Below are 576,716 nucleotides of genomic sequence, written 5' to 3' on the forward strand. Positions count from 1 at the left end.
TACTGCCTTTGTACAGTAAGTTAAGTCTCCATGTCACTCTGCATGGCTTTACATAATTCTGTTTCCTTAGCTACATCACAATGGTGATTTCACTAAATACCCAATGTGTGGACATTAGAGCTGCTGTAATACTTTCATGATCATCATATCATAAGCTGTTTTAGACACAGGTAAATATGTGTGTGCCCATGAAGTGCTTGATCCTGTAAGTGGCAGGAATAAAAATGTCTACAACAGATCAAGATAAGTTGTGGCCTATGGCTTGCCAGGATTATAATTTATCCTATTTGTGTGTTAGCATTGGGATCAGAGATTATATTGGTGGGTTTCACAAAAATGCATTCAGTGAATAGACTCTGATATCAACTGTTGAGTACAAAGGCATCTGGTGAAAATCATTGTCAACATAATGGTGTAATGTCTTAAAGAGAAGACAAAAAGTAGCTATAATACTGAGACTTTTAGCTCAGGTGACATAAGCTCCATTCGGCAGAGACTTCCATTGTCCAAAAGAGATTCCCATGGAAGGGCAGGAAGCATTGGTGGATAGAGAAGGGAGTGTCCTTTGAGAGCTCTCCCATCTGGGGATTCTTTCCCTGTCATATTGTAAAACTGCACACTGAATCTTATTCCTTGCACTAGAATTCATTCTTTCACTCCATATTTTTGTTCAGTTTCCTTTCTGTACTTTTTCCCAAGAGAATGCACTAGAAAATATTGGAGAAAGAAGCTGAAACTGCAAGATACACGTGATGGGGAAAGTTAAGAGTAAACTCTATACCACATTGACTCGGGGTTCTGTTATATTTAAGGATCAATAAATTACAGTTTCTAGTGATATTAGTACCAATACTTAGCATCTCCTCAAAACATTCCTTTCTAGTGTGTATGGACCAGAGTTTCTGAGGATGGATTGTTCTGTTGCTTGTAAGCCTCTCCATACCTCTTTTCATATTCATATTATATTACTAAATTACGCAAGACTCTATTATATTATGATTATTATCTGTGCTCTATTACTAAATTGGCCAAAAATGCCTGAAACAAAGCATAAACTAATTTAAACCAAGAAAGTAACTTGGAAACCCAAGAGGTCAATACATAGATACAACTGAATTTACACCCTCCCCGCAATATGTTATCTACCTTGGCTACTCCCTCCAGTTCTCACCTCTGCCTCTTGCTACATTTTCTTCCTTCCCAATATATTCTTTTGAAAAAAGAATATTATTTTGAGAGGAGGATGATATGACCAGTGAGTAGCATCATATTTAAATTTTACAAGCATAACAAGTTGTGGAAATAACTTCCTTTTAAGTATGTCTAGAAATCATTAGTCATATCTCAGTCATTTAGTTTATTTGAGTTCTATACCCCCAATTTGAGGTGATCATAAAAGCTAAAAAGAAAAAGTTCTGGAAGTCAGGCCTGTGATATATATGTCTTCACTTGTGTGGACCTTAATCCAACATAAGAGTTGAAACTAGGCTGGACTAGTCCTCAGAAGGTAAGAAAAAAATGATATCCTCCCCCAAATGTCTTGAGATATTCCATAACGTCAGACTCATCAAAAGTGATGTCTATATCCACTATATATGTATATTTATATTTATTTACATTTCCTAAATAATTGTAGCTCATGGTTTGAGAGGTTTCTTCCATGACTGTTTCACCCTGTTGCTTTGGGCCTGTGGTAACAGAGTAGATTTTGGTGGAAGTAATGGAGATTTTACTCCATAATAGCCAAGAAGCAAAGAGATAAGCAGTAGCCAGGGTTGCAATATCTACTCTAGTGAGTTACTCCCATGATCTAACTTTCCCCACCTCTGCTCTACCACCTAAATTCCCCTCTATCCCAAATAGCACTAAGTGCAGGAGCCAACTTTTTAACACATAGTTCACTGTGTGAAATTTTATATCCTTTCTCAGATATTCCTGTACATTCTTCTATTCCTTTATTCCTGCTTAAGATGTATTTTTCAATAATGTAAAGGTTCTCTGATTTAAGTACTATTGAATTTATGAGTCTTGAAGACTAGAACAATATTTTTCAGACTTGATTTTCTTAGAGAAGTTTGAAACTCACAGTACAATTAGGAAGAAATTGCAGTCAGGAGCTGGTGGCACATGCCAATAAGCCTAGCTAACCTGGAAAAGGTTACCATGAGATTCTTTCTCCCATTAACCAGCAAAAAGTTGGGAAATAGAGGTATGGCTCAAATTGTACAGCCCCACCCTAAGCAAAGAAGCTAAGTAAGAACATGAGGACCTTAAAAATAGTGACCTTTGTCTCGATCAGTAGATGTGTTTCTCTTCTCTATTACCTAATTACTCAAACTCTGCTAACATACAATGAGTTAAAAGTCACATACAAGGGATAAGGGACAGTATCTTATGTATATTATTCATGATAATTATTCCAGCCAGTAGCTAAGTATTATCTATTTTAGAATAAGAAAATTGGTTCTGAAATGTTAAGGGACTTCCTGGAAATCTCAGTTAATCAATGAGGAAGTTTGAATTTTTAAATTTTGAATACAAAAGTCTTTTCATTAGACCAGAGGCGACCAGTAAGAAGACAAAGATGTGCTAACACAGGCACATGTGTTAAAATTCAAATGTTATTAGGAGGTACATATGCTCACCTTTGTCACACCTCTCTCATAACTGTGTGGTCTCCAGAAGCCTTTGAGTCAGCGCCCAGCACAAGAATGTGCACTTAGAGAAAGAAGTCACTCATACCCCATGCCCCATAGCATTATTCCCATGCCACAGGGCAACATTTACACACCCCAGAAAACTATATCTAAATCACACAGTGTTGGTTCTGTAAGAGACAATAACCAAACAGAACAATACCAGACACAACAGAGAAGAGAAAAACAGATGAAAGTGAAATTTGAATCAATAGGTAAAGATTGCATATTCAGTGAATGGGGTTATCACAGATGGCTGTGCCATTTCTGGAGGAAAAATAAATAAATTCTGCTTCACATGAGTGCCTAAAACTAAATTCAAAGACAAATTAAAAAGGAAGAGAAAATTTTAGCTGGATGTAGTGTCCATGTCTGTAATCCTAGCTACTCAAGAAGTGCAAAGCACGAGATTCCAGGATTGAGGCTATCCAAGGTAAAAAGTTAGAGACTCTCCTCCCCCAATCTCAACCAATTAAGCTGAACACAGTATGTTTACCTGTCATTCTAGCTACATAGGAAAAGTAAACATGAGGAAAACGGTCCAGGACAATCTCAGGCAAAGATAAGAAAAAATAACTAGATCAGAAAAATAGATCAGAAAAATAACTAGAACATATAGCTCGGTAGGAGTGGCTCAAGTGATAAAGAGCTTTCCCAGAAAATATAAGGCCCTGAGTTCAAATCCAAGCAATTCACTAAACCAACTCCCTGGAAAAAAAGATCTCACAATAAGTCTTTGAAGCCAACTTTTAAAGTTTTTGTAAGCAGGTCATGAAAAAATCAGAATGATTAAAAAATTAGAAGACGAATATTTGGCTAACTAAAATTAGGAACTTTTCTTTATTGGAAGAGATCACAAACCTTAGCACACAATGAATATGTGCAAACTGATGAAATCAGACTCTATTCAAAGTACTAGGGTCATTTTCCTGAGTGTTACAATACGCTATAATTTATGCATAGTGTTATTCACGACAGGAGCTAGATGAATGGGGCATAATAATTCCCTGTCTACTTTGTGAGGCACCTTCTTGTCCATCTATAATCACTTCAAAACCAAAAGTTAAACATAATGTTCTATATTGAACATGTATAACTATGGAAAATGGTAGAGATGTGGATATCATTAGAGGAAAAAGTACATTAAAAAGCCTAACACTTCCGTTGAACAACATCATCAAGCCTCTGAAGGCAGTAGACTTGGGCTGCATTAGACTCCCATACTGTACACACTCAACCTCTATTAACCACAGTTTTTCATCGGAAAAAGGAGCTCATTCATAATGGCTACCTGGGCTACTGTGAGAAATGAGCCAACTAATTCTTGTAAGAAAAACTCAACACATATAAGTGATACGTAAAATTATTTTCAAGCTTGAGCCTGGTTGTATACCCTTGTAAATTTTAGTGCTCAGGAAGTAGATAGGAAGATAGTAAGTTCAAGGCCAACCTGGGCTCCATTGTGTTATCTTCTCTCAAATAATGTGGAGGAAAATCTATATTCAGATATATTTAAATCTACTATGTCAAAGAAAAAAATGTTGGGTTTTTCCTAGTTTTACACTGGTACAGGTATTTTTTTTACTCATGGCAGCTATTTTCAACTTCAGTTTTATACTAGAAAATAATTTATTAAATCTTTCATAGGTAACCATCAGAGCTTTAATTTTCTTCACATACTAGATCTCAGCATGCTGGAAAGTATATTATGCTATAGCTATTTAGTCTTGGAATTTCATTCACACTGTTCTCAGGAAGTGTTGCCAAGGAAAAGAGATGAAAATCAGAATTGTAGATCTTTTTTATCTAGATCTCACTGTTAACTTCATCTCTGCTAGCTGATCATATTAAAGGCTACAGTAAGCCTTTATAATGTGACCTTTAATTTATACAATCTTTTTATTTAAAGAAAAAAAACATTATTTACTCAAATGGCAGCAGGAAAATCAGAGCCCATCACTTCTTATAGAATTTTCTAATGTAGGCAATTTTCTGTCTTGTTGAGAGTAGAAAGAAAATATAAATGAACTAGATATTAGAATGGACAATGAAATCACACCAGTGTATCTAAAACAGAAAACTAGATAAAGCATAAAATTGCAACTACTAAAGGTCATTGACCAATCTCATACTGATATAGAGTTTTCTAGAACACTGTTTTACAAAGCAAGTCCTGATCACTGTGACTAGATAAAAATTATCATCTATGCCTGAAAATAGACATAAAAATTGTCAGGGAGCTCTAATTCTTCAGGTCAGTTTAACAGTCCAAACTGTTTTACCACCATGTGAAAAGTCTGAAATAAGAATTTTCATTTAAAATTTCGGATGGGAGATGCAAAGACCCTACAGACAGAAGACATAAAACTCTGGAGCCATGAAACAGTGTACTTAATTGTGAAGCAAAATTTTGGAAGTTTCTTTCAAAGTCACTGGGTAAAGTCTAATTGAAATAACAACTTCCATGTTGACTCAAGGAGGACATTGGCCATTGAGCTGTGATTGGCAAGAAGAACAGAGGTAGAGAGAGAAGTTATTGTCCAATAAAGGAAGAAATTCCAATATTTGACCTCTTCTATACATTGTCCTAGCCTCTTGACATTTGAAATTTCCTATATCTGACTTATGGAAATGATTAACATTATAAAGGAAACACCATCAATTGCTGTCTGAACTGCCTAAATTTACCAGAATCTATCCCAATCTACCCTCAGCTTATTTTCACCCAGTTCTCATGATTAAGCTTCCCTGAAAGATGCTATCAATGCCCACAGAATAATATCTCTGGGCTTGGACAGTTAGTATTATGTTCTCATATTGCTCAGGAGCCTTCTGAATATCAGAGATCAAAAACCTCAGACTATTTTCAGGATTGAAATAAAAGGGCCCTATGGGATCATATACCCTACTTTCTTGATAAACTGATGTTCAGTTAGTACTAGACTTGCTTCCCTATTTTCATTAACTCATAAACTCATGAAACTCATCCACTTCATAAATTCAATGTAAAGTTTGGGGAGTGGGCTTCATTTTCTGATTGAATTACTTGCTAATATACCAGAGCTAAGAATATTTATGATTATAACCTTATGCACGGTGACATCAGTTTTAGCACTCAGATTCTGCATGGAAAATCAGCTCTTTTCTTCTTTTTATGTTATCTGAGCTCCCTAAATCCATGACCGCTGAAAATGGAGTCAGTATTTTGATAACAGCATGCATTCCGTGAATCAAAGAGAAAGACATCATAGCAAAACAAAGAAAGAACAAAACACAAGGGAAGATTCCTTGTTCTCAAACTTTGATGGCAACACTGATGAAATGGTGTCTAACATGATACATGGTTTATATTAAATTCTTTTCAAAAAAAATTCCATCAGTTTTTTCCACATTAACGGGGGATTGTGATTTGATATTCCAGAGATATTAGCATATTTTCTTTAAAAGCCCCCATGGATGCATAAATACTATCCAAGGTATATGCACGGTAAGGTGATAAATGACTACTCTAGAAGTGCATGCAAATTAAATTAACATTGAGAGTGAAGTTCTTCTTTGTCAAAAGAATCCCACACCATTTCTGGCTTTCCTCCTGCTGAGAGTGCTAATTTATTTTTTTTTCTTCACTAGAAAACCATGAGAAGATCTCGCCTAAGACTGGCTTTTCTGTTTATTAATTTTTTTATTGATTCTAAGGTACTTTTTAGCAACAACCGTACATTAATAGTTACAGTATTTTCAAGCTCCTTAATAAAATGTCAGACAATATGTTTCATGGTAGAAAGAGAATCTTTTTAGAGTGTTAGGCTGCTTGTCTCCTGGTATAAGGCATCAAAAGACAAACCATAGTGAGTATTTATCACCACCTCAGATGCATAGTTATTAGACAAAAAAATTTTAGTTGGTGAAAGAGATGGACAGAACAATAGTCATTTCCCAAACATTTTACCTAGAAAACAATTCAAGTAAAACAATATTGTCGGTAGTTGATTATGGCTCTTCTTCAGGCCCGGAAGCTCAAAAACTTAGGAAGAGAAGCAGCACTGCTCTGATTGCCAAGGGTAATTTTATTATAGTTAGGAGGTCTATAGAATTACCAAAAGAGATTGAAATTAAGAATGTATTTGGCATGGGGAAAGAGATTTAAAAAAGAATTAAGGTAGACTATGAATATGAATTGCTGATTTTCATCTAAAAGGAAGGTTTCAGCTTAAAGTTACCAAATTTAAAAATAAAAGATTTAGATAGTGACTGAAATTCTTATAACAAAGATTATTCAAACTATATAAAGAAAAGCATACTGGCATTTAGAAAGTTCTTACAACAATAGAAAGATTGCACAGAGCATTTTAACACCCATTTTAGAGGTTCTTATGTAACAAGCTATTTTATAACTTAGAGAAGAGTACATGAGTTCCAAAAGCAAAAAAGGAAGTTCATGCAAGTGCTTTGCTGGAAAATAATGTGTATGAAAAAAAATATGGCTATGGCTAGAAACTCCTACCTCTGGTAATGATAACTAGAGAACTTATCTCCACAGAAACCATCTGCTTTTATCACTCTCCTCTTTGTCTTTGCCAACATCACTTTTAGTTCAGAAAAGAAAAAAGCACCTGAAAACCTTGACACCCAACAGTCTTTCCCACTTGATTCTGAGACGAACAAGCAAGCATTGTTCAACAGTTCCATAATAAGGTTAAGGACCTTTAATAATAATGTCAGTGCAATGACAATCTTGTCAAAAGCTGTATTCTAACTCTGAACACGCACGCAGAATAAGCTGTGTAATTGGTGCTTTCAGATATCCTTTCAAAATCCTCTTTTTCAATAATCTGGTACCATGTGAAATCTTTAGCACTTAATGGAGAAGTTTGCATTCCCAAGCCACCTACTTACAGGAAATAATGTCCTTTGCTCACAAATTGAATGCTAACAGAATTTTTTTAATAAATTCACATTCCTGAGAAACAACATTTTATGTAATACATTCTTTTCAAGTGATCATTTACCTCTTTCACTACAAACAGTTGAAAACAACAATTCAGGAGATTGGATGTGAAGATGCTATCTGAAACACTACAAAAAACAAAAAACAGAAATACAAATACTTCAGTCCTTCAGTGTAATTTGCACACTATCCACAGAGCTCCTTGGAATACATTTTAAATATACATCTGAGCTGCTACTGGCTGGAATACTTTATCATTGTGCTTGCAGATAAAATAGTTACTGTTTATCATACTATATAATAAATTTTCTAGCATGAGCCAATACTGATAGATATCTTATGTACACTCTTAAATCTGTACATTTCCCAGGTGAGAAAATGAAATGGCTGGAAATTTAAGACATCAACCTAAGGTTTAAATGCCAGAAAATGACCACTCTGGCTTTTGAAGTTGGGTCTAATCACCTCAATAATCTCTTGTTCATGACTCTTGCATCATTCCGTGTGTAAGTTTAGGTTTCTCAGGGTTGAAAAGTCAGCCAAAAAATGTAAATTTTTTTAATAATTTAAAGAGGAAATGATGGCTTCATTTCACCAGTGATTTCTTTAATGTAGCCATTTTTTTAACAAACTAGCATTCTTTTTTTTTTTTTTTTTTTTTTTTGGCCAGTCCTGGGCCTTGGACTCAGGGCCTGAGCACTGTCCCTGGCTTCTTTTTGCTCAAGGCTAGCACTCTGCCACTTGAGCCACAGCGCCGCTTCTGACCGTTTTCTGTATATGTGGTGCTGGGAAATCGAACTTAGGGCCTCGTGTATCCAAGGCAGGCACTCTTGCCACTAGGCTATATCCACAGCCCCTAAACTAGCATTCTTGTTCCCAACTACCACAATTGCCAGCAGTCTAACATTTTTTTCTTATACATCATCTTTAACCCACTCTCCAAATCTTTATGACAAAGCTAAATTTATGAGTCATACTAAGGATAATCGAGACAGCAAGAAACTAATAAAGTTAACAATTTGCAATGAAAAATAACAAGAAATGTCTCAGAACAAAAGTATCTGTGATTGACCCTAGCTAGTTCTTTTTTTTTAATTTAATTTTCTTGTCAAAATGATGTATAGAGGGGTTACATACATATATAAAGTAGTGAGTACATTCCTTGTCATACTTGCTACCTCCTCCCTCATTTTTCTCCCACCTTTGCTCTCTCCCAATCCCCCCCCCCCGCCCTGCCCAAGTTGTACAGTTAATTTCCAACATTCTGTCTTGTGAATATCGCTGTTGGGTTGGCTCTCCCTTTATCCTTTGTCTCACCATTTTGATGTTCCCCTTCCCTTCCCTTCCCTAATTCAGATAAACATATATATAATATCCAGGGCGCCAAAATCAAATACAGTGACAACAAGAGCTAAATCACAGAAAAGAAAAGCAGAAGAAAAAAGGAATAATTTCACATAGTACATTAAAAACAACAACAAAGAAAAGCCTCTTGTTTCCATATCTTGGCGTTCATTTCACTTAGCATCATCTTATAGGATCATATGTACATAGCTTTTGAGCTATTGTGATTCTATGCTTCCATCAGAAAGAATGGCATTGCTCCATTTGTAAGGAAATGGAAAGACTTGGAAAAAATTATATTATGTGAAGTGAGCCAGTGTGACCTGAAAGTCAACTAGCTGGCCCCACCTGTTTCTCAGTCTTGGGGCCACGTGTGGCTAAGATGGCAGCGCCTAACAACAACTCGCAGCTGCTACAAGTGTCTTTGGTTATAACCCGGAGGTGGTTCTGTGGGCTGTGATGCCCCCAGCTCTTCCACCCTAGATGGACAGCTCATGACTCCCCTTCCTACCGATCTTAGACCTGATTGGCTCCTGTGCCTTATATTAGTGGCAAGTACTTCCCCAATAAACGATATCAGGCGCCCACAAGACTCCCAGGCCGTCTGATTGTCTTCCGGTGAGGGAGTGCTGGGTACTGGCGGCCTGCCGACCCTTTTCCTCTCTTGGCTCATCCAGTCGGGGCGTGCCTTCCCCGTCTCTCCTTGGGGGTGGGGGGGTCAGCTAAAGACCCCGACAAGCCAGACCGAAAGAAACATGTATTCCATGGTTTCCTTCATTGGTAATAATTAGTAAAGGTCTATGATGGTCCTAACAGAGGACCCTAGCAAGTTTATGGTTATGCTCAGGCAATGGCTCATGCCCAACACACTTTGGAACTTGGAGTTTCATACATGCTCCCTAGTGTTACACATTGAAAGCAGATTGAGAGAGTCTACAGTGATTACTTGCACAAACTTTGCTAGGGAGTGCCTTTAGGTAGAGTCAACACCAGTGGAAATAAAGGGGTAGAAGTAAGATCAGGCATCGGGCATGGAGAAGGGCTAAGTTGCAGTAGTACAGTCTCAATACCGTAATACAGTCTCAGTAGTACAGTCTAACCATACAGGAGTCTCTGGAGCTGAGGTGATCCAGTACTATTTGGGGGAAGCTGCTAGAGGTCTGGGCAGTATAGTACATGATTGCATGTTATGGATTGAAATATATCCACTCTCATAGTTTGTATGTTAAGGTTCTATGGTTAGTATCTCAGAATAGGATCTTAGTTAGAAATCAGATCATTAAAGATGTAATTAATATGCAGTCACCTTGCAGTATGGTATAACAGGAACCCTTATAAAAGGTAGAAACTTGAAGATGAGTACACATAGAGAACATCATGTGAAAATGAAGGCAGTGATTGGAGCAATGCTCTTATAAACCAAGGAACCTCAGGAATGGTCAGCATGTCACCAGAAGCAAAGAAAGTGGCCTAGGACGATCATCTCTGCAAACTTTATAGTCAAACAATCCTGCCAATATCTTCTTCTTCTTAGGTATCTAGAATTACAAGACAGCAATTATTATTTGCCTTGCAAGCCACTCTGCAGTACTGTTACAATACCTCTAACAAATTCATAGTTACTTGGATGGAGTTTTTACTCATCATTAGCAATGAAAGAGTCTTTCTTGGGCTTTGAAACCTACATGTAGTAAAGAGTGACATACCATGTTAATGGGAATTTTTTAAGGCATTATTGCATGAAAACTCTTGCCATCTTTAAATGGAATGCTGAAAGATAGCATATGGATTATGTGGCACCTCAACAACAAGAAATGAAATTTCACAAATAGAGCATAGACATAAACTGAAGGAGACCATAGTGGCACAGCCTGTGGCCTCCAGTATGGCATCTCCTGGCTTCTGTAGCTACTGAACACCTGAAATGTGGCTGGTCTCAATAAGTGTATAATACACACCAAATTCGGAAGCCTCAGTATAAAAACAACCACACAAAATATAATTTACAGTAAATTGAATGGTGAAATGATAACCTATTTGGTATTTGAGATGTATCAAATACATTATTAAAATTAATTTTATGTGTTTATATTCATTTATTTTTTTATCTTTCTACTGTGACTCACACTATTTCTGTAAGGTAGCACTCATGTAGAAGTTTTCTATAGATTCTAGGATGACAAAATCCATACTTTTGCAAGAATGTTTGATGTTCTATAAAGAAATCTATTGACTTCTCTTTGTTTGCAGTCAAAGTTGTCTGGCCCAAAGAGCTTGAATTTCATTCAACACTGGATTCTAAGTAATAGTTGATGACTGCATAATACTTCAGAGCAGTTTGATGGAAACAAGAATATACATTAGTAGATGCTGAAAAGTCCCAGAAAGGAAAAAAAACAACAACTATGAAGAGTAAAATCTCTGAAAAGAGGTCCTAAAGAAGTAGTGTGGAGATGTGCATGGTATCCCCAAATCTCAACAATACCCCCTGTCTCTGTCTCTGTAGGCATCTCATGCATGTGGCTGAGGGAGAAGGAAAGCTGGCTGTCAACATGGAACATGTTCCATAGATAGCTATTACGTAGGGATGATTTCTTTACAGACTTTGGAAGACAAATGTGAGAAGCAGAGCTCAAAGTTGTCAGGAAAATACCTGGTCACTTCAATCAACAATGGCAATACTTAAGGCATCCTGAAGTTCAGGATGATTTTAGAGGTGTCCCTGGGGGCGTTAGAGAGCTATAGGATCTAGGAGAATGAACAGAAAATAGATTGGGTCCCCTGTAGAGAACTAACAAAGAAGAAAAGTGTCTGGCTGCATCCTACCTGTTCGGTAGGTTGGGATTATCTATTACTCAACAGGCTGAAAGGGAGAGACTGTTCACTAGATTTCACCCAGGACCCACAAAAGCACACACACCTCGTTATTCATCACAGAGTCAGAGGGATACACAGATGTAGAGAAGAGGTGGAGTAGCCACCGTGGGGCTTTTCCAGACCCTTGCCAGGATTCATTTTAAGCTAGAATTCAAGAAAATTCTCTGTTCTTATATGTAGAGAAACTTTGGTCTTTCAAGCAACCAAATGGAAAAATGATTCTGATTTTTTTTTTAAAAAAGTCCTTAGGCCGGAACCAGTAGGCTTTGTTGTGTTGTTCGGTTTGCTTGCATAATATAAATTCAGGCGTGGATGTGAGATTGACAAGAATTTGTACTACCAATTGGCTTTGGGGGCTGATTATTTGTCCAAAACAGAATAAACAACAAGTTAAACCAAAATAATGGGATGTACCAACCAAAATTGAAATGCCATGGTCTTGTTTTAAAAGTAGTTTAGGTATCGATAAGAAATAATACATTGGCTTTTATTAACCACAAACTCACTTTGAATCCACTGTGTAAAGAGGCTGCCTAGGAACTGTGGAGATCAAGGCATCACTGTTGAAGTCCAAATTGAAAGAGATGATCTTATTGCTCTATTCCACTCTGGTCAAACCACACCTAATGTGCTTAAGTTCGAGTACCACATTCCAAGGACTCCTGCCAAACTAGAGTCTACTGAGAAGAAAATTACGAAGATGATGAAAATCTTACATTATTCATAGTGGGGGGAAAAATGAAGAAACTGGCAAGGATTCACCAGAAGAAACCCAACAGACAGGCTGGAAGCCTATGGTGTAGAAAACAGATTCAACTTATTTTGAATAAGCCTAAGTGCCAGAGCCAAAGACAACTAGTAAAGCTCTCAGACATAAAGAAATACATCCATTTTTAAAACACTGCTGAAGGAGATTTTCGTAACCATTGGAATCCAAATGACATGGAGCAGAGCAAGCTTCTTTTGAAGTTGGCAGTATCAGCTAGTTACTCTCTTAACCCCAGCTAAGAGCAGTAAGAAAATGCTTGTGTACAGGCCGGAACTATGCCTTCTGTGAACACAAACTGTGATTCACTCATTCCTCATAGGAATTTGCCTGACCCCTCCCATGTCACCAGCCCTGTTTCCTTTCTATTGACTCTCCATCATCGGGGAACATCATAGTTTCACAAAATCCTGGACTCAGACAGGAACTAGGCACGGGTGGGGGGGAGGTATCTGTGTAGTTTGTTTCCCAGATAAGAATCCTGTATATGTCAAGGTAGAGTATAGATAGATATGGTTTAGACAGAAGGATGTTACTCTTCTCTGGATTCCTCTCTAACCTATCTCCCATTGCCTCTCTCTTGGGCAAGCTCCACTGTCTTAGCCTTCTTGTCACATAAGTACCTTGCTACATCATAGCATGTAGTATGATGACTAAGAACTTGGACTGTGGAGCCAGATTTCCTGGCTCCTCATTCTGCCACTTACTAGTTATGTGACTACAGACATGTTTCCCTTCTCTGTACCTGTTTTGGCAAAATATAGATGCTTTTATTCCAATTGATTCTAACTCACCATGATTTGTTACTGTAACTTTTGAAGTACTAGAACTGGCCTTCCTGGTTACTTTAAAATGTTAAGTTTGTATAGAATTAAGAAAGAAAGAAGAAAAGAATCATTTGATAATGTCTGATTCCATGAAGCATAGATAAGTTCTTTTGTGAATCTGGTCTGATTTGAATGAAATCAAAAGCTGCTTTATTCTCAGACTTTGAAACAATTTAAACAAAGTTTCCAATCAAAGTCCAAAAATGTGATACCAAATTTTACTTGGCAGTTCTAGATATGAGAAGGGAAAAGTCTAAATGTGTAATAAAACCTTCATGTATTATAAGTATATAGTTTCTTTGAAACTGAAGGGGAGAAAATAAGAAATCAACATAATAGTTTAAAACACTACATGCTCTAAAAATGGATACTAAATCCTTTTTTAAAATTTCTTTATTGTCAAAGTGATGTACAGAGGGGTTACAATTTCACACATACAGCAGTGAGTACATTACTTATAGAACTTGTTACCTCCTTCCTCATTTTCTCCTATTTTCCCCCCTTTCCTGTTCCCTTACTCCCCCAGTTGTACAGTTGGTTTACCACATATAGTTTTGTAAATATTTCTGTTGCACTGGTTTGTCTTTTATCCTTTGTCTCTCCATTTTAGTGTTCCTCTTCCCTTCCCCTCCCTAGTTCCAATAAACATATATACAATACCCAGGGTATTGTATATATGTTACAGTATATATATTGTATATATGTTACATATCAGTTACAGTGACATCAGGGGTAAAGCCATGGGGAAGAAAGAAAAAGGCATAATTTTACATGGTATGTTCAAAATAACAACAACAATGATAAACCCTTTGTTTCTATGACTTGGAGTTCATTTTTCTTAGGATCAACTCATGCGTTCATATGTACATAGCTATTGAGCTATTGCAATGAACTGCAGAGCTTCTGCACAGCAAAGGACATAGCTTACAAGATGAACAGAAAGCCCACAGATAGGGAGAAAACCATCAATCGCCACACAACAGACAAAGGCCTCATATCTAAAATACACATAGAACTCAAAAAATTAAATTTCCTCAAAGAACCAACTGCCCCCTTAACAAATGGGCTAAAGACCTATAAAGAGACTTATCTGAAAAGGGAATGAGAATTGCCAAGAGACATATGAAGAAATGCTCAATATCACTGGCCATAAAAGAGATGCAAATCAAAACAACATTGTGATTCCACCTCACCCCAGTAAGAATGTCCATTACCAAGAAAACTAAAAACAACAGATGCTGGAGGGGATGTGGCCAAAAGTGAACCCTACTACACCATTGGTGGGAATGTAAACTTGTTCAGACACTAACTCCTTTTCAACTACCAAAGACAACTATCAGGACACCTTACTTGTAAGTTTCTATGACAACCTGAGGACAAATCATTGATTCAGCTATGTATTTCCTTGATGTATCTGTTTGATCAAATTAACAGTCTGGTTTGCTGCAAGACAGAGATACCTTAGGCTTTCTGAGTTTTTCCTTTTTTTAGCTGGAGCCACTTTTTAACACCTTTTGAATTGTTTTTATATTCTTTCTGGCATCTTGGTAAACAACACTGGCAGGCATGATGAACCTGACACTGCTCAGGTTCATAGCCACTATTTTTATACAGTGCAAAAACTGATATCTCACATGAGTACCTGCTCTCCTTAATATACCCATATCTCTACTGAATATAATGATAGCTCTATTTCTGCAGTCAATTAGGTAAGTCACAGTGCCTGGTACAGGTTCTCCTTCTGCTAGATCTAATTGGTAACAATTAAATTTCATCAGTAGCTGCATTTCATATTGTTTTTAACCATCCCAACATATCCACAGGTAATAGATGCTGTTCTGTGAAGGGCTCTTGGATGTAAGGCTATTTGCAATTATAGGACAGCATGAAACATCCATCTGTCTGCCCCTCTGTATTCCACAGCACAGTCCTTGGGTTTCAGCCAGCTAACAAAAGACAAGATATTGCCCTCCTTCTTATTAGATTAGGCTGTTGACAGTATGATAATCCATGTGTGTGGGCAAGGCTGAAAGGAAGGTGAGTGAACAGACTTCTTTGTCACTCAGCAAGCCTGTGAAGAATGTCACTAGGATTTTGGCAAAAGAGCCTGTCTTCAGAGCATCCCCGGTTGTGTTGCTGTCCTTACTGTTCAGGTGGCATTCTCAAAACATCTGCTTTCCTTGTTTGTGCTTCCCTCCCCAGATCCAGCCTATGTTGTCAGCTTCTTGGAGGCAGGGAATCCAATGTGTATTCCTCTGATCCCTGGGGGGCTGCAGATCTTCTCTGAGCAGTAGGTAATCAATAAGGACTAGTTAGGCTAATTTGTTTGCCTCTCCTGTTTGCCAACAATTCACAACTACTCCAAATTGCTTGATACAATACCCAGTGACTCCCTTATGAGCTCTATAACAGTGTCACCAACAGCAAGGACTGAGGATGACAATACCTGAATTGTGCTCCCAACTTGCCCCTTCTGTGGTAAGTGAGGTCAAGAAACTTAAGACTCCTTCATGTCAGAGAACCTTCATGGTTACCAGTCAATTAATATTAACTATACTTAAAATTTTAACCACAAGGAGCTCAAATGCATATCATGTTCCTCATCCTTGTTTCATTTTCTACACAGATTTGCTTATTGCCTCCTCTCACTGGAATTGAATCTCTATAAAAAACTGAGACTTTGGTCTCTTTCACCAAAAGTATCCCAACACTTAGGTGACTGAAGACTCAATGCATATTAGCTAACAAGTAAGTTAATGTTTTCTGGTAGTCATATAACAGTCATTTCATGCTTGAGAAGGAAGGAAATCGGTGTAATAGGTTGCACTGGGACTAAGACTGATTGTTCTAAGATATGTGATCTCATTTTCAAGAAGATAAATTACTGTTGCAATAAAAGAAGAAATCTTCTAACATTCTAACATAAAAATTCTTCTCTGTATAGAAAGTACACAAACCTAGTCTTTGGGTTTCTTTCTTTAAATATAATTCTTATACAAGTCAGGCAAAGAGTATATTTCTTTTTGTCACCCTTTCCTCACTTTTTCCCAGTTTTTCTCTTCCTTTTCCCATCCCTAAGTTGTATAATTCAATTTCAGTATATTATGCAGAGTGAGTACAATTGCTGCATTTGTTCATTCTATGTCCATTTCGGACATGTCCCTCCATTTCGGTACCTCTCCTTACACTCCCAAAGACTTATAAATGAACAAACAGAACAAAAAGAAAAACCCTCTTGTACTCATTTTCTAGGGTTCATTTTGATAAATATTATTTTGTATGATCAGATGTACATAGGCATTGTGCCTTTTTGTTCCTCTCCTAAGAGTGTCCTCCTTTGGTCTCGCAGTGTGTGAATGCCTAGAAACCTCTGTAATTTATTATATCCCGGTATTTTAGATCTAGCTTCCACACAAGAGAGAAAATATGAACCTTTTGTCTCTCTGAGATTGGCTTATCTCACTCAACATGATTTGTTCTAGGTCCATCCATTTCCATGAAAATTACATATACTGTTCTTTCCAATGGCTGTGTGAAATCCCATTGTGTATAAATACCACTTGGGCGGGGGACGGGGCGGCAGAGGTGTTTCTACTCATCTATTGTAGGGTATCTGGGATGTTTGCACTGCTTGACTATTGTGAATAGTGCAACAATGAACATAGATATGCAAGTGTCTTTATGGTCTCTTGATTCATGATGCCCAGGAGTGGCATGACTGGGTCATAAGAAGATCTCTGCTTAGTTTTTTGAGAATCCTCCAGACTACTGTTCAGAATGGTTGTACTAATTTACATTTCCACCAGTAGTGCAATAGGGTTCTTTCTCCTCTCAACTCTTTGGGTGTCTTATGGAGAATAGGGATAAGCTTTCCCTGTAGGATTGTGTTTAATAGGAATTAGGGCAACAAAATGAGTGATTACTACATTCCAAGTTACACAAAAGATTTGTTGGAGTTAGGCACCTCAAAAAAGTTTGAGGGCTGGGGATATAGCCTAGTGGCAAGAGTGCCTGCCTCGGATACACGAGGCCCTAGGTTCGATTCCCCAGCACCACATATGCAGAAAACGGCCAGAAGCGGCGCTGTGGCTCAAGTGGCAGAGTGCTAGCCTTGAGCGGGAAGAAGCCAGGGACAGTGCTCAGGCCCTGAGTCCAAGGCCCAGGACTGGCCAAAAAAAAAAAAGTTTGAGGTAGGGCTGGGGATATGGCCTAGTGGCAAGAGTGCCTGCCTCATATACATGAGGCCCTGGGTTCGATTCCCCAGCACCACATATACAGAAAATGGCCAGAAGTGGCGCTGTGGCTCAAGTGGCAGAGTGCTAGCCTTGAGCAAAAAGAAGCCAGGGACAGTGCTCAGGCCCTGAGTCCAAGCCCCAGGACCGGCCAAAAAAAAAAAAAAAATAGTTTGAGGTACCTTGCTCATCACCTTTGCAAGAAAAATTCTTTTAAGGGGCTGGGGATATAGCCTAGTGGCAAGAGTGCCTGCCTCGGATACACGAGGCCCTAGGTTCGATTCCCCAGCACCACATATACAGAAAACGGCCAGAAGCGGCGCTGTGGCTCAAGTGGCAGAGTGCTAGCCTTGAGCAGGAAGAAGCCAGGGACAGTGCTCAGGCCCTGAGTCCAAGGCCCAGGACTGGCCAAAAAAAAAAAAAAAAAAAAAAAAAATTTAAGTTACCAAAAAAGGATCATCAGTTTCCTCCTTTAGGAGGTACCATTTCAACAGCAGTGAGTGAACTGGGAGATTCAAGAACCTGGATGTGGTCTTTCCCAAATCTGAAAAGATAAATTACCTCATGGCCCAGAAATTTACTTCAGGTAAAAGTTGTACACAGTAATGAAACATCTCTCTGTTGCTACTGATTCTGTTTGACAAAAATAAATGGAGTGAAAACTCTCTAGTGCCTTCTGACTACGGTATCATACAATTTTTCATTTAAGTTTGAGTCAGAGAGTAAGTAAGCTGAAAAGAGTATTGTGAGAAAGAGACTTGCAAATTCTGACAAGTGTGCACAATTAAAAATAAAAACTCTCACAATCCTTTTCCAAGGGAAGGCATAGAGAATGTTTAATTTAAAAAATAACCCTGGGCTAGGGATATGGCCTAGTGGCAAGAGAGCTTGCCTCATATACATGAGGCCCTGGGTTCAATTCCCCAGCACCACATATACAGAAAACGGCCAGAAGTGGCGCTGTGGCTCAAGTGGCAGAGTGCTAGCCTTGAACAAAAGGAAGCCAGGGACAGTACTCAGGCCCTGAGTTCAAGACCCAGGACTGGCCAAAAAAATAAATAAATAATAACCAAAGTAAATTCAGTTATGGTGGCTCATGAGGCAGACGTAGGAGAATCATGGCTTGAGACCAGCCTGATGAATGTGAGACCCCATCTGGAAATCAAATCAGAGGCAAACAGTCAGAGAATCTGGCTAGAGCCTAACAAGGCCCTGAGTTCAATCTCTTGTAGATTAAAAAAAAAAAAAAAAGAAGGGAAAGATGGCGCCGAGACAATAGGGAGGCACCCCGACTCGCACCAACTGAATAGCGAGCTGGGAACTCCAACACCCAACACTCCACCAAGAACCCAGCAAAACCAGCATCCAGAAGCAGTGGAGAAACGCAGGAAAACAAAAAGGAGCAAAAAAGAAGAACCGAAAACCTACACGGAGCCGGAGATTAATCGGGGCACCCTCCCCCCACCAGCCGGCCCTGGCCCAAACAGGGTCAGGCTGGGAAAGGGAAACCCGGCGATCGGCAGACAGGTTGCCAGGAGCGCAGAATCCATATAGCGGGAGACCCCACGGACACAAAGCAGGGTGCGGACCAAGACACACCCAGCAGCGACGAGAAGTTCGGGTCCACACCGGATTCGGACAAGGGAACCCAGCGCGGCAGAAAGAGGGAACGGGGGAGCCACCACGACACTTCGCCAACCCCTGAAGGGCCAACGGCGGTGCGGGACACGCACACAAAGCAGCAAAAGTGAGTCCCCCATAATCCCTTCCCCCAACGGGAGACCCAAGCCCGACAAAGACGATATATCTCCCTCCCTCCCCCTCCCCACTCCCGTGGGAACAAAGATTCCCCAAATCAGGCGGGAAGCTCCCAGCAGGCACTGGGAAGCCAGTCTAGCAGGGGAAGGGCGGAACAGCCCCAAGCCCCCAAAGGTTCCTGAACTGGCAGAACCGGCCCCGTCCCCTTCCCAACAGGGGCCAGGGACGGCCGGCAGGGCAAGCCCCACCCGAGGCGCCTAGACCTTGCGGACTCTTACAACTAAAATCACAGGCGCTGGTGGGCAATACCAGCCCAGCAGGGTCACCTGAGCCTGATCTCGTTCCCCCTCCTCGCAGCGGAGGCGAGGTCTGAGGGTGCCAAGCCACACCCGGACAGTCGATCCCACTGGGCCCCACACATACTGCTTCCCCCCCCCAACGGACTCGCGGGAGGGCGCAAGCACAACCCAACAACCCAGGGCTCGCTCTGGGAGGCAGACCCCACTTAAGTGCCTGTTGTAGGGGACTCACAGTGCACAGGAGGGCGGGGCCCCGGCGAAAGCGCCCGCTCTGATAGGCGTGCCCTGCACTGGTGGGCGGGGCCACAGCGACAGCACCTGCTGACGCAGACACGCCTACACAGAAGGGAGGGAAGAACTACACAGACTTCCAGATGCGCAAATCACAAAGAAACATAACTCAGTTCATCAAAGGACAAGCCAACTCGCCAGCTCCAAAAAGCAGCACGACTGGAGAGGAGATGGAGAATAAAAAAGCAAATGAGGACATGTTAACAGGAATGATCGAAACCGTCAGAAATGAAATCAGAAAACAATTCCAGGAGTTTAGAGCGGAAATCTGGAAGGACACCCAGGAAGCCAAGAAAGAAATGGAAGCAAAACTGGATACAATGCAAGCCTCGTTTAAAGAAATGGAAGCAAAAATGGATACAATGCAAGCCGCCTTTAAAGAAAATCTCCACACCCTGAGAATTGAAATGCATGAAAAAATAGATTTAAAATACAACTCTTTAAAGGAAGAAATTTCCACGATCAGAGCTGATATGACAACCATGAATAGCTCTCTGACATCCATAAACTCCGCAATTGAAACCATAACACAAAGAGTGGACCATATGGAATCCAGAATCTCTCGCCTGGACGATGAAGCAGCTGACAACAACCAGAAAATGACCACACTCCAAGAAAAGGTGAAGCTTCAGGGAAGATTACTCCAGGAACTAATGGACAAAGACAAGAGATATAATCTGCGTATAATTGGAATAGAAGAAGGAGCCGAATATCAGAGCAGAGGGCTTAATCATGTTCTCAATAAAGTTATTGCAGAAAACTTCCCCAATCTCACAGGGGACCCCATCCAGGTAACCGAAGCCTATAGGACACCTGGCAGGCCAGACCCCAGGAAAACCACCCCAAGGCACATAATATTCAAGACTACAGACCTCAAGATTAAAGAGCAAATTCTGAATTCAGCCAAAGCGAAGAAGGAAACTTTTTTCAATGGGAAGAGGATTCGAATAACATCCGACTTATCCACACAAACTTACCAAGCTCGAAGTGAGTGGAAGAACACCATCCAAGTACTTCAGAATAACAATTTACAACCTCGGATCAAATATCCAGCGAAACTGGAGTTCACATTCGAAGGGAGAACCAGATCTTTCCACACCAAAGAGGAGCTAAAGGAGTATGTGAATAAAAAACCAGCCCTACAGCGAATATTAAGAGGGGAAGCCCACCCAACAGAGATCGTAAAAGACACACAGACAGATTCAGAAAGAAACTTCAATAGCCAAAGTCCAGCAGAAACACAAGCTCACTAAAGACAAGAAGAAAAAAAAAAAACAACAGGAAAAAACAGCCCAACAAGAAAATGGAAGGAGAAAAAACACCCTTATCCTTGATCTCTTTAAATATAAATGGCTTAAACTCCCCGATCAAGAGGAGCAGACTGGCAGAATGGATCCGCAAGCAAAAAGTTGACATCTGTTGTCTACAAGAGACCCACCTTACAGCAAGGGACAAAAACAGGCTTCGAATGAAAGGATGGAGCAAGATCTACCAAGCAAATGCACCCACCAAAACGGCAGGTGTAGCCATCCTGATCTCAGACAAGCTGGATTTCTCTTTAAAGTCCACTCAAAAAGACAAAGAAGGACACTACATATTGATACAAGGAAAAATCCAGAATCAAGACATCACGGTGATAAATGTATACTCACCGAACAAAAGAGGCCCGACATATGTCAAGCAAATTCTCACAGAATTACAGAGCAAGATAGATGCAAACACAATCATAGTGGGTGACTTTAATACTCCTCTCTCTCCAAGAGACAGATCCAACACCCAGAGGATTAGTAAGGGAGCTGAGGACCTAAATAACACCATTGCCCAAATGGATCTAACAGACCTATATAGAACCTTCCACCCTACAGAGACCCAATACACCTTCTTTTCAGCAGCCCATGGATCATATTCCAAAATAGACCACGTCATAGCCCACACAAAGAACCTCAGCAAATACAAAAGAATTGACATCATCCCATGTATTATATCTGATCACAGTGGATTAAAGGTAACCCTCAACAACAAAGGATACCACAGAGCCTATACACACTCTTGGAGGCTAAACCCCACGCTGCTATCCAACACTTGGGCCACAGATCAAATTAAAGATGAAATCAACGAATTCATAAGCCACAATGACAAAGAAAACACATCACAAAGAAACCTATGGGACACAGCTAAGGCAGTACTGAGGGGCAAGATCATTGCACTCAGTACCCACATTAAAAGAATGGAAGCAGAGCAGGTGAATACCCTCACGATGAAACTAAAACAACTGGAGAAACAAGAAATGACAGAATCTAAAACGACTAGGAGGGGAGAGATTACAAAGATTAAAGAAGAGATAAATCTGATTGAAAATAGAAAGACCATTCAACAAATAAATAAGACTAAAAGCTGGTTCTTTGAGAAAATAAACAAAATTGACAGACCCCTTGCAAGACTCACAAAAAAAAGAAGAGAAGAGACTCATATACGTAAAATCAGGGACTCCACAGGAAAAATTACAACAAATACACACGATATTCAAACAATCATAAGGAGCTATTTCCAAAACCTCTACTCAACAAAAAACAATAATTTTACAGAAATGGATCAATTCTTAGAGAAGTACAAACTGCCCAAACTGAACCAAGAAGAAATAAATCAACTAAATAAACCAATAACTTACGGTGAGATACAGGAGGTAATCAAGAACCTCCCTACTAAGAAAAGCCCAGGCCCAGATGGATTCACCAATGAATTCTACAAAACCTTTAGTGAGGAGCTAATTCCAATACTCCTCAAACTCTTCCGCGAAATAGAAACGGAGGGAAAAATCCCGAACTCATTCTACGAAGCTAATATCATACTCATCCCCAAACCAGGCAAAGATCCAACAAAAAAAGAGAACTACAGACCAATATCACTAATGAACACAGATGCAAAGCTCCTCAATAAAATATTAGCTAACAGGATCCAGAAAGTGATCAAGAATATCATACATCATGACCAAGTAGGCTTCATCCCTCAGTCACAAGGATGGTTCAACATCCGTAAATCAATCAATGTAATTCACCACATAAACAGAACTAAAATCAAGAATCACATTGTTATCTCAGTCGATGCCCAAAAAGCCTTTGACAAAATACAACATCCATACCTATTAAAAGCTTTGGAGAGAACAGGAATAGATGGAACATTCCTCAAAACAATAAAAGCCATATACAACAGACCAACTGCTAATATCATATTAAATGGAGAGAAACTTAAATCATTCCCCCTAAACACAGGAACAAGACAAGGATGCCCACTCTCCCCACTTCTGTTCAACATAGTACTGGAATCCCTAGCCATAGCAATAAGGCAAGAGGAGGACATCAAAGGGATCCACATCGGCAAGGAAGAAATCAAGTTATCCCTATTCGCAGACGACATGATCTTATATCTCAAGGACCCAAAAAACTCAGTACCCAAACTCCTACATCTAATAAACCAATTTGGCAAAGTAGCAGGATACAAAATCAATCCACAAAAGTCAGCAGCTTTTCTGTACACCAGCAATAGACAAACAGAAAAGGAAATTATGGAAACGATTCCATTTACAGTAGCCAAAAAAAGAATAAAGTACCTAGGGATCAACTTAACCAAGGACGTGACGGACCTATTCAATGAAAACTACAAAAATCTAATAAGGGAAATCAAAGAAGACACAAGGAGATGGAAAGACCTCCCATGCTCATGGGTAGGCAGAATCAATATAGTGAAAATGGCCATACTGCCCAAATTGTTATACAAATTCAATGCAATACCTATCAAAATCCCAGCCACATTCTTCACTGAAATAGAGAAACCAATCCATAAGTTCATATGGAACAGCAAAAAACCTAGAATAGCCAAAGCAATTCTAGGCAAAAAACATAGTGCAGGAGGTATCACCATACCAGACTTCAAGCTCTACTACAAGGCCATCATAACAAAAACAGCATGGTATTGGTATAAAAACAGATCGGAAGACCAGTGGATTAGAATTGAAGACCCAGAAATAAAACCGCACTCTTACAGCCAACTGATATTCGACAAAGGAGCTAAAGACATACAATGGAATAAACATAGCCTCTTCAACTACTGGTGCTGGGAGAACTGGGCAGCCATATGCAGAAAACTCAAAGTAGACCCAAGCCTATCACCATGCACCAAGATCAACTCAAAATGGATCAAGGACCTCAACATCAGACCTGAATCCTTGAAACTACTGAAGGACAGAGTAGGAAAGACACTAGAACTTATAGGCACAGGAAGGAACTTCCTGAATAGAGTCCCAGGCGCACAACAAATAGGGGAAAGACTCAACAAATGGGACTACTACAAATTAAAAAGTTTCTGCACAGCTAAGGTCATAGCCACCAAAATAGAAAGACAGCCAACGATATGGGAAAGGATATTTACCAGCACAGCAACAGACAAAGGCCTGATATCTGTCATCTACAGAGAACTCAAAAAACTAAGCCCCTCCAAGCCCAATAAACCTATTAGGAAATGGGCAAAAGAGCTAAAGAGAGACTTCACAAGAGAAGATATAAAAATGGCAAAGAAACACATGAGGAAATGCTCAACATCCCTGCTAGTAAAGGAAATGCAAATAAAAACAACCCTGAGATACCACCTCACCCCAGTTAGAATGGCCTATACTCTGAACTCAGGAAACAACAAATGCTGGAGGGGCTGTGGGGAAAGAGGAACCCTTCTCCATTGTTGGTGGGAGTGCAAATTAGTACAGCCACTTTGGAGAACAGTATGGAGGTTTCTCAAAAAGCTCAATATAGACCTACCCTATGACCCAGCCATACCACTCCTAGGCATCTATCCTAAACAGCAAAACCCAAGATATCAAAAGGACATTTGTACTTCCATGTTTATCGCAGCACAATTCACAATAGCCAAAATTTGGAAACAACCCAGATGCCCCTCCACAGATGAATGGATCCAAAAAATATGGTACTTATACACAATGGAATACTACATAGCGATTAGGAATGGTGAAATATTGTTATTTGCAGGGAAATGGTCAGAACTCGAACAAATAATGTTGAGTGAGACAAGCCTAGAACACAGAAAACAAAGGGGCATGATCTCCCTGATATATGACTGTTAACAAAGGGAGATGGAGAGACAGTAGAGACCAAGTCTGTGAACACTGTATATGTGCTTGATACATTGTATACTGCATATGGGTCTACCTGACCTAGACAAGGGATGGGAAAACAGGTTGTAAGATATCACAAGAAATGTACACAATGCCCTACTATGTAACTGCACCCTCTTTGCACAGCACCTTGTAAAAAAAAAAAAATTTATGTTCAATTGATAATAAAAAAAAAAAAAAAAAAAAAAAAAAAAAAAGTTAAGCTAGAATTTTAAAATCTAAAATATGGAAAAAGCTTTTGGAGATGAAGGGAGGAATACAAATTATTATTTGCGTTTACATTGTTAGTTTTTCTGAAAGTAGAAATTACTACCTTGAACTCAAGTACAGACCTGCTGATATTCCTTTTTTTTTTTTTTTTTTTTGCCAGTCCTGGGTTTGGACTCAGGGCCTGAGTACTGTCCCTGGCTTCTTCTTGCTCAAGGCTAGCACTCTGCCACTTGAGCCACAGCGCCACTTCTGGCCATTTCCTATATATGTGGTGCTGGGGAAATAATTTTTTTTTTTTTAAAGTCAGTATGACAGCTTTTTATTTAAATAAGGCAAATATTTGGACTATTAAAGATCAGAAAACTTTGTGATTTTTAAATCATTACTCAAATGAAAACCAAAACCATGACAATAATTTATGCTTATATGTTGCCCTAACTCACCTTACTCCATGTCACCTTCAAATTTAAGATCAATGTTGTTTTAATTCCCCTTTCAAACATTTTTATTGCACTTCTGTGCGATAATAACAGTGTATGGCTCTTTTGCCATCTCTATAAAGAATATCTTCTTTACATTTTGTGTGTTCTTTTATAATTTAAAAAAAGGACTACTGAGAGATTTTGCACAAAATGTAATCCCAATATGGATTGGCTCCTTATGTATTTTGCTATTTTGAAAATATTCTATCATCTCTCAGCAATCTGAACATTTCACATGAATCTGCATATTCCACCTGTACACATGACTAGGTTTCCTTATCTATTCCTCAATTTAATGAATATTTACTCCCTCTCGATTCTTGCAAAATATCCCCACTTTACTCAGTACCTCTCCTTCTCTTTTGTCAGCAGTTTCAAGGAACCCTGCAATCACTTGTCTAGTTTCAGGAATAACAGTGCTTGCTTCTTCTAGAAAATCAGAAAGGGAAATTCAAAATGCCTTTAATATAATACCATATTAAAATTCCCCCTGTGCCCACACATCAACCTTGTTCTGTGGCTCCTTTAAGCCCACCTGAGGCCTTACACCAGTTGAGCTGTTTGTAAAGATTCATTTGGTTGGGCATAAAGAAATCTCCTGTGGTATTGAAAACACATCCCTCAGAGAATAAAGGACCAAGCTGTTGGGCATAATGAAAAGCAAGTATTAAACCGAAGCCATGCAGGCACTTCACACACCTGGAACAACAGCCTGATGCTTTGGAGAGACAATAGTGGAAAATGAATCTCATGTGTATTCCAGATGGTTCTGAAGGATCACCGACAAAAAAAAAAAAAAAGAAAAAAAAAAACATTGGTTCCCACCCACCCCTTCTTCTTAAAGCAACTCTAACTAAAACCCCCTATGACTTTCAGCTAAATACTAAAAGTTAAGTGGCTAAATAAGTCACTGGGAGGTTTCAGGTCACCTTTATCCTCCCCAAATGCACAAAAATGTGAAGTCATCTTTCAGGAAGGAGTTGAAAACAATCAAAATATTAGGATCACACTCCATGGTACAGCTAATGACCAAAGGAGTAAACAGAGTTCCTTGGGAAAATAATTCAGATGGAAGTGTAAAACAAGTGGAGATCTACAATACTGGCAGAGATGGAATACACAGAAAGCTTCAGACATGAGGACCAGCAGCCATGGATAGGTGCATCCACATTTCTGCAGGAATAGAATGAAGGCAGGGCCACCATTCACAACAGCTTTTAAAAGAGCAAATATTTTCTATTCATTCTAAAGAAAATTATGTTTGTGAGCTGGGAAAATTGTGTGGATGCAAATTCTGCAACCCGGTAATTATCTCTGCTCCATTTCAATAAGCAAAGGTTTGGGGAATTATTCATGCATGAATCATTTTCACTGCTTTTTATTTGCAGAATAGATTGGAACTGTATGAATAAGAGACCTTCAACTGCTATTAACATTTTGCATGTAATAGAGGTGCTCCAGAAATTAAAAGACAAACATTGGTAAATCAATAAAAGAAAACATTATTTTTATTTCACCTTGGGCTCAGCCACCCACTGCCTCTCTTCTCTCCATCATTGGAAGGTTGGTTTTTTTTTTGTTTTGTTTTGCTTTTCTTTGTTTTGTGTTTTTGATATTTGTGAGCTGACCTACACAGAAAGAAGACAACTGGGAGGAAGTAAGGGAGGGTAGCGTGGTTGAAGGGAGATGTTGGAGCAAAGGTAAGATTTTCTTTTGAGAGGGAAAAGAGAAGTTATTTTGGGGGCTGGATTGGAGTATCTGTCTATATGGAGAAACAGTTGTAGAGAAGGAGGCAGTATGTGGAAGAATTTTAATGTCGGAAAAATTGGAAGTCAGCAGGTAAAGAATAGGTCTTGTCTAAGGTCTTAGGATAACTAAGGTTTGCCAGAAAGAGATAGTAAGTCATTGAAACACCATGCTCAAGACTAAAAGACCAAAGTCAGACAGACTGCAGCTCAGATAACGTGTCTCCATGGCTCACTGACTAGGTATCTGTGAGCAAGTTATTAGCCTTGTCCAAAGCAGTGGTTGTTTCTCGCTAAAATGTGGATGATATTAGCAATCCCATAACCATGCAGGGCTTTAAATGATTAAATAAAATTATCTATATAAAATGCCAGACCTAGTAAAAATAGTAGCTACTGTATTATTATCTTCAGTATTATAACTATTATTTCCTCAAAAGTAATACTCTAAATGAGGTTTACAGGAGCATTCACTGGACATGGATATGATATAAAGGACATAGGTATATGCTAGAGATGTGGCTTGGTTGTAGATTGTTTGTGTAGCATGGATGCACCAGGCCCTAGACTAAATCCTCAGCACTGCAGGAAAGTAATTTGTTTAAAAAAAAAAAAAAAAGATCAGCAATAATAGAAAGCAACTAGGGCACATGCTATTTTTATTTTAAGCAGCCTTTTGAGAAAAAAAATGTATCTTTCTTGGAATAAGCCTGAGCCATTGCAACAAATTCCTTACAGAAAATGTCCTAAAGGCAAAGCAAACTTTACCTTTTGAAATTGTCAAGAACAAACATAGGTGAATGTTGACTTAAATTGCTCTGTAAATTTTCTGTGGGGGGAAAAATTTTGGCCCAAGTCTAGAAAAACGGTTTAACTCACATGTGAAAGGCAAGTCAGCACAGAGAACATAGAGTAATGGCTGTATCAGTTGGGAATTGGCTCCCTGAGGGAGGAATAGAGCAGCTACAGATTGTAGCAGATGGGGATTAGGTTTTCTTTGTTTGGCTTTATGGGACTGAAGTGCAAGAACAGGATGGAGTTACTCAATTGCAGAATTAGGCAATTCCATACCCACCTTGTGCTGCCGTTTTCTTTCTATTGAAGGAATGAGGAAATTCAATGAAAATGCCATGCTCATTTTCTAAACAAGCTATTTAAAAGTCAGGCAAAACAGTTTCATATTACCTATTTTGGTGAGTGACTGCATGAGGCAAAGTAAAAACTCTGATGACACACCTAAGGTCAAATCGTTGCTTTTTATTAGTGAAAGAGTAGATAGGAGTAGACAGTATGAGAAAACGACGGTCTGAATTAGATAAGGCAAAATTTCTTTGAAAATCTCCAATTGTGATTGGACATTAGTCACATTTTCCCTGTATGCTTGCTAAATCCACCAAATCAGATATAATCCTCCTGTAGGATTTGCCAGTATAAGTATACCTGTTTTGTTATGACTTTGTAGCTAAATGTGTATCTAGCTTTTTATTTCCTTCTTATGAAATATAAGATCCTTTACAGTAGTTGATGGCTTTTATTTATAAGTCTGTAAGGAGGCATTATTATCTAACAATGTATAGAGCCAAGTGGGATTTATTGTAAGTATTTGAAATTGGTTCTATATTCAAAAATTAATTGATATAATGCACTGTATCCATAGGCTAGAAAAAAAAAATCATGTGAGCATGCCCTTTGATTCAGAAGGCATTTGACAACAGATAACATACATTGATAAAAAATAGAAACAGAACTTCTTTGAACTAATAAATATCATTTATTTTAAAAAGTATATCATCCAATACCAAACATAATGGTGAAACATTGAATGCTTTTTGCTTAAGTGCAGGACCAAGGCAAAGACTCAACATTCCTAGTAAAAATTGTACTAGCAGCATAGCTACTGCAATAAGACAAGAAAAAGAAATCAGAAGTTTAGGCTCGAAAAGTATAAATGAAGCTGGCTTTGTGATTTTGGTTTTTTTTTTTTTTTGAGTTTTCTCTGTTTAAAAAAAATTTATTTATCAAAGTGATGTACAGAGGGGTTACAGTTTCATACATAAGGCAGTGAGTACATTCCTTATCCAACTTGTTACATCCTCCCTCATCCTGCCCTTCCTGTCCACCCCATTTCCTCGCCCCATGAGTTGTACAGTTGGTTTATAGCATATAGTTTTGTAAGTATTGTTGTTGCATTGGTTTTTATTTTATCCTTTGTCTCTTGATTTTGATATTCCTCTTCCCTTCCCTATCTGAGAAACTTCTAAAATGTCTACTGGAACTAAAATTCTAAAATTCATAAGGTAGGTTAGAAGATACAGCATTTATATCCCAAAATGAAATTACTTTCTTAATATATCAATGTTGAAAAACTATAATCTAAATCTTATCTAGCATTTATAATATTATCAAAAAATTAAATATTTAACTATAAATATAACATATACAGAACCTGTACATATAACACTGTAAAACACTAATTTTTAAAACATAGGAAACCTAAATTTGTAGAGATAAAATTTGTGTACATTGATTGTAAACTGGTTCTTAGTTCTCCAGAATTCAAAGGTAAGGAAAGTTTACTTAGTGAGTGTTGTAATTTGAATATGAAATGTTCCCCACTGGCATGTGTTAAATGATGGGTTTCTAGCTGGGGGAATTATTTGGGGAGGTTCTAGAAATGTTTGGACATGGGCCCAGCTTCAGGATGCAGGCTACTTGTGGGAGGCAGGTTCTGAAGTTTGTAACTGGTTGTGAGTCCTCTCCATCCTGCTTCCTGACTGCTAAGAAGTAAATGGTGCTTTCCTTCCACTTCTATGGATTGACTGCTTTGAGCCCAATAACTCTTTCCTTCCTTGAGATGTTTATGTCAGTTATGGGACAAAAAAAAAATAACTACTGCAGTAAGGCATAGAAGATTTGTGGGTGACTAAATGATTTGGTGTAGTGCTATGACAGTGGATACATGATTACAGCATTTCTAGAATTCATAGAAGTATTCTATACAGAGAGTGAACTTGAATGTATACAAAATTTAAAAATCATTTAGGAGATCTTGGGATTCCAGCAAGGCAAACAGACTGAGACAAGAAAAACTAACTGTACTCCAAACACACAAAACCACATCACTGAATAGAATAGTGACACTGGAAATAAATGAACTCTGGAAAACAAAAGGCAAAAGCACTGTAGTATTTAAAGTATTTTGCTGCAGGTATACAGGTTATCCACTAAGAAATCACTACAAGTGAACAGATGGATACATCCAGGTTGATCATTATCCAATCAGGAGACTAGAATGGAAAGAAGGAAGTGCTGAGACAGCCCACTTGTTACTTGACTGAAGCTGGAGAAATCAGTATGATTCACATTTTGGATAACAGAAATGCATGTAGATAAAAAAGGAACTAATTACAATTAACTAGGCAGTTCCAGTTAAAATGTGCACAAGCAGTAGAAACCTTGCAGCAGAAAGCTAACCAGATACCCAAATCGACTTCTAATAACATTCTCTACTTTTAAAAAGAAATAAAATGGCTCCTTAAAATGAAAAAGAAAAAGAAATGAAATGAAAAAAAATCCAAGCAACTCAATCTAGAGAGAAAATAATGTGGTTCAGACTACCTATATATACTGAAGTACCCAGACACTGGTATGCATGCACCAAAAAAACACACAAGTATGAGCACATGTCAAAGTGACACAGGAAGCTAACATAAACAGCACCCTATGGCCAAATCCAGAATAATTTGACCAAATAAATAAAATAATACTAAATCATTACCCAAAGTATAATGTTTAAATGTATAAATGTTTAAGAAACCATATTGTTAAATATAAATGACTGAATCAATAAATGAAAGGGTTTGAGACCATCAGTAGTCATCATGAAAGCTAGTGAAAGATTAGAGTCCAAATTAATTCAATGTTAACTAAACAACCACCACCACCACCACCACCACCACAAAGAATAGAGAAATTTCAGATTATCGATCTCAACCACATTCACCCATTCAAAATATCCTTATCAGAGGAAGGAGTGTATGGTTGAAAGAGGGCCTTGTCATTGCAGGCAATTTGAAAATCTTCAAATGCATTTGTAGTTTCTGTCTCCTAGCCCACAGGAGACCATTTTAATTGAACTGATATTTATGGATATTCATTAAGTAGCAAGATTAATCCCAAACAAAATACTAGTCTTGACCACCCTTGTCTAATATTTTTGTTTTGTGATCTGCTCTCTTGTACAATTTGTGGTATATGAATGCCCCTGATGACAGAGTGCTATTTCTGCTCTGTGACTTGGAACAAATGTCATTGTCTAGGAAGGTTTGTGGTAGCAGACAACCAAAGAAAAGAGAGCTAGAAGTTTGGAGAACCCCAGATCTCATAAAACAACAGCTTAGTGAAGGAAGAGAGGCAGAAACTGGGCTATGTCAATAGAAATCAAGAGACGAGCCAACGCCCAAGTTATGCAAATATCCAGGAAGCAGGAAACTCACAGGAATTAAAATTTGCAGAGAATAAAGTAGAGACTGACAGATGGAGAGAGGCAGCTGCAAAAATCAAACAAATAATAACAACAAACAAATAACAACAAAAACCTTGACAGGAAGCACAAGCTGTTTATGATTGGACTCTTTGCTAACCCAGGACATTAGAACTACTACACAAGACATGTGACCATGACACATTCCAGATGGTGGGAGATGGAGGTTAAGAACAACAGTTCCACTCTCAGGCAAAATACTTCACTAGACCCTCAGGGAATAACGGCCAGAGGGTAGTAGTAGCATAAATGGACAGAAAATATCAAGAGACAATGCACTGGCTGCAACAATATGCAAATAACTAATGAACCTATAAATATTATTCAAACTCATTATCAAAGAAAAGTGAAGTCAAAATAACTTCTAATATAGCTCCAGTCTTTATGAAGATCATAGGACACAGGAAGATTTACCCAGAGAACACAAAGCTGAAAAGCAATAAACATGCATTTGTGTGTACATGCCATACAAAACACATTGACTCATCTCATAGGTTTTTATTACATTCCCAGTGCCAGCTATGAAAATAGACATCAGCTGGGTACTGGAAGCTTCATGTCTGTAATCGTAGCTACTCAGGAGGCTAAGATCTGAGGATCATGGTTCAAAGCCAGCCCGAGCAGGAAAATCCATGAGACTCTTGTCTCCAATTAACCCCCAGAAAACTGGAGGTGGTGCTGTGGCTCAAAGATGTAAAGGACTAACTTTGAACAAAAAAAGTTCAGGGACAGTGCCTAGGCCCTGAATTCAAGCTCCACCACTGACAAAAAAAATAAATAGGCATTATCTTAGTTAGCAGAAGCTTACAGTGGTATAGGATGGAGCAAGATCAATCAAAACTCAGGGAATGTCTATTTTATGGTAAGTGATCACTATGAAGGAAAACTATCAGAAGCTCAGAAACCATAAAAGAGGAGCTGGTGTGGTCTTAGTAATTCAAGAAAAGCTTCATTCCTCAAGGAATTGATATTTAATCTGAGATTCAAAAAGCAGAACATAAGGCGAAGACTGAAGGTCCTTGCCAGAAGGAGCAATCGTTCCCATTAGAACAAACAGAACAGCCAAAGCCCTGAGGAGAGAAAGGGCTTAGTGTGTATTGTATTTGTCTTCATGGTTTAGGAAGTAAAAATGCCAGAATGAGGGCTATGAAGGAAGGAGAAAGGCTGCAGTAATCAAGCCAGGCATGACTATTCCACCACTGAAAAGACAGAGTCAGGGAGACTTTCTTAAGAATGGGGCAAAATGTAGGAGGGACTTGACAATGCAGTAAGGGATGGGTACTGAAGCTGCTTTCCTCAGAGAAACAAAGCAGATGGGAAATCCAATAGGTAACATTTAAATAATATGAAAACAAAGTGTTAGGTTTTTAAAAGTAGGTAGCCGGTAAAGGAGAACGCCACGCGGTATTCAGGCAGGAAAGAAAGTTTATTACCGAACTGCTGGCCTGTGGCCAAGATGATCCATGGCGGGAGAGAAGGGAGAGGGAGAGAGGGAGGGAGAGAGAGAGAGAGAGAGAGAGAGGGAGGGAGGGAGGGAGGGAGAGAGAGAGAGAGAGAGAGAGAGAGAGAGAGAGAGAGAGAGAGAGAGAGAGACCCCCACCCAGCCCTGCCTTATGTCTAGGGCAGGGGCAAGGGGTGTGGCCAGGTGGATTAGCATGTGGCCTCAAGGAAAGGGGAGGTAACTGCCTCCAGGTCTGCAGGTTACCCAGGTAACTGGGTAGAGACTTAATGAGGTGGGGGCATCTGCATGGAGCCCTCAGGGAGAGGACCTAACATTGTATATGTAAAATTATGTGCATGCATACATGCATAATTATAACTTTAATTATTAAAATTTCTAGAAATTTTCCTTAAGAATGTGCAGAGGAACAATCATTCCCCCCCCAAAAAAAAAATCAACTGAAGTCTGTTCATACTGATGAGACCTGGGGACATTTGAATCATGGCTCAGTCCTAGTTATGGGAGTTCTAGCCAAGGTGTTCCACTCCACGCCAAGTGCAGCCAAGAACACAGAGGCTCCCTCTCCTCACAGTTCCTCGTCTAAGGCTCCAGTTTCTCCCAGAATGCACAAACTGCAATTCTCATCCTTTCCCCCACTTCATTCTATACAAACTCTACTCCTGGAGTTGGAACTGAGAAGATTCAGCCTCTTCCTCCTCCCATCCCCTTAACTCATAAGACTAAAGCTCTAAAGTGCTAAAGCAGCCGGGAGGGAGCTAAGGGAGAGGAGAGAAAGTGTGTGTGTGTGTGTGTGTGTGTGTGTTTAAGGATCATGGTTCAAAGCCAGCCCAGGCAGGAGACTCTATGAGAATTATCTCCAATTAACCATCAAAAAGCCACAAGTGGAGCTGTGGTTCAAGTGGTAGAGAGCTATCTTTTGAGCAAAAAATGCTCCGGAATAGTGCTTAGTTAGGCCCTGAGTTTAAAACCCAGGATGGCCCCAAAGCCAACCAACAAAACAAATGAACAAAACCCTCTTCGACTTTACAGATCTTTCCTTCATTTGTAAATGAATAGAAAGGCAACAGATTTAACACAAGCTACGTGGAGTCTCGAAGTCACCTATGTTCTAACTCCAGGATCAAAGCAGATGACATCAGACAAAAACTTGAAAAGTTGTGCTGTATAATATAAGAATATTTTTCCATTCTCTCATACTGTAATGATTTGTTACAGTAAGGTGATTAAGGAACAAACCTGCTTCAATAAGTAGTTGTCTGTAACAACTTTCATTACTGCCCCACTCAGATAAACATTTACAACTTAATTTTAGAAAGCTTACTACATGAATACGTCCTTTCTCATGAAATTGATCTATAAAGTCAATACAATCTCAGTCATAAACCTAGCAGGATTTTTAGTATTTGTTAACAAGCCTATTCTCAAATGATTATGGAAATCTGAGAGTACTAGATGTCCATTGAAATTTGTAAGAAAAAGAACAAATCAAGAGCCAAGTGAAGACTTGCTATGAAACTACTTGTAATCAAGGCAATAGCCTAACAGAATAAAAGTAGACAAACTGTCAACAGAACAGCACACAAAGCTCTGATATAGAGCCACAATTATAGGGTTATTTGATTCTTAACAAAAGCACCAAAACAATCCACTGGAAGGGAAGAGAATGGTTCTTCAACAGATGGTGCCAGAAAACTGGAAAGGCAGATGGGAGAGACATCAGCCTTGCCCTACGTCAGATCATACTTCCAAATTAATCCAGTGGATTATAGACCCAAGTGTAAAGTTAAAACATAATACATTCAAAGGAGAAAATCTCTGTGACTTAGAGGTAAGGATAAAAAGAAGAATAAAGACTGATAAACTTCAATAACATTAGTGTCTGTTTATCAAAAGTCATCTTTTAAAAAATAGACAAGCTACCAACTAGGAGGAAACATTAGGAAAATGTATTTCTGAAAATAGCCCAAATTCTATATCTATAATATAACTTTATTCATATAACTTTTTCGATTATATATACATAGGCAGTCCAATAAAAAAATAGGTTATAGCTGGGAGCTGGTGGTTCACACCTATAATGCTAGCGACTCAGGAGGCTGAGTTTGGAGGATCCACATTTGGAAGCCAGCCTCGGAAAAAAAGTCCCTGTGAGACTCTTATCTCCAATTAACCACTCAAAACTTGGAAGAAAAGCTGTGGCTTAAAGAGGTAGATTGCTAGTTTGAACACAAAGAGCTCAAGGATGACACCCAGGCCCTGATTCTAAGGCCCAAGATTGACGGGGTTGGGGGGGCGGAAGGGGGTGTGGAGTCATAATAGTTAAATGCTTCAGCTTTAAAAAAAAATTATGAGGGGCTGGAAATGTGGCTTAGTGGTAGAGTGCTTGCCTAACATGCACGAAGCTCTGGTTTCCATTCCTTAGCACCACATAAACAGAAAAAGCTGGAAGAGGCTCTGTGGCTCAAGAGGTAGAGTGATAGCCTTGAACAAAAAGAAGTCAGGGACGTTGCTCAAGCCCTGAGTCCAAGCCCCAGGAAATTTACACTGAAATTATACAGCACTATGTGCTAGTCAAAATGTCAAACTTATCCCATGCTGACCAAATGGAGTGTAATGGGGGATACATATTTGTAGAAATAGACAGACAGACAGATAGAGATTCATGGATAGAAAATCTACCACATACATAGTCCAATAGCAAGTTATAGGCATTATCAAAAGATTAATCCCATCTTTTTTGTTGACATGGGGTCTTTCCATAGAAGCCAGGCTAGCCTTGAACAGCTCAGTGCTAGAATTATAGGCATGCACCACTATATTCAGCTTTGGGACTCAGTTATATTTTTTGGTAGAGTATAACGGTTGCAATGATTCCATTAAGTACTTCCTTGTAAAACGTGTGTCATGACAATCTCAATTCTAGGTGATTACTGAATATACACAAACTGTGTTCAGAAGGAAAAAAAGAGGACCGTAAATGGTTGTAGGAGTTTTATTCAAACTAGCCACAAAGGAAAAACAAAATATCCCAGATGTTCGCCCCCCAGAAGTACACAAATACAAACTGCAAGAGATTCATAAAATATATTGTTACTGTGCAGTTAAGAAGTAACTACTGGACTGGGATGTAGCTCAGTGGCAAAGCACTTGCTTAGCAAGTGCAAACATCCTGGGTTCAATCCCCAGTACTAAAAAAATGACAAAAACAAAACAAGACAAAACATTTTTTTAAAAGTCCAAACAAGAGATAACTACTGACACATAAAACAACATTATTGAATCTCAAAAAGACTATTGCCCAATAAAAAGTGTCTTATACAATAGAGTGAATATTATATGATTTGATTTATATGACATTTCCTCAATAGGTAAAAATAAGCCTATCTTAGTAATCAAAACAAAAGAATGAGTGCTCCCTGGGTGAAAAGTGTAAGATTTATTTAGAAGGAGACATAAAAACTTTTCTCAGCAATGGGTATGCTCTGTTTGTTGTTTAGTTTTTTTGTGTGCGGTAGAAATGTGTATGCATTTGTCACTTAGGGTTTTTACTTTTCATTTACAAATTGTACTTCAAAAGAAAAGAGCATTAAACATGCAGCTGCCTCTAGTTAATATCATGCATGCTGAAGTAGCTAATAAGAATAATATTGGTATCTTCGACTTACTATGAAGTAAGACATACTGTTGGATTGCTAGATGGGTAGATGTGTGAGATTAGTAAGTATGGTAAAATAACAATAGTAGAATGTGCCTGATGAGTTCAGATGTGGTTACTGAAAAATGCTTACAAGTTTGCAAATTTCTGAAAAAGAAAACAGGAGGATTGGTTAATTCTCCTGAAGCTCTTTTTAGTAGTAATACAAACTTTGTCTGAAGAAATTGGTTTCTCCTTACAGAGATCCACACAGATATCCACCCTCACTGACCTACCAGATGTGACATACAAAAGCCAATTGCTATATTTCCAGGAAATCTGTGTTCCAGTTGGTATCAAACTGGTAGCTTGAAATGGCCACAGTGGAATTAAGTTGAGTTTTTTGTTGTTGTTGTTGTTGATTGCTTGATTGGTACTGCACTGCTCACACTTACTAAACTCCAGGAAAGAAAAATAAAACATGATAGCATGACTTGAGCAAGATATTTGTGAGTTACAAATGGGAAAGAACACCTCAGCTAAATTAGGTCTTCTCCAGTATGAAAAAAAAAGATAATGAATAATCTCTCTGTCCTATGTGATAAATTATTGGCATCAGTAAAAACATTTAGTGTTCATGAAAAAATTACCATGGCACATCTTTATGTCTACCCTGAGCTGTGCCAAAATTCATTTATTTAACCATTTTAATTTCTCATCAGCAATTTGTTTATATTTGTTCATATATGTTTCAAAATAACCATTATTTTTTCAGCAAGTTAATAATTGAGGTTTTTTTCCACATGTTTCTAAAGTTAAGTTGTAGCCAGGCACAGGTGGCTCATGCCTGTAATTCTAGCTACTAAGGAGGCTGAGATCTGGGGAATCACAGTTCAAAGCTAGCCTGGGCAGGAAAGAAAGCCCATGAGATGCTTATCTCCAATAAACCATTCAGAGAAAGCAGGAAGTGGTGCTGTGGCTCAAGGGGTAGAGTGCTAGCTTTGAGCCAAAGAAGCTCAAGGAAAGTGCCCAGGCCCAGAGTTCAAGCCCCAAGACTGGCATAAATAAATAAATCAACAAACAAGTAAATAAGGTCATAATATATTTTACCTACATACAGGTTGTGCTTTTGTTTTTAAACTAATTTTATTTTATTTTATTTTTATTTATTTTTTTGGCCAGTCCTGGGCCTTGGACTCAGGGCCTGAGCACTGTCCCTGGCTTCTTTTTGCTCAAGGCTAGCACTCTGCCACTTGAGCCACAGCACCACTTCTGGCCGTTTTCTGTATATGTGGTGCTGGGGAATTGAACCCAGGGCCTCATGTATACGAGGCAAGCACTCTTGCCACTAGGCCATATCCCCAGCCCACAGGTTGTGCTTTTAATAAACAACCAAGTCCTAGATTAAAGCAAAGGATAAAAGCAAAAGAAAAGAATCCCTTTTTTAAATATAATGAATGCAATTATTATCAGAACCTTCCCATTTTCTATGACTGATCCAAAGACTAAGAAGTGAAGAGCGGAAGTTCTTAGTTCTAACAATAGGTTAGAATCACCTGTGACACTTCATGTAAAAGAGGAAATAGTTTCGCTTCAAGCAATTATAGAAAGCCTGATACTGAAAAACCCCACTAATAAAATTAGAAATCTGAAGATATTTATGTTTAAAGATTGTTTGCATCAGAAAACTCATAGAGAAGAAAAGTTCAAAAGTTAAGCTTGAAATGAAGCTCTTGCATAGCAAAGCACCCTTCAAAGTTTGTCTTGGTCCTTATCTTCTTAGGAGCATACAGTTTCTATAGACAGTCAATGTTTTGCTCATGTAAATTGGAAAATACAAAAGTGATTTGGAATCCCAAACAATGAAATGTTAATTAGGGTTGGGAGCTTACTATAACCAAAATTCATTTCTACATGTAACTTTTCTACTCAGTTAAGTGATTTATATCTCTGTCCCACCAAGCCTTTCTCTCATTCTAATGATGCCACATCATTAAGTAACTAGCTTAGTCTGTTCTCTAGGTCTAAGTATCTCAAGGTTTACCTTCACTTTCCTAAATTCATCTTTCTTTTAATACTTTTTTCAAAGCATCAATAAAAGCCAATATATAAGACTACTCTGACTCTAAAGTGATTTGCCAGATACCTACTGAAGTGCTGTTTTACTGAATGTTTTATCCTCGCATAAGAAAATGTTTCCAAATGTGAAAAGCCTATGATGCCAGTTTTCTTAACATACTGTCTTTTTTTAAAAAAAATGATTTATTTATTGTCAAAGTGATGTACAGAGGGGTTAGTTTCATACATAAGGCAGTGAGTACATTGTGTATCAAATTTGTTACCGCCTTCTTCATTTTTCTCCCACCTTCCCCCCTAACAACTCCCCTCTGAGTGTACAGTTGGTTTACAACATCTTGTTTTGTAAGTATTGCTGTTGCATTGGTTCGCCTTTTATTCTTTGTCTCTCCATTTTGATGTTTCAATTCCCTTCCCTACTTCCAGTAAATGTATATACAACACCCAGGGTACCAAAATCAGTTACAGTGACATCAGGGGTAAAACCATGAGGAAGAAAGACAAAAGAAAATGGCATAATTTTACATGGTATGTTGAACATAACAACAACAATAATAAACCACTTATTTCCACAATTTGTATTTCATTTCACTTAGCATCATCTTATGTGTTCATATGCATATAGCTATTGATCTACTGTGATCTCATGCTAGGACTATCCTAGATGTGTACTAATTATTACCAATGAGGGAAACCATATAGTCTATGTTTCTTTGGGAATAACCTTAATCAAAGAAGTAAAAGACCTTTATGAGGAAAACTTTAAAAACCTGAAAAAGGAAATTAAAGCAGAACTAAGGAAATAGCAAAAAACCTCCCATGCTCCTGGACTGGGAGGATTAACATAGTGAAAATGGCAATACTGCCAAAGGCTATCTACAAATTCAATGCTATGCCCATCGACATCCCAACACCATTCTTTAATGAAATAGAGGAAGCAATCCAAAAATTCATATGGAACAATAAAGACCCCAAATAACAAAAATGATCCTAAGCAGGAAGAACAGTGCTGGAGGAATATCAATATGAAACTTCAAACTCTATTACAAAGCTCTAGTAATAAAAACTGCTTGGTATTGGCACAAGAACAGGCCTGAGGCCAATGGAATAGAACAGAAAACCCAGAAATGAACCTGCAGACCTATGGCTACTGAATCTTTGATAAAGGAGCTAAAAAAAAAATAGGATGGGAGGCTGGGGATATGACCTAGTGGCAAGAGCGCTTGCCTCCTATACGTGAGGCCCTGGTTCAATTCCCCAGCACCACATATACAGAAAACAGTCAGAAGTGGCGCTGTGGCTCAAGTGGCAGAGTGCTAGCCTTGAGCAAAAAGAAGCCAGGGACAGTGCTCAGGCCCTGAGTCCAAGGCCCAGGACTGGCAAAAAAAAAAATAGGATGGAAGAAAGACAGCCTCTTCAACAAATGGTGCCTCTTCAACAAATGGTGCTGGAAAGATTGATTAAACACCTGTAACAAACTAAAACTAGATCCTTACATATCACCCTGAACCAGAATCATTCCAAATGGATCAAAGACCTCAGATATCCTGAAAACATTGCAGGAAGGAATAGGAGAAACACTTGAGCTCCTTGGCACAGGAAGAAACTTTCTTAACACAGGCCCAGAAACACAAAAAGTCAAAGAAAGTTAGGACAAATGGGATTGCATCAAACTACAGAGCTTTTGCATGGCAAAGGTCATAAATTGCAAGATAAATAGAAAGCCCACAGATTGGAAGAAGATCTTCACCAGCCATACAACAGACAAGGAGGACTTCATATCTAAAATATACCTAGAACTCAAAAAAGATTAAATCCCCCAAAACAAATCCTCAAAGAACTAACTTCCCCCTTATAAATGGGTTAAAGACCTAAAAAGAGACTTCTCTAAAGAGGAAATGAGAGTGCCCAAGAGACACATGAAGAAGTGCTCCACATCACTGGCCATAAAAGAAATGCAAATCAAAACAACAGATATTCTCCCTCAGCCCAATAAGAATGACCATTACAACAGATGCTGGCAGGGATGTGGCCAAAAGGTAACTCTACTACATTGTTGGTGGGAGTGTAAACTTGTTCAACCACTCTGGAAAGCAATATGGAGATTCCTCAAAATGCTAAACATAGAACTCCCCTATGACCCTGCAGCTCCGCCTTTGGGCAGCTACATCCGGACACTCCCCTACCTCCAGCATCATCTGTCCCTCAAATTCAGTCACTTGATGAAACAATTCTTTAGAAAAATTGTAAGCCAGAACCTAAGAATTAGACTTGACTTGAAAGATTTTGTTCCTTATTTCTTGGTTTTACTGATAGTTGTACATATATATTTTCTTTATTAATGTCATTGTATAGTGTCATTTCTTCTATTTTTATTCAAATTACATTCTAGAGCTTTACCCATTTTTTGCATGTTCAATAATATATTTGTTTACACTGCTGAGCACTATTTCATTCTATTACTACAATGTCATTTATATTTTTCTAGTGTTCCTAGATTATTTTTATAATTGTAACTATGCTGTTATGAAGCCTTATACATATCTCTAGGAATTTGAATTCTTAAAGCTCTCTAAGGTGTGTAACTAAGAGAAAGATTTCTGGATGAGAGAAAAATTGTACAGCAAAAGACCTATGGGGCCTGCCAAAAAGTTCTTAAAGAAAAAAATTTTAATTAGGTTAGTTCCCCCTCCAGAGATTACAGCATTATTATCTACAGACTCACACTGCTGACACTGTACAAAGTGCAATTTTTCCAGTTGGTTAGGTATGAAAATGAATCCCACACTGTAATCATTTCCATATTAGTGATTTCTAAGATCAGGCATCTTTTCACATGTATATGATCATTTAAAAAATTCTCCTCTGTGTGATTTTTGTTTCAGATTTTACCCACGGAAAAGCACAATGGCAAATGCCTATAATTCTCGATACTTGGTTGGCTAAAGCAAGAGGATGGTAATATTGAAGCCAGACTATCTAACTTAGTAATACCCTGTCTAAATACCCTGTTTTTTTACTTTATTAAAGCAAAAAAAGGAGGGGGCCAGGGGCTAAAGGTGTGGTCAATGATAGAACAATTGCCTCACATGAGATCCTAGAGTCAGTGCTCAATACCAACAAGAGAAAAAAAATTTTTTTTACCCATTTCTCTGTAAGTATTGTTTTGTAATTTGTTTTGTATCTATTCTTTTTTTAATATGTTGGCCACTACTAGCCAGTTATACACTTGAAATATTATAGCTATTGCATGTATTTGCAATACTATATATTATTGCAATATATATATATACATAGATATGCTTAAAAAACAGAATAAATGTTCTATATTATCTTCAAAAGTTTTTAAACTAATTCCTTCACAAAGCTACTTGATTTCATCCCTGCCTATCAACAGCTGCTGTCAAGTTGAGCATCCAGTGAAGGCTGGACAATACAAAAAGACCTGTGGTAAATACTGTTTTGAATTTTGAGTAGCAGTAGTACAACATAGACAAGGTCAGAAGTGAAGCTCTACGTGTTCTGCACCTTGAGGCAGATACATTTTGTTCTTGGTGACTGTCTCATACCTTTTAGGAATCCTACCCAAACCCATGGTCTCCATTAGTAAATAGCAATGTCATCCCGCTCCCAGGTGTGACAACCAAAACGTCTTTACTCTTTCTTTGCCAAAGGTCCACACAGCTAGGGAAGGAGAATCACCTCCTAATTACAAATACTTTGCTAAATGAATAAAGAGAGAAGGAATGACTGGACTTCATCAAACCTGTTATATTCTCATTATATAATCATTTGCTGCTCTAATTCATACTTATAAATCTTTGTAATCTCTACTTTGTTTTCTCTTCTAGCAGGTAAGTTACAAGAAGAGTAAATGTAATGTGGATTTGGGGTTTTCAGCTGGGGGTAAATCACAGAGCTTTTTCCATGCCAGGCACTAACTCCATTCCTGAATGTTGCTCTTTATTGCGTATTGTAATAGATTGTAAATGGATTTGAATATCCCTTAAAGCCGTGTCTGAAAGGCCTGGTCCATGATGGCACTACTGAAAGGAGATGGAACCTTTAGGAAGTCAGTAGGTTTTGAGGGCATTCTACACAAGAGGATATTCTAGTCCTGATCTAGCTCTCTTTTTATCCTGTCCATCCCAAGGTGAGAAGCTTTGATCCAACAACTTCTCATTCTGATCTGCCTCACCACAACCCTACATTTGCTGGTTATTTTGGAGATAGAGGCTTTTTTTCTTTTTTCTTTATTTTTATTGTCCAAGTGATGTACAGAGGGTTTACAGTTACATATGTAAGGCAGTGAGTGCATTTCTTGTCATACTTGTTACCTCCTCCCTCATTTTTCTCCCATCTTCCCTCCTCCCCAAGTTGGTTCACAGCATATTATCTTGTAAATACGCTATTGCATTGGTTCACCTTTTATCCTTTGTCTCACCATTTTGATGGCCCCTTTCCCTACCCTAATTCAGACAAACATATATACAATAACCAGAGTACCAGAATCAAATACAGTGACAACAAGGGCTAAACCACAGGGAAGATAAACAGAAGAAAAAAATAAATAACTTTATATAATACATTAAAAATACTAATGTCAATGATAAACCACTTGTTTCCACATTTTGGAGACCATTTCACTTAGTGTCATCTTGTGTGATCATATGTATATTGCTATTGAGCTATTGTGATCTTAGACTTCTACTTGGGCTGGTTTAAATCATAATGCTCTGGATCTTAGCCGCCTGAATAACTTGAATTACAGGTGTGAGCCACCATTACCTAAGAGTTCTCTTTGTTTATATCATTATATGATATATAAATGTCAAAGCCCATCTCCTGTCCTTCCCACATACCCTACTTTACCATAGATAGATGGATAGATTGATTGACAGCTAGCTAGCTAGCTATAGATTGTGTGTGTCTGTTTGTGTGTGTGCGTGTATGTGTTGATATTTTGGCTTGTACTCAGTGCCTCATTGTCTCACTTAGTTTTTTCACTCAAGGGCTGGCACACCATTACTTAAGCCACACTTCCATTTCCAGCCTTTTACTGGTTAAATGGAGATAAGAGTCTCACGGAGTTTTTTGCCCAAGCTGGCTTCAAATTTCAATCCTCAGATCTCAGCTTTCTCGGTAGCTAGGATGTGAACTAACAGCACCTGGCTATTACCTTAGATATTAAAAAATAAAATCCAGCTGGCTGTGAACTTCTCTGATCTTCCCATCTCAGCTTCCCAAACGCTGAGATTACAGTTGTGTGCCAATGTGCCCGATTTTATTTGGCTTGTACTTATAACTTCTTTTCTTCTCTCACATTATTTTTAAGCACAACTCATACAATTTTCTTCTTGTTTTATCCGTAAGGAGCTGAATATATAGGTCTAAAGGATTTATTTTTTAATACAACCCTAATACTTTTTCATATATATAAGGCAAATATAATTTCTTGGTTTTATTAGACAGTTGGTCAGAATTCAAATCTCCAGTGATCTCAGATATCATAAATTACTTATTTGTATTCTTATTTTGATGGAATTAGAACACATTTAAATACGTTTTTTATTTCTTCTATTCTCTCTCTCTCTCTCTCACACACACACACACACACACACATATATATATATATACTTCCCTACCCCTCTCTTGTTTCTCTCCCTTCCTCTATGTCCTCCTCTTCTTTGTCCTTTTTCCTCTCTCCTTTCTCACTCCCTTCCTCTCTTTTCCTCTTGTCTGAATTACTTTTAAAATATTTTGTCCACTGCTATGAACTGAATGTTTATGACCCCTGAAATTTTTTTTGAAATCCTAACCTTTCATACTTTGAGATGGCACCTTTAGGGGGTAAGTTAGGCTAGATAAAGTAATGGGGAGGGAGCCCTACTGATGGGATTTGTGCCATTATGAAAAGAGAAATCACTGCTTAATTTCTGTAACTCTCTTCCTCACTCCTACCCCTGACAGGAACAAAGAAGACATTATTTAAGTACATAGCAAAAAGGTAGTCATCTGCAAATGAGGAAGAGAGCTCTCACTAGACTAATGGCAGGCTATCATGGCAATCAATGACTTCTAAGTTCTAGAATTATGAAAAAAATAAATTTCAACTCTCTAAGCCACCAGTTATGTTTTGTTATGGCAGCTACTGTTGAGTAAGACACACTCTCTAAATTTGGTTTATCTTTAATAGATAACTACATTCCTATTTGCATTACCAAAAGATACCACCTTTTTTATTACTGTAACTAGAGGACCATGCATTGGTCTGAACTCCCAGCTTTCTCTTCACAAAAAATCTAGATTGTCTCTAGCAAGGATTGAAGATTTACCATTCACTTTGTGATAGATGTCTAGGTCTGGGTAGGAAATGATATTTGGTGCACTATCTCTCCATTCCTATGACTTTGTACCCCAGAATAGCATTTGTTTGAATGACAGAAAAATATTAACCCTGGAGATTTGTATTGACAGAATTTTATTTCAGATTTACTTAGTAATATAATCTCTCTAAGACCAATATGATTTCATTTGACACCACTGTCACCTCAATCCTGAGCAGAAACTGTACATATATGATTATTTGTCATCATTTTTTCCTACTCTATTGCGTGATGAATTTTGATTTTTCCTCAAAGGTCATTATAGCTAACACATCACAATACATGCAGAAAAATATACCAACAGAGGTTCTTTTCCTATCAAGGTCATTTAGACACCAGACTTCCTCTTTCTTCTGCGTTGCCCAAAGTAGTACAATGTTGGCTGGCTCAAACTGGCTTTAATATCAGGCTTGAACATAGACCAGTTTGTTAATTTGAATAATGTTATTTTTACTTTTTTCCTTGATCCTGTGTGGACCCATTTATTTATTCTTACAAGCAATACAATTCATAGCAAGATGTTTTCTACTTATAAATACAGCTTACAAATAATCAAATGGGAATAGGTAACTTCATTTAAGACTAATCTGATTTCAATGAAACAGAGAAAAATTGGTACTTCATTGGATGCAAGAATTGCTTTGTCAGTCCACAGTCAACAACTTCATATTTTTACATACAAAGATTTAGATGGCTTTATTTTGTAGGTTCTTTAGACTTCATTCTGTTTGGTAACAGAGCAAATCATGATCCCTTAAAAAACAACAACTCATGAGCAACTAAATTTTTTCAATGTAAATGTTTAAACAGCGATAATACGACATTTTAATTTTTTTCTCAGGTTTTGGACTTGAGATCATTTATTCCTTTTTCATTTTCTGTTTTGAGTTTAAGTATTTTTACAAAGACAAAAATACCCATTTATAATCACATCCTAGTTAACTTTAAAAATTGGGACTAGTTCTAGTAAAACTATGATATCTGATATCAATAGTTCCCACTAATATAAGGGGAAATATAATAATATATTAATCTGGGAGTTATGACTGCACTGTAACTTATAGATTTTTTTCACATTTGCAAAAGAGCACAGTTCTGTGAGACACTCACAAATCTAATTTTAGTCCTATTTGTTGCTGTTGTTATTGTAGCTGTTGGTGATGGTGGTGGTGGTTGTTCTGGGGTTTGAACTCTGGGCCTGGCCCCTGTCCCTGAGCTCTTCAGCTCAAGGCTAGCAGTCTACCACTTGAGCCAGATTGCCACTTCCTAGTCCTGTTATTGATCAATAACTTATTCCTGAGCTAAAGTCTTAGAAGTCTGGCCAAATTATTACCTTTGAGAAGATATCTAGAAATAAGCATTGAGATTCTATGTCCCAAACAGACAAGATATAATTAGTTACATTTTCAGTTCTGTTTTATAATATTCTAGTGTCAAAAAACTGAACAAATACAAGGTTCTAGTGTGTTACTAAATTTCTGAAATTGACCTCCACAGCCCTATGAGTCATCTTGCTCTGTACCAAAACCAAATTCCTATGGAAGAAGATGAAAATCAACCAGTTCCTTCAGTATGTAATCCAGATACTGGTCTCTATCCTCAAAAAACATAGGAGAACTGGCTGGCTAATGTCTAATAAAAAATAACATAGTTAGCACATAGGCAAGTTACTGTTCATATTTTGGGGTATCTCTTTTCTGAATAAACATTAAAAATTATTCATACATACAAGAAGCATTAGATAGTCAGGGAAAAATTCACCTTTTAATATGTGCTGGAGCAGGTAGAATAGTGAAGGTCTTCCATTCTCTGTTAGTAAGTTTCCTACTTTATCAATATTTCCCCCTTCCTTATCAATATTTCCCCCATAAACTCATATTCAAGTTTAACCCCCAAACTCATCTTCACTTAAAGAGATACTCTTTGATATCTACCCAGCCATTACAGCTTTTTCATAAATCAGTGTTTTTCATAATTCACCTATTAAGAAGTAGTTCCCTTGAGGATTTTTGAACAATTTCCTTTTGGCCTCCTTGGCTTACTTACTGACACTCCAGGCTGCTCAGACCTGTGAGCAGACAAAAAAAAAAAAATCCCCTCTCTCTTACTCCCTCTCTCTTTTATTCCTCTATTGCCTCAAACGAATTCTTTCCTTCCATGAAAAAAGGCTTTATTCTATATATCAATGTACACTGGCATGCGTGAAGAGGTGCAAATGCTACATGCAGATCCTCCCTAACTGAAAGTACTTTATGGTTTACACACCCCCTTAACAATGCTCTTTTTGTTTTCCCCAGTGCAATTCTGTCACCTTGAATGTCTAGAGAAACAGAGAGTACGTGCAAATACTTATGGAGAGTAGGTTCAAGAAGCAAAGGCCATGTTCTATCCTTTACCTTCAATGTATATTTTTAGTTACAACGACTCCATCCTCATTCTGTATTCTCCAAGAAAGACAAACGTTTTCAAACCGCAACTAAGCTACTTTGAAAAGATAGGTTTTCCAGAACCATGGCTGCATTTCCCAAACCTCCCTGCTCAGGCAGAGCAGACAGCAGTGAGGGAATGTGGCCAGAGCCTGGGATGTGATAAACGACTCTGCTGCCACAATCAGAGAGCAAGGTGCTTGTGTGGGGAGCACAGGACTCCGAGTCTGTCCACCTGAGACATCAGCCACTCTTCGTTGCTTTTCGAAGTCAAATCTAACATAGTTTTGCTCTGAATAAAGAACAAATGTGGGGACGTGAAGGAGCTAGGAAAGAGAAACGTCTGGATTTTATCAAATGATTACTGGACTGGTTTGGTTGTCCACACTGGGAAACGAATAGGAACCACTGAACCCGAAGTCTAGCTGAGTGAGACTACTCCGACCAGACTGGCTCAGTCCACTCCAGGACTCTCACGCTCCCCAAACCTCTTTCCATCCCATCCCGGAGGGACCTCAGCAGATTCTCCGGGTCCCTGTGGGAGTTGCTCACCACTATGCCCAATTACTGTGCCTCCATCACCTTCCTGTCTCCCAGGCAACTCGTGGTTCCCAGAGCTGTGAACCCCGACCAACCTGGAGATGCCCCCCCACACCGCACCTTGCACCCCACCCCAACCCCCCCCAACCCCGCCAGTGTCCAGCTCCAGTTTCTGTCAGGCCTTTGGCCCCGTGGCATCACCTATCCTTATATGCTCTAGGACTCACAGAAATGATCAATGGGTAAATACTACTGCACACACACACACACACACCCTGCCTCCTTCCCACCCCTATAAAGGTCAAGAGGTCTGGGGCTGGCAAGGCCCACAGGCTGAGAAGAAAGCAATAGGTCCCTCTTGATGCTATGTCTGCAACAGTGCATTCTGGCTGCCCACAGTCAGGGCAGGAGCACAAGGGTCAGAGAGGGACTGAGACACTCTTAAGGAACTGGTAGCTTCGGTCCCTAGCCTGGAGGGGTGGCCCGGGTGACTGCAGTGTATCTAGGACCCCTGTGGACCATTTCCCCAGCCTCCCTCCCAAGATGTGGCCTCGCCCCAACAACTACAGAGCTGGGCTGTGAGTTTGTCTGGCAGCTTCTACTGAGCAGCTAATGGTATAACAACCCGGCTTTGATAAATCTGAACTAATTACCCCTCTTAATTAAAGTCTTTAGCAGTTGTTTCACTGTTTTGGCAAGAAAACAGGAGAGACTTGCCGTTAGAAAACACCAGAGCCTGAGCTCACAGCCGAGTTGCTGATTAACACTTGAAGTATTTCAAGGACCTGGCACCGCCACAGCTTGGTTTCCATCCATGTTTCCTCCTTGAATGGAAGTAGATTAATCTATAAACATACTTACACATACAAAAACATGGAGACTCTTCTTGCCAACTGTATGCAAGTCAGGGTGTGCTTTCCGAATGCAAATAATGGATATCTTTACTGTAAAGGCATTCTTGAAAATGTGGGTCACAGGCAGCCCTCTACCGTAAAATAGGCAGTTTCCACTTCACTTGTGCACTACAAATCTATGCTGCTGTTACAAACGTACAAGTCTTTTGTCTCTGAACTTTATCAAATTTTCTAATTTCTTGCTGAATATTTTTTTAAAAACATTAGGTATTGTCATTAACTCAAAATTGAACTGTTTTTTCAAAAAGGACACAGACAAGGAAGGTTAAAACCATGGTCTTTCACTTAAGTTTGATTAAATAAGCATGTTCCAATTATTTATTTCCAACAGTCAATGAATCAACTTCCACGTGCAAGAATCAAAATAATTCATTCATAATGAGCCACCCTTATCTATTGTATGTGTGTATATGCGTTCATGAATATGCAGTGTGCTTTTAGAGAAAAAAACACATCTATGGATGTGCTTGTGTGTGTGTGTGTATATATATATATATATACATAACATACACACAGTGTTTCATTACTTTGAGGAAGGAGGAAATGATACACAATCAGCAGGCAGCAGAATCGACACAGTGGAAATATATACAATAATAAAATTAAAATGGTGCAACATTCCCGGGAAAAAATACAAGTCAATAAATACAAGCAGAAATTTCTTTAAAAAATAAAACAAACACCATCTCTCCACCAGAGATGAAAAAGTCTTTCTAGTTTTGGGAGAAAAATAAAACATGGAACAAACCCCTCCAAATTTCTCATAATTGTTACTTAGTGCCTATGTAGAATATAATACACAAAACCATGTAGCAGGTTGCATGCAAGAGGTAAGTGAGCAGGGAACACAGAGGCTTCTGGTCGGCCCTCCAGTGCGGAGCTCAACTTGCCCTGGGATCTGCAGACCATCATGGACCAGAAAGTGCATCCCCAGTCTGCTGCTGCCTCCACGATGGAGCCTCCGGCTGGAGTCAGAGGGAACCTTGGCTTGGTTCATGATCACTGGTGGCCCTGGTGGAGCCCGGGTGGCAGAGGCCCGGGAGGAGGCTGCAGGGGTGGCAGAGTCGCAGTCGGAGGCTGTGGGAGGGAGGGTGTGGGGTCGCTGCCCGGCTCCCCCGTTGGCGGGCGGGCCAGCCCCAGGCTGCTGTCGTGCAGCTTTCTCACATGCTTCTTGAGGTCAAAGTTCCTGCAGAAGCCCTTACCGCACGTAGGGCAGGTGAAAGGCTTCTTGTCGTTGTGAGTATGCATGTGGAAGGTGAGGTTGTAAACCTGGTGGAAAGCCTTGTTGCAGATATTGCACTTGAACTGTTTCTCCCCGCTGTGGGTCAACTTGTGGTTTTTGTAATTCCCTGAAACAGACAAATGACTGAGATGAAAAGACCTTGAAAAGGAAGGACCCAAAGGCATAGAAAGTAGGAGACAAGCTGAAGAATTGGTCTGCTAAGACCAGAGGTGCAGAGCACTCGTTTCCTAGCATTTATTTTCAAACATCAACAGTGAGGCCATTCCTCTACTTTTTAATGCACCCTAATTAATCCAATTATGCAAAACAGGGGGCTGAGATTAGAGAGAAATATCCCTTTGGTATACAAACCAGGCCTTTCACTAACACTAATCAGACTTAGGTTAGAATGGCAGCCTGCGCCCCAGATAACTAGTTGCACTTTATAAGTAATTTTTTAACCTCCTGGAGGATTAAGAATAGCTTTCACTAAGAATACACTGGGAGGAAAAAGTTATCTCCTAGGTCCCATACCTTTTTGATGAAATCCTTTGCCACAGAATTCACACACAAATGGTTTGTAGCCTGCGTGTATTCGGGTATGTGTGTTTAAAGTGGAACTTCTATTAAATGCTTTACCACACTGGTTGCATTTGTGAGGTTTTTCCTAAGGAGGGAAGAAGACAAAAATTAAGGTGATTCGTTACTATTATGTGGGATTCTCCAAGCAAAACACAGTAATTAATTCTCTAAGACTTTTAAGCAGAACAAAGACACAACATATATCCACCACATCTTCCCCATCCAACTTTTGAACAAATCTTTTGCTAACGAGTAAAAGCTCTACAGACCATATTTTCTGTAAATAGTTTTGAAGTATACCAGGAGAAACTCCCACAGATGAACACACCTGCGTGTGGATGATCTTATGCCTGCACAGGGTGCTGGCTTGTCGAAAACCCTTTCCACACACTTTGCACACGAAGGGTCTGGCTCCTGTGTGCACCGGCATGTGACGGGTTAAGTTATAGTGCGCGTTAAAGACCTTAAAAAATTAAACACACATGTTACAGGTTAGTTAAAGGAGGAATGGGAAATCAAACCGGGCAGAGGGGGTAATTCATAAATGTCTACAAATAATGACCCCCCCCAACAAAAAATAACGAGAAAAGAAAGGAGAAAGGAAGGAGAGAAGAGAGAGAGAGAGAGAGAGAGAGAGAGAGAGAGAGAGAGAGAGAGAGAGAGAGATACCTCAATAGTACTTACTTTTCCACACACTTCGCAAGTAAAAACTTTGGGCTTGGCATTAGGAGAGCCTCGGCTAAAATCCGAGGTTTTGAACGCGATTTTTTCCGACAAAAGCTGGGCGCTCTCTTTCATGTACTGCTGGAGCTGAGCCTGTGAGAGGTCTTTAAAAGCTACCCCGGCGGGGTACTTCTCCACCGAGGGGACTACCAGTTTATTCCTTTCGGCTAAATACGTTTTTGGCTGTGGGTGCAAAGGGGAACTGAGAAAGTAGGAGGCCACCGGGTGGATGTTCACGCCGGCCGCCGGGTGGCAGGGGCCATCGCCTCGGTTCAGGTAGCACAGGGCTCCCATGGCGTGGAAAGAAGAGTGGTTGACCACACGCGGCCTTACCAGTTTGTACTGCTGCAGGGGCAGCGCGTCCCGGGCCAGGTCGCCTTTGAGGCTGAGCGCGCAGTTGAGCAAGTCGCTGCAGCTGAACGCGGGCGCCGAGGGCGCCACCGCCGGCGCGCCCGGGGCCTCCAGACTAGCTTTGCGCGACTCGGAGCCCGTCACTCCGGCCTTGGAGCAGGTGTCGTACGCCACCGGAACGAAGGGAATCATGCAAGGGATGGACGAGTTCAGATGCAGAGAGTGCTTGGGGTCCCCCTTGGGCACGGTTCCCTGCAGGAAGTGGGGGACCGGCAAGGCCCTGGGTTCGGGGGTGCGCGCCATGATTCGTTCGATGGAGAAAGCCAAGGGTTTGGATGTGCTCATCACGTTGCCCCGGGTTGGAGCAGTCGCTAGCATTTTGGTGGTCGCGTTGTGGCAGCTACTGTCCATGTCTGAGTCGCCAGCGTCCGTCCGCTGGGGTCGGGCTGCGCGGTCGCTGTCTGGTTCCCTGCTTGTCACAGACCTGCGGAGAGGAGGACGGGCACCACCATCACCACCAGCAGCCTCCTCCTCCTCTTCCCCAACATCACCAGCCGAACCTGCCTGCCCAGCCCAATGGACTCCTGCCAGCCCATCGCAGAGTTCTTGGCGCACCAATGACTCGGGGACAATCACTACTTATTTCTATCAATAGAAAGTGTTGTGTCAATAACGCAGCCAAGATCTCGCCAATCGTTAACTTCCAAGAGGAGAAGGTAAACTAGATAATTGCTCAATTCGCTTCCAACAGTCAACAGGAAAACTTTTTTTTTCTCTCTCTCTCTCGACAGTCAGGGACTACTTTTCATTGGTGAGTGAGGATCCCCCGCCCAGAAGAGGCGGGGGCGATCGCGGCAGCGCGCCGCGCCCCCTCTCTGGCGCACGCTCTCGCCCGCGCGCACTGCGCTACCCTCCAGCCACCCCCTCCCCACCCCACCCCACCCCCGTGCTTCCTCCGTCTTTTTAATTCTCAATCTGCTTAACCAGGCTTGAGAGGCCAAGCAAATCTGAGATCAATTTTCTCGTTTAGCTCTAAGTGACATCATCTAAAATCATTGTGCAAGGGCTAAATAAGGAAACAGAGTCTAATTCAGGGGCAAATGCCAGGCTATATTTATCAAACGCCAGACTCCAGAAAGCCTCCTCGGCCAGGAAGCCTCTGGAAGCAAAATCCGAGGTTTTCTCGCTGGGTTGGAATCCCGACCGTGCCACCTCTACCTGCAGCCCTCTTTCTTCTTCCAAGGCTGCACGTCTCCCAGCCTCCCAGTCTCCCACGGCCTGAATCAAGTCTGGACCATGTGGAAGACGCCAGCAGGTAACTGGCCTTCAAAAATGCCCCTGAGAATTAAAGGCCTTGGGAGGCTTGTTATGTGTTTGTGGTTTTGTAAAGGCGATGCCCCTGGCAATAGGCTTGGAGAAAGACTTCTCTCGCAATCACAAAGTTGAGCGTCACACCACATGTCACCTGGACTCAGATCGGACCCCACCCTGACACACACAAACACACGGGAGTGCGCCCTTCCCAGAGTTTCCGTTGGGGGTCAGGAATCAACTTTAGCTTCTTTCTTTTCTTTTCTTTTTTTAGAATCTGCGCTCAGTTACAGGTCGGAGCAGGACTCTAAGTACTCCATATCGATTGGAAACGAGAAATAAAACTTATTGTTTCTCACCCTGGCTGCCAAAGTCTGCATGCCTCCCGAGAAGCCGGGCAGGCGGTATGCGGGGCGTGCACAACAGTGCCGCCAACCTGGCAGACTGCACGGGAGGGGAGTCACCGCCACGCTCCAGTCTCCCAAAGAGCTCGTCCCACCTACGACCCCCCCATTGGACTCCCTCCGGGTTGGTGCCGGGAACCAAATTCCCGCGGCGCGGTGGAGCCCAGTGAGAGCCGGTATGGTTCCCGGAAGATGCCCGCGCCGGCAGAAGCCCAGACCCTGCGGACTCCCGCGGCTTCGACCAGCGCACGCGGGGCACAGCCGCGCGCAACTGCCTAAGCGCCGCTGGGTAGGAGCCTGCGCCGCGTACAGCTGAGCCCCGGGGCTACGCGCGCCAGAGCGCCGACAGGTATTTGGCAAATCCTGGTGCTAGGACCCAGAGCCCAGAGGTGGAGAGAGCACAGAGGGCCGCAATCCCCTGGCGGAACGACCGGGACACCGGGGTAAGCATCTTCCCGTACAGTCCAAGGTGTCATCTGCCTGGTGAGTTAACCCCCGAGCATGTGAGTGTGGGACGGTGCCAAGTGTCTCGCCAAGGGCGACGTGTTGTCCTTCTGGGAGAGAGCCCTGGATGGGGTCAACAGTGGGAGGTCGAATGAGGACTAGGAACTCTGGGATTGTTGAATCGCTGATCAATTTGACCCAAACACGCGAAGCTGGACCTCAAACGGAACGAATTGACCTCAAAGCAACACATCCTCCCATCCCCAGCACACACTAGGTCAAGGACCGAGGCCCTCAACCTCACCTTGCTCTGTGCTAGAGGAAGCCCAGCCAAGAAGGAAACCGAGACGGGTGGAAAACTAATGCAGTGCGGATGCCCAAAGGGGCGGCAGGGCAGCTGAGTGGGTGGTGGGGAAACTCGAAGAAATGGGAGGGGTGAGACCCATTTGAAGTTGGGTGGCGGCCCAGGAACCAGATGGAGAAAAGCTTGGGCTTGAGACCCACCTCAGCAGCTAGACCCGGGAGTGCCTCCTCACTCGTCTCCGGGTGGCTCCTGGAGCTGGGAAGAATCACAGGCAAAGAGCGCAGAATACACCAGGGAGTAAAACGGGGAAAAGCGCTACACAACCCGGAAAGTGCTTCGGAACCTCCATTGGCCGGTTCTCCGAATCTGGAATTTTTTCCCCCTTTTACTCTTGGGGTGGGCAAATCCTGACTTCTTTCCCCTGCTCAGACAAAGGGCGCAGGAAAATCTTTGCTGGAGGAAGGGGGTGGGGTCCGTGTCCTACGACAGATGGGTCGTGGTTAAGAATTTAATTGCTGCCTTTGGGGGCAGATCGGGTTCCCTTTCCTACCTGAAGCTTCCCACCAGCGGAAAAATCCCCCTCCTGCGCAATTCTTCACCCCAGGGCCAGGTTAAAAAAAAAAAAAGAAAAGAAAAGAAAGAAAGAAAGAAACCACAAAGAAACACCAAACAGCGAGGCTCAGGAAAGCTTGGAGCTCCCAGCCGACTTGGACAACTTACCGGCCTCCAGAGCGATACCTGCCTCCAGGACTGAATGCCTCCAGTTTGTTTTACGTTTGTCGCGTGTCCCTCCCTCTTCTGTCCTACCCCCTCCCCCTGCTTCTCTCCTTAATGGCGAATGAGCCTTCATTTGACCTCGAGAAATTTCTCTTTCAATGGGCATTAACTTAAAAATGAAAAGTACTGGCTAAGGGGTATACATGTTTTGTATAGTTAACATTTCAAGTTTGTTTTTCCCTGGTCTTTTTGGGGTTGCCTTTCCTGGCAAAGTGTTTGATGGTATCATTTCAGTCAGACAAACAGAGCTAAACATCCATTACTTCCTTCTTTTAAGATAGCCCTGAGTTCACCAGTCCTAAAGATGGGAAGGCTTTACAACCCCAGGCTAACATCTGCTAATATTTTCCATTTAAAATATAAAGAAAAAGTGTCATCTTTTGGCAAGGTATCATGAAGACTTTCTTTAAACACAAAAGGTATATAGGAAGGGTTTCTGCCTTTCCATCAAATGTAGTCATACTTTTTTATTTCTAGCAATATGGAAAATAACTGAAAAGTAATTGAATCAGAGCATATCCGGCAAACTTAGAAGCTGCTAAATGATTCCATATTTAAAATGTTTAACTGTCTAAGAAGAACATGAAAGAACCTGGCTTTCTTAATGACAAAACAGAAACTCTTATAGATTCTTTGGATTTTCTTAAAGAATCCTATAGTCCACCTTCCTCCCTTCCTTCCTTTCTCTTTCTTTCTTTCTTTCTTTCTTTCTTTCTTTCTTTCTTTCTTTCTTTCTTTCTTTCTTTCTTGGTTGTCATTGTTCAGAGGTAATAATTAAGTGTTCTTCCCTCTTTCCAACCATGAAAAGGCAGTATTTATTTGCCTTACCAATCACCTTAAATTGTAGTGGAAGTTGAATTTTAAGTGGTTTGTCCTGCTTGAAATATCCTAAGGTAGATAGAGCTTCTTTGATACAAAGAGACCAGATAACAAACTTGCATTATGATTGTTTTTAAAAATTTAAATGAAATACAAGTCCCACTCATCCAAAGTAATTAAGCTCTTTTTCCCCCCTAGAGAACATAACTTGATTTCAATACTTCCTAAACCCTGTTCTTGCTATTACTTAAGACCTTACCTAATTTCTCCAAACATTTTACTTAAGTCCCTGCCACAGGCAAATGTTGTTTCAGGCCAACTTGACTGCAGTGTGGAATAAATAAAATAATAGAGCCAAAATTAGCAAATAATCTATACTCCTTCTGTAATATGTTTTTCTTCGTAAGTCACCAACACTGTTAAATTAAAAAAAAAATGAACTGGAAAACACAGTAACATCCCCAGTCTTCTTTCAAGTACATTGACTTGTCCCATTTCATATCTTTAGGGTTTTCAGGCCTGACTTATATTTCTGACCTAGTTTTGCATCAAGAGCAGTTGACTTTCCATTTGTTTTTTATTAGTTGCACTGAGTCAATGAGGCGTTATTAATATTCTGACACGCACAGTGCTCAAGGGTGTCTATTCGTTTTCCTGTTTCATAAATTGCACCAAAGCAATATAGCTCAATTTTAGAAGCAGAAAATGATTCCTAAATTCCTTGGTAGTCCTTCGTGTTCAAATATCTGATTGGTCTTTTGTTACTTTTGGGGTGTGACAGGTCCTTGACAAAGTTGTAGGACACACATAAAAAAGAATCTGCCTGCTTCAAGGAAAAGAGGTTGTTTTGAGTACTTGGACTAGTGAATTCTCAGTGGGAACTAACTTTCCAGGCCATTAATAAACACCTGGGCAACAAGTTCACATTTAAGGCTACTACTGTGGTTTTCTTAGTTTGATAACAAATAAAGGATCCCAGGTAACACTATACAACTTTGGAAGACAGGATCACTCTTTAGGATCATGGGGATTTGTTGAGCCCTGCTTTCTTGGGTGGGGGGGGGGGGTGGTGAGAGGAGGTAGGAGACATCTGTTGTTTGCCGCCAGACCTTCCTTTGTTGTGACTATTTCTTTTATATTAAGATTTCGTTAAAACTCGGCAAAATTATTCCTTTCAAGATGGTATTTACATATTAAATTCATTGGTGAAAGAAAATAAAGTGCCCCAACCTGGGAGTCAAGGAGCAGGCTGAGTGGGTCGGTTGGTTTCTGTCCCTCCCTTACACTAACGCTAAGATTTCTCTCATCAGTTCCCACAGGGCTGGACTAGATGGAAAAAGAAGTTTATTACAAAGAAGGGACACAATTTGTCCGCCCTTTTCGTGGAGCTGCTTAAAAAGTCAAGCAACAGAACCTAGCCAAGTTTTGCTTGTAATTTGCAAGTTAGGAAGTGAATCATTCTGAAGACCCAGATGTGCTAACTGAAAAGATAGCCTGCCTACTGTCAGAGGAAGAAAAAAAAATCGGCTGATTAGCCTTCCCACCCTCCCTAGCAATCCCCAGATAATTTCAAAAAGTCATTTTATGGTTAACATTTAAAAAAAAAAAAAGAACCATATTCGGCACAGAGTGACTCTTTGCTTGATCCTGCCCGAGGAGTTTAAAGCAGTTTTCATGTAATTTTCAAAGTTATTTAAACTATTCCAAGACATTAGTCGATCACAGAAATGGAAATGTCCGGGCGCCAAGAAAGAACATAAAGAAACAAGCAATCGCAGTAAATTTTTAAAAGAAAAGAAAAGAAAAATCCCTGCGCCAGAAATCCGTTAAGAGCCAATTATGAATACAATTACCTCTCGAAATCTTCTGGACAGCCTTCCGGGCCTGGGAAGGCCAGGAGCTGAGCCACAGCTCCCGGCCGCCGCCGCCTCCATGGTCGCGTTGCCTGCACGCACCCCGGCCCGGGCTCTCCCGGGAACTGCGTGGCAGTGGTCCCCGGCCTGGGAGCAATACCCCCCCCCCCACCCCAGCCTCAGACTCGATTCGAAGATCCCAGCTGAGCCATTTAGTAGAAGACCGAAGTGAAACAGAAAAGCTGAAAACTCTTCTCCGATCGGAGGCGGCACCGCTGGATTTCGCGCTCCTCACGGTCCCCACTCGTTTCCAACCAAGCCGGCGAGGCTGCGGGAGACCGCTCCGTGGGGACTGCCGGTGGGGGTGGAGGCGGTGGCTCAAGGGACTTGGAAGGGATTGGGGCGAACTCCGGCCTCACGGTGCGCGCCCGATTTTGCTGGTCGACCTGGGCCTCCCGAGGGGTTCGGCCCCGGAGGTCGGACTGGGCGGCGACGCTGCGGAACTTAGTGGAGCCTCCGGACCGCCACCGCCAGGACAGCCCCGTCGCCCTCTTCCCGGGGCGAGATCGCGCCCCTCCCTTCCCGCTCGGTGTCCCCGCAGGTCCTGGAGCGGTCCCACCCCTCCCGGTTTAGAGAAGGTGAGGGAGGCTCCAAAGTTTCGGGAGGGGGCGCCCAGATGGGGCTTAAGAGAGCAAGTAACTGATGGGGGAGAGGGAGAGGGAGCTTCTGTTTGGGAGGGAAAAAAATGGGGGACAGAACATTCTCCAATAGCTTTGCTTTGGCGACTTAGGGACTAACTGCAGGATCATGGAATCTCCAGGTCAGGTGAAAGAAAACGGCCTGGCCGTGAAAGGATACAAGTTGCCCATCCCAGCCCTTTCCTGAGTGCGCTGTCTTGTGTATTTCTCACCTCCGCTCCAGGCAAATCTGTTCAAAGTAAGGGGTGGTGTGGGGGGAGCCCTGTGTTCTCTCAGGGTCTGGGGAAAGAGCGAGAATTTCCTAACTAGATTCCCCAGTCCCCAGAACTTCCTTTCTACTGTACCCTCAAGGCTTCGCCCTTCCATATGTCCTACAGATATCTGAGTTTTCCCGGGGAAGCCCTATTCGGATACCAGGGGGCGAGAAGCCCTCACCACCGGGCCACTCCTGGCCCGTCCGGCTCTCCTTTTCTGGGTGAAGGTGGGTACTTTTCTGGTATCTTTCTGGTATTCCCGCCTCCCCTTGCCCCCTTACACCTCTCCCAGATCACATCCTCTCCTCGAGTGTTGTGCTTCCCGAGTATAATGATAATTTGCATGTTGAGAAAAATCCCAAGAAGAAAGAGGCTAAGTAGGAGCTTAAGGAATTAATTTAACATATTGCTTCCTGCGTTTGAATTAATGTGGAAGTTAGTTTCCATGTTCTCTCTCCACGATCTCTCTTGAGTTCGGTAGTTTCTTTGAATTTCAGTAGCCCTGGGGCCGTGAGCTCCACGAGGCTCACCGAGGAAGAGGGTACTGGAGACACCCCGAAGTCTAAATAAAGGCCCCGCGTCGGTGTGTTGACGCAGGAAACGCGGGAGCAGCATTGCCCACGCCCAAGGTGACCTCGAGGGGTTGGCCGAGTGACGTCACGGATGCGGCGGGCGCTGACGCCCCCGGCCCGGGCAGCAGCATCTGGCCCCAGCAAGGCTGGCTGGGTCGAGGGTGGGAAGGGAAGTTGTGCCTAAATTAAAAAAAAAAAAAAAAAAAAAAAAAAGCTGGGAGAAACGCACAAGGCTGTGCATCATTCAGAGACAGAAAAAGGTCGGCTCCTTAGCTTGGAAAGGCAGTAAGGAGGGGGAAGCCTTCTCTACCTAACCCTGCGATTCACAGCTTCTCAGAAATTTACATAATACAAGGGCGTAGATGTAAACCTAAAGGACAAAAATAATAATTCAACAGCACATATTCCATTTTCGCACCACGAACCTGGATATGTTCCCGGTGTTGGCACATGAGCTGCTTTTTCAGAGTTGTTGTTGGTTTGTTGTTTTTTTTTTTTTAACTCAAGACGGAGAATATCTGAACTTTCACACCACTGTTGAAAGGAAAGGATCAGTGGAGAAAAGAGGGAGAGACAAAAATTGGCTTTAATGGCTCTGATTTAGATTTCTAAGTGACTGCAAGAGTGGTGTGTATGTTTTAAAATAGATTAAAAGCATATGCTGTCTACCAAACGTAGCAAGCATGGGTAGTAATTGGGTCTCCCACTTTTCGGAAGGCGTATCCTCCTTTCATTTATCTGACAAGGTTTTGTTTATTAAAAGTAGTTACCCTTCATTATTAATAAGAAATTCCAATTTACTATTTTCCTAAGTAAGTGAGGCTCTCAGTCTCCCAAAGGAGGGATTCCTCTGTCGACAGGGCTCCAAATTGCCAGTTCAAATACGGGAAAGAAAGTGGGACTAGAAGGTACAAAATGCACATGATTGCTTCCCGTGCTTTCTAAACAAGTGTTTTTGTTTTTTATTTTTCCTCCTGCCTTTGACACAAATACCATCAGCAATTTAAATCCCAGAGGTCTATTTGCATGCATCTCTATCCCGTCACAAGCTCAAAAACTTAAGAATATACCACTGAGGTCTCCCCTCTTTTTCTTTAAATGTCAGAGTCCTGGTCACTGGAAAATGGAAAACAAGAAAGGGTCTCCTCCCCTATTCTCTGCCTCCTGTGTTTTACTGCTATCTTTTCCCTGGAAAGTATATATGCAGAATTGGCAATATTCTCTACGGTCAATCGTATCTATCTGTAATACACAGCTATTATTTGACACTAGTTTTCAATTATCAACTGTGTAAGTGGGGAATATAAATTGAGAAGAATTTGGTTTTCTTTTTCCTCCAAATATACTCAATGGATTCTGCCCATAGCTTACTTCAGTTCCTGCCACTAAAAATTAAACACAAGATACATTGTCTTTTTCTCCTCCTGTTCCCTACTCCCTTTAATACTGTATTATTCAATGATGGGTTAAAATCAAGAATGACCTTTCTTTCTTTCAAAGAAAGTTCTTCCTAAGTTCTCATGTCTCCCTGGAGTGTTGGGCACTAGGGAAAAAAAAAAAAAAGATTCCAATTTTTGACCTTCTAGCACCCAGGCCACACAACTAGTTTGTTCATGAATGGATATTGGTGGTTTCCCCTTTGCTCTATTTTTCCCCCCTGTAAGATGGGACTTAGTCAAACCTCTCCTCATTCTTAGGAACCTTGAAAAAAGATTTTTATAAGCAAACTACATTTGCACATGAAAGCTATGAACTGGTTTAAAAAGTTAGCTATAAACATTTCCAAAAACTCCAGGCAAATGAATTTAAAAACAACCAACTCAATAAGAGGTTTTTAGGTCAAATATATGGAAGTGTTAAAAGACATGGCAAAATCGCATTTGCTAGATGATTTTTTTTTCTGCCACCTGAACTACTTAACTTGTCCTTAGAAGCCTGCAGTAGGTGGGAGGGGTGCTCAGCTTTAGTCCTGCCTTCTCCAGGAACACTTCTTCTGTAGATTCAGCAACTAACCTTCACAAATGCTTAGTTTGACTAAAAAATTATTTGATTAAAGCAGTTTTTATCTCTTATGAAGTAATTGTGCATTTTAAAAATTAGTCTTATAAAATAACACATCCTGTAATCACAAATGGACACACAGAAAAAAATCTGTAGCTTGAATAAATGACAATGAGTGAATTCCTTCAATACAATAACTCTCAACCAGGCTATCTAGATAGAAAGACCTAGCAGAAAAGCCTCATCCTTACCCCCTCACCGGCTAAACTTTCCTATTTTTTTTTTTTTTGAGCTCCAGTCATACTGTGTTCTGACCTTTTACTGTGTGACCTTTTTAAAGGAAATCTTTTCTACCTCTCTACCTAAGTTTATTCCAAAGCAAAATTAATATTGGTTAATGGCATGTTTAGGAAATGCCCTGAAGAATAAACTTTAATATCTGATTAAAGTTTTTTTTCCTTCAGTCACACTCAGGAGAGATAGTACATGTGGGTGAAGAGGAAAAAAGTACTTCCGAAAGGCAAATAAGACTTAATTTTCAGATACAAAGAAAACAACTTGATTTTCCACTTTCAGTTTTTACACCACGATGTACTGATGTTTATCTAAGCATAAAATCTCTGTAAGCAAACATAGGCATGAAGAATACCCACTGTATCCCATGGGCTTTGAAATCAGCTGCTCATTTAACTATCAGCTCTTCACTGCCTTTTGAAAGTGACCATCACTGATCTTGGGGCAACAATGTGGAGGGAGACCTGAGTCTAAGGTATTTATTTGTGAATTTTCTTTCCCGTCACTCACAAATAAGCACACAAATACCACAATCTGATTTAATAACAAGATACAGGGAGCTTGAAAACTTGGTAGTATTAAGCCCCTTCATCTAGAATTCAAAAGCTCTTGGTTGGCCACTTAAAAGGTAATGACGAAGGTGGAGACTAACATTCAGTGTAAAACAATAGTTCCAGTCTTGGCCAAATACTGAGCACTGTAGTTTCCTTTCCTACCCATGTTCAGTTTCTGCCTCTTCAAACCCATTTAGTGCGGTGCCCAGCAACAGCAGAGCTCCTAATTCCCAAGATGTTTAGAAGATCATACTGGGACTCACCCTTTGTACTGAACTGGGCCTCAGAGAGGTTTGAGTTTTTCTTGCACCCTAGAAGGACTTGTGTTCAGCAACCCCTCCCCCCAACTCCTTTCTGGCCAAATCTTTTTAATGCTTTCTTGTTGGGACCAACATTGGGTCCTGAGGCCGCTTTTTCTCCACTCTGGAGCCTCCCAGTTTCCAAGTACAGTACTTTCTCCTGTTTGGGGCTGTAGGATACCATTCCAGGCCCCCTTATACCTTGAAAAATGTTCATGAACATCGTATTCTTTCCATTCTCTTGAACTTCATGCATGGGCCACAGACTCATCTTATCTCACTTTCACTACCATCCCCAAGGGCGATGCATCCCTCTCCAGCTGCCTGCCTTCCCTGCTTCAGCAGATTCAGGGGCTGCTATGGCAAGGGCCTTCATTCAGAAGACCGGAGTCAGCTGGCCCATCCCCCTTTCCTCCTTACCGCCCACCCAGCTTCTAGATAGCCCAGGAACTGCCTGATTCTAGTCAGTTCACCGACATACTGGGGGTGGGGCTGGAGATTCTCGGTGCTATGAACCAAAAAGGATCCAGTGTCAACCCCAGAAAGACTGGCTGTGTGGCTAGTGGTTTAACACTATAAGAAAGACTTATTGACCATAACTCAATTCATGTATTTAATCATTACAGCGATTTTTCTAACTAAGTGTCCATTTTACAGACAGTTTAAGAGACCAGCACCAAGGTCATAGTGGTCAATTACATGGCTTAGGTGTGGCTGTTTCAGACACAGATTTTCAGACACAGATTTCTTTGACTCTGTGAACCCTTCGCCGTGGCCCAAGCTGATGTCAAGATGAGGCACCCATTTTGGGGGTGGTGCTTTAACTCTTTATTTTGGAACAGATCAAGTTTCCCTTTCCTCTCCTCCGGTCTTGATAGTAAGTGCTTACATTCCAGCCTCCACTTCTCCCTGAAAACCATCACCTACTTGGCATAGAGTCCCTGTGAGGCTGACTCTCGTGACTTTGGAATCTAGGCTCCGCTCGAGCCTAGATTTGCACCCAGCCTAGATGTGGCTTCCACTGCTTTAATCACCGCAATCAGTGTCTTAGTGGAAAGCATGTTAAGGGAGCTCCACACCCCGTATTAGGACAGTGGGGATGATCCAGGGAGAGCCGTGTTCAGAGCTGGGTACGAATTTCGTGGCTGCTTCTATTTCCAGACACACTGGACCACTCCGGCTTTGCTAGACGGGTGGACGCGACCCCACTTGCAGCCAATTTCCAAGGCCAACCAGACGAAGTTATTTCCCGAAGATTCCAGCGAGTAGCACTTGAAGGGAAATGAACTTCCAGTGGCTACCTCGTCTCCGTGCCGGCCTCCAAATTCTGCCCAGAGCCAGAGGTAGTGCGGCGGGCTCGGCGCCGCAGGCGCGGGCTTGGGAGTAGCTGCGGAGAGCGCGCGGCGGCCAGCCGGGGTGGGGGCGGTGCACCCGCGCACCGCCAGCCACGCATCCACCTCTCCCGAACATCCATCCGTAGCCTCCCTCTAGGGACCCAGAGCGGGAAATTTCCATTTTCGGTTTGGGGAATAATTAACGAAAGCGACCTAGCGCTGGAGCTCATCTCCCGCCATTGGGTCCTGCTACCAAATTCGGGACGGATCTGTCCCGAAAGGCCCGTGGGCTGCGCTCCTGGGCGCCAGGATCCTGGGAATTTAGGACGAGATTGCTACTCCGCTATCAGTTTCTCGCATCCCGATGTCCCGGCAGGGTTTCTCCTGGCGAATCTCTCTTGGGATGCAAACTTCAGTAGCAGGAAGGGTTTCAGGGCGCGGAGCAGCTAGGGCTGGGCTGGGTGACCTCGGTTCAGCTCAATCACGAAGGTGCGGCTGAACTTAGTACCCGCCCCCGAGGGTGAGAACTGGGGGTGGACTAGAGCCCCAAGACACTTTGCAGGGGCGTTTCTTACAAAAGTAGCAGAAAATCCCTTCCCCTGAGCAAAGCACAATGAGTAAAGACTAAAGGGAATTCAAGTGGAAAAACACATGAATGCAAGAACAACCCACTGAGCTCCGTGTGGTGCTTTTTCTTTCCGGTAAAAGGCATTACTGCTATTTTTCTTCAAGTCTTTGGAGAAACTTTCCTTGCAGATAGATTACTTAATAAACCTACTCTGGTTGGACTTTAGGTGCTTTTCGTTATCTTCCCCTGCAGTACCTCACATACCAAACTGTCCAAAGAATGTCATTCTTATCATTTCCCAAATGCATTTAGGAGAGTATACCGAATTGAATGATTAAAAAAATGATTTTGAAGTGGAGTTGTGCCTCAAGTGGCAGAGCACTAGCCCTGAACAACAACAACAAAAAAAAAAAAAAAAAAAAAAAAAAAGCTCAGAGACTGCATTCAGGGCCATGAGTTCAATCCCAGGATTGGCACACATGCACACACTAATAATCACACAAAGTAAAATATATCAATAAAAAATTAACTAGTTGGCCCAGCTTTAGTAGCCTGCAATCAGTCCTAGCTACTCGGGAGTCTTAGATCTGAAGATTTCAGTGGTTCAAAGCCAGCCAAGGAAGGGAAGTCCTTGAGACTGTTACCTTCAATAACCACTAAAACATCAGAAGTAGAGCTATGGCTTAAGTGATAGAGAGCTAAACTTGAGCACAAAAACTTAGGGACAGCACTCAGATTTTCAGTTCAAGCCCCAGGGTGGGATATATAGAAACAAATTTTTAAAAATCTTTAAAATTTGTAAGGTTCTTCCTTTGCTTCTTCAGTTTTTAAAGAATACTGCTATGAAAAAGTTGGCTTCCTTAAATAGACAGATGCTTGGAAGTTCATCCTAGTGGTTTCACATGCAAATTAACAATTATTAAGTTATTTCAAAGCAATTTGTAGTTAAAGAGCCCCAAGCTGTTTTTTTTTTTATAAAATTTTCCTCACATACCTTTTCACGACCCAATGGTTACTACAGGTAGTCATAAAAAACTGTGACTAGCTCCCTGGCCTGTGTTCTACTTCTCTTATCCTTGTTGAAGATGCCTGTGGTGGGAGGCAGGGAACGGGGCTGTGAATGTAAAAGTGTAGAAGGTGGGAGCTGAGAACATTAGAATCTGGGCTCCAAGAGGTAGATCAGCCTAGGGGGCCAGTGATAAGACAAACAGGAAGGACAGCCCAAATATTTTGGTTCTCCTGGCATCAAATCGTTTGCCTGCTTCTCTGAATTTCCTTTATTTCTCAACTGCACTGTTTCCTTGAGAAAATACTCCTCTGAAAAAAGAAAGAATTTTTGCCACACATTTGTAGTTCATCCCTATAACCCTAGCTATGCAGAAGGCTGACATCTGAAGACTGCAGTATGAAGCCAGCACTTGCGGAATAGTCTGTGAGACTCTTATTCCCACGTAACCAGAAACAAAGCCAGAAGCAGAGCAATGGCTCAAGTGATAGAGCATTAGCCTTTAGCAAAAAAAAAAAAAAAAAAAAAAAAAAGCTAAGGGACACTGTCCAGGTTCTGTGTTCAAGCCTGAGTTCTGTTCCACCACAAACAAACAAACAAAAAAGAATTCCAGCTGAGTAAATGGTGAGGGATGATCATCAGTTATGAACATTTAGAAGAACATGAATCAGTCACACTGATATAAATTATGTCATTCAAAGGAAAGGAAGGGGGGAGTAGTTCAGTGATAGATTATGTTCTTAGTATGTTTAATCCTCCATGAAAAAAAAAAAAAACAAAGTGCCTGCAGCCTACACAGCTGTAATACTAGCTACTCTGGAGACTGAGATCTGAGGATCATGGTTTGAAGCCAGCCTGAGCAGAAAAGTCCATGAGACTGGGGATGGTGGCATTATGGAGTTCAGGGTAGCATGACTGGAAGAAAAGGGTACTGGGTGTGAGGATGGATAATAAAGGAAGGGAAGATATTCATTGCTCCCAGAAATGTGGTAGAGTTTGTCTCTCCTACAGAGAAAGGGAGAACAAGTGAATGAACAAGTATATGAGTGCAGTAGCACAATATGACAGTATATTTTAGGAAGAAAATATAAACACTGATAGATTACAAAGAGTGAAGTTTACCTTTCAAAATGCTAACAAGAATACATTTGGGAGAGTCACCACTACTAGTCCCATTTAGCTATAAAACATTGCTAACATTATTAAAACTGTTAATATTACTTAACATTTATTATTAATATTTAATAATGAACACTTGTTGAGTATGGCATTAATACTTCCATTGAAATGGACATTTTCTATAGTAATTCTTTTAATGAAGCTGTGAGCATAGTAGGTATAAAATACAATGTTCATAACTTCTAAATGTTTAGTTGAAAACTCAATACCACAAAATAAAACAAACAAACAAAAACCACAGCCAGACAGTTGGTAAGTTTGAAATTACGCAAGTATCTTTTACTGCATTTAGTCTGTATAAGTCTACTACATACAGAAGTTGTTATGGCCAAATGGATTTTTATTGCCTGCAAGCTGTTACACTTCGAAGTACAACATGGCATATTGATGGAAGCACACCCTGGGATTTCTTACACTTGAAAGATGGTCAGAATAGAACAAGACACAAACAAACCCATTGGATAATCTAGTTTATATTTGGGGTTAGATGTCCTTTACACCCAGAATTATACCTGCAGTACAATCTGGGTTAATAAAACCCACGGTTAAATTTATTACACACATCACAACACTGGCAAATTAACTACGAAACAGATCTGGGGCATACATTATAACAGCAAGGTACACAGCATTTTAACATAGGTACAATAGAGTTGGTGCAGTGATGGGCAATTTACTGTTTTCTCACAATGTATTATCATGGAAAATACACAAAGGACAATCAGTTTGATATGGCTGAGGAAAAAAAAGATCAACTCTGCTAAAAAATAAATAAAAAGAAAGATCATAAGGGGAAGTTTGTCTTCTAATTATAAATGGAGCCAAAGTTCATTTTAGGCAAATTACACAAAAGAGGATGATCTTCCAGAAAAATATTTGGCATTTTGCCCTTTGACTATATCTTCAAGTTTACTTCCTAAAGAAATACAAGCATCTTGTTTTGTTTTTTTTGGCTATGGCAGTTACATATAATTACAATGACAAGGAACACAAAATGATGGTTTGAAAGTCCTCCTTCCTTTTCCAGAATTGTGTGTCATCAGCCTTCTTCTTCTTCATCACTGTCCTTCATAGTGATACCCTGAAGTCCTCCTCCTTCTGAGACAGAGGCCGTGGCCTCCTCCACAGTTAAACGTCTGTGCAGAGTATCGTATGTCTTACTGTTTAGTGTTCCTTCTAGCACACCCTGCAGTCGGAAATCTCTGTATGTTTTCTGGAAGAAGAAGAAAGAATTTCATAGGTAACTAGATTATGTGCATGAGGGCTGGGAATATGGCTTAGTGGCAAGAGTGCTTGCCTTGTATACATGAAGCTCTGGGTTCGATTCCTCAGCACCACATATATAGAAAAGGCCAGAAGTGGCACTGTGGCTCAAGTGGTAGAGTGCTAGCCTTGAGAATAAAGAAGCCAGGGACAGTGCTCAGGCCCTGAGTCCAAGCCCCAGAACTGGCAAAAAAAAAAAAAAAAAAGGGATTATGTGCATGAATATATGGCTGTGTGTCTATACATACAGGCATATGTATTCATTTGGCTTTTACCATTGATTTTCAATTATAAGTGTTATTGTTAGTATAAAAGTGATGTACAAAGGGGGTGCAGTTACATAAGTCAGGTAAAGCATACACTTTTATATTTGGACAATGTCACCCTTTCCCTTGCTCTCTCCCAGTTTTCCCCTCCTATCCTCACCCACAGTTGTATAGTTCATTTTCCACAGAGTGTCCAGTGAGTCCCATTACTGCATTTGTTCACCCTTTGCCCTTCCATTTCTGTGGGCTTTCTTTTTAAAGTTATACTAAGGACTGAACGCAGGGTCTCATGTCTGTTAGGCAAGTGCTCTACCACTTGTGGCACAACTCAGTTCCCACAGCTGGCATTTGGAAAGTCATCTTTGGGCATGCACTAATGGATTCAGACTGTGGCTGCTTATGTCAATCACCCTGCTGGTGTATTTCTGGAGAGAAAATTGAATAAGTGACATTGGACAGTCCTAGTCAAACTACAATCACCATGAAACTCAATGTGTTGTTACTTTTGGATAACAAATTAATTCCCTTCCATAAAACTTTACTAATTGCGCAAAATTTACTATCTGAATAAACTGTAGCAAAGATAACATTTTTTAAATACATTTTTAATGTGGCATTTTTAGTTTTTCACTAGAGAAGGCTTTAACACCGAAAAATATATTTCATTTCAAAAAATACATTAACTTTAAGCAGGTGTACTAAACAGCGGACTAATCCTATTTCTAGTACAAGAAATACTTTAAGCATTTTTGAATTATAAATGTATTTACTTGTACTATGGGATGAATTTCTATGAGAAATTTGTTCTCATTTGGAATTCCCTTCAAATGGAAAGTGTCAAGTTCTGGTGATAAGCTTCTATAGATAGGGTAATAAAACAAATATTTTCATTTTTGTAAAACCTTAAGTTATAATTTGTATGTTGGATACACACACACACACACACACACACACACACACACACTCACAAGGCTGAGATGTGAGGATTGTGATTCAAAGCCAGCCTGGGCAGGAGAGTCAGTCAGACACTTACCGCCAATTAATCACAGAAAAAAAGTGGAAGTGGAACTGTGGCTCAATGGTAGAGTGCTAGCCTGGAGCACAAAAGCTCAGGGACAGTCAGTGCCTAGGCCCTAATTTCAAATCCAAAACCACATTCTCACACATAAAAACAAAACAACAACTATGATAGTGTTGTTTCTTGGAGAGATTCTTTTTTAAATTTAATTTTATTGTCAAGGTGATGTACAGAGGGGTTACAATTACATATGTAAGGCAGTGAGTACATTTCTTGTCAAACTTGTTATTGTAATCTTATTCTTATAACTCAACAAAAACCTAGTGCACTTCATATGCATATTCTTCTACAGCTTTCTTTATGTTTACTTTTTAAATCTGCAACTGTCCTATGTTAGATTTAAATTACCAAATGGTTAGACACCAATAGATTGCACAATGTATCAGCAATGTCAGTATACCATTACTCTATGTGATGTCTGGTAGCTACAGTCTTGTTTGCACTTAACAGATGAAATAAGAAGCTAATATTATAAATCAAATAAGTAGCTAATGTCATAAGTCTAGTAGCTGGAAATTAACAGTAAGGATGCTTGACTTTATTGCAAACAGCAGGCAGGTTCAAAACACTTCTAGTATAACATTCACAAAACAATCAAGGCATTCGGACATTTGCACTAAAGGTAATCATCATGTGAATTAGGAAGTGCATCTTAATCCCTTCATTAAACATTTCCTTGTCTCTAGTAACTACCTATGGAGAAATTAGAACCATTCCGAGGTAGTGGAAACAGAGAATTTTACAATTATCTTTCTGTCTTTTCCCATCTGATTTATACCTATGACATCACTCCCACTCACAGAAGTCTTAGGAGAGTAGTAAGAGTAAAAGATGATATGTTTCTTCACTTGGGTAATAGTAATGTAAAGACAATTCATAGGAGAAAATTGTCTAAGTAAATTGAACTCTGAGAAGTACTTCACAGTATCAGGGGCCAATGTCTCCACAACAAGTTAGATTTACAAAGTACTTTTTTTTTTTCTTAAAGGACTAACTCCCTTTTCACTTAAAATTTAACAGTTTATTTTGAAGCATATGATCCCCATGACCCCCTTATTTCCTTTGAAAGATGAATACGAATTTTGTGATAAACTCATAGCTTATTCTGATTAATAACTTGCTTTGACTAGGGGAGTCATAGTTTGGTCATAACACGAAAATTCATAGTAATTCATGTTAAAACCAGGGAAGCAATCTAAAGGGTCCAGGTAACTTATATACATGTCATTGTTATCAAAAAGATGAGTGCTCAAGTCTGTTATTGCCTTATAATTAGATTTAAAATACACTGAGCACAAAAAATACTCACATCTGATATAACCCTAGTATTGTTCCACAGACAATCATATAATTGAGTTTCTGAGTTCACCATTTTTAGTAAATGGATTGACTTTCCTTATACTTAATTATCCATAAGTTTGCTATGACTCATTCGAATCATGGATTTGCAGTCCCAAATGTTTTCCAATTTGTATAGCAGACAGACTACTTTTGCAAGCAACAACTAGTTCAGTGAGGGACAAGGCAAATATATCCTTGTAATCTTTCTCCCTCTTTTGTATAATGTTATAGACACTTGCATATCCGCACTGGTTGGCTTTTAAGACCAACCACTTGGTCACTGGAATTACTTACTTGACTTAGCAAAAGAGTTGATTGATGTTAACTTTTTCAAATGTCTTATGATCCATGGGGAGAATATAAGTCTAATAGCCATTTTGATCATTCAGGGGAATTCTATTTTTCCTCATTTCAAATAAATTGTTTTCATGGTAAAATTTCTCACACTCAAGAAAACTATATAGACCTGAACTTTGTATACAACTCTTATTGGGACTGTCTTTTTAATTAAAAAAAAATCAGCAGTATGAATGATCCAGTGTGTGTGTGTGAGTGTGTGTGTGTGTGTGTGTGTGTGTGTGTGTATATCTTTGTAGGGTATAGTTGACTGTTATATGGATTTTGATGTTTGACCTCAATGGACAAAAGAAGAAGATTAATGCCTGTGAGTAGTAATAACTAAAACTGGAGTGGATTCAGTAGCTTAGATCGTGGATCTAAATGCAAATCTCTGCTATAAAAAGCAGGTAGAATCCAAGTGATCTGCATGGAAGGAAGGGCTACTTATGGGTTTTCACAATTCGAAACACGTGTTATTTAATAGCTTCTTAATAAATCACTGGGAAATGATCACTGCATAACCTATACTGTCTGGTTCTGAAGAACTGATAAATTTGTGTATGAAGTTCATAAATTCTGTTTATATTCAAAGTAGAAAAAAAACAATCAAAACATTAAGTGGCTAATTTTCCCTGATTTTCATCGTAAAAATAATCATTTTTAGATCATTAAGTAGAACCCTATGGTTTCAGTAAATGTATCAGTTCAAGAAAGCGATGGCTGAGTTTGGGGACTTTCTTTGGAACAGTAAATAACAAAAAGTCAAATTTAGTTATCACGGCTGGGGATATGGCCTAGTGGCAAGAGTGCTTGCCTCATATACATGAAGCCCTGGGTTCAATTCCCCAGCACCACATATATAGAAAACGGCCAGAAGGGGCGCTGTTGCTCAATGGCAGTGTGCTAGCCTTGAGCAAAAAGAAGCCAAGGACACAGTGCTCAGGCCCTGAGTACAAGGCCCAGGACTGGCAAAAAACAAAAAACCAAAAAAAAAAAAATAAAAAACATCCAAATTTAGTTATCAAATTTAATTTCATATTTATCTTGACTACTGATATTCATAGTGGATGCTATTTTAAGATAAACTGATTGGATTAGAATACAAAATTGTCAAGGCAAAATTAAAAAATATGAATTGTTTCTACTAAAATATTTACTGGTCAGAATACCTAAAATATATTCTCTTATCAAATTTTATTTACGTATATTATCATTCAGTATAGTCAGGCTGTATGCTTTCATCATTAGTGCTTGATCATTAACTATAAAGACATGTGACTATAAGAAATGAATAACTAACGAAATAAATGATGAGCAAGTTTAAGAATGGGAATTTTAATCTTAAAAGCCAAAAAAGAGCTTGATGTCTGTTAAGTAATATGTAACTTTTGATATCTAAAACAATGTAGACATCAGCTTGGAAAGATGGCTGATGGTAAAGGTGAGCAGCTAATTCGTGAATCAGAGTACAGATGCACACATATGAAAGGCCAACACAAAATCTTCTTCTCCCCTTATGAAAACTTTAACTTGGAAGTTATTAAAGTTACATTAATAATTTCTTTATAAAAATAAATAATACTTCATGAGAAACTGTTCTAGATCAGGAATATTTTGCTTATGATAGCTAAGTATCAAAATTCTGTGGAATAATTTTACTAACATTGATGACTGATCCAGATGACCATTATTGTGACTTATACGTCTGGTTGTATAAGGCAGAAGATTTGTTGATTTCTGACTTTGGAATAGAACATTCCTATTTGTGGTTTCTTTCTAACTTGTGCTAACCTAAGTGTCTAGCACAAAAGAATTAGTATTTAAATTAGACTTCACAAGAGTGTTGGAACTATTTAAATGAAGATAGAATGTCTTTTAAATGAGAATACAGTAGCTCTTTACAAACTTTAGTGTGTTTTAAAATCCTTTGGAGGACTCTTATTATACATATGGGGGGAGGGGATGTCGTTCTCAGTTCCTGATTCCTTAGGTATGGAGTGTTACCCAAGAACTTACAGCTCTTTTAATGGTGCTTGAAATACAGGTCAGGAATGGCACTTTGAGAACCCTGTATGTATGTATGTAGATATATGTGTATGTGTGTGTAGACACATGTATAAGATATGAGTATGCACTACACATATGTGCACATATATGTGCATCATTAATTAACTGCTAACATGGAAGTTAAGAGTTTCTGTTTAAAGGAACAATTGATTTTTAATAGCTTGCAGACAGCAGGTATCTCAGCTATAATCTAGAATTTCTGTTCATTATTTTTAAGAAAAGTTGAACTCTGGTACACTTTTGCTTCCACTAAAATTTGCAGTGTGAAAAATTATACTAACATAATCAATAATAGAAGCTACAGATACACATGGGACGTTGAAAGTAGTTACAACTGTGATATAACAATAGTTTCCTTAACATGGAGTTCATTTCACTTAGCATCATCTTATGTGTTCATAAGGGTATAGCTATTGGGCTCCTGTGATCCTCTGCTGTGACTTGCCTAAACCTGTACTAATTATTCCCAATAAGAGAGACCATAGAGTCCATGTTTCTTTGGGTTTGGCTCACTTCACTTAGTATAATTTTTTTTCCAAGTCCTTCCATTTCCTTACAAATGGGGCAAGGTCATACTTTCTGATAGAGGCATAAAATTCCATTGTGTATATGTTCTTGTATCACCTTCCTGTGGTTGGACCTACACTATCTCTGTAATCTTATCTGAGTATATTGGAAACCGTGTATACTGGTATTAGAACTATGAAATTGAAAGGGAATACCAAAATTGAGAGACACAGGGTAAAAAAAGACAAACACCTACAAAAGCAATACTTGCAAAACTGGTGTAAGTGAACTGAACAACTCATGGGGGGAAAGGGAAAGGGGGAGGAGGGAGGGGGGGAGGAGGGACGAGGTAACAAACAGTACAAGAAATGTACCCAATGCCTAATGTATGAAACTGTAGCCTCTCTGTACATCGGTTTGATAATAAAAATTTGAAAAAAAGAAAAATTATATTAAATATAACCTGTATATCTTAAATAATCAACTCATCAAATAGTAAATGCATATTGTAACTCTTCCTTTTGAAGAGCATTAATCAAAATGACGTATTGAACTTCTATGACTCCTGTGATAAATTTGGGAAAGCCTCTAATACTTAAACTGAACAGACTTTCAAAGGAATTTGGGCAGTAACACTGTATTACTTTTGTATAATAAAACAAACAGATACTCCTTATTCTACTGGCAAATAAAATTCAAAGGCACTTGAAGTGATTCATGATCCTAATAAACATGGGGTATACGAATAATGGGAAAATACTTTATTCTTGATCCAGTGCATTCAAGTAACTATGCTAGGGGATTTAATCATGTACAGTAGCTTAAAATGTGATTATCCAAAAACAAATATTTATTAGGACAAAAAAGATTTTTAAAAATCATGTTTATATTAATGTCTTAGTAAAAATGGAAACTAAGTTTTTAAGTCCCCATTTACTCAGTTAGGTCACCATGCTTTATATTTTATATGACAGTATCTCACTATTATTCATCATATCTTGATGGGTGATTCATATTAAAACACATTTTGTTTACCTTCACAATCTTGATGAGCGTCTTCAGTTGGTAAATATGAAGCTGGAGGTCTAGTCTATCAGCCAACCACACGCAAATGACTTTCATGGAATTGCTGTACCATTGCTGGAGAGCAGGATGGGGGTAGAGCATAGAACAAAAAGAAAGAAAGAAAACCATCTCTGTAGTATTCATTTAACAGATTCAGTAATGAGGGGGTAATGAAACACTCTGAAATGACCACAGATCAGCACTTGAAGTCAATAACGCTATAATTTCCTGTTAACAGAATTGTATGTTTTGCTAGAAAATCTGCTAAATTGACCTAGGCTGTTCTTAACAGGAATTAGCATTACAGTTTTTTTTTCAGCTGTAACATATTCATGAGAAACAGTGTTTTTGCACTCTGTAGCCTAGTGGCTTGTTTTGCAATTTATGAGTAACAATGGGTACTAAATACATATTATGGGAATGAGTGGATGGCCAAGCAGCAGGGGGAAAAGAAACAGGTAAATTATTTTCAAAGGAACATTTCTTATTAGCCCACATGTCAGGTTAAAAAAAAATCAAAAAGTAGGTGTGTTATAAGCTAAGCCATGTAGTCAATACGCAGAAATAACATTTTACAAGAACGGTAAACAATATTCACAGCTTACTAAACAGTAATCTTCAATCACACCTTCATCTACTTTCAGCTAAGAATTTGCCAAGATGTTTTAAAACCACCTCAACTAAGGTACCTTATGAGGATCACAAAATGAATGTTAGCTTGCCAGATTTTAAAAGAATCCCTTTCACTTTCTAGATGTTTATGAAGGGATCAGTTTTGTTTCTGCTCATCACAGGTTTGAAACTCTCAAGGGAATTTCCTGTTCCTATATAATTTGTATGAGAAAAAGAAAAAAAAGAGAACTTTCGTTGCTTATTTAAAAATAAAGGCAATTAGTGGTGATATTTGAAAGGGTTTGGTGATTGGGTTACAGAGCTAGGTTTTGGTAATATTGTGAGGATAATGTTACTCACTCAGAAAGAGTGAGCAACATTACCATCCATTCAGCACTTAGGATATGATGATTTTCTGAAAAAGAAGGGATTTTGTGCCTTGTTTCTCTATATATAGTGTCAGATCACGTGTGTGCCTGCATGTGCCTGGTTTAGTTATTCAAACACAGAAAAAATTCTGAAATATTTTTCTTCTGTATAATACAATAGTGACATTAACTCCTAAGAGAAGTTTTAAGTGATATAAATTAAAAATTCATCTGGAGATATATTTATTAACATTGTAATAAAGTTTCATATAATAGATGGTATTTTAGGTAGAAATTGAAAATGAATTAGCATCCTATTTCATCATTTACTTCTACTTTCCATTATACTGAACATATATAATCAGTGAGATAAGCACATTACAATGAGTAGATAAATAATATCAATAAGCGGTTTATTGACAATATCATGTTTTAAACCATGATTTAAAAAAATCTTATTTACATACCTAGTTTTGTCTTCCCTGGTGTATACTTTATTTTTAAAACAGTTCAAAATATCAAATAACATTTATAAAAAGAAGCACCTACACATCTCTTAAAAATAAACTGCTAGTAAATTCATTTCCTCAGTAGACATACTGAATCTCAAAATGTTTTATGGACACATATAATAGTTTCCAACATCAATGCCATGTTTATTTTTCAAAATTATGTATGGCCTGAGATTCTTGAATTCTGTTTTAACACAGGTAAACACTCAGGTGGAGGTTGGAAATACCAAGTGAATGTTAAGAAGTAAGACTTTCACATCCATACCACCTTCCAGATTATCTAAAAGCTAAAATGTCAAAAATGGATCCGTATCTTAAAAATTGTAGTTAATCTGTACGAGAGAGAAAATTTTCCTGTTTCATTGGAAAGAAAATATATGGTATATAAAGTATAGCAGAACATAACATTTAATCTGTTCAAATCTGTGGTGACTGTATTCATAAATTGCATAAATTTGAGCAAAATGAAAATAACTTCATAAAATTACTCCATCTTTACATCTTTATGTTCTTAAAATATCTTTATATAATTTAAAATTAATTTAGCTTCACTTTCCATTATGTATAAGTGGTACTTATGATTATATGATAATTGAAAGAACATCTAATATAACACAAAAATTATTAATCTAACTTCTTTCTCACTGTGCCCAAATTATAAATTAAAAGAAGAGGAATTTGGGAACAAAACAATCTTAACTACTAAAAAGAGAGGTGAAGAAAACTATGGTTGAGTGGAATGTTCCAGCTACTTTACTATCACCTTACTTTGAAAGCAAGCAAATTATTCAACATAGAAAGCTCTCAGAAAAATTGTCCCATCAGATGACAATATATAATAATAAGTCAAGGCACTATGAAGAAGAACTGCAGCTAAATTGAGCAAATGATTCAGGTAAAACAGTGGCATACTTGGAGCTCAGCCTATATAGTCACTAAGAAGAGGTTAGCAAGAAAACCCAGCCAAAGACTTCGCTGCTTCGTGTACAGGAAGAAACCACGGAGGCTCTTCATTCCTGACACACAAAGATAACAAACAGCAACCTTTATCACCTTCCTATTTCTCAAGTTGGAGTGAATATGTCCTTCTTTAGAGCACTGAAGATATAGTAGGTTCCATTTCTTTTTGCATTTTCAGAAAAGAGTCAAAATAAGGTTAGCTTCATTTCCTGCACCAAACCAAATCAAGCCCGTTACCCCTCCCCAATCAATCAATATCAATCAAACAAACAAAAAAGCTTGCGAAGGGTGAATGTGCAGTAAAGTCTGAGTGTTAGGAAATACATTTTCATTTTGGAGAAGTTAATTTGATGAAGTTAACCGTTCGCTTTTCCTTTCAGGAGATGACTGGGAAAGGTGCTGATCCTTGCATTGAAGCCCTAGCTATGATTTTGTTTTGGTCTACACCGGAATTAAGCAGTAACTGTATATTTTATGGCTTAAAAAAAATCAATCCATGACAACAACCTACTCTTGTAACAAAAAATGTTTTTTTAAAAAAATATTCTTTTTTGTGGTTCATTCAGCTCCTATAAGGGCATGCATTATTTCATTTTCTTGAGATTTCTCCTTTAAAGCAAAAATAAAAGAGAAGGAAAGGCTAGGGTTGACTCTGTGAGACCCTTGTATTTATTCACACTTATTGTGCATGACTGTAGACTGGTAAATCATATTAGCAGCCCGTCTCTCCATCAAGCTGCTACTTGCTTTCCAGCCCTGGGAAGGTTCAACAAATCAACAGGAGCACGGAAAACAGAACATCAGTCTAATCTAGTGTTTAAGGTGAAGTTTTCAAACCCAATCTAAGAAGATCTTTAGAGCAAGCAACAAGCTGAAGGGCTCAGAAGGTGGTATTGACAATGAAAGAGTGTTGAAATATTGAGAAGCGCAGCCCTTGTGCATTTTTAATAACAAGAGGGTCAACAAGGACACAGCTCCCTCAGTGCCAGTAGTTGCCACTGACTATGGAAATTGCCACACCAGGGCTATAAACGCTTGCAGTTCATCAGCTTTCTTAAACAGTTCATCAGCTTTCTTAAACACCCTGAACCCCCTCAGCGGACCTTTAGTCTTGAATTAACAAACCAAAGCAATGAAAGAGGGTGCAGCCTGAATGGCTGGCATTGATCCCCAACTGTGTCAGCACTGCTACAGGCCCTGAAAAACTCTCTCCATTGTCAATAGAAATTGACAAACCTCCTCTCCTAAATAGTGCAGCTGAGCCGGACGGGATCCACGCAGCTGTAAAGGGCTCTGCTCTTGGGGCCCAGGAGCACTAACAATAGAACAAGCATGAGCTCTTTGTCAGTCCCAGACTCGGCAATTTTCTAACAAGGATTAAAGTTGTTTCTCTGCAGAGCTGCTGAAAAGAGATTTAGCAACATACCGTGCTTTCTTCATGCAAGTTAAAGAGAAGTAGTTAAGGAATTTCATTATTCTAGGGACTAGCAGAGATACAAAACAAATATATTAAATATGCACAACTTCCTCTTTTGGTCTCATTTAGAACATTTTGAAGATGATTCTATTAAATATAACATTTACCACCTGGGAACAAGCACTTCACGTTTTATTTTGGAAGTTTCATTTTTTTTTTCCTTTAAAGTCCAGCTGCTTGCCACCTGGAATGAGGTCTCAATACATACTAATGCACAATGCCTTTAGACCCTCCACGGTTGATATTCCTAAATCTGAGTCACAAGACCCCATAGGGTTTATATATCACGGCTGCTTCAAGCAAATAATTTCTGTCAGAATATGGCTTCTGATGATGATGGCAGGGTAAAAATAGCTGCTGCTCTAGGCACAAATCTGTGGTGTATTTTCTGCTTAAGTGTTTAGCTTTTTATTGATTATGAATTGGCATAACTAGATGGCATATTTTCATTCTTCCTCAACTAGGTTGGTGGCAATAGATAAACAACAGAAAACATAAAGGAAAAAGAAAGGAAGAGAAAAGAGAAAGAAGAGCCAACATTTTTCTGTGCACGAAGTTGCAGAATGGCTAAATATCCACACCATAGATGTGTTTCTTCATTTCAAGTGGAGCTGTTTTATAAGAGCTGAGTTCCTGTGTTGAAATGGAATGATAGTTAAAATGAGTGATAGTTGCAGCTCAGGAAATATAGAACTTTTTAAATCTACAGTTGAACTGAGTAAAAGAATAAATAATATTTTCTTTCAAGTGCTAAGGGCTTTTTAATATGACTGAGAAATAAAAAACACCATTTAGGTCATTTGGTAGCTTTTGAGAACAAGAAAATTCAGAAACATTATTATCCCATAGTTTTACCCTATATTCTAAGGTCAGCAGACATTTAAAACATTCTGAATGAAAGTGTTCCTTTTGCCCACATTATGCCAATTTAAAATAACTAAACATATGGCTCTATTTCACTTCCAATTTAAACACTCAAATGCAAATTTTATATTGACAGAAACTTTGATACAACAGTGTCATCATTTTCACCTTTTATTTCAAGGCATCCAACTGAAGCTATCGTACTTAGCTTCACAGAACAGACTTCTACCACAAGCAGTGTTAAAGTTGTTACGTGTGAGTTTTTGTTGGCTTGGAATAAGATAAAGGCCTATATTTAAGAAAAATGGAAACCAAACTTTTTTAGCTAAAAATACAGGAAGTGTTCAACCCAACTGGCATTTCCCAACATTACCAGCTAGGCCCAGGGATATTCATATGGAGAGCTGGGAGCAGAGATTTGTTCCTGCACATGGCTGCCGAGGGCTGGTTGCCAACAGCTCAGAGCAGAACATGAATGGAGAGCCTGGGAGCAAAAGTCTCAGTAACCTCTCTTACATTCCTATTCGCTGGATTGAGCCTTTCTTGCCTCCGCTATACTTTAGTTTTCACACATGCAATATGGTGGACAGTTTATACGAACTACCTTTAACAGATTAAGGTAGAATATATGCCTACCAAGTATGAGGCTTGAGTTCTGTCCTCAGCACCAAAAATGAAACAAAAATCAAACAAGCCAGACAAAACAATCCCTGTGAGTACACATGACACAAGAAAGGGCATCATAAAATTGTCATTCCTGTAAAATGGACTGAAGGGAAAAGCAAACTGTCATTGTTTTGGTTTTTATATGCTGCTTGAATATAGTTGATATTTCCAGAAAGAGAAGCATGAAAATCTACAATTCCAGAGCTTTCTATTTTCTATTATTTTGTTTTGTACTTAATCTATTTTGGCCTCTTACTGCAGTACGATATAAAAAATAAAACAAGGATGTATAATTGGAATAAAACGTGGTGCCTTAGAGAAGTAAATTATTTTTATTACTATTATTTTATACCACTGTTATTATAGTTCAGATTTTAAAGGCATTTGGTATTTAATTTTTCATGAAAAAGAAAGAAAATCAGTTAAAATTTCATTTAATCCATTCAACAACCTTGATGAAGTAAGTAGATGCTATTATTCCCATTTTGCAAATTTGAAAACTAAGTTTGTATTGGTAGTAAATGGAGCTTAGATTATGCAATTTATTCAAGTTTATACCAATAAATACAGTGTCAGGGTTAAGATTTATATCTTTTATTTATACAGAGTCCATCTAACTACTTTTATTGTCTTTCCCTGTTGGAAACAATCTGGATTTCGATTCCATCAATAAAATATCTGATTCTTAAGAGTAGTTCAATACTTCTAGCAGAAAACTAAGCAAACAATCCCTACCACTCCTGGTGGTTACTGACAGGTATCATGACACAGGATTGTTATTTGTGTAACGCTATGCCTCTTATTTTTTTCAAAGATGCTCATCAACTTTTCTTGCAAGTAAAAGTAATCTACAATTCCAAACATCAAACTATCTACAAATTCAATAATGTAATATCTATGTAAACAAATACTTTGAAAAACCACACTTCATTAGGATAACAAATTAGGTAAGAGGACCTATTATGTTATGCACCTCTTTTATATGATCTTTAGGCTTGTTCCTATACCATATATCCTAATGAATTAAAAACATTATAGATATTTTTCACCAAAACAATGTGGAAAGTAATGGTGGACGAAAGATCTTTAGTTCATGAGTGGACAACTTGTATACCTGTGGCTTTCTTCATTTTTTAAAATTAACAAAACAGATTCATATTTGATTCATGTCTTTTTAATCTATGTTGACGAAAGTCATCTTAAGGCTGACTTTGATTTTTAACATTAACAGGAAGTTTCACCAATAGTGAGCATTATGACACCTATTAAGAGAATGTAAAAGGTGCACATGTAGGAGTTCTGGAATATAGTATATGCTCAATAAATGCTTGCTGAATGCTGAACAAACTTTCCTAGATTTATAAGGTTCTAGACTTGTTCTTTAAGGAATCTGTGAACAGAACAGCCAATGAATTAGACTCCCTTTAGTTATATAACAGAGTAACTTAAGGAACATTACCCCAAATTGGGGGGGGGTGTATCTGAGCTTTATTCAGTTCATTACTCCATTAATCAACAATCCCCTTCATTTCAAAATGTCCTGAAAGTCCATGCAAGTCTATATTTGTCTGCACTATATGCAGGCTATTAAAATCAATACTGTTCTATATTATTGGTTATCATCAAGTAGACAGGTGGCTTGGTAGATTTATTCTGTAGCTTTTCTCTTGGTGCTAAATTGCTAGTGATTAGGAAGTGAAAACTTCAGATAGTGAGTTTTTCCACCTGACCCAACTCTATAGCATGCTCATTAGTTTGGCTAATCTTTTGAGTAAAATAACTAATTAATGGTTTGGAAAAAAATCAGTGGCCAATGCAATTATAGTAGTGTTTGTATATACCAGTTAGGGGCACAGACATTTATCTAAAAGTAATTAATTCCTCTTATCTACTTAATAACTCAATTTGGGCACTATGTAAAGTTTGGCTCAGTAATGCAATGTAAATTGAAAAACATCAGATATAGACAAATATATGATCAATTCTTTGATTTGCTATTGAAGGACACATTTTGATTTTGAGATAAAATGGAGGCTCAAGAATTAGCTGTTAGGAGGTCTTTGTACTTCCGTTTTCCTATAGAGAGTGGGAAACATTGCAAATATTGCATTTTCAGAGTGTCATGGGGTCTAAACAGATGCCTTTTTCCCTCTGAGCCATGACACTTCTATAGAAACCATCTGCAACAATCCAAGTGACCTATAGCTTTGCCTGAGGGTGGACTCCTCTGTCCATTTGGCTTCTCTACCTGTTAGCTTCTCAGTCTGCACTTTTATTACCAACTCCATTCCCTTTGCCAGGTTCATACTAGCTTGTAGAATTCATGTAACCATTATGTCTGCTATAAAAACCAATACTGTTGTTTTTTTAACTAGGGAGAATTAGTTGCTTTTATTTTCTGACCTTAATAGTCTACCCAGGTGTCTATGAAAATTTTGCATAATGTGGTAAATGTCTGTTTAAATTTGGCATATCCAGAATATTGTTTGTATTGATATGTCCAGACCTTAGCAAGATGTCTGGCACATAGTATGTACTACATATTTGTTGAAGGGTTGATTTTTTAAAAAAATTATTTGAAATACGTAGATGCAAAACAGCTTTTCAATAGGAAAAGTAAAGATTTTGACCACAGCCAGATTCACTATTGGCTTGAATCACATGTTCATTAAACAACACACACACACCCACACCCACACCCACACACACACAATTTAGTAGATGGTCAAGCTGTAGAAATTATCTAAACAGAAGCAATTAGTGTCATTTTAGGTGGTGAGTTAAATAAACGAGACAGTAAATTAATAAATCTCTATGCACAGATGAATGTCCACATATGCACACTCACACACGAAGAATGGCGAGCAGAATAGCTCAGATGTTTTTGTGCTTGTATCTAGATTAGCCTCCAGAGACTGCCACCTGAACAGCAAGTTGCCTTTCCATACATGCTCAGATGTGCTGATACCCCTTCCAGAGGTTAGCTCAGGTTAGCTCAGGCTGGAGGGATCAGGGGGTGGGCTTATTTGGAAATAGGGCTGCTTTTGCTGCCTAGGTTTTTTTTTTTTTAATCACAGAGTAACATATTCTGAGACACCCTTATACTTGTTGTGAACTACTAAAAAGGTGTGTGTGTGTGTGTGTGTGTGTGTGTGTGTGTGTGTCTGAGAGAGTTTCAGAACTTTTGTGGCTTCTAAGACGGACAGAGAGGGAGTGAGTGGATGAATCTTGCATCCTGGCATTTGTTATTACAAGCACCACACTAAGCAAAACTGTGTTGGTACTAAATATTAGACAGATGTCCGAGTCCAACCATCAACTTGAAACAGAAAATAAATAAATAGATGAGACAAGTTTCAAAGAAAGGAAGGCAAAAGAGACAAAGAATTACATGGGTAATCAAAAGTGTATCGTATTTTAGTTTACTTTAGTGCCCTCATTTCAAAAAGAGATATCTACAAATATTTATTCAGTGAAACATTTTTTATTATCTTTAAGTGGTTATACAGAGAACATGCCATTCAATGAAGTAGTTTATGAATACAATGTCTTGATCAATGCCATTCATTTCAATATCCTCAGCCATCCTCCAAAACCACTTCTCTCATTTTTCTTAAATTTGTAGGGAATTCATTGAATTTTTTTTCTTTTTTTCCCAAAATTTTATTATCAAATGATGTACAGAGTGGTTACAGTTTCATACGTTAGGAATTTTTTTCTTTCTATTTCCTGGAGGTACATGGAATTCTTAACTGCATTATCTGCCCCCACCCCCTTCTTTCATCTCTTCATTCATTATGGAAATGACCTACTTTTCAAGATGACCTGTTTAGCCATCAGAATATAAGTTTCCATCAAGTAGAAATGTGGTCCATATTATTCAATATTGTGTTTCCTGATGCTAGCATAGTGTGTGATCTTCAGAAATGTTCAATGAACATAGGTTGGATAGGGAAAAGAGAGGGACTAGAACCTCTTGTTTTAATTTGAGTACAATAGAATCGTTGTGACATTCATCCCATTTTGTGGCAGTTAACAAATGCCTATTCATCCCCACACCCTCTTCCACAGTCAGAATATTCAGTGTTCCTATTGAAAAATCAAGTGGGAAATGTGCTAACTCTGAGGTGTGGTGAGGGAAGAGGCACAGAGGATGGGAGAGAACGATGGCAGAGGTGACTAATCATCATTCCTTTGACTCATAGATGGGTATGTCAAATTGTAACCTTCTTATACAATCACTTGGAGTTTTAAAAGCTAAATGATAAATGGCAAGAAAACAAACAAACAAAACACCAGTGAATAACATATGAATCCCAACTTTTACCACCATTCCCTACACCTAGGAATCAAATAGTGGTCCATGCATGTGTAACATCAGCTGAATAGATATTTTCTATCAGTAAATGGGTATAGACAGAAGCAATTAAGAGGACAGTGACAAAGGAAATACAAGAAGTAGCTTGAACAAAATTTATGGAAATCTGCAGAGGAAGGCTATGGGAAAGTTATGCATTAGGATACATAAATAGGCATCAAGCTTGAAGAATCCTGTTCAGCCACATTCAAATACTGCATACTGTCCCTCCCTGACTCTAAACCCCAAGCATGACAGAGAATACTTTGAGAAGTTTCAAAGGCCACCACAATGATGATTAAAGGGCTAGAAAAGGGGCCTATGAGGAGAAGCTAAACAAACAGGGATTATTTATCAGGGAGTAGACAAGTATGACAAGTGCCTTAATAACAGTCTTCATATATAGGAAGGATTATTCCCTTGAGGATGCTGGCTACCTGCTTTTTGTTCTCCAAAAATACAGGAGAGGAAAGGGGAAGCAGGTTTAAAATATAGCATGAAGAATTTAGGAGAGGTAGAGGCTAGAACTTTCTCTTTTTTACGAGGCAAAATATTTTCCCCATATTAATATAGCAAAATTTAGATTACATCTCTTCAGAGGCTAAACACAGGACATGTAGGGCTGGCTTTAGAGTTTACAAATTTAAAAAGATTTTTAAAAAATTGTTCTTTTATATACTTTTTTTTTGTCTGGGCACTCAATAAACACATGGAATGATGATTTTTGTGAAAATGGCTGCTTCCCTACATACATTTGTTTTTTAGGGAGGATAGTCAATAGAAGCAACCTGATTTCCACTGCTGTGCCCACCTGTGCATGGTGACAATCCTACAGAGAGGCTGTAGGGAGGATGTGTAAAGAGGGAGACTCACAGAGGGGTGAGTATTTAAAATCCACCATGAAAACTGGCATTAAAGCCAGAGGTGTTATTTGCTTATGAAGTTAAGAGTGAAGGAAAGAAGAGTTGTAGACATCAGTTCTATGAAAACACTGCACTAATCAACTGAGAGAGAAGTCGATCCCAGGGGAAGTGTGGGCATTTTCATTAGTGAGAAGTGGCCAGCTGAAGTGTAGGCATGCAAAGTCCTAGTGGCTTTACATAGAAGGGTCAAATTTCCAGATCACTGTAAGGTGAAAAAAGCAAGAAGTCAATACTAAGTGTCTTTGGAAACACTCAACATGTTGCTAATAATGCATTCAACACCCTTTTATAAAATCAACAAAATGACAATTACGATTTGGGTGGATGAATGTAAAGACCATTTCTGCAATTGCTGTTCAGAAAAAAAACAGACTTCTCAAATATGCAAGTTCTGTACCATACATTCATCAGACAATTTTACTATTCTTAGAGGAGCTTAGGTGATCAGCAATGATTTTCTTTCTTATTCCAGAAAAAAGTCTCCAATCAGTATGTATGGATTTTTTTTTTTTTTAATTCTGAGCACAATTAAAGGTGAGTTAAGGCTCTGGTGGAAATCTAAAGAGCATCGGCAAATCTGAGCACTGCTCAGCTTTTGAATTGCTTTTCTACTTCTCGGTTCTTTTAAATGGTTTTCTATGGCAGGAACATTTTTTCTTAATTAGTCACAGCTAATTAGTGTTCTGGCATAGACAAGTAATCAGAAATGTCAGAGCTGTGAGGCTACATCTCCCTAATCCTTTGATAATAATTTAGCCTCCTGGGAGGGCCCCAAGCTGCGGTAAGTAGTGACTGACAATAAGACAAAATGAGGTGGGCAGCAGACCATTAGGATAGAAAAATAAAAAGCACTACCAAATCCTGCTGAGCACCATCAGGCAACTAACTGCACTGCCAGATGAGGTGCCTGTTTAAGCCTGTGTTGTTAATTAGCTGATTCTACCAGACCTGCCACATATGTCCAGGTGCCTCAAATAAAGATGTGGATTTCTGGGAATGTGCCAAATGACAATTGTGTGCCACGATCACATTTCAAGAATCTAAGTTAAGAAGTCCACATGACTTTTTTTTTTCCCCTTGAAGATTCTTTTGAATTATCAAAGAAATAAGATCAACAAGCTACAATACATTTTTCTTGTTGAGTTTTCATTTTAGGCAATTAGGCACGCTTATCTCAAATTTCTCAGGTTATAATTCACCAACAGCTTAGATTTAAATGAGGGCCTTTGGCCTCTCTGAACGGTGTCTGGACTTGCCAGAGCTAATTTGGCATACACCGTACATCAAAAGTAGATCCTTCCTTCTATGAATTCTTACACTTACAAATAATAACTGAACATTGAGATGAGGATTATTAAGTCAAATGAACCAGACATCTGTAGTTTTGTAATGTGAGAGTGCCTTTAAAGAGACATAAACTTGGGGTGGAGGATTAAAAGGAAAATCTTAGATAAGCTTTGCACAGCATTGACAAATACAGATACAATGATATTGAGCAGATTTGATTATGAGGAATTTAAGAGTATCAAATAACTTCAGTGTGTTTCCAGATATTGTAAATGAAACAAGCAAGAATATATGTCATTTAAAACAGAACACAACATTTGGAAAGCAAAGTGTTAAAACATCTGACAAGTAAAGTGAGGTGTGGTTTGTGAGAAGAATCAGATGTTGTTCTTTAGGATACATGCAACAGAGTAGTCCAACTTAAAAACAACAACAAAAAAAACCTTCTAAGTCAGGTGCTGGTGACTCAGATCTATAATCCTAGATATTCAGGAGGCTGACATCTGAGGATTGGGGTTTGACGTTAGCCTGTAAGTCCATGAGACTCTTATTTCAAACCAACCACCAAAAAGCCAGAAGTGGAGCTATGCCTCAAGTGGTCAAGTAGTAGAACACTAGCCTTGACCACAGAACGCAGGGACAGTGCCCAGGTGCAGTTCAAGCTCCAGAACCAGTACAAATGAATATGTGAAAAAGGTAACAATGACCAATATAGATGTATATTGTATTTCTGTGTATGTATATGTATACATAGGTCACTGTCACCTTTTTCATCTTCCTCCCAATCTTTCTCAACTCTTTCCATCCCCTCAATTTTCCTAGTCTTATTTAAACATATATAAAGGGTACATTATGTCTGTATTTTCTCCCCATTCCTCTCTCCATTCATCTATTCTCTTCCTCTTGACCTCAACTACCACACGACACCCCAAGTTCCAGCTTCCTGGTATTCATTTTGTTAAACTGACAGTTGTTCAACAGAATTACACTGCTGGAATGCTCCCTTGCACATACCATACTAGTTCAATTTTTAATCTAGCTTTATTACAGAATGAGGTATCCTAGCTCACAACATAACACTATTTAGAAAATAATTATTTCACACAGACTCAAATAAATCATTCAATTTATACTATCCATCCCTTTTAGGGACTAGTATTAGTATTTGATTTTAAGTATTGACAGAAAATTCATGGCTGAGCTTAACTGAATAACAATTAATATTTTATTTTTGTCTGCTTTTTATATAGAAGCAAAGGAGAAAAGAAAATACTTTGTGATAGAAAATGATATTCATTTAGATAGTTTATAGTAACTGTCCAGAAATTTGAAAGATCTATGAAGAAAAGAAATTGCTAATTTTTTACATTGACAGACACAGAAGAAAAACAGAATTATAGGAATGCAAGTTAACTTGCCATGCAAATGGGTTTCAGTTTGTATCCTTTATAAAGTATATGCTTAGACGTTCAAAATCTCACCTAAAGAATATAATGGTACAATGCTAACCATAAACATATATGAGCAAACTTATTACATAAAGTTTTGTTGAGTAACCACTTTGTTGGTTTGAGACAAGGTCTTAGTTAGGATGGTCTTGAACTTGAAATCCTCCTGACTCAGCTTTCAGAGTGCTAGAATGACAGGTGTATGTTGTCATGCCTGGTTTACTAGCCAATCTAATATATGTTTTGTTGATTTAAACTGTTTTGGGAAAATAAATTTAGCCATAAACTGAATCCTTCAATAAGTTAAGAACAGAATGTTTCTGTTATCAAGGGCAAATAAACCCTTGCATCAAAAATTTTGGGGACTGATGTGAAGAACTAAATTAAAAAAAACTCAGCATTTCTCTCTTTCCTCACTTAGGATTCCAGAGACAAACAAGGGCTCTTTGGTGCAAAATTAGTTTTATTTTGAGAATCATATTCACTTATAATATTTTTATTTTTTTTCTTCTTATCATAGCATGAATAGGCTACTGATCCTATTTGCACAGTTTAGGTCAATTTTGCTCAAAATCTTTAATTTAGAGTTGCTTTATTAGGAAGACAGAATTCTTTTCATGAAAAGTCCTTACAAATTAATCCTTTATGAAACACTGTTTGGATGAATATAACTGATTAACTATCATTTAAATAATTACTTTTAATTTTATAAGACATTTTACAATATTTAAAAAAAAATCTCATGGAGATGAAACTCCTCGACAATTAAATATTTAATCAGTTTATAACACAAGAGAATGTTTAATCTGCATGATTTGCCAATTAGATGCTGCACCCTGGTGTGACTTCACCAACAGGAAAGCGAACGTGAGATAGTTTCAAAGGGACTCAAGATGGGCAATACCCAACTTGAGGCAGGGTGAGCGTGCAGGACGTTTGCCTTAGGAAGCCTCCTATTGACTTCACTTTGTAATATTTTGGACTTCAGAAAGGACCACAGAAGTGCTGCTATGGCTATTTTTATAAATATTAGTTTTAATTTCTGATACATTATACCACTTTCCAGCCCAGAGCATCAATATATCCTAGAAATGCCTCTAGCATCTTCCCCTTCCCACCCCCCCCCCCCCCCGCCAACACACACATAGGACACCTAAGACTTTGGTTCCATGTCCAGAAACCTGCAAGAGTTGAGCAACCACTTTCACTAGGAGAAAAAATATAAGTGACACTAAAAATTGGGTAAGAATTAGAAAACTGTTGTCCTTAGTTTTAAATTGTGGACAAACAAGCTGAAGATGGTTTTACAAATTTGATAGAAATTGTAAAGACCACTGACAACGATATTTTAAGTTAGTAAAAGGACATTAATGTAAGGAAGATTGCTCCCCCAAATAGAATTTCCTCCTATTTGTTTGTTCCTGGTATAAGAGTTTCAACATAGAGCCCTTGGTTTTCTGTGCTAGGCTAGTAATCTATAATTACAGCCATAATATAGCCCAAATTTTTGCTGGTTTTCTTGGAAACTGAATCTAGTTTAAAAAAAAAGCATTTATTTATTTATTTATTTATTTATTCATTCATTCATTCATTCATTCATTTTGGTCTAGGCTGCCCTAAAGCCTGGATCCTCTAGATCTCAGATTTCTGAGTGGCTACCATTACAGGTGTGAATCATGGGCACCTGGATTTTGTTGTTTTTCTTTTTTTTTCTTTTTTTCTTTTTTTTCCTACCATAAATCTGTAATATTTTTCTATTCAGGCAAAATTCATTTAGACTTCTCTTACCCAGATAGAACATTATTATTAAAGAAGTAAATGCAAGCTCTGAACTTAGCCTGTGTCTCCCTGTACTCTGTGACGGCAGAGTTACTATTGTCCAACATATCCTGGTGGCTTGGATAGAAAACTTGCCATGAATATAGAGACTTATTTGAGTTCCAAGCACTGTTCTCAGTTTGGATTTCAGAACTGTGATAGTAGATACCCAAATTTCATATGGCGCACAGCTATAATGCTGTGCAGACCTTAATTTTTCTGCTTAGCTGGGCATTTACAATGGCTTCCTATGTAAGGTACCTTGCTTTCATTTGGTTATCATGAAAGGATTAAGAATTGCTATCCTGAAAACACTATGTAAACATCCCAGTAATTTCTTTTTTTTTTTTTTTTTGCCAGTCCTGGGCCTTGGACTCAGGGCCTGAGCACTGTCCCTGGCTTCTTTTTGTTCAAGACTATCACTCTGCCACTAGGCCATGTATATGAGGCAAGCACTCTTGCCACTAGGCCATATTTCCAGCCCCCATCCCAGTAATTTCTATTATTATTGAGAAAGTTAAAACTAAAAGAATCATTAGTATAAAGTCTGGAAGGACTTCAAGACCTCCAGAGCTCTAGACCAGCAATTTCATTTTCTATATAGTAGCTAAACTGAATCCTAAAGAAATGATAGAACCTGCCAAAGACATTCAGAAAATTCATGGCAGAACTGTGGTTTCTCCACTCCCAGTCTACTGCTCTTTCCATAATATGATTTTACCATTTCACATTTTAAGAGTTAAGTTCTCATATTGCAATGACCCTTAGCCCTTTAGTTGTTTGAAAATCACTCCATGTTCACCCACTCTAATAGATGTGTGCATGTCTGTATTTTCTTTTACATTGGAACTTAGGAGGATCCATTTACTTACTTACATAGGAAGTACTCTAATTGGGATATCAAAAGTTTGTCATGTTGCCTGAGTACAATTGTTCTCCTCTATCTTTTTATCTCTAATAGGCTAAGGCTGCTAACAGTATATTTAAGATCATTATTTTCAACTGTTTCTTGACACCTAACAATATTATTTTAAGCTCCAGCTAAGGGGATTTTCAATAATTATATAATGTCTCTCAGTAATGATCTGTTGCTTAAGATACACATTCTACTTTACCTTTCAACACATACTTGATAACCTCTCATTTACTAACTGTAATTGAGACAAATTCAGTCTTGGCTAATTAGGGGCTCTCCGTCCCCCTTTATACATTTTACTCCTGATGACATAGCAACAGAATTAAGGACTATTTTTATTTTTAATTAAATAAAAATGTGCAACCTAAAAACATTAAAATGTTTAAGGACATTACAACAATTTTGCAAATAACAAGTCTAATGTTCTACTGGGGACATGAAAAATGATAGAACCTTCACACCCAAAACAGAGTGGTTGGGAATGAAACCCACAACCATATCTGAAGCTTGAGTATCAAAAGCATACAGAACTAAGACAATTAAGGTATGACACATTAATGGCTTCCCTGGGTCCACTTTAGTTAGGTCAGACTGCTACTGTTGCCCAATAGTCTTCTAAGAAAGTTCAGTGAAAGTTCAGCTATTCAAGTGGGTAATATTTTCAAGGTTGAAAAAAATATCTCATTATGAACTAACAGCAAGAATGGTTAAAGTTTGTAGTAAGTAAGTTATCAGCACAAAAATTTAAGTTAAGGGAACATTCTCCCAGCCCCTAAAAAAAATCTATCTAGAGTGGACAGAATGGTTCTACTTCATTTCTACCAAACAACATGTGCTTTAGCTTTCCTAGAAAGAAACATAACAGAAGCTGCATCCAACCCAACTCTCTTTTTCTGTTCAACAGTTTTGAAAATCACCAGCTAAGCAAAAAAGTAAAGGAGAACTCAGAAATGCAACATATGCTTGGAAATTGAACGCAAGAGCAAATGGAAGCAGAAGTTGCTAATATGGTTTCAGTATTTTGTAAAAGAGCCAGCTGGATGGATGATAATTTTTCTACCCCTGCAGGGCATCAAAGCTTTTAGGAAATCATTCTTTTCACACATATTAACACTTAGCTTATTAAAACAGATGATACTTTTATTGTGAAATGGCCTGGGTAGAGGTTGGAAACTTAAAGTCAGAAAAATAAGATTCATATTGACCGACCAATCTGACAGTGAATACTGACATGACAGACCGTGGCAAGAGATTATGATGACGTTCTGGGACCTTCTGTAACTGCCACAGCTGAAGTGTCACCAGGAAGCCCGTGAATTGCTGTTATGAAAACATTTGCAGTAACTTGCATAATTAAAATGAAACTGCCAGAAAAGCATTTCTAAAAATGCAGAGAAGATGTACATAAATAAATAAACTTGAAAACAAATACCACATTTCAGGATCAGCATTGTAGTGAGCTGTAATACAAGGTTACCTTGCAAGTACAGTACCATTTTCGTTGAAATGACTGTTGATAACAATAAATGAATGACAATAGTGTTATTTAAGTGGACTGCTCTCTTGATTACCTTTCTAGATGCTCAATAAACACAACTCCACAATCACTGCATCTAAAGCTAAAATGCCCCATGTCTATTTGTCATGACTAACCTTTGTACTGATAAGACTATCATACCTCTCAGCATGTTATTAGTATATGAAATCAAAATAAAAACGTTCAATAACAGTGCTATGGCAGATATACTGGCTTGGAAAAGGCAGCTCATGTCTTTAATACATTGGCTTTCAAAAATCTTTTATAGGAGGAACCAGATCCATTGCCCCACGAATTCTGCCCATAGAAGCAGAAAAGGAAATGCCACTGCATGCTCTAGGAGACTCTGCTTGTTAAAACAAACCTTAGCAGGGCTTTGAGACTAATTATGAGGGTGACCGTTTTCATATAGAAAAGAGAGGTAGCCAAAGCTTTCATCAACCATCAAGGAAAAATAAAAGTTATCGACTCTATTATCTGGATGGAGGAAACATGAACAAAAAGGAGAACTGGATTTGCAAACAGTCTATCGAAATACAATTTTCTTCTTTGCAGGGTACATTTTGTGCCATCATACCATGGCATGGTAGCTACTTACATCGAACAGCTTTTCTATGTACATTTCTTCATTGACCTTCTCCCGAAGAATATCCTGGTTTTGCCGAACGAACATGATATAGGTGTCAGCTAGGTCCATCCCTGGTTTCTGATGGGAGGATAAAGTACAGGGAAAAAGCATCATCAGATCTCTTGTATGAAATTAAGGTTTAACACAGCTGGGAAAATGTTTTTGAAGTTACCCTATTTATGTATGCTTGAAACCAAATAAACAATGAGCTCCTTAAATGAACTTCATAAATAAGGTAATTGAATAATAAAGTTTACTAGCAAACTTACTGTATTTTTGTTTTATTATGGAGTACTTGAGGTCATATTCATTATTATTTCAATGTTTACAAATGGTTAGATGTAAACCTGTAGACACTGTTGTTTTCTTGAAAGGCTATATTGAAATTTCAACATGCCAAGCAGAATAAATGAAATTTTCAAAATTTTCTCAATGTAATTATTAGTTCCTAATTGCAAGCACAATTTGCTTTTCATCATCTCTTACTCGTTTATCAAACTATTAAAATATTAGCTTTTATTATGCTGGGTCATTTAATTCTCATGGGTGTTTAAGGAATTACAAACTACATTTCTTATTAAGCTGAGTAAGATACTGCTAGAGGGAGACTGGGTTAAAATATTTTTACATAATGAAGTAAAAACTAAGTGTGAATTGGCCATTGCTTCTAGTCATTATTTATCAATATTATTTTAAGGATTTATCTTATTAGAAAAGCAAAGGAATATAAACAAATTAGGTTCCTATATAGAACTAGAGGGGCAAATCGATTTAACACTCTATTACTTGAGGCATACCTCCACTTCTGACTTTTTGCTGGTTAATTGTAAATAATACTCTCAAGGAGTTTCTTGCCTGAGCTGGCTTTTGAACTATGATCCTCAGATTTCAGCCTCCTGAGTAGTTAGGCTTACATGTCGGTGTCTTTAATGCAAGAGGAGAGAGAGTAGTTAACATTCTTTCTTGCCATAGACTAATCAGTACTAGGAAGGGACAAACAACTGAAAGTTAGTCTCTAGACTAGTTAATGAAAAACAAATATCATCTATACTTGGGGTTAATTCACAGTCTCTATTAGTTATTTGGCTAACAGTAAAACTAGTAAGAAGAAAATAGTGAAGTGGATGAGCAAATGAAGTAGTTAGGCTTATATCATGTTCACAGGATACATTTAAAATCTTTATCATGACCAAACTCATTTTTGACAGTAAATATTGCAAGAAGATTATAAGAACCAGTGAGAACAACTCAAGGTACACCTCTAATTGAGGCTAGCTAAGTGGTAGCATATACATGATCATAAGAATTGTCCATCTCTTGGTTAAATACATAGCACCTGCATGAAGCTATTTTATTCCATTTATGAACATTTATTTGAGTTTTTCTTACAGTTATATCTGTGCAATTTCCATGCAATAATCATACTACTCTTATATATACCTTAATAAATGCCACATCCATTCAAGAATTTTTACAATATAATCCTTCTATAACTAAGGTAAGTTGAAAATTTGAAATAACTGTATATATATGTATATGTATACATATATATATATATACATACATACAGCTAGGCAATATATTCCAAACTTAATAGAGGCTACTGAACAAATTAATTCCTTCACTATTTCTGTGTAATTTTTATAATCAGTATTTGAAAGAATAAATACCACAATGAATACAAGTTTGGATTTCAATGAATAAAAACAGATTGTTTGCTTTCTTTGTGAGGGGACATTATATATCAGATTTTTGAGTGAAGAGGCAGGTAATCTGTACAAAAGTATTACTATTTATTCTCAAGGGCAAACTAACTCATAAGATAAGTATTTCTCTCCATGCCCTTTCAAATTTTGTCAAAACACTGAAAATGAGAACATTCTGAAAGCTGAAAATGACATGAGGACAATTTTCTATACTTAATGGTGAGTTAGCTCAGCATTTGAGTTTGAGTTTCTGTCAGGTACCTGGAAACTAGAATCCCTGATACACATGATACAAAGGCACTGGGTTCAGGCAGCTAATCTGGGCGTTGAACAAACAAATGAGAGGGTTGCCTTCTCATATTGTTCTTTTTTTTAATTTCTACCTTTTAAAGCAAAACCATGCTTATAAATCTAATCCAGTCAATCACTTAACCCAACAAATCTGTGGGAGTTATGGCCAGGAGATAGGGGAATAATGACATTATAGACTTGCAAAGATACTAAGGTAATTTATTTTCTATTTCCTTGCTAACTCCAAGATGATGTCATGAAATTTTGTCCAGGAAGAGTTTACTTTTCACTATCTAAAATCAACAAACACTTGGACCTTTAAGCCTAAACATAAACAAAATGCTCTTCTCAATAGGTAGACTCAATAGACAGAGCATTGGAAGCTGTAAGTGGTAAAAGTTCTACCACTTTCTAATGAAACAAAACTCTGGTGGAGGATATGAGACAAAGCACATTTAAAAGTTTGTTTTAACAATTTATTTCTTTCCTTTTCCTTTTGAAATTGCATTTGCCTCCCATTTTAGCAAATTATGATCTACTGGCTTGGAAAACAAAACCTAGAATTCTTATCATACCTCATTAGCATTATATCTCCTTTTATCTTTGTGCTGTTTACCTATTCTTGAAACTGTGACATATGGGAATTTCACACCTAGTGAATATATTTTCATGTAGCTTGTGGCATGAGACTATAATCATTAAAAGAATATACACAAGTAAGAGTAACTGCAACAGCTGGTGACATTTACCAATTAGAGTTATAGTTCTTTAAAACACTTTATCCTTCATTTGGTGTATGAAGGGTAATTATCTCTGATAAATTGCTGAAAAAGATGTAATTTTCCTTTTAAACAGTTTTTACATACAGTACAAATGTGTTTGGATAGAAGACATTATCGCTGGTTCAGTGCTCCTTTGTGTTAACATGCTGTGTTCTGGAAGTAGAATTATACACTTAGAAAGTCATTGCATCTAATTCTACTATGAAATGATTTCTATAGGAAATGAAACATAGTTTTAAAATCCTCAAACTGCAGGGTGCTGGTGTCTCATGCATGTAACCCTAGCTTATTAGTTAGGGAGGTTGAGATCTGAGGATCATGGTTCAAAGCTAGCCTGGATAGATAAGTCCTTGAGATTATTCTCTACAATTGATCAGCAAAAGGTGGAGATGTGGTTCAAATGGTAGAGCACCAGCCTTGAGAAAAAAAACTCTACAGGACAGTGCCCAGGGCTCTGATTTCAAGCCCCAGTGTGTACATAAAGGGGAAAAAACCCCTCAAACAACAAACTAAACATACTGTTAATTTCTTGTGTGTAAATTTCTTGGTGTGTAAATGCATGCTCGTGATTGCATCTCAAGATGGAACATGAATATAAATTTTGGTACAAGTAGAAATCACCCAATTTCATCAAAGGAAAAGTAACGTGAAACTTCAACCATGGTTTATGGTGAGTTTTAAAATCAATAATATAGTATCCCAGAGAGCTGTATTTAGAAATCTTTTCTAAAATGATAATTAAGTTATAGCTTTGTAATGATTATGATAAAATAACAATTAAAAAAATCACATATCAAGTTCTCTTCTGTATTAAATACCATTTAGTAAGGGAAAATAAATTATTTCATTTTCATCTTCCCATTTAAATCTCGGAGACACTCAGTTCATTACTCACTGATGTCCTTATCTTGCTGGTTAAGGTAGTCATGTCCACATCAAAAGAGCTCCTAGAGTACTCTTAATCTGACTAGACAGGAACAGATTTGGTCTAATGTTATAGTAAAAGGACACGAAGATCTAACAAATCCCTCTATGAGCAGAAAGAAGTCAGTAGGGGAGGAAATGCCTTATTTTAAGGTAAGTGGATCATGCCTGTAACATCAGCTACAGAAGTGCTCAAATATATCACTGAGTGAATGAGTTGAAGTAAGGGTGCAAACTCCAGTACATTTTTTTTCATGTGTTAATTACTAGTTAACCTAGCAAGATGAACAGGCTGCTTAAAAAAGAGAGAGAAAAAAATTCCTGGTTAATTATATGCTGCAAGCGCTCTGACTTCCTGCTGCTATGTCTAATCCCACAGGTGCAAGCCTTCGCCTTCCCCATTCATGGGCAGGTGGGAGCCACACACTGCAGTCATTTTTCACAGCAACACAGTAAGATTCGCTTAACCTGCAACTGGAGGTTCACAACACACTACACAAACACTGTCAGGGTATCTGTTTTAACGAGGAGACAAATTTTTTAAATCAACAATTCCAGTCTCAAAGATTAGCTAGGAGCTATCGTGTAATTGCCTTCATTTGAAAGTGCTCTTCATATAACCTAGAAAAACTTGCTTTAAACAATCACATGCAAAACTGAGATGTCCTCATTTATGATGATCTGCATGCTTCACTAATGAAATACCTGCATCATTACCATTTAACAAGATGTAAGATGAGTGCCTTCTAAGTTTGAAATTGTAGCAGGGATGTCTTACAGCTCCAGCATGTGGGGCTCTGTAATCATTTATCACTGATCATTAGGGGGTTCAGGTCATAATTTTACAAACACATAATTTATCTCAGGGCTGGTTAAAAACACTACTTGTTTTCACTGTTTAATAAGTTCCTCATTACTGTGGTCCTTGTATGTTTATATATTTTGCAACCGAGTAAAGTGTAAAATTTTCAAAAGTACTTGGAGTAGTTTAAATAAGTTATATATTTGCAAAAGGCATAAAAGCACACATTTTATCTATACCCATGAACATCGTGTGTATGTGCGTGTGTATAAACTTTCTACCAATAGAATTGTTATTCTGTAATCATGTAGAATGCCAGAGGAAATACACAATAGTCAAATCCTTCAAACTATGTTGATAGCAATGTAAATATTATATAAGCCTGCTAGAACAAGAAATAGCTCATAAAAATGGGCACAGGAGAAAAAACATTAACAATGAATGTTTACAAAGATATGAAATTTTCAACATTCCTAATAGGTTTTGTATGTTTTTTTAAACAGTGAAAGAAAGACATTATCATTTAGAAAAATTCCAAACTATTGTTTTGAGCAGAAAGTGACTGTCATTCACTCTTTGCTCTGTAAAATTTAGCAGCATGTCAAATGCTGTTAAATTAACCTTATTATGTATTTTGCGAGCCCAATTTGAAGAGTGCAAAGTACTGAGTTAAAGAAGATGGAGCTTACCACCAGGAAATGGACACATTCAAGAGTTGGGATGGGGCCAAGGGGAGAGAAATAGAGGAATGAAGTGGGGGAGATGCAGTCAATAATTCACTGCATAAACCACTTAAAGATAATTTTAAAATATATAAAAAGTTAAACAAATAAAAAGAAGGAGGGAAAAAAAGAGTAGGGGAGTGATGGTTGAGAATGTTGAAACACTTGACACTGACCAAGATGTATTGTATTCTGGATTTTAAAAAATGGCAACTCCTTGGGACACCCACTTAAAGATAATACTACTAAAAAATGATGATGGAATGTACATCCTTTTGAAAATGGCTTTCAGACTTGGGGCATGAAATGTGAATTCTTGAAGCATGTACATTTCACTTAGTACTGCATGGCTAAGAGAGAAAATTCCAGTACTCCAGAGTTTGTGTTCTGGATGAGGCACTTTTAAAAATCTACAGTATGAGCAGTCTGTAGAGGCAGAACCCTCCTGTAATGCTATCAGAGCTTCAAATATATTGAATTATATGCTCTATTTATGCTCCTATAAGTGAGGTAGTCATATGACACTCATTCTTTATATTAAAATGAATAGATTATTTCCTCTAAGGAACAACATAATTTATATATTCACATGTCTAGACATAGCTGACACAAGCACTTGTATGTCAAAATATTTTTGTCATATCTCTGGGAGAAGTCTTTCCAGAGATAAAGTTACTTTATATGTTAGAAAGAATACTGAATTATACCTTAAGATGTTAGGCTGAAATATGCAAGGAAAGGAGGTTGGCTGCTTCTTTTCTCTCTAGTTGAGATTTATGGATTTGCTCAGCCTTCTCCATTTAAAACCATTTTTTCTGAAACCATTTTGAAACCATTCTGTTTTTGTTCTACAATGAGGATTGCTCATATCTCATTTAGAGTTGTTGATGCTGATACAGTATTGCACTTGGTAAGAAATGTGTTGATATGTGTATAGTATATAGGTTTCAAACTGTTATATCCCTAAGTAGTGATCATAATGAGTTTTTAAAATGTATTAAATTTCTCAGTTGACATTATTGTCCATTAACCTTCCCCTCACCTATGCATAGGTGCTTGGTATCAGATAGAAAAACTACATAAGGATTTGAAGACGTAAACTAAAAGTACTCTGATATTATTTCCCTTTTCATTTTTAAGGTGCACATGTACAGGGACTGATTTCCTTAGTCCCATTGGAACTTCCTACAAGGCCTGAGTGCATAGAATAGCAACGGTAAGAAGGAGGCCGTGGACTGACCTTACATAAGAGCTAGACAGAAAAAACAAGTGAGCGAAGATGCCAGAAGCACAGTACACAGGTCTCCTGCTCACTCATAGAGCAGTGAGACTCAGTCTGGTTGTGGTGTGCATATACGACTCTCTCCAGGTGAGTGTGTCCCAGTGGGCAGGAGCTCCATTTTCCAAGTCCTGCCTAGTTCTCATTCTGACGTAAAACACTGGGTAGTCAGGTGACCTTATGTAAGTAACAATGTTTGGGGGGAAAAAGTAAGAAAAGAAAGAAGGGAACAAAAAATAACAGTGTCACTCTTCCCCCCGGTACAAGTCACCGCTGATATACAAGGTGCTTAGTATTTTAAAATAGACGGAAAAGGGATGAAAAGACATCCCATATTTTTACTGAGTGAGTAAGGCACGTTGTTTTTCTTTTAGGGAGTGGTAATGAAATTGGTTGCTGGTGACTCATGCCTGTTATCCTAGATACTCAGGGAGGTTGAGATCTGAGGATCACAGTTCAAAGCCAGCCCAGGCAGCAAAATTCCTGCGACTCATATGTCAAATTAAGCACAAAATAATTGAAATGAAATACACAAACAACAATATACCAAACACAATAGAAGTGAAGCTGTGGTTCAAGACAAAGTTTTAACCTTGGGCAAAAATGCATAGAAACAGTGCCCAGGCCCTGAATTCAAACCACAGGACTGGCACAAGAAAATCATAGGTGTGAGCCACACCTGTTGTCAATGCCAACAGAACTCTACATGCCTTGGTTGCTTAAGCTAATGATCCTAAAGTTGCAGCTCATCACCTGATCAGAAAGCTAGCATGAAAGACTCCACCAGCTACTGTGTTAAGGAGTCTGAGACATTAGAATTTACTTTGTCCAGGAGTACATTAATATTTTTTCCTTCATATGTATAGCCTTTTCTTTTATAAAGAGAGGCATGAAATGTATTGGTTACACAAATAGATAAGACTGTATTTATGACATGATATATTAAAATGGCTTGATTTGAGTCATTTCTTCTTGTAGAACCTTAATGCTGCTAGAGTTATTTCAACTGAACAGATTTTTTGGAACATAAATTTCTCCTCCTATTTTTTTTTTTTTGCCAGTCCTGGGCCTTGGACTCAGGGCCTGAGCACTGTCCCTGGCTTCTTTTTGCTTAAGGCTAGCACTCTGCCACTTGAGCCACAGCACTACTTCTGGCCATTTTCTATATATGTGGTGCTGGGGAATAGAACTCAGGGCTTCATGTATATGACACAAGCACTCTGGCCACTAGTCTATTTTTTTAAACAATAATAAAGTATAGCACCTAATTTCATAGGTAATTTTTCTTTCATATAATTAATGCTTGTATATATTTGTTTTTAAACAATTTCCAACAAGAGATACTATTGCAAAAGGTATGCAAGAATGTACTGCCCTTTTCTCTACAGATTTTTTTTTTTTTCTATGTCTTCATCTTCTCATTATCTTCTTGGGAACATTTTTTTTTTTTTTTTTTTTTTTTTTTTTGCCAGTCCTGAGCCTTGGACTCAGGGCCTGAGCACTGTCCCTGGCTTCCTTTTGCTCAAGGATAGCACTCTGCCACTTGAGCCACAGCGCCACTTCTGGCCGTTTTCTGTATATGTGGTGCTGGGGAATTGAACCCAGGGCCTCATGTATATGAGGCAAGCTCTCTTGCCACTAGGCCATATCCCCAGCCCCTCTTGGGAACATTTTGAGCTCTACTCTTTCTTGGATAGATCTAGTTTGATATCAAGAACTCAGATGTTGGCACCACCACGCAGCTAGATCAGCGTCCCGGACGCACTCAAGATGGTGCAGGCTAAGAGCTGGACGCTGAAGAAGCACTTCCAAGGTCACCCTACAGATAGTAACTTTGAGCTGAAGACTACTGAGCTCCCACCCCTAAAAAATGGAGAGGTCCTGCTTGTTGTTCCTCTCCGTGGAGCCTTACATGAGAGTGGCGGCCAAAAGATTGAAGGAGGGTGACATGATGATGGGACAGCCGGTAGCCAGAGTTGTGGAAAGCAAAAACTCAGCCTTTCCAACAGGAACTATTGTCCTGACTTTCTCCGGCTGGACAACGCACTCCATTTCTGATGGGAAAAGGTTGCAAAAACTGCCTACAGAGTGGCCAGATACATTACCACTGGCTTTGGCTCTGGGCACAGTGGGCATGCCAGGTCTAACTGCCTACTTTGGCCTACTGGAAATCTGTGGTGCGAAGAGTGGAGAAACAGTGATGGTTAACGCGGCAGCAAGCGCAGTAGGCTCTGTTGTGGGGCAGATAGCCAAGCTCAAGGGGTGCAAAGTTGTCGGATCCGCAGGTTCTGATGGAAAAATTGCCTATATGAAAAAGCTTGGATTTGATGCTGCTTTTAACTACAAGACAGAAGAATCTTTGGAGCAAGCTTTGAAAAAAGCCTCTCCTGATGGGTACGATTGCTATTTTGATAATGTGGGTGGAGAGTTTTCAAACATTGTTATATCCCAGATGAAGACATTTGGAAGAATTGCAATCTGTGGAGCAATCTCTACATACAACAGCACTTGCGCACCCCCACCAGGCCCACCTCCAGAGAAGATCATCTACCAGCAGCTCCGCATGGAAGGGTTCATCTACAACCGCTGGCCTGAGGACATGGCCCAGAAAGCTCTGAAAGACTTGCTGAAATGGGTCTCAGAGGGTAAAATCCAGTATCATGAATACCTTATTGAAGGATTTGAAAACATGCCAGCAGCATTCATGGGAATGATGAAAGGAGAAAATTTGGGGAAGACAATAGTGAAACTATGAAGAAAAATCATGGAATCATCACTGGATGATTAGCTCTTTACTATTTGGTAAAAATGTGTACTGCCTAAATTATCTAAGAATCAGCAACTGTAATGAGGTTGATCTACCTAGAATATACTACATGATCCGTGATTAGTGATGGAGTGTGAAAATTTCATGAACAACAATCAGCCATCTCTCTACCTTCTATGGTTCCAGCTTTTGGTGGTAAAATAATAATAATAATAATAGCGGTTTTTTAAGTCCAAAAATCTGCCTGTGACTTTGGATTTCTGATTTCTCATCAGTAAAATGAGGGTGTTAGCTAACACCCTACAAAAGTGGGTGAAATTGAAGTCTGAAGATGGCCCCTAGTGCTTATGTTGACACCAGGCTGACGCCAGAGGTCTAAGGGCCCATACTGCTGTGCTGTAGTTGAGTCTAATAATGTAACAGACCAAGGACTGAATCTTTCATTGACAAACACTGCCAACAATTAAAAAACATAACACTGGGAATATATATGTATGTATTCATGATTTAAATCTTTCACTTACCAAGGAATATAAAAGGTGTAAACATATAGGAAGATATCTTGCCATGGTTTAGAAAGGAGGGGAAGAGAAGCAAGAAAGACTAATAAAGGGTGCATTTGATTAGAGTACCTTATATGCATATATGGAAATAACACAGTGAGACTACTGTATGACTAGTAAATTAAAAATTTAAAGGTGCCATGCTTTTTGGACAAGACGATTCAGTATCAGAAAGACGTCCATTTGGCTGATCAGTTCTGCCATCATAGACATTGAGAGGTTACATAAAATTGTAACACAAGGAACTAATGAGGGAAAAGGTGCATCTGTAAAAAACTCTGGAAAGTGACTATTACTGCCTTCAAAGAAAAATGGAGGGCTGGGGTGTGGGTCAAGTTTACTGGAGACTTCTGGAAGGACTGGGATTAGAGAAATCTTTATATTGTATAATCTTTTGCACTGTTTGAAATCTGAATCTTATGCACATACTCAAACACAATTAAAAAGTAAAAAAAAAAAAAAAGAACTCAGATGTTAGAATACCATAGTTAGAAGGACTGATGCATTTTACAGGTGACTAAATTGAGGTCACTTAATTGAAGTAATGCCCAATGCCCAAATCAATCCAATGACACAGGAGCACTTGAGGAATGCATCTTAGTAATATCCTGGCCATACATGTATGTATGTATGTATGTGTGTATGTATGTATGTTGATACATTAAGGCTTGACCTCAGGGTTAGGGTGCTCCCTCTTCCCTTTTTTGCTCAATGCTGACACTTCACCACTTGAGCCACACCTTTACTTCTCGCTTTGTGCTGATTAACTGGAGGTTAGAATCTGATGAGCCTTTCTACCCAAGCTGGCTTAGACCTGGGATCCTCACAACTCAGCTGACTGAGTAGCTAGGGTTGAAAGTGTGAGCTATTGGTACCTAGTTTAGTTTATTTCATTTTAGAGAGAGTCTCACTATGTAGCCCTGGCTGGCTTTGAACTTGTGATGGTTCTCTTATCTGGGCCTTCTAAATTGCCAGGAGAAGAGATGTGCACCAATGCACTAGGCAAATGCTTGTGTGTGTGTGTGTGTGTGTGTGTGTGTGTGTGTGTGTGTGCGCTCATGCACCACATGTGTGACCTGGACTCAGGACTTGGGCTCTGTCACTGTCCCTTAGCTTTTCTGCTCCAAGCTTGTGCTCTATCACTTGAGCTACAACTTCACTTCCAGCTCTGTGGTGATTAATGGCTATGCATTGTATGGACTTTTCTGCCTGAGTTGGCTCTGAAAAGCCAGGATCCTCAGATATCAGCTGAAATCCAAGACTTTCTAGTATTCAACCTGCTAATATCCACAATGGTGACTACACATGGGATGTTTCTGAGGTATGAATAGTTACTGTGTATTCCATCAAGTCTGAAATTTTAAATTGTTTCCATTGTGTTCTAATTCTTTGAAAATTGGCATATATGTCAAAACATGATGCTACACAGAGCATCATATCTTGATCATATGCAATGCCAAAATTAATTTGATACAATGATCAACTTAAATTGCTATACTAATCTCTCAGTTATATTTCCCAAAGCTAGCTAAGTAAGTTTCATGATTTTTGTGAATGACATCTTAATTTTTCAACAGAGTTATAGGTCATGTATTATTTCCCCAAAATTCTGAGAAAAACAAAATATTACATTAAAATATATGATAACAAAATATTAAATATGTGACAACTGATCTTTAAACTGCTCTATGTTTGGAAAACAAATTCTTACAGTTAACTCATTAACTTTTTTAAAAATGTAATTTAATTTTTTTGATGATTTTTGTTGTTGTTGTTGTTGTTTGACAGTCCTGGGGCTTGGACTCAGGGCCTGAGCACTGTTCCTGGCTTCTTTTTGCTCAAGCCTAGCACTCTACCTCTTGAGCCACAGCACCACTTCTTGCCATTTTCTGTATATGTGGTGCTGGGGAACTGAACCCAGGGCTTCATGTATACAAGGCAAGCACTCTTGCCACTGGGCCATATCCCCAGCCTGCTCATTCACCTTTATTGCTATTTTAATTCCTATAAGAAACATTTCACATAAAAGCAGAGAACAGTAAGTATTTTTTTCAGCATCTTTTTTTTTTCCATCCCAAAGTGCTATGACTTTCCTATGCAAGTCTGGTCTCATGTTTTCATGATGATCCAGCCTTGTAAGAGCTCATAAGTATGACAGACAAAATACACTGTAGTAACTTGCCAAACCTTGTTATGAGGGCTAGTGCTTGCTTGAGGAAAATAAACTATTCCCTAGGGGAATGGCAGTGGTATAAAGATTTGAAATAAACCTGTGGTGAACCATAATTATTAAAAGAGAGAAAGAGTAAGAGAGATGAGAGAGAATTGTATATTGTTTGAAAAGCAGAAAAAATACTTACAGGAACATCAACATACTTTGCAGCTGCCTTCACCTTAAATGGAAAGAGATAATTGTGAGAATTATGTTCTTAACTGCTATGTAAGTGCTAAGATAACAATGAAAAGACCACAGAAGAGAACTCATTACAATACTTACAGTGAATGACAGAATGGACGAGAAGAAAGTACCTTCATCATACCTTGACAACTTAGACAGCACCCCTTCCAACACTGAAATGAACTGCAATACAGTTTACAGTGAGTGCTTAGCAGGTTTCAGAGAAGAAAATCTAACAGCAGTATGAAAAATAAAAATTTCTGAACCAACTTTTCCCAAGACACAAAAATCCACAAAGAATACACTGACAGGTCAGGTAAGGTTAAGTCATAATGTTGGTTCGTTTCATTCCATGAATGAACATGAATTCCATGATCCTTTGCCATTTCTGCAACGGCAATATATTTCATATATAACATATGTGTTTTATATTTCATATATATAGGAAACATACAATATGACTCTAGTTAATGTACATGTTAGGTAGTTTAAACCATAAATGAATAATTTCATGAGTCAATTTCTTAAAATATTCTTCATCTTCAATACAGATGCTGGTAAACAAAGATGGTCAAGTTATTTTCTATTATGTATTACTTTACCCTCTCCTAACTTTGTCTATATTGATAAAAGAGGTTGAATAAAGGTGTGATAATTACAGGGAGTTGTAATATTCACTGTCCTTATCCCACTAATGAGCATTTATGACGCAGCTCTTCTTGTGATACTTAAAGATGATCGCTATTTCCAGAAGGTCACACAACAGACTGGGTGCTAAAACAAATACACACATGGTAGGGTACAGTTGCAGCCCATTGGACAGAGAATATACATCCTGATTCTGACCTGCATACATTTCAGTACTCAATTCTTCCATTTGTTAAATGTGTGTGTTGAGGGACAGAAGAAATGGGTGTTGAATTCAAATTATTCTCAAAAATATTTTGCATTTCTAACACAATGTTTTTCTATAAGATGGGATAGGTGTGCTGTAAAAGAAAAATGGGAGATTTTACTGTATTGAGTGCAAACATACTGACTAAACTCTGGCATGAAGATCAATGAATATGAAGAACCTAGTAAGGACTTACTCTCTCCATCTCTCCCCTTCAGATCTAAAATACTATGCACTTTTGACAAATTACACATTCCCAAGGGGAACGTACTAGCAAGGTTTTTTAAATATGAAAAGGGAAATGAACGAAGGCTGGTTTTTGTTCACATAGCAGCTTCTTCAGCGAAGTGCTAATAGTTCCAGGGACCCAGCTTATTGGTCTCCAGGGACACCAGAACATGCTGAGAGTGCGCAGGAGATCATCTTTTCTCTATGGCAGATCAATTACTGCAAAATAGTTTATGCAAAAGAAACAAAAACTTCCCTGTAGGTTTCTCTATCACATCATTTGTGATATGATGTAAGAACACAGAAAGAAAGTCAGGCAAACTGCTAACTAAAGTTATATTTTTAAAGAAGTAGAATTTATGCCCAGCTAAGGGTATATATATCCTGAGGGATACAAGCAGCACCCCCCCCCAAATTACAAATTGCTCATAACTGCAAGTCAATTTAGTCCTTTCTTCTTGCCCATTAGGTGTTCTTAGCCAGTACAACTGCCTAGCTCAACTTGATGTGGTTTGCAAGGACCCAGAAGACCAATACTCCAGGGCTGTATCAGACCAAGGGAAGGGAATTCCAGACTTAATGGCCCCCTGTGGAAAATGCTTCATCTCTTGTAACTCAAATCTTGAGAGCAAGTGTGTGCTGGGTGATCTCATTCGCCATAAGGAGCATGACAATTGCTATGGAAACCAGACAACCCAAAGCAGGGAAGAAGCCTTTTGCGAGGCACTTGGTTCTTGGTCCCTTCCCCTGGGTCTACGTGTCCATCAGTGGGTGAATGTTGCTGAGGCAGGAGCCTTCTGTGTATACACGTAAGGGGGGAGGTCAAGTTGTAGTTCTGTCACTGTCTAACTAGAAGATGACACAGGTCATTTTATTTCTCTTCATTCTACACATTAGTGAAATGGGAGACAGGAAGCCATCCTGCTGACATTACAAGGATGGTGTGAGATCTGATGAGGTGATATTAAGTCTCTCTCCATGATTCGTCTAACCATTTAAATATGTGCAGTATCTAGTGAACAATAAAGAACAATAATAAATTTGGTTCTTAATTAAATGAGTCTAATTCAATGAAATGTATAGAGGTTAGCTATGGAGGCAGAATGTGCTAAGGCTTTCAGACCACCACTGGAGTCTTGCCCATTTCAAGGTCATTTGGTGGATAGCAGGGAAGGAAGTCTTTGAACACAGGTGGTCTTGCATCAGAATCTACAGAATTGCAATGACAAAATTTGATGATGATCATGTACCTAGCATAGAAGTGCTCAATAGATGCCATTATTGTTATTAGCTAACACTTAAGACAGGAAATGCAAAAATACAAGACATTTCAACTTTTCTTCTCAGAAACATATGAACAACACGGAGAAAGGATAAACACTAATAGAATTGGCATAGACACAAAGTAGAGGTGTTATAGGCCAATATCGATGGGTATACAATGCCCTTAAACAGGAAGAAAAAAAGAATGACTTGGACTACAGTCCAAGGGGGCACAGAAACTGGGCTGGCTATATAATAGCAGGAGGAGGCAGAAGAAATGATACTTGGGACACCTACTGTGAGATGAATTTATACCACAGGTTTCTCCACTGAGCCATAGAGTATGCAGCATTATTGGGTTATATCCTAGTAAGACGCTACTGCAAGGTAATGTAGAGGCAAGAGCCAGGTAGAATACAAGATGGGGGGTGTGTTTTGTCAGAAAAAAAATTATATTAAGTGAAGTAAACCAAACCTAGAGAAACAAAGGTTGCATGGTTTCTGTCCTTGTGGTAGCTAGAATGTGCCAGTGCATCTGTAAGTAAACACACTGGGTGATATGCAAGCAGCTACAAATGAATTCACCGAAGTATAACAGACTCTATGGAGAGCTCAAATAGTGTAATTCTTTAGAAAGATAAAGCCAAAGCCCAACAAAATAACTACCAGGAAATGGGTGCCAGAGGAGAGGCTGAGGCCAAAGGAAGAGGGGCAGAGGAATGAAGGGGGGAGGAGCGAGAATGCAGTCAAGGATGTATTGTATATTCTGCAAAATTAAGAAATGTACTCACTGCCTTACACATGAAACTATAATTCCTCTTTACCTCACTTTGGCAATAAATAATATAGTTAAAATTCAAAAAAAAAGAAAAACAAGGGAATGATTAGGATGATGGGGGTGAAAATGTTAAAAGGGTGACACTCATCGAGATGCATTGCACATATAAACTGCCTTGTAAAATGGCAAAAATAACTCAATAAATATCCTACAAAATTAAGAAAAGGGAGGGAAAGGGTGGGCTGGGGGGGTGAGATTGTAGAAAGGGGTAACATTGATCAAGCTACATTGTAATCATAAATTGCTTTGTTGAGTGGCAAGTTCTTTGTACCATTGCTTAAAGACAATAAAAATACATATTTAAGGATACAGTGGTTGACTTCAAGCATGACATGTTCAGCAGGGAGCCTCTCTTTGGGTCCTTCCTTATCCCAAATGGTCCGGGGGGAGGAATGGTACAAGAGGGTCTCTAGGGGATTATCACAATTGCATCTCAGGGATCAACCAGACAAGCCACACAGTTCCTACAGGAAGGTTTGCTTTGTAGGATTCTAGTTTAGGCCCAGGAGTTAGAGGTGCTACCTTCAAAACCAAACTCTATTAACATCAAGCTTAATCAAGATATTTTCCATATGGCTTTTAATTGCACGAAGCAGCAAGATTCTAAAGGCATCCAGTGAGATGCTATTCTGTTGCTGCATTTTTAACTGCTACCAGTGAACTTTCAATGGAAAAGCCCAGGGAGTTACAGACATCCTTCTGAGTTTGTCTTGTACTACCTGTTCTCTTGAGGGTATTGGGATGGAATCAAACAGTGTAATCTCCTTGTTTCTCAATTAAAAAAAATATGCATGCCATGAACTAGGTTTCTTAAATAATATTTAACACCTAGAGTCGGTCTGTGTAATTACTGCCTTTTTCATGATACATATTTTCGAAGAAAATTAAAGAAGAAAGAAAGCATTCTGAAAGGACTGGTAGAGTAAAACATGAGTAGTGCCATAAGGCATATTAGTTTAAATTGTCTGTTTATTTTTATTAAGGATGTATGACAGATATGGAAGGTAGAACTATCAATTTTAAGCAGCGATGGGGAATGAGTCTAGCTATACACTGATGGCTGCAACCTACAGAATGATCATTTTCTACTAATTATGATAATCCATGAAGTAATTAAAGGATGTTTCCTTGTTTTCACTGCCATCATCCAGCTGTCCACACAGAAGACAGTTACTTATACAAAGGTTTACCATAAAATACTTAGTATTTTTGGGGTTAGTGGTTATGAGATTGGGGATATCTATTAGCAAGTGTTCTGTTTTGTTCATTAAGATCAGGATTAGATATTATTTTCTGATTTTAGCATGGACGCAGTGTAAACAAGTTCTTCTCTCTAAACCAGAATGCCAATGATATAATGCAATGGTCTTCTCCATGCTTTTCTCCCAACTGTGGATTACTGTTTTGAGGTTTTGTTTTGACTAATTCTTAAGGGGTATTTCCAGATTGTATGAATATATAAATAAAGGATGGATAGTGTTTGACAGCATGCATTTATTCATAACATAACTTGTTCTACAGTCTCTAAAGACAATTTCCAAAACAATCTACTTAGCCTCAATGTTAGTGAATTCTTCATACTGTATTTTCTCCATGTTCCTTTTCCATTCTGATCTCCCAATGGAGTGAACTTATTTTCTGTTTCCTCTGAGCTAAAGTTCATCATATGGCTTGTCATTCCTTTTAAGTACATGTTTGGGACTAAACAAGTACTTTATGAATATATGGCCTTGATCCAAATGATAAGTAGGTTTAATCAAATTAATTTCACCAAGCCGAGTTAGCAAGTTATTTTCATTTATATAATCAAGTTAGATTTATTCTCTGTCCATCTTATTTTTATGAGTAATTTAGGGGAAAGTATTCTAAGTTTGCAGAAAGAATATGTGTGTACTAGTGTATATAATCATGTATTTGCATCTATATACTCAATGGGAAAGTATTTATTCTGCTTTAACTCCCCTTTTACAATAAATAGGGATGTAAGAATTTGAGCAACACTATGATGACTTTGAATTCACATTCTGAAATGACAGTTACACACTGTAAATATTCTTAATTTTTAAATTTTTAGCTGAATTATTTGCCCTGACCAATTCTTATTCTCAACCTTCTAATTTTCTTTGGCATCCTCATCACGACACACAATAAATTCCATTCTTACCAACCTGGGTTAACATTGTCCCTGCTCCTGTAGTCTGCCCAAACTGGTGCCTAGTCACATAACATGTATAGTTATATATAGTAAATATAGTGTATATATATATATATAGCTATATATAATACATCTTGTATGTATATTATAGTGTAGTGTAGAATAAACACCAAAATACTTCCATATAGGCTGGTCAGTAAAACTCAGATGTAATGAGGAAAAGACTAAAGGATCAATGCTACCATTTATTCCCTCTCTGGTCTTCTTGAGTGCTAAGTGGTGGTGTGAATATAGTCTGAATACATTCTCTGAGAGTAAAAGCAACTGATGCAACATCATTTTCAAGAGTTGAAATCTGGTAATCATTAATTTTTGCAACCCATATCCCTGCTTCTTCTGAACTTCTGTACTTACATATCCAAATGTCTCCTTTGGCAACCCCTCTCTCCAAAGGTCTTAAGATAGCTCAGTCTCAGTGTGTCCAGTAATGGCACCATGGCCGTCTCCAAATCTCATATTACTAAATTGTGCCTATGTTGCCTTTGCCTGGTTTTCCAGAGACCAGGGTAACAACTTCCTGGCACTCCTTCTCCAATCTGTTTGCTATGAATGGCGAAAATCTTACTGCAAAGGTTACCATACTCTCCACTCCTCCAACCATTCTGTGTCATCCCATAGGTCTTGGGATAGACTTTAAGGTCCTTAGCACATCCTATAGCTGAAGTTTTATTTATTTATTTTTAGCCAGACCAGGGTGCCTTTTGGGTCCCCTATGGAATTACTACTCTTGAACCTCTTTTTCTTCTTCAACTTTTTTATCCTTTGGAATTCAGCTTAAGCTTTAGCTTGAGCAAACTTTTCCTATCTTCTAACTAAACTAGTCACTTTATCACAGGCATTTATGGTAACCTGACATGTTGGTCTGCATGTAATTGTATATTTGTTAGTGTGTTTCTCTCAAGGGTCAGGAAATTCCCCAAGGAAAGGGATCTTGTCTGTTTTGCTCAGTACTTTATGCTTGCCACACAGCTAGCTATCTCTTGAACCGCTGTGACTCCTCATGGCCATGAATTTCAATCCTTTTCTCTTTCTTTGCTTTTATTATCAACTTAATCACATAATATCATTAACACAGAATTTTTTATGAAAAGTGCTTTGTTCCCTGTTCCTTGTTATAAATAGAACAGAATCAGAATATTTGTGGCAAAGAATGTTTCTTCATCATTTTCCAGATATGCCTTTATCTTTTCTTACTGACAGCAGTCTCTTACTGCAAAGCAGTCACTATTTGTGACATGAGAAGCAGTGTACATAGCACCACAGGAGAAAGAGAATAACATTCCTGTTTTTACTCTCACGGGGAGATGTGTGTAACCACATCGTTAGAGCCACTGGAAGGCACTGGGTGAGGAACAAACTTTTCCCAGCAGGGTGAGATAGTTTCAGTAAAACAGAAGAGTCTTCTAGTCAAATAGTAAGAGGAAAAGAAGCTAGAGTTCCCCAGGCAGGGACAGCATTGTGCAAAGGCACTGAGTTCTGGATAACAGAAGGTGGGAGGCACAAAGGCTTAAGTTGTGGCTGAGAGAGAGTTTCAGGAAAATGAGCAATGAGACTGAAGGGCGTTGGAGATGATGCTAGAAGGTTTACTTGTGTGTTAGTCTCTTACAAACTGTATTTTAGTAAACTTTAATCTTCAATAAGATAGTATTAGACATTATTAGGCATGCGGTAGCAAGGAGTCCTGGAATATATGTGTAAGAATACTTCAGTCTTCTTCACTCATTATTATGGCCCTTAAAAATCCAGTGTATCTCAAATGCATTAACACCTCTTCTAATGAGATATTGATGGGACTCATAGACAAGTGCACTGTGGGTATTTAGAAAATGAAGGCACATATGTTAAGGAACATCTGAACTGTGCATGATGCTCTGGTAAGAACTGATCAAATTTACATTTGGAAAGGCACTCAGACTATGAGGTAAAGAGCTAACAGAGGGATGGAGGAACATGTTGACTATGAGGCAAGATCTTGCAGGAAGGTGGCATTGCTAGTAAAAATGGACTGGAATAGCAAGGGCCCATGTAGGCGAGTGACTCATTAGGCCACGTGGTCTTCTTGTATGACAAAGGATCCTAGGAAAAGATGTTTAACAGGGGGATGATTATTCATACCAGTGCAGACAGTAAATAGAGAACAGGAAACACTTGTGGTGGAGGCAGAGTGGGTGGAGATATATAGAAAGCTAGTGGAAATACGGGTTTACAAATAGCGAGAGTGTAGGGAAGAATAGATCTCCCTAGAAGAAGAGACAAGGAATGAGCACTAGGAAAGAATCAAACATAACTGAACACCTGCAGGTTATTCAAAATAATCAAATGAAAATAATAAATTGACAAGAATTATATATATATATATATGTATGGTAAGCATTTTTATTTCCTTAGACAATGAAAACATTTTATGATTAAAAAATTATTGAATACCTACAAGCACAACAATTGTGATCTGTCAAACTGCAGTTTACTATGCCTTACTCTCCAATCATTCTGAGTCAGAACATTTGGAACAAGAGAAGTAATATGTAAGTTTAAATAAGCATCATGGTAATTTGAATAAGGTGAATAAACAACATATTACCTTCGAAACTAGCATTGAAATGATTTCTTTAACTGTGTTGTCAATCAAGTCGTCTATTTTCGAATGGTACTGTTGCTAGACATTAAAAGATAAAGATGTATTAGCAGATATCGACTCAAATCTTTTGTCCTATGTCACAAATACTCCAAAGCTACTAGTTATGACATATCAGATTTACTTAAAATGATCATTTGGAACATGAAAAGAACAAAACCTTGAAAACGATCCACCCAATCAACACTTTGTACATTGTGGTTTGAAAATTTTCCCATGTGCACTGTTGCGTTAAGCAGCTAATGGGGTTATTATTTAGATGAATTGAGTTCCTAGTCTTATTCAGGCAGAGGAATGTGAAGGATACTTTTTGTCTTCTCCTCTGTAATTAAGGTGGCCCTGTATTTTTCTAAAGGGTTGGTTTAGCTGGAGAAGCAAAAAGACCAGAAAAAGATTTAATTAATACAGCATTTCATGTCTGACAACTCTCATTCATAAGTTATTTTAAAATGTGGCTCTAGAAATAAAATGAGCTCCCTATTGTTCTCCCTGAAAGGAACTTTCTGTCAGCACAGGGAACAGCAGCTTATACAATTCTGACAATATACTCAAGCAAGAGAAAAATTAAAATTTGTTCAACAAAGGTGAATAGATGGTAACAAATTAATAGTATAATGAAACAGCACTCACACGCCATAGTTTTAATACTGCTTCTGCAAGAGAAAGATGTCTTTAAATAAATGCAAAAATGATGTATTTAAAATAAACCAGAAAGACTCCCTCCACCTTTCTTTTGCTTTCTTTAGAACATATGAGAGAAGGGACCATTTTTAAACTGGCAGGATCCTGAGCTTGGGCCTTCGTGGCATATGGAAGCCTAGCCATTTAAATGGTCATTCTGCTGTAAAAGCATTTAGCTGCCAGCAGATTGTCCCCAATGGCCACTTCACAGAAAATGTGACTTGTAAAGACTAACTCCGTTCTGATGTTTCAAGCCTTCTTAGAACAGCGGACATAATGCATGGAGTAAAAAGTATTCAGGTCAGCATAAACATTAGGCCAACTTAACAGCTCCTGGCTGAATGGTTTCCTAAGATGTACGTTTTTGAAGGCTATTTTTTCTGCCTTCTGAAAACATGTCTCAAAGTTTCCCCACAGAACAAAACATCAAATTAGCCCTGCCTTGGAATATGGAGAATGATCCTTGCTCCTTCAAGGCCTCTGACAGTTATAAGTGGTTATCAACCACTTGAGTAAGTAACAAAAGAAGCACAATCTTGGAGCTTTTGGATTATTTTCTTTTTCACTGAATATGTGTGATGACAGTGGTCTAAAATTAACTCCAGTATATGACAGTGGATCTTCATAGGCACATATTAGACCCAGTGAAGCTTATCTGGCTCAATTAAAGCCCCACTGAGTTCTAAAGCTGTGATCCTTAGAAGACAAATGGATTAAAAACATAGAAGGTGGGTGGATTACTATTACAGTACACCTTTCAGAAGAGCTTGAAAAAAAAAAAAAGGAAACAAAAAACAAAACAACAACAAATATCCTTCCTCTCAAAAGCCTGAACAAACTAGCTGGTAGTTAAGGTTAACCAATCTAAATTATCAATAATCTTCTGAGCCAGGCAGGACATCACATGTACATGTCTGAAGCCAATTGAGCAATTCTCATGCCAAGGCTGGCTGTCAGGGTGAGGTCCCAACATACCTAGAATAAAGGGTCTCTACTACCTGCTGAAAGCTATGCAGCTGACTGTGTGGCTGAGGGGCTTATTCAAATGAACTCCACTAAATTCCTTTCAGATCCTCACGTTCCAAACCTGTGGCCAAGCAGAAGGAGGAAATAAAATATCCTGTCTCTGCTCCACTGTGTGGTGGAGGCAGAAAATATACAGGAGACAGTACTTCAAAGTGCAGAACGGGTATTTGAGATACCCAGATTTGCAAAAAGATTTTTGTGTTTTTTGTTTGGTTTTAGTCTTAATACTTAGATTTACTTCTCATCATTTTCAATGTTTTTTTTTTAACTCTAAGGGAATACAATGTCATCAGCAAGTTACTCAACAAAAAATTAAAGTTGTATATGGTGAACTTTTAGGGTTGGACTGATTCCATGATGAGTCACTAAAGTGATCATTTATATTCATTTTATTGAAAAACCAGCTAAATCTGGTAAAGGAAGCCAAGAAATTCTGCTGTAATGTATGTATCCTTACATTGTTAACTTTCTGTGATTCCTATTCTGGCCAAAAACAGGGGAGAAGAAATAGAACATGGGAGAGGAGGAGAAAAGAGGGTAAGACTGAGAATGTACAAACAAAGCTAAAGAGGAAGGAAGTATTCATCTTTACTCAGGAGGGAAGCCTAAATAACAGAGGTTAGTTAGTGTTCTATAATATGGGATTCAGATTTGTAAATTTATCTCATTGGATCTGACTTGTGTAACACTAAAACTATCAGGAACGTTTAGAATTTGCTCTGGCTGCACTCTTGGTGAAAGTGCTCTGGGAGCATGTCAGGATGTTGCCTGAAAATTCTTATTTCACACAGATATTCTGTAAAAGCAGTAGTTCATATATGTATATATACACACACATATATCTCAAAGACATGCACAGCCAGCCCCCAATAGTTAATTAATAACACCAGAATGTATTTGTGAAGTCATTACATTGCCTCCTAAGTTAAAATAAATATTTTAGTTTTTATTCAGATGGCATTATCAATAAAAATTTAAAATGTCTTTCTCCTAAGAAACCAACACCTATACAATTCTTATTAGAAGAATTTAAATTAGATCACCAGTCCCACATCTCATAGCTTTGGCTACTTTTTTTTTTTGTTGGTCATGGGCATGAGCTCTTTTTGCTCAAGGCTAGCATTCTACCACTTTCAGCCATGGCTCCACTTTTGGTTTTCTGGAGATAAGAGATCCACAGACTTTCCTGCCTGGGCTGGCTCTGAACTATGATCCTCAAATCTCTGCCTCCTGAGTAGCTTGAATTAATGGTGTAAACTACCAGTGCCTGTCTCCAGCCTCCTTCTTAAAGTAGGTCTGTCCACATCTATTCTCAAATACAAAATGCTTCTGTTTTGCATTTTTAGCAATTGATTCTGAACTGACACTAAATAACCACTGAGGAATTCTTACTTCACAGAGTCCATACACATCTAAATTTCTGGCTTCCCAATGATTAGGTGAATATAATCACTTCCCCTGATTGTTCTTACACAAACACATACAGAAAGAACAAAAAAAAAAAGGAAGACTAAGCAAATGCCAGGTTAATTTAGACTTCTTTAAGCATGATATGCTTTCACTTGGGATGAACTTAAGAGGTCTGAATTGTTAATTCTGGTAATGGAAACCTTGTACATTAATTGAGAACAAATGTACAGATGTAGTGCCTGTGCTCCCTTGAGTTGCTCTATTACTGTGTTCTCATCCAATGGAACAGTGAGATGAAGTGATTCTGGGGGCACTTGATGCCTTCAGCTCCTAGTCTGCTTTTCTGTACCAAGGGATAATAAGGATTCTAAACACTGGGGTGGTTTTGTGATCTCAACATCTGTCCCTGAGGAACTGGCCTGAGATTGCTGACTCATTACACACAGCTGTCACATGAACAGATCATTCACTCACTAATCACTCCATTAAACCCTATTCTGGGGCCTTGGAGAACATATTTGCATCATCATATGGCATGTAAAAAAACAGAATAGTAATTTCAGAGCACTGTAGAAGCTGCTGTGCTGTGGTTAGGCATAGGGAATGCTTTTATCTCAGCAATGACAATATAACAAAAACAAAAGTACTATAGATTTCAGAAAGGTGATTTCCTTACAGCTTAGAAATAATGTTTGCTAGGTTTACGTATGTATTAAATATTTTACTTGGTTCCAAATAGTCCAATAATCTAATTCAGTCAAGAATTCTGTTGTTTCTATAAAAAGGTGTCTACTTATTCACAGGTACATGTAATATATTTACTAATTCCCAACAATTGCAAAATAGAGGAAAGACTTGTAAAATGATGTAGTCCTATTTGCTGGAGAAAAGCAAAGCATATAATTCTCTCATTTTTTTGCACTTTTCAAGATTGTTAATGGGTTTTACACCTGCACATTTTGAACTATATGAATTGTGTGAAAGTTGTGGGGAACTAATTGTCTCTGGTGGGAAGGTACAGGTGCAGGCATAATGAACAGTAGCAGATTACTCCTTAGAAGCATTCACCTAGTAATGTAAAGAACCATTTGGCCATAGAGCACTGTCATATTTGTGTGCTGGCCTGTTTCTCTTTCTTTAAGGTACTAGAGAGAGTTGTTTTGATTGGAGCAGAATTTTGAAAGCACTGACAACATATCAGTCTGTCTATTCACTTAATAGATATTTAATAAGTGCCTGCTATGTGTTGAGTACTGTGTGGTATAATAAAATAAGAATAAATGGATAAAGCTTGTATTAGTGGAAAAAGGCATGATGATCCTACAATCTAGATGAGAACAGAATGGGGCTCATAAACAGATTTAACATTCTCAGGCAGACATTCTCAGGCTGACATCTGGGTATTGAAAAACAGGAAGAGGTGATTAGGAACCATTGGTGTGCAAGCCAGCTGCCTACTCATTCAGATAATTAGAGATAATATATCATGTCATAAGTGACCACAGAATGATAATTACTGAATGTTCGATAACACTTACATGTCAGTTACTTATGCATATATGCCTAAGACTGTATGCTCTGGTGCTAAAAGACATTTTCCTCTGAGTTGCTCAAAAAATGAAATGTGACTATGTATATATATATGTACATGTATATATGCACACACACACACACACATATATATATATACATAACTATATATTATGACCAGATAGTAAGTGTCCATATCTGGGCTCCATACATATACAATTCACAAAGACTAGGCCTTCTTATCTGTTTTGCAAATTAGCTAAATCCTTGTGTTTGAATTGTCAACCTGGGCATTGTGGCTCACTGACTTCCAGATGACAGCTGTAAGACTTGGAAGACTCACCCTGGTCATACAAGAAGAAAGAACCTTGAACAATAACAGCTACAATGACAGAGTGCAATCTAGCCAGTCTTATATGCATAAAGGTTTGTACTTCAGAAACCTCAATACCTCAGAGGTACTGTGTGGCACCTCAGGACACTCTTTCCTGGGCAAGAGTGAACACTTCATGACGCAGGCTGCTTCCTTCCTATCTCTGACAATGACAAGTCCCAGGCTACTGGTATGAAGGACTTTGTATGTGGCCTCCTAATAGCAAGTATTTTAGGGTTATCCTGATCTATGTTTTATGTCATCTAAAGAGCTCCACACTAAATTCTTCTGGTATATAAAGAAATATACACTTATGGCTATAAATGCTTGAAAATGTTAAAGTCACACTGCTGCTAAGTTATTTACTTGAAGGATGGTAACTTTACCTGGATTTAAATTACTTTATCTTTAAAAACCTAAGGTGAGGTTGTAAATTCTGCTGGCTAACAAGTAAAGGATTTTCTTTGACATTACTTGAGGTGTATTTACACACATTTTAATTTGTCGTTGAGTTATTTCTTTTTTGTTTTGAATCAGTCGTGGGCCATGAACACTGTCCCTAAGATTTCGTGCTCAAGGCTAGCACTCTACCACTTTGAGCCACAGCTCTGCTTCTGGTTTTGGGATGATTAATTGGAGATAAGAATCTCATGGGCTTTTGTGCCTGGGCTGGCTTCTATGATTCTCAAATCTCAGCCTGAGTAGCTAGGATTACAGGTATGAGTGATCAGTACCCAGAGTGGGTTATTGCTTTTACAAGCTCTAAGCCTTACACAGAAGCCAAACTTGCTGGAAATGAAATTATTGTATTTTAACTTGAAAAGGTGAAAATTAAGATACAGATTTCTAAAAATAGTAACTCAAATGACAATGTACTTCCTCTCCAAAAGAAAACAAAGAACAAAAGAAGACAGACTTACCCATTGACTACCAAACTGGATCATGCCATTGGGAGGGTGGGGGTAGCGGGATGACAATGGAAGACAACATGTGGAAAGAATAAAGAAATGATGGAAAAATAACTACAATGGAGAAAAGGCAACAGAAATCAACTGAAACAGATAACCTATGAAAAATAATTTTTACCCAATCACCACTCTCAACAAAAATAAATCATGGGTAACTGAAAATGCTAATTTTGAAATTAAAACCAAACCACACATACATGTCAGTCACATAATGGAATTTTATTGACCGGGAAGAGTGGTCATTTTTAAGTACATTTCTACTTGCTCTTTACCAAATGGAAACTTTTGTGTAAATAAAGTATTTCATGTGCTATTCTTTTGTTGGCTTGCTTTTACAGATGCAAACTCTGGATATTCAGAATTTGTATACACAAAGCAGGTAGCTTTTTAGCTTTCTCATTTGCTTGTACAAAGCAAGGTTTATGTAAATTCACAACACCTAGAAGGTATACCTGAAATTCAATGGCCACTTGTAAAAATGTTAGGCAGCATTCCTTTTGAAAAATCAAAAAGGAAAGGAAAAGCTGTCATGAGCCTCTAAGGAAGGCTCTAAGGGAACCTCTAAGCCAGGGCTCCCTGCCCTGGATCTGGGCAAGAGGTGCCCTTCCCAACTTACCTCCTGCCCTCCATCCAGTGCACAGAGCTTGTTGCTTTGCTTTTTGGCATCCACTAATACATTAAACATGGTACACACAGAAGCAGGAACACGCAAGTCAGTTGTTTTGTTTGCCTTTTGCAGCTTGAGTTCAAATGCAGTTCTTGTTCTAGTTATTGAAACATGAATTGAGAATAAAAAATTGTGACATACTTTTCTACTTGTTTGGTAAAAGTGAAATCAATACTACAGATGCTAATTTGAAACATGCAAATAAGGACTAAACAGTGAGGCAGAGCCGGGGTGAACTGGTTTCCTTTCAGGTTCCTTACATGAAAAGGTCAGAGTGTCATATTTTCTATAAGAGCAAACATTTTAGATGTTCTTTACCAAATGACACTAGGTTTACACAGTCTCTCAAGACAATATCAACCAAATGAAGCTTTTTGTTATATCTAAGTAGTATGTTTAATGAAAAATCATTAGCTTTACTCAACTGCTTGAATTCATTTCCAGGTAGAAAAATCTCATACGTCTCTACAGCACAAAAAAATCCTCTACGTGAGAACTTGCCAAATTAAAAAAAAATGCACAAGTTTGAATAAAAAATCTATAAATAGAAGAATGTACAATGAGAGCATATAATTTGTTTCTCACTTAAGTTAACATGAGAATACCTGAAGTTGTCAGTGTTTTTTTTTTTTTTTGAGAGATAGTGCCTCCTAAGTGATTTGAAATTGGCTTTGCTAAAGCACTCAAAAACTAAATATTCACAGATCTGAGATAATAGAATTAGTCTGTTTAAGTTAAACAAACTGATCTATAACCTTGCCATACAGGACCATTAAACATTTTTCTAAGGACACGTTTGATTTTGTGTGTGTATTTTTAAGAATTCAGAAACAGAGCTGGCTGCCAGTGGCTCACACCTGTAATCCTAGCTACTCTAGAGGCTGAGATCTGAGGACTTAGGTTCAGTGCCAGCCTGGCTGGAAAAGTCCATGAGACTTTTATCTCCAATTAATTACCAAAAAGATGGAAGGAGGCTCAAGTGGTAGACAGCTAGCCTTGGTCACACAAAAAAAAGCTCAGTAATAGTGCTTAACCTCTGGGTTCGAGCCCCAGGACCAACACCAAAATATCAACAACAAGAATTCAGAAACATTTAGTTACCCTACACACTGTTTGACTGTTATTCCAATGGACTACCCCACTTTCTTTTCAGCAATTATAAACACAGAAACTGGGAAAAATGATGTTGGATTAATATGATGTAAGGTCAATTTGTAAGAAATCTTACTAAAAGAAAGCTCATGGGGAAGATTCTGAACTCATATTTATTTCCTGTTAAGTTATAAAGAATACAAATAGACACATGAAATTCATAATGATAGATAAGAGAGTTCTAGAACAAGGTGAGTAATCACAGAACTGATCATCTCTTTATTTGCCGTGTCATTTCACAGCACACAGACACAGTAAGAATGAATATCAAATACAGCAGAACTTCTTAAGTCTCAGGAGAAAGTTCCTTGGGAATTTAAAGCACAATATTCAATGACTAAGTTAGTCATTATTTAGTCATGTTAGTCATTAGAGTATGGGTGCTACTAATTAAGAGAATGAATGAGAGAACCGAATAAAAAACTATCATCAGATCAATTCAATCAATTACTTGCATTTCCAGAATCCAGGTCTGTGAACCTAAGGCCTATTCCATTTTAAACTAGGAGTGCAAATGGAATCCTTTCTTGTGAAAATTATGTAACAGGTACTTGGTGATAGGTGGTATGCTGGCTGCTGGCATATTAAGTAGTAACTTAAAAATGCATTTCTACCTTTTGACACAGGCCTCTATCATATCACTGGCCATTAGTTTAAGTCTTTGCTCTAAGTGGTGGGCAAATTCTTGTTCTGGCCAGTGTAGATCAAAGACAAACATTTGCAGAGCGTCCAGTTTCCAAAACAGGTCTTCCGATGTTGTTGAGCCATTGCTAGAATAAAAGGGAAAACAGAATATTATGAACTTAACTACTGTTTAAGTCTTTGACTGAACACTTTGCTTTTTTTCCTTTCTGTTTCTATTGCCTTCAGTGAAAAACACCACATCAAATCTCTTAATGATCCAATATTTTCTTTATTCAGCCTTCTAATTCTTCCTTCCTACTTCTTAAAATGGCAAGGCAAGGAGACCAAAATAGAAATAAATGCAACACTAAGCATTCCTAAAAAGCAATAGGTGACAAGGGAAAAGGGTACTTTACTAAGGAAAAGAAATAAGGTTGTGCACATAATATTTTAAAATGTTCTTTAAATAATCTCCAAAATAAAGATGAGTACTTAAAATTTTAGATCAGAAAGTCTCGAAGCAAGTCTTTATTCAAGGAAATGGATATGACAGTGTGAGTAGCTTTGCTTTTCTATTTGCCTATATGCCCTTGATTTCACAATGGCTTTTATCTGCAGGTGTACAACATACAAGGCCCCCACATAGCTGAATTACAAGTGAACTGACACAAGGATTGGAAGTAATAGGCTAGGTGTGGAAGCAAAGAGTCACTTGTATTTTGAAATGCTTTGTGCCTTTTGTAGTTCATAATGAAAATCTAACTCAGCATAAGATGGACTGACAGAGAAATATTTAGGGTGCTCTGAAATTGGGGTAAAATCATGCATATCAAGTCTTTATGTTTAACTGTGCAGACAGGGCTTGCCATGGTGTGCATGAAGGTAATTTGTAAAAGAAGATAATGCTATTACTTTTCATTATCCAAGTATATGGATGAGTAGAATGACACATATTTAAATGCAAAATATTCCTACAAAAACATACTGAGACTCAACATACTGAGAACAAAGCAAAAGCAAAAAGCAAAAGAAAAAAAAGCTGCTGCCATTTGTTATTAGCTTTTTAACAATTGCTTCACATATACTAAACTAACATTTATAGTTCCTATTACAAAGAAAATGCAAGAAATTAAACACTCATTTATTATAAGGGCACAGTGGAAAAATTTTAAAGATAGTATTATTTTCAATAATTACACTGTTTAGCTAAATATATCCTTAATTAGCTAGTTTTAGAAAAATCATCCCTTGCTCTGACTAATTAAAAGCTTTGTTTCTTTTCTCCACCTTGAACTCTGTGTCTCGGTTCCATCATCCATCCAAGTAGCTTTCTCTCATTCTGCCAGTAACTCCTTGTGATCTCCTGGTCTGGCCATGGTGTTCTTGGAGATAAGTCCTTAACGGACCCATACAACTTAACTCAATGTTTCCTCCTCTAAATATGCACCAAATAGACAAGTCAATGAAAGTACCAGCAGATAGTATTGAGAAAAAAATGTTTGGAAAGAGCACTATCTTTATTTACCTTCTGCCAATCTATAACAAAAATAAAAGGATAAAACCCTTCCTGCATATCCATAGTGTAAAGGTTAGTAAATTACAAAACATATGTTCCAATTGGATGTAATGGGCAAAGAAGCAAATCTGTTTCATGTAATTTTTTCTACTTCAGATACATACCAGTTTGTAAATGTAGGCTTTCTTTAATAACAAACCAACATCGAAACAAAGTCCTAAATATAAAAGGCAAAATTCTACCAAAAATTGGCTTCTGCAAAATACGTGACAAATCTTTAGAGAAAATATGAGTATCTGTAATTTTTTTTCTGTTTGAAGCTATGCTAAGACTACACAACAAATGTGTTTAATTGGGAATGTAATTAAGATAACAAGTGTTTGTTATAATTAATAGATAGATAAAAAATATGTAAGTAGGTCTTCTCTGGAGTTGGTATACGTAACCTGCAATTTATTCAGAAGCCTTTCATTTAAAATTATTTCTAATCAGTGACCTATTCCTAAAGGTATTATTAACAGATTAAATAATTCAAATGTGAATAATGGACCCTGAGATCATTTTCTCAATATGCCAGGAGAAATTCTCATTATTGATATTCATATCTAGACAAACAATTTTATATTTAGGGAGAGAGAAGAAGAGGCATTACCTCTTGATTTTATCTAGGAACATGTCAATGTAAGTAAATAAAGATGATCATCACAGTATTTTTGTGATATTAGGGATTGAATTCATGGCCTTGCTCCCTACCACTGAGCTATAGCCTTGCTTGGTTATATATGTATATATGCATATGTGTGTATCTATATCTTAAGCAGTAGTTATATCTTAGATATTTTTAGGAGATGAAAATATTCGTTGTTATTTTATATTGATGACAAAATGGAATTGCAGTAACAACCTAACTTTGTGAGTGATTCAGAGCACTATGCAAATAACCTTACATTGTTAGCCTTAGAGGGAAAAATAATGTGGCAAATTTGTGAAAAAAAAATTATTTTCCTGAAATTCCAGTCAATATTTTGAAAGCCCCATTTGTCAGCATTCTTGATATAAAATTCACATATTTTTAAAAGAGGAGTCTTAAGAAAAATTGACTTTTAAGGAATAAAGCCCACAGTAATTTTACTGGCTAGAATCCAGGGTGGTAAATAGATGAAGAATAAACAAGAGTTATATTATACACAATAGAAAAAGTCAACAAAAATGAACTTATCTTATTATTCTTCCCTTCATAATTCCTGAGCACACACAGTTATCACTCTACATAGTCTAATGGCACAAAACTTTTGCCACTCTGAAACAATTCACATGTAACATAAAATCTTGCTCACTAGATCCAACCATGTTATTTGCCTTGGAGATATATTGCTAAACCTGCCCTACAAATTACTGTTTGTTTTCTTTTTCTGTCTTTGTCTTCTTGATGATATATGTGTTCTCCTGAATATGGCTTTGGTTGTTAGCAGGAAAGTGAGGTAGCTAGCTCACTTTTTTTTTTTTTTGGCCAGTCCTGGGCCTTGAACTCAGGGCCTGAGCACTGTCCCTGGCTTCCTTTTTGCTCAAGGCTAGCACTCTGCCACTTGAGTCACAGCACCACTTCTGGCCGTTTTCTGTATATGTGGTGCTGGGGAATTGAACCCAGGGCCTCATGTATACGAGGCAAGCTCTCTTGCCACTAGGCCATATCCCCAGCCCCGCTAGCTCACTTTTTAAGCAGCCTATTCTCTGAAAGAAGAATAAACTGAAGAGAACTGAGAGATTTGGAAAGGTCAAGCAAAGCTGGGTTCAAATTTTGTCTCACTGATCACTTGCTACAAGGTTTTAAACATGTTTTATTTTTTAACTCCTCTGTGAATGTGGTTTCCTTAACCATAAAATGCAGGCAATGACACTTAGCTTACAGAAGTGTGATAAGGATTAAATGAGATAAAGAACTTATCCCTAACTAGAGCACAGCACATTCGCAACAAATAAATACTTTTTCAATAGACGGTTTTCTAATATTTCTTTCTTTTTTTAGTACTGACACTGTGGCTTGAACTCAGGTTCTTGTGTTGTTGTTGAACTTTTCCACTCAAGGCTGGCACTATACCACTTGAGTAATATCTCCACTTCTGGCTTTTTGTTAGTTAACTGGAGATAAGAGTCTCTTGAAAGTGTCTTCCTGGGATGTCTTCAAACTGCGATCTTCACTTCTCAGCCTTGAGTAGCTGGGATTATGGGCATGAGCTACCTGTACCTGGTTTATTCATTATTTTTAACTGAATTCATGTGAAACCTTGGGGGAAAAAAAGGTTTTGCCAGAGTTTGTATATTTACAAACTAGATCTGTTACTTACTCATTTTATTGTTGGGAGGCTCATAATTTTAACATGGATGACTGTTGATAGTTATAGCAATAACAGTAATAATGTATAGTAGTAATTTCTGTTTATTGGGTGTGTAGGGAGTGTTAATAATAGCAATTATTTAAAATCTAGGATGTGCTAGGCATTTTTCTACATTTTTGTTTTACTATCTACAATAGTATCCTTAAGATGGGTGCCATAACCATTTTATAGTTAAGAAAAGTGAGGTTGAGAAAGATCTATGAATCAGAAGTGAAGATCCAAGTTCAGGCCTGATCAATTACAAAGCTCATAACTTTTCACAGTAATGACTCTTGTTACTGAACCTATACTAGTCATGCTCACTACAGTGTGGAGTTAATAAAGTTCTTAAAGGCATAATGATTATCTTAAAATAACAAGGTCTCCCAAGTGATACAGGAAGGAGCAAAAGAAGAATTTTCATGGTATCAGGAAATAAAGGACAATCCTTTCCCTGAAAGGTGCAGCACTGTTTCTTTAATGTTCAGACTAGAACAAAAATAGACAAAGATTATGCTCTTGAAATCCTCTCAATAATGTTTTGCTAACTGAAGCTAACACATGTGAGTGGTAAGAAATCTAAATCTAAATATCCATAAAATACACAGTATTTACCATACTGCTAATCTATGAAATGAAAATTCTGCTCTTATCACTCAGAGGAGATTCTGCAACCGGCGTCACACAATGAGCTCCAGGCCACAGTTTACAGATTACATATGACAACAAATCAGCGTCTTCTTTTTTTCCTCCCCTTTTCAATTTGTGTCATTTATCATTGAGATGCTAAGCTTAGTTTAATAGCTTAAAACACTCAAACAAATAAAAACCAAAAGCACAGTACTCCTCAACCAATGATGATAAATGCCATGCAATCTAAACACATCTGCACAGAACACAGCCCAGGCCATGCACTAGCTAACACACCACCAGGAAATAAGTGAGGGATACACACGTGGACTCATATAAAGAAGCCATCCACGAAGGAGTAGAAAAGCTAGGAATCTGTGGAAGATTAAGAGGCAGACTTGGAACTTTTGGAAGAGCTACATTGGGAAGACTGTTGGCGATATTCCTGTAAAGAAACAAACAACGTGGGAAGGGACCCCCATAAGCAATAACTACAGATGGCCATGTGTAAAGTCATAAGGTCAGGACTGAGAGACAGATGCTCTGTAGATTCTGGGTAAGATACCTACTTGACAGGCTGCCATGTCTCTTGCTCAAAACCTCTGTGAATTGACTGGGCGATGGAGGACTCCATGAGGTCGACGTAGCGGACCACCAAGGGCACAAAGATCTCTTGCAAGTGTTTGTGAAATTTCCCATTACACAAAAGCACTGAAACAGCCAAGCAGAAATAGTCTTTATCAGAGAGACGGTATCAACCTTGAGGGAAAATATATGGGTGAGAAACTTTTCTTGAAATAGCCTGATAGAAGAGAACAGATATAATATAGAAGATGATGATTTTGCTATCTTGAGCTTCGCATCATGGAAACTAACCAAAAACATTAGTCTTCTATATATGGCTATCAACACAAAACTGGTTGTCATACATAATGCTCCTGTTATATAATGTGTGTTTGTACTTTCTAAGAGGTTTAACACATAGGCACATGATGGCTTGCTGGAAATTCAGTGTAGTTACTGCCTCCCCAGAAGTCTTCACTCATGTAAATGTAGCAAGGAAGCGGAGTTAGAATCCTTGTTCTGGGCTGTGCATCATAGATGTGATAGATCTGTGCACTTACAGGAAGAAAGCCTGATTATTTCTAAAAGCTACACGTGCTCAGACGTTGACTAGGGCCTTTGGAAAGTCTATTCTGACTATATATTTTAGTTTATGCATCTTTTAGGTCTTAGTTTTATACATGTTCTTTTCTTCCCTCCTTCCCCTTTTCCTTCTTTTTTCCTTTCCAGTCTCCATCCCTCTTTCTTTTCCTTTCTCCCCTCTTCTGACCTTCCTTCCCCACTTCCTCCCGAAATTCATGGTAGTGTTAAGGATCAAACAGGCCTTTGACTGAGTGCTAGACCAGTGATCTATTACTGAGCTACCCCTTCAATTCAAGTACATTTGTTTTTAAGAACAAATCATCAGAATTCCTAAAATTTTTCTTTAGTGTTTAATGGATGATAGTTTAATGGATGTTATAATTTCCCACCAATGGAGTTGTAAAAGTCTATAATTTGTGCTGCTAGTAAAAGACAGTGGTCAAGAGAAGCCACCTCCTTTGAAAGATGGATGCTTTCCAAGCACAAAGTACAATTTCATTAACATATCAGTAGGCACCTATATGGCACAGAGAAAGGAACAGTGTTATCTCCAGGGATATGCAATATTCAACAAAGACTTTGTAATTTGTTGGTGGGTAGTGCTCAATTTAGTGGTTGAGCTTTCTCCAATGAACATATTCTAAACTCAGTAGTGACTTTCCAAGTGAAAACTCACTCCTTAGAACACCCCATTGTCAGGAAAGTTATATTGAGCCTGTGGGTCATATAATGCTTGTAACATCATTTGATATTTTAATGCTTCAGTATAGGCCTGTCTACATGAATGTGGCCCATATGATATTATAAATATCCAAATGGTTCTTGGCCAAAAAAAAAAAAAAACCTTTCCTCACTCCTAGACGCGATGGTATTTTAGTCAAATCTAAATAACAGGAGGTTAAGTATTGAAGTTTCTGCCATTTAACAAAGCAGTTTATATGTACAATGAATTTTGATCACCACTTCATCTTCACTCCCCCCACCCCCGACTTCAACCCACCCCTTCCTTATACATCTTAACCCTGTGTATATACAGTTATTCTTGCCAGCATTCTCTCCTTTTCCCCTTCATTCTTCTACCCCTCTGCCCTTGGCTTTACTTTCCTCTCTTGCAAGTGTCCATTTCCTGTTACTTATTTTGCTGGGCATTGACTTAGTCTTTTTATAAAAGAATTATCCTATTAGCTCTATCCAGAGTCTATTACACTTCAGTTAGTTCATTTGTAACCCTTTGCTTACCACCCGGAGTGTGTTTACTTGTAGATTTTAGGTACTTTCTACCTACCACAGATGAGGGAAACCAAGCAACCTATGTTTCTCTAGGTCTGGCTTACTTTAATATAATTTATGGATTAGGAGAATGAGTAAGAATGTTGAGAGAGGTGACACTGATCAAGATGCATTATATTGATAAACTGCTTTGGTGAATGGCTGCATGGTTGAACAACTACTTAAAGATAATAAAATATTCAAAATAAAGAGGAAGAGAAGAACTTGTGTGTTCTATATTGGTGGTCAGGATCATTGAATTAAAGATATGGTATGTTGAATGGGAGGTCAATACTAGAAGATAAACTTGGGGGAGAAAATGAGAGAGAGAGAAAGAGAGAGAGAGAAAAAGTACACATGCAGACTATGGAATGATATGAAGGCACATTCTAACCTACCTAATTCTGACCACTTGGATTATTTTTTATAAGAAAATTTCTTCCTGAAACATTTTTAAGTGCTATGGTATAAATAACTAACTAAATAAATAAATAAAGAACAGAAAAGTTTCCGTGGAAGACTTGCAGGGAAGACTGCCAGGGAGAGAGAACAGCTAGCATACACTTTTTATAAAAGAATAAGCTAGAATAAACTGGTGTCCTAGAAAGAGAAGGAATAGATTAGTGTGGGGAGGGGGAGGCACCAGTTCACAGCAGTGTGTAGATCTTAGGATATTGTGAAGAGCCTGGGTTTTACTGGAAGCAATAGATGTGTCTAGATCTTGCCATCTTGGCAGAGTGTATGCTTTACTAAATATGATGAGAAGATCTATCATCTTTATTGTGACATAGAGGAGTGGCATAGTGTGACCTTTCTGGCTGTTTTGTGGAAAGTAGAAGAGGCCAAGAGCAGAGCAGAGAATATGAAGGGCCTACTAGATACTCTAGGTGAAGGGCGACAGTGCTTTTGAATAGAATGGTAGATGTAAAAGATGGGAGAACGTCTCTTAATCACCTCATTCACTTTTATAGATTTTAATAATTACCAACTCCAGTAGTCCTGTCTTTCATAAAATACTCAAAGAACTATGCCAGTTTTCTACTTTATCCTCTTCTGTGCAAAAGCATACTTGGGGAAAGTATATGACATTTATCATCATGGCATATATATATGTATATGTATATATACATATGCTTAGATAATTCTAAATTCAGAAGGAACACTGATTTTTCTCTTTGATATGGTTAGTGCTTTTGTGTGTGTTTGGTAAAAATGTCTTTTCTTGTCTATATACATGCTAACATATTTCCTGTGAAAGTGGGGACAATAATATTTAATGGTAACTATCTTATTTAGGAAACTGTTGTCTTAATGATGTATTTCATTGGCACTCTGAAAGTTGCTTTGTTTATTTCTGGAGATTCAACAGTTGAGGTAGAATGGAGATCATGTTACTTTTACTAAATGCCACCTAAATATGGATGCTAAACTGTGAGAAATATTCTCTTTGAGAACATACAAAATATTGTGATAGACAAAAAAAATACTCTGAAGAAGTATTTATTGGATTGCTATTCTTTCCCCATCTCAGAATTTTTGGAATGTCAAGCACTGTGCTTAGTTTTATTGCATATTCTCTCATTTAGTCATCACAATTAAAAAGCATGTCAACAAGGAAGTAAGTCACTGAAGAATAAGGAAATTTGCATAAAGTCACAAGGAAATATGCATTGAGTCACTATGTAGTAGTACCAGCATTTGCTATTAACCTCTATGGGCTACAATGCCATCAGTCCTCCACTTTCATTATCCTAAACTACTACCTGTCCCTATGCCCATCCATCCATTCCTCTATCTGCCAAGCTAGAATCAGTACATTGATATCTTTCAAGATATTGATACAGAGTAACTTGATTTAGATTAAAAAGTCTTACAAATGACAAACATATTACCTTATACTTTCAATATATGAGATGTTCACAGAATTAAAATTCAGAGAAAAACTCAAATATAATATAAAAAAGTGAAATTGAACAAAAGTCTTTCATTTAATGAACATAAAAATGAATCAACATGGTGAAAATATTCAATGAGCTGATAATACAATCCTTATTGAAAGTTGCAAAGTTTTATGTTGCCAGACACCAATAATATACTCCCAAACTTTAATTTATATGTTGGATTATTTAAAAACAAAAACATAAAGCACTAGGGTCCACACCTTGATGGGTACTATAACTAGTTATTCTTTATATCTATTTTTAGACACAAACACTTTTATGTATCACATTATTATATGTATGAATGAACACTGTACTGCACTATTTAAAAACCCACTTCATTATATACTTTCAGCTTATGTGCAATGTTAGTGAAGTCATCTTAAAACAAAGATAAGAATAATTATATTCATTATTACTAAATGTTATAATGGTTTAAAGATTGTCAGTTGATTTAAACACGTTTGTTTAGCAAAAGTTTTCTTTCATATCTAATAAGCATTGGATCCACTGTTTTATCTTTGTCAGAATATTCGTTTTGACATAAAGCAGTGAATTTCCTTATTTCCCGTCCTCAGGGTAAATACTACAGCGTTCTTACTTGATCACTACACAAGCAACATAGGGATGAGTACCACGTCTTCCCTTCACGCCCACCATCCAACTAGTATTCAAATGTGTATTTTCTCATTCTGTAGACCTTTGTACAATCTTCCCCACCGCTATTGATGGACTAAGTCTAGTCTTCTGGTCTCATGCGATAATCTTCTAACTGACCTTCAGGCTCCTGATTCTCCCTCCAACAACCTATCTTCTCAAAATCTCAAACAAAGTGGTCTGCTGAAATGTAAAACTAATAATGAATGTCATCCCTTAAGATTATAATCTCATAGTAGATCACTCAAGACAAACTCCAAAAGCTATCGCATGGTAGGAAAGCCCTTCAAGATCTTCCTTAAAATGGCCTCTCCAGCGAATGTCTGTTCCCTACCATCCCTATTTCTTATGGTATGCTGATAATGATTTTTATGACTCAGTTCAAATTCTCTGGGCCCCTTTCCCAGTTACAGGTTTCCCTTGTTTGTACACTCCCCTGCACCCTTTCCTACTGGGGTCCTTTTTTATACAAATTGTCCCTGCATTGTTGACATCTTTCTCTCTTCCTATGGGGCTGCAGATCCTTGAGATACGGACTGTGTATGAATTCTCAAAATCACAGTAAGTTTCTTGCTCAAAGTGTCTGTTTACTACATAAAGGAAAACTACATTCAATAGTATGATTTCTATGCTATTACTCAGCAAGTGGCATTATGTATCAGCTATATAACCCCCAGATTGCATATCCTCTCCTTCATATTTACATACAATAAATATTCTAAACAATAATGTTATAAAAATTCTACTACTTTTCCAAATGCATGATCACATTGCTAAAAATTCTGTTGGATATCAAGATTAGTTATTTTGTGTCTTATTTTAATTGAATGTGAATTTTTCTTTAGTTAATCATCTCTTGTTATAATAATTATTTCTCACAGAATTTGGAGGAAATGGATACTAACTAAATGCTAGCCAAAATTTTGCTCTTGTTTCAGGCTAGAGTTACATTTATTTTATCAAATTTATTCGATTATTTTATTTTATTACATTATTTCACTTGGTTACAATTCATTACTTTATTATTTTAATATTATGATGCTAGAGATCAAACCCATATATATTAGACAGCCATGCTAACACTGAGTTATATCCCTAGCATACTTTTTTAAATTGTTTTGAGAAGCAAAGAGGAACCCACATTTGAAAATCTTGGGAAATGGACCATTTTATATGGTAACTAAGAGAAGAAAGAGGAGGGCAAGAGGGAGAAGGAGGGGAGAAAAAGGATGAGAAAAATATTGAAAAGAATGGGAGAGGTCAAAAGAGGAGAATGAAGGAAAATGTACAGGTAGGGGGAGAGAAAAGAATGAAAACCCAGGTCTTCAATGGGCAGGGCTGCATAAAGTGACACTGCAACTATACTTGTCTATGCAAATGTATGCTTTGTCTTGGTTGCCCATATGCCAGTTGCATCCTCCTCCTATCAGACACTGACAAAAGCTCCTCTTAACACATAGCCGGAGGCATTAGAGGGAGTGCTTCCACCTTCCCCATCTGCTTATGATTTGGGATTGTCACCTGTCTTTTAAATCAAGTCTTTGTGAAACACCCAGAGCAACAATCTTGAGAGATGTAAGCTCTCCATGTGAACTCATCCAAGAAAGGTTTCAGATGCTATTTGCAGTGAAAGTTAAAAAGAATTGCTGTGGCATCTCAAAAAGGAGTTGCAACAACCTGCATTGCTGATCAAAATAACCATCTTTTTCTCGGAAAGATTCCACATTTCCAAATATCACCTCGGTGAAAGATAATGAAAATCAATGATATGAAGCCTATGGCACAGTTACAAATGACAAAAAGAAAGCAAAAGGCTTAAATAAAAGCTAAACTTGGGACACAGATGGGTCCAATTATTTTGAACATCCCTAATAATTAATAAATTAGTGTTGATTATTTACATACTCCTAAGTGTTACATTTACAAAAGGACTCGTCCTAGGATTTTAATAGGAAGATTTCAAGAGAGAATTTAAATTGTGATCCAATTAATACTAATTATTGAGATAACAATCTGTGGGTAAAATGAATAAGCAAAAGAATTCAAATGTCATTGTTAGGATAAAAATATGCTGCTGAGTCTTAAACCCACAGAATCCAGTTTTATGTTGCTATTGCTTCTTCCAATTAGCCTGTGAAATTACAAGGAAACGTGATTTTTCCCTCCTAAAATTCTAATTAGGTATTTTTGAAGAAATCATGAGCAATGAAAGAAAACAACAGCAACTACAACAAAGTTAAGTCTTTGCTATGAAACAACAGTTAGAAATTTTGTCAGCTCTCAACAAGAAAAACAGGAAATTAAGATACAAAATTATAGGTCATTTTCATGCTGGTCAGTGCAAATAATGAAGACATAAATAAGAAGACACATGAATGTGGGCTTCAGAAGAGAAGGTTGAAACACTGTAGCCTAGAGCAGTATTATGTAAAAGGAAAATGTACAAAACCTCCTGAGACTGAGGAAGAGCAACAAGCCAAAAATCTGGCACATTAAGTAGTCACTCACTAAATGTCTGTTGATTACATAATTATCAATAAAAACCTGCCTTCTAGTGGAAATTCTAAGAATGTCTCACGAAGTTTAAGTAGAATAGAAAACACATGGATTTTTTTCACTTTTAGTTAAGAACAGTAAATAATTTTACATACCTTAGTAATATTTAATTTATACCTTAACTCCTGTAGCAAGTTCCTAAAACTATACCTAAGTTTATCTTTCTCCGGGGGTGCTTGTTTAAAAAATACATAGTTTAACACACATATCTGTATTCAATATGTATCTAGAGAGAGGTAGTAAAGAGAGTACATGGGTGTTTCTTATATTTTGCACAAGAATACAAATACAACAGATTCAAATTTTAAATTGTAATAAGAATTTCATAGGATAGTACTCACAACTGACCTGTACTTTAGTGATGCAGTTTATTGCAGTATATGTGTGTGTATACACATACACACATATAAGTATATAAACATATGTATATATAATATATACAATAATATATGTACATTATAATATATACAATACACATACATAATATATACATTATAATATACACAATATATACATACATAATATATGTACATTATAATATACACAATATATGTACATAGTATATGGGTGCAGAGGTGCATTATATATTATTTATATATATTCATTATGTATGTAGTCTATTGCAATATATGTATATATCACATGGGTGTATACTTGCATATATAATTTCCACACCTTCCACTAGAGCTGATATTTCTCAAAGGATGGAATTACTTCTTAGTAACTGACATAGCTACACAGTCATTGGAATTTATAAATTATAGGTATTCAGCACCTGTTTCCAGAGGAATTAAGTCAAGAAAAAGTCAATATCAACTTTAACCAAGGATCAAGACAATGATACATAAGATCTCATGCCATCTTTTTGAGAGCAAGTCATATTGAAACCAAAGGCAAAAGTCCTGTAATGTCACTCTACCTGCACAGAGCTTCCTATCTCAGGGCTTGCAGCCCACAGTATCCGCTCCCATTAAGGGCAGCGACTGACTAAAGCTGTAACCTGATCCACAGTTGTGAAGAGTGGAGCTCTGGATGCCCTGCTCTTCACAAGTTAAGAGATGTTTCTGAGAATCCTTTATGAAAGACACACAGGACATTTCTGAACCACTAAACTCTAAGAGAATACTAAAAGCAGATTTAAATTTTAGCTGTACTGTAGAATTCAATTGAAGGGGAAAAAAAGAGCTGGTGTCTGTTTTTGTTTTTGTTGTTTTAAGTTTCCCCTATTATTTTGATTGGTAAAACAAATTCTGACATACAATGTAAATTTCAATTGGCTCAGGGGATTAGAGTGAAATACACCCGTGGTCATGGCATCATGTGTAAAGCACCTGTGTATAAGAGCCATGGCGACACACACTCTTGGTGGAATCTCAAAGCTGCATGCTTTTTGCATTGTTCCTAGTCTGTGTGTATACAGATATATCTCTAAGCACCAATTCATGAATTTCAGAACCACAGTTTATTTAAGCACTGGAGGAGAATATCACACAGATGTCAGCCCTGTATATTTCAAAGCTTGCAGATTAACCTCATATATAATATGGTGACCTAACAATTCTTCATTTGAAAGAAATCTGAAAAATAATCTCTGATACAGCCTAAGTGTGAGCATAACCCAGCGGGATTTCCACCTCTTCATTTCTTAATGAGTTTTTTGATAATGAGAGGTGACTTTGCCAGTCACTCTGGGCTTTATTATGGCTAATTTGACTCCACTTCACTCTCCTTGTTAATTATTAACACTAGCCTTTTTATCCTCGTGAGACCACATTCCAATTTTTCCCCCTTTTTTTCTCCCCAGATTTTTATGAGCCCATCTTTATAAAGGTGAAAGTCTTGGAGAACAGGTTTTCACTTAGTGTGGAGCCAGATCATTTATTATTCGTTTAAGCAAAGGCTCGGATTCTAAGCAGTGTGCTCCATGATGGCTTTAATGTGCTAGCAATGTGAAAAGCCTGTTAATTAAAGCGGCAGCATCGTGGGATTTTTCACTGGGGAATTTGTTCCCCATAGAATGGTCATTTGCCACTTGCTAGCATATCCACAGACTAAAAGGTGACTGGCTCCGAGGGCTTGCCTTTCAGTCGTGCTGAAAGAAAACGATTTGTACCATTTGCAGAGGATGGCTTGCATTTGTCAGAATCAGTCACTTGCCATATCTATTCTCCACGGGACAATGGGACAACATAGCAAGCCAGGGCAGAATCTATTTGTAGTAGTTTTATAGTCACTTATGTATCGTTTCACTATCATGCTAATTACTTCATTATGAAAACATTTCATTTCCCCCTCAACTTTAATACATCTCTCTTTCAAAAGTGTTTCCTTAGATACCATTTAACGTGATTGCCCATCTAATTATCTCTCTAGTTGAGGGAGAGGGTGGATGGGTGGAGAGTCTGGGTAGAAGGTGAGGAAGTGTTGGGTATTTTTTTTCCTTTTAATTTTGGCTAGAATTGGAGGCTGGTTTGTTTTCATCAGCTGTATTGCCGTGGGAACCAGTGAGGTGTGAGAGGTTGGGGACAGTCACTAACAGCCTGGTGCAGCTGGTACTCTTCCCTGGAGGACACTCGCATTGCATCTCCAAGGGGTTTTAAAGCTACCACTTACCCTAATCATGGCTGACTCAAGTAAAGGGGCACACCTCAAATGTAACATGTTTGTCATTTCTTAAAATGGAAACCAAATCTGAGGATTTTGGTCGCTTTCCTCAGTAATTGTTCATTCCTTGGAAGTCTCAAGTGTACTATCACAGTTGTGACAAGATGTACATATGCAAAAACCAAACATACATGGTTGTTGTATTCTTAATCTTCTCTGCATTCTACATCTAACTCTAAGCCTTTGCTGTGTTTAAAAAAAAAAGTTGAGGCAATCTCCTTATCTTCCTTCAAGAACCTGCTTTGCTAATTTTGGTTAATTTCTGTGGGATGATAGTGATCAGATCCTGTCCATTTCAGTACCCCATTCCTCATGGACAAAGCCCCTACTGGTTCATTGCCTGTTAGAGGTAAGCCTTCCTCATTTGGAAAAGGGAAGAGACTGATTTAAGAAGTCTTCCACATACTCAGAGATAAACAGTCATTTCAATATATCATAGCATAAAGACTTTAATGAAAGAAAGACAGTAACTCACTCAAGGAAACATCTGAGTTATTAAATTAAAAAAAAACAAAAACAAAACCCTTCAGCCAGGTACCAGTGGCTCATGCCTGTAATTCTAGCTACTCAGGGAGCTGAGTTCTGATGAGTGTAGTTCGAAGCCAGCCCAGGCAGGAAAGTTTGTGAGAGTCTTACCTCCAATAAACAACTCAGAAAAAGCCAGAAGTGGTGCTGTGGCTCAAGTGGTAGAGCTCAAGCTTTAGGCCAAAGAATCTAAGGAACAGCATCCAGGCCCAACATTCAAGCCCCAGGACTGATCAAACAACAACAATAAGAAACTCCCAAACAAAAAACTTTCTTCTATAATGTTTTAGAGCTACCAACAAAGCACAAATTCTAACTAATATTACTATGTGTTTCAGGGGTCTTGTTAATTTGAAATTTGAGAAAACCAAACTTAAAATGTAAGACTATTTCTTGATATTCATGGCAATTAGCAATTTTGATAATGACTAAAATAATGAGTACGATTTGGTATTTATTCATAAGGTATCACAATCTTTTAAAGTCTCTAGTGGGGTGCTTTCTGTAACACACAGAGACACATACAGACATACACAGATAAACAGACATACAGACACAGATACACGCACAGAGACACACAGACAGACAGACAGACACACACACGTCCAGGAAAATGAGTCTTGAAATTCAACAAATGACCCCCCTTTTTAAGATGGAACTTTTAATCCATCTGTCTGTTTCTAGTACCTATAGCTAGTTTAAATTGTAATTAAGTGTGATTTCGATGTTGATGTCAATAAGGCAAAACCTGTAATACCATAGATGTCATGTAAAGATCTCTTCTTAAAGGGAACTAAAAGTATATACAGTGTTTTGCAATTGATTTTTGAGAAGATAATTTGTGGGCAGCTTACTCTGACATTAAACAATGAAATATACTAACTCTTCATCTGAGTATTTAAACTATATAATAAAACATATAATATTAACAATATACTTCATTATTGACAAGGATCATCATGATGACTAGAAAAATATGTTTCATCAACTTAATGGTGGTCTTAACTTAGGAAAAGACCTCATGAGTGTAGGTAGAGGTTATTGAACTTTATTTCAATTCCCCAGATCACTCCATACTCCCAGCCCTGGAAGGAAATTATGGCACTGGGGAACTTTTCTATTTATCTCACTACAAGAAGGAGCTGTTTTTCTCAGAAATAATTGATGTTTTCTAAAATCTGCTAATCACTGCAAAATCAAAGACAAGATCTATTTTTATTATCAAAACTGAGAGTGCTTTAAAGCGGTCAGAAATGCTTCGTCCTCATTAGTATTATACAATAATATTACACAATATTTTATTATTTAATAGTGGTCACTATTATATAAATAGCCCCAAATAGGAGAGGATGATTAGTGCTCTTCTCAGTAGCACATATATAAAACTGGAACAATACAGAGTAGATTAGCATGGCACCTGAGCAAGAATGCCATGCAAATTTGTGAAATGTTCCTAATTAAAAAAAATTGCAACCCTCAGTAGAAAAACTATAATTTCCTAACTTCTCATTTTGATATTCCCTAAATATTCACATGTAAAAATTCTTCAAAGTAAATATAAAATGAAGTTTATATGCTGGAATAGTAACAGTGGTTGCCAGGAAAATGTCTAAGACAATTACAGAATGTTTTGCTTTCCTCTATAAAATAAATTCTAACGGTCTAAATAAGATAAGTGGTTCATTATAATTACTAATTACTTGTTGTTGAGCAATGAATACCTACTTTTGAATAAACTCCAACATAAATAAACATGGTTGATTCTTAAGTTTTCAATCAAATTGAGAAAGCAGTATTAAAACAAAAATCTAACACTACCCTATTTAGAGATGTAATGCCTAATATATGTTTTAAATTTTGGTAGCAGGTCTATTTTTATGCATGTTTTGAAAACCGAACTTGTCATTCATAAGCAGAACATAAAGGTTGTGAGGAGACTGGGAAAGGTAGGGGGCCACTAGAAGTGTGTGAGCTGGCAGTTAGGTACCGAATTGGATCCTCAAAACTGGGAGAAGCTAATATTCAGAGTAAACAATTCATAGGGGATAATTAAATCTGAGTAACCACAACTTCTGAGAGCAGGTACTATGGTTGAATCTGAAGGAGGAACTATTGCTTTGTTCTTTAGCTTTACAGTGATAAGTGTCTTTTAGAAATAAAGCACAAGCAAAATTAAGAGCATCTATTCAATATGAATTATCATATCATTTTATTCATCCCTATCTCCAATGACTGTGAAAGTGCTATCATTCTCCTTTCATAACTGAGGAACCTAAAGCTAAGAGATAAAATTATTGTCAAAGGTTAAGTGACAGAGAGGTGTGAAGTTCTGGTGCCAAGGCCCACCCCATATCATGAGTTGCTACAACATGGTGCCTTTCTTACTAGAACAAAGATTCTTAACCAGCTTGATATCTAAGGTCTGGAACATTCTTGGAGACAGCAGTATCTCCTATAACTTCATATCTAAATAAAGTTCTCCCTCAATCATAGCTGAGACAGGGATGAACTAAGAAAAATAAGAAACAGTGGATGAGACTGAAAAAAGCAAATGTTGTAGTTAAGAGCAAAGAAGGATGAAAGCATGGATTTAGATTAAAAGCTGGAGGAGATAAAACAAGTAGTGCTGATCAAGCAAAACAAACCAAAATCAGAGGTTGGGAGGAGGCATTGTTCAAGTTGCTCTACAATGGGAAACATTTTTACTAAGAAGACAATTGGGGCCTGTGATCACCGCAAGTACTGCAATGGAGAATGCCAATGCCATCCAGACCTGAGTGCAGGAAACTAAAAGAAGTAACACAGGCTCATCCGTACAATCCTAGACAGTCAAGAGCCTGGGATCTGAGGTTCAAAGCCACCCTTAGCAATAAAAAACTTTGAGGCTCATATCTCTAGCCACTAAGAAGCCAGAAGTGAGGCATCACCCAAGTGGTAGAGATCCAGTCATGAGGGAATAAGCTGAGCGAGAGTGTGATGCCTTAAGTTCAAGCCCCAGTATCAGCATGTGGGCACGTGTGCAAGCATGCACACACACACACATCACAGGAAACCACACCATAACAGGAATCATACAGCATAGGAAATCATACCAGGAATTAGTATGGTAAAGTCTTCATACTAATTAGTTTTGTTTTTTGTTTGTCCCCCCCCCGCCCCTACTAACTAGTTTTACATACAACAGCTGCTCAATTCTCTAGTAGAACCACTCTAAAAGTTATTACTTATATTATCTTTAATATTTAAATACTGATAGAGCAATTCATACCAGGGAGCTGTATTTTCCTATTATGTGAGAAGATAAATCCACGCTCCTACTACAGTGTAACCACAGACCCTGTTAACAGGAGCTTAGAATCTTTTTTTTTTTTTAAGGATGAGGACAGAGTTCTAAGGTGTCTCTCAAAGATGAGAGCACTCTCAAGGACTTTGGAGACTTTTTGACTCAACTCAGAAGTGCAACGAGAAGGATGTCTATGCCATCAGTCCTCAACAAGGCTGGAGAGTAGGAATTGGATCACTTGTTTCTTTTAGACCTGAGCACCCACACATCCCGTCACCCCTCATCAACTCCTGTTGGGCAAGTGCTAGGGCTCTGAAGTATACATTTGCATGAACAACATGCCAACCCCTCCCCACCTCCTAAGCCAAAGAAAATGTAAGTGCTCACTGTCATTTCTGAGGAAATTATTAAGCAGCTGGAAAAGAGGAAAACTATCCCAGGAGTCTTGTGGTTGAGCCTCCAGCGCAGTATCCATATCTACTGTGAACAAAGCCCAGAACTTCTCTGCATGCTCAGCCAGTAAGTCAGGCCACCAAGCAAATGCCTGTAGAAAGATAAAGAAAGAAGATAAAGAAACACATAACTGGGGCTGGGAATATGGTTTAGTGGTAGAGTGCTTGCTTTGCAGGCATGAAGCCCTGGGTTTTATTCCTCTGCACCACATAAACAGAAAAGGCCAGAAGTGGTGCTGTGGCTCAAGTAGTAGAGTGCTAGTCTTGGGCAAGAGAGCTTGCCTCGTATACATGAAGCCCTGGGTTCGCTTCCCCAGAACCACATATACAGAAAACAGCCAGAAGTAGCACGGTGGCTCAAGTGGCAGAGTGCTAGCCTTGAGCAAAAAGAATCCAAGGACAGTGCTCAGGCTCCAAGTGCAAGCCCCAGGACTGGCAAGAAAAAAAAGAAAACCCAAAAACAAAACATAACAAAAAAACCACGCAAAAAAACCCACGTAACTAGTTGGGAACATACATAAGTGCTTTGCCACCTGAAAACAATGACTGTGTAATTTATCACAAATAATGGTAAACCACATGCATATTTTCCAATTAGGTTAGAAGTTTAAAACAAACACATTTGCATAAGTAACTTTGGCATTAATGGGTAAGATATATAAATCTACAATAGAAATTTGTTGTTTCACAGAAAAGATCCACTTGATTAATTTATAACATCTGGAAAACATAATACAATACAGAAAGAAAGAAAATTCCATATATTATTATTTAAGCATAACTATTTTGAATGCCTTGGTATATTTATTTCCAATATTTTTTATTTCTACAAACAAGAATGTTAGCACTGTTGGCATCAAAATCATTTGATTTTGTTTTTAAGGAACAGCTTAGTAGTCCTCTATGTACTCACAAATTGACATGTTGAATTAAAACTCCTTTGTACAACTACACAAATATAGTAAGAATAAAGAAAAAAGATTATATTATTTGTCTAAACATTCCTCTACTAAAATAGCTTTCACCGTTTTTTTTTGTTTTTTTGCAATTCCTATTTAACAGTGTAATACAGATTTTTTTCTTTAATTTTATTGTCAAAGTGATGTACAGAGGGGTTACAGTTACATATGTAAGGTAGTGAGTACATTTACTGTCAAACTTGTTATTTCCTTCATTTTTCTCCTACCTTCCCTCCTCCCCAATACCCTGCCCCAAGTTGTACAGCTAATTTCTAACATATTGTTTTGTAACTATCACTTTTATCTTTGTCTGACCATTTTGATGTTCCCCTTCCCTTCTCTAGATATGATAAAGATTTTTACATAAAATATTTTAATATAGTTCTTATTTCCTTAGGATGATCTTGTAAATATTATTGGATTAAAAGACTGGAGCCTTTACACATAAATTGTTCTCCAAGAAAAAAAAATTTGTTCCTTTTAATTCTCACTTTATGAATCTTTTAATAACATAAACACTATTTCCCAACTTAAACTCACTTTTCAGTTCTCCAATACACTTAGGGTAAAATACCAAAAAAAAACACAAAAACCACAAAAAACAAAAAACAACCCACAAACAAAACAAAACAAAACCTATAAACATTTTACAAAGCTTTGAGTGAAATCTCTGTTCCAGGTCAAAGAGGATTTCCTAATTTTCTAGTGTAAGTTAAGTCACTTGATACTTTCTATGATAACAATGTGTGTGTGTGTGTGTGTGTGTGTGTGTGTGTGTGTGTGTGTATGATTTCACAGGCTATAGTGCTGCTTATATGAAAATACTTTGCTGTCTGCAAACAGTACAAGGACAGTCTAGAAATGTCCTATTTATTACTTCTACTCCATTAAGCAGTTTATTTGACCTTTTGGGAAACAGAAACAATCACTAGGCTGTTTTGGTATTATTGCTTATTTGCTTGCCTTCCTGGTACCCTGTTTGAATTCAGGGTGCTGTGTTCGTTTAGCTTGCTTGCTTATGGTCAGTGTTCTACCACTTGAGCCATGTCTCCAGACAAGTTTTTTTGCTTGTTAATTTGAGGCGGAGTCCTTTGGCTTTTCTGACAAGATCAATTTTAACCCAAAGTCTCAGCTACCTGAGGAGTTCATATTTCAGGTGTGAGCCACAGGTATCCAGCTCTTAAACTGTTTTTTGTTTTTTTTTTCAGAATGCTTATTTACTGTCTCTATACTTTCTGTTTAACAGTACACCAATTATACCTCACATGGAGTTTTAAAAATGAATTTATTAAAGAATGTTTTCAGGAAGACCTACCACTTTTGATTTGCTATTAAAAAAAAGTCAAGTTTCTTCATGCTGTATAATAAAGGTAAGGTACGAGAATACAGAGCTATAAGCTCTGTTCTGCTGGTATTCTCCAATAGTATAGCACAGTGTAGTCATTTCTGCAATGCTAGAATAAATTAAAAAAGTCTCTTCTATGCTTCTCTTCAAAAAGCGGTAACAACAGGAGATGGCATAAAAAAGCCTTTTTCTTCCACTTATTCTGTAGTATTAGAACCAGTATTTTTACCATCACAGGCTACAATTTTCACTTTATCCACTTTAATAAGCTCTGTCACCTCTCTGAATTCAACATCATTCAATACGAAAGTCCACACGTTATCGTAGAATCTGTATGTAGAGAGCCCCTGAAATTGACTGTTCCTGACCCTCTGAGCCAATGCTGAATTTATAGCTTTATCAAACTGAAGTAGAACTTGAAGGGCAAGTTGGGGGGTGATCTGTTGAGACTGTATGAGCTCATCTAGGCTCTCTTGAAGACTGTTTCCCAGCGTGGTATTTCTGTATAACTGATATGCCATGGCTTAGGAGGAAAAAAAAACTTATTTTCTTCAGGCTTGCATTGATGTCTGCTCCCTGAGGGGAAAGGCGTTTCCCGTCGCTGACTGCTTAGGAATGGCGTCGCCAGGAGCCGGGCCGAGGCGCCCCCTGTGCCGACCCCGGGAGTCTCTGGCCGTCAGAAGCTGCAGAGCTTGACCGGTGACCCAGTCTTAAACTGTTTTGATAAGAAAAATAATGTAGTTCTTGATAGTTCTTAGATAGTTCTTGACAATAATAGGGACTTCTCTGTTTTCAGTTTTTATTTTGAATGTCTTTAATACATTTATAGATTATTTTTGTGTATGGTACTGGAGATTAAACTCAGGTGCTTTATCCTTTGAGCGCTGGCCCCACACCTCCAGTCCTTTTGCTTATAGTTTGTTTTTCAGATAGAGTCAGCCCCAGCCTATGATCCTTCTACCTCTGCTTCTCAAGTGTCTCCAAGTATAGACATAATGCCACAACTTTCGTCCCTTTAAGAGTCATTTTAGATAGCATTTTTGGTTTGCCCTACCTTTCCTCCATTTTTTCCTATTGAGATTTAGGTAGTGTAATAATATTTTTGCTAATTAGCCAGAAAAACACACCTGTGTGATGCATTTTCATTATTCTCCCAATTTAAAATTATTCATTAAAACAAATAATAAAACACTATAGCCAGAGAAGTCTATATTTACTACCAAACTTGAGTTCATTTATTTAACGATAAATTGGATTAAAAAAGAGGGAACAAAAAACAAACCTTAAGGTGTTATAAATGTTTGACATAGAATTTTCTTTAAACTCCTATAGTAAACAGCCTGTATATTACAACAATAATATGTTAATAAAAATTGTCACATAATTAGCTGGGCAGCAGTGGCTTTGGTCTGTAATCCTACTTAGGAGGCTAAGAGATGGAGGATCATGGTTCAAGGTCAGCCTAGACAGAAAACATTGCTAGACTCCATCTCCAAAATAGCAAGCAAAATGCAGAATGATTGGTTGTAGCCATTGAGTAATGTGTGAGCCTAGAATGCAAACTAAGAAAGCATGAGACTCTTGGAGTTCAAGCTCTGGTACTGCTGAAAGAAAGAAGGGAGGTAGGAAGGAAGGAAAGAAAAACAAAAAAATAGGCACATAACTAATTAGTAAATATTAAAGAGAATAGATGTTCACTTAAGAAAGAAAAACATAGTATCGATCATAGATTTAAAACTTAGAGACATTTTAATGTCTACCTGAATAATGTGATGAAATGAACATGAACACTTTCTGGAAATGGTATGTTCTATGTAAACTGAACATATTCTCACTTGCAAATATTGTTAGTACCTTAATAATTTTTGTTTAAATATGTTTTGTGATAGTATATGACTATGTATAAAGGGTAGTCTGGTATACATGATTTCATTACATATACCTTGTTTTTTTTTTCCTTTTGGAGTATTTATGGGGACCAGGATATGTGGGAACCTGAGATTCTTCACTGAGAAACTCAGAACAGTATAGAAATCTTAGTAAACAACAACAACAAAAACACCAAAACTAAACAAAAAACAAAACAGCACTGGAAAGAGAGACAGATTCATAGTCTCACATTAAGTTCCTAATCAATACTTTTGCAGAAGTTTAAAATTAAGACAAAGTTTTAAGTTTAAAATTAGTGCAAGGTCGGGATTATTTCAGGACAAAAGTTCTTAAAGCTCATTTTAAAGTGGACTTGAAGCACAGACCAGGGTGGGGAATCATATATAACAAAATATTCCAAGTTTTAAATTTTAGCTTTCTGATTTTACTGTCAGCTAGATACTTTCATTATACTTGCACGAGTATTTCTTTATGTTTCAAACTGTACTCCTGATAACTGGTAGTAAATGTGTGGCTAATGACACTGGAGAAAACATTATTCCACCACTGTCTGATCATCAAGGCCAGAGCTGCACACATTCTGAGAATCCAAGATGGTCTCTAGCGTCCATCCCTACTTCTCTTTAGCTATCCCACCTGGGGTTATTAGCAAGAAAAAAAGTTGTGTCATGTCTTACCTAGGCTACCTCTTTATTAAGTGAGAAGTTCAACAGCCTCAGGGGCTTTGCTAGAGAGAAGAAGAAATCCCTCTGAGAGGGATCTCTTTGTAGCCACCAACAGAAGGTCATGATTATCTGAGTTAAACCTATCGTTGGTGGCTGAGAATGTGGCTTAGTGGTTGAGTGCTAGCGTAACATGCATAAAGCCCTAGGTTTGATTCCTCAGTACCACATAAAGTGAAAAAGCTGTAAGCAGAGCTGTGGCTTAAGTGGTAGAGTGCTAGCCTTTAGCAAAAGACACCCAGGGTCAGCGTCCAGGCCCTGAATTCAAGCGTCAGTATTGGCAAAATATAAAAAATAAACGCTAGGCCACTGATGTAAATGAACTGGCAGATAACAGAAGATACAAATTTCCTTAAGAGGGAAATACAAGACAACTAAGTCTTATACAATGAAAAGGAAACAAATAGTAAACTGAAGGTACTTTGACAGGCTGGTCTGCTTAAGGAATGTAGCTGAAAAGAGTGGAGATAAGAATGAATCTACACTATCTTTGTAATCTTGTCTGAGTATATTGGAAACCGTGTTTACTGGCATTGGAAGTAGGAAATTCAAAGGGAATACCAAATTTGAGAGACACAGGGTAAAAAAAGAGAAACAACTGGGTTGGGGATATAGCCTAGTGGCAAGAGTGCCTGCCTCGGATACACGAGGCCCTAGATTTGATTCCCCAGCACCACATATACATAAAAACGGCCAGAAGCGGCGCTGTGGCTCAAGTGGCAGAGTGCTAGCCTTGAGCGGGAAGAAGCCAGGGACAGTGCTCAGGCCCTGAGTCCAAGGCCCAGGACTGGCCAAAAAAAAAAAAAAAAAAAAAAAAAAAAAAAGAGAAACAACTACAAAAACAATACTTGCAAAACTGTTTGGTGTAAGTGAACTGAACACCTCCGGGGGGGTGGGGGGGAAGGGAAAGGGGGGGAGGGAGGGGGGTATGAGAGACAAGGTAACAAACAGTACAAGAAATGTATCCAATGCTTAACGTATGAAACTGTAACCTCTCTGTACATCAGTTTGATAATAAAAATTTGAAAAAAAAAAAAGAATGAATCATGAGGCTAGAAGGAAAGAACTGAGACTATGAACATGATGGTTAAGATTTGAAAAGTTAGAGATCTGTCCCATTTAATTTTCCATTTCTGTGAATTGACTATCACCACACTTGCCTACCCTCCCCCATGGCTCCTGTGAAAACCAAATCAATAGGAAAAGTTCTTGCACAAATGTAAATGCAGATTGTTATCAGCAATCGCTAAAATGTGTTGAAATTCACACACAGATCTTCTAATGTGAGTGTCTGTGCTTTTAAAATAACAGCATGAATTTGTCTCTAGATGCCAAGAACTATTTGATAAGTTTTGTAAGTCTTATCTCAGATAATCCTTGAAACAAACCTTTCAACAAGGTAGAATAGTTACCTTTATTTTATATGTTAGCAAATACAGAGAAAACAATTTGTCTAGGATCACAGAGTTAATACATAAAAGAGCATTTGGTCTGAATCCAAATCAGGTAGAGTCTAGAGACCCAAGCTTTTTACAAACTTATCCAAATATAAACAATATAATATATATATATATAATTAAGTAGGATGTTAAAATTACTCTAACCTCTTCGTTAGTGGCAGGGAGTTAAAATGTCATTCACACTAATTCTCTGATTTCGAGGAATCTGTATATTTAAAACATGCATGGGAGGGGGGAGGAACGAGGACACAAATAAGCCAAAGTAAATGGGGAGGAAAAATCAAACAAAATGTTTGGAATCTACTGAGAACTTAAATTTGATTCCAATACTGATGTATATAGGAATGAGTATGCATGTCTAAATATGTGTCTTTGTAGAAATCCTTTCTGTTACCTGGATCTGTGACTGGAGCTAACTGGAACACAGCTGAAACTAAGATGAACCACCAGGTGCGCTAGCCTGAGCGCTGTCATCACTGCAGACTCCAATCACTGCCAAGTCCCCTTTCTTACTCAAGTGTTTCTGATGTGGTGGATACATTCTATTTAAATCATGTTAGGGACTTTCAGTCAAGATTTTGCTGTAATAATCAGCAACAAAGTAACAGCAGAGCCATGGTTCCTAGTGATTATGCTACCTCCCTATGTATGTCCAGTCTGAGTACTCTAAGAGTCCTGGGAGAAGCCAGGAACAAGGAAAGGGGGAGGACAGTTGTAGGCTTGCACTGCAATCCTGCCCCTCCCCACCAAGCCCACATTTACATCCCTACAGTGACGGTTTGGGCCAAGTCCATTAGCAGAATCACACAGGACCCAGTGACCCCTCTAGTCATTTTGCCTCAACAGGAAAATCACATGAAGTTTCTGTTTAGTCACTAAACAGAAATGCACATCTAACAAGTTGGTCAATCATTGTGGGTGGGTTTTTTTCTTATTAGAAAAGAATTTGTGCGCTTGTGTGCGTGCATACGTGTGTGTTATCCGATCGCTTTCTGTGTTAGAGTTACCTCTTCGAATAAAGCCAACTGTATTTTTTGTGGGTTTGAAAATAACATCTGCATCTTGATTGTGTTTAATACATTATGGTTTAACAAGCCACAGGACATTACAGTTTTGTCAAAGTCAGCAGTTTTAAGATGAACTCAGATCACTACCTGAAATTCTGGTCACTAAAATGTCCATGGTCACTAAAGTGTGAAGACAGCCTTAGAGATTTTTCTAGAAAAGAGCTTAATCCATTTCTAAGGAGAAAACACAGAAATTTTGAAGAAAAGCCTGAGAGGAGAGGTCAAAAGGCCTTCAGAGAGAAGGCAAAATTGCCTTATAAGCCAGTTACTGTCAAACATCTGAAGGACACAAACCTGCTTAACTGGGAAATTGTTGAAGGACAGAAACAACCTCTTAGCCCTGTGTAAAGCAAACGGCCACTGTGGAGGAAAGCAGAATGAGGAGAAAAGGAGCTGACACGCGAGCCACTTGAAGGTCTATCTGAGTCATACACATTAACCTCACCCAAGGGAGCAGGGCCAAGCACACTTTCATGGAGGGAAAAAAACTCTGGCTTGAACAGCCGGCAAAATAAATCTCAGTGTAGAGAGCCGGCCACCAATGCACTCTGGAAATGACTTTTGGAATTAGACCAATTCAGTCTCACCGTTGCTCAGGGAAAAAAGTTAGTTTTAGTTTAAAGAAAAAAAGAAAGAAAAGAAAATGACACAATAAATACATACCAAAATATTGACATCTCTTCAACTGTTGCATTTAGAGAGTTAGCAGTAATTATTCACAGCCATTATTAATAAGATATACCAAAGATTAGTCTGTTCGAAGAAAACAGTCTTTAATTCCAAGAAAATGACCAAGTTGGTCTTCCAATGACTATAATCAGGGTGAATTTCCCCCTTGAATCCACACGAAAGCGATATATTTTGCTAGAAATTCCTGAAACAATGTACTCACCTCTCTTCCCTGGGACATTCCAAGAATTGGGGAGCATAGTGGAACAGAAAAAGGCCACAGTGTTACACAATATTTTAACAAGAATTCATCCCCAGAAGTTTAGTTTGTTTCAGAATATACTTCTGTGTTAATACTACCTCTTTCAATAAAGCCTATTGTATTTTTTGTGAATTTAGAAGCAATAACATTTGCTTTTAACATGTGAATTTAAAAGCAAATACATTATCATTGTGGTTGATACATAATGGTTTCACATGATCACATGAAGTAAGTTACATGAAGTTTAGTTTTTAATTCCTACAAAATGTATGAAAATTAAAGATGTACCTATTTAGCTGAAATATATAGTGCATCTGGATATCTAGACTTTTTTCTGTACTTAGAAAAGCTTAATTCACTTATGGTAATGTCTTTTAGGAAGGGACAAAGACAAAAAGTATATTTTTAAAAAAAATCATGTAATCATAGGCATTGTAACATAGCAGTGGGTACTAGCCTAGAAAAGATTCTCCTGGGAATTCATTTCAAATTATTGAAGCAGCTGTTTCTTCAGTTTAAAATAAAATATCCATAACAAGTTCACACATGACAGATGTAAGCTAAAAACTGGATTCCACAGTGTGAGCTAAAAGCAGATGCTTTGAATGATCATCTTTATAACCAGATACAATAAATCATAGTCACCTATAGTACAGTTTCATAAATACTCTTTTTGAAGAATTTCTGAAAATAGAGATCCTATAGTTTCTTGTATTTTTCAGAACTAGGTGTCATTAAGTACAAATATTTTATAACTTCATTTGCATCTGTTTTTTTTCTTTTTACCTCTTGTACTTGCATATGCTTCTTTAAGAATAAATGCACGTCGGAGCACTGAGTTTACTACACTTACTTAATTCCACACATTTCCACTATCCAACTTAAATTCAAGCAATGTCTACTTTTAATTTTTTCTTTCACAAATAAGCTCATGATCGAACAAGTTGTTGGTGGCTCACACTTATAATCCTAGCAACTCAGGAGGCTGAGACCTGAGGATAACGGTACAAAGACAGCCTGGGTAGACAAACCTGAGAGACTCTTATCTCTAGTGAACCACTGGAGAGATGGTATGGCTCAAGTGGTAAAGCACAGCCTTCAGTGAAAAAGCTCCATAGTGGCAAAGAAAAAAAAGCTAATGCCCATTTTTTCAATAGAGGGAGAATTACACTGTTGGTCTTGAAATAAGTATTTGCCTGATGAAAAATGGTCCCAAGTCTATAATAAATGTTAATAGGTAACTATAACTTGAAAAATTGGCTTAGTACATCCTTGTGTATCATGCAGGGCTCTAAGTTTAGATGCTGTGTGTGTGTGTGTGTGTGTGTGTGTGTGTGTAATATAGGATTACTCACAGTTTTGTGGTGGTTAGAAGGCAAGTACAGAGTTTTCTACTATATAGCCACGAATGCTTTCCTTTTAATTTTATCTTAAAGGTGAACATAAACTTTCCATTTTCATGGTAATGGCATTTCCAGACTAAATCGATCATCACATAGGGATCAAAGCAAGCAGACTGGCATCCGAAGGTGGGTGTGTTCCAGGTGGTGTAACACTCGCTAGATTGTGGGAAGGTCCCTAGAAGCACTACTGAGGTCCACAAATCAAGATTGTTGTTGGATATATATATATATATATATATGCATGTATATATATATGAAATTACATACACATGTACAATTGCTTTACCACATTTACGAGTCACACTTCCAGGAAATACATACAGGCTCTCAGCTTTCCACAGATGAATGGCCAGATGTGTATCAAGACTCTGGTCAGGCTACTATTTCAGTTGCTCCCATTATAACAAAGCTTTAAGAGAGCTTTGCACTACAGTTAAAACAAGTCATCACCTCTGCATGATGCTCCTCATTCTGCTGTAAGACTTCAATGCAGAGCTCTGCTAGATGAAGAACCTCTTCCAGCTTCCTGGCAGGAGTAGCCTGGTTCATGGTCTCTGCATAGAACAAGAAAAGCAGAATGTTACCTTGAAAACACAAAGCCAGACATATCCTAAGATGTAACCAGGGTGTTGGAATAGTACGGGGAAAGCCTACTTTTGAGATATAAGGAATGCAAGAAACACAATTGAATACATTATTTCCTTTTTAAAGCCAGTTCACCGGATTGCAGAAAATGCTGCACCCACAAAGCAATCACAGGGATCTGCAAGTGCTTTGCCACTTAGTACATAAGAACTAACAGGTGCAACCGTACATTAGATGCTCAACTTCTGCAACAAACAAGTTATAATTCTTCTCAAGGTCAGGAACACAAAGAGAGCAGATACCACAGTCTTTTTCTCCTCTCTGTATTGTACTGTCAGTACAATACCTTTCTTACCAGATGAGTCATTCCTGGCATTAGCAAAACCTGAGCTTTGTTGTTGTTTTTGTTGCTATTTAAATTGTCAGCCTGAATGTCTATAGTTGATGTTGAACTTAAATTCAAGAAGTACAGAGTCACCTAAAACAACTGTGACAGCCCTGCAATTAGCTGATTCCCTTCTCTGCTTTCTTGCTACCAGCCCGTCCTATCTTTAAACTGTGGGAGTGGGGGCAAAAGCATTTTTTAAGCTGAAGTTTCATACAGTTTTGAGCCAAATTAGTGCCAAAAAGAACAGGCTGTAATAAGATGAAGAGCAGCTATCCCCAATCCAGCAAAAATAGAAAGGATGGAGTTGATTTCAAAGATTCAACAAGCAGGCAGACATGAGATGTTTTCTGTGAGATGAAAACTGTTTCACATTTGATATGAAAAATAAGAGTTTTCCATAGAAGCACTCAAGGTGAATCCCGTGTTTCTGTCCATTTTGTGTTGCTGTATCAGAATACCCAACACTGGGTAATTTGTAAAGAAAAGAGGTTTTAGCATCTGAACATCCATAAATCAGGCAGTCTCCCTCTGTTCAACTTCAGCATTCACTGGAACATGGTGAAGTAGAAAGGCTAATGGTGAGGTGAAAAAAGGACCAGATACCTAAGGTTGACTTGCTTTATGACCAACCATTCTCTAGCATGCTAACTCCAAGAACCAGTGTTGAGAGATGGGCATCAATCCCTTCTGAAGGTCATGGCCTCAAGATCCAACCACTTCCCACTATGCTTCTCTACCAAACCACTTTCTCCTAGGCTTTTCCACCGAACAGATCTATACAAGTACAGGAGAGGCCATGTTTCCTGCATGTGAACCTTCAGGGAACACACTCAGCCTGATCTAAACCAAACCACAGCCAAACCATCTTACATTCACAGTTGCTCGCTGTGCCCTATTCAATAGGTTGTAAGGGAGAGACATGAAATTCTCAGAAAAAAAGAGCTTTATTCCCCCTGTGGATCTCAGGAGCCAACACTGACCTGGCTCTAGCAAGGATGTACTAGGGAATAATGGGTAATCATAGCAGGCTTGAAGTACAACAAAGTGTAGACTGGATGACGATTGTGACAGCTTAGTGCAAATGTTTCTTAGCAGGGCCTCAGAATAACTTTAACTTTAGGAAAATGTAGTGGTAATTGGTGATTGGGTGTAACAATGACTGCCAAGGGTTTGTGATTTGGATCTTGCTAAATGCTTTCCAGCAGAACTGTGGATTATGGGAAAATGAAAAGAAGATGAGGATCAAAAAGAATTTCAAGGAAGGAACAAAGTCACCTATAGGCTATAGAAATGCATAGAGTTATTGAATCAGAAAAGCAATTCCTTGTAATTTAGAGAATCTTTGCTGCTTATGAATGGTTAGATTGTGACAGTTTCATATATTTATGTGTGTGTCTACAACATGGTTTTCCTAAGGGAAGAGAAAAGCAGAAACATATACAGAAATGCAATTGCAGATAAGAAACTTTTCCTACATGCTGGAGGATATTATTACAATGGCTTACAATCACACAACTAATTTGTAAGTTAGGATATAGCAAGTTCTAAGTCTCATTTCCATAATCTCAATGACGGTAAAGCTAGAGTTCAAGGTCTTGCAGCTACTGATTGAGATGAAGTAAACAAAATCTTGCCTCTCAAGGACTTCAGTTCTTAATTTTCCATTCTCTAATTAGGATACACACACACACACACACACACACACACACACACACACACACACATCCTTAACCAGAAGTATACAAAAATGGAGGAAAGTGAAAGAAATAATCTCATGTCTCTTTTTCTAAGTGTGTGTTAAAAACTAGCTGTTACTCCAATAAAAAGTTTTAGAGTACCTTGTTTTCAAGGTGAAATTTAAACTATAAAGTATTTTATTATTCCTAGACGAAGTTCAATGAGAGGATGGAAACTTTGTACTTGAACATAATGGCCACTCTTAATACTTTTTAAAATATGGCATTTTTATCAAGCACAATATGTATGCTGTTGTATGCTTTTACCCATTTGACTACAGCAAGAAGTTTAATGCACTCCTTATTCAGAATCCTACCATATAACAAGGTTATCAATAGCTGCACTAAAAAAAATAAGATCAGGGTGAATGTTTGAGAATTCTTTTTAAGATTTTTTTTCCCCACTCTTTTTGAAACATTTCCACAGCATTACAGATGGTCTCTACATTCTTCAGGCTTCACACCAAATTGCTAGTTGTTGTAGTACATTTCAAATAGTGATATTTAAAACAAATATGCCAGAAGCATCAAGGTTTCTTGATGAATTTCGAATGCTTTGCTGTTGGCTATGATCCTTTTTCATTCTGGAACATTTTTAGTTTTTTTTTTAATGATAAAACTCCTTGGCTCCCTAAAGTAATTCCTTTTCTACATTTAAGAAGTGCTTCCACTAGGGGAAATGGAGGAAGATAGGAAGCTGTAAGACAGATGGACAGTTTTGCCTTGGTAGGTTCTGCTTCTGTTTTGTGACTCCTAAGAGAGGGCCCACTCCCAAGATATACTCCCTGATTGCTTCCTTTGCTGTCATTTCCTGTCAAGGTCCCTAATGACAGATGATCAGTGATGTTCATGTTGAAGGTCTCAAGAGGACATGGGAAGATCAGTAAGAGCACTTCTATTTTTAATCATATAGTATACTTTTTGAAAATGCTTCTGAGTATATCTTTTTGTTTCAAAATGTTTAATTAATAAGTAAAACTAGCATATTCCAAATAAGCATTATGATTTTATATACATAATTATCACAGTCAATTGGTGTGTGTGTGTGTGTGTGTGTGTGTGTGTGTGTGTGCATTGCTGATGAAAGGATTTGAACTTATGGCTTCATGGCTGGCACTCTACCACTTGAGCCATGCTTCTACTTCCACCTTTTCACTAGTTAACTGGAGTTAAGAGTCTTGATGATTTGTCTGCCCAGATGGCTTCAAACCACTATTCTCATATCTCACTATTCTGAATCACTAGGATTATAGGCATGAGCCACCAAAGTCCAAAATTTAAGTGTCCTCAACACTTCAAAATACACACACACACACACACACACACACACACACACACACACACACAACTTTATTTTTTAAAAGACTGGTTGTATCCATATTTTCAGTTAAACAAGAAACAGCGTTCAAGATGCTGTTAAACTGAAGGATTATGACAACAACCTCATCCCAGTATTGCTTTGTCTTCCATTTCTTGCGTTTAGGCCATAATGACCTGCTAGGCAAGAAAAAGTACTTCTTTCAAATGCATACAGATTTCCTGTTTGATTTTTTTCAGCTCCCTTCATTTTTCAGTTTTGAATTGGATCAATTACATGGTACATACAATGTAGGGCCTTAGCAACTGAGAATGTACAACAATGAACAAGATGGTATTTCTGACTTCAAAGAATTTGTGTGAATCTGTCTCTCTCTAACCAGATAATAAAGTCACATATGGCAACATAGTATCAATTTTGGGTTACTATGAGGAAGTTCTGAAATAACTTCTGAATAGACTGATTAGAGAGATCAATTAGAGTCTACAATAGAGATCCTACCTTGCAAAAAATAAGATCATAGATGCATAAACAGCAAGGATTTATGTCATTCTTGAATGGCTTATGTAGTTCCACAGAAGAAATAGTTTTAGTAGGTATGTGTTTTGAGTATAAACAACTAGTAGCAGCCCAATACCAAGTGTTCCACCTTTTCCCTCATGCAATGCAAAGAAAAACTCATGCTTCTGTTGTCTCATCCTCCCAACAGAAATAAGATGAATGAGATAAAAACATCCTAGTAATGAAGAGATAAATGAATTAAAAAATGTAGAACAAGTATGGGGGACTCTAGAGATAACTCAGGAAAATGGGGGAAAGTGAGAGGAAGAGGAGGTTTATGTAGAGAACAGAGTTAAAGGTAGGATTATAGTACTATATACACCTCTCACACTCTCTTATGAGCCTATTCATAATTTGTTCTGGCTAGAAAGATCAGTAAAGATTGTGTTAGCATACTCCTCCAAGTAAAAAGCCATCTGCCCATTTATATACACCAAAACCCTTGATGCCACATTTGCTGACTCAGGAAACTTTTTCTGCCTCCACCCCAACCCCCACAAGCTGTCGTAATTTGAATCTTAACTCTACTTTCAAGTCACTTGTTCTCTCTATTTACATAGTCCAGATGGATGACCCAGTTAGAAAAATCTATATATTTTTTAAAAGTTGAAATATCCTGGTAGAAGAGAGGCTCCAGCTCCAGACAAAGCAACCTTGTAGAAAGGGACATGCTGCCAGAAGCCAGGGCAGCGAGGCTCCAGGGAGTTATAATCCTGGCCAGATCTTAATACTCTTGGGCTTTTTCAGCCCAAGTGGGAAGGAAGGTGAGAAATCAGATACTTTCTTCCCCATTAAACAAAACAGCCCCTCCCCCATCCACCTGCCACTTCTTTGGAGTAGTGACTGGGTTCCCATGATTATAGAGGAACAGTATATAGCATGCTAGGAAGGCTACTTCTATAGCCTGAGGGAGAGGTGCTTCCTAAAACTCAACCCGGATCTATTTATGATAATACCTGGTACTAATCGCTAAAGAAAGACTAAGAGGCCTCACGGATCTCTCTGAAAGCTCAATGATTTCATGAAAGCTAAACACTTCTTTCTATGGATGCTGATATACAGTGCTTTCCATAGCATGGGGAATATTCCTAGTGAAGATCTGTGATACTGAACTGTAGCACGCATGGGGCCACTTGGAGGGTTTGCTAAAAGACACATTCCTTGGGTGTGGTCTCCAGAGTTGTGATTCAGTCTGGGTAAGGCCAGAGAATTTGCATTTCTAGTAGTTGGTCAGGTGATTATGCAGGTTGAGTGAATGCATTTGGAAATGAGAGTGCTTATGAGCAACACAGTTAAAAACAAAGAAGACCCTAGGAAATTGGATTTCCTTCATTGCTCGAAATTAAGCTACATATTAAGCATGTTATGTGTTTATGTTATGTAGTTTAAGTCAAAGGTGACTTTGCAGATTCCAGGAAGAGTTTATGTTTTTGTAAGATGACTAGTAGATAGGATGTTGCTGGTATTTGAACAAGTCTTTGTATGAATGAAAACAGTTTTAAGGTGGCCTGGTCTCTCTACAGCTGTTTAGAATCCATGAAGGTTCTAATGCCACACATGTTTGGGAACAAAAGGTTTGTAGCTTTGTGCTTTCATGCCTCCCAATGGGCCAGGCTCATTTAATGACCTTGTCATTTAAAGTTAAGTTTCAGTTAATATCTCCTTGGAATTACCCATGTTAATGATATAGTGCTTTGGAATAATTGTTCTGTGGTCACAGTCATATTAAACACTTCACCTAGGTTATTTCACACATCAATAAGTACATGTTTATGTCAATGGCCAACTGCAAAACAAAGGAGAATTAGGCAGTGGCTTTTGGCAGCTGGGCAAGATCTAAATTGAGCAATCTCCATAAAACCACACTAAGATGTGACCATGAGTGGGAATATAAAATGTCAGAAATACATGTGGGGTTAAAGTTAGTGACTCTGGCCAGGCAGGGTTGTACACGCCTGTAATCCCAGCACTCAGAAAGCCAAGGCAGCAAGATCACAAGCTTAAAGTCAGCATGGGCTACAATGGCTTAATCCTTTCCAAGAAAATAAAGAAAGGAATGTCTCACTCGGAGACCTTCTTTGTGGGGAATTTGAAGGTATACGTTCCTCTTAAGACCTTAAGATACGTTTTGGGGTGGTGAGAAGATGCAGTGAAGGCCCATACACAGAAATTAACATTTCTTTTTATCATTTGTTGTAAGCTTTTATATAGCTATACAATTTATAACAAAAAAGACTTCCTGATTTGAGCTTTGTGAAGTTGAGCTAGTGAAGTCTTTTTGAAAATTGATCCCTCTCTGACTTTGGAAAGCAGGAAGCCTAGGTTCGTATAGGGAAAACACTTCTCCATGATGCTGTTAGCTACAAAGACTCTGAAAAAAACAACAACTTCCTATTCTGAAAACTTAATCTGCTCTGGTTAGCTCTGGATATAAAAATAAAAATTGCCACATTAATCTTACAGACTGTCATGTCAATATTCAAATAAAGCTCAGCACACCTTTGATGTAATGCTGCCTTTTTTTTTTTGTCTTCTAATTGTATTTATCAAAAACATCCAGTCAATGCCATTTGCTGTAGTCATACATGAAAGGGCCCCATAATCTCCCCAAATGCACATCTGTGTCTCGCTCCCTATAACTCACTTTTCTGTAATAGAGGGGAACTTCTGCCTGTGAGCAATGGGAATGGAATGTAAGCGAGGCAAGCTGGGTGAGACTGAGGGGTGAAGATATGGTGCCAGCTCAGAGGCCAGTTGGAAGAAACATTTTTGTAAAAAAAAGTTTACTGGAGAAAGCAACTAGAATGCAAAAGGTTATCACTGGACTATTTCAGCAGCCTTAGTCAATAAGGAGTTTCTAAAAGGATTTTTCTTTTCTTTTTACTAAAAGGCACTCAGGGCCTTATATTTTGTCCACTACGTGAGCCATATTCCTCTTATTTATCTGTGGTCACCTACTTTTGCCTGGGCTTGGGCTTGACCATGATCCTCTTATCTAAGCTTCCCAAGTACCTGGGATTACAAGTGTGAGCCACTGTCCCTGGCCTGCGTGAAACGATCTTGATGTCTGAATATATTTGTTTCCTTTGATACAGGATCAAGGTGTTTTTTTAAATGACCTTAATAATAATTATTTGCTTCTAGTCGGTATATGTAAAAACTAGATGTAGAGAGTAGAACTGGTTTCAGTATCACCTTGAATATTCCTACAGGTTCTTCTTCTTCTTCTTCTTTTTTTTTTTTTTGCCAGTCCTGGGCCTTGGACTCAGGGCCTGAGCACTGTCCCTGGCTTCTTTTTGCTCAAGGATAGCACTCTGCCACTTGAGCCACAGCGCCACTTCTGGCCATTTTCTATATGTATACAAGGCAAGTGTTCTTGCCACTAGGCCATATTCCCAGCCCCTCCTACAGTTTTAATATCCCGGATCTATCAACCAGTGTGTGTGTGTGTGTGTGTGTGTGTGTGTGTATGTGTGTGTGTGTGTGTGTGTGTGTGTGTGTGTGTGTGTGTATCTGCATGTTGGGTGCTTGCACTGAGGCTTTATGTATATTCTAGACATGTCCTCTTTGAAATAATATATGTATGTGGTCAAGTAACTATATACATACAAAGAATACATATTGCTTTAAGGTAACACCAATTAGGTGTTTTTAATTTAGCATTTGGGGCTGAATGTCCATGTACAAATGAATAACCACCCCTAATATCCAAAACTATGCTACTGATAGAGGCTTAAAGCACGTGCAAACTCTGTTGAGGGAGCAATAGAAACCTGTCACTTTGCATTACTCTGATTTTGTACAATTGGAAAAGACCTCTCAATACATCTAAACTGCTCAGATTAGCAAGGTGCTGCTGGAGCCACGCTGCTATATGTCACTTGGTTTACCTGTTGACACATGTTAGTAAATAAACAAGAGGTCACCAATCTGTTGTTTTCCTGTTCGGGCTCTGGAGAATGACAAATTTTACAAAATTGCTCATGAAAGTAAGAAAGCTTGTTACTTCAAATCTGCATTTATCTGTGAAGTGCAGTCCAGAGAAAAGCAAAATTACAAACAAAACAAAATAAAACAAGCCACCCAACAGTAACAAATCCATGACACACTGTCAAGTGAGCTGAGTGCAATGACATGCTTTTTGAGACCTTTTAGGTAGCAGGTGTTGGACACTTATAATGAGATTTCCATGCATCTTCAGAGGAGGAAGGAAAGGATTGTAGGAAGTGCCTCTGAGTGTCACAGACCACAGCTGAGGGGATAATTCCTGGTAAGGAGTACTATGAAGGGGATGCTACACAAAATGTTTTGTTTTCTCATGAAGCACTTATACAGAGTTTTTTGTTTTTTTTAACTGAGGACAAGTATTCACCAGAGGAAAATTTTCTGAAGAATATTATTTATTTCAGATATTGGGAGAATTGCAGTACACTGAATTAAATTCTGATGTACTAGTTAATTCTTTTATTTTATTTCTGTCATACTGGGGTTAGCTCTTCCTTGCTAAGAAGGTGCTCTACCACTTGAGTCATGTCTCCAGCTCTCATCCATTTCTATAGAGGAAATGAAGGTACTTAAGTAGAAGATGCAATATCCAAATAGAAAGTTATTTCACTCCAGATATAAGACAGAGCTGGAAAAGTAAGAAGTGAGGGGGTAAAAATAAAAATTGAGTATAACTAAAGGAAAATGTTGAATTTACAGATTTTATCAGAGTGGAGTCCACCTGATTTTTATCCATTTTTAACCTTCCATCATCATCTCTCAGCATCCCATCTTTGTTTCCACTGGACTCAGTGCCACCGTTATTCCAAATGAAACACACCAGAGTCCCATGTACACAGCTCTGACCGTACATTCCCATTCTATGTGATCATGGACATTGCTAATCATTGTGCAACTTATCATAGTATCTGGTAAGAAGGCCTTTATTGCGTGTTTTTAGATTGTTTTTCTTCCCTCCTTTCCTTCCTAGTTTTCAAGATTCAAGGTTATATGTCATTCAGGCTGGCCTTGAATCATGATCACCCTAATTCTGTCTCTCAAGTACAGGGATTACAAATATACACCAATAAATCCAGTTCTTAACTTTAAAAAGTTTAAGACAATTCTTTAAGAAGAATTTGAGAATTTTGGTTAAAAACCCAGTAGATTAATTTGGGGAATGTTTATATCTTACAGTATGAAGTTATCATCAAGGTCACGGACTATATGTTACATTACTTTCTGTGACCTTTTAGATTCAGTTTTCTCTTTATAGATGTCTGTGAAATTTTGTATGCTCTGGGCAGTTCATTTCTAAATACCCAACCCTGGTAGTAACTGTGTCAGGATTTATTTTCTACCTAATTGATGGATGAGGAACAACAGTGGTTCTCAGAGGGTAGTTGATGAACCTCAAGGGGTCTCTAAAACCATTTGGGGATATGGAGGATCAAAACTGTAATCAAAATAATAGTAGTGTTCTTTTCACTTTGAACGCGGTTGACATTTACATTGAGGTTGTAAAAGCAATGGTAGGAGAGACTATTGTTGTCTGACCATGAATCAAAACTGTGTTGCTCAATTATAACTGGCATAGAATTCTTTAAGGCAATGCATTGAAAAAAAAGAAAATGTTAACACTAAATTGTCATTGGAGTACAGTTATTAAATTTATGATATTCTTACCCCTCTAAGAACAAATTTTAAAGCAATGTATGTGACAAAGTCAGAATATTTGATGATATGCTCTTGCATACTAAAACACAGTAATTGTTTCAAGGAAACATAGCTGTGTCACAGAATTAAGGGGGGAGCTGACTGCTCTCTCTTCTGCAGAACAAGTTTATGTTGAAAATAATGAAAGACAAAGTATGGTTATTTAAACTTGGCTATTTATTTTCTTGTGCCAGTCCTGGGGCTTGAACACAGGATGTTATTCTCTTGCTTGGCATTTTTGTTCAGAGCTAGCACTTTACCACTCAGCTCCACTTCCAGCTTTCTGGAGATAAACTGGACATAAAAGTCTCCAGAACTTTCCTGCCTGGGATAGCTTTGATTTGAATTATGGACCTTTGATCTTAGCTTCCTGAGTAGCTAGGATTATAGGAGATAGCCACCAGCGGTGACTCAGATTTAGATATTTGGTTGATATTTTCTGATAAGTGAATGATATAAACACATCACTTTAAGGGAAACAACAGACAGTATAACTGCCAGTGATATTATACCGTCCAAGTAAAAGTAGAAAAAACTTGTATTGGTTACAAGTTTGAGAACCTCCCAATAGCTTAAGACTTTTCTGATGAGATAAGGTTGCTTTTAAAAAGCATTTCATCACCAGGTGCTGGTGGCTCATGTCTGTAATCCTAGCTGGGTGCCAGTAGTTCATGCCTGTAATCCTAGCTACTCAGGAGGCTGAGATTTGAGGATCAAGATTCAAAACCAGCCTGGGCAGGAAAAGTCCATAAGACTCTTAATCTCCAAATAATCCCCAGAAAACTAGAAATGATGCTGTGGCTCAAAGTGGTAGAGTGCTAGCCTTGAACAGAAAACCTCAGGGACAGTGCTCAGGCCCTGAGTTCACACCCCATGACCCACAAACAAAAACAAACAAACAAACAACAACAAAAAATGCTATACCTTCCAGGCCCCAGTGGTCCCAATAAATAATTCTCCCAGCTGGGAACTCAGATCATTGTAGATGCTAGTGAGACATTCTCTCACTGAACTCCATCCACAAGCTTTTTTCCAAAATTTCATTTTGAGATAAATCCCCCCCTCATATACAACAAATCTATTAGCATCTTTAGCATTGCCTCCAAAATACCTCAGAGACTAATTTAAGGAAGGAATTATTTATGTCAGCTCACATTTTCAAAAATTTCTATCCAATATGGTGGGAAGAGTATGGTGGAGTAGAGTAGTTCACCTCATGGAAGTCAGAAGGCAGAGAATGAAACACATAGTGGCCAAGGATAAGGATAAGAAATACACAAGGCTTTACCCAAAGTGAAGATATTTCTTCTAGCTACACTTTATCTCCTAAACTTCCCAGAGCCTCCCCAAATAATGCCATAGACTGGGAACCACACAGTTAATAAAAGAGCCTGCAAGGGAAGTTAATGTCATAACACCAATCAAATTAACACATTGCAATGGATGGCATGCAGAAGCACTAGGGGAATTCAGCTGTCTTCCATGAACACAGGCATTGCAGAGATAGCAAAGAGGTAAAATGATGTCATGCAATCTGTCACTAAATATTTATTTTGTAAAATGTTTTTCCGTAAAATGTTTTACTAGTGTTCACAGCTTTTATATACTGATGAGTAAATATTTTATAAAATGTCTGTTTTATTTTTATCATAGCAAATTTTGGTAGGTGTAATCCATATAGTCTAAAGCTCTTTCAGACCTGCATTAATTTTGTAGTTGTGAGACTTAACTGCTTGACAACTACTTATATAGTGAAAGACTACTGATTTTAGTCCGTTAACTCTATATCAATTGTTAAATTCTCCTATCAGTTCTACTAAGTCCTATCTTTTAGGTCTTGATAAATTTTCTGGGGAGATGACATTTCATTTGTGAACATATTATCTACTTTCTGGGGTTTTTCTTTTTTTTTTTTTTTGGTCAGTCTTGGGGATTGAACACTGGGCCTGGGCGCTGTCCCTGCGCTCTTCAGCTCAAGGCTAGCACTCTACCACTTGAGCTACACCACTTCTGATTTTCTGGTGGTTAATTGGAGATAAGAGTCTCACAGACTTTCCTGCTTGGGCTGGCTTTGAACCACGATCCTCAGATTTCAGCCTCCTGTGTAGCTAGGATTACAGGCATGAGCCACCAGAGCCCAGCTTCTTTTCAGTTTTTTTTTTAATTCACTTTATTTATTCCAAAAGTTTGTCCAAGATTCTGAGAATTAGGATAGTGCACATATTTGTTTTGAATCTAAGCGAAAAGCCTCTACACTTTCTCCCCTGAATAAAACATCCAGGGCTGTGCATGTAGCACAAAGCCCTGGGTTTGAGTCCCCAGAAAATTTTAAAGAATATTTTATTTTTAATATGTGGATTTTAGCATAATTTTAAGTGTATGTGAGTATTAACCTATTCCTCACGAATTTTCTTTGAGTTTGGTTAGTTTTCTTATGTTAAACCACTCTTTTCTATCTGGGACCAGATCCTTTGATTGTGGTATATTATTTTCTAAATGCATTATTGGTTATTGTAAACCAGTGTGATATCTAGGAAATTTTCATCTCTTTAATAAAATAGACCTATGATAATTCTCTTGTTCTATTATCTATTTATCAGGCTTGAGGATGAAGATGATATTCATCTTGAATGAAATGAAATGAATGAGACAGTTTTGAGTTCTTTCCCATTTTGTGCAATTATTTTGAATAGAAATTATGTATCTTAAAAGTTTAGTAGAACTCACCTCGCAAACTAATGCTTTGGAGAGAGCTGATTGATGAATATTTCAGTTTTTTAAAACTTACTGAGCCATTTGAATTTGTTTCTTGTGTTGGTTTTAACTCACATATAATGCTTTCACACATGTCAATTTCAACTAGAATTTAATTTTTATATTTGCTTACAACATCCCTCCATTATTTTCAATGTCCCTTGTGTCTGCAGTTACTTTCCTTTTTTATACACATTATTTTTAATCTCTTCAGTTACTGGAAATCTTAGCTATTCTTTTCTGCATAAATTTTGCTTTCTTTGTATGTTCTTCAAATTCTCATTGATTGCTACCTTCACTCTTATTTCCCATATCCTGAAAATTTTTCAGCTATATTCATCCTGTTCCTCATCTTTCTTACACAAATATTATTTCCATATCCAATTACTTCACCAGTTTTGCTCCTGTATCAAATTTCTAAAATCTTCCTTATTCCCTTGAGATACTGAGCTCAATTTGAATACTTGCTTCATCTATTCTACTGATACAGGGTACTTTACTTAATGTCTTTTAAAATATATTCTTCAGTAGTCTGGGTATTGTAGTATTTAAGAGCTCAAGTCGTTTAGAGTTGTTGAGAATGGGACCATGGGGTGGTCCCAGTCATGACCTTTGCTGGAGTCTACGGAGCAGAGAGCTTAAACATTAGGACAGTGTCAATGAATACAGAGCCATATACTGATTATTGCTATTGTGGCTATCAACCACTACACAACTGCTAAGGGCAGAGAATCACCTTTAATATGCTATATCCACAGCAGCAGTACCTGGACACAATCTCCTTGGGTTGAAATCCACTTAGCTTGGGGATTTGGATGGTAGAGAGGCGATTCCCTCAGCCCATTCTTATTTTCATCAACCTCTCACTGCAATAGGTGCATCTTAATATTATTTCCCGATACTGGAAATCTGGCCTAGTGCCACCAATTTTAATGGCATTAATCAATGCTATTAATTGTCTAAGCCAATGCAAGGGATAGAAAAGAACAGAATGTACCTGAGGATTTTTTTTCTGTTTTTTTTTTCTTCTCTCTCTCTCTCCCCACCCCCCACCCCTGCCCCTTAGTGCAGATTGAACTCAGGTCTTGTACATTCTAGGAAGGCTGCCACTGAGCTCCATGAGGAAAAAATTTTAAAGTTTCTCTCCCTCCCATTCCATCTTCTTCTATCTAGAGTAGTCTAACTCATAGACCAGGTAGATTGGCAAGATTACACATAAGAAATATGACATGGGAAATGAAGTTGAAGAAAATAAAGGGGAGGGTATATGCTCATTAGAGGGCAGCTAAAGGGAGATGCAAAACTCAAGATAAGCATGGTTTTAGGGTAATACCATGTTTACAGATGAAAGGGAAAGATCTAGAAAGAAGATTGAAGTATATGCACAGAGGAAGAGCTTCATAATGGAGTGAAATCCATCTAGAAAGAAATTGGGAGAACTGGGATCAACATTCAAGGAAAGTAAGTTGGTTTTGAAAACTAAACCTTCTCCTCCTTTGGTCTGGGCCACTGGAGAGAGGGGAAGGTAGCAAAAGAGCTAGAAAACTGAAGACTACCATAATCTAAGTTTGACAGGAGAAACTGTGCTCAAATATCCTAGCATATGTGTCGTTTCAATAAATGTAACACCAAGTTCCTAACTTAGAGAGGGACTATTGTTTGATATCCAACCCAGTTTTTGATTTTTTTTTATCAGAGATTAGCTATGACCAACATGGATGGAGACTGGCCTTATCTGTCACAATCCATACTGTACAATGAATAATTACAATTATGTTAGTAAAGAAAGGGCAGGATGGATGACTCATGAAGAGAGGTGGTAGAACAAGGACAAGTATTACTTGCTGAGGTCACAAAACACCTCCACAGAGGCATGACAGATGAGTCAGTGCCAGAGAGATTCATGCCATTATGAGGGGTGGAATGCCAAAAGCAGAGGCAGCATGAAGTGCTTTCAACAGTTGGAAGTGGAAAATCACACATCATTGCTTTCTTCAAGTAGGAAGGATGTGAAAGAAATGTTCATACAGAGGCAATTTTGGAGCAGAGAGATGCAAAGGTTCTCACGCACCTCCACAGTGTGTCTGGGGTTGACAGTGCCCTAATTCTTTCCCTCTGATCCCTACAGCTCTGGATAATTCATGGGACAGAACTCTTTGATGGGGCAGCAAGTGTTGTTATTGTGTTGTTTTGGGTATAGAAGGATGCTCCTCCTGTCCTCATCTGCCTTCTCAGATACTTGGCTAGTTATTCAAGAATGCAAGAGCAACTGGGCCACCTCACAGCTCAGAGAGTTCCCTGCAACAACAACAACAAAAAATGAAGGCACTGAGAATCTAAAGGCTCTGTGAGCAATGATGTCTTCATTTGCGATTTCTAGTTACTCATGTCTGCAGTCCTGGCTTATTGGGTCTCCGCAAGCATCTTCTGGTATGTAAGACTTAATCTGTGGTGAACACAAAGTAAACATTATAGTGTTATTTTCTCATAAGGTTAGGGAGTGGGTAGGAGAAAAGTTGAGGTGAAATAAACATAGCAGTCCTTATTCATTCCACATCAAATATGGTAGTGGCCAAAGTGAGTCAATATTATTTGTATAATACTGAAAATGAAATATATTCTTGATACTTTCTTGCATGTACACTGCATAAGAAAGGGCCAATCATGGGGCCAGGAAGTAGTATTAAATAAAGATGCTTAATCCGTTATATTGATAAATAATAGCTCATATGTAGAACTTCAATTGCACCTTATTAGATAATGGAATCAAAGTAATTTATGACTCTCATGTAAAAATTATCCTGTTAGGTAATTTCAATATTCCATCCACCACAAAATATCCAGCTTTTAAATATAATGTAAAAGTAAATTACAGTATTGTCCTTTATCTAGCTGATCATAAATAGTAAGTCATTGCAGCTCGTGCATAAAAATATGGCTTTAATGGACAAAAAGCTCTCAAAGACTTACATGATATTCTCAAAAGAGAGTAATTCTTCATATTTTAGAATCAGAAACTCACTTACTGACCTTTCCTCTAACCAGCAAACACACTAGAAATTGTCCAATGTCCCTCTGTCTCTGACACATCTTCCAGAAAGACAGATAGAAATTCTTTAATAACATATCGGTTTCTTTTGGGTGAAATTTAGTTTCCTGTAATATACAAATCATTTTTTTTGCAAAGTGCTGTCAAATGCTTAAGGGGTGCAGGATTAGGGACTTATTTACATTTTAGAACTCTTAGTTCGTGGTGACATCAAATACTCAAAAAATTTAAATCAAATTTGTAAGTGAACACATCAAACTTTGATGAGAGAAAACGGTTATGTTATCTGAGAAGCATTACTAAGAAGTCATTAACTGCAGAGGCAAGCCTTCATATTTATTTATTTTTATCATGATCACTTGACAATGTCATGCTAAATTAAAATGCCACCCAGATAGCACACACATCCTAATGACGTCAGGACTGCCACAGTGGAAGTTCTCAAAGAAAGTAAGCACCCCAGTCCCCAGGGAAAGCTTCTCCATCCTATTCAACCGATACTCTGAAAATGAGTGCACTGGGACTTGGTACTGGGAACCTGGCAACCAGACAGCTGAGAATGATCCTCAGTGCACGAAGACTCTCCTGCCCCAACCACACTACCCTTTGTTCAGTGCACCTCACATATTTAGAATCACAGGGAACCTGTGTACCAAGTCAAAGCCAGCCAGAAGGAGCCCTTTCTGCTTCTTGATGTGAATCATATTGACACACAGCTTCTAGGAGGTCCCACAGAACGTTGTTGAGAGTATTACTGCTGTTTTTGACTGTTAAGAAGTGCTTTGGACTAAATAACAAATTGAACTAAGCATGGTGGCTCACACCTGTAACTCAGAAGGGGGAGAAAGAAAGGCCAGCAGTTCCATCCGCCACAAAAAGGTAGCAAGACGGCATTTCAATTAAACAAACAAACAAATTGGGCATGGTGGGGTGCCTGTGATCTCAGCCACAAGGGAATCATAAGTAGGAAGATCATATCTGAAAAATCACCTAAAAGCAAAAAGGAAAGTTGTGGTTCAAGTGTAAAGCTGAGATAAAACCCAGTAATATTTCTATATACCTGTGTGTGTATTACCCTAGTAATGTCTATTTAGAGAGACATTATAGAGTATATCTCTCTCTATATACATATATGTGATATGATATGTATATGTGTGTATGTCTCTCTCTATTCTATATATCTATATATCTATATCTATATCTATATTTATATCTATATCTATCGGAGTGTCAGTGGCTCACACCTGTAATCCTTACTATTCAGGAGGCTGAGATTTGAGGACCATGGTTGAAGTAGTCCAGTCAGAAAGTCAGTGAGAGTGTTATCTCTAATTAACCACCAAAAACCCCAGAAATAGAGCTGTGGCTCAGATAACAAAGTGTGGGAGTTGAGCAAATGAAATCACAGCGACAGTATCCTGGTCCTGAGTTTAAGCCTTGGCACCAAAATAAAGCAAAAGAAACTCCAAAGAATGAGAAAAATAAAGTTTCAGTGTTATTTTGAACTTTAATGACATTTCTTACTTAGTTCTCAAAAAGCCAGTTCAATCAAATAATATTTTGTAACCCCCAAATTAAAGAAAACAATTGCTTTTCAGAAATTTCAAGTCCTAAAAATGAGCTAATAGCAAATAGTTACCAAGAAACAAAGAAAATATTTAAGAAAGGTGACTTGTTTCCTCCATTACTAATGTTTAAAATCCCTTGATTCTGCACATTTGTGCTGGTGATGAAGAATGGAAAGACCGGAAGATAAGAATTGAAGAGCACATGAGAACATGTGAGCACACACTGGATACTAAAACAACCACAAGAGGCTGGATAACTTAGTGCTTAATATAACTGTATCTGTATCTATATCTGTATCTCTGATTTCTCTGTACAGAATTAGTGTCTGTGCTTATCCTACCTGTAATTAGGGCCAGGAACTCTGGTTGATTTTTCCAATCTGGTGCTGTGTTTATGCCTATATTTTAATTATCCAGTGGTTGGTTTAAAAGTTGCTTACCAGTTTACAGATGGTCCTTTCCGTCATTTATGACCTCATAAATATGCCAGATACTCATTTGTTTATTTAATATATATTTACCTAGTACCAAATATGCACTTTTCTCAGCACTGTGGATGCAGCAATCATTAAAGTGCCAAATCTATATTTTCCTAATTGAGCTAGCATTCTAGGATGACAACAGAATGGAGGAACTATGCTGTTCATCTGGGTTAAGAGGGAAGTTGCAAATTTTAATCATTTTCAGCTCTTGACATTATGAGACCTACAATGAAAATGAAATGAGTTCAAGAGCTAATGAAATGAATTAAAATGAAATGACATCAAGGGCAAATTTTCAAGATAGTGAAAGACAGAGGCTGGAAGTAGATACACCAAAGGATAGTTGAGTTCTAATCTCCTACTTACTAGCTATGTGACTATATACAGGTTGTATACCCACTTGTATTTTTGTTTTAATGAATCATGGTAATAATAACTTAAAATGATACAACGAAAAATGAGCTGATTCATAAACTGCTTAGAATGGTTCTGGCCATAATATTTATTAATAGCTACCAATATTTTTGGAAACATCTGTATAAATATCAACCCTTGGCTTTGACTGACATTACAGTCTTGGAAGTACAACTACAGGGAGAGAATAGGGAGAACTCTGGCGTCTGAGAGCCACTGTGTGAATCTCAGGCCTGCTGAGTTTTCATGCACAACCATGTGCAAGTTCCCCCCCCCCCCCCCCCGAGGTCTTTCTTAGCTACACCTCTGTACAACATCTACTTAGTGAGGTTGCTTAAAGAACAAATAGAGTAAGGTCATCCGAAAACCTCTGTGATATACTGGTTGATAGAAGACAAAATCAAAATTAATTTGGGGCTGAATCTTGTTCTTTTAAAGGTAGGAAAATAGCTCAGAAGTCTATTGAAAAAACAATCATCAAACATTTGAGCTCTTAAACATATACTTGGATAGTCTCATTTTTACCCATGTTTAAAAGCAGCCCTTAACAAGGATAGTCACTTGGTAGTCCTGTTGAGTTAACCAACTACTGAATGCAACCGAAAGGATACATTTCTTTTTTTTTTTTTTTTTTTTTGGCCAGTCCTGGGCCTTGGACTCAGGGCCTGAGCACTGTCCCTGGCTTCTTCCCGCTCAAGGCTAGCACTCCGCCACTTGAGCCACAGCGCCGCTTCTGGCCGTTTTCTGTATATGTGGTGCTGGGGAATCGAACCTAGGGCCTCGTGTATCCGAGGCAGGCACTCTTGCCACTAGGCTATATCCCCAGCCCGATACATTTCTTAAAAACTTAAAAGGTTACTTTGGAGCATTCTTCCCCTGAGACAAGCATTTCCTTAATCTATTCCTCTATATGCACTTAATTTTAATACGAGTCTTTTCTTCCAGTTGCTAACTTGTGAGTGTTTAAGAGGGACGCTAAGTAGGAGTGTGAGGAAGACTTTTAGCCAGGGAGAGCAAAGTTAGTGGGGAGAGCTTTCCTCTTCTCGCCTCTCTTTGGCTGAATGGGGCAACTCTACAGGCGCCTCTGCCTAAACAAGGCTCATGGTGACCCATGCCTATATCACAGGGGAAGAGCAGAACTCCAAAGGCAGGGGACCAGGTGAGTTTATACTCCCAGATGGCTTGTTTATTTACTCTTTTAATAGCCCCCAAAGCTGCACAATTTCCTGGACTTCTTGTTTGTATACAAGGATAATAGAGGTGTATTTTCACAGCAGCAATATTTTGAGATATAAAATGCCCCAAACAGATGGTGAAAAAGTTTCACACGTATAAGATTGATCCTACTGCAATGGGATGTCTAAGATCAGATGAGTCTCTTTCTAGTTATTTTAAAGTGTAAGCAATCATTGTAAGATTATTTTCTTTCCCCTTTTCATGCTCTGAATATTTGGTCCTGAGTAGAAATGGTACTGTCTGCCAAACACAAAAACAACCCAAGCAATTTTGTCTCTAACACTGCATGCAAATAGGACTCAAATGAAGAAACTAGGACTAGGAAGGTTCATCACTTGTCTCCTGCTCTGTTGTTTTCAGAAGGCACTAACTAACCTCTGGCCTCCTTCCAAAGTTAGGAGCCCTGTCTATGTCAGCAGACCCAGTGCTGGCTGTGAGGACACAGCCATTAGGGACCATGACTACAAGGGGCTGAGGAGGTAGGCTGAGGAGGCACCAGAAAAAGAAAATAGCACACAGAATTACAGTAGCTACAGCTGTGATAAGAGAGAAGCAATGAAGACCTGTACAATTCCAGAGTTCCATCAAAAACTTATTTTCTGGCAATTTCCTGAAAGTAATTTCATATCCTCTACTTAGTCATATCATTAACAACCTTCACAGTTATGAACTGCCTATTTTTATTTGATAGCAAGTAGGCTTTTTTTTTTTTTTTACTCTCATGTTATTTTACAAGAGTGATAAAGGAATATGGTCTTGTCGTTATGAGAGCCCTTCACATATTGGCAAGCACTTCCAAATAAGATTAGTGCCCATACTTAAAACATAATGCACAACATTGATATAGCCTCCAGTTTCTTGCTTTTCAATTCATATAAAATATCGCTGAACTTTCAGAGATAAAAGGCTTGCATTTTCCCACAAAACATTAGTAACAGTTCTGAAAAAGTCTAAGCATTTCAGTATTCTAGTGGAAACCATCTAACAGGTATTCTGAATAGGAGAAGCTTTTTACTATTATCAAGATAGCATACAGAAAATACAAACAAATTCAACAAGAAAAGGCACTTTAGAGAATGGAAGAAGTTGTATGCGAACCATCCATCTCACAAAGGGTTAATAGCTGAACAATATAATGAACTCATACAATTCAATGGAAAAATAACTCCATGTAAACGGGTAAAGGAACTGAATTGGACATCTCTTAAACAAAGATATACAGATGGCTAAAAGTTTTCTAGCATATATAGAGCATGCTAGGCATCACTAATCTTCAAGGAAATGCAAATTAAAATAAAAATGAAGTATCACCTCACAATGGTTAGGATGCCTAGTCCTAAAAACAATTCTCTCAAAACATATCAAGTGTTCAGTAAAGAGGTGAAGAAAAGAGAACTTTTGTTACTTTTGGTAGGAATGTAAATTGGAAAGACATTGTGGAAAACAGTATGGGGATTCTTGAAAAAAAACCACCAACAACAGGATTTTTCAAGATCAATTCTGGCATATAACCAAAGGAAATCAGAATCTCTGAGAGATACATGCACTTCCATGTTCAAGGTAGCATTATTTACAATAACGAAAAAATAAAAACAACTTAAATGCCCACAGATGGACAAACAGATATGGAAACTGGCATATTCAAACAATGAAATATTATTTTGCTTTTGGAAAAGAAGAAAGTTCTGCTATTTGTGACATGAATGAACCCAGAAGACATTGTTTTATATAAAATAAATCAGACACAGTAGTTTAGATACCTCATGACACCATTCACATGAGCAATATAATACAGATAGACTAATTCAGATAAATAGACTAATTGCTAGGCTAAGGGGAAAACAGACAGATATTAATCATAGGTTACAGACCTTTAGGAGTCCTATAGACCTAAAATGTAGCAGTGCACCCACTGTATGCTTAAAACTTGCTAGAAAATATTTTATATTAAGTGTTTTATTTCAGCACATAATAAGAACTAATAACTATCATTATCAATAATGGAAAAAGGAAGCTTTGGAGCTGGTAGTCTTACTTCACAGATTCTAGTGATGATTTCATGGCTACTCATTTATTTCTCTATATGTAAAGTTATATATGGTAAGTCCATGCAGATTTTTTAATTTCGATTATATCTCAATAAAATAGCTTTTAAAAAGTCACAGCACCACATTAGAAATCATGGCATGTGCATGCAGACATGCTAATTACCTGTTTCCTTTTCTGCTGGGCCTAAAACATAAGAAAAGAGAGTTTAGGAGAAAAACAATGTCTACCATGTTGCTCATGCAACAGGCCAGGCAGGCAAAGAAAGTTAGGCCACTCTCCAATTTCTAGCTTGAATTTGACTGGATCTTGGTCTGATCCCGAATATAAAATATAAGCACTTTCAAAACTAAGAAGAAAGATAATATATAGTGACCATGCATAGAAGTGTTTCCTCAGCGATAAGCAATTATTTTGTAATTTTGAGTTGAGACTGCTGGAAAGTTCTTCCAGAGTCAATTGCTAGGATCCATTCTTGGGAATATTGGCACACTAGAGATAAAAGAGTGGATCCCCTAGTCACTCCCCATTTGGTTCTATGAGAGCAGGCTTAATTTTATATTTCCAAATAAAATAGATTTCCTTATTCATTTAAAAATGGACTCTGTATAAAATAAAGAGATACAGGTAAATCTACAGCCTACCTTCTCAGTATTCTTGTACATAAGAGCAAAAATAAAAATAGCTAAGCCAGTTAAGAATAAAAGGATCCTTGCTGTGTTTTTAACCGAGTATGTAACATCTGCACATTAAACTTTTTTCCTCTCTAAAAGGCTTCAACATGTCCGTTCTGTCCATCTGTGTCCAGAACTGTCAGTACTCCCAAAACATGAAACAGAATTTGAATGAGTATTCAAAAACTGAAAACCAAAGTGTTTATCTTCTACTTTCCTCAAATGATCTAATGTTCATTGCTTTTGCTTTAACACAACGTGATATCATAATTAATGATGTTAAACTGGTAACTAAGGAGGCTTCATGTTGTTACTCTCGTGATATAATATTGGTTGCTATAGTGATGAGATGGCTTTTTTGTTAATCACTCAGGAGGATGGTTATCACATGCTTGTTAAAGTGCTTGACCAGATCTGGTGAGGAAAAAAAAGGGAATGATAGCCCAACCAATTATAATCAGTGGTTTGCACTGGGTAAATTTTTATGAACACTACCCGAATATCAACTACTTCATAAATATATAATTCATTAAACACAGTTTTGCATTGGTTACTAACATGTTTCTTGAAGATGACTTGCTTCGTATTTTTAGATATAAGCACTGAACATTAATTGCAAACTCCCCCCGCCCCCTTCAGTAATGCGACTTGCATTATGTAAGCCAGTTTTGTGGTAATTTGAGTCAAGAATTTGAAGGCTTTTCTATTGCTTAAAAAAATTCAACCCAAAGACTGATGCATAAAAGCTGATTTTGCAGCTTTGCTTTAAATTCCAGTCTACTTATCTCAATGCATTTTAAATATCAGTATCCTTAATGAATAAAATGTGAAGAAAGGGAAAAAAGTGCACAGTCCTCTCAAGAGATCTAATCTTTCCAATGCATCAATATACTACAAGCAATTAAAAGCTGCAGGAAGTTCTGTGGGTTTGTGAGCCCTTACAATAATCAACAAGTTTCTTCCTTCTCTGAGTGGCAGTGCAGAGCAGAAAATAAAATTACAGAATGCTATCCTGATACTGATCAGGAAAGAGTTCATAGTCTATAGTTTAAATGTTAGAAATACTTACAGTAATGTCAAAAATACAACCCATGAAAACACCTTTTGGTTTCTTGAAAACTCAAAATAAGAACAAAGGACAACTTAAGCACGAATCCTGGGTCTTTCATTCAAGCAGAGTCCCAGGAGGCATATTAAAGCAATGAATAGGAAAAAGCTCTTCAGTTCACCAGCTGAGATTTTAATGAGACATTTCCCTTTGCCATGGCACAGGATTGTTCAGGAAAGGAGAGGCCTTCTCATAGAAAATTCAGTTAATAGGCATTGTTGGCGCTCACGGCCACTTCGGCAATTGCTCACTGCACTGACCTTCTATTTTGGCATATTCTGTGAGTCTAGTGTAATTGATCAAGGCAGCTTTCTCGAGACATTTTCTGACCACTTTTTTCACCTCTTCTGCTGGTATGGGAGTGGCAATATCTTTCATTAAAACCTACCGAGAGAGAGAAGGAGGAGAGGGGCGGGGAGAGACAGACACACAGAGAGAAGATAGATGTTGCATAAAATAAATACTAATAACAAATTATATGAATTGGCTTAGGCCAGATTAATACTAAGAATAGGGATGGGGGGGCGCAGTAACTCGCGGATGGGGGGGGTGAGTAATGGTGTTTTACAAGTGGGAACCTAATCCTGCTATCTTGGCTCCTCCTGTCTAAGCCTCATTTGTGCACATCAAACCCTCCTGTAGGCCAGGCTACTATTCAGTGTGACTGTCACTTTTTCTCCAGGGATTCAGGACACCATTAGAGCAGCTGTTTTAGATCTGGCTTACAATTTTTGGGGCAAGGAATAAAGTTTATCTTCTACAACCTCCATTTAAAAGCCCCAGTTATTTTGAGTAATATATTTGGATATTTTTTAATTTCATAATTTTTCAGCTTTCTAAAGAATCAAGAACATTAATCTCACTGTTTAAACTTCAATGATCATGATTTTCTGAAAAGAGGAGGAGAAAACTTCGTCTTAGAAAATGAACACCTATAGATTATCAGGTGTTAAAATACATGGTGACTTTCTGTGGGTTTGAAGAAAATAACAGAATATTCTTTGCACCTTTCCTAAAATCTGTTCTGAGATATTTATTTTTCCTTAACAAGTTTTCTTAATGGCAAGGGGCAAATAGAACGGTATCTGACAGCTAAGTTTTAATGTAATCCTTTATAATGACCATCAATAATTATCATCCAAACTTTCTTAGTGATAAAACTGCTCATGATACTATTAGTCAAACTCTATTCTAAATATTTAATGCCATTTTTCATGTATTGTTTACATTCAAAGGGTAAAACACATGGCAAAATGTTAATATGGGAAAGAGAATGCTCTTTGTTAAGAGCTGTAAGAATTCCACTTGTCTTTTATATTGAAAGAAGAATGGAAAGAATATGATCCATTTCAGTCCATTTTATCTTGAAGAATTTTACAACCTCTAGCTCTTTCAGTCATCCAGGGTCAGCGATCCTTGACAACCTTTGAAAATTTATTTAGGTAAGATTTTATTCTTGAGAACAGCAAAATTTTATCATTTAAAAACTGTCATCCTTAATAAATTCAAATTTTTTATATTATTCTCACATAAATTTGGTGCTTTAACTAGAACTTCATATGACACCCCCTCTTATAGTCAAGAAAATAATTTTGTGCATTAAATATGTACTAGTATATTAGATGTGATTTTTTCCCTAAACTTTAACATGAGAAATCATCTTGCTCCATGAATTACGAACTTGACAATGTGTCTTTCTGTGTGACAAACTTTAAGTAGAAGAAATAGCAACTGGAAGTTAGACTGCATGTGTCTACCTCACAGGTGAATCTGAGTTTTAAATCTGATCTTGTATTATCTCAGAGCCTGGAACCTTAATTTGGAATGAAGGAGACTGAAGCGTTTTTCCTGGCAAAGTGAAAATAAAAAGGCTGGCAGATACACAAACAGAGTCTCCTACTTCTGTGTTCTTCCAAGTATTAGAAGTATTAAAATTCATGTATAGATTTCATTTTATTTTTCTAAGTCATCATTAAGAAACATTTTTAAAAAAAGAAACGTTTCTCTTTCAATTCAGAAGGATATGTGATTAGTGGTTATAACTGGAATAGAGGTCACTGTCATCTTGCCACCTGTCACTGCAGGGCACTAGGGTTTCTCCACTGTCACTAATTCTTTCCTGCCGGGAGGAGGAGGAAGGCTCTACCATGGAAACCAGGATACAGTCAGGCTGCCCTCAGTACCCGTGAAAGTATGCAATTCTAAAAAGTAATGCCATCCTTAAGGATGTTGTTTTATTTGCTATGCCTTAAAGAATAAATGAAATGAATACTTTGAAAAGACAGGTAACATGTTCCTTTTAATAGTATAAACACTCTAATAAAACAAGGATGGATTTATCTATGGAATGATTGATTTTGAATTTTATCTATCTATCCTCTATCTATCTATGTATGTCTATCTATCTATCTATCTATCTATCTATCTATCTATCTATCTATCTATACCTACCTACCCACCTACTTACCTACCAGCCTATCTAGCTAATTTCCCAATCTGAAAATAATTGAAATGGAGCTGTAATATCAGCACATATTTCTTTTTTGCTTTTAATAGTGACTCTAGCAAACAATGTAAACTCAAAAGTTAATGGGGCAGAAAAATAGACAAAAATGCATCAGTAAATCAAGACCAGGTTAATAAAGTCATGAGCTACAATGTCTGGTAATTCTTCTTAATTCTGATATTGAAAGCAGCTGCAATCACATTGTTTTACTATTAGCATCTAACCTGCACATGAATAGATTAATAGAAGAAAAAGATACTGCCTTTCTGAATCTCAATGGCTTCAAAATCAGAAAGTAAACACTTGCATTTTGCAACAATTTGCATGGAATTAAAATTTTATCTGCCATCTATTTTTATGGGGAAAATGTATATCCACAATTCATTGTAGAACTCATTTAAAGTAACACACAAATTGGAGTAAGAAATTCTAAAATGAATTCTAAATTAAAAAACTATGTTTGTGCATATTAAATGATAAACTCCTTCAGGCATAAGGATTATGATAGGCAAGTGATACATACCATAAATACATAAATGAATGGATAAAGAGAAATGAAGTTGAGAGGATAATAGAAGACAATTGTGAAGTCTGAAAAGATGAGGCTATTAACTAAAAAACAAAAACATTATTTCATGAGAGAAGTAAAAAAGGATGGAAATATGGGTAGTTCACCAAAGATGTCATACTAGGAAGCTGGGAGCAGGGAAAAAAGCTAAGAGAAGCTACAAGAGGTAGAACATGAATGTAGCAGCAAGAGAAGATAAGAGGCTCATGATAGGTCATGGACTTAAAAAAAAATAGTACAGACTAGTGAGGAATGATTCTTTCTGCTTAGTTCCACAAGGAAAATACACAACTATTGGGAATGTAAATATTTGTAATGTTCAAACATACCCTTTCAAGTAAGGAAAGTGTAGCTTTTAGAGCACCTTCAGGTCTTCCGAAGGGAAAACAGTATCTTTGAAAACAAAACAAAGAACAAAAGCAACATTTAATACTCAAAGAGCTCAACAATTCCCCCACACTGTATTTGGCACTAGTAGAGAAACAAGAACAGAAATGTAAACAACATCAAATCATGCGTGATTGATTTCTACTGCCAATATTGCCCTAGCCCTTGATTGCAAAGCTTTAAAAGTATGGTACTATGATAAAAAGCAAAAACAAACAACTGGATCTTTAAAGTTTTAATGATGTTTGCACAAAAAATGTAATGAAAAAACTTCAGGCTCATATGAAAAGGGATAATTAATATAGTTAATGATATCTTATTTAAGGGTTAGTATTCCTCTTACACGCTTGTGTGGTTGGAGATGGAAGCACTGGCCACACCCACAACTGAACAACTAAGTTCCAGCTCTGCCTTTCACTGACACTTGCTTAGTTACCATGATGTTTAGGGTCTTCTGTCTCCCCACATGACACATGGGAACCCTGAAAATTGCTTCCATCAGCAAAGGCATTTATCCCAAGTATCCATAGGCCCATAGAGTCCCATTACATCACAAAAATTGCAGGGCACAAAGGGGGGATGCTCTGAAATGAGGGTCAGACAGGGTGTAAGTCTGCTGCTCTTAAAGATGGCTGCCACATAGTGATAACAGGTTATTGCTCTTGACAAGGGAGTCCTTATTCAGGTCAGTTTCCACTTCAAGAGCACTGAACATCAGAGCCCTTTCATTCTGCCGGAGACCCTTGCTTTGTTGAATCAGATTCAGCAAAACACACCTTCCAGTCCTGCAGCAATCTCCCCATGTCTATATATGGGCTGCTATGTAGGCTACCACATGTAAACTCATGACTGGAACACAAGTTTACTTATCTCTAAGTCCCTTTCAACTATGCGGGGGCTTGGTGGTCGTATTTCTCAGATACAATAAAGAAATTATTATTTTTCATACAATAATTTGAACATGTTTTCTATTCTAAGTTAAATTTGTTTCACAAAACCGTATTTTAAAGAATAGAAAAAAAATAAACTAGTCACAGAAAATGTTACAAATGAAGGCTATGCACATTTATTTACCTCCCCTCTTTTTTTTTTTTTCTTCAGAATACTGTATTTGCCATGTTATTTGCTATTAAAAATGTGCTTGCTGAATCTGGCCTGTCCATAGCCTATTCCCCCCAACCAATTTATTTTAATAGAGTTTTCTCTTTGCTTTTTAGGGCATTAGCAAATTAGCAAAGTAGCTTTAATCATTTTGTATACTATAAGGCTTAATCCACTTTTAAATAAAACACAAATTGGGTTCTTGTCAGTCCCTCCCCCTGCTTAATCTTTTCAGTGTATTTGCATAATCCATCCATTGTCTTTCCTATTGTTTATTTCCATGAACCTGTGGGTGACACATTTTCTGAATGGAATGTTACTGATCCCCAGATTACATTTAGCATTTCAGGGCTCAGAGGTCCCACTGGGTATATTCTGAATTAGCATTAGCTGCCCATGATGTGTAAATAATTCAGCACATTTACAGAGTACAAGTAATCCTGAATCAATAAAGTACAGAAAATAACTACACAGAAGCTTAATTAATCTTTACAAAACAAGTTTTCAAAGACAGAGATCATTTTGTTCCACCTTTCAGGATAAATATTTGGGGGTTTTAACCACTCTTATAGATCTTTACCCAGAAAAACAAATTGGAAAACATTTTCAATTATTAAATAAAATTTAACCATGTTTAATAGTTAAACTGAATAAAGTGAAGTCAACCTCATTCTCATTTTGGTAAATCTCATTTTGGTAAAGTAACTTTCTAGATTAAATAAACCAGTGTAACCCTGTCCTATGGCTAAGTACTTTCTTTTCCGTATCTCTTTTCAAATACAGTATTTATTTATTAAAATTATATATGCACATAGCCTAAAGAGGAATTTCTAATATGCTTTTTTAATGAAAAATTGTAAGTCCTTTATAATGCTTCACCCTAGCCCAAGTAAATACTACTCTTAAGATAAAAAAGTCAACTTTCAGCTGATTCTTTTGACATCTAAATCTCATATTCCTTAATTGCACACTAATGTTTTCACTTTTCCATTCTTCAGTTTTATCTTAACTTCCCACTATTAATGAGAAACCCTTAGTATTACTTTTTCTTTTCTTTAACAATTGTTTTTCTTTATTGTCAATGAGAAGTACAGAGGGGTTACAGTTTCATATGTAAGGCAGTGAGTACATTTCTTATTCAACTTGTTACCTCCTCCCTCATTTTCCCCCGTAGTATTACTTTTTCTTATACGTTTACTTTTCATATTACTTTTTAAAGTGCTGGAGGGAGAATAGAGGGCTTCCCACATGCTAATAAGCAAGTGCTCTACTGACCCTTAACATCTATTTTTAATGTTAGCTTTGTAGGGGTGATAGACAAGGAAGTGCAGATATTTAAATTATAAATTTTAGTGAAATTCTGATGTACACTTACCCTTGTAAAAACCATTATTACAAGTAGGCTAATTTTTAACCCCAAATAATTTCTTCTCAGTCCAGGTGACCAGTGATTGACTTTCTGTCATTTGAATGAGTCTGTAGTCTAGAATTTTCTCTATGAGGAAATATGTACCATGTACTTCTTTGACTCTGCTTTCTCTCACTTGGCATAATTACTTGGATAATTATCCATGCTGTTAGATGTTTCAATAGTTCATTCCTTTTATGTTCCTGAGTAGTATTTCACGCAATGAAATGGTTCATCCATTCTCTGTTGATAATTCTTTGACCTATTTCCACATCTTGTTTGTAATAAACAATGTTGGTATGATCATTCATATGAATGTCTTTGCATAGGTATAGGCTTTCATTTTTCCTGGTAAAATTCCTAGGTCCTATCTATCATGGATGTTTAAACTTTTGAAATTTTGCTAGACAAAGTTTACATTTCTATCATAATATGCCCTTGAAAGTTCTACTTTCTCCACATCCATTCCAACATTTGATGTGCTCAATTATTTTGTTGCTATTGTTTTGAATTTTTTAGTTATGTCAGTAGGTGTATGGTGTACCTACACAGGTTTTCTTGTGTTGATTTCTTTCTTTCTTGTTTGCTTGCTTGCTTTATCTTCAAAGCACAGTCTTTTTATGTAGCTCAAGCTGGCCTTGAACTTTGGGTCTTGCTGCCTCTTGGATTATAGGTATGTATGACCACTTCTGACTCTAATTGTAGTTTTAAGTTTCAGTTCCATATTGGGTAATGACATTTCATATTTTTTTCATCATACATCTTTGAGGAGATATCTGTTATAATTTTTAATTGGAGAAATTTATTTTATAACTAAATTTTAAGAGTTTCATGTTTTCTGAATAAAATTCTTGTGTGAGATATGTATTGTGTGAACATTTATTTAATTTGACTTTTTATTCCTTTAACAACAATGTCTTTGGGAAAAAAAAATCAAAGGGGCTGGGAATATGACTTAGCGGTACAGTGCTTGCCTTGTATGCATGAAGCCCTGGGTTCCATTCCTAAGCACCACATATAAAGAAAAAGACAGAAGTGGTGCTGTGGCAAGTGGTAGAGTGCTAGGTTGGAGCAAAAAGAAGCCAGAGACAGTGCTTAGACCCTGAGTCTTAGCCCCAGAACTGGCAAAAAATATATCAAAGGTTCTTTATTTTAATGAGGTTCAAATTAATAATTTCCTCAAACATAAAATCATAATTTTTGTGTTTCATTAAGCTATGTTTGCTTATAGCTGAAGGGCACAGAAGATTTCTAATCTCCCTCTTAGGTAGTCAGTACATAATTAGCTCATAATTTTAGCACCATTTGTTGTAAAATACAATTTGCAAGTTCCCATTGCAGAGTGATTGAAAATCAATAGGCTTTAAATGTGTGAGTTTACTTCCTGACTCTCACTGGAGGTCTATGAGTTACTCTTGCTTTATACATCTTAAAATTAGGCAATATCAGTATCAAATACAGATACATATACATTTAGCATCAGTTTAATGTCTACAAAGTTTTACTTGGATTTTGATTGCAATAACACTGGATCAGTACAGTCTGAGAAGAACTGAAAATAGTACTGAGTATTGCGAACTACAAATAGAATTCACTTCAGATACAAGTTTTGCATATGGTAAATCAGATTGATTGCTAGATATTCTATGTTTTTGTTGCTGTTACAAATAAGACTGTTTTAAAATTCTAATTTCTAGCATACAGAAATTAATTGGTACTTACACATTTATCCTACAACTTATTTGAGGAAAACTAGCTGACCATGTTACTTGAAATAAAAAGTTTTGCTTCTTCCTTTCCAGTATAAGTGCATTTATCTCATTTTTCCTGAATGAATGTGCTTGCTAAAATTACTATACCACTCATTACTACTATTTTGAACAGAAGTTGTGACAGTAGACATTCTCATCTTATTTTTTATTTTAGATAGAAAGCACTCATTTTTTTCACCATTAAGTATTACATTAACTGTTGGTTATTCATATGTGTCCCTAGCTGGTAGAACACATGACACAGTAATAATCATCTTTCTAATACTTTCTTCCTTTAAAAAAAAGTGTACACCATTTCCTCTTCAGTGGTTAAATTTTACTCTTCTCTATGCCAGAGTATTTTCATGCAATGCTAGAGATTCAATTCAATTTTGTTGATGCCTACACATTTTTATATTCCTTTAAATGTACCCGATTTCTATTCAAGCATACAGTAAATTACTAGGAAACAGTTTGATCTCTTTGAAAGACCAGAGTAATTTTTATCTTAGGTTTATTTTTCCCCCACTACTGGAATAAAGCCTTATGTACACACTATCATCTCACGTCAGTGAATTCTAGACCGTTTTCTACTATGGGTAACTGAAACTAGAACACCTGACTGTCAGTTTTAGGGCTTTCCCCTGCTAATTCTCAAAACAGACTCTGCATGGTTTTCCTGCTGTATTTAACATTTAGAAAGAGACTTGTGGGGGCCATTGTACTCTCTTGCCCTTTCTCCCTATCCTTTGCTCACCCCCTTTCTCTTCTTCAAAACACATGAGTTGAAAACTCTGCCTGCCTTGACCTCTTTGTAAACATAGCTCTGTCTATTCAAGTCAGCGTTTCGCGCCCAAGTTCCTTCTCCATGCACCTGAGGCCTATAAGCTCTCTGGCTGTAAGAAAGGCAACTTCATTTGTTTTCCATTTCTCAGGAACGACGATTAAGCACTGTTTTGAGCTTAATGTTTAGAAAATACTTGATACCTTTTTCTTTTCTTCTCTTTCTTTTTTCTGGTCCTGGCAAATGAACTCAGACTCCGGGAATTGTCCTTGAGCTTTTGTTCCTAAGACTAGCACTCTACCATTTAAGCCACAGTTCTGGCTTTTTTTTTTTTTTTTTTTTTTGTGATTAATTGAAGATAAGAGTCCCATGGACTTTCCTGCCTAGGCTGACTTCAAACCACTGTCCTCAGAGATCAAGGTCCTATGTAACTAAGATTATAGGTGTGAACCACCAGCAACCAGAGACATCTCTTTTAATCCTAATTTTGGCTTCATTTTAGACATCAGAAACTTTGTTTTTGTCATTAAATGATAGATTTCCCCAATCCCTATCTCTTTTATTTCATATTGTTTGCATCATTTGGGGCTATTAGAACAACATTAATATTTATTTTATATTGATTATATAAATGACCTGGGCAAATGAGATAACAATATTTGCTATGGGTACTTACTATGTTCCATTCAATACTTTGTTTGTAATACTGAATTTTTTTTAGAGTTTTTATGCACTTAACTGAATACACAGAAACAATTAATACTACTCCAAACTGTTTGAGTGTAATGATGTTGCTCTCCCATCTATCTGTCACTTTGGAGGGTGTGTCTAGTAATTCCTCTAGTAATTATTGCTATGTCTTCCTTTTCATTCTATGTCTTCATCAGAAATACTTCTCTGTCATTTTAGTTAGGTCCTGTCAAAATACTCAAGTAGAGAAGTGTTCAATGTATCTTATCTTGACAGATGGTTTTGACACTACTGAAGTTTGATCTAAGAGCCTTCTGCTTAGTAAGCAAAAGAATGTAAATGATGCACTTTTGGTTAGATATGGCAGATTGAAGAGAAATATAGAAAAAAAAAAGGGCTGATATTATGACTCTAGTTGAGAGTACCTTCTTTCTGAAAAGACCTAGACTCATATGAACAAGAATAGAGAGGAATAAATGCCAAGGAAAAAAAATTGCTAACTGTTGTGGCTCATGTCCTCATACAATGTCAATAAAAGGTAACTTGATAAAAATGCTTAGTGAAAAGTATGAACAAGAACTGCTAAAAAAAACAAAACCCTCCAGAATGTTTTTTTGGGGGGAATAATGGAGAAAGTCTCCACCAAAGAATGATGTGAGATGTGAGAGTCTCCTTGCTTGATGATAGAGAAAGGAAGGAATACACATTAGATCTGGAGGGGCAAAGCTATCCAAGGATTAAAAGGCAAAAGGCAAAGCAAGGAGTATAGTGCAATTCATATGGCAATGGAAATAGCTAATATAAAGAAGTAGTGGGAATTGAATGAGAGGCGGTAAAGCAGTCCACAGATGAAAGAATGTGGAGCATATAAAGCAGATGATGTGGGACTACTGCTAATTGTGTAGCAGGAGCAGGGAGATGTCATCAGCAGTTTCTAGGTGAATGGAGGATTGGGAAGGATAGGAAAAGACAAAGAGTGGTACTAATGAACAAAATATACACCTGAAGTGGCTTATCTGATTTTCTAGGAGGGAAGAAAGTCTCTCTTTTATCTCTTCAAATCTTTCTTTTTCTTCCATGGAAACAGTTCCGATTCCATCAGGCCTGAAAAATTGAAAAATAAAATTCAAATCAGCAGTATACATTAATGGAGTCCTTATATTGTTAGTTTTTCTATACATACATTGCTAAAAAGCCAAATAATCAAAGAAAAGCCCTATGAGCCCACAGTATTCAGATTGTGTTTATAGCGAAAATTTAGTAGAGGTATTTGCAGCCAGCCACTTGCTTCATGTTTTTACCTAGAATGAATGGAATAGAATTAATTCTCTTTTAGACAACCTTCAAGGTAAGGGATGACAATAAATATTTTCCAGACCCACAGAAAACAATGTCTAGTCCTTGAGAATGGCAGTGAAAAGTGTTTTACAGTGGTACCAAACATTTGACCAATTAAATGAATATTCCCTGAGTGGAGATATTATAAAATACACTGAATGAAATCTAAAGTATCTTAACTGCTTGTCTTCCAAATGAAAATCTAACATGATATTAGAAATTTAATTTTCATTGCTGTAAGAAAACATTGTGTATACATATAGAGGTTACTGCTCTGCTATTTAAATATGTGGGCCAATAAAGATTAAAATGAATTCACACAGAATAATATGACTAGTTATTCTTCTCTAAAAAATTTTTTTGTAACTAAATACCCTCTTGGAGCAATATTCTTTTTGATTAAGATTCTAACAAGTACATATGAAAAGTACTCTTTTACTATGATTAGAATATAAAATATAAATATGTATGATAGCAGTGACTTTGAATTTATTTTGTATCAATTTAATTATCAACTTAAATATTTAGTATATGGCTATCACAATTTTGAACACACAGATTCAGGCTTTTTGCCTTTATTAACGTACAAAAACCACATTCATTATATGCATTTTAAACACCATTTTATGTACTCCAACAACTAACGAAGCTTTTTGCACTTGATGACTGACAACAGGTTTTTTTCACCCTATTGGCTAATTTGCTTATAGATTATACTGTATATAGATTATACTGTAATTTCCAAAGATGTGTAGTTATCCCAAAGTATTAATTTTACACATAAAATAGAAAGAAAATCACTAAAAGTGAGCAAAAGATGCTTAAAATAACTTTGGGAAAAAGAATTTTATTTGCTACTTACTATACTGTTTGTGTATGTGAGAGAGAGAGAGAAAGAAAGAATGAAAAACATATGTACATGTGTTCGTGCAAATCTGTTTGAGGCTTATTAACTAGTTAATTAGGACAAAAGCAATTAATTTTAAAGCTTTACCTGAATCACATTGACATAATGACCTCTTATTTGTATCTAGCATCATTTATGTATGAGAATTTAACCAATATAGAATAAGAAACTTACTACTTCAGAAATTTACATGCTGTTAGAATTTATCCTTTGAAAGTATTTCTTACACTCATAATTCATTTCCTTTTTTTTTTGTGTTGTGGGGCTTGAACTCAGGACCTGGGAGCTGTCCCTGAGCTTCTCTGTGCTCAAGGTTAGTGCTCTATCACTTAAGCCACAGAGCCACTTCCAGTTTTTGAGTGGATAATTGGAAATAAAAGTCTCATGGGAACTTTTCTGCTCAGGCTGGCTTCGAACATCAAACTTTGGTCCTCAGATCTCAGCCTCTTGAGTAGCTAGGATTATAGGTATGAGTCACTGATGCCTGGTTCATAATTCATTTCTAAATGAAGAAGTACCACTTATTTAATTTCACACTCACAATAACATATGAATCTCATTTATCCTGTCAGAATGCACTCCACGTGTTTTAACTATGGGAAAAAAACTGCTGGCAAAATATTGGTCTTTTTTGAGTACTTGTAGAAAGGAAGAATAGGCCGATGTAGATATTATATATAGTAGTAAACTATGATCAAATCCCAATTCTGCATATTAATTTAGTAATGGATTTTTCATACACTGTTTTACAATCAATTTAATATTGATCAAATTATAACATAAGATCTAGGCGAACCTATAAATTAGTACTGACAATGATCACAAAGTTAATATGAAAACATTAATCTGGTAACTGACATAATTAGACAGAAACAATGCCAAATATTATTATTGTTATTTTATTATTATTCTGTAGTCATCAATAAAAGCTTACATCCTAAGTACAACAGGTTATTTCTATGCCTATACAATTTTGATTTTAAGACTAAAAAGAGTAAGGAATTTATCCTATTATTCTGACAGCTGATGCAATGCTTTGGCTTAGCTCTCTGGTATGTGCGCTCTGGTTAGATTTGAGTGACTTTTTCTGTTGAGATCATACTTCACGGTGGGGAGAGCAAGAAGGCCTGGTGTATTAAATCCTCGCTGGGGCATGCTGTCTGCCTCACCAGATGGAGCCAAGGATAGGAAAGGTAAGTCAGGGAGTAGTGTCTTGGTGTCAAGCTTCACTAAGATGAGAGCAACAGACATGGGAGTACCATCAGCTACTGGGTTTAGTAATACCCTTGCCACAAATATGACAGGCTAAATACAATATTTAACCATTTTTCTTGCCTTTATTAGTATACTGTTTGTAGCAAAGAGTATACTGAATGTTAGATATATAAGGTAGCTTTGTAATTTTAATTATTGACAATCACTGGTTACTTTGCTTCAATTAATTCTAAAAGCACCAGTTTCTTCTGTGCTAATTCTTGCCAGTAAGAGCAAATATTCACTATGCCAATAACATTTTTTTCTTGTCATAGATAACAAGAAAAACAGCAATGATCAGTTGCAGAATTATAAGGAAGCATGTATCACTGAGCTAGCAGAATAAGAGAGTATGCTCATAACAGTCCTGTCTCTAATATCCAAACAAGGAGGCTGCTGAGGATCAGAAAGGTCGGGTTATTTTTCCCAAGGTCACACAGCTCAGATGGGAAGTGCTGAAGACTGGATTTGGACTTGAACTTAGATCTTTGACATTCTGAGGTCAGTGCCCTTGGTGACCAAGTCTTAATCTATTTCTCTTATTTTCAACAAGAAATAATGAAACATAGCTGGGTGCTGGTGGCTTACTCCTGTAACCTTAGGTACTCAGGAGGCTGAGATTTGAGGATCATGATTGGAAGCCATTCTGGGCAAGAAAGTCTGTGAAACTCTTATGTCCAATGAACTACTCAGAAAAAGCTGGACATGGTGCTGTGACTCAAGTGGTAGACCACTAGCCTTGAACACAAAAAGGCCTAGAGATAGTGCCCAGGCCCTGAGTTCAAGCCCCAAGACCACCACCACCACCAATAAAAGGAACCCATAAGTTAAAATGTCCTATTAAGCCATGTAAGCTGTGTCTGGGAAGCAATAATGCGCTAAGGATTGTAAGCATTATTATTTATAGATACCAACTAAATTACTTAAAGTAGAAGCTCAAAAACAGTAAATTTAGGGCTGGAAATATGGGCTAGTGGTAGAGTGCTTGCCTTGCATACATGAAGCCCTGGGTTGGATTCCTTAGCACCACATATTTAGAAAAAGCGAGAAGTGATGCTGTGGCTCAAGTGGTAGAGTGTTAGCCTTGAGCAAAAAGAAGCCAGGGACACTGTCCCCTGTCATGCCCCGAGTCAAAGCCCCAGGACTGGAAATAAAAACAACCCAGTAAATTTAAAGTGTGCTGCCTCTCAAAGACTTAGTGATTCAGTTGAAGAAGAAGCTCTCTGTACAAGTCTCCATACATTACAGTTTTAGAAGCCTCAAAAGGATCCTAGGTGCAAGAGTGATTTTTCAGAAGACTCAGAGTAGCAAACACTGTAAAATTACATTTTACTTAAGCTTAGTTCAAATTGATTTCTATTGGCTCTGCCATGCTCTAAAACATATACAGAACCCAACCATCTTTCTTCCCACCCTTTTCACCATGACTCCACTGGAGCCAACCATTATCCACTTTGTCCTGGGTACCACTGCAGCTTTCTCCATCTTTCTTCTCCAGGCCTTTCTTTGTCAAAAACTGGGAGCATACTATTTAGGGCATCTTTTAGCATATGCCTCCTATCACAAAACTCCTTGACTCAAGGCCTTGTAATGGTGACACTATGTGAAAGCCAAAGCCTTTACATGATCTCTTCTTCCTCCCTCACCATCTGACTTCATCTACCCCTCATCCTCTCCAACCTCCGCCCCCCAGTACCCAGAAAGAATGTTCAGCCTCAGGACATTTCCTTTACACACACACACACACACACACACACACACACACTCCACTGGCATTGTTAAAAAGTGGTTATTTAGAGTCTAACACACACACACAAATAACTTCTGAGTTATATGTTAATTGGTGTTTAATAATTAAACATGAAGGTAGAACTAATGACCAAAAGGGATATCTTCATGGACCAAGATGTAGTATTTTTCACTTTGTCCTGAGGCCTGCAGCTATTGAAGTTGCAAGATTTTAAATAAAACAGGAGTCCTCTGTGAACGAAGTCTAGGATATGAACACATGATAAAATATGGTTAAAAGTGGATATACTTCTTTTAACTGCAGATAAAATCAGAACAGATATGACACAGAACTTCCTTCTGGAATGACCTAGTGCCAAATGCAACATTTCTATGCTTGTTACACTTCAAAGATTCTTTTTTTTTTTTTCCCCTGCTGTTTTATTATTCTAGTACTGAGGTGTGCTTTCCTGGCCAACCTTTTGTGATTTAATTCATTTATCTGAGAGGGTCTCATGGGATTTTTTGCATGAGGCCAACCAACCTCAGACTACAATCTTCTTCTGCCCCTATGTAACAGGAATTACAAGAATACACAACTTGAAAGTTTCTTCAAAATCAGAATCCTTAAAACAGAACCTACTTCTTCCACTACCAAATGACATAGCCTCATATTTTCCTATTGGTCCTGTTTAGTTTTAAGAGAAGCTATGAAGGGGTAGATTTATTCACAGAAACAACTCATGAAGTTCAATATACTAATTAAAAAAATCTCTCCTAAAAGATTTGTGCTATTCATCAATAGGAAAGATTAAGGCATTTTACAACCTCCCCCACAGATATCTTGTTTTATGCACCATTTTTTTTTTAGTTAGAACCTAAGATGTTTTTAATAAACATTCAACCCTATGATTTAAGGAAAGTCTAGGAGAAAAATGAGATTAAACTGGATCATTGGATGGACATTTGAACAAACGAGAACACGTTAATGAGGAGTCCACTTAAGTATTCAGATATAATCTCGAGTGGTCGATTTACTTCCTGTGTTTGAACCATTTCTAGTTCACACATTTTATGATTCCTTTCTACAGCATACCAAAAAGAAAAAAAAAAACCCAAACCCCTCAGAGGTCATGGAAGGAATAAAAAACAGGTTCAATAGTTCTAATAGCATTTATTTCGCATACATTTATATAAAGATTACTTACTGGCTATTAAATATTTTCCTAGAGACTGAGAAATGCTTTGGGAACACAGATTAAACCACGCAACATCTTTTGGATAATATATATTATAGGAGCCTCTCAGAGATTCATGTTCAAACTACTGAATGTTAAGAAATCTGAGATGCTCACTAATAATGAAATCCATTGAACTATGCTTAGACAGCCTTTCCTAAAATTAGTCACAAGACAGCCTCACAATTCCTATTTCAAAACTATGACTTGGTGCTGATGAACATTTGTTATATACTTACTGTAAACTGCAGTATCTTTTATGGTGATCTTTCCCACTCACTGTTAAATGGGCAGTTTCTAGAGACTTGGGAGATAAATGAGTCCTAAATCTGTAGGACATCCTGGGACTGAGTACTCAAGAAGTTTGTGGGGGCTGGGGATATGGCCTAGTGGCAAGAGTGCTTGCCTCATATACATGAGGCCCTGGGTTCAATTCCCCAGCAGCACATATACAGAAAATGGCCAGAAGTGGCGCTGTGGCTCAAGTGGCAGAGTGCTAGCCTTGGGCAAAAAGAAGCCAGGGACAGTATTCAGGCCCTGCGTCCAAGCCCCAGGACTGGCCAAAAAAAAAAAAAAAAAAAAAAAAGAAGTTTGTGGGTTAAATGAATACACCAGCAGTTATCATTATATAGAACAATCCAGTTACATTGATGAGATGGATTTCTTTCCAACTCTCCCTTTCTAATTAAGTTTGCCTCAGAAGTTTGGTAATTTGATGTAAAAGCTGTTTTGTAAGCAATGAGTGGGAAAATGCCAAAGTTCATGGGGCTTTTGAGTTTCTTATAGGCTTCTTTCACCTGCCTTCTCCTCTGAGGAATGCTCGACATCTTAGCTTCCTCTAGAGAGAGTGAGAAGGGAGAGACACCTAAAGGATGGTATTTCTGAATTGCCAATTCTGCCTGCAGCACAGCAGGTAAAAGTCACTTTGCACTTCGTGTATTTCCCACCAATATCCATTTGTGAAGAGAATGGAAAGGAGAGGAAGTCACAGCATGAGAATAAGAAATGACAGAACATGATGAGGGAGAAAACAATAATCCATTCTTTTTTTGTTGTTGTTTCCTAACCTCCAACACCTCCTATTGTTCGGTCAAAATGATCCTCCAGTTGTGTGGTCATGTATGACATAATCAGTGTCCACTTCCTCTGAAGTGGTAAATATGCAGAAGAAGAAATTAATTTTATTTGTATTTGTACACTGAGAGAGAAGGAAGGTTTTCTATGAATAATATTTGAGAAGATGCAGTTGGAAATCCTTCTCTTGTCTCTCTTCATATACATTTCTTCCTCATCATACTTTCCTTATTTGTATTTTGTAGCACATTCTATCTTGCTTACAGATTTTTTTTAAAAGCATATGCTTCTATGGAGGAAGAAAAATGACTGTGAAGAAACAAGATTATAGGATCCAGTTTTTGTGTTGAAGGCATAGATCTTACGATATTTTGTGGCATGGATGGATGGAAAGGAGTTTTGTAGGTAGATTCTCCTCATACCAATGAACAAATTTTCTTGGACTAATTCAGGGTAAGATGCACAACTCTAGAATAAAAGACTGTGAGGAACTCAAATTAGAATACTGGTATAGAGAGTTCCCTGATACAAATATTACTGAATTCATGCATCTAATATTATATTTAAAATAAGGCACATTATAAATAAAGGACTTCATACACAACTAAATTTGAGAGAAGGAATTCAGAAAAATAAAGACAAAAATAAAAGGGTACTTAAATATCCCAACTAGGCATAAATGGTAACACAATTTTAGCCTGCTTTCTCTGAATCTATAAATGTATTGTGTATCCTGTTTCATAAGTTGGTTCTTAAAGAACTGTGAACACTTTATTATGTCATTTAAATATTCCAAAGGAAAGAATATGCACATAGGTCATAACTTTTTTTTATAAATACAGCTTTAATAACTAAGCCTATATTCTCTTTATATGTTTTATTCATATCTGAACATATAGTAGGATGAAGTCCTGGAAGTATGATGCTAAATTAAATGCATAACATTTTCAAGTATTGAGATACAATGCAAACTTGTTTTAGAAAGTGTTTCACTTATACTCTGACTTGTAGTTCCTGAAATTGTTAATTTCCCTACATCATAGTCAACTGTGGTCCTGGTCATGGGGTGCATGCTTTTCTCATTACTCTTTCTCACTCTCTCTTCTTCCCTTGTTTCCTTTCCCCTTCCACTTCCCTAATAGTTCCTGACCCACTTTCATGACAGGGTTTGATTTTGGTTTTGTTTCCCCCAGTTTCCACAGATGAGAGGAATCATGTCTTTGTGGGGCTGCCTCATTTCACTTAACATGATGGTCTTCTGTCCCATCCACATAAATTACCATGACTGTACTGGAAAAAGACATAGTCAACCAGTAAAGTTTTTGCAAATACTACCAATAACACTACTAAAGCAACAACAACAACAACACACCACCTCTGAAATCTGAAACACTTTGAGTACCATTTGGGATAAGGAAAACTTAACCTTCACACTGTATTTAAACATCCTCACTTAATTTTTATGTAATACTTTATCATGAACAAAGAATTTAAAGAACTTTATTTGATCCATTGAAAACCACAGCATAGAAGGGAGCACTGGTGTTATTACAGTGAACAGATGGGAAACTGAGACACACACAAATGAGCACCAGGTCTTCAAAGTCAATGTGCTTATAAGTAGAAGAACCAGGACAAGAACACAGTTTGATTCTTAGCTCGATGTGATTTCCAACACATTCAGTCTATCTTCTACTTTCTCTTGGCTTTAATCTTTCTGTTGTTTTAAAGATATAACTGGGGCTGGGGATATAGCCTAGTGGCAAGAGTGCCTGCCTTGGATACACGAGGCCCTAGGTTCGATTCCCCAGCACCACATATACAGAAAACGGCCAGAAGCGGCGCTGTGGCTCAAGTGGCAGAGTGCTAGCCTTGAGCGGGAAGAAGCCAGGGACAGTGCTCAGGCCCTGAGTCCAAGGCCCAGGACTGGCCAAAAAAAAAAAAAAAAAAAAAAAGATATAACTAATTCACTTCACTATTGAACTCAAGGTTAAGTAGATATAAATGCTTAGAAAGTCTGATTAAAGCAAGTTCAGTATTGTTTTACAGTATCTTACACATATGTAAAAAGAATCCATGGTGCAGATTTCAATGGTACTCACTGATATTATACCCCTGGTTTGGGCTCTTAGCATATAAGACAAAATCTAACCGAATTTAATCAGTCAGATTACCCACAGTACTTGAATATCTTCTCAATAATAACATTTGATCCAGTTACCCATCTGCTCCATTTACAATTTGGGTGGTATTTATATTTAATTTCTAAATAATCTGAGACTAGAATAAAGGAATAGTAATAGAAATTTCTGATGATAGTATTTGATGCCATCCACATGATTTTATTCAGAATTAAGCATCATCACTACCTCTAAAATTAGAATCATTTATCTGAATTAGGGAGGGGAAGGGGAACATCAAAATGGTGAGACAAAGGATAATGGGTCAACCAATGCCAACAGCGATAATCACAAGACAATATATTGGAAATTCACTGTGCAACTCAGGGTGGGAGAGGATTGAGGGGAGGGAAGGTGAGAGAAAAATGAGAGAGGGGGTAACAAATATGATAAGAAACATACTCACCACCTTACCTATGTAACTGTAACCCCTCTGTACATAACTTTGAGAATACAATTAAATTAAAAAAAGACAGTTGAGGCATAGTTTCTGAAGGTATAGTCAAGAAAAATGTTATTATTGGCACAATTGGAAGTATAATAATATGATTGTGTGATGCTCAGGATGGTTTGCCCACAGAAGTATGCTGTACTCTCCATAGAACAAAAGGGATGATAGTGGGGCATGGTGGCTTATACTTATAGCCCAGCTACTCAGAAATCAGAGGTAGGAGGGTCACAGCCCCAAGAGAGCACCTGACAGAGTTAGTAAGACCTTATATGAAAATAATTTCTTAGAAGGAGGGGTGTAGGGAGTGTTGACAGAGGAGGTGAAACTGGTGAGAATAGTGTAAATTTATGAAGATGTAACAATGATATCTCTTCCCTGTATAACTAATGGAAGTCAATAAAATAATAAATAAAAGCAAAAGACTGGCGGGCTTGGTGCCAGTGGAGGAGCACTTGCCTAGAAAGCACAATGACATGAGTTCAATCCCCAGTACTGATGGGGAAAATAAAGAATGGGATTATTCTGTACTTATTATAAACATGTTGTACTCTTTTTACCTTACTCTTGAAAGCCAGCACATCTGAGCTAGCCTTTGTTTGGCATGTGCATGCCTAAGATAGTCCTATTAAGTGGTAGGAGAATTAATGAATATATTTTATGTCTTACATTGAGCCAGGACATAAAAGCCACTCTGTTGCTGCTTAAGATTCTCTACCCACAGCTTGACTTATAAACCCAAGTCTCATAAACACACATACCAACCTAGAACTTTGCCCTCTAAGGCATTGTTCCCAAAGCTTTTTCTCCATCCTGTCAGTCCTTAGTGGCACTCTATTCATGGGTGTGTTGTGGCTATCATCCTATAGGAGTGAGTCTGGTTTTGTCCTTGACTCACTTTTTCTTTCTTCCTTTCTTTTCCTCTCTTCCTCAGTCTTGGTACCAGCCAGGCCTTCTGTTTAACTCTATTCTTTTATTTCTGAAACACTCAGCTATTCAGAGAAGATGTATAGACAGCCCACACCTAGAGAGCTCAATGCTGCGTAATAGGAAAAATTCCACAGCCAGACAGTACTGCTGGCCTTCGCTTCAGCTGGTAACAAAAGGCAATCCTTTTTTTCAATGCTTGACAGAGGTGGTTTAGGGAACAAGCAAAATGACTCTCTGAATGTGTATCTTGACAGATGTGACAATGATTGTAAAAGACCATGGTACACTCTGAAGAAAAGTTGAACTTGACATTGAAGGTATTTTTAACGAAAGTCTGTATCAACATCATATACTGCTCTCATAAAGGGAAGGTTGCTAAGACCTGAATAGTCTATTAGCAAAAAAAAAAAATATTAGCAGTATACATGAAGACATTTCTACTTAGCATGGGGCAGAAGTGGCCCCACAATTTGTTTTGCACACTTTTCTTTTCATGATTTATAACTTTTTGGGCTATGAGTCCAAGGGGTAGCATATTACAGTAATAACAATAATCAGAACTGATACAATCCCTGTAATTCCCTAGCACTTTCATGTTAACATTTCCTTTCCTTTTTTTAGTGAACACTTTAAAAGTTCAGGTGGGTTAAGTGATTTGTTCAATGTGAGTTAGTCTGCAAATTTCAGAAGTAGGGTTCCACTAGCCATCTTTCTCTCTTTTTATTCTGTCACTGCAAGCCTGCCATTTCTGAATACTACTGGCCTCATCATAATGTTCAGCTTTTCTTAGATAATTTCTACCTTAAACAGGTTCAAATTTCTCTAAAACCTACACATCTTTTCTTTTTAAGTTGCAAGTCACCTAATACTAAGTCAGAGACTAACTCAATGTGTTTATTTTCACTTTAGACTTAGTGTGACTATTCCAGACAAAATAGGCATGAACACACAAATACACTTTAAATTACAAGTTATTATGAAGAAAACAATAATTTGGCAGAATAAAGGTAACTACAGCAACTTTTGGTTCAAATCAAGCCACCTTTCAAGCCAGGCCAGCAGCTCCTAGGTGTGTAACTAACTCTCCACGAAGATGTGTCTAAAGCCTCTCTCTGGATATCTACGAGTTGGGAGGAATTGCAATGGAGCCAGAAGACAAGAGGCAGCTTTAGCTGAACAACAACTTTTGCTATTGGCTACCAAAGATCAGAGAACATGACTGGCCCTCATTTCTGCATACACTGACAACACAGGTGTGTGTGTGTGTGTGTGTGTGTGTGTGTGTGTGTGTGTGTGTGTGTGTGTGTGTGTGTGTACTGGGATTTGAACTCTGGTCCTGGGTGTTGTTCCTAAACTTTTTCACTCAAGTTTGGTTTACTACCACTTAAACCACCCTTCCCATTCCAGCTTTTTTTTTTTTCCTGGTTAATTGAAGATAAAAGTTTCATTACCTTTCCTGTCTGGGCTGGCTTGGAACTGTGATCCTCAGATCTCAGCCTCTATAGAGTAGTTAGGATTACAGATTTGAGCACCCAGTACCCATTTAAATCCTATCATTTATTTTGCTTTATCAGTGAACATTTATTCTACATGGATGAGCTAGAATCATTACATATGCACAGAGCTATCAACAAATTCCCCTCAGGAACACATATGCATGACAATAGAACCATCAAACACTTAACTCTAAAGATCCCCATACCCGGTAGTGCGAAAGAACTAGACAATTTCTACTCTCATATAATTTTTTCCTCCTCTATCTCTCAAGTGTTTTTTTCCAGCAAAAAGAAATGTAAAGTGCAGCTCACCTAATTCAACAGCATATTGATGTACATTTTTCCTTCGTTGTTTTTTTTTCCTTATAAGAAGTATTTGCTATTTAAAACCCGTTACTAGGTGATAATGGCAAAGCATTATTTCTCTCTCTCTCTCTCTCTCTCTCTCTCTCTCTCTCTCTCTCTCTCTCTCTCTCTCTCTCTCTCAGTCAACCCTATACCTTTCACTGTGCATTTGCAAGTCAAAATACCTGTTGCCGTGCACATGAGAGGCACAGAATGCAAAGCTGTAATGGAGCAGGGTTGGGTCAATGACAGCACCGTTTTCTGAATGTTCCATCAGCTCAGTAAGGTAGCAGAGATGTCTGTGACAACCTCTCACACCATAGCGGGCACAATACTCGTCTAGGACAAAGACCTGGCCAGGGCTAAACCAACCCTACAAAAGAAAAACAATCTCATCAATAAATTCAGAGTTTATTTTCTATTGGCATTTTCAGTTATTATAAGAAGCAGCTGAATGTGAGAATACTTAGATATTTATTGGTAATATGTTTCCTGGAAATTTTCAACACATTCAATAGCCTCAATTTTGGAACAAATTTGGGACACTGGCAACTTAACATTCTCTCTTGATCCTTGGGACAATGAGTTGGGAAAAAGAGCGGGCAACTTGCTCTCCATTGACGTTCAAAGCTAGTCTAATTTAGTCAATGATTTTCATTTGTCAGTCACAAAGAAGGATATTCTAAGGATATTCTAAAAACTTCAATTGCTTTATAAATCAACTGTAAAGAGGAGAGCCAAACAAACACTATTTTAACCATTACATATTTTGCTGAAAGCATTAATAAAGGGTACTAACAGACATTTCAGTAATTATAGCAGTGAATGTACCTGTACTATTGGGTACCGAAATATCATTTAAGATATTTCCCTTACTCTGGTGTTTCTATGATGACTATAACAGAGATAAATATTCTCCAGTAGTAGTTTCTGGTCCTGAAATGAAAGTTTGGGCTGGGTGAGTGCTTTAGTTGCCAACTGAAGTAGCTGGCAGCCTGCTTGGTTTAGAGGGCAGAGTTAGGTATACCTTGTTTACAAAATGGTTTCATTGGTTTGATTAATTTGCACAGGTTAGTTAAAAATCATGAAGAGAAAGAAGTGACAGCTTTCAAATGAGTCAGGAAATCCATGAAAAAGAGAAGAGTCAGAAAAGAAGAATGAACAGAAGGCTTTAAAGAAATGGAAGAATGGGGAGGGGGAAAAAAGAGCAGCAGAACACTTCACTACTGTGGAGACAGTAAAGGCATTCACAATATTTAAATACTGATAATTTCATGCATGGTAGTTAGTATGGTTTGCATGTTATAGATAAAAGTAAAGGGATGTTAAGTGAATTGACTAAGATGATGATGCAAATTCGCTGGTGAGCCATGATTTACATGTAGTGTGAAACTCTCAGAACTCTCTGATCTGATGGCATCAGGCTCACTACCAGCTGGGTGGAGTAGAAGGCACCCTTCCCAATGCTCATCACTCTGTATTAAGCATGGGGTCATCAGCAAGATGGAAACCACTTTTGGTGATGGCATCACTAACAACAGCTAATCACTCTGAGTGGAACCCAAGTGGCACTTGTTTCTTATTTGGTGTTCTCTTCATGTGTATCTATCCAAGGAAAGATTTCATGGGACTCTGTGATCATGAATTTTATTTTCTGTGCAACTTTGGAATTTCAATTGGATCAGCTTGTTACTTATAGGATACTAACTAATAAATATTTCATAAATACATTATTGCAAGTTTAAGATGATCATATAATAAATCAATTTCCTCTCATCTACTCAAGTTATCTGTGATTTGGGAGTATATTCTGTCCAACCTCTTACTTTAAAGAGAATATAACTTACTGCATTTAGTTATTAATGTTCATTGTTTAAGAAACTCAAGTGGTGATACAAAGAGGCCCATTCTGGCAGGAAAAAAATTCCATAGAAATTTGTATTTTCAATGTTTAACATTTGGAAGGGCACCTAGGATTCTTAGAGTATAAAGTTTAAACCCTATGTTTATGGTGTCAAGCATTCTTCTAAATAGAAATGGTGAGTTTTATGTCCAACTTGATTACACTTTCAACCCAAGGCCAGGTTTCATGTTATCTACTAAATACCCCTTCATTTAGAGATGAGATGAAACTAAGCTTTCCTTTGTTTTGAATAAGTCCATCATGTTGTTCCTTCCACTGTGTGTGTGTGTGTGTGTGTGTGTGTGTGTGTGTGTGTGTGTGTGACTTAGGTTGCTGTTTTATTTTTTTTTCAAATTTTTATTATCAAACTGATGTACAGAGAGGTTACAGTTTCATACGTTAGGCATTGGATACATTTCTTGTACTGTTTGTTACCTTTAGGTTGCTGTTTTAAAACTCAAAGAGAAAAATGCAAGGTATCCACATCTGGGGAAGAGAATGTAAACTTTAAAATGTCTGGGAAGGTAGTAATAAATCCTATAACAGAAGTTTCTTTGTTTCTGTGGGTTTTTTTCCTAATCTTTATTTAAAGCCTTTTGTAATCACTCAACCTTCTGTGAAGAGTCAAGTAAAACACAGTTCAGTATCTATTTGAGTCTAATTCTGCTCTCCATTGAGTGGCACAGCAGTGGTCTTCAAGTATATATAGTTTCTAAATTGGGAAGCAATCAATTGGAATCCTTTATCACTTTCTCTAACTAGAGTTATTAAATGAGTGAGAATAAAATGTTAGTATATAACAAGTATTTCTTGCTTTCTTAAATCTTTTATTCTAATAGATAGGTGACCAGAGAGATTTGTACTCACCAAACAAGAGTAGGAATCATTCAGTCTGTGATCCAAAGTCTGTCTCTGGAGTATTCTAAAAAGGAAGGCATGGTCAAGCTTGCAAGGACTAGCAGAAATAAACTCATCCATGCCATGCTTCTGAAAACGGTCTGCATCTGTAAATGCACAAAAGCATTTATAGTACATTTATATATCTGGTTTAATGATAAATACAGTTCTTGAAGAGCATACAATTCATGCCACAAGGTAAAAAAAATCTGCTATCAAATAAAACATGATACAAAGAATTCAGCAGATTAATATAATTTGGAATTTCTTGAAATCCAAATAAAAGCATCAAGTAACTAAAATCCGCAAATCATTGAGAACGAAGAGACACTATTTTCCTTCAAATTATTTCTAATGTTTATCAGAGGGATGATCTTATTCTTCGGCTTGAAGCAAAGTTGATCTACTTAAAATATATTTACTGAAGGCAACGGCTGGAAAAAAACCTAGGTCTACTGATGAAAAGCAACAATCATGTCCGGAAGCCTGCTTTCCAAATGGCAAACTGGGGCAGAAATGAACACACAGCTTCAGCTGGATCACTTCCAGTCTTCCTTTTTTGTATGGAGCTCTTAATGGGCCCAACCTTAATGCAGACATGGCAATGAACTCTCTCAAGCTTCAAGTTTAAGAGACATAAAAAAGGGAGCATCATGTTTGTGCAAATATGCAGACAAAGCCAAACGTCCCAAATGGCACTTCAGTCAAAGGTCCATGTTTATTGTTCTTTACAGATTGCATCTTTCAATGCCTGTAGACCCTGCGGGTTTATCAAAAGGCAAGCTTTTATGATTGCTTTCATTAATGGTATGTTTTGTCAAAGTCTTCACTGTGATTTACTAAATATATAAAGAAAAAGACACACACTACCAAAAGGAATGCTGGGGTGTTACTACATTAGCTCTGCTAGAAACAGAGTGCATATTGGGCAAGCAATCAGTTATCAGGATAAAAGTGGACTCTTCTCACAATGGAAAAGCTGAAGTGCCATTGTTCCTTACAACTCATAGATAGATGTCTTTCCCATCATCACAAGAAAAGCAGTCCTAAATATCAGCTAAGTATAGCTTCTAAAATCTACGTGGCACAATCCTAAAACTGTAAAGGGAAAGAGACAAAAGTTTATTGATTAAACCCAATTATAGAGTCAGGCTCATAATAAAACTCAATATTGATCTGTGGACATGATGCTAACATAATCAGTCACATTTAGATATTTAGCCCAGATCCTATTGATCCATGTCAAGTTCAACTCTCAGCCATATCTGTGGATGGGAGAACTATATAATTCAAGCTGAAGGGTCTGCAGAAATCACATTTTCAAAAAAGATAAGAAACTAATGTATGTTCCACATCGATAATAGTTATCGAAAGGTCAACATGACAAGAAAGCAATGAATGGCAGTTTACTGAGGACATGAGAAATGATTCTATGATACATGGATGAAGAAGCAGATATTTCCCTTTAAATTTAATGATTACTTCCTGAACGATTATATACAGTACAATGGCGAAACCAGTATTTACTGTATGAATCCAAAATTAGACCCCTTTTCCTAAACCAGGAAATGGGAATTCAACTCCTCTTGTATTTTATTTTTCCCTGAGAAAGTATTTTAATATAAAGTTAAATGTATAAAAATCTGAAAAATAATAAGCCAGTCAGAGATAGAAAACTGGAATAGGCAAAGTACATTAAAAATTAGAAGCTCATTTTATTTTAAGATCATTTTATATTTTTATGTTATCTTACAGTTTTTATTTTTTAATCTTTAATTCTTTTAGTATCACTTTATGAAATAATTCTTAGTTACAGAAAACATCTGCTGCATTTTATTCATTAGTTCTTTCCCAAGAGAAGGTCAGAGCAAGCAGTTAAAAATAACACTCTTTAATAGCTTATCTGTTGAGAACAGAATATGTAACAAATTTCTGAGAAAAATTTCATACTTCTTTTACTATAAAGGTTTATAGGAGTAATTTTTCTTCTAAAAAATAGACAGTCATTAAATAAAAAATGAGTTTTTGGAAAAATGAGTCTAAAGTTCACTTCTATAATTAAATTAGCTTTTGAATTTAAAAAGTAATTTCTTCATGAAATACAACTTGAAACCATATTATTTACTAATATGACAAATGAACACATGAATGGAAAATTACTTTTACAACAATCAGATTAGTGATAAAAATTACATTCATTTTAAATCACTAGTATAGGCTCTAGTTTGACACTGAGAGAAACAAAACATTCTAAAATTTTCACTGGTAAAACAAAGGTTTAGTTGGTTCATGCCTATAATCCTAGCTACTCCTCTGAGGATTGTGGTTCAAAGTCAGCCTGGGAAGGAAGTCTTTGCAGATACTGAAAGGCCAGAAGTGAAGCTATGCCTCAAGGGGTAGTATTAGCCTTGAGCAAAGAAAAGCTAAGGATCAGGGACAGTGCCCAGGCCCTTGAATTCAAGACCCCAGTACTGGCAAGGATGCATGCACGCACACACGCACACCCGAACACACACACACACACACACACACACACACACACACACACACACAGAGCAATCTCTTTAAGACCATCATTTTCTGAAAGAGAAATGTGCTCTAAAGGATTATTTCATCTTCAAAATCCAGGCTGTAAAGCCTTAAATTTCTCTTCTTTCCTTGTCATACATTGCAATTCAAAACTTCTGATGAGAAGACATATTACCATGTTCTACCTGACTTCTGGTTTTCATGATTTTATGAAGTAAAAAAAATTACGAAGGCCACAGTTTTGACCTTCCAGTGACACAAATCTTTTTCTTTGTTTTCAGTATAACTTTATTTGTGACAAACAGTTGTTTTACATTATTGACCTTTCTGTTAAACAAAAATATTAGCAATGCATACCAATGTATAAATTGAATCAGAAAGTAAAGTGCATGACAACGTTAGCATTGAGACATAAGGAGAAAAGTTAATGTATAATATTGAGAGTTCTTTCATTTTATTTGTTTGGTGCTGGGCATAGAACTCAGCCTTATACTTGCTAGGCAAATGCTCTATCACTGAGTGATATTCTTAGTCCTTCTTTCTTAGCATTAGAATACACTTTGTTTTATATATTTGAGTTTAACAATATAATGTCATAGAATACACAAATGGTTACTAAAGTGGAACATATCAACATATACCTCAATTCATTATTGTTTTGTGATAATAGCAGCTAAAATCTACTTAATTAAGCCAAAGTAGTTAATGTAATGCATCTTTTTTCCCTTTTGCCATAATGCTAAGGCAAGTGCTATCATGCAGAGTTCCACCTCCAGCCCTGCTATTTCATTAACTCTAGTTTTATGCATTTCTCACATTGTACTCTATAATTGTTCATCCTATATATCAGCTAAGCTAGCTTGTATACTTTGACCAACATCATTAGATTTCTTCCCCTATACATCTTTGATTTTAAAATTCTCTCATGAACTAAAGTTAAGCTAAGCAGGAGGTAAATTACCATTATATATTGTCTAGTTTTTCTGTTGTTATAAAAGCACATTTTTGCATAGTTTTATGCTGCCATAACATGTTGATATTTTACTTTATCCCTCAACTCTCAGTATTAAGGTTTGAACTGAGAACCTCAAACTTGCTTGGCTATCACTCTACTTATTTTTCCCACTTTATATCTTGAGTCATACCTTGGGCCCACATTTTTAGTGGCTAATTGGAGATCAGTCCCTTGAACTTTTCTGCTCAGGCTGGCTTAACACCACAATTCTCAGATCCCTCTTAGTACCTAGGATTATAAGCCTGAGAGCCACCAGTGTCTGGCTTACATTTTATGGATACAGACACAGAAGGTCTGGAGTTGTAGCTCAAAAGGTAGAGCCCCTGCCTAAGAAGCATAAGGCCTTGAGTTCTCCACTACCAAAGCAAAACAACAAAAAAAGGCATCATCTGAAAAAATACCTACTTTCAATGAATTAGCATTACCAAATTTTTAAAATACAGAACTATTCATGGTACCGTGTCAATGTCTCCTTACAATGGCAAATTTCAGTTCAGTTTATCTTCTGAGACGATGTAAGAAAACAATGAAATCAAGCCCAGGAGAAATGAGCTTAAACAATGTGCCACAATACTACCACAAATTGTGATGATGAGTTTATGGACTAACTACAGATGTGGGACATGGCAACTGAGGATGCTGGTGGAGTTTCTATGGCAACAGCTGGATATATACTCTGGCATCTTTAGGTGGTTCTGTTACCAGGTGTGCTAACAGTGGACAGAATAAAGCTTAACTCGGGAAAGATTAATATTTGCTAAAGATTTATGAGGTGATAGAGGTTTTATTCAAGTGAAACCTGAACATATAAGTTTCTCATTAGAGTAATAGCTGTAGGGAGTCTAGGGAAAAGGATAGGGAGATTGAAGGCATCCATTTAAACTGGTAACATTGATTTGAAACTGGCTAGCCTAGAAAGCAATGGTGCAAGCACTTATCAGCAAGGGAATGGGATCCATCAACTGTGGGGAGGGAAGAAGTTTGGGAGATTCTGACAACCAGTCAGCACTGTGTGCTCCAGAGCTCAAAAATTCACAAGAGGGCATCTAAGAGTTCAGAATGTAAGATGGGATGAACCTAACTGCATTGCTTCCCCTGTTTTCAGCAATGTCTTATGTCGGTGCTTTTATTTGGTTTTTGTTTCTGCTCCCTAAATGTGCTGTGATTATAGGCACCCAGAAGGGAAAGGGCAGAAAGAGGGAAAGGGATACTCTGGAGTTTTTAATCACCACTGTTGGGATCTCTGAGAGGTGCTGAAGTAGGACCGAGGACCAAGAAGAAGAAACTACTAGACAGGAGCACATCTCTTCTGTAAAATTCTGGGCAGAACTAAAGTAGCAAATGAACTGTTTGAAATACAATGTGTCATTCTCTGTCTAGAAGTTTCCCTGTAGGTACACATACCACTATTCATTCCTGGTTGTATATTTCCTTACAAAAATCTCTCATAGAGCTTAAAAACTTACAAGAATTTAAAAGTGCCCCATCAGCCATGTAGCATTTAGTTGGAAGAGTTTTAGGTTTTAAAATTTTATGTAGATCTAGCTAGGTGCTGGTAGCTCACACCTGTATTCCAAGCTACTTAGAAAGCTGAGATCTGAGGGCTGCGGTTTAAAGCCAGCCTGGGGAAGAAAGTTGGTGAGACTGTTATCCCTACATAACCACCAGAAAACTAGAAGTGGCACTGTGGTTCAAAGTGGCTCAAGGTGGTAGAGCATTAGCCTTGAGCAAAGGAGCTCAGGGACAGCATCCAGCCCTTGAGTTCAACCCCCCTTTCCCTATGACATGTGGAGGTTGCATGTTAGATGCATCAGAAAAGTAAATTCATGAAGTTAAGTGGAAGTTTATACTCCTATTTAAAAATACAAAATATTTAGCCTAAAAATTCAAAAAGGAAGGCAGCTTTGGTGGTTTGCTTTAGACATTAATTTATTATTGAAAATTAGACATTGCATGATCCTGTATCATGTACATATGCATTGTATTATGTTCCCAAATCACTAAGAAAAAATGAAATTCAGGATATTTGGGGGCACAGAGTGAAAACAAAAGTAAGGTAAACATGCATGTCATCTGGTAAGGTAGTGTACCATGTTAGAAAATGGAAAAAGTAATAAGAAGTACATCAGTCTGCCCTTCAGCTTACTATACATCCTAAGAATTTATTCACCACTTGAGTCATGGGAAAAGGGGAGGAACATAAATTCCATTAGCATATACATTTATGAGTATGTATTTGTACTTGTAGCTTCAGAAGACAAGATTTTTACTTCATAAATTCGATTTTATAGATTTATGGCTATTGGGTTTTTTTTTTTTTACTATGCTTTAACATTCAGTGTGCTTCATTTTAAAACTTGTGTTTTTTAAAAAGAACTGTAAAGGAACATACTTCAAAAAGAACTGAGGAAATAAAAAAATAGCAATAAGGCTTTCCAATGAAACTCATCAATCATGAATATGTTAGATATAAATCTACCTATTTTTGTTTTATAAATAAGTTTGTTAACATAGTAAAAATAATACCATATATATAATGTAGTATTTTCTTCACTTAAAATATACTATATTTTGGCAGGTTATTAATTCTTTATAACCATTTTCTTTGTACCTGAATAAATGCTTTAGGAGAGGTTGTGTCTACTGTTCCAGTGTGGAAAATAGATATTCATGTTGTATAAATGGCAGAGCTTATTTAAATGTTCTGAATTTGACCACAGGATAGGAGGTTGACCCTATAAACTAGATCATGAAAATATTCAAGTATAGAATCAAGACAATCACTGTAACACATTTAAGCAAAAGAACAGAAATACTTACCTTTACCAGCTACGGGTCAGCAAAGAAAGGAGAGAGAACATTTAAATAAGTTAGGCATACACACATGCACACATATTATATGAGTAGCTGTTCTAATTTCATGCTAATTTTTAAATTTCTACTGCTGTGTCCAAAGGTTGTTCTGAGGGACAACCTGGAAAGGAGAAGAGGAAAGCAGATGAGAGGGGAAGGAAAGGTCTGAGCTAAAGCCAATCTAATTAGGGGCCATCCAGAGATAGCTCTCGTATGGGAGTCAGGTTAGCATTCTCCTGATCAGGAAGAAACAAATTTTGGTTGAGCCTTGTCTTAGTTTTATTTTCTTTTGGCAGTATTAGGTTTTAAATTCAGGGCCTCGTGCTTGTTCTACCCTCACATTCTATTTTTGCTTTACTTATTTATTTATTTTTTTTTCAGATAGGCTTCATTTATTGGTCTGAGGTCAGCCTTGGACCATGATCCTGCTACTTGTGCCTCCTGCAGAGCTTGGGTCAGCTCCTACATAAGTGAGAAGTATTAGAGAGTATTAGAGGGAAACAATCAATGTTCAGGAGTAATGAGAATGGTGTCGAAAACTCACACAGCCCGGAATCCTGCTTGTTTATGGCACTCACCATATAAAATCTCATCATTCATAGCTTATTATTTAGAATATTAAGAAGGTTTGTGGTCCAGAAGTGGAGAATGCTAATCTGAGATTAAAGACAACTTCTTCTACTCAAGAAAACATAGATGCAAAGCACAAAAGGATAGAGCTATTTATCTGTGTGTCAGAGCAAAGCTTCACAACCTTTTCAGAAAGCTACAGTAAGAAATTATAATATGATTTTTTCAGAAACTGTCATCAAAAAGAAAAATCTGTATAGCAACTAGAAAGAGAAAAATAAAAACATGTATAGAGGAACAAACCAAAATGACAACACTTCTCTTACAGGATAAATAAAATACAAGCTAGAAGAAAGGTGAGAAATTATCTTCAATGTACAAAAAGTATCTTCTAAAATGCAAGTAAACAGAGACATTACACATGTAAAGGAAGTTGAGAAAAATAATTACTAAAAGGACTGTAATATATGAAAAGTCACAAGGAATTGTTCACAAAGCAAATCTACACAGGATGGAAATACAAAGGCAGAATAGCTATGATATCAAAAAAGAATCAACTATAAGGGCTTACATGACCTGATTCCAAGATTTACAAAGATTCCAAGATTTACAGGATCATAGTAATATCAACAAACAACTTGATCAAAAGTAAACTCAATAAGGTAAACCTCAAGTGTAGAAAGGTTAACTCCAAACAGGTATACAATGTCAAAGTTAAAACAGAAACTTCTAGAAGACAATATAGGAGAAACTTTTTGTGATTCTATATTAAGCTTAAAGTAAATAGAAGCAAGATGTCCATCATCTTAACATTCAGAAGGATAAGGTAGGCGAATTGTGAGTTTGAGGCCATCCTGGCTCATAAGACATAAGCAAAAGCAACTAACAACCAATAAACAAACAGATGGGCCTCACCCAAATTAAGAATTTCTTCTTTTGAAAGATGATATTAAAAGATGTGAAAAGAAGCACAGATGAATTGAAAATATGTGCCAATTATATATCTGATAAATATTAAGAATCTTTAAGAAATTCTCAAAACTAGATTATAATTAGAAAAACATCATCATAGCCTAGGCATGCATGGTAGCACCCACCTATAATCCCAGGCACTTGGGAACTGAAAATAGGAAGATTAATAGTTTGATACAAGACTGGCTAAAGCAGGAGCTTTATCAAGAAGGGAGGGATCGAGGGAGGGAGGGAACAAGGGAGGGAGGGAACAAGGGAGGGAAGGAGGGAGGGAGGGAAGAAGGAGGGAGGAAACAAAAGAATCTAGTTATAAAATAGAAAAAAATAAAACATTTGAAGAGAACTAACAACGTAGATATATGATAATCAGATAACAAATAAGCACATGAGATGAGCATATAAGGATAGCCTTTTCCAGCTGGCTCACACCTCTAATCCTAGCTACTCTGAAGGCTGAGATCAGAGGATCATGATTCAAAGCCAGTCTTGTAGAAAATCCTGTAAAAATTATAACCAATTAACCACACAAAAGCAGAAGCTGTGGTTCAACTGGTAGAGTGCTAGCCTTGACCATCAAAACTCAGGGTTAGGGCCTAGGCTCCGAGTTCAAGCCCCAGACTGGCACAAACAAATGAAAATAGAGCTTTTCTCAGCTGGGTGTCAATGGCTCTCATCAGTAATCTTAGCTAATCAGAAAACTAAGATATAAGAATATGAATTCAGAGGGCTGGGAATATGGCCTAGTGGCAAGAGTGCTTGCCTTATATACATGAAGCCCTGGGTTCGACTCCTCAGTATCACATATATAGAAAACGGCTAGAAGGGGCACCTGTGGCTCAAGTGGTAGAGTGCTAGCCTTGAGCAAAAAGAAGCCAGGGACAGTGCTCAGGCCCTGAGTTCAAGGCCAAGGACTGGCAAAAGAAAAAAAAAAGAATATGAATTCAAAGCTAAGAAGAGCAGATGAATCCTTGAGACTTTTATCTTCAACTAACTATCAAAAAAGCTAGAAGCAGAGTAGTACAGCACCAACTGAGTTCAAGTGCCAGTACTGGCCAAAGAAGGAGGAAGAGGAGGAAGAGAAGAGCATTTTCCACATAGGCAGCCATTAGAACATATAGTAAGATTCAACAGAAGCACAAGTATGAAAAGTTATGAAATTTGCTTACCTTAGAGAAAATTATATTGCTTTGTGGAGAAAAGATTAATGTAAAAAGGTTTGGCAGATCTGAATAATTAAAGAGATATGTCATATCAGAACTTGGGACAACTATTACCGAGCTAAGCCTACCGAGTAGGAAAAAAATGTAGCAATCAGGAGAATGAGAGTTGCACACTAAAACAGAATCTTTATGTACAAAACTACTTTGTAACACAAAGAGCTTCACTACAGAATTATAGTTCCTGACCTAAGGAAGAGAGACTGACTTACTGAAACAGAAAAAAAAAAGTGAAGGTGTAAATATGCAGTTTTGCAAATGAATACAATCAGAAGAAAGAACAGCATAAATCATCTAGAGGGTGGAAAATAACATTGAGTAAGAGCTCTGACTATTTTTATGCTATGGTGGAGGTTGGAAATTAAAAAAAATGAGATGGAGAGACAAGCAGTTCTGGAGAATGCTGATGGAGTCCGGGACCTTGATGCCCCATTTACTCATGGCCAATGGATAGACAGCCAGTCAACACTTTCAGGAGCAGAGAAGCAATACATCAGGCTGGCTGGGACAGAGAGAATTAGGTGAGCCTCCGGTGCTCTCCTCATTGTGGGGTATTACTTGAGGACATGCCACATGTTATTCTGCACCCAGGTGCAAAAGTCTGCTAAACATGGTGTAAGGAAGCAAAGAGTTTAGACTTTAGAGAGAAAACACAGACTATATGGAGCTCATTACCAGATATCACAGCTGGTCCATGGTTATTAGCAATATGAACCATGTGCCCTGGGCCACTATGGGCTGATGGCAATCTAGATGTACATGCTACTTCCAATAACTTTATATATGCATTTTATATAATCTTATATATGATTTTCTCAGTTTACTCAGGATATAAGGAAAGGGGTGGAGTCTTGACTGAACTGACTTCTGAGAATGAGCTACTCCTGGATGAGTTCAATTTTTGGCAACATTATAAATGGATTGCAGAGAAATCAAGCTACTCTCCTGATCACCTTACTTTTTTTGTAATTTATTTATTAATTAAACAAAAATTTTTTGACAAGGTGTTGTGCAAAAAGGGTACAGTTACATAGTAGGGCAGTGTGTACATTTCTTGTGATATCTTTTTTTTTTTTTTTTTTTTTGGGCCAGTCGTGGGCCTTGGACTCAGGGCCTGAGCACTGTCCCTGGCTTCTTCCCGCTCAAGGCTAGCACTCTGCCACTTGAGCCACAGCACCGCTTCTGGCCGTTTTCTGTATATGTGGTGCTGGGGAATCGAACCTAGGGCCTTGTGTATCCGAGGCAGGCACTCTTGCCACTAGGCTATATCCCCAGCCCTCTTGTGATATCTTACACCCTGTTTTTCTTTCCCTTCCCTAGGTCAGGTAGACATACATACAATACACAATGTACCAAGAACATATACAGTAGCCACGTGGCCTATGCCCAAGAAAATTCGCCTAGGGCTTTAAATGTAATGTTGACATTAGACAATATGTCGACAGTAGTGTTATATGAACGTACATACATAGATTTTGAGCTATTGTATTCCACTGAGAGGTCAATTTTTGACCTTTATATGTTGAGTAGTTGATGGTTTTAGTTACATAATGTTGGGTCGCTGACCCAATCCTGTGGGAAATACCATTTGACAAGCAGTTTTTGGTTTCACAGACCTGGTCTCTACTGTCTCTCCGTCACCCCATCTTAACAGTCATATATCAGGGAGATCATGCCCCTTTGTTTTCTGTGTTCTAGGCTTGTCTCACTCAACATTATTTGTTGAAGTTCTGACCATTTCTCTGCGAATAACAATATTTCACCATTCCTAATCGCTATGTAGTATTCCATTGTGTATAGGTACCATATTTTTTGGATCCATTCATCATCTGGATCACCTTACTTTTGATGGGAATTCTTTTTTTTTTTTAATTTTTTTTTTTTTTTTTTTTTTTTTTTTTTTGCCAGTCCTGGGCCTTGGACTCAGGGCCTGAGCACTGTCCCTGGCTTCTTCCCGCTCAAGGCTAGCACTCTGCCACTTGAGCCACGGCGCCGCTTCTGGCCGTTTTCTATATATGTGGTGCTGGGGAATCGAACCTAGGGCCTCGTGTATCCGAGGCAGGCACTCTTGCCACTAGGCCATATCCCCAGCCCTTGATGGGAATTCTTATCTGTTGTTTTCTACTCTATTTGTAGGACCAGGCAGAAATGAAAATAGATACTATAATGAATTTCCTTTGTTTCCCTTTACAAGGTGACAATAGCACTAATTCAAACACAGGAAAAAGAACTTTTAATATCCAATTAAAATCAATTCATTATTCTCAAGTAGTCTTTGCTACAATTTAAAAATGTTCTCCAGATGAATTAAGATAATCTATGAAGATGGTTTTAGTTTTTGAGGGAAAATAACAAAAAAGAGCTCATATTCACCTTTGTTTATTTGGCCTAAAGAGCCTTTAAGATACTCAGCAATGATACTGAAGGGTGTGTCAATAAAAGAAGAGAGAGTGCTTATGAGAAGTAAAAGAAGAAAATAATGCATGTCAAGATGTTGCTATCCCAGAGAGGAATCTTGACAATTAAAAAAAAAACAAACCTTTGAGGCTAAAGATAAGACAAATTGATCTATTACAGGGAGAACCACAGAAGTTTTACAAAGGAGTAAAACAGAATGAGATATTTGATTATTAAAGCTACATTTGACATTGTGTCTTACACTAACTTGCAATTAATCAATAGGAAATTAAAATGAAAACACATAGGTCTTAATTTAGATTAGTATGCAGAAAAATGACATTTGGCATTTGGAAAAAGAAATTTGTCATTCATGATACTCTATCATTCTACAACAGAAAAAAAAGCTCTATTATCTGCAGGTACTGTGAAGAAATTTGTCATTCATGATACTCTATCATTCTACAACAGAAAAAAAAGCTCTATTATCTGCAGGTACTGTGAAGAACAAATGTATTCTGGAATCCTATCAATGGAAATCTGATTTTGTAATACCTGCCTCTTTTCTATAGGACATGTCAGCTGAAATGTCAACAAACTGAATAACACTTGAGAAGTCTTGCGTTATTTTCTTATGTGTTCTTGAGATTTCCAGAAACATACCTATTCTTGGCACATCAATGATCAATTATGTGTGTCATTTTCTCCAGAATGTAAAAAAATTAGATAACTGATTCTATGACAATGACTAGAAAGTGTTTTTAGTTAATTAGGAATTGGTTATTGATGTAAACTAGAATACTAAATAAATTTTTCTCAATTTCACATCTCATTAACATTATTAATGGATAATCCAATTATTTTTAGCACAACTTACAAAGCTGAGCATCTGCATGGAGAGTTCCTCCTTTAGGATTTAGCTTCTGGATTTGAACTGCAGGAACTGGTTTATAAGATTGTCCCGTGGCTCGATACATGGCTTGAACCCATAATATTCTGTCCTGTTCATCATCACTGGCAAATATTACAGTGTCTCCTTCTTTAACAGCATTAAAAAACATCTGACCTCCTTGAAGGCCTGGGGAAGAAAGACATTAAAATGCTCACAGCTGACAAGCTCTAGTCTCACTAACTGGCTCATGGATAAGAATGGGTTTGTAAATAGCTGCTTAGTTAATCTACAATTTATTATCAAATCCACCATCCAACACTTGAAGAGAAAGAGCAGCACAGATTCCGCTCTCTATAATTTGAAAGGGAAGAACAGTACGGATTAGGCTTCTATATCAACTTGGAAGGCATCATTGGCTCAAGGAAACAAAGTCTATTACACAGTGGTATTCCATTTACAGCCTCAGTGGAAGATGAAGTAAATGTACTTTACAGAAATGATAGTGTATTCTTACATGTCATGTCAAAGGAAGAATTCCTTGGTGTTGGTGTATTTACCATCAATACATAGGAGAAGAGCAGAAGTTATGCATGCATTGCTGATGTTCTCATACCATTTCTCCATTCCAGTCACTTTTACATATTTCATCTCTACACTAAAACATCAGAGAAGGTAAATCATGACTAAATATAACCTCAAAGGGACATCATTTGAAGGTTAGGGTTCTGCCCAGTCATCTGAGAGAAATCTGCACCTGCACTCATCAAGTGGAGTTTGAAAGCAAGCAGGCATATTTCCTGTGGCCTGTCTGCCTCATGCGTGCCACTGGAAGTGGCTCTGCTTCAACTTACCTGAGTGGGGATCTGTGTAGTCCACAGTATAGCCTTCAAGCTGCATTAATTCTTGCGGTTCAGACTTTTTTTCTCTATAGCTGCACATTGCAAAAGTGTACTGGCTAACCTGTTTGTGACAAAAAGGGAAAAAGTTGACAGGGTGCTCATGTCAAATTTACCAAATTTAACTTTAGCTTTGTCTTTGTCAAAAGATTCTTTAACACCAGTAGCTCAAGCCTGTAATACTAGCCACTCAGGAGGCTGAGGTCAAGAGGATGGTGGACTGAGGTCAACCCTAGCATACAGCATACATGTGAGACACTTCCTCAACCAAAAGCTGGACATGGTCACATTTATCTGTCATCCTAGCTACATGGGAACTGAGATCAGGAGGTTGACAGCTTCCGGCTAGACAAGGCAAAAATATATCCACGAGACTCCATTTCAATGGAAGAGGCTGGATGTGCTAGTGACTGCTTGTTATATCCTAGCTATGGCAGGAAACAACCAGGAAGATCATGGTCTGAGCATGAACCTGGATAGGAAGCAAGATGCCATCTCAAAAAATAGCCCGTGTATAAAAAAGCATGGCCCAGTGGTAGAGCTCCTGCCTAGCAAGCAGGAGGCCCTAAAGAGATTTTGTTTTTCTAAATAAAAAATACAATGCATAGCTTGCATATAAATGATTCTATTTCAGTATTTCTCAAACACATTTCAGAGATCAAAGCCCCTTTCATTTGCACCTTGCAGTTAGGTCTTCCATACGTCTAGCATTTCCCAACTCAATGACTCCTGTGAACCTTCTGTACTAATAGAAACACTATAAATAATTATTTTGGTTGAAAATAAGTTTGGAACCAGTAGGTTAAAGAAAAATTGACTGCCATTACTTGAGTGTTTCTTAGAACCTTTAGGATGATAACTCCATTTGTAAATTGAGTATAATAATAGTGTTCTCAAACTCACATAATCATGTAGTCACAATTAAAATCATGCTTATTGCAAGGTTTTAACTAGGGTTAAAAATAGACATGAATAAAAGCTGGTGTTATTGCCAATATAACCACATTTTCAGAAGTGGGAAGGCTGGGGAAAGTTTTGGATGGTAAAGGAAGGGTAGGGAATGGTAGTGGTAGCCCCAACAAGACCTATTCTACCTCTCAGTTCCTCTAAAGTTAGTTGGCCTTATTTCCATGTGGTAAAGTCTCATGTGGCTAGTACCCCAGCTGCCCACAGCTCTGTGGTCACCCCTCTGATAATCCTCCTTGGGCTTTCAAATATATTTGAACTAAATATCATGTCCAGGGAGAGAAAGTACCATCAGTTCTGTTTGAGTCAAGAGTTCACATAGGCAGCAAAGAAGGTTCAATGCTACGTTCAGCAAACCCTTGGAAGTTCACCCTAAACAGAAGAAAAGAGGTGCTATTTGCAGCAAAAGGAAGAGATGTTTGGTGGATTAATAAACATTTAAAAGCAAAATATCTGACAATATAAAATTTTGTAGAAATAGGTTAGTGTGAATTATTTCACCTTTCCACTTTAAAACATGAAGTAAAATTAAGGAAACAGAGGAATATCTTTCAAGAGACAATGATTAATTCAAGAAGACCCTGAAGGGAGGTCATCATGAAAAAAAATTAACATGAACTACACTTAATGAATAGAGGTCCTTAGGACCACACATTGAGATTTCCTGGAGAGGAAGAAATATTGCCTCTATATTGAACTCTTTGAAGAAATTAGATTTATCTAGTAGTAAATGCTGCACTGTTTCATATGCATTCCTTTAATCTAGAAAATATTCTCAAATCACAGGCCAATGAAACAACTGGAAAAGCGCTGAATGTTGTATTTGCAATGAGCTCACTACCATGTTGCATGGAAGAAGAAAACATGAAGACATACCTGGGTACTGGATTAAAATATATTATGGCATGCTTACAGAGTATAATACTCTGAGTCCTTAAAAGCAATATAACGGTATTTTTCCTTACGTGCAAACATATCATGATAGACTATACCATACAAAAATCATCTTAATAGGTTGAGGATTTAACTCAGAGGAAGAGCACTTGCCTGGCAAGTGCAAGGCCCTGAGTTTGGTCCTCAGCTCTGGAAAAAAAAATAAACTTGAAAAAAAAGTAAATGGTTTTTATTGGCAAACATTGTATATATTAAGGTATTTACAATGATGACTATTAGGTGGTAATATTATAACTTATTTACAATTATTTTTCATGGCTCTTTGCTTTTTTCTCAAAACAATAGCAGTGCATTTTAATAAAAAAGAATAAATCTATTTCCATTTCAAAAAAAGCAAGACTGATACCTCTTAATGCCCATTCTTGCTACACTTCTTTTTCTTGTCTTTCCTCATTTTACCAGTTAATGTTCAATGCATTTCTCTCTCATTAAAATGAAAGGCTGACAAATAAATGATACTGGATCCCATAACATTCCAGTTTCCTTCTGTCAAAATCTCTGGCTGGGAGGAGGTAACAAATTATACAAGAAATGTACCCACTGCCTTATGTATGAAACTATAACCCCTTGATACATCATGTTGACAATAAATAATTTTAAAAATCTCTGGCTGTGGGAGTTAGGAATAAGACTCACTGACAAGATGCTTGCCTAGCATGCACAAGGCCCTGGACTTGGTCCTTAGCTTTATAGGAAAAGAAACCCTCTTTGTACATGTGGGCTTTTTTATTGTTTGTTTGGGAGGGGAAGCTAATGGAGGTCCAATGGGACAAGATGAACAACAGCACATTATTCTAAACACGAGCTAATTTTCTGGGTTGGGGGCATAGCATAAATGGTAGAGCATTTGCTTAGCCAGTATAATCACCTTAGTTCAGTCTCCAGAACAATGTTCAATAATATATTAAAATGAATATCTGTACCATACAGTTTTGTGGGATATGAGAGCTTTTGGTGTCACCCATCTTTGTCAAGCATGTTTCTTTCAATCTTTATATAATTTTTGCCAATTTCAATATGTAAACAACAACATCTTACTGTTATTTAGGCTTATAATTTATATAATCAGTGTGACTGAGAATTTACCCTTATGTTGATTAGTCACGTGAGCTTTCCTTTTCTTCTTCTTTTTAAAAGAATTGTCACTTCGTTTTAATTTAATTTATTTATTTTTGCCAGTCCTGGGGCTTGAACTCAGGGCCTGAGCACTGTCCCTGGTTTCTTTTTGCTCAAGGATAGAACTCTACCACTTGAGCAATAGTGCCACTTTTGGCTTTTTCTACATATGTGGTGCTGAGGAATCAAACCCAAGGCTTCATATATATGAGGCAAGCACTCCACCACTAGGCCATCTTCCCCTTCCTTTTCTTCTTAATGGAGAGTCTCAATTAGTTTACATTTTACACCTCTGAGCCTGCAATGGGTGAGCAAGCCAATTCCTGAGATTCTTTCAAGGCAAATGTTCTATTGTCTTCGTGAAATGTATGTGACTTTTTCTTAAATAATTCATGTATATATATATATATGTATTATAAAGGAGTTACAGTTACATAAGTCAGGTAATGAGTACATTTGTTTTTGAACAGTGTCACCCCTTCGCTTTCTTCCTATTTTTTTCCTTCTGTCCCCACCAACAAGTTGTACAGTTCATTTTCAACATATTCTAGTGAGTACCACTGCTGCATTTGTTTACCATTTGTCCCACCCTTTCAGTGGCCCTCTCTTTGCCCTCTCTAAGACAGATAAACAAGACAAAAGGTAAGAAAACAAAAACTGCAACAAAGAAGGACATGATAAATTATACATGTCTGTAGACATTCACACGAAGCGAGACCAAAGGACATTCTTAGGAGAGAAACACAAAGGCTCAATAGCTATGATAAATAGTATTTATTAAAATGAACTCCAAGAAATGGAAACAGGAGTGGCTTTTCTCCCTCAGTGGTTTGCATTTAATGGCCCTAATCTCTTTAGCAACCACATTTTCTTGGCCTTCACTTTAAGGACCTCATTTTTCTGGACACGCTGCCATATTCAAGTCTTTCCACTCAGCTTTTATGCTCAGAATTCTCACAGTAAGCTTAGTCTAATGCATCCAGCAAAACTCATGTCACATTTGAATAATGGGCTGCCTAAATTTCCTCTACCAAATTTATTAGTTCATCATCTTCAACTTCATTTCTCCTTAAAGTTTCAGGGCGTGGACAAATTCTAGACAAATTATTTACCACACAATGTAACACAAAAAGCTTCTAGTCCAGTTCCTAAACAGAGCAGCTATTCCTATATGAAACTTTATAAGCACATTCTTTGCTGACCACATTACTATCAGCACCTTCATTTTCTGAGCTCCCTAATAATAAGTACTTAATAATCTCTGTGACAACATACTGGGACCTCTTTGGCCTATATCTTCACACTTTTCCAAATTCCTCTCACTGACACTTCTGAAGCCTTTGGAGCCACAAAATCAGTTTTAATTCACTGTGACTAAATATTTAAGGAAGAGAATTTAAGAGAGAAAAGATTTACTTTAGGTTACGGTTCTTTAAGTTTCAGTCCATCACCATGGGGAGAGCGAGGAAGAGTAGAATAGCTCACATTGTGTGTGAATGGAGAGAGAAACACACATGCATACAGAGGATGAAAGAGAGAGAGAGAGAGAGAGATAACACATACACTTACAGGCTCGTCTTCTTCCTTCTATTGCATTGAGCTGGTGTTTATGGGATGGTGTTGCCTACACCATTAAGGGTAAGTGGGTCTTCCCTCTTTTTAGTTGACCATCCCTGCAAATGTTCTCACAGACACACCTAGAAGTGTGTTTTGCCTTGGTACTTAAGTATCAAAATGCAATGACACTACCCATAAAAGAATTATTTAGAATATAAGTATTTTTGAGACTTGCTCTCTTGCCTAATAATTGGCTCTTTTAAAATTACTATTGCATATTTGCTTTAAAAGTTCTGGATAAAACTGGGCATAAGTGGCTCACATCCTAGGTACTCTTACCTAGTAATCCTAGTTACTCAGGAGAATGAGATAAGAATATCAAGGTTCAAAGCCAATCTGGGCATAAAATTCTACATGACTCTTGTTCCCAGTTAAACAGTAAAAAGCCAGGATGGAGGCATGGCCCACATAAAGAGTGCCAGCCACATATTAAAAAAGCTCAGCAAGAATTCAAGGCAGAATTCAAGCCCCAGACATAGAAAATAAGAAGGGAAATTTCTGGAATAAGACAAAGATTCCCATGTTCACCAGTTGTGTCCAGTATGGAATGAAAAGTCCTAGAAAGAGCAATTAGGAAAGAGAAAGAGAGATATAAGGAATCCTCCATGTGAAAAATGAAGAAGTTAAATTGTCAGTGTTTGTTGATGACGTAGTACATATAGAAAACCCTACAGACTCTGTTAGTACACTAGTAAAACCAATCAATCAATTCAACAAGCCATAGGATACAAAGATATTAGAAAATTAATATAATCTCTTTCTATACCAATCATGACTAAATTGCATAAAACATTTTTAAAATCTAATTTACAGTAACTATAGTAAAGATATAAACTACATTGGAATAAAATGTAATTTATTTCTGCAACAAAACCTATTCAACATTGACAAAAGAGATCAAGGGGACACAAAAGGGAACATATCACTTTTGTTTTAGAGAATTAGTAGTATTAAAATGTATACAGTAGTCAAAGAAAGTTTGTCTTGAATTTGTAGAGATTCAATTAAAAAACATAAAAATATCAATGTCATTCTTTATTATAGTGGGAACTATTTTTAATATCTTGTTTATGTTAACACCTCAGGGTTCATCCAACAGACCTAGTATCTAGAGTACAGATGGGAGAGTAACAAAACACCAACGATGAGAAACAGAGCTGTCACTGATGAACAGCTGTCACCTGACCCCTGAAACTTAAAAAAAAGTATAATTTGGCCCTTGTAATACATGGGTTCCAGAGGCAATTTTCTATAAATAAGATTGTTCCAACTCACTGTTTTTTATGCTGTTTCCTCAAAATGATGCTACATTTCATTCTTCTTTTGATTCCTCTAGCATCTCCCAAAGCACCTAATTTTACCTATTTCCTTTTCAAAGTCATGCTAACTCACATTCCCAAGACCGATTGCACAAATCATCCATAGTATAAAACCAAGTGAAATCTTGATCTAGGGGCACTGTACTCTGCTAGAACAGTCAGTGTCACTTGGCAGTAATAGTTAAAGCATACTGCTGAAAGATTAGCTATGGGAGCCAGGGGTTTACCCTGCACCCTGGGCTCCCAGTTAGGAGAAATCCTACAGCTTTCACTTGATCACCAACATCACTACGTGCCAGGGAATTACCCAAACAGGTGGCCTGGCCAGCTCTGATCCAGGATTAACTTTCACACACAGGCTTCCTTTTTGTATTACTGAACAAAGCTTATACACATTTCTAGAGAGACACTGAAAAATCTCTTTCATAGACAGTGCAGCAAAGTCATAAATATTGAATATCCTAAACCAGTCTACCATTGGTAGCTCCATAAAGAATAGATTTGCTGAGACTTGGGAAGTAAACACATACTTTTAAGTTAATAACATCATGAAATCTCTTTTCAGCATCACTCCTTCCAACAGGGCACCTTAGCTTCCATTGCTTTGGTCCTACAAGGTACCTGCATCTGGTTTAGAAAACCTCCCATTTTGTTCTCAATTGCCAACGTGTTTGACACCTGTCCATTTCCATGTATGCAAGTGCTAACTACAAGATCTTAGAGACCACAGCATTCAAATTTGTATGCCATATTAGGACTTCAAGGATCATGTTAACAGCTGGCAGCTTAGCAACTGCCAACATCTAATTTCAGTAAAGATTAAGGCTTTTAAAATCCTTAGCTGGAAATGTTCTTGGCAGAGGCCAAAGGTGCTGCTGGAGGTTTTGTTATTTTTTTAAAATCCAAGAGCTTAATTTAATCAAGAAAAATGAACATATCTTCAAGACGCTGAAAGACTTGAAGGGAATATATATTTATTATTAACTGTCTTGACCAAATGGCCTAAGAAAGATCCAGAAATCATTGCACAAATTAAAGAATGTAAAAGTGATGATTATAAAAAATGCTTAGAGCAAGTTGCACATATTTATTACTTAGCAAGTGTGTAGCTAGATCTTAACCTAAGTATGAGGTAGTGCTAAATAGACTAAAAGAATAACATCCTTATTTTAATGGGGCAGCATACAATCTAGGAAGAATAGGGATAAACATTAAAATGAATCAATGAAAACATAATTTCAATTGGCACTCTGGACATCTGAAACAAAATATGGCCAGGTGCTAATGGCTCATGCATGTAATCCTAGCTACTCATGAATGTGAGATGTGAGAACTGAGGTTCAAAGCCAACCAGGACAAAAAAGTCCTTTAAGACTCTTAACTTATTTCTATAAGGGGAGGCATAGAATTGGAGGGATAAAGGGTAAACAAATACACCAATGGTACTCACTGGACACTATGTTGAAAACGAACTATACAATTTGTGGGTGGGATGGGAAGGAAAAACTGGAGAGAGTATGGGAAGAGTGGGCATTATCCAAAAGGAAATGTATTCCTTGCATGACTTTTGTAACTATAACTATTTTGTCCTTAGCATTTTCAAATAAAAATATATTTAATTAAAGAAAAAGACTCATCTCCAATAAACTAGCAAAATCCTAAAAGGAGAGGGGTAGCCCCAGGAGTAATCAAAACCAAACCAAAGCACTTCACATAATTTGGATCAGAACTTTTGAGGTGAAGATGCTCCTTACTGTTGGGAAGGCTTGGGGCCAGAATATACAGGGTCTTCTCTAGGTCATGTCCATTGGCTATTCTAAGGGCACCAGGATGTTGCTGGAAGGATTGTTGTGCAAATTGTTACAATGTGAGTTGCGCTTCAAATATATTCTGGCAATGGGAAGAATAGGTGTCAGGAGACAGCTGGGTGAGTTAGGGGTGCAGTACACAGGTGTAATGCTACTGCAACATTCTTTGTAAAGTTGTGATCAGAAAAGATGAAAAAAAAAGTAAATATCCATAATGCACTATTGTGGCTATAAGATCAAAATATTTTCTGATGACATGGATGTAAGGTAAAGAGAGAGATCAGAAATGGCACACTTAGGTTTTGCTTTGTTAGAAAATAAGTATGTGCTCAGTATTAATTCTGTGGAGGGCACCTTATTTGTGTTGAGGATTGAATAAAGATTAATGTTATGAGTACATCCATGCACATGATATGTACACAGAGAATTTCTTCAAATGGTGTCTTGAAAAGCAATTCTCAAAACATGTTAGGCCTACAAAATTTTAATTCCAATTTTCTAACATAGGACAATTGTCATAGGACCTTTCCTTCTTTTCTGTACCTATAAGATGTATAAAAAACAGAAATCATTTATCCAGAAGCTAAATATAACAAGATTAAAAAAAAAAGACAACACAGGCTATTTACAAATGAGAGAGATTTTTGTATCAGGATCAGTAACTGGTCAGTATACCACTGTCCTTACTAAAAATCCACAATTATTCCTATTCCATACTCTTTTCTGTTATAATCTTAGTTTTGAGATATAGGTAAATGCTTGCTTAAAAGTATATCTTAGAGTATTTTTCAAGAGTAAGTTTTTTGTCATCACTGGCAAATAATACAAATTACTATTGCCATCACCATCATTTATTTTTCTATGAGAAACCCAATCATCTAGCTAGTAGGTACACACCTGTAATATCAGTACTAGAGGATGAAGGCAGAAGGCCATTCTGGGGTACAAAGAGAGACTTTGTCTCAAAAAAGATATTTAAAGAAAAGTAAAAAATATCAATTATTGCAAAGAAAAAGGCTATCTTAAAATTGAATCTAAAATAAAATTATATTTGTATATTATTTTGCTCCAAAGGAACTCCACAAGCAAAACAAAAATAAAATCATATTTCTTTTCCACTCAGGTAAAAAGAGATGTAATACAATGATTAGTTGAAAAATTACATGACAAGTGAAGAAAAGAATGCAAAGAATCCAAAGTTTTGGTGAATACCTAAATACTTATCAATCATCTAGAAATTCCTAATCCTATTACAGTTATGTACCCTTTGACCCAGTAATTTAATTTCTATACTAATACTTCCACAAATATACACAGATTATATACAAGGATTTATCATATATTAGTATTTAACAATATTCATATATATTGTTTGTTTGATAAATATGAATGTCTAAACCATGGTGATATACAAATGATGGTCTGTACTTTAAAACCCAACCATTCATTTAGGAGAATAAAATTTTTATATGTTGACATGGCAACTTACCTGTTTTTTAAAAGAAACAAAAATTGGCAGAGGTGTGGAATGGTTCCATTAGGAAGGATGTAAGTGTGTCTGTTCACACTCTCATAATGTCACAAGTTTAGCTCTTGGTGACTCAAATACTTTTGAAAGTGAGAAGGTAATACAGCCTAGTAGTGGGTAGGGATGTTGGGGGAAGGAGTTTCATTTTCTACCATAAAACTGTATTGCTTAATTATAGCCTATACTAGTATAACCAAATTAGATCCAAAGCCAATGTCATATGATTTACTCTTTAAAAAATAATTTTTTGTAAAGGTGATATAGAAAGGGGTTACAGTTACATTAGTGAGTATTTCTGTTGAGTTGGTTTGTCTTTTGTCCCATCATTTCTGTGATTTCCCTTTCTTCCCCCAATAAGGTAAACTTATACACAAGACAAAAGGTAGCAAAATCAGAAATAGCAACTACAGGGACTAAACCAGAGGAGAAAAAAATGCAGTACACACACACACACACACACACACACACACACACACACACACACACACACGCACGCACACACACACTAACAGCAACAAAAAAGTAACCCTCTTGTTTATACATCATGGAGACAATTTAGATGAGCATCATTTGGTCATATGTACATACCTATTGGGTGATTGTGAACCTCTGTTAGTACTATCTTAGGCATGTACTAATTATTACAAATGATGTAAACCATGGAGCCTATGTTTCTTCGGATGTGTCTTACTTCATTTAATATGATTTTTTTTTCCAAGTCTTTCCATTTCCTTATGAATGGAGCAATGCCATTCTTTCTGGAGGAAACACAGAATTCCATTGAGTCTATATATACCACATTTTCTTGATCCATTCATCTACTGAGGGGCATCTAGGTTGGTTCCATATGTGAGCTATGGTAAATAATGCTGCAATGGACATGGTTGTGCTGGAAGCTTTATTAAGACCTTGTTTGTGATCATTTGGGTAAATGCCCAGAGTGGGATGGCGGGATCATAGGGGAGTTCTATGTTTAATTTTTTGAGGAACCTCCATGCTGCCTTCCAGAGTAGTTGGATAAATTTACATTCCCATCAGCAATGTAGCAGTGTTCACTTTTGGTCATACCCCTGCCAGCATCTGTTGTTATTTGTTTTCTTGAAAATGGCCATTCTGGCTGGGGTGAGGTGGAATCTCAAAGCCATAGTTATAAAAACAGCTTGGTACTGGCATGTGAACAGGCCTGAGGACCAATGGAATAGAATTGAAGACTCAGAAATGATTCCACAGACCTATGTCCACCTAATCTTTGATAAGGGAGCCAGAAACATCATATGCTAAAAAGACAGCCTCTTCAACAAATGGTACTGGGACAACTAGCTATTCATGTGTAGAAAACTGAAGTTAGATCTGTATATATCATCCTGTACCAGAATCAATTCCAAAGGGATCAAAGACCTTGAGGTAAGAGCAGATACCCTGAAAATATTACAGGAAAGGATAGGGGATACACTAGGGCTCCTTGGCATGGGTCCAAACTTCCTAAATAACAATCCAAAAAAATCAAAGGCTGGATAAATGGGATTACATTAAACTGCAGAGCTTCTGCATGGCAAAGGAGATAGCTAGCAAGATAAATAGAAATCCCACAGATTGGGAGAAGTTCTTCACTAGCCATACAGCATACAAGGGCTTTATATCAAAACTACACTAAGAGCTCAAAAATAAATTAAACTCCCCCCAAACAAATAAATCATCAAAGAAACAACCACCCCTTAATAAGAGAGCTAAAGAATTAAAAAGAGACTTCTTTGGAGGGGAAATAAATATGGCCAATAGACACATGAAGAAATGCTCAACATCTTTCACCATAGAAGAAATGTAAATCGTATGATTTTCTAGATGTGAAAGAAGTGTGTTTATTTACTTCCTATTACCCTACTGCTCAAAACAAACATCAGCTGATGTCTCGAACTAACTTTGATCCCAATCACTAACTTCACATTCTGCATGCAGGAAATGGCATACTCAACACAGGAGTTTGCACTGCCTCACTGGGGCTGCACGTGTGCTGGAACTCTCAGAAACCAGCAAGGCAGAGGCAGCCATTTCTTTATGTTCAAAGCAAATTCTGATGGTATCTTACTAACAGTGTGCCGCCTATGTCTGCAGCATGCACAGATCACTCAGTGGCAGTGGCATGGCTGACTGTTTACATCCTGTGCCAACTCAGCTGATGTGTAATTAACATTTTGTCTTGAGAGCCTGCTGTTGTTTGCACCAACTTCAAGTCATGATTCTGACACACCGACAACAAGCAGGGAATGCTTGATACGGGGCCAAAACAACATAGATGTGTACTTCAGTTTCTAGTGATGTCATTGTAGGAAGTGGCCATCTTGAGCAGAGGGCTCTTTATGCCATCACTCCCTGGCTATTTCTCTAATGTAGTAACATTGCTTTGCATGTCATGATCTGAATGATCCACAGCCATTGTTCATCTGTGTGCTTTTCTTCAGATTCACTGTAGTGTGTGCATTAATGTAATCAAGCAGAGGAAATAAGAGCTTTGTCTCGATAGTCTGCAGTACTGGGTCTGCTTGACTCTAACCTGTGCTAAATGAATCTGGGGAAAATTATATAGTTCTTAGTTGTTCAAGGATGGTAACAATAACACTTAAACAGGTAACACTTAGTGTTAAATAAGTCATTGCTGTAAAAGTGCTTTGCACAAATGCGTGCCACAAAGTAATTGCTTAAAATATCAGGTTACAGATAGAAATGATTATGTTACAATGTAAGTGCTTCAGAATTTTTGCAGTCATAGTATTTAATTTTCCTATGAAACTAGGAAAACTGAAGGGGTGGGTTGGGGATGGGTTGAACTGGAAGGGATTTGGAAAACGATGAAAGAGGTGACATTGATCAAGCTGCATTGTACTCATCAACTGATTTGTTGAATGGCACAACTGCTTAAGATAATAAAATATAATAATAAAAAGATATTTTGATATATTACAGAATATACAATACTTCACACACATATAGTAATTTGAATAGGTGTTAAATGAACATAGAAGAAACAATTCCATTTGGTTGAACCTTAAATAAAATTTAAAGCTATCAAATGTTTTTATTATAAGACTAGTTTCATAAGTCTTTTGTACCAATGATACTAAATCCCAGTTATACAAACCTAATATAAAAAATGGATAAGTGTTATTTTGATAAGTCTTCCAGTATATTTTTTCAAAATCACTGTTCCAATTTGTCATAACTCCAAATTTATCTTCATACCAAAATTGAGAGACACAGGGTAAAAAAAGAAAAACAACTACAAAAGCAATACTTGCAAAACTGTTTGGTGTAAGTGAACTGAACACCTCATGGAGGGAAAGGGAAAGGGAGGGGGGTATGAGGGACGAGGTAACAAACAGTACAAGTAATGTATCCAATGCCTAATGTATGAAACTGTAACCTCTCTGTACATCAGTTTGATAATAAAAATTTGAAAAAAAATGGCAAAAAACTGTGGTTAGGTACCTAACATTAACAAATAATTTATGCTTTCCCATATTTTTGAGTATAATTCAAATAGACATCTTTGCCTCCAATTCCAATGTTGATATGAGTCTTGGGAAAGTCTTTTCACCTCAGAGGCTCCTCGAGTGTTCACTTCGAACAATGACTTTACAGCTGGCCAAACTGGACTCTCAGTCAATTTTTATGAGTACAAATTCCTGGCTGATGGCTGGGTCTCCAGCTATATCGCTCATATAATCCACACTCACAAGTGGTGATGAGATTCACATTATCACCAGAGCACCATTCTGCCGATGGCAGCAGCAGACACAGCAGGATATATTCTCCTCCCTAGGAATAACGACTCCTTCACCTTTCAATAATGCAGCCTGCAGGTATGGACCGACAAGCTGTGTGTGGATAGAACAAGAGCTGTCTTTAAAAATACTAATAAAAACTACCCGATTCCTCCCAATAGGTCATTCTCATCGAATCTCCATACATATCCATCTTTATTTTGAAGTAAAAGCATTCAATTTGTCTTTCCATTAAAGTTGGAATTGAAAAAGAAGATTCAATTGTGTTTGAAACTTCAACAAGTTGTCAGTGTTGGCATGTATATTTCCAAACCTTAGGGGCTTTGAATATGGGATTCTCTGTGTGACTAGGAGCCTACATATGTACCTTTATTTTGCATCATATATACTGATATGACTTTACATTTTAAGATGATATTATAAACAGAATAAATTCAAATTTGTTATATTCATGGTAGTATTTTTCCTCTAAATCTCAATTATGGAACATATGGGCTTACCACCTACTTCGATTTAAATTGGATTTTTCCTTTTAAAATGTCAAATACATATTTTAGTTATCTGCCGATCTTTCAGTTTCACAGTTAATCTTCCCTAAAGACAGATCAATTTGTGATCTCAACATACTCTAATTCTTTCTGTCATTTCTAAACTCTAGAGTGATAATCAAAGTATTACTGTTGGTGCTGTAACTTTTGATTATTAAGATCATGTGCTTGAAAGGAAGATAAGGAGCAAAGATGATCTTTAATCTTACCTAGTTAAGAGTACAAGTTTCCATATGACCTCTCAATACTGGCCTATGAAAGGCTGTCTTTCAGTTATCAGATTGTTATAAATACTGAAAACAATCCATATATTAGAAATTCTTTTAGCCCACAGTCATTTAGCAAACTCTGCAGACTAACTTAGGCCTCTATCCAGACATTAAAATATAATCATGAATTCAAATTATCTGTACTGGATTAATCTAACACACACACACACACACACACACATACACACACACACACTCACACAAACACCTCTGCTAATTAAACTCTGTTTACTACAAATTATCTAAGTTTTCTCCCAAGGTAGTTTTATCTAGTAACAACCTCTACTAAAGGTATGAAATTACTGAAAATTAAGTTTCTACTTCTAGTTAAAAAAATCAGTCAAATGCTTTAGAAGATCTGACAAAGACAAATCACTAGAACAAATTTGTCAAACCAAGCTAGGAATAAAATTAAAATACCCAGAAAAATTACAATCAAATTTCCCTCTGAATGCATTTAAATTCTTGTGCCAAATGATTGTTTTGTGGGTATAGGGTTAGGAAGATAGATCACTGAGAACTCTGAACAGGGTAACTTGACTTAATGTTTGAGCTTTATATCTAAAGGTGGTCTTTTGTGTGCAAGTGTGTACATATACTTTATTAGTGAAGACAAAAATGAGACTGTCTCTCTGCCATGCTGATAAAATTATTTTTGACTGAAATTTTACACTTTTCATGAAGATGCCATGTTATTACGAGACATCAATAAAGTAATTTTATTCAGCAATTGATGGATGGCTACATCTCTGGAAGATAGCAAATGTTAGCAACCCTATCCTGGCATTTCACCATGTCATTTCTGACTAGCCCAGTTAAGCTTGCTTAATGTGTAGTTGGAATCAATGAGATTTTACAGACTGTGTTGTATTAAGAATTCCAAGAGTGAGACTCTGTTCATATGTTTCCACTGAGAATGAAATTACTTGATCTTTATCTTGGCATACAATGACTAGTGTTTAGAGCATTATGCTTCAAACATGTATATTTAATGTAATGAGTATAATTTAGGAACAAAGGTTATCGACAATTTTAACAAGTTAGCTCAAACATATATTTCAATAAGCCTCTTAGGTGCAAAATTCAGTCCCTAACAAACAGCTCAGTGAAGTTAATTTAAAAGTGTATTTCTGTGAATAAGCAATATGGCATTTGTACAGAATGAGCAATTAAACAGATAATATCCAGCTATGGAATGTCAGGACACTGCTGCTGTGTGCATGGAATCTGCAGGTCCTTTCAGTGGGTCTTCGAGGTCAAAACTATTTTACCACAATACTCAGAAGGTTTTTTTTTTTGTTTTTTTTTTTTTGCCTTTTTCACACTTATTCGCTCATGAGTGTTGAGTGGAGCTTTCCAAAGACTATATTTCATCTGATTTTGCAAAAGAGTGAACAAAAAGCCTATAGGAGAACAAACACAGTTACATTCTATTGCACCATACAATGTAGAGAAAGATACAAAAGCAAAAACAATAATCATTTCATTAACTGGCTTACAATCATGAACAGGTATTTGAAGTAAAATGTTTGTGTTGACACACAAAGAATTTGTTGAGTTTTATTTTTTAAATAAAGTATGTAAGATTATTTCTAGTTTGCATTTTGAACAGGGGAGCTCTTGATCAATGTAACCCAGGCAAATAAATATTTGAGAATCACTGTATTAGAGTGAAGAAAAAGAAGAAACAGGAAAAAAAGAGAGATAGAAGTGACTGACCTGAACAAGAACAAAGTAACGTTTTTTCCATCTTTTCCAAACCTTCTGTCCAAGGGCATATAGATATCTGGTAAGAAAGACAAACAAGCAAAAATAACACGTTTACAAAACAAGTATTTTTGTGGTTCTGTGGAGTCACATTTCTCCCACAGGATTTATCTTTGAGGCCAGCCTGATAAAGGCATAGTTGAGTTTGTTTGGAATCTGAGGTAACCTGCAGGTTCTGTGTGACAAAGTGACGGAGTTGTTTCTGTTCTCGAAAAGGAATTGATCTATGTGGCTTATCCACGTGTCAGTCCACAAATTGAGCAAAGTAGGAGTCAGAAAAGATAATCAAAGAACCAGTTGGAATTTTATTCGTGTCCTCCCTTTTTAGGGGACACCGAAGCTCTGAGTGAAAGGCATGGTACTGAATACTTTAGTTCTTAGACAACAGAGTGGAGAGAGTCTCCTGAGGAGGAACTGGCTGCAGTCAGTCACAGAGTGACCAGCCAGGTGACCACAAGATATGCCTGCACCAATCCCAGCTCCCTTCCTGGCCCTGTCACCTGTTAGCACTGGATTCTGCTCATTCCCAAGGGCCCGGCGGAACCATCACCTTACAGTCTTCTCTGACTTAGGGAAGCTTCTCACTCCACAATTTTTAAACTATGAAATTCAGCTAACACTGAAGATGATACTATGCATTTTAATATCATTTCAGCCATTGCTTTGAATTTTCTTTTCTTTTGGCAGTGCTGGGATTTAAAGCTAAGGGCCACAATGCTTGCTACCCAGGTACCCTAACCACCTGAACCACAACCTCAGCCCTTTTTTGCTTTCATATAGTTTTTCAAATACTTCTTTTCCCCAGGATCAGTGGGAACCACGATCCTTTTATTTATGTTCTCTGCCTTGTTGGGATGACTGGCACACATTACCACATCTTGCCTTTTTATTAGGTGAGATTGAATCTTGGAAACTTCCTGTCCAAAATTATCTTGTTCACAGGCTTCCACATAGCTGGGATTATAGACCATGCCAGCTGTGGTTCTTAATTCCTCATCAACAACTGCCATTTGAATTGAAGGGCCTAATGTGGTCAATCACTTGAGAACAGAATGTCTGGTTTGGTGTTTTTTTCCCCTTTCTTTTCCATTTTCTTGGTTGTGTGGCTTGGAGGCATGGAGATGAGTCTCATGGGGACTTTTCTACCTGTGTTGGCTTCCAACTTCAATCCTTAGATCTCAGCCTTCTGAGTAGCTAGGATTACAGGCATGAGCCACCAGCACTTGGCTTACCTTTTCTGTTTTTAATCAATATAGAGAGGATACGCTGAATTATCCCGCCAGATAAAATGGAAAATTAATCAAGGTAAGCTAATTGAGGAAAGAGCTATTAAAATTACACCATGAAACCATATATATCTTCTACAAAAGTGGAAATTAGGTCAAATTTTAAAGTTAAATATTTTTCTGCCAGGTTCTTCTTGCTTGTAATCATAGCTATTCAGGAGGCTGAGATCTGAGGATCACAGTTGAAAGCTAGCCAGGGAAGGAAAGTCCATAACACTCTTATTTTCAATAAGCCAAAAAAAGCTGGAAGTAGAACTGTGGCTCAAGTAGTAGATCTAAGCAAGTAAATACAGCACTGAATTCAACCCCCAGTTCAGGCACAAGATAAAATAAAATAAGTCACACTGTGGCTCAAGTTGAAGGTTGCTGGCTCTGAGTAACATAGCCCAAGGGCCACAGTCAGGTCTTTTAAGTCCTGAGATGAGCTCACATACATATACAAGGAGGAAATATTTTTCAACGTTTTATAGTAATTTGAGGGGAAGCTTAAGTAGTGCAGTGATTATTCAAGCCAACTTCATTTACATGCAGTAAGTATTTTTAAAAATGTGGTTGACAAAATTTATTTAGGGACATAATGTCTCCAGAATTTCTCCCACAATTTTCAAAGCTGAAATTTTAGTTTCTGTCTCACTGAAATAATTATTTTGGGTAAATGAAACAAATGTACCCTCTGTTTCCTTTCAAAAAGAAAGAGTAATATGGGATGTTAGGTAGTGTTGGGATAACTGGACACTTATTCACTATCAATAGCAGAGCAATGTAAGACCATCTACCTGCAGGGTAGCCTGCCATACATAGACATAGTCCTATCTTTTCTTCCTGAAAGTACTGGTTAATCAGAGATGCCCATAAAAATCTATTATGCTACATGGGTACAGTATCGTTTATATTGCTAAAAAATTAGGTGCTACTTGAATGCTCAATAGCAAAGGAATTATTTTTCAAATGTTGACATATTTATAGAAATACTGTATTTCCACTGAACACATGCTTTAAATAAGATTCAGAAAACAGAGATTTTTTTTCATTATATAATGTTATTGAGGGGGAAAATATGTCAAAATTCAAGTTTGACAAGAAATGTACTTACTACCTTACGTATGTAACTGTAACCCCTCTGTATATCACCTTGACAATAAAATTAAATTAAAATAATTCAATACAATATTCATACTTAGTAATCTGGAATTGATAAAAGGGGTATTAAAAAAACTTCAACATATTTAGCAACAGTTTATTTGAGTTGTGGTAGATTTAAAACTTGCCTTACTTGTCCTTTTTAATTCCAAAATTCAGAATTAGGCTTAAAACGGACATTAGTCAGACCCAGAGAAACAAAAGTTGCATGGTTTCCCTCATTTGTCGAAGATAGAATGTACCTATAAACCTAGAAGTAATTACTGCTGGGATGGGCCATATGCAAGTGGTTACAAATGAATTAACTAAGTATAAGAGACTCTATGGAGAGCTGAAATAGTACAATCTTTTAGAAAGACTAGGTCCAAGTCCAATAAGGAAATGGGTACATCTGGGAGGGGGTGGTGGTGAGGCGAAGAGTAGAGGGATAGAAAAATGAATGGGAGTAGGGGAGAAGAATGGGATCAAGAATTCATTGTATAGACCACAAAATTAAGCAAGGGAAGGTGTGTGTCCAAGGGGGGGGGGGTGAGAATATTGAAGGAGGTGACACTGGTCAAGATTCATTTTATTCATAAACTGCTTGTATTATGGCATGTCCTTTGTACAATGACAAAGATAATTTTGAGAACAAGTGATAGAAAAGGTGGGTGGGGGAGAGTTGGGTGAAGATGTTGAAAAAAGGGGACACTGATACAAACACATTGTATTTATAAACTGCTTGTTGAATGGCAACTCCTTTGTACAACTACTTAAATATAATAATAACCCTGTGGAGCAGGTTATTAAAAGTCAAAACAGAAACAATCGAGCTCTTGCATTGAGAGCCTCTCCTAAATGGCCCAAGTCGATTCTGTATTTGCTTTCAGAGACACCAGCTAGCTAAGTATTTGTGAACTATCTGGCTCTCAGGATGTCTTTCCTACTGTCCTGTGTGCTTGTGGAAGCCATGTGACTTGCAGAGATGTCTACTGACTGCTCTTGCTCTCCCTGTTCACGGCTTCCTTTCAAGGTCTTCTTAAAACTCTGTATACACCTTTGCTCTAGCCTCTAATTTCTCATCTGTGCTTCTAGTGATAGGTGTCCAGCTGCTCTCTTTCTGTCTTTCCTATATAATTTCCCTCTCCTGAAATGCACACACTCAAGCTCCTTTTACAGGGTTAACAGCACTGACCTCAGGAGCTCGCTACTGTGGACATGACACATGCCCTCTATCAAAAGTGCACTAGCAAGATGTGCATCCAATAGCTGCCCAGGAGCCACAGAAGGCATTAGAAATCACCTCTGTCTGTGACCACAGCCTGCCTTTCAGAACATTCACAGTGTCTCCCTTTGCAGATTGCCAGGCAGCTGGGTCGTATGCAAGTGAAGGTGAAGAGTGATACCTAAAGCAGCAAGGCCACAAGCAAGTTTATGTGCATCTTGGTGACAGTAGGATTCATATATGAAGAGGAATAGACTGTAGCAACAGCATTCCCAAAGATAGCTTGCTTAGCAGAGACAGAATGAAAACGTATGGCTTTTCTGAAGACAGAAAGCAGAGGAGTGGGCACTGCACACATGCTGCATTTAGGAGTAGGTTGAAATGGTATAAGAAATACAATGAATGAGTATTGGGAACTGGAACCAAGGTTACTCTTTGAATGCTGGGCCTTGAAGCATTTGGGGCTGCTACATTTTAAGAAGTAATTCAATCAAACAATAATTCAAATACAGTAATGACAGTTGGGCCAAACATATCTAGAAACCAACTAGTCACAGGATTTTTTTTAACTGATTCTCTACTTAAGAAAAGAAGTCAGTCATTAAAAGATTATTTATAAAGAAATGTTATAAAAGCTATGCAGAACAATATAATATTCTGTCCTTGTAAATTTTTCCTATTTTCTAGATAAAATTCTGATGTAAATCATGGACATGAGTGGAAATACATCAGAATAGAGAACCATGCTGAATAAGAATAATACATTAAATTCCACTTCAACAATTTGGCTTTTTTTTCCCTACCATAACAAGAAGGTCTCTGAGTAGGTTGCAAATATTATTGTCTAGCTGCGTTTTCACTGGTATGAAAGCAGATTCTTGGAATAAGGGAAGTATTTTAAAATAAAAGATGAAGAAAAAAAGAGTTTTAACAAGAGCTGGTGAATGACTGCACCCCAGCTAACTGGGAGATGCAGGTAAGAGGCGGTGGTCCAAGGATAGAGCCTATAAATAAAAAGAGCATGACCCTAGCTGAAGACAAAATAAAGCATGAGGCCTGAATTGTGGCTCAGTGGAATGACATTTGTTTGTTTAGCATCTTTGAAGCCCTGAGTTCAAATCCTAGTACAGCCAAAAAAATGTTCTACAAGGCTTAAAACAAATATTCTTAAACAATTTACAACTTATATGATTAGGGAACCAAGGACTCTACCTCTAGGCCATATTCCCAGCCCAAAACTTATATAATTTGGTCATCATAAAAAGTTATGCTGAGAAATAATTATTAGCATAGAAAACTCTTAAAGAACACAATCACATGAATGCCTATTGCACACACAGAAAAATCTAGAAAATATTAAAATGTTAAACATGTAGTTAATATCTGAATGATGAGACTAAAGACACATTTCCTATCCTCCTTTATGCCTTTCTATATTGCACAGTTTCTATACTGATGATGATGTCTTTTTGCTTATTTTCAGTAAGGTTTTATTGGAATAGTTTAATTAGAATAAATCTCACCTGTTTTAGGTATACCTGTGTTAGGTGTACAATTTGGTGGCTTGAAATAACCAATGACCAACATCACAAACAATTTATGGAATGTTGCTAACTCTATAAAGTTCTCACATGTCTTTTGGGACTAATCCCTTCCCCCACCCCTTTAAAAATATCCTCAGCTCTGGCAACCACTAATTTGATGCCTAATCTCATGATTCTTCACATTCTGGAATATATGTAACTGGAATTCTTCTGTGTATGAATTCTTGCAGAAGTGGGGAACATCCAAGCCAGGGAAATCGTCTGGGACATGGCAGGAAAAATACATATACTTCTTCAAAGCTTCTCATTGGCTACCCACAATATCTGCCTGTATTGACAATCTTGTATGGCTTCCTAATGATGGGATAAATATCCAAATATCCCAGGTCAGAATAATGGTTCCCCAGCCCTGTATGATCTGAGATTCACCTTTGTTGGAGGTCTCTAGAGCCCATTCCTTTGTATTGTGAAACAGTATATCACACTGAACAAATTTATCTTTTCACCAGTTGATGACATTTGATTTCTTTCTCCATTTTTATCAAAAACAAAGCTGCTGCAATCACTTGTACATAAGTGTTTGTGTGTCACATGCTCACAGTGCAAGTTAACAGAAAGTAGGGTTACTGTGTTGTATTGAAAATAGATGTCTAAATGGATAAGAATCAACCAAATTATTTTCCAAAGTGGGTCTGGTACTTTGATTATAACTAACAATTGGTGAGAGTACATCTTGTTCTTGTAATTAGAAAAAAGCTTACAATTATTAAATAGTTAGGGGATGTTCTCATGCCTCTCTAAGTACTTCTGGCAAATGGAATACTCAGGGATCAAAGACAAAGACCTGGTCTTTAAACAGTAGGAAGAATTAAAAGGCTTAATGATATTTCCAATTTTCAAAGCTCATCTCAAATTTTAAAATTGGGCACAGACTAAATTCTTTGAGGACAGCTAGTCCTGTCATTTGGATGGTTTCAGTATAAGGTTGAGGTTGGGAAAAATGGAGCTCAATTATCTGAGCATTTGGTAATCACTAAATAATCCATTTACTAGAAAAATACTTTTCAGAAATCAAGATATATTCCCTCTTTACCAATCCATGCCTAGGTCTGTTACTGGGTCATCTTTCTGTTTACTTATTTATTTCTTAAAATATTTAATGCTAGGTAACAGATAACTTATTTTAAGGTTTTTAAAAGTCCCAATGATTTTTATTATAATTTCTAAGAAATATGCAACCATTGCATGCATTTTGATATTGTGTTTTATTGTTCCTGGTACTTAGATAACAAACAATTACTGATTATTCCTTAATTACTGAGAAATGAGTGACTGTACCTACATCAATACTGGTTTTTAGAGAATTTACACACAGTAAATTGACTTTCTATCATTGTTAAATGTAATTTGATCTTTCTCCAATGATTCAGAGAAGGCCTTACAGCATCTTGGGGTTATTATTAAAAAGCATCAATTATAAATGCATAATTCTGTAAAAAAAAAAGAAAGTTCAGCTAATAGGACTAAGTAGATAGTGGCAATAGCATTAATTAAACAATCCTTGACAGCTATTTATTTTGTCAGAAATCTGCTTCACAACAAATATCCCAGTATATTTTTAAGTTTAAGAATCATATTTTTGTCACTTTATGAAATGTAAGGATAGAATTCTGTCAAATAATGGCATGGAAGAATATCATTCAAGAAAAATGTCATCATGGAGTGACAGACCTTGACCACTGTACTATGCATTTGCTAGTGGTTCGAATCTATAGCTTTTCCATTCTAGAACGTTCTACAACATGTTGAGCAATTGTTAGCTTCCCCTATATTGAATGATCATGTCAAGAAAGTATTTTTTTTATAAGGATATGTTCATCAGACCTGCCAAATGCCTGTCAATCTGGAGACACACCATTATTATTTTGAAAGATAGTTTACATTGTGAAACGAAAGCAGGAGTGTGTGTGTGTGTGTGTGTGTGTGTGTGTGTGTGTGTACGTGTGTAGGGAGAGTATTACAGACAATACTATTCATTTTCATCAGCCTATAGAATTTGGTTTTACAGAAAAATTTTTTTTCTACTCTTCTTTCAGTTAAGTCAGAAAAACATGCAAAATGAAATATAAACAAAAGCAATTTTCATAATCATGTTCCCTTATTTGGTACTCTATTAGAATATACCTTAAGGCAAAAAGTTCCATAACTAAATTTAAACCAAAGCCAACATTTGTTGTAGTGGTTGTTTACAGTATTGAGAATTGAACCCAGAGTTTTGTACTTGCACAGCTAGCATTCTACTACTTGAGCCATACTCCTAAGTCCCAGGAATTAAAAGGGAAAAAGGAGATATTCTGTTGCACATCTTTCCCAAGCACTACTGCCAGTGTTAGTTTGCACTAAATATAACACTTTTCACATTGAAAAATTTCCAATACATCACAATACCCATGTAACTAGAGTATTTGGAACTCTTTAAAAGTAAGTAGTCAGCTGCTATTTGAAAGTGTTTGCTTTCATCCTTACATCCAACTTAAGTGTTAAGAAGTTACTCCCTTTGAATAAAAAAAAATTGCCCGCTTAACTTTAAAATCTTCTCTTATTACATAGGATTAGGCAACAAAGAAATTAGCAGCACAGACACAATGCTTGGATTAACACATAAGAGCAAAGCCTTGGAGCATTTGGTTTCATAACTCAGGATAAACACAGCAACAATCTAAAAGTATTACTGCCTTGGCTCGGTTTATTTCTAATGGAGACATTATTCATTTCAAAGAAATATAAGGATCATGATTATGAAACGAGGCACAAGAAAACAACCAGTGTATCAATGTTTCACTTATCTGTGACTTTTTTGATGATTCTAAACCATCCTAAGGTGATATTATATCCTTAAATAGCAGAGACACAGGAAATTGAACTTGAAGAATTTGATTATACATTGAAAATATGTTGTTATAGAACAGTCTAAATGAAGAGCATGTAAAAGAATTTGGATATTTACCCATTTGATTATTTTATTTTATGAAAATGGCTAATCATCAACTCAGAAAAGTACCAACAAGAGTATTTTGTTTGTAATTGTATGACTGTTTCTGTATGGCTTCTTACTTCTTAAGTATCATCTGCTAACCAAGCAACTGGAAAACACTCAATAGCTAATTCTCAAGGTTTTCATTTGTGGAAAAACTAGTTGCTATGAAATCCCTTAGAGTAGCCCATGAGAAAAGAAATTCAAACTTTTCTTTAGATGCATTCTAGTCATTAACAATATATATTCAAGTAATAAGATGGCTTTTGACAACAGATCTACTGAATAAAATGAAGTTTGCTAATAAACCTCAAGAAAGATTAAAGGAAAAAAAAAGAAAGATTAAAGGGAAAATATTCCATGATAATTGCTAGATAACTTTTTGGATTTTGAAGAAATAATTTATCTCTTTTATTTTTTATCAGAAGTAACTCTTTCATTCTTAGAAACTAGTTTAAATGCTTGATTTTGTAAGTACCCTTTGAAAATGCATTTTAAAAGCTAGATTAAAATGTAATAAATATTTTGTGATTTCTTCCTTTTTAGCCAAACCATCAGAAATGAGTTTTACTAATATATTATGGATTTTTATAAATGCAATATATTCTTTGCTGGTATACATATACTCATAAAATTAATGAAATTTGAGGAACTCATTTTCTGATTAGTTTTAAAACTTGAGAGATTCAACTCATCTTCCTCCCACAATGTTTAAACTATAATATGGATTGTTCTAGGAGAAGTAAGGATCTAGTTTACTCTGAATCTAACTATTCCACGATTCAAATAGTAAATGGTCATGTGAAATAATGAACTTATATAACCAAATACTTTAAAGGTGCTTTATAAGAACTTTTTCTAACTCAAACATTGTTCAAAAGGATACTTCAACACACAAAAATTCTCCAAATGTATTACCAAATATTGTAGTTTCATTTCAATTAGGGTGGTGGCATACAGTTCTAATAGAAAGGAGAATATGACAATTTATTTGTTCTGAATCCATGCTGTGAGAGTTCATGGTTTTACTTTATGATGAAAAATCATCACTAATGAATATTTGAAAAACATAATTGTATATAGAAGATGAGAATTATTCACTGCTTCGAGGAAAAAAGGACTATTTGGACAGATCACTTATGATTCTACCTTTTTATTCAAAGAAATGGAACAATCAATCTACATGTTGAATGATAAAGCCTTTTCTTTTACAAGGCTTCATTTTTCAAGGGAAAATACAGAAAGAAAGAAAAAAAAAATCAATATATAGAGTAGTTTAGTCCTGGAAAGGGCTTTCTTAAAGAGAAACCTCAGTCAAGGTTGAAAGAGCAATTAATGCAGGCTCAAAAAGCTGCTCCATTCTGATAGAGTTCGGTTAACATGTGGCAGAAGTAATCATCCACTTGTGAAAATGATTTTCGGTTCATTCTCAAACACCTTTCAGACACTCATGATCCCATTTAACTGACAACAATACAGGCTATCTGTGGGCACCATTGCATTTGATGTGAAAACCAATAGGGACCAAATGCCCTCAGGCACTTTCAGTCAATGCCTACACGTTTGTTTGATGCATAAAAGGAATCTTCCTTTCACCACATTCTTTCTTTTCTTTAACTCCACAAGATTAAGCCCCCCTTCCCCCTTTTCTGGTTTTGTTTTCAGCTAAAGACAGAAAAGAAACTGATTCAAGGCAACACTGTGACCTAGACATCATGAAATCTAGAAGTAAATACTTTCTCACTTGGTCCCTGTACTTGTTTGTGAACTCTAATAGGAAAGAGTACTTGGGGTTGCAAAGGAAAGGTTCTTCCACAAACCAAATTCCACGACAGGTGGAGTGAACAGAAAAATAACCCAAAACTCTGGTGGCTCAGCGAAAGGTTAAATTTCTGTGTTATATAAACAAGAGGTAGACAATAGCAAACTTAAATGAGTGTTTTTCATTTATCTTAGATATTATGTTTTGCAGAATCAGTAACACAAAAATTGCTCTCCTTTTTTGTGAATACTTTCCCCTAATAGTTAAATATCAGTTAAATCGCAGCAGAATTTAGCATCCTCAGATAGGTGTGACAGACATGTTAAAGTCCTGTGCCAGTGGCTCATACCTGTAATACTAGCTAGTCAGGAGGCTGAAATCTGAGATCACCATTCAAGGCCAGGCAGGGCAGGAAAGGTTGTGAGACTCTTATCTCCAATTAACCATCAGAAAACCGGAAGTGGCACTGTGGCTCAAGTCGTAGAGCACTAGCCTTGAGCCCCAGAAACGACCAAAAAAAATGAAAAATTGCCTTGCTGAGAAACCACTTAGGAAAAGAACAGAAGCAACTTGCCCACCCAGGAAGATCATAAATGTCCATTCCATTCTTTTAAAAAAAATTATTTCTTTATTGTCAAAGTGATGTACAGAGGGGTTACAATTTCATACTTAAAGCAAGTACATTTCTTATCTAACTTGTTACCTCCTCTCTCATTGTTCCCCTGCCATTTTCCTCCTCCCCCTTGGACTATCACCTGAAAACTGAACCAAACTGAGACAATGACATAAGCAGCTGATCTATAAAAAGTACATTTAAATAGTTAAATACAAGCCTAACAACTTAACCAACTAAAACTGTACAGAGAGAGTATCCATTAAAAAGACAAGTGTCCTAGTCAGACATACATATCCCTTTGTTATCCTAGCATTCAAGGCAGAAGCAGAAGGATCTGAGGTTCCAGGCCAGCCTGGGCGACACAGAAAACCTCTGCACCACAGAAAAATGAAAGGAAAAAGGAAAAACAATAGACAAAAATAAAAAAAGTCTTTTCCTAATCTTTATCTTTGGCCATTGGTCAATGTGGATGTTTTGGTCACTTGGTTAGGCAACACAAAAAATATCCTAATATATATTTTAATATTTTAATGGCTTACAATCTCTCCAGTGCTAGTATTTACAAAGTTATATAGATACTTTCATTTAGAAAATCAATTTTTACTTGACAAATCTGTATATATTTATGGCATATAACATGCTTCAAAATATGCACATCCTGAGGAATGGAGCTAACTGAGCACTATATTGCCTTATTATATTTTACCGCCAAATGGAGTATTTTACCAAAACATGGTTTCTCAAATTTAGGTGGTCTTAAATTCTTTTCACCTGCAGATGTTTCAATATTTTTCCCAAAGGCAAATAAAATGAGTGATTTCCATGCTGATGGTAAGCTGTATCCCAAGCAGAAGGCAGGGGCAATGTAAAGCAAACAGCAGCCTTCTCTGCTCTGACTGTGCAAATCTGCAGAGAACTAAGCCTGGGGTCCTGTCCTCAAGAAGGAAGAGGATGCAGTTTGTGAAAATCTCTCCATTCCCCTGGGGATCCAGCTTGATTCTGAAGGGAAGAATATTCTCTGCTTGGCCAAAAGGGTCCCAGGAGCCCGAGAACTGAAAGGAAATGATTTTCCCTCAAGCCCAAATATTTCTGTAGATGTTTTCCTCTCTCAGGAAATGTGAGTGGGGCATCATATTCTTGAAGTAAAGTGAAACAATCAACTATTGTTGAACACTGGATACAATATAGAAAATCCCAGACCTGCAAAACATAAACCTTCAGTTTCCTTCTCTGCAAATGGTGGCATCTGGTCAACCTTCCTAGGAGTGAGGATTCCAAGTGAAATGCTCATTTGAAGAACTATCTACATTCTTAGAAACAAAATCCTTGAGAAGACAGTTTGGGACCCTTAGAAACAAAATCCTTGAGAAGACAGTTTGGGACCCTTAGAAACAAAATCCTTGAGAAGACAGTTTGGGATTCAGTGTTTTCGACATTGTGTTTTGCAAAATCTAGATAGGAGGCATTACAGAAAAAAGAGGTGTGTATGGTGGGCCACTAAATGTGACTCCAAAATAGAAAAGCATCCTTTTGTGTGCGTGGAATAGCTTGTGGTAGTCATACTTTTTCATACACAGTTTCAGAATTAACTAGATTATATTACTGCTGAGACTTCATGCAATAAAAATCATAGGAGTTTTTAACATTCTATTTGAAATTAACTCATATATTAGTTAAAATTAAGCTATATTTTTCTTTACTTCTGCCAAACATTTTCTAAGAATCTATAAAGATTTGAACTTCCTGTTCTTTAAATACTTTTATTATCTTTAAGTTGTTGTACAAAGGAGTTGCCATTCAACAATGCAGTTTATGAATACAGTACCTCGTGATCAATGCCATCCCTTTCAACATTCTCATCTACCCCTTCTACCCCATCCTTCCCTCACTCTTCTTAATTTGAAGTTATGTATTAAGTTTTTGCCATTCAACAAAGCAACTGTGTGTTTATTGCAACATTATTTATCATAGCCAAGATGTGGAATCAACCCAGATGTCCCTCAAAGGGCTTTCTGTAAGTCTGTGTCTTAGCTTTGCTCTTGCTTTTTAAAAACCTTTCTCTAATTGTCCCTTTTTGCATTCTGGATGAGTCAGCTGGTTGTAGACATTCTGCCTAGTTCAAATCTACAAACATTGTAATGAGATCTTTGAATACTTTCTGGGTTCACTTTCACCTCAAATACAAATTCTCACTGGGTTCCCCCTACTCCTTGAATTGTTTGCAAGGCATCTGCTCTTCAACATCGACCTGGTACATCTTACAGTGTCACCCAGTTTTCAACACTAACTTCACGTTTATGGGGCTTTGGAGTGCCACATTCCCCATTCATCCCCCAAGATGGAGTGTCATTTTGCTAGAGTTGTTCTCCCTGACATGTCTAATGAGCTCATAGAACTTTACTGCGTGCGTTAGGGGACAAGAGGACATTGCTCCCACAGCCAGGTCTATTTCCAGCACAGACTGAAAACTCTGTGAGGAGAGGATCATGTGGGTGGCTGCTCATTCCACCCATATTGTCCATTTCCATGCCTTGCTTCTCATGGCAGATACTCCATAGCATTTGTGGAGTGACTAGTGCTAGTTTAGTCACGAAAAACAATTATAATAAAAATACAGTGAATAAAATGTTTGGCAAAAATGAAGATGACAAAATAAAGGCTAAATTTTGAATAGCCTTTGGATTTTCCATAAGATTGTTATGCGGGTACTTACTAGGAGCAAGCATATTCATGTAATTTTAGCCCCAGAATGTTATGCTAAGATTTAACTTAAGGCAGAAGATCAAAGCAGAAGGGAGGCACTGAGCAGCTGCTATGACAGCAGGCAGAGTTTGAGGTATCTGTGAACTTCCCATCCATGTGCCAACAAGGGATTTCTAGGGCTTCTAAGCCAGGGCTGAAAATGGCCCCAATCTCACAGCATCACAAGGCCTTTCTGCCAAAAAAAATGGAAGAGGGAATATTTTTACATCTAAACATCTCAACATGGTACTAAATTTCTAACCCCCACTAATGTGCTTTTGAAAAGAACTTTGACATATGCAGATTGTTGGACTGTATTTCTGCAAGTGTTGAAAAGCCCAAGGAATTCATCATTTCTTTGCTTGAGTTGGAAACAAATGAACTTCAGGTAAAAAAGCTGACAAATCGAAAGATAAGACAGCAACTCTAATATTGATACAAATATTAATTATTAGATCCGATCTCTATAGTCCTATCATGGACAGGACAGGCCATCCAAGACGTACCCCTGCCCATGGCAGATTGTCTGTCTGTCTGTCTGTCTATAGGAGGTAGAGGCCAAGAATAGGTAATACCCTCTTGGCAATGCCTCTTCAAGGCACAATTAACGTATCAGGCAAGTGGGTAAAACAAAAATAAATAAAAGTTAGGATGGAAGGAACAGAGGGCAAAAGGAGCATTTAAGTAATAGATTTTCCTTTTCATAGGAGCAAATAGAATGCACACATCTTTCTTCCAAAATAGAGATGAAAATCATCTGGAGAGAAGGCTATGATGGAGAAAGGAAGTCAAGTAGAGAAATACATATAGAAGAGATAACACATGAATGATTCTTTTAGGTCTAGTGTCCTTTGAAACTGCTGAGTTTTACTACTCTCATTTGTAAAACAGGGACAATAATATTTGCTCTGATTATGCAAGGAACATTAGAATAATTAGAATGATGCATATTAGAGGAGTGTAGAATGCAACATAAATCCAGCTACTATTGTTAGGAGTAACCATTAGTAGTAATGGAAGAACACACAGAAAAATATTTAACCTACTGTATTTGAAGGACTCAGCAAACTGGGACTGAGAATGGGTAATGACTTTCTCAACTTTGTCTTTCATTTAAGAGAAGACCTTTGGAACAGCAAGAGAAAACTTATGTACATCCTTCTCAAACACAAAGGATATCTATGTTACATAAATTACAACAAAACTGTGCTTTCTATTCATCAGACAAAAGCAAAGTTTCTATATAGGACCTATGTTTTCAAGCTACTGAATTAGCATTTTTTTTTTAATCCCTAGCACTCTACTATGTAAGCCACAGTTCCACTTCCATAGCCACGGGTAACTGGCTAGTTTTTTCTTTTTTTTAAGTATTGCTTTTGGAATGGTTTGTCCTTTTTTTTTTTTTAATAATGCCTTATTTATTGTCAAAGTGATGTACAGAGGGGATACAGTTTCATATGTAAGGCTGTGGGTACATTAGGTTCTTCTTTTTTTTTTTTTTAATTTCCTAGCCTCTGTCTTGAACTCAAGGACTGGAAACTGCCTCTGAGATTTTGGGCTGGGAATATGGCCTAGTGGCAAGAGTGCTTGCCTCATATACATGAAGCCCTGGGTTCGATTCCTCAATACAAAAGGGTCAGAAGTGGTGCTGTGGCTCAAGTGGCAGAGTGTTAGCCTTGAGAAAAAAAAAAAAAAAAAAAAGCCAGGGACAGTGCTCAGGCCCCTGAGTTGAAGCCCCAGGACTGGCAAAAAAAAAAAGTTTCCTGAGCTTTTGTGCTCAAAGGTAGTGCTTTACCACTTGAGCTACACTTCAACTTTTTTTATACTTAATTGGAGATAAGAAGCTCACAGATTTTCCTTCTCAGGCTGGCTCTGAACTGCATTCCTTAGATCTCAGCCTCCAGAGTAGCTAAGATTACAGACATGAGCCCAACCTTAGTTCTTATGAAACTGTATTAACCAATCATAAATTAGACTTCTTCAGAAAATTATACTTTTTTTTTTTTTTTTGCCAGCCCTGGGGCTTGAACTGGAGCCACAGCACCACTCTGGCCTTTTCTGTTTATGTGGTGCTGAGGAATCGAACCCAGGGCTTCTTGCATCCTAGGCAAGCACTCTACAGGTAAGCCACAACCTAGCCCAGACAATGATATGTTTGATATGTAGTTCCTCTCTTACATTCATTTAGAGATGTGTGATGAATGATAAAGCCAGTAGTAATAATATGGAACCCATGTTGAATAGGGTAAGAAATCACTCGACTAGATTTTTATGTTTAATTTTTTCTTTAACTGAATCTCAAAAACTTCATTTAAAAATTGTTTACTTTTAAATCTATATTCATAACAATTCTATCTCTGCATACAGAATAAACTGAAAAATACAAGTCAGAGTCATTAGAAGGAAAAAAATCTCGTACATTTACCCAATGTATTCAGAATTTCAGGTCCCAGATACTTTTTATTCAAACTGACCTTGTGATATCTGTGATTATCCATATGCTACCACACATTACAGTTTTTCTAGGTTAATTTGATATAGACATATTTGGTACATCCAAAATAAACTGCCACTTCACCTTCTTCCAATATTTTCTTTTTAACATTTTCTAAAAAAGAAAATGTCTTGAAGATTATTTTATTCTACTTAAATAGTGTCATTTCTTTTACCAAGTAGTCTACTTAAATCAATAGACAGTATTTTCTTTTTTAGGAGAATGTTGGCGCCACCTACTGGACATATTACAACTTTTGTCAAATGAACCACCGCTTCTAAAGTTGTTGCTCTAAAAATGTACCTTTGCAATAAAGTCTGCACTTTTTTTTTCATTTTAAGGCCTGTGGTAGAATAAGAACTGAATGATTAACTTATTCTAGAGGAATCCTATCACAATTAGTTCAAATACCTCTATGTTTTTATCTTAACAGAATCATTTCTTAACATTTATAGTCTGATATGGACATAATATGAAAACACATAGGAGGAGGGAATAGGCCTCAGTGGTATAGAATGTGCTTAGAATGTGAAAGAGCCTGGATTAAATGCTCAGCAACAAAACAAAAATAACAAGTGCAGTTGGAAGAAAAAAGTTGTGTAAAACACCTATTTTGATGTTGGTTAGAAAATATTTGAGGCCCTCATTTTAAAACAAGCACAAACAGAATTCCTGCTCCTCTTAGATATAAAGGTACAAATAAAGGCCATAACTGACACAAATTTGTAGAAGATCAAAAGTATTTTACTGAAAAGAATGAAAGACTCTGATAGCAAATCTAGATTTTTTTTTCTTGATAAGTAACAAGAAGAAAACAGCGTGAAAAACATCAGTCCTCAAGAGACAATGGTTTCCAATGTCTTTTTCCCCCCCTCTTTGTTTATGGAGTGCAACCTAAACACGAAGAACTTGAGATATGTTCAGTTTCCACTAAGCATGAATTTTAATTTTTCCTTAGGAAAAGAACATGGGAATCTTGTCTGAGATCCATGCCAAAAATTACATTTCTGAAAACAGAGTCAGATCCAGCTGTAGCTATATTTATATCTGCTTTTCAGTGACAATCATGAATTATAGTGGCAACAAAACTACAGTGCAAGTGTGATCTCCAGCTCACCTATGTTTTCTCTCTTTTATTCCCTTTGTTGGGCAAAGGAGGCCAGATACCATCAGATCTTTAATTCTTGTATGATAACTGCGTCAATTAATATTTACATTGCTCCTTTAGAACAGAAGATAAGCTCATCCTAACTCCAGCATAAAGTTGAAGATATTATGTAAAGATAAGTTAATACGGAATTTCCTATAAGGAGATTTTTGTTTTTCTCCCTACCCCAAATGGATGAATACAAGTGAGTACTTTATTCTTCTTTTTTAAAAAGTATTTTATTAACTGGGCATTTGTGATTCACACCTATAATTCAAGATACTAAGGTGCGTGGTTCCAACTCAGCCTGAGTAGAAAAGTCTGTTAGGCTCTCATCAATTAACCTTCAAGAAGCTAGAAGTGGAACTGTGGCTCAAGTGTTTGGGTGCTAGTCTTGAACAACAAAGCTAAGGGCAGTGCCCAGGCCCTCAGTTCAAGTTTCGATATCAGCTCCAAAATGAAAAAAAGTTTATTTTTGCAAGACTACCAATTACCAATGATCTACTGCCTCTGCTTCCTAAGTAGCTAGGATTATAGACATACTCCAATGTGCCTGGCAAAAAAAAAATTACTATTAACAGTCAAACAAAAATAAATTATCTATACAAATTCAACTTTTAAAAGCAAAGAAGAATTCTAGTAAATTTTAAGAAAAATTTCAGTAAGGATAGAAAATTTAAAAAATTTTCAATTATTATACTAAAGTGAATCTTCTTTCACTACCATTTAAAAAATGAATCATTAATCTACTTGAAAATAAAAACAATTTAAAAAGGTGTGCAAAATGATAGACTATGTTATATTATAACATATTGCCATGTTATGCATTCTATTTACATGTTAATAACTATTCCCTATGCATTTCACCATCATTATAAGTCATTCTTCCTTACAATAAGTTTTCTCAAATATATATTTCTAAATTCAAAGCACAGTGCTTTAATCCTTTCCATGTTTCAATTATCACCACAACCTTATAAGGTAGGCACGAAATGTTGCTGGACAAATAAATGGACACACTATAAGTAACTTTTAACTTTTGAGACCTTTTTTTTTTTTTTTCTCAGCCTGTCCTGGGGCTTGGACTTGAGCACTGTCCCTAGCTTCTTTTTGCTCAAGGCTAGCACTCTACCACTTGAGCCACAGGGCCACCTCTGGCCTTTTCTGATTATGTGGTGCTGAGGAATCGAACCCTGGGCTTCATGTATACGTGGCAACCACTCTTGCCACTAAGCCATATTCCCAGCCTGAGACTTTTAAAAATATAAAATCTCTGCTAAGGACTGACTTTGAGTCTTAACTTTAGCGTTACAATTAAATGTGAATGGACATTTCACTACTGTGGACACACTAACATTCGCCCTCACCTAAGCCTACACGTGGAAAAGACAGTTTTGATCTCACCACAGAATCAAGACCATCTCTCATAGGCCAGAAAACGTGTACCCTAAATGGACTGAATGGGAATAAAAAAGTACTTAAATATATAGGAGGTCATTCTCTATATGACTGCCTTATAATGAGGTGTTAAGGTAGGGAACTTCCACTTAGAGGAAGGGTCATGGTCAAGGAGTAGGGAAGCTTCATGAAGTATCTTCCAAGGCCAGATGCCTTGAGTAAATGTAGTGTTGGCTGACAGTGCTCACACAGAACCCCAAGAATAGTGACAAATTTAATCAGTGCTTGATTATCTTATTTGTGTTCATTTTCTCATGAAGCCACTTTATCTCAATGCAAAGACTTTCAGAAGTTCTAGACCACTGCTTTAATGCCCCAGACAGGAGCCAGAGTCCCCCATGGAAGAGAAATAAGATGGCGAGGAGTTTAGGCACATCTGAGCTCTGTTAGAAGGCCAGAGAGGCCTCGATAGAATTCCAGTGTATGGGAGTGGGAGCCCAGAATTCAAGTTGCAGCCCCACAGTTGACCCCTGGAAACTTCTGTGAGGGTCTCCTTCCTGACGAAAACCAGATGTTTGGGAGCCTAACAACAACAATGACATTCATTTTTATAGTCTTAATAAGCTCTCATGAGCTTAAATGGCTTAAATTCCTCCCATTCTATTATTAATGTTAACAGTAAGAAGTTTTTCTATGAAATAAAGTTTCACAATATTTCAAACACATTTTATAATTGCTAAGGTAGTAATTTCCAATGATTGGAAATGAACATATTTCAAAAAACTTCTCATCATAACTTGGTGGTCCTCCACAGTTAGGAAGTGACACAATCTTACATGAAGACCATGGGGAAATGCAGGCGACAGGCTCACTCCCAGAGCCTCGGGCGGGCCTGGCCAGAGACTTCATGCCTAGCAAATCTCCAGATGATGTGTGTCTGGTGATAACACTTTGGAAATCCCTGTTTTAATTTATATCTATTATGAAAGTTAAAAGCTCAGCTATCTTTATATAGAGAAAGTTTTTCTTGCTTTTTGTTGTTGTTTTTTTAAATACAAAAGTAAGGCGGGAGCCAGTGGCTGATCTCTGTAATCCTAGCTACTCAGGAGGCGGAGATCAGAAGACTGCAGTTCGAAGCCAGCCCAGGCAGGAAAGTCAGCGAGACTTATCTCTAGTAAAAGCCAAAAGTGGGGCTGTGGCTAAAGCGGTACTCTAGGCTAAAGCCTAGAGTAAAGAAGCTCAGTGACAGTGTCCAGGACCAAAGTTTAAGCCCTAGGATGAGCCAAACAAACAAAAACAATCCAGAGTATATAGCAAGTTATATTTCATGATAGTATAATGACTATTTTCTTCTTAAATTTGATCACAGTGCCCCCAAGTGGAGAAAAGCATTACTAACAAGAAAGAAAAGCAGTCTGGTAAGATGGGGTTACAGAAACATTTATGTTATGTTTTGAGGATGCTCAACCTAAAGCTCTGTCCAGAATATATTCAGTACTAATTAAATAAAATAACTCTCAATTATTAGTGAAAGGTTCACCACTCTTATCCTCATAATGCAATTTATAAAATAGAAACTCTGGGCTAAATAATTCCTAAATGCCCTTTTAGTCTTAAATTCTACACGGGGGCTAAACAATTCTAAATCCTGTTTATAATATAATGGAATATAAAAAGTAAAGTAAATGTAATAGAAAATAAATAGAATACATATGGAGCATAAAGAGAAAAATGCGAAGTAAACAACTGTGTGTCTACCTCTTCCTTTCTTCCTCCATCACACAAGTTATGTTATACTGTATTGTAATAACTCACTTAGGCTTCACTCCAGAAATGATTTAGATGTAAATAACTGTAAATCTGCCAGGGCTAAAAATATACCTGACATATATAAGATTCTAGTACTTGTTTGTATCAGACCCTACAGGAATTCTTTGGAAGCAAATACAATTTTATTTCCAGGAATAATCAATATTATGCTGACTGATATATAAAAAATAACATTTAATTTAAAACCCTTGAAAGGAGGGTCAGAGTTAGCTGGATGTGGTGGCATATGTCTTTAATCATAACTCCCATGAAGCTCAGAGGGGAGAATCTTGAGTTTGAGGCCAGTTCGGGCTACATACTGAAAACCTGTCCCCCATAACCAAAACCAACAATAATGAAAAAAGAGGCCTGGATTCCAAAGTATTGATTAAGCTTGTGTGTGTGTGTGTGTGTGCACGCGCGCGTGCGTGCGCACACACTGGTCAGTTCAAGGTCTTGAAGACAGAGCCTGAGTGCTTTCTATGAGCTTTTTGATCAAGGCTAGCTCTCTACTACTTGAGCCTAGCTTCCTTCCAGCTTTTGGGTAGTTAATTGGAGAGGAGTCTCATGAAATTTCCAGCCTGAGCTGGCTTCAAACCGCCATCCTCAGGTCTCGGCCTCTTGAGAAGCTAGCATTACAAGGCATGAGCCACTGAAACCCAGATGATTAACTTCTGTGTTTAACAATAATTTTCTTATGTGCATAAATCTATTGTTTTTCCATCCACTGGCATTCATATTTATGTGTCTTCATTTTTTTCATCTGTGTCAACTTCAGAAAAAAACACATTTATTTTAAATGCATAATCACGGTCTCAAACTTTTGCAGCCACTCAGATCAACCAACTCATTTTGTGTAATATAAGGACAGAACTTCAAAGGGTAATAATATCCACTTTGGTGCCATAAAGCTATGGCATTTGCTTATACTGGCAAGGCCTAATGAGGAGCTTACCAGTCTCTCTGAATTCCCCTTAGCTTGCTCATGCACATGGCTTTCTCATGTGAAACACTCAGAAAAGTCTCATGTTATTTTATGCCAATTAACAAATTGCTAACATGTCATGTTAATGAAAAAAAGCAATTGACCTAAGTAGAAGGGCTAATTAAATGAGGTAAGATAATTAAACGATTCTCAATATGTAATCAAAAATTATGGCTGGAAGTGTTTCACAATGTTGTCTTTTTGTTTTCAAGTATCTGCCTATCTGCAAAATTCTAATCAGTGTATCCATATGCATAAAAGACAGATCTAGTGCAGATGTTAATTTGTTGCATGATAGAAATCAGGTGTTCAATTACAAATAATGGGGTGTATGAGAGAACATCCAAGATTTCCATTTAGCAGAACACATGCCTCTCAGCTGACAAATGATGGCAAAGCATTAAGATTGGAATTAGCTCCTAACATGCACATCACATTCAACTGCTTTATTATCCTCATTATGTAATATTCACATCTCCAGCCCTGGGTGTTACCTAATTTGCCACTGATTTAGGAGTTTGAACATTTGCTGATCTAAATTCTATTTACTGTCTATGAATTCTTTCAAAAGGAGGATTCTGATTTTTTATCAAAACTAGAACACTTGAACAGGGGAAATTTTGTTTCCTAATCTTTACATTCAAACAATCAAAATCGTAGTAAGGCAAATTCCTTGAACTGGTTACAAGAAATTATCCTAAGGTTTTAATGCATCAAACCTAATTCCATGATACCTACAACCACAGCCAAGCAATATGAAGGCAATAAAGCTACACGGGATCAAGTATACTCATTTAACTAAATGATATGCAGATTTCCTTTTTTATATAATCCATACAAAGTCATAAGTATAAAAGATGAAGCGTCTATTGAGATATTCAACACTCTAATTAGAGGGTGAGACTAATGGCAAATTGTTCTGTCCTAAATCAGGATTCTAATATTTATAGAGTTGGCAAATCCATTATTCAATTAAGGGTCATGTATTGAAAACCTCAGTGTCAGATGGCCACAGAAGAGACAGCAGAAAGACATCTGATTAGATGGCAGGGTAGTAGCAGTGTATATCAATGAGAGGATTATTACTGTAACACCACTATGAAGCATTTTAAACGTGAGTAGTATGCTACTTTCTAACTCCTTCCATTCCCTTAATTCATAGCCATATACCATTATCTAAAGCTTCTCATTCACAAATAAATGAATGAATGAATGAATAATACTGTTTTCCAGTAGATAGAACCTGGTAGAGCATTAAAAAAAATAAAAGTAATGATGGGGAAGGATAATATCCGTAAAGCAAAAGATGCACAGTGGTGACCTTCTGAGAATTAGGCCACATGTGTGCTCTTTTGGTTTACACTTCGTTTGTTGTTTGTTTGTTTTTAGGTGGTATTGGGCTTGAATGCTGGACCTTGCTTTTGACAGAGTAGCTTCACTTGAGTTTTGCCCCTGCCCCACAGATGTGCTTCTTAAAGCAGAGAATTTAAAAATATATCATTTTAAATTATCTTTGCAAAACATTGTATTTTTCTTTTTTTTTTATTTTTTATTTTTATTTTTTGGCCAGTCCTGGGGCTTGGACTCAGGGCCTGAATACTGTCCCTGGCTTCTTTTTGCTCAAGGCTAGCACTCTGCCACTTGAGCCACAGCGCCACTTCTGGCCATTTTCTGTATATGCAGTGCTGGGGAATCGAACCCAGGGCCTCATGTATACGAGGCAGGCACTCTTGCCACTAGGCCATATCCCCAGCCCCTGTATTTTTCTTTTGATCCTCATAAAGCAAACGCTTCCAATTCCTATGCATTTCCTATCTAGTTACTTCACATGTGTGCTTGGCTTGCTGAGCCTTGTCAGAGCTTGAGTACCGTGAACTCCAGTGTGCCTGCTTGGGAACAAAAGTATTGTCATTTTCAGTGTTGCCAGAGGCTTAGAGAACAAACTCTAGAAGTAGACAAAGTTCAAAAGGTGCTCACTAGCTATATGACTCTGAAAAAATGTCCTTAGAATTCCCATTTGCAAATTAATGTACCAGTAGCCATCACATAGAGTTGTAGAGTACAAATAACAATAAAAATTTTGGGTACTTCAAGTATATTTCAAGTAATTATTCTGATTGTTTTTGTCGTACATGATATCAGTTTGATAATGTGGTATAGTAAATGAGTACTCTTAAAAGGCTAATTGCATACCAGCTAATGAAGGGAAGATCAATTATTGGTTCATTTTTTTTTTCCTTTTGCAGTTCTGGGGTTTGAATGCAGCATTTTACAACTTTAGCAATACATCTAGCTTGCAAATTTTTATTTAAAAAATGCTGGTTAAATGAGTTTTCTAGTATGTCCACTTAGTTTTCCAGAACAATTGTTCAAATTAACCTATTGATACCTACCAAACTTTGCTGTAAGTGAATCAAATATCACCATATTGCAGATGAAACAAATATGCCCTTGAAACTGCAAGAATTTCATGGTAAATTGAAGATTTTGTTTTCAAGGCTAATGGTAGAGTTTATATTTCTCATTTTTTTGCTTATATTTTTCTTCAAAAATATGTCCTTTCAGACTGATTCATTTCAACTCTACTAACTGAGAAACTGAAAGTAATTGGGAAGTTTAAAACTCCACATTTACAAGTACTGCCCATGGCAGGACTCGAACTTAAAACAAAAGACCACACTGTAACAGGGCCTTTATTGTTGATGTCATAATTTATCAGAAGAGTAGATCTTCTTACACTGTAATAAAAGCTGAAACAAAATACTTGAAATAAAAACTCAATGTCCTAGAAATCTGAAAGTAATTTAGAAATTTAATAGTGTGTGATATCAATTAAAAATACTGTTTAAAAATACCACAAACTCCATTCTTCAAAGTTCAGTAATCTAATAAAAATTTAAGTTTCACAAAATGAAAGCAACATGTAAAATTTTATGATGGTTAACTTTTCTAACCCACAAATCACGTTAGCCCAGTCTGTGGTGGGTATAACCCTGAATTTGGAACTAAATTTATATCTCAGTTCTTACAAATATTCAAACTAATTACTTTAGAATGACACTTTAATTAGTAATGTATCTTCTGGCAATTAAGATTCTCTTGCTTCTCTCAGCAATTAAAATGGCAAGGCACACTATTTAGGTTCCACATTCCTCATACCTCTTCCTGACAATTACCAAGAGAAACATTAAAGGCAAGATCATAGCTGAAATCCATCAGTAAATGTGCACTAGCTGAAGAAACACTTCCTCGTTGTTGTCTAATAATTTTCCATTTGACAAATATTACTTATCAATCATTAATGCAATTGGATCCCCGCATCAAAAAGTTCAATTTTTCAAATTATATGACTTGTTACATGCATCCAATTAATTTGTACAAATGCAAGGCATAGGGATAATTTTAATTGGGAAATAATTTTAACTCATTTATTCATGATTTTGATGAGCAAAAAACAACACATAAAGAGCACTTACTGTTGCCAGAAAATATCAGTGCTGGAAATATAATCTAAAATTATAATAAAGTAAATATATTAATGTTATAAAAATACATATAGAGAAACAAAGACACATGGACAGAGCTGCTAATCTTGTACATAAAGATGAAAGAAAATTATATATATATATACATGTGTATATACATATATTATTGAATATTTGCACTTTAGGAAAACTAATGGTCTTTCTCTTTCTGGTACAATACATTTTATACTCACTTATTTTTTGTACTCACCTATTTTTTTTTTGTACTCACCTATTTTTTGAGTCATTCAAGAATGGAGGAATATTGGGCTGGGGATATGGCCTAGTGGCAAGAGTGCCTGCCTCATATACATGAGGCCCTGGGTTCGATTCCCCAGCACCACATATACAGAAAATGGCCAGAAGTGGCGCTGTGGCTCAAGTGGCAGAGTGCTAGCCTTGAGCAAAAAGAAGCCAGGGACAGTGCTCAGGCCCTGAGTCCAAGGCCCAGGACTGGCCAAAAAAAAAAAAAAAAGAATGGAGGAATATTGTTTATAACTCTACCCATTTCCCACATAAAATGTCTAATGTTTCCCCATTGCTTATGGGATTTGATTCTAATGTTTTAGCCTGTCACTCAAATTCTTAAAAATCTCTTCCTCCCTACCATTTTAAACTTTCCTCCCTTTTGTAATGAACATAAACTCGAAACATCAGCCACACTGATCACTGTATATATTCTATAAATGCTTTTACTATCTCAGCATTCTTCTTCTATCCTTCCATTTAACCAAAATCTACCAATCTGACACCAAGTTGTATGCTTTCTCTCTTTAGCATGGACTCCACTAACTGCAAGCTCCTTGCCCTTAATGCCTTGGTTCCCAGGGAATTCCTGGGACAGCATGAGCCATCCATGCCCACCTCTGAACAGGTTTTGTAACAATCAACAGTAGATGGTTAGGGGCTGGGAATATGGCCTAGTGGAAAGAGTGCTTGCCTCGTATACATGAAGCCCTGGGTTCAATTCCCCAGCACCACATATATAGAAAATGGTCAGAAGTGGTGCTGTGGCTCAAGTGGCAGAGTGCTAGCCTTGAGCAAAAAGAAGCCAGGGACAGTGCTCAGGCCCTGAGTCCAAGGCCCAGGACTGGCAAAAAATAAATAAATAAAATAAAGAGTAGATGGTTAGTTTTTGTTGTATAACAACTTAGTGACGTAGTATTTCTTACAAGCTTGCAGTTAATTGCAGAGTTCTACCAACCTAAGCTGGATATGATGGACTTAAGCGTCTGTGGTTCTCAATGGCTGTAATCCACAAACAATGTCATGGAAATAGAAGCAAAAAGAGGAAGGGAAAAATAGACAAGTATGATGTGTGTACAAGCATCAATGAAGACACTTGGCTAAGTCTCACGGTGGAGAAGACAATACAGGTACAAGACAAGTGGTATTCATTAGAGAGTTCACATACTGCCAGCCGTTTGTGATTACCTACCATATATACATAGAAAGAACTTTCTAAAGTCATTCATATCCTTCAGTAGAACAAAATTAATTTAATCGAAGGTGTTAGACAAGGAAGACCCTAACAGCTGGGTAAGAAGCTGGGTAAAATTCACTTTCTTGGAGCCCGTCCCTGACAGACCAAAGGCAGAGAAGATACTGGCTGCTGGAGTAAAGTGCAGTGGCTAGGGTAGAAAGCAGCTGCCCACTTCACAATTCCAATTCTTCTTTTAGGCTGAAGGGTGGTCCCAAGGTGACCAGAGGAGGACCAAACCTTACAGAATTTCATTGTGTAAAATCAAACCCAGGAGTTCCTGGGAACCAAGGCATTAAGGACAAGGAGCATGCAGTTAGTGGATTCTGTGCACAAGGAAGGACTAGGCTATGTGTAAAGAAAGTATATGACCTTTATTACCTAAAGCATGCAACTTGGTGTCAGATTGGTAGATTTTGGCTAATTGAAAGAATGGAAAAAGCATGCTGAGTTAGTAAAAGCATTTATAGAATGTATAAAGTGATAACTATGGCTGATGTTTCTAGTTTATTTTAGTTACAAAGGAAGGAAAGTTAAGAATGGTAGAGAGGAAGAGATTTTTAAGAATTTGAGTGACAGGTTATTAGAATAAAAAATCCCAGAAGGGATGAGGAAGCATTAGACATTTTGTGTGGGAAACAGGTAGAGATATAAACAGTATTCCCCCATTCTTAAATGACTTGCAAAATAGATGAGTACATGAAAATTAGTACAAAATGTATTGCACCAGAAAGAGTAAAGGTGTAAATAGTCCATAATAAAATGTTCTCTAACTGATCTTTGGAGTATTGCTAGGTCCTTCTAATCTGTCAAGAGAAAAAAAACACTCAGAAGTGTTATATAACAAACAAATAAAGGCACAAAACACATTCATTTGTCTAAATGTAACCAACTTTTTCTTTTAATACCAGAAGAATAAAATATGCTATCCCCCTGGGTTAAAAATGTACTGATTAATTAATAATGTAATGATTGATTAATAATGTCATGTCCTTGAGGATATAAATGATCTCAGGATGGTATGTTGACATTTTAATATTTAAAATTTCTTTTCTCTTTCCTATTCATGTACTAAATACTAACATTAAGTAGTGCTAAAGCTATGATGATTTTTTTGTTATAATCAGAGCAAACATGTGGCCAGTTCACACACGTTCAGTTCCCTATCTTCCTTCCCCATTACTATTCACTCACAAGGTCTCAGTTGTTTCAGGTGCAGTCTACACTGGGAGTCATGGCCATGATGGTACATCCTATTACCAACTCCTCATAACTTCTACTTATGATCCTCTAGCGAGTAGGTCATATTCCTTATGACATGTACAACTATATGCTATTATTTATGGAGATAATGCCAGTAATAGATTCAGTTCAGATTACAAAAATGTATTGCATGGTTTTGCTCATATGCAGGCTCTAGATCTAAACAAATTAGTAACATGCCATGATTATTTTAAAGAAAAAAGGAGGGGGGAAATGGTAGCCAGGAACTGGTGGCTCATGCCTAGAATCCTACCTACTCAGGGGGCTGAGATCTCAGAAGGCAGGTCAAAGCCAGTCAGGGCAGAAAAGTCCATGAGACTCTTATTTCCAATTAAATGTCAGAAAATCAGAACTGGAGTTGTGGCTCAAAGTGGTAGAGAACTAGCTTTGAGCAAAACAAGTTGAGGGACAGTGCCCAAGCCCTGAGTTCAAGCCCTATTCCTGTCAAAAAAATGTGTGTGTGTGTGGGGGGGGGGGAATTACTTCAGGAAATGGACCAGTGGTAGGGAAGAGGGGGAAAGATTAGGAGGGGAAATTATAAATAGCATTATATATACATACCTATGTATATATTATAAATATATACAATCAAGAAGAGTGAGGGAAGGGATGAGTAGGGGAGGAGGAGCTAGAAGTTGAAAGGAGTAACTAATCAAGTTATACTGTCTTCATAAGCTGGTTTGTTTATATATATTTATACATAAGAAAATAAGTATATAAAGCAAAAGATTTTAAAGTAAAAGATGGGATCATATTCTAGCTTTAATTATCTGGCACAGGAGCCTTTAAGATGACCAGATATGATACCAAAAGATTCTGGGAAAAAAGTAGTTATTTGGGGCAGGAAAAGTGAGAGAAAATGATACATGTCAAGATTCCTCTCCCCTGGAAAAGAATCCTAATAGGACATTGAATGATAGAAGTTTGACTTTAAAGCTAAAGGCAAATATTTATTTCAAATAGAAACCAGAAGGATATAATAAGTTGAAGGATTCGGTTTAATGATTTAATAAGCAATATTTTACACTTCTGCTATTAATATATAATGCGCTATTAAGCTATAATAAATAAACCTGAAGTTGTTAACAATTTATTATGTAGGAAGTTCCATAAATACTAAGGTATAAAGAAAAAGAAAATGGCTTTTGACTTTTGTGTGTGTGTGTGCTAGTCCTGGGGCTTGAACTCATGGTCTGGGTAATGTCCCTGAGCATTTTTGCTCAAAGCTGGCACTCTACCACTTGAGCCATAGCTCCACTTCCAGTTTTTTTGTAGTTAATTGGAAATAAGACTCTCATGGGCTTTACTGCCAGAGATGGCTTTGAACTGCAATCCTGTGGTTACAGGTGTTAGCCCATAATTTAAATAAATATCATGATATGTTAATTATTTATAGAGACCACAGACAAACTTCTCTTCTGGAAGCTGTATTTGGAAAAAGTACCAGTCATTGCTTAAAGTCCTAGTGAACACCTGGAAGAAAGTTTTGACAAAGTTATAACGGTAGGTTTTCTGTGAAATCAGTATAAACTTATTTGGGCAAGCAAATAGATCTATAGGGAGGTGAACGTCCAATGCCTGAATATAGTTACTTTTATATCTGAACACGTAGGAAATTCATTCTAAAGGTGGTTTTCAAATGAGAAAGCATTTTTTTTCTGGAAAAGAACAGAGAACAGACTTGTCCTTTCAGTAAGTTCTAGACCCTCCAAGCTTCATTTGGACATAATTACAGTTTTCCTTCTTTTGATTATTAGTGTGTCCTCTAAGTTGTTGAAGATAGTAAATCTTAAATCAGAGTACAATAATATGCCAGCTATGGTCGTTCACTCCGGAAATCCTAGCTTGTAAAGTGGTAGAGATTTGTCAAAATAATCATCTACTTCATTAATTCCATTTAAGTTTTTCTTTCTCTTGATGGAGAAAATTACTTTTGAATTTGGGACGTAATTTCATTTAATAAAATTGGGTATTGTGTTTCTGAGTTTTAAGTTAATACTGCTGCTTAGCCACTAGGCTACACTAAAGTATAGTCTATTCAGGAACACACTTCCAGCTATGTCTGGAAGCAAGAAATAAATTCAAAAACAGATGTGAATCATTTAATCATTCAAAATCTAACTTCAATTCATTTAACATATTATCGTAGAATTAACTTCTAGAATTAGACTATATAAAATACTTGGAAAGAATAGATAGAGCCAGATTTGACTAAATAGAAGTCTTGTGGCAATGTCCAGTTTGGATTTTTAAAGGGAATGAATATTTGGCTCATTTCATCCAAATTATTATCTATTTTCATTTGTAGGTAGTTAATTCTTCTTTTATGACAAATTGTAGTGTACAGTCATGTACTAATTAGTTGTCAGCAAAATGAGCCTCTGATTAGATATGTTTTACCTTTGCCTTCAAAACTTAAAAAAAGGATTATTTTAAATTTCAACAGTTAAAAACAAACATTTAATTTATTTAAACTATTTTTTCACTAAAATAAAACTCAGTTTTGTGTAACCTGCAGTTAGAATCTTTTAAGTAAAGGCAGCTTATTTTCATGTTTATAACTTTTTCCTTAAAACTCTAAGAAGCATATCATTTTATCATCATTATTCCTGTGACTATTCATCCTGATTAGATATGGTGGGAGGTATTAAACATTCAACAACTCTAAGAAAATGGTGTTCTCAGGAACTCATACCAAAATATAGACAACATTGATTTAAAAGAAAACTTAATTAGAGGCAATTCAGGAGCAATTACATACAAGTGGTAAATAAGTCAGAGACTAATGCTAACAGGCCATGTTAGAAATGGTGTTGCCCATTATTCAAAAAGAAAGAGTAATACCCCAGAGGCTTACAAAAAATTAATATGCTTTGAAATAAAAATCCAAAACTGTTCAATTTATTGTTTAATCTGCTTAACTCAACTGGTAAGTAGATTGCCTGTTTTAAAGATGAATTAATCTGTCTTTTCAACTTGGCTTGTCTCTTTTTCAATTATTAATTATTTATCTGTTAATTATTCATTATAAGATAAATTATTGACAGGATAGATTCTATCCCCAAAGCAAAATGCTATGCATCTACCATACTGGATTCCTGTTAAGTTATTGCTTTCTTGTAGGGTAGAGCACTAGAAAGGAAAACCTAGTTGACTTTCTCAAATTATTTGCAGGAAAACCCCATGTATGAAGAATCTCTGAGCAAGACAAATATGTTGGGGGTGAAGGCAGGTATTCTGATATATAGCGACATACACAAGTTTATAGTCAAAGTATTTAAAATTTAGCATGCATGCCCTGAAGAACCAAAGCAGACATTCTGATGAAGCACTTCCAAACTGGCCTTGCCCGCAGCAACCACCACTATGCTGAAAACTTAGAATTCTCACAAATCATTATTTCCAACATTAATATTAAAATAGTTCTACCATTATTGAGAAATTATATCCTTAATTTATGTTGCCCTATACCACATTAACAAAGAAGAACAGCTTACAGAAGCTTTCTTTTCTAGAATTCTTTCACTTTTCATGCCATCAACTGCCTAGACATGGAAACATCTGGAGATGCCTGCTAGGATCTCTCAGGTCAGGAAGTAACAAGTGATGTGGCTTAGGATATAAAGCACTCTTGGTCCAAATCCTCTGAGCTCTAGAGCTGTACAGGTTCAACTGAGAAACTATAATATGTCATCTTTTGTCTCCTTTTACTTACATTCTTGGGCAGAAAATAATTACAGAGCCAATAATTATGAGTCAAAGAAGTCTCTTTTGGTGTAAAGGAGGCCACACCACCCTCTAGTCTTGCTCCCCAAAAATCAAGCCTTGGATGGAAGCTATATATCCCACATGTTTTGGATCATCCTAAACCCGAATCTATCAGATTAGAACAGGGATTTCTTCCCATAGAAGGCAAAGGCTTCAGAACTTTCCCTGTCCTACTTCATGCTCAGTCTTTGTTCTTGGGGCAATCTGGAGGCATATTCTCCCTTAGTCAAATGAGGAGCAACTTCATAGGGCATTATTATTTATGATAGGCTCTCATTCCTTACTCTGCCATTCATAAAAGGAAAAAGACTGTATAAAATTAATAAAGAAATAACTGGAGTTCCTGAAATAACTGTATTCTTTCATGTCTGACTTGAAACTCTACTCATCTCTACACACTTTAAACTACCAGTGATGTCTGTAGCCTCAAAGCACTTCATACCAACTGCACTGAACTTCCCATCATTAGCTTTTGCCCTCCCAGGACTTCTGCCTTTGTAAATTCTGGTCATGTGCCCCCTTCCTGTCCAACTGCTGAATTCAATCCGTCTAGTTCTATCTCAAAAGTCAGATGTCTTACAAGACTTCAATTGATTAGCCCCAGAGAAAATTATGCCTTATTTGGATCAGACTTCAATTCTATTTCACAGCATTTACAACACACAACATTAAGTTTTTATATTTATTTATTGTTATTATAAAATGATGTACAGAGGGATTATAACTATATGAGTCAGGTAATGAGTACATTTCCCTTCTTTTGCTCCCTCACACTCTCCCAATCTCCCCCTCCCATCTCCACCCATGAACTGTATAATTCACTTCTGTCCATGTCCAGTGAGTTCCACTGTTGCATTTTTCACCCTTTCCCCTTGAGTTCTGCACCTTCCCACCCCCAAGGCTATATACATTAATACACAATATATAAAGAAAAGAAAACAGAATCATCCAAAAATAAAAATTTAAAGTGAGGGAGACAGAGAGAGAGAGAGAGAGAGAGAGAGGAGAGAAAACTTGTTTCCATACCTTGGAGTTCATGTCAATTAGCATCATTTTATGTGGTCATATGTACATAACTATTGAGCTATTGTGATTTTCAGCTAGGACTATCCTAGACATGTACTGATTATTACAAATGAGGAAAACCACAGAGCCTATGTTTCTTTGGGTCTGGCTTACTTCACTTAATATGATTTTTTTCCTGGTCTTATATCTTTATGAATGGGGCAATGTCATTCTTTCTGATGGATGCATAGAATTCCATTGTTTATAAACACCTTATTTTCCTGATCCATTCACCTTCTGAGCAGCATCTGGGCTGGCTTCATATCTTAGCTATGGTAAATAATACATCAATGAACATAGTTGTGCTGGTAGCTTTAGTGTGGCTTTGCTTGTGATCAATTGGGTAAATGCTCAGAGATGGAACTGCTCTATGTTTAGCCTTTTGAGTAACCTCCATACTGCTTTCCAGAGTGGTTGAACAAGTTTACATTCCCACCAGCAGTGTAGTAGCATCCCCTTTTGGACATCAGCATCTGTTACTATTTTTTTCTTGATAACGGCCATTCTAACGGGGTGAGGTGAAATCTCAATGTTTTGATTTGCATTTCTTTTATGGCCAGAGATGGTAAACATTTCTTCATGTGTCACTTGGATATTCTTAGTTCCACTCCAGAGAAGTCTCTTTTTAATTCTTTAGCCCACTTAGTAGTGGGGTGGTTGTTTCTTTGAGGATATATTATTGAGGAGTTTAATTTTTTGAGATTTAAGTATTTTTGATAAGAGGCTCTTGTCTGTTGTATAGCTAGTGAAGATCTCCCAATCTGTGGGCTTTTTAGTTAACTTCCTAGCTATACAAGTGACATTTTTTATTCATTCTAATGGCTGGGTAAAATTCCATTGTGTAGAAGTAACATATTTTTTAAGATCCACTCAATATTATGGGGCATCTAGGCTATTTCCATATCTTGACTATTGTGAATAGTGTGACAATAAATGTAGATGTGTGTCTTCATCATATCCTGGCTCATGATGTTCAGGGTAGATACCCAGGAGTGGTATGACTGGGTCGTAAGGAAGGTCTATGTTTAGTTTTGTGAAGAACCTCCAGACTGCTATCTAGAGTGGTTGTTCTAGTTTGCATTCGCACTAACAGTGCAGTAGTGTTCCTTTTCCCCACATCCTCATCAACATTTGTTGTTCAAATTCACAACAATGGCTAACTGGGGTGAAATGGATCTCAGAGTTGTTTTGATTTGCATTTCTTTATGGCCAACAACAAATAGTCAAATAGCCAAAGCAATATCAGGCAAAAAAGAATAATAATGTGGATGGTATCACAATAATACAGAGTTATAATAACAAAAACAGCTTGGTACTGGCACAAAAATAGACCCAAAAAATATGGGACAGATTAGAAGACCCATAAATAAAACAATACACTTATACTTTTCTGGTATTTGATAAAAGAGTCAAAGAAATACAGTGGGGGGAAAAATAGCCTCTTCAACAGTTGGTATTGGGAAAATGGGGCATCTAAATGCAGAAAACTAAAAGTGGATACCTGCACTGATACCAATTTAAAGTGGATCAAAGACCTCAACATTAGACCTGAAACTATGAAATTACTGCAAGAGAGAGCATGAGAAACATTAGCACTTATAGGAAGACACTTCTTGAAAAGAGCCCTAGGGACACAACAGATAGAAGAGAGACTTGACAAGCAGGACTACATCAAAATAAAAAGTTTCTGTACAGCTAAGGACATAGTGACTAGAAAGACAGTCAACAGATCAGGAGAAGATCTTTACCAGCAAGACATCAGACAAAGATATATTCAATATATACCAGGAGCTCAAGAAATTAACTGCCTCTAAACCTAATAAACCCATCACTAAATTGGCAAGGGAGCTAAGGAGAGATTTCTTAGAAGAAGTAAGAATGGCAAAGAAACATGTAATGACAAAAAAGTGTGAACATATGACTAGCCAGCTCCTATAGCAGGCCTCTGATGATATCCCTTGCTTAAAATAGAGGTAGTGCTCATTACATATCTGCTATATCAATTAATGATGAATATAGTAGACAGATGAATGAAAGAACTCTAAATGTTGAACCTAGGATTTGCCTCTGCATTATGAGCTGGGTCTCAGAATTTAACTTGCAGTAACAGTGAACATAAAATAGTACAGGCTACCCAAATTATAGTCCATCCTCCTTCCCTCCCTCCTTCCCCCCCAACATATATATTTCCCTTGTGAGAGCTGTTGTGAAACTATACACACTGCTCCCCCAAAACAAGGAAATCATAGTGTCATAATGTTATCCCAGAGTGTTAACATTGCATCCTAGCAGCAAGACCATATTGGATTGCTCCACTTGCCTGATTACAACTCTCTTTCTTTGTTTTACTCTTTCTGTTTCTTTCCTTCTTTCGTGGCCTTGAGCTTTTGTGTTCAAAGTAGTGCTCTACTACTTGAGCCACAGTCACACTTCAGACATTTTGGTGGTTAACTGGAGGTTTCAGTCTCATGGACTTTTCTGCTCAGGCTGGATTTGAATTGTGATCCTCAAATCTCAGCCTGCTGAGTAGCTAGGACTACAGATCTGAGCCACTAAGGCTCTGTTTTTTTGTTTTTCTTAATGGCTATCCAACAAATCCGCCCTTACTTTTTAAACCAGCTCTGCCCTCAATTTAGTGCTAAAGCTAGCTGACCCTTCTGGTAGGAATGCACTTTCTCAGAATGCTGAACTTGAAGCTAAATTCAGATAAGTGGTTTCAGCAACTGCTTCTTTCTGAAATAAGAAAAATGGTCCCATTGTTTCCTAATAATTACATCCTTATGGTGGGATTCTTCCAGGAGTAAGACCTGAAGTGTTCATCTGATAAAGACTTGGATTTTTGAAAACTCATCTTACTTAAGATTTCAGACAGTTTTCCTCACCAGGTACAGACTTAAAAAAAAAAAGAAGAAAAGAAGGATGGCAGAGATGAAGGTTGTTTTGGACCATGGCAATCCCCAGGGAAGAGGTGCTGAACTTTTGCTTATCTATCAGCCACAGTCTCCTCAAGTATTGATTTGTTTTCACTCACAAGTTGGACAAATACTCACATTGTCAAAATTTATCCGATCTTCTAGATTCTGTTTGAACTTGCCTTTTAGAATCCTATGAAAAGCTAAACTATTTCTGGGGACCTGACTATCAGGCTTGTTTCAAATAAACATGCCATCATTGTAAAAATATTTCTCAAAAATTATCTACATACATCTTAATCAGTGTGGCTGATGTGTGAGACCAGCATAATCAAGTAGCAACATCATGTCTGCATGCAGACAAACAGTTATATTAAGTAAATATTCATGTATTTGGCTATAGAAGAGCTTGTGAATCTAAAATAATAATAAGTCAGCACACATATATCAGTTTAAAAAATTCCCTGTGATGGCTGACATACTATCTTCCTTTCTAAGCTGACAACAGTGATACATTACAATAGAACCCAATGATTCAAGGGCAAACATTTTCAAAAACACACTCACCCACTATGTTTCATATGTGGTGGTTTGTCCATTCGCACTGCCAGCTTGATTTTTAAGTCATTGTCTTGACTATTTTTGGGCACAATCATTTGGTGTAATTCAGCTGACTTGGAGCTATTAGAAGTTGGGTATAATATTACCTGTAAGGCACAAAAAGGAAACATTTGAGTGCATGATAGAGTATCTGTGAATTTGAAATGGGATTATTCCTACATGGTTTCCTATTTGAAAAGGAGGTGTCACAGCCCAAATGTGTCTAATAAACCACTGCCCTCCCTCCTACCATAGCAGATGGATTTTCAATACAGATTTATTTATTTTTGACAAGTGTGTGCTTTCATATTATCACATAATGAGTTTTCTTCCTGTGTCACTTCATAATAAATTAATAGCACAACCAGCAATAGTTGAACTGACAGTTGAAAAATACTTCATGAGTACCTATAATTTCAAGGCTATGCTAAACTCCTCAGGCTAAAGAATAAAGAAGTTCAGAAAGAAACACTATTTGAAATCACAGATAACATGCTTAAAAAGCAAAACCAATTATCAAAGCTCTAAAAATATCATATTTTAATCTTTTCATTGCAAAACAGTATTAAACGATATCAACTCAATTATAAATGGAAAAGAACGAATATAGCACATTTCCTGATCTAGATCAATACCAAGTAAAGACTGCATTTTTGACTAATATGTTTCCAGAACTATCAAAATGATGTTATAATGACCAAAACAAAGTAATTATTTTCCATAAAACTGCCAACATGTTAAGCGATCAATTCATAACACTTCATTTTACAAAGCCCACTGAGGAAAGAAAAAGGCTGTTCTTTAGATGTTAGATGCTGTGCAGGTAAAGTAAAACAATATATTATCCTTTTGTATTAGTCTTGACATCTTTTAAACATAGCCCTAGCCAAGCCTTGATGGGCATTAAAAATGAAGCACTATAAGCCTGGAAGTCAAAACAAAGGCATGGAGAACAGCACATTATAATTTATGCCATTCTTGTCTTATACTAGCAGGAAAAGTATGTCAACTTGAAGTAAAGATATGAATGAGAGAGTTATAAATGTGCTCAGGTATGCTGGAATTCATGAGGCAGCTGAATTTATTATGACCTTCACCTTCCAAAGATCTTTATTTCCCTATATTTAGAACAACAATATTCACAGGTCCTGTTTCTCTCTAGGAAAGGCAACCTAATTATAAGATCTTCTCAAACTATTCTCAGTGTGTGAGGTGATAAATATATCTATCATTTCAAGACTTGCTTCAGGATTCTTCTAAGAGCCATCACTCGGTTGAGTCCAGTGTATGTACATATCCAAGTATATAAAGGACATCCAAGAAGAGGCTCAATGGCATTTACAGTGATTTAAATATTATAGTCACATTCTAGAAATAATTCATTTTGACTATAGAATAATCAGTGGAATATTGAACAAATTCTTTCCTAAGGGACACTAAAAATAACAACAACAATAGCTTTGCCTTAAACCATTACAAAAAAAGAATGTCATCATCAACTTATAAGGAGACTCAATCAGTCTTCAAAGACTAACAGATATACACATTCTCTACAGCTGTAATACTCCTAGCAAGTGTAGAACACCTTTTCCTTTTCTCTATCCATCTTCTTCCAAAACCACTATTTGAGCACAAGCCACCTACAGACTATAATTACTTACAAATCTTTCTATGCTTCTATGAAATTGGTATTGTTCCAACTCTAAAGGTCATATAGGGGAAGAGCACATTAAAAAATTTGACAATTTCTTGTTCTCTGAGTGTTGACCATAAGTTATGCAATGGGGCTGCAAATAACTATTTACAGCTGCCATCCAAGTACAAGCTCATGCTACTACTGAGTGTTACCATTTCTTCCATGTTTCATTTCTCTGATGGGTAGTTTGGAATGAAGTCAGTGGAAGGGTTTATTGTTGTGTTCTATTCCACTACTAAAAAACATCTGAGTATTTCTTATGTGGTGGTACAGAATGAAAGCATATGAATGGCTGAGAGCCCCTCATAGCCTTTGATTATCCTAACTCTCCACTCTGGTAGTATCACTTCTTTCCACTGTCCTTCTATGCTTGAGATAGGAAGGCACTTCCCAATTTTGATAGTTTGGGCGTTCAATACCATTCTTCATTTGGCTTCTCTGTTCTGTCTATGTGTCTTTTTTGCTTGTGTTAAATTTACTCCATTTGGAAAGACTTCTGTTTTTATGGACAGACTGGATGGGAAACACATGTTGAACACAGTCTTAAATATGTCCTGTAAACTAATCTTGATATTCCTAAATTGCAAAGCAGAAAATGGGAACACATCTTTGTGTGATCTAGTCATGGATAATATAAGACAAGGAAGAGGTTCTCCATATGAAGAGCTTAAATATTTGACTGCATGTTTTCTATATGGTACCGTACAAGCGATGTATAATCTTCCCTTTTGATCCCATCCCAGCATAAACTTCTCATTTCCCTATCAAGCCACCACCTAGAGAGCTATGTCTTCATCCTTCTTGCCTTTGCCCTAGAGACTACAGGACAAGGTTGTTATTTTTCAGAAACACAATAGAGGTCTAATTGAAGGACCCTGAACATTTTCAAGGGGGAGATCTTTTCACCATGCCTGTGTGACAGGATTTCATGACTGTTATTGTTGAATTACCATGCAAGTTTCCCATTTTCCTGTTTTTCAAATGGGAAAGCTTTCTCTACTCCAATCAATGCTGTTTTCTGCTAGGGCTGGATAATGAGAGGAGGGCTGCAATAATACACAGGGAGTATAAACTTTAGTTCCTAGGCTTTTAGGCTGTGCAGAACCATAGCTAGGCCTAATGGAAATGTTGGACTGGATGTAAGGATGGAATAGGACTTGGGACTGCTTCCCTTGGGCAGAGATGAAAGTACTCCATCTACAGGTCAACTGCTATATAGTTAAATGCTATACAGGAAATACTGTTTTGGACTACTGAAATGTGGTCACTTGCTTTGTATAGCATTTAGTGGTTTCAACTAGAATATTAAGAGAGTATATTGCTCCATACGTCTTTAACTAGTAAATAAGGACCTGAAGAATTATTCCTCATTGTAAGAAATTCTACTTCACTAAGATTCATGATAAGAAGTTCTACTTAACTAACACTTAATTGACATACAATGAAGCTTTTGCCTGATGCTGATGATCCGAATAATCAAAATATTTAATAGGCAAATAATCGCAAAATCCCTTTCTACCCTAAGCTTATATCTAGACTAAATTGTAGCTTCATACAAAAAGTTAACTTCTTATATTATTTAGCATATGACTTGGTTCTTTGCTATTTATTCCTCTTAACCTTTCTTTATACATTTCTTCTTCTAGCTTATTTTTGTCACCAACACTTTAAATGTCTTGTCAGTATGACACAAAATTCTTAGCATTCCTTATTTTAAATATAACGTCAATGTATCTTTTTCACAATAAAATGGCAGCATTTAATGCAATCTTCAATGAGACATGATAAAACACAAAATCATCTTTAGATTGTGTTTAAAGAATTATAACTTAGAAGACTAAAAAGATATAATTAGTGTGTGTATATAAATATACATATATGTGTGTATGTGCACACACACAAACACATATATGCAGATGTGTTAAGGGTGGTATGGGGTTCAGAGAATCTTCCTCTTAATGTACTTTAATAAATTGGCACCTGTAAATTGCTTTACTTCTATTGAGATACCTTGATTAAAGCCAACCCAGGTATTTGTTTGTATACAATATGTAAACTTTTGACCAACATACTCATTATTGGAAGTTCCTCAACTCTTTTTCAATTAATGACTAAAAATCAAAAGCAAAACTGAAAAGTACAATGGGGAGAAAGTAAGAAAAACAGAGCATTTAGGTAAACAATTTACTGTTTCCCCCCACTATTTCTTCATAAAGAAATCTTCATTTAGAAATCTAAAGGAGTAAGCTGTACATGGCAGACACAAGAGGTCCGGAAAAAGACATGAGGACTGTTGGACGTGAACACCTTACAGTGGATCTAACACTGACAGTGTCACCACCCACCACCCCAGGTTCACAGGCCTTTACACAAGTTGGTTGTTCCAGTCTAGCTTGGTTGTTACCTGGACTACTTTCCATGGCTGGCCACTAAGAGAACTTCATTCAATATAAACAGTTATTACCTTACCTTTTGTTTTTGTTTTTGCTATGTAACTTCTCTTTTAGTCCTAAAAGCTAAGGTGACAATCCTCATGCCAACAATTTCCAATCCACAATTGGGATCAGAAGCCAAAGAGGTGAAAGAAAAACAGAAGAGTACAATGCACTATGTTCTAGGAGAAGAGACTTTCCAGGAATATGAAGTGGACCCCAGGACCAAATGCCCATCTAGAGAGCACACACTGTCAGAATAGAGAGGCTGCTGCTCGCTTAGTCCAGGAGCACTGCTGCCAGTCCTAGCATGACAAAGGGAGGTGAGGCTGGACACTAATGCTTCAAAGGACAGAGTCTTTTTGAGGAGGAAAGAATTGGCTTATGTGTTAAGTGAGCAAGCTCAGGCAAGTTGAGTGACATTCTTGCAGCCAGAAAATTCACAGTGGGCAAAGGCAGGGCAAAGGATGAGGACATAGCTAGCTAGGACCAGAAGGAAGACTAGAGATAGACTATCAATAAGTAGATAAAATAAAATTATAAAGAAAATAAAAGCATCTGCTAAGGAGCTTGTATACTCTTTTATAGGTAGGCAATTGATAGTTTTAAGGAGGGGAATGACATTATTAAATTTTCATACTTTTTTTCTAACTGTATATACACTAGAGAGGACTCATGTGATGTTTAGTCAAGTGTCTTCACATCCAATATGAGATGAGCTTGTCTTAAAAATGCATCTTTGAAGCACAGTGAGAACAGATGAACAGCGATTAGCTGAACTCATGTTTAGTTTTTTCATTAAACTTTTTTTTTTTTTTTGGCTGACAAGCATGTCCTTGAAGCAGAGTATTTTAAGCAACTGCCTGCGGGGATGTCTCTAGAGAACAGTGCCATCTCTGTGAGAGCCTGCCACCTATCTCGATGAGAAGCCTTGACTTTTGGATTTACTTAACACTCCTCTCTCTCTCTCTCTCTCTCTCTCACTCTCTCTTGCTCTCTCTCTCTCACTCTCTCTCGCTCTCTCTCGCTCTCTGATTCTTTAGCATGTACTCTTTACTTCATGTAAATTAGTTGCACACAGAGGATACTCGATGACATTTCCATATGTGCATATAATGTGTTTTGATCAATGCACTACTTCTATTACTCTTACACAACTGGCAGACTTCACAGTTTAGCAATTCATGAATGTTCTGTGAACCTTCTTGAGAAATTAGGACCCTGAGATACATTGTGAAAGGACTACCTAAATCCCATTCATTTAACCAACATTTTTACTTAGTAGATATTAATAACTAGTAAATATTCTCTCTAACCTCAGAGGCTCTGGAGTATGGAGAAGAGATGAATCGGATGATTTTTTTTTTTTTCTGAGAGAAATCAACATCTTTCCTTGGCAACATTTTCCAGTGTTTTAATACACTGGAGGTGGCTTGGTCTAAAATTATTTCTCCTTTGATTTAATATCATTGCTTCCTGTCCTACTTAGTTGAAACAAAGAACATCTGCTCACCATGGCTAACATAATGCTTTTTTTGTGTACTAAAAGATTAACATCCAGTCTTCTGTCAATCTCATTGTCTGTGTGCTAAATCCACTTCCCTATATTTTCCAGGCTGGAAAGAATCCTGGAATTTATAATACTGATTTGTTCAAACTCCTAACCCCTTACTAAATGTATACTTGGCCTAACAGGAAATACCATGTCTCCTTCCCTAGTTTTTGCATTAAAAAGGCTGTTTTCTTTGAGAAAAGTGAAAGAATAAAAAAGGAAAGTATTAATTACACACTTATTGCCACTAGTTTGTTAATCTAGAGAAATTAAGAACTTTGTGATTTGCACAAGAGAAGGTTAAGAATTTTTAAAAAGGTGTGTAAACAGATCCCTCCCCCCTTTTTTCTGACATCTCTAACTTGAACAAAGTATAAAAGGGTATTTTGTATGCATGATGTCTGTAGTTGATAGGGCAACTACTCTGTGACACAAAGGGTGAGTAAGCTAGCATCTTTAAGCCAATTAAAATATTTCTTTGAAACTGCTCAGTATAACGAAGTTATTAACATATCCATCTCTTCACATTCTCAATTTTTTTCCTTTAACAATTATATTAAGCCAGGTGCCTGTGGCCAATGCCTATAATCCTAGCTACTCAGGAGATCTGAGGATCATGGTTCAAAGCCAGCCCAGGAAGGAAAATCCATTATACTCTAATCTCCAATTAACCACCAGAAAACCAGAAGTAGCTCAAGTGGTAGAGCACTAGCCTTGAGCTGAAGAGCTCAAGGACAGCACTTAGGCTCAGAGTTCAAGTACCACACCACCACCAACAAAAACTACTTTAATTTATAAATAACTGTATATTTGTGGCACACCAAAGAAAATTCTACACAGCCTTAAAAAAAGAGGGACACTCTATCAATTGTAACAACACAGATGGAACTGGGGGGGGGGTGGATTATGCTGTGTGAAATAAAACTAGCCATATGATCCTCCTTATATGTGGACTCTAAAAATATTGATTTCAGGGAAATAGAAATAGAAAGGTGGTCATCAAAGGCTGGGAAAGAAGAAAGGCAGGCCAGATTAAAAAACGGAGATCCTGATCAAACATACAAAGTTGGAGTTGCACTGTTTAAAAAGAAATTATCTTGAAGCCACTCTCAGCCAGAGTTTCCTTCACATCCTATTGTAGACACTCACCAAGTGCTTTTTACTTGGATTCTTGACTAAATGGGTGGAAAGAGAGATGCTAAGAAAAATTACAAATGAAAATGCAAGCCTAAAGTGGAAACTTTATTGAAATGAAGAGTAAGAAGCTTCCCAAATGAAGTACTGCCAAAATTTGATATTAGAGCGTCATAGTGGTACATTTTAGAAATGTTGTCATTTACTTGCCAGTCTCTAAAAATCCAAGAAACTCTCATTCTTGTATTTCTGGAATTGTGGCAGGCACAATTTTAGGCTCCTTCAGGTGCCTACTTCCTAAGCCCCAGAGTCTCCATCATAGAGTTACATTAGCAGATGGAATTAAAGTTGCTGATCAGACATTTTCTTGTAATACCTAGTGGGTTCAATGTTCTCAAAATGTGTCTTAAATTTTTATGGAAGAAGAAGACAGAAAAACTAGTGTAAGCATGACGTAACATAAAAAAAAACAACAACACTTTGCTACAACAACAACAACAACAATGACAACAAAATACTTGACTACTCATTGCTGGCCACAGAAAAGGAAGGAGGCCATCAATCACATATAGGCAGAATCCAGAAGCTAGAGAAGAATATAATGGTTTTTGTAGGTTATCTAGAAAGGGCCACCCATCTGTGTGAATCCTGATTTTAATCCACAAAGGTGTATTTGGAATTCTGACCTTCAAAAACACAAAGTAATAATGTGTGCTGTTTCAAGCCACTAATTTTTTTTGTAATTTGTTACCGTAGCACTAAGAAACTAATATGTAGACAGGAGAAGCTATGATTTGATTTAAAAGGAAACTTAATTTTTGAAATGTTTTCTGCTAAGTGTGTGATTTAAAGTTGTCCTTCCATTTAAATGTCTATCATTAGCTTTTCCTGCTGTCTTGTGAGTTATGTGCTTACTTCTGTCACATTCTTAAAAGATTACGCGAAGAATCTTGTAAAAAATGTATAGTTTTTCTCTTACTTTAGTTTAATAAATTTAAACTTTGTTATTTCTTATACTATATAAAACCATTTAAAATAATTAAAAATAACTTCAACATCTTTTAAAGAGCTTAAAAGACTTAAGTATGCCAGTTGTTATATCTTTCACAGATCAATTATAGATATTGGCCTTTTTACATCTTTATATGTCATATCACTTTTATGGCTTGAAAGTATTGATTTCATACTTCTCCATGGGTGGAATGGTATAGTCTATCATAGCTAAATCTGTGTTTTGCAAGACTTATTAAGATAAGAAAGTATCATTATTATTCTTGATGTACTTCCATCGGCCATAAATTATGAATTGTAGTAACCTTTACATTTACTTTCTAATACAGTTTCTATTAGAGGACACTGCATGAGCCACTTCATTATGTTTCTTTGTACTACCCTGGATATAATAATGCCTGCCATTTATGAAGACCCTTTCAACTGAGTGTCTCAGAGTGCTTTGTGAAATTTAAATTAATTCCCACATCACCCTTAAAAAGGCTGGCATTATCTTGTTATGTAAATAAGTTGACACTGAAGTTAAGAAGCCCTAAGAAAAATTACTTCAAGATAACAATACACACTTTCAATTGCACATCTCCTCCCAATCTAACACATTACTCTCTTATTTATTATGCAAAAATTATATGAACAAATTTACCTTTGTTCCTCACATTTCATTCACTAGGTACTCTAAGAATCCTTACAGCCAAGTCAATTTCTGTTAATCTATAACATGATGATAAAGAGAAAGGAACAAAGATTGTCCAATCTTGGATATTTTCACCTGTATCTTTAAATAGAAGCATATGGAACAGGCAATTTGAGTAAAATATTTTGGGTTTGACTAGATAATTTACAAACTACAGATAACTGTTGGTATTTACATTAAAAAATCAGCTAGCACTCTGAAGAGTGTAGGAGAATTTTGATTCGTCGTTTGAGTGTGAAATCTACAGAGAAACTAAGAAATCATTGCATAAACAATATACGAAAGTGATAAGACTACTGAAAATCTTTTCAAGCGTAATCTGATATATATGCAAATGAATCAGTAGGTACTAAAACAATGGGGAAAAACAAGGAATAGCAGGTTCAGAATGTGGGTAATACAGTTTCATATCTTCAAAAAAGAAAAAAAAGGGGGGGGCTGGGAATATGGCCTAGTGGCAAGAGTGCTTGCCTCCTACACATGAAGCTCTCGGTTCGATTCCCCAGCACCACATATACAGAAAACGGCCAGAAGGGGCGCTGTGGCTCAGGTGGCAGAGTGCTAGCCTTGAGCAAAAAGAAGCCAGGGACAGTGCTCAGGCCCTGAGTCCAAGGCCCAGGACTGGTCAAAACAAACAAACAAACAAAAAAGAAAAAAAAAGGGAATTCAGACAGGTAGATGCTAAGAAAGGAAAGTGGAAGGAATACAGCTCTGGGGAGGAGAAGATTCCTGGGCAGAAGGAGATGAAGTTCCTTAGTTGTTCAAGGGCTCCTGACTACTATGGAAGAGTCACTACTAGAATCAAAGTCACAAGCAAACAGGTCTCAGAAATTTCAGCTCCTCATGTTCAACAACCAGCTAATTTGAATCATCTACCATTGATTTCAAAGCTTTATGTTTGACTCCTGTGACTTATGCAATACAAGCTAGCAAGGAATGAGTACCTAGCTTCCTAAACTATTGCTAAAGAAATTGAGATGGATATTCTTTTTAGGCCCTTGGCTTTACTGAGGTATAGCAAATAAAATTTGTACATTTATATTACACAAAGTGACTTATATTCACCCTACAGTCATTGCTCTAGGTATCTGTTGAGATAATTCAAGATCTGCTGCCTAAGACAAATTTCAAGTATATAGTATATTATTACTAAATATAATAATGGTGCACAATTGATCTCTAGAAATTACTTATCTTGCCTAATTAAAACTTTGTACCTTCTGACTAACAACTCCACATTCAATCCAAACCCAAGCTGATGGCAACAACCATTGTAGTCTCCGTTTCTGTGAGGTTGATACATTCTTTTAGACTTCATAGAAAGGACTTACGGAGGCTACAACTTCCTATTACAAATGACAGATGACAGAAACTGAAACTTCATTTTAGGCCCAAATTGTATATTATTTTACATTGGTACCAGTTTATTACTTGGTTAGGGGACCTCAGACACTTAACTTAAAGGGACTCATTCAAATTTCTACTACTCAATTGTCTAGGATAAATGAAGCAGAATTAGATGAAATGTGTCCATTTTTTCCCCATCCAGCCTTCCAACATGAACTGAGTGTGTACTGTGAGTCTGAAAATGCTAGGAAGACTGTGCCCCTAAGGTGGGTAGTACATACATCATAGGGTTTACTCTCACAGGGATGATGATACATTAGATTCCATTATGAATTAAGAATTTGTTTTGCCTCTCTGTACCACAATTTCTTTATCTTCAATATGAAGACATTGAAATAAATGAGCTACAGTATCATTTTGAACTTCGAATTTCACTAATAAAACAGAAAAAGACCAAGGCAAGAACTAGTTGGTCTTGTTTCTTAATTACAGATAATAGATCACCTCATTATAAATATTAAAAATTAAAATCAACAATGTAATGGATTAAAGAAAATCCAGCTGAGCATCCATCTTAAGTTTGACTAGCTTAGAAAGTACATTTTGCAGCTAACTCAGTAATATCAATATGCAAGAGAAACATCCTCATGCCACCTATTCTCCAACCCTTAGTTGTTTTGCTCTTAATTACCGACTAAACAAAAGGCGCTGACCAGTCTGGCTAGGTTACTTGTTTTTGTGGTTGGAAGGGTTACAAATGCATTAGCTTTGGTCTAGTGTACATATATAAGACTCTCCTACCTGCTTCTGCACTATCTCCTTTCTCTTTTCTAAAACAATTAGGATTTTTGTTCAAAACAACAATGAGGTTAAAAAAAAGATAAAATACCCTTAGATTTTCTTCCATCCAATTGATGTAAGATAGATATGAAATAATCAGTAATAAATCTGCTAAAAGATATGTGAGTCTTGTATTCTACAAAGGTTAAGTAACTGCCATTATTTTAGATAAAACCTAAACAAATGGAAGGATAAACTCTGTTCATGAGAATCAGAAAGCTCACTTTGTTAAAATGTCTATTCTTCCTGAATTGATCTACAGATTCAGTGCAATCCCAGTGAAAACCATCCTTCCTCCCTGTTTAACCTGAATTTACTATCCAGTTCTAAAATTCGTAAGGTAAGATGAAGTACCTACAGATAACAATTTTGAAAAGAAAGAAAGGAAGGGAAACAACTCCAGGTTGGAAGACTTGTCACTACCTGATTTTAACACTATTGAACTAATTTAATCATGGCAGAATAGTACTTGGCGACATGGCAATAAAACAGATCAATGAGACAGAATACACAGTGTAGAAACAGACCCAAAAGACATTTGATTTTTCAACAAAGGTGCTGAGTAAATTCAGTAGGAAAATCCTTTCCCACTAGCTGTGATAGAACAATTGGTTATTCATATACAAAAAGAACAACTTTAATCAATACATAACTGTAGGCAAAAACATTAATTACAAATGGGACCAAACCTTAAGTGTAAAGACCTAAACCAACAAAACTCTCAGAAGAAAACAAAGCATTCTGAGTTTTGCAATGATTTCTTAGATACAGCATCAAGAGTATGAGCCATGAGAGAAAAAGAAAATCTTAAGTTAGTCTTAATCAAAATTATAGATTTATCTTCTTTGCAATACTGTGTTAAGAGAATGAAAAGAAAGTCAAAACTGGGAGGAAAACATTTAGCCTATACAATAATACAAAGGAGTTATAAATTACATATTATGATCTTTCCAAACTCAAAAGTAAGAAAATAAGCTAATCAAAAATGGAGGGGTGGGGCTGGGAATGTGGCTTAGTGGTAGAGTGCTTGCCTAGCATGCATGAAGCCCTGGGTTTGATTCCTCAGTACCACATACATGAAAAAGGCCAGAAGTGGAGCTGTGGCTCAAGAGGTAGAGTACTAGCCTTGAACAAAAAGAAGCCAGGGACAGTGCCCAGGCCCTGAGTCCCAAGCCCCAGATGTGGCCTAACAAACAAACAAACAAAAAACAACTGAGGGCTGGGAATATGGCCTAGTGGCAAGAGTGCTTAAGCCCTGGGTTTGATTTCTCAGCACCACCTTCATAGAAAAGGCCAGAAGTGGCGCTGTGACTGAAGTGGCAGAGTGCTAGGCTCGAGCAAAAAGAAGCCAGGGACAGTGCTCAGGCCCTGAGTCCAAGCCCCAGGACTGGAAAACAAACAAACAAACAAACAAAAAACTGAGGGGCAGTGGTATCTGAACAGATTCTTTATAATAAAAAGGTAAATAGGCAGGCCAAAAGATGTGCTGTATTGTTCATAGAGGTTGTAAGGAGCATAGTTTAAAGCCACAATGAACTGTCAAGGCAGGTAGGAGGAAGGGACTAGTATGGCTTCTTTATGTAACTCTTGTCCTCCTTGGGACATAGGACAGCCTCCTTTACTTTGATGACACATTGAGATGTCAACTTTTTTTTTTTTTTTTTAACCATAGTCACCTACAGGGACCCCTATGTAGAATGCCTACTTAGGGCTTGGCTTGCTCAGCCTCTTCTCGAAGTGAGAAGTATGTCTGAAGCCTGTTTTTCCCTGCCTCCAGGAAAGCTGCTGGCCACCTAGTCCTCAGAGCTTGACCAGTGGAGTTTCCAGAGGAACAATAAACCCAGGTGTGTACTGTTCTTTAAAGTCAGAATGAGTCTTGTCACGCCTTAAAGCATGTATTTTTATAAGCCGAAGACAGCTGGTGTTAGAAAAACAGAACAAAACAAAACTGTTGAGAATTTGCACTAGAGATGGATTTTCTCTGGTTTTTTCAACTGTCCATATCCTGCTTTTTGCCATTAGTGTTGCAACTGACATTTAACTATTATTTTCTTCAGTAAGTAATTTACAGGTGAAAGGATTTAAGGGAGAAAGAGATCTTTTCTGTGATTTTCAGTTTCAGAAAAGCTGTACTTCCTCAGAACAACAAAAATAAGGGTCTCCTGTGTACAGTGAGTTGACTTAGACATACATGAAATAGAACAGAATTCCCATTCCATTTCATAGCAACTGTTGTGAATTTGCTAGCTCAACCAGCAATTGCCTAGTGGTATGTTAATAAAATTGGATATTAAATTTTGATTTCATCTGGGAGAAAATATTTGTGACTAAGAGTTCACTACCAGCTTCTCTAATGCTGGCAATTCTTTTGAAATACTCAAATATAAATTTCATCAGAGTTAATGCATGACCTAAAGTGATTTTCATCAATGTAGCTGAATCCTTATTTGTAAACATTACTCAATAAAAGTTTTAATCTTTATTCCCCATCCTATGTACTAGCTATTTAGTTAAACATGCTATCTTTGGCTTGAGGAATTAATGAAGTTCTTAAAAATATTAAAATAAGTGAGAAAGTTACAAAGAGACATAAAATTCTATGTAGTTCTATGTAAGTTCAGAATGTTACAAATAAAAATAATGTATCTTGGAAAAGAAGAGAAATAAAAAAAGTTAGACTGACTAGAGTTCCCGAGATGTGTTTTCCCGAGAAGTCAGATTGTTGGACAAATCATAACAAAGTTTGTCTCTTAGTAAGTTTCAGAAACAAAAACATGCACATTCTGATAACTCCTCAGAGAGGATTACTCTGGTGTGCAACAAAGCAAACTAAAAATAGGACTTGATTTTAAAAATGTAGATAAACATATATGCTAACATACTTGCCACAATAAGATGTAACAAATTTCCTGAAAGATAATACTTCTCTTTCAAAGGATAATCACTCCAGTTCGGCTAATTAATCCTAATACTTAAAATGTATTAGAAATGAACTACCTCCTGCTGTTTCCATATAGTATTTACTTTTATGAAAGAAACACAGTAACTCTCATTCAGACAAATTAGGTATGAGCAATTCCATTACACCGTAGGAACAGATTCTTAGGGAAAAAAAGTTTAGACAATCCATAAAGTGAAAAATCTTAATTTTAATAGTATTTAATAGTATTTTTTTTTGCAAAATGTGTATCCAAGGGATGAATAAACTTGAACCATTGGCTGTAGTCAATATTATTAAATCAAATTGAAAAAAAAGATATTCTGACTCTATTGAATTATATAGGAAAATAGCTTTTCTGATTTGTATGCTTCCCCGTGTTCAGTTTCCATTGGGGTGGAAGAACAACGTCTTCCTGTTTGTAGCATCTTCCTGATGTGACAACAAAGCTAGGTAGGAATAGACAATAAGTTATTTCTCCACCAGCTCTCAGAAAGGTCTTCAATGCTGAACATGGTGGTATACACCTATAATCCCAACATTTAAGACACTAAGGCAGAAAGATTCAAAGTTTGTAGCCATCTTTGGTTACAGAGAAAGTCTTTGTCCCAAATTAGGGGGGAAAAGTATATATAAAACACTTCTAGATAAATACTAGCTAGATAAATACTATGTTCAACCTCCCACAAATTTCTTTTGTATGCAGGAACACCATTCAGGGAGTTAAATAGTTGACCACACCAGGGTATTCGATAATTTATTCTGAAAGACAAAATGGAAACTACACTGCCAAGAAAAAGATGGGATTGTTATTTTGACTTTTAAATGGTTATGTGAGGCAAATCTTCTATTTCAGGACAATATTATGTTGTGATTTCGCTACGACATACTGGTAATTGTTTCCTTGGAAAAATCCCTGTTTTCCCTCCAGTGATTCCCTGATACCTGGTGGAAAGTTGGCCATCAATTCAGATAAAAATATCTCCATATGCCACCTTCATGTCCATAAATAGGTACTTGCATCTGCCATCTAGAGATGAAATCTGCTTGTCCACCATTTGCCAAAGAACATACCCTGTAACAGATCAGTGCCTCCTTAAGGCTGAAACATCATTTCAGCTCTCTGTTTGCCAAGGTCTATTTTTTGGGGGGTGGGGTTGCATTTCCTCCTAGTGTGTACATCTTAGTATTCATGATGGGATTTGTACCAACGGTTTTCAACCCAGTTTGAAGTTTATTATACCCTCCATAGAGCATAAAGTACTCCTTCTTGGATAGGCCCTAAACGAAAGGAAAGTTTGGGACCTTGAAGTCTGAAAATCCTCCAAGGAGTTCTTTTGCTATAAGAAAGAGTATTTTTATAGCAATATTTCCCATAGTAAAAAGAAATTATGGTAGCAAAACAGGAAATATATCAAAGAATAGCATTGAACAAATTAAATAATTATCTGGCACATACGTGAATCAGGAAATACGTGAAAAGGAAATTGGAAATTTGGGTGTGTAGTTTCTATGCCTATAGAATTGGAAACATTCCAAAAGTATAAAGGAAGTAGAGCAAATAACTGAAATGAGTAGAAATACTGATTTTGAGGATTTTTTTTTTTTTTACCCAATACAAAGTGCTTCTTAAGATCCTTCAACATCTGACATTGCAAAAGCTATTATCTATCACCAGAAAATTACAAGGAAGATTCTGAGAATTCACTCTCTGGAAAATAGATAAGAATGTAGTCTTCACATGTAGATAGACAGGTACATCACAGAAGACAGGCTTAGAGCCCACTCCTTAGGACAGGACTACTTCATACATAAGAGGGTCCATAAACTTCCCCCACAGAGTGGTACTGAAATTGTTAATCTATCTTCTTCCTTCTTTCTTCTTCCTTCCTCCTCTTCCTCCTCCTCATTTTCTTTTCTTTTTTTTTTTGGGGGGGGGGGTCAGTCCTGGGGACTCAGGGCCTGAGCACTATCCCTAGCTTCTTTTGCTCAAGGCACTCTACCACTTGAGCCACAGCACAAATTCTGGCTTTTTCTGTTTATGTGATCCTGAGGAATCAAATCCGGGACTTCATGCATTCAAGGTAAGCATTCTACCACTAAGCCACATTCCCAGTCCCTCTAATCTATCTAATGATGATGTTTTTACTGCCATAGTGGAGAACATTGGATCCTATAAATATATACTATATATGACGGGATGAGAGTAAGGGGCAAAAAATGAGTGTTTAAGAATGTGTGAGAGGGGCTGGGAATATGGCCTAGTGGCAAGAGTGTTTGCCTCCTACACATGAAGCTCTCGGTTCGATTCCCCAGCACCACATATATGGAAAACGGCCAGAAGGGGCGCTGTGGCTCAGGTGGCAGAGTGCTAGCCTTGAGCAGGAAGAAGCCAGGGATCGTGCTCAGGCCCTGAGTCCAAGGCCCAGGACTGGCAAAAAAAAAAAAAAAAGAATGTGTGAGAAAGATATTCCCATGAGAAACAAAGAAGAGGTGAGAGAGAGAGAAAGAGAGAGGGAGAGAGATGTTCTTTAGAGATACTCTGTAATTTGGCTAAACACAATGGACATAAAAAGAGGAGGAGAAAGTCGGTTGCTGGGGTAATCCTAGTTACTCAGGACACTGAGATATGAGGATTACAGATTGAAGTCAGCCTAGCATGAGAAGTCAGTCTAGGTCCATGAGATTCTTATCTCCAATAATCTGCCCAGAAAATGCTGGCAGTTGTTTTATGGATCAAGTGGTAGAGCTCTAGCCTTGAACAAAATGATGCTCAGGGACAGCACCAGGTCCTGAGTTCAAGCCCAGGACCAGCAAAAAAAAAAAAAAAAAAAAAAAAAAAAGAAAAGAGAACTTAGTCAACAATTCAATGTATATTCTACAAAATTAAGAAAAGTGAGGAAAAGGTTAAGTTGGGAGGTATGTGAGAATACTTAAAAGGGTAACATTGATCAAGATGCCTTATATTCATAAATAGTTTTGTTAAATGGCAACTCCATTGTACAATAACTTAAGGATGGAGGAGGAGGAGGAGGAGGAAGAAGAGGAAGGAGAATAGCTTTTCATCAGGAAGGATAAACTGGTTCATACCACACTCATTTTTTTTTAATTTTAAAATTATCTTTAAGTAGTTGTACAAGGGGTTTCAATTCATGTGTTAACTTATATCCATTCACATTCCTGGCCAGAGAAGCACATGTATAAGATGAATGATGGAGTTCACAGGTACTCCTAATTGCAAAGCCTACCATAACACTGTCTAATTTGTACACAATTATTATTAGCAATTTGGAGCCACAGGTGGATTTATGGGAAATTACAATGAACTGGTAATGTGTAATTCATATACACAGAAAGCTCAAATACTGCTTCCATGGCCACCTTACCCGTGTATCAAGTTAGCACTGTGCTACTGTGGGAACTCACCCTGCCCAGCTCTTTGTCCTCCAGGGCCAGCACTCCCGTGCTTTCTGTGAAGAGCTTCACTTTCACCACAGGCCGAGGGTGGGTGGTGGTGAAATCTCCTTGGGTTCCCCATCTGCAGTGAAGTAACAGAGAGCATTAATTTTCCCCCAGAATAGATGTGTCTCCACATAAGACACATTAAGCGATAGAGAGTCTTTTGTGGCTCCAATGAGATTTTCATCTTTGCTTTTGTTTCTGACAGATGGCACCATCAACAAGGATAATAACAATAAGCTTTACAGCTGTAACAGTCATTCAGCTGCTCAAAAACCTGGCAGGTTGGAGTCCAAAATGCACTATAAGAATTTAGGTTAAGGTAAAGCATAATGAATGCAGATAATTATCTTAATAGATAAAATGCAAATCCTAGCACCATTTTCTTATGTTTGGGAAAATGACTACTAAGGGAGTGTTTACATTAGAGATGCTACGCGTACATGCTGAGGGATTGATTTGTCTCCTTGGGGAAAGACTTTAATAAACAACATCATTAATTTTTAAAAAGTGGGAACAGCATAAGAGTGTGGCTCACACCTGTAATCCTAGCTGCTCAGGAAGCTGAGATCTGAGGATCACAGTTCAAAGCCAGCCCCAGCAGAAAAGTCTCTGCAAGATTTTTTTTTTCTCCAACTAACCACTCAAAAACTAGAACTGGAGCTGTGGCTCAAAGTGGCAAAGCACTAGCCTTGAGCAAAAGGGCACAGGGGCAGAGCCCAGGCCCTGAGTTCAAGCCCCAGAACCAACAACAATAAAAAAAAAAAAGGTGGGGGAATTTTCTCAGATGTATTGCTTTATGTAACTTGTTATAGCTCCTGTCAAAAGAGAAAAAAGTATGGTTCATAAAACTGTGAGGGAACTAAAGTTAATTCCAAATACATTCTCTTAAGAACAGAGTATGTCTTTCGACATCTGGCTTTTCAAATCACCAGAACAAAATAACATATTTTCTTGGCTTATCTTTTAATTAACAGCATCTTTGTCTTTACCACATACCAATTCATTCTAGCTTATTCGCAAATTTAACTGGCACACACTTGGTATTAAAAAAAACCTTATCAATATTTCTTATAACTGAGGGAACATAGCACAGCATGAAGAAAATGCCATTGAACAAAATATCATATGAGAAAAATAAAGGTTTAACAAAATAAAGATCATGTTGAAAATAAAACAAATGCCAGTTTTCTTCTGTTGTTGTGAAGAAAAAAATAGTTTTATTTAAAATTTTTTTTTACCATACTACCTTTATTTGATTTTGTATACCTTATTCAGAAAGTTTGGGAGCTCCATAAAAATAAAGACAATAAGTATATTAAAAATAATTGTTATTGTGTCTTTGTTCTCTATCAGGGCATTTAGAATACTATAATGCGTGTACGGTAAAGCAGAGACCATTTCAATGACTGGCAAAATTAGCATCTCTGTGGAGTCTGTCCTTTGAAAATAAAGTCATATGCCAGAGGGAGGAGAGATTCAATTAGGATGGAAACACAGCTGAATTTCTATTTTAGACTTTTAGAAAGAGGTTAGCAAATGATCTTTTTTTGTGATTTCATTGGATTAACATGGTCTAAGACAGTGCAGAGGCAAAACAGGAATAAAAACAAAGGGAGAGACAGAACCAAAATGGGAGAGGGGGCAGGATTCAACTTAGTGGCAGCCTGATTGGCAGCTGTAAGATAGTTCCATGTCACGATACCACTGGGGGCATTTTGCTATCACAGCAACCCCGCTTTCGGGCATTTACCCAAAGGATTATAAATAAGCAAGACCACACTAAAGCTACCAGCCACAACTATGTTCATTGTAGCGCAATTTACCATAGCTAAAATATGGAACCAACCCAGATGCCCCTCAGTAGATGAATGGATAAAAAAAATGTGGCAAATATGTGGAATAATATGCTTCCATCAGAAAGAATGACATTGCCCCATTTATAAGGAAATAGAAAGTCTTGGAAAAAATAGTATTTAGTGAGCCAGACTCAAAGAAACAGACTCTATGGTTTCCCTCATTAGTAATAATTAGTACATGTCTAGAATAGTCATAGCAGAAGATCACAATAGCTCAATAGCTAGTACATATGAACATATAAGATGATGCTAAGTGAAATGAACTCCAACTTGTTGAAATAAATGGTTTATCATTATTGTTGTTATTTTCAATGTACCATCTGGAATTATGCCTTTTTCTTTTGTCTTTCTTCCCCATGGTTTTACCCTGGATGTCACTGTAGCTCATTTTGGCACTCTGGCTATTGTATATATGTTTATCAGAACTAGGGAAGGGAAGGGGAACATCAAAATCGAGAGACAGAGTGTAAAAGGCAAACCAATGCAACAGCAATACTTATAAGACAAATGCTATATAAACCAACTGTACCCTGGGGGGGGGGTGTTGGGAAGGGGGAATATTGGAGAAAATGAAGGAGGAGGCAACAAGTTTGATAAGACATGTACTCACTGCCTTACATATGAAACTGTAACCCCTCTGTATATCACTTTGACAATAAATAAGTACATTTTAAAAAATAATTAAAATAAAAAATAAAATGCAAGGTTTCTAATAGTCTGGATAGACAGTAGACCTCAGAATTTGCTGATCTTTAAAACAAAATTCTCTTCATAAATTTCTTTTGCAAATGAAATTAATATTTTTACCTCTTCTAACTGGAAAATCCTTTGAAGAAATTTATACTGTTTTGTACGTTTGCTTGAAATTCCCAACCTACTCCTGTATCCTCTAGAGAGTAATTAGTGACTGATTCTATTAGTTATCAGTGAAGAACCTTCCTTGCTTACCCTTGGACCTAGCTCCTGCCATCATCCTGGAAGGGAAAATGTGGGTCATTAAATACAAGAAGACACACAATAGTGAACAGTTAAAAATCTCTCTTGCTTCTAAATTTTGTTTTTGGCTTTTTTCATTTAACCCTTCACAGATAAGTTTCTTCAAAAATGATGCTACAGTCTACCATGACAACACATCTTCTATTTACTCATTAAAGTACTTCTTTTGGCTATCATACACAGACATGTCATAAAGTCATATGCCATTTGCTGAGAGGAGTGCCAAAAAATTCCTACTCCTACTACATGGGAAGTAGAGATGAGTGCATCATAATTCCAGGTCAGCTCAGGCTAAAACGTTAGTGAGACTGTACTTTAAAAAAAAATAATAAAGGCTGGACGGGTGCCAGTGGCTCGTGCCTGTAGCTTCTTGAGAGGTTGAGCTTTGGAGGTTGAGAGTTTAAGGTCAGTCCAGACTGATACATGAATGCTCATTTCAACCAACAGCTGGGTACAGTTTTGTGTGCCTGTCATCTCAGCTATGTGGGAGACTGGGATCGGGACAATTGTGGCTCCAGGTCAGTAGGGTCATAAAGAAGAAAATTTTATGAGATTCCACTTCAACAGAAAGAAGCTGAGCATTGGTGGTACACACCTGACATCTCGGTTTTGATGGGAAGTGGAAAAATGGTACAGGAACTAAAGCATAAAGCAAGACTCCATCTCAAAATAAGCAGTGCAAAACAAGCTGAAAGTGTGGCTCAGGGGTGGAATGTCTGTTTAGCAATGATGAGGTCCTGAGTTTATATCTCAGTCAATAAAAGAGAATAAAGTAAGCTACAGTAACAGTCAACAAAACAGAATAAAATTAAGTACAGTTAAAAAATAATAAAGAGAATATCAGTGTTCACATAATTTGGGTTACAACAGAGAATGTACCAGAGCATCAGAAAGGTTTTCTCTGTGTGTTTTGCTTTAGTCACACCTTCATCCCCTGGCTAATAGAATTCTTGGAAGCTCTTAGAATCCTGAATCATTTATTCTCCTCCTCTCTTCTAAGTCTCCCTCCTGGGCTGGGGATATGGCCTAGTGGCAAAAGTGCTTGCCTTGTATACATGAGGCCCTGGGTTCAATTCCCCAGCACCACATATACAGAAAACGGCCAGAAGTGGCACTGTGGCTCAAGTGGCAGAGTGCTAGCCTTGAGCAAAAAGAAGCCAGGGACAGTGCTCAGGCCCTGAGTCCAAGCCACAGGACTGGCCAAAAAACCAAAACAAAACACACAAAAAAACTAAGTCACCCTCCTTCTCCTCCTCTTCCTCCTCCTGCATTCATGGTAGTACTAGAGATTGAACTCATAGCCTCAAGTTTGCTATGCAAGCACTGTACCACGTGGGCCATGCCAGAAGAGTCAGAAATAATGTGCTTTCGGGCAAAAAGAAACCAAGGCTCAAAGATTCCATCATATCTTGATTGTAACAGGTCACAGAACTAAGGCTGTCTTGAAAATCAGCAAAAATATGTGATTTTTAAAGGGATGCCTAAATATAAATGTGATGGCATTTAATACTCTTTACAATTTCAACATCCCAGGATACAGGCATTAAATGGCACAACTTCGATAATTTCACCTATGAAAAGTTAAAAACTATGTAGAGTTAAAAAATTCTTGAAAATTTTAGAATGAATGGGTTAAAATACAGAGAATACTAATCACTTTTTAAAAATAATCAGAGAAGCAAAAAAAAGGAAGATAATAGGCCTATCTTAATACTCACCAAGATATTTGCTTATTTCCTACTTAATTGGCATGTTTAAGAACTCATAGCAATTAATACCAGTTATTATCTTCCCACAAATGTGCTCAGTAATAAGTAATAAAAGAATATATTACCCTAGCTGTCAATTTGCTTGGCTCAAAATCCACTGCCTTTCTCTACATGTGTAAATATATTATTTATGAAGATACAGACTTCCAGTGTAAATCTTCAAATGAATAAAATATCTATAAAGCACCTAGACTTCTTGGGTATGAAAACTCATGGTAGTTCTTATACAACTGAAATAACTGACATTAATTATGTATTTCCTGTTAAATAAAATACACTGAAAAAGCATATTAAAAGCCCAAACCCATATTCCTGGTCTTTTTTTTTTAATCCAGTGAAGGTGTTTCTAGGAAATTTTCCTAAACAAAACCTCATAATATTATATATGAAAAAGAAAAATTGCTCCAGTGGAACATCTACTATTAAAAGAATGATTATTTAAATTATCAATATATGATGGTTATATTGGAGATGCAAAACCATACATCACGAATATACTAAAATTGAACTGTCATATGAAAGTTATTTTATTTAGTTTTGTGTTTGTCTCAATCTCATTCAGTTAATAAGTTCAATATATTCATACTATTATGTAAACCTGAGTTTGGTTTGGAATTTTATGTTGTACCAATCTATCTCTTGGGTTATGATATGGTAGTCCATTAGATCTAAATTTTTGTGTTAAATTAAAAAGGAAACAGGTATTTTCAGTCTATATTTATATTTAGACAAAAGGAAATGTCTACTTTTATGCTTAAAAACTTTTATATTCTGTGTAGGTTCCTTTTCCACATTCATTGTGAAATCACCTCACATTATTTTATATTTTGGGTCCAAAGGAGTCTGTGTCCTGTATATTATGACTATTATTGATATATAAGCAAGTTATAGCCAAACTTTCTACTTTTTTCTAATGACTTTTTTCCTTTTCTTTCCAACTTGGTTGGCAATTTATAAATTTATCTTTTTTTTCTTCTTTATTATCAAAGTGAAGTACAGAGAGATTACAGTTTCATATGTAAGGCAAGTACACTAATTAAAATTATCTTTTTGATGAGCAAGGGCCCATATGCCTGTAATCCCAACTACTCAGGACGTTGAGATCTGAGGATCACAGAAACTAACCCAGGCAGAAAAGTGCATCTGTGAGACTTTTATCCCCAATAAACCAAAAAGCTGGAAGTACCAGCACCCAGACCCAGAGTTCCAGCTCAGGACCAGCGAACACAGATAGATACGCAGACACAGACAGACAGACAGACAGACAGACAGACAGACACACACACACACACACACACACACACACAATCTTTTCTAACAAACTATCATTAATCTATTTGAAGGACTAAATTTATTATGATAACAATGACACATATTTCCAATGTATCACTTAGTTTTTTCCCATTTTTTATTAGCATCAATTAGGTGTACAAGAAGATTTCATTTTGACATATCCGTTCATACATACAATACATATTGACTGGTCTCATCTCTTCCTTCAAACATGACAGGAGAGAACAAAATCATGGGAAGACATCTCATATTTGAAGTCAGAAGAATACTAGGTTTGAGTCAGGGTTGCTAATGATAAATTTCAAAATAAGAGAAAAAAATTATCATGTGTCACTTTCATTCTCTCTCTAGTTGTCTCTCAGCTGTTTCCCTTTCCCTTCCCATTTTGGTGCTCTAAAGATTGCTAAAGCCACAAGAATAATAGGATCAAATTGTCGTTTAACATCTGTATTTCTTTTATGAAGTATTCATGTTATTAAACCTCCATATTCAGAGTAGAGAAATCATATTATACATGTATCATTTTCATCTGGGAAAGTCTAGTGAGCATGTTAGCATAAAGCCAGGTTTCAGAAAAAACAGAAGATACAATCTCTCACCAGCATTTTCCTTTCTCTGCTTTAGAGCAGAGTAGTTCAAATACATTAGCTTGAAGTATCTAATTTTAAAGAGAACAACTTGGTACATTTGGCATCACAATTTTACTTGGTCAAGACAGCATCAAAGTATGAATAAATTTCTATAAGATGAAAACAAAGATTTTTAAAAGAGCTTTGCATAGGATGACAAATTAAATAGCTGATAGATAAGATAAATTAATTTAACTCTAAAGTATAAGCATGGGATATACATAAATCTCCAGAATGAGATTTATATAATAAACTCCAATGAGTAGAACTGTATTGCATATGCAGGTAATTAACCATTTATAGAAATTTACAAATATATTATGCTTATCTGGTTCCTATATCTTCAACTTTAAAAAAGAGTGCACTGTTTTTTGTTTTGTTTTGTTTTGTTGTTAGTCTTGGGGCTTGAACTTTGAGCCTGCACACTGCCCCTGAGCTCTTCAGCTCAAGGCTAGCACTCTTCTACTTAAGCCACAGCCCTACTTCTGGTTTTCTGGCGGTTAACTGGAGATAAGAATCTCACAGACTTTCCTGCCCAGGCAGGCTCTGAACTGTGATCCTCAGATTTCAGCCTCCTGATTAGCTAGGATTATAGGTGTGAACCACCGATGCCTGGCCAAAAAAAAAATAAAAATGCACTTTTAAAGGTTATTTTTACCTGAACTATCTTTATTGACTTCAGCAAATTTTTAGAGCTTCATAAAGATTTTAGTGACAAAAGTAAATATCTACATATTAGATCTATCATTGCTGATGAACAGCCTACGCACATATTTTATATGTGCTAACATGAAATGGTTCATACTGACACAATTTGTCACAGTTAACTAGAAAAAAAGTAGATCGTGTGTGTGTGTGTGTGTGTGTGTGTGTGTGTGTGTGTGTGTGTGTGTGTGTGTGTTATGGGGCTTGAAGTCAGGGCCTCAGTGCTGTCCCTAAGGTTTTTTTTGCTCAAGACTAGTGCTCTACCACTTGGAGACACACTTTGGTTTTCTGGTGGTTAATTGGAGACGAGTCTCACAGACTTTTTGCCTCCTGAGTAGCTAGGATTATAAGCAAGAGCCGCCAACACCTGGAAGAAGTACAACTTTATTTAGAAAATTATTTGAAAACAAATATCTGTGGATAAGTGATCAATGAAGATTTTTATTGTTTTGAGGGCTTACATTTGAGACTTTTGGGGCTAAAAAAACTGGTTTTGATACATTTCTTTTTCTTGTTTGATACATTCATTTTTCTTGTTCTCATAGTTTCTTCTTCCTGCTTCAGTAGAGCTATTACAGAGTATATCACAAGAACTAAATGCTACATGTCTGCTTAAGGGGAAGCCATAATTTTCTCTATGAGATAAATTTCTGGCAGTATCTTGTTTTTAATACAATTGTGTGGGTATTATTAAGGTGATGTATGGCAACCTTTCTGGCAGTTTCTTTAAACTCATTAAACAATTTCTTCCCTGAAATAAATAATGGCATACGGAGGCTAAGTTCATTGGTGCATATTGTAAGACCAAATGTTATTTAAAGGCCACAAAACAGTTAACTCTGATTTGCAACTTAATATTTCACAATCATTAAGTTAATCAATCAAATATTATGTATGATATGCTTACAACTTTGGCTGAATCAGAAATTGTAATGTAGATTTGCATTCTAACTTAGCCAGATAAATTACATTTTCCATAGCTTATGGAACTGTGGCAAAGGCAAACTTGGCACCTTTTTATACATTGTTTGCAAAATGGAATAATATGTAGGTGAATCATTATCTAAGCTGAGTCCTTTGGTCTATAAGGAATGAAATGTAGAAACCTGGTTAGATACTAAACTGTTTTGGAACTAGAAAACATTTCCTTGTGTTATAGATATAAGTTTACTCTTGCTGCTTTGTTGATCAGTAATTATAGAAACAAAAATTAGAAGTAAGCAATGTGGGTGGAGAGATTTTAAGTGAGAACAAGCACATTTGTGCATGTGGTTAAATTTAAAACTACCTTTGCTATAAAGATTCCATATATATACATATACATACTTTTATATACATACATACATATATAATGCTATACATTTAAGGTTACAATATAATAGTGGATTTAGGAACATTAGAATCCAGCTTATATTTAATGAAAATTATGAGTATTTTTCCTAAGAATCTTCATGAGATTTATAGAACAGAATTTAATAATACGTACTGTTTTTCACTGCAGGAATGTACTGAATGGATAAGGAGAGATGCCAATGTCATATTATTTGTAATTTGTGAAGGAAATTTTGGGCCACAGAAAGTGATTTGTGTGGTGTTATTTAGCAGATTGCATTTAATTATGTAATGGATGGGAATCAGGATGATAGCTAGCTACTGTTAAATCCATTCAGACTTATGTTTAGCTTTCTCATGCATGAATAATAATAATTTCTAGTCAGTGAATACCTAGCTGTGTATGCCTTCTAATTTTTGTTAATTGGTATTTTCTCTTTCTGTGGATTACCCTCTCTTATACTTCTCTAATAGATTCAGGTAAGTAGGGGTCAAATGATTCATCAAATGGAGATCGCTCCCATTGACAGAGACACTGGGGACATAATGCTACCTTTGTCTTCAGGGATCTGAGAGATTTTTGAGGAGATGACTAGACAAAGATGATTAGAGTATAAACTGAGAATTCCAGAAACAAAATATGTACAAGGTGTCACAGAAACTAGGAGTGGGGAGGGGGCAGGGGCACAAAGAAAGCTTCAAAGGGAAGATCATCCTACACTAAGCCTTCAAAGAAACCTGAAAAGTAGATTGTTAGGTATGGAATGAAAGGAAAGCAGGTCATGCTTGATGGTTCTCCCCAGGGATGGCACCTATTTCTGATGAGGGTTTTTAAAAAATGTGGCTATGACAGAGAAGGGACTACATCAGTTTCCATATAGAGGTCAGTACTATGAATGAAACTATCACCATGAAAATGCAGCAACACCCTGCTTAGAAACACACAGGGTGAGAATCTAAGTTGAAAAGATGCAACAGGTGTGGAGGTAGGTGGAATTCAGGTCAGAGAGAGCCTCTCAGGCCAGAAAAGGGGAGGAAAGAGGAAGTCACATGCAAGAAAATGGCATTGTCAGGTCTGCATTTTAGACGTAAACTAAAGAAGAAAAGAAAAACTAGAGGGAATAGAGTACTACAAATAGGGCTCCTGAGTTAATCCTTGTAAGGTGGCAACAGGGTGCTCAAAATGACAATGATGTAGAGGAGACATATCTGGCATCATTAAGGAAGCAGAAGTAACAGGTTTTAGCTATGAGGATCAGAACGAGGAAGAAACTAGAAAATGCCCAAGTTTCTGGCTATAGTGCCAGCATAAGTAGAAATACCACATACTAAGCTGGTAAACAGAAAAGGGTATGTATTTAAAGGTTAAAAAATATGTTTCTACTTTGCACATGCTGAATTTAAACAGTGCATGAGTATGAGAGGAAGGATACTCAGACATAAGATAGGCTGTCTAAGTGAATGTGACTAACTAAAAAAGTAGTTTATGTTGATTGCAGAATTCCTTTTAGTAATGCTTTCTGGTCCTGAAAGCTATTTCTTTGTATTCTTTCATTGGCATTGGTTCTTGGTAAAAAATTTCTTTCACAATGGACATAACAATAAGAATTAGATATTAAAGTAACAGAATATTTTTTTCTGTGTCCTATCAAATAACAGAGAGTGATTCTACTTTGTTGTGAATTCTTGCTCATGTGTGCCATATGGATAAATATTCTGAAATAAAATTAATTATCCTTCTTGTAATATGTGTGAATTTACACAAGTGATGCTACAAAAGGGTGTGTTTTTTGGTCAGTTTATAAGAATATGATGTTTGACCCTCACATATTTAATTGGCTTTAAGGATTATTATAAAATGGATGGACATCAAGAAGCCATATGACGAGGGGAAAGAAAAAGCAAAACACATGCCATAGCTGAGTAAGAGAATTGCCCTCTTTGTGTGCAGAAAGAGCAGCCGCATGGAGTCAGAGCAACAGAGCCAAGCTCAGCTTGGTGTAAGCAAGCTTTCTCTTTAGAAAGATCCCACCAACTGAGAAAACAGCAAAGGCCATTGGCTAGGTTGGAGACCTCTGAAAAACTAAGCCATGAGACATTGGACATACATGCCCAAGAAGATATTAGTGATTAAATTTTAATATAATCTCCAGTCTGTTTGGTTAAAGGGGAAAAATGCATCTGTTAATAAGCATGATTCCCCAAATGACTATTCACACAAAGTCCACAGATTTCTTCCAGGCTTTCCAAAAATAGTTACTTCTATAGTTTTAATGAGTTTTCAGCAGCAGAAACCAAGACCCTTATTCTAACCCTGATTGTAAATTAGTCTTTGTCTTCTTATTAGTAGACTCTGTTTCAATGGAACCTTATGATACCATAAGTTTGTTCAAAATTGAACGTATAGTAACTTTTGTCTGCTGGTTCCTATTTATCAGAGTTTTCATCTCCTATAGACCCAGTGAGCCTCTGTTAGAAACTTATTCAGTGGTCTTCACTTCGAATCCAGTATTTGCAGAAGGAAAATGAGGTGATTTGAAACAATATCCATGTGTAAATCACTGGTTCTAATCATTTTGAGTTCTCACAGGGAACCTAAAGATAAATGGTTAAAGACTGAAATAAACCATGAGACATTGATCTTATTTTAACAAAAACATAGGATTGCTACTTTTTGGATGCATTTATAAATGTCGAAGACGATAGGTTATTACATCCTTAAAAGTATGTGCATAGTGAATAAATATTGCTTTCCTTTCTTTTCCTAGACATCTACCCTATTACAGCTTAAAGTGAAGTAGTATTAAAATAAGAAAAATGTAGCCTACAACTCTACCACTTTGGCAGAACTACATCAGATTTGTATTTTTTTCACATGCACATATTAAAAATTTTTGAAGATTCTTATGAGAATTTGCCAAATTCAATATGATCCAAGTGCTGCCATCTGCCAGCAATGCTATATTGTGGTAAAAAGAGGAAAATGAAACGTTTGAACACAGTAAGATTTTCACAGGCTTGCTCCAGGTAAAATTATGCTATTTCATATGCCAAAGGAGTTCAAATCTTTGCCAAACAGATCTATCCTGCATTTAATGTAATAAGGAAATCTGAGCCAGGAATGCAGAAGCGTTCCTTGTCAAATAATTGACTAACTCCGTTTTTACTTTTTCACCACACTTAACATCTCTGGTTTCTTTGGCAGCTGCTTGTCAATGAAATCTTTTCTGAGGAAAAAGTAAATGAGGATAGGCATATCTTCCCAAATCTTTAAATCATACCATGGCAGTATCTTTACAGCCATGTTTCCAGAGGATTCTGTCTTAATACAGAGGGTGTGTAAATACAAAAAAGAAAAAAAAAGAGGATAGGAGGGTAAAAGGAAAAATGCTAGATAACATAAACTTATTATTGTCTAAAGACAAGTCAAAACTTCAAGAAAAATGGTATTGTATTGTTCAGATAACAAAGGTCTTTATACTTCCATTTTTTTAAAAACATTCTACCACTTGAGCCAATCTGAGATGGCTGCCAATAGAAGGAATTTTGAGAGGAGGTAATAAGTTTGACAAGAAATGTACTCACTACCTTACATGTGTAACTGTAACCCCTCTGTATATCACCTTAGCAATAAATTAAAAAAAGTAAGAATTTTGATGTGATTCATGGGACCTTGGTTAATTTTCAAGAAGGAGTTGCTGTAGAAGAACAAGCCTGGTGCTGCCTTACTTAGTTCCTCTCCCTCTCAAGCTTCCTGCCTCACTGTGTAACCTTTCACAAAAGTTCTGCCACCCTCCACAACGTGATGCAGGAGGTGACATGGGGATCACCGAACAGGCAACATGCTGTTTTGCATATTCAACCTCCAAGACAGAGCTAATTAAATCTACCCCATCTCTCCCTCCCTCCTTCCCTCACTCCCTCCCTCCTCCTCTCTTTAAACCCAGACTCAGGAATTTTCCTATTACAATACAGAAAGGCCTAATATAGAACTCCAAGGTATTTTTGTATTTTTCCAAACTCAGATTTTCCTATATCTCAAAGAATCCCATTTGTATAAGGCTGCAAACAATTTGCAACCATTCTTTGTTCTGCTCATTTTCATGCTCCCCATGGGACCTCCAGCTGTATTTCAACTCCATCACTCCAGAACAGGTAAGAGGTGAGTGCCCTGAACATAATACATTAACACAGTCGCAACATGGAAGACACTGCTGCAAGGTTGGTGCCAGCAATTGCAATGTGCCCAGGTGCACAGTATTTGAGAACTTCTGACAGCTGTGTTTAACCAGAGCAGATATAAATATTCCGAGACATCCATGGAAGATGAAAACCATGCTTCTACTGAGTAGAAAGTGCGATCTCCCTCTGTAACCAACACTAGGGCATTATTCATATTAAAAATGAGCTTCTGTTGAGTGAAGCCAGCTCTCAAATCTTTAACAAATGCTCACCAAGCAAATGTGGTAGAACAATATAAATACTAAAGTCAAAAATTTCAGGCAGTACAAAAGCACTTTTTCATTTCATAAAATCCTGTTGCTTGGTGCTGTCAAGACCATGTAATCTTACATTAAGATGAGGACAGCTCCTAGAAAGTCCCCACAACTGAAAATAGAATGCTAAGAGGAAATATTTTGTTTTTAAGTAGAAAAGTGAACAGATAAATGGAGAAAAACATATGCAAGGGCATAAAGCAAAGACTAAAAAATATCTATAGCTAAGAGCTGGTAGCTCACACTTGTAATCTTAGCTACTCAGGAAGCTGAGATGAGAGGATCATGTTCCAGTGCAGGAAGGGAGAGTCTCTTGAGACTCTTATCTCCAATTAAACACCAAAATGCCAGAAGTGGAGCTATGGTTCAAGTGGCACAGTGTCAACCTTGAGCAAAAAAGATCAGGGACAGTACACAGGCCCCAGTGCCTACATGAAAAAGCAAATAAATAAAAAGAAGAGATAGGCCAAAGGGATATAGGTGAATATTCTTACATGTATTATCTCATTTAATTCATTGACCATTTCTAGAAATGGGAACCACTGTCTCCTTTTTACCAACCAGGAAATATAATAAAAGAGTATACGTTTCTTTCCCATGACAACACAAGAAGTTTTGCCATTGCTAGGATTTTATACTCTGGTATGTTTCTTATTTCCTTAAAATCCATATTATACTGGTAAATAGCCATCATAATTATTCAGACACTAATGTTTCCAAAGCATGGAATTTTGAATTCTTCAACAATTCTACTATAGCACGATTTCACTGACAGAAAGAAATAGAGTAGACAAAGGTTGTCAAAGACTGAGGGATGGGGGAAATGGCAGCATATTAATCAAGGGTACAAAACTTTCAAGTTTAAAATAAGTATGTTCAGGTAGGTGCCAGTGGCCCACTCCTGTAATCCTAACAACTCAGAAGGCTGTTTGAAGCCAGCTCAGGTAGAAAAGCCCATGAGACTCTTAGCTTCCATTAACCACCAACTGCCTCCCCTCTTCCCACTCTCCCTTCCCCTACAAAAGCTGAAAGTGAAGCTGAAGCTGTGACTCAAATGATAGAGCTCTAGCCTTGAGCAAGAAAAGCTCAAAGACAGAACTCAAGCCATGAGTTCAGGCTCAAGGACACACAAACACACTAAATAAGTTCTAGAACTTAAACATACAGCTTGGGTGAGTATGGATCTCATATGTGACTGTGATATTCACTATGTAATATAGAGGTACATGCACAGCAATGTAAAATCATGCTGTATACTGAGGTCTCAATAAACTAGATCGTGCTCTCTTTTTATTAGTTCATATATCCATAGTTGCTTAGTTCTTAACACTAGATTGAAAGAATTCAGTATAAATTTCACTATAGGTTTTCATTTTTCTGTTTTTTTTCTTCTACTGCAAACGTTTAAGAAAATAAGTAAATGGGAACATTCTGATAGGCCCATTTATTTGTTTACATTCCATCTAAATATTCCCAAACCAGAGTGATTCATAAATCAAAAAGCTAACTTTGCCTGGCTGGCCTCAAACTGATGATTCTCCTACCTTCACCTCAAGAATAGCTGGATTACAGGCCAGGCGTGTGACAACATATACAGCCTAATCAGAACATTTTAATACCTGTACATATTATTTAATATTTACAAGCAAGCAGAACTTTGATATTTGTTAAGATGTCCTCAAGGTGATGGAAGGGTAATTCTAAAGTTTTAGAGCATTGTACAAAAATAAAAAAATTAAATTAACTATGTGTGCACTGCCATATTCAACAATTAACTCAATAATTGGTTATATGTATCCAACAAAGCACTAATCACTCCAGTCACTCTAAAAAATCATAAAATCTGAAAAAGTTATTTACTAGCTGTAAACATACCACTGAAATGTGAGCAATTATAATGACACACATTTTCCCCCAAACTCCCTTAGATTACTAGAGATAGGGAATGCTCATTAGTTAGCACCTGGGATCTTAATTCATCATGTTTTCACTATTTACTCCAATTATGAGTATCCCTGAAAGAGCTTCCTTCAGTTGTGAGTTCTTAATAAATATAATTTCTGCATTTGGCCAGTGTTTGTCTCTTCATCTTGTTCTCTACTCCCAGTCTTAGAGAAATGTTACTTCTAGCAAAGTTAATAACAAGACACAATCTGTCATGATTTCAAAGATGGAAATGAGAAGACAGAAAACTTGTAAGCAGTTTGAGCACTTCCTCTCTAGTTTGTTTAAAAAAAAGGCACTTTTTTGATATGCAAAAATTTAGCATATTCTAGCTCCAGTCTATAAAGATAGCTGGCTAATGAATTACAATGCAAAAATAATCCTGACATTAATAAATTAAAATGAAAACAAATACGCTTAAAAAACCCTCCATGTAGTTTATTTGTCCCTAAATCTTGTCATTCTGATAAACTTTTCATTTATAGCTGCAATAAATTCTCCAGAGACTACTGACAGACTATTTGACAAATTGTTACAGTCTGGTAGATTATTACAATTCTGATTAAGAATTTAAAGTTTCCAGAAACAGGTACTGAGACTGTATTTCCCATCATTTTCATTAAGTAGGAGAATATTCTGTTTCAATGGCCATAAATATATATCTGTAATGATATATCTCATCAGTTTTTCCTGTTGCATCTTGCCTGTTTACTTTATTACTCTCAGGAGGGGTAGAGAAGCAGAGAAAGACCCATAACCTAATAAAACAGCACTAGGGACAAGGAAGACACAGACATATGCATAAGTATAGTATTGCTTAGCAGATGGTTTTATTTTTATTTTTTTGAGACTGAATCTTGCTATGTAGCCTGGACTGCCTGGAACTCTCTAGATAACCAAGGCTGGCCTTAAATTCACAATATCCCTGCCTCAGTCTCTTGGGACCTGAGAATTTAGAGATGCATGAACATACCTATTTTTTAAATGCAATCAATAATTCATATTTTCTGATCAACAGAATCATTGTTCCAAATAACAGTTCATTTTTTATTGTTGTGATACTACATTATTATTTTTTTACTTTGCTGCTAACAGACATTCAACTCAGGCTTCATGTATGTTGGGCAGTAATTCTAACACTTGTGCCATACTTCCAGCTCTTTTGGTTCTGAGTGTTTGTGAGATAGACTTTTCCTTTTGCTTGGGCTAGCCTCGTTTGGATCATGATCCACTTATGCTTACTGGAGTATCAGCACACAACACCACATCCAACTCTTTCTACTGTGAGGAAGTCCGGTAAATGTTTTGCTTGTCCTGGCTTGGCCTCACCTAGGAATGATTATTTTCCTAAACTCTATCTCCCAAGTGCCTAAGATCTCAGGTGTGAGCCAGAGGTTCCCAGATATAGTGGAAGTTTAAAACATTTGAAGAGGTCAAATCTGATTCTATATGTTCTTCCGATATGTATTTAACATTCAATTCCCTTGTCTTTATTTCCCTCAGATCAAGGTCTATCTAGAACCCTCATAGGGCATTACCAGCTCCTATGTATGTCAGGCACTCAAAGGATGCTTGCCTCGTGCAGGGAATAGAGTACACATTGGAGACTCTGTGACTATGCTATGGTCATACACCACCCCCTTTAGCCTGTCGTTCCATTTCCCACCGGGTGGTATCATGAAGGGTCTGGGCTAACACTAAAATAGGTGAAATGTCTATAAAGAGTAAAATGCTATACAATTCTAGCAAAATACTTCTATACCTCATTCACACAGACTAGTATTTTTGGCTCACTAATGTAATAATAATAAAATAACTCAAAATAACAGTCTATCTGGGCTCATGTCTGTATTCCTAGGTACTCAAGAGACTGAGATCTGATGATTGAAGTAATCCTGGGTAGAAATGTCTTTGAAATTCTTACCTCCAGTAAATAATCCCCCACCCCACCCCCAAAACTGGAAGTGGAGCTGTAGCACATTTGGTAGAGCACTAGCTTTGAACCAAAAAGCTCAGGGACAGCACCCAGGTGCTGAGTTCAAGCCCCAGGACTGACATTGAGAGAAAAAAAAGTTAATTGTATAACTGAAAACTATAGTTTATCTACATTCTCTTCTTTGTTAACAGCAATCAGTGGAAATTACCAAATTATAAATTGAGTTGTCTAACCATACGGGAGTCTATTGAACACTAGGTCCTATATTCTGAGATTTATAGCAACCTTACATGTGGTTTCTATTCAATTGCTGGCAGAAATTCTGAACGACCAGAATGAAGTAGGCAATGACAAGAAGCCTTGATTAAGTTTATTGGAAATATGGACTAAATAAGGCACATTAATTAGTATCAGACAGAAGGATGAATTGATCTCCAGCAAAGCACAAACTGTTGAAGCAATAAAAATTTAGAAAACGTGACTGAAGCATAATTCATGGTGATGATGGTGGAGATGAATCTCTTTCTGTTGTGCCAGATGAGTTAGGGATGACAATGACTATACTACTGAGAAACCGCAGTCAGTCAGCTTCTAGGAGATGCATAATAAAGATAATCTGCACCTGGGAAACAACTCTGAATTCAAAGCTTTTAATTCATTTGAAAAGTTAATTCAGTGTTCAGGGTAACACACAAAGTCCATTTTAGTCAAAGCTCCTTTTGGAAAGAGTATCAGAAAGAGCACTAGGGCTTACTGTAATATTTCTTCTCTCAGAGTCACAAATTTTAATTCTTTTAAATTGCTCACTTACATGTTTCTTCTATCAGAATGTCTTTATGAGTCTTTTATGAGTATTCTAGAGTTTTAATAAGCAACATTCTATTACAAACTGTTATTACTTGGAAAAAGTTTCTGTTAGGGTAATGCTTCAGACTAAGGTTAACTCATTTTCACTGAAGTCACTGTTTGAAATGATTCTATAGAAAGAAATGTGGCATTGAGACTCTTCGGGGAGTTGCACTTCCTCAACATCTCATAGACTATGTGGTCTCATCAATGAACCAATGTAAGTATCACAAAAGAGCTTCCCCAGGGCTGGGGATATGGCCTAGTGGCAAGAGTGCGGCCCTGGGTTCAATTCCCCAGCACCACATATACAGAAAACGACCAGAAGTGGCACTGTGGCTCAAGTGGCAGAGTGCTAGCCTTGAACAAAAAGAAGCCAGGGATAGTGCTCAGGCCCTGAGTTCAAGGCCCAGGACTGGCCAAAAAAAAAAAAAAAAAAAAAAAAAAAGAGCTTCCCCAAACTGAATGAATGGTGTACATTAGTGCCTCTAGTGCTTCCAGGTGGTGAACTCAACTCCTTCGGCCATTATAACGGCATGGTGGAAACTGAAGTTTCAATGTTCTGTGGTTAGGAAGTGTCTGCCACTAACTTCATTTACTACACAAATAATTCATCTGATAGATCAAAGGAATCTTTATGAATAAAAATGAAGGCAGACTATACAAATGCATGCAAGTGTTGCTAGCACTAAGCATAGAGGAAATCTACAGCTGTAAGTGAATTTATTAAGAAAAAGGAATGTAATTCAAAAATCATAGAAAACATGTCACTTGAAGATACTGCAAAATACACATATACATACATATACACATACATACAGGAAGTAAATAATGTAAGTGAAAATTAATAACAAAGAGAATAGGAAAACAAATGCCAATGGGACCAATATAAAAATTCAGTACACATGAATATATCTTTAGCTCAGCAAATAAATCCAAAAGAGAAAATATTGAAACTAGATTTAAGTGAGAAGATATTACTTCCAATTGTATAGAAATAAAAGCATTATAAGTACTATGAAAAACTGTGTGACAATAAATTAGAAAACCTAGATAAATTGATAAATTCCTGGAAAGATACAACATACTGAAATTGACTCAAAAAAGAAATCAAACAAATGATCTGAGCACAGCTCATAAAGAGAAACTCAGGTCCTGACAGATTTACTAGTAAAATTCTCCAAAACTTTAAAGAATAATTAGTATAGATTCTTCATATTCTTCCAAAAAATAAAAGAGGATGGAATATGCTCAAGCTCATTTTACACTATTATCCTAGTATTGAATATCAGACAAAGGCATTACAATAACATACTACAGAACAAAGTATCTTAAGAATATAGAAGTGAAATCCTTAAGAGTTTTAGAAAACAAAATTTAGTAAGGACTCAAAATAATTACACATTATGATGAAGTGGGAGTGGTTCATGGGATACAATTAGTTAATATGCAAAAATAATATAAATAGGATCTCATGTTGAAAGAATAAAACCCACAAATTATATAATCATCTCAGCAGGTTCAAGACAAGCATTTCACAAAATCCAACATATTTTCATGATTAAAGCATACAAATCTTGAATATAGAAGAATGTCCTCAAACATAGAGGCTTTTATGAAAAAAAAGAAACCAGCATCATACTTCAATTTTAAAGATGCTGTGCTTTTCCTTCATGGGACCAGCAACAGTACAGGATATTCTCTTTTCTCTTCTACTTCTAATTAACAATGTTCTGGAACATAGGTAGCTAAGAAAATGAAGTAACAATCAGCTTACATGTGAAGAAGTAAAACTATATAATCAGATGACATACTCTTGTAAATAGAAATGTCTGAGAAATCCACTAAAATTGTGAAGTAATAAAGAAGCTCAGCGAGGCTGCAGTACATGAGATCAATATACAAAATCAATTCAATTTCTACATATTTTCAGTGCACAATTAGATGTGATATTGAGAAACACTTCCATTTTCCATAGCACCAAAAGAACGAAATACTAGGATGAAATATTACTAACAATGGAAGTACAGAATTCATACTTTAAAAACTATGTGACACTGCTGAAAGCATTGATGATCAAAATACAGGGTTAGACACCAGGCTCATGGATTAAAATATTTAAGACTGCAGTTGTGATCAAACTAACCTGCAGATTCAGGGCTGTGTTCTCAGAATCTCAGCTGGGAAGCTTTACAGAATTTTTACTGGAATTAACAAACTGATCCTAAAAGTCACACAGAAATATAGAGTAGTAAAAAAAAAAATCTAGCAAAGAAACAAAATAAGAGGATTTGTAGTGATTTCAACACTTCCAATGAAGCCTCAGTAATCAAGAAGGTGGAGTATGAGCATGAGGATATACATACAAATCAAGAGAATAAAATTGAAAGTCCAGAAATAAATTCAATTGCTTTTCATAAAGAAACAGATGATTAGTGGGAAATGAAAATTTTGTTCAACAAATAGTCTTAGAGTAACTGGATATTCAAATGCAAAAGAAAGGCCTATACATCACAGCAAGTACAAATATCAAAATAGATGGATTAATTGCCTACATTTAACTGGTAACATTTTTAATGAGAAAACATGTGGATAAGCCTCTATGCTTTACATTTGCCTGGCGATTCTTTGTGGCAAAACAACAAAGAAAACTTAATTGGCCATCATCAAATTTAAGTAAGACACATTAAGGAAGTCAAGATTCCAGAGAATAGGAGAAAATATTTGTTATAAATATTGAGAAAGAAAAGCATGTGGGGTGTGTGTGTGTGTGTGTGTGTGTGTGTGTGTGTGTGTGTGTTATGCATGCATGCGTGGTAAATCCATATAATATATACAATAGAGTAGATATTTTTCAGTTATGAAAATAGCATCCCAAAAATCTGTTATAAGATGTGAACTTTGGAATTGAAATAAGCCACACACAGGAGTATATATTTTATAATTCTATTTATATGAAATATCCACAAAAAGAAAATCTACATAGCTGAAGAAAGTACATTATTATAGGCAGAAAGTAAATTGATGATTGCTTAGGACTGAGAGATAAGAGTAAACAGATATAGAGTATAGAGTTTCTCAAATTTGATGTTGGTGATGACTGCTCAGTTTGGTGAATACTCAGACATTACCCCCAAATGTTTAGGATGACTAAGCCACACGATGGTTTCAATAAACTAAATTAAGAAATTCTGATTGGGAGCCTAATAAAATAGATTAAATAGGATAATATTTCTGCTCTATTTTTCAGAGGGGAGACACGACCTAAAAGAAACAGATGGGAAATAGGTTTCAGTCCAAAAATTAAAAAGTGATGAGCCAGAAAACATCAAATTCCTACTGGTTTAGATCAAAGGAAGATTTATTTTTGGGAGATGATGTTTTAGTGGAGCTCCTCAATGCCAAGCATTCACTTATGAAGGAAAAGAAGGAAGACTACAGGCAGAGAGAAAAGCAAGTGCTGGGTTCGGAATGGGTTGACGCTTTTGAGGGGCTACCTGAAGAGAAGAGTAGAGGACAGTTGCAGACTTTAGAAAGAGAAGGAGGCAATGAGGTCCCAAAGGCACTGACAGACTGCTCAGGGCAGACCTGTATGGTTTTTCAAGGCCAGATAATTAAGTTATGATGTGTTTGTTCATAAGATCCTAACACTCTGGGCATCTCCCTCTTGTTAGACTGAACTCTGTATTCTTCTAGACTTCCTGCTCTAAAGAGATGTAGGTTTCCCGCTCATCTTAGATCTGATGCGTAGCCATTTCTACCCAGGTTCTTAACAGAGGTTTCTGGAATGAACAGACAACTTACTGGGAAGGCAAAATTATGTCTTAAAATGTAAGACCTTTTGAAAAAAGATTGAGTAGAAGAGAATAAAACTGTTCTCCAGAAGCAGTGCTCAAATGAAAGGCAAACAAGTTCCATCAGGTCTCTCAGATCTGACTGGCTTTCTTTAAAAAAAAATTATATTTAAGTAGTTGTATCAGGAGGTTGCCACTTAACAAAGCAGTTTATGAATATATCTTGATCACCTCTTTCAACATTCTTGCCCATCCCACACCTACCCATGCCTTCCTTCACTCTTTTTAATTTTGCAGGATATACATTGGATTCTGCATTTCTCCCTTCTTGTCTGCATTCGTCTACCCCTTTCCTTTTGACCCCACCCCACACCCCTTGCAAGTACCTGCTCTCTGGTGTTTTATTTTGTTGAACTTTGACTGGCATTCTAAGAAATGACACAATTTGAGATCTCCATTGAATCTATTATATTTCAGTTACATTTGCATGCACTTGCATATCACCCAACTATTTCACTAAGGTAAATCTAGCTTCTATATAAAAGGGAAAGCATGGATCCTTTGTCTCTCTGGGCCTGACTTCATTTAACAATTTTTTTTCCAAGTCTTTCGATTTCTTTACAAATGGTACAATAGCATTCTTTCTAATGGATAAGTAAATCTGCAGACTTAAAACCATTTAATATTCAATAATGGAGCCAAAAACATAGTCTGGAAGGAAAACAGCCTCTTCAACAAACAGTACAGGCCAAACAAGATATCCACATGCAGAAAACTGAAACTACAACCTTGTATATCATCTTGCACCAACTTCAATTTGAAATGGATTAAAGATCTGACTAGCTTTTCTATCAGACACTAGGATTTTTTCCCCAATTTGAAATCCACTAAATAGAACATACTCCAAATTCATCTACATGTAGTCCCAGAATAAGAACCATTGAACAGTCAGAACAAAGAACAGTTATATCATCTCTGACGAATTCACAGCAGTCACTAATTGGATCACATCAAGTTATTGAAATATTCCAAGGCAGAGTGAAGATGTATAGTATCTACTCTTACATCAGTGCAGAGCCATAACATGGAAATTGTAAGCTCTAGCTACAGTATAATATATAGGACTGATGCTCACTTTTCTTATAAGTGACCACAGACATTTTTCAGCTTAATGGTTGGCTTCACATCTGCAGTTTGTCCTAGACAGGGATGTTGCCAAGATCTAATTAGAACATTATTATCCAGAAAGGTGCACAGTTATTCCAACACAGTGGAGACAAAGCTAGACAAATAGTAGTTTCAGCATGCTATACCATACAATTGTGCACATAAATAAAGAAAACGCCCAAAATATCTTTTGGAACTAACTTACTGTGGCCTTGAGGCTTCAGCCTGGTCTGTCTGTAGCTTCTCTCCTCCTTCCACTTCCATTGTGCAATAAACAACGCGATTAGGAGCCACTGACCTCAAACCTTGCACTTCCATTATGACAATCTGAAGATAAAAGGAATTTTAATAAGTATGTCAAGTTGCAATGTGCAGAACTCACATCATCAAGGACATTAAGAAAGACTAACCAATACATTCATCTGGGAACATCGCTAATATTTTCTGCCTTTATTATGTGCCTCTATTACACAGGATAGTAAGCAACTACTTTGAACAAATCTGGTTACTGAAAAGATATCCCTTGATAGGTATCAAAGATACCTGTTGATAGCTATTAAAGTTAATTAAAGTTAAAAAGACAGGTCCCAATGAATTAAATAAAATTTAATTTCAGATCTTAACAAATTAAGGAAAGCCCACATGAATGAATAAAGCAGAATCAAAAATTCAGCACAATTATAAAATAGTATTTATTATTATAGACACTGTTACTGTTAGGTGAATTTGTTGACACCAATACCTGATACCACCGATTTTCTGTATTTGCTTATTTAAGATGATGATTGCTATTTATGAAATAATTTTCTGTATATCTGTAATAGTATTCTGTAAACACTGCATATTTTACTATCAAAATATAGTAGCATATATAATTTATTATTGAAAGGTTTTAATACTAACTTAATAAGGTAAAGATCAGTTACCCACCCATTAAATGTATGTACTAATTCAATGTATGACACTGGAAATGGCACTGCATTATGTATTTATACATTCGGAGGAAAGGGAATTATTTTTTCAAGTGTGCCTTTAGTGTCTATTTAAAACTCTATCGATAAAAAAATAGTGGAATTTAATATTTTCTTTGGCTGTACACATAAAATGTAAATATTATTTTCTCTAGCTTTGACCAAAAATTGTATTACTCACATTCTTAAATTCTCAAAATTTATTTTGTAAAATTACTTAAGAACATTTTTATATATGTGAAACAATTGCTTTATTAACCTCTTGTTTTATTTGAGCAGATAAGATTAGCAGTGTCTATGCCACTGTATCTATGTATCTATTTCATTTATTGATCATTTAATATTTTTTCAGAGTCATTATACTCTCCATAGAATTGTGAAATGAATCTTAACTATAAAAATCTCAAACAAACACAAGATCTTTATAAACAAATCATTGTTTAGCTTAGGTACAAGAATGGTTATATTTGTAAACAAAATAGTAATATTTTATTTTCATAAAATATGGAAATTGATCACTAAAAACTAGTAGATCAAACTCAGAACAGGGTACTTCTCAGAGTTTGTCATTTTGCCACAGTAAAATATATATCAGCATAGGAACAAGAACAAGGACTTCAATGCAAAAAGACTAAGTCAACTATTGGACAATTGATAACAGTTACTACCTCCCACAGGTTCTCTAATACTTTAGGATATTGGAGTGGATTATTAAATTTTGAGAAAAGAAAATAATCAAGCAAAGTCAGCCATTTTTTGTGACTCAAGTTTGTTGCTAGTAACATTTAAAATAGCACTTAAATTTTGTAACATTAAAAAAAATAATTTTAGTAAACAACAAAATTTACTTTTGGTAAAACTAACCAGAAACCACAAGAAATAAAAACATTTTCCATCAATATTTTTTATGACACAGCAAGTAAAGGCCAGATACATTTGGACAACACTAGTGACTTTGTTATTCAATGATACTTTAGCTTCCTGAGTAGCTACGATTACAGGCATGAACCACCAGTGTCCAGCTCAATGATAAAAAAATGTTAAAGGTCACTTAATATGTATAAAAGAGCAGAATCATATACCACAAGGTAAGACTAGAAATCTTAAGTCTTGATTCATATTTCAGATTGTTGTTACCACACTGTAATTCTTGTGCAGTATATTTAAAAGTCAGAGTGTAGGAGAGAAGAGAGGAATTGTAGGCTCAACATTACTTCTGTTGACTCCAGGCTCCTGCAAACTGATTCTACTATAGCATTTAACAACAGCACTCGGGTCCTAAAAACTGCAACTCTCATCTGTGCCAGAAGGTTTTAGCCTGTAGAATCATCCCTTTGAAAATATATGACTTCTGTGATGAATAAATATAACAATTCAACTCCACAGATATGCTTTCCAAGAGGAGAAAAATATAGCTAGTCCCAGTCATTGGTATAAAGACAGCCAAGAATTCCCCAGACCATCATCTAACATAATTTGAAGTTACTGTTTCAAGAAATTCCCAGCTAAATTTGATCATGGACTCAGGGAAAATAATAGTGATCTATGCTATACCCTCTCATTCCCTCTGTGGCTGATGCCCCAAGGAGAAATTAGAGAAAGTTGTCCTGAAAGCAAAATCAAGAGAGGCCCACTAGACAACATGATTTTGACTAATACAATGACCTGAGAGTTATGGGACTCTCAAATTTGCAGTGAGAAAAATAAAAGGAAGCAGTACAGTGAAACTGGGGATTATGTATCACCAGATAACAAAGAAGTCAATAAAAAGATTCAATGTGCAAACTATACTCAAGTCACAGACACCCATATACATAGCAAAACCAAGTCATAATTTTAGAAACAGTTCTATTTTCTGCCTTTATTGTAGATGTCATTATATGGCTTAGTGCTCTGTGGATTCCTTTATGTTTTGCTTTAGTATGCCGTTAAAATGCTTCATGAATGGAGAGACTTAAATATAATCCTATATGTTTAACTGTTGCTTTTGCTACCTTGAAGTCTTAATTCAGTGAATATTTACTAAGGTTATTGTGTCCCAGGGACTGGATAGATACTATCATACTTCAGTCAACAGAAAAGAAAAAGAGAAAATAATAAAAATTTACTTTGAGGGTGGGGGGATGCAGGTAAGAATTCATCATGTATATCACAGAATTGAGAAATACAAGGGAAGGGATGGGTCAAAGAGTGACGAAGCTGTTGAAGTGGTGACACAGATCAAGATGCATTGTATACATTGGCTGTTTTGTTAAATGGCAACGAAATTCAATACATAACCTGGAATTAAGATAAGTAAGGGAAGAGGTGGGCTGGAGTTGGGGGTGAGAATGCTGAAAGGCGAGATACTGATTAAGATCCATCAACTGCTTTAGTGAATGATAACTCCTTTGTACAACTACTGAAAAATTATAAAAAGATTCAGAAAATGTACTTTTCCTGCAGTTTATGTGGTAGTAGAGAAAATTCATTTGAAGATAGAAATAACACGACTAAAATATAGGTTTGGCAAAAAGCCCAAGAGCAAAAATTGTACTTGGTTCAGGAATAGACACAATGAGAAAAAGAAAGGGAGGATAAAACTTGGGCAAAGTTTTTCCAATCTGCAATTTATGTCTTAAACTCAGGATTCAGTACTTACAGACTCCTTTACTGGACCAGTTTTAAGTCTAAAGAACAAAGTGTGAAAGCTTCCAATTGGATTAACTGCTAGCTTTAAGTTTTCTTAGTTGAAATCAGGATTCTCAGGAATAAGTTTTTAGAAGGCTTAGCTGATGTCACAGGCGCTGTGACTCCTCTAGAAGAGTAGTATTCAATATTCTCAGGGCCCCATTAATCTACTCTGGATTGTCATCCTTCTAACATGATTTTACTTTATTGCTGGACACAAAACTCCTCCATAAAATCCTGTGAGCACTCAAGAACAGATTTGTATTACTATTGTGGCAAAATATCTGCCTTGGATAGAAATAGCCAAAGAGGCTGTTAAAGCAATTTCACAAACACACAAGCTTCTCAGACCACATAAAAAAAAGTTTGAGGTTGTACTCTCTTCCTAACACCATTACAACTGAACAGCTTGCTTTAGCATATTGGCAATAAAGCACAGAATAACAGTTCCCAGTTTCACTCCTCAGCTTAATTTTATTTTCATAAGAGAAAACAGAACTTCTAAGATGTTAATTATATATAATTGATGAAGACTTTAAACAATAACAGACAATAAGAAAATGTTCACAATTGGTTCTTCAGTTCTGAATGCTTAATTCTATAGTTAATGGTAGATTTATATTTAATAAAAATTATTTGTCATCTTAAGAACACTTGACATTTTCTTTGGCAAAATTTAAGTGGTAAACTCTTGGGAGAAAATGATACAATGTAATTAAATGAGGGCTTTCATTTGTGCAAAATTGCTTTTAAAAAATCACTGGTGTTTCTTATTTCAGTCAACAAGAGATTTATTTGAGGAAAAGAAAAAACTCCCCCCAAACCCCAAAACCCAAAAGCAAAGCCATTAGTGAAATCTTGAGTACAAAGAAAGCTACATATTTCTACTCTGACACTAAATTCAATCTATTGACCTAGAAAGAGATCATTAGCTTGGAGGTTAAAGGAGTGAGAAGTAGTTGTTTTACACACACGCTTAACCCAAAGAAAAAGTAGACTTTTCTGCAACCAAGTAAGCACATCTAACATCAGCAAGAAATAAAAATCTATCTTGTCTATGCTTTTGTTTTCCAATCAGGAAATGCAATACAGAGCCAGAGAAGAAGACACAGCAATACAAAGAAGAAGAAAAAATACTAAAAATCTCAATAAATGTTTTGAGAGAGCTAGAATTTAAGCTAATACTTCTCACATTTGCTTATAGAATGGAATTTATATGAAAAAAGTAAAGATTTATTCCAGCTTAAACGATGACTTGGCACTTCAATATTATAAATATAATATTTTATCTTGTTTTCTTTCACATGAATTTTCCTAGGGGTGCGTGCGTGTGTGTGTGTGTGTGTGTGTGTGTGTGTGTGTGTGTGTGGTGTGAATATTTGTGTATGTATGTGGTATATAAATCTATAGACATATTCCAAGGTTTGCATAGATTAGTACAAAGAAAATAATCATGAAAGACATTAGTAGACACTGTACTAACAGTATCAGTGTTACTGGTTGTTTGAGATGTATATAAAAGGAGGAAATGCTAGTGTTCTGGAGAGCACAGTTTTAAATGTCTGACATTTGTTCATGTTCTTTGTAATATTTACTGTATCTCTAATAAACATGGAAGTTATACAAAATAGTTCTCTCTCTCTCTCTCTCTCTCTCTCTCATCCCCTACATTTCTCAGTATGTCCACTGCAACTGGCTCACTTGGTTTTATCTTAGGAAAGTGATGATTCCTAGACTATATCTTAGAAAGGAAAAGCCAGGAAGGATTCCAAATGAGAGAGAATTCAACAACCATATGTTTGAGTCCTATTTTTACCCAGGTGTTTGTTCCTTACTTTACTAATGAATTTATACTAGTCTGTATGGCAAATTATGTGCTTCAAAAGTTTTACTATTTTATTATGTAATCCTAATGCCACAGTTAAGTTTCCCTTCATTTGTATATGTATTTATCCCCCAAATAAAGAGTCACTTAATATCTTCTAAACCAATAATACTGCTTTAGATTCTAAATGTGAGCCTAGAGGCCAGCAGAAAATCCTGGGGAGCCTCAGTTATACTGCACAGTTGTAAATGGAGCACAGGATAAAACCACTTACCTCTAAGGTGAATGATAAGACCACATCAGACTTTGACAACTGAATCTCATTTTCGTCTCCTAGGTCCAAAAAAGCAGAATTCTGTGAACGTTTTAATTTTTGTAACTTAAATTCTGGACCACCTTTTGAAACTGGAAGACTTTCTAAATTGGCCATTAGCAAATTCACAGACGATCGCAGCTCTTCTATGTACATATTCTCCATTTCTTTTGCTATAAATTTGGGGAATCTTCTTTCCTTAAAAACAAAATTTAAAATCATGTTATTTAAGTCAAATTTCAATTCCTACTGTCCTGGAAATTATGATACTCTCCATACAATTTTTAGTTTCTAGATTTTGAAATCTGATAATTTTGATTACTTTAAGGGTACCTTCTATATCTTATGGAGAATCACTGTGGTTTTAATTTATTTTTATATGATTTATATAAGAGAGAAAGAAACAAAAAAGATGTGTAAATGCTTTAGTATATGAAATGTTTTCTTTGAAATTCTTAAATAGTTTATAAGAAAATATTCAAGACCTACTGCTTTTCTAATTAGATAGTATTTTAATAATAGCTTCTTATACACAGATGTATTGGGATAGTATACTTTTCAAATATAAGAACACAAATTAAGGGCTGGGGCTATAGCCTAGTGGCAAGAGTGCCTGCCTCGGATACACGAGGCCCTAGGTTCGATTCCCCAGCACCACATATACAGAAAACGGCCAGAAGCGGCGCTGTGGCTCAAGTGGCGGAGTGCTAGCCTTGAGCGGGAAGAAGCCAGGGACAGTGCTCAGGCCCGGAGTCCAAGGCCCAGGACTGGCCAAAAAAAAAAAAAAAAAAAAAAAAGAACACAAATTAAAACTTTTCTTATCAATTATTAAGAAGGACACACTACCAGAATTAATTTTCATACCACACCAGTGTACCAATTTATTTTATAAAAATTAAATTTAAAGCAAAGGGTCAATTTATAAGAGCAAATAAAAGATTATTTTTTGGCTGGGTACATAAGCATGCATGAACACTGCCTGCTACTCTCTTAATCTCTGCAATGGGATTTCTGCGTCTTTCACTCAATTAAAAGGACATTACAAATATTGATGTTTAGATAGTATCAAATTGTCCTCAGAGAAGAAGGTAACGATTTATGTTTTCCTCCAAGCAGCAAATGACAGCATTATCACCCTCGTGTTCCTAGCTCTTTGTTTAATCTCTGCCAAAATGGCCTCACTGTTCTGTTAAAAACAGAGACAATATAGGTTTATAACATCAACCTCAGGGAAATAGGTCTACCACAGTATAAAACTTGCCTGAAGAATGGAGACTTAGAGCAGACATTCTTTAAACAATTACCCACTGCTCCAGAAAACAACTGCCTTCACTGCTGCTCCCTTGTTGTCATTCAAAACCTCACCTAAGAAATCAACATCTCCAGCAGAAGAGCACTGTGTTCAGACTGCTCTCAGCAACCTGCCCCTGCCACAGCCTGGCTTGCCCATTGAAGTCACTGGACAGGAAGGAGCATCTGGCTCCACTTCACAAATCAGTCCCAGAGTCTCAGGCCACCTGTTTTCTCGTGCCCTCAATATAGCCTTTGCATATTCCCTTCAAAATCATTTACATATGATCAATATTCAAGTTACATGTTTTTGTAGAAATTAAATATCTATACAAATCATTAGTTTCCCCAGGGAATATTCCCTAAATATGCTTTCAAGACACTTATACAGTTGGATGCCATACCTCAAAAGAACAAACTTGTATCCTCAGAAAAAACACACAACTACCCAGGTATATGATTCCTTGAGTCCTTTTAGGAAGACAAGGTAGGATTGGAATAGACTTTTAGTTATAAAATAGAGGGAAAAGTAAAACAAGCCATGAAAAAAAAAAAACATTTTCTATTTTTGGACTAACTTGAAAAGCTGACCACAACCAAAAAGGAAAGCAAAAACACAAACTGAAACTCAGAAGTAAGGCAGAAAGACAAGGGCTAAGGGCTAGTTTCCATGACATATGGAGCTAAGTCCAGTTAAGAATGGCCAAACACCTCCTTTCTCAAATGCCCTTTGGACTGTCTTTAACTTTTAACGGGTTTGTTTACTTAGGCACTGAACAGAATCTTCATTGTGTCTTCATTTTATATTTCTTTGAAATTCATAATTTTCCCTACTAAAATCTGTCATCAACAAATAAAAGTTAAATAGATGCATATTTGAAAGTTCAAATGTACCAGTTTTGCTTTCAAACTTCCAAGGTGTTATTTCTTGAAAAACTAGCATTTCTGTACATGAAAAACGTATTTATATTTAGCTTTAGTGCAAAACCCTTCATTCATTATCATCTATCAAAAAGGAAAACTGGCAGGCATCTCCAAAACTGACTTACCAGTATTTTCAAGCTATCCAGAAAATTAATTATACTACAATCTTTATTTTTCTCATTTTGAAAAGAAAAATCTCACAAATATTTCAAAGGTTCTTATTTGAAAATAAAATCAATGGTGCAATAACTGATGTCTCTGTTGTAGGATTATTGTTATTATTTTTAACTTTCTTACAATGAAAATTTATGTTAATAATAAAAAAATCAATTGTGCATTGTATCAGTATTAATTATTCATCTTAAATCTGATCTTTTAGGCTGGAACCAGAAAAAGTTGTTTGACCATTATTGGTCCCCCAAATTACTGCTTAAATGCTCTAATTTAGTCCTCTTTAGAGCAGGGTACACTAGTGGATTTAACACATAACACACATAAAAACTATAATATATGCTTCCCATCTTTTAAATTGAATCACTTCTAAAGTGTTCCTAACGTTCCTTTAGATGTTGTATGAGTTTGCACCATCTGAAATTATCTCCAAGATGATTTCTGCTTTGTTTTCAATTCCTATACAAGTTAGCAACCTTATTCCAAAAATGTGAAAGCTGAAACACTCCAAAATCCAAAGCCTTTTGAATGCCTATGGGATGTCCTGCTGGATATGTGATGAATAACACTGTATAAAACTACCTACAAGCTACATGAATTTCATGAAATCTACATGAACTTCATTTTTTCACTAGGGTTCAGTCCCCAATAACTCTCATTATGCACATGCAAATATTCCAAAGTCCGAAAGAACTCTTGTTCAAGCATCTTAGACAAGTGATACTTAACCTGTATTAATTTTAAAGTTCTAAACTCAAGATCTGGAAATCAGGCAAATGACTGGGAGTAGAGATGATTAGGATCATAATGAAAACACAACTGTTTACATTTTTTGGTTACAATTTACAGCAGATTCACAGTTATTCTTATCATTGTTGGAATCCACTTTCCTTTTCAATTTAAATAGGGTTTGAGGCCTAGTGTTAGCCATGAATTAGTTATTAGCTCCCAGTTTCAATAATTCAATGCCTCTATCCTCCTCCCCACTCAGAGACCCTTGGGACATGTTCCTTCCACATTACTCTGTGGATATAATCCTATCCTGATAATCATAAAATCCTGTATCTTCGTCTGTAGTGTGCCTCCATATTGCTTCTCACAACTCACTGTCACTACTATTAGCAAATTTCTCTCCACTTTTCCATCCCAATTTTTCAATCTTTTCTCCACTTTTAAATTTAGATGAACAATTTTAACAGTCCTAAAACGTATGAGTAAATACATTCACAGCTTAAGTACAACAACTTAATTGCTAAAGGCAGCATGTAATACAAAGTCCACTGTCTTGGTTTGGAACTCAATCCCATGAGATATGTATACATGCATTTATTGAGCTGTTAACTAAACATTTTACACTTTGGCCTGTATGTTTTATGAGGAGAGAAATGGTAGTAAGCTTTTGCTTAGCAGAAGAGAATGAGAGAATACCCATACTAATATAAATATAATTCTGCTAAGAACTAAAAAATTTGTGTCATTGAAGTAATTTATCTGTTCATTCACATCAAAGAATGGTTTGTATAGTTAAGGTCTAGACTCTATAAACACTTTACATATTAAAAAGAAACTGATCACTTTTTCTTGAAATCTATTTTCTTTTTCATTTTTGAAATCTATTTTCAAAAACACAATAATTATATAAATATAACTACTAGAATTGTACAGAGACACACTTTATATGTCAGACAGTATCTCAGATATTTCAAATTATAGTTTGATGAATTTAAATAATTCAATCAAACAGTAGCTGGCACAATTATTTGCCAAGCCTGGTCCTGAATATATTGGAAAATATTATATTATTTCATAAAAAAGATTTTTCTCCTTGATTATATTTTTCTTAATGTAACCTTGGAACTTTTCTTGTTCTAGCAGTTAGAGAACATCAGGGATTTCTTTTTGAAAAATGTATTAAAGCCACCATTTAAGTTAAATGGTTCACACTTTATGAATACATGTCCAAACTGGACAATATGTGTCACTTAGTTAATATGGGGCCAAATATTGGGATGAAGAAGTGAATGTAAACATGGTTTGATTATGTTGTTGTCAGTCCTGGTGTTTGTATAAGCTTTATTTTCGGCCCCTTTGTCTGCTCTTTAGGAAGGAGCAATGGGGGAGCAGAAAGAGAGGGAGGAAGGTGAACAAATGCAATCATGGTATTCAATATGCACTACATGGAAAATGAATCATGAAACATGTGGGCTGAGATGGGAGGAGGAAGCTGGGAGAAAGGGAAGGATGGAATGATGTTGTCCAAAAGAGAAATGTACGTATTACCTGAATTGTGAAATGCTAACGCCCTAGGTAACACCTTAATAATTTAAATAAAAAGTAAATTACTTTTCATTTATGTGTCTTTACCAGTATTAAATATGCTTTCAGATAACCAAAATCCAGCTAAGGGAAAACAATTTTGTATATTATTTACCTTTGCCATCTTCTCTGCCAATTGCAGCCGACCATCAAGTTCCCTTCTGATCTGGGCTGCTTGTTCATCTGCATTATCAAGCTTTAAAATAAAAGAAATAATATATGTGATTATTTAATATCTATTAATGATAGTGAAGTAAAAATTAAATAATTAAAAACTTTCAATAAAATCTTCCAGCAACCTGTTGAGAATATAGAAGGCTACTTAATTACATTGTAGTCCAGTTAAATTACTTTTTCATTGGGTTTTGTTCTCAAGAAAAGTTAATAAACCTCTGGGATTCAATAATTCAATTTATTAAGAAACATAATCCAATAATTCTTTGCATAATGTGTTCACAACTCTAATAAGAGATAACCTTATTTCCGCAGGACTGCATAGCATCATCATAAAGTTTCCTTAATCTAAACTTTTCTTAGTTTCTCTTGGTCTATTTTTCTTTTCACGAAGGTCAGTCCTTCCACAGAAAATTGATAAAAGATGAACTGCATGCAAATTTTAAATACCCATAAATTGTTATGAATTCCTTCCCAATTGTACCAAAGTCAGGATCTTAAAAAGTGACAGTTCCTCAAATTTCACCAAAACACTATTTAACACCTTTGAATATTTATATCTTCACGTTAACAGCCCCTAATTTTAAGAATTGTCTGAGTTATTTCTGTTTTGCAAGTGTTTCTCTTTAAGAGACAGTTTTTCACTATTTAAAAAAATCAATGCCTTAATTCCATTTGTCTGAAAAAAAATGTGGGCAAAGCAAAGTAAAGACTCACCATATAAAACCATTTTCCTTGTATAGAGAGACCAAGAAAGTATTAATTTAGAGACTATGGGCTTCATTTTATTTTTAAAAATTAAAAATCACACTCCCAAACTTATTTATATACTTGAAAAACAAAAAGAAAACTTTGTAATAAAGGTTACTAATTTCAGTTATTTACATTTTTTATACCATGCTAAAACAAAGTTGATGGGGGTAAATCATCTAACAATTTTTAATGTAAGAATCTTGGTTTGATGCAATGTGTTTTGTGTTTTGAGCATATATTATCTTTCTCCAAAACATAATTTATTTAATTAAAAGTCTATATAACTTACTTTTCATGAATAGTCATTCTATACCACCTGCCTTCCATAGCCTCCCTCCCTCATTCTCTCCTTCTCTTCTGTTGTGTCTAGCTCGGCACTTTCAGTTGATGACAAACGTTTTCCTTTTAGTCATCTTATTACAACTTCAAAATAAAACAAAATGGATCTTTACTATCACTTCCTAAATTGCGATATATGGCTTCTAAAACATCAAAACAAATAAGTAACAGTAAAAAGAAAACCTTTATCTTATCCTAAATGAGACAAACTCATCTTCAAAAGTAGGATTAGAATACGCATTCATTTTCTTTTTGTTGTTTGTTTATTTTGGTTTTTCAAAAGCCATATATTGCACTTTTAGGAAGTAGCCGCAAACACTCCATCTCAAAGATAAGACAATTAGGAATGATTTGTTATTGGATAGTTTATCTCTGTGGCTAAATAGTTGATTTACATATTTTACTAAGATAGCCCCTCAGTGGGTGAATGGATCAAGAAAATGTGAATTCTATGCTTCTATCAGAAAGAATGATATTGTACCATTTGTAAGGAAATGGAAAGACTTGGAAAACATACATATTAAGTGAACTGAGCCAGACCCAAAGAAAACAGGCTATGTCTGTTTCCTTCATTTGCCATAACTAGAACATGCCTATAAATCTACAAGTAAACACACTGAATGACAAAAAGACAAAAAAATTACACTGGGACATGATAAATGATACAGGTCTCTAGACATTCACACCATGAGACCAAAGGTAGATATTAGGAGAGGATCACAGGCTCAATAGCTATGTGCATATGATCCTATAAAATGATGTTTATTGAAATGAACTCCAAGAAATAGAAACAAGAGGGTTGTTTTTTCTTTGTTGATGTTTTTTTGTCTCATATGTAAAACTGTGTTGTGGGAAGGGTAAAGAGGGATGCAAGATTGACGGGACAAATGTGAACAAATGTAGCAGTGATACTAGACACTAGGTTGGAAATGAATGCTACAATTTGTTGGTGGGGATGGGAGGGGAAAATTGGGAGAGAGCAAGGATGGGGCGATACTGTTCAAAAAGAGATATACTCATTACCTGACTTATGTAACTGTAATTCCTCTATTCATCACCTTTTCAATAACAATATAAATATACATATATATTTATTTAAAAGAATAATTGTATCAGCATGTAGAAATTTCTTGGATCCTAACATACTTTTAGTACTGATTCATTTTCCATGAAACAATCCCCCTCAAGAAAAAAATATCCATTTCTCCCCTTTTCTTGATTATTGTGAATGAGAAGTTACAATGACAGAGTAACTAATATTGTTTTTACATCTTCATATAACATAAGGATCCTAAGGAAATGGAGTTGTTTCACACCATAGGAAGCAACACAATTCCTGTATGATTCGATGGATGAAAGAGTCAGGTAACATTCTATCTTCTAGATGCAAGTCTTTTAAAGAACTCCCTTATATCTCCCTTTTAAATTATGCATAAAAATCTGACTCAGAAATAGCAGTTCTGTCATGGATTCTTGTAGAACAGTTCTAAGAGTCTTAAAAATTCATTTCCCCAACCACATTTTCCTTTGAATACTTAAAACCAGGAAAAGATGAATGAGCTAATTAGATATAAAATTACCCTATGTGAACTGAACTAAACTATATTAAATAATGGATCAAAATGTTCAAAGGCAAGAACATACGAAAATTAACCCTCAAACATAAAACCTTAGGACTTCTATAGCCTAGAGATTCTATAGGTACATATGCATGCACATCTATGTAATACATCCCTAAAATGATAGATATAACTTGGCAAACATTTGTAGAACAAGAAATTTTCTCTGGTGCTTCAGTTGATTATGACACTTCATCTTTTGGACAAATGTAGCACACTATTTTTTGTTATTATATTTATTTATGTATCATGCATTTATTATATATTTATATTATTTATTTATTATTACTATAAAGAAGTTGTACAAAGCAGTTACAATTCTGTAAGGCAGGTTATGCGTGCACGTCTTTGGGACATTTTCACCCTTTCCTTGATTTTCTCCCTGCCTGCCCACAAGTTATATGGTTTATTTTTTGCATAAGATACACTGAATACATGTTTGTATTTGCTCACCCTTCTTCTTTCCACTCCTCCCCATCTTAGCTCCCTACCGAAAAAACCATGTTTCTATTTTCTGGGATTCATTTTGAGAAACAGTGCTTCACGTTCAGAGGAGTTACACCTTTGGATTCCTCTCCAAAGAATACCCGACTTTGGTCAGTTTGTTTGTGTGTAAACGCATTGAGCTCTGCATATGTTATCATGCCTAGCTGTATTTTAGAACTAGCTCCCACATATGAGAGAAAACGTGCTATTTAACTGCATTTACCTGAATCAATCAATTGCATCTGCATTCACATTAATAATGAACTAACACTGGAACTGATCACTTAGCACTAGAGAGGAGGATTGTGGTTCAAACAGAGCATGAGAAAGAAAATTCTGTGAGACTTTACCTTCAATTAATCAACAAAATGGGTGTCTGGAGGCATGGCTCAAAAGGTAGAATGCAAGCTAGGCAAGTACAAGGCTCTGAGTTCAAATGCTGGTACTGACAACCGACAAAAAAGAAAGGGACCCAAATAGGGACCCAAATGAATTTCACATCTGCTGAGAACTTAGTTAAGGAGTGTGAATTTTAGCATGTTGAGCAAAGGGAGCCTCTCCCCTTGAAGGAAAATATTTCAGGACCAGGGTGGTACCTTATTACTGTTAATCCAGCAGAAAATATTTACAGAATTGGAAGAAAGAAGTAGGAAATAAGATACTGCAATGCTCCATGTGAAAAACAAGTGAAGTCTTGGGCTATGTCAGTGGCTGTAGAAATGAGAAAAGAATAGTAGATACTTCTCATAAAAAAGGTGGCAACATTAGATAGTTGAATTAGGAAGGTCACCATACGGAGAAGGCTTTTGATTGTGAATCAAGCCTGAATATGGCATTAATAGAAGCATATTCATGTTTGTTTTAAAGTATATTTGAGTCTACTGTAATGGAAGAGTTTCATACTCATCTTCACCACATGCCTTAGGTGACAGGCAAGTATAGGGACAATGAGGCTCAAGAAAGTATAGTTTAAAAATATTATTATTAATATAAAATCAATGATGCTACCATTCATAACATTGATATTAATATTTAATAACATATTTAACTTTTTTTAAAATATTGAAGCATTTTTTCAGTGGTTCTTAGCTCTCTGTGTCTGCAGTGTCTGTATCCATTTGCATATTGCACCACTGAAAATACATGGGGAAAGATTGTGTGTATTGCCCCTGGACTGAGATTTGTTTTCTTATCGTTAAATAGTATGTGATAATAGCTGCTTATACAGCATTTACATTATATATACCATTATGTTATTGAGGAAGCTTGTAATCCATGAGAAGATAGATCTAAGTTTTATGCAAACCCCACACCATTTTCCACAGGGACTTTAGCACTCATAGATTTTCATACCAGAAGAGAATTCTGGATGCATTGCTCAAACCATACAGTGAGTTAACAAATCTTTGATGATGATTCACAGGCTGAGATATCACCTTGTGCACCTAAAGATCTCCATATCAGATGTTGGAAAACACTTTTCACAACCAAAAATGACATCATTCAAAGTGACTACCCATTGCATAAATAAGATTTCATATGACAAAGTTTCGTTTGCTTGGTTCTGATTAACATGATTAGGGCAAATGAAAGTAATTTTTTGTTGTCTAAGGCAAAAAAGGTTGGGTATAGCTTAAAATGTTAACATTATCTAATTGATTTTGTAAACTATATCCCCCAAACCTTACCTTCTGTTGAAAACACAACTTGTCTATTCAGTGATCACTTACTATCTCACAGATGTCTAATTTATTTCAGTGTGTACAAAACAAGACTCTTGATTTCCAGAATTCTATTAAAAAGTGTTGCTTCCTAAAGAGACCACCATAGATTGAGAGCCCAAAACTCTACCTCATCAGAGAGGCTACTGTGTTAAAAGAACAGCTGGAGATGTCCCCATCATACTGTAGTTAATATAAAAAGCTTGGTGAACAAACACTGAACATCCCCAAACTCTACAAATTCCTACACATTCATCTTATCCCTTTTCAGAAAAGCAGAAAATCTAGTATTTAAGAGAGGAATTGAACTCAGTATTACTAATCAGATCCCCAAATATATTTAATTTAAATCAAATCCATTCATATTATATTATGATACATTTATTTATAAAAGAAGTAAATATGTATATAAATACCATGGTCATTTCAATGATTAAGTTGAGACTTTTCAAAAATAAAAATTTATACAATTTATTTATTTTCAAGATCTTATGTTCCTCTCTAGCTGTATCCTGAAACAGAAAAACTGTCATTTCAGAATACTAACCTGAGCATTGAGATTCTCATATTACAAATGCATATAAAATATCACCCTGTCATTTTTCTACTTTGAAAGTCATTTTGAAAGTTATCAGGTGTAACTTTCCATATAACATGTTTTTATTATTGCTGAAAAAGTCAAATTACTTCATGAAAAACCAAACATATCATCAATTGTATGCTATGAGATGAAAAAGGACAAAGTGGTGGGTGGATTGGCAGATCCTGCTTTCTTTTGAAGATTCACAGCTCTCTCCTCTATTTTCATTTTATAGACCTTGAATGGCACAGAAACGTTAATAGCTCCTGGCTTCCTGGTGAGATGAACAAGAAACTGGGCAATTGCCTATTGATAGATTTCATTAAACCCCAGAGCCACAGCCCAAAGCAAGATCCCAAATTAATCTCTCAATGTTCTTCTTTAAAGCTAAAACTTCTGGAGAAATAGAATGACAGAAATAACACTACATTTCCTCTATCCCTTACCACTATACAAACAGTTCTGTGATAGTAATTACTGCTTCTTGAAGTCAGAATAGGAAAAACTTTGGATAAGGGATGGGAGCCAAACTTTGCTTTGACTTTGGTGTAGATCTAAGTGACTCATTTTATTCAGATAATGGAATGAGACCATAAAACATTGATGAAGTTTGCTTTTGCTAGGAAAAGATCGGGACCTAGATAGCTGTAAAAATTGAGTTACTTAATCCTCTTAAAATCTAAATACAGACATAAAGGAGAATTGCAAGAGTAGATATAGTGCCATGTAGTCCATTCTTCAGGTTCCACTTGTTAAGGAAGGTACATCTCTGGGGAGTTGGACTGCTAGCTGTATATGTCTCTGAATGACATCTCAAAACACAGCCCCTGCCCCCCACCATCTCCCTTCTATTTTAATAACACCAAAGTTTCCTCAATGCCACATGTGAACATGCTGGTTCTATTGCTTATCATAACAAACGAACAATTTCTTATCTTGGTATATTTCATCATGACACATTCAAAGATTAAATGATATTTATGTTTACGATAGAAACTATAGTTTTCATATGGCATATATTAGGGTAGAGTTAAAATTGTATACTTCCAAAATGAGCAAACAAAATGCAAATAACAAAAGGAATGTATTCTTAGACCCAATCATATTATCTGAAAAGAAAGCTTCCTTTAAGAAAAGTATTGATATTTAAATTACTGCCATGAGACTCAGAAGACTTAGCAACCTATGTTTACGAAAAATTATTTTGCACTGACTAGTACTTGCTTAGTGCAATTGCCAAGTTCTTCAGTTAATAGAAGATTCTTATTTTACTATTCAGAACACACCTCAAATATGCCCCAAAGAAACACTGCTTCCTGGCCCAAAGTAAGTCCATAGGAGAAATCATTTAGCAGATAGGGTTACTTTCTACTCCTGCTACCAAATACTTCTTCCAAAGCTTCTTTCAAATATCACCATTTGATTTATTATAATTCAATTTCACTAAATTTTTCAAGCAAAACAATTATAAGAAGGTAAACACATCTTCACAGGTCTGTAAACACTTGATTATTCTGTGAGTCAGATGGGGAATGGGAAATTTCACAAAAGTACTTACCTGACACGCATTGTAAAGAAGCTGATGTTCTAGCTTTTTAATACCCAGGATCTGCTGGAACATTTCATAGAGTTGTTCCTTGCTCAGAATCAGTTCAGACACGGCGCTCAGGGTCATTCTGTTTGGCTGTTTGCACAAGTCTTCCTCACCCCGGTAAATGGCATCATATTTGGCTATCCAGGAGCTCAACACTGTCTCTTTGCTCAGGCCATCTATTTCTGGCAAACTTCTCACTCGTTTTTCTATATTTTTCTTAAACACTTCTCTGAAGTCATTAGCAGAACACCCCCCACTCTGAACCATTCTTGCCACTCGGTCACTCTTCAGAAAAACCTGAAAGAAAACAAAAACAACCCTTAAAATTAGCCGTCATTATGGTGACCAATTGTCTTCAGAAATTCAGCCTTGTGACGGACAGCAAGTATGCTGCAAGGATTCAAAATGTTTTACATAGTGCATAGTTACTGCTTACAAAAAAGAAGCCCTAAATCTTTCTAAAATGGTGAAATATTGACAAGAAGAAATATGAAGTGCTGAGCAGTATGTAGGATGAGCCAAACTTGAACTTTATGTCCTGCACCTGAAGGTCAGGGGCAACTCTGCAACTGGACTCCTTAAAGTACTATCTGAATGCACAGGAGTAGTGTCCGTAAAGGATTCCCAGAGCACCCCTCATCACTTCACCATGTGAAGACACAGTGAAAAGGGAGCTCTGAATCTGGCCATCAGCATTTACCGAACACCAAATGTGCCTAGCCTTTGGTGGTGAAATGCCTTGATTCCCAGTCCATTGGTTCCCTTTAGATTCTTCCCCCAGAAGTCTTGCCTTGGCCAGATACTGCATTGTAAGGTATCACAGAGGCTTTTCTGTTCACTGAAATATTTTAATAAAGTAATTGATTTATATCTGTTTTAATCATCAGACAGTAAATTTCATGTAGTCAAAAACGGTTTCATTTACTATAACATCTGTAACATCTAAGAATCTGGGTAGGCACACATGAAAACATTCATGAAATAATCTGTTTGTCAGTGAATGAGCAGTTAGTGAGTAGTTTGGATGACTGAACCTATGATCTAATTTCTCTGTCTATCCTATTATATAATTTAAATGTTGACCAAGTAAGCCAAGTGTGCCAATTTGCTATTATATTTTTGTAGAAGAAAGGGTATAAGATATGGATGTTGTCTGTACAAGAACCGCGATGACTGATATTACAGAACAGAGTACCGAGTTTCATGAGGAGAAGTCAAGCAATAGCCCAGAGTGCAGGATTCATGGAAGGAAATGATGAGAAAAACCTGTAGAAGTAGAAATGAAAGATGAATATGGGTGTGCTGGCTGATGCCAGAGGTAATGGCAAGAAGGGAGAAAGTAGCATACTGAAAGAATATTCAAAACTAGAGCAGACTTTAAAACTGAGAACCCCATCTGTGCACTTGCATAATTTATATAATTAATGATTCAGCAAGGTTTACCAATAGTCTATAATATGTGTATAAGATACAAGTATCAGACATAGACCTTATCCTTATGAATGGGAGATGAAAAAAAAAATCCCACAGGTAAACAAGCCCCTTGACTGATGTCCCAAGGGGAAGAGATTGGTTGCTGTGATGAAAGTAAATGTGGAAACTGCTCCTAGAGCTGGCCTCAAGTCAGCCCACAACAGTTTTCTGCTCTGACCTCCAAGATCCTCCATGAAATTCTGTCTGGGGGACCTAGTGGGAGCCATGTTTGTTTAGATGCTGCCACAGGAAAAAATTAATATCCCTACCCCAAAAGTCACCAGTATGCAAATGTTCTTCCCCCTAGAACTTTCCAAACACAAAGAGCTCTCCTTTAACCCACTCAATTGCCCTGTGCTTTCTGGATTACTACTCTCTATCAAAAATGAGTCATTTAAACTGAGGAGATAAGTGACTGACATTAGACCACATAGTCTTTAGGAAAACTGAGAATGAATCTTGGCTTTTGGAATCAGATGCAACATTTCTTTACTTATTTCTCTTACTACCCCTGGTAGTCAGATTGTCAGGCAATCAATGTCCTGCTGGGTGCTAGCCAATACCTGTGCAGCTACCAGTGATCATGCAAAAAGTCTCTAAACACAGAACAAAAGTGTTTATATGAGGAACATAACAACAGAAAACTAACATATTATGCATATCATAGTTTTTGACATTTCAATGGGTGTTAACATGCACCTGGTCATCTCTGAGCACCCCCAACTGACTGGATCATTTATCTATTCAGGTTGTATACCAAAATAGAGCCTCAATGAATACCTTAACAGAGTTAAGGTAATAACAAAGTTAAATGTAACGATGAGAACAAGAAATTATATCTGCCGTGTAAGTCTACTCAGCTGTCCAAATAAGACTTCAAGTGCACTTTTACACAGAAAAACATATTGTTCACACACGGCTGTTGATCTGAAGCATGCATTGCTTCTTTGATTCAAAAGCATTTCATAATGTGGGGAAAAACATTATTTGCTTGCCAAGTCATTGTGGATATCTCTGAGATGGTTCCTGGAAACGCTGCCAGCAAATATTCAGGTAGGAAGATGGTGAGAAAGTAGAAGAGCCCCATGAACAATAGATACTTTGCTTTTTGCTCTTCAAAATGGTAAACTAGTCTATACTGTCCTTGGAGAAAGGACAATACAGTCCTTTGAAATTTTTCAACTCATAAAGCTTTGTAACAATGGTGAGCTTAATTTGATAAGAAATCAAACAATTTTGTTTTCCTGTAAACAAGCACTGTATTTGTCAGATCTCTTTGTATATCCAAAGACAACCAATGGATTCTCCTCTGGTATCATATCTTTTCTTTCTCTTCATCTATCCATGACTTCTCCAAATTGCCTTTTCAGCCTTCTCTTTCATTATTCCCAAGAATATACTTTGTGTTCTAATGGAAACATGTGTTTAGGGCTCAACACTTTCCATGTGCTGTAATCCCAGCTACTCAGGAGGCTGATATCTGACAATGGCCAGTTCAAAGCCAGCCCAGGCAGGAAAAGGGCATGAGACTCTTATCTCCAATTAACACCCCCAAACTGGAAGTGGATCTGTGGCTCAAAGGGGTAGAGTGTTAGCCTTGAGCTAGAGCTCAGGAACAGGGCCCAGGCCCTGAGTGCAAGCCCTATCACTGACCAAATAAAAAGAAGAGCAAAAAAGCTCAGCACCCACACCCTGAGTTAACCCCTCCCCCCAAAACAACAACAACAACAACAACAACCACAACCACAACAACAACCACAACCACCACAACAACAACAACAAAACTTACCAAGGCCAAGTATATGCTGAATTTATTCGGGAAAGACCAGTAAGCAAAATGGTGTATGTTTACTTTATTAGTAAAGCTTACTGATAGTGGGACAAGCAAACTAATACACCTGTACTTAGTAAGTACAACTGAGAATTTGAATTTCTGGTTCTGTGATAGTTTATAATGGATTTTCATTGTTGCTGGAGAGGTCAGAGAGGCTTCCCTGAAGAAAGAAGTAGAAATATAAAGACCAGAAGAAATTATATTGAAAATGAAGGGAAACCAAGGAACCACAGTGGAAGGAACATGGCTAGTCTAAATGTCCCTTAACTAAGCTCCTTGGGCTAGAGTGAAGACACTGAGGCCACAGTGCTATGAAGAGCCTAGTGGAAAAGAATGTACTTTCTAAGGCCTGGAAAAGCATATGGTCTTTATCTCACTAGCACAGAATGTCACCAAAACATTAGAGAGTCAAATTATACACCTTAAAAAAATACCTACAGTTTTCTTTGGTAATTTTGTGCCCATAAGCCTTGTAACCACAGAAAACATATGCTATCTATCATAAAGAAAACCAAAAGCATCAGGAAGATACATGGCTGGGAGCAAATAGCCAAGAGCATGGAGAAGTCAAGAGTTAAGTCCTAACATTTCCCTTATCGATCAGTTCTGTGGATTTATCTTTGTATTGCTTATTAAACTGAGCTGGGGAGGGCCAAGCATGGATGAGTTGGCAGGGATTCTGAGGGGGGACGTATTCTTGTCATTTTCCACCTGCTTTGTTATTTCCTCCTTCTGAGCTGTCATGGCTCTTCCAGTACTTCTGAAGATATTACATGGAGCTTCATGCTGTACAACATCTCTATATCCCTCTTCTGCTACAACTCTGAACTTCAGGAATGATAGACTTTGAAGCCTTTATAGTGTTAACTATCATTAGATGCTCTCATTTTAATGAAAATTGAGAAAGATACAGAAGCTCACTCTGGTGTTTGACCAGTGAGTAATGATTTTTTTTTTCATGTAGTGAAGGATATGTAAACCAAATAAAAAACAAAGGCAGAAAAAAAAAATCCAAGAACTACAAGGTCCATTTTAACAAAACTGAATTTATTTCATATTCCAACAGAAGAAACTACAGGCACAAGACATCTTTTATTATTTAAAGTTATTAATGATGTATGATGGATGTTTGTTGTAGTAGCTAATGATCTTTCTTGGCCAGAAAAAGAAGGAAAGAAAGAAAAAGATTGTATCAGTACGTTTACTGATCTATAAATACCAAAGATTTGGAAACCTCAGACTAAACCAATTTCATTCCTTATCAAATGTGTAGAAATCACTCTGAAAACTGACAACAAATAATCTTTTCTTTAAAAAAAAGTAAATTTAGATAACAGCTACACTTAAACCTTTATCTGTATCCCAGGAAATAACTTATAGATTCAAAAGACCCTTCCTTAGAACCAATCTAAATCCCTCTGTTGAATCTAAAGCCCTGATAGCAAATTTAAAGCCATATATAGCCAATCTTGTCAGTCTGAAGTAGGAAGTCCTTATCCCAAAGAACAAAATGTCTTATCTTTTCAAAAGATAGTATTTTCCCATTTGTTATTAATCTTTTAAAGCTGTTCGCAAGCTTTCTTTCATCTAATATCTGGTAAAAATAGATCCTTTTGTTTTTCCTTATGGTTTAACTCTGCTCACCCCAGCACTTAGACTCCCTTCTCCTCCCTGTATTATATGAGAAATAATTTAACAAAAGCTTGAGGGATACTAAAAGACCTTATCTTTCAAGGTTTGACATACAATAAAAGACTGAAACATTACGGGCTTCTTACCTCAATGATTAGAGTGATTTCAATTTTCTCAACACATATTAGATGAAATACATGTTCTTCCATATTCTTCCTGCTCTAATCCCTTCTACCCACTCTCTATTCTCTTTCCTTCCCTCCCTCTCTTCCTCTTTCCCTCCCTCCCTCCCCCTCCCCCTTCTCCTCTTCCCTCTTCCCTCTCTCCTCTTTTTCTCTCTCTCTCTCTTTTTAAGAGTTCAAATAACAGGGCTTTAACTTGGAGCTTCTCCCTTGCTCAGATGGCACTGTACGCCTTGCGTCACATTTCAAGCCTTAATTTTGGGCTGGTTATTTTGGAGCTTGAGTCTCACAGATACTTCTGCAGGCTCTGAAAATCCTATAGACATCAGCTTCGTGAGCATCTAGTTAAAACTAGTGTATCTAATACAATGTAAATGGAAGCAATTGTTTTACTATATATTAAAGTCTGTACATGTCAATAATATGTAAAATATGTAAATATTCAGAATTGACAGGTGTGTGTGTGTATGTGTGTGTGCATGTGTAGGTTGTCCTCTGGGTTTCATACATACTAGCTAGATTGGGCACATGTTGTACTTCTTGAGACACACTGTTAGCCAATCAATTCATGGTTGCTTGAATCCAACGATTCAGAATACAGAAATATGCAAAGTCAACTATGCATTAAAATGTTTCAAATCAGTATTACTCAAAGTGTGACTGATGGTCCAATACCAGTACTCTGTTCCCCAAACTTCAAAAAAAAAATCTAGTAAAGGTTTATGGGAACTTTCAAAGTGATATGATAGTGTCATGGTCTCCCAAACCAACATCTTATTTTGAACTATTCAAAAATACAGACAGAAAACAAGTTTAGTATAAGCCTATTTGTACCTATTATCCACATTCTACAACTGTCTATTTTTTTTTCATTTATATATCCATGTCTCTGTCAATTTAATTGTATATTTTTATGCTGGTCCCAGGGCTTGAACTCAGTGCTTAGGCGCTATCCTTGTGTTTCTTTTTCTCAAGGATAGCACTCTACCATTTGAGTCACATCTCCACTTTCAGCATGCTTTGTAGTTCAGTGGAGATAAAGAGTCTCCTAGATTTTCCTGTCCAGGCTGCTTCGAACCATGATCCTCACACCTCAGCCTCCTTAGTAGCTAGGATTACAAAGCGTGAGCCATCACTGCCCAGCATTAATTTTATTTTTGTTCTGTACTAAAGAGTAGGTCAAGTATATAATTTTGTGTTGCATAAAAGTATTTCTCAGTGGTTCTGGAAACAATAAGTAGGGATCCTTTGCTGCAGATTGAATGTCTCAAAAGAAGCTTTTCTTTGAGAAGACGGACAAAACATCAACACAAAGATGGAGAAAGAAGATATTTCTAAAAACAAATCTTTTCCACACTACCTCTAGGACACCATAGATAAGTTACTAGTGTCTCAAAGCCAAAGTTTACAAAATCTTGAGGATGGCAAGTTATTTATTTTTGGTAACACAAGGATCTGCATCTGAGAAAGGGAGTTCCAAAGTGAAAAACAAAAGAAAATTTCTGGAAATCAATCTTTAAAAGCAAACACTGCTTTAAGTCAAAGATAAATGAACTCAAAACGTGTTGACTAAATTTGCCTGGCATGCAGTGACTCTCAATCTATACTCATTAAACGGATTTTGTAGTTTATGACCTGTAGTTATTTATTTTTCCACCAGATGGCAACTATGCATGGAACAATGATGTTATTGTTTTGTGTTGTTTTTTTCCCCTTTATCTCTGAATCTGATTCTCAGGATGGTGAGGGAGCTCAAAGGTACACACTTAATCATGTTTCCAAAAGCCTGAATGCCCTCACAACTACCAGAAATGAAATATAATTACCAATCTCCTTTAAGGAAAATTGCTCTCAGAACAACCTCTCTGTGGCAGAACAAACTTCTGAGAAGCTGTTCCTAGTTGACAATACTTTTTTTTTTCTAGCTGTCATTCTCTCACCTCCTAGTATCCCTGATAATTACAAAGAAAACCTAAATTTGTCCCAAGGCCACTCTTCATGTTGTATGGCAGCTCACACTGTCCTCTGCCTTCCAGATGTAATGCGTCTCAGCTGTGCATCAGATGAAGTGTCTCCTCCCACGCCGGTTCTCCTTAGCACATACTCTGCTTCATCGAGAAATGATCGTTCCTTTCTTTGTGCACACTTCCTCTCTTAAAATCTGCAACTGTCTTCTCGCCTCATTTTTCCATGTTAGCAAGCAATAATAATTATCTAACCATGCATATGTACTGTATTTTCTTCTCAGTAGAAAGTAAATTCCCACATGGATAAACAATTCTGAATGATTCACACCTGGATTTAGGATGCAATCAGTATTTATTGAATGAATCAATGAGCCTACTATACAGGTAGAGTTTTGCAATCAGAGAAGAAAATACCAGTATTAATTTAGAGAAGAAATCCCATTATTAGTTCAGTGGAAGACACCAGGCCCCTTTGACTAGCCTACTTAGATGCACAATACCTTATCCCACACTTATTTTGGGCTACTTTTTTTTTATAGAACATAAACTGAGTTTCTCTCCAGTATTGCAATGCTTGTTTGATAGACCAGCTAAGAAATAACAAGTTTTCCTTCTAAATTTCATCTTTGGCCTTCTGATGTGCCGGTGTTTGTGTTAGTGATTCACTATGTCTTCTGCTGTAACAATGTGCCTGAGATAATTTATAATGATTGTAAGAGGTTTCAGTTCATTGTCACCAGGGTCCACAGGCTTAGACCTAGGGCAGGACATTGTGGTAGACTGAGGGTCTCAATGTTCCCTTCAAGGGAACACTTACCAGCAGTACTATTATAATAGGTGCCAAAGAGCTGCTTTTGCCAAAAAGCATTATCTATTTACTGGGTACCACAGATCAACTAGAAGCAGCAGAAATGCTTAGCATCCCTGTCTCCACTTAGTACCTGTCTTTGCTCTAAGTCACTTTGCAATACCTTGAAGTATGGAAAGGACATTTTTAGGACAAGGAACCATAAATGACTCTAAGGAACAAGAAAGCCTCCTTGGGAAAGACCACAGTGACTTGCAACACTGACTTGCCTGCTCCCCACAAACGTAAATGATAACTTCTCCAGAAACCCTCTGGAAATGACACCTAAAATACTAACCAAGCAAGCCTGGCGTTCACCAGGACTGTTCAATAATTATGTCTACCTTTCTCTCTTTGCCCCCAGTTCTTTGTCTGTAAAACCTGTAGCTCGTCTGTTTCCTGAAGATGTGCTGGTATTCTTCCTGGGACTCAAACATAACAAATCCCTTTCCAGCTTTACTTTTCTCTTTATTTGGCATATAGGGGAGAGTAGCCAGGACTGACATGTTGAATCTTAAAATCTGGGGGTCTGGGGTCTCTCTATTAGCTTGAGACTAGGCCTTCAGTACTTGAGCCATGGGAAAAATTTAAGATCTAAACCATAACATTATTTTCTCAGACATCCAGTGAATACATGGAATTAAATTATGCTCATCGTCCCTGGCCATTAAGGAAATGAAAATCAAAATAACCCTGAGTTTCTATCTCACATCAGTTAGAATGATCAATATAGTAAATTTGAAAAACAAATATAGTAAATTTGAAAAACAAATGTTGACAGAGATGTGTTTGTGTGTGTGTGTGTGGGGGGGAGAATCCTATTGTACTGTTGGTGGGAATGTAAGCTAGTACAACCTGGACAACAGTCTGGAAGTTCTTTAATAACCTAAACATAGATCTTCCCTATGACCTAGCCATACTATACCGGGGCACCTATCCAGAACACATCACAGCTTGTATACCATAAAGACACTTGCGCACCCATGTTCAGTGCTGTATTATACACAATAACCAAGTTATGGAAACAGCCCAGATGCCCTACAATAATAGATGAGTGGATCCAAAAATGTGGTACCCATACACAGTGGAATTTTACACAGCCATGAGAAAGAATATTATGTCAGTTTCAGGGAAATGGATGTAACTAGAACAAATCATGTTAAGTGAGGTAAGCCAAGCTCAGAGAGACAAATGACACATTTTTTTCTCATATACAAAGGCTAGATCTGAAATACATTGGGATATGATAAATTGTAAAGGATTCTAGACACTCACACACAGTGAGATCAAAAGAGAATATTTTTAGGGACAAACACAATGCCTATATGCCTCCTGATATTTATATAAATGCCTATGAGCCCTCTCTCTTTATATATTTTAAAATGTATATATACACATATATGTACAGATGCATATGCATATGCATACCCATACAAATATATCCATATATGTGTGTATATATATATGTATATATATATATAAGAACTCCAAGGTACATAAACAAGAGGTCTTTTTTGTTGTTGTTTGCTTGCTTTTTTCTTTATGGCTTATTCATGTGTCTATCTTTGGGAGTGAGGGGAAGCACAGAACTCAAGGGGAAAAGGGTGAAAATGATCAGAAGCGGAGCTCAGTGGACAACGTAATGAAAGTGAACTATACAACTCGTGGATAGAGATGGGGAGGAGGGACTGGTATGGTAGAGAGTGAGGGAAGACACTGTACAAAAAAAATGGTATTCATTACCTGACTCACATAGCTGTAATCCTTCTGTACATTATCCCCATAACAATAAAGTAATTTTTAAAAACTCTCCTCTCTCCTTATGTGCTGGCCAGTTGTATGTGGATTGCTTTGTTTCTGATTTTCAATTGGTTTGGAAGTTGTAGATTACCTAAAAAATCTATATTTTTTCACAACTCTCTTTGTAGTTGTGATAGCAAATGGCAGAAAGAGGAAACAAAACTGAGGAACATGCATTTATATGCATAAATCAGAAACAAATTACACACTTGAAATATAAAATGTATTTCATAATAATTTACTGTATGAATAGCAACTCTCGTTTCTAAAGTGCTTTATGATTCACAATTACTTTCACTTATATTTCTGCTTACAACTGTATGATGAATTCTAGCTAAAAAAAGAAAAGAATGAACTCTCTCTAATATAAATGAGATTCTTAAACTTGCTAGTGCATCAGAATTAGGGAAGACTCTTTGATGCTGATCACAAGGCCCCAAAGTTTCTGACTGCATACAGGTCTACGATGGGACCTAATGTCCCCAGTGATGCTGATGTTGCTGATCTCAGCACAGCCACTCTGAGAATTTGCTGTGGGGACAGGAAGTAAATGCAGGGGAGTCTGATGCAAAATGCACATGCTCTTTTTGAAAGGAAGCTGTGCTTTTTATATACCTAAACTTTGATAATAGACTAATGCCAGTTAGTAAGGGAATTACAAAGAAAATAACTTCCACCCTTTTCAGGTATGGAGAGAAAGTCTACATAAAAACTCCTCTGGGCAATAATTTTCACTCCAGTCAGTACTTCCTAAATAGAAGCATCCATTCTAACAGCTTGTTTTGTTGTGCACTCAATCAGATGCACTCTCTATCCATCTTCATCCTCACAAATGTACATGTCTTTGCCTTTGCTGCTCAGGCTGATATCCTATAAAATCTTATTTTTCCATTTCTGCACCTGAGCTTTTTGTTCCAAGGCCTTTAGTTATTCAAAAGTGGACATCCCAATGCTTCCTCCTTTGGTTAAGAAGCTAATATATTGTGCTAGTTATAGTTTAGCATAGCTCCACAGGTCACGCAAGAGGTTTTCTTATATTGTTAGCTGCTGAATTTAAGAAAGTTACTCAACCTCTCTCGGTCTTGATGTCCAAATGTATCCAATGCCTAACGTATGAAAATGTAACCTCTCTGTACATTATTTTGACAATAAATAAGAAAAAAAAGAGAATGGGGAAACCTATCTTCTCACAGCCATATTATTCTGATTGAGTTTCTATGTGTTAAGTACAAATTGAATTAAGAGTACCCAGGCATATTATTACTATTATTGCTACCACATTCACCATCCCATCATCTTCCTCACAGTTGCCAGGTTGCTTGAAAGACAAAAACTCATACAGCATTACAAATTGAGATACTAACAAGTGTAGATGGCCCCAAACAGCAATATAAAAATTTATATCACAATAAACACTAATATAGAATAAGGGCAGGGTAGTATTATGTTAGCAAATGATGGCACATGCCATGCATCAATTGTTTTGCTAATTATTATTTCATTTAATTACTATATGCATATATTTTCAGCTGTTTACTCATCACCTAAAAGTTGTATAATTTTTCTCAAATTTGGCATTCTAAAAATATAAATTCTTTTAAACTTGTTTTACTCGCTATTTTCTATCTTGCTGAATGATATCATTAGAACTTACTGGTGCAAATCAGGACTCTTCTGGCTTATATTTTGCCTATTTTTTATTTTTGTCAGTTGTGGGTCTTGAACTCAGGGCCTGGATGCTGTCCTTGAGCTTTTTTCCTCAAAGCTAGCACCCTACCACTTTGAGTCACAGCTCCAGTTCCAATTTGGAGATTGTTAAATGGAGGTAAGAGTTTCATGGATTTTCCTGCCTACATTTGGCTTGAAGATGTGAGTTTTATATCTCAGTCTCCTCAGTAGCTAGGATAAAAGGCTTCAGCCACCAGCATCTGGCTTATTTTAACTCTTTTATATTTATGGTGTGCTAGGGATAAATGGAAAGAAAAGTCAAGGGTAGAGAGAAATCTTGGGATCAATGTTTCTGTGGTCATCAATAATTGAAATAGAAAGCTCACACCTATAATCCTAGCTACTCAGGAGGCTGAGATCTGAAGATCACTGTTTTAAACCAGCAGAGGCAGAGGAGTGCCTGTAAGACTCTCTTCAATTAACCATTCAAACATCAGAAGTGACCCGATGTGACTCAAAGTGGTAGAGAGCTAACCTTGAGTCAAAGAGTTCATGGATAGCACCCAGGACCTGAGTTCATGCCCCACAACTGACAACAACAAAAATATTCAGAACAGCTAACGATCAAGGAATATATTTTGGAGATAATCTACTCTTTTCATCTACAGTATCTCTGTATTTCCTCATATTTTCACTTCATTGTTTATTCCAACAGTCTCTTGACTTTCATCTACTTTTTCAAGTTCCTTAATCAAATTGTTCAGGACATGCAAAGCTTCTTCAGCAGTGCTGTGCACATTGTTCCTTCCATGCGAATGATCTTCCCAACCTACAAGTAGCTCCATTTCCAATGTATTCTTTATTTTTTCAACTGAAATCCTTGTCTCTCCAGACTCACAGGACCTTTATCAGTTTCTCTCCATGAAATTCAACCCTTTCTACCTTGATATTTGATTTCCATATAACTAATTTCAGTAAAGTGCAATCATGCCAAAGGAAGCAGTGTAAAATAATCAGACATGATTACCATAAAGGTTTCCACCAGAGCCTTTTGCAGTCGTTTTTTCAAACTTTTGTGCACTCGAATTCTCTGGACAGCTCTATGGAGACTGAAGTATTGGGTGCAGCCCAGGCATTGAGCTTTTAAAATATTCTCCAGGTGATATTAATATGCAGCCAGGAAGTACTGCTATCTGGTGAATATGAATAGGAGCTTTAAAATATTAATACAGTATTTTCAAACAGAAAATATGGTTAAAGCCAGGTAATAATCAGATAATACAACTTAAGCAATACACGCTGCTTTGGAGCAGAAATGCAAAAATGACAGTAGGCATAACTTTAGAGCAGATAAATGATACTGAAGAAAAAGCTGGAAGGGAAAAATTAAATGTTGTTTTGTGGAATAAAGCAGAAATGACTTAAAACTGTTTCTACATTGAAGCTAGAAAAACAAGGATGGGTAAAAGATGGATTAGAGAAACTGCTTGGAGTAAGAGCTTAGAATGAGTCTGAAATACTGTGAAGAGACATCAACTAAACCCAGTGGAGAACTCTGACAAGGACACTCTAGGTTGGCCAGCTCCCAGAGCTGACAAAGCCTGATATGTAACCACAACAGCACGCTGTTGATTTGGACATAAAGGTTACAAGGGTGGCGTAATTTTTAAATCCGAATGCCCCTGGTCATTGACAATGATGTTCATGACAGCACCTAAAATTATCAAGACACACAGCATCATGGAGCTGCGCTGAAGACACCACCACAGTGAGGACGTCTATGAAAAAGGGCTAGGTGGTCAGATTGTGGCAAAACAATCTCAATTTGTGAGTTATTCTCTTTAAAGTTTAGTAAAATCCCACCTCAAACACATAATACAAAAGATCTTTCATTTTTTAGAGAGGTATAGTTTAAGGTATTTCTGTGCTGCTAAATGTCATAACCTATAGTCTTAATATTTTATTACTAAGAACTAAAGATGAAAAGAACTAAAGACTAAAGAACTAAATACAAAGCTGAAGAAGAAAAGGCATATCATATTATATATACACACATATATGTAGGTATGTATATATATATATATAAAACTTATTTATTTATAAGGTGCTTAGGGTAAACCATGGAATGGGAGGATGGAACTGTCACTAGAATGATGTCTTCATGGGCTGGGGATATGGCCTAGTGGCAAGAGTGCCTGCCTCATATACATGAGGCCCTGGGTTCGATTCCCCAGCACCACATATACAGAAAATGGCCAGAAGTGGCGCTGTGGCTCAAGTGGCAGAGTGCTAGCCTTGAGCAAAAAAGAAGCCAGGGACAGTGCTCAGGCCCTGAGTCCAAGCCCCAGGACTGGCCAAAAAAAAAACAAAAAAAAAAACAAGAATGATGTCTTCATAGGATTAGCATGTAAAGACTTCCCTTGGGCTTGATGCCACCTCAAATTCTGTTCTCCCCTTCAAGCTTTCTGCCACTGTTTCAAACCCACTATATCTGAAGAAGGAGACACAATTTAAAATAAAGACTAAGGTTGAATCCCATCATAAAAGTCAAATTCCTTGGCTCCATAAATACTTTAAAGGGATCACATTCATTAGGGACAACATTTCATTACAATGGTAATAATTTTATAGTAAGAGACAAGGACATTGTCATTGGCATAGCTTATAGGAGTATTGCACAGACAAAATAAATAATATCACCAAATAATAAGTAAAGTATGCTGGAATGTTTTTTTTAATTTCAGTGAACATTAAACTCAGTGTATCCCAGAAATGGTACTAAAAACTAGCTTAAACCTGGGAGCCAGTAGTTCATGCCTGTAATCTTAGCTACTCAGGAGGCTGAGATTTGAGGATCATGGTTCAAAGCCAGCCCAGGCAGTAAAGTCCATGAGACTCTTATCTCCAAATGACCACTAGAGAACCAGAAGTGGCACTGTGGTTCAAAGTGGTAGAGTGCTAGCCTTGAGCTGAAGAGCTCAGGGACAGTGCCCAAGCCCAGAGTTCAAGCTCCATAACCAACAAAACAAAACAAACAAAAAAGAAGCATCAAACCTAGACAGATGTTGGCAGCTCATTCTTGAAATTCTAGCTACAAAGTACTGTAATGCAAGACCAGTTCATGTTAAAAACTTATTGAGGCTCCTTCTCAAGCCATAGCGGTTCGCAGTGACACCTATCTGTCATTTCGAGCTATTTGGGTGGCAAAGGTTGGGAAAACTGTGGTTTCAGGACAGTCTAAGCAGAAAAGTCCATGAGATTCCATTTCCATGGAGGGAAGCTGGACACAGTTGTGTGCCTATGAATCTAAGCAATGACTGGAAGCCTAAAGTAGGCAGATATGGACAAAACCCTATCTCAAAAATAACCAGCAAAAACCAGCGCTTGGAACATGGTTGAAGTGCCAGAGTACTAGTCTAGCAAGCATGAGGCTCTCAATTCAAACCCCAGGAACGGATGGAATATCAAGTCCCTGCTGAGCTGAAGAAAGGGAATCAAGCTAATTATCAGAATGCAAACACATAAAAAGGAGAAGTACAAGGGGAAACCTATTTTGATGCTGGTTTCACACACACACACACACACACACACACACACACACGCATGCATGCCACATTGCAGTCTAATGTCATTGTGGCAGAATATATTTGCATGATTAAGTCTAACTCAAAGTGGGGTAACTCACAGATTTGGTAAAAATCAAGCACAATAAGTAATAACCTAACATCTGACATGGAAAATGCTATTTCTGGTTTCTGGTTTATTAAAGCCAGAGTAAACGTAGTTTATCGATCTGTTTACAACATTCCAAAGACAAGGCTTAGAACTGCAGTTTTGTTCTCACACAGACAAAACAGCTATGTTTGCAAGTGCACTTAGTCCCTCTCTCTGCCTGGCACATGTGAGATAATCACAAGTGACAACTCCTGAGTTCAGTAACTTCACCCTCCTTCCCAAGGGACATTCACAGAAAGTTCTCAAGACAAGACAAACACATTTTGAACAAGTGAACACCTGCAAATTTCTCACACATGGGGATAAGTTGAGCCTGAATTTGACAATGATGAACAAATGATAACAGTGATGGACCACAAAAGAAACAAAAAAGTGAAAGAAAAGAAAGAAGAAACCAACAAGTGTGCAGAGGAATGGTAAGACCATACAACAGCACTCTAAGATTGAAGAACATATTCAATTGCTAAGTGTCGCCAAGGAATAAGCATCCCACATGAACTTGCTATGAGCTAATGATACTAAACTCTAGGTTCAGGGACTGCCAACACTAGCCACCTCACTACTTAGACACATTCATTTCTAGATAGGGATGCTTTTAACCTTCAATGCTGGGACTGAAACCCAGGGCAATTTGCACATTGTAGGCACTACACTTAGCTCCATCTCCAGCCCAACACATTCAATTCCAGAGCTCTTGAGTCACCAGTGGACATCAGAGGACAGATTCTCATCAGTGGCTGATGTATTCACAGAATGTGTCCTAATGAATGAAACTTAATCCTGGCTGGAAGCTGATTCTACCAGAGGTGGATCTTTTATGACCCTCAGTGTGTCTCTCTTCAGCATGGCCTTTAGGAATGGCTTTATAGTCCAAGGTAAACTCCAAACAATACTCAAACTGCTAAAGATTCCAGTAGTTCTTTCTGTAGTTCTGTGTAGTTCTTTCAAAGAAAGAATGGCTTTTATAATCAGTACTCATTCCTATCTAGAGTTGTGTATAAGAAAGTCTGTATGCACCAAGCATGGCATTTTCCCATCAGTCATCTGCCCATGTTTTGCTATTTCCCATTTCCTCTTGTTTAGAGATGAGTGGCCTTTTTCTCTTTACATAGTTTTCTTTACATAGTTTTCCTGCAGTTGCAAGCAAGTACTAACTGTCCTGCCTATCTTCAAATTCCAATATTATTAGCCCATAAAACGGCTCTTTGCAAAGTCTCCTCTATGACCTCCCTGAAATTCCAACCCTAGTGTTGATTTGATGGAATTTCTCATAAAGACCCTGCATGGAATCCACCCTGAAGCCCCTCAGTGGACAAATGGATGGAGAAAATGTGGTATTTATACACAGTGGAATTCTACTCATTCATCAGAAATAATTATATTTTACCATTCATAAGTAAATGGAAAGACTTGGAAAAATTATATTAAGTGAAGTAAGCCAGACCCAAAACAAAGGTTGCATGGTTTCCCTCATTTGTTGCAGCTAGAATGCACCTTATGAATCTACAAGACACTGGATGGTAAACAAACAAAAACCCAACAACACTGGGACAGGGTAAACTATACAGATCTCTAGGCAGTCACACACAATGAGACCAAAGGAGGATATTCTTAGGAGAGGAACAGACAAGTGCAATACCTATGTGCACCTGATCATATCAAACAATAAAACAATATTTATCAAAATGAACTCCCAGAAATGGAACAAGAGGATTTTTTCCCTTTGTTGCTGTTTTTATTTTATTTTCCTTTTGTCTTGTTTGTTTAATTATCTGTCTTTAGGAGGGTAATGGGGAGCACAGATATGGTGGGAGAAAGGGTGAACAAATAGTGGTACTCACTAGACACTATGCTGAAAACGAACTATACAACTTGTGGAAGCGGGTGGGGGAGAAACTGGGAGAGAGGGAGGAAAGGGGTGACATTTTTCAAAAAGAAATGTACTCTTTATCTGACTTATGTAACTATAGCCACTTTTATATCACTTTTATAACAATAAAATGCATGAAAAAGAGAATAGAAGACTATGCATGTCTAACCTGCCATTTAATCTATGCTAAAGTATAATAATTTGAATAATTTCAATTCTGTATTCAAATTCTAATTTGATATTTTGTCACTGTGATTTAGGACAAAATTTCCACTATTTTGTAGAATTGGAAGAAACATGCCCATTTTATCAGACTGAATGAAAATAAATGTTTAAAAATATTTTTCCTTATTTATTCCAATATTCATGATTCAAAACACGAGTGCCAGGTTCTAGAGTAGACCTTGGGAATACAGTGGAGAAAATTAACATGATCCTAAGATGTCTTAATTTTCATTTCTATATATCGTGCTACTTACTTTCAAAATAATTTGGCCTATCTCAATGGCCTTTATTATGGGAAGAAAATTAATTGGAGTGGAAAATAAATACACCACTACATGTTTTGAATGCATATATTATGATCATGTAACAATTATCATAGGTAGTACTGAGTGCCAAAATGCTCGCCATTACGCAAGGAACACCGGTGTTTTATTTTTACCTTTGCTCTCAGTTAGGCAGATGAAGAACAAATAAAATCTATTAATTACTGGAATAGAATTACTAAACAGTAATAAAATTTTTTACAACAAAATTTTCATGCCAAGAAAAAACCTGCAACAAAATGACATAAAAATTAACATACTGAATAAAATTATACTTGTTCTATAATTATCAAAAATATTTACTCTTGTTAGCACATAAAAGATAATTTATGTCTTTCCAACTTAATTGATGGTTTGTGTATTAGGACACATAGGAATATATATTAACAATTTTCTAACCAAATTGAGTCCCAATATAATCACCAAAAATATTTAGGGCAAAGAACAAAGGGCTTTGCTTGGTTTTAACAGGAAAGGGACACAGAAATGAACATTGCACACACAATAGAATAGCATACTTGGACAATAAGTCAAAAAATAAAAATAAAAATATCCCAGTAGGCCTTTTTTGCTGTCTTTGAAGACTGATAAAGTAAAAAGTTATCAAAATAGAAAAGGACATGAAGAACACACTCAAACTACTTTTCTGTTTGGACCTGATTTGACAGACAGGTTTAATCCACTTTCTCCAAGGTCACTATGTCAAGGTGAGGGATGGACGGGTCCAACTATTGAGTCAGGCTGGCTGTCATTACTTGGAGATGTAGGGTGCTCATCTACTTGGGTCACTTTATCTGACCTTCTTGCAGGAGGAAGTTCATTATTGGCCTCCTCTTCCCGAGGTGTTGCTGCTTCCAGCAATTCACTTGCCATTAGAACTTGCAGAGATTCAGTTCCATTTTCAATATCCCCTGGAATCCCCAAAGCTTTCAGAATATCACATTTGCACATGGGGCATGTGCCGTGGGCTAGGATCCAGGGGTCAATACAATTCTTGTGGAAGAAATGGTTACAAGTCAGAATTCGAATCGTATCATTTGGCTTATAGGGTTCAAAGCACACTACACAGTTATCCCCATTAGGATTTAATTCTTCATCCCCTTCTTTTAATACTCGAAGTTGAAGCTGGCTGAAAGCTCTCTTGAGATTGGTGGTTAATCGTTGCCACCTCCTGTTCTGCATCCTTGCTACCCAAACTCTTCGAACATGGTAAGAGATGAAATATGTTAAAATAGCAGTCGTGGCGATCATAAAGGAGATAAAATAGTGATTCAACCAGATGATGTGTTTTCTCCCTACCTCCACTGTGACTGTCACCCGAACTCCCTCCTGAATTAAGTGCAAAATTTCCATGCCTTTTAAGCTACCAATCATAACCACCACAGTGTCTTCGAACGCCTTATGAAACATGGGGAAAATCTGATTGCCAGTTCCCGGAAAGTTATAGACAATCACTCCACTGGCTCCTTTCTCAGTTGCCACCTTAATTTTCTGTGTGAAGGTACAACTTCCCCGTTCAATAAGCGCAAGCCACATCTCTGCATTCGTGGATCTCCTGAAGCTGGTTCGAGGATTACATGCATTTTGAACTTTTCCCTCAGGTGGCAGTAGAACTCCTGTCACTCTCTTCAAAGAGGAGCTTTTCCCAAAGACTCCAGTCTCCCCCAACTCTGACAATATGCGGTTACCAACATGAAATGATAAGTTCATGTAAGCAGTCCATATTGCACTGGCTCTACAACAGTTTTGACTGAAAAGCCAAAGAACACTGAATTTCATAAGCCAGATAGTTGCAGTGTCATTGTTTTGCCAAGTGCCAATCTTAAGGAGATTCATCTCTCTGCCTAGTGACTCAAGAACCTGAAACTGATGCGGCTTCCACATCTGTTGACAATCAATTTAGAAGGAGGGGGAAAAAATCTTCTGGGCCAAAATAAGATCCACCATCTTCCAGCATGCTGTTGAAACAAATTCTTAAAGATGTCTTGAGTTTCAGATGTTTTTATTAGAGAGAAAGGAACAATTTTAGATTGAAAAAAAATTCCTAACCTCACTACTGTAACATTAGATTCTGCTTACTGTTACATGATGTGATTATGACCTAAAAGACCAACCAACCAATTAGGTCAGGGCTCAGAGCATGCTGCAAGTTTATTGGCTCCAATGTTTTCAGGGTTAGGAGTGGTTTCTATGTTAGGATGGATTCAATCACTGAGCTACCTACAACGACTACAGGTAGCATACTAAACCAAAACCTAAACACAACATATATTTAACATGCTCTTTGGAAACCAAGAAATATATAAGACATTTCTGTACAATTCTCATTCTTTTCCTCAGTGAAAAAATATTTTTGAACAAAATGAAAATTTCAAGAATCATGTAACATCTTTGCCTTTCACTCTTGGGTTAGGGGCTGATCGTCTTTTCCTATTTCAACTAGCTTTCTCCTTTGCTGCAAATTTGTTAACCTTTAAAATAAAAATGTAAATAGATAGTTACAGACTAGCACCATGAACAAATGAGAGGTAAAGCACAGTAACCTGGTTTTATATCCCAATATATCATTGTTGATTTTTATACACCATTGTATTGTACTTATTTAATTCAAACTTTCTCCCGTTGAGGGGATTTATCTTTTGGATTTTTAAAAATAAGTTATCCTGATACATCTACTTCTGTCTCACTTCCTTCTACTTACATTAATAGAATATACAGGTGACTGGAATGAAGACAAAAGGCCAAAAGGCTAATACTTAAGAGATGTTCATTTCTCTGAAGACCCTATCATCAGTTACCAACCTAACCACAGTCTGAAGGAAGAGGAGAGAAGGTAGATGGAGAAACAAAATAGATCAGTACTAGCTTAGCAAAAGTCCCTTTAATACTGCTGTTATTTTTAAAAACTGCAAGGTCAACAGTTAAAGTAAACCACTGACAGCAGCAATGGGAAAGGTCAGAAACAGACAAATTTAATTACTGGCAAGACACAGCAAACATCCCACATACACTGCCAGCTCTGTCTCTGTTCTTACTACCTTCAGGTTATAGGCACACAATGACTTAAAAACTAAGGGGTAACATGAAAACATGGGTAGCCACAGTTGCTGTCACACACTTTCTTGTGGCTTTTTCAGTAGCTGAGAAATTAAAGGCAAAGCTTTTGTCTTGAACACAAATGTCTCTGGCTTCTATATACAGGATGCTAACATTTTAGTTGGATCACACCAGGAGTAAGAGAGCCCATACTTCTTAGGATATGTGAATCCACAATTGGTTAAAAAAGGCAGAAAAGAGCAGTGTTCTACGGACCCAACAAAAAGCGGCATAAAGACAGAATGTTACCAGGTGTTGGTGGTTTATGTCTGTAATCTTAGCTATTCAGGAGTATGAGATATTCATGATTTGAGGCCAGGCCTACCATGAAAGTCTGTGATACTCTTATTTCCAATAATCCCCTGTGCCTCCCCCCCAAAAAAGTAGAAATGGAGGTGTAACTCAAGTGGTAGAGTACCAGTCATCAGCAAAAAGGGGCCGTGCTGATGGCAAACTTTGAGCTAACTATGGCTGATTTTCTCTAAGGCCATTATACTAGTTTTATTGCCACACAATTCCCCACCCCACCCCACCCCTAAAAGAAAGTATGCAGAGTGAAAGTGACTCTAAATAGTATCCTCAAAGAGATTTTCATCAAAACACTAAAACTCTAGACTTTTGGCCTCTGTGCTATGTAAGTGGTTTTTTTTTTTTTTTTTTAAAGAGGAAAAGAGGAAGAGGCAAAACGAAGCCAAAAGTAAGAGTATGAGTATGAGATGGCAGTGAAACATTTCAAACCCTAACCAGAGGCATTCACTATGGCTGACAGAAGAAAAAAAAAAGGACATCCACTAGGGACACTTCTAGAAAGGTTATCGGTTATCACAGCTGATTTATTATGCTAGTATTTAAACGGATCTGGCAAACAAAAATGACATTTTACAATGTTTTCCTAAACTAGTCCTATAAAAAAACTCTTACATAACCAAAAGAATTATCATCTAATTATTTGAAATGTATTACCCACCCAGTTAGTAGCTGTGGAAACCAGGTTATTAATAAAAATTAATTAACTATGGCAAATTAAAGGAGAATCTAATCCTATGATTAAATTAATTGAGTAAATATAAATGACTGGAAACCAAAAATTAAACAAAATATAAAAACAGAAGAATTAATTTTTAGGAAACTTAAAATTTAGTTAACTCCCCATTGTGTCAATGTCATAATCCAGGTAATCTGAAGATAAAAATTAGTAATGTTTTAGCTTATAATCATGTGCTTATCTGCATGGATAAAAATGTGTAACAACTAGAACCAATCTGAAAGACAACAGTTCAGAGAGTTTGGCACAATATGGAGTTTTATTTTTAACACATGGATCTCACCCTCTTTAATATTTGGGTAGAGAAGTTGAAGTGGAAATTTTCTTTAAGTTGCAACAAGAGAATTCATCTGATCTTACACCTTAGAAAGATCTGGTTACATCTTCCGAAGATTCTCCAATTTTCTTAAGATCTCAGAATGTCACACTTGCACATGGGACATGTCCTATGCGCCAAAAGCCAGGGATCAATGCATGCCTTGTGGAAAAAATGTTTGCAGGTTAAAATACGTACTACATCTTGGGGTTTGTATATGTCAAAACAGACAACACAATTGTCTTCATCTGGTTCCAGCTCCTTATCTCCTTCTTTGAGCACTCGAAGTTGAAGCTGACCAATAGCTCTCTTCACATCAGCCTTTATCTGTCTTCGCCTCCTGTTTGAAGTATTAGGAACTCTGGGTCTCCAGGCACAATACAAGAAAAGGTATGCCACTGTGGCTGCCAGGAAGGTAAACAGAGACATGATGTAGTGGCTCAGCCATGGCATGTGCATTCTTCCCACTTCAATGATGATGGTCACATAGACTCCTTTCTGGATCAAGTGCAAAAGTTCCATGCCTTTGAGGTTCCCTATCATTACTGCAACTATATTTTCTGTTCCCTGGTGAGACATAGGAAATACTTTGTTACCTGTACCTGGGTAATTATAGATGATCACCCCATTTGCTCCCTTCTCTGCAGCCACGTTGATTTTGTGAGTAAAAGTACAGCCTCCCCGTTCAATGAGGGCCAGCCACGAGTCCGCTTGTTCAGGCCTGCTGAAATTGGTCAGTGGATTACAAGCATTCTGATTCCATCCTTCAGGAAGCACCACCGCACCAGACACCCTTTCCAGAGGAGAATGGTTCCCGAACACTCCGCTCTCTCCTAGTTCCGATATAATCCTGTTTCCCACCTGAAATGTTATATTCAGGTGAGCTGTCCATATTGCTTTTCCTTTAGATTCAGGAAGGCTAAGCAGTAGAATGATGCTAAGCCTCAACAGTCGACATAGAGTAGACCTATGAGGTGACGGAGTACGTCCAAGTGGGCTCATTCCTCCATTTGTCTATTAACTATCCAACATGAAAAACAAAACATTAGTTGTCAAAGAAAGTAAAGATGCTCTCACTTCAATCGTTGGCAGTAAATTACTGAAGCACAAAAAGGGAAAAAGGTCTTCACGGATCAAAGATTTGTTGCTCCTTCCAACATTTTAATATTTGGTAGATTATTTTTCTTACAGTGAAACAAGGTAACAAGAGTTATTAATAGCACAATGTGATTTCAAGAAAACTATGACTTCCTAATGGGGAAATTGTGACATCAGAGGGAGTTGAGCCAATCCTAAAGGTGCTATTATTGCACTGCATACTGACATCTTATTGGTCAAAAGCTGCTAAGCAGTGAAGCTGTATACACACATAGGGATGTATGTATATCCTCAGAATTTATTTAAATTGATGTAGATATCAAAGTAAATAAACTCTCAAGCAAAAATTGAATGGACAAAATTTCATTCTGAAAAATCCTGGAATTTCTTCCTTAAGTATGGGTTGATTGAAACGGTATGTTCTGCTATTTGTCTTTGATTGAAAGGTATGCAAGTTGTTCTTCCTTTGTAGAAGGCAAAGACAGTAATAATTCATATTAGTGTATGTATCTGACCAAGCACCAGTTTTCATGTATGGCTCTTTGTCAGTAAATCTGTCATTCTGTGGGGAGTGGGAGAAAATCATTTCCACCCCCCTTCCAACATTAGATACAAATATTAGGACTAAGGAGTCCGCAGGAGGGAAGCTTAATAAAATCATACATGGTTAGCATGATGCAGGGGCATCAACTTTATCACTGAAGCAGATGCTAACAGTCAACCTAAATACTAATTACAGAGCATGTATTGGAAGAATAAAAAACATACAATCCTACTCCTATCATATTATCACCAAGCCTTTATCATTGCCAAATCATCCTTCAAGGATGATATCTCAGTGTATTATTTTCCCTAGCATAGAAATAGCAGAAATCAGCTGGGTGCTTGTGGCTCATGTCTATAATCCTGGCTACTCAGGAGGCTGAAAGCTAAGGATCATGGTTTGAAGCCAACCTGGGTAGGAAAGTCCATATGACTCTCATCTCTAATTAGCTACCTCAAAAAGCCAAAAGTGGAGCTCTGACTTGGGTGGTAGCACAATAGCCTTGAGCAGTGCCCAGGATCAGAGTTTAAGCCCTAGAACTCACAACAATTAAAGAAAGAAATAGTGGAAATCTGCTCAAGCAACCTTTTAGTCCATGAAGTATGATTATTAATTTTATCTATTTTATCATTAAGAGGTTTCTAGCCTCAAGCCAGAGTGTGATCATTATGATTGATTTGTTCCTAAATTCAAAGAGAAGTAGGAAACTTTCTCTGCCAGGGGCCATTTGGATATTTATAACATAATTCACAAACCATATAAAATTGTCAATACAAGCAAATGGCTTTAGGCAGTCCCCAAGAAGCCTCCAAGAAACATATTAACTCCATCACGTCATTTACCAAACAATTTTGTGGGCCTTATATAGCACATGAGCCAGACATTCCCTACCCATGCTATTAAGGATGTTCAACATGAAATACAGAAGCTGGCTCTAAAGGATCTCTTTGAGTGATTTCAATGGTCTGGCCTTTCACCCAGGGACAAATACTTTCCACTGCCTTATTACAGCCCTCACAATCATCCTCACAATTGAGAATGCTACAATAGCAACTTATCTAAACTTCCAAGCACAATTAAGTTCTACCAAAATTAAGTTCAATCTCTCACCAGAAAAAAATGTAACAAGAGTCACAATAGTAATTCTGTTTGTTTTACATCTCAGATGCCTCTTTCTACTTAAAGAATTATACCCAAACTTCCAGTGCAGGATCTAAGCATTCCAACCAGCCTCTTTTTTGACTAGCATCAGGCTTGAAATCGCTGTTTCTTCCATTCACATGGCCTAATGTTTCACTGGCTTCTATTACAATAACCAGAACATATGACCTTATTTAGAATTTGTCCCCTCCACAAATCTTAAGCTGTCTCTCCCTGTGTAACACATTGCAAAATGGCTTCACTTTCTTCCTTCTCTGAGCCCGATGCTCCCTCATAAGGTGGCTTGGAAGGTCCCTCCATTCAGGGATGGGATTTACTTTTATGTCCTGGACTCTGCAGTGAGCTGATGATTACAAGCTGGTCAGTGGGAGTAATGGTGTGCTAGCTTTAAACCTGTTTGCGGTGGCCTTGAACTCTTCCCTAACTCTTTCCAAACTCTGGTAGTCTGAATTGAACAAGGAAAGCCTAGCAAAAGATGAAAAACTACTTGGAGGAAAACTAGTTGTCCTAGATGATCCTACATCAGTTTGTAGACAGGTAAATATGTGAGAGAGCTCACATGGCCAGAGACATAAGAGTAGGTCTAGTCAAATCCTAATGACTCCTAATACATTACTAAGAGACTACTGAGAAATAATAGATGCTGACTCTTAAAAAGTCTCTAAATTCTGGGTGGTTGACTATACAGTGTAAGAATTAAGGTAGGTCCCTCTACAAATGTATTAATTTCATCAGCTTTGAGAGCTGAGATTAAATCTTCTTATCTTTAGTTAAAAATCAAGATCTAGTAGAGTATCTAGACCATATTATATTCCCAATGAGGGTTCAATTAAATCAATAATGCCATTATCGTCTATTTTCCCTCCTGCAATATTGCTTATGCAATAAATATGTCTACTTAGTTTTATCGGGCTGGGAATATGGCCTAGTGGTAGAGTGCTTGCATCATATACTTAGTTTTATCATCAAAAAGTGACCATGTTAGTAAGTAAAGAATAGATTATGAATAATGAGGTAAAACTTCAATTCTCCTACAGATTTTATACTCATAAAACTTGATCTATTATGAGCCATAACTGAATGAAAAGATAAATGAGTACTTGAAATCTGACCAAAATCTTTTATATTTTAAGGAACATAAATCAAAGCTACTCATTTAATTGAAGTCAAGATCTAAATAACATTAGACCTTTAATATTAAATTTTAACATTTACTAAAACATTAACATTAAACTGAAACATTTTTTTGTCTTATTCAACCCACCAAGTAGGAGACAGGATGGTAATAAACAGCGTAGAAATTCACTAGACCCTATAGAGGGGTTGGGAAGAAATGGACATTGTAATCTTTGCATTGAAGGAAAAGAAGGAACTGAATATCCATTCTAAATAAACACACAAGTCTAAGGAAAAAAATGATGGTACAATTATTTTTCTTTGGACTTAGAGTTTTAAAAATTTTAATTTTAACTATTTAAACTGGATTCCTGCTTGAAGGGTTGGAGAGGAAGCAACATATTAAAAAACAGAACAAACACTCCCAAGCAGAATCTTTTGATTTTAATACCAGAACGTACTTCATTTTTTTTCTTGGCAAGTTCCTCTGCTCCTCTTCATAATAAGATGGAAAGGTGAAGACAAAATGGGTATGCCAGGTGCTTTGTGGATGGCCATTTATAAGTTGTTGTAAAACCTAAAGTGGATTCCAGATCTTCCTAAGCCACTATCAATCATTTGTATAATCTTTGCCTTCCTTAGATAAGTCCCAGAAACAGAGAACTACAGTGAGTTCTTGGTAGTCAGAAACAGCAAAGCAGAGGTGATTAACGAGATTTACCCTCATTTAGATCCCTTCCATTTTTCCAGTTTGCAGATGACAAAACCCTTCCTCTCTTATTAGGGACTTTACTTGCTCTAGAGAAGCATCAGGGAAGAAAAAAAGTGTAGACTTGCACCATAGAAATGGTGTGCTGACTGATGATAATCCTTCACATGTTGGCCGGCTATGTGAACTGTCTATAAAGCAACATGAAACATTTGCCCTTATTTTGTCTATAACTGCAAACTGATGTTCTCAGAACTAGATTTTCTTTCTCTCAAAATTAGAACTTTTTGTTGTTTTGGATTTAATGAAGTATTGCTAGCTGAAGCCAGTTTGACATAGAAGCAATGTCAGACTGATAGAGGTATGCAGCCTGATTAAAACCAAACCGTAGGGGCTGGGGAGATAGCCTAGTGGCAAGAGTGCCTGCCTCGGATACACGAGGCCCTAGGTTCGATTCCCCAGCACCACATATACAGAAAAACGGCCAGAAGCGGCGCTGTGGCTCAAGTGGCGGAGTGCTAGCCTTGAGCGGGAAGAAGCCAGGGACAGTGCTCAGGCCCTAGAGTCCAAGGCCCAGGACTGGCCAAAAAAAAAAAACCAAACCGTGAACCCTTTTAAAGAACACTAAAACATATTTTACATGCTCAAAAAAAATGGTGTGCTGAAGCATGGGGCTGGCTAGGTGACAGGAAACCCAGGATCTTCTATTTGCTAGCTGAGAGGTGAGCCACATGGAGTCCTGGTTTCCTCCTGGGCAGGGTGGGGAACTCCTGCCTGCCTCTTGGAGAACTGGGGAGCATCAGATGGTGTGTTTCTCCCCCATTTGTAAATAAGGCCATTGCCTCACAATCAAGAACACTGCTCATGTGGTGGTCCTCAGTTAAATGGGCCTCTTCCTTATTTCAATGTCACAAAGTTTCTTTTTTGTTATTACTCACCTAACAAAATTCTTCTCATCCTTCAGGACCCATCTATCTCAATTGTCCTTAACAAAACAATCACTCCTATGACATATTAGATGCTTGTATTTCTGCCTATTCTTTCACTTAGTCTAGGAAATCTTGCATTATTGTCTTATTTTTTAAAATCCTGTTTCTTCTTCCTATCCGAATAGTAAAACCTGCTCAAGGTCCCTGAAAAAAAAAAGTTTGGCTTTTTAAGCACTTACACATGAAAGCATCAAGCTATATCAAGTGTTTTTAAAACCTTGTTTATTTACAACCACCAATTAAAAAAAATTGACAAGTCTTCCCTCAACTAAGAATCATACTGACAATGAATGTCCAGGAAAAGGCTTATTAAACTTCACAGGACCAGAGGCTATCTGCCTTACATTTTTCTCTCCCAAAGTCAAGAATAAATACCATCCCTATCTCTATTTTTGAAATATGTACTCAGCATACAATAATATGTAACCAAAAGTAACAAATTATTTCTGACTTATAAGCAAGCAGCCTTTACTAGGTTTAAAATCTTCTTTTAATTACATTTACCATATACCCATATGTTTACAAAATGTTTATCTACATATATGTGTGTATAAACACATATACACACATTTCTATATATATGTGGATAGAGTCATCTTTAAAGGTCATTATCTGTTTCTCAAGTCACAAGACAAAATTATCTGCAGCATATTTTAACAGATTGATTATACATATCTTGGTTTCTCAGAAAAAATACCTTTAACATTATAACAGTAGAATGCCTAAAGCAAAAATGTCTAACTGCAACAAATTCCATCTCAAGATAATTATCTTGGGGTGACTGCCTTTTCATCCCAAATGTAAAAAAATTTTTACAGTCCCCTCAAAGCTTCCTTGCTTAAGCCAGTCCCAAATGATCTCTCTCTACAGTGAACCATTCCAATATACTTTTGAACTTTGTAGTTAAATTAGAATATATAATAAATAATATATTATCTACATATAAATACATGATGAACAATATATTAAGATCTTAGTTATATAACACAGTACCTAAGATATCATATTATATATAATATACCTATATATAACATATAGATATATATTAACTATATGATATGTAAGATATGTAATAATATGTTTTCCATGTGTAGTATATTATTAGATGTTATATATTATACAATATAATATCTAAGATATGTATACATCTTTTAAATCAAGATAAAAGCTCATATATCTTAAGTTATCAAGGACTGGGGGTATGGTTCAAATACTAGAGCACTTACTTGCATAGCAAGAACAATGCTGTAAATTCAATCCTCACTACTGACAAAGAAAAAAAGAAAATCATAAATAAACATTACTTTCCTCATTTTGCTACATCCTTTTCAAATGAATTATTTCCTTATGATATTTTTCTGCAGGTATTAAAAATAATGTTTACTTTTCTCCTCTTATGAAAATTGTATTCATCTTTCAAATGGTAAGATTTTTGAAGGTAGGGTTTTGATAGATTTTTCTGTAGTCCTGTGGGGCCTTACAGTACACGGTATAAAATTATTTACTTATTTTATTTGATATGATAAAGGTAATTCCCTGGTATGATTAAGCACCTGCAATATCCTTTCCATGTTACAATCTATGAACTGTCTATCCAGTACCTACACCATTGATATTTTTTTTTCAAATTTTTATTATAAAACTGATGTACAGAGAGGTTACAGTTTCATACGTTAGGCATTGGATACATTTCTTGTACTGTTTGTTACCTTGTCCCTCATACCCCCCTCCCACTATTGATATTTTTCTCATGCATTCAAGATGTTTATTAAGAACCTAATATGTTCACAGTTCTAGGGCTAGGACTAAGCAATGACCAAAAAAGAACACTTCCCTGTGCTCATGAATCTTTCATTCCGTTTACTCAGGAACCACAGATGAGGTCAAGGTTCTATCTTTATTCAAGAGGCTGACACTCAGATGTGATAAATATGATAAATATGTTTTGAAGTAAGTACCAGAAAAACACTTACTAGAGTGGCTTGTAAATAACAGAAAATTACATAACAGTCTTTCAGACTGGGAACTCCAACACCAAGGCAGATTTAGTGTTTGTAGAGGGTCTGTGTTCTGGCAAATAGATAGTTCTTTCTTGTGATGTTCTCATGTGTTGGAAAGGATGAAGATGTCAGGAGGTCTTTTATAAGGGCTGTAATCCTACTCCTGTGGGCTTGGCCCCTTGACTCATTACCTCCCAAGTTTCTATCCTAATTCTATCACCTGGGAAGATAATAGAATTTCAACTTTAACACTACAGTGTTCACAATGATAAAAACCGTCCCCAAGTCAGACAGTTTAACACATAGATTGAATTCAAGGCCCCCACTTTCTTAGTATATTTTATGTGACTGAAATATAGTGCATCTATTCATTGCCAAAGCTCCTTGATTCAGATCTCATAAAACTTTCAAGTTTATATTGGAAGACAAATCTTTGTTTTATATATTTTTATGTTTTCTTTCCATGGTTTTCTGAGGGAAAGAGATGATTAAATTTCAGATTTAATTATTATTTTTCTTTCTTTTTTTTTTTTTTTGGCCAGTCCTGGGCCTTGGACTCAGGGCCTGAGCACTGTCCTTGGCTTCTTCCCGCTCAAGGCTAGCACTCTGCCACTTGAGCCACAGCGCCGCTTCTGGCCGTTTTCTGTATATGTGGTGCTGGGGAATCGAACCTAGGGCCTCGTGTATCCGAGGCAGGCACTCTTGCCACTAGGCTATATCCCCAGCCCATTATTTTTCTTTTTTGATGGAATCGCTTTATGTAACTTGGGCTGGCCTTGAACTCACAATCTTCCTTGAGATTACAGGAACAGGATAGTTTAATTAATTGTTAATCCATCCTGCATGGGTTTAATTATATGTTAATCACAGTCCTGAAAATGTAGGAATCCTGTGGGAGCATTCTAAATGAATCAATGCACAGTATTTAAAATTTGCAGAATGCTGGCTGTCTCACCCTCAGACTGACCTACGTTCACCACAGATACCATTAATCACTACCTGTAGAACATATATTATTCATTTTATTTTCCCAGAGAAGAATAGCACCAAAAATTCAAAAGAGAGGCTAAAATGTTAAAATCAGGAACTGAAAAAGTAGTTCATCGCAGCACAATTTGTCATCGCTAAAATATGAAACCAATCTAGATGCCTGTCAGTAGATGAGTGGTTCAAGAAAGTGTGGTACATATACACAATGGAATCCTATGCCTCTATCAGAAAGAATGACATCGCCCCATTCATAAGGAAATGGAAGGACTTGGAAAAAAGAAACATACTAAGCAAAGTGAGCCAGACCCAAAGAAATATAGACTCTATGGTTTTCCTCATTGGGAATAATTAGCACACATCTAGGATAGTCCAAGCAGATCACAATAGCTCAATCGCCATGTCCATATGAACATATAGGTTGATGCTAAGCAAAATGAACTTCAAGTTATGGAACAAGTGGTATATCATTGTTGTTGTTATTCTCAACATGCCATATGAAACTCTGCCCTTTTTCTTTTGCATTTCTTCCCTGTGGTTTTATCCCTGATATCACTGTAACTAATTTTAATATCCTGGATATTGTATATATGTGTATTGGAACTAGGGAAGGGAAAAGGAATACCAAAACTGAGAGACAAAGGATAAAAAGACAAACTAGTGCAACAGCAATAGTTACAAAACTATATGGTGTAAACAACTGTACAACTCATGGGGGGAGAGAAAAATGGGTGGCGAATGATGGAGGAGGTAACAAGTTGGTAAAATAAAAGTACTCATTGCCTTACGTATGAAACTGTAACCCCTCTTACATCACATTGACAATAAAGCAATGGAAAAAAATAATATTACAATAAAGAAATCACCATTTTAGCTCTCATTTCCTGCATGCAGAGCAGGAAATATTTCTCTCTCTCTTTCGCTAGTTCTCCCTGCTTTTACACTATGAAGAAACTAAATCCTTGCTAAAAATTTCAAAAAATACTAAGAATTCTACCAAGAAAGTCTTTAAGCAATCTTCCTAATCTTGCAATTGTAAAGAAGTCTTCATGTTCACATAAAGTAGTGTTATCCATTTTCAACATATAATATTCACTATTGAATATTAGTGATATTTAACATGTCTAAACTTCTCCAGCTAAAAAGCTAATATTTGCAGACCTAGGACACAATATTTCATGATTCATGAAGGATGCAGAAAAATAATTAGAGCTCATTTATTATGAAGGTATAAGCCAACTTCAAACAAAGAGTCTTTTTTAGTCTCTCCCCACCCACAGATTTTTCACTAAAAACAGACAAGTAAAATATAAAAGCAAAGTTTGACTAGCTTTTCTGGCATAATATTCTTCAAGATGTTGAAAAGAACCATGTTTCACCAACTGATTGCTATACTATGAATCCATATGAAATTGCAAGAATATTCAGGTCATCAATGACTCAAAATTTGAGATTTAGAAAAAAACAGTTTATTACCTCGTGAAAAAGCAAAAGTATGTAATACACATTTACAAAGCAAAAAGTAATTTTCGGCAAGACTGGAGATGAATTAATGCCGCTCTAGTTGGTTTCTACTTAACCAGGAGAGTATATTAATATAGAATATGAAGATGGGAAAACTCAATGACTGACAGGATATATAATAACCAAGAGAAACAGTGATATGGTTAAAAATGTTTCAGTCTCTCTTTCAATGTACATATTGGACATTGTTTCTATCTTATTGACACCTTCAAAATTGTTTGTAAGTTTTTAGCTTTTTTTTAACCTATGTTTCAGTTTAGATCTGTTTTAAGATCTTGGAAAATTTCTTTAATACTTACTTTCAGCAAAAAAAAATCAAACAAAAAATAGGTTTGTGGGTAAAAAGATTACAGGAAGAATTCATGGCAAAGCATAGAGACTGAGATGCTTATTGTTTTCTTTATCAGATTTATGTCTCAAAGACATGAATATGAAACAAATTACTAAGAGAAAGAAGTAGAGAGCAGACTAGAAGAAAATGCAGTGCCATCCATGGGAATATCTTTATTCTCTTAACATAGTCTTCTTACAAACAGCACTAGCTAACTGTTGAAGAATAGTTTTCATGTATTGGGCAAATAACGTTAAATGCTAATACCAACAATAATGATAACAATATAAGCTTCAATGTAAGTCTTTAATGAATATTTATTATGTCTCACTTATTCAAAATTCCTAATAATTAAGTGGCACAGATACTATAATAACTTTATTTAATACATGAAAAACCTGGAACAAAACAAGTACTATGTTAGACACCATCAATTAAAATGGATGAATTAGAATTTGACTCCAATATCTAGCTGAATGTCTCAGAACCCAATATTTTTCCTTTTATGGTGTGTATGTTCCTGTCTTGGGGCTTGAACTCAGGATATAGTCTCTGGCCCTAAGTTTGTTTGCTCAAGGCTAGCACTCCACCACTTGAGCCACAGCTCTGCTTCAGACTATGGTGGTTAACTGGTCTCAGACTTTCTTGCCTGAGCTGGCTTCAAACAAAATCCTCAAATCTCAGTCTCCAGAATAGCTGAGATTTCTGGTGTGAGCCACATGAACCCAGCTTTATTTTGTCTTGTATAACTAGTTCCAGATACATAATTATTTTACATATTGGATAGAGGCCAGCAACAATTTCAGTGCTGAATTAATAACCACTTAAAAAAATTTAACTCTTAGCCCACTACAGCCAATGTACTGTTGTGATATTCTAGCAAGTGCCAGCTGTGATTCCTGTAGTAAATTTTGTTGTACTGCTTATTTTGTCAATTATTCATACATCTATTTTGTTCATGCACTAATTAGAAAACATTCAATCAAATTACTGGGCATTTGCTTTTAAATATTTCTAAGACATAATACTTTACAAAGAAAAGTATAAATAATAAAGTAGTCAGGATTAAACTTAACATTAGGGAGTTGTAAACATGTTAGACATTTGCTGGGGGTAGGGAGAGATGCTTCTCTAATAAAGTATTATAGAATAAATGGCTTGATATGAGAATTTCCTAATTTCTCACAGTTCTGGAGGCTACAAGTTCAAAACGAAGGTTTTGGAATGATTGGTTTCAGCTGCAGTATCTGAATTCTATAGAATGTCTTCTTTACTTTTCTCCTGCTTCTGGAAGTAGCCTGGTGTTTGGTATTCCTTGATCTGCACATGCATCAGCACAGTTTCTGCCAGAAGGCAAGGAAACCAGAGAATATCAACAGCCACAAAAAACTGGATAAGAACAGGAAAACCTCTTAGAGCTTCTTGGGACTGTGAGACCCTCCTGACACCTTGCTTCCAGATTTCTCCTTCAGAACTCTAAGAGAACATTCTTCTACTGTTTTAAGCTACTAGTTGCTGGCAATTTGTTATAGCATCATCACGAAAGTTATACAGAGTACTGGCCATTAGACTTCTTTTTCTAATGGCTATTCAGCTCTTTATTCGTTTTCTGCACAGATCATTACCTGTCCATGGTACTGTGTAAGAATTCTGCACATACTTTAGAGTTCTGTGCCTTTGTTGATTATGAGCACTGTAATTGCTTTCTAATCTTTGGCAATCCCTGTCCCTAGTTGGGTTGCTCGGGCACCACAACCCTGTTTCCTTGATAAGTTTTTCCCTCCCCAGCGCAGCTGGTAAAGCTGTGATGAATCTACATTTGATCCTTCAATAACCTAAAAGGGATATCTATGCCTAGCAATTTAAAAGCAGTGAATATTGTTCTTCTTGTGCCTAAAAAACATGAAAAAAACTGTCATCCAGACAAAGGCCATACTAATGGCATATCCCATTGAATAAGGTCTGAAATGTATAATAATTATGCCTCAGAAATAGAATTGGACTGCTGTAGCTGAGTGATAAAACACTTGCCTAGCAAGTATGCAGCTCTGTATTAAGTCCCTAGCACTGCATCGGGAGAGAATGAGAGAAGGGGAATGGAGAAAAAGAAGGAGAGGAGGAAAGGGAGAAAGGTAGAGAAAGGAGACAAAGAGAAAAAGGGAGCGAAAGGAAGAAAGGGAGACAAGAAAGAAGGAAGGGTTTGCTCCTGAGAAAAAAGATAGCTACATTCATCTGTAGTCAAAATATTATTAGCAAAAGAATCAAAACCTCCTGCATAATCCACAGCCCCAAACTAACAAACAAAGACTACAACAAGAAACCTACAGATTCCACATTTACAAAAACCAACCACATACTTTGGGACAAAGCTCCAAAGTAAAAACTCTCAGGGTCTGCTTTTAGTAAGGCACAAGAGAATCTTGAGGTCATCCACACTGCTTCTGACAGAGACAGTAATGGCATGGTTTTCCTCCTTATGATTTTACTACTAAAAGCCACAATCTTTATCCACACTTCAATATGAAAACTTCTGAATCTTGTTTTTTTATTGCAATACTCTCATTAAGGCAAGGAATAAAACTTGGTATTTAGAAAGTACTGAAATAAAGTTCAAAATGTTACCACCATAAAAAGTGAAGGATATATAGATTGGTTTGATTTACTTATTCCACATTGAATACATACACCATAACATCAAACTGTGCATCATAAAAATGTCATATTTGACACCTAAGATGTAAGTTATAAAGAACAATCTGAAGTAATGCAGGTACTTACAACCTATCTACTCTGGTTATTTATATATACTGCTACTGAAGTGTTTGTTTTGTAGTCCCAGATCTCATTGGGATGTGACCTACAATACATATAATATGCTACCTTTCAGATATCTGCAACAACTTGGCTTTGGGGGAAGAGACTGTAAACCTGTAATCCTCTCCTTTAATGTTCTCCTCCTACAAAGTATAGTTGGTATATCAACCAAACAGCGATGGTCTACCCCCTTCAAAGTAGGCCAATAGCCTTCTGCCTCCATCACGCCCACTTCTACCTCTGCCAACTTCCAGGAAAAAAAAAAAAAGAAAAAAGAAAGGAAGGAAGGCCCCTGTTTAACAGTCTAGCAGAGCAGGGGACCAAAGTCTCCTGGGCTCCTGTTCAAGAGAAATGAAGGAATGTATGCCTGGTATCTCATCCTAACCATATTAACCAACTAAGTCACTAGAGAAGCATGTCAAAAGGTAAAGAGGCATCATGGGCATTCGTTATTTGAATACTGGGGTTGGAAGATTAGGGGACATAAGAGAAAGAGAAGGTGATTTAAATGAGAAAACAAGTTCCATAATTAATAACACAGGTTTTAATCTTGACTTGAGATGTGAACAGGTTTTGGATTCTTCTAGAACACACAATAGCATTTCCAGCATTTATGCGTTATATCTGATTTGTACTATACTCACAAAATTTCCACTTTAAAGGAACTTTATAACCTCGAAGTAAAATCAGATACCCTGAAAACACTACAAGAAGGAATAGGAGAAACACTTGGGCTCCTTGGCACAGGACGAAACTTTCTAAATAAAGGGCCAGAAATGCAACAAATCAAAAAAAGGTTGGACAAATGGGACTGCATCAAATTGCGGAGCTTCTGCAGGGCAAAGGGCATAGCTTGCAAGATAAACAGAAAGCACACAGATTGGGAGAAAATCTTTACTGGCCATACAATGGACAAAGGCCTCATATCTAAAATATATGGAGAAGTAAAAAAATTTAAATTCCTCCAAAACAAATCCTCAAAGAACCAACAACCCCCTCAACAAGTGGGCTAAAGACCTAAAAAGAGACTTCTCTGAAGAGGAAATGAGAACGGTCAAGACACATGAACAAGTGCTCTACATCACTGGCCATAAAAGAAATGCAAATCAAAATAATATTGACATTCCATCTCACCCCAGTAAAATGTCCATTATCAGGAAAACTAACAATAACAAATGCTGGAGGGGATGTGGCCAAAGGGAACCCTACTACATTGTTGGTGGGAATGTAAACTTGTTCAGTCACTCTGCAAAGTAGTATGGAGTTTCCTTAGAAAGTTAAACATAGAGTTCTCCTACGACCCAGCAGCCCTACTCTTAGGCATCTACCCAAAAGATTACAAACAAGAACACACTGAAGCCACCAGTACAACAATGTTCATTGCAGCACAATTTGTCATTGCTACAATATGTAACCAACCCAGATGCCCCTCAGTAGATGAGTGGTTAAGGAAAATGTGGTACATATACACAATGGAATTTTATGCCTCTATCAGAAAGAATGTCATTGCCCCATTCATAAGGAAATGGAAGGACTTGGAAAAAATTATACTAAGTTTAGTGATCCAGACCCAAAGAAACATGGACTCTATGGTTTCCCTCATAAGGAATAATTAGTACAGGTTTAGGCTAGTCATAGCAGAAGATCACAAGAGCCCAATAGCTATGCCCTTATGAACACATAAGATGATGCTAAGTGAAATGAACTCCATGTTATGGAAACGAGTGTTATATCTCTGTTGTATCATTTTCAACATGCCATGTGAAACCATATCTTTCTTTTGTTGTTGTTGTTCCTCTTGTATCCCCTTCCTGTGGTTGTGCCCGTACTATCACTGTATCTCATCTGAGTACTTTGGATACACTTGTATTAGGGCTAGCAAAGGGAAAAGGAATATCAAAATCGAAAGACAAAGGATAAAAAGACAAATGAGTCCAAAAGCAATACTTACAAAACCATTTGGTATAAACAACTCATGGGAGGGCAAGGGAAAGGGGGAGGGGGGAAATGAGGGAGGAGGTAACAAGTTATACAAGAAATGTACCCAATGCCTTATATATGAAACTGTAAACCCTCTGTATATCACTTTGACAAAACAACAACAACAACAACAACAACAACAACAACAAAGAGGCCAGAAGAGGTGTTGTGGCTCAGTGGTAGAGTGCTAACCTTGAGCAAAAAGAAGCCAGGGACAGTGCTCAGGACCTGAGTCCCAGCCCCAGAACTGGAGGGGGAAAAAACAAACAAACAAACAAAAATAACTAAGTGACAAAACAAACTCTTTTTTAATATGATTTGTACTTTTAAAATATCTATTTGGGGCACTCATATTTGGAATTCAGCATACCCTTGATCCAACCACTTATCAACATATCTGACAATATTTATCCCTTGCTTTTTATCATCTTGGGTTAATTTACCAAGTAGCTTTGTCAAAACCTAATTAAAAAGTTATCTCCTCTTATCAGCTTAGTTCCATCCAGTATGAACACATGACAGTTAGTAGCAATGCTTGAGTAGTCTGACAACTTCAAAAATGTGTAAATTGAGATTATGAACACATGCGCAGACTATAAATAATTTTTAATGTTTTAAAAATTTTTTTGAGTATAAAGGGATACTAATGGATAACATTATTTTAAAATTTTGCAAATATCCTATGCCACAATGGCACTCAAAAATGGCATTAGGAGGGGCTGGGGATATAGCCTAGTGGCAAGAGTGCCTGCCTCGGATACACGAGGCCCTAGGTTCGATTCCCCAGCACCACATATACAGAAAACGGCCAGAAGCGGCGCTGTGGCTCAAGTGGCAGAGTGCTAGCCTTGAGCGGGAAGAAGCCAGGGACAGTGCTCAGGCCCTGAGTCCAAGGCCCAGGACCGGCCCAAAGAAAAAAAAAAAATGGCATTAGGAAAATGTCAGGACCTTTTTCTCTAAGTGAAAACTGAAAATAAATCACTTCTATATAACAAGTCTTGGATTTTTTTTATCTGGAAGTTATCTTAGAACTGAGAAAGTATCAGCTAACTTTTATAACCAAAATAATAGCAAACATTTCTAGATTAGGGAGACCAGACAATACCCTAATGTAGAAAATATCCCTGTACAACATTTACCCACCATAATCGTTTCATCCATTCCAAATTTTACCTTGGAGAAAGCATAATTATTTGCCTCATGTAGAAAAGTTATGGGGCAGCAATACTGAAATACTATTTAGTTATGCTAAACACAAGAGTATATCTCCAAACACATATTTAGAGTTCACTGAAGCAAAAACTCTGTGCAAGTAGATTATGTAACTGACGTTACACAGGTCAACTAATACATCTTATCTGTTTAACAAACTTTCTTGTCAGAATTCTCTATTGTATTCCTACATTTCTGAAAGTTTTTGACATGGAAAAATCATGATGAGCATACCTGTTTCCCATCCCTCTACCTGTTTCTCTTCTACCTTCTGGCTTCTTTTCACTGGACTAACAGGACAGGCAACGTTCTCCAGTTAGAGAATGGTAGAAAAGCCTTCTAAATAGAGGACAGAATAATGAAAAGCTACCTGGAACGTCCAGGTAACCACGTGTACTTTTTTCCATTGCTAAACAGCCAAATGTGTATAGGGAATTTTAGTCGGGCTAATAGTTATTATTAAGAACTGCATGAATCATGGCTATGATAAGGTCTTTACAACCTAAGCATTACTACACAAGATTTAAAGACAAAACAAAACATTACAGAACAGAGAAAGCGAAGCCCTAACCATGCAGAACAGCTGTCTCCAAGAGGAAAACTGGCCCTGACTTCTGAACATCAGCTGGTCTGGGGAAAAAGTGAATAGAAATCTTAGAAGCAACCTGTTTTTCAGTCAGAGGGAATGTGTTCAAAATCATTGGACTCTATTCTGATCTCCCCTTCAGTTTGGCTGCTATGAGTTTGGATATGTGACATTGTTAGAAAGTGGTAGACTGCTAAGAGGTCAGGTGGGAAGATATTTGGGTCAAAGGGACATTTACCTTGGCAAGAGATTAAGGTCATTCTTTGGAAGCCCTGATATAGTTCTCAAGAGAGTCTTGTTTTTAGAAAAGCAAGGGTAGGTCTCTTGCCTTGCTCTGATTTGTTCTTTTATATGGTCTCCTCTAACCATGATGCCATCCACCACCAAAGTATCCCCATTAAAGTCAACAGAGGATTGAACACCTAGAACTGTGAGCAAAATAAATATCTTTTCTTTACAAATTACCTAGCCTTGGTTATTAAATTATGGTAATGAAAACAGGCAATTACCTTTATAGGACCTGCCACCTGCAAGGTAATCATGTTTTGTCACTTAACATTCCAATAATAAAATGTTCAAGAACCACTAAAGGAAAAGCCAAAGTATAAATCTCTCCACACTACTGTATACATACTTGGCTTTCTTTGAATATTTATTAATAGGCAAGGGCAAGACAGGAGTTTTCAAATATAGGAGAAGACAATTACAGTCATCAGTACTGGATATGACTGCTACAATTGCTCTGTAAATAGAAGCAAGAAAGTAGGGACTAAGGAAAAAAGAGGGGAAGAGGAAAAAGGAGGAAGAGAAGGGGTAGAAAAGAGATGGTCCAGCTGGCTTGATGCAGGGAGCTCTGCATGAGGAAAACAAGCTGGAAAGCCCCCACAGCCTTCCTCTACACTACAAGCAAGCTCAAATTATCCACTTCCTCCATCTACCCTTCTGTTAACAAAAATAGGGGGCCAAGTTCACACTAGGGCTACCACCTGTCAGTGCAGTAGAGCATGCAATGAAATCACTCTAAAGAACAGAGGCATACTGGGCATGGGAGAAGGGCCCCATGATGGACATAAAAATGAAAAAAGATTCAGTTCAACAGAAAACTACAGTAATTAAAGTAATGCCTCCTAAATATTAAGATTGAATTAAATATTTTTCTGGAGCAATAGACTATTCCAATTCTTCATTGAGTTGACTGAGTAGAATAAAGGTTATGATAATCATAGCAAAGGTATCCAACAAACATATGAATAAACTCTTAAATACACTAATGGAATACCACAGTTAAAACACAATGCCTTTAAATTAAATAACACTACTAGTTGTAATTTCTCAATGTGAACTGAGAGGAGAAATAAACTATTTGGGGACAAAAATTAAGAACACATAAATATATATTCTTTTTTTAAAATTTATTTTCAAATTTTTATTATCAAACTGATGTACAGAGAGGTTACAGTTTCATACGTTAGGCATTGGATACATTTCTTGTACTGTTTGTTACCTTGTCCCTCATACCCCCCTCCCTCCCCCCTTTCCCTCCCCCCCCAGGTGTTCAGTTCACTTACACCAAACAGTTTTGCAAGTATTGCTTTTGTAGTTGTTTCTCTTTTTTTACCCTGTGTCTCTCAAATTTGGTATTCCCTTTGAATTTCCTACTTCCACTACCAGTAAACACGGTTTCCAATATACTCAGATAAGATTACAGAGATAGTGTAGGTACAACCACAGGAAGGTGATACAAGAACATCATCAATAATAGAAACTACACATACACATAGGACGTTGAAAGTAGTTACAACTGTGATATAACAATTGTTTCCATAACATGGAGTTCATTTCACTTAGCATCATCTTATGTAAGAACACATAAATATATATTCTTAAATATACCTTGATATTAAAGTTTTGGACAGCGAAAATATAAAAGTTGTCTCTTCATTGATGTATATGCATGGGAAATTTCATGATCTTCTAAATCCTTAAACCCATGCGCTATTGGCTTAATTTTGTAATCCTAGCTACTCAGGAAGCTGAAAACTGAGAATGGCAGTTCAAAACCAGCCAACACAGGAAATTCCAAGACTCTTATCTAAATTAGCCACTAAAAAGACACTTAGAAATAGAGGGATGGCTCAAGTGGTACAGTGCCAGCCTTGAGTGAAAAATCAAAGGGACAGTGCCCTTGGCCTGAATTCAAGCCAGGGTGCTGGCACAAAACAAAAGAACAATATATCTCCTAAGACATTCAAGAGGGTGAATCAGCAAGATATTGACCAGTGTTTGTTGACTGGGTGTTTATAAGAGTTCTGTCACACATCAATCACATTATTGCTATTTCAAATACAATTAAGTTCATTGACATGAAGCTGATATATTAAAAAATGGAAAATATTAACACTTTTGTATGACTCAACTAAAAAGTAACCTGAAATATAATATATGTCATATGCTATCATGCTTAATCCTATTTATCATAGCTTCATGAGAATTTAGTACAGCCTCACTATATATAGTCTTTCACTTCCAAGTCTGTAGTAGTAAATGCAGTACCTAATTAAGTTTTCTCAACACAGAAAGGAAAAACAGCAGTTCAGTCATTGCCGTGCTCTAACGAGGAGAGTCACAACAATTTTAATGACTCATGTCTGCAAATCTGGGTGTCCCAGCAGACTGTAACCTTGCCTTATTCATCTTTATATTTAAATGATATGAAGTAGTACCTGACTAGCACTTAAATGAATGCTTGCTTAATTAAAGTCTTTATCACAAACAAATTTAAGAACCTAAGCTTAGTGTCTACTATTTGTGCAGAACTGGATAAACCATGATTGTATAAAAATTTCAGGCATTTAAATAGTTTGAGCTTAAAAAAAGTCACTGTCTTTATTCAAGACACCAAGTCTTACCTTACCAGCTCATCATTCTACCTAAATTGCCCATCACAAACCTACATTCCAATGCAAGAGAATGCTTGTGTCAGGTTACTATGGGAATCTTCAATAACATAAATGAGTATTTTATAGGACAATGTAAAGAGATAATATCATTAATAGGCTTTGCACTGCATCAGATTAAAACAGGCCATTTGATAAGTGTTTTGATGATAATCATTATAAGAGAAATTAAGAGCTGGGTGCTGGTTGTTCATGCCTGTAGTTCTAGCTACTTAGGAGGCTAAGATCTGAGGATCATGGTTCAAAGGTCATCAAGGCAAGAAAGCACATGAGACTCTTCTCTCCAATTAATCAACAAAAATCCAGAAATAGAGGTGCAACTCAAATTGGCAGAATGCAAGTCTTAAGCAAAAAAGCTCACAGTCAGCACTTATGCCCTGAGTTCAAGCCTTATGACTAACAGCAACAAAAAAAAGTGATTAAAATTTATATATTATGCCAATAATGTACTAAGAAACAGATGATCAATGAACACTTTGTTTACAATCTTGAATACTGTAGCTTTTTTGTTTTCCAAGAGTTTGTTCTCTCCCTGTTTTGTGACTAAACAAAAGTTATCAAAATTCTAAGATTAAACCAGTATCTATTGTGAAAAAGTACAAGTGATTTCTCTAATGATTTCACCCTAAAATCAAATCCTTAGAATCCTAAGGATAAAACAGATGATCTAGATGTAATAGAAGATGATCGAAATCTAGATGATCTAAATGTAATAGAAGATAAGCAAAGAAAATGCATTTAACTGTCTCAAGAGTGACAGCTGAGCAGGCAAAAAACTGTATAACACTTCTGGGACCACAGAATGAATCAAGAAGGGACTTCAGGAAATTGAGCAATGATTAGCACAAAAAAATGTAAGCCTAATATTGGAGTGGGCATTCTGATTCAAAACACTATACATATATGTTTGTTAAGGAAGTAACCAAATAAATTTCAAAGAAATGTGCTTTCTCATCAGAGATCTGCAGTAGAGGCACTGCTGGTGGTCATCAGGGCACCGTCGGGTGTTTTTCTATCATGGAATTGGACACAGTGGCTTAAGCCTATGGTTCTAGCTAATTAGGAAGTAGAAATCAAAGACTTAGGGTTCAAAACCAGCCCAGCTATGTAAGACTCCATCTTGACCAATGGCTGCGTGGGCTAGCACTTGGCTGTCATCCAACGTACATGGGAAGCAGTGAGGATTGCCATCCAGGCAGGCCCTCACATAAAACCAGACCTATTTTTTTTTTAATTAAATGCAAAAGTTGCTAGCAGAATGGCTCAAGAGATATTGTTCCTGCTTCACAAGAGCAAGGCCACAGGCTCATCTCTTTGTTGATGCTGAATTTAGTCAAGGAACCATGAGGACCTGGGTCCCTAATGGTTATAAACACCATGGTCAGGATATAAGAAAGAATTGGTGAGAACTGGGCCTGAATTGTTGTGCCAGGCCAAAGTACAAAATGACAAGAGAAAAAAACACAACAATGGACACCACATCTGTAAGCAATGTGCATGAACAAAATTCTCCAAAGTGTGCATCAGACAGTTTTTCTGAGTCCACAGAGCACACTGACAGGGCAGCATCAAACCTGATGCTCTAAAGAGAAACAGGAATCTCAGACATGAAGCAGTTTTCCAGGATCTTACAGAATACTTAATTTCAAATGCCTCCTTTAGGAGGTAACAAACAGTACAAGAAAGGTACCCAAGGCCTAATGTATGAAACTGTAACCTCTCTGTACATGACTTTCACAATAAATAAGAGAAAAAAAAAAAAAAAAGGAAACACACGGCTGGGAATATGGCCTAGTGGAAAGAGTGCTTGCCTCGTATACATAAAGCCCTGGGTTCAATTCATCAGCACCACATATATAGAAAACGGCCAGAAGTGGCGCTGTGGCTCAAGTGGTAGAGTGCTAGCGTTGAGCAAAAAAAGAAGCCATGGACAGTGCTCAGGTCCTAAGTTCAGGGCCCAGTACTGGCAAAAAGGAAAAAAAAAATATATGTGTGTGTGTGTGTGTGTGTGTGTGTGTGTGTGTGTGTGTGTGTGAAACACGATGTGAACTCAAATAGCTAAAAGCTAATATCAAAGATAATAAATAAGATGTGATATGAAGAGCTTGGTGCAAAACCTCACTTCCCATTACTGGTTACTAGATTTCATCTATGAATGTGTTGCCCTATTTTTTGTAATCCCTTCCTGCCACAGGCTGCAATCTTGGTTTACTTAGAGATGATCCATTCATAACCAAAAAAAAAAAAAAAGAAAGAAAGAAAGAAAAAGAAAAAAAAAGAAAGAAAGCAGGCCATTATTTCAAAGTTTAAAAAGAGATTTGTGACAGGTCAGTCTCTGGAACATGAAAAGTAAATGTGAAATGATAAGAAATTTTCATAAAAACATTTCAATGATGATTATCCCTGTTCCCTCCCTCTTTCTAACGTACATACCTAATACTAAGTAGTATGCTGTATAGATCAAGTCTAAAAAAAAGTAAGGTGATTATACAGATTAAAAAAAAGAAAATGGCTTATAAAGCTCAATTTTTACAAGCCAACTGCATTTGATTTTTAAATAAATACTGGATTAGGTGTAAGGTCAGGTAAAGAGAGCAAATCATAAAAAGGATCAATGCAAACCAATTGCTGTTAGAGGGAGAGTTGGAGCAGATCTTTCCAGTTTCCATCAACAGAAGCTGACTACTGAAGTCAACTTCCTTGGTCTTCTAGGTTAAGAAGAATGTGTATAAGGATTTAAATAGCATTGCCTGAGACCTGTTTTGAAGGTATGGTAACAAGCCAAGGTCCTTTTTGGTTGTTCTTCACATTCTGGAGATTCAAGAGCATTCGAGACAAAGAAAAGAAGTACACAGACAGAATTTTACAACACTTGTGCAAATAGGAGTTTTGAAATCACCTTCCTTGTGTATGGGTGGGGAAACTAATCCACAGAGTGGCATTTCTTTTCTGATAATACCAAATGTACAAGGAAAAGCAGCATTCTTCTATGTGGTTTTGACAGCAGAAATTGCCAATGCTTTTCTTGAGTCAATGGGTAATTTGCATTAGCAGCTTAAACAGTGCTCATCACCCAGTCATTCTAAATGTAGAGATTTATCAAAGACACATAACTTAGTGTGAGCTATATTTTAGCAAGTTCATATTCAAAAATGCACAAAACTTAAGTACTTATGATTAGGAAATTAAATAGCATTTAGACACAGACCCCTAATTGTCTGTTATACAGCTACTTAAAATTATACATGTGAAGAATACATTGAAACAATGTCTATGACAAATTATGGAAAAAAATTAAAGTCTATTTTATGAACATACAATAGAACCACTAAATTTTCAAAGTCATTTGTCTGTAGACATTGGAATTATCTTCCTTCTTTTCTTCTTTTTTAAAGTAAATTCTAGCCTATTCTAGTGCAGCCAGTTTAATACTATGAAAACTTTTTCCTCTTTTTAATGTTCCTTAGAGTCTCTTACAGAACATACGCTACTGCTATTGGACATTTATAATGTATTTTCCAAACAGAAAACAAGTTCCAAAATTTTACATAAATTTGCATAAAATATGCAGTAAAGAACCAAAATTCAAACTCTACTTTTTGAGATAAAAATAATTATTTATAAATTTACTATTAAAAGAAAAAAAAACACTGAAGACATATTTTCCAATTGGTTTGGAGAATTCTCTTTGTTGTATTGTAGGAGGAGAAAAAGGAGAACTCCAATTTTTTGCTGTCTTTGGATCTCAAACAATTTATTTAAAAAATTACAGAATAGGAATGTTTTATTTTAAAGTATTTCATTTTGAAATGTATATACAAATTTACATTACATAGTTAAAAATATTAGTGCTATGTAATATATGACCTTTGAAATGTGATTTATATCATTTGCATCAGGTTTTAATTAATGTCAAAGCTGAAATGGTTCCTTCCTTCCTTTTCTTCCTTTTTTCCTTTCTTTCTTCCTTCCTTTCTTTTTTCCTTTTTTTTTTTTTTTTGGTGTCAATCCTGGGGCTTGAACTCTGTACCTTGGTGCTGTCCCCAAACTTCTTTTGCTCAAGATTAATACTCTACCAGTTGAGCCACAGTTCCATTTCTGGTTTTGGGTTTTTTTGGTAGGTCATTCGAAAGAAGAGTCTCATGGACTTTCCTGCCTGGGCTGCCTTTAATCTGTAGTCCTCAGATCTCAGCCCCCTGAGCAGCCAGGGTTACAGTAGTGAGTGACCAGCATCTGGCCTTTTGTTTTTACAATGAATATTTTTATGCAATTAATTTCTAAGCCACATTTCTTTGGTCTTAGATAAAGATTTTGGCTTTTGCTTTCCATGTGGTGAAAATATAAATCTCGCATTTCTCTTCCTTCCTTCCTTTCTTTTTCTTTAAAGATTCACAGCCAGATTTTACCTTGGAAGAACAAGGTTTTCAATCTTACAAGACAAGATGTAAGGCAGTATGGTAGGACAGTTACACAACACATCTACCATTGCCAGTGAATTATCCAGTAAATTTTCATCATATATATATTTAGCAAACTGTACTTCTGTACATTCTTTTTAAGGTTTATTCTACTTTTTAATGTATATTTGTATTATCTTTAAGTAGTTGTACATAGGATTTGCCATTCAGCAAAAGCATTTATGAGCATAACTAATCTTGACCCATGTCACTCTTCTCAACATTCTCACCTGTCCCTTCCTACCCATTCCTCTCCTCCCCTCACTTTTCTTCATTTTATAAAATATACTTTGAATTTGGAATGCTTTTGCTCCCTCATTTCTTGTCTTCATTCATCTAATACAACAGGGCAGGAAGGGGTGTACGTATTAGAGAACTTCTGATGTATACATATCACCCCTAAATTACAAACCCCATCAAGTAGATACTTTGTTTAACTCTTTTTTTTTTTTTTTTTTGCCAGTCCTGGGCCTTGGACTCAGGGGCTGAGCGCTGTCCCTGGCTTCCTTTTTGCTCAAGGCTAGCACTCTGCCACTTGAGCCACAGCGCCACTTCTGGCCATTTTCTGTATATGTGGTGCTGGGGAATTGAACCCAGGGCTTCTTGTATACAAGGCGAGCACTCTTGCCACTAGGCCATATCCCCAGCCCCGATACTTTGTTTATACATAAAAATATCCCTGCCACAGGAAAGTTCCCATGGTAGTGTTTCTAATATCCCAATTTCTACTTATTTACCGTATGATTGCATATTAGACTTCTTCAGCTGAAAGGTTGAAAGCACATGGAAGGAACCTTTTCCCAATGTCTCTGAAATTCTTAGGAAGTAAAAGGGAGTTCTTCTAACTTAACACCTATTGTCAACTCACTGAAGTAGTTAATGACTGTGCATGAAAAGTGGTGCACATAGGAAATCCACAGAGAATTCCTGGTGAGTCACAAGCTAAACCAGAAGGAACAGCAAGACAGTGCTGGTGACCTCATTCCTTCCAGAAGAAAAGAAAATTCAATTTATCCTCTTGAAATTAGTTACTGGCCTTAATTATTCTAAAGCTTAGGCAACAAAACAGCATAAGATAGCCATTGACTATTTGAAATCCCGATTAAAAAGGATAATTTAGACATGTGGTCCTGAAGATAGCTACATTCAGCTGTATCAATGACTGCCAGAAGATTTTTCTAAATGGTTTACTTCTCTAAAGACGTGAATAATTTCCAGTTCTGTTTATCTCTAACAGCCAGGCTATGGAATTAAAGAATTTTCAAATTGCAAAATAAAACTAACAATGATTTAAGAAGGTGACAAATGCACAAATTTTATATTATGCCAGAGAGTTTCTTTTGTAATTTTTAAAAAATTATTTTATGTAGTTGTATAAAGGGGTTCAATTCAACACACCTGTTTATGAGTACAATGCATCTTGATCAGTGTCACTCCTCCCATCATTCTCCCACATCTCTTCCAAATCTACCCTTCCCTTCAAGTTATCTAGTCACATTGTCACATATGGAGAGTGCATATTATAGTCATAATGTATTTGCCACCTTTTCTCTCTCGATTTGTCTGTTCTCCCATCCCCTTCATTTCACCCCTTCCCAACGGCACATTCTTTAAGTTCCTGATACTCATTTTGTTAAACTATGAATTCGTTCTTCAAGGTTACACCATTGCAATCATCCTCTGCTAACGTCCTATTTTAGACAGTACGTTTATGCATGTATGTTTATAACCCTGTATATGTTTTCACATATATGTATGTATACGTATATGTATTTATATATTTATGATCTAGATCTAACCAGAGTTTCTCAAAATGGGAAAGTCATCAAAAAAAATCTTTCAAAAAGCACATCACAATGCCCTAAATTTCCTTAAGCTCACCTCATAGTAACTCCGAACAGCATTGCAGAATGCTTCATCAGCTATGATTTGGGTTTCCCCATTGAGGAAGGCCTGGAACCGTTCTTTCAACAACTGCAATTGTTGTTTGTTAAGCTGAAGAGAAAAAAAGAAAAAGAAATTGACAACTGAACTATTATGTAAAATAGGATGATTATTAAAAGTTACATTTGTATCCTTGGGTATATGGCCAAGAAAAATGAAAACTAAAATACTCTACTACTTATACTTATGGTTCAACATTTAAAATTTGTATTAGCATAAATTAATTGTACAAGATTTCACTGATATTTACAACTTTCATATAAGGTACTTTGATCGAATTCATACCATCTACTTTTGCTTCCTTTTTGTTTTTGTGTTTTATTTTAATGTCCAAAGAGAGCAGAAGGGAAACAAATGAGAAGTGATACCTCACTAAGCTGCCGATTGATAACCAAATTTCCTCACCTTGGGTCTAGCTCCCATGATTACTACAGTGGGTTGCCCTTGATCAACTATGAGCAAGATCAACTACTTAAATGTGTAATATTCAATACAAGTTGAAAGCAAAATCTTCTAACTAAAAATCTACCAAGAATTTCAAAAGAGCAGGGGTACAGCATTAAATCCGTGGTGGGGCCATTTGGAGCAGGTCTTTGTATACATGCCTGCCTGTGGCCATTATGCTCTTCATCACTGTGGGGACACACACTTCACTAGGGCATTAGGCCACACAGACACTTTGTGCTGATGCAGAACTAGCGCATGAACATCATTCTGATTGTTCTGGAAATAATACATGTTGAAATTGACAAGGAATAACAAAGGAGCAATGCTTCCTTCTCATCTTCCTTCTTGTTCTGGAATCTACAGAGAAATGGAAAGCATTTGGAAATATGCTACAGATGGAATGATTAGAGGATTACAAAAAGTAAACAAAACCAGTATTATTTAGCTTCAAAAGCAAGTTGATGAAAAATCAGTTTAAATCTCGCTTTTAAAAAATAGGTTGATGGAAAACGACTTTCACATTTTAGAGATCAGCTTTTTAGTCTGAGTCCAACAAAAAAAAATTATAAAGAAACTTACTGGTGGTAACAAGCAGAAAAAGAAGTAACCTATTATACTCAGGTGGTTAAGAAAAAAACACTGCACAACACACACACACACACATACATACACATACCCCTTTTTGCTCTGAAAAATGAAGAAGAGCATTCCCTTTCTTTTCTAAGGGCATGTACTTCATTTTAGGAAAACCAAACTGACATGCACCAACAGCATCATTATATTGCAATAGCAATTTCTATAATATGAAGAAAATGAAAGCAGGGACCTTTTGTCAGTGTGTGCTAGCAAGACAGGTCAAGTTCAACTTTGGCTCCCTTGGTGAAGTTCACACCAGGAAGCAGGTTGAACTGGGTCAATAATTGCTAGGAGAAAGGCAGCTGAGAGCACAGCAGGTCCCAAGTCCTGGGTATCTAGGCATGGCTTGACTCTGCAAACCAGGTGTCCCCAGAACATAAAGGAAAGAAGATGTATGTAAGACTGACATGAACTGCAGGGGACCATAATGATCATTATTCCCAAATCCCTCATTGAATGGATAAAAGATACATTGCTCAGAGCCTACCCATGCATTTTTTCATTCAATATTCTTCCTTCAAGTGCATTGTATTTACAATTTCCTTTAAAATATTATCTTTGCCAATTCCTAGCTCATCAGTACTTGAGTGGCTGTAGCAAAGTAGATGTGAGTAAATCATTTTCTCAGAAGCTCTAACTAAATAGCTCTAGCTCGCAAAACACCTATTTAGTTATTTATCAAATCTCAACTTTTATACATTTCAGGTACACTTTAGAAATAAAATAGTGTCAAATATTACAGTTATGTGCAGAGAATAAATAAATGGCTGCTTTATTAATATAGAGAAAAGATCTGTATTTTTTACATTAGTAAGGTAGAGAGAAAAGAATTATACCTAAACCAGAATTTGGAGTAAGTGTGAGAAAGCAGTTTCTTAAAACATTCTCAAAACAAACTATTATATATCAACAGATAAACCAAGAAATAAGGTCCAAGAAACTGACCCAAAGATGATCTGCAATGTAAATAATATTAGCATAACCTGATAGATCACTGGAAAAAATAAATTGCAGCATGATTCCTAACGTTATTTCAATATATAAAGTGGAAGCATAAAGGTTCTAGAAGAAAAGAGTAATTTCTTTAAACATTAGTATTAGAAAGACTTCTAAATATGACTAAAAGACCTACAAGTCCAGTGAAAGGAAGCAGGAAACTGATTTTTTTCTTATAAACACTGATATAATAGCCATTAACAAAAATTATAAAACTGTATCCTTCAATGTATAAAATGAATACACACCTCAACCACAACCACATAGGATTTGTCCTAGATAGACAAGGCTGGTTCAGCACTCAAAAATGAATTATTATAATCTATCATACCAACAAGCTAAAAAAAGAAAAATCAAGACTGTCCCTTAACACTGTAAACAGGAGGATCTCAAAGAAACTTGGAGAGAGTCAGGAAAGGATCACGCTATTGAAAATATTCTAACCATGGTGGTGTCACAAAATCTACTTTAAAGTGACCTCTCAGATTCCATCTGAGCCTAGTAAACATAAGTATATACACATCACTTATTTTAAACATAAAATATAGTATTACTTCAATAAGGCCTGTTTTAACCTTGCAGTTATAAAAAGTTAAAAATCCATTTTTCTTAGCTCTTCATAGTACTATCAAATTATTTCTACATAGCAATCCAAGTATGGGAACACAGGGTTGGTTTATTAAGGAGTCTTCTCATTTCCTGAGTAAATGTTGTTTCCTCCAATATATTCAGGTTATATACTTAGATTACCTATAAAACATGCATGGTATACAAAACTAATTACTTGAGCAGTTAAGCACTTTGAAAGCTGACAGATTGAGAAAACAAAACCCAATAGTGAGGTCCCTCTTAAATGTGCTGGCACAATTCTGATTCTCCTCAGACAGTGTGGCCAGTACGGAAAGAAGTGGGAGGAACATGTCCCACACGGTAAGGACTCCCTGTCTATTAATTCAAGCCTCGAAACCAATTATCTCATCTTGGCAGTCACATCAACTGACTCACATCATGCTTATAATCAACACAAACTTCTAAAACATTCTTACGTGTTCATTATTAATCCAGGTTTCATCTTGCTAACTTCTTTTGGTCTACTATTCCAGTTGATTTTTTAAAAAATTCAGACTCCTTCATCCATGTCTACATTGTTCTGTTAATTTGTTTTATCTATTAATGTAATAAAGTGCTGTCCCTGTGGACGTAATTATAAATCCAAGGTATTATGAAAAATATTTACCGGGCTGGGGATATAGCCTAGTGGCAAGAGTGCCTGCCTCGGATACACGAGGCCCTAGGTTCGATTCCCCAGCACCACATATACAGAAAACGGCCAGAAGCGGCGCTGTGGCTCAAGTGGCAGAGTGCTACCCTTGAGCGGGAAGAAGCCAGGGACAGTACTCAGGCCCTGAGTCCAAGGCCCATGACTGGCCAAAAAAAAAAAAAAAAAATATTTACCAGCACAGGACTAAGAATGTCTATCTTGGTACAAAGCACACTCCTATTTGACAGAAGTAATCAATTGATATTTTTAGGGTAGTAGATTTTATTATTTAGCCCACTTCAATTTCCCCCATATTTTATCTTCAGACTTGTCTATCAATGATAAGCTATTCTTTTCAAATATAAAAATTGACCAGCAGAAATCATCTAATGGAGTGTGTGTGTGTGTGTGTGTGTGTGTGTGTGTGTGTGTGTGTAAGAGGGGAGGAAGGAGTTGGGGGAGAAAGGGGGGGAGATATCATAAACTCAGGATCTGGATGCTAACTTGAATGTTTCTCTGTTGTTTGGAGATTTTTTTTTATTTTTATTTTTTTTGCTCAAGGCTAATGCTCTACCACTTGAACCACAGCTCCACTTCTGGCTTTTTGATGGTTAAGTGGAGGCAAAAGTCTCACAGACTTACCTATCTGGGATGACTTTGAACATATCTCAGCCTCCTGAGTAGTCCCTAATGTAAATTTTAGAAGAACATATATACAAGGCCAAACTAGATGAAGCCTATTTTGCACATGGATAAGTGTATCCAAGAGGCTAGACTTATAAAAAAATAGAATACTCCAAACTATAATAAGAAGCTAAATTTTACAGATAGTCTTGCTGTGAGATCTATAATGGCTACAATACGTCAAACAAGAGTCTACAGTGGAGAGATTTTTTTTATTTCTTTGATATTTTTTCCTTTCACATTCAAATTAGATTCTAGCCTTTTCCTTCCTAAATCATGGATCCACAAAAGACTAATGCCAGGATTTTGCTACATGGGAGGCTGGCAAATATGTTACACAGGAAGCCAGCAACCACTGTGGTGTGGAGCCGGCCCTGACGTGTCACCTCCTGGGGCTTTGCACTCACAGGAGAGGTTGTGAGACAACCTGGTGAGCAAAGATGGTCACTTATTCCACAACAGTGGAGTTAGGGGACACTGTATCTTCAAGATGAGAGGCTGGGTGTTCATTTTTCTTCTAAGCCTCAAAGGATTTTTCCAGGAGGTACAATGCCTTACTCTGGGCACATTTGTTTGTAAAATGGCACAAAAGTACAACTTGAAGTCCTCGTAATAGATTAAAAGTTATCACCAGGAAAAAGCTAAAGGATAGGTGCTATAATTTTTATCCCTCATCTGATCAACACTCTGTCCAAAAACATATGCATCAGATAACTGGAGACAATTAGCCACACCTTCCATATGTTTGAAACATCTGTATAAGAAAACAGAAGAGAACAGAATCTCCCCCAACATCTGCCATATGTCTGAAACAAGTGTATGAGAATGTACTAGGGTTTCCAACCCCCCGCGTCTTGTATAATAAACCCTGTGAATGGCATACCTAGCACTGGTGTCACATCCAAGTAACTATTCCAGCGCTCTTCCAAAACCATAAATACAGATTGGGCATTTAGGATTTCACATTTTCACATAAGGGATGCTCATCCTACAAAGTCTATGCCAATACTCTAAAATCCAACAAGAATAAAAAATCTGATATTTGAAATATCTCGACCCCCATGACTATTGATCATATCCCATTCAAGAAAAGGGATATGCAAGCTTTATTTGGGACAATAAAAAATCCCCACTTAAGGCTGCAAATATCAAATTCATCTGACCATATAATCAAGTGGCTCATTAAGACTAAAGAGATCTAAGCAAAGGAAAGAGTGATTTCTGGGAAACCAGACTTGCTGAAGGGGACGTTTTGCCTTTTGCTCTTTCCTCTTTTCCTGCTGGCTGGCATCTCCTGTGACAACCGAAACAACTGTCCTCACCCATGAAGATGGCTAGATATGAGCCCGAGACCACATACTATTGAACAGAACCAAAAACTCAGACCACCTACAACTGGCTTCATTCTGGTGGAAAAGTTAACTCCATAATCCACATCCTTTCTATCAGGCTCTATTGGTAATATGTAGTAAACTGTAATATGGTACTAAATTCTTACCAATAAAAAGCCCAAGAAGCCAGGTGCTGGTGGCTCATGCCTAGCTACTAAAGAGGCTGAGATCTGAGGATCTGAGGATCATAGTTTGAAGCCAGCCTAGGTAGGAAAGTCCATGAAACTTTTCTCCAATGAACCACAAAAAGCTGAAAGTGGAGTTTTAGCTCAAGTTTTAGATCAAGTCTAAGGGACAGAACCTATGCCCAGAGTTCAACCCCTAGGACACACACACACACACACACACACACACACACACACACGAAAGAAGCCAACCAGAGAGAAAACATCAGCATAGTACTGCCTCATAAAGATTATCATAACATACTCTAAATAAAATATTCTTTCCACATGATCTATCACATGAAAAACTCCCTATTCAATTAACCTGGCACACTGGGCAGTATCTGAGTCTAAGTATTTGAAGTAGACTGAAAATAACTTTATTTGAGCATATTGAAATCCACTAACACACAATATTGAGAAGATTGAAAAGCCTAAATGTGGCTGGAATCTGTGATCCAGCTATATTTAGGTGATAGAGATAAGGAGCCATCCAGAAAATAGATAGATAGATAATGTATAATGTATAGATAATATAGTATATGCATATATAATATATATTAGGCAAGAGCCATTTCATTCAATAAACTTTAAGTGGTGGCACATGTCTATGATCTCAGAAACACAAGAGGCAAAGGTGGAAGAATTGCTATCTGAGACTGGCCCTGGGGAAAAATAAAGACCCTAGCTGAAAAACAGCCAAGCAAAAAGGACTGGGGTGTGGCTGAAGTGCAGAGTACCTGCCTCACAAGCCCAAGGCTCATGCAACAGCACTTTAAAATACATTTCCTGAGAAGAAAACAGCAAAATCCTACTGTACGATAGACAAATGGGCCCCAGATGAGGTTCTCTCAGCTCCTAAGTGAATGAATTTTGCTCTCATTCTCATTGGTCTCTCAATGAAATTCAAATCTCAGAAAACAACATGCCATTATGGTTCCATATGAGTAGTGAACACCCAAAGGGGGAACTACTAAGGATAAATCCATGTGTCCCATAAGTTCACTTACAATGGTCTACCAAGGATGCATGGTTCGTGTTTCTTCCTTCTCCTATTGAACTATAATTGATGAAATTACATATACTCAAGAATCCTTTTTGTAGAGAAATATAAACTGTGAAATTATTACATAATTAAGCTAATGAACATATCATCCCATCACCTTAGTTTCGTGTGTGTGTGTGTTCATGCACGTGCATGAAAGTGTGAAAGGGTGAGAAAACTTAAGATGCATTCTTTTTTTTTAATTTAAAAAATTAGAATCTTTAATTTTTTTTCAAATTTTTATTATCAAACTGATGTACAGAGAGGTTACAGTTTCATACGTTAGGCATTGGATACATTTCTTGTACTGTTTGTTACCTTGTCCCTCATACCCCCCACCCTCCTCCCCCTTTCCCTTTCCCCCCATGAGGTGTTCAGTTCACTTACACCAAACAGTTTTGCAAGTATTGCTTTTGTAGTTGTTTCTCTTTTTTTACCCCGTGTCTCTCAATTTTGGTATTCCCTTTGAATTTCCTAGTTCTAATACCAGTATACACGGTTTCCAAAATACTCAGATAAGATTACAGAGATAGAGTATATACAATCACAGGAAGGTTAACAGATATAAAATACATTATACATTATTACTAATGGTTGCCAAGCAAAACATTAAATCGCCAATGTAATCCCAGTACAATCCACCTTCCATAAGTGTGGGTTCTACATGCATACTCAAATAATTATATGTAGAAAACAGAAAAACAGTACCTTTGTACTGATCATGGGCAGACTTTTCCCCTTGTCATTACTCTTTAATATACTATAACGACAATTTCCATAGCACATATAGTGTACTAAGCAGTGAAAGTCATTTACAGACATTTTTATGTAGGCAGGAAGATATATATACATGAATTTCATCTATATACTAAATCCTTTTCCTCTGTAGTATGTATAAAGGGAGGGAAATTCTAGAGCCCAATTCTCCATGGAGGTGAAGGTCAAATAATGCTAACCTAGAGCATTGTACTGTCAGAGTGATTGTTTTTACACATCTGCCCTCCCACAAACATTACAGCCTAGAGAGTTCAGAATGAGCCACTAAGCCATAAAACCAGTTAGATAATGGACCCTAACATAGGTCTCTGCCATCCAAGTCCATGGTTCTTATTATATTGCACTATTTTCCTCCAACTCCACTAATAGTTCTCATTTGGTTCTATGTCTATTTTCAGCTGTATCTTTAAAAAGAAAATCGAGTTAACCACTGAGGACTTACTCAATGGGGCTTTCTTATATCCCTAAACAGGATGGTAAGTAGATAAGAGAGAAAACTAGCCAGACTTGCTGGTCATTATCTTCCAAACATCTGCTGTAGGACCCTTTTGATCTTTGAGAGCATCCCTTTCCCTCAACACTCTGAGAATAAAAAGGACCCTGAAAAGAGCCTTTATTCAACCCACCAAGAACATGAGCTCATGAAGACCAAATTCAAACCAATTACCATCAGTAGTCATTTGAGCAATCTCTGCTGTAACTAGCCGTTCAAAGATGACGGTGGAGATGGAGTTAGGAAAGAAAGAGAAATCTCTTTAGACATTCTGAGCTCTGACTACAATGAAGTCATGTCCATTCTTACTCAGCCACCGCTTAAAAGGCTGACAAAGGTTGAGAGACTATAGAAACAAGCCCACTTGGGAATTTACCATGAAAAATGCAGGAAATGGAAAGAACACACTGTGCCACTTTACCATCCTGAAAAGTAGAAAGAGTCTGCTGGGAGCCATCAGACAAACTCTACTCAATGGTTTCCTGACTGTAGAATAGACTGCATCAAGGTAGACATGTGATAACTCGACTTAAAAACATTTATTGTAAAGGTGAGGTACAGAGGTACAGGTACATAAGTCAGGTAATGAGTACATTTCTTTTTGAACAGTGTCACAACCTCCTTCATTTTTCCCCAGATTTTCACTCCCTACCCCCTAAGTTGTATAGTTCATTTCCAACAGGGTCTAGTGAGTATCACTGTTGAATTAGTCTATCCTTTGTCCCACCATATTACTACTCTTTTAAAGCACTATGCCTCTTCCTTGACCAGCTTTACTTGTTTTGGTTTTTATTATGTGGTACTAAAGAATTGAACCCAGGGCCTCATGCGTGCTAGGCAAGCCTTCTGCCACTAAGCCACATTTCCAGCCTTGACCACTTTAATATAGATGTATACCAACTAGGAGTAGTAGTTTATCAACCATTCACTATGTATTGAACACATTTGTTAACCTCTTTAACATGGATAATTTTAGTACCAGTGCTCCTTTGTGAAATAGAGAGAGTCCCTGTTTTTCAAATGAGAAAGTTAAGGCCCAGAGAAGTTAAGAAAGAGGTCTAGCTTACAAAATTTAAGAGCCGAGCCAGTATCTGGTATGCTTTTACCTACTTGCTACCCTTGGTTTTTCTTTGGAACAGGTCAAGTCACATTTGTGACTAACTGGGATGAAAAGGTAAGTAAGTTTTTGCCTTTGCCTTCAAAACACTTCCCATTACACTGCTCCGTGCCATTGTACATTTGCACACACTCATTACTCTGCCTGGAATTTCATTTCACACTTTAGATCCAAACTCTGACTAAACATGTAAGAAATTTCCTTTGTGCCACTTCTGTGACTCATACAAATATTCATTATTTTTGCATGTGTGACTTTTTTGTGACTATATAGTACAGATTCTTTAATCATAGAAGCAATCATGTCTGTTTCCCACACTAAGTAGTATTTGCTATTGGATATTTCTTTTTATTAGAAAAAAAAATCAGCTCTTCACTATTACTTTCCTGGGCAGTATTTTGTCATAATGACTGAGCAAAGACTCTAGCAGTATGTAAATGAGTAGGGTGGAGGGAGGAGACAGTTGGCAAAAATCCCAAGATATCTTGTATGTTGTCCAAATACTACATTCGGTCAGACTCAGTGGGGCCTAAAGAAGAAGGGAAGGATTTCTCTGTTGAGCTGCAGCATGAGTAACTCTGTTTTGCAGATGATGTTGTTCTCAGGCAGGAAGAACTTTGTGCCTCAGTACCATCTGGTATTTCATGGCAAAGCTTCCCTATGCTGAAGCCGTATTTGCAAGAAACAGATATTGTATGTTCATTATTTAGATGGAAAGATTGAACAGCAGACAACTGAATGCCCATCTAGAAGCTTAACCATGCTACATGCTGACCAACTCCTTGCCAAACAACAGTCTTTTCCAGGTAATAAGGGGTATGATAAAACAGGACAGAATGAGACTTTCCTCAAAAATCTTACTCTTTCTTTATTCTTTCCTTCATTCTTTCTATTTCCTTCCTTCCTTCCTGCCTTCCTTCGTTTCTGTCTGTCTGTCTCTCTTTGTCTTTGTGTACTTGTCTCTCCCTCCTTCCTTCCTTGTTTCCTTCCTTCTGGTTACAGGTTATGGTTGGGGAATAATTATAAGGTAGGCAAAGACATACATCAACAATTATAAACAATCTAGCACCCAAAACTGTAATATAATAAGAAATTATGTGAGGTAGATAAGATTTCAAAACTTCAGCAAATTTTATACAATCCAGGCTTCCATTTGAGTCAACCAATCTCCCCAATCATTAGTCACATAACTCAACTGCCCATCTGTTATTGTTTGCTAATATAACCTGTTGGTTATGGTATTGAGGGCCCCCTTATTTGTAAAATAAGATCCTACAGCAGGTCAATATATAAACCTCATCGATCCTTAATCTTAGTTCACAAGCTAGCTAACTGTTCTTATGAGAATAGACCATAGCAAGCAGTCCCCCCGCCCCATTACTCAGGCATACGACAGAACAGATGAAAAGGAAGGAAGAAGGAAGAGAAAGAAGAGAAGGCAGCCAGATAGTCTGGAAAGGAAGAAAACTAGAATGGGGGAGACAATGAGAGAGTGTAATATGCTGATAATGGAAATTCCATTCTCTGAAGAGAAAGTGACCAAGATATGGCTTGGCACACAGTGTTTATTCAAAATGTCATAGGGTATAGTAAACTCAAAGTTAACTTCTCCAAGAAAAAGGTACATTTCATGTCATACACATATATACTCACATATTTAAACAGTCTAATATTGCTCACTGTTTAAACCTAAAATCTCCCGCATATTATGCCACACCATGGTTTTCTACACAAGGACAAACCAGGGCACCTTCCAACGGTAACTGCATCTACTTTTATTTTAAACAATGATTTTTCCAATTTAGTGTTTATTCCTGTATCAAATAATTACAGCAAACACTGGAAACCTAGCATACACTGACAAGGATGAGTTCAACCCAAAAGAAATACACCTAACATTCAATAACAGTTTAGTAATGCTTTCAGCAATATACTTCCCACTTTTTAACACACTATAAATTAAACTGTGATACTTTAAAAGGAGTGTTCAAATGTAGCTATGAGTGAAGAAAGCAGATTTTTCTCTTCCTACAGTCTTGGTTTGTAAAAGAGTAGACTTTCGCCAAGAGCCATGGCTGCCAGAAATTAGATGACTAATTTTGAGGCAGCTCCATTGTATATACATAAACACACAAATGCTTGCCTGCCCTTGTGGGGACATACACGGGTGCCCCCAGATCCCACTCGAGGGGCGGCATGCTTCCCGAACAGTGAGCTCAGGCAACCAAAAAGACATTAAAATAAAAACTATTTTAAAGCAATCACTCAAAAATGTAAAGCAGTTGGGTGATAATCGAACATTATCTAAATATCTTCCTTCATAAATATTCTTAATTTGGCAGTTATTTCAGCAGCAGAGTGCAACATAGAGACTACTCCCATCCAGTATTTGTAAAAGTGCCTGAGATACCTCATACAACACCATTTCTCTCCAGCCCCCAGGTACATCAGCCAATCCGTAGGATCTGCTTACTCATAATGTATTAACAAAAAGATCTAGCCCCGTGCCTGTGGCTCACACTTGTAATCCTACCTACTCAAGAGGATGAAATCTAAGGATGGAGAGTTCAAATCAGCCCAGGGCAGGAAAGTATCTGAGACTCATATCTCTGAATAACCATCAAAGAGCTGGCCGTGGAGATTTGGCTCAAGTGGTAGAGTACTAGCTTTGAGCAAAATAAATGCATGCATGCATACATATACATACATACGTACATACATACATATATACATACACACATACATACATACATACATATACACATAACATCTCAGACACAAAGCCAAGGTCCTGAGTTCAAGCTCCAGTACCAACATGACATTAAATAAATAAATAAATAAATAAATTTCTGTTTTGAATATAGATGTAATTCATTTCATTACAGCCAATTTGTTTTTGCTTTTCATTTTTCCTACTAATACAGAAGAGGAGAACTAGTTACTGATACTTTTTTCTTGTTACTACTACATTCTTAAATAAGTATTTCTAAATTGAATCAGTATTTATTTTATTGACTAGTATTTGTTTACAGGCTACTACTCTTAATAGCCAAGCTAAATCTGTGAGGAAAACTTGAAGAATATTTGCTTCTAAAACAAATAATCAGTGCATATTCTTTTTTTGGTCATACAAGGGTTTGAACTCAGAACTTTGTGTAAGTTAGGCAAGTACTACCAATTAAGCCATGTCTCCTTTTTGCTTTTTTTTAAAAAAAAATTTCAGGTAGGGTTTTTTGCTTTTTCATGGGTCAGTGTCTTGGACCATAATCCTCCTAAATCTATCTCCCAAATATCTAGGACTACAGTTGAATACCACCATGACTAGCTTGTTTTGGAGAGTTTCCCTAACTTTTTCTTGGGCTAAGCTTGAACCACAATCCTTCTATCTCTGCTTCCTTTGTAGCTAGGAATACAGGCATGTATCACTTAAACTGGTTTAACTGTTTTAACTCAATTGAGAGGATTTACTTAAAAAACCTTGAGAGTGGTATAGTCTGTGTGTGTGTGTTTATTTCAACTTTTAGCTTATTACATACATCATATTTCTATATATTATATGTATTTTTCAACTTCTACCTCATGAATGTAACAACAACATAATTCAATTTTATACATTTTAGTTATTGAATTGAAGAAAAACTCATTGCCCCCTAAGGTTTTTTTTAATAGGTAACCTTATTTTTTTAAACCAAAGTTCTGAATTCATAATAGCTCTCATGATCCTGTTTCCCTTAGAGCTGCATACCTAAGTGAATATATGTTTTACAGGTTTTATCCATTAAAACAGGCATCGTCTTTGGATTTATCTAGGTTGTCTTTGGATAATGTAGGAAAAAAAGAAAAAGTTCTGCTACTAATTAAGCATTCTAATGAAGATTACACCAAATCTAAATTTGTGTACTGTAACAATTCTTTTCTGTGGCCTAAATGACATATCTACTTGAAAACATTCTCAAGCAAATGTATCAAGTTAATAATGTCAATACCTTCCACTTGGAAAAAAATTATACTAAGTGAAGTGAGCCAGACCCAAAGAAACATGGACTCTATGGTTTCCCTCATAGGGAATAATTAGCACAGGTTTAGGCTAGTCACAGCAGAGGATCACAAGAGCCTAATAGCTATACCCTTATGAACACATAAGATGATGCTAAGTGAAATTAACTCCATGTTATGAAAACCAGTGTTATATCACTGCTGTAATTACTTTCAACATGCCAAGTGAAACCACAGCTTCTACTGTTCATGATCCTCTTGTATCCCCTTCCTGTGGTTGTCCCTGCGCTATCACTATCTCATCTGAGTACCTTGGATACTGTATATACTGGTATTAGAACTAGGGAAGGGAAAGAGAATATCAAAATCGAGAGATAAAGGATAAAGGAGACAAATGACTCCAAAAGCAATACTTACAAAACCATTTGGTATAAATCAACTAAACAACTCATGGGGGGAGAAGGAAGTGGGGAGAGGGAGGGGGAGAAATGAGGGAGGAGGTAACAAATTGTACAAGAAATGTACCCACTGCCTTACGTATGAAACTGTAACCCCTCTGTACATCACTTTGACAATAAATAAGTAATTATTTAAAAGCACCTTCCCATGTTAAACATTAAAAGCAATGAACTTTGGGGCTGGGGATATGGCCTAGTGGCAAGAGTGCCTGCCTCATATACATGAGGCCCTGGGTTCGATTCCCCAGCACCACATATACAGAAAACGGCCAGAAGTGGCGCTGTGGCTCAAGTGGCAGAGTGCTAGCCTTGAGCAAAAAGAAGCCAGGGACAGTGCTCAGGCCCTGAGTTCAAGGCCCAGGACTGGCCAAAAAAAAAGCTATGAACGTTAAGCCTTCAAACATTTTTATGAACTATATTCAAAACATTTAGTAAAGTAAAACTGCCAGATGATAGAGACTATATTACTTCAAAACATAAACTTCCCAGGGCATACTAATGAACCACCAAATGTTAAAGAAGACCAATCCATATTAAATTAAAATCCCTGGAGAGTAATGCTGTTTACTGTTTTAAAACACAGAAAGACCATTCAACAAATAAATAAGACTAAAAGCTGGTTCTTTGAGAAAATAAACAAAATTGACAGACCCCTTGCAAGACTCACAAAAAAAAAAGAGAAGAGACTCATATACGTAAAATCAGGGACTCCACTGGAAAAATTACAACAAGTACACACGATATTCAAACAATCATAAGGAGCTATTTCCAAAACCTCTACTCAGCATAAAACAATAATTTTACAGAAATGGATAAATTCTTACAGAAGTACAAACTGCCCAAACTGAACCAAGAAGAAATAAATCAACTAAATAAACCAATAACTTACGGTGAGATACAGGAAGTAATCAAGAACCTCCCTACTAAGTAAAGCCCAGGCGGGGCTGGGGATATAGCCTAGTGGCAAGAGTGCCTGCCTCGGATACACGAGGCCCTAGGTTCGATTCCCCAGCACCACATATACAGAAAATGTCCAGAAGCGGCGCTGTGGCTCAAGTGGCAGAGTGCTAGCCTTGAGCGGGAAGAAGCCAGGGACAGTGCTCAGGCCCGGAGTCCAAGGCCCAGGACTGGCCAAAAAAAAAAAAAAAAAACAAAAGAAAAGCCCAGGCCCAGATGGATTCACCAACGAATTCTACAAAACCTTTAGTGAGGAGCTAATACCAATACTCCTCAAACTCTTCCGCGAAATAGAAACAGAGGGAGAAATCCCAAACTCATTCTACGAAGCTAATATCATACTCATTCCCAAACCAGGCAAAGACTCAACAAAAAAAGAGAACTACAGACCAATATCACTAATGAACACAGACGCAAAGCTCCTCAATAAAATATTAGCTAACAGGATCCAGAAACTGATCAAGAAAATCATACATCATGACCAAGTAGGCTTCATCCCTCAGTCACAAGGATGGTTCAACATCCGTAAATCAATCAACGTAATTCACCACATAAACAGATCTAAAATTAAGAATTACATTGTTATCTCAGTCGATGCCCAAAAAGCCTTTGACAAAATACAACATCCATACCTATTAAAAGCTTTGGAGAGAACAGGAATAGATGGAACATTCCTCAAAACAATGAAAGCCATATACAACAGACCAACTGCTAATATCATATTAAATGGAGAAAAACTTAAATCATTCCACCTAAACTCAGGAACAAGACAAGGATGCCCACTTTCCCCACTTCTGTTCAACATAGTGCGGGAATCCCTAGCCATAGCAATAAGGCAAGAGGAGGACATCAAAGGGATTCACATCGGCAAGGAAGAAATCAAGTTATCCCTATTCGCAGACGACATGATCTTATATCTGAAGGACCCAAAAAACTCAGTACCTAAACTCCTACACCTAATAAACCAATTTGGCAAAGTAGCAGGATACAAAATCAATCCACAAAAGTCAGCAGCTTTTCTGTACACCAGCAATAGACAAACAGAAAAGGAAATTATGGAAACAATTCCATTTACAGTAGCCAAAAAAAGAATAAAGTACCTAGGGATCAACTTAACCAAGGACGTGACGGACCTATTCAATGAAAACTACAAAAATCTAATAAGGGAAATCAAAGAAGACACAAGGAGATGGAAAGACCTCCCATGCTCATGGGTAGGCAGAATCAATATAGTGAAAATTGCCATATTACCCAAATTGTTATACAAATTCAATGCAATACCTATCAAAATCCCAGCCACATTCTTCACTGAAAAAGAGAAACCAATCCATAAATTCATATGGAACAGCAAAAAACCTAGAATAGCCAAAGCAATTCTAGGCAAAAAAAATAGTGCAGGAGGTATCACAATACCAGACTTCAAGCTCTACTACAAGGCCATCATAACAAAAACAGCATGGTATTGGTATAAAAACAGATCGGAAGACCAGTGGATTAGAATTGAAGACCCATAAATAAAACCGCACTCTTACAGCCAACTGATATTCGACAAAGGAGCTAAAGACATACAATGGAATAAACATAGCCTCTTCAACTACTGGTGCTGGGAGAACTGGGCAGCCATATGCAGAAAACTCAAAGTAGACCCAAGCCTATCACCATGCACCAAGATCAACTCAAAATGGATCAAGGACCTCAATATCAGACCTGAATCCTTGAAACTACTGAAGGACAGGGTAGGAAAGACACTAGAACTTATAGGCACAGGAAGGAACTTCCTGAATAGAGTCCCAGGGGCACAACAAATAGGGGAAAGACTCAACAAATGGGACTACTACAAATTAAAAAGTTTCTGCACAGCTAAGGTCATAGCCACCAAAACAGAAAGACAGCCAACGATATGGGAAAGGATATTTACCAGCACAGCAACAGATAAAGGCCTGATATCTGTCATCTACAGAGAACTCAAAAAACTAAGCCCCTCCAAGCCCAATAAACCTATTAGGAAATGGACAAAAGAGCTAAAGAGAGACTTCACAAGAGAAGATATAAAAATGGCAAAGAAACACATGAGGAAATGCTCAACATCCCTGCTAGTAAAGGAAATGCAAATAAAAACAACCCTGAGATACCACCTCACCCCAGTTAGAATGGCCTATACTCTGAACTCAGGAAACAACAAATGCTGGAGGGGCTGTGGGGAAAGAGGAACCCTTCTCCATTGTTGGTGGGAGTGCAAATTAGTACAACCACTTTGGAGAACAGTATGGAGGTTTCTCAAAAAGCTCAATATAGACCTACCCTATGATCCAGCCATACCACTCCTAGGCATCTATCCTAAACAGCAAAACCCAAGATATCAAAAAGACATTTGTACTTCCATGTTTATCGCGGCACAATTCACAATAGCCAAAATATGGAAACAACCCAGATGCCCCTCCACAGACGAATGGATCCAAAAAATATGGTACTTATACACAATGGAATACTACATAGCGATTAGGAATGGTGAAATATTGTTATTCGCAGGGAAATGGTCAGAACTCGAACAAATAATGTTGAGTGAGACAAGCCTAGAACACAGAAAACAAAGGGGCATGATCTCCCTGATATATGACTGTTAACAAAGGGAGACGGAGAGACAGTAGAGACCAAGTCTGTGAACACTGTATATGTGCTTGATACATTGTATATTGCATATGGGTCTACCTGACCTAGACAAGGGATGGAAAAACAGGTTGTAAGATATCACAAGAAATGTACACACTGCCCTACTATGTAACTGCACCCTCTTTGCACAACACCTTGTAAAAAAATTTATGTTCAATTAATAATAAAAATATATATTAAAAAAAACAACACAGAGGGGCTGGGGATATGGCCTAGTGGCAAGAGTGCCTGCCTCGGATACACGAGGCCCTAGGTTCGATTCCCCAGCACCACATATACAGAAAACCGCCAGAAGCGGTGCTGTGGCTCAAGCGGCAGAGTGCTAGCCTTGAGCGGGAAGAAGCCAGGGACAGTGCTCAGGCCCTGAGTCCAAGGCCCAGGACTGGCAAAAAAAAAAAAAAAAAAAAAAAAAAAAAAAAAAAAAACACAGAAAGAAACTACCGGCTCCAAAATTCCGAGCTCTTAAAGAAATCTGGGAAGCATCAATAAGAATTACATAAAACAACAAATAGTACAAGAAATGTATCCAATGCCTAACGTATGAAACTGTAACCTCTCTGTACATCAGTTTGATAATAAAAATTTGAAAAAAAAAAAGAAATTACATAAAACAGTCACATGTAATAGCTTATGTCTGTAATGTACCTACACTGAAGGCTGAGTAAGGATAGTGGTTCAAAGCCAATCTAGGCTACATATTAGAAAAATCATCATCTCTATTCCAATAAAAATTGGAATTCAGCCGTATACACATGTAAGCCCAGTTATGCAGGAACTCTATGTAGGAGGACCATGGTCCAGGTTAGCCACAGAAAAAAAGCAAGACCTCATTTCAAAACAGCAAGAGAAGTCAGGTGTAGGTACCCGTGCCTGTAATCCCTGATACTTGAGAGACTGAGATCCGAGGAAGGCCGAGCAGCATAGGCAGGAAAAATCCATGATACTCTCCTCTCATATTAAGCACCAAAAAGGTCAAAAATGAAGTAGTGGCTCCACAAAAGCTCAGGGACAGCACGCAGGTTCTGAGTTCAAGCCCAAGAGCTAACACAAAATAAACAAACAAACAAAAAAACAGTGAGAGGAAACAGGCCAAAGAACTGATAGAGCACCTATACCTAGCCTTGAGTTCAAATCCCAATACTATGGAAAAACACAAAGAACTATATAAACTGGATCAGTATCCTATGCTCTTTCCTAATAAGAACAGAAAAAGCCTTAGCAATCAAGACTTTATGCAGAAAACACCACAATTTAAGTAACACATAGTTTTGTTCCAAAGAAGTCTTCCTATGTAGAAGTTTGCCTGGATTCCACATTAGATTATGTCTAACTAATGAATATCATAAAATCCCAGCTGCTACTGTCCCATATGTTTCCAGGTTTATGTGAAGAAATTGGATGAAAGTATCACTTCTTATTGCTTTTGACCCCAATACACTGATGACACACAAGAGAGCTCAAGTTTAATCTACATTTTACCCCCTAAAAGGTAATATGTTTTAGCATATTGCAAACACCTTATTTTCACCTATCAGATTCATTTAAATTATTGGCTTTAAAGGATGATGAACTTAAATGATATCGAGCGCCTGAATAAAGTAACTGAACAGAATAAAAACTGAATGAATGCATACTAACATGTGCAGATGGGGTTGAGAGTCAAAATATAGATTCCACATAGACAAAGAGAGGTTAAGACAAGTCACACCCTGCAGTTGTCATTTGTATCCTAAGATAATAGAAAAACAGCACGTTTGTTTAGTTTTGTTTTTGTATGGGAACACGCAGTTTAATTCAAAAGCACTTATATTACATAATGAAACATACACACTGCATTTGTTAGAAAAGAATGACGTTTTTAGATTTACAGAATTAAGGAGAGAGAAGGAGTGACTGATGAGATCACATCATAGGTGTATATAGTCTTGTCAAAATCAAACTTCTTGTACAACGACTTGGTGTTAATTTTCTAAAAAGAGGGAGTAGGGGAAAGGATAGAAAATTTGATTTAAAAAGAAAAAGAAAAGAGAAGAAGCAGATTGTGGTGGTATAATTCAGCACTCAGGAGGCAGCGGCAAGAGGATCAATTGTGATTTGGAGCCTAACCTGGGCTACACAGAGAGATCCTGACTTCATAAAAACCCCAAGAAACACACAGAAAATATGTCACATGGAAGAAATGCTTCTACCCTTGCTATGCAATTAGACTCCCAAATATTTTAGTATTGAACCATGTCACAATCAGTATTGTAAAGAAAATGGCATGAATTATATCCTCAAAGTTTGTACAAATCCTAGTACCCTCAATTGTATGCTTCCAGGTACAATGTACAGCCTGAAAAGTTTCCCTAAATATCTCTTAGGTTGAGTAACCACAATACTTCTTGGGAATCCCTTTGTGGGTTTTTCCAGGTGTCCCATATGGAAATAAATTGAGCACCCACCTGTGACAACAGAAGGATGGTATTTTCCCCTGCTGGAACTCACCAAACCTAAATTCAGGACTCCAAACACTGCTCTAGCATTTTTGGTCATTTTTATTATAATTGGAGGCAACCCTGATACTCATTAAAAAAAAAAAAAAAAAACCTGGCTGAAACTTGAAAACATATCGGATAGCCCTCTTGTTTTGGTCATTCAATCACTAGTTGAAATGTTCTTTTAAGTAACTTACTAGCAAGTATTGAACAGTTGTAGGTTAGGAGATAAACTACCATTTTATTAATTGAAGGGGAAAATATATTTACCCTCGGAACACTGACTGGGCATTATTTTACTTCAGAGTAAAAAGAAGGTTATGAAAAACTTATTTAAGGAAAGCCAGGGAGTCTGCATGTCTTCCTAAATATACTAACATAGTTCAGAAAGAATAATCTACAATTAACAGGGGCATAAGGCTACCATATAAATATAGCTATAATTTCCAAAATAATGTTAAAATTAACAAAATGACCCTCACAATCTAATATTTTTTTCTAGGAGAACATCAAACCCATTATTAGAAACAAATAGAACCGAGAAAAGCTGAGTTTGCTTTCTATTCTTCTGTCATAACTTCCTTGTAATATTTAGATACTATCTTGAATTAAAAGCTTGATCATTCATATATTCATATACAAGTATAACCAGCCTCTGCACATGAAATTACAAATGTCTTTTGTTGAAAATTGTCAAACCTTATTAATTTTCATAGTGCCTGCAGGTTCTCAAATAAATGAGTGGAACAAAGGAAGGGTTAGGATGAAATAAAGTGAACTTTGGGAGGCTGAAGTAAAGGTTAACAACCCCAATGAAATCATTCATTCAGGATTCTATTCACTGTGTTATGTACTGGAATGATTACCAAGGTAAAGTAAAATAAATGTGATATCATGTCTTACTTTCAAAATCTCTTCTGCTTGAGGTAAATCATCATGACTGTGTGAATGACAATATTTGTAGCTGTGTTCCAAATTCTGAAATTAAAAACATGATCTAGGTATAATTCACATAAAACTTTCTCACATATGCCTCTGAAAAAAATCAACTGCTAGCCAGGTAGCAGTGGCTCATTACTGTAACCCTTGCTATTCAGGACCTGGTAAGACCCAGAAGATGACAGTATGAAGCCAGCCCACACAGAAAAGTCTATGACCCTTTATCTTAAAAAAACAAACAAACAGCAAAAAGCTGCATTGGAGGTATGGCTGAAGTGACAGAGGACCAGTAATGAGAAAGAAAGCCAAGCATGTAGAAGGTCAGGGATTCAAAAATAATATAATATACTGCCAACACTTTTAAAATAGGCATACCATATTAAATTGTCCCTATGGCTCTTAAAAGAGCTAAGGAATCAGGCACAAAGGGACTCAATGCAAAAGCTCCTTAAACCTTAAGGAAGAATCCATTTGCATATGTTTACTGACCTTTCCCCAAGTAGTTTTTAAAAGCTGATGTCAAACAAATGGTTTATAGAACAAGAAACAACCAAGTTCACTCCAGGATGTTTTCTTCTAGGAAGAGAGCCTTTGAGATTAAAGAAACGAGGCACTTGCTGCAGGCACCAGTGTTTCTTAAATTTATCTTTATTAACACAAATTGGAAGCTAGGAGAGAGGGGCAGCCATCAGCAAGTAAATTAATAAGTAATAGCACTAAGGTTAGGACATTTTAAAAGTGTATTTTATTTTTTACAAAAGAGGGTTTTTTGCTTTGCAAAAATTGAAAAGTGTCTTAAGGTATTTTTTTTTTTCATTTCAAGGGAAGTAATGAGCCAAAGAATCTTTAGGTAGATTGAAAGCAAGGAACTACATTTCTATAAAGTGGCATAAGATAAAAACACTTTCATTAACTAATAATAACAATTGTTGGAGGGGATGTGGCCAAAAGGGAACCCTACTTCATTGTTGGTGGGAATGTAAACTGGTTCAGCCACTCTGGCAAGCAGTATGGAGATTCCTCAGAAGGCTAAATATAGAACTCCCCTATGACCAAGCAGCCCCACTTTTGGGTATCTATCCAAAAGACCACAAACAAAATCACAGTAATGCCACCAGCACAACAATGTTCATCGCAACACAATTTATCATAGCGAGAATCTGGAACCAACCCAGATGCCCCTCAGTAGATGAATGGATCAGGAAAATGTGGTACATATACACAATGGAATTTTATGCCTCTATCAGAAAGAATGACATTGTTCCATTTGTAAGGAAATGGAAGGACTTGGAAAAAGTTATACTAAGTGAAGTGAGCCAGACCCAAAGAAATATGGACTCTATGGTCTCCCTTATTGGGAATAATTAGTACAGGTTTAGGCAAGTCACAGCAGAGCATTACAAGGCCCAATAGCTATACCCTTATGAACACATAAGATGATGCTAAGTGAAATGAACTCCATGTTATGGAAACAATTGTTATATCACAGTTGTAACTACTTTCAACGGGTCTGTAGCTTCTATTATTGATGATGTTCTTGTATCACATTCCTGTGGTTGTACCTACACTATCTCTGTAATCTTATCTGAGTATATTGGAAACCGTGTTTACTGGTATTGGAAGTAGGAAATTCAAAGTGAATACCAAATTTGAGAGACACAGGGTAAAAAAGAGAAACAACTACAAAAGCAATACTTGCAAAACTGTTTGGTGTAAGTGAACTGAACACCTGGGGGGGGGGGGGAGGGAAAGGGGGGGGGAGGGAGGGGGGTATGAGGGACAAGGTAACAAACAGTACAAGAAATGTATCCAATGCCTAATGTATGAAACTGTAGCCTCTCTGTACATCAGTTTGATAATAAAAATTTGAAAAAAAAAAACAAAACACTTTCATTAATTTTTCTTCTAAATAAAGACTCACATTTGACAGTCTCAAAAGCCACTTTAAAAAAAAAACAAGATAGGGCTAGTCTTGTTTCTGTACCTGACTCATGCTTTAGGCACCTTGCTGAAAACCACAATTCAGAGATATAATGAAATCTTTGTATCCCTAAGCTCTCAATTTTGTTGGGAAAGCATAAACACTTCACATTACCAAAAGTGTTATCAGTGGCAAATGTTAGAATGAAGATACAGACAAAGGGTGGATTAAAATACACAGGCTAGAGAAGACAGTGAAAGACTACTTTAACAAAGTTACATTTTATTTCTAATTTTGGGGAAGTACAAGTGAAAGATTATCAGGTTGGTACATTTTTGTCAAGCAAATGGCCTTGTAAAGAAAGGAGAACACTTCTGAAATCCCAGAAATCACTTGTTTGTTTTTCAGAAAAAGAAAAAAAAACATTTTCAAAACTTCTGAAAAATATGTAGAGGAGTTTAATAACATTAGGCTACATTGTCCACACTGATTTATAAAGAACTTGTGCTTTTACTGGATTAACTGAGTAGCATACAGAAATGAAGTTGTGGGAACACAGAAGTCTTTCTTGCTCAGATGTCTATTAATTCCATTGTCACCACTTCTGAAGAAAGCCACTTATCAACATAATTTAATTTTAATATTACATTACCCAATTCTACTCAAATTATGTTGCAAAGGTTTAAGGTCCGTCAGCAAGAGAAGAATTAAAATCTTAGTAAGATTCTTTTTTTTTTTGTCCTTTTGACTCATTTTTTTTCAAATTTTTATTATCAAACTGATGTACAAAGAGGTTACAGTTTCATACGTTAGGCGTTGGATACATTTCTTGTACTGTTTGTTACCTTGTCCCTCGTACCCCCCTCCCTCCCCCCCTTTCCGTTCCTCCCCCCCCCCCCCCGAGGTGTTCAGTTCACTTACACCAAATTAGTAAGATTCTTTTAAGTGAGCATATAAAATAGAAGCCAACCATAAGTCTTGTGAGATTTTATTAGGTCAATCACAATTTTGTATCTATGTGGATTTATATATAGCCATAGAAATGCAAAGACATACATTTATATTCATATAAATATATGAATGTAGGTACAATGAACAATTTAATATGTAGCTACAATTATATATGTACACACATCATATACACAGGCATTATATACTGTATAATTACTCAAAAACTATAAACAACTACCTATAAACTGAAAATAACTATCAAGGGCCAGGCATGGTGGAACATACTTATAATTCCAGATATGTAGGAAGCAGAGGTAGGAGGGCTATTGTTCAGGGAAGCCCAGGGAAAATACAAGATACTATCTGAAAAATAAAGTAAAACCAGAGGATTAGGGCATGCCTCAAGTAATAAAGCACTAGACAAGCAAGCAGGAGGCCTCAAGTTCAATTATCACTAGAGAAACAGAACAGAACAAAACGAAAGAAAGAAAATAAATATTACTGTGTAGTTCACTAAACAAACAAGTAAATTTTTTCCAATTTTAGTAAAATCCAGAAAATAAAATCATATTGCACAACAAAGCTCAGTTGTAAATATTTACATATGCATCACATATATATTTATATATACACAGATATACAGAGTATATAATTATTCATATATATTCAACTAATGATGCATTTTAGCAGATACATATGATATTAAATTGTATTAGCTTTAGTCTATCTCTGTAAAAAGTAATCAAACAATTTTAAGACAAAATATAAGCATAGCAGAATCAACAGCAACAAATTTTTGGAAGTATAAAAGTCTGTGGCTAACATTGGCTGAACCATAAGAGCCATAACAACTTACCAGAAATCATATCCTAGTCAGAAAATGGGGAGAGTTAGGTACCGAAGTATCCTTGAGACCTCAGAAACTGTCAGTACCAAAAACCGCTAATACTAAGTGGAGCAGTGAGTGAATAAACCAGGAAATATTGCTGAAAATTATTTATCATGTGTCCTTATAATTCCTCCCAATACTATACCACTGGGTACCTGCTCTTTGTCACAGTGTTGACAAAAGATGGAAGATTTCTTTCCCAGGGTGGAGAAGGTCTTGCACATGAGTCCATGTTTCTTAGGGTCTGGCTCACTTCACTTAGTATAACTTTTTCCAAGTCCTTCCATTTCCTTACAAATGGGGCAGTGTCATTCTTTCTGACAGAGGCATAAAATTCCATTGTGTATATATACCACATTTTCCTGATCCATTCTTCTACTGAGGGGCATCTGGGTTGGTTCCAGATTCTAGCTATGACAAATTGTGCTGCAATGAACATTGTTGTGCTGGTGGCTTATGGTCTCCCTTTTAGGGAATAATTAGCACAGGTTTAGGCAAGTCACAGCAGAGGATCACAGGAGCCCAATAGCTATACCTTTACGAACACATAAGATAATGCTAAGTGAAATGAACTACATGTTATGGAAACGATTGTTATACCACAGTTGTAACTACTTTCAACGTGCCATATGTAACTGTAGCCTCTATTATTGATGATCTTCATGTATCACCTTCCTGTGGTTGTACCTACACTTCCTCTGTATCTTATCTGAGTATATTGGAAGCCGGGTATACTGGTATTAGAACTAGGAAATTGTAAGCAAATACCAAAATTGAGAGACACAGGGTAAAAAAAGACAAACAACTACAAAAGCAATACTTGCAAAACTGTTTGGGGTAAATGAACTGAACAACCCATGGAGTTGGGGGGAAGGGAAAGGGGGAGGGGGGAAGGGGGAATGAGGGACGAGATAACAAACAGTACAAGAAATTTATCCAATGCCTAATGTATGAAACTGTAACCTCTCTGTAATTCAGTTTGATTATATATATATATATATATATATATATATATATATATATATATATGTCTTGCACATGAGAATCTCAGGAAGAACTGAAAGTGGAATGCTATGCAGAAAGTGAAGTGAATATTTACATAATTAATAAGTATCAAGCTCCTCACTTCTAAAGCACTGGTAGCCAATCCTTTACACATCACTGAGGAATAAGGGCATGGCAAGCTTCAAAAATAATAAGCCAGGTGTCAATGGCTCCTACCCATAAGGAGGCTAAGATCTGATGATCGCCATTCCAAGCCAGTGAGGCAGGAAAGTCCATGAGACTCTGATCTCCAATTAACCACCAAAAATAAGGAAGCAGAGCTATGGTCAAATGGTAGAGCACTAGCCTTGAGCACAAAAGCTCACAGACAGTGCCCAGGTCCTGAGTTCAAGCTCCAGCACTGCACACTCACACACACACACACACACACACACGTTATATACCAAAGAATAAAACTAACTAAACCTGTGAAAGACCTCTATAATGAAAACTATTAAAAATTTAAAAAGAAAAATGGGAGAAGATGCTAGAAGATGGAAAGATCTTCCATGTTCATGGAGAGGTACAAATGGTATCGTCAAAAGGGCTGTAACTCCACAAGCAATCGACAGAATCAATGCAATTTCAGTAAGAATTGCAATATCATCCTTCAGAGACATAACTCAAACTAAAACTCATAGGGAGACACAGAAGACCTAAAATAGTCAAAAATCCTATACAAAACCACCAATGCTGAGGTATCACAATACTGGACTTCAAATTATACTACAGAGCCATAGTAACAAAAATAGAATGGTACTGACAGAAAAGGAGACATGTAAACCAATGGAATAAAATAGAAGACCCAGCTAGAGCCACTGATTTTTGATAAAGGCAACAAAAATATACATTGGAGGGAAAACAATCTCTTCAACAAATGATATTGGGAAAACTAATTGTCTACATGTAGAAGACTTTAACCAGATCTCTGCTTCTTACCCTACTCAAAAATTAATTTAAAATGGATTGAACCCTAATGTAAGACCTGAACCTTGTAAACTACTAAGGAAACAGAAAGATATGAGGTTAAGAGAGATCTATAAGCCACACATTATGAATATGAACCCAAATGGAACAAAACCAAGAATTGACAAGTAGTACTGCATCAAATTAAAGAGCTCCTGTGAAACAAAAGAAACAATTATTAGAATCAAGGGACCACCTTGAACTTCTCCTTGGGAGAAAATCTTTGTGAGTTGTTCATCAAACAAACAACTAATATCCAGAATATATAAAGAGGTCTGAAAATTAAATGCCAAGGAAGAAATAATCCAATTAACAAATGGACAAAAGAATTGAACAGACAGTTCTTAAAAGGTACAGATGGCCAAAAAATACAAAAAGACATGTTCAATATCTTTAGCCACAAATGAAAATCAAACCAAAATAACACTGAGCTTTCACCTCACCCCAGTCAGAATGGATATTATTAAGAAAATAAGCAATAACTGGTGAGGACACAGGGGAAAAAAACTTTATATACTGTTAGTAGAAATGTATATTAATGCAGCCACTAAGGAAATCAGTATAAAAATTCCTCAAAAACTAATATAGAATTACCATGAAATGCTACTAAACCATAACCATGCATATATTCAAAAGAATATAAATCGATGTACAATAAAAATACTTGCACACTTACACTTATTACAGCACTATTCATAAGTGCAAAACTATAGAATCAGCCTACTTGTTTAGCCACTGATGAATGGAGCATCATTTGGTCATAAAGATAAAATTATGTCCTTTGCATGAGAATTAATGGAACTAGAGATCACTAAGAAAGACAAATGTTGTATTTTCTCTTATATATGGACTCTGTGAATTGTTCATCAAACAAACAACTAATAGAGAAATAAATGATACAAGAAAATAATAATAAAAGAAGTTAATGATACAAGTATAAAATGGATTCTGATGAGGAATGGGAACAAGTAGGGATACGGTAAAAGTGGCTAAATATGACCAAAGTATAACAAACACACATATTAGAATAATAAAATCCTGATATGCTTTCTACTTTTTTGTCCTAGGCAACTCTCTTTGGAGGTCTCTCTGCCTAATAAGCCTGTCCTGTTGACTTTGTGGATCAAAGCTGCTTCGGTACAGATTCTTCTACCACACAGCTCAGATATATTCTCCAGAACACTTTTTCTGTTCTTTAAGGCTGAAGATCTTCCTGTGTGATTCTATATCATTCTGTTCTCTCATTTCAGAGAAGGTAATACACTAAATTCCCTGTCATACTAATCTCTCTTCAGTTTGAGAATCTAGATTAGACTATATCCTATTTATAATTGTATCCTTGGCAACCAGCAAAATAAGCAGTCATCATTGGCATGCATAAATGTTTCACTAATAAATGAATTTGTTCATTAATACAAATAACACTTGCTTAAAACTTGCAGTAGATCACACATATTTTCCTAGGTATTAAGAATATAACCATAAAGAGAATAGCCTTCCCTTGGAGAGCTTATATACTAGATGGTAAGACAAAAAGACAAACAAATCAATTTATAACAGAGCACAGACATTCTGAGTCTTGTAGAGCAACATAAATCAGGGTAAACACAGTGAAAAAGAAATCCCAATGCTCTTTTAGACAGGATGACAAAGGAGGGAAGAATTCTTTAAGCACATAAGACTTGAGATGTGACTGAGAGAATATGGCATGTCAACAATACTGGTGGGAAGAATAGTCTAGATAGAGAAGAATGGATTAGATGTATTCAAGGCAGGTGTGCCATTAGTTCGTTATGCAATTTCTACCAAATCATTTCACCTCTGTAAAGCTTTATTTCCCCCAAACTACAAAGACTATTAAAATAAAACCAACACTTGTGGCCTTCTTGCTTCTGTGATTCCTACCAACCCATCAGGTGCCATCACATTGATAAGCAAGTATGCAGGGGCTCCTCTGACAGCGCAGATGGTAACACTAGGCCTCTGCATACTCTGGCTTGGAACAGAGTTCAAGTCCTCCAAACAATGCCCTTTCCCAATCAGGCTTTAGAAGACTCAGAGTTGTATTTAACTTCAGCCTAAAGTCAGAGCTGAATTACAGTTGCACCAAGTACAGCCTCACTGTCTCAACTCAGGGATTTTCAAGTTGAAATCTGGAAGTATTATGTCATTCTGACTGGGAGTTCTGGTCTGCTCTTTGGTCAGTGCTCATTCTCTTCTGCTCCTGAGCCAAAGCTCTGATTAAAGCCTTGCCTGTGTCCCTGCACACATAGATATCATGGTATCCTTCCTACTATCTTCATGTTTACCTCAAGTAATATCTAGAATATGGCAAGAGTACTTGATGCCTGTGCAGATGAATAATTGGTCACTGGGGCATGGTAGAAATAGTCAGGAGCTCATAAATCACAGCAAGTGTCCACTTCTGAAGAGACATGGAAACAACTTTTCTGTACTTTATAGCCATTTGACTAACTGTATTAGAGTCTTCTAGAAGATCTCCTTAACTAAAGTGTGCCCAATTAGCAACACAATATGTGCATGAATAAACTGAATTGAATAACATTAAAGCATGCAGTAGTTGAAGTAGAAGATATCAATCACTAAGAGGTTCGTATGTTCACAGCTAGAGGATACAGACTACATAGCAAGTTTTTAATTGTTTGCACCATGGTAACCATTAGACACCTGTAAATCAGAAATATTTTAAACATCTTTGATCATTTTGCCAATATGCCAAAATGAAACAAATACTGCTTCTATCCAGTCACTGGACCATAGTATAAGGAAAGATGAACAAACTATTCTCTCCTCTCCTTTCCAATATATGGACCGGTTGAGCTCAGAAAGGCGTTATTTCACACCAAGACAATATTGAAAAGTCATCTTGCTAACACCTAAGAGAAGGTGTTAATAAGGGTGTATGGCAGTTCAAAAGACAATAGATCTCAAGAGAAATAGAGCTACTTCAGAGGCTTCTAACTGTGGAACACAGAACTGTGGGAGAATGTGCATCAGCATGATAGCCTATCATAGCTGTCAGAACATGGAGTGACAGGGAATAACTTAGGCCCTGTTGGCAGAATTGATCTGAAATCCCAGCTCTACCTTTGCTGGTTATCAAGAAATGCTTCCTATTTATGAAAGCTCCATTGCTTAGCTATAAAGTGGGGATTACCACAGCATCAATCCTATAAGAGCAACAAAAGAATCAACATATACACATAAAGAACAAAAGACACACCTAACAAATATCTAGCAATCATTTAATTTTTAAAAATATTATTCCAGAAAAGATTCGGATAGAAGGTATCTTACAAAGCAGGTTTCAGTGCAATCAAATGTAGTCTGCTTTGAAACATACACTTTTAAAAACTGTACTTTATGAGTATTTTAATATATATATTTAATGCTATTTCAATTGTTTCCACTAGATAGTGAAGAGATCTTCATTTATAGAATTTCCTAGGCTTTAGACACTAAACTGATAGACATTTTTCTGATCAAATTTCTGCAAATTCAGTTATCTTCATTTGATTAGTGAGAATGCGTGAGCTCACAAGGAGATTGCTCATGCACATAAATGACAGAGCTAGGGTTCAAAATCCAGATGTGTTTGATTCTGAAGTCTAGCTTTGAAATATTCTGCTACCTTAACCCCATATTTCCTTAGAGACCATAGCTATGCCAACCACAGGGCTTTTCAGGAAAGTTAAGCTTCCCAGTTGGAGAGGGATTACTGTACGATTATTTCTAAAAGGCAAAGTCAATAGTTGAGAACAGCATTGGAAAGCATGCAGTTAGACCAACAAAAGCTTTAATTCTGCACAGCTGGCACATGGATTGTGCCTTTCTTTTATTCCCTTGACCTATCACTGGATGGTATATAAATAATTTTAGAAACTCAAAATCAATCATTTATTGATATTACAACTAAACTTATACTTCAAGTGCCTTTGGTAAAAATGTGATAGTGGAAGTTACTCCTGATTTTAAGAGCTCCCAGATTTCCAGTCTGTTCATTAGGTTAGAATTATAAAGACTGAAGAAAAGAGAAACTTGAAAGCTTTGTAGAAATGCCATAGCTTTTCACTGGTCAGCCGTGATCTCTAAAATTGTATCCAGAAAAATAAATAAATAAATATAAACTACCTCATGTGTGTACAAAGTAGTGTTTTAATTTTGCAGAGAAAAACAGAATGCAATATAGTTATAAAATTTCTTCCTATTCAAGTAACTTGATGAGACTGAATGGGTAGGAGGAGGGAGAGGAGAGAGAAAGTGATGATGATCAAGAAGCATTGTCTACATCAGTGGAATTTTTAAAATGAAATGCCTTTGTACAACTACTTGATGTCAATAAAAATATGAACAAAATAAATTTCTTCTTATATCGGACAAAAATCACATCATAGATAATTATACCATAAGAGTTCCCCTGAAAGCTTAGATTGATATGCAAATATCATCCTTTCATATCTTGATTTTTGCACTGAAAAGACTCATGGGTAGAAAGTCACAGGTCTTACATGTATAAAGCCCCAGGCATGAAGAGAAGATACCAAATGTAGATAACCAGAAGGTAGCATGTGCCATTAAGTGCTAAGTGCCATTAACCAAAAAAGGTACAGCTGCCCAAAACTTGTTATTTCTAGAAGGCAACAAGACTGTCACTCAAACTGTAATGTCAAATATTGTTATAATAGAGAAAGGTTTGTTAATATATGAGGGACAAACACTGAAAAACTCAACCACCTTCCATCTTAGCCAGATATGCTCCTCACAGGGGAATGGCACAGGTCACTGTATCTCCAGGGCAAGTGGGCCACTGGACCATCTCCCTCAAACTCAGTCCTCAGTACAAGAATGTCCTTGTTTCATGTAATGTCTGTCTAATAGGGCATAAAACAGAGAGATGAGAAACACTCAACTCAGTACCAGATACAGCTTGTACAGAGCCAATGCAGGGATCAGTCATTGTAGAACTCTAAAGGGCATGGCAAAGCTTCTGCATAGCACAAATGAGCATGCTCACTGCATGGACAGTGACCCCACTGGGTAACTCCAGACAGTATCTGTGGGATTCCAGAAATTCTCTAGAAGTCCTAGAAGTTGTAACATGAACTGTCATTTAGCACCAAAAGAACAGTAAGCAAAAGTGGCAAGATAGGCAAGGGAAGAACTTCCATCTATTTAGCTATAGAACTGGCTCTGAGCTGATGCACTTGGCATCAGACAGATTTATAGACAACCTGGGGCTCTGAGGGGATGATCTCAGGGCAATGACACTGGTCTTAGCAGAAAGCCAGGAAAAGTTCTCAGCACTCCTTAAGCCTTTACTCAGAGACTACCAGATAAACTGACTGACTGGCAATTGTAATGCTAAGGACAGGGCAACTTGTCTCTTGCTGCACATTATATTTGAGGGTGTTTTTGAAAATACTCAAGCTGAGGTCCAAAGTCAGGAACTGATTTAATAAGTCTGCAATAGGACCTCATTATGCTGGATTTTTCAAAGCTCCCAGGGTATCTCAACTTGCTATCGGAGTTGAGAGTAGAGAGCCCAGGATGAGCAAAGTCTAGAGAAACACTGATCAAAGTGATTCCTCAAGTTGGAGTTGAAAGTCATGAAAGGTTTTACAATGCAATTGTAGAAGAATTAGATTTAGATGTTAGAGGAAAAAACACTTTGGTAGCAATGAGGAGAGAAAAGAGGAGACTCCATTGTTCTCTGCATCCATCCAAGCCCCAGGAATCATGGGTTTTTATTATTTGGAAGGGGCAGTGAACCGGATGAATAAGGAACTTTTGCTCCCAAATGTTCCTCCCTGAGAAAGAACAGTGATATAACAGTAAAACATTGTCTATTAAGTAGAATATACATGGAGTATAATGAGAACTGAGAAGAAAGACATGTAAGGTAAGTATGAACAGTTGAGACGTGAGAGTTCAAAAATCAAGTGGATTCTGAGCCAAAAAAAATCTACTGCAGATGCACTCAAAGCAGCAAGGCAGTGGATCACTCTATGTTGTAAGAAACTCATACCGCATTTCTAGAAAACCAAAAGATATTATAATTCTGGAATAATGACAGGTGTAGAGACCCAAGGCAGTTGAAGCCAGAAATGACAGCCAGAATGTCAGTTTCACAGTGGGAGCAATGAGACATTGCTGATTAACTTTAAAACACTGAACTGACAAGATCAGATTTGGGAATTAGGGAGGGAAAAACATCCTGACAGAAAAGGAAGGATGGAAGAGAAGCAGGTGAGGACACCTCCTAGGAAGTCATTCCAATAAACTGAGTAAACAACAGTAAGGAAGGAAGGTGGAGAAAAGTATTACCAGCACTGGGCATAAAAAGTTACAGTTAAAAGTGTAGCAAGGTAAAACAACAAAATATGAGTATAAAAGAGCTCAGGAAATTTCCAGTAAAGTGTCATGAAGCTAAATATATGAGAAGAAAAATAGTAAATCAATTTTAATGCTTCCTTAAAATTATTTTCCTTCAAGGCTAGGTTATATTTCTTCAAGAATGGCTTGCAATACAAATTTGATTAAGATGACACTTTGATAGGCCAACTTTTTAAAAAGTATAAAGTGATTTTAACGTGGTCAAATCCAATAACCATTCTAGATTTTTAAAATGAAATAAATACATCTTGGGAAAAGCATTCTAAGACAATTCCCCAAACAAAAACAAACACGAGTAAAAAATTAATGAGCCTTATTAAATCAAAACAAATTACAAATAGTTCATTTGTATACGCTATTTTCTAGCTAGAAGACCAGAATTAACTGAGTAGCTATTGATAAACACTGGGGCCTGACAAATTCAGTGAACAATTTGTTCTGCACTCACTCTGCCAAAGTAAAAAAGTAAGCATTTTCCTATATAGTGAAATTGTTTAATGTAATGGAAAAATCTATTGACAAAAGCTATCATGATTTTTTTAACTTGCCAAGAGTCTTTATTAAGAAAAAAATCTTTACATACAAGAAAACAGATGATAGGTCTTCCTAAATGGATATGCATATTGGTTGGAAATCCAGTGTCCACAATGGTTACTTTTCCATCTGGACAAGGCACATAAAACTTATGAAGCTATAAGGAATAAAATAAATCCTGGTGCCAGTGGCTCAGACCTGTAATCCTAGCTACTCAAGAGGCCAAGATCTGAGGATTGCGGTTCAAACCCAGCCCAGGAAGGGAAGTCCATGAGACTCTTATCTCCAATTAACTACCAGAAAACCAGAAGTGGTGCTGTGGCTCAAGTGGTAGAGCACTAGCCTTGAGCTGAAAAGCTCAGGGAAAGCACCCAAGGCCCAGAGTTCAAGCCCTAGGATCAACAACAAAATAAAACAAAACAAAACAAAAAGGAAAGAAAAAAAAAGAAAGAAAGTAAAAATTTGAGGGTCTTGACAGCAAAGGCATTTCTAGGCAAAGAAATAGATAATCAGTTATTTTAAATACACAAAACTTTTGCAGACCAAATAGATGGCAGGGAATTTTTTTTAAATATACTAGAAGGAAACAGCACCATGTGGAGTGGGAATAAGTCAATACTTTACTCGAATTAGATTTGATAAAGCAAAAAACAGAAGACAAGTACAATTCATATAGAGAGCGAAAAATCAGGCATGGTGAGTAATGCTTACCTAGAATCTCAGCTACTTGGGAAGTGGAGATAGGAGAAATTTAATTTTCGACCAACCCAGGAAAAAGTCAGTGAGACCTGATCTTCAAAAATAAGGCATTGTTATTTGACAATGAAGAAAAACAGTAAGGCAGGCATGCTGACAAATAAGAGAATCACAGTCCCAGGCTAGCTCATGGCAAAACTGGAAGGTATTATCTGAGAAATAAACCAAAGCCAAACAAGGGATTGGAGTATGTTCGCAAGGTAGAGAGCATGCCTAGAAAATACAAGACTCAAATTTCAAATTTCAGTATCACCAAAAATAAAAACCAAGAAAAATAAGATTGTGTGTGTTTGTGTGTGCCCACATGTGCACACGTGTGTGTGCTTCTTGGTTCTGAGGCTTGAATTCATCAAGTCTGGGATCTGTCCCTGAGCTCAATACTAGAGCTCTACCATTTGTGCCACAGCTCCACTTCCAGCTTTTTGGTAGTTATTTGGAGATAAGAGGCTCATGAACTTTCCTGCAAAGGCTGGCTTCAAATTGTGATCCTAAAATCTCAGCCTCTTAAATAAATGAGATTACAGGCATTGAGGTACCAGTGCCTAGCATAGAAAGATTATTTTTATCGCATAAAAGAAACAAGGACTTTAAAACTCCCCTACCAATATTGGAAACAATGCAATTGTATCAAGATCTTCATATACTGTAAACATAGAAATTGGAGGGACATTTCCCATAGGCTAGTTGGCCTAATGCCTAACATTATTCCACGATTTAAGCAAATAATTGCTCTTCTATAATAAATGTATCCTAATAAAAGATTCAAAGTAAAACCCTATGCTCATTTACTTAATGCTATTAATTACAGCACTAAATTGCCAATAACAAAAATGAAAATTTTCTTACCACATCCAGGCTAAAGGAAAGGAATACTCATCAGTTTAATACTAAGCAGGCAAACACTACAAAACAAGGAACAGCCTGGAGTATAGGAAAGAAAGAAACAGCATCTAGACCAGTAGTGTGGAAATACTTCCTGAAAGGCGTATAGATGCTAGTTCTATGCAGTGAGCAACTTTTAGTTTTGAGGACACTGTTGTAATTTCAAACAAGGATTGGCATACAGGTACTTTCATTTACTTTCTATTTGCAATAAATAAAAGTATTCTTCTACAACTGTGCTTCACATTCTCATTCCACATTCCTCTCAAAGCTTTCCCTAAGTCAGTGTTCACATTTGAAAGGCTAGACCTTGCTATAGCTTTGCGCTCATGTATTTGACATTCACATTTTCCTTCACTCTGTTTGCTTTGATGTTATCCAGATTATAAATTTATCTCTGCTTCTTCTTCTACCTTGTGCAAAGTTTGTATAGTATAGGTCAAAGTTTTTATTAATAGGCTTCAAAAAAATGAGAAATAGGCAGAAAAATCAATGTCATTCACAGGTACTGAATTAAGGTCATCTGAGCACTTTTGATTTTAAAAAGTAAAACAAAGAAAATGAGACTTCTATTTTCTTCTCAATTTTAGCTGCTATTAGTCTCCAAAAGTAGGTCTACATTATTGAAAATTGATTTTGAAATTCTAAAAAATTAATCTTCTTGAATCTATTCAAGTCTTTACCACAAAAACAAAAAGTATATATATATATAATTTTTTCTAGAAACATCTAGAATCTAGAGTTTGAGATCAGCTTGGCTTACACAGCAAATCCTTGAATGAATGAATGAATGAATGTTCCTACTTCTAGAAGTTTCATGTTTTAAGTTGCTATGTCCTTTAGCATAAAAAACTGTCTTGGGCCAATTTATTTTTCTTAAAGTGTAGAGTTGTTTTTTCTCTTTTTTAAAAATAGGATGCTGTGTTAAGATAGATTATATTTAGTAGTAAGTACCTGAACCATTCCAATAAAAAGTTAATCTTAGCTCTGAATTCTTTGTTCATCTGTTTTGAGATCATTTTAATAAATGTATGAAGTCACAAATTTTCACTACTACATTTGCTTCCCAAAATGTTGTTTCTAGACTATTTGAGAAGAATTTCTAATCAATATTTGATATCCCTGTTTGATTCCAAATTTATTTTTAAAGATGTTTAATTTCTGTTAGGTAAGCATTATTACTATTTCTAATTTCTAGGTAGAATACATTTAGGCAATCAAGTAAAGATGATCTCTTTTACTCTTTAAAAACTGTTATACTTTCCTTTCAAGTGTACAATATATATTCATATATCTATATATATGCTGTTTCATTGGTACTTAATTTATATTATCGTTTTTAAAAAGATGGTATTGTATCTACATATACACAAATATCCACAATTAATACTCATTGAAACTTTATGAATTGGTAGCCAATTATATCCTACTTATATCTGCCTCCTTGGTTGATTAAATTCTAAACTCTCTCAACTAGATTTTTCTTTTTTAAGTGCCAGTCCTGGGGCTTGAACTCAGAGCCTGGACACTATTCCTGAGCTTTTTTTGATCAAGGCTAGTGCTCTACCACTTGAGCCCACAGCTCCACTTCCATTTTCCTTGGTAGGTATTTGGCGATCAGAGGCTCATGGACTTTCTTGCCCAGGCTGGCTTTGAACCATGATCTTCAGATCTCATACTCTTAAATTAGCTAAGATTACTGGAATAAGCCACAAACACCCAGCTTCAATTATAATTTTAAAGCATACAAGTAACACAAAGTGTAGTGGCATGCACTTGTAATCTCAGCATTGGTAAGTTGAAGAAGGAAGAGTCTTGAGTTTGAAGTTAGCCTAGCCTACACTGCAAAACTTTGAATGAATGAATAAAGGAATGAATGGTCCTACTACTAGAAGTCTTATATATTAAGTTTCTATGTTCTTTTACATTATGAAAATGTTATGTTAATTATATTATTCTGCATATACTGAAACTTTTATCCAAAAGTGATATTGCAGGGTTTTTTCTTTCCTTTTTAATTTGGTTTATTCCCTTCTGTCACTGCTTTGTATTTCTGTACCCTTTGTCTTGTATATAATTTTATCTGATTTGGAGATGGGAAGGGGAAGCATACAAACAGTGGGACAAAGGATAAACCAATTCAACAGAGATACTCACTAGACACAATGTTGGAAATGAACTATAAACTTGGAAAGGGGAAGGGAGATAGGAGAAAAACTGGAAGAGAATGAGGGAGGGTGACACTGTTCAAAAGGAGATGTACTCATTACCTGACTTATGTAACTGTAATCTTTCTTTATTCATCTTTACAATAAAATTTTATAAATAAAAGTATTTAGCAAGCGCTACAATACAATGTCTGTGAAGAGACTGTGAGTTAACTGTATTCATCAGATTAACTTATCATGGCTTATTAGACAAAGACACAAGACTGGGGAGTTCTGGGTCCAAGAAAGAGGATGTTGTTATTCAGAAAATGAAGGCCTCCTTCGATTCCCACTCACATAGGATTTGTCTGCTCCCTGTCCCAAGGAGTGATTCGCGGTTGCCCAGGGTGTTACACACAGTGCATTTTTGTCACCACTGGTCAAACCTCAGAGTTCAGGAAATGCCAAGTTGTTGGTTTTTTTAAGCTACTACCAAATCTCCTCAAACTTTATTCCAGAAAAACACAATATTCTTAGTACCTCAGTTAGGAAGCAAATCTACTCTGTCCCAGAAATAGACACAATAACTTTTTTGTTGTCATAGGGTATTTCTCTTTTAGTAATGGTGACCTTTCATTTAGCAATGTTAATAACATCTTTTTTCTTGTCACCATCTAGAACTAATGCTAGATATGATCTAAATATGACCACATGAATAAAATATGACTATAGGCATGGCTTTAAACCCTTCTCTGTCAAATTCCTGAACTTTACTAGAATTAGGTTTCCATCTGGCAGTCTCATTTTATCTAATCTTTTGCAGTAGAGCTTTTGAATTTTGAACAAATCCTTTCCTAACAATAGTACCATGCTCCACAACTTTTCCATGAACATCATTTAATTTTAATCAGGAATATTACTTATTTCAGCATTTATTATACTTCCTTCCATTCCACTTCGTTCCTATTGTTTATAATTACATGCTTTTTTCATTTGCAACAATGTTTTTTTCTAAATCCAAAATTTGGATTCTGGTGAAGTTGAAGGCATATGTATTTTCTTGGGCCTATATCAACAACATGGGATTTCTCCCATTTGGTTCCTAGTACCTAACACAGAACTACAGGTCCTCCAATCCTACTCTTTGAGCCTTTGTTCCCACACACCAGTTGCCTGGAGCACAGCTCTGTTTCAGGTTGGGAAACCAACAGCTGGGGCCACCCAGGCATTGCCCTCACTCTGACTCAAGCACAGGAAATAAAAGCTACCAAGGCATGCTGGGAGAGCTAGCAGTTCTCTGGGGACTTTGTCCAACTCTACTTTCAAGCACTTTCCAAGCCTCTGCCACATCATGCATCTGAATACACAGCACTTGATAAAGCAAGTCAAAAGGCCAAGCTTAAAGCCAGACAATAGGAAAATCTGCCTGGAGTAGGCAAGAAGAATAGGTGGCAATCTTTTTTTTGTTTTTGTTGTTCCTTTAACTGCATCATTTTTATGGGTTTTTTAAAAAATCATTTTTTGGTTTGTTCTCTGAACTGACTATTAATTTCCTTACTCATGATCTTAAATTTTCTCATCTAGAGTTAGGAAGAGAGTCCTCCCCTCATCCCCAACAAGTCCTTGCTATAAAAAGGATGCAATCTGGTCCGCATTTCCAGGATAGATGATGTTATCTTGCCTACCTAGGTTACAGTGTGTTCTCTTATATCTTCATAGTTTTGGGCCCCTAATTTGAGGTTTTAGTTTTTGTTTTTCTTAAAAATATTTTTGTCTTAGCTCATTTGTACTTTATTTTATTCTACAATGTAAGAAAACTATGTCAACAACATTTTTTAAAAGTCTATTATACCCTACTACATTGATAGCAAGAATGTAAACTTGTTCAGCCACTCTGCAAAGTGGTATGGAGGTTCCTCAGAAGCTCCCTTATCACCCAGCAGCCCCACTTTTGCACATCTACCCAAAAGATTACTGGCAAGACCACACTAAAGCCACCAGCATAACTATGTTCATTGGTAGTACAATTTGTCATTGCTAAAATATGGACCCAACCCCATGCCCCTCGGTAGATGAGTGGATCAGGAAAATGTGGTACATATACACAATGGAATTCTATGCCTCTATCAGAATGAATGACATTGCCCCATTCATGAGGAAATGGAAGGACTTGGGAAAAAAACATACTAAGTGCAGACCCAAACCCAAAGAAACATGGCCTCTATGGTTTCCTTCATAGGGAATAATTAGTACATGTTCAGGTTAGTCATAGTGGAAGATCACGATAGTCCAACAGCTATGCCTGTATGAACATATAAGATGATGCTAAGTGAAATGAACTCCAAGTTATGGAGACAAGTGGTATATAATTGCTGTAATTGTTTTCAACATGCCATGTGAAATCGTACCCTTTTTTCCCCCTCTCATATTCCCTTCCTGTGGTTGTACCCCTGCTATCACTGTATCTGATCTTCGTATCCTGGATACTGTATATACATGTATTGGAACTAGGGAAGGGAAAGGGAATACCAAAATCGAGAGACAAAGGATAAAAAGACAAGCCATTCCAAAAGCAATACTTACAAAACCATTTGGTGTAAACCAACTGTACAACTCATGGTGGAGGGATGGGGGGAGGTGAGGGAAAATGAGGGAGGAGGTAACAAGTTAGGTAAGAAATAGACTCATTGCCTTACATATGAAACTGTAACCCCTATGTACTTCATTTTGACAATAAAGAAGAAGAAAAAACTAAAACTATGTGGTATAAACCAACTGTACAACTCATGGGGAGGAGGAAAATGGGGAGGCGGGAGGGGGAAAATGAGGGAGGAGGTAACAAGTTGGACAAGAAATGTACACACTGCCTTATGTGTGAAATTGTAACTCCTCTGTACATCACTTTGACAATAAAGAAATAAATTTTTAAAAAGAAAAAAAATTATCATTTTCAAACTAGGCATGGTGGTTCTAGCATCAGTAACTTCAGGGAATGTGGAAAATGTAAATCTGGAAGAATATTAGTTAGAGGCCAACTTTGACAAAAGAAAAAATAACTGTGAGAGCCTATCTCACTGAACAAGCTGGGCATTGTGGTTGACATCTATAATCACAGCTACACAGGAACATTGATCAGAGGATCTGGTCAATACTGGGAAAAATGCAAGACCCTATATGAAAAATAACTAAAGCAAAAACATCTGGTAGAGCTTAAGTGGAAGAGTGTTTGCCTAGTAAACATAGGGCCTTGAGTTCAAACATTATATTACTTTCAAAAAAATCCATGATTTTTCCCAATCAATTGTCAGCAGTTCTCTATACAAAAAGAGAAAACAAAAGCATGTATTTAGACTTTTAAAATTGTGTTTCACTGTTCTACTTTATTCTTTTGTTTTCTTTGTTTCAAATAAGATCTCACTATGTAGGCCCAGGCTGGCTGGAACTGACAGTTCCCTAGGCCTAGGTTTAGAGGTATACACAACTACCATGCCTGGCTTTTAACTTCTCTTAGTGGTATTACCAAGGTTTGAACTCATAGTCTCACACTTGATAGCTCCACTGGTACTCTCCCACTTGGGCTAGGCCTTCAGCCCCGGTTTTGACTGATTACTTTGGAGATGAAGTCTATCGAACTTTTCTGACTGAGGTGGCTACGAATGCATTCCTCTAGATCTCAGACTCCTGAGTAGTCAGAATTTCAGGCATGAATTATTGGTACCTAGAAGATATTATTAATATTACATTAGGCATAATTAATTCATAGTAGTTTATCTAGAAAATATTCCAACTTGAGTAGGTAATTTCTCACCCTTATTAAAATTTCCATTCTGAAGAATCTATTTTTCCATAAAAGCATCACAATTATTCCATCCAGTGTGAAAAACAACCCTGATAAAATCTAAGATGAAAGGCTTTAAATCTGTAAGTTTATTTTAAGTGACTTGATATTTACGTGCTACTGAATTTTCATCTAGGGACAAGAAATGTCAGTCTACTCACTCAGAGTTGGTTTTATGTCAAGAAAGTTTTGGTTTTCTTTATATAAGTCTTACACTTATCTCATTGAATTTACCACTAAGAACCTTATTGATAAAGTGAACCTTGTGTCAGTATTCCAAATTATTTTCACTCTTTTTCTTAGTAGATGCTCAATGTCCAGTTAAAGAAAATCCATGTTGTGTATCTACTTTCTATCTAGCAACCATATGAAGTTTGCATAATTCTACTTTTTGCACAAGTAGAATTCTTTGTGTTTTCTGGGAACAGAATGATAACTGTTAGTAAAAGAATAACCTCCTGCAGTGCCTTTCCTGTATAAATTATTTTATTTATAAAATATTCAAAGAAGTACTAAATAAGAGTACACTTGGGTGCCTTGGTTGGTTGTTACTGAAACAAGACTTGTGGCAAATGCTCTAAATACTAACAGTAGATTGGTAGAATTTAAGTATCCTGTTATAATTATTTACTTGGTTTTGGTTGAAAAATGACTGAAGTTGTAACATATCAATAGATGTCAAAAACGCATTTGGTCATTTATCCAAAGATATTATTGCAATGTATGTGTACATAGATTTTCTGTTCAAATTGCAATTAACTTGTAAAATTTTAGCTGATATGCTGTATGGTATATCTATATATATATCTCATCTTCAAATTAAATGTGAATTTGAATATCATTTTTACTCAGCATAATTATTTATCTCATTTCAGCTTAATCTTAATTAGTGTACTGACTTGCATATTTTGCATTTCTTTGTATATTTAACATTATTCCATATTTCAAACATTTTTAACTTTTAAAAGTACCTTTTTTCCCTTCTCTCCATTTTTTGTTAGCATGATTTATTTGTATGAAGGGGTTTCATTCAAACACACTAGCAACAAAGCAATAAAGAACACATGATTAGGTTTGCTTTTCTAACAGTCAGATAGCTGGCTATTAATTTCATTAGTCCATGTGTTCCTATTTAAAATTATGACTACTGTGTTGAATTTTTTTCAGTTTTTGTGTTTGTATTGTTTTTAATCCTTTTCCTTTGTTATTTCAGTTCCAGGGTTTGAACGCAGAGCCCAGGGTCACTTAGCTTTCTTGCTCAGCTCACTCTCTACCATTCACACTATGCCTCTGGCCCTGCTTTTCGCTGGTTATTTTTGAAGACACAGTCTCAAGACATTTTTTTTTCAAATTTTTATTATCAAACTGATGTACAGAGAGGTTACAGTTTCATACGTTAGGCATTGGATACATTTCTTGTACTGTTTGTTACCTTGTCCCTCATACCCCCCTCCCTCCTCCCCCTTTCCCTTTCCCCCCCTGAGGTGTTCAGTTCATTTTTCACCAAACAGTTTTGCAAGTATTGCTTTTGTAGTTGTTTGTCTTTTTTTTTTACCCTGTGTCTCTCAATTTTGGTATTCCCTTTCAATTTCCTACTTCTAATACCAGTATACACGGTTTCCAATATACTCAGATAAAATTACAGAGATAGTGTAGGTTCAACCACTGGAAGGTGATACAAGAACCTAATCAATAATAGAAGCTACAGATACAGATGGGACATTGAAAGTAGTTACAACTGTGATATAACAATCGTTTCCATAACATGGAGTTCATTTCATTTAGCATCATCTTATGTGTTCATAAAGGTATAGCTATTGGGCTCTTGTGATGCTCTGCTATGACTTGCCTAAACCTGTACTAATTATTCCCATTAAGGGAGACCATAGAGTCCATGTTTCTTTGGGTCTGGCTCACTTCACTTAATTTGTCATAGATAGAATCTGGAACCAACCCAGATGCCCCTCAGTAGACGAATGGATCAGGAAAATGTGGTACATATACACAATGGAATTTTATGCCTCTATCAGAAAGAATGACATTGCCCCATTTGTAAGGAAATGGAAGGACTTGGAAAATTATATTAAGTGCAGTGAGTCAGGACATTTTTGCCTCAGCTGGCTTTGAACTATCCTCTAGATCTCAGCTTTCTGAGCATGGCTAGAATTACATACATGAGCCACTGGCACAGAGCCCTTTTCTTTATTTTTGAGAGGCTGATCAGATTTTCTCTCATTAACTTGGAAATTTTCCTTTCCTGTTCTCTTCTGCTAGAGTCACCACCTTTTCCTGTTCTCATGATGTGACTATTCCTCGAAACCCAATTTCAATGCCCTGTTTGTCCCTTAATTCCTCTAGGGAGCTGAATATTTTATGCTATATTTCTATACTCATCATCCTCCCTAAAATCTTTCTAGAAATTTTCTTCTCTATTCACCCATCCCAAGCTTCCAGATTAAATGGCACAGCTTAAGAATTTGGGGGGTAAGTTTAACATGTTCTTATTTTAAACTTCAATTAAAAAATGCCTAGAAAGCAATCCCCATCCATTTAAATTTATTTTCTAAATATCTACATACCCATGTGTCAAGATTTACCATCTTGGTTAGGAATGTGGCTTAGTGGTAGAGTGCTTGCCTAGCATGCATGAAGCCCTGGGATCCATTCCTCATTACCACATACACAGAAAAAGCCAGAAGTGGCGCTGTGGCTCAAGTGGTAGAGTGCTAGCCTTGAGCAAAAGAAGCTCAGGGACAATGCTCAGGCCCTTAGACCAAGCCCCAGGACTGGCAAAAAAAAAAAAAAAAAAAAAAAAAAAAAGATTTAGTTTCTTTCTTCTTCATCTCTTTCCATCTGAAGTGTCTATTCCGGTCCACTTACCAGCTCGTTCACATGTACCCCTAGAAGGAATATTTAGGTGACACTTTGAGTTCAAATACCTTTTTTAACCTTTACAGATAAGTGATCTAAATTGGAAGTTTGGTTTTTCAGATTGTGTTTTCCATCTCTCTGCACTGTCTTCCTGCCCTATAAATAAGAAAATCAAAGCCAGGTTAGTGCTCACATCTCATTTTGTGAAAGTAACTTATTATTTCCCCTAGTATCATTGATGTCATTGCAGAACATGAATTGTATAAGAATTTATGTCTAGACTTGGTCTTTTCTCACTGAGTGATCCTAGACCTTGCTAAGTAGCTCCTGTTTGCAGGCCCAGACCTTTTAGTAACTCAGGTCAGGAACACTATCTGTTATATAATTATCACCTTTTTACTTAATCACATTGTCTTCATTTCAGCTCCTAAGATGTCATTGACAAAGTTCCATATTCCCCTCAAGACTTTTGGCTTTTAATCATTTCTTCCTATTTTCAGTCTGTTATTTATTGCCTTGCACTTGATCTTGCAGCACAGTAAATTGGTCAGCAGAAACCAGACCTCTTCCCTTCTATTCATGAACTACATTATGTAATCAGAAATTATGTCTGAGATTTTATGTGGACTACAATTGAATCTCCTCATGGTGATATTATTTTTTTTACTCAAATTTTTCCTCCCACATTGCTCCTCCACATTTATCCTGACTGTCCAGTTGTCCTTTCTTGACCTTCTATTCTTCTTGGCTAGACTGTCAGATTAGCCCAACTTTGATGTTGGTACTCAATTTAGCCACATATTATATTGCAATGGAGAGTTGATTTATACTTTGTTTCATTTTACTACTTATTTATTTATTTTTGTTGGTCATGGTTGAACTCAGGGCCTGGGCACTGTCCCTAAGCTTTTTTGCTCATGACTAGGGCTCTACCACTTAAAGCCACAGTGCCACTCCCAGTTTCCTGGTGTTTAATTGGAAATCAGAGTCTCACGGACTTTTCTGCCTAACTTTTCTGCTAGTTTAAAACTTTGGTCCTGAGATCTCAGCATCCAGAGTAACTAGATTTACTGTTTAAATAAATTATAATGTCCAGAACCAGTGTGCTGAGAATATCCCACAGATCTCCCCCTGCTAATACAGAAATTCTAATGACAGTATATTTCAAAGAAGTGAGATCAAGAACTCAAGACATAGGGAGATTTAAAAAAAAAAAACTAAACTGATCAGATAATGCCTGAAGTAAAATCAAAATGATTTAAAGATATAAAAAAATAGATAAGCATTATAATTGTGGATTAGCACGTATACACAACAAGGTTGTCCGATTGGAGGAGGAAAGTAGGGAATGGAGATCATGTTGTTCTAATCATTCTTTGCTAACCTTCAGAAAGTTTGCTTGTTAGAATATATCAAGAACGTTTATACTTATGCACTTAACAGTGAGTGTGTGGCACTCACTAGTGAGATAAATCCATGGCACAAATTGTGCTGTGTAATATTGCCTTCCAATTTCAAACTGCAAATGTTTTTACTCATGTTTGGAATTAGATGTTTAAGACATGATTGTAAGAACTACTTCTGAATTTTCCCTATTACATCAGAACTGAGTAAACACAATGAAATGCCCCCAGCTCCCTGTAGTGTTCATCTATCAGAGTGCTTTTTAAAATTTGTGCTCTCCCCTACTTGCCCAAGGAAAGCTGGACTAAAAAAAGCCTGTCCTGGAAAACACAAATGCAAACTGAGCCTGTTCACGACCCCATCCTACCACCTACGAGCATTCTCTCCACTGGAAACCACAGTCCATTTTAACAAGGTCTTTGTGTTTCTCACAGCTACATCCTTAGTGTGACAGAATGCCGGGCACATCACTCACCTTGCCAAATACTTACAAAATGAAGCCCCAAGTGTATTCACAACTGTTTGGAGACCACAATAAGACCCCCTTGCCTTGATATTCTCTAGGGAAGCCAACCCTGAGGGAATACAAACTTTAAACACTAGGAACAGCCGATGGCCTACCAGGTGAGTGATTTGAGACTGGATATATTAACCTCTTGTGTTTCCTGAAGGTATGACATAGTGCCTTGCTTCCTCACAAAAAATAAAAAGGAAATTTACTCACTTATAAATTCCATTGGAGAGTAGGAGTTATGAACTATCTCAAGGTTCTGCAGGAGGGGCCACAAACAACACTGGCCCACCAATCAGTTAACTGTTAACCATTACAAAGCTTTTACATGAGGGTCTTTCTGTGTCTACCTGTACATTTACAGCTTGACACTCATCTGTGAATTCAAACATGTTCCAAGGAAAGATTCAAATCCCAGAATACTACAGAGTCCCCGAGGTTCTAAAGGAAGTTAGGAATGGGTAGCTACTCATCTACTTGCTTCCCCAGCATAGATTATTTGCCTTAGCTCTCTACGCTTCCATCTTCCCAACAGACAATGGGCTCCTCACGAACCACATTCACACTTCAGTGACAAATCTGTGTGCATTGTGCATGTGAAACTCCCAAATTGGTCCTGGGAGCACAAAGAGTATATTCAAAAATAACGAACAACTCCATTCTGAGGTATTTGACATTAGCGGGTTGAATAGCATTCACAATATTGCTAGTGGTTCATAAACATCTACCTCTCCCAGGGAACAAAACACAGCAGTTCATCCTTCAGCCTCAGTAGATTACCCAGGCCCCAGCAACCAGCTTACAAGAAAGAAAGAAAGAAAAGAGAAGAGAAGAAAGGAAAAGAAGAGGAAAGAGAGAAAGGGAGAAAGAAAGAAAGGAAGGAAAGGAGGGAGGGAGGGAGGGAGGGAGGGAGGGAGGGAGGGAAGGGAGGGAGGGAGGGAGGGAGGGAGAAGGAAAGAAAGGAAAGAAGGAAAGAAGGAAAGAAGGAAGGAAGGAAGGAAGGAAGGAAGGAAGGAAGAAAGAAAGGAAGAAAGAAAGAAAGAAAGAAAGAAAGAAAGAAAGAAAGAAAGAAAGAAAGAAAGAAGAAAGAAAGAAAGAAAGAAAGAAAGACATTAAGTTATCCAGGAAATACCCACACAGTCTAAAACTAATGAGAAGGAAGTAAGTCCCCAACACATAATACTCAAAGACTAGATGTAATAAACAACATCCTGAGAGACTTGAGAACAGACTACAGGATACTGAGAAAAAGTAAAAATTAGCCCAGACAAAGAAAGTAAAATACTGCCTGGCCACTCATCTAGCTGGAATTACAGACAGGACAGCTCTAGCTTCCAAGTTAATAGGAAACAACGCTTGTCTCAAGGACATTTTGGTACTATAAAGTGCCACAGTAAACCCCATGTTTGGCCATTTGCTGTTCTCTTACTCACTGAGAAACTTTGTGCTTGAAAAATCATAAGACTATCAGAAACTTTGCCATTTAAAATGACAGTAGTAAGGATAAAGCATTCAACTGCTACCTGCAGGATTTTAAGTCACGATGACACAGAGAAGTCACCTCAATTTACAGCCCAGGTGTGGAGCTTCATGAAAAGGGTTCTTGGATATGACATTGCACGTTGTTCTGAACTTCGTAGTTTCCAAGGAAACGGGACCCTGGTCCACTCTGCAGTGTTGGGTATACATTTCTCTACCATCCTGCTTTGCTTTGAACCTATTAGCACATTGCTTCATTTGAATTTCACCTAACCTTTACCCTTCTGAAAAGAACTCTACAGTAGTAATTCTCTTTCTCTTTTTTTGGTGAGAAACCCCACAAGAGTTTCCTCAAGTTCATGGTTTCCCTCATTGTAATAAGTCAGAAAACTGTCTTTAGATGCTGACAGTCAGTCTTAGGCTGACCAAGCCATGGCAAAAGTCTTAAGTCTTTTGACAGTCTCCTGTCCATGCATACTGTAGATTCAAGCAATGCCTTATGAAAGAAGGCATAAACAGAGGTCACAGGAAGTCACTTTGTCCTCTGTGCTCATTGGGCTTAAGTAATTTCTCAGTACTCAGCCAGTCACTGGGACTGAAGAGAAATCTACCACAGCAATTATTTCTTTTCTTTACCAGCTCTTCAACGTTTAGAAACACCTTGGCTATGTTGCATATTGACTACAAAGGAGGACTAGCAGAACTTGCCTATTTGTATCCAACCCTTGGTCCCAGGGCTTAAGGTGCTTTAGGGTCCATATGGTTCCAGTGTTGGAAAGAGACCATGGTCACAATTCTTCTTGTCACTTTGCTGGGCTGCTCTCACCACTCATGGGAGGTAAGAGGGTAAACGGAAAACCAGGAGAGAAGTGGATTTTGGCTATTATGAAGGAATCCTTCAGACTAAAATGATGAAAGATGCCTAGCAGGTCAGCTTAGAGTCCTGTATTACAGGCAGAAGGCTTTTGTAGCCTCTTTTTGATCTGTCAAAAAGGCATATGGTTGTACCAACCTGTCTCCCAAATTCCAGGATATTTCAAAGAAGGGTTGGACTCTAATTGGCTCATTCTTCCAAAGGCACAGTAATTAGTAGTGAGAATTCCAGTTTAATTGCCTCTGCCACTGTATCTTGCTTTGAAAAGCACTCAAAAGGTCTTGCATAAGGACACCAGGTAGTGACTACAGTGAAGTTCAGCCAGTTACTCAACACATTACATTACAACCTATGTCAAGACATCTTTCATCGCTATACCTGAAGGACAGCAATACAAATCTATCCCCACCCAGAAGAAACTCAACAAAGTAATCAATAGTATACTTGGTGAGATTAACTTAAAGCTAAATATGGTTACATTTAAACATGTAATTATAGATGTACAATGGGAAACTGTACATTTGGCAAATACTTTCAAAGATTATTTGTAGATAAGGTAGAGAGGCTAAATAGAAAACATTGTTAATTTGACTATAAAAATACTTTGAGACTTTTTTAGGGAAAGCAAAATATAAAGCACTAACTAAAAATAAAAAATATTTAGTGAAGTTATCTGCCATGTAGAAAGAGCAAGAGCCAGATACATATGGAGCATCAAGAACATAAACAACCACAAATGTTGGCAGGGATAATGGAGAAAGAACTCTAATACACTGTTGGTGAGACTATAAACTAGTATAACCATTATGGAAATCGGTATGATGGCTCCCAAAGAAATTAAAATGAGAACCACCACATGATCTAGCAACACTACATTTACCTGAAGAAATGTTAAGTGAAGATCTAATAGAGGAATCTACACAACCCATTTTTGTTTTAGCACTATTCACAATAGCCAAGCTCTAGAAATACCAGATTCCCCACAATTCATGAATGGGTCAAGAAAATGTGGCACACATATGCAGTGGAATGTTCTTTCTTCATAAGAAGAGTGACACTGTCATCTGCAGGGAAATGGATGGATCTTGAAACCACCTTATTAAGTGAAGATGTCACTTCACTGAATGAAGATATTATCATATGGACCTGTTAGACCTAAAACATACATAAATATGTAAACACACATAGGTAACTACATGTACACACACATATGGAATAAATCTGACTACATTACGGTATATGCATTTGTGAAACAACATGATAAAACCTGTTTAAATTCCTTAAATTTAACATGAAAGCATATTAGAAAATTGAGATAGGTCTTGTGTGGAATGTAGGTATTACAGGGAGTGGGGACAGACAACTGGAGAGAATAAGGACAAAGAGGAAAAAAAGAAATCCTTTCTGTGTATGCATACAGAAAGTCATCTTGCTAAAACTGGTTTGGTTTGGGAAGGGGTAGGAAGGAAAGTAGTACAGGGGTCATTGTGATCAAGACACATTTACATATCAGTGGACCTGTTAAAAATCAAAGTCACCTATACAACTAAGAAGTACCTTTTTTTTTAAAAAAAAAAAGCTTTTCCTTTTTCTTTGAAAAACAACTATAAATGTACAGTACTGAAGTAAAAAAGTGGTTTAAAAAAGCAACATATTCACATTAAAAATAAGGAATAAATCACTGAGGAAGTTTTTGGGTGTTTCTTGTTTGCTGTTTTGTTTGTTTGTTAAGGTAGAAGCATGGCTCTGTGTGTAAATTTACAAAAGGAGGTTATCGTTTTAACATAGAAAGTAGAGGGGGAAAATTCTGAAAAGTTAAGTTTCTCCTCTGATGGCATTTTATTAGCATGTTCTTACAATATGAAAATATACTATTTACTACCCTCTTTCTTGCCAATTGTTGAAAACAAAAGTTCAACATAGTAATGAATGAAAAAGATAAGAGGTATAGGCCTTAAAAAAAGCAAGGCATATAAAGACTAAATTATCTTTTCTTATGAATAATACATCCAACTTAATCAGTCTTTTAGTTATGTGCCTAAACCTAGTGCTTATCTCTCAGTCATTTTTCTGATTACAGCTCATAAATCCTATTCAGGTCTGAAATATATTTCAAGATATCAACTTTAATATGTGATGCATCGCACGTCTTTATGATTTCCTTCTGTCCATCAGTTCTTCACAATAAAGAATTGGGAAATATTAATTATGAGTAGATACAATAATAAAGGCAGCCAAAGTAAGAAACAAAGGGAAAATTACAACTCAATTTAAACTCTGACTTCAGTATACAATTTTTGGAAAGGATGTGTATGAGTGTATCAGTTCTACTCAACAACTATCTGCATATCTAATTTTTTTTCAATATGCATGTGTTTTTCTTTTTCTTTGCTGGTACTGTGGTTTAAACTCAGAACTTCATGCTTACATGTTGGCTTGTTGGGCTGATACTCTACAATCTGAGCCATGATTCCAAATTGCTGGTTCATTGAAGATAGAGTCTCATAGGTTTTTCTTCCTAGACTTGCTTTGAACCTCAGTCCTCTAGGTCTCAGCCTTTTGAGTAGTTAGGATTACAAGTATGAGCCACAGGCACCTGGATTGAATTTCTATTTTCAAACATGATAGAACATATTGACCCAGAGAAAAATAAATTGTGTGATATTGTGCTAACTGAGAGGAGACAACAGATCAGTTTGTAACATTGTGAGGTTCAGATGCTGAAGTTCTTGTTTTGATATCACAGTCTTATACAAGAAATTATGCTTCCTTGTGGATATAAAAATTCTGTCTAAACTTTCACATTTCCTTCCAGAGAAGAAACACAGGGGAAGCACAGATGAGAAAGGATGGCTTTTCTCAGAGGTACACATACAAAAATTCTTGATTCTTGGTTCTCCTTGCACACATTCTAGTCTTTCATGGGTCATTTTTTTTGAGGCTCACTGTGAATAAGATTTTGAATTTTCCCCAAACTAAACAATAGATCAGGAATCCAGGTACATTGTAAGATATACTAGCATAGCAACACAGCGGCTGCCCAATTAACAGCAACTTTTCATAAATGATCAAGAACAAGTTTAAACAGGATGCCATTAACATGTATCCTGGGATAGAAAGATTGTCCCTGTATTTATTTAACTATTTAACAATATAAACAAAACAGGAAAGTCTTGCAATTTCAGAATAAATTTTCAAATTGAAATGAGGGAGAGAATGAGAACTTGGGCTGGAATTAATGGTACATATCTGTAAAATCCCAGCACTCAGGAGGCTGAGGGAGAAGGATCATAAGTTTGAGATGAGATGAGTCTGTGCTATGGAGTCCTGGTCATAAAAGACACACACACACACACACACACACACACACACACACACACACACACACACTCCAGGATGATGGATTGTACACATTCACTACATTTCTGTGTCTCTATGGGCCAGAAATAAAATCTCAGGTACATGGCTATAAAGAAAAGTAGGAAAGTCAGTAAGCCAGCAAGGGTTACTACTGAAAGTACAGGTGGCTAGTGGCTAGAAAATAAATTTTAAATGCTGAATTGTAGATCTACAAAAACAACAGAATTGTGCTCCAGCAAACAGGGGTAATTTGCTCCTCCCTTCGCCCACTGAAGCCAGTGTATTTGTGACAAGAGTCACCGTCCCCAGAAACCCTGCCATCAAAAGTCTACAGGGCAAAGTGAGAGAGCCAGCAAGCCTTACTCTAGCTGGATGAAAGTCAATTGGTGCCTCAATTGGTGCCTTTTTCCCATTAGGACAAATGGCAGTGTGTGTGTGTGCGGGGGGGGGGGGGGGGATTGGAATGAGCAAACACAGTGGAGTCTCCTCTAATAGACTACATCCCAGATCACCACACAAAGCCCCGTGCATACACATGTGATAAGAGTTATCCATGAGGAACTCTATAAAGTGGAGCTAAGCAAAAACCACATATCTTTGCTCCTGCTGAGCAGAAGCCAGCCAGCACCTGAGGCCCCACCAAGGACAAATAACAGGCATTGGGATGATAAGCCAGCCCAGCAGTGTCCCTCTAAACCTGTCTCTATCTCTAAATCTAATTCCTAGCCCACCGTGTGTGTGCATGTGTGTGTGTGTGTGCACGTGAGTGTGTACAAAAGATATTGTCCTACCGTTCTGCAAACTAAACATCAAGCCAGAGACCTAGGTGGGAACTTGCTATACTTACTAAGCTGAGCAAGGCGGAGTAGCCATTGGATCATGTTGGCCAAAGTGCAGTCCCTCCCTGTGTTCTCATATCCCTCAATAGCCCCTCCTCCCAGCTGCTACCTCCTATGCTTGGACTACCCTATCACCACTTTACTCTCCCAGTGGAACAGAGTCTTACCCCCAGATTCTCACTCCATGAAATTGTTGCTATTCCACAGAACCTTCCCTGCCTCTCCTCAGCTACTGCTTCTGGTCCAGACACCAGGGCTCAGCTAGCACTCTACCAGTGAGCCCTGTCTCCAGCCGGGATGATGTTGTGAAACGCTTTGTGTATTCGGTATTAATTGAGATATGAGAAACACAATCTGGGTTTCATGTTACAGTTTCAGTTTGGGAAATAAAATGGTATTTTTTTTCCAACAGGAATACATCATAGTCTAAACTATTTGTTCTGAACTAGAAGCTTAAGCATCTAAGTTTACCAAGCCAAAAGGTAAAATAAAAAAATAAATATGCTTTATTTCTATTACAAGTTACTTGCAACTAATCATTTGCAAAACATTTTGCATCTAAACATTTGCAAAAACATTATCAATTGTTAAAAAGTACAATTTATATTAACATCTGATTTTTAGGAGAACTAAAGTAAATGGCTAGTTCAGTCTGAAAACAACAGGCCAATCTCCATGTATCACTAGTGCTTCCTTTTGCTGAATACTCTAAAGAAAGAATCCTCAAAATACAAAAAACACCCTCAGTACCTGCCCATCAAACCATAACCTCATACCAAACAAAGAGCACTGTTAAGGAAGTACACCTTTGGTAAAAAGAGAAGAGCACCATTACTCTGGTAGCATATTGTCAGAGAATTTTTTTTAAATCACCATTTCAAATTACCTACTATTGTCTGAATGTTTGTGTTCCCTCAAAATTCACTTAGTGAAATCCTAATGCCCAGGGCAATATATTTGGATACTGGACCTTTGGAAGTAGGTTTCAAAGGTAATTAGGTGATAAGGATCTGTCCTCATAAATCTAAGTTATGCTTCTTTGTAAAGCACTCATTTAAAGATGCTGAATGACCTAAGACATGGACTTTAAAAAATAAATAAAATGAGAGAAGGACCATAGACTCCTAAAAGTGCTGAGAAGTGTAATATGGATTTCAAACATATTACATTTGATGGTCTGGCAAATAATCTCTTGCATTTGCAAAGCAGACATTGAGCCAATCACAAAATGTTCCCACTGAAACATGTATAGAGTGAACCGACAAAGGTAGATAAGCATAGAAACTTCATCTTAGACATGCTAACATTTCTAGGTTGTGATGTATCCACAGAAACAATGCTAAGCTCTATTAAAACTGAAACTGCAAGGCCCCTGAGGTAGCTCTGCACCTAGCAGTGTAAACAGATGCTCAGTGCAATCTCAAAACATTCAAAGCTAACCCAAGCTCAGTCTTCACAAAGTTGGCTTTTCCCTTACCCTTGCTGGTAATAAGCACTACATGGGACTCACTCTGACTATGACTTAATGAGGGTCTCTCACTGAAATCACCACTCTACTACTGCCTCCTTTATTAGATTCCACCACATCAGGACTCTATGACTTCCATGTTACTATAAGCTATACTTTATATGAAATACTTGTTTCAAGAAGAAAATATAAGCACTGCTCAAGAAGGAATGTTTCTTGGGAGTTTCCTGGATTCACAGAAGATACTTACATTAACCTGACTAGGAAATTGTTACCAAGTCCCTTACTGAAAAATTTTATGAAGCAGGTACACTGTACAGTGAGGTGGCCTACTGTGCAGCTAGCCTTGTTCCCATGGCTAGGACAACAAGAGAAGCCATCTGCTTCAGTAGCCTTGTGTTCAGAGTGTTGCGAGAAAGGGTGTCGCTATGAAAATACTGTCAGTCAGAGGATACATAAGTCAGAAGTTGCTCTATAAACAAAATCTTTTTTTATTATTATCTCTAAGTAGTTGTACAAGAGTTGCCATTCATCAAAACCGTTTATGTTTATAACCTTCCTACCTGTTAAGAATGCTACCACCACCTTTAAATACCAGCTCTGCCAATTTACTTGAATATATTTTCTAAATTTTTGGTAACAAAATAATGCAAGAAATAGCAAAACATAACCAACATTTTAGGATAATAGGTAAGTTTATTCCATTAAGTATAACTACAGAGAAAAGATGGGTAATATATAATCAATGTGAATCATTTAAAAGGAATCAAGTGAAGAGTATAATCTATGTGTCAAAATCAGTCTGAACAGATTAAAATGTTAACACTGTCACTCAAATTAGTCAATACATACTTAACAAAGTTTTAAAGTATTCACTAGTTGTCTCCTACAGATAATTTGTCCAATGCCTCATTATCACACTTCTTTCAACCACCACATTTACAAGTGTAAGAAAAGTCTCTAAATGTCAAATCCGGGGATGTGAATTTGCATCCTGGTTCTGCCAGTAAACAAGCTATACACCTTCATAAAGGTTGGCTCCCTCCCCTCCTCCTGCTCAACAAAACAATGTACATTCCCACCACTCAATTCTCCTGGGAAATAAACACTGTTATGTCAAATATAGTGCTCCACCAACAGCAGTTACATAAGGTTATTTCATTATCGATATGCTTAGAATACATTAAACTTCCAATATAACAAGTAGACAAGCACACCCAGAGTCACAATACTACTTACTTTATTCTTGCTATACATATATTGAATCACAATATCAATATAATTAAGAAGAAATATCTTTATGAATGTGCAGCCCTGGTGGGAAAAATGGAACATATCACTCCCAATTTTCAAAACAAATAGAAAATAAAGTACAACTTGACAAAGTCAGTTATTGGAGAGAATTTTTACCTTAAAAACATAACATGCTTTAAAGAACACATACAACCTTTATAAAAACTAATGAAATGCCAGAACAGGTATTTAAAATCTTTAAATTTATGTGGATTACCTCACCATGGCAGTCCTGTATACTCCTTAGACTCTGATACACTGGACAGAGCATGGGGCTTAGGAAACTATTTCTAGAAAGTTCCCACATGATGACAGCCACCTATCTGGGGACCATATTAGAATAGGAGCATTCTAGACTACAAAGAACCAAACATTCTAAGAAACTTCCCATACAAAATAAAACAGAAGGAAAAGAAGAACTAAGTGAACTTCCTACATTGGTAACCTGGGCTAAGGAGAAAATATAAATGGCAACATACAGACTTAAAGATGGTTAATAATAGCAAAGAGAGCTATGAGCCAATGATCCAGGCTGCAGGTTTCCAGAGAGGAGAGAAGAGATTAGCTATGAAAGCTGATTAGATATGAAAGGGTAAGAAGGTAGACACAGACATGCACATATATGCCCATATATGTGGGTCTATACCATGAAATACCTTAAACTAGAAACCCATCTTCTCTGTTATTCATGAAGCCTAGGGTTCGTTGCTCAATTTCATTTATAAAACAAAAAGGTAAAATATGGACAGTATTATTTTAAGGTTAACAACAATTCAAGAAGCTCCAGCTCTTCTCTTTCAAAGTCGAAGAACAAACTCTTCCTAAAAATTTGCCTTGGAGGGCCTATGAGAAATAGTAATAAAGAAAACATCCAGTTATTTTGCAATATCCATTTAGGGTCTCTGAAAATGTTCTATTGCTGCTACTGTAACACAGAGCATGTCATCCTTTTTGGTGTTTTTTTAGTCTCGCAATCACGCAAGAAAACTTGACACAAACCTTAAATCACGGGAACTTTTACCACCAGATGGTGAATTTCTGGCTTGGCAGCTCTTGCCTCTGGGGTCATTAGGTTTTCAAGAATCAAACCTACTCCATCCATCTTTAAAAGATTTAATGATTTAATTATTCACTAAGCATAAGACCAAACAGAGCTATCAGAACACTTTCAAAAGCCAAAGTCATATAATTCCTCTCTACTTTCGTTCCTTTCCCTTTCCTTATCTCATTCCCCACATAGATATAGATATATGTACATATGTGTAAATGTGAATACATGCATGTGCATATATGTGTATAAATGTGTGTATGCATGTATATGTATTAATATACATATATTCATATGTGTATATATGCATTATATACACATAATTCAACATAATTCTATATATATACATATATAACTCAAATTTACTGGAGTTCTGGTAAGCTACTCATAAAATGACAATTATGGAACTTAGGGTGTCTACTTCTGTCCTCCACACCTCCTGCCTATCTTTCTCAGTGATTCATAAGCAGGAAGAACCACTATATGGCTCACACTGAGATTTTTGCTCTAAATGACAGCTACATTTTGGTAAACTCATTGTGGTCCCTCATGCCCAGCTATTGTACTACTCTTTCTCCTTTAGTCTAGTCCCAAGCAAAGGATGAGCCAGGAGGTAAATCTTAATTGCACGGGCGGGGGGAGGGGGGAGGGCAAATCTGGAGGTGAAACTTTTTCACTCCCTACAGATCTCTTTCTCCACCTCAGGGCCAGGGCTTGGCATTTCTTCACAAGGACAAATGGTTAGTTTTGTTTCAAATTTTCTTCCCAATAAGGTAAAATAAGGTATATCTATAAACCAATCATTAAAATATTCACAGCTGTTGAAGACTATTACACTGCATTTTTACAACCATGGAGATTGGCTGCATTATGATTATATTTGTTTTCAGGAACATATTCTTAATACAATGAAAAGCACTCTTATAAACCAACCTTTGTTAGAGGAGTGCTTCTGAACATGGGGGTAAAACCCTTTTTATTTTAGTTTTTTAGATATTCCTACTGGGATAGAACCAGGACGTGATAAGACTTGCATTGGCAGAAGCTAAGTTCCTTGCAAAATTATAAACTAAAATTGCAAACATTAACTGTAGGTGTTTTCTTATTTCTAGGGATGAGGAAGATTAGTACTTTCTTTTTCAGTGAGTAAATCAGTTTTCTGGTTATCACACCTCTATGCTGAAATAAAAACAGAACTGGTAATAAAACATACTTTGTTATGTCATTTTGTCCCCTATCACTGCACCCACAGGATGAATAGGAAGCATGTCTAACAAATTGTTCTGATTGAGAAATGCAGAGCAGAACCTAGAATTTATTGCCCAATTAATTCCCTCTCTGGTAACTTCACTATACTAGCAAGGATTTAAAGATTTACAACAAGGATTTATGGATTTACAACACAAATGCCACATTAACAATGACTTAAATATCTTAAGGTGTCTAGATAAACGACCTATTTATTTATCAAGTCTTGTCTGCTGTTAGCATCAGTGCTAATGGTTTCACCTTTCTCTTGCAGCTTACTCTGAATACAATCTGGAAAATATCCATGCTCAAATTGTTGTGCATCTTCTGTCTCCTTTTGGACCCTTCCCAATATAATCTCTTATGTTCTACATTCATATTTTTATCACTTTAGAATTCTGTCAGTTTTGAATTTGATATAGAAGTAGTTGATTAAAATATGTTTTACAATATTAAAGCATAGCCCTACTGAATCCCCTAACCACCATGAGTTACTCTTAACCACCATGAACACTCCACAGATACAAGAAAAAAAATCTGCAGAGATACCATAAGTTTTTCTTTGAAGCATGTGAAAAGTTGAATCATTGAATTCTTAAATCGAAATCAAAGTTTTAATTGTAAATGCAATGCAAACAAAATTCAAATAGCTCTCAAGAGAGACATAGTATCTGTCTGACATTTTCTATAACCATAACATTTGCTACAATAATGTTCTCTCTCAAAAAAAAGATTGGATTAATTTTTGGAAAGTAGTAATTTTGCACCCCAATGTTGGTTCAGTAAGTTCATTATCACTACATTGGTATTTCCATGTTATTCAGTAGAAAAAGGAAAGATACTGAAAATACGTGCTTCTTTAATTATATAAGAAGTAACAGTGATACAGAATATATACACATATATGCACATGTACACTTGAATACTAATATTTGTGCATATATGTATATATTTACATGTGTTATATATACACATACCTTTATACACATGTGCTAGTGCAAAAGTCTACATCAAGAATCATGTGCTACCTTCTACTTGCAGATCCTCTGAGATCTTTTCTATGTCTTACAGAGGAGAAATCTAGTTAAAGTTTAGTCTAGCTTTTGCCCAAATATATTTGTACCAAGAATTCTTTTTTTAAGGAACTAGGGAAACTACACAAAATGCTGTATTGCTTTTAACTTTGTTTCAAGAAGTAATTCAGGAAGAAGCAAAATTATTTCTTCCTTTGTGCCTCAGAACTCTGTACTCCCTACTAAGCATGTCTTTCTTGTTGGTGGACATGGTCTACTCAGAAAACCTATTTGGATTTAGTGCATATAGAATACCCTGATCTCAGACCAGCAGAACTGGAAGCATGATGCAAGTCCTCTACATCATTTTTGTATGTCCCAGAACACTATTTGCCATTTCTCTAAGAAACATTTGATAAACTGTGAAGTAGATGAATCTCAAAGAGCACAGTGACCAGGGAACTCTAAACTGTAATATAAAGAGATTGGCTCCCTGAGTAGCTAGTATTAAAGGAATGAGCCATCAGTTCCTGGCTTTAATTACTCTCTTGTTGGATGATCCACACATCTCTAACTTAGCTATTGACATTGAGCTGTTAAAAAAAAAAAAGAAAGAAAAAGAAGAACAGGCTAGGCACTGGTAGCTCACAGCTGTAATCCTAACTACTCATGAGGATGAGATCTAAGGACTGTGGTTGGAAACCAGACCAGGCAGAAAGGTATTGAGACTTTTATCTCCAATTAACTATCTGAAAACCTGAAGTGAAGCTGTAGGTCTGAGAGATAGCACACTAGCTTTTGATCAAAAAAGCTAGAGAACAGCACCCAGGTCCTGAGTTCAAGTCCCATGACCAATCAAAGCAAAGAAAAGGAAAGGAGACATACATACATTTATAATGGTCTCTAAAAACATGCTTTCTATCAATTTTAAAGGGAAAGCTCTTTTGTTTGCACTATACAGAGGGAATTGTCATGGAGTTTTCCATCATTACAGTTGATCATATCAATATGCATCTTTGATACACTGGTCAAGTGAAATGATCAGTGTTTCCAAGGACATTTCCTTATATCACACTGTGCTAAGCAGGACTATTGTTCAGGCAGATAATTTGCTAAAGTGAGGAGGATTCGTCTTTCATTTAATTATCTACTCAATCACTTCATTTATGTACTGATTGTTCTTCCTTCTAACTGTAAAATTCTAGTATTCTCAGCTTAATTTATTTCTCCCTTCCTGCTCGTGCTCTTTCTTTTTATTTATTTGTTTGTTTGATGTAAGTATTGGGGTTTGAATTCAGAGTTTCATTCTTGCTAGGCCATCATTCTATTACCTGAGCCATACCCCTGCTGGTGCTGGTGCTTGAACTCTGGGCCTAGGTATTGTCCCTGAACTTTTGTGCTCAGGACTAGTCTCTACCACTTGAACCACACCTCCACCTCTGGCTTTTTGTGATTATCTAGAGATAAGAATCTTTGGGACTTTCCTGCCCCACTGGCTTCAAAGTATGACCCTTAGATCTCAGCCTCCTGAGTAGTTAGAATTATAAACATGAGCCACCAGTGCCTGTCCCTAGCCCTTTTATGATTTAGTTATTTTTCAGATAGGGTCTTGATTTGCCTGGGGCCTGCTTCTAACTCTGATTCTCCAATTGCAGCTTTTCATATAGCTGGACTAGAGACTGTGTTCTGAATGCTGATCATTTCTTGGACCCCACAAAGCCACAAAGCTAGGAATCATATTCTTCTATTATTATATTGGCTATGGAATAGGAAGAAAAACTATAGTGAGTAAATTTCCAGTCATGTGCCTGTATTTCATACCATAATCTAACCTATTTAGGAGACTGAGATTTGGAAGATCATAATTCCAGGTCAGTGCAGGCCAAAAAATGTCCATGAGATACCATCTCAATGAAAAAAGCTGGGTGTGGTAGCAGGTACTTGACAATCCAGCAACAAGTACAAGTGGAAAATAGAGGATTTCCCAGGAAACAAGACTCTACCTAAAAATAACCAGTGCCAAAAAAGGGCAGCCTGGCCCAGCAATAGTGACTGCCTAGTCAAGTACCTAGCCCTTAGTTTACCTGGGCCTTACACCTTAAGGTTTTTCTCTCTCTATTTAATCAAATTTCAGAGCCATATAAACATGAAAAAATTATTAAAATTCAACATTATTATCCTAGGGAAAATACAAGCTTATTATGTCATTATTAGTCCTAATTTTTTGACATTCCCTGTAACATATAAGCCAATAACTACATTTATGCAACCTTCTCTTCCCACTCCGAGTGAAGAACATTCTTAGAAGCAAAATTACAAAAAAGGAACAAACACTTTAATTTTCTACACAAGTTCAATTTCTAGGTTTAATTATATGAACAACCTATAGTAATTATATTGCTCAGTGGTGCTAATTTGTAATAATTACATTTAAGTCTCAGATGTTTTTGTGAAATCAGATAACTGATCACTTCAAACTGTTCATTGCCATAAATGGAGTGTATATTGTCCACTAGTCAAAAACCATTCATAACTACTGTCGCCTGTAAATTAACTTATTTATGCTAAGAGCGTCTCCAGTATAGAAATGTTCTTAAATCATGAAATTTATCATCAAGTTGGATTTAAGTAAATACATAGAAAGGTGTGAGAACTGCAAAGAAGTATTCAAACTCTCTTGTTGAAGTTTTTAAAGTGTGTAATTCTGAAGAATAGCTTCATTGTCCCAGTTGTTTTTTAAAGCGCTATTATGTAGTAGTATTTTTAGCATGGAATGAAAAAGACAGGAGATTCTAGAAAATATTCCTAAATGAATAGATGGGTGCTTCTTTAAAACTAGGTATACTAACAACATTTTTTAGAGATTCCTTCATATTAATGCTAAGATGATTACATCCCACAAAAAAAGAAAGGTGTGATTATGTTTCAAGGTTAATACTCTCCAGGCTGGTTGGAATTTATGTACTTATTTGTTTATTTATTTAATTACTTATTTTTTGTCTTGAATGTTGCTCCACCAATATGTAAAAGCTGGTCATATTAGACTTTTTTATATGGTTGCATGAACTAAGGCTGAGGAAAACTAATTTTTCCCAGACCACACAGCTTTTACAGCACTTTTAAAAATAACAAGGATCTCTCCTGAACTTTAAACAGTTTTTGGTGGGTTTCACTGCACTATTTTCAGACACATATTTAACAGGATTATATGATAATTCCATTTGCAGGTTCTTGAGGGACTTCCATGCTTATTTCCATAGCTGCTGTGCATTCCCACAAACAATATACAAGGTTTTCCTCTCCTTTCACATCCTGTCAGTATTTGTTGTTTTCTTTATGGTGGCCCTTGTAAAAGGGTGAAATGGAATCTGCATGTGTTTTGCTTTATGTGTAAGGATGTTGGCATTTTTTTTCTTATGTTTATTGGTCATTTTTAATTCTTCTGAGAACTGTCCAATTTATTTGCTCATTTATTAGTTGGATTATTTATTCTTTTGCCTTTTTTTTACCATCCAAACAAACACAAGTTAAATAACAAATAAGCAGATCTAAGTTGGTGAGCAAAGAAGAAGGAAATAAAATAAGACCAAAAATATTCCAATGGTAATAGCATGATTTGCAAAATCTCAGAGAAATAATTCAATAAGGAAACTTAGACCAAGCAGAATATATATGCAAATGTCCTTTTGACATCGTCCCTGAATTTTGTGAAGCCAAAACAAACATTGATTTTTGAAACCTGAACTGAATTTTCTGGAAGAAGTATCTGACCACACCACTAACAATTAACAGTACTATGAAAATAACAATTACAGATAATCCATAAAAGAAAATCATACACTCTATTAATACAGGGGTCAAAAACCTGGTGTGTGTCTGTGCATGCGTGTGTGCAAGTGTGTGTGTGTGTGTGTGTGTGTGTGTGTGTGTTGTGTGCGTGCGTGTCCTGCAAGGTAAGAATATCTTCATGTATTTAAATGTTTGAATTGGCTGACAGGACAAAATTATATGAAATTAAGCTTTGAGCCACCAAGTTTTATCAAGACACAGCTGCACTCATTCATTTATGCAACCTCGACCCTCCAACAACAGGCGAGCTGTTGAAAGTGAAACTGGTGTTTCACCAGCAAGGTTGACTGTTAAAATTGATAGCATTGTCCACAAACACTGCTGCCTGCTACAGACACATATTTGCCAGCCCACACTCTCACACATTATATCCAATTGAACTCACTATTGCTTTCATGATACGGTTTTGGTCATTGTTTATTATGATGAATCAAGCAACTATGGGGCCAACTATTGAATGCAGAGCCAAGTTATTTCATTTAACTTGTATCTCCTCTAGACACCAATCAGATTCAGTTTACTAATGCAAGCTTTGTGTGCTTATTCATAAGGTAGTCCCCAAGAGTGTACAAAATGTAGGAATGTTAGAATTAAAATTTTAAAAAGCATAAAATGAAGAGAAAAAGAAAAAGTAGTAAGTTGTACAGGCAAATGCCAAGAAGGAGTTAAGATGAAAGCAGACAAAAAGAAGAAAAACCTGTTCTGCATAGACTTAGCCACAGAGCTACCACAAAGCAGTTGGTTGTGTTGATCTTGAAAAAAAATTAAATCACCATTCTACCTATCATTTATTTGTTCTTTCTAGACAACATTGTTAATAGAGTCAACCTGCAAAACTCATCTACTTAAGATACACTTCTAAACTAACAAAAACGTGAGCTAGTTTGCTTCCAGCAAGAAATGTAAGTCCCAAATAATGCTCAAAAGCTACAAAATTATTCAAATGATTAAATTCTTACCTCACATCTGGAAAAATGATCACCAGCTAATTCCACAAAGCCCAAATCCAGAAAATTCCATATATAATTTTTAATACCACAACATGAACCTTCATTTGGAAATCACAAAAATAAATTCTAAAAGGTTTGATCTCACTCACTAGATGGGCTGAAGCAAGGAGAAACACAACAGAAAGAGACCAGAGAACCAACCAGAGCTAATTGCAAAAACATTCAAAAACAAACTGGGCACTAGTGGCTTGGGCCTGTCATCCCAGATAGTCATGAAGTTAAGATCTGAAGGTCATAGTTTGGACAAGAATGTCTCTGAGACTCTTACTGCCAATTAGCCACCACAAAATGGGAAGTAAAGGTGTTGCTCAAATGGTAGAGCACCCATCTTAAGTTAAAAGTCTAAGGGACAGTTTCCAGACTAAGTTCAAGCCCCAATACTGGCAGAAAGAAAAAAATTCACAGTACCTTCTAGAAAATCACTAGATATGACAAAGCTAATGCAGAATAATTTCATATGACTTTCCAGTTGATTATAAAAGTGCATTAATTATTACTACTAAATTATCAATATTTGACAAGTCATTTCTTTTCACTCTCACAAAGCAGCTCCAACTAAAACCTTTTATGCTAAAATATTAAACAACTGAGGACAGAAAAAGAATAAACCTTTTCTCAAAGGGTAAGTTTTATTTCAATTGTAAAGGAAGTATTTTATACCAAGGAGAATGCACTAAAAAAAAAAAATCTACGTTAACCATTGGAAAATCATCTGAAAACTATTTCTTAGTAATTTCTTAATTGTCTAATGCCATTCTACTTGGGGATATTAAAGGACTTCCTCTTGTACCTGTTTCATTCTCTGCAAATTGAGATTGTAAGAACTTATCTCTCAAATTTAAAATATCAGGGGCTGGAGATATGGCCTAGTGGCAAGAGTGCTTGCCTTGTATACATGAAGCCCTGGGTTCAATTCCCCAGCACCACATATACAGAGAAAGGCCAAAAGTGGCACTGTAGCTCAAGTGGCAGAGTGCTAGTCTTGAGCAAAAAGAAGCCAGGGACAGTGCTCAGGCCCTGAGTCCAAGGCCCAGGACTGGCAAAAAAAAAAAAAAAAATCAAGTGAAATGATGTCTACACAATACTTAATTCTTGCCCTCTTGTTTTCTGCTGCATCCCTTGTATCCCAGTCAATTTTATGATAAAAGTACTGATTATAAAGTACTTCTCATAGTTAAATGTGCATACAAATCTCCTGCAGATTTTGCTCATACATAAATTTTACTTTAGTAGGTTTGGGTTAGGACAGTCTTAGTTTCTAAGATGGTCAGGTGAAGCCATTTCTGCCTGTCCATAGACTCTGAGAAGCAGAGCTCTAACTATGGATAGAGATTGGCTATCACTAGACAGAATATTTTGGTTGCAGAGAACAGAAACTCCTGAGAGTTCACTTAGAACATTTAAGAAACTGTATGATTTATGGCAGACATGGCACTAAAGCTAGGCTGCTGAAAGTCTCTCCCTGATTTGTGCCTGCTGTTCTTCCCTTGTCTTTTATACAGGTTCCTTAACATCTACTCCAACAGGTAATAGACTAGACATTGATACTGGAACTTTCTACGTTTCTTAAAAGCTCTCTAGGGTTCTCTACCTAATATGATGTAAATGGTATGAAAGAGTTTGTTATAATTCATAACCTAGGAATAATGACTAAAATTTTGTATATATTCATTACACAAATGTTTTTCTTCTGTTTGGTTTGATGATTGGATGAATTATGAGGATATGGGACAGTGAATACAGTTTTACCTATAAAGAATATTATTAAATTTCTGAACTTTTGCCAACATTCAATATCACCATAGTTTTGATTAACAAGTGAGTACATTTTTGTAGGTATAAACGAGCCATTTGTACTTAGGATTCTTTGAATTATCTGTCTATATCTTGCCTTTATTCTACATTATTAATCTTTTTTATTTAAGTTTTCAATCTTTTCAAAGCACATCTATTAGTAATTTAGCTATAAAATGTCATACAAATGAATACAATATCTCTCAGTATTTAGATTTTATAATGTTTTGTCATATAAAATATTACTGTTTTACTTGATTGATTGCTTTCTAAACCATATAAAGGAAAAATTTTACAATTCCTAAGTGTATCACTTCATACTTTCATATTTAGAGCTTATTCTGAATTTGTAATTTGTTCTGGTTTATTATGTGAGAAACAAATCTAATTTTATCTTTTTCCATATGGATATCTGGTAATTTGAATGATATGCACTTAAAAAGTCCATTCCTCTCCCTGATTTGAAATGTTACGTTTTTCACATACTAAATTTTTGGTCAGCAAAACAAGAAATAAAACAACACAAACATACTCCAGAAGCAAAAAGCAGAAAATAACCCAGATGTCCTCCCATGTTTAATTTTAAAAGTTCAAGGTGGGGGTGGGGGATATGGCCTAGTGGCAAGAGAGCTTGCCTCGTATACATGAGGCCCCGGGTTCGATTCCCCAGCACCACATATACAGAAAACGGCCAGAAGTGGCGTTGTGGCTCAAGTGGCAGAGTGCTAGCCTTGAGCAAAAGGAAGCCAGGGACAGTGCTCAGGCCCTGAGTCCAAGGCCCAGGACTGGCCAAGAAAAAAAAAAAAAAGAAAGAAAATGTTAAAAAAAAGTTCAAGGGGAAAAAATAAACAGAAGAATAGAAAAAAAAAAGTACAGTAATTGAATGGGGGGGGAAGTTGACTTGTCCTAATAAATATTAAATGTTATAACTTCTCTACACTCTAAAATTGAGACAAAATCACAAGCATGTCTACTATAGATTTAGAAATCCCATTTCTACTATTAATGTATTCTAATAAAAATAGTTTAGAAAAAAGAAAAAAAAATTCCCATTGGTAGTGTTTTCTAAAATACAATGCAAAAATCATAAAATACCCAAAGAAATAACATGTATCACTAACTGTAAAAGCAAATAAACTAAGATTCATCCATTCAGGATACACATGTAAAATCAAAGATCTCTATGATGTGTTTGCAGAGAAATCTAAAAAAAAAAGCCACTGAAAGGATGAACATCGTTCAGAATACTTCAGTATAACATTATCTTCATGAGTAGAAGGAAGGGATTAAAAAGTAAATTAACAGAAAACACAACAGAAACAGAAGATACTTAGAAAACTATTAAGCATGCTGAAGCACAGACAGAATAAACAAGGTAGAGAGGGGCAAGGGATGAGTTTAAGGCAGGAAAAGGTTGTCTATAAATATGCCTTAGTACATACTTTGGACTTTGAAAATGAACTTTATCTTCAAGTTTTTTTTTTTTCAGGGGGAAACTGGAATGTTTAACTGGGGTGGACTGGGTCGTCGTCGTCTTTTTTTAAGATCTTGCTTTTTTGCCCAGAGTGGCCTGGAAAGTGATCCTCTCTTATAATTCCCATGTAAATAGGATGAGGGGAGCATACAACCACACCCAGATCTTTATTGGTTGACATGAATTCTTCTTAACTTTTCATCCAGGCTGTCCTGAAATCATGATCCTTCTAATTGCTGCCTACCAAGTAAGCGTGATGAAATATATGAGCCACCACATTCTGCTCTTTAAAATATTAAATTTATTTTTAATTGAGATTTTTCCTGCGATAACTGCCAAATCATATACAGATTTAAGGTACAATACAGAAACGTCCAATGGACTTTGGGAGAGTTTGTCCCAATGTGAATATTGTGTAAAATACTATTGTATAACACTTCAACCAGTATATGCAATCTATTTATCTTATTCAAATTAGTCTCCCTCCCTTACCTCACAGGCCAGGTCTATGACACTCAGTGACTGGTAATTATAGAGTCCTACCTCCTGTGTCAGCAGAGACCACAAAGAGAACTTAATCCCAGTCCCTATACACAATGAGGTGGTCCGCTTCCACTCACACTGCGATGACAGCAAAGGATGTCTAGTGGGCAGTGACAATTTTCACCATGACCCAATAGGGTCACTATGTTATTTGCAGCAAATGACAGGCAGAAATTCTACTACCAACCAGCCGTCACATAGAATGCCCATTCCCATGCCAACTGTCAGTGACTAAGCCACACCTGACTCATGCTCACCATTTGTTTGGTGAATGTTTCCATGATATGGTTTTGCATACCTTTTCCTTTGAACTCACCAATGTTATAAATTTTGAAATGAGTTTCTTATAAGCAGCCATTCATGTGTCTTTTTTTGTTTTTACCTACTCTGCAATTTCTGTAGTTAGTGTGGTAAATTTCTTGCTTCTGTTGTTAAGGTCATTATTGACACGATAGCACTTAAGGCTCCTACCATGCTATTATTTGTTATCTACTTGTTTCCACTAGCTCTTGTTCCTGGATTTCTCTTTTACTTCCTTCTTTCAGGTTATTCAAACACTTGTGCAACTCTTTTCTGGGTTTCTGCAGTGACAAAAGAATTTCTCTGTGTAGTTGTATGGTATTATAGTTTCTTTTTTTTTTTTTTGGTATTATAGTTTCTTTAAGTACTTTATACATCTATATGGCTTACAACATCCATTTGGTATTGACGTATCAGTGCAAGAAAGGAAACTTCACTTTCACTTACTTCCCTCTACATTCCTCACTTTGAAATATCATTGTCATATAGTATGGTGTTACGATTTTTATTTCAACCACCAACCATGATTTTAAAAGTTATGAGAAAGAGTTTAGTCTATTTTGATGTAGCATATTTCTTTGGGTTCCATGTTTCTTCTTCCTCCTGACTCTCCAGGATTTCTTTTTTCTGTTTGAAAAACGTCAGTCAGCCTTTGAGCAAAAGTTTATCACAAACAACTTGAGGCTGAGCACTTTGTTCTTTAAATAGGTGAAAATATTCTACACTGTGGACCAATAAATGGTAGATCTATGCTCAATTGTTGAGTAAGGGAAAACAAAATTGGCTGCCTCCGTGCTGACCCACATACCTGCCATGTTCTTATCACCATATGGCCTAATCCTTTGGTTATTTCCTATGCCATCATTCCTGGAACTACAGTGAATAAATTTTAAGTGATTTGAAAGCAACACTGCATTTTAAAATGTCTCTTAAATATCAAAAGCTGCAAATCATTCTGATCCCAAAAGGTCTTCAAAAAAACAAAATGATTCTGAATAATAATATGCATCAATTTTAAAATAAGCCAAGCAAATGCCACAATACACTAAAAGGAAATTTAATTATGTCCATTTACAGTGAGTTAGCAAAAAATAAAGAACAAAAACCCACAAGCATAATGAATATTATTCAATTTCAAGTCTTCAATTTTAATAACTGCAAGAAATTGACAGCTAGACATTGGGATACTTTCAATTTTCCATCTAGTAAGTTATTCAGAAAACAAACAAGAAAACAAAAATACTGAATGGAAATCAAACAACTTGCATACTGTAAAAATAAAAGGTTAAAGGTAGTCCCAAGTTCAACAGCTATTTTTCTAGCTTTAAAATAACCCAATTCTGTTGAATTCAAAAAGAAAAATCAATCAAAATTACAAAATGACATAATCATGAAATTCAAAAGAAGGTACTTTTAAAATATCCCCATTAAAAGATAGTAACCAGGACTTTACTTCACAGAACTTATGATAGAAACAACAAATAGAACCAGAGGATTGAAATGGAAATAGATGAAAAGTACATCAGAAGGACTTTCTAAATTGAGAAACTAAAGGTTAAAAGTCTTGCCAATAATATTATTCAGAAAGAGACACATATAAGATGTGTTCAGAGAAATAGTACATGTAGAACTCAATGACCTACTACAAAGCCAGCCTCCTGCTTTCCTTTCTTCCCCTTGGATATGATCAATCAGGGCTATTATGACTCAGCTCCCAAGGGGAAGCAAGTTCAATACCACACTATTAAGTAAGGGTTCAGATACTGAATACTATATTACACTGTAAGAGTCCTAATGCGTTTTCTTTACTGATATCATTTGAACTGCCTCTTCCTCCTTTAATAATGTGAAAGTATAACACTAAGTCATATGCACCAGGAAAAAAGAGAAATCTTCTAGTCTTCAAAACCATGCTATGTCTTCCAATTCCATTTTTTTAAGTCAGAACTCACAATCATATGTTTATTCAAATGAAAGAAACATAAACAAAACTGTCTTGAAGTAAAAAGACTTGCGATTTACTAAAATGACAAAATATCTCAACAATTCCTCTTTAGGCCATGTGTGGGTGGGGGTGGGGGTGCACTGAGTCCCAAGAATCGCTGAAATTTCAATTAAAGCAACCTCAGGTCTCACTTTCTATCTCAACAGAGGCCAAAGTCTAAGCTTGTATGATAAGTCATCTGTCTTACACTAAGGCAATTTATAGAAGAGTACAGATTCCTTTTATTTTGAGTAAAAAGTACTGAATGAAGAGCTTGGTGAGAGAGATGGTAGCATGTGGGAGAAAAACAAAACATTGTAGCTACTACTAGAGTTCCCACTTTTAAATATAAAAACCAGGGACTGACATATCTAATAAATTGTTTAATAAGTATGTTCTAAGCATTGTTAATATATACACATGAGAAAAATCAGTTGTCCTTAATGGACTTCTAGATCCCAAGGTGGAGAATGACATAAAAAGAAGCAAAACCTAGGGGATGGGAATGGGGCTTGGTGGTAGAGTGTTTCCTGAGTTTGATTCCTCAGCACCACATAAACAGAAAAGGCTGGAAGTAATGCTGTGGCTCAAGTGGTAGATTGCTGGCCTTGAACAAAAAGAGGCCAGGGACAGTGCGCAGGCCCTGAGTTCAAGCCCAGGACTGGCAAAGCAAAACAAAACCAAAAAACCATTTCCAATAAACATATTAGTACAGTATTTTCTCAAAAGTAACTTCATGGGCAAAGTCACATTTTTTAAAGATAAAAGTCCTCAATAAAATAAAAAAGTAAGTGAAGGTAGCCAAATATGTAAAGTGCCTTAAAAAATCACATCCGTGCATACATACATACTGGTGTCATCTAATACATGACACAGAAGCTGAACTATAGTGAAAAAAGGAGTCAGCCATGCATGGCCTGCGTGGGGAAGAGCATTTCTACCACAGTAAACAGCCTAAGCACTAAGAAGAGCATGCTATAATTCTAGCACCTACAAGTCTAGAAAAATGAGGCTTCCAAACAGCCAGCCATGGCAAAATGTTAGTAAGAGTCCCTCTCAACAGAAAAATCCAGGCACAAAAAGTGTCATTTCAGTTATAGTAAGAAGTATAAAGAAGACTGCAGTCCACACGTCCCTTCCCCCCACCCCCAAGAACAAACCTCAAAAACAATCAGAGCAAAAAGGACAGGAGATGTAGCTCAAGTAGTAGAGCATCTGCCTATACCAGCCTGAAGCCTTAAGTTCAAACCCCAATACTACCAGCAAAAGGAGGTAGAAGAGCATTATTATTATCATCATCATCATCATCATCATCTTGATTCCATGTAAAAAAGCGCAGAGATTGAGGTTAGTGATGATTAGAAAGAACAAGATAGTGATAGTATGACAGGAATTTGAAAGGCTGTCCGGACATATGGTGGAGTTCACTGCAAAGGATTCAGTAGCTTGTCTGCACAGTGCATAGAAAGCTACCTGAGAGTCTAAGTGCTTAAATTCCTTAGAAGATTATAACTTAATGTCTGAAGGTGGTCTTAGCATGCAACCAAGTTGATGAACTCGCAATGACTGTGTTAGGTCTTCTTTCTTCTTTAATAAAATATATTTTTACTTTCTTTAAGTAGTTTTACAATGGAGTTGTTATTCAACAGTGCAGTTTATGAAAACAGCGCCTCTTGATCAATGTCACCCCTGTTAACATTCTCACCCTGCCTGTTTTTCACTTTTCTTAATTTTTAGGTTATGTAATTGAATTGTTTGCTATGTGTCAAAGCAATTTATGTAAATAATGCATCTTGACCTGTGTCGTTCCTTCAACATCTTCATCCTCCCCTCTATCCACCTCTTCCCTTATTTTTCTCAGTTCTGTGGCATATACAATGCATTCCTGACTGCATTCCACTCCTTTCCCGTTTATTCATCTACCCCTCTCCTCTTGCCACCTCACTTGCAAGTACCCATTTCCTAGTACTTATTTTGTTGTGTTTTCTTTCTAAAGAACTGCACTATTTGCACTGTCCATGGAGTCTATTATACTTCAGTTCACTAATTTAAAACTACTTGGGTACTACTCAGTATGTTTACCTCTAGATTTATAGGCACATTTTTTAGCTCCCACAAGTGATGGAAACAATGCAACCTGTGCTACTTTGGGTCTGGCTTAATTCACTTAAAATGATTTTTTTTTCAAGTCTTTCCATTTGTTTTACAAGTGGTACAATGCCATTCGTTCTGATGGATGAGTAAAATTCCATTTTGTGTGTGTGTGTTTGTGTGTACCATATTTTCTTGATTCATTCATCCATTGAATTGAGGGGCATCTGGGCTGATTCCCTGTCTTGGCTATGGTAAACAGTGCTACAATAAATATGGTTGTGGTGGATGGGCCCCTAGCAAGTTTAAGAAAAAAAGAGAGGGCTGGGGATATGGCCTAGTGGCAAGAGTGCCTGCCTCGGATACACGAGGCCCTAGGTTCGATTCCCCAGCACCACATAAACAGAAAAACGGCCAGAAGAGGCGCTGTGGCTCAAGTGGCAGAGTGCTAGCCTTGAGCGGGAAGAAGCCAGGGACAGTGCTCAGGCCCTGAGTCCAAGGCCCAGGACTGGCCAAAAAAGAAAAAAAGAAAAAAAGAGAAACCACCCAAATAACTAAAACTAGAGATGAGAAAGGAAACATCACCAAGACTTGAGCAAAATTCAGACTATTATAAGCCTTGATGGCAACAAATATGAGGATATGGCAGAAATGCACATGTTTATTCCTAGACAAGCTAAACATACCTGAACTGAACTAGGAAGACCCATCCCAAGTAACGCGATTGAATTGGCAATAAAAGACCTCCTTTTCAGGGAAAGCCCAGGACCTGATGGTTTCAGAGCCAAATTCTATAAGACTTTAAAGGTCTTCTAGTAGAATGATCATTAATATTCCTCAAACTCTTCAATGATTTAGATTTTCATAAGCACATCAGCAGAGACATGAGCAGCCATATGAAGGAATCAATGTACACAATGAGCTCCAAATGAGAGCATGCCTCCCCACTTCGCTGAATGTGCTTACAATATCATTTCTCTAAGTCTACTAGAGAAAGACTAAGAAGTACATATACAGGTAGGAGGGCATAATTATTTATGTAAGCATTGTTGGTTGTGCTTTGATAGAAGAACTAAAATTATACATAATAGAACATCATTTTCATAAAGCTTAGATAATTACACAAAAACAAATCCCTTCAGCTTTGGAGTGGAAATTCCCTTTGTTTTATATCTTGAAATGTTTTCTTTTGGTTGGTCCTGGGGCTTAAACTCAGTGCCTGGGTGCTGTCTCTGAGCTCTTTTTCCTCAAGGCTACAGCACTCTATCACTTTGGGCCACAGTTCCACTTCCAGTTTTCCAGTGGTTAGTTGGAGATAATGGTCTCATGCACTTTCCTGCCACAGCTGGCTTCAAAACGCAGTCCTCAGATCTCAACCTTCTGAGTAGCCAGGATTACTGGCATCTATCTTGGAACTACTTTTTCTAAATATTTCTGACTCAGGGTCTTAGGTACAAGAGGCAAGCACTCTACCACTTCAACATTCCCCTTAGTTCTGTTTTATATTTGGGCAAATAAAATTAATTGTAATTGCAACACTAGGGAAACTGAGGCAGGAGACTGGAAAGTCCTGGGCCAGTCTGGTCTACAGGATGAGATTCTATCTCCTCAAAAGCCTAATCAAATATATCATACTAAACAAATAGTAAAAGCATGGTCAAGGGCTGGGAATATGGTCTAGTGGTAGATTGCTTGCCTTGTATACATGAAGTCCTGGGTTCTCTTCCTCAGCACCACATAAATAGAAAAAACCAGAAGTGGTGCTGTGGCTCAAGTGGTAGAGTGCTAGCCTTGATCAAAGAGAAGCCAGGGACAGTGCTCGGGCCCTGAGTTCAAGCCCCAGGACTAGAAGAAAGAAAGAAAGGAAGAAAGGAAGAAAGGAAGAAAGAAAGGAAGAAAGGAAGGAAGGAAGGAAGGAAGGAAAGAAGGAAGGAAGGAAGGAAGGAAGGAAGGAAGGAAGGAAGGAAGGAAGGAAAGAAAGAAGGAAGGAAGGAAGGAAGGAAGGAAAACATGGTTGATCAAGAAAATCTAGAGACCATCTCTTCAATATTTCTGCTCCAAAAAGATGTCTAACCGCCAAAATAAATATTCCAAACAGAATTCTTAGTGTTTTTTTCAAAACAGACATTACAGTAATAAGTGTTATAAATTTATATCCTAAATGTCAAATGAAGCCTGCAAAGGCAACAAAATTTATAAAATGCTAAAACAGTGAACATTTATGTAACTAATCCAAAGAGAATTAAGAAACAGTATTGTAATAACTCAATATGAAGCAAATTCTTTTTAGGGAGTGCAAGTTCCTTTATAAAACATTGCAAAAATATCAATTCTTTTGCAGCTAATTCTCACATTTTTCAGAATGAGTCAAACTACCAACAGAAATGCACTAAACAAATAACAACTTAATCTGAAAAAATTGTAGTCAGATAAAGCACGGAAGAGAGTATTTTAGCTTTCCTTGAGTCACATATTACAAAATAACAATCATTAAAACCCTATGTGTACTACCATAAAATTGAAAAAGTACATTGATATTAACAAATTAAAAGTCCTAGAAAAGATGTAATTACATGATATTTAATAAATTATAAATTAGATATCTACGTCAAAGGATGGGGAGGAATTACTGGTAAATAATCAAAAATGCATCCCCATAGAAAATGTTAGATTTCAATCTAGCATAAACTATGCTGCTGCTGCCATAAATAAATTTTAAAGCCAATTTCTCAAAGTAGTAGCAGAAATGAAAACTGACTCTTTATTGGGATTCTGGATGGATGTTAATTTCCCTCCAATTCTGCTTCAGGGGTAGGAGAAAACACAAAGCTAAAAAATTACTCAAAAACCAGATTATAAGGGAGAAAAAGTAAAATCTCTCTAGACACCAATCAATAGTCAAAGAAAAGGAAAAGCTGATTGCAATTCTCAACTGTTCCTTCCAAAAATACTCTACGTAAGAACTGTTGAAGGACTACTTCAGCCTGAGTCCAAACAATTCAAAGGTAATAGTCCATTTAAGAACTTTATTTCTGATGGAAGTAGTTTGTATAATACCTACTCTGATGCCAAGAAGAGAAAGAAGGAAGAAAGGAAGGAAGGGAGGGAAGGAGGGAGGGAGGGAGGGAGGGAGGGAGGGAGGGAGGGAAGAAAAAAATATTGCATGTCCAGTCAAGGGCCCAATAGAAAAGAGCTGAGACAGGGCCAATGCAATGGTTTATCCCTGTAATCTCAGCTACTTAGGAGGCTGAGATCAGGAAGATCATAGTTTAACACCAGCCCAAGCAGAAGTTAGCAGTATTTCAACAAATAAGACAGTCAGGGAGGTCACTTTGGGGATCCTAGCTATGCTACAAGATTCCTCACTGGATTTTAGAACAGGACCAAAACTAGCAAGAAGAAAGCCGCAAACAAAACCAAGCGCTGGTGGCTGACGCCTGGAATCCTAAGCATTTAGGAGGTTGAGATCTGAGGATTGCAGTTCAAAGCCTGCCCAGCAGTAACATCCATGAGACTCTTATCTCTAATAAACTACCTTAAAAAAGGCCAGAAATGGGGCTATGGTTCAAGTGGTAGAGCGCTAGCAAAGGGAAAGCTCAGGGACAGCACTCGGACACTGAGTTCAAGGCCCATGACTGACTAAACAAACTTGGAGGCGAAGACAAGTTATGAGCCACACTATAACTCCATCTTAAATCACCTCCATCCAGGAAGGATGGCTGAAAAACATGATATTCTGGGGGTGGAGTTGGGGTGGGAAAGGTGAATGCAAGTTGTTTTGGGTTTTGGTTTTCTTAAGAGAGAGACTGAGGGCATAGCTCAAGTGGTAGAGTCCAAATTCTAGTACTGCCCATAAATAGGATAGGAACGAGAAATGATGGGTCATTTCACATGGGAGACTGTGGAAAGTTTATTTATAAGAGGATGATTACAAGATGTGGGTATAATTGAACCACTAGGGGTGCAGTGGCCCGGGTTGTCTCTCGCTGAGCTGTTCGACTCTAGGCTGGAAAGGAACAGATAAGCAGTTACTGAAACCTTGAGAGACACTCGTGGTGTTGGTTGTCTCCTAAGAAGTACAAGCTTGGGCTCAGGAGCACTCCTCTCCCCACTTGTCCTTTGAAGAAAGGGTAGAGCCATAGGCAACAATAATTTGACTTCTCTTTATCTCTATAGTTTTTGCCAGGTACCTGATGGGCTAAAACCAACCAAGATAAAGAGAGGATAAATCCACAAAGGTCAGCCTCTGGGCCAGAGTGCAGACTGGAGGAAAATAGAGGTAGGCGTGGGGAAGGAAACATCACCATCTGTGTGTCCATCCTCATGACCACTCTTTTGCAACTACTGTTCACAGGTGTGTTCTTGTGAGTTCGGAGTCTTGCTGTAAAATCCAATGAAAGAGCTTGATAAACTGCAGCCTGTCTCTACTTGTTCTTTAACCACCATGAAGAATTTTATGTATAATAGCAAAAAGCAAAAAATTTCTGCTGGGCATTTGGGGCTCTGACCATTAAGACTAGCTAGACAGGAGACTAGAATCTGGAAGATTGTGATTCAAAGCCAGGCCGGGGGTAGGGGGGGGGTGTTGGGGGGAGAACAACAGGAGACTTTCCCACCAAAACTAACTAACAAAAGCTGGGCTGGAGGCATGGCTCAAGGGGCAGAGCAACAGCCATACATGAAAACTGAGTGAGAACAAGGCCCTGAATTCCAAATTGCTGCCAATAAATAAATAAACAGAAAAAATTTCAAAGCTAAATGACCAACAATATAACAAGAAAAAAAAGATCATTAATCTCATTGTGAAGTGTACTGTAGAAGTATTTGGAGTGTTATAAATGACAATGAACATCTTCTTTAATATCTTAAAGTTTTAAGTATGTGAACAATGTATGGATTAAAATAGACTATTAATATCTTATAATGGAGTGCTTCAATGTATTCTAGAAATTTAATAGTATTTATACCAGAAAATGTGACCAGGATATGTACGTGGAGAGGAAGAAAATGAGAAAGGAAATCAAACAGGCATTCAAATTATCCAATAAGAGATCTGGGAACAATTAGCCTGAGAACAATCATGATTTTACTCTAAAGACAATTAAAGGAAATAAGCCAGAGAGATAGCTAAGCCTTTAACCACAATTCTAGGGACATGTTTTTTAAATGGAACTATAATCAGGGGCAGAAATCAAACCACAAGTACCGTATTTGAATGGGAAGAAGACCCAAGGGGAAAGCATACTTTAATCTCATATGATTTAGGTACTTAAGAGATTGTGTTGGTTTTCAGAATTAGCTAAGGATATCTTAGTTAGAAAACAAAAGGCTCCGCTAAAGGAGCAATGCTTTCTGGGAATACTAAATAACTCATTTACCAATGAATGCTGCACAAAAACCTGCATTCATTTATTACATAGGATCTTCTTCTTTCCAATCCCATTCATAAAGAAGTTTCCCATCAACCATATGTAGAATGAAGTTTTTTTTTAATCTACAGGACTTAATTTCACATATATCTGCCCTGGTTTCAAAATGTTGAGTTTAGAATTTTGTAAGGACTATATGCTACAAAAAAAAAAGAAAACAAACAAAAAAAGCTAACAAGAAAGCTATAAGAATGAAGAACACTTGACACAATCTCTCAGATCACAACCTGAGATGCGACAGTATAGTAGCCCAAATGAGGCCTGCCAAGGACAGCTGGCTGCCTGCCAAGTTGATTCAAATCTAGTGAATGAACTAGACAGGATCAATATTCAAAAGGAATACGCAGATTCAAACACTGAATTCAAATTCCTAATAAAAATCTCTGCCTGTGATCTTATCAAACTTCTAGCATTTCTTAGGGTTCAGTCTCAAATAGAATCTTAAGATAACAGTTCTAGAAAGCTACCTGGGTAAGGTCATCTCAAATCCAACTGCTAATTGCAATACATTTCCAATTTGGGGAGCCTACCATCATCCACACAGTCAAGCAGGCCCAAAAGATGGGAGCCATCATTAATTACTATCTTTCTCTCAGGTACGTCCAATTCATGATCAAACCGCACTGATCATCCAACACAGTATGGCTTTATCTCTTACTCAGCAGACACCATACTTCAGGTTGTTCAGGTTTTATTTCGTTACTCTTCCCTTAAAGTCTTTTAATTCATCTTGCTTGTGCACGCTCAGAGTAACCTTCCAAAGACATTCATCTGACCTTGTTTTATTTTTCCCAACTTTATGTCCTACTCTAGGTCACACCATACAAAATAAGGTTCATCTACTTGGAAAACTACACATCGAGGTCCTACCTGGATGCCAAGATTCATTTTCTTCTTGTATGCAACTCCCCAAAGCCAAATCTGCGAGGTCCCAACCTGATAATTTCATACATTCATTCTGCTTTCCACCTGCCCTGTTGTTTATTCCCTTCTACTGGAGCATTATCATAGATTTGATTTTCAAGCTTTTGCTTCAGATTTATTTCCTTCAAGAGCCTGTTCTGATTGCACATATCCTGTGAAGAATGAACAGCTCCTTTCTTTATGTTTTGTATTGCTATGTACTAAAGTATTCACATTTGTAATCTCTTTATACCGATGTTTATATTCCTTCCTTAGCACTTAACTCCTTTACTATAAGTTGCTCTAGTAAAGAACTGGAATTATTAAGTCCTGGATACACAGTATCAGCTTAACAAATGGATAAGACCTTCTCTGTTGGGTATGTTGATCCATGCCTGTAATCACAGCCTTCAGATGGAGGCTGAAGCTGGAGGACTAAAAGTTAAAGGCCCAGCTTGAGCTACATAGTATGTTCAAACAAGCCTGAGCTACATGAAAAGAACTTGTCTCCAAAAAGAAAAATCTTGGGGGGCTGGGGATATGGCCTAGTGGCAAGAGTGCTTGCCTCGTATACATGAGGCCCTGGGTTCGATTCCCCAGCACCACATATACAGAAAACGGCCAGAAGTGGCGCTGTGGCTCAAGTGGCAGAGTGCTAGCCTTGAGCAAAAGGAAGCCAGGGACAGTGCTCAGGCCCTGAGTCCAAGGCCCAGGACTGGCCAAAAAAAAAAAAAAAATCTTACCCACAAAACCAGCACATTTGTAGATTAATTAGCTAAAAATGTATCTTAGCATGTAATCCCTATATTAGACAATGGGCCAGCATAGTAATTAAAACAAGAAAGATTAGAGGACTGATCCCAAACCATGATTACAAGTTAGAATCTTCTGAATAACTTTGAAAAGACCACAAATAACATTATGCAGCGACAAGTCGAGATCCAATGCCTTGGTTAGCAATGGAGCTTTTCTTGGCTACCTATGATTCTAATATACAACCAGGGTCCAGAAATCCATTCCTCCCCGTACATGCCTTACACAGAAAAAACCACCACCCACTTCCCACCTTGACTGCATCCTGACTGCTCTTGAATCACAACTGCTAACTTAAAAGAGTCACAAGCTGCTGAAAACAGAAGCTCCTTTCATGCCCCTTCTTGCTAGAATCACTCCAGACACTATTCTTCCCATTGCAGCTACCACCAGACTCATCTCCTTGCTATCCTGAGCTCCTCTGAACATAGGAGTCATAAGACAGTTCAAAGCAGGGTAGGTATTCAACCAAAAGTTCCACTGGTTACAGTCAGATGTAAACAAAGGCTGAGGAGAGATGCTGAGAGAGCAATCTCTCCTCACCCATCACCCATAAATGCCACAGATTCCTCTACCTTTGGCTTCATAAATTAAGACAAAGAGAAAGATATTTAAAAAAATAAATAAATACACATAAGGAATCTGCCCTACCTACAATGGCCCCATCTAAGGACTTAACTTCCCTGTTTCACCCAGAGGCAACCAGATCTCATATAGGACCCTACTCTAATCTCTTAGCACACTTGATCCAAGCTAGATCAATCCACTTCCTTTACTCACTGTTACTGGCTATAACATTCTAGGTAATATAGTGGTAGTTAAAGTGATACCATGCTAAGTCTAAAGCTATATATGAAGAAACTGAGTACACCAGACTTGAGGCCAACAAGGAGATAAGCAGAGAGAAGGGAGAGGCTGTGCAACCCACAGAGGAATTTTAAGTTGATCTGCCTTTGTTCCTATGTTTCCAGTTCCAGAGGCAAGCTCCTCCTGAGGACTGCCTGTTTACCCTGCCCTTGAGACACATTCCCTTATAATACATTCCTATTTGTTCTCTGGCTTCCTCAAGTAGGTTTGATTACTCAGAGCTTAAAGAATCGTGACTAGTCCAGGCTTGGTCTAGCTTTATCTGCTAGATGCAGTACTGGACACAATGAGGGAGAGATTGCCCATGGTCACAGGCAGGGTAAATCAGGAAGGATCCTAATCTAAAATATAATCCATGCTTATGCATTCCACATTGAAAACGTGAGGTAGAAGCAGAAAGTGCCTTGGTTTCTGTTTTTTTTAAGTGCAGTTGGCACTTTTTAAATGAAGAGAATAAAGCCAAAGATAGGAAAGAACAAATGAGCTCAAATGTGAGAGACCAGAAGACTTGAAGATTCTGATTTTGAAAGGGTTAAGGACATTTTCCTAAGGTCTCACAGCTAATAATTGTCTTAAACACAGTGTATGCTCCAGTATTCTCACTTCATATTTACTATTCATCCCACATGCTTTGTCTACATCATAGCAAACTCCACTCTGAAGTTACATGCATGGTTATAGTTCACAAGTCGGTTTTAACAGGGAGGCACTACAGGGCCGATGCCATTCTTTTCTCTTTAGGCCTAGAAATCAACATTCTCCATGCAATAAAATAACAATAACCTAGCTTACCTCAATTTTAAGTTTATATATTTAATATGAAAGATCAGCATCAAGTTTCTGTAATAGAACTCTACATTTGAGGGCAAAAGATGCATCATTTCAGTCACAGTGCTTATGTCATGTAAGTAGATGAGCCCAAGTATCAGACCCCCAGGGAGCCATCCAATTTCAGAGAGGCTCTCGAGGTGGAGATCACAAGGATTGGATCAACACCAAATAACCAAAACCTACCTGGTGAGGAAGGCACAGCTCCTCTCCCTTCTGGCCAGCTCATTCACAGGTGAGCACCACCAGCCAAATGTCTACTGGAAAGAGCCTCAAAGGATATACTCTACCTCCCTGCGAGGTATGTTAAAAACATTTATTAGTGCATTGACAACAATTGACCAAGTTGGTTCCACAAAAGTGTATTTTCTTGAATATTCTTCCCAGAATCAAAGAGTAGCTCCATGAATTCAAAGAACAGAAGGAGAGAAGACTTGTAGCCTTGGTTTCATCCTGGGATTCCAATGTGTCTTTGGATAAACCATCAAAAAATTATTCAGTTGTAGACCTGTTATACTGAACTCTTTGCACATGTTACGTCAGGATAATAAAAAGTGATACCCCATGGAGAGTGGAATGAATAGAAACAGAAAACTGCTACTTTAATACGTAGGATGATATTTTTAAATACATAGCAAACAATGCATGAAGGATGTCTCTGAACATCATTTCCGATCCTTGGGACATTATGATGCTATCATGACAGAGAAGCACAGGAAAGATTGTTTCATAATAAAACTGAGCAATCTGATATAACAGACCAGGGAAGACGACTCAAAATTCCACACTGATCAGAATACAAAAGGAAGACAAAGGGAGCATGAGTTAATGAAGCGGTAGTAGAGAGGGCCATGCATCCAACAGCAGGTCTGAAATGACAGGTGTGTCAGCACGATGAAAAGACAGGTGAGGGAGATCATCAGGAGGTAAAAAAATCAAAGTGAAAACAAGATCCAGATGAGGGCCAGCAAACTTGTAAAGCATTATGCGCAAAGAGACCTGACAAAAAGGCAAGCACAGAATTCAAGATTTAAGTGCACTGAATCTGAAAGGAAATAGAATGCCCAGTAGAGAGAAGTGTTCATAGGTGAGGAAGTCAGGAATCTAGTTTCCAGGCAACGAGGTGAATGCAGTATGGAACATAAGCCCAACCCAAAGCTGCCAACTCCTTGTACAATAGCACCATGAGAAACAAGACTAGCCCTGCCTGGAGAGTAGGGTATGTGTACAAGTTGGGGTTAAGTGTCACAAAAGCAAGATGAAGTGAAGTAGGAGAGCAAGAAAACAATCCAGATGTAACTAGGTTGGATTTCACATTTCCTTGAAAATTCATTTTATAGAATTAATGGTAATCATTTCCTTTCATAGCTCTAAGGATACAATAAAAAAATCACACACACTGAATTCCAAAAAGGCTCTTTAACAATGCACTAAAAGTCAGGATTCTTTGTAATTACCCAACTTATTGTTTACAATATACAAATCAATTAAAGGGCATAGATTGGCTGAGCACAGGTAGCTCCTGCCTATAAAACTTGCTACTCGGGAAGCTGAAATCTGAGGATCACTGTTCAAAGCCAGCTCAGGCATGAATGTCCATGAGATTCTTATCTCCAATTAAATACCCAAAAGCCAAAAGGAGAGTCATAACTCAAGTTGTTGAGCACTAGCCTAGAGCAAAAAAGTTCTGAGACAGTACCCAAGGACTGACTTCAAGTCCCAGGACAGGCCCACACACACACTAAAAAAAGATATATTCAATCACTTTGTCTCTAAGTTTTCTTCCAAAATGACATGTACAATTAATGCACCTAGAGTCAAAACCATGCTCAATATGGTAGAATTGAAGTAAAATATCCTCATTGACCCTGTGTTATCATATTAATCGATGAGAAACATTTTAGAAGACCGCCCCTCAAATATGAGCATTTGAAAACAATATTGATTAGCAAACTAAATAGAAAAATGTTTTCATATCTAGAGCAATATATCCTTAACTATATAAATTGAGGCCAAGAACTCAGGTATAATATATACAATCAAAAATTATCCAAAATCTCAGTAGATAAAGGATTAGATTTCCAGGAAGTCTGATGTGATTCAGGTCAGGCAGATACTTAAGTTTAAGGGCGAAATGAGAAGAGAGTAGTTATCTAAGGTTTAAGAGACTGAGAGCCAAGCTCACAAGTGAAGACAGACATGACACACAAAATAGGCTCTAATCATTTTCTTCTAAGACTACTTTGTTGGATGTTTTTCTATTTTGTTTCAAATCATTCCATAACCTACAGTAGGGACAAGATCAAGCAGCTTTTGAAAAATTTAAATCTTCAATTCCCGCTTCTCATATACTATTTCCAATGGATAAAACTAATCCAAATAAAGTCTTTATATTCTCCTTCACAAACTTCAAGAATGAGGAGAAAGAGGGGTTATCACCATTGGTTAGGAACAGGACAATGAGTACAAGAGACTTGAGAAGGCTACTACCTTTCTCAGCCTTTGAGCTGGTCGCTTCAAAACATCACCATGGATTCCATATCATCTTCAAAGACCATCATGCACTACCTCAGATCACTGATGAAGTTAGAAGTGTGCTGCATCAACCACTCAAGTATTGCCTACGTCAAGTCTCAACTTTTCTGCCACAGCACTCAGGGATGTCCACATTTGGATCTTTCCAACCTCTGTACTCCAGATCTTACCATGCTTTCCAACATCTTATTTACCTACCTAGTACTTTCCATACCTGTGTCTTGGCTTTGACTATTGTTTCTCTCACCCTCTTTGAGCTCATCTCTTTTTGTAAAAGAACTAATTTTTTATTATTATCTTTAACTAGTTGTACAAAATAAATTACCATTTAACAAAGTAGTTTATGAACACAATATATCTTGATCCATGTCATACCTTTCTTTAACATATTTTTTTTTTTACTCAAAGTCTAGTTCAAATGCCAACATCTTCTTGGTCATTTAGAATCACCCCAATAAGAACTACCATTTTGGGGGCTGGGGATATGGCCTAGTGGCAAGAGTGCTTGCCTCGTATACTTGAAGCCCTGGGTTCGATTCCCCAACACCACATATACAGAAAATGGCCAGAAGTGGCGCTGTGACTCAAGTGGCAGAGTGCTAGCCTTGAGCAAAAAGAAGCCAGGGACAGTGCTCAGGCCCTGAGTCCAAGGCCCAGGACTGGCAAAAAAAAAAAAAAAACTACCATTTTGTACATATGATATATGATTTCCTAGTTTTTAATTTTTGCATAATATGTATAGATCTTAATTTATAAACATACATCATCTCCATCATGCCAAGCCAAATCAAACAAAAAGTTAGCATGGTGTCCGTTATGTCATCACAGAACAGGAAATGTCAACTAAAGTTGTATTTTGCCAATTGCTGTCATGCAGTAGACACTCAGTTACTGTTGACTGCTTTCAATTTTTGTAGTTCTAGCCCAATGGAACAAAACAGGATATTGAAACAGACTTCTTTTAATATCAACTTTAGTCTTCAGAAGACTAAAAGGAAAAGAAGCTAAATCACCCAATAGTGTTGTAGAGGTTATATTTTGCACAAAGATCTTGAATGGAAATAGCAGGCACTGCTGAAAACTATCACAGGTTTCATTTCCCAAGAGCACGGTTTGGGTGGGACTCTGGCCCAAGGGAAAGAGGGCTAGCTCTCTCAAACCTTATATAGCAGCTGTTTGAGCTAGTGGGATGAAAAAAAAGATTAAAAACTATAGATACCAAGGATATAAAGGAAGTAACTACAGATAAGAGCAAGAGAAAAAGAGAAAGAATTAGTCAAATACCCAACTTGCTGGTAGAAAATGAAAATGGGTCAAGCTGAAGAGGTCATGATAGCTTCATTAGAGGAAGTTCTTGAGCTGCCTTTCCCCTTCTACTGCTACTCACCTCCTCCAGTTGAGTAAGAGAAAGTTTAAGAAGACTTTTTAGAATATCCTGACATGCATTTCTTGGACTTTGGTGCAGCTAGAGCTAAATCTGAAAGGCTATAAAGTGAAGAAGAGAGAAAGAAGCTGCCTATCTGGTGGAAGAGCACAGAGACGGACCATTGGGGATGCAGATCGCGTCCCCTCTGCCATGCTGGACCAAAATGTTGTGATAAAAACACTGACTGAGGCCCTGAAGAAGTGTTCTGATACTCAATGTGTCTTGTGAGAACTCACACACATACAGCAGCTTCCTGCCTATCACAGCATGAAGTCAGTGAAGGTATGACATCATGTCAACTAGCAGAGAGCACTACCAGGAACACAAAGCAGTCGTGGATTTGCTCGGGAGAGAAGATTAAAAAGCTACTAATTCTGCTGAAAGTCTCCCTTCATCCACAAGGGAGTTAACTTCAAATTCTTTTCAAGCCCAGAAGATGTCATTGTCACACAGCAGCACAGGCTTTCTTGACTGTTGCTGCCCTTTCTCCATCCTCTGCATACAACCCCACTGGGAGTCAGACATGGGTCCCAAAATGAGACTAAAAGCATTAGATTGTAAGCAAGTTCATTTGTAGAGGGGAGTATCTTCAACTATATATGCAGTCTTGGACTTTGACTATGATGTAGGACTGAACATTACTTGTCAAAATGAGATTTTGCAGAATTATATATGTAGTAAGAAAGAGAACTTGATATATTGTCCATATTGTTTTCCATGTAAAGTTATGGCACCTGCCTGAGATTCCATCCAAAGAGAATTCTGGGGGCAGGGGGGAATAGCATCACCAAGTATTTGCAGGGCTAGATAAGTCAAAGCTGTTTTATGGGTGCACAACAACAACATGTATTCCACATTCCTCCCTTCAATGCAATGGTTAAAATAATATCAGAGAATAAAGCTGGAGCCATTCTAAAAATTCAGGAGTAGGGAAATATAAAGAGTTCTGGCTGTTTATCTCTAGGGATTTCACAGTTACGTTTTTGAAGCATTTGTTGTCATGTAAGGCATTAAATGGAAAGCATTGCATCTTCCATATTCCATTTAGCCACATTAAAATTAAAGTGCTGAGGATGTTCAAATATTAAGTGATAAAGGTACTACCAAATCTAGTAAGCAAAGTTTATTCATCTACTCTAAGGAATAAAAAGATATAAAACTGATTTAAGAACTCAGAGCAAGAAAAAATTGTTTCATATGCAGGAAAGAATGTATACTGAATTGAAGCCCACAGCAAAAGGTATAAATCTCTGGAAAACTCAGAATATTGTTGTAAACAGTTTATACATGTGGAGAATCTTGACAGATGTGCTTTGCAAATCTCAAAAATAAATTTTAGGTGAAGTTTAATTAAATGCAAGAGTACTCAAGTACAAGAAATCTAAAAATCAAGAATGAGGCATTTAAATGCTACCTCAGAATAGATAAAGAGCCTGTACAAATTCAGAATGAGAACATGCAAATAAAGGAACTGTGATCTAAGCTATGAAACTAAAACTCTATAGGTACCTCTACAAATACAGGAATCGATTTTAAGAAAAAGGTAGACAAGAGTTATTGTATCTCCATAAGAACAAGCCAGAGAAAACAGGTTTGGGGATAGCCAAAAATGAGGTTCCAAGAGACAAAACACAAAAACACTAGCGGTGACTCAGAGGTGAGGACGTAAAAGCTGTCTTTGCCCCCTGAGATGGTGCTCACGGTGGTATCCAGTCCTTATAGCATGCTCTAAGTATAGTATGTCATGCTATGCAAGACCTTGCAGCAAAGCTCTACCAAAATGTCTTGGTGTGTCCACTAGTCAAAACTACAGTGTTAATTAAAATGTAGGTTCTTGTACCCCATATCACACCTGCTAACCCAGTAGTCAGGCAACAGGCCCAGAAATACATACTGTTAAGGGACTCTCCAGTGACTTTAGTGTCTACTAACGATCAAGACCAATGTTATAATAACATGAATTCTTGTCTCCATTATTTCTTTTAGTCAACACTTTCAATCTAGTTCAAAATGTACCTCCAACCTATCGGAAGCCTTCCATGAAAAAGTCCTTTCAACTCTGATGGGTCTTTTATTTTCTGAAATAGTTATCTGCACAGCTCTGTGCCTTTTTTTCTACCTTATTCGAATTATTGACTTTCTATTCCACTCATTTGTTGAATAAAAATGCCTAAAGCGCATCTGAAATATACTGAATTGAGCCAGGTACCAGTGGCTCATGCTATAATCCTAGCTGCTCAGGAGACTACTCTTTAATTCTGAATATTTTTCTTGCTCTTCAACTATTAACAGCAACCCAATAGAAAAGATAAGTTTCTTGTTCCCACTTAACATATGGGAACATTGAGATGTCAAAAGTTTACTTTAGCTCACACTGCTAGGAAATAATAAAGTTACAATGAAAACCCAGATAGGCTTGTCGGGTATTGTCTCTTTGATGGACATTTTTTTTCACAATACTGAGAGAAAGCAAGAAAAGGACAGGGGTAGTAGTAGATAGAGTGATGGAGTGGTAAATGGTAAAGGTTTTCAAGGTACTCACTAATACATGTGATTCAAAGTAATCTAGTAAAGCTAATTAATGAAAGCATCATGCTAGGTAAAAACTTCTGTACTAGGAAAGAAGAGAAGAAAAACATTGTTGTCACACACATAGTAACTGCTTGGTTTGCCAAGACTGAACCTTCTATGCTGATCTCAGTAGATTATATTACTTCCAGCAAAAGTCTTGTAGTTTTATAAGTGTTCCTAATAGAAGTAGTGCCCTCCTCCAAGCCCCCCGCCAAAAAAAAAATTTTGACTAAAAGAGAAATGCCTACTGAGGCAGTGTCCTGAAAAGAAAAAGATTTCTTTTGAGGTCATTTCCTGACCACACAGTCTCAAATGTCCATGTTGTTTTCCTCAATATACTTGGTTTCATTCTCTCATTGACAGGCCACTGAAAGCTACAATAAACATTTCCAAGTTGGCAGACTATATTAATATTTTGCATCTATGTGCAAAATGCAATATCCTCTCTGAGTTTTCAGACACTAAAGCAACCCAGCACCTTTAAGAATCTCCCAGGAGATAAGGATGATAGAAAAAGGAAACCTGAAAAACCTCACACAAAAGTTATCTTTCTGAATACTTCACAAAGGAAAATAATGCTTCTGAAATACTTTGCAAGAACGTTTCATGTTCTCCTGAGTTTTGATGCATGAACATGGAATCAGCTTTCCAAAGTTCCAGGCAGGCTGACGAATCACTGTTAAACCTTTCAACTTTCCGTACCTACAGCTTTCATCTCAGTGAGAGATTCAGGCTAAACCTGCATTGTTACGAAGCTATGTAGCGACAACCCAGACATTTGGACATCCAGTGATTAATAAACATGCTGCCACCCACTAGTTTGTCATAAGCACAAATCTAATTGATTCATTGTTTACTAAATTTATTAAATTTTTCCAGGCCTCTTAAAAAGTATTCATAGCACAGATAACTTCTGCATGCTTGCAACTGTTGTACTTGGGCCATCATAACTGCCATGGCTTTAGAGGTCCAAAGATGTTCCTCTACTGAAGTCACAAAGTCCCTGACCTCCAGAGACCCTCAATTGCTGACATTGTTCCCAGGGCTCAGCAGTGTCTTTGTCACCTATCCCTGCTTCCTAAGCAAAGTGAAAATAGAGTCCAGCACTTAAGGAATGTTAGTTTCACACATTTTTATTAAGCGCTTATGTGTGGACTACTTTAAACAGGCACTGTGACTGATGCTAGAAAGAATTAAAAAGCGGGAGTGTTTTGCCTTCAGGAAACATTCAATTCCAAAAGCTACTATCTCTCACTAGAAATCAAGCCAATGATGGCCAATGAGACATTCACAGACTTACCAGATGTTCTTCCTTCTCCTTGGCAACAGTCCTACCTTTCCCAGCACATGGCAACTAGTGAGCTCTTTCTGGCCAGACACTTTCATCCTCACTTGGAACAGTGAAGTCACATGCCTACAATGACATGACTGTCTTCTCAACTCATGTCAATGTGGCCTACTCTCATTTCAATATCATGTGCAACAGTTTGGGTCAACAGGCTGCAGACACAAAGACAAGATTAGAGAAGCTACAGACACTGTGGAGGAGGAAGCAGGAGAGGCAAGGAGCATCCACAAAAGCAGGTTCAGGCATGATGCACTGGGAGGCAAAAAGGGAAAGGAGGACTGAAGGTCAATACAGTCCCCAAAGAGCTTCACCCAGGCCAACAAGGATTCCTCAATCTAAAGTCACCCACAGAACATTCCAACAATTTACAGAAATGGGTCTGCTTTCTCATCTCTTCTATACCCAATCACCAGCTAGGATCCCACAGAAAGCAGGTGGACACAGATGGACCAAAGCTACATAATCTGCCATTGATGCTTCTCATGCCAGAAGACCAAAGGGCACCTTTTTCTGGTTGTCCCAGCGCATAAAACCAACACTACCACAAGTGGCTATGGCACAGTGAGTACTTTCTGTAAAGACTAAAGTGCTTTACACACATGAATTTAATATAATCCCATTGAAGTAGGTACAGTTATTATTTCTTTATTACAGGCTGGAGACTGAGGTGTCAGTCTCGGACCAAATTGCTACCAAGCAGCAGGTCTGAATTTAGAATCTAGACAACTTCACTACCTCACAAATTAGAATGGTAAATCGGTTACATGGGTTGTTTTTTTTCCTGCCAAAAAAATTAAACACTTTGGAAGGACTCATTAAAAGCAAGTTGACAAATTATTGTTATCACATTAAATATAATTAAGGCAAGAGAAAAGGATTAGGGAAGAGAAATATTAAATATCTGAAGAGTCATTCAGTGTCTCTTGAATTCAGGCACTCAGTGATAATGTGCCAGGTGTTACTCTGTGCACAACAATTCACCGTCCCAGCAGCAAATCCCAGCCTTCCTGCAATTCACATCACTCGGTGTATGTGCGTGTGCGTGCACATGCTCACGCATGTGTGTATGGAGCAGATAGTAAGTGTTACGTAGCATATTAGGAGGTGATGACAAAACAAAATAAAATCAAACAGGAAAGTAGCAAGTTTGTGGTTGGGTAGAAGTAGAAAGTGAGGAGAGCATCACTATGTCCATGGCTGAACAAAGAAAGGTGAAGGAGGAGAGAAAGGAGTCCTTGGGGATTAAAGCATTCAAAAAACAAAGAACAGTAAGTACAAAGTGAATATTTCACAAACTGCCTGGGAGGTAACTATAGCAGAAGTGCAGAGGGTAAACAAGAAATAGTTAGGAGATGAGGCTGCAGAGAAAGAGTAGGCAGGTCCTACAAGGACTGGTGAGCCACTGTAAACTTCTTTCACTGGGGTGCCATGGAATCCACCAGAAATGCTACCCATAGAAGCAATCTGACTTGTGTGTCCAAAGATCACTGTCATACAATGATACTGTTTAGAGACAGTTTAGTGAAGAGAAAGGATGGGGCATGATAGGACTTGAAGAAAGCAAGATGAAAAGTCTACTGCGTACTCCTGCCTGTGGACAGATGTGCAGTCTTCACACTTACGCTACCTTAATGCCAAGTCCCCTACCTGTGCATCACCATCAATGCTTGGGCTTCCCTAGCCCAATGCTCACCTTTGCAAATGACACGTCAGGCTTCCCTGACAGCTTTCTTCTGATTTGGATGGGATGACTACCAGGAGATTGGATAGATGAAGTGAGACAAAGTCAAGGAATTTCCACCTCTCCCTTTTTTGTGGCATTACCAGATTAGCCATATCTCAGACTCCATTGCTCTGCTGCCCTATGTGCTTTCCACTCCACAGATCCTATTACCATTGAATGGCTGTGAATCCTGGGCTCTGCTCACCCCTGGGGCCCTACTTCCTCCTTGGCTCCCTCGTCTCTTTTAGCTCATTAGGTAGAAAAGACTTCTTGCAGTTGGTAACCTATGCACCATATAGAAGAATCATATTGGCCCTTTAGGTTTTTACAGTATCTTACATCCTCTTTACACTCCTTACATCAAAAGAATGAATGTATGTCTACATAATTCTGTCAGATAAAGTCTTGGGTATCATTCTATATTATCTGCACCATTCAGAGCAAATTGTCCTCAAGGGAACTGGATGGGGACAGAGAGGATAGGAGAAGAAGAAAAAAGGGTGTGGAGAAAAGCAGGTAGAGTGAGCGTTGTAGGATCATGTATTGTGTTCCATGGTTTCAGTGTTCTGCTGCCACTTCTCTGGAGCCCATGAAAAAGTGCCAAAGCTCCCTGAGATGTCTGGATTGCTGGTAGAAAAGACTAGTTTTCCCTTCAAAGAGCCTATTTGGCAATTATTCACCACCAAATAGTCTTCAGGCTATACAAACTCATGGGACAATGTCCTAGAGAGTCAGGGGGTTGGTCCTAACTCTTACCAGTCTTCAACTCACAGCCTATCATAATGAAAAAAAAATCATAGCAGAGAAGATACATGAACAAACATGTAATCAAGAGAAACTTGAACCACTGAGATATCTGGATGAAAATGCTACCCATGCTTGCTAGAGAACATTTATACAAAGGACATTCCAGAATTGCACTATCTATCTATGCCAGAACAAAGTGTGTCACACACATGCAAGGACAAGAGAGACTTCAGTGAGCATTCTGGAAGCTATGCTTCTTATCATTGCAGATAAACAGTACGCGAAAACAACACTAGACAATTGAGCTTCCTGTAGGTGCAAAGGTTCTATAAAAAAACACTTAAGGTTATATTGTGTTGCATAAGCATTTGATATAAAGGAAATGTTAAAGTGACCCCAGGGGACAGGTACTCTTACTAACATGAAAACATTGCTTTAGCACTACAGCTGTTAGACACCACTTAGTTTAATTCAAAAAGGAATTGTGTCCTTGAAACTGAGAGTATAAAAGAACATCATTACATTTGTGTAAGACCCCAAAAGATCAGATTATGTTTACTGACTTGTTACATATGAAAATATAACCCATACAAATATAACCTATAAAAGGATTCAAATTACTTAAAAGCCTTTGTGCCTGGGGAGGAAGTAGTTTATGGCGGAGCCAGAAAGCTTTTTTCCTCTGTGACTTTGATCCTCATCTGGTCTAGGTGGGGCTGAAGAGAAACTCTGGTTAAGGGGAAAATGAAAAATAAAAAGCAAGACCCTAGAGAAAGAGGTTGCTAATTTCAGGGTGGGATCATTTCAGTATTAGTAATAGAGTTACCTATCAGAATTTGGCCTAGAATCCAGTTCTTCTTGTAACTATGGAGAGGAAGAGGGGAAGGGAGCAGCCATTGACAGTGAGAGGCATGGAGCCTAGTTCTGTTTCTCATTTCTATACTCACAAAATATGCATTAAAAGCCTGGAGATATATGAAATAAACACACAAAAGGCAGTAAAATGGGAAAAAGCAGAGAAGACATTTAGTTTGAGTTACTTGTTCAACGATGGTGACCTCTCTAAGTGGATTGATGCTACTTGGGGGAAGAGAGTGGGATCAACAAGGAGGAGACATTACAGTAGGTGTTTATTGAGATCAATAATCCCCTTGGCACTTAAACTATTACAGCTTAGGAGAACTTGCAATTCTAATTATGAGAATCTGACAGTTTAAGATTTCCTGTTAAACAGTTTCCCAAGTAATCCTAAGTAACTCTCTTCACAAAGCCACTGTTGAAGACCATTAAAATATTCTTTATTTTCTATTAGTCTGTGCGTATGTATGTGCATCTGTGTGTGTATGTATGTGTATCTTTGTGTATGTGTGTTCAAGTAGCGCTTGAACTCTGAACTCAGGGCCGAGGCACTGTCCATTCTCTTTTTCACTCAAGGCTAGCACTTTACCACTTGAGCCACAGTTCCACTTTCATCTTTTTGGTGGTTAATTAGAGATAAGAGTCTCATAGACTTCCCTATTCATGATGGCTCTGAATCACAATCCTCAGATCTCAGCTTCCTGAGTAGCTAGGACTACAGATCTGGTATATAACAGTCCTGAACTGTGTGCAATCTTGCTTCAGGGATACATGATTTGTCCTTAATATATTCTCAAATTCACTGTGATAGAATATGTCAATGTGAATAAGAGCTTTAGTATGAAAAACAATGCTATCTTAATTTTCAAGGAAAAAAAATCGTAGGAAATTCCTCAGGCCAAGATTCAAGGATTTGTAGACCCAGAAAGCTAAGTTGAAACTTTAACATTATCATCAGCTAACTGTATGATCTTGTTCAGACTGTCTATACTGTTTGAGCAAATGTAAAAAGAGAAATAAGATGAGCTCAAACTTCTAAGCCTTGAAAGTGTCAATCCTACTCATTTTTTAGAAGCCATATGTGCTTTATCACTTACATTTTAACCTTTATTCTCTAAATAACATTGGGGAAACTGATAAGCATTAATATTTCAGGCACATTCTGTATAGTTGACATTTTAAACTCTATATTTTCCTGACAATATAAGGACTGTGAGGTTTCAAGGCCTTGGAACAACAATATTGCATTTCTGAAATAAATGATGATATTGAGGGCTGTTGAGGTCCCTGATGAGGAAAAAAAAATGTGTATTATGTAAGCAAATGTGCAAAAGCAAGTTCACTTTAGGAAGACTAAAAGAAGCTGCTTCATAAAAAGTTAAAATGTTCTCACTGTCACACATTCAGCATTTGGGGGCGGACATAGATGCTGGTATCTACTGGAGCCATTACACTTGATAGGCCAAGAAGCAGGGTCCCAAAGCCATTCACATAAAAGGAAGAGCATGGCCTGGGAATACAGCCTAGTGGTAAAGTGCTCGTCTCGTATACATGAAGCCCTGGGTTCGATTCCTCAGCACCACATATATAGAAAAAGCCAGAAGTGGCACTGTGGCTCAAGTGGCAGAGTGCTAGCCTTGAGCAAAAAGAAGCCAGGGACAATACTCAGGCCCTGAGTTCAAGCCCCAGGACTGGCAGGAAAAAAAAAAAAGGAATTGAGCCACTTTAACGTCAATATTGCCCATGGATTTACATCGCTATATGACTTTAATATATACCTCACAAATTCTTTTTTATTTTGTTTTTCGTTGTTTTTTTTCAGAATATATTCCTGATTCCCCATACTATAGCTTTACTCCTAAAATTACTTAATATTTGACAAGGTTTGGGCTAGGCAAAAGTGTGTAATACTTTACATTAAGAAAAACTACCCTAAACTTTTTAAATGATTGATAGAACATAGTTTTCATATATTAAAAAGAACTGGATAATTAGCATGAATGAGAACCTTTTGGTTTTTACTCCAATCATGATGGGTGCAATGCCTGATTAATGCTCCTGAGCCAAAAAAAAAAAAAAAATCCGCTGAACAACAAGTTTCTTTTGAAACTCCTTTGGCCAGGCAGACTTTGTATTTCATGATACCAACGTTGTTTTAAATCTATCGGTCTTCTTCCTGTTAATAACTCCATTATTATGCACAAGAATCAAAGATAAAATGAAAATTAGAAACAGAAAATTAGAACATGAGGTAAATAGGTAAAACATAAAGTAAATTCACTATCATAATACTCTTTGATTCTCCAGATCAGACTATATCACTCTGTACACCAAAACTAAAGCAAGAGGTTGGTGGACACACTTGCTTGTTAATAACAATTTTAAGAGAATGACTAGCGAGCTGGCAATATGGCTAAGGCAGATAGCAAGGACAAAACCCTGAGTTTAAATCCGAATACAAAACATCAGGAGTAGGAGTAGAAAATTCATCCAAGTAAAACATCTAGAGATTACTAAGTGCGCCAGAAAAGACAGCAGAAGGACTTCAAAAACCCATCACACCCTTACCATGGCAAACATTTTTTACATTTCTGGCTTCCCTTCATCTTAATTTCCTTAAAAGTTAGAGACTGTGCCTTGCACAATTAAAAAAAAAAAAGTAAAAGGGGCTAGGCACCAGCATTTTCATGCCTACAATCCAAGCTACTAGGAAAACTGGGATCTGAAGGAATATGGTTTAAAGCCAGCCTGCACAGAAAAATCTGCATAGTGACTCAGTCTCCAAAATTACCAGCACAAACCTGGGCTGAAGGCATGGCTCAAGTGGTGGACAAATAACCAAGCTGAGTAAGCATGCGATCCAGAGCTTAAGCTCTAGTTTAGGCTAAAAGCTAAAAAGGAACGCCTTAAACATTTTAGACTATGCAAAGACATAGACAAAAACATTGAAAGTTTGTTTTTAAATGGAGGGGAGGGTCATTTAAAAATAGATTAAACCATACTCAAACTTTCTATTAGCAGTACTAGATAGTGGGAAGACAGTGTTCAAAACTGAGGCAGAATAAGTTCAACTCAGAAGTCTATTCTCACTTCAAAACCCCCACCCACCAACCTACATCAAATCAGAAAATGTATCACATCCTTCTTTTCACAAAGGTACATGTGAAAAGATTCTACAGAATGTCTGAAGCAGAAAACAGTGATTCCAATCCATACAAATTATAGAGAGAGAATGACAACTCTCAACATCTGTTCAGGCACTAGTTCAGATTAGAGCAAGGCAGAAGACAGCTACAGGAAGGACAGGGGTGGGGATTGAGAAGGGTGAGAACATTAGATAGATTAATGATAGTTTTTAGAACAGTGATTCTCCATCCCAATCACATACAGCATCCCTGTCATAAGTATCTGTGTGTGTCAGCTTCCTGAGTTTCTCTTTTAGTGAGGTGCTAGGATGGAATCAAAGGGAAGGATGAGGTATGTAAACCTTTGGCAGTGTCATACAGGGTCTGAGCTTGTGGCTTCTTCACTGGAGCCCCAACTTTATCACTAAACCTTTCTTCCATGGTGGCAGTTCCACCCATTCTGGCCACAGCTCCCTTCTTTTACCCACGTAGCCCTAAGAGCACACATGTTTTCTCTTCATAGTCAATCTGTGACTGTTTCACTCTCCCTGGATTCTCACAGTCTTGTCACACTCTACAATGCGTAAGCTGTCACTTGGAGTGTAACAACCATCTCCTGTTGAGTCCTAATTGACAAGCCCCTCCTTTACAAAAAATAAATAATAACCCTTTTTCCATACAGAAATAAAATTGGTAAGTATATTATCTGCCACAGACATGTTAAAAATGTAAATACATAATACAGGAATATAAACAAACTATAGAATAGCATGCATTTCAGTATAGACATGTTTACACGTAACTGATCAGAGAAGACAAAATAAACTAGATGTGGACACCAACTTATATAATTGGGTTCAGGGAAGTTAGGCAATATTTTACTGAATGTTGTCAGCACCATTCTTTATTTTTGACATTTTGAAATAAAGGCTAAATAGTTTTTGTATATACCCATAGAATCAAGAAGAATGTGACAACTGAAAATGAAGGCTGACACATGCATCCTGAATTGGGAAAACAAATATCTTAAGCATCATTGCTGTTGGTGACATTATTTTCCAAAATGGTGAGCAATTCTCTAGACAGTCCCCAACAAAATAAGGTTCACTTTTCTCTCAATTTATTTGGGAGTTCTTTGCATATCTAAACAAAATTCTGTATATGAAAGCACACTAAATACATTCTGAATTTTATAAACAATTATAATCTCGACTCAAATAATTACCTTTTTCCTTTAATATAAAGGATATTGCAATATTATAAGAGATGAGGTAAAAATCTTCATGATTGCTTTGCAAAACTTCTAGAATCATTGATCCTATCCACTAAATACCAGTAGCAACTTCTGACCACTGAGTAAACCAAAACTATTTCTACCACTTATTTTTTTCTTCTTAAAAATCAGCAAAGTAGAAATATCATCCCCAGTGGAAACCACAAACTTATACTTTGAAGTATTTAAGGAGACAATGAAAGGAGATAAATGTGGGTGAGGAAATAAAATGAAATGTAACCAAAACATATTATGTGGTTGTATAGCAGAGAGCAGGAAGTCTTTATAGTGTAAAATTCATTAAGTCACTTTCCATTCATAGAATCAAAAGCCTCACATGTAACTATTTTTTTTTGTCAGTTGTGGGGCTTGAACTCAGGGCCCAGGCACTATCCCCGAGCTCTTTTGTTCAAGAATAGCAGTTTACCACTTTGATCCATAGCTCCACTTCCAGTTTTTGAGTGGTTAATTGAGGTAAGAGTCTCAATAGGACTTTTATGCCCAGGTTGACTTTGAATGATGACCCTCAGATCTTAGCCTCCTGAGTAACTAGGATTACAGACATGAGCCACTGGCACCTGGCTACATGTAGATATCTTACTGTAACTATCAGTAAGATAATCAGGCAATAAATAATCAGGCTGTATTCTTTTCACAGGAAAAGGCCTCCATACATGTAGTATTGGCTGGTTTCAGACTTACGTGTCTCATCCTCAGAATTCCCCTTTGCATTCTCCTCAGGTCACAAAATGGTTGTTAAGGCTCCAGACACAACTGCCCTAAATGTGGAAGAGTTGAGAGAAGGTGCAATACTAACAATGTCTGTCTCCTGCTTCAGGTATCAAAACAGTAGTCATGTGCCCCCCATGTAGCTGCAAGAGAAGCTACAACAGAGAATATCGCACCTAGAACTGAAACACTGCAGCCAGAAAGTAGAAAAACTGATTCTCAAGCGGGCAATTATCACTGTCAGCAGGAAAAGTAGGGACATTTTGTCTATGGCTAAAAGAACAAGAAAATAAAAGAACACGTATACTACTTACATGACAGTCAATTCTAGTTAGAACATAGATATAACCAAGATCAACTGTAACAAGTACCTAAAATTAAGTAAATTCACATAAACTAACCCATTTATAAACTTGTATTTCTCGCAGAGGTTTGAGATTTATGGTATGGAGTCCTTTGCAGAGCTATCAGGATCCCAAACTCCTAACTTATTGCTCTGCTATCCTTAGCAAGTAGAAGAAGCCACGAACTCATTACATAGCTACTCTGTCTCCTGCTACTGATATTCTACTGAGACTCCTGCGACTGATATTCTAGCCAGGGAGAAAAAAAAAGGAGATCAGGGACAGTATGGCCCTTCCTTTTCTGAGATGGTCCCCTAGCTTTGTAGGCATCACTTCCTTTCAGACACCACTAGCCAGAGTTTAGCCTCTTGGCTCAGTCTACCTGCACGAAGAGCTGGGACAAGTGTGGGGTCCTGAGTGACCTCAAATCCCTTACTGACACATCTTTAGGACAATCACTGAAGCCATGCACTTGTTCCTAGTCTGGCAAGTCCCATTTTCCTCTCTTCCCGGACAAACCTCAGCAGTCTCAGGACTATCTTCCAAAGTCTATAACAAAATCACAGCACCTTCCATTTAAAAAAATTGTACTAAGTGAAGTGAGCCAGACCCAAAGAAACATGGACTCTATGGTCTCCCTTATTGGGAATAATTAGTACAGGTTTAGGCAAGTCATAGCAGAGCATCACAAGAGCCCAATAGATATACCCTTATGATCACATAAGATGATGCTAAGTGAAATGAACTCCATGTTATGGAAACTATTGTTATATCACAGTTGTAACTACTTTCAACTTCCCATGTGTATCTGTAGCTTCTATTATTGATGATGTTCTTGTATCACCTTCCTGTGGTTGTTACCTACACTATCTCTGTAATCTTATCTGAGTATATTGGAAACCGTGTATACTGGTATTAGAAGTAGGAAATTGAAAGGGAATACCAAAATTGAGAGACACAGGGTAAAAAAAGACAAACAACTACAAAAGCAATACTTGCAAAACTGTTTGGTGAAAAATCAACTGAACACCTCGGGGGGGGAAGGGAAAGGGGGAGGAGGGAGGGGGGTATGAGGGACAAGGTAACAAACAGTACAAGACATGTATCCAATGACTAACGTATGAAACTGTAACCTCTCTGTACATCAGTTTGATAATAAAAATTTGGAAAAAAAAAACAAAAACAAAAAAACAAAATCACAGCACCCCTGAAATTTTAAGAAGACTGATGCTTTCATGGGGGTCCCTGCCCTGTTCTCATGTGAGAGAAGTAACACAGCTGTGTTGTGTTTGCCAGGGTTGTGTTCATGAGTCACATCTCCTATAGACAAACAAGTTTACTTCCATTTCTAAGAAAAGGGGCAGAGGCGAGCAATGCCTGCAGTCAGACAGCCATAGGCCCAACTAAAAACTACTGCCTACTAGAAGGGGAGCTCATACTGTACATCCACTGGAAAGTCTGTAAGCAGTCATCAGTAGCCATAATGCAAGTGGAAAGGGAGTGGGCAGACGCTTGGGCAAATGCATGGACTCTCCCATCCTGCACCCTCTACAGGAAACAATGGCCCAAGTATGGCAAAAAATAATAAGAAGAAAAGTGGCATAGACCTTTTTCTTTTATTTATAAAACATTTTCTAGAAGAACTAAAAACTTTAATAATTAAGAATGAAAATGAGAAGAACAGTAGGACACTACTGCTTTCTGTTGTAAACTCTGCAAGTGTGTGACATTTAGCCACACCAGTGTATTTGTTATTTTAGTAAAGTAGCTTAAATATTGTAGTCACGTTAGTATCTCAAAATAGCCCAGCTATGCCCTATTGCTCCTTATAGATTTAGTAGTTTAGTTAAGTAACGTTGAGTAAACATTTCCTAAAGTCTATATCACCTCCTAGGCTATACTACCCTATCAAACTTGAACTAGGCCTTCCTGCTTCCACTCTTGCCCACTAGATGGTGTGACTACAATCCCATCCCTCTCATTTGTTTCCCTCCAGCACCAACCCCATTCCCCAAGTGTTGTGGGGTGTTGATTCTTAGATCAGACAAAAAGATCATTTTGCAATCTTAGTCAGATCATTCCTTGGATCGGTTTGAAATCTTCTAGTAGCTCACCATCACATTATGAGTCCGCATTTTACCACCCTAAAGAATTTACATATGCTAGCCATAGAAACTCCTGTATAGTCATCACAGATCTCTTTGCTATTCTTTATTAGAAATGCAATAGATATTCCACCTTTGGACATTTTGTACTTAGTGTGAATACTATCTTAGGTGTTCTTCCTCCCTTCTCCCATTTCCAAACGGTTTAATCTTTCACTTGATTCAAGTCTTGTTCAATAGCTACTTCTGTGATGCTTGCCCTAGACATCCTATTCCAAGTAGCTGTGATGCCAATGCCTCTCCACCACCACTACCCCTTAATAGAAATGTAGATTCTTGCCATGTATTTATTGATCATTCATCTCCTCCTATCAGCTTCAAAAGTGTGGTTTTGTCCAAAACAATAATATTGTCTCAAGATTTGTTGACTAAATTGAAATGTTTTATAGAGGGAAATGTTTTCCCCTGCATGTAAGTTATTAGGAAAATTTTAAAGAAAAGAAATACTTTGAAATCTACCCCCAGGCAAGCACTATCTACATGAAGTGCTTTTCAGAAATTACTTCACATAACCTTCAATGCATCTTGTTGAGCAACCTAGTCTCATTCCATTTTTTAAAGGTATATACTCCAGGACTTGCAGAAGCTCTTTAAGGTCGCTTCTTAATTTTACAATTGAAATGAAAGCAATTGAATTTCATAGGTACTCAATAAATGTCAAAGACCATACCCTTGGCAGCCTACTTGATGATCTTTCTCGCAATTATATCACACTTTGAAACCTATCTGTGATTAATTTTTAATTCATTCTATAAAACCAAAGTACAACAAATATGCATGTAGGTTCATACATTTATATTTATACAGTCTCTGTCCCCCTGAAAAAAATCTATACAAAGAGCAACACTGCCGAAGCCTGACTGTTGGAAGGCAAAGCCACCAAGTGAAAACTCAAGCTGTTCACCAGCTAAAGTAAGAAAGGCTGAATTCTGAATATAAAATCCAAAGCTTAAGAATGTCAATATGTAAAAAAGTAGATTGCGTGAATCTGAACTTAAAATGGGTTGCTATTTCCACCAACTGTTGTGGGTCATCTCCTTATCACTAAATCTGACTAACAGTTCAACTCTTGTCTTTCCTGACCTAGCAGGACCACTGGATACTGCTTTCTCCTCCATCTATTAAATTTTCCTTTCCTTAGTTTCTGTGACATAGACCATCCTTCTTTTCTTCCTGTATACCAAGCTGTTCATTTTCTACTTCCCCTGTCATCTTAGTCTTTTCTCCTGCCTTAAATCTTGAAGGTTTCTTTTTTTTAAAGGCTACTCATTAAAATCTTCTTGCTGTGGTCTCTTTGCTTAGGCTATCTCATCTAAGGTCATGGTTAATTATCACCCATAAGAAAACTCTCAAGTTCTACTCATGTGTCCAAATCTTTCCTCTGAGCATCAAGCAATCTACTTATTTGAATGACCAGGACTCAATATCAGAATTAACTTAGAAGAAAAAATCTGTTCAATTAAATTACATAACCTCGCCTCACCTATCTCTTCAATTGTTGAAAGAGATTAAAAAGTAGAGGATGAAATCAAGTTCAAAATCATGTTAAGTGAGGTAAGACAAGTTCAATGAGAAGAACAGTGCATGTTTTCTCTTATATGTGAGAGCTGGATCGAAAATACTACTGGATATGATAACTTGTACAGAGCTCTATGCATTTCTTCACAAACAAACTGACTAATGTAGAATATACTGAGGGGAGGAATCCAAAGGCCTACTTCCTCTGAACTCTAAAATACTATTCACCAAGACAAATTCCAGGAAATAGAAACATATTCATTTTTATTTTCTTATTATTTAAGGAGATAAGAGGGAAGCACAGGAATGAAGGGAGGAAGGGCAAGCAAATGTGGTCACTATACTCTATATATACTATGTGAAAAATGAATATGCAACTTATGGGTGGGGACGGGAGGGGTAAAATGGGGAAAGTGAAAGAAGGGGTGACATTAAGAGACAATGTACTCATTACCTGACTTGTGGAATCATAACCCCTTTAGAGAACTCCTTAATAGTAACAATTAAAAAAAATAGAAGCTAAGTGCCAGTGGCTAATGCCTGTACTCCTAGCTACGTACAAGGATAAGATCTGAGGACTGTGGTTCAAATCCAACCCAGGCAGGGACGTCGATGAGACACTGAGCTCCAAGTAAGCACCAAAAAGAAGCCAGAAGTGGAGCTGTGGCTCAAGTGCAGGGTGCTGGCCTTAAGCAAAAATGCTCAGGGACACTTCTGCCTGAGTTCAAGCCCAGGACACACACACACACACACACACACACACACACACACACTAGCTCAAAACCAAGGATTCTAGCTGGGCACAAATCCAAGAGATCTTATCTCAATTAAACAGAAAAAAAAGCCAGAAGTAGAGGTGTACAGAGAACCAGCCCTGAGTCCAAAAGCCAAGCAAGAGTAATGGGCCCTAGTTCAAGCCTTAGTTCTCATTCTCTCTCTCTCTCTCACTGTCTCTCTCTCTCTCTTTCTCTATCTCTTCCTCACATACACACATACACAAACACAAAAAATGAAGAAATAGGGCTGGGGATATAGCCTAGCGGCAAGAGTGCCTGCCTCGGATACACGAGGCCCTAGGTTCGATTCCCCAGCACCACATATACAGAAAACGGCCAGAAGCGGCGCTGTGGCTCAAGCGGCAGAGTGCTAGCCTTGAGCAGGAAGAAGTCAGGGACAGTGCTCAGGCCCTGAGTCCAAGGCCCAGGACTGGCAAAAAAAAAAAAAAAAAAAAAAAGAAGAAGAAGAAATAAAGCATAATTATTCTAAACCTTGAGCAAGTTTATGATATTATGATGATCAGTTATTATGGCATTATATACTTGAATCATCTACCTTATTTTTCACCATCATTTGGGCATTATAAACTTCCTCTCATTTTATAACATACTATTCCAAAATGATGACTTTCATTACAAATAAATAGAAGTTTTATGTCTTCAGAGGAATCTATAAATAGAAGCTCCTTATGTAAAACATGCAAAAGTAGATGTGACCTAGTTGAAGAAGGGATGAGAGAATAAAAATGGATTTTCTCACAATCCCCCTACTTACTACTGAGCAATCCTTCAGCTTAAGGAAACAAGAGATTTGCACATGTAGGCTACAGTTGTCTTGTTACATTTCAGGGTTGGTTTTATTTTTTTTTTCAGGAAATTCAGCATTTTTAAGCCTTTCTAACTAAAGCAGTATGCATTTTAGTTTTTTAGAACCAAACTAAGATTCATCTCTTTAAATAAAATTTGGAACACATTTCCCTAAATTTGAAGTAGTAAGAATGCATGCTTTGTGGGCTGGAATGTAGCTCAGTGGCAAAGCGCTTGCCTAGCAAGTGCAACGTCCTGGGTTCGATCCCCAGTACCAAAAAAGAAAAGACAAAAAAAAAGTGCATGTTTTGAGGTAGAATTTCTTTTCTCCATGTACATCCAGAAAACTTACATGCTGTATTTTTTAAAGGACAATACTATATACCAGAGATAAAACAATAGCCCAATTTCCAAAGGAAATGTCCACTTCCTTTGTAAGACATGAATGAAATCAGAGATGAAGCCTCCTAAAACACATGTGATCTGCCCCTGGAATCAAAAGAGTAAGCAGAACCATGAGTCAAGGAGACAGGTACTGTATGACTATATCTATCCTCAGCACCAGGAGCAGACAGCTGAAATGCCATGAAACACAGGTATCCCAATCTCCCCTGAGAATGTCATTAAAGAAGCACTTTTCAAAATGTCCCTGTACTTCCTTTCTATTCATAAGCAAATTACAGTTCTTAGAACAAAACACGTAACATAAAATCCAAGAGAAACAGAAAACTGTACACAAGTTGGAAAGCAATAAAATAAAAAAAAAATCAGGGCTGGAAATATGGCCTAGTGGCAAGAGTGCTTGCCTTGTGTACATGAAGCCCTGGGTTCAATTCCCCAGCACCACATATATAGAAAACGTCCAGAAGTGGCGCTGTGGCTCAAGTGGCAGAGTGATGGCCTTGAGCAATAAGAAGCGAGGGAAGTGCTCGGGCCCTGAGTCCAAGGCCCAGGACTGGGGAAAAAAAAAAAATAGTCAATGATGAGTAATAAAATATTTCAAACTTCCTTAGTAAAATGAAGATCAGGCAGAAATACTGGTATAATTTGCATGGGCCAGAAATGATGGTGAACACCTACCTCTAATCAAGAGGTAGAGGTAGGAAGATCATGATCTAAGGTCAGCCAGGAAAAGGAGATGCTATCAAAAAAAAAAAAAATTTAAAGCAAACTGGGCTGGAGGGCTGGCCCTGAGTTCAGACCCCAGTATGACGAATACCAGGCAAATAAAATAATTTGGCTCAATATAAAATAATCAACAAATTTGTTTATACACACAGGTACATACATAGGTGGATATGCTTATTATATTTCATATGGTATATAGGTGGCTAGGAGTGATATCATATCTAAAAAAGTAGCTTTTTTTTGGTAAATCCAAACCAAGTAGAGCCTTCAACTAATGTACATGTTAACTAGATAAAAGGGCGATACTTTTTACTGTTTATAAGTATAGATTTTATATATCTATAATGATTGAATCTACTACCAAATTTGAATTGAATATGGCTAGAAATATAAAATAATTCTATATGTAAGATAATTTAGTTAATGACAGATAAATATGACTAGAACAATAATACTATTTGTAGGCTATTTAACAAATTTTTAATCCTAAAGTTAAAATATACACTGATTTATGATGGACAATTTAAAGTTAACTATATACTACAATGCTAAGAAAGCTTCAGTAAACTTGCATCAACACGAGACCAGAAACCTAAGGAGAAAGTAACCCTTCAGCCACTGAAAGATTTAAACTACTCTTCTAATTCACTATCTGGTCAAGGAGGATAAAGAAGAATAAATGGATGAAATAACATAAAAGGCTTAAATAAAAATACATTTCATGAGCTGGGCAGTGGCGGCTCACGCCTGTAATCCTGGCTACTCCAGAGGCTGAGATTGGAGGATTACACTTTGAGGCCAGCCCAGGCAGGGAAGTCCATGAGACCCTTATCTACAATTAATCACCAGAAAACTAGAAGTGGTCCTGTGGCTCAAAGTGGTAGAACACTAGCCTTGAGCAAAAAGAACTCAAGCACAGCGCCCAGGCCCTGATTTCAAGCCCATAACCACCACCATCACCAAAACAATAACAATATTAATAATAACAATAAATTAATTTTACAATGCAGCACACAAATAAATGCTAAACTGAGAGGTAAATTCATAGCTTTATATATTTTCATTATCTCATCACACAGCACAAAATAAAGTAAGTACCTGAACCAAAGAGTTAGGAGAAAGAACTAGTCTCTTAGTCCCCACTGACCTTAAAAATTAAAAAAGACAAAGAAAGAAACAAAAGCATACACTAGTGATTGTTGTTCTATGAAACAAAATTTATAAAGTTAACAGGTAAATCTGTAAATTTTAATGAATATTTCTTAAAAGGGAGAATTATGATTTAAAAACATTTATAGACAACTTAAAAGGTAGCAAGAAAGTGAAAATGCATTCAATCCCCTATTATTATACTGAAAAATCTAGAAATATTCAACTCTGGCTACTTGGAAGGCAGAGACTGGGAGGATGTTCAAGGCATGTCTAGACAAAAAGTGTATAAGACTGCATCTCAACTAATAAAAAGCTGGGCCCCATAATAATGTCATCTGAGCTATTCGGAAAGCATAAATAAGAGCTTGAGGTCAAGGTTAGCTCAGACATAAATGTGAGACTAAATATGAAAAATGACTAAAGCATAAAAAGGCCAAAGGCATTGCTCAAGTGGTAGGACACCTACACTGCAAGTATAAAATCTTGAGTTGAAATCCCAGTAGCACCAAACCGAAAAAAAAAAAAGAAACAAACAAAAATCAAGGATTCTATGGGAGCTCACACTTTAATAAAAGAAACTTCAATAAATCTGACACATTAGTAAATTAATCATCTCTACTGATCAGAAAAAAAATTGTTAGCATTCAACAACAATTCCTATCTAATAAAAATAAGATGATAATTATTTAAACAAGAGAGAATATCGATCCTACAATCCATCCCAGTAACCACTGGTGAGAATCAATAACATTCTCCAGTATGTATAAGACCAAGACAAGCACTTTGGTAACTAGAACCAGAGCTATGCCTCGTAACACAGAAGAGGGATGACTCCTGGATAGGAGCAGAATCCATCTTCATCAGCACACAATTCAGCCATCAATGTAGAAAACCTAAAAGGATCAATATTAAGAAAATAGTATGTAGAATCAATATGTAGAATCAATATGACCCATTATAAAAAATTAAGGCTTGCTAATAGATCCATAGTTGGATAGATTATAGAAAAAGGCTGGATGCAAGGAGAACAATAAAATATGAAAGTTCAAAAATAAATACAAAATGCCTGCAAGATGAAAACTGTAAAAAAATTATCCAGTGAAGAGATATACTGTGCTTCTAAAGGATTGAATATAGTAAGTTAGAATTTAAAGTGGAGTATATGTGTGTATTAAGTAGTGCACTGTGAGGATCACATCATATGATTCAATCTAATCACAAAAATAATTGTACTAGAGCAACCACCCCACTTAACACATGAAGTGGCCAAGCTGAGCAAACCCGCTGTTCTAGACAAGGATCTTTAAAGAGAGAAAGGAAATGGAAGAACAATAATAGTAAGGAATGTTTGAAAAAGAAGAGGTAACTAACTCCATGAGAAATTATTATTATGAATTATTAACATATCATACAATTATGTATTACCACCAGTCAAAATTATATAGTACTGTTAATAGGGGAAAACACTAGATTCATGCTTTAAAATATATAACCCAGAAATGGATGTACAAGGAAAGATACATTCACACAAAGTACATATAAATTATTCTAGCATTACTTAAGGGGACTGTAAAGAAAGACTGTTTTCCTCAAATGGAATTAATAGTTTAGTCACAGTTTGCAACTGAGAGCTTCCTTCCTTAAAAAAAAAAATTATCAAGTCTCTACTTTGTGCCTAGAAAGCTTTTCACATAACTTTGTAAACTTGATGTTTTGAATATTTTTTATTTTATAACCCTCAGGTTGGCAATGAATTTCTATGGTGTAAATGTTACTGGGGCAAAGGGCCTAAATGATTTAAAGGCTATCTTTACCAATCTAATAGCTGAAATGACAGGTCCAAAGAACACTGGAAAATGGAACTCATATTGTAGGGACTCAGTAAATAGTTGAATTAATAGAAGACACAATAAATGTGACTAATCCAACCTTAAAGCTTAGTAATGCAAGTAAGACATAACAAAATAAATAGACTACAGCAATTCCTTAGCTACTGGTGAGGAAAAAAGATTCAGTTCCTCACATCAAGCTTTCATTCCAGATGGGAACTTGTTTGAGATCATAAGTGAGGGACAAGTTATTAAAATTTAAGTGAAATCATATCTAGAAACAAAGTGAAGGACAAACATTAAAAACAACCCCAGCAAAGGAACACTAATCTTAATATCTGGATTACCAATAGTAAGTAAAGCAATATCTCAGAAGAAAAATGAAAAAAGGACATTTTCACACACACACACACACACACACACACACACACACACGATCATCTAATCAGTTTTAAAAGCAAATTAAATATCATGTCAGCTATTAGAGAATAAAAACATCCTCCACAAAGGAACACTAACCTTAACATGGGGATTATTAATAGGCAGTAAAAGAAAAATCTCAGAAGGAAAATGAGAAAAGGATACTAGGAAAGACAGGTACACACACACACACACACACACACACACACACACACACACACACACACACACAGATCCTGACAATCACCTAGAAAATAACATTAAATATCATTTCCACTATTAGACTAACAATAATATCTTTTAAATCATTCAAGCCCTCTACCTCAGTGATCTTTTTTCTTTCTTTTTTATTTTTTTTTGGGGGGTGGGGGATCCGGTCAGCTCAAGGTTAGCGCTCTACCACTTGAGCCACAGCGCCCCTTCCAGTTTTCTGGTGGTTAACTGAAGATAAGTGTCTTGCTTACGTTTCTGCACGAGATGACTTCGAACAGCCATCATCAGATCTTAGCCTCCTGACTAGCTAGGATTCCAGCCCTGAGCCACCAGTACTCAGCCTGGTAATATTTTCATTGTGAAAACTCATCACCAACTTGAATGTTATAAAATGCCTAAATTCAAACCACCAAGTTTATAGCGTTGTGTTACTGCTTCTACAAGCAGAGAATCAGTGATCCTTTCCAAAGCAGTAAGCTCCCAAATGCAAGCCACTTAACCTGTTAATTCCATTTGTTAATTCAACTCGAGGAAAACAGGGTTTTCCTTACTGCCTACATAAGAAATATCAGATTCTTAGAATTGGTAGGAAATGTCAAAATGCTCTGGTCCTTCTCAATTTCTAGCAATTTTATTTAATAAGACAATTACTTGAAAATCCCTTAGAAAATTTTCCTTTTAAGGTGGTAGTAGATTTGAACTAAGTTCTCAGACTTGCTAGGTCAATGCATTACCACGTAAACCATACTGCCAGCCCAGCTTTATGCTGATTATTTTCTGGATAGACTCTCAACTTTTCTGATGAAACTGGCCTTGAATCAGGACCCTTTTGCTTTCAGCCTTTCTAGTAGCCAGGAATATAGGTATAAGTTACCAGGGTCCCACTTGAAGTTTATACTTTTTGACAAATGTACATACAACTTCATACAGGGAGGCAACATTCTGCCCACAAAACACCCATAAAGACTTCTTAAAGTGACTCTACAGGTAGGCATTACTTAGTGTTAGATACAACTTTGAGATTTCACAATATTTTTCTTCCCACAGTTGAGTTTTGAACAGAGAGCAACATTCATTCTTACACTTATTGCCCACTATTTATCTTCTGTTGTTGCTAGTTTAATAATCAACCTGTGCTTCTATTATGAATGAATTACAACTGCTAATGTAAGATAATAGCCTTCAAGATATCACATAATTAAGAACCTTTTAAAAGTCTAAATACTTATGCACCAGCATCAACAAGGTACTGCCTCCAGAAATTCTATTACTTTATTTAGATCTCCTTTATTGCTCAGAATATCATTTAGTTTTCTTACTATAGAACACCCCCTTAGTTATTTAATATCTCCCTTATACTTTGCAAATACTTTTCACCTTACCTAGGTGAAAATAAGCCATTTTTTCCCCTTAGCTTCTCTTTACAACAATAGATCTCAACCTTGACTGTACAATGAAGTCACCTAGGGAGCTTTAAGACTACACCCCAAGAGACAGATTTAATTAATCTGGAATACAACCTGGGTAATGGGATTTTTTTAAAGCTCTCTAGGTGATTGTAATGTGCAGCCAAAGCTAAGGATCATAGATTGTCCTTAAGGAAGGAAATCATGTAAAACTCTATAGGCAACCTAAATTCAGTCAACATCAAATAAAATGTTAAAATGTCTAAATGACATTTCCACAGTTTGATACTTGAAGACTCTTCAAATTCTAGGGAATGTCATTTATTCTATTGGCATGTCTACTATTTACAATCATAAGGTTTTCAATCACCCAAACACAGAAACAGCAAGTAGCATGTAATCTACATCTTACTTGCTAATCAAAACCAAGTGTCAATTAATTTGAAATGCATATAAAGCAGCACAACCATCCCAAAGTGGTCTGTCTCGCAGGAAATGATAACTAGTAAGATATTTTTTTTTTCCATTCAGAGTACCCATACTTTATAACCTGGCAGTCAGCATCAGCTTTTCTCAGTTTGGATTTTAAACTTTTTTTGTCAGTCACGTGACTTGAACTCTAGGCCTGGGCACTGTCCCTGAGTTCTTTTGCTTAAGAATAGTACTCTACCACTTGAAGACACAGTGCCACTTTCCCTAAAAAAAAAAATCTTTAATGGCCTTACAAACTGGGCTTCTGATTTTGTGAGAGTACAAATAAATGAAGCTCTTTCCATTAAAAAAAAAAGACACAAAAGAAGGGAAACCATGGCAATATGTTTTCCCACATTTCTAAGCAGTTATCACATATCAAAACAACAGCTGACTTCACTTTTGAAAGGAAGAAACCAAGAACTCACTTACTCTATTTGAGTTCTCTTTAGCACTACTCATTCCACCAAATTAAGTGCTGTGGTTTCAGAATACCCTGTGGAGGGTTAGATGAAGCAGCTGAAGCAACATGCATTTTTCTAGATACCATTCCAAGTCCTGACTAGGTTTTTTGTGTGGTTTCTTGGAAGGACAAGGTATTCCCTATCATTGAAAGCAAGGAACAAGGTAACCTGTACTGTGTTTGCACCTTACTGTACCAACCCCAAGGAACACAAAAGATAAATGATCCTGGTGCCCTAAGATCATGGTGTCTTAGACTATCACCAACTCTCTTACCAATCTATAGACAAAAATAGCAAGATACACCACGGAGCTTTCACAATGCTTATCTCTGGGATTTGGTAATGACATTGTGAAGTTTCTTTGAAGTCTCATATCAACTGGTAGTTTCACTTTTATGACTTCTCCACAAGGCTAGTATGAGCTCTGGAGGTATCACACACGTCAGAGAACACTAGTTTCCACAGAAGACTGGGTAGAAGGCCTTCTAACTTGGCCTTTATCTTTCTGTCATCCTATACCTAATAATTTGAGGTATAAGCTAAATCTGAGACTTCCTTGCATCCAATATACATGTACTAAGTTCTCATATACCATGCACGATGGTAAGAATATACAGTCCCAGGCCACAGCTGTATCTTAAGCCCCTAAATGTAGGGTATCATAGCCTTCAGGCATAGTGTAACCCTTATCATGAGAAAAGTGATTCACAACCTTTACAAATCTGTAACTCATTCTAATAAAAGTGACTCTTTTCCTGAACTTGGGGATCAGGGAGGAAGTCGCAAGAAGATTAAAAAGTATATAAATTTAAAAATAGGAAATACTGTCTTTCCAAAGGAAGATACAAGTGTCCACTTTAGTATATACCTGACTTTCCATCATCTTGAAATTCTTGGGACCAAGAGTTCCAGATTTCAGATTTCTTTTTTATTTTGGAATGTTCTATATATATGAGAGAGACTTTGGAATATGATCTAAATCTAAACATAAAAAAATCCACACAAGATGAATGGATCCAAAAAATGTGGTACCTGTACACAATAGAATTCTACACAGCGATTAGAAATGATAAAATAATGGCATTCGCAGGGAAATGGTCAGATCTTGAGCAAATAATGTTGAGCGAGACAAGCCTAGAACACAGAGAACAAAGGTCCATTGTCTCCCTGATATGTGGATGTTAGGGGGTGGGGAGAACAGTAGAGATCGTGTCTATAAAATAAACTTCTTTTCAAATGGTATTTCTAGGGGCTGGGGATATAGCCTAGTGGCAAGAGTGCCTGCCGCGGATACAGGAGGCCCTAGGTTCGATTCCCCAGCACCACATATACAGAAAACGGCCAGAAGCGGCGCTGTGGCTCAAGTGGCGGAGTGCTAGCCTTGAGCAGGAAGAAGCCAGGGACAGTGCTCAGGCCCTGGGTCCAAGGCCCAGGACTGGCCAAAAAAAAACAAACAAATGGTATTTCTACATGTTTTGGTCAGCGACTTTACATTATATCTCTAAAACCAAACAATTACTAAATAAACATAAAAAGGTCTAAGATAGATTTATCAGAGGATCACAATAGCTCAACAGCTATATACATATGATTATATAAGATGAGGCTAAGCAAAATAAACTCCAAGAAATGGAAACAGGAGAATTTTATTGTTGTCATTACGTTTAATATACTAGGTAAATTTCCTGTGGCGTACCCCCTATGGTCATTGTATATGATTTTGGTACACTGAATATTGTATATATGCTTATCTGAACTAGGGAAGGGAAAGAAAAATGAGGGCGGGCATAACAAATATGACAAGAAATATAATCACTACTTTATTATGTAATTATAACCCCTCTATACATCACATTATCAATAAAATTCAATTAAACACATACACACACACACACACACACACACACACACACACACACACACACACACACACACCATACAGCCTGAAGGTAATTTTACACAATATTTTTAGTGTTACTGTGGTTTGATTGTCCCAGGTCAGATGGGGTCAGTCACAGAATTTTCCACCTAAAAACATTCAAAACTCTTGAGATTTTGAAGTGTTTACCACTTGGAATTTTCAGGTTAAAATATGCTCTATCTCTAAACAAACATTCAAGTGAGACAATGGGAGGCAAAAACTCCACTTCTAATTATCTCACTTGATAGTATTTCCCTACAAGAATTCCTTCAGGTTAGTCTTACCTAAGAAATATATGCAGTATCACAGAATTATCTGTACATGTTTCTCAAAGTTTGAATTATCAAGGAAATTATAAAAAAAAGGTAGGATTACACAAAAATTGTTTATTTAGTAGACATAACAATGGCAATACACATAGGAATACAAAGAACATATGCGTGTATGAATCATAACTTGAGTTACTAGGTACAATTTTAATCACTACAATTCCCTCTTCATTACTTCTTGTTAAAAATAATAACACTTGGCTTTTGTCAGCATCTGAATTTTACTAATAAGAAAAGCAAAAAAAAAAAAAAACTACCAACCTACTTTCAGCACTTTAGGTCATATTCACCTTAAATATAAGTAGCTACTTGGATCCAGAGTCTGTAAACACACTCTGAGACTGCACATACTTAACGTTTCCCTGTTATACCTGTCATCGTCTTCATACCTTTCATCCACCCGGAGTCTATGAAAACTAATTACCTTTATTAAGCACTCCTGATTTACTCGCTATGTTAACTGTTTTCAACATTGATCCCATCCTTACCTGATTTTGTCTCCTCCAATAATATCACTGTTGTTAATGCTATGATAGTATAAAGGCACCCTAAATAAGTTAGCATGGGAAGGTATTAGGGGTCAGGGGAGAAGTACTACTTACTCCTGAAATCATTCTGTAAGGCTACCTTTTACTTTACATTCCTTTCATATGTGCAAATGAAGGTAATGTGACTGCCTGGTACAGAGCCCTGCCATGGTGGCTAGCCCCTATTGTCCCAGGATTTGCTGTCAATCATCAATAGTTAATCAGAGGGGCTGCCTAGCATATGACCACTCTTATTACTGTGAACTGAAATACTCCTACTCCAAAGCAAGAAAATGCCTGTGTTTAGTTATCTGAATAATTAATGCTGTTAAGCATTCTCACACAGTTCATGGACACATTCTTTTACTAGCTTTTGCTTATTTTAGCCAAGTGAAAAAAAAAAAAAAACAACAACAACAGTTCTGTGTCTCTGCTGTGATTCATAAAAATCAACCAACCCTAACGGTAAAAAGGTTTTGATGAGAAACCTGAGTCGCAGCCTCAAGGGTACAAGCTCTTTATCTCAGTGATTAATTTTCTTCATTTACAAAATAAGAAGCCTTTCAGATCTCTGAGTCTCAAAATTCTCCAAGTTCAGAGAAGAGAGTAAGCAGCATTTCAATGACAACAATTTAAGCCATTAAATCTTTCTACTAATGTGTCTGACTACATAAAGATAACGAATAAAAATATACACTGGATTAGTGATTTTGCAATTATCCTGTTACTTCTTTTATATAACCCAACTGTATAATTCAAGACTTAAAGTAAGTTTTTGGCATTAATTATTGGCTTGTGCATCAAATTCACATGAACATAGTTAAATTCCCATTTCATTTTGTCCTAGGAGGAAATCTGACTGCCAAGAATTTCTTCAGTTCCCTTTAGCAAGCAGCATGTTTTTAAAGAATTAAAAATGTAGAGGAGCCCTTCTGAATAAAGTAAATACTTCAGTTATTCAAGTGTTTCTCCTTTAAAAAGAACAAAAAATTACTTCACAAAAGTTCATTTGATTATACCTGACGCTCTCAACATTTATAGGACAAAAGTGGCAAAGCATTCCAGATAATTTTGCACAGAATACATAATGTTTTCCATCCTTCTTGAAGTTTGGAATTGTTCTAGAAAGGCCTGGGTGAGGTTTGTATCTGTAATTTCCTCAACCACGTTGTGAATGCACCTGTTTGCCAATTCAAATAACTTCTGGTGACACAAACATTCTGTTTAAACAAGAGAAGTCAGGGAGAGCTGCACTACTGTGCAACCAGAGAGAGTTTATATTGACACACAACCAGAACCATTTAGAGTATAAGTCATCGATGACTAAATGACTTGTTGCAAAAAGCATCTCCAAGGATAATATTCCATATAGAAATAGCCTCTTGAGTTTACCAAACATTATTTCTGCACTTAATGCACTGAAAATCAAGCTTAAAAGGGATAGGAAAGGTATAACTGGACACCAGATGATATTCTTACAGTATATATGGACTCTTGCCACAATACAAAGGTGAAAACTTACACTTAGTTTAAAAATGACTACTGGAGAGCTGTTCGAATTGGAGGTCAGAAGACGCAATGGGTGACTTCCTGGAAACAGACTCAACACAAACAACAGAGGAGGCATGAAGGCATATGGTTTTACTCAGACACCTTGAGGCATTCAACCCTGACCTGAGGAATGGTAGCTTCAATCATGCCAAGCAGTATGGTACAGGGATATGCAACTCTGACCGATTTGTGTCCTCCAATATGCTAAAGCTGGTTGGATCTCTTCTTATTCTAACATTCTGCTATGTGATCCACTCAGAGAGTTGATTTTTCTGCCAGATCTGTGTAATTAGCCTTCAGCTGTAGAGGAATACCCTGGCCCCCCACACACAAACCCCTCCTTGAAAGAATGAACGATTCCAAAATAGCTGCTCAGTGTGGTACTTGTTTTTTGTTTTTGTTTTTTTAAGTTGGGAGAACCCTTAACCTATAATCTACACTCTTGTAAGTATATAACATAATACTGTTAACTATAGGCAGTTTTAGAGGTGTGTACTGATTGCTATTTCAGAAAATGAGAAGAACTGGCCATGTAACTGTGTGATGCCTTGAACAAACTACAACCTCTGTGGCTCTCACTACACTCTAGGGGATGTCGTTAGAACCTTCCAGGTTCAGAGTTCTACTAAGAAGGCTTCCCAGGACAGTTTCCATTGTAAACATTTATCCAGCTAGGGCAATTTAAGGCAGTACTTTTCTCTGCTACAGAACATCAGACCCCAGGGTCTTTTTTTAAAGCTTGACACAAACTCCTTACCTCTTTGGGGGCAAAAAGAAAACAGCCGAATAAAAACCTTTGCACAAACCCTCATTTTTCATTACTCGTGGGCCTGTTCAAACCAGGAATCACTCACTCATCTCACTCAACTCATATCTTCTTCAGTGTTTTGATTCTATGTGCTAGCTGTATGGCAAGAGAGGAAACCTAACGTTTTAACTTGTTCCCCCCCCCACACACACACACACTCCCCTTTAAGCCACCCAGGGGATTTTCAAACCCTATGACCCTAGTGAAGATTTCTCCCAAGCAAGCAGAAGGAAGGAGCTTGGGCTACCAGCTCCCTTTGACCCCCCGCAGAGCCCAGTTCTAGCAATGATTGCCAGGCCAAGGGAGAGAAATGCACCGTTGCCTGTTAGATGTTAAAGTTGATGGGAGTTGCACTGGAATCCGGCACCAGCCCCGCCTGCCCTCGTGCAACTACTGCAGGGCCGCCGGCACTGTGTGTCTGTCGGTGGGGCTGGTCTCCGGTGAAGGTGGTCTCTGCCAAGGGAGGGAAAAAGACTGACTCGGGGTGGCCTCTCTCCAGGGCACAGCCTTGCCTTCAAAGACCTAACAAGGGGCCTTTTTGCTAATGGGACGGTGGGACAGGTGCGCCCCTCACCCCCACCGCCCCGAGAGCGCTCCGGCTGGAGAAAACCCCGAGGGGAAGTGGAGGCAGGAGGCGGCCGGTCCCCGCCACTCACCTTCTGCTGCCGGCGGGCCATGTCCGTGGGCTGCTTGGCGTTGAAGGGGTACGCGATGCACCTCACCACGAACACGTAAAGCTGCAGGCGGATCCTCCGCTCCTGTTCCTCGTCCAGCTGCCGCTCGGGCTCGTCTCTGCCCTCGCTGAGCACCGAGGGGCTGGGGCTCACGGGTCTGGCCGCTCCGCCACCGCCACCAACACCAACACCGCCGCCACCGCCACCGCCACCACCACCACCGGAGCGCCCCGGCGCGTCCCGCCGTCCTTCCCGAGCCGGAGCCGGCTGCGCTCGCTGGGCGCCGCCGGGCGCCACCAGCACATCGCGGCTCTCCTCTTCCAAGCCCTCGTCCGACTCTTCTTCGCTCGAAGAGGGGTCCAGCATGGTGTTCCGGGGTGGGGGGCCCCGCTGATCGGCCCGCGGCGCCTTGGCGTCTCACCCACCCCGAGGATTGCGGATCGGAGGGCGCTGCGGGGCTGGCAGCGGCGGAACGAAAGGGAAAGTGGCCCGGGCTCTCCGGACACGTCGAGTTGAGACGCTCGAGTGTTTTTCCTCCCACCGGGGCGGAGGGGGCGGGCGGGAGCCGGGAGGAGGGCGTGGAGCGGGGAGACGGGGCGCCGCCGGGATTGAATAGGCGGAGTTAGCGTGGGGGGTTGGGGGGTGATGAGCCTGAGCGCCTCGGGGGTAGCGGAGATGGGGGAGGCGTGGGGATGGCTCGCTCCGTACCCACCAGCTTCTCCTCCCCCCCAGCTCCCTCGATGCCCGCGGGCACAGCAGCCTGGAGCCCCGAGCGCCCCGGCGCAGGTGGGGAACCTGTGGCGCCTACAACAAGCAACACGTGGAATGGAATGTTGGGGAGCGGGCGCGGGGCCGCCCCGTGCGCATGCGCGCGCCGCCGCCGCCACCGCCGCCGCCGCCACTACCTTAGCCACTGCCACTGCCAGCCCCGGGGTGCCTGGATGGCCCCGGGGTACTGGGGGGGGGGGGCGCACACGCAGTTCACAAAAGCAGATAGACTGCTGCTGCACAGCGAGGCACCCACCCCACCAGAGACCACTGTGCCCGCACCCTCCCCATCCTCCCTCCCCTCCCACCCCCCAGCTTCCTAGTAAGGAAGCATCAGGCGGCGGGGAGCACAAGTTCACCGCACAGTCCCGCACCCCAACTAAATGCTCTAAGGCGGGGAGGGGGGCGGATCTGAAACACGGAAAAGTCAGAGTCTCCACTTGGAAGCCTCGCTGAGACGAGACGTTGGAAAAGTCCCTCCTCGCCTTTGGCGGCTGGTGGATGCTCGAATCATGGCATGTGCGTTAAAGGGCGGGGAGGGGTGGGGTGGGGGGGAAACACAACTTTTTTGTTGTCGTTAACTTTCTCTTTTCCCCTGCAGACTGCAATAGCTAGACGGCTTTTATAGCTGCGAAATGACACTCTGATTGGACTCAGAGCACACAGCCCGATGATTTCCTTTTTTTCCTGGATTGGGAGGTTGGGTGGACTCCTCCCTGGACTAGGATCTGAGCTCCGGCCCTGGGGCGCGCGGCCCGGTGAGCCTTGGGCGGAGCTGCAGTGCGGCTGGGAGCGTGGAGCGCCCCTGCCCTCGCGTCTGGCCACCAGGGCACGTCCCTGGCCCTCTTCATCCGCACAGGTTTCTCAGGGCCGCCACAACTCTCGAGCCGCTCCTGGTCCCCAGTCCCCACCGAGGGGGAGGTGCCTGGTCCCCAGTCCCCACCGAGGGGGAGGTGGGCAGCAGGACGGTGCGTTCCGCGCCAGGGCCAGGTAGACTGTGCCGCGATCCGGCTGGCTGGATGGGTGGCGAGGGTGCTCGGTGGAACTCGTTCAGCACCAATTAAACCGCCAGAGCGCTGAGCCAGACAGCAGTTTTTACTTTAGGAGTCAGACACACCAGAGGCTTTCCTTCTGCATTTCATGACATTCTCCCCAGATGGGCACAGACAAGTATTTACTCCTGGGGAGTCTTACTGATCCTATACTAATGAAAGGTCCTCACCAAGGGCTAGCTAGCTGCAATATGAGGGATGGCTAGCTGCAAAGAACCGGAAAGCTGCGGAAGCTCAAGGCTGTTTTATTTGGGGCCGGGTAAACAATAAATGGCAGTCTTTACTTGGGTCTGGTACTAATGCGTAGCTTCACCATAGCTTATGCTTCTGTAGCGCTTTGCCATGCGCAAAGTTCGATGAAAAACATGCATCGAATACGGGAATCTAAGTACCCTTCCAAGGCAGCTGGTGCTATTACTGTGGTTGCCATTGCATCAAGAATTACACTAAGCTCTTTACAGACATTAGCTCTTGGACCAGATAAGGAGCCAGAGGTTACAGAACTAGCACGATACATGCTACAGAAGAGCATAATGGAATAAAGACCCAACACAGGTCTTTAGTTCCAGTTACTGGCAATCCTCGATTGTCATACGGCTTGATAATAAGCCAGCTTACTAAATATAAGATGTTTACTAAACTACTGTAATAGCTAAAATATGAGTTTAATCCCCAAGAACATGAGAGCACACCTTGTATTTAGCCAAAGGTATATTTCTTTCAGTTTCTTTTATTTATTAGTTACCATTACATAGAGCAATAGCTTCTTGTTTTCTTCCTATTAAAAATGCATAGCAAATCGAAGATATCCCAGCTTCTGAGGAACCCCTAAGAAAACATCCAATATGTTTTTAACTAGCATGTAAAGTGTTTTCTCCATGTATATGAAAATAGTTTAATAGGCTCAACTTATATATACAAATATGACATTAATAAAAAGGATGCTTAAATATTTTATTAATTGAAGATGTATTGTTTAACAAATCTATGTTGAAGCCATCCTGATGTATCTGGAAGAACAAGATAATCATAGTTAAGGAGTTTACAAGCTAAAGAAGGACCAGCAGAAAAACCAATTTAAACAGAAAAAAGGTATTGAGGGCTCTCTCTGTGTGTATATATATATGTGTGTGTATATATGCATATATATACACATACTTACATATACATACACAGAGAGAGAGGGAAAGGAAGAATGAGACAAATCTTGAAGTTAAAATGGGACAGGAGAAGGAAAGCTTAATAGACTGACATTGACTACGACATATTGTACTCATAAATTGGCATGTTGAGTTGAAAAGAAATTATTGGCATATTAGTGTTAGTTGAAATTACAGATATGACTGATAAAGCCCCAAATTATGTGTTAAGATGCTAACTAAAGGTGGGTCTTCTTAAACCCTTCCTGCTAATTATAGTATGGTTTACAGAAAACCATCATTTAATGAAACAAAAACCTGTCCATTAATTGTATACCAACAATGGGAATTAAAATTTTCTTGCTCAAGGATGGCACTCTGCTGCTTTACTTGAGCCATGTCTCCAGCCTGAAAATTGAAACTTTCCATTTTGTGTCTACAGCAATGTTCTTACCAAATATCTACCTTACATATTAGCCTTCTAGGCTATTATAACTTTAGTTGATGTTTTGGAATATTATTAAAAACTGTTATTAGTTTGTATCCTTTCATAAATGTATGCAATATACTTGAACTTAATGATACACCTATACTTTTTATTTTATTTTATTTTATTTTGGCCAGTCCTGGGGCTTGGACTCAGGGCCTGAGCACTGTCCCTGGCTTCTTTTTGCTCAAGGCTAGCACTCTGCCACTTGAGCCACAGCGCCACTTTTGGCCGTTTTCTGTATATGTGGTGCTGGGGAATCGAACCCAGGGCCTCATGTATATGAGACAGGCACTCTTGCCACTAGGCCATATCCCCAGCCCAACACACCTATACTTTTTAAAGGTGACCATAAAAACAAATTGCATCTTATGTATGTAACTGTGACCTCTCTGTACATCACTTGGACAATAAAGTTCAATTCGAAAAACAAATCACAACTATACCGCTTTTTAATGAAACACTTCTAATGTTAAGGAAAAATGGATGTCCTTTGGCAATAATATGTAAGCAAACATATAGGTGCTTTGAATACTTACAGGTAGGCTGCTTTATACCTGAGAATCGATTTGTGCATTTGACTTGAAGCATTAATTCTTCGAAGTTCCAGATGAAGTCATTTTTTATTATATAAATATCCACCACTAGCTATGAACTATTTTGAAAATAAGAATGGCAAAGCCATTGAAAAGATGATATGAAGCACACACAACCACACAATAAACATTCATGGTAATATATGTTGTGATGTTTCAGAAAAAAAATTGAATATTCTTTAAGTTACTTGGGAGTGACTAATCTACTACATTTTGTAATATAGTTATAATAAAGTTATTTTACAACAGAGAGAGGAATCTATCATGTTGAAAGAATGAACTGTTTTGCAATATTTATATGAGAGAACTTTCAAGTATACATGTACAGAAGAAAAATACACTTTTTGAAACTAAGTTGGAAGTTTGAGTCCTAGGAAGCAATAACTAAAAGCTTCATTTGCTTCTTTTTATTTTATTCATTTCTTTCTCCATCCAGACAGAATCTGAATTCTAGCAGAAACAACATTTTATAGCTAATGGGTGCAAATACATGCAAGTGATAAGTACAAGTTGACTGGTAAATGAAAAGTGGACCATCATACATTCAAAATGCTATTGTGAAGATTAAGATAATACAATTAACTAACTGGGAGGTGAAGAATAGAGAATTATAGTTCAATGTCAGCCCAAGCATGAAAGTTCACAAGGATCTACCTCCATGAAGGGCTGGATACACCAGCACATGCCTGTCATCTAAATGATGAGGGAAAACACAAATACAAGGATGGCTTTCCAGGCCAGCCGGAACATAAAGCAAGATGCTACCTAAGAAATAGCGAATACTAAGATGAGCACTTATAATCCCTGCTACTCAGGAGGCTGAACTCTTTGAGTTACTGCTCCAAGTTAGCCAGGGCAGGAAAGTCCTTGAGACTCTTATCAATTAACCAGCAAAAAGCCGGAAGTGGAGCTGTGGATCAAGTGGTAGAGCACTAGCCTGTGTGAAAAAGCTAAGATATAGTACACAGGCCTTGAGTTCAAGCCTCGGTATCATATAAGCACTAAACACTGGAAATTTCATAACTATTTTAAGAAAATTTTGCTTCAAATAAGAAGCCACCAACTTCCTGCTCCTTGTAAACCTATAGGTATTCACAATTGATTATAGGGTTTTTTTGGCATTTAGTTTTCTGTGATAAGAAGATACTTGAAAGAGTAAACAAATGTGAGTTGGGTTATTAAATTCAGGAGGAGGAAAATGGTAGAAGCACACTGTGATCAATTATATCAAAGTGTTATAAGGAAAGTCTTGCCTGCATTCAAAATATGTATGTGTTTATGATTATTTTCCCGAGAGGCCTGTGTGAATTCTAAAGGTTTACAGAGCCACAAACCATGAGACATTTTTCTGGTGCAGGATAAAATTGAGATTTTTTTTTATTATAAATAGTTAAAACAGTAACTATTTTTCCCTGTAGTTTTTGTAGTTTTTCTATACTTCCATTGGTGTTGTGAAACACAGTTTCTGCCAGTCAATAACATGTTATCAAGTGCCATTTTATACTAAGCACTCTACTAGGATGCTGTAAGAAAAGAATTGCATGAATTGCATTGATTTGCTAGAATCTCAACTAATGTCTCTACAGAAGAAATGAGTGCTCTGAAGGCAATATTTCAACAAAACAAAACTCAAAAGAGAAACCTAGAGAATTTATTGGAGAGAAATCTCTACTAAAAATTACATCAAGTGGGAAAAATAAAGATGCTCCTTTATTAACTATAGACTAACTCTGTTGTATAATAGTTACTATCATTTTTTTCATAGAATCTACATTCATACATAAAGATATTAATGATCATGAAGATTTTTGCTTGTGTGGATTATAACCATCAATATTTTCCCTTTTGGAGTTTTGAGACAAAACTGGGAAGAAAAGTTCATGAGGCAGTACTGAAAAAAGAAAAGCTAAACAAAAATAAACAAAAAAACAGACATGGAGATAAGGTTCAGGTGGTGTCAGCTCTAACACACACACACACACACACACACACACACACACACACACACACACACACACAGAATCCATTATTGTATTTTGTACTCTGAAGGGATTTTTATCTATTCATAATGTAATGCCATTTATTGGTCATTTGGAAACCACTGGTTCACTGAATTATAGATCTTCCAAATGCCATTGTTACACTGTATCAAAAAATCATACTTATCAATAACCACCAACATCAAGAGAAATGTCTTTAATACTGATAACAATCAAGCTCACCATGGCATATGCAAATTTTACAAAACTATAATTTTCTCTTGAAAACTTGAATTTTACCACCGGCAACAGTACTGTCAATTGTTTTCATTAAGATGTCAGACTTGCTTTGTTCGCTTTTGAGAAAATGTCTCCTAACTATTCCCAGGCCTAGATAATTATAATTTTTCTGTCACTTCTCCCAAGTAAAAATGGGATTCCTTGAAGCTCCACCCAGTTCAGCTTGCTACTCAACAGTTGCTTCTTCCTGAGACAACGACCGTGCTTCACTATAAAAAAATTCCTAAATTTGCTCACAGTGTATTCCAAAGAGTACACCCAATGGGTGAGATTTAACAAAAGTAATCACTTCTGCTGCTTATCCACGATCATTCCTGAGACCAGCTGTTTATACTTTCTCTGTGGGTGTGAAGGGGTGAGGATCATAGGATTGCTTGTATACCCTGGTCCACCACTGTGATCCATGTGGAGGCCTCTGGCGGTTTTACTGCCATTGTTCTACAGCATCAATGCAAGGTCAACACCTGAGAAGAGCAACATTTTAGCATTCTCATGAAACTAGTTTAACAGTAACATTAATAGTTTAATATTATATACATTCATATTGTAGTGTAGTATTTATTATAGAATATATAAATATATAAATACTAATAGTTCAATATTGTAAACTACCATCAAAAAAAAATCTCTGTGACACCCCTCCCACCCCCAGGGATGGGATGTCTAGCAGTCTACAGGGTTCTGTCTTTAACTGTATTATTGAACAACAAACTCGTTGGTACCTTAAGTGTTATCTCTGTCTCTCCAATTTAAAGGCAAAGTGGAGTATTATACTACAGGCAATTCTATTATACTTAAAGATGTAGATAATATTTTGTTTTGTAGTTTAAGGGATCAGGTATCTGACCTTTTCTGAATTCTTAAGCAATCTGCCCTTCCAAATAATAACATACACTAACACGATTGTTGTATAATATTAATAAACAAAAATAAAACCTTTGAGTCAGTATTCTGCCCTGTAGCTCATACTTCCAACTCATATCCTTCTACCTTACTCGCCTGAGTCTTGAGATTTCACATGTGTCCTACCATGCACAACACAAAATTAATTGCTATAGAAAGACAATTTACATGTAAGCTTTTACCTGTAAGCTCCTATTTAACATCTAATGACTAATGAGTTGAACCTTAATTCAAAATTCATGCTATTATTGTAAATCTGAAATTGCCCTGAATTTCCTATTAAGCTAAAAACTGCTTATCCATTTCTGAGAAGTGAACATAAAAATATGTATAAGGTATGATTAGAATTTTCAACTTAACATTATTTTTCTATTAATGTGACTAATTAATAGAAATGACTTAGTTTTAATGAAGCAGTGACAAGTTTATATTTCAAAAACATTCTAAATTTTGAGCATATATTATGTGATCTCTGATAAAATATTACCAAATTTCTACTCTAAAGTAGAAGCTTGAGGATGAAGCCCAAATAATACATATATACATAATATTATAGTATATATGTATAGGTGTTTATGCCCACTATATATAGTATATATGATACATATGCTATGTAATATAATATATATAGTAGCCAACATTATATTTTTACATCTCATTCAAGTAATATAAAATTAAATCCATAAGCATTATTTAAATAAGTTAGTTGTCAAGGGAAATGACTCAAAACCAAATAGTTGTGTGTGTGTGTGTGTGTGTGTGTGACTTCTGAGAATGTATGTTTATGTATCTTTGTATGCGAGAGAGAGCCTGTGCATGTAAAAATTTGTCTTTCCATCACAAGGTGATTGTTTATCTATTTGTGCTTAGTTCCCTTTTCTCACTAATCAGAAGTATAAGAAGAAAGAAAGAAATACTATCATAAAGAGAATACTATTTAAAATTATACAGGAACCCCAGGGAGTACAAATATGTCTACCAAGTGAATGGCACTCATAATTTATTTTTCTAAGAAGATCCAAAATTTTTGCCAGGGACAGCAAGATACTAAAATGCTAGAAGCCACTGTGACTGTGTTTTGATTAGAGTTTTTGCATCCTGGAATGCTGTCATTCCATATATGATAACAAAGGAGAAGTCAAGATGAAAGGATATAAGCTATACATAAGGAATTGTTACACTTTAATGTCATTGAGGAGCTAGGTTCACCAATTTTCCTGTTACCTCCTTAAACTGATTATGTGCTCTATATTAAAATAATAGTGAGAATTATTAGGAAGTGTTTGTTTTGAAATAGCTCTCTAAAATAAATGTATAATAAAAATATAAGTGATAGTAGAGAGCATAAATCACTTACAAAAATGATTAAATGCTAGATATGCATAGAAGAGTTCATTACTATTACAGAGTTCCAAAAGAAAGTTAACTGGCTTATGAGTATAGGCCAGTTTCTCAACACATGGGAGTATGACTCAGGATAAGTAAAAGTATTCAACTTTTTTGTAGTTCTCTAGTTTTATACATATTCAGTGATATTCAGTGATACCTTAGTGTCCTATAATCTTCTAGAATTGATAGTATTCTAGGCCAAATGTTTGACAGTTTTAAGAATTTATATGTAATAACAGCTTCTTATATTCCTCAAGAGTAGAATTCTTAATTTTGAAAGGAATGAAGAAGGCTGACTAATCTCTGTGCCTTTGCTTATTACAGCACGATCACCACACACACCTTGGTGTGGAGTTACTCAGTACGGAATTTCCTCTCTTAGTAGCTTTTTATTTAATTGCTAAAGCATTTCCATTCCCAAACTCACAAGCATTTCTTTAACTCCAAAATTTACAAATATAGAAATATCCATGAGATGGTGCTGTATCTTTAATTTAATTTGGTCAGATTTTTGAATGCTAAAATACATCAACTATAATTGTAGTTAAAATACTGAGCTAGAGTTTCATCTTTAATAAGTTCCATGCTGTTCAGATGATAATGGACATATAATAAGACTTTAAAGTAATATCATGCAATTGTTAAAGAATCTTTGTACCAGAACTAGTTGCTGATTATAGATTTTTTTAATAATTGAATTCTCTTTCCAATCAATATTTCTGAAAAATTGTACATACAGATGACTTCATCATTTGTCTAACATAGTATTAATTTCTACCAACCTGGCTAGGAGTCTTTAAAAGTCTTTTGAAATATCATGATTGGGGATTAGAAATGACCGCAAGTGCGCATGTTTGTTTTCAAATGTAAAAGAACTGTGAAGGAAATGAATCTGAGATATTTACTCAGTGAATGAAAGATACTTTAAGTATACCACATGAATCACTTATATCTGATATAAGAGAAGGGCCATTTCATTTCTCACATAATAGTTAAAAATTAACAGATTTTGTAAGTACGATGTTTCAAGCAAGTTACACGGATCTTTATTTTTATCATAAATCATTTTATGTCAAAGGATAGAAAGTTGGGGTGTTTTGGGTTTTTTTTTTTTAATAGAGATAGTAAAGTAGCTGAGAAAGCATGTTCCCGTTTGATTGGAAGGCTAGGGAAATGAAATACTTGGACTCATGAAGGGAAAAGAACCTTTCGGAACCAAGTCCCCATCATGGAAATATACAGAAATCTCAAATGAGAAACTTACTGCTATGATTAGAGGAACATTTAAATTCCTCAATTTACTTTCAATTGGTCAGAATTTACACGTAGCTTTAAATGCCACCATCATTACATCTCTCAACCCAAAACATTAACACAATTTTGTACATTAATTTGAATAACCTTAGTAGCACTGTATTTAAAAGTAGCAAAAGTTAACAAATAGTCATTACTAAAAGGTTAAATACTTCAACTATCCTTTTTTGGGTCAGCAAGATATTCTAATCTTTTTTTTTTTTTAATGATAAAGTACTTCTAAGAAACACTCAATTCCATATTTGTAAAAGCATTTTTACCTTCTCAGAAATTCATCTAGAATGTATCATTCTTCTTTCTTTCTTATATTTTATCTTACATAATCTGCAGCAGAAAAGTTGAATAGTATTTGGGTTAATAAAAATACACTAACAGAAAAAGTTAGAGGCATTTGATTTCAAATTAAAAATTAAAATAAAATTGGACTCAAGGAGTAGTATGTATAATTCATATGTAGATCACTTTCCTAGCATATGTCAGGCCCTGGGCCCCACCCTTACCAGCACTGAAATACCAAAACAAAACCAGAAAAGAAAAATAATTTCTGTAACAATATTGTGCTTTTATTCAGTGGGGAGAAATAGTTTCATGATATATCAAAAGTATCTTATCAGCATCGACAAGACTAAGGTAAACATTACTTACCAGCTGTGTTTGTACTTCTGTTTTTAAAAAGTAGACTAACAGGATCTGTTGAAATAAATAATACCTAGTCAGGTGCTTCTAAGGGGATCAAAACGAAGATTAGAAAGGCACTAGAGAGACACTATAGGAAATCTGATATCAGTCAAGAGACCATGAAGAATGTCAAAAAACAGCTACAATTGGAGGTGAGGGAGGGGTTATTACAATTTAATGGAGCCAATGGATAGTTATTAAAAATTTTACTGTGAGCCAAGAATTATGGTAACTAACAAGAATGATATAATGGCCCAAATAGAAGTTTCCCTTCACAAAACAAAGTTTTGGGGCAAAAAATAGATATTACTACACAATATAATTTAATAAAGATATTCTGAAATGTTAAAAGTTAAGCTTTCTGGGTGCAGCAAGGTTGTGTAATACGATCTATTCTGGCAGCAAGATGAAGGAAGTAAAAGTGCCATGTTGAAACATCTTAAGGAGTAAGTTTCACAGTATATCTGGGATTTGCTAAAATAAAAAGATATGGAGGGTATAAAGGGTAATGATTTGGTTGAAATAAGATTCCATTTAAAAAAAAAAGACTATGGCTCATAATTTCAATGATAATAGAATAGATTTTAACACACACACACACACACACACACACACACACACCTTTAGGCAAAGATAAGTGGAAGCTGATTTGTTCTGTTACTGAAAAAGACCTAGAGTGGCTGGGGCACCAACAACTAAAGCGGGACATTGCAGGAACTTTAGGACCAGACAGGAGGTTTTGCTCTTTATCCTAGAGAAAATATTTGGTGCTAGGCAGCAGAGTTATCTTCATATTTTTAATAATAAAATCACTAAGGGTGTAACGTGGAGATTAGAAGACAAGAATAGATGAAGAGAGTTGGAAATGTGAAAAATGGAATTATTTAAAGTAAAGAATATATAAAAATGAAATATCTTGATAAAATTCATATTAGACAAAAATGAGAGGATAGTGTTAAGATTGTCTTTTATGTTGGTGCAATTTTGAGCTTAAGAAATGCTTTACATTAAAAAAATTGTTTACCAAAATAATACTTTAGTCATGGTGTCTTCTTTATATCACACAAATTTCATCTTTATTTTCTTTTAAAATATGTGCTTATCATGTTGCTAAACTCTTCCTATTTAATTTTGGTTTCCTTTGGACTCTGAGGACTATAAATCAGGTAAGATTTTGTGAGTAGGGAAAAACTAACTTTAATACACTGGATCTTGATAAGAAATCCAGGACATGAATTACATTTAATTCTGGCTGTTCAACCTGTGATTGTATAGATTTTCCAAGTCTACAATTATAAGCAAATGGCTGTGGTCTATGTGGTCTATGGATAACTACAACAGATATGTAGGAAGTAAAATACAGATGCCATTAGGACAAAAATCTACAGAAAAACTAATTGGAAAATTATATTTTCCTTCCTTTGTTTCAATACTATGGGTAATGTAAAATTCTTAGTTATGTGTCTAATGACATTGATAGAATAAATTACATTGTTAGCACATATTAACTGGAGGTTCAGGAATGGCTCAGGATTAGAAATAGCTAGTGAGAGATGTTAGCTGAAGCAAAAGGAATTTTCCTCAAAATCCTCAGAAGAATTTATATCACAATGTAAGACTTGATTAACCACAATGAAAGATAGCTTAGGAAAATTTGTCACTTCAGGTGGGCTTCATGTTAGTGATGCCATACAGTTCACATGCTCCAGTTTATCAAGGAAGTTAAGGATTGAAGCAACCCTTTAACCATATTACAAAAACCTTTCTCTGGAAATCATCAGAGAATTTTTTAAGACAAAAAATGGCACCCTAGGATATAATAGCAGATAGAACAAGTCAAGTAATGTCTCTACCTGAATTTTTCTGGGATTTGATGTGAGGAACAAGCTGTCAACCCAATCTGTTACCATAACCCTAGCCTGAACCCTAAAGGAATCCAATGTAAACATCTTAACAAAAAGTAAGACATTGTTAGACCATATCTTGCTTTATGGAAAAGGCAAAACAATAAATGAACCATTTCTTCCTTATATAGCAAATTAATTTTCAAATTCTGAAATTCATTGGCAGTTTTCTGAACTACCTGTATTTTATTTAAAAAAAAAAAAAACAACTCGGCTCTTTTAACTGTAGAGTAAGCATTAAATTCAAGCAGCTTCCCACATATAAAACACTCTGTAGACCATAAAGTATTCTAAGACAGCAGCAACACTCATTTAATCCTAAAATTTACAGCATGTTGGTTTGGGTATCTTTAGTTGTGGAGTAGGAAATGAGTGGATATCAAATGAGAGTGTACTGCTGTTAGAGAAAGTGATTTCCTTGATTTTTTCCCCATTATTGTCAAGAATAGAAATGATTATTTCCCTAATCATAACCATAATTGTTTCTGCAATTAAAGAGCTAAGCAAACTTTTAAAAATATCACTGTTTTAATGTGAAAATATTTACTGCACATTAGGCACTGTTCTGGGCACTAAGGCTATTGAGAAAAAAAATTTCTTTTCAAACTTGCTGTAAGCTTGGCACTAGTGGTTCATGTCTGTAATCCTAACTACTCAGGAGTGTGCCATCTGGAGTATTTACAGTTCAAAGACATCCTGGGAAGAAAAGTTAGCAAGGCACCATCTTGAATTAATCAGCAACAGGCCAGATAGGAGGCATATCTTAACTCATAGAGAGCCAATAAAGCAAGTAAGTAGAGCATGTATGATTTCCTGAACCCAAACCTGGATCAACAATAAACAAAACAAGGGAAACTTTTGCATTTTCTTAACAGTGTGAGCATTTTCCAAGAATTTTACTAGTTTTTACTTTCTTATGGTAGTCTTTTAAGGAAATCATAGAGTTTAAAATGATTTGTCATGGTTTAAGTCTCTTAAATTTCAGACTCAAACTTTCTTCAGACTTACAGTTCTTTACTTGGTCTGCAACTGGTTAACTTTCTCTGAATGTCTGAAAATAACTCAGTACTTCTTCTATGCATAGTTGTGTAGTATAGACTCTGTACCCATATTTTCATGGTTTAAATCTTATTTCTGCCACTTATGTGGAGAGATAACAGCCACCCCCATCTCAAACTGAGAGAAATAAGCACTGATTATTCATTATTCCCTCTTGCCTGTGGGTTACCTGAATGAGGTCAAGGTGTGCTTTTACAATACAGGATGGTTATGTACCTGCTGTACCTGTCTGCCATCTTCCTTGGAGCTATCCAGGACATTTTTTTCTTCTTGGAGTGATGGTAAAAGTATAAGAGAAGAATCCATTCCTGCACACATATTTTAAGCCTTTGTTTGTCTTTGTTGGCTAACATCCCATTGGGATTTGCTTCAAAAATCAATAGCAGTCTTCAAGAGTCCTTTGAAATTTCCAATTTGATGAAAATTAGAAATGACTTTGTATGCAAACATTTCCTTACAAATGTGGAAAAGTTTGTCAGAAGCAAAGAAATAATGAACTACTAGGGGCTATAAAGAATAACCTGAAAGGGGGCTGGGGATATAGCCTAGTGGCAAGAGTGCCTGCCTCGGATACACGAGGCCCTAGGTTCGATTCCCCAGCACCACATATACAGAAAACGGCCAGAAGCGGTGCTGTGGCTCAAGTGGCAGAGTGCTAGCCTTGAGCTGGAAGAAGCCAGGGACAGTGCTTAGGCCCTTAGTCCAAGGCCCAGGACTGGCCAAAAAAAAAAAAAAAAAAAGAATAACCTGAAAGTTTTGACACACCCTATATCTTCATTTTGTACCAGTTGTCTCATGCATGCATACATTTGTCAAAACTGAAAAAATTGCATAATCTAAATGGATGAAGCTGACCATTTGTAGGTTGTAACTTAAGCAACCCGCAAGGTCAAGTCCAAAATAATTATTCAAGAAAAGGTATAGAAGCCATGAACAAAAGAGCATCAATAGGCTAGAGAATGAAGGAGAACACTTTTGAAGAATTAAGTACCACTGAGTCCTTCATATTTCTGGCCTCACATTTGCTGTGTGTATAACCCTCTCAAGATTGCTTTGAGAATTACAAAAAGCACTTGAGTGTTGGTACAGGATGAGCTAGGTAAATAGTAGTCATTGCTATTTCTGCTGACTCTGTTCATCAAATGGATCCCATCTTCAAGGCTCAAATATTCACCCTGTGTCCTGTCATATCCTAGGAAGGATTATTATTTCCTATGAAGCATAGTTTTTGGTCCAAGAAAAATGTTTATGCTTAGATGAGGCCACTTCAAGTGGCCAAGGTATTAAAAAAGACTCTTCTATAGGAAGGACTATCAGGTGAATGATGCAAGTTTACCATTTTTATTAAACGTGTGCCTTTATTTCCACCTTCTGAGCCAGATAAATGGATATCTTTACATTATCTAGGTTCTTCATAACGCATGTGTTTCTTTTCTAATGGAAGTATATATTACACAGTGATAATCTAATTCTAGTGATACCGTCTCTGTGAGGTTGTCTATATGTTCTCTATGAAATTAACTTCTTTCTATTGTAATTGTCATTGGTGTAAGGTACTCTCCCTGAGGGCTACATGCAGATGCCCCCACCTCATTAAGTCTCCACCCAGTTACCTGGGTAACCAGCAGACCTGGAGGCAGTTACCTCTCCTTTCCCTGAGGTCACATCCTAATTCACCTGGCCACACCCCTTGCCCCTGCCCTAGATATAAGGCAGGGCTGGGTGGGGGTCTCTCTCTCTCTCTCTCCCTTCTCTCCGGCCATGGATCATCTTGGCCACAGGCCAGCAGTTCGGTAATAAACTTTCTCTCCTGCCTGAATACCGCGTGGCGTTCTCCTTTACCGGCTACCTACTTTAAAAACCTAGCATATATGGTGCTGTGACTCGGATGGGGCTTAAGAGTCAGGACAGGCGGAATTCCCATCTATTTTTCTTCTTTTTCTGGGAGTATCCCCAGTCCTGACGGCCCTTTTTCCGAGAACCGAACTGCTGCGAGTCGCCACGCGGCACTTTTCACTAATACCATTGCTGGCCTCCACACCCACCTCGGCCTCCACACCCACCTCCACCTCCACACCACTTGTCTACCCTGGTGAGTGAAACTGCTGCTGCTCGGGGTCTCTGCCGCTCTGTCCGCCGCTTCTGCCACTTCTGCCTGGTAAGCTCTCATCCACTCACCAGGCGCCTCTCTCCTGTGTTTTTTGGGTTTTGCATCACAGTCACACCCAAGCCGGGAAACTGCTAGCACGCCTCTTGACAGTGCAATGAGGCCTGCTCAAAATACTCGCTCAGATACAGTTTTTGCCACTGCAATGGTAAATGGTTAGAAGTCACTTATATTCAGGCTCTCTCTCTCTTTCTCTTTTCCTCTCTTTCTCTTCCTTTTTCTCCCTCTCTCTCTCATCTTCCTGCTTACTTGCTTACTTTATAAAATTCCCAAGTCATACCATCGTTGTGTGCCTTGCTCACAAAGCTGCCTCTTTTCATAGACCTCTGAAACTGAGGCTTGACCACCAATGTGCTTTGTCAGCAAAGATATCTAAAAGTTCTTTTCTCTAGCATTGACCACGTGGTGAATATTGGGTTTAACAGGCATCAGCTCAGGCGCCATTATGCCATGCCACGTGTTCTCTGTTAGTGTGTTTGTGTCCTCCTGCCACCCCCCTCAACATGGCATCCCACTGGAGTTTATCAAAATATGGTTTCTCCATTTGATAATCTGAAAATTGTTGTTTGCTAGCAAAATTGTTTTTCTAACCGACCACGTGGTTCTAAAATATTGGGCAAAAAAAGAGAAGTCATTTACTATTGGAATTCCAAAAGAGTCTACTGCTGAAATTCATTTTTGCATGCTGTAAAACCTATGTGCACAGTGTGTATGTCTGTGTAAATGTCATTTGTTAGTATGTCCATCTAGCTATATATCTGTGCTAAAACTCATCACATCTACTGAGTTTTGTCATTGCAGAATTCTGGCAAGTATTTGGTCAGTTCTTGACAAGGTACAGGTAAGCTCTAGTCCCCTTGGTCTCCTTGTTGTTTTAATTGGAAATAAAAAAGGGCTTTTGTGGCAAAGATGCCTTGGATTGCAGTTTGAAGCCAGCCCGGGCAGAAAATCTCTCTCAAACTCCATCTCCCAACTAACCAGCGAAGAGCCAGGCTGGAAGCATGGCTGAAGAGACTGATCTCTAACCAGCCAAATGCTGGAAGTGGAGCTGTGGCTCAAGTGGTAGAGTGCTAGCCTCGATCAGAAGTGCTCAGGGACAGTGCCCAGGCCCTGAGTTCAAACCCCGTGAATGCCAATGGGGGCAAGCCATCCCAGCAACAAGCACTTAGACCCCTGGGACTCAGCCAGTTCAGGGAACAAGGATCATGGAGAGGAGTAAGAGAATTATGTCACATCCTAAATGGAGTCAATTTGTCTCGCCCTTTCAAAATTAATCAGCCGGGGATCAAGAGATAGTAGCTTGTCCATCTAATGTCCATGCCTGAGTATAAGAACTGTCCAAGTCATCCAATTTTTAATTTTGTGCCCTAAGCCCTTCCTTTTGCCTTAATATTTTTTTGTCCAGCCCCTGCCTCATGAGACTTCTTCCAGGCTTCATTCAAGGACTGGCATCTACCACCAAGGGACCCTGCTGCTCGCCTTCTCCAGGAGGGGCCACATTTCTGCCTTTTACCCCTAATGCCGACGCCCCTTGCCAGCAGGAAGCAGCCAGAGAGAGTCTTCTTCCTTTTTCATAACTATTAAAAGGCTGGAATGTAAGGTCCTCTCCCTGAGGGCTACATGCAGATGCTCCCACCTCATTAAGACTCCACCCAGTTACCTGGGTACCCTGCAGACCTGGAGGCAGTTACCTCCCCTTTCCCTGAGGTCACATCCTAATCCACCTGGCCACACCCCTTGCCCCTGCCCTAGATATAAAGCAGGGCTGGGTGGGGGTCTCTCTCTTTTTCCCTTCTCTCCGGCCATGGATCATCTTGGCCACAGGCCAGCAGTTCGGTAATAAACTTTCTCTCCTGCCTGAATACCGCATGGCGTTCTCCTTTACCGGCTACCTACTTTAAAAAGCTAACAATTGGCTTTTCTAATCATTCATTATAGCCATGACTATATTATTACAGGTGACATGTTTTATGCCTGGATTCCCAAACTAGAACTTCTAAGAAATATTTTCTTATTTTTGTAATTTTCTCAATGTAGTACATGATGACTAAGTATGATTAATAGTTTTCATTGAATAGAATTGGGAATAGAATAGAAATAAATTAGCAAAACATTATGGGATCTCACTTCCCCCTCATTTTAAAAAGTGATATGTACCAAAAACACTGCCTGTGAGTTATACCTCAATACAATTTACTTTCAAGAAAAAGTCTCTGATCTTTACTCCAACTTCCACTGTACATGAGTCAGAAAAGCATTCTCTTTTTTCTATTCTTCACTAGTTAATCATGTTATACAATAATACATTCTTGCTAAAGGATTTCAACAGACACTTCTCAGCACAAGAAGTATATATGGCCAATAGATACATGAAGAAATGCTCGACCTCACTGACCATAAAGGAAATACAAATCAAAACATCACTGAGATCTCATCTCACTCCAGCCAGAATGGTCATCATCCTGAAGACAAATTAAAAAATGCATGTAAGGATGCAGGGAAGAAGGGGCCTTAGTATATTTTTAGTAGGATAGTAAACTATGGAAATCAGTATGGAGAATCTTTGAAACACTAAACATAGAGCTACTATATGATTGGTGATGCTAGCCCCTGAGCACTTATCTGAAAGTTGCATGATAGGATGCAACAAAAGTCTCTGTACACCTATTTTCATTGCAGCACAGTTCACAGTAGCCAACTTATGGAAACAGTACAGATGCCCTACAATGGACAAATGCACAAAAAAATGGAATGGAAAAAAATATGATAGAATTTTATGCAGCTGTAATGAAGAATGAATTTATGTGATTTACTTGGGAATGAATGGACTTGGAAAATGACATACTGACTGAAGTAAGTCATGCTCACAAACACAAAAGGCACATGTTTTCTCTTGCACATTTTTTTGTTCCAAACTAGAACCTCCTATGTAAACACACAGGGACATATATATAAGTTCAAAGATTATATGCAAAAATAAAACTCTGGAGTAAATTTTTTAAACAATTAACAAAACATATATGAGAAAGCAGATACAAGTTTGAGTGGTAAGGATACTGCGGCGTGGTGAATGAGTGAAAAGGACGAGAAAGGAAGACAAATAAAAGAATATCCAATGGCAGATGTGATAAAGAAACTGGGAAATGTGAAATAAGTCTGAAGGGACAGGCAGATGAGATGGGGAGAATGATAAAGTGGGTATCAGGACACCCTTGTACAACAATTGATGTTTAGAAAATTAATTAATTCACTTGCTAAATCTTTAAAAAGAAAGAGTTTTCTAAAGGCAAAGAATAAATACCCTATCAGGTAGTCCCTTTTTATTTCAAAGATAGGAATGTTTATTGAAAAACTGGATAAGGAAGCAATATTGCCAAAGCATCTAAAAGAAAAATTTTGGTTATTACTACAAAATGATCACTGAACAGAATGATCTTTTCAACAAATGCTGCTAGCACAACTGTATACCTACATAAAAATGAACAGTCATTAATCTTGTGTCACAGTTAAAACTAAACATAAAATGGATGACAGAATTAAGACACAAGATAAATCTGTGAAATATCCAGAAAAATATGAGATAATGTCTTGATTTTTATTTTAGATTATGTTAAGATTTCTTAGAACTGTTAATAAAAGTATGAAACATAAAAAATGAACACATTGGGCATTATCAAACGAAATGTTTTTTTCTCTTTAAAAGATGCCATTAGGGGGCTGGGAATATGGCCTAGTGGCAAGAGTGCTTGCCTCATATACATGAAGCCCTAGGTTCGATTCCCCAGCACCACATATATAGAAAATGGCCAGAAGTGGTGCTGTGGCTCAAGTGGCAGAGTGCTAGCCTTGAGCAAAAAAAGAAGCCAGGGACAGTGCTCAGGCCCTGAGTTCAAGGCCCAGGACTGGCAAAAAAAAAAAAAAAAAAAAAAAAGATGCCATTAAAAATAAAAATTCTTCTGGTCTAGTCGGTTTGGGGTTCTAAATGCTTCTTGTATCTGTATAGGCCTTTCCTTCTGGATATTTGGGAAGTTCTCAGCTAATATTCTGTTAAATAGGTTGCCTATTCCATTAACTTCCTTCTCCAGGTTTTCCTCAATATCTATTATCCTTAAATTGGGCTTTCTGATTGTTTCTTGAATCTCCTGGAGCAATCTGTTTTGTCGATTGGATTGGTTTTGTATTAATTTTTGATCTTTCTCCATAGACGCTAGGGAATCTTCAGCTCCTGAGATTCGATCCTCTGCTTCAGTTAGTCAGGACTGTAGGCTAGCTACTTGATTTTGAATCTCTTTTCCTTCTGACTGGTCTTTCCTGATGATTTCCATGCCATCTCTTAGGTCCTGGACTTCTTTACTTCATTAACTTCATTAATTTGGTTCTGAGTGTTGTCTCTCAAATCTTTTAGCTGGGTAGCTATCATTTGACTCTTGAAGTTCATTTATCTTTCTATTTGTGGATGCCATGAAATTCTCCATTAATTTTTGCTTTGCCTCCTCACGCTCTAGAATAATGGACTGAAGAGCTTCAAACTTTTCATTTATCATGTTTATTAGTAGACTTTGTAGAGCATTTTGGGGGTTCTCTTCTATGTCTTTGATTGACTGCTCTGCTTCCTGCTTGTTTTGAGTGGGAGATAAGGCTTCATTGTTTGCCATCTTTCTTGTGTTTCTTCAGCCCATTTGGATTGGGAATGCCAATCTACAAACACCTGTGAGCACCATATAAGACCCAAAGCAGACCTTACCAAGCACTGTTGTGTAAATCTTACAAGTTCACAATTATATACAGATACCTTTTATACCTGTGTATAAAATTAGATTTGGTGTAACTAAAGAATACAATTTCAATATAACAACCAATCCTGAGCCTTGTATTCAGTAGTTACTTATTTACTGTTACAACCCTATGAGCAATTCTTGTTCTTATATTAAGTTTCCTTTGGACTGGCTTTCTCTATGAACTCCTTTGTTTCACTCAAATTAAGCAGGGATACCCTCTATCCAATAACCAGGAGTCAATGGGATCTGGAGGACCTAGAAGTAAGTCAGGAGGGTAAGTTAGAGGTAGTAAAGAAACTAGAGTAAAATGTTTGGGGGGGGGGTGATGATTTTGGTTTAGTTTCAGTGACGTGGAAATGTGAGAAGAGTAGAATAAGTAGAAACAACAAGGTTAAAATTTAGACAGTGGAGAGTTACCAGTAAAGAGTGGAGGTGTTATTCATAGAAAAGTAATTTTTAAAGAAAGAGAATACAAAGAGAGAAATAAAGAAAGAATACTGGAAGACAGATGCACATAACAGAGAAAAATTATTTAAAAAAAATAAAAAGGAAAAAAATACTAGAAAAAGAAAAAAGAAAAAAAGAAGAAGAAGAAGAACAACAACAACAAAAAAAAACTTGATAGAACCAACAGGTGAAAATGGAAAACAAAAACAAACCAATGATGTTTCAGAAATGAAAATAGAAGAAAAAAAATAAAAATGAAAGCTTAAAAAACTTTTGAGACAAAACAAAACAAAAAAAGTCTTCCTTGTTTGGGTGGGCTTTCTACAGTCTCTGGTTTCCTTGCGATGGGCTGCAGTCTATTCTGCCACTTGGCTGGTTTGACTTACTTTCAGTTTGCAGGGGGTAGATCTGCTCTGACCCACTTCCCCTGTTAGTGAAATCCTGGGCTCTGTGGTTCCCACAGCTTGCAGGTAAGACTTGGGTGTCCTCTGTAGGTGGCGGATGTGAATAGTCTCGGAACCGTGGCTCTTCCCGTCTGCTGTAGGGCCACTGCCTTTAATGCCTGGCTCTGAATAGGCTGTGGACTCAGCGGGGCGGGGCACCTCTGGCCTGGTTTACTTGGCTCAGGGTTGCTTGCCTGGGGAAGGTTCCCCCCTCCTGGGCTGGGCGGTCTTCTGGGCAGAGCTGGGTATGGAATTCAGCTCCGTTTCGGCTGGGAATTGGGCTTCTAAATGTGACTGTTTGTCTTGGGAAGTTTGTTCTCCTGTGTAGCTGTTCCTTGCTGCCGATAGCTGCTCGCCACTTTCACTTTTAGGAATTCCGGCGGGCAGGGTGGGCACCTTGAGCCCAGCCGAGGCCCAGGACAAGCCCCCGCCTGGGCAAGGGTCATTCTCCTGGGCAGAACTGGCTCACACTGGTTGGTCCCTCTTGCCCTTCTCAAAGATGGCTGCTTTGTCCTCGCTTTCCCCAGGTGGGCTTTAGCTCCAGTCTGGTCTGACCCTTTGCCAGTGTCAAAGATGGCGCTTTGCTCTGGTGGTTGGGGAAGGAGCTGCTCTGTGGGCATGAGTGAGACTGTCTTTCGTGGGAGTATTCACGCTGTCTCTGTGATTTCAGCCCGTCCGTGCTCAGCCTGAGATCTGTCTGTACGCTGCCATCTGGAGGATTTCGCCCTGGTCTCTGTTGAGCTGCGTGGGGTGCGCAGCGTGGTGCCGGCGACAGCACTGGCGGGGTGGCGAGACGCCGCCCAGAGCTCAAATCTGTGTTTTCAGACCAGCAAAGTCGATTTTTCCTTCCTGGCTGGAATCCCTGTCCTGTTATAACTTATTTAGGCAGTCTATCTAGGGTTTCTCTGGGGTGGGAAAACTGCGATGTTGGGGGGAGCTCAGCTAGGGCTTGGCTGCTCCTCTGCCATCTTCCCAGAACAGCTCCTGGATTGGGAGGATTAATATAATCAAAATGGCAATATTGCCAAAGGCGATCTACAAATTCAATGCAATACACATTAATATCCCAACACCATTTTTTAATGAAATAGAGGAAACAATCCTGAAATTAATATGGAATAAAAGACCTAGAATAGCAAAAACAATCCTAAGCAGAAAGAACAGTGCTGGAGGAATTACAATACCCAACTTCAAGCTGTATTATAAAGCTATAGTAATAAAAAACACCTTAGTATTGGCACCGGAACAGACCTGAAGACCAGTGGAACAGAATTGAAGACCCAGAAATGAACCCACAGAATTATGCCTACTTAATCTTTGATAAAGGAGCTAAAACAATAGTTTGGAAGAAATATAGCCTCTTTAACAAATGGTGCTGGCAAAACTGGTTCAACACATGCAACAAACTAAAACTAGATCCTTATATATCACCCTGCACCAAAATCAATTCCAAATGGATCAAAGATCTTGAAATCAAAACAGACACCCTGAAAACACTAAAGGAAGGAGCAGGAGAAACACTTGGGCTCCTTGGCACAGGATGGAACTTCCTCAACAAAGACCCAGAAAGGTTACAAATCAAAGAAAGGTTGGACAAATGGGACTGCATCAAACTGCAGAGCTTCTGCAGGGCAAAGGACAAGATAAACAGAAAGCCCACAGATTGGTAGAAGATCTTTACTGGCCATTCAACAGACAAAGGCCTCATATCTAAAATATATGCAGAACTAAAAAGATTACCTTCATCCAAAACAAAACCGTAAAGAACCAATATCCCCCTCATCAAGTGGGCTAGAGGCTTACAAAGAGACTTCTCTGATGAGGAAATGAGAATGGCCAAGAGACATATGAAAAAGTGCTCTACATCACTGGCCATAAAAGAAATGCAAATCAAAACAACATTGAGATTCCATCTCACCCCAGTAAGAATGTCATATATCAAGAAAACTAGCAATAACAATTGTTGGAGGGGATGTGGCCAAAAGGGAACCCTACTTCATTGTTGGTGGGAATGTAAACTGGTTCAGCCACTCTGGCAAGCAGTACGGAGATTCCTCAGAAGGCTAAATATAGAACTCCCCTATGACCCAGCAGCCCCACTTTTGGGTATCTATCCAAAAGACCACAAACATAATCACACTAAAGCCACCAGCACAACTATGTTCATCACAGCACAATTTGTCATAGCTAGAATCTGGAACCAACCCAGATGCCCCTCAGTAGATGAGTGGATCGGGAAAATGTGGTACATACACACAATGGAATTTTATGCCTCTATCAGAAAGAATGACATTGCCCCATTTGTAAGGAAATGGAAGGACTTGGAAAAAGTTATACTAAGTGAAGTGAGCCAGACCCAAAGAAACATGGACTCTATGGTCTCCCTTATAGGGAATAATTAGCACAGGTTTAGGCAAGTCACAGCAGAGAATCACAGGAGCCCAATAGCTATACTCTTATGAACACATAAGATGATGCTAAGTGATATGAACTCCATGTTATGGAAACGATTGTTATATCACAGTTGTAACTACTTTCAACGTGCCATATGTAACTGTAGCCTCTATTATTGATGATCTTCTTGTATCACCTTCCTGTGGTTGTACCTACACTATCTCTGTATCTTATCTGAGTATATTGGAGACCGGATATATTGGTATTAGAACCAGGAAATTGGAAGGGAATACCAAAATGGAGAGACACAGGGTAAAAGTAAAAGACAAACAACCACAAAAGCAATACTTACAAACTGGTGAAAATGAACTGAACAACTGAACAACTCATGGAGGGGAGGGGAAGGGGAAGGGGAAGGGGGAGGGAGGAGGGGGGAGGGGGGAATGAGGGACAAGGTAACAAACAGTTCAAGAAATGTATCCAGGGTTGCCTCATATACATGAGGCCCTGGGTACAATTCCCCAGCACCACATATACAGAAAATGGCCAGAAGTGGCGCTGTGGCTCAGGTGGCAGAGTTGCTAGCCTTGAGCAAAAAGAAGCCAGGGACAGTGCTCAGGCCCTGAGTCCAAGCCCCAGGACTGGCCAAAAAAAAGAAAAAAAAAAGAAAAAAGAAATGCATCCAATGCCTAATGTATGAAACTGTAACCTCTCTGTAATTCAGTTTGATAATAAAAAATATATATATAAAATAAAATAAAAATTCTTGACTAAGGTAGTGGTTCAGTGTTAAAAGTATATGTATGATATATGTGAGGCCCTGCACTCTAACCCAAATAAAATAAATCAATAGTCTTCACAATGGAAGAAAGTTGCACACATAGAATTCATGAAATTAATAAAATTATATATGTATATATTTGTTGAAGACTTCTTCCAGATTATTCAATGAACAATTAAAATGTATTAATTAAAATCAAGCAATTTGATTTATTTAAGGCAATACTTAACAAAAGAAGATATATAAATAAAAAATGTCAGCATGAAAATATGTTAAACATTATGGAAAAATCATTATTTCCATATATACAAATTTTTAGAGAAATATTTATATATATTATATTATTATTGTATAAAATTATCAGAGAAAGATGCAATGTAAGACCACAATGCAACTGAATACCTAATCGAATTAACACTTTGAACAGATCAACCACACCAAGTGTTGTTGAGATGGTGGAACAACTAGAACTCCCTCTTTAATAGAATGAAAATGGTGTAGCCAATTTGCAAAACTGTTGGACAGTTTCTTTGTAACTAGGAAAATAACACAGAAACTCTACTCTAAATATTTATTTATCTAACAGGAAAGAATTCCTATATCTGTAATAGGGAGGTCAGATTTGGCCAGTGCCATCATTAACTGTGGATCAGATTAGAGCAGAAGCCAACTCCATCTTCACTAAGATCTCCCCCACCCTATCCAGGGAAGCTCCCCTTTATTATGATAAGTTATGTAAATTGACCAGCTGAGGCCTGGGAGGTTCAAGGGAACCTGTGCCCTCCCATGGAAAGGCGTACCACCTGACATCAAATCCATGTGCCCTCCAGAGTGGGCGTACCCACCTGATGTCAAATCTATGTGCCAATTCTAAGTAGAATGATAGGTTGGTCCAAACAGATACTATGAGACAGACTATAACTCTATTGGCCACCTGCATGCGGCCCAGCATGCTCTATAAGTGCTGTATCCTCATTGGCCACTTGCGTGTGGCAAGTTTGACTGTGATGTTTGCCTTATAACCAGGCTGGAAGGCCACACTTGCATGCTGTTCCAGCTCCGAGTCTGGGCTGCACATGTGCAGGCGGCTCCAGCTCCCCAGTCTGAGCCGCGACCCTGCACACATGGGTAGGCAGTTTCGGCTCCTGAGTCTGGGCTGTGACCAAGGCCGGTCAGTTCACTTTTTATTCACTTTTTACTTCCCCAATAAATTCATCTTTTTTTTTTTTTTATCATCTGGTAGTTGGAGACTGTGTGGTGGACTCTTGGGGGAACCAGAAATCCCCTCCCTTGGGGGGGACCCATTTCATTGTAGCAAACCCCCACTTTACTTCATATCCAATACTGACTTGGATGGATACTTACATTAGAATTATTCACATTGACTGGAAAGTAACAATTATCAAAGTGTTTATTAACAATGATTGGGTAAAATTGTGGCAATCACTTTGCTAGTGAGAAAGAACATCTGCTGGTATGTGCACCAAGGTTGAACTACAAACATATCATGGTGAGTAAAGGAAGCTAACCAAAAGAGTGGATATACCTAATTGTATCTATAGAGAATGGTAAAAGTTGTGAACTAAATTACCATGCAGAAGAAAGGTCAGTATTTGTGGGGGCTAAGAGCAGAAGAAAATATGAACTGCAAGGGACCAAATGTAATATTCTAGGGTTTTGAAAACATTTTATATCTTCCTTTGTAGCAGTAGTTTCAAAGATTCAATATGTCTGCCAAAATATAACCAATCATATATTTTATATAAATTCAATGTACTCTATAAATAAACCCTCAATAAAGTATATTTACAAAATAAGGTTTCCAAATGACATGGAATGAATGAAACTACCTGTAGAAATGAAGAATTTATAAATAACATTTTCATAAATACAAAATGTATGAAGAACAAATGTATCAAACAAATATATTTTTGTGCTAAAAATCAGCATTGTACAGATATGAAAGGCATAAAAATGGTCTTTTTTGCTAATCTTTACTGCCTATAAAATCTTTACATCTGCCTACCCCTACTCCCTTCATTCCCTAGGTGAAGAGACATTGTTTTCTTGCTCCTTTCCCTTCTCTCCTTATTTCCCTCCCCCCACATTATTTTGAAAACGAAAATCTATTCTTTTTGAAACTGTTGTTTATATAAATAAAAGTGCAATCAATGTGCAATTGGAAGTATTCACAGAAAATGAATTACACATTTCCTATACCATCGTCAGAAGTTAGAAAAAGTACTCCCAAGGTCATTATAATGTATTAATACTCACAAAAACTCTTGAAGTGCTGACTTAATTTTGTGCATCCCCTAAGGAAAACCTTTCTATTTGTTTTCCCTTACAACTGGCCAGTTTGAATCTGTTCATTGATTGCATGCTTGTTTTTCTCTCTTTTCTACTTAAGGTGTTTACACAGAGCAGAACAGGGATTAAGGGTCCATTTACAAAATAAACACATTTTTTTCATATAGTTCAGTTAGAAGTAAGCTTTAAAAAGAGCAGTCTATTAGTCTTAGCTAATTTAACTTTTCAACCTTAATATATCTAAGGATGAATATTGAAGAAGGACCATAAACACAATCAGCATGAGAGTTTTTGGCATTGTAATAGTATCTGCATATTTGGAGGATTTAGAAACATTCATATATATATATGTATTTTTATGGTTTGATTTCATAACATGGTATTTTCATGGCTTGCACTGCTTTTCCTGAGGAAACACTACATTTGAATTGCTATTTATTTTCACAAGAAATAGTGATGTAGATGAAGCTGCAATCTAATCAGAAAGAGATCCCATAGTTTCCTATGTCCACCCTTTCATGTGCATCTAAAATCAAGGCCCAGTCTATTGTAGCTTGAGTGGAGTGGTTTAGTTCACATCACAGGAGAACTTCCTTTCCCTCCAGATCCGTAGATTTACCTGACAACAATGGTAGTACATGCACAGGTAAACCCTGAGGATAATCACCTATACACCCTGGCTTTGTGAAGCCCATCCATACTTCACTGTATCCCAGTGAACTTTTTCTGACTTTACTCAGCTGATACAGAAACAAAGTAAGCAGACATGAGTATTTGACTTTTTTTTGTAACTGAGCCTCAGACATACTAAGATAAAATAGCAATTTGATTTTGCAGTTTTTGTAGCACCTCCGTTATTACAGAATGCCATTATCTTAGTATTTATCAGAATTTAAATTAGCCCTAATTTTCCCCTCTCAGCTTCATGACTGAATGCAATGTCATTACACTCTCTAGAAGAATATGAGCTGAAATGACATGTTAACTGCTAAATAGAATTTAATCATTCAAATCACAAAATTTTGTATACTCCTTTTGGAGAAATTGCATTTTCTGATGATGTAATTTTTTTGATCACATTATAACAGCAACATTCTCATTCTCCATGTATAATTTGCTTGATTGTGACTGAAAATAGTAAGACAAAGAAGATGATTAAACCAAATATTAAAAGTTATTGCAATTAATTGGTAACAAAATTAGCTGTGTTTATATGGAAGCAGAGATAGAGGGATACATTTCTTTTTTCATCTTTTTTCATGTGACATATGAGTGGAGACATGATAAACAGATGATAGAGAGAGATAGATAGACTATGAAGTTTAGAAATAATGTTTAAAAATACAGGTTGATATTTTGACATTCCTAATTGTCCTTTCATTTTTCCCCTTCATATTAGTTAGCTTTAGCAGTTGATTTGATCAAATAGCTAACAGAAATAAGTGAAGAGAGAAAAGATTTATTGGCTCATGGTTTTACAAGTTCTAGTCCATGTTTGCTTGGATTTATACACTTGGGCGGAACTCATAGAGGAAGGAATGTGTAGTCCAGGCTTTTCTTCTGGAAGCAAACTAGGAAGCAAAGGAAGAGAAAAGGCACCAAGGAAAAGATACTCTGAAGGATTCATCCCCAGTGACTTCCTCCAGAGGGGTTTAAATCACCTTAAGTTTCTAAAAGCTTCCAAAATAGCGTTACCTGTTGAGTATCAAGCTCCAACACAGTCATCGTTGTTTCTTTCTTTCTTTCTTTCTTTTTTTTGTTGTTGTTTTGCCAGTTATGGTGCTTGAACTGAGGGCCTGAACACTGTTCCCTGAGCTGTTTTTGCTCATGGCTAGTGTTCTACTACTTGAGCCACAGCATGACATCTGGCCTTTTCTGTTTATGTGGTACTGAGGACTTGAACCCAGGGCTTCATGCATGCTAGGCAAGCACTCTACCACTAAGCCACATTCCTAGCCACTTTCATCTTTTTAGAGGGCACTTTGCATGTAAACCATACCACCCCTCTACCTGCCTAATCTTAAGAGTCTGCAATCCATTTTAAACCACATGAAGCCTTTGGAAAGACTGTGGACGGACTACTTATTTTTTCTGTTGCCAAATGCTCATTTTTCTCCTACTTTTTTTAACTTTATTAAGTAAATTGGGCAATGACTACATATAGTACACATTTAGGGGCTGAAGTTTGGTTAAGCTTTTAAGATTACTAGATTACTCACCTATTATCCCTTTTTTTTTCTATAAGAAATAGAAACTAGGAGTGAGACTAAAGTGAAACTAGCAATATATTCATAAATGTTTTCTGTTTCTAATTTAAATTGAAATCAGCAATAAATCTGAAAAATAAGATTGAGTCCAAGATGTATCACCAAAATATTTCATAATTAGAATTTGACCTAATCTCAATGTCAAGACTCCATAAGCAAAAAGATTTCATAGTAAACAAATAATAATTGAAAAGCAGGAAAGAAAGATTCCCCGAATCTTAAAAACATGTACTCAAAACTGTTACAACAGCATAGAACCTGCTTTTGCTAAAAAGTGTTGATTGCTCACTTGGGCCCATAGGCAAGATGAAAATAGGGCAGCTCTGTTTTCACTTTGTATCAATCTTTTAGTTTGGGCAAGACTCCTGTTTAACTCTACACTAGGCATGGAAATCATTCAAGGAGGTGTGTTTGTAAAAACTAGTGACACTGAACCTATGTTCTACCCTTTCAAGGCGAAAGGCACAAAGAGTAACAAATCATTTTACTCTTGGTACAATAAAGTTTGAACACAATATCTGAATAGACATGTATCAGTTCTTTATGGGGATACATTTGTTTTTTCCAGTCTAATTTCTTCTTGTTTGTGAAGACTTCCTGTATGTAACTGTGCCTATCTATAGAAATTCACTAGCAAAGGGTTGTTAGCAATTTATGTGGAATGCATGAGTAATCACAACTACTTTAGAGGCAAAGGCAGGAAGGAGAGGCAGGAAGATCAAGCTTTGAAGCAAGTAAAGCAAAATTAGAGACTCTAACAACTCCAAAACAAAATAGAAAAAAAAAAAAAGGCTGGTGGGTGTGGTTCAAGTGGGAGAGCAGCAAGTGCTTGAGGCCCTGGGTTCAATTCCCACTAAGAGGGCTCCTTGAAGAAAAGAGCTAATCATGACAATTCACTAGAACCTAAGTTAGTTCTCAGAGTAGACATTTAGGATGAGCTCGTTTTTGGAAATGCTCGAAGGATAACCAACCTTAGAGAATGAAATGTGTAAACCAACATTTACTATTTTACTATGAGAGTAATCATGCAAACCAAGCTGTTTGCATGTATACAGTGCATTGGACACATTTTGGGAAAAATCATTGATAATCAAGTTTGCAATCAGCAGGGAGTCAGAATAAAAGCAATAGTGTATAGCAAATATTAAAAACAAAACCTTCTTCCCATACCAAATTACTCAATGTTAAGATACAAGAGAAAGCAAACAATTACTGGAAAAAGTATTAAACAATGAAATACACATGAAATGTAAACTCACTAAAATAACTGCAAAGACAATCAGATCTCACTTTTTTAATGTAGCCACATAGATAAAATACATTTGATCTGATGAATAATACTAGTTTTCAAGTGTAGAAACTTAACACCATTTATTACACCTTGGTCATTCTTATCTCACTTGCTAATTGGGGTGGCTGTCTGTATTAGCTAATTAGCCTCATCCAAAAGAAAATAAACTCTCACAGTTTTATAACAGGAGGTAGCTTGGAATGAAACTCAGAAACTAGGAGGTAAGAGAGAGAGTGCCTAGAGTGTGAGAAAGTCATTCCTGGACCATTAAATCAGCAAGAGGATTATTTAACTCTTAAAAGGATTAGGATTTACATACATTTAAGAAAGATTAAGAATCTGCAAGCTTCTAAACAGAGCATACCAAGAAAAGGGAAATATGGAGGCCTCTTCTATTTTCAACTGGGAGAATAAATGCCTCTTATTTTTAAATTTCATTTAATTATTGCAATAAAATACATTATTAAATAGATGCTTTTTTACATTTTTGTATGGAGAAAGTTTTACTTTTAATTTTTTTAAATTTTCTTGAATTTTTACTTCATTTTTTTCTTGAACTTCATAAGTTTGTACAGAGGGTTATTTTTTGTGTGTCCAGTACTTCTTGAGCAGATCACCCCTTCCATTCATCTCCTGCATCCCTTCTGGTACTTGCTTATATTTTTAATTTGTAATTGCCCTTAGAGTTGAAATATTGCCATGCTTAATTTGCATCAGACTTGCCTTGGCTGAATTCCCCTCTTGAAGCTTGTATTTCCACTTTCTACTTTGCTTCCAGCTCCTCCAGGAAACAATCTCATTTCTCCATTAACAGGTTCTTCTTTAAATACATTGTTATTTCATTGAATCAGGTTGCAATTAGTCAGGGGACCCATTCAATCTCATTAAGGCAAATTTGTCTGTTGCTTCTTTGGGCAGTTGATTTCAAAGTTTTATTTTCTTAAGGAAAACAAATGAATTTCCCCCATTTTTAAAACTGCTGAGAGGAGATTGAAGAAATGAAGGATAGGAAGGTGGAAAAGGAGGGATGAGGGAATGGGAGAAGGAGAAGAGAATGAGGGGGGGAGGGAGGAAAAGGAGAGACAGAGGAAGACAAGGAAGGAAGGAACAAAAAAGGAAGGAAGGAAGGAAGGAACAAAAAAGGAAGGAAGGAAGGAAGGAAGGAAGGAAGGAAGGAAGGAAGGAAGGAAGGAAGGAATTGGAAATCTAACAATAGAGTTTGCCAGGAGTAAAGCAACCTTTGAGCAGGCACTCCCCAACTACTGCCAATTGATTGAGAAACCTCATTAACTGAGAGCCAAGCACAGCAGCTTTCATTCCAGCTCAACTCATTTCTGTGTAAAGCTGCATTTTGGCAATTACAGAAATGGTTTCCATTTCCATTTGTTTTTAAAGAAAGTAGCAGAATTAAGCAATCAATGACATTACCAAGGCAATGACTACACCGAAAATGGGAACTTACCAACGGGTGAGTGAATCTTTATTTAACCTCTTGAGATTTACCAGAGCCTATGTAACCACCTTGCTGTGAAAATTTAGAAGAGAATGAAATCTGTGGCTGAACTAGGGATAGTGACCTATTCAGCTTCACTTTCCCCAAACGTCTGAACACTTCATTAACATGCTCATAGCTGTGAGTTCTGTAAATGCCTTTGGCACTGAGAGACAAGCTGAAATTAACATGCACTTAGGAAACCTTTACTCCATTCCTGAAGGGCTTGATTTGTCAAAAATTGCCTTTGGATGCAGCTCTGCCCAACCTATGTCCACTAATTTAAATAAGAAAAGATCAGCAATCTCCAGTTCTCAGAGTAAAAAACAACAACAAACAACGTTCTCAGCTGGTGTTTGTACATAACTCCAAATAAGATCTTTCTTGAAAACAACGTGAAAAACAAAGGTAAATTAATACTACTTTTGTAAATCATCCTAAATTTGTAAGGAGATAGATAAAATGTTTCTATAAGACATGCTAGTAGCATCATTTCTGCAACACCTCTAACAACTGTGTTTATGGACTTAATCAGAAATGAAAGCCAACTCCATTATATATCAAGATTTTGTACCCCATACCAAACAAAATCAGACAAAGGGTAAAAGGTAAACCAGTGCAAAAGCAATACTTATAAGACAATACGTTGTAAACTAACTGTACAACTACTGCGGGAGGGGGAACTGAGGAGGAGGGAAGGTGGGAGAAAAATGAGGGAGAAGGTAACAAGTTTGACAAGAAATGCACTCACTACCTTACGTATGTAACTGTAACCCCTCTGTATATCACCTTAACAATAAAAAATTTAAAACTCACAATTCCTCCATGTTATTCCTGTGTAACTATTGGCTTTCCTTTATTTGGCATAAATTTCCCTGTGATTCAAATATGGCAGGCAACCATTTTCCAGACACAGGCACAAAGGATGAGTTCATCATTCTTTAGTGATTACAGTAAAACAGGGTCTTATAACTGGGAAAGCAATACGCTCATAAATATAAAAATATTTGCAAACAAATATTCTGTCAGTAACCAAATTTTTGAGCTTGCTTAAATTATTAATCTCCTTGAGCCCTACTGTCCACATCATTCTCTCCTACAGGTGTTTTACTATATAGTCTATGCAATACAGTCATATGAGTTATAATAGAGTGTATAGCAAACACAAGAAACAGCTAACACATAACAAATGTTCAATAAAGGGAAGCTGTTATCATTTTCTTATCAAAGATTCTGTAGCATCCGATTTTAGTGAACATTGAAAAATGACAATCATAATACGTTTGGCACTATTTTCCTGGACGCTGATGGTAAATGTTTTGTACCTGATATTATTAGTACAACATGTTTTCATAATGAGTTGTAATCTTATTCTTTCCCACAAAAACATCCCAATCATGTGTTAGTCAGATCTAAAAAATAATCCCATCAAAATGTGTATCTATAATTCTATTTAAAGTCTTTCTTACATATTTCCCTTCAGTAGCATGGCTTTCTTTTTACTCAATACTGGACAAAAAGATTTTGTTCATGTCATGTATTTTGATAATAGCCATTAAATCATGATATATTAAATAGATTCTTAAAGGGTAAAAGCAAAATGATGTTTTGTTTAATCAAGAATCTTGAAAAGAAGTCCTGTGCCAATGGCTCATGCCTAGAATCCTCACTATGCAGTAAGCTAAGACTGCTGGATGATCCCACGTCAAAGCCAGCCCAAGCAAAAAAATCTTAGAGTATCTATTTCCAATTAAGCAGCAAAATGTTGGTGGAAGCATGGTTTAAATCGTAGAGTGACCCATGAGCAAGCAAGTATGCCTGGCAAGAAGCCCTGAGTTCAAACCCTGGTACCAATACACACACACACACACACACACACACACACACACACACACAGATCTGAAAAAGCACAAATTTTAGTACTGGTAGTGCTCATTTTTAGTGCTTATCTTCCCCAATATTATATTCCCTTCTTCACTCCTACATGCTTTTTTTTTTTTTTTTTGGCCAGTCCTGGGCCTTGGACTCAGGGCCTGAGCACTGTCCCTGGCTTCTTCCCGCTCAAGGCTAGCACTCTGCCACTTGAGCCACAGCGCCGCTTCTGGCCGTTTTCTGTATATGTGGTGCTGGGGAATCGAACCTAGGACCTCGTGTATCCGAGGCAGGCACTCTTGCCACTAGGCTATATCCCCAGCCCCTCACTCCTACATTCTTAACACAATTAAATTAATGATCAGAGATACTAAGTTCCCAATATTACACTGTATCATGGTAGTTGTTTTATTCTCATTATCTGGTTGTACATAAAGCTTCAAGGAGAAAAGACAAAAACTGACAAATCCTCAAAACACTGATCTCATTCCCATCTCTCTGTGGCTCTGTAGATTTTGAAAAGAATGATTGAAAAGAATGATCTTCTAGTATTATCTGATTCAAATGAAGCTTCCTATTTCTACTATCTGTGGGAATGTTCTCCTTCCACAGGGTGTGATGAACTGATTCCCCTTCTGGCCCAAGGATGGGTGTCTTTGTACTGGCCAATCAGAATAACCTGATCAACAGTAATTGGTTCACAGGTGGGAATGTTACCGTTGTCCCAGAAATCCACAATGTCAGGACTTGAAGTTGTTGTAAACAAAAGTACCTTTGTGTGTTTTTCTTTATCAGAGTTGATTTAGATTTGGAGTTTCTTGTGGCAGGACACATATGAAGTAAGCAGAGAAAAGAGAGCTAATAAAGGGAGATGGGTCCTGAGCACATTATTTGAATGAAGTTACCTCTGTTTTAGGAAGTTTCCATCACTGATCAGTTCTCCATCCTCTTTTTATTTATTTATTTTTGACTTGAGGAGATTTGGAGGTAGATTTATAATGAGCTATAAGTGAAAGGGCCCATTGACATCAAAGGGGAAAGGCGTGAAGAAACAGAGCAAGTCATCAATAAGAGACAAATAAAAGACAAAAAAATGACAAAAAAACTCAAATTTAGAATAGAAATCCTAAGAAGTTCATGAGAGGAAATTGGTATAAAATATGTTGCTATTAGGTTTAGGCTGTAAAAACTTGCATGCTAAACCTGATATAATTAGAAAAAAAATTTGTATTCACATTTTCCCAATGCTCTAGATAATATTTGCTCTTTTGGTCAATAGTTTGTAACTTTATTTGGGGGCCTGTATTCAGGGGTAGCAAAATGAATACCATTTATAAATAACATAAAATCAGTAATATAATATTATCACCCCTACAAAGGGATATCAGGGGGACTGAGTGCAGAAACACAAAGATTTGTATTGTTTCAATACAATAAACTTTAAAGAGCCATTGCTTTGTGAATAATTAAGCATTGCTTTCACCTAATATTAGGAAAGATGATGTTTGACTGATTTAACAATAAACTGTGGGGGGGGGGAGGGTGGGAAAGGCTTGTTCAGAAAGGGTTGGAACAGAAAAAGATATCTGGAAATTACTGACTGAATAAAAAAAGTAAGTACCTCTTCTTTGCTATGTCACTATAACTTACATGAACCTTAGAGTTTAATAATGTATTTTAAGTCAACTTGTTCATGTACAAAGAGGTTTGAGAAAGAAGAAAAGTATTTTGCTTCCAGGTTTTCAGATAATCTAGAGGTCAGAGTATCAAGTATGTCAGAGGTTCCTATTCTGAACTGTGTGTTATTTGCTCCTCCCCACTATTCACCAGTGCATGCAGACATGTGACTGGCCCCAGGCAATCACAAAGGCTCCAGGAAAGCCCTTAAAGGCAGATTAATACCTAGTGTGTCCACTCTTCAAATGTGTAAAATGTTTTACACATGCAAGGAAAGACAAGCCCAAGATTAGCAGATTTGGCTAAAATAGTAATAACAACCCTTTTGTAGATTCCAATGGATGATTACTTACATAGAAAACAGAAGTTCAGCCAAGGGAACCAGCCATGACACGCAAGATGGCTAAAATCTGAGGTGCGGGACACTCTATTCCCGAAGACCCCATTCAATGCAACTAAGAGGTTTTATGACCATTATTTCAAGTTTCCAGTAGAAACTTCTATTGTGTTTGATTTGAATTAAACTTACAAAATAAATATCTTCACTTTTTCATTTTTAGAATGCTCCCTGGATTATACCTTCATTTGAAATCTTCCAGCAGCTTAATGATGGCATGTATTTTAGCCTATAAGACTGCTGAGAAAGCAGGCATTCTTAATTTTTCAGAGAGAAATATATTTTTCCATACCCACTTTTACATTACCCATTATAATTTGTTCATAGCAATTCAATTATGATGTTTCCTGGCCATAAGGGGTTTTTATGCAATATTCTGCATAGATTTTTGCAAAGTATTTTAAGTCTGTAGGCTCATATTCATCAGATATGTAAAATTCTCTGTCCAGTGTGTTGTTACATATATCCAGTGGTTTCCTAAACACTGATATTAGACTTCATTGCCTTAAAATTCTCTTTTAATTCTTTTTATAGATATTAATTCTTCTTTGAAAAGTTTCTACAGTTTTACCCATGTTAATGAAGGTTGTCTTTAAAATTTAAGCATTATTTATTAAGTTCAATATCTATACATCAGCTCCTTCCCCCCTTGCCCCCCCCCCCCACAGTCTAGGAGCACTGTCCTGGCTTCTTTTTGCTCAAGGCTAGCACTCTATCTCTTGAGCCACTGTGCCACTTCTAGCTGTTTCTATCAATGTGGTGCTGAGGAATCAAATGCAGGGCTTCATGCATGCATGGCAAGCACTCTATGGCTATGCCACATTCCCAGCCCAGCCTCTATTGTTTGATGTATCCTCTATGCAATTGTCATGGTGTTCTGAAATCTGCAAGTTTCATTCTTCTTTTTGTTGCTCATTATCTTTAGGATAATATTAAGGCTGCACTTGATATAGTTGGTATTATTTTTCCCCCAGATAACAGCTCCTCCTCCTCTTCCTTTCTTCTCTTTGTAGTGCTGGTACTGGGATTTGAACTCAAGTCTTTCACTTGCTAGAGCATGTGTGTATTCAACTATTTGAGCTTCCCCACACCCCTTTTTGCTTTAAGGATCTATTTTAGATAAGATCACACTTTCAGCTCTGGCTGCCCTGGGACAGCAATCTATACCTCCGTTGTAGTTGAATGGAACTGGAACAAATCATATTAAGTGAGGTAAGCCAAGCTCAGAGAGACAAAGGGTGCATGTTCTCTCCGATATGTAAGAATTATATCTAAAGGACACTTGAGCATTATAAATTACACAGGATTCTAGATAGTCACACACAGTGAGAGCAAAAGAGGGTACTCAGGAGAGAAACAAAATGGTACAATGTCTAGGTCTCTTCACATTTATATAAAATTATTCACATACATATCAGAACAAACTGCAAGATATGGAAACAAGAGAACTTCTTAAAATGTTTAATTTTTGATGATTCTTTCTTCTTTTCTTTATGAATGATATATTCAAGTGTATATCTTCAGGAGGGTGAGGGAAAGGGAACAGAACTCAAGGGAAAAGGGGTGAAAATTGCAGCAAGGGAGTTCACTGGACATTGATGACACCATCCGTGCAGACAATAAATGGCTCATACTCAGAATTAGCAAGACTTTTCAGAGTATAATATGCCTCGAGAATGTCAGTTTACTGAAGAAGGGAACTTATTTCTCTCATATTACAACTCAACCATGTTTCATTGATTACACAGTATTCCTAAAAGGAGGTTTGTAAAACTACTTTTTTTGGTAAAGCATTTGCATTTTCTTTTAGAATCTTTAGTGGCTTTTTGGCCTACTACTCTATCATAGCAAGAACTGCTTGCAGAACTGCAAATATGCAATACTATTTAAATGTTATTGTACATTTGGTTTCTCAAATTTAATAAAAGAAATAAAACACTTTAATTGATATAAATCCCAGTGGGCAGATGTTAGCATGCAAACACTGTCAAAATTCAATGTGTTAGAATAAAAAATACGGTAACAATTTTTTCATTGTTGTTCAACTAAGGGACAAAATTGTTTCTAAATTCACAAACTTAATTATATTTAGGACTAAACAAAACTAATTAAGAGACTTTTTTAACACAGCACAACCAGACAAAATAGCAAATCCCCACTGAGTTTGTTGAGCAGTCTATTGAGTGGTTCCCTATGGTTTTTCTGCAGTGCTATTCATTTCCTTTACTCTGTTGGCCATAAAGCATGGAATTGTGGTATAAAATAAAACTTAACTTGAATCATATTTGCTGGTTATTAAGTCATTTTCTTGTGGTTTCCAAATTATATTTTGGTTTCAGCTCTGCTTGTGTTTCTTGCAGATCGAATTTCTCTTTTTGCCAGCTGTCTCTCTGTTACACTTCCACAACAGAGCATTCTAAAGTAAGCCTGGGGGAAAGGGAATACCAAAATGGAGAGGCAAAGGATAAAAAGACAAACCAATGCAACAGCAATGTTTACAAAATGATAGGCCATAAACCAACTGTACAACTCATGTTGGGGGAGGGAAGGAAATGGATGTGAAGGAGTTGGGGGAAAATGAGGGAGGAGCTAACAAGTTGGAAAGGAAATGTACTCACTGCCTTATGTATGAAACTGTAACCCCTCTATACATCACTTTAACAATAAAGAAATGAAAAAAAAAGAAATAAAAAGAAAGTAAGCCTGCCAGTTAGGAAGGAGTTCAAGGACACACCCTTTCCTGTTTTTCTTCCTGTGATTGTCAATATCATTTGAGGAATTGGTGTTATCCTGGAGGTGACAGTGGGTAAACAATGGAAATTGGTTCCAGCTTCCCCCAAACTGCTACAACCAGCCTCCTTTGACCTCGTCTGGGAGACCTGCACAGTTCCCTGAGAACCTGTCTTCAGATAACTAAGCCCAGCTTGCTGGGACCTTTCCTCTCAGATAGTGAATTACAAATGCCAGCCAGGCAGTACTTCCTCCAAGTACCAGTTTCTGGATTTCACATACCCTCCCCATTTTTTGCCCCAGTCCTAGCTGAAGCCTTTATGCTTCAGGGTTCTTTTTGTGTCTTTTTGATCTTCTAGTACCTGGGAAACAAATTCTTCTAAATTCTTCTAATTCTCTTGTTAAAAACAGCTGATGTAATGTGTGCTGGTCTAATACAGTATTTCTTAATGTGTGTGTGTGTGTGTGTGTGTGTGTGTGTGTGTGTGTGGTTTTTCTTTATAAATATATAACAAAAACTTAAGCTAGGTTAGTAAAAAATAGATTTTATCATAAGGATATTGTCTTAGCCTGTTTTGTGCTGCTTTAACAGATTAGTTAAGATAAGATAATTTATAATGAACAGAAAAATTGTTTTGCTCCTAATTCTAGAGGATGAGAAGTCCAAATGGGATCATGATATCCAGTGGGGGCCTTCATGTACCATCACAGTTCAACAGAGGCAGCATGTAGAAGAGGAAGGAAGAGAGGAAGTGTAGCTTCTTTGGGTAATAAGCATACTCCTGTGATAATTACATTGAGTCATTTATTTATGTGGTCAGAGTCCTCCTAACCCCATTGCCTCTTTAAATCTTGACACTGTTGTATTGGGGATTAAGTTCCCAATACATGAACTTGGGACACATTCAAGCCATAGCATATGGGTTTCTCCTGGAATCATGAGAAAAGAAATGCATGTTGGTTTTATTCACTTTGAAAAACAGCTTGTAGTAAGGTTACTCTTTTTTATCTCTCTGGGATCACAAAGTTTCTTATAGTTCCTAGCCTTTCCCCACCTTGCATCTATTTCTCTCCCAGTAGACCACTTTTCTCTGCCTTTCTGTCATAACAACCTATACCTCTGAGTTTGGTTTTAGTTCAAATGATGTCTACTTGTCCACCAGAATTCTAGCTCCAGATAGGAGGAAAAAGCCCTGAGTGGTCTGCTTCATACAAATATCTGGACTTGGCCCTAGTTGTTTTTGCTATTAGGAACACATCTGTGGGTCTTTACCGCAGAGGTGAACAAGGATGGCGCTCAGAGGAATTGGCAGTCAGTGTATGGTTCAGAGTAACTTCTAGATTTGCCAGTCTTCTTTGAACAAGATCAAAGCTTAAGGAGATTCATTTAGAGGCTTCACTTTAGGCATACTCCATTTGTAAAAACGGGTACTAATTATTAGATTACTTTCAAATGTTTTACTGAATACATGTTCCCTGAGGAAAACTAAATACAGATGAGCCATTTTTTTTTAAAAAGATAAGTATCACACAAGATTCCATGATACAGCCATATATCCTCAGACTGCATCATCATTTTTATGGTGAATTTATTCATAAAGCTGGATTTCCCCCCCTTAGTGATAATGCTAAATTAAATTAACATGCCAGAAATATTTCAAGAACATCATTTTAGCCATTCATGGTGGCACACATGTATAATGTCCGCGCTTAGGAAGCTGAAAGTATCATGAGAGTGAAGTCAACTTAGGCTACATAAAAAATTTCAGGCTAAGCTAGGCAACATTACAAGTTGCTATGTCAAAACAGAAGCAACAAAAATGTTGTAAAGGATACTAATTGCACCAATCCTGCACTATTAACCAAGTTTAGTTTTATTATTGGAGCTAATTTTTTGCACATGTTTACTTTCTTAGAGAAAAATATTAGAATGTTAAAGTCAATAAATGTATATTTCTTTTTTATTTTTATTAATTAAATTTTGTTGACAAGGTGTTGTGCAAAAGGGTTACAGTTACATAATAGGGCAGTGAGTACATTTCTTGTGATATCTTACACCGTCATTTTTCTTTCCCTTCTCTAGATCAGGTAGGCATATACAATACCCAGTGTGCCAAAATCATATGCAGTAGCCATGTGGCGTACACCAAAGGAAATTCACCTAGAACTTTAAATATAATGTCAACAATAGAGTTTGCTTATCCTTGTCTTATATGATCATACATACATAGCTGTTGAGCTATTGTGATCCACTGAGAGGTCTATTTTAGACCTTTTTATGTTTAGTAGTTGTTTGGTTTTAGATACATAATGTAAGGTCGCTGACCCAAACATGTGGAAATACCATTTGACAAGAAGATTTTGTTTTGCAGACCTGGTCTCTACTGTCCCCCCCATCCCAATAAATGTATATTTCATGATATTTGATATATATTGCTAGAATATTTGTGTGCATATTTCACTTGCCAGAGTTTATCAATTAATATTTTATGCATCAACGTAAAGGATTACCTAGTTTTGCTTTTTAAAAATTTTGACACAATAGATGTTATCAAATTTTAATGTATGATGATTTGAGAAGAACCCTGGTATCATGTATGCTTAAATATTTACTCAAGGATTTAAATGGCTGGTTGACCAGTATTTTTTTCTTTTCGGAATAGCTCCTTTTCTCTAGAGCTCTTTTTAAGCAAAGAGTAATTTGTAACAGTGGGAGAAAAGATAATCAATTTCCATTTTCAGTTGTACTGTTTGATCCTTGAACCCATCAATCTGGAAATTAATAGTATGCTTACTTTGCAAGTACCACCAGGGTTTAAGCTAATTGCCATGTCATTTCAGTATCCAATTTTATTAAAACTTTTGTTATCACTGACATTAAGTGTTAATGAACTCTGGTCAAAAGGTAAAATACCATTCACTTAATAAATCACACTCCAAAATAATAGATCCATAAACAGTGAAAGTGAATTAGTTATAAAGATTATGTACTTAAAGATCAATGAAGTGTTCATATTAACTCATTTGGTTACAAATGTGCTAGTAAGTGATAATGGCTTAAAATATTATTTATTCCAACTATCATATATTAATTCCAGCAGCAAATTTCTATAGACTAATTTTGTTTTCTTTTGTCCTGCTATGAGGACTTGAACTCAGAGTCTAATTCTCTTTGAAAGTTAATAGCTGGTAGGTCTCCTACTTGAGTAATATCCCACTTCTGGATTTTTGCTGGTTAATTATAGGTAAGAGTCTCTTGACCCCTGAGTAACTAGAACTACAAGTGTAAGTCACAGAGAGACTAAATATTTAGAGTAGAAGCTTGTGAACATAAGAAATACTTTCAGCACTTTTATTTTCAGCATGATTTAAGTGTCATCAGTAGTATTGACTGGAGTTAAGAATTCAGAAAAGAAGTATACCTGAGTAAATTCCTATAGAATACAAACTATAACAATAATCTGATCTTTAAAAGAACCTAAAATCCAAGACAAATATTCCAAACCATGCAATTACTGGAAAATTACTGAAAACATTTAATTCCAGTATTTTAGTTATTGGATAATAATTTTCAGCTTCATTTTACAAGATGTTGAGTAATTTAAAACTGCCTGTTTCCAAGGGCAGTTGTTGGGGATATTCATGTGGATAAAAAGAAATAATGAAAGAAAATACAAAAGAAAATGAAAAATAGAATATTTGGGGGAAAGTATGGAAAAACATAAGTGCATCTCTTTTGTTTCGTATGGCCTAATTCCATCTTGTGGGAAATGACAAAGTAAGCCCATGGGTTGGTATTTAGATGTAAAGCATATTCTGCTACTGCTTGAAAGGATTCTGGGTTTGTGTTTTCAAAGACTCACTTTTTTTTTTCAGGGATTGGAATAGTGTAACAAACCAACTGAAGAGTTTAATGCAGTTAAGGAGAGGTCTGGGAAGTCCTGTGGGCTGCATAGGTTCAGTGGGGACAAGTGGTCACAAAACATAGGGAAGAAAGCCCTTTTTATGTTACTGTGACCAAATACTGGACAGAATCATTTTAAAAGAAGAGGGATTTATGGTTTTCAGGGCTTGGTCCATGGTTGGCTGAATCTCTTGCTTGGGGCATGAGAGGAGGCAGAATATTCCACTAGTGAGTTCACGGTAGAAGAAGGAAACTGCTCACATCATAGAATTGGGAGGAACCTGGGACCAGACATAGCTTTCAAGATCATGCCTCCAGTGATCTGCTTCCTCCAACCTGGCCCCACCTCCTGCCATCTTCCCAAGGTGAATCCTCCCAAATTATGGATCTATCAACAGACTAATTTGTTGATTAGGCTGGAGCCCATGTGATCCAATCACCTTTCAATGACTGGATCTGCCAACTGGGGACCAGGCCTTCCACACATGAGCCTTTCTGGAGACATTTCATGAACAAACTTTAGTAATTACTTAGCATTCCATCAAGAACCAAGCAACTTCCTGCCTTCTTTTTTCCTCATGCCACAAATCACCACTGCAGTTGAACATAATGCATGGGAAAGGAAGGCCAGGGAGGGGAGGACACCACCAGCTGTGACTATTTGTCACTCTTTTCTCAAGAAAATGTGAACTGTCCTAGACCACTCCTCTACCTCTACTGGGCAGAGTTCTGTTTTCATATGATTAGTTAGCAATGAGTCACATAAACCCAACTGGATGCAGTGAGTATGGAAGGTGAGTTTTCATCAGAGTACAGCTACTGGTTGAGAAGGGAATCTCATTTTTATGTCTGGGATAACTTTGAGCCACAAAACTCCCATGTTTTGCCTCCCAAGTAGCTGAATTCGAGAAGTGACCTACTGGCATCAGACTTGGTGGAAACAAATGGAACACTTGGAAACTAACCTAGCAAGATTTAACCTACTTCAGGATTTCTCATTAATTTAACAAATGATCACCCAAATCTGAGAGCTCTCTATAACTTTATATTTTATACCTTTTCCTGTTTTAAAAAATGTTCATGCCAGGTGCTAGTGGCTCATACCTGTAATCTAACCACTCAAGATGGAGATCTGAAAATGGCAGTTTCTATCCCATTAGAGCAGACAATCCTCAAGAATGTTACCTCCATTAACCAGCAGACAGTTGGAACTGCCAGTGTGATTCAAGTGGTAGAGTGCCAGCCATAACTTAAAAAGCCAAGTGAGGAGAACTCCCCTATGACCCAGCAGCCCCACTTTTGGGTATCTATCCAAAAGACCACAAACAAAATCACAGTAAAGCCACCAGCACAACAATGTTCATTGCAGCACAATTTGTCATAGCTAGAATCTGGAACCAACCCAGATGCCCCTCAGTAGACGAATGGATCAGGAAAATGTGGTACATATACACAATGGAATTTTATGCCTCTATCAGAAAGAATGACATTGCCCCATTTGTAAGGAAATGGAAGGACTTGGAAAAAATTATACTAAGTGAAGTGAGCCAGACCCAAAGAACCATGGACTCTATGGTCTCCCTTATTGGGAATAATTAGTACAGGTTTAGGCAAGTCATAGCAGAGCATCACAAGAGCCCAATAGATATACCCTTATGAACACATAAGATGATGCTAAGTGAAATGAACTCCATGTTTTGGAAACGATTGTTATATCACAGTTGTAACTACTTTCAACATCCCATGTGTATCTGTAGCTTCTATTATTGATGATGTTCTTGTATCACCTTCCAGTGGTTGTACCTACACTATCTCTGTAATCTTATCTGAGTATATTGGAAACCATGTATACTGGTATTAGAACTAGGAAATTGAAAGAGAATACCAAAATTTGAGAGACACAGGGTAAAAAAAGACAAACAAGTACAAAAGCAATACTTGCAAAACTGTTTGGTGTATGTGAACTGAACATCTCATGGGGGGAAATAGAGAGGGGGAGGAGGGAGGAGGGTATGAGGGACAAGGTAACAAACAGTACAAGAAATGTATCCAGTGCCTAACATATGAAACTTTAACCTCTCTGTAAATCAGTTTGATAATAAAAATTTGAAAAAAAAAAGAAATAGAACACATACAAATTTAGAATTTTTAGGGTACAGCAGTTAAGCTCTTAAAATGCTTATACAAGTTTATACAGTCAATAAATGCTCCATTTGATTTTCTAGGTTTTCAACTGTGTGTGGATTACGTAAATTATTACAGAGATAATTTGTGGTGACTTATTTCTCATTATAAATTAGTCATTCCTTTGGAAAAAAAAAGCCAAGTGAGGGCACAAAGTCTTTCTTAATTTATTGTTACAAGAAAAATGACCGTTTTTTACTACGGCCTATATTTTAGGTGTCTTGATAGCAATATTAAATACCTTCCTTCTTTTAATATTTTAAAATTTCTTAAGTATTATTATCCTCATTCATAGATGATGGGACTAAAAAGCAGAGAAATTAAGTAAATAACTATGTTAGTGTGAGTCCCCAGAGAGTGAATAATACACAAAAAGTATTTATCTGTGGAGATTCTTATAAGAACAAAGAGAAAAGAGAGAGGCCCAAAGCAGGGAGAGCTGTGGGCACTTGTGAGTGAAGAGAGGTGTCAATTGACATTGTGCCCATGAAACTTATTCAGGATTATGTTAACTTATTTGCTATGTTTTATGAGAGTCCTCATAGTGTGCCTTCCTTTCAAGTTGTTATTAAAATTTAAGCTTAGGTTTAAGATAAACTAAATGTAGTATTAAAAATTGTGATTCAAAATAAATGCTCTTATATCCTAATGTACACATAGGTACTGAATTATTCAGACTTAATGGATTAGACCTTTCCCTAGCCTTTGAATTTAGCCTCAAACAATAGTAAGGAGTATAGATATAAAACATTCAGTAATTCCCTTTTCCTGCTCACCTAAGGATGGATTAAAACACTTCCTCTGAAGTGCTTTGATTTGGAGTTAACTTTGGAGTAACATCGATTGTCTCCTTGCTGACATTGCCTTGTGAAATTAGGCTGGGACATGCTCTTCCCTCAAGAGCCCTACACTCACAAATGTTTCCAATTACATGAAATCATTCAGAGTGCGAAGGGTCATCATGTAGACAGGAATGTCCAACTATTCCTTGCTGCCATGAATAATAGAATAACAACATATGAGTATAAATGGAAGGAGAAGGGATTCAGCTTACCTGTGAAGAAGGTTTTATTGTTTAAACCCATCTGTCATTGAGTAACATGGATGGTCTGTAGTTACTGGATGTTATTGTCAGGTACTGTCTTAACCACTATTACCTTTAAGAACTTAGCATTTTCAGTAGATCTGTAAAGCAGATATTGTTATCTTTACTTTCAGATAGGGAGACTGAGGCTGTGAGGATTTTTCTGAAACATCATACTGTATGATACATTAGTTGACTGAATGAACTTAATTTCTCATTGGCTAGAGATTCTGCTGTACTCTCTCCCAGTAAGCATCCTTGTTTCCTATCACTCAGTAACATTTTTTTTTAATTTTCTGGTTACCATCTGCTAATGGGCTGTGATCTCATCTAGCTTCCAAGCTCAGCTGGGTCTTGTCTTTCAATGGCTTCCATCCTAATCACGTCTTGCAATGTAGAGGTGAACGCGGTGGTGAATGACAGCTGCTTTGTGCAGTGTCATCTCTCATAGCAGTTTTTCATACTTTGATGTGAACTATAACATCTGAAACTATCTTTTCTGTCTTATTGTCCTCTTCTTATTCTTTAACTGTCATAGTCCTGTCCTAAAACAGACTTTGAGAAACTTTAATGTAGGGCCATATGGCTAAATAAAGCGCCACACAACTTCAAGTGACTAGACAAGAAAGAGTACAATAAAAGAAAACCATCAACCCTCTAATTTTCTTTAAGGATGATCTCCATGAAAACAGAATATTTTTTAGATGGAGTTACTGGTTTCTCTTGATTTTATTAAATAAAAATATTGAGGCACTGTAGGTTGAAACTTGCATTTTCAATGAACATTAAGGCTAATCATACATACTCATATCTGAGAACTGATGTTTTGGTACTTAAGACAATTCCTACTTCCAGAAGCAGTATTAACTGGAGAGGGATGGGGACAAGCACATCCCTCAGGGCCTCTCTAAGGCAATGAACCTATGTTTTAAATGAAGATAGTGTATTCCAGGTGCAGATAATTAAACTAATATGGATATCTATGGATCCAGCTGCAGACAGGTGCCCTGTATAAAGTGCACTTTGCAAAATTCAGCCCAACTGGAGCAGATTTTATGATGATCTCATCAGTTTGAGACTACTCCAATAAAAGATGGACTCCTGCATTTTCATTTGAAATATCCTGGCTGAAAACTGTTGTTTTCATTCTTCATGGAGCTTAATGTCTTCTCAGCCCTGGAAGTGATGGGCCTCTCTGAACAGGAACTATGCTAAAATGGATCCCTGTACCTTTTATTTCTACTTCCCAAGGCATTATTAAAATAATCCAATGCTGTCTTATTTAGTTTGTATCTTCCTAGCAGTCTCTGAGAGTTTGGCATAACATTACTATAAAATCTCTGTTAAGAGGCGCTATTCAGTACCAACAAACAACAAGAAACAGTTTCACTGCAAAGAAATCCAAGACTCTAGTGACCAGGTATAGTCATGTATGTTCTCTTTTAAAAAGGAAAGAAAAACTGAAAATAAGCAAAATTTAATTTTATAATTGCCTTGAAAATAGATATTTAGATGCTTTATACAGAACAAATCTATGAAATGTTCCTTTTAAATTTTAATGTTTTTTTCTGGAGGTACACAGAGATATAGGAATTCTGGAGATGCATAGATGACCGCAGTTCAATGAATTTAGTATTAGGATGGAAGTTTGGAGAGAATGTCTCTCTTCCTACTGTCTCCTACAATTCTTAAATGAGGTAAGTAGAATAAATAAACAAATTCAAAGTTATGTTAAGTTTATATTGAGTATTTAGACTGCAAAAATGAGTGACAAGTAAAAAGAAAATGTTCAAGAAACATCTGTTTCACTTCAATTGGAATTGTCTAAAATTGTATTCAATCTTATCATCCTCAACAGGGAAAAGAAAATAGCACTTCTTAAATCTTTCTATATTTTCCAAGCATCAGATTGACTTTCCTATTTAAAGTTGTCTTTTGTATGCATAGGCTTCTTAATGGGCATGTACCTTGCTAGTGAAACAGAATCTGGAAAATTATGTTTCATAATTGGGGTTGCTAAGTGCATAGAATAGTTTAGCACCAAAGTCATGATGAAATTTATAGTTGATCTTCACAAATTCAAAATGCATGGCTGTAATCAAGTAAAACACTTGGAATACAATTAAAATGAATGCCTTAAAGTACATAAGGCAAATCAGGGTGAAACATTCCATACTTTCTCATGATATTTAGCTTTCTTTTTTTATTCCTCTTCTTTATCATTGAACACACATTTGAAAATCTACGAGCCCTATCAATCATTTTCTAGTAGGCCCTCTGTGTTAGCCTCATGTAGAAATATTTGTGATTAATTGTAACATTAAATCTTTTTCTTATTGTCCCTCTCTCTCATTGTGTAACCACCTTCTTTACCCATGCACCTGCTTTTAGTCTTGTCCCCCTGCCTGTATTTCTTGCTTTCTCTGTCACTGATTTCTCTTTCTCTTGTTATTTCCAGCTTTATATTCATCACAAAAATGTATAATCTCCTGGGCTAGTGAACACATACTGTTTATGTCTTCATTTACTCTGTTTCATCTCTACCAAATAGCACATGTATCTATCTGCTGTCTCTCCCTGCTTTCTTCACACATTGTGATTCTCTACTGTGGTTTCCATTTTACTGAAATCACTGAGATGAAAAAGTGAGCAGAGTGCTGACAGTGGTGGTGTGCAGCGATAATCCCAGCTACTGAGACAAAGAAGGAAGATCACTGTCCGATACCAGCCGGGAGAAAAGTGCAAGCAAATGAATAGCAAACTAAATATAAAAGGGCCAGGAGGGTGTCTCAAGATGTAGAGAAATTGTTCTACAGACAGAGGCCCTAAGTTCAATCCCTAGTACTGCCTGAAAGAAAGAGAAGAAGCATTAGGAAGAATCTAAATGAAGGTGACTTTCCTTTATAGCTCATGTTTTCTGTGACAGAGCAGTAGATCTGCCCACCTTGGCACAAATGACTCTTGGTTCCAAGTATCACTTTGTTTTCTTTCAAAGTTTCTTCTTTTTCTTCTTTGGTATCCCCTTCTCCATTGAACCCTTTTCAAGTGACTAGGATTATTTCTGCTTTCAGAAGAGATATTTATTTGGCAAACGTAGGAATCTTGCAGTTCACTACATCACCCTGACCTCTAAAATTTCCTTCTCTAAAATTTCCATTTATATCCTCAAAAAATTATTTTTTCCATCTGGGCACCAGCGGCCCATGAATATAAATAATACTAGCTACTCAGGAGCCTGAGATCTGAAGATCATGGTTTGAAGCCAGACCAGGCAGAAAAGTCTGTGAGACTCTTATCTCCAATTAAGCACCAAACAACAACAACAAACAAACATCCATAACTGGAGTTGTAGCTTGTGGTAGAATATTAGCCTTGAACAAAAAGCTCAGGGACAGTGCCTAAGCCTTGAGTTCAAATTCTGGATACATACACAAAACCTTAGTTTTCCACCCTAAATACAATTGAAAAGTAGAATACTCATTCGTATTGTTCCTTCTTTCATGTTGCTTACTTTTTTGTCAAGTCTATAACCTTACCATAGACCAGCTACAACTCTTTATTATTTCCCTCCACAATTCTTTACTGGTAATTTAATTTTATCTATCAGTTCCTTTGGGCCTGCTTTCCATATTCATATTCTGGAGATCGTAATTCTATCATAACTTGCTTCAGTCAATAAAAAATTGTTTATACTTGTTTAGAATTATTCTGAGCAAGATAGGCACAGGTATAATGATATAGTCTGTGCTATTAAGGAATTAGCTAAATAGTAGGAAGTCTGTATAGCTTTAAACGTCTTGAGTGGGAGAAAAAAAGCAATTCTGTTTTCGTTTTAGGAAACATCTCCTTCCCACAATTTTACATACTATCAAATGTCTATATGTATTCTGAAGTAGATTGATTTGAATAGTAATGATCATTGGCTTATTGAATATGGTGAATGTATACCAGACTATTACAGAGGCCTTACTCCTGTGTGCTTCTCAAAGCCTTTACAACGGAAGGGGTTGATAAACTTTTCATGGAGACATAATCAGATGATAGATGAGGAAGTCAGGCTGCAGTATTCCACTTACCCTAAATATTTGATAGCTTTCTCTTTGGAAATCCAAGATCATTCTGATATTCCAATTTCCATTGGCTTGATTTTCTTTGGTTCCAAATTTCAATCCAGTAATCAAACTCATAAAACCACTCCAAACTACTTCAGCTAACATGTTGAAAGAATTTTCGACTATTTCCAATGAACCAATAATTTAATCTCTGTATTATATTTCCTTTAACTGACTTAAGGTTCTTAGAATCTATTGTAATAAATATTCTTAGGTTTTAGTTAATGCGTATTGGCCATGTGGTACTATTAGTATGCACGCTACTTATTCTCAGATCATATTTTGTAACTAGTGCCTAGATCTTATTATAGTAATAGGTCAGGCATAATGAGAAGAGGAAGGTTAGAGAAGAAGTAAAAAAAATCCTTCAAGGCAAGTTGTTTGGAAAGGACATTGCAATTCCTCTAGGCTTGAAGAGTCTGATTCCCTTAGTGAGAATGAATGACCTTTGCAGAGGAGAAGGCACAGTGGAATTTGGAGTATGTAGGTCCCTAATTTCTCTTGACCATATTCAGATGTTCTCAATAACTATGGCCTACTTTCAGTGGTGTCATTTAACATAAAAGAGTTGGTGAATGTGGATTATATTCAGAGACCTGAAGAATTTGATATGTTTTTGTTGTTTTGTTTTGTTGTTTTGTTGTTATGTTTTAATATGTTTGGTTTTGCTGCAGGACATGAGAATTTTCTCAGAAGACACACAGAAGTCTTTTGATTCACTTTTTAGACTTGCGTGTGTGTGCATGTGCACATGTGGACACACATACATGCATGTGCATGTGAGCTGGTTTTGGGGTTTGAACTCAGGGCCAGGATGCTGTTCCTGAGCTTCTTTTGCTCAAAGCTATTACTCTACCACTTGAGCCACAGCTCCACTTCTAGCTTTTTGGTAGTTTGTTGGCAATAAAGAGTCTCACCCACTTTCTTTCCTGGGCTGACTTCAAACTACAATCCTCCTTTCTCAGCCTCCTGAGTAGCCAGAATTATGTGTGAGCTATTGGTGCCCAGCATTGAATTGAAATTTTAATGTTCTATGCTCATATATTAATTTCTGTGTTGCTATTTTTCACTGTGTAAATGATTCCCAATTTAAGATAATATGAGTTATGATTTTCAACTTTATGGTGGGAAAGCATACAAGTATTCCATTTTGACTTGCACGGCAGTAATAAATACACCTAAAATATTCAACATGCCATAATAAAATAGATTTTGTGTTAGATGATTTTATCTTCCTGTGAGCTAATATAAATTTTCTGAGGATATTTAAAGATGACTAGAATAAACACAATGAATCTTAGGTTTAGGTGTGTTAATTTCATTTTTGAATCAGTGATAGTGTCCAATCTGAACAAGCTTCTCAGGGTGCAACCCATTGTAAGGCTACAAGCAGATGTACTTGAAACAAGCAACCAACCTCATTGTGTTTTTGTTTTGGATTTGGGTTGGAAACCTGGTCATTGTAGAAGGCTTAACAGCACTTGATTCCTGATGGTAAAAGCACTCTACTGCTCATTCCAATCAAAATTATGTAACCAAGAGTAAGTGTGAGGTAAGTTACGTCATCAAAAACCAGAGCTGCTGTTGATAGAAGAGGATGGGAGTGAAAGCACAAATATTCATCTCCTTTGTCCACAAGTCAGTTTTGTCATTCAAAAGGTGACTATAAAATGATCTATGGCCATCATTTATAAAATCTTTCCTTGAGAATTAAAACAAGAATGGAGTAGGTTACAGCTTGAGACAAAGAGTCAAAAGTTTAGAGTAGAAGAGAATATAAGGAGATGAGGGACTGGAATGATTGGGAAGCAAGATCAATCAGAAAACAAACTTGCCTCACAATTAGACAACAAGTGAAGCAGAGGCTCTGCCAGAGACACTTGTATTGGAAGGTATACCTAGCAACAATTAAGCTCATTTCCTCATGTCCAGCCTTTTTTAAGGATAGATAGAAATAGTTTTTCACATTTAAGAAATATTCTAAGACCTGAAAGAGAATTAGTGTTAGGCCTTGCATGTCTGAATAACAACTTGTGTCCTGCAATTCAAATTTAATTTTTACATTCAGGTGTCAGTGGAGTAATCATAATAAGTAATCATATTAAAAGAATTATTTTCATTCTAGTTTCCTTTTTATAATGAATAGAATCTATGCTTTTTTTGAGGTAAGTTTAGTGAGGACTAAACCTTCTACTTATCACACCTTGCAATCATTTTCAGGACATTGAAATTCATGAAGTTATTTTCCAACTGACAGTATCCTGATGGATATCTAGACTTATATCTCAGACAGATTTCAGGGACTTCTTCTAAGTCAAGGACTCAAGTTATATGACTTTGAGGGGCTCCTACAAAATATCCTGGCCTTGGCAAGAGCTAATCAAGCTTCTTGCCACTCCCAAATCTGGAGCAGTTACAATAACATCTCTGAATAGAGCCTTCTCAATTATTTGGTACACTTGGATTGGATGAGCTGGGTTACAGAAGCATCTGGCTTTAACTTCTGTTTTTCTGAAGTTTTTACCAAAGGGATTTTTATAATGACTCTGTTTAACCTCATTTTCATTTGTCAGTGTCAGCCTCTTCTGTGGGAGTCTCAAGTTTACCTTCTGTGACCTGCTGCTTGTTAAGCAGAGCTAAAAATATATGGAATACCTTTCTAGGTTTTAGTGTCAGTTAAGATCATCAAGAAAGAAACCCTAAGCACATGCTTTTAATTACTCAAATTCCCATCTGCTTAACTATCAGCTTCATCCCAAACAGTTCAGTATCATTGTACATTTTTAAAAAGTAAGTATCTCTGAAGTACTGCCGTTTCAAATTGTGTTTGGAGCACAGTGCCATATTATAGATTCTGTGAAGGGTCTTGAACGTTACAAACCCTGTAAGTTTATATTTAATTTGGTATGTGATAGAACAGTAAAATGATATACTGCAATGATAAATTTATACTAAATGTATTTTATGGTAGATCTATGGACTAATAAATTCCTTGAAGATTTAAAAAGATGCAATTTGGCTGGGATTGGCAGCTTGTACCTAACTTAAGAGGCTGAGATCTGATGATTGAAGTTCGAAGCCAGCTGGGACAGAAAATCCTTAAGATTCTTATCTCCAATGAACAAGCAAAAAGTAGGAAGTCAACATGGGACTCAAGTGGAAGAGAACTACTTTTGAGTAAAAAATCTGAGGGAGGGACAGCATCCTGATCTAGAGTTCAAGCCCAGTAGTGCCACACACAGACACCATACACACAAAAACACATACATAAGCACACTGAGTTGCTTGAGTTTGTCTGTTTGGGCTGGCTTCATAGGAACATTCTAAAGTCTCATCTTCCTGAGTAGCTAGAATTATAATTGTGAGCCATTCGTGACTGGTTTAAAAAATGGAAATTTTGAACCACTTGCCAAGGTCATTATTACAAGAGAAGAAAATGCTTCTTTCATAATTTTACAGTTTGGATCTGATGCTCACTGGCTAATTAAGCTCTTGCTTAATCCCAAGCTTGGTTCTTGTGGGAGGTGAGAGGTGGGAGGAAACTGATACATTAGGAGGTGGGACCCAGTGGGTCATCTTCTAGTCATTAGGGGCATTCCTTTGAGGGGAGAGTGGTACCATAGCCTCTTCTCTGTGTCTGTTTTTTTTTAAAATTATTATTATTGGCTTCCTGGCTATGAGGTGGCAGTTTGGTTTAATTACACACTCTCTACTGTGATGTGCTACATCACCACAGGCCCAAGGGCAATGAGACCATGGGTTCAGACCACGGGTTGAAACTTCCAAAACTATGAGTTACAAGAAACTTTTTCTCCTGCTAAATAGATCTATCAAAAGTATTTCTTCATCATCATCATTATTATCAATAATTTTTTATTTGCTCTTATTCTCTATTTCATGCTTTTGTTACCACAATGGGAAGATAACTCACATAGCTGGACGAGTTTTTAATTTGTTCTCAAGTAATGCAGTAGAACTGAGATTGTCTCTAACTAAGTCTAGCTTTACATATATAAGAAACTTGTCTTTAATCCTTAGAAAAGGACAGTATAAAATATAAATATACTGATTTTAGTACAAAGAAAATGATTTTTGATAGTACTGTTTCCTCCCTGTGTTATTTATGGCAAGAACAACTACATAAATGATGAGAGTCAATAGTATATAACTTCCTCACATAGTACTTCCAATGTCTTTTAGTCTTGTTCTACTTAGATGACACTTGTGGTCTATTTACAGCATATAGATGACACTTGTGGTCTATCTATAACATACTAGTAAGAACTTGAGGCTTTCTTTTTTTTTTTTTTTTGCCAGTCTTGGGCCTTGGACTCAGGGCCTGAGCACTGTCCCTGACTTCTTCCCGCTCAAGGCTAGCACTCTGCCACTTGAGCCACAGCACCGCTTCTGGCCATTTTCTGTATATGTGGTGCTGGGGAATCGAACCTAGGGCCTCGTGTATCCGAGGCAGGCACTCTTGCCACTAGGCCATATCCCCAGCCCTGAGGCTTTCTTTTTGATGCAATTAACTGAAAGGTTAGTAGGACCTTTATCCATACATGTAATTAAATTCCATATAAGGCTACATAAAACCTAAAATCATTTCGGAATCCCATCGTGCAATTTAGAACATGACTTTTTTCCTTATAAATAAGAGATAATAATGACAAAGTGGGGTAGATGCCAGTGGTATTCCAGCAATAATAATTTCCTCCTGTTTCTATGTAATCCATCACTCTGAATGTAGATAGGAAGATGATTGACTCCTTCAATGTGAGCATGTATTGCTATTTGTTATATTTTCTCAAAATTTTGCTTTTGAACTAGATACTAAATTATTTAAAAAAGTAACTTCACCTAACTAGTTTGTGATCCTAAAAGTAAAGTTACATTATTGTGGTGTAAGACTGGAAATGCATGTCAGGAACAAACTGGGTAAGCTTGAATGGACATTTAACCTTGGACCTTAAAATAAAAAGCATCATTAAGGAACTAGATGAAACGAGAGTGGGTCATTTTATAAATAAATACCAGTTGGTTTAATTTGAATGGTCTCTGATTGCAGAGCACTTACCAAACCTTTGAGTAATTCCCATTTGGAAGCTAGGAGAACACAATGACGTGCTTGGCAGAAATGGTGTGTAAGTGTGCTGCCCACGAAAGTGGAGGCATGAGAACGGCTTGTAAAAAAAGAACACATGTGGGTAGATGTGATAACAGGTTCCCAACAGAGCTTTCCGTACACACTGGGTCATCAAGCAAAAATTCGGAATTCTATTGGTGCAGAGTTATCATTAGCAGGGATTTTAGTATGCTCTGAATGTCTTAACATCAGCAGTACATCTTATGAATGTTTCTACTTAGAACTGAAAGTTCTGTATTCACACACAAAAAGGTCTTTTGTGATACCCAAATAAATGGGAGTTTCATTAGTTCAGGTTTCCCATTTCATAAAATTTAAAATAGTTTCTCCCATTTTCATTCTAAAATTTATTTGGTGGGAAAGAATGATGGAAAGGATGAAACTGATCAAGATGCATTGTACTAGTGAGCCAGACCCAAAGAAACATGGACTCTATGGTCTCACTTATTGGGAATAATTAGTACAGGTTTAGGCAAGTCATAGCAGAGCATCACAAGGGCCTAATAGCTATACCCCTATGATCACATAAGATGATGCTAAGTGAAATGAACTCCATGTTATGGAAACGATTGTTATATCACAGTTGTAACTACTTTCAACGTCCCATGTGTATCTGTAGCTTCTATTATTGATGATGTTCTTGTATCACCTTCCTGTGGTTGTACCTACACTACCGCTGTAATCTTATCTGAGTATATTGGAAACAGTGTATACTGGTATTAGAAGTAGGAAATTGAAAGGGAATACCAAAATTGAGAGACACAGGGTAAAAAAAAGACAAACAAGTACAAAAGTAATACTTGCAAAACTGTTTGGTGTAAGTGAACTGAACACCTGGGGGGGGGGAAGGGAAAGTGGGAGGAGGGAGGGGGGGAAGGGACAAGATAACAAACAGTGCAAGAAATGTATCCAATGCCTAACGTATGAAACTATAACCTCTCTGTACATCAGTTTGATAATAAAAATTTGAAAAAAAAAGATGCATTGTGCTTATAATCTGATAAACTGAAATGAAACCCCCTGTACACATAAAGAAAAGAAAATTTTATAAAAACTTCAAAATATTTGGATTTTCAAAACGTAATGATAGTTCTCCACTTTAAAGATGGATTAGATTTCGTGACAGACAGCTTGACTACTTATCATAATGGATTTCCTTTTGCTCTTGGCTCACAGGTAGGCCTCATCATCCATCCACTTTTGAGGGTTGCTATGCAACTGAACAGTTGCCAGTGAGTTATATCTTTTGTCCTACACCAACTGAGTGACGTTGCTTGCTTTCTTTTTTCTTCATTGGTCACATGGATTTGAAGAAGTCAACTGAAAACTATGAGCTCCTAGGAAATGGTGAGATCACAAAATGTGATCGCTTGCTGAATGACTTTCTTTTTTTTTTTTTTTTTTTGGCCAGTCCTGGGCCTTGGACTCAGGGCCTGAGCACTGTCCCTGGCTTCTTTCCGCTCAAGGCTAGCACTCTGCCACTTGAGCCACAGCGCCGCTTCTGGCCGTTTTCTGTATATGTGGTGCTGGGGAATCGAACCTAGGGCCTCGTGTATCCGAGGCAGGCACTCTTGCCACTAGGCTATATCCCCAGCCCCCTGAATGACTTTCTTTTAACAATGAAACTTTGTAAGGAAGTAACTAATACCAGTAAATAATATTGTTAGGAAGTAATTAGTATTGTGTCAATTCATTGATGTTTGTAGTTGTTCCTAAATCAATGCAGCTTGATAATAATGAAAAGTATCAAATGACGGGTTACCACCTGTCATCATTAGAAACTGAAATAGAACAGAGGATGATATAATTCAGGCACCTGGTTAAGAGTTCTCCATGTAGCCCATGAAATACACAATCGCCTTCCTGCTACATACACAGCAAACAGATAGGAGAGTAGAACCTCTTTCATGGTCTGCTTCAGGATTATGGAAACAATATCTTCACTCCAGTCTAAGATCTAAGACCATTCCACTAGCTCACTTTCCTGTGGAGTAACCAAAAAACTGTCTTGGGAGTGCCATTTAAGTGGGATACACAAGGATAATTTGTTTTTCTAAGTTTGTAATGTGCCCATTTTGACACACACACACACACACACACACACACACACACTTAGACCATTTCAGAGAAAGTATTCTTCAGTCATCAAATTATACTAAAGTTATGTTTACCATTGCTTGCTGAATAATTTATACTTTAGCTAACTCCTACTAATTTTCTCCTTCTGCTTTTGTGGCATTAGCTCAAGTTTTTCCTCTATGCATTAATAGGTTTTTAGTCACTTATGTTCTTTACTGATTCTAAGATATTTGATTAATTCTAGAATAATAGTACATTGTTTTCCAATTTGTTTCTTTACCCATTTATCTAGCTGCTTTTTCATCTACTCATTGGGTTCATATTTTACTGATACTGGTCTTATGATTATTTATTGATATTCATATTCTGTTCCTCAATGTCTCAATGTGCTTCCAGGGACTTTATCTCACATATTTCTTCTATAGTGCATTTCTCATACCTTCTCATGTTTTATTTTCACCCTTCCTTTCTACCTTTTTATCTTTTTTTTAACCCATTCTTATATCAGCTTGCTTACATTTGCTGTGAGCAGTTTTATGGGAGTCTAAAAATGTATACTTAATTAGTTTTTGAGAAAGTTCTGACTATGTAGCTTAGACTGGCTTCAAATCCACGACCCTTTGGCTTCTGCCTCTGTTGGTGATATATGTGTATCACCATGACCAGCTCAAAGTCTTTGTGTGAGTGAGTTCTTTTGGGCAGCTTGAACTTTTAACCTAAGAGTGGTTTAGCTTTGAAGATGTGAGACTATGTGTGTCCTCTTTTCTTTGGGTTATGAATGTTTGAGAACTGGAGCTTCAAGTTCTTGTTAATATTTTGGTAATGCCCACTCTGATATGCATCGAGTCTATATCATGTTGCTCAAGATATTTAAGAGATAATGATTTCAGACTTTAGATTCTTCTCTTGATTTGTAATTAAACTATGAACAATAATTATTTGTTTTTGGCACAGAGGCTTAAACTCAGGGCCTGGTCATTGTTCCTTAGCTTTTTTGATGCTGTACTACTAGAGACACAGTTCCACTTCTGGTTTTTTGGTGGTTAATTGGAGAAAGGAGTCTCACAACTTTCCCATCTGGGATACCTTGGAATCTTGATCCTCAGATATCATCTTTCTGAGTAGATATGATTGAAGGTGTGAGTCACCATGCCCAGGGACAATGTTTGTCTTTACAACACTTTCTTCCACAGAATCTGAGGAACTTAAAAAAATTCAGTTGGCTTCCTCATTTCCTTCACTTCCTACTTACCTTATAATTCATTTCTCGGTACCTTGACAGTATCAGCATTCTTAGATTTTTTTCAATCTATCTTCTCCTTCAGCAACACTTCTTGGGAGTACAAAGTCATACATATAAGCCCTAGGATCTTCCATTTCCTTTTAAGTTGCAACAGATATACCACTTCTAAATGTTCACTTATTTACATTTGCATTTGGGAACAAAAGACTCTATAGTTCCATTTCTTTTGCCATCTTTAGAAAGCCTTTTACTCCTCATCCCTCCCTTCAAATTACACAATCAATCAGCAACTGATTTAGAAGAAAACAATTGAGATAATAAAGCGATTGGATTTTTTTGACAGTTCACAAACACTTCAAGTTGTAATTGAAGAAGGAACAGAGGATGTGTACTTAAAGAAGCCGCTGAGACCCAATCAGCAATTATAAGAGGCTTCCTTTGTAAAGCAGTGAAGAGTTCTGTATCAGCTGACCCAGGAGAGGGGAGAAATAGCAGTGGTTTGCAATCACAGGGGAAGAAACTTCCTACTCATTAACATTTAAGACTGCATTAAAATTTCCTTGTGGTTTAGGGTTGGTTAGTCCAGTTTAAATTAGTAAGCTACTACTTGTCTTCCTAACCTCTTGCCCCCCACTTCCTATTTCTCTTCTTTTCCTTTCCTTTCCTGTCTTTTGGATGACTTTTTCTTGACACAGTAGAGACCTTTCAAATAGCTCAGCACAAAGGAACTAGAAGTTATTTCCTAGGGGAGAGACTGTATTACTTTAGTGTTTACACATCTGACCTTATACTATATATTAATATGAGCTATGCTCCCTGTAAATTCAAGGACTTCCTCATACTCTTACAATTGTTTAACTGAACAATCGATTGAACTATAATTATCAGGTAGGAAGAAATAGTTTATTCATGTAACTGAGCTTAGTATACAATCATTTTCTCCCACCTACACCTGTCTTTTCCCCGTGGAGATGAGAGTGGGGTGGGGAGAATCTGTAAAGATGCAAGTATAGAAAATATTTTGTAGGGGCTGGGAACGTGGCCTAGTGGTAGAGTGCTTGCCTAGCATGCATGAAGCCCTGGGTTCGATTCTTCAGCACCACATAAACAGAAAATGCTGGAAGAAAATAATTTGTAAAGCCCATGTGTGACTGAAACAGTATTTAAAGAGGGCAACTATGACAACTGAGTGAGGCATCATAGTAAGATGCAAAGAAGTACATGTTTTAGCTAGAAAATAGATCCAAGTAGTAGAGCAGAAGCTGGTCTCAGTTTTCATATTTAAAAGACTTGGGTTTTAGTGAAAGGCTCATCTTTTTATGCCTTTTCCTCCTTCCCGTTCCTGTGAGGTTTTGTTTGTAACACTAGCCTTTCTTCAATGAATGAAAAAACTAACACTCTGCAAAAACCTTTCATTTTTTAACTGATTTGACTCCTTACATGAATGGTTGTGCAGAACCTTAGGATTCTGGAGATTATATATCTCATGCCGATCAACTTGTAACCTGGGCAACAGTGTGCAGAGCCTGGGCTCCGTAGTTAAAAAATGAGCAATGGTATTCAGTGTCACACTTCCCTTCAAATGAGGAGACAATGAGACTTTTCTTTCTCCTCTGGTCATGTCCATTAGTGGAGGCTGTAAAACTGCATGGGAAAGGTTGGGGAAGTGGATTTTTAGTAAGTATTTTTAATGCGTTTGTGAGTCTTTGCTTTTCAAATCATGAATATTGAGAATCTGGGGTTTATCTCTTAGTTGATAAGGAATGCCATAGAGCAGAAAGGAAGAACCAGGTAGCCTTGGGAATCAGGACAATGAAGGAGCAAAATGTATGGGAAAACATAATGTATTTCTTTGAAATCAAAGAAAACTGACATATATAGACCAGCTTGGTTTTCAAGGGAAGCTTTGTGTTTAAGAGGAAGTAAGAATCTAGAATGAGTTGAACTTTTGTAGAGTAGCTAGATGTATGGCCTCATTTATCCATCCCAGTGGAAGAGAGATGAAAATATTCAGAGAACTGAAGATACATGGGAAGGATGGGAGGGATAGAAGAGTCTAGGAATTAAACATGGCCAGGAGAACTATCTTTCTTCTATTTTCTTCTCTGGCTTTCAAAACTCTCTTTCTTCCACTTCTGATTATATAAGTAATAATTATTCATTGTCAAACATTTGAAAAATAAGAAAATGTGTAACATGAGAAATAAATTTACTTATAACATGCCAGCCAGACAACAATAATATTATGGACATTTTGGTTTATTTCATTTTTAATCTTCTTTCCTTTGGTTTTTATATTGTAGAATATAGTTTTAGTTTTTATCCAAATTATACAAACACAAAACCTCTAAGAAAGAAGGAATAATTGTCCTTTGACCTTTAGTTTTAATTTCTATGAATTTATCACTACAACAAAAAAATGAGCACAAAAATTTATATTAAAAGTCTTTAATTTTAACATTAATAATAAAAAAATTAAAAGTAACCATATAGACTCAATTGAGTACATGCTATTTATATGTTATAAATAATTATGCGTTATAAATAATAAGTAAGATTGATGAAAATAACATTGAACAGTAACTCTGGGTTGCTTTGCTAACTAACTTGATCGTATCTGGCATTCCCATTTTCCAGAGGGAGGAGTTCCAACTAACCTCATATCCTTCATGGTGGCCTTCATGGTGGCTCCTATGACTGACAGTCAGAACTACAAGTTTTCAATAATCTTCTGGTCAGTATTACTACTATTACCACTACTACTACTATTACTACTACTACTGATCGATTGTGGGGCTTGAATTCTGGGCACTATCTCTGAGCTCTTCAACTCAAAGCTAGTGCTCTACCATTTGAGCCCCAGCGACACTTAGAGTTTTCTGGTGGTTAATTGGAGGTAAGAGTCTCATGGACTTTTCTGCCCAGGCTGGCTTTGAACCACAATCATCAGATCTCAGCCACTTGAGTAGCTAGGATTATAGGCATGAGCCACTGGAGCCCAGCTAATTATTCTTATCCAAAGCCTGGATGGCAGGCAAGCACATCTTCTAGTTCATACAAACAAAGCCTGCTTTCTCCTGCCTGTTTTATGAAAGAACTTTATGAAAAGGTACACTCCACTGTTATTACCCCAGATGCTGGCCTCAGCAGAAGGCTCTGAGAACTCACGCAAGTTTTCCCTTTTTCGGATAAAACCTGCTTCTAACCCATGCATTTTGATTTTGTGGAATTTGTCCTGAAAACCTAGTTAGAATAAGTGTAGAAGGACCCACTTCTTACAAGTGTTGCCATCAGTGTCATGTTTTTAAATTATTCAGTGGCATCAGAAAAATGTGTACAATATTATGAAAAATAAAAAAGAAATGCAATGCCAGGTGCTAGTATCTCATGCCTGTAATCCTAGGTACTCAGAAGGCTGAGGCCCAGAAATGTGAAATGTGAAACCAGGCTGGGCAGAAAAGTCTGTGAGACTCTGTTTCCAGAATAACTAACAAAATGCCAGGAAGGGCTGGCTCAAATGGTAGAGTACCAGCTGAAGAAAGTGCAAGGCCCCAAGTTCAAATGCTAGTACTAGCAAAATAACTAGTTGAATTAATTTAAAAAAGTGAAAAACCTACACAACTCTAAACCTTTGTTTGGTATGAAATAAAAACTTTTACATATAAAAATACATTAATACATTAATAATATTCCCCTTAATAATTTTAAGAGCATAAGGTGAAACATCAGGACCAAAGGGTAGTGGTGGATTTGTAATAGGGAATATTATAATTTGTTAGCAGAGTACTAAAAGTCATAGCCATTTTTGAAATAAACAAAAAAGAAAATAAGCACTTAATTATAACTAGTGTTTCTAAGTGAATTTTCTTATTAAAATATAATTAGAGCAATTAAAGTTGTTTTTAAAAGTATGCAACAGAAAAATTATTCTGGACCAAAGTATAATTTTGTTTATCCCTCTAGCTAAACTAGCTAAAAGCATTCTAAAAGTACATTTCTCTCACATGCTCTCTCTTTCTGTCTCTCTGTGTAAAAACCAACAGAAAAGAAAATGTTCCTACAAGTTTCTCATTAATTCTCTCTAATACTTTCAGAGTGTCCACAGATAACAAGAGACAATGAAGGATCTGGCACCTAGCATGTAAGAATCACAGAGCAATTGAATGGCAAGTTGAGATTGGGTGAAGCAGTAGGTCTGTACCTGTCATAAGGAAAGGGAGAAGGTAAAGGAGAAGCAAGTGCAGAGAGAAATCCTTCACATTCCTGAGCCTCATTTGTCCCTCAACTCCTATTTCCATTCTCAAGAATATGACCAATTGTCCAATCTGGTCCAGGGTTTTGCTTTGTTGGTTGGGAGAGGGAGAAATACATATGTACGTACATATGTACGTATACACACACACACACACCACACACACACACACAGAAAGAGAGAGAGAGAGAGAAAGAGAGAGAGAGAGAGAGAGAGAGAGAGAGAGAGAGAGAGAGAAATGTTGGTCCTGGGACCTGGGCACTGTCCAGGAGATAAGAGTCTCATAGACTTTTCTGCTTGTACTGGCTTCAAACAGCTATCCTCATCCTCATGTCTCATTCTCCTGAGTAGCAAGAATCATAGGCATGAACCCATGGTGCTTGGGAAGTGAAGAATATTTTTGATGGTACATTATTAGAACATCATGAATATTGACCTAAGGGCTGGTTCAGGCTTTTCAGAAAGGATATGGTGGTCAATATAGATCCAAGTAGGCTGTATTTCCTTATAGTCTTAGAAAATAAAGTTTTAACTTGGGAAAAGTAAAAGGACTCAGGATATAAACACATGTTCTACAAGTGCACTACCACAGTGCTATATTCCTAGTCCTATTAAGAAATAGGTTTTCTATCTTGTCTTATTACTACTCCTGCTCTCCTCAGAACTTTTGAAACTCTATTTTTACTTATTAGTCATATAATTTTTGAAGATACTTATTTAAAACATATTGGGAGCATTTTCAAGGAAAAATCATGACATTTATTGATTCAAAGAGAATTGAATTACATGAGTCATTTTGTGTGTGACTGAAAAATACTTTATCTTCATTAAGATATTCTTTTGTGACCTTCTGTAGTGTCTTAATGATTACTCTTAACTCATGCTCACTGCACATTCCCTGTCAAAGTTATTCCTAGACTTGTCAGATTTTATTGATGATGTTATATTTGGGTTACTTAATTCCTGAATTTGTAAACTGTTAACTATTTGTATAAAGGCTATTTATCTGTGTATTTATTACCCAGTAACTATATTTTATTGTTTTGCCATATCATAGTTTTTAGTTGGCATCTAGATTTATAACAACATCAACTACAAATATTACTATTTCTTACTTAATTCAAGTTTTTTTTTTTTGCCAGTCCTAGGGCTTGAACTCAGGGCCTGAGCACTGTCCCTGGCTTCTTTTTGCTCAAGGCTAGCACTCTGCCACTTGAGCCACAGCGCCACTTCTGGCCGTTTTCTGCATATGTGGTGCTGGGGAATTGAACCCAGGGTTTCGCCACTAGGCCATATCCCCAGCCCCTAATTCAAGTTTTTGTACCTCCTGTTTAGGTATTTAAAATGTTGACAGAATGTACTATATCAACTTATTTTTGATTGCAGGGTTAACAAAGTCAGCGGATATTTTATTTCTTCTGTGAAGATTGAATTGTATAAGAAAGGTTTTCTATGCTGTCTTGCATTAGCTATACATTATATTTACACACATATAAAATATTATATTATATATAAATATTATATTATATACATGTAAAATTTATATATATTTTTTCTTTTTTTTGCCAGTCCTGAGGCTTGGGATTCAGGGCCTGAGCACTATCCTTGGCTTCTTTTTGCTCAAGGCTAGCACTCTACTTCTTGAGTAACAGTGCCACTTCCTGCTTTTTCTGTTCTGTGGTGCTGAATAATTGAACCTAGTGCTTCATGAATGCTAGGCAAGCACTCTACCACTAAGCCACATTCCCAGACCAGCAATATAAATTTTTACAGGCAGTCATGAACACTTTTAGCTTAGGTTTCAAATACATTTGTAAAGAATAATGGCATGGTTATATTTTAAATGTCTCAAAATCTGTGACAATTCTCATTTTTATTTAAAAATTGTGTATGTTTCTGTTTTGATTTGGTGACCTCATGATATTTGTGTTTTATTTAATATTTTTAAAGTTAAAAAAACCCAACCCTATTTTCATTAACTAAAAAAATTGTTAGGCTTCCAGCTCATGATTTTTGCTTTTATTTTTACTCATCTCTCCATTATATTTTTCTTCAAGACTTGGTTCTGTTTTTAACTTGATGAGTATGATGCTTCATTTGCATATTGTATTATTTCTTTCTTATTAATGTAAGTATATCTTGTTAATTTTATCCACTTCACCCATATCTTTGGCTTCTGTAGTTAGCATATTATTATTATTATTATCATTGCTGTGGAATATTATGTTTACTTTTCTTTTATCACATAACTGTCTGACATCTGGCTCTCACTTACCCCAGACTATCTCTATAAAACTCAATGAACTGTAGTGCCTCTTTAACTATATACTTAGGAGTTTATCTCTATTCTAATTTTATCAAATAATATGGAGAGGTTCAGTTAAGTGTGCCAATTTTTCCCTGTGATTTTGCACTACTTTACTCAAGAGAAGTAATATTTTTACTCTGTCTTTTATGAAATAGTTATTTGGAATTGCTTTCTATTATCCCCTGAGTAAACAAAAGACAAGCTTTAATTATATATTCTTTGTGTCCCTGTTTGCAGTTGTAGACTTTTGGGAGGAGGAGTTTTCATTTAGTCCCCATGTCTTTGTTCTTTGCTGCTTGTGAAAACAGGGAATACCTTTTGTGACTGTTGTAGATGAGAAAGGACATTCAGTCATTGCTGGGTGTATCCATGAAGAATGGACCTCTGGCACAGCAAAGCTAATATCAGAGTTAGAGTTCCCATTCTGTGAGTTGTTGCTTCATTCTGATAACATCTGCTTTATCTGTGCAGAAGCCTTTAATTTTGATACAATCACATTTTTCAATTCTTGCTCTTACTTGTTGTGCAGTTAGAATCCTATACCTAAGGCAATTATCTTTACTTGTATTTTCTGGAGTTTTCCCTATCAAAATGTCAAGACTTTGGGTAGCACATTAGGATCTTGGATCTATGTGGAGTTGGTTTTTGCACTGGGAGGGAGACAAGAATCTAGTTTCAGTCTTCTACTTTTAAATAACCAATTTTCCTAGTGCCATTTATGGAAGGCATTGTCTCTTTTCTAGTTGCTGTCACAGATCAAATATTTTTATGGCATAAACATGCCGTAGAATATTACTTAGAAATAAAGAATGAAATATTCAGACATATGGATGCAAATTATCACATGCCAAGCTCAAAAAGCCAAAGATGACATGATCTCATTTATTTGTAGAACCTCAATCTACCATGATGATAATAATGATGATGGTTATGATGAAGGGACATAAATGTAAAATTAACGAAAGTCGGGACATGGAAAGTGGACATGGAAAGGAAAAGATACTGAGGGGACAAATTACAATTGTGTGTGTGTGGGTCTATCATAATAAAATCTAGCAAACATGGTTGGAGAAGTGGGGATGAGGAAAGGAAGAAGAATGGAGCAGAAATACAAAATGTTTAAAGTACACTGTGCATGTTTCTATGATCACAATGAATCCTCCCTTTATATATGCTGATGTATACTAATATGCTAATTTAGAATAAAAATCAGAAGCGAATAAATATTTTATAGTTCTATTTTTCCTAAGTGTTTATCAACACTAACCTATCTTCCTTTGATTTTTTTAATGAAAACTTGGTATGAGAAAGTAAAGACTTTTATCCTGTTGGGAAGAATTTGGCAGATTATGGCCAGTAGGCTGGACCTGGCTTGATTTTTGCTGTTTATGTGTTGGGATGGCTCGTGACTGAGTCTCTATGATAGAGAAAGGCTAAAATAATTCATATTTTTGCCTTTTCCAGAAAACATGTGTTGACGCCTCAACATGTTGAAAATTTTATAGCTTCCTGGTTTCTACACTTGAGATATTAAATTCTGGAATGCCACAAGAGATTAAGAATGATAATTTTAAATACTTGAAGCAACTCTGACTCAATCTTGATAAACATAGAAAAACCTTACTCAAGGCCATCTATCAAACCTCAAGTGGTAGGTTGTAAGAAAATTTAAAGAACTCTGCCATATTTTCATTCCTTTCTCCCAAAGTAAAACCAAATCTCAGTGCTTTCTGTTTTCCCTATAAAATACAAGTTCTCCTCATTAAAAAAACCTTTTCATCTAAAATAAGTAAATTTCCACTGATGCAAATTTCACAAAGGGACTCTCAAACGGAACGCAGTTTGAGATGTTTCTCAAGAGATTTGGAGCAATGATTCCACTATCTGTCATTCATGTGCTTATGAATAAATTTTTATTTGCTCCCACTTGTGTAATTTTACATATATTAGAATAATTGTTTTTTAAAAGATATCTCTTATCCTTGGATAATTCTCTAAAGGAAATTATTTTGTACTAATAAACTACTTGCTTAGTTTTCTAGGAAATGAATTCAGTGTTGAGTTTTTCTGGCTAATACTTCCTGAAAGTAGATGAATTTTTCAGAACCATGTAGACAGATATCAGTGTTTAATATTTTAGTGTTAAGTATCAGGATTGTCATGTCTTGTTCATCGTCAATGATTAGCTACTAATATGAAAATGTTGTTTAGGACAAGAAATTATGAAGAGAAACTTATAAGACATGTTACCAAACAATTCTGATCAATGGAATTCCATAGAACTTGCTTTAAGTTGTACATTATGTACTGGAGTTGTGATTGTGTTGTTTGCCTAGAAAGCACAAGGTCTTGAGCTAGATCCACTGTGCTGCAAAACAAAAAAATTAAAAAGAAAGAAAACAAATTGCATATTCTAAGAAAAATTTCCTACATATACCAACTTGTTCATGTGAAATAGATTTTAGAAGTCTTTATTATTATTTATTTTACTTAATCAACTTATTTGTATTTTTTGTTGCTTAAACTCAGGTCCTGGGCTTTGTCCTTGAACTTTCTTTTCTTTCTTGTAAGGCTAGTGCTCTACCACTTGAAACACAGCTCCCCTTCTAGCATTTTGGGGGTTAGTTGGAGATAAGAGTCACATGGACTTTCATTCTCTGACTGGCTTTGAACCAGGATTCTCAGATCTCAGCCTCCTGAGTAGGTAGGATTATGGCTCTGGCCCAGAAGTCTGTATTTTTAATAAAAAGTCAGGTGATTCTTGTAATATGGAACATTTAGATTTTGCTAGTCAGTTATGACCGCTAATATTTGACAATGAAGAATTGTAGGAAAGTAAGTTGGAGTGTCTTCTTTAGGAAGTTGTAGATGTGCCTTATTTCTTCTTCCTAAAAAAATAGAGTTGGGTAACAAAACAAGATTTGCTTGATTTGGAGCTGTTTTATCACCTCTGTTCTTTAACCAGTGTTTGCCGTGTTTGGCTTAGATGCCTTGAGTTCTATGGGGCCAATCCTCTTTTAACTTTCTTGTCTCACAGAAAGGTTAGGCTGAACCGTTCAGAACCTATCCATTTAAAAAATCCCATGCAACTACTCTCTTGCTATTCAGTGTCTGCAACAATTGGTAAATTCTGTAAAGAAATTGATATATAATAGATTAGCCTCTATATGCAAATATACAGACATCTATATCTCTTTCATGGATACCTGGAGTAGATGGAACATCACCAAACTGAAGTGGGAGAGGATTCTGTATAGTATCTTTCTTCAGAATCAGGGAAGGATGTATGGAATTATGAATATTATGGTATACTTTTTACTTGCTTGATAAAATATTTTAATTATTTCATTAAAAGAAACCCTAAAATGTAAAATTGCAAAATAATTTCTTGGTTAGGGGGATGGATATACAGAAGCCATGCCAATTCATAATTAGAAGTGGTCTCTCCCTGGTGGGAGTATAAAGAATGAATTTAATTTTAATGCAAGAAGGAAGGTTTGAAGTTCTTAACACTAAGAAAGATATCTTCTAATATTCTCTCCAACATTAAGATCTGTAAGTTTTAAAACACCCAGAAATTTTTATATTAAAATATGTCATTCTAATCAGTTTTCTCTATTTTCCTTTCCCTTATAAGTTTGATGGTACCAAAGCTATCAGCATATTTGCTTAATGAGGGAAATTTATTGTATATTAAATTCTTTACAGAATTCATAAATTCTTATAGATACTGCATATCAATATACTAGTCACAGATTATAGGATTAAGAAGAAAAAGGAAACAAAATCATCCATTGAATTTGTGCTTTCTACACACTAGGAAAGTAGGGAAGCAAAAGAATGTGCTTCATGTCTCACCAGGAAAGAGCTAATAAATAAATAACAAAAATTATAAGTTGAGGGAAAAGCTGTGATTTTAACTCAGGACCTCATATATAGGAAGATCCTCTTCCCCTTGAACTACAATCCCAACCCTTTTATTTCAGTCATTTTTGAGATATGGTCTTGATTTTTGCCTGGACTGGCATATTTATGGTTTCTACCATAGGCAGACATATTTTTGTCCCAGAACTAGTACCAGGGCTTGAACTCGAGATCACATGCTGTGGTTTAGTATGGTGACTACAACTGTTCTGTCACTTGATCCATGCCTCTAATCTGGCTTATTGCTGGATAATTGTAAATGTATTATTCCAGATTTTTCTATTGATGCTGTCTTCAAACCTTATTCCCCCAGCTTTTAGCTCCTGAGTAGGTAGAATTACTGATATGAGCCAACAATGCCTGGTGTTATTATTTTTTATTTGCTTCCTACTATAATAATATTGAAATTAGCTAATCTCCGACTTCATCTTCTCTTGAAACAATCTGAAGAGTCCCCTCGGGCAGATTCCTGATGGGGCAGGGGATGTTTAAGTATGGGAGATAATATCTTAGGAGAACAGTGTCAGATACTAGCCAGGACAAAGGGAAAGAAGCTAGAAAATGGTGTGTTTTCAGTTGGAGAATAGTTCCAGTCTGAGTGCCCAGAGCATGGACGACACCATAGAGATTATTCCCAGCCCATAGTGCTACAGTGTACAGCAAATGACTAGAGGATATGTGGCAGAACGTCTCATGTAACTTCTGGTCCAGACTGGCTACCCTGTAGCTTCTCTTCTTATTGGCAGTTGTTTCAAGCAAACATCAATGGTGAGTCATTAGCAGTCAATACCAAAAACAACTGGGAAATGAATGCACTGGCCTGGCAAAGTAGGAGGGAAATGAAGTCCATCTAGGACAATTAACAATGTCTTCTTTCTTACCATTAAATATTTCCCCACTGAATAGAAGGCAAGTAATGTGTGGGGGTCCTGAACCATCAGGCTTACCACTGTCTCATAGCTGCTTTGCATAATTGTACTACAAGTGCTGATATTAGTAGAGTTCAGCACCCTTGATTTCGACAAATGCTAAGGTAGCTTTATTTAATTACTCTTGTTTCTGTTAGATTTACAAGGTAGGGGTTACTTGAGAACTTTCATGATTTATTTTCAGAATGAGATCATTAATGTAATACTTTTTATTACTGAAGCATGGTGAAAGATGTATGAGGTGAATTGAAGTGTATAACTTATGGATGGTAGGTACTTGTTTGAGAAATGCAAAGTGAAGTGCTGGGCCTGGAGGCTGTACCTGTAACCACATCTAAACTGGAGGCAGAGATTGGGAGGATTACAGCTCAAGGTCAGCCTAGGTGAATGATGAGTAACATTCCATCTTAACAAATTAGCAGATGTGATGCTTTTATGTCTGTAATTTCAGCTACTTGGGAGGCTTAAGTAGAGGGGTCTTAGTCAAGGCCCTAGAGAAACATTAAGAACCTATTTGAAAAAGAACGAAAGCAGAAAAGTCTGGAGACTTGGTTCAAGTGGTAAAGTACCTACCTACCTAAAGTTGTGAGGCCTTGTTTTCATCCCCCAATGCAGAGGGGTAGGGGAAGGAAGGGCAGAGTATGAGAGGGAGAGAACGGAATGGATGAGAAAAATGAAGAGGACAGTAGAAGAGAGGAGGGGAGGAGAGAAGCAGGGAGGAAAGGGGAAATGAGAAGGGAAGAAGAAGAGAGAAAAAGAAAGGTGTGGTGAGAGTTTCTGTTATCTTACTCAGGGGCTCCTTTTGCTCCATTTCTGTGAGCCTTCAGTGGAGACTGGGACATCATGACATCACCCAGATATGTAGAGCCTCTAATGATCTCTGTGTGATCAGGTTCAGCCAGACAGAAGCACTCACCACATGATAAAAAGAAGAGATAATTGATGTTGGATGGTGGCTGGGACGTGGATATTTTCTTGAGTCAGAATTGCTTCTGGGGTGGCTGGGAGGCAAATTCTGTTCCATTGCCTGCTCCCTATGGTCATGGAGTTAGGCAACATGGGGTGTGGCTGAGCAATCCCCTGTGACTCGCCATGCCTTCTGATCGCATTGCTTTTGTCTGTTTTCTGTGTACTCCTTGGAAGTTTACATGCTGCCTACAGTCCTGTAGGAGATCCCCTCCACCCAGGGAGTCTATCGCCTCCAACTCAGAATAGCAACATTAGTAATCCTCAATGCTAGTAGGATTATTTTCTAAATAACTCAGTAAGATTTCTTTGTCTCTTTCTCTCCCTGTTGGTAGTGGTGTTTGAATTCAAGGCCTTCTACTTCTTAGGCAAGACCTCTACCAATTAATCCATAGTCACAGCCTTTGTTTTTTTCAGTTTTCTATATAAGTCATGTTGAGAACCACATTCATACTGAAACTGAAGCTGGAAGAAATATGCTTAGGTGTGGATTTATTGTAGAAGAAGTCAGAGAAGTTTCTGCTTTTCATGGTCTTAAGCATGGGCCAATGAAACAGAATGAGTATGGCACACAGGACACTCTGACACCAGTATATATCAATGTGTATCAAACATTAAATGTGATAATAGCTGGACATGGTAGTATATCCTGTAATAGGAAGCTGAGGTAGGAGGATTGTGTGTTTGCAGCTAGCCTGGGCTACAAAGAAAGAATCAGTCTCTAAAAGCTAATGATACAAACCCATGATAACAATAGTGGCATGGGGTGAGTGGAGCTCTGTGTGTAACTTTTCTGTTTCCTGTAGAATACTCAGGGTGGCTGAAAAGGTGACAGAGCAGTCTGTGTGGCCTACTAGCATCAGTCCCAATATCCTGGCCCTGGCCCCTCAAGGCTTGGTGTGGCTTCCTCTCTGTGGACCGTGTTGTGCCTGTTCCCCGGTTGCAGGACATAGGTAATTCTATTCCTGGTCTCTTAGGGGTGAGGTTTAAGCCATCACAACATGAGAGCCAAGTCTTTATTATTATTAATTGTTCTTATTATTTTACTTTATAGTTATTACACAGGTGAAGTACAAAAGGATTACCATTAAGTGAGTCAGGTAATGAGTACATTTCCTTTTCTACAGTGTCTCTTCTGTTCCCTTGCTGTCTCACAGTCCCTTCCTCCCATCTCCACTCATGAGTTGTATAGTTCACTTTCTTCTGTGTCTGCTGAGCTCCACTGCCGCACTTTCCTACCCTTTCTCCCTTGAGCTCTGTACCCTCTCCCAAACCTTCTGAAGATGTACACTTGAATACACCTTATATAATGTAAAGAAGGCAGAATCATCAAAAATTAAAACCTACAAACAAAGAACCCCCACAAAACAACAACAACAAAAAGAAAGGTCCCTTGTTTCCACATCTTGGAGTTTGTTTTAGTATGTATATTATTTTATATAAATGTGAAAGGCACTTAGGAAATATACCCTTGTGTTTCTTGCCTAAGAGTATCCTCTTTTGGTCTCACTGTGTGTCAATATCTAGAATCCTGTAGAGTTTATTATATCCCAGCGTATTTTGTTATAATTTCTGCGTATCAGAGAAAACATGCACCATGAAGTGCCAAATCTTAATCAGATGAGTGGATGAAATCATAGGTCAAACACCAGAGGAATTGATATGACCTGGTAACAAATACTTCAGGTAACAGCTTAGAGGATTTGCCACAGGACTAGAAGGATTCAGAGTTAACAAAACGTCCCCTACCCAGAGCCCAAGTGTAACTAGACGAATATAATGAAAACCAAGTTTGTACCTTTTGATTATGTAAGTTGTGCTTTAAAAAAATCTATTTTACCTCTCTTTCTGTATGACACCGTTACAGTGTGGACTCAATCCTGGATTTCTACTGGAGACATTTTAAACCACTTGTTTCCTGGTCAGTTCTTCAATTGTTTAATTTAGAGCAGAAAGGAGCAGGAAAGTTGATTTCTCTACCTCCACTTCAGAAGACAGTCTTCTTTCTAGGTTCTTGGAGTGAACATCATTCAAATCTGACAATACTGATCTCTGAACGTTCTCGAGAAATAGCTACCTACACAGTCTATCTTTAGACTTTAAGAATAAAAACTTGTGAAATTTATCTTTCCTCTAATTTGGAAGCTTACATTTGAAGAGTCACTTCCCCCTGCAAATGCAAGTGATTATTTTCAGTAAGTTTGACTGTACTTTGGCTATGTTTCAGTTACATTGAGCAGAGTTTTAAAATAGAAAATTAATTACTTTTTAATAAATCCAACATTTGGATTAAAAGTTTAAAAAAACTTAATTCATGATAAGGAATTTATCTTATCTAACTCAATGTAGTCTGTCACTTTTTTGTAAATATTATTTTGTTAAATAATTTCAAAATTTTTGGCATTGAAACTAAGTTTATCCAATTGTACATGTCATTGCTACTAGAACTAGTAAAAAGTCAATTTACTCTTAAGGTTAATTTTGTAAGATTTCTTTTATTTATTTATTTTTGCCAGTAATGGGGCTTGAACTCAGGGCCTGAGCACTGTCCCTGGCCTCTTTTTGCTCAAGGCTAGAACTCTGCCACTGGAGCCACAGCGCCACCTCTGGCTTTTTCTATATATGTGATACTGAGGAATTGAACCCAGGGCTTCATGTATACGAGACAAGCACTTTTACCACTAGGCCATATTCCCAGCCCTGTAAGATTTCTTAAGATACAAGAAGTTGTTGGAGAAACTGCCTCAAAGTAACTTTGCTTTGGGAGTCTGAGACTTGGAGCATTGATAGGCAATGAGTCCCAAGGAATCCATTAAAAACTCTGTGCAGAAAAGCCAAACAAGATTTCCCATAGCTACAAGTGTATGGATTTATATCTATAAATGCATTCTCAGTCTAGGGGGAGAAAGAAAGAAAGTGATGGTGAATGAGCACACTGTTTCTGTGTATAGAGATGGCATAAGTAATCCATGGAGGTGGTTGAACAATAGGGGAAAGCAGAGATGGGAGAGAGAGCAATAGAGGGGATTGTTTTGATTAAAGTATAATATATGCTTTGCAAAATATCATGGTGAAAACATTTGGTGTAATTAATATATGCAAAAGGAAAAAAAAGAATAACAGAAAAGTAAAGCCAACTTTGTTGGAGGTAGTTGTCAAAGGGAGAGAAGTGGGTGAGAAAGGTGAAATGGTGGAACTAATTTATATGAATGTATGCCCATAAAACAATGACACCTGTGGAAATAGTTTCAGAGTGGGCAGAGGGATGAGGGAGAGTAGTGGAAAGGGACATTACATGGCTTCATGGAAATGTTACAATGAGATAAAAATGAATGCTTGGTAATTAAAACTCATAACAAAAGTGTGCAAGAATACCTTATCGCTCTTCCCCACCATGGAAAGCATTTTGGATTTTATATATAGATATAAGAATATCTTCTGTCATACTTCTGTACGTGTTCCTCTAGGTGTTATAAAAATAATTAACAAAGAATTGACAAATTTCTCTTCTTAGTATGCATTTGTGGCACCAAATAAATTTGGATACATTTAAAAATTTGACTTACAGTTCAAGTTTAATTATTGTTTTTTCAGTTGTGAGGCTTGAACTCAGGGCCTAGGTGCTATCCCAGAGCTTTTTTGTTTTGTTTTGTTTTTTGGCTTAAGACTAGGCCTCTAGCACTTTGAACAACATATCCACTTCCAGTTTTCTGGTGGTTAATTGGAGATAAATGTCTCCAGAACTTTTTTACCTGGCTTCAAGCCATGTTCTCAGCTGTTCCTGAATAGTGAGGGTTACAGGCATGAGCCAATGGCACCTGGTAATATTTTTACTGCAAAAAAGCTACCAGTTATACTAAAGGCAGAGGTAAAAGGAGGAGAAATCTGATACTGGGGCAAAATTTGCATCGTGTGTCAGGTAAGCAGCAGATATCATAGAAAGGGGGAACCTGGAGTGGCAGAAGTCAGTGTTTGGTATTTGGATATGTGGTGGAGTGTGTGCTAGATCATAAGGGGAGGACAGATTTTCAACAATAGCCTTAAAGAGATAGAAAGGTAATTGACCTCAGCAAATGTGAGGAATATTCATTCTATGCATGGGTATAGTGTATGGAAATGGAAATATCCTGTGAGGATTCAGGAAATAGTCAGGAGGTATAACTAGTGCAAACATTTAGGCTTATGTTAGAGATTACTGGGGGCTAAAGTGGTTCATAGGCAGGTCCTGGAAATCATGAATACCAGTCTGAGAACAAGGCAAAAAAGGTGCAAATAAAGTTTTTGAGCCCATGTATCCTACATAGCAACAGTGCTCATGAGGAAAAGAGAGCATCCAGTGGACAAAATCTGTTGAGTATCTAATTATTAGGAACACACTCCTTGCCAAGTGCCATCAGGTACTCACTGTTATTGTCAGGCTCATCAGAGCCACATGCAATCAGGGTTGTATGGAACATTGTGTGAAGGGCAGAAGTCCTTCTCTCTAGTCACTAATGATGGTTGAGTATGGGATATGTGTTTGCAGGTACCTGGCTGCCCCTCTTAAATTCACTGCTGCCACCATGGGCTTTTAAACATGCATTCAGCTTAAAACTCAGAATTATAACCTTCTTAGCCTTCTGCTCCCTGTTAGTTGTAAAGTCATAAGACAACACTAATCATGTTGTAGGCAACCAGCATTGTAGGGTGTGGCATTCATAATTTGGACAACAGCAAATAGACTAGCCAAGTAGTGCCTTAATTTTATATTCAATTAAAGCTCTAAAGACTTTCATTGTTCTTGGCACAATCTGTCTATGATTGTTTCAGAAGTATTTCTCCGTGCCCACCCCTCCCCCTGCTTTTTTTTAAGTTCTATCTTTTTCAGATTAGAACTCTTTGCTCTCTTAAAAATTTCCCATTGGTCTTCTTTTTTTCCTACTGGATTCCAGCTTCATATTAATTGACAGTGTAAATTTAGATAAATTGTTGTGCCTTCTTAGATGTTTCCTATCTAGGTTGAGTCATACAAGATTTACTATCCTCTCAGGTCAAAATGAGATCCTATGTATAAAATTTTGTGAACTAGTAGGTGCCACACAAATACAGGGTAGTTACTATTCAGTTCTATTTTATTTTGCTTTCTGATTTCTAGATTCCCAGAACTCTTTCTAACACTCTCACCTCAGAAATATTAGGGATAAGTTTTCCATTGCATTTTATTCAACAGAAGACAATGGAGACACTAAAAAACAAATAGCCAATGGCTCCTGGAACGGTACCACTGTGTGAGCTAGTGGGGAGTCAAGGTTCCTTTTCCCCTCTGTTTGATATTTATACACAGATGAGAATAGTTTCAATTTCTTCCAGATCTCTGAGGTTTTAGAACATGCAAGGACCCTTCTAGTCATGTATACAATTGATCATTTAATGGCACACATCCAACCTATTCAAGGAAAATTCCAAACTCTAGCAACCCATCTCCTCAGTAGCCTCCAGAGCCTTCTGGGGAGTCCATGAGTAGATGATACATTGCTGACATTTACATTTTATTGGCTCAGACCCTCTTTTGGTGGTTAGGGCTCAGCTCTCCAGACATTACTGCACCAATCACTTTCTGTTCCACCTTTAGGTGAAGTGGAACCACTGTTGCTCAGGAGAAGCCCAGGCTGTGTGCAGAGCTGGCCCAGGTAGGGTAGTATGTGGCATTCCTTTCTGTGCAGTGTGGAGTTTTGCCAAATGGCAGCTTTCATGAAAGCACTCCTTCAGTTTTTAATTTATATTCACACCTTCAGTTTCTTTTTTTTTTTTTTTTGGATTTCCTTTTTTCCTTTCATCTTCAAATTTTTTTCTCAAATTTTTATTATCAAACTGACGTACAGAGAGGTTACAGTATCATACGTTGGGCATTGGATACAGTTCTTGTACTGTTTGTTGCCTTGTCCTTCATGCCCCCCTCCCTTCCCCCCTTTCCCTCCCCCCCCCCCAGGTGTTCAGTTCACTTACACCAAACAGTTTTGCAAGTATTGCTTTTGTAGTTATTTCTCTTTTTTTACCCTGTGTCTCTCGAATTTGGTATTCCCTTTGAATTTCCTACTTCCAATACCAGTAAACACGGTTTCCAATATACTCAGATAAGATTACAGAGATAGTGTAGGTACAAACATAGGAAGGTGATACAAAACATTATCAATAATAGAAACTACACATACACATAGGACGTTGAAAGTAGTTACAACTGTGATATATCACTTGTTTCCATAACATGGAGTTCATTTCAATTAGCATCATCTTATGTGTTTCTAAGGGTATAGCTATTGGGCCTTGTGATGCTCTGCTATGGCTTGCCTAAACCTGTACTAATTATTCCCAATAAGGGAGGCCATAGAGTCCATGTTTCTTTGGGTCTGGCTCACTTCACTTAGTATAACTTTTTCCAAGTCCTTCCATTTCCTTACAAATGGAACAATGTCATTCTTTCTGATAGAGGCATAAAATTCCATTCACACCTTCAGTTTCAAGTGGGAATTTGACAGGAGACAAAGCTGAGCGATAGACCCAAGACCAAATCAGAATCTTCACTCCTTTGTTGGAACTAAGCTTTTCTTTCCCAGGCAAGCTTGAGCCACCATCCATCCTCTTCCATGAGATTGCTGGTGTGCCAGAGGCATTTCAGTCTTCTAATGGGAAAGCTGGATATTCGATTCTCAAACGTGGCATCAGAAATGTTCTCTGAGATACAACTGTCTTCAGGGGAAAAAAATACTGTGAACGTAACTGGCACAGGTAAAAGGCAAGACTCCAAAGCCTTGCCGGTGGGATACCAAAATATTTGGTTGCTAGTAGATGAGGGTGAAAAACAGGGAAATGAAGAGAGAGATGCCATGGGGAAAAGGTGAGGCTGGATTCTGCAAAGGAAAAAAGATACAACAGAAACCTGTTGGCTTGGGAAGGGGATCTCCTAAGAATGATAATATTTGTAGGGTATTTTACAGTTGATTACAGTGTGGTTTCTAATATTTGTATCTACTGTGGGGGACTATTACAAAGCACAAAGTAAAGCACTAGGTGTTATAAAAAAGAAGGGGCTCGCAACAATCTGAGTCATGGTTGGCAAGCCACTAGTTCTATATCTATATAAGAATCTTCCAAGAACATTCCCTCCAAGTTACAGTACAATAGTGAAGTAAGAATTGAGTCAATGAAAACCGTGTGTTATTGACACACACTGCTATTTAGAGTGGTATCAAAGAGGAGCCTAGACAGAGTCTGTGACCTGCTATTATGGGGAAGAATATAACGTTTTGACAAAGGAAATAAAAAAGAATTAAATATTGGCTTGAGTTTTAAAGAAACAAAGGGACACCATATAGAAAAAACGTATATCATCGAATAAACTTCCAGAAGAAGAGGAAAGGAGAAGGCGGTGGGAGAGACAGACAGAGACAGAGAGTAATAGTAAGAACTTTGCCTTTTAAAAATTAGAATTAAAAGCTTAGTGTGGGAAGTTCTCATGACACAGGCAAAACATTCCTGTGAGGAAAAGGATTGATATTAATGTTTGAAACAACTAACAACTATGGAGATGAAATAATGGGAAGGATGCCATGATTTTGATTATTAGGTATGAATTTAAGATTCCAGAGGTGTTAAAGACCAAGGGGATGAACAGCAGTCAGGAAAAATTTAGGACTAACCTGGTGATTGTGGAAAGGAAAGGAATGGAGTAAAACAGGATATAGAAAGAATTGCTTAGCTATAGATGGCTTTGAGGATGAAAGAGAATGAAGCTTGCATCCATGGTACATCATGACTGCATAGGTGACTGATAAAGAGCAACACTGGCTACTGGTGTTAATTTTATCAGTGAAAATGTCCATTGCCCAGATGTCTTACTGTACTCCATGATTCAGGCAGCCTCTGGACCCCAGCACTTTGTCTTTAGAACCTTTTTCAATGCAGGGATGCTCAGCATCATCAAAGTGGAATTAGCAGTAACAATAGCATAGATGGCAGCTTCCCAGGCCCAGTACCAAGATCTGCTATCAAATAGGACTCCTAGGTAAGAGATTAGTATACTCAGAATGTAAGAGGTGAAGAAAATGAGGAAGATGACAAGAGACCTCAGGGCAGAAGACTGAGCTTTCATACTGGAGTTGGAACAGACGTTGCTAGGCTGTTGAATCTGCTTCCAGTGCCGGATCAGCGAAGTTATAAGCAAGATGATGGAGACCAGGAACAGGAGGAAGGGAATACACAGCGCAGTTATCTTCTGAGGTGTGATATAAAGTGAGTCAAACATCCTAATTCTCTCCATCAAACTTCTGTTTTGGCGTAAATACTCTGTGGCAGTTATTTCCAATCGGATCCGACTCCTAATAGATGAAGGGATGGTTGTCACAAAAGCAATCACCAAAGTACCCAGTATCAATTGAGGAACCAGTCTCAAAACTCGCCACCTCAGCCAGAAAAAGATGGGATGCGTGAAGGAAGATACCTTGACACAGTAGAAGAGAGCAAGCAAGCTGGTTAACCAGACTGTCACATGACTGGTGAATTCCCAGCAGAGTGCTATGCTCCAAAATATTTTGCTAGGGTTCATAAAGAAACAAAAATCATAAATCATCGATAGCAATTGTAGACAGAAACGACAGCTGCTCAGACTGGTTAAAATCATTTCCAAAGGTGACAATCTTTTTGCCCGCACCCACTCTCTGCCCAGCACTGCAATAACAAAGCTGCTCTGGGCAATGATTGTCAAAGACTCAAGCACATAGATGAAGATGAAGATGATAGTGACTGGGAGGATTACCATGCTGCTATTCTTATCTATCTTCCCGCACCAAAGACTCAGGTGCTGTGCACTAAATTCCAGATAGGAAAGAGATTTCTGTCCCTGCCACTGTCTGGAATAAAAAAAAATACTTCATTTCGGATGCAAATTTTCCTCCAGCTTAGTTTTTATTTTGGCATTTCCCTACCTAGAGGATTTCCTTATGCTTTGCTTGCTGGTTTGTTATCACATCTGTATGCAGGGAAATCTTATTTGAATGAGTATTCCTGCTCCTAAAATGATTTGATTATTTGAATACAGGTATACCTATTACACAACTATGATGTTTGTGTTCTCTTTATCAGCTTGAAATGCCCTTACATTAACCCACCATCATCTTTAAGTGATATATTCAGATGTTTAACCTAAACCTTGGCCACAATAATGCCTTTAGGGTTCAATGATGTCCTGGGAAATGTTTCCACTTTGACTAGTGTTCTACCGGTGTCGGCATCAGAAGGCATGACTGTCTTTCCAGCTTCCTGAGTATCTGGTAGGGGATACAACAACCAAAATGTGAGGGCAAATAGAAAAGATTACCAAAAGTCATTCCTCTCACATGCCACATACAAAATTAATTCCTGGTCTCTTGGAGCTTTAAGTGTCTTTCTTTAATGCAGACCACTTAATGCCCCAACTTCAAGAAATCAAACTGCAAAGAAGCCACTGCACCCTCTTCCTTGGATTCCTTCCTATTGCGATGAATATCCTTAGCTATTGTTCTTCTGCCAATTCCAATTCCTTGAGCATATGCTGATTATATTTTTGGAAACTGTTCTTGTACCATTAATATCTCTTCTTCCCTCTCCACCCCCCCCTTCACCCCAGTCCTTTCATGGTTAGGTTCTTTTAATCAGGTCTTACAAATGAACTGAAAGAGAGACTTCTTATCACCAATAAATTACCTTGTTTCCAAATATGTAAGCATTATTGCAAAGCTATGCAGGCAGAATGAAGAAGGAATGCATTTCCATTGGCTCAGGATAACTACCCCAGAAAGAAAATATTTAATTAGTGGTTTCAGAAATGAGAGATAAATTATAATAATTAGCAGTTATTGAAGGAGACAAAGGGGTCATTGACCGTATGCAAAAGAAACTTAAGTCTAGACGGATACATAATTATTCAAAGAGGGAAAAACAAGCAATCCAATACAAAGCTTAAAATTCTTGAATACAACCCCTGCAAACCACTGACCTCAAGAGGCAAAGGGAAAGCAACAGCTTTGAAGATGACAGTGGCAAACAAAACTAAAATTAGAAAGCATCTGCTTTACATTCTTAGTAAAATGCAAGACACAGAGATATGACCGAACAGTACTCTGCAAGGAAAGAACGAGTTGATTGATATAGCCAGACATAAGAAGAGAGAGAAATGAGGTATGAAATTTGGGTTAGAGAATCAGGCAATGACAGCACTAACATGTACCTTACATAGGGCTACCCTAAATGTGTTCCTTCCTACTTACACGGTCTAATTCTGAGTCAATTTAAGAGTGGCTACAAGCATCATAACCTCTCTCTGAGGGATTTTTCAATTGTAGCTACTTGACTACAGTCCTCAGGTAGAGCCAGAGCAGCTTAACTAGGAATGGTTCTCTTTCCAAAGCAGCTAGCCCTAGCTGCTGTGAAGATGGAGAAATGGCTTGATAATACTTTCCTTCACAGAACCAGTCTCTCCACCTTCAGGATAGCTATCTCAACTCTTAATCCTGATATTCTTTTGGGGGAGATTATGAATTCTAGACACATGAGGCAAGGTGATGTTTCCTGGCCTTAGGATTTGAAAGACTGGCTCTTTTAGACTGTGTGCATGTAAACACCCAAGGCAACATCTGGCATCTCCACACCCCTCTCACAGTGATTCCCTCACGCAGTGATTCCAACTCTTGGTTATTCCCTCTCTTCCATATCCCATCCTTATTTTTTTCCCTTGTCAGGCTGAGGATTGTTGCCCTTTGTCAGTGCTGGATGACTAGGTGTTGGCAAGTAGCCTGGAGCCTGGCTATCTTATGTAAAGCACACATTATCTCTGTCATTCTTACCAGAAAAAAAGGATGGAAGGGCAGACTGTGTGCTCTCTCCACATTGTCCTCTCTCCATCTCTCCAGTTCTCTTTCTCTTTTGTAGAAACAACAAAGGCCCACAGGCTGGTTTCCTAATCAAGTATTAGAGGAAAAAAGAAATGCCAGTTTCTCCTGGTAGGTATTATAATCCTTATTCTTACAGGTTTTATCTTTTCTTCCTGATTTCACAGAACATTATTCTTCATCTTCTTGAATACCATTTACTTCCCCTTGGAAAATGAATGCTAAGTTTTTTTATTTGCAAATTTGGTAAGAGTAATTTCTCAATTCTGGCTCTCACTATTATCAATTACAGTTACATACATAAGGTAGTGAGTACATTTCTTGTCAAACTTATTACCTCCTCCCTCATTTTTCTCGCACTTTCCTTCCTCCCTATTGCCCTAACTTCAAGGTGTATAGTTTACAACATATTGTCTTGTGAGTATCACTATTGCATTGGTTTATCCTTTGGCCATTTTGATGTTCCCCTTCTACTCCCTAATTAAGATAAACATATATACAATACCCAGGATACCAAAATAAAATACAGTGACAACCGGGATAAACCATAGGGAAGAAAAATGCAAGAAAAAAGAAATAATTTCACATAGTACATTAAAAATATCAACAACGATGAAAAACCACTTGTTTCTGTAACTTGGAGTTCGTTTTGTTTAGCATCATCTTATATGATCATATGTACATGAATCTATGAAGTAGCAGGAAATGTGTTTCATTCAGTAAGAGGAAAATAATGCATAAACCAACTTTTTTTTTTTTTTTTTTTTTGGCCAGTCCTGGGCCTTGGACTCAGGGCCTGAGTACTGTCCCTGGCTTCTTCCCGCTCAACGCTAGCACTCTGCCACTTGAGCCACAGCGCCGCTTCTGGCCGTTTTCTGTATATGTGGTGCTGGGGAATCGAACCTAGGGCCTTGTGTATCCTAGGCAGGCACTCTTGCCACTAGGCTATATCCCCAGCCCCTCATAAACCAACTTATGAACCTTGTAATTGTACTCCAGTATCAGTTGATTTGTAATTTACAGGTACTTATATTTAGTAACTGTGAAAATAATGAGTTCTTATGTGGGGAAACTGTTTTTTGGCAGAAGAGGCTAAGAGTACTAAAAGGAAAATATAGACAGGATAATTAGGAATCACTGTATTTCAGACATGAGTGTTACAAGATGCTTATGAGCATTGGAGCTGAACTTTAGTGTCATCAGGGAGTGTTCAAAACAGTAATGAATCCTGTGTCCCAGCTCTAGCCTTCTGGTTGGTCTGGGATACAGCTGGGCATTGGGATTTTATTTTATTTATTTTTTCAAATTTTTATTATCAAACTGATGTACAGAAAGGTTACAGTTTCATACATTAGGCACTGGATACATTTCTTGTACAGTTTGTTACCTTGTCCCTCATACCCTGATCCCTCCTCCCCAACCAATTCTTTTTTTTTTTTTTTTTGCCAGTCCTGGGCCCTGGACTCAGGGCCTGAGCACTGTCCCTGGCTTCTTCCCGCTCAAGGCTAGCACTCTGCCACTTGAGCCACAGCGCCGCTTCTGGCCGTTTTCTGTATATGTGGTGCTGGGGAATCGAACCTAGGGCCCCATGTATCCGAGGCAGGCACTTTTGCCACTAGGCTATATCTCCAGCCCCCAACCAATTCTTAAGGGCAGCTCAGGTGTAGATTCATGTGTTTGGAGCGGCCTCTGTGGAGGTGATTCCCTGACAAGAGCTGAGAAATAAAACTGCTACACATAGTTTTTTAACTTGCACATCAGTTGTGAGTTCTTCTTTTTAGAGAATTATACAAATTTAGGAATTACAGAAATGTCAAATCCTTTACCAGAGTGTTGTGTATCCACAATATAAAAGTATGTGTGTGCTGGGAATATGGCCTAGTGGCAAGAGTGCTTGCCTTGTATACATGAAGCCCTGGGTTCGATTCCTCAGCACCACATATACAGAAAATGGCCAGAAGTGGCACTGTGGCTCAAGTGGCAGAGTGCTAGCCTTGAACAAAAAGAAGCCAGGGACAGTGCTCAGGCCCTGAGTCCAAGGCCCAGGACTGGCCAAAAAAAAAAAAAAAAAGTATGTATGTATATGCACACACACACATAAGTTATGGGACTTGAACTCAGGGCCTGGGTGCTGTCCTTGAACTCTTTTTACTGAAGACTAGCACTCGGTCATTTAACTCAAAGCTCATAGTTCCCCTTCTGGGTTTTGTTTTGATGGTTAATAGAAGATAGGAGTCTCACACACTTTTCTACTCAGTCTGGCTTCCAACTGTGGTCCTCAGATCTCAGCCTTCTGAGTAGCTAGGATTACAGGCATGAGCCACCCCTGTCTGGCTTGAAGATATCCTTCTTAATTGTGTCCCTAAGCTTATTTGAACCATGGAAATATGCCCATGCTTTTTCGGGCTCCATTAGTGTGAATATATATTAGGTGATTTTAATGTCATCTAAAATTTTATTAATTATTCTAGAAATTTTATTTTCTGTAACCACAAATGAAATGCTTAAGTGTTATCTGCTTCAATCATTCCAAACCACTTATCATCCACATCCACATGTATTTTTGTCATCTATGAACATTAGAACCCATTAGAAAAATATAAAGCCCTAAACAGACATCTTCCTAGAAGGTCTCATGAAAATTGACACCCTGTAGATTGCTTTTAGCTACCCTCTGTTATAGAAATACAGAGATAATTCAGCTTTAGAGGCAACATATTCACTCTTTTTTAAAATTTATTTTTATTTATTTATTTTTCAAATTTTTATTATCAAACTGATGTACAGAGAGGTTACAGTTTCATACGTTAGGCATTGGATACATTTCTTGTACTGTTTGTTACCTTGTCCCTCATACCCCCCTCCTTCCTCCCCCTTACCCTTCCCCCCCCCTGAGGTGTTCAGTTCACCTACACCAAACAGTTTTGCAAGTATTGCTTTTGTAGTTGTTTTTCTTTTTTTACCCTCATCAAGTGGGCTAAAGACTTACAAAGAGACTTCTCTGATGAGGAAATGAGAATGGCCAGGAGACATATGAAAAAATGCTCTACATCACTGGCCATAAAAGAAATGCAAATCAAAACAACATTGAGATTCCATCTCACCCCAGTAAGAATGTCATATATCAAGAAAACTAACAATAACAATTGTTGGAGGGGATGTGGCCAAAAGGGAACCCTACTTCATTGTTGGTGGGAATGTAAACTGGTTCAGCCACTCTGGCAAGCAGTATGGAGATTCCTCAGAAGGCTAAATATAGAACATATTCACTCTTGCTCCTCTGTTTAGGAAGCAAAGACTTTCTTCAGCCTGTACTCCATCTCATTTATCCTGGAATATATTTCTCTTGTGTGGGAGTATGTTACATCTGTGGGAGGTAAAATTATTTTATCTTCAACCCCAGATTGAACAATACACACTGCTTATTAGCCTTTCCTTTCATAAATCTCCTCATTCCATCAGCCTATCATGACATTTTTTGCTTTTGACTCACAGTAAAGCAAACCCATGCTGGTCAAAAAACAATGGACTCATCTATGATTCTTAATTATCCAGACATACTCTGTTAAACTGATAGTATTCAATAACAATCAGAGTTGATCTCGTTCATGTAGCAAAGACTTCCAAATGGGCTGCTTTTCAGAAGTCTAATAGTAACTACAAAGCAACATCATACAAGCATAGAGTTCCTTTTCCTTTTTTCTAAATTAACTTACTGCCATACTCCCCCACCTTTCTCCTACCCGAATCCCTCCCCCCCCATCCCAAGTTGTACAGTTGTTTTGCTGCATATTGTCTTCTAAGTATTGCTGTTGCATTGGTTTGCCTTTTACCCTTTGTCTCTGCATTTTGATGTTCCCCTTACCTTCCAATAAACATATATACAATATCCAGGATACCAAAATCAGTTACAGTGACGTCGGGGTAAAAACATGGGGAAGAAAGACAAAAGAAAAAGGCATAATTTCACATGATACATTGAAAATAACAACAGTAATGATAAACTGCTTATTTCCATAACTTGGAATTCATTTCGCTTAGCAGCATCCTATGTGTCCATGTGTACATAACTATTGAGCTTTGTGACCTTCTGCTCGGACTATCCTAGACATGTACTAATTATTACCAATGAGAGAAACCATACAGTCTAGGTTTCTTTGGGTCTGGCTCACTTCACTTAGTATGATTTTTTCCAAGTCTTTCCATTTCCTTATGAATGGGGCAATGTCATTCTTTCTGATAGAAGCATAGAATTACATTGTGTATATGTACCACATTTTCTTGATCCATTCAACTACTGAGGGGCATCTGGGTTGGTGCCATATTGTAGCAATGGTAAATTATGCTGCGATGAACATAGTTGTGCTGGTAGCTTCTGCCAACCTGTGTGGCCAGAAGGAAGTCTTTTTGCTTTTTCTCTCAATTTTTAAATAAGAGTCATACTAACAATTTGTTTAGTCTACAATTTATTGAATGTACACAGAACTGAAACCCTAGGATCATGTACCTAGTCAACTAACAAAATTATAAATTACCAAAAACAATACAACTAGAATGTATTAGCAAAAATGAAGCCCTCTCAGTGGCTTTAGATAAAATTCCAATCAAAAGGAGTTAAAACTGTTGCCACCATCCACAAATCAATTACGTCCAGGTGACATCTATAACCCAACCTGACAGTTGCCTGTATTTTAACCATTCACACCAAGCAATGTGATGACTGATCAGATTTGAGCATCACTGATATCAACACACAATGTTTGGTTCATTCCAGCCTTGGGATGGTACAGTCCTTTCACTTGATGACCTTCTTTCAAGAACCCTCCCATTATAGATGGATTTATCTGACTCTCATAGAAGATATAACTTTGGTCCAAGTTGAGACTCCCTCACAAGAAGTGTATTTTATTTTTTATTGTTATAAAGGTGATGTACAGAGGAGTTGCATAAGTCAGGTAATGAGTACATTTCTTTTTGGACAAGGTATCCCAAGAAATGAGTTTTTAAAAACAAATACCTGGGGCTGAGAATATGGCTTAGTGGTAGAGCACTCGCCTTGCATGCATGAAGCCCTGGGTTCGATTCCTCAGCACCACATAAGCAGAAAAGGCTGGAAATGGTTCTGGGGCTCAAGAGGTAGAGTGCTAGCCTTGAGCAAAAAGAAGCCAGGGACAGTGCTCATGGCCTGAGTCCAAGCCCCTGGACTAGCAAAACAAAATACAACAACACCAAGTATCTCATGTCTAACTGGACAAGTTACTTTGTTCTCTTTTTTTTTAACATTTAAAAATTATCTTTAAGTAGTTGTACAAAGGAGTTGCCATTTAATGAAACTGTTTATGAGTTCGATGTATCTTGATCAATGTCACTGCTTTCAACATTCTCACCTATCCCTCCCCTAGCTACCCTTTTCCCAATCTTCATTCTGTAGGATCCACTTTGGATTCTTGACTGCATTCTTTCCCTCTTCTCTTCATTTGCCTTTCCCCCTGACCCCACCATACACCTTTCCATCATGGAATCAGTCCAGATCCCCCTCAACAAACAAATGGATCAAGAAACTATGGTATATATACACAACGGAATTTTACTCATCCACTAAGAAGAATAATTTTGTATCATTTGTAAAGAAATGGAAAGACCTGAAAAAACTTAGGCCTCAAGAGACAAAGCATGCATGTTTTCCCTTGTATGTGGAAACTAGATTTAGCTTATAAAGCAGTATGTAAATACTTGGGTGGTATGCAAATACATCGGGTATTATTCAAAAGTATACAAATGTATTAACTGAAATATGATAGACTCAAGGGAAAACTCAAATAATGTAGTTGCTTAGAAAAAACAAAGTCAAAGTTCCACAAAATAAAGTACCTAGTTCTTAGTTTGAGAAAATATCCCATTTTTAGAGATAAGCTAACTTAGAATTTTACAATATATTCATCATCAGAAATGTGAGGTAAAGGAGAGTCAAAGGTCATTTGCCTACTGAGCAGCTGGGAGAAACTTGCACTGGCTGCCTCTGGTTATCTCTATAACTTTTTCAAACCTCAGGTCAATAACTCATCGGCCTTGGGAACCAACCCCTAATAGATGCCTTAGATACTCCTGTATCACCCAAAGGCTTTGTGGGTTAAAATAAATAGGGGGAATGAAAATACAAGAAGGAAGGATAGGAAGATGAAGAAAAAAGAAGGAATGATAAAGGAAGAATGTCAGTTCCCAAGCCTCCTAATGTTGGCCATCCCAGGCTACAGAGATGTTCACAGGCAGCCTCAACCCTCTTTGCAGAGGCAAAGAAGGTTCTGCAGGAAATGAGGGCTGTAGAAACAATGGAATTTACAACCATCATTTTTAATGGGTCAAGATTTTAAGCACATGACATTATCTATCTTGAACAAGCTCTTCAACCCTCTAACTTGAATGTCCCAAGACACAAAGAACAAGATAGTAAATGCTATTAATAATTTCGTGGAAGGAGTAAAAGGTGTTTATCAGACTGGCTAAATGTCACTTCGCTCCTCAAGATTTCTAAGGCTGGAAACCAAACAGTTGCTTGTCTGAGCTGACCCAATATCTTTAAAGCAAGTACCCACTGTGTAACTTCAAACAACACTCTATGACAGGTGAATTAGAAGTCTAGCAGTAGGCTTAGACTTTCTCTCATAAATTATTCCATGAAAACAATGAGGAAATTTAAAAATTCAAATGTATTTCAGGTGCCAATGGCTCAGTACTGTAATTGTAGCTACTCAGGGATCAGAGCTCATGCTCTGAAGTCAATGAGGTCAGAAAAGCCTGTGAAATTCCATCTTCTACTGACCAGAAAAAAACTTACAGCAAAAAGGATGGCTCAAGTTGGTAGAGCATTAGCCATAAGCAAGAAAGCTATTTTCAACATTTAACAAAAATTCATGCACTAGACTAAATTGCAAGTGTTAACACAGTATATAAGCAACCTAGCTGAAAACAAATATGATCTTATTCCATTCTATTATTCTAGTTTTACAAATAGCAAGGATTTCCTATGCTAGTTTCTTTACAAACAATTTAGCAAGCCATAGTTTGAATCACTGATGAAAGAATGTCCTCTACAAATACACAATTATACCAATTATAATTCTATTCATTCATTCACTCATTCAATAAATTTAACAAGCACTTACCATATGCCAGGTTTTGTTTTGGGCCCTGGGATAAAAAGTTTCCATATATTAAGTTAAAAATGCATATTTTAGATACCATATCTGAGAAAATGAATAAGAAGTTGAGCATAAATATCTAAAGTTCAAGGATAAAGTCTGGCATTAAGATACATATTTAGACTTCTAAGTTTTTATTGATGTTATTTGAAATAAGACTGAATGGTATTACCTATTTTAGGTTCTACATTTAGGTCTTTGATCCATTTTGAGCTAATTAATGTTTGATAAGTGCACAACTCTTTTCTTTTGTGTGTAGATTTCGTTTCTCTAGCAATGATTATCTTTTCTTCCTTACGTAGTTTTGGACCTCTTATCAAGTATAGAAGGGTTTATTTCCAGGTTCTCTAGACTATTTCTTCGTCTTATATATCTGTCTTTACACTATAACCATGCTTTTTTTGTACTAAGGGTGTTTTTTTATATTTTGTCCACTAAATATCTTTTTTATTTTATTTTGTCAAGGTGATGTACAGAGGGGTTACAGTTAAAAATGTAAGGTAGTGAGTACATTTCTTGTCAAACTTGTTACCTCTCCCCTCATTTTTCTCCTATCTTCCCTCTTCCCAAGCCCCCTTCCCCCAGAGTTGTACCATTAGCTTACTAAGAAACTAAGATTTCTCCCTCATGCTTTGTTCTTTGGAATAGAATGAATTGGATTTTGTCTTAAAATATGGGTTTGAAAAAATAATCCAGGTTTGATGAGTATTCAGATTGTATGATTACCCAATGGGCTGGGGTAAACTGTCTTTTTTTTTTTCACTGGCACCTAGTTTATTATTTATTCAACAATAGTTATTGAGTGCTACCTAAGACTATAGAGTGCCGAATACAGGGGCTGGGAATATGGCTGAGCAATAGAGTGCTTGCGTAGCAAGCGTGAAGCCCTGGGTTTGATTCCTCAGCATCACATAAACAGAAAAAGCTGTAAGTGATGCTATGGCTCAAGTGGTAGAGTGCTAGCCTTGAGCAGAAAGAAGACAGGGACAGTGCTCAGGCACTGAGTCCAAGCCCCAGGACTGACCAAAAAAAGAAAAAAAAAAAAAGAGTGCCAAATACAATGCCATCAATTCTAGAGATACAGAGACAGGTCAACCTAGATCCCTTTCAGAAGCAAGTAAGCTAAATATGTACCTCCCATAATAATTCACAAATGAATGAATGATCCCATGATTGAGTTAAAGCATGCACAAAACTTGCAGAATGCAGTAGAAAAAGTCATGCCAAGAACAGTCTGAGGAGATGATGGCATTTTCCACGCTAAGAGGGTCAGGAGCCAGTAACCATTAGACTGGAAGAGCTTTTGGAACCTGGCTATGTGGAGCATGGAAGGTTTCCTGGTTTTTCTGTCCCTGAAAATGGGAGGGTAAGCTCAAGAGCACAAAGGAGACTTTTTCAGTAATTCATTTTTCCTTTCAATCTGAAGATGCTGTTTGCTCATTGTTGAAAATGTGCAATTATACAAAAATAATACATGATCCTATAATGAGGGAATAATAATATCTGATAGCTTTTTGAATTTTTGTCATTCATTTCTTAACATACTCATTCCTTAATTTTAGCCTTTAGCTCTTGAAGCTGTATCGGGTAAACTGTCTTAATGTACTTATTGCTTTCCACAACTCAGGACATCTTTGTTATTATTATTTTTTGTCTGTTATGGGGCTTGAACTCAGGGCTTGGTTGCTGTCCCTGAGCTTTTTTACTCAAGGATGGCACTCTATCACATTGAGCCATAGCTCTACTTCCAATTTTCAGGTTGCTACTTGGAGATCAGATTCTCATAGCCTTTCCTACCTGTGCTGGTTTCAAACTGTGACCCTCAGATCTTAGCCTCCTGAATATCTAGGAATACAAGTGTGAGTCTACTCAGGCCATCTTTAAGAAGTACTTACTTCTCAATTTACTGTCTTTGAACTTTCCAGATTTACCAGCACATTTTCTTAATAGAAAAGCATCAATCTTGTTCTATCTGAGATCTCAAATCTCTACTACTACAAATGGTTTAGTACTACTACTACTGTTTGAATATCTCTGCTCCTACAAGTAGCAGAATCAACCACAAGTCATTCGTGTAAAAATATTAGCACAACTTCTGACTTCTTTATCTTTCATTTTCTACATCCCATTTATTAGCAGTTATGGACATTTCAAACCCATATTACTTCTTACTACTCACAAGCTCTCGTCATTTGTCATCTCATTCAAGAAAATCACAATAATTCTTCCACTGTCTTCAAATTTCACTCTCTCAGGTGTTGTGACCTTAATCTAATCTTTGGAATAGAGTAACATTTTACAAATTGTAGTCGAATCATGTTACTCCTCTGCACAAACCCCTCTAATGCTTTCTTCTAATGTCCCATGAATCTCTATAAAATATTTCTTCCATAAACCAATCACTTTTCTGGCCAGTTTTCTAACTCAGGGTTTTTGAGTCTTTTAATTTGCTTTCTCCAGTCCCATTTAAATACCACCCACAAATACCTAGCTTATTATCTCAA

The 576,716-nt window shown here is 37.2% G+C and overlaps 6 protein-coding genes, 1 long non-coding RNA gene, 1 other non-coding gene and 1 pseudogene across 14 annotated transcripts; 3 read left to right on the top strand and 6 right to left on the bottom strand.

The window, feature by feature from the left end:
* Positions 1-50,532: 50,532 nt before the first annotated feature.
* Positions 50,533-53,117, bottom strand: Fezf1 (FEZ family zinc finger 1). 2 transcript variants are annotated; one of them, XM_048337908.1, is made up of 5 exons: positions 52,499-52,927; positions 52,127-52,348; positions 51,771-51,905; positions 51,395-51,527; positions 50,638-50,987 (listed from the first exon to the last, which is right to left on the bottom strand). In XM_048337908.1, exons 1-5 carry the CDS (start codon positions 52,925-52,927, stop codon positions 50,638-50,640), a joined length of 1,269 nt encoding a protein of 422 aa, XP_048193865.1. The 2 variants fall into 2 exon arrangements, with proteins under 2 accessions (XP_048193864.1, XP_048193865.1); XM_048337907.1 differs by having other exon boundaries at positions 50,533-50,987; positions 52,127-53,117.
* A 14,527-nt stretch (positions 53,118-67,644) lies between these two features.
* Positions 67,645-485,859, bottom strand: Cadps2 (calcium dependent secretion activator 2). 6 transcript variants are annotated; one of them, XM_048340142.1, is made up of 30 exons: positions 485,353-485,859; positions 370,327-370,440; positions 321,932-322,264; positions 314,817-314,897; positions 309,962-310,198; positions 304,427-304,548; positions 281,423-281,534; positions 264,320-264,459; positions 228,532-228,598; positions 212,864-212,972; positions 211,998-212,198; positions 199,538-199,674; positions 196,953-197,140; positions 184,832-184,933; positions 178,038-178,101; positions 174,895-175,018; positions 173,018-173,038; positions 151,466-151,569; positions 141,174-141,330; positions 127,316-127,457; positions 127,072-127,191; positions 122,216-122,371; positions 120,399-120,546; positions 119,735-119,749; positions 113,741-113,815; positions 105,820-105,903; positions 105,683-105,715; positions 93,457-93,564; positions 75,084-75,188; positions 67,645-68,400 (listed from the first exon to the last, which is right to left on the bottom strand). In XM_048340142.1, exons 1-30 carry the CDS (start codon positions 485,734-485,736, stop codon positions 68,227-68,229), a joined length of 3,957 nt encoding a protein of 1,318 aa, XP_048196099.1. In that variant the 5' UTR covers positions 485,737-485,859; the 3' UTR covers positions 67,645-68,226. The 6 variants fall into 6 exon arrangements, with proteins under 6 accessions (XP_048196099.1, XP_048196093.1, XP_048196095.1 ...); XM_048340136.1 differs by lacking the exon at positions 127,072-127,191; XM_048340138.1 differs by lacking the exons at positions 127,072-127,191; positions 173,018-173,038.
* Positions 101,734-102,851, top strand: LOC125347076 (annotated as a pseudogene).
* On the top strand, positions 138,860-138,965 carry LOC125347400. The gene has a single exon (XR_007210188.1). It is a non-coding gene; the product is annotated as a U6 spliceosomal RNA (small nuclear RNA).
* LOC125347078 (transcription initiation factor IIA subunit 2-like) lies at positions 143,464-144,227 on the bottom strand. Its single transcript, XM_048340145.1, has one exon. It carries the CDS (start codon positions 144,061-144,063, stop codon positions 143,740-143,742), a length of 324 nt encoding a protein of 107 aa, XP_048196102.1. The 5' UTR covers positions 144,064-144,227; the 3' UTR covers positions 143,464-143,739.
* LOC125347079 lies at positions 157,654-157,883 on the top strand. Its single transcript, XR_007210096.1, has 2 exons — positions 157,654-157,698; positions 157,754-157,883. It is a non-coding gene; the product is annotated as an uncharacterized LOC125347079 (long non-coding RNA).
* Positions 339,968-342,896, bottom strand: Rnf133 (ring finger protein 133). Its single transcript, XM_048340143.1, has one exon. It carries the CDS (start codon positions 341,405-341,407, stop codon positions 340,226-340,228), a length of 1,182 nt encoding a protein of 393 aa, XP_048196100.1. The 5' UTR covers positions 341,408-342,896; the 3' UTR covers positions 339,968-340,225.
* On the bottom strand, positions 343,603-346,077 carry Rnf148 (ring finger protein 148). Its single transcript, XM_048340144.1, has one exon. It carries the CDS (start codon positions 344,980-344,982, stop codon positions 344,071-344,073), a length of 912 nt encoding a protein of 303 aa, XP_048196101.1. The 5' UTR covers positions 344,983-346,077; the 3' UTR covers positions 343,603-344,070.
* A 78,141-nt stretch (positions 485,860-564,000) lies between the features above and the next one.
* Tas2r16 (taste 2 receptor member 16) lies at positions 564,001-564,906 on the bottom strand. Its single transcript, XM_048337651.1, has one exon. The coding sequence runs from the start codon at positions 564,904-564,906 to the stop codon at positions 564,001-564,003; it is 906 nt and encodes a 301-aa protein (XP_048193608.1).
* Positions 564,907-576,716: the final 11,810 nt, after the last annotated feature.

Source organism: Perognathus longimembris, chromosome 2 (assembly GCF_023159225.1).
Source record: "Perognathus longimembris pacificus isolate PPM17 chromosome 2, ASM2315922v1, whole genome shotgun sequence".
Taxonomy (NCBI): domain Eukaryota; kingdom Metazoa; phylum Chordata; class Mammalia; order Rodentia; family Heteromyidae; genus Perognathus; species Perognathus longimembris.

What these genes read in the sequence shown, in the direction of transcription:
- Fezf1 (XM_048337907.1), bottom strand. Translation starts at nt 52,927, where the DNA reads ATGGACAGTAGCTGCCACAACGCGACCACCAAAATGCTAGCGACTGCT. An exon ending in ATAAGATCATCCACACGCAG is followed by an intron (nt 51,528 to 51,770) that starts GTGTGTTCATCT and finishes TTCCCTCCTTAG; the next exon opens with GAAAAACCTCACAAATGCAA. An exon ending in CAAAGGATTTCATCAAAAAG is followed by an intron (nt 50,988 to 51,394) that starts GTATGGGACCTA and finishes TGTCTGTTTCAG; the next exon opens with GGAATTACAAAAACCACAAG.
- LOC125347078 (XM_048340145.1), bottom strand. Translation starts at nt 144,063, where the DNA reads ATGGCATATCAGTTATACAGAAATACCACGCTGGGAAACAGTCTTCAA.
- Rnf133 (XM_048340143.1), bottom strand. Translation starts at nt 341,407, where the DNA reads ATGTGGAAGCCGCATCAGTTTCAGGTTCTTGAGTCACTAGGCAGAGAG.
- Rnf148 (XM_048340144.1), bottom strand. Translation starts at nt 344,982, where the DNA reads ATGAGCCCACTTGGACGTACTCCGTCACCTCATAGGTCTACTCTATGT.
- Cadps2 (XM_048340142.1), bottom strand. Translation starts at nt 485,736, where the DNA reads ATGCTGGACCCCTCTTCGAGCGAAGAAGAGTCGGACGAGGGCTTGGAA. An exon ending in CCATGCAGATGCTCAGCTTT is followed by an intron (nt 199,675 to 211,997) that starts GTAAGTTGTGCT and finishes GTGCATTTACAG; the next exon opens with ATGCAGACCGTTTTCAGAAG. An exon ending in CAAAGTATGTTGATGTTCCT is followed by an intron (nt 93,565 to 105,682) that starts GTAAGTATTTTT and finishes TCCTCCCATCAG; the next exon opens with AAACCAGGGATGGACCTAGC.
- Tas2r16 (XM_048337651.1), bottom strand. Translation starts at nt 564,906, where the DNA reads ATGGTAATCCTCCCAGTCACTATCATCTTCATCTTCATCTATGTGCTT.